At 41.7% G+C, this 461039-nt stretch overlaps 2 protein-coding genes and 1 long non-coding RNA gene across 5 annotated transcripts in view; 1 reads left to right on the top strand and 2 right to left on the bottom strand.

The window, feature by feature from the left end:
- Positions 1–27125: 27125 nt before the first annotated feature.
- On the bottom strand, positions 27126–97007 carry ORC5 (origin recognition complex subunit 5). 2 transcript variants are annotated; one of them, XM_082782744.1, is made up of 15 exons: positions 96787–97007; positions 94760–94942; positions 93297–93389; positions 88434–88631; positions 84569–84643; positions 83360–83471; positions 82867–82997; positions 78365–78413; positions 77950–78040; positions 75781–75833; positions 73516–73628; positions 70524–70571; positions 63471–63581; positions 32311–32423; positions 27126–28757 (listed from the first exon to the last, which is right to left on the bottom strand). In XM_082782744.1, exons 2-15 carry the CDS (start codon positions 94868–94870, stop codon positions 28712–28714), a joined length of 1344 nt encoding a protein of 447 aa, XP_082638870.1. In that variant the 5' UTR covers positions 94871–94942; positions 96787–97007; the 3' UTR covers positions 27126–28711. The 2 variants fall into 2 exon arrangements, with proteins under 2 accessions (XP_082638870.1, XP_082638869.1); XM_082782743.1 differs by having other exon boundaries at positions 96803–97007.
- A 64842-nt stretch (positions 97008–161849) lies between these two features.
- On the top strand, positions 161850–409237 carry LHFPL3 (LHFPL tetraspan subfamily member 3; the record flags this gene model as incomplete). Its single annotated transcript, XM_082781761.1, has 3 exons — positions 161850–162318; positions 329755–329991; positions 406771–409237. The coding sequence occupies 3 exons, from the start codon at positions 161850–161852 to the stop codon at positions 406797–406799; spliced, it is 735 nt and encodes a 244-aa protein (XP_082637887.1). The 3' UTR covers positions 406800–409237.
- A 26527-nt stretch (positions 409238–435764) lies between these two features.
- LOC309881273 overlaps positions 435765–461039 on the bottom strand; it is a 26459-nt gene continuing 1184 nt past the window's right edge. The window contains exons 2-3 of one of the 2 annotated variants that reach the window (XR_014318107.1): positions 438586–438726; positions 435765–437718 (exon numbers count right to left, since the gene is read on the bottom strand). This is a non-coding gene — a long non-coding RNA (uncharacterized lncRNA). The remainder of the gene's footprint in view (positions 437719–438585; positions 438727–461039) is intronic. The other variant, XR_014318108.1, reaches the window with a different exon arrangement.

Below are 461039 nucleotides of genomic sequence, written 5' to 3'. Positions count from 1 at the left end.
AGTCCCTGTGTGCTCACCCCAGCTCTTCTTCTCCTACACCTCCTTCCCAGCCCCTGCCCTTCTGCCACAACCCTTCCCACTGCTGCACCCACTGCTGAGGAAAATAATTAAACCTTAAACCTTCTCCCCATCTCCAAAATTACACACACACTGGGGGATGTCATCCTCCCAGGAGTGTGTGCCCAGGAAGAGGAGCAAACCCAGCAGGGGCCACACAGGGAAAGAGCAGCTGAACATGAAACACTGGCGAGAATAATTCATAGAAACATACATTTTTAACAGAGCAGGGCTGGCAGAGGGATCACAGCATCAGGAGATGGGAGCAAACCTCCCAGTGTATAAAGCATCCACCACACTGCTGCTGGATCCCCACCGGTGCCCAGAGACAGTGCGGGTGAGCGGTAGTGACAGGATATAACCAGAAAGGAGAGCCTACCTGCCAGCATTTTTTGAAGTGCAAAACTGGCACGGGCTAGGGGCTCCCTCCTGGATTTGTTTCGGTGCCAGAGGGAAAGGCTCCCTCCACGGAGGCGCGAGCCACATGGCAGCTGCCCCACGCCCGTGCAGGCTGCTGGGCTGGCCCACCTCCCATGCAGCTGATGGAGAGCCCGCGCAGTGGCCCAGGGGACATCCTCGCCATCTGCCGGACCTGCCTGTACCGCTGGCTCCTCACCGAGCCCGAGTTCACCACCACCAGCAAAAACTTTGCTGTGGTTTTCCTGTCTCATATCACTTCGTGGAGGGAGCCAGGCCGTGTCCCTTGTTGGCATGGATGGGGAGAGGCACGGTGACACGCTCTGACACGCTCCTCCATGAAGGCACCAGAAGAGGCTCCAGGGGTGTGCAGTGCAGGGGACATCCAGCTCTCCCCGCCGCTCCAGCTGGCGGCCGTCCCGGGCCACTGCCTTGGAAACTGAGCTCCTCGTCACTCTGGCTCCCAGTCTTCCTTTTTTGCTGGCTTATTTATTTTTCAGCTATGGGTATTTGTTTGTTTTGGATTTTTTTTTTTAACATCTGTGCCTCCTCCATAAATTTCACTGCTTGTAAAAGTGATGGGCTCGCATCATTTCCTCGTGCCAAAGTCTCATGCAGGCATAGCCTGTGCAGGCTCACTCCAAAACTGCTGCCCCTGGGATGCGTTGGCCCCGGCGTGCTCCCGCTTCCTTCTGCCTGGCGCTCACCATCGCCTCGGGCTGTGCCAGAGTTCACGAGGGGCTTGCAGTGCCCAAAAACATGTGGACTCACATCTTCCTTGGTCAGCATCCATGGGAGCTTGGGGGCTGCCTGGAGCAGCCAGCAATTATTCCCTAAAGAAGAAAGTGGCAGGGGAAGGGGGCAATTTGTGCCCACCGCTGCAGGAGTGGTCCCCAGCTCCACATGAGCTGCCAGCAATGCCTTTATTTATTTTTCTACCAAGAGATAATTCTCTAAATAAGCTTGGGAGCATGGGAGTATCTAATCTGCCAGGGGATTCTGGGGCTCAGTCTCATTCTCACTGAAGTCATTGGGATTTGGATAGGCCCTGTGCTGATGAATTTTAGGCAATTTTCTTTGTTTCCAGTTGTTTAGCACGCAGAGTAGCCTGGACTGTCAATGTGGCTGGTACATCCCTCTCCTCTAAGAGCCACCTGTGTTACTTAGCAGCAAGGGAAAATCCAGCAAAGGAGCATAAAAAGGGCAACATCTCCACTTGGAAGTACCATGCCTAGCCTTAGCCATCTCCTTCCTCCATTTCTGTATTTTTTGCCTCTCTCTCTCCTTTCTCCTTTGATTTTACTGTTTCACAGCATCTCTCACCTCTTCCTTGAAGGGAAGGGAAGCCCCGGATCACAGCCTGCATCTTGACTGTACCTGGGGCTGAAATCTGCAGAAGCCCTGGGCCACTAATCTAGAGGGACACAAGGGGACTGTTTGTGTCCTTCCACCACCAGCAGCAGTGTAACAGACCTTTACACCAGAGAAGATACCTGCCTTCCTGGCCCCTCATCACCCAGGTCAAAAAGTGCTTCCCAAAACTATCCTGCAGATTTCAGGCTCATCTTTGCATGGAAGAGCAATGCCAATGGTGCCCACCAACAAAACAGGGGGACATGGGGTATTGCAAAAACCACTAAGCCATGGTTATGTGAGTTCCTATAATAGTAGGAACTGTCTGATGAAGATGAGATGTTGATGCAATGTCATAGACCATAATTTACCATTCATCCTTCTCCTATTGACAGCAAGATTAAGATATTATTATTAATAATAACAATAGCATAGTTTATTTAAGAAAAACAACCAGGACCAACCTGCCTGTAACAAAACAAAAGCTTGTAAAACCATAATAATCTATTTTCACACGTCTCTGATCCAAGATTCTTGTGTGAGTTATGACTATTCACTGTTAAAAGCAGAAAGTACCTACTGCTGCAAGACAGGGGTTGCCATGGGCTTTCACCCATCATGTAGTATTTTTTTAGCACAGAAAACAATGGGGAGTAAATCGAGTTGAGAAATGAGTAAAGACGGTTGTCTGCAATGGAGAATGCAATAGGTGGAATGTAAATAATTACTCGGGAGGTACAGGGCCCTTCCAGGCATGTGCGGCAGGGGGAAATCACAGCACAGATGGACGTGGCTGTGGTCCATATTAATTTATGAAAGTGATTATTCAGGCAGTGGAGCTGCTCACTTCATTCAGGGAGAGAGCTCGCACCCCAAAAGCAGAACAGCAAAGCATGTTGATGAGAGAGGAGCTGCTTTTTTAACATGGCCACGGCACATCATTCTGCAAGGGCCAGGGGAGGCTGAGGAACAATTAAGCAACACTGAGCAATGAAGACCTTTGCCAGAGCTCTCTGGTTCTGGATAAAGGCTTTCATGGGAGAATATAGAAAAACACTTTTGTCACTGCTACCACATGGAGAATCCTGAAGCACACTTTGTAAGCAACTTTCTAAAAAATAAGGAAACTGCCAAAGCTTTTTCCATAATCAGCCACAAACAACAGAAATACAGACCACCTGGTTCCGAGTACCACTTGTTCTCTGCACTACAGCATGTAACTTCTAAAAACAGGACAGCAAGTTGAGACACTTTTGACTTTCTTATGCTAACAAAGACTTTAAGGTGTAATTTTCAAAGCAAGATGTCTCCACCAAACATTTCTATTTTCCACTCATCCATGCGAGCAGGTGGTGTTTTCTCTATGCCTTTCCTCTGGGCCATCAGACAGACACAGAGAGTTGACCTGCTCTTTTTGCTGCTTGGGAGGTTTCGCTAAAGAAAGCTGAAGGAGAGTGATGTGATGGATGTGCAGAAGAAACAACCTTGCAGCCGATACCATCAGTGAATTGCTCGTGAGCACTTCACCCTTACAGAAGTACTGCCACCTTACCGAAGGCAGTGGTACCCCTGGGCCTGCAGGCACTGCATCCTGGGCATGTTCTTGTCCTCCAGAGACACAAGGGATGAGCTTTGATGCGCAGCAGATAGTCCTCTGGAGATGGGGAATATAACATGTTCAACAAATGCTTGCACCAGAGCTGCTGCATGCAGCCAGGCCGAGCCAGTCTCTGACATGGGCTGGTAAAACAGTAATCATTAAGGTAGGCCTCTTGCAAACACAAAATAGAGATCTTCAACACACTTCAGCTCCAGGCTGGGAAGTTCTTCTCCAGCCATCCCATGCTCTGGTTGAGGGAAATGAGCGGGGCGGGTGGGCCTGCCCTTGCCACAGGAAGACAAAGACCTCATCTCTTCTGGCTGCCAGGAGAGCTGAAGCCTCTCAGAAGTTTGGCTTCAGCAGCACTGAGGCATCTGCCTCGTGAATGCCGGGCAGGAAAGTTAGAAGTAATTAGTAGCTAATCAATCTCGCCTCTACTTTCAAAACAAAGTCTTCTGTTCATGAAGTCTTCTCATTTTCTGCTCTTATTTATGCAGGCGCTGCCGCAGCGACTTACCAGAGGGGTCTGGAGCTCTGGAGCGGCCTTGGCCATGCCAAGCAACCCGTTGGGATGAATCCCTTTTTTGTGCACACAGCTTGTCATAGTCATGTAATAATGCAGCCTTGCCTTGCCAGTTGCATGAACTTTGCTCTTACGTAGAGCCCAAGTCATTTCGAAACAAAGGCCTAAATGTGAAATTACAGGCAACTTCCATGCCTATGTTATTACGAGATTTTAATTTTTCTAGGGTAGGAACAATAGCAACTGTTTGGCTGCTTTATTTTCCAGGGCATGGGTACAATATGCAGCTTCTGTAAACTGACATCTCATGATTTCATCTGAAAATAGAATATTTAACTGTATACACTTTAATCTCTGTTTTATTGCATTTCATTCAAATGTTTTTAAACTTGTATTTCTTTACTGCTTATTAACTTTAATGAGGTATGAATATAAAAGAGAATATTTAAAGGGTTTTCTTTTTCAAAAAGGCATTTCTTTACAAATGGTGTTGATGTTATCAAATAGGTGAGTCTAAAACCTTAAATTTATTTTTGATCCTCTAGCCATTAAGAAAGAATATAAGATTAAAAAAGAACTCAACAACAAAACAAAACAAAACAAAACAAAAACTTAAAATCAGGCAACTAGTATCAACGACTTTCTGTTGTCTGGCTTAATAACAGAATTTAAACAAGAGTATATTTAAAGTGTAGGAAGTGTTTATGAACCAATACCTTATGTATTTTGGTTATTTCTGCAAAATTGCTTTAAAGATTTAAATCTCTTATAACAAATAAACAATGTTCAAGCTTAGATAACAAGGTACTGTGACAGATTTTGAGCTTAGAATTATTCTGAGTATGTAATGCATAAAAATAAAAACTGCTTAAGATAAAAACTCAACAGTCATTACAGGTCTTCATTATTATATACTCCTAATTTGGATGTAATTTCCCTTAATGAATGATTTGGGGTGCAACAAAAGCATAAAAATATACCTTTTTTTGTTTGTTTCTGTTTCTGATTCACTGTGCCAATGTGCCTTAATAACAATGTATGAGGAGTGTATAAATATATTTAAGGAAACTTGATTTGACTCCAGTTATTTACAATTCTAATGTTCAATCTTGCTTTGGAAATCTGATTTTTAATGTATTTTAAATAAACATGTTCTATATAAAGAGGCATCTCCCTCAACAAACATTCATGTCCATGGTTATTGTTTCCTGCTATACATTCACTGCTCTGCATTTCTGTGAAGAAATGCTGGGTATTTACACGTTACATGTGCATACTGAAGTTTCCAAGGCTTTCATTAACTTGCAAATATTTATCGTGGGTAGCCTTTATCTGAAGAATTTTTTAAATGTCAGTGGCCACAAAAGAAACCCTTAGTCCATTTTACAGCCTGATTTATCTCTCCACTTCACTATTCTAACCTGAATAACCCTAAGGACCCAAGGTACACAAGGCTAACGTGCTAGGACAAATTTAACTGTTTACTTTGCAAAGGAAAGCAGAATGTAAATCCTGAGGAAGTCTATGAAGATATTCCTTCTGTTTTATCTAATGATTGCCAAACTTGCAGAGACCTGGAAACAGCCAATACATTTAACTGTGGGTTTTGAGGATTTTCTCTTATCATTTAAGACATATCTAAAATACACAATGAACAAGATTAAATGTCAGTGAACCTGTGCATGGTGATCCAACATCCAACATGTTTATCTATGGCACACAACTGCAGCTTGCGAGGCCAGAGGCACATTGAGAAGATGCTTTTTGTTTGTCAAGTGTCTACCACAAAAACTTTCTAGGCTGCAGATGCAAATACAATCTGAGTAAAATCTGAACTGTGTTTACATCGAAGCCATTTAAAATGCCCACATACTTAGAGAAAACCTGAGAATAATCAAGGACCCCCTTTTGATGGGGATGTTCAGGAGAAAGGTGCTCCCAGGTAGCAGTCTGGGCTGCCAGGATGCCTTCTACTGCCTCCACACTCCCTTGCCCCCAGGCCCAACATGGGACATGCATCAGCGTGTCATAACCTAGTTACCAGGGCCACTAAGTGCTCACATTTATTTTTATTTTTTTTTCAGCTCATCAACACAGAGGCAGTGTGTGCAAGAAAGCTTCCGAGGGTTTAGTATGCTGGTCATCCTTGGTGAATGAGCCACTGAATTATGCACTGAACACAATCCTTGGTTTTGGTTAAAGTGCATGTTTTGGTGATGAGATGGGATAAAGGCAGGGGAGCTACAAACTGCCATCTGGGCTGGGGGACATGCCTGCTGAATGGCTGAGGACCTCAGGGCATCTGAGCGTCACCAGCAACAAGCCTGACCCATGAATGGGCACACTGGGTGAAAGGCAGCCACTGCCACAGCTTCAGGGACCCTGAAGACCAGGCACACATGGGCCCATGCCCAAAGATCACAATACATGGGTGTGGCAACACATGGAAAGTGAAAAGACTGAACTGGTGATGAAATGGGAATAGAAAATAACCTAGCACTAACTTCCTTCATTTTCCCAGCACTCTCCACTTACTGAAAAAAAATCTTGCAAGAGCTGCACAGTAACATTGCTTTCATTTAATTTCACCTGCTTGTAAATTGTAACCTTTCTTGTTTTTCAGAGCAAACTGTATCCAAGAAACATGGCCAGACCATAAAATATGGAGCCAGCACATAGTGACCACACAAATGCAGTAAAGATATTGGGAATGGTATCTCCACTTCAATTTTGACCCACAGAATGACTTTTTTTTTTTTTTTTGACCACTTGGAAAATCAGACTTAGACGTTATTTAAAAAAATAAAAAATAAATTAAATCTTAGTTTTTATTAGCAGTAAAGCAAAGCATTAGGATAAGTTAGAATATTATAGAGTAAGCAGATATTTTTTCATTATTCCAAATCTTTCACTAGAAGTCTAAAATTCATCACTTATGACTCAAATATTCCTCCCAGATCCCTTTAAGAAGGTCACTGAGAAGTTGCTCAGAGTGGTGGTCAGTGAGAATCCCCTGTATAACATGAAGTAGAAATGAGACAACATGATTTTCTTCCTTGAGAGGAATCATGGTTATTCAGCTGAGGAGCAAATGGAGAAAAGTGTTGGGTTCCCATCTCTGCCCCTTGTTTCTCTTAAGGAAATCGGTCCTTCCACATCCCAGTGTCATCAGTTTTAACATGAGACTGTAACAACTGGCCCATGATGGGCAGCAGGTTCAGGGTACAATTCTGTTAGGTTAGATATTGATTGCAGTGCTTCTAAACTCCCTTTACAGTGACTCTCTTAAGAGCTCTTAGTAAAGCATTGAGTCTATATCAGCTTTTAAGCCAAAAGGTGATTTTGGCATCCCAGTATCTGTTACCATGGATTGTAGGGCTCTACCAGGGAAGTTTTGCTGCAGCTCAAATCTTTCAGCCAAACTACAACCTCATCTTACAAGGTCTTAAAGATTTCAAAAAGCCATTGCTCTTTCTTCGGCATGATGCAAACTGGATTTTTTTTTTTAATTATTTAACCCATCTAAAATATTTTAATTTTTCATACAATTGTGCTTCCATTCACTGTATTGGATTTTGCTCCATCACTGCTAGATATCAGAACACAGTGATAGCAGAGGAAGACTCCCTCTGAAGGAACATCAGCTATCAAGTTTCCTCTCACCCATCTCTTCGATGAGCTGAGTAGATCAACTTCTGTAAGCTCCCCATGTGGTGATGGCTCCCGCTTGAGAAGCACTCCCCAGAGTCTTGCTGGTTCTTGCATGGCATTATGCACAATGGTGCAAAAAGATGTCACACTTGTATAACTGAACAGGCTCTTGGAGAGCTGCCATGGAGAGAAAGGGATGAACCTGAGACACTGGCACCTCAAAATATCTTGCTGGGTCATCATGTATTGACCCATAACAGGTTTGAAGATTTCTGATGGGTGTTTGTAGAGTATGAACAAATACCAGGGTATACCTGCAAATCCCTGCTCATGTCTGCTGGTCAGGGTATTTCTTCCATTTTGTCGGAGTTCATCTAAAGCCCCCACAGGATGTCCCAGGGGACCTCAGTAGCTTCAGTTCAGCCCCATTGCTCATGTGCCCACTTGGGACCTTCTGCAAGTCAATGTGCCAGTCCCACATTGATTTTTCCATGGTAGTTCCCTCTGCAATAAAAATACATGGCCATCAGCTCCTGTCCCTAAGTGGGATGTGGTGATGCCTCCAAAGTGACCTGGGCCTTTATCAGCTGATGCAGGGGGCTCAGGGCACCACGCCTGGCAACGCTATCATCTGGCTGATTTCTTGGCCTTCCCCTCACTCGTCCTTCTGATGAGATAGCAGGACGGGTGTTATCTCCATTAGCTGTGCACACAGATTCGATTGCTTGCTGTGGATCTGGAAATCCCGGGTCTCCAGGCAGGCCACAGGCCCTGCCTGTCCTCCTCGCCTTCCTCCTTGCTTCAGGCTTTGTGTTTTGCAGGGGAACAGCCCAGACACCACCTGCAAGCCTGTGCTACCTCTACCTCCCGGTGATCCCGGGAGAAGGCACAGGAGCATTTGATCCACAGGGCCCAAAAGGCCATGTCAGCCTGTCAGCAGCCTGGCCTGCAATCAAAGGATGTTTGTCCAGCGTTCTGGGAGCCCCGAGTGGAAGAAGATATAGAAATGCAAAGCACTGTATTCTTCTTTTTTTTTTTTTTCCTTGGCAAATGGCCTAGAAAAGTAACAAAAAGAGACATAAATGCCAAAAAGTAAACCACCTACTGTTGTCTCCTGGAGATAAAGCCGAACATTGTTCCAAGAAGCAGAATGCTGCTGTCATTTCTTGTGGAAGTGAAGATGGCGTCACTGAGTCCTGGGGAGGGGGCAGGAGGCGAGGGGGGAGAAAAATGAACGGTTCGAACGAACCTCGTACAGGGGAGTCAAGGTGGTGCATTTAAATGTACTTGGCACAGAGCAAAATAACATGTGATATCACATATTTAGAGAAGTCACTGCTGCGGGAAGTTAGCGCAGACTCAGAGACACTTGCAACATTCATCGGGTTACAATAGTTTGTTGTAGATTATTACTCCCACTCCTGAGGAAAGATCTTCTTGACATGAGTCATAAGGACCCTGCCTGTCTGTGTTATTATGTCCCATGGCACCCTATTGTCTATTATGTTTTCTTCCCCCACATAGAAAGTTGACTTTCAAGTATATGATTTCTGACATTCAGCCCATGCAACAAGGACAGAACCGCAGGGACAATGGCTTGGTCATTGTGCTGTTTTCACTTAGCCAGCTTTGATATTTAGATTCTTTGGAATACAGTAAGAGCTTTTAAGCAAGAAGCCTCTGTTTGATTTAGTATCAGCTTGTGTTTACTAAAGCCAAGCCCCATCACTAATGGAATTAGCACCAGGCTCAGAAAGATTTGACCTTTTGCGTGGGTAAGTGGAAAGATACAATGTTCATTTTCTCCCTGTTTTGAAGATTATTGAGCAACAAAATATAATCTTGGGGCAAGAAGTGTAAAAATTGTCTCTGGCCTCTTCCAGAGCAGTTTACACAAACCCAGCAGAAGCCTCTCAACTGGCTCCTGCCCTGCCCCATCCATGCGTCGCTGCTCCGACATCCACCCAAGGTCTGAAGCAGAAATAATTCAGTGCCTTTGTCTTCCCTGCTCCACCCTGTGCCTCAGCTCGAGCTGACTTTCTTTTGCTGACTCCATTAGGGCAGCAGTAACCTCTGGCAGGCAGGTGGGAGACAGCTCCATCTGAAACCGCCGCTGCTCTTCGCTTCACGAGCCGAAGCCCTGAGGAGCTGCAGCTCCATTTGCAACCATAGCAAGCTCAGGAAAGTCAGTAATTCACCTTTCCCTTATTCTTTGGGGACAAAGCGAAGAAAGCAACAACAGATTTAATACAGCAATGTGCTAAGGGAACTGGATTTTGGCGATCACATATGCAATAATTCACCAGTCAGTAACAGGAACTATCGAGGGTATCTTTACTCACCAGTCAGCAGAGTCAAAGCCCCTTAATGGCTACTTTCCAGCCACAACCGTGACTTTATTTCATTATGTTTTCATGCATTTCACCCACTCTGAGGATGTTACCTAGCTGCCTTCATGCTGCTGGGTAAAGGATGCTCCCAGGTGGCAGAGGAGCACTCTATTTCATTTCTGCCCTCTGTTACAGTGACACATAAAGAAACCATTGATAAATTGTATTTTTCCTGCAGGCTACTAGGTGTGTGAAGGATCAAAGTAAAAGTGCATTTTCATAACTCCAGGTGCTTAAGAAAAGTAATAAATAATAGAAATGTTGTGGCTGTGTACAGACTCTGTATCCAGGGACAAAACATTTTGCAAACGTGGGTAAGAAATGCCAGTCATATTTTATACAAAGGGGAACATAGAATCCAACTAATAGATAATATTTTTCCTTCTATGTGCACAATGTATTGGAACAAAACCTATTTTAATAATATTGCACTTGGCACAGTTCTGTACCATGCACTCAGATATGTGGCTCCAAAGCTCTTTGTTGCTGCGGGCAGGAAGGGTGCATGGGTGACACCTGCTGTGAGCAGAATTTCTGGGTTCAGAAGCATGACTGCAGACACATCATCACTCGTGTACAATGTATGGTCATGTCTGAGAAAAATTATTCACTGTGTAAGGTATCCAGCCCTTGTAAACCCCAGCCTAGGCTGAAATGCTGGGACTGCACACTTGGAGCAGGACTGCACATGTCGGGCATGGCTTGCAGCAGCATGGTGGCTTTTCCTTCTCACTTTGCATTGGCCTAAATACATGGGTGTGTGGAAAGGGGATGGGGAGCATCAGCCCCCATAAAGTTGTGTACAGCCTCTGGGGTTCACAGGTGCTCTCAACAGGTGCCACATGCAGGGTGAGCCAGCGGCACAGGGACTGGCACAGGGGACTAGGGGCTGTGGGAGAAACTGGAGCTGCCGACTTTGTTCTTTGTTTGAAATCCTATTTTTTCCCACTCTGATTAAACTGCACTGCAGCTCATTAACAATTCAGGTGTTGTCTGTGTCTTTAGAGAAGGAAACGCGAGATGACAGACTATTTAACAAGTTCATTTTGAGCACAAAATGTGTTTAAGGCAGGAAAAAAATATTACTTCATGCAAAACTTGGGTTTGTGTAATTGCAGGTCTGACTGCTTCTGAGATGAAAAGCCTCTTTCTTAATTCAAGGCAAATGTAGCAGAAATAATGTTTAGAAAAGAGGTGCAGGTAGGTACACACCAGGGAGTGCAATTTTAATATCCTGAGTACAAGATTTCTTAAATCTGTGCCTGACCCTGCGTTAACACACTTGGTTACATTTCATCTGGCACATTTATCTTTGTCGGTTTCTTTCCCCCCCTGCAAGCCGCTTGCCCACACTCACGTTAACCTTTACGGCTGATGCTCTCGGCCCATTTCATGCCTCCTCAGAGGTCCAGCACCGGCCCTGAGGACACCACGGGACAAGGTCTGGCTGCAGTCTCCCTGGGCAGAACTGTGCCTGGTTCCTCCAGAGCAGGCCAGCACCTTGTGGCACAGACTCCAGATATCTGCCCTAAAAATGAACAATCAGATCAGGAGTTCATTAGTCAAGAAGACAGCAGGTAATTGCCAGAAGCTCTGAAGACATGCTTAGTGCATCCACACCCCATGCTACAGCTGTGCCTCACTGCAGGGTCTGGAATATCCCTGGCCCAGGGTCCATCCCAGCTGCAACCCCAAGCTTTACTAGGACAAAACATTATTGCAGACCACCACCATGCTGGGTTGTGTTTCCACGGGAGCCAGAAGCCCCCATTAAGTGCTCTCACAAAGTCTGGCTGCTATGGATGACCTGAAGGTTGAGCATGGACACACTCAACCACAAGCACTTTCCTTCTTGACCTGCAGGCTGGGTGGCAGGGATGTTCATCAACCTTTCCAACACACCCTGAAACCTTTGCCTAAATGTGTCTGGATGGTCATATTAAGGGGTATAACCAAAAGGAAGATGGGATAAGGCTCTTAGATATCCTGTGCTGAAATACATGAGTTCCCATCAAGGCTTTCACCCTGTAGCTCCATGGGCACCGGGCACCCACCATACCACTGAAACATGGAGTGGGAGGGAGAGCTCCAGCTTCTCTGGCCTTTCCTGAATATTGATCTAAACCCCCTTAGAGGGAGCTGTCAGGGTGGATAGACATCAGGAGGGGAATTAGAGGTAACTTGGTCCTGGAGCCCTCATACAGAGGCCCCCAAAACACCAAGTGCTGCACCTCCACACAGTGTGGCCATGCCAAGAGCTCATTGCCCAGGCCAGGTCTCAGTGGTCTGCTGGGCTCCTCTGCTGTGGTTGGCACCCTTGTACCAACCTCCTAGGGGTGCATCTACTCATGATCATGGAGGTCTCTGGCAGAAACTTCTTGAAAAGTTGAATAACAGCTGATTAGCCATAATGTTCCTCGTTGGGAGCCCTGGATTTTGTGCTGTTTACTAAGTCTTACGTACCTCCCGATTCAATGTTTTGTAAATTTAGCTCTCTCCAGCTTCAGCTGATGTGCGGATGCAGACGCTTATGGATGCTATTTATTCCACAAGTGCGAAATGACTTGATAATTTATGGGTTGTAAACCCAAAGTTGTACAGGTTTTTACCTCAGGGAGAGAATAAATACATGTCTCATTTCAACACATTTTAGACAACGTGCTCCTTTTTAATGGCTTCCTTTGATTTTACTCTGAGATATGTAGACACTTCCTCCTAGGATTTTCATACGGGAGCTTCATGCTGTTCTGTCAGGTTGCATATTTTCCCCCTGAATTTCTTATAGAAGATCACGCTTATTTGAATTACAAAGATGTTAATGTTGTGTTGTCACTGTGAATAAGGAGTTTAGGGAAAGATTTTATTTTGATTAAGAAACGAAAGATTTGGAGAATAATTATTGCAACAGCAATAAGAAACTTGTGGATGTTTAAAATGAAGCAGAACATATTTATTTATATGCACTGTTATCAGAATATGTTGTTACCTGCCAGTAAAAGAATTTGGACACACAGCTGCTAAGTCTAGTTGAGGTTACGTGCATGCAATTTGCACCCTGAGAGGAGAATACAACCATAATGGATATATATTGGTGCATTGTGTGACAAATTTTTAGGCAATCACATTTGACATTACAGTTCAAGGATGGAAAAGATTTATTGATCTGTGAGTTAAATAGTGACCCTGGTTTCACCTCTTGTTAGTGCTTTGTAGGTTGCATTCAAGAATTGTACAGTAGTGAAACTGCAGGCTCAGATAAATGTAAATCCTTCCCTTGATAGACCACAAAGGAGCAAAAGACTGCAGGAGATGCTTAATTCCTCCACCTGTTTAACTTAATGGGCATTTTCATGTCTGCTGCACAGATTAGGGTCAGTTTTGTAGGATTCCTCCATCTTCCCTTTTGTGATAACATCATATATTTTGATCTATAACGACCTCTGGGGCCAATATTTGTAAACAGTGACTGAAGCCGTGAGTCAATGTCATCTAAACACACACTGTGGCAAATGGGACAGGAAAGTCTTTTGTGTCACTAGGCTCAGCTTCACATCACTGAAATAATTATTAAACCTGTGGCAAACAGAACTTTGATCCCATCTGTATTTTTAAACGATTGGCAGCTAGAGATTTTACAAAAATGTCACTTAAAAAGCCATTCTCGATAGGAATTCATTGTGTCAACATAGAAGGTGTCCAGTGCAAGGTTTAGAAAAGTAAACTAGTCCACAGGAAGTGTGCTGGTGTAGGGCACTGTAGCAGGGGCTGTGGGGTCTTCTTTGATGCCCAGCCAGGAGGAACGTGAAACATTCATTTCCCAAAAGAAATCCACTCAACATCAGTGCTACTGCCTAGTGAGAAAAGGCAGACGTGGTCAAGGGAAAAAGTCAATGTGTAAAAAGAAAAACAGGCATTGCTAATAGTGCAGCAAGACCTGTCTTTCTCTTTTAAAAAATATTCTTTACATCTCCCCTTTGGTCATGTGAAGGCCGCCTTGGGTATCTCTCCGTGGTCTTCTACAAATTCAGCTTCATATTGGCCAACACGATCCATCCTCCTCTGCTGCATCCCTTCCTACCTGGTAAAGGCACTGCAGTGCCCAGTGAAAGAGGTGGGCACCTACTGGATGGGTGCTAATATTTCTCCCACGTGTTGAACCCCAAAACAAAGCTCATGAAGGGGGTCAGATGCTGGATGCTAATGGAGAGCCTGGGAACACCAGCTGCTGCTGGAGGGCAGCACAGAACACATGCATTGAGCAGGCAGTGCTCTCAAACCATCCTATAAGTACCCAAAACAAATTCCCCATGGAGTTTATCTTCTGAAGGTGAGCAGTTATTGCTGATATCTTGCAGACCTCAGCAGGACAATTCTTTATGGGACATAAGGAAGGAAGTGCTGAAGGAAGTGCAGCCATTCGGGTGTCTGTGAGACACGTAGGAGAGGCACCCAACCCCAAAGGTCCACCTCAGTGGGTGGAGTTTAGGTGGACACCAGTATGGGGTCAGGACACCCCAGTTTCTCCTTGGCAGTGGGTCACTGTGAAGGAAATAAGGGGAGATGGAAAGTTCCAGAGAGGACACCTAAGTCTAAGAGCAATGTAGACTGAGCAGTCACCCAGGACAGGGTGACTCCCTGTGACCTTCAGACCTCCAGACCATCTTGACTTCAGTGGCTTTATTTAAAGTGACATTAGAAAAACAAAAAACAAAACAAAACAAAACAAAAACACAGCCAAAAAGAGCCTTTGTAGCACAGAAATGTAACCCATTTCTGTTTCCATTTGCAAAAGACTTCTCCTTGCCTTATTTCCTTCTCTTGGTCCACTGAGGTGTGTTGCTGGAGCCAGAAGACTGGGAAACTGTTTCCTCATTGAACTGCTGCAAAGAACTACATCCGGAGCTCCCTGTGCAAAATATTGCAAAACTATTAACAATAAGCTCACCAATTCTTCAAGTCACTCCTCAGGACCTGGAGCATGTGTGTAGATATTTGTGCTCATACGCATGTGAACAGGGGGAAATCTGGGGAAAAAGAGCAAAGTTCAAGAGCCCTCCTGCCATGGGGAAAGCTCACATTCACAGCACAGTAACTTCTCACTGAGACAAAAATCAGCTGTGGCTGTTCCTTTAGGTTGCTGTTGAGGACTGAAGTGAGCAGGTATGGATAAACGTAATGCATGTATGGGCAGAAGAATGAGCAGCAGAATCAATGGTTTCCCTCACAGTCTGTTTTGCTGTGCTGGGTTAACCCATGCTCAGAGCCCAGGGAGGCAAATGTCCTGGCTCAGCACAGCTGCAGACCCAGCACATGTGGTCTGAGTGGTTCATTCCTTTACAATTGTACCTACTAGAGAAATTATTTCTATATTTTCATTATAGGAATAATTTCCAACAATGTGTAGGAATAAAATTACATTACCCCCAGTGATAAAATTTTGTGCAAGTATGTAATTACATGGCTCCTGTATTTGCATTGTAAGAGGCACTGCACAGGGACATGTCTTATGACTGTGTAAATTTAAAGCCCTAAATATTTCCTACTATTTGTACAATAACATAGTGTAATGAAAAAGTATTCCATAAGTAGAAAGGGTGGGTTAGGTGTGTAGATGATGAAAACTCATCTGTTTGCTTGCCATTTTCAGTCAGGCATCACACATCTACCTTTCTAGAGATGTCTGGTAATTTACGACAGCTTTTGCTGCTCTTCTTTGCCACCCCTCCCCATAGGTGCAGGCATTAATGTTTCTACAACACTGGGCTGCTCTTCTGAGTCTGAAGGGTCCTGGAGCTGGGCCCAGCACCCTGGGAGAGATGGCCCCAAGACCTGGCAGGGGACACCCCAAATCAGTACTGACGTACAACCCATGGCTCAAGATAACCACAAAGCCACTGTGAAGCAAGGGTCCCTCTTATTTGCAGTGATAAAAAATATCTGCAGATGGGCAGGTATCTGCAGAGAAAATCTGCAAGGAAATAGCGGGTGAAAGCTCAGCATGCCGGCTAGGCAGCTTCCTAATAGCTTCTGTGCATCACCTCCAGCAAGCGGGTATCTACAGCGGTGTCGTTTATTGTTGATGACTGATAATAGGATTACTGCTCCCACATCCGAGAAGCATGGCATCCCAAATAGCATCGTTTCATGCTGAAGGAAAGACATTATTATCGCATCCTGACTTCGTGTACTGCTCAACCTGTTATCTATGCAGGACTCGGTGTAGAGCTCTGAGACTTTATAGGATATTATCATGTTATATGAAATTCATGCTGCTGCTGCTATAAATCAAGAGGATGCCTCGGATGGTGGCTGGTTCTCCTTGGAACAGTATCTCTGAGGAGAGGCTCTGTTCTCCAAAAGATTAGAGTGTGATTTAAAAAAATAAAATAAAAAATGTTGTCAATTAATTTAACGCTCACAAAAAGGACAGGTTTAATAACATTGGCATTCACTGTTCAGCAATGTCACATGTATAGCACTGTTTGTTACAGCATAAGCTTCTCCACAGCTCTTTAAAAAAGGAACCCCCAGCCTTTAAAAATAGCATTTCCATCTACTGACACCGTCTAGAAGCCGTGGCACTGGCCAAATGCAAGGAATGTTGGTCTACAAGGGGCTGCATGTATTTAGGATGTGGTTTTGGGATCTAATGGCTTGTGGGTAACAAAGCACACCCTTCCATTCCTACTCACCTCACTCTCCTGCCCACACTTGGAGGCAGACCTGGGCATACCTCCTCTCCTCCTTTTGTCAGCTATGGTGCTCACCAGCCCTTCTTGCTTTCAGGAAGGCAAAAAACTCTCCAGATCTTTGGCTGAGCTAGCTTTTGGTTCCCAGATGCCAGCTCCAAAAGTGATGGGAAGAAAAGGGTGGAAGCACACAGCACAGGGTGAGGGGGCAAGACCCATTGGCAAGAGGAGATAACTCACCAAACCTCATGGGGCTGAGCTCTTTCTTGGTGGAGGAAAGGTGGAGGCTTGGAAATACTCAGCTGGAGCCTCACTCTCCAGCCTTGCATAGCCCATGTGGACCAGGAGTGCTGAGTCTGTGGGTGCCCAAAAGATCTGGTCCTCCCCAGGCACTGCATATTTATCAGGGTGGCTCTTGTCTGAGCTCTTTTCTTGTCTTCCTTCACCAGCAAGAGTGACTACTGCATTCACGGGGCACAAGACGGCTGGCTTACCTTGGTGGAGCAATAGTAGCAGGAAGAGAAGTGCCGCCTTGAGCTGTTAAACTACATTTAAAAGTAGGAGTAATGACAACTGAATACTAAAGTTGTAAAACAGAAAGCTTTGCACAGCTAATCAGAGCTTTCCACTCTGCCCCAGTTAGAGTTTTAGCTGGAGCCATCTCTGCTGGGCTGCTGACGATGAGCATTTGAACAAATATCTTGTCTGCTTTTGCTGACAGGAGGCCGTATTACTCACAGGCCAACCGAACCAGGGCATGCAAAGGAGATTGGGGTCAAACATGAAGATATATTTTTATAAACTTATCCCTAATTAAGCTGTGAAAAGGTCAATTCCATTCCTGAGGATCAAGATGCAGAGGCGGGGCCCTCAGATCATTAACCTTCGGTGCATCTATGGCCCCTCCAGCACCACTGGAGTCAGACAAAGTCTTTGGAGCTGCCCCTCAAGTGCTGTTAATCCTCACCGTTTTAAAAACTTATAATGAGGAATCAAAGCTAAAATCCCAGTGACAACGAACCAATTTGTACGATGGCCAGACAGGCTTAGTAGCTGCCCCCAGGAAGTCAGGCTGAAGCAGCAAGGTTTTCTGCACATTTTTAACCTGTGCTGCTGCTTCATTTCTTCACCAAGAAATGGTGTTAAATTAATGGAAGAGGCCAACTTCTGCACCCCCTTGAGGCTTTCTTTTCCACCTGTTTTCCAAAATGGGCTTGAGAGGGGAAATAGCAGGTTATAACCTTGCAGCCAACTTGAAAGCTTAGCATCCCTGCCTATGCTTCTCTTTGGGACTCCCAGCAAACAAAGGGAGAGGGAGCACTGGGGAAAATAACATTAAGGGCACTGAAAGTTAAAAAACATGCAGTTTGTAAGAAAAAGCAACCATAAATTGGCAGAGTTTATCATTTAGGATTCACCCTATACACAAAGGGAGAAGGAAGAAAGATCTCCAGTACCTAAACTAGAAGGAAGGCACTTTATCATCCTTAGGAAAATCACAGAGAGCTCTGAAGGTGTACAAAAAAATAATTATAATAATCATTTAATAACAAAGTTATGTTGGTTGCAAGTTAAGGCTTTAAAATGCCTCCTGACTATAAAGGCTTATAATATTTCAGTAGATTATTGCCTCAGAGAGGTGTTGCTGCTTCATTATACATTTTTTGATTGTTCAAAAGCCTACAATGCTAAAGATGTGCTTTCTTCTTCCTGAAATAATGCCTGAGCCTTGAGTGAGGGAATGAATGTATGGCGCATGCTGCTCATGAATAAAAGATGTTTGCAGCTAAGCAATCTAGAGTGTTCCTCTCGTAGGGGATTAATGCTATTCATCAGATTTTTTTTAAGACTAATTTTTTAGAGTCCTTTACGAAAAAAATAAGAAAAAAAAATAGGAGAAGGAATCCTATAGCTTGACTGATGGTGAGGATGCTGCAAGGGGTGGTGATGGGGAAGGCATTAAGTCTCACCACGGTCACGGGAGATGGCCCTGGGCAGGAACATGGCAAGGTCCCCTTGTAGTCCTCTGCACGAAGACACTGGCCCCTGGGTAGGAGCTTTGCTGGAATATGGTCTCTTCAGCCCACAGCATCATTCTGAAACCCTGGGGTACGTCTCATCACTGCTCAGCTCCCAGGTACGGTCTCATACATTGTCTCAGATGTCTTAACACGGGCTGCACGGCAAGCAGCGAGCCAGACATCACGAGAGCTGTTGGTGAAGGGTTCGTACGGGATCGGCAGCAAGGGAGGTGTGAAGATGCTCTACTGAAGTGTAACTCTGCGACTGGCACCCGCACGGTGTTTCTGCACACGCAGCTGAAATAGCGGCAACAGGCGGGCAAGGCTGCGAGAAAAGGGGAGCGCGGTGCATATGCTGCCACAGGCAGCTCCTGGCAGCCCAGCCCTGGCACCTGACCACCTGCAGCAATGCTGGCACGCTGCAGGGGCCCAAATCTCCTCTTAGCAGTGCCTGGCCATGTCGAACAGCACCCAAAGGAGGGTGGGAGGCTGAGATCCTGCTCAGGGAGAGCCACCATGCAGCTCCAGATGCTCAAGGGCTCTGCCCATGGTGGGACAAAATCTGCAATTGATGGATGCTGCCTCTGTCCCTCTTCTTGTCCCAAGCCTCGGTGGCACAGCTGGGTACAACCAGTTTAAAAGTTCCTCGTTTGTGGGGTCTTTGCAAGGTAGCTTCCAGGAGCTGTGCAGGGCAAGAACATGGGGAAAAGCCCTGTGTGCACATGAGAATTTTGAGGGTGTACCCTCAAAATACCTCTTCATCCTACAGCCCTCATAACACATTTTCCTCTTAATCTCTTAAATATACACTTACATTAACTTGGCTGTGAATGTTCAAGTTTAGTTTTTGAAGAGTCACCAAGTCCACTACTGTAAGAACCTATCCCCAAAAAAGTGACAAAAAATGAAAAATGCTCTCGTTTCCCTAATGCCGTGGCTCTGCCGGCGGTGTTAGCAAGCAGTAGATTGCAATTACAGCTTAAGCATCTATTCATTTTATTGCAGGGAAAGCATCAACATGTGTGCTGTATTTTTTGGCTTCTAAACAGCAGAGTAAATGTACATAAAATTGAGAGGTGATGTATAATACATGAAATGAAGGCATTTTGATTCATGCAGCAAAATGAAGCATATGCAAATTATTGGTAGTTTATTTGGAATAAAGTTTTGTTCCACGTGACTTTATGGGCTCACACGGAGAATCTGTAATCCCACTAAGGAACAGTCAGTCTACCTGTAATGAATGAGGCGGTTTAAAATGAGAAACCTTTTAAGGTTTGAGCCAATAAATATCGAAAACATCTAAAATATGGAGATTAAAAATAACACTGGAATGCACATAGCATCCAAATGGAATCATCATATTTGTGCCTGAGAAAATAAGTATTCGGCAAACTCTTCATTTTCCTTGGAAATACTATGCTTTAAATTCCATATTTTCCTTTGCCACATATTTCACTTAAAAGCCTGCATGAGCTTTTGTATTGTTGCCAGGCTTATTTTTTGTTTATATACAGGTTCTTGCCATGGAGATATGTCCCTGACATGCAGGCATCCAGTATAGGAAATGACATGCAATGCCTTATTCTTCTAGTTTAATTAATGCTCTGACAACTTGGCAATAAGGCTGCAGTGAAGAAAAGGTCTCTGCAGGGAACCACAGGTTTTGAGCAGCAAGAAAACTGTCAGAATTTTACTATATATCTATAGTAACATATCGAACATCCAAAGATTTCTGGAAGGCATCTGTAGAAAAGAACTCAAAAGAGAAAAGGTTAGCATAGAAACGATGTTCCTTAACCTACTAAAAATAAAATAAAAGAATTACTTTCTCAGCAGCCGAAGTTGGAGCCCAAAGCAGCCTACACTGACTTCCTCATTTCATGCAAAAAGAAATTCCCATTTTTAATGAGCAAGGGCTGTTAGACACAAACAGTAAAAAGGATTATCCAAGTCCCCGTTAAGGCAGATTTTCTCCTGTGATTTGAACAAGTTGAATGAAGAGCTCGGCTGTTGTGTACAGAGGTAGATCCGTGTAGCCATTCCGGATCCCCGTGAACCCATACAGCCAGGTCTTCTGCTGCACACACTTCTCATCCTTCTCAGCTAAAGCACAGCAGCACTATGATGGGGAAGGAAGAGGTGTCCTCTCCCTCTCCTCCGACTGATACAGTATTTCGGAGAGCATCAGAGGCGATATCCTGAAGGAGACTGCAATGGCTCTGAGAGCAGCCTGTGGTCACAACCTCGGATAAGAAAGCCAAGCAGCCTTACCAAGGGTATCATTTGATATTCATGATCTTGCTGTGCTCTATCAGCATCCCCTTTCCCAGAAAAGGATATTGCAAAGGAAATAGCACACTGAACTCAGCCTCACCCGACTTCCTCCAGTATCTCACCATCTTTTTGGCTGTGAATGTGCAGCGATAGTGCTCTTTGCTGATGGATGAGCTACTCTACAGCTACTGATGGAAAACAGCTGTCCGTACTCAGACACTTCATTGCCTTCAGCACCAAAGATTCATGAAGTTGTGCCGCACGAGGAAAATACAAGCCAGCCACATACTTCTGGAGCTTTCTGAAATCGGGACTTTGAGCTCTTCCACCGCAAAGGCTCCCAAGTCAGTGGAGGGAAGGTGGTTGTCACAGACCTCAATGCAGAGGAGTTTCAAATCCCAGACCAATCTCCACTTTCTCACTTTTTATTTTAGTGAAGAGAGTACTTGATTTCCGCAAATACTTCCCAGCTGAACCAGAAGAATTGGCTTCAGTCTCTTCAGGGGTCTGATTTATCAAAGAAGGCGCAGAGGAGAAAGTAAAAGGCTGCCACCAGAAGTATTTATTATGCACAAAAAACTGTATACAAGAGTACTTAGATACAAGCTAACAGCCGGTTTAAAACACTTGCTGTCCACTGTTTTAGCTGGCATGAGCATCAGTAACTACAATAAAGATGATTTGACTTTTTCCATGATAAAAACTCCAGTTAGCTACTCACAATTTTGCCAAAGGTTAACAATTTCAGCACAGTTTTTCCTCTAAAGGGTGTGTTAGCCTTAGCACACTTCCCATTTTGAGGGCAAAGCAATTTTAGCAACATTTGGTTAATTGTATGGCCGAAAACTAAAGCTAGTGTTTTATCTTTTGATGTCAGTGCAAAAAATGTGATGAATGAAAAGTTCTGTCACTTCTATGCTTTGGGGAGGGATTGAGATTAGATGGGGAGGAGGAGAGAGGAAAAGTAGAGTTGAGTCTGGAGCCAGGTTATGCATGCAGACAATTTAATCAAAGACACAAAACTGGCCTTTAATTTTAAATGTGGATGGTGAGCAATGGAGGTACTGCTGTGGGTGAAACCTTGCAGAAAGTAACTGTCTGTTTGCAAAATCATTATATTTATTGCTCATATACTCAGCCCAAAACCCCACTCTTGAAATTGGGTGAGCCTTTGCATAAAGGCATCTAAGACATGAGAAAACAACATGCTCAGGACACATCAACATGCCTTTAATGATAGCTCCAAATAAACCTGGCTTGCCTGAAGCAACGAGTGATACTGAAGTAGTTTCAGGTGAGCACGCTTGCCTGCAGCCCGGGCTAAGTCCAGTGACGTGGGCTCTTCTGCTTTAAGGGGCAGCTCCCTTCCGCTCCGGGAGCCACAGGTTTGTTTTGGCAGACAAACCATGTGCTTGGCTTCGGCTCTTTTTCTCTGAAATTCCCCAACCCTAACATCACGCTGCTCTCACAAGTCCCAGCAGGGTCGCCAGCTATTTGTTGTTTCTAATGCTTTGCACCCTTCGGGAATAAGAAAACATTGCACAGGAAATCTTGCTGCGAGGACAGGACGGGGATTCTTCCAGGCACCTGCACTTCGGGAACTGCCTAACTGCATGGCAGGAACCTCATTTGCCCCTCCTGTAGATGTTGTTTGTGTTCACATCTTTCAGATCCTGCAGCCCACACGGGGGGATGAGCTGCTTGCTGCAAGAAGTTGGCAAGCAACTTCTCTCTCCATCACTCTCTCTTGGGTACTTCCATCTTCTGCTGAATTTTGTAGAAATATGCTCTGTCTTCTGCCAAGGATGCCTTAATGAGAGGGGTTACGTACCTCATTCTTTGCTAAGCTCTCTTTCAACTGTTCTCTGGCTGCCAGGATGTAGGGGGGATCTGTGTGAAAGTCTTCATTGTCTACTTGAAGACAGAAGTGCTCAGCTATTGAACTCCCAATGCATGAACATCAAAAAAGCCACCTATGGTCCTATCTTATTCCCAATACCTTCATCTGAATTCAAGTATCTGGACGTATATGGAATACCAAGCAGTACATATCAAGAATCAAATGCTGAAAGGAAAATATTTGTTAATTAAAAATCCTGCTCTGCTGAAAATCTGCATGTGCCAGGAAAACAGAGCGCATGTACTGAATGAATTTAGGCAAAGTGCACCTTTGCTGTGTGGCTTGTGAAAAATCACCTCCTGCTACATTGGCTCTGTCATTGCCATTCACTTTTCATCAGCATTTCATCATAATCAAACAAACCAGAAAACCAAACACCCCAAACAAGAGAACTGGCTATACAGCCTCCGTGGTCCAATGTATTTAACCAGGATTTGGAAAAAAACCTTGCTGTAGCTGAACACCTGCACGATGATGTCCCACGAGCGCCCAAAGCAGCGCTGGCAGGACAGGGACATTACGGGGTGATAGGATGCTCCAACAATTTGCTAGTTCACTGAAGGCTTTAAGCCAAACGGAAGAAGAGGTAGGGATGCTTTCTGCTGCTTTGGATTGCCCGTTTCTTTGTTCTACTCTTCCCTGGGTCCCTCTGTTCAGGTCGAAGAAAGCTCCTCCTTGCTCAGTTTGATGGAGAAGACGGGTTATTAGCCGTTTATAGAGGGGTCATTAGCTGTTTATAGAGGAGGTAGCACTGGAAGTACAATCCACTACAGCACTCCAAACATTAAACCCACCCATGATACTTTGTACATCACATTCTTACTCCAGGATCACCATGCTCACAGACTCAAAAAGCATGGAAACACCAAAGGGCACAGGGTGATCAACAAACCATCTTCATCTTACTTCTAAGCTTCTTAGTACATGAAACCGAGGTATTTACAAATACATAGTCAAATATAAGGCTCATATATTGCCAGCATCAAATAGCAAGCAGAATGATGATGTTCAACTTCTTGTTCCAGCAGAAACTGTCACCGGGTCGTTGCTTTTTAAAGACATCCCTACCTATAATTTTTAGGTTGTCTTCATAAAGGTTGTACTTGCACTTTCAACTGTGCTGGCAGGCACTATTTCTCTAGTTTTCAGCCTTCATTTTTTAATGGTTTTAACAAACACAGTAGTAAATAATCAAAAAGTAAAACAACTTAATCCATATATACCTCTAACAGAGTGTTGTACACAGTTTATATGAATCTGCTTGTTCAAAAAAAAAAAAAAAAAGAAAAGAAAAGAGTTCTTACTCAATCTTCCAATAAATATTGCAGTGGAGCCATTCCAACATCTACAAATACATAGACATTTGGTATCCTGTATGATTAGGCTTGCTAATCAAGATATATCTTTACCCCAACACATATTTACTAGCAATGACCCAGAGCGTTTGTAAGCAGTGCTGTTCTGATGTTGAGAAAACGAGGAGTTACTGTCACTTCAGGTAACATTTCCTCCTGGATAGAGTAAATCTTCTCTTTCCCAATTGCCAAGCAAGCTGCAGCACGCAGTACGTGCAGTACGCCTACCTCCAGGCAGCCCCTAAGAACCTGCTGGTCCTCGCTCGTCCCGCTCCCTGTGCCAGCAGAGGTGCAGAAGGAATATCTAATCCTGGGATACTCCACTGTCTGCATTTTGCTTACAGGTCACAGACGTGTAATATCCCCTGTGTCCCTGCTGGGATCCCTGTCCCTCACACTATTTTCCTGGCAGAGCTGTCTGTTCCAGTTAAGAGGGAAGCAGGGAGTGCCTGAATGGCCTTGGCAAAGCTGCTTGGATGCCGGAAAAATTGAACCCATGGTAAAAATGGATGTATTTTCATGTAGGTAAATCCAGGTGTAGAGCAGCATCAGAACTTAGAAAATGCTCAAATAACTGCTGTACTTCTTTCAACTCCCCCAAAATTACAGATAATAGCTACAGGGATTATTATGGTAGAAACAGCAGGCTCTGGGAAAAGCAGAGTCAGGTAAATCACTGTCAAAAAAAAAAAAAAATCCTCTTGTGCTACATGTGGATGTACTCTTACAAGCCTCTTTTAAAAAGAAAATCTCTAGGCTCTAGGTATGAAAATGCAGCTGTTGATGAAATCAGAGCTATTCAAGGGCACTCATTTCTCTGCAACTTTATGATAGCTGAATTTTTCCCCATTACTTTCTCCATATATGAACAAGCCCCAGCTCCTGAGGATGTTCAGATCAGCCACTGAAGGCAAGTACAATATATTTATAAATTTTAAAGCATTATAATGTACATATACCATGCAGAATCTATGAAAAAAATATCTGATGTTTTTTTAAAATACTCCCTCCTGCACTGAAGTATTAAAGAGTTCTTCTCTTGCTCTGCATCTTTTGCACAATTCTCAACACCACCCGTACGATGCGTGAAATTCCGGCCCCAAGGAGCCCAAAGCCCAAAACTTCATCCACAAAAACGGGGTCTCAAAATGGAATATTGCTATGGTACGTAATAGGACACTCAGCGGTAGTTTATAAACTCATTGATAGGGATATATAGAAGTATTTTGAGTTTGTCAGAATAAATCCCACTATCCATCATCAGCATAGTTATAGCTTACATCCATCATATACACCTCAGTCACCTTGCTCATTCCCACTCTGCTGATTCAGCTTTAATTTTATATCACGGATAGGAGTCTTTCAGAAAGGTCACTGAAGTGCATTCAGTGTAAGGACAGCAGTTCTGTGCAATGGATCCTCAGTAACTTCTCCAGGTAACCTGATTTTGGTCAAATGAATAATATTCCACAGCGACCTGTAGCCTCATCCTTTGGATTTATAGTGGAAACGATCAGCAGGGCAGTGGAGAAGGAATTACATGGAGGGAAAAAAAAATCTGCAGCAATAGGTTTTCCTCAATGCTTATTTTCTTAGACCCTTATTTCATGTCTTCTCTGTGCCCCAAAACTGGGGCTTGCTAGTTTTGAGAGTCTGGTGTGCTGTGTGGGATTAATGGGGTTTGGAAAAGGTTGGACCAGCCAAATGAACACAGTTGCTGCAATGCAAGAGGTACGTCTTTCCAACCGCAACCCAAACCAGAATGTATCATGGCTGGTTTTGTTCTACACTCGAACATCTGCAAATGTTCGGCATATACGAAACATCAGTTCTGAAGGACAGCATACTCAGTCTTTTTCATGTATATTGCCTAGCAGCTGTAAGAAATTAAGTCTTGAACTGGTTCTGTTCTTGATCTCTTTTTAGAAAAGCTATGATAAACTATGACAACAGTGAAGAGAAACATCACTTATCTGTACCTCTATGGGCTTATTTCTAATAACCAGTTGAATTTTAACATTAAAACAAGTAATAAAGTGCATTTCATCAAGTACTGTTACCAGTGACTAGGTATGCTCACGGATCCATACTGTTGGAAAAACAAAGATTGTGGAATTAATTTAATCATATAACACAGAGTGGGTCATTTTGCTATTGTCCTAGAGTGAAAGACCCTAGGTTCTTTTTTTTTTTTTTTAAAAAAAAAAAAATCTTTGACCTTGCATCTCATCTATACACATCATAAACAGAATTAAAAACATTCCTGAAATATGTCAGTTTCTAATCCACCTGGTAAAATTCCTATTCATTTCCTTCCTCATAAAATGTTAGATATAAGCGTTGCCTATCTCTGTGATGATCAAATTTTTTTGTACATCCTTACACTCACGTAAGACATTTTCTGTGCTCTCCATGTACTCCGTTTATGTGCATATCTGGAATTATGGGTGTATTTCTGATATTTTAATGTAGACATTAATGCTGACGGTTACTGAGCAGGAGCTTCACAAGCTGGCATTCTCCCTCCTCAGCGGTACAGCCCTGGCCCAGCTCTGTTGAAAGTTTCAAACAAGCTAAGCTGCAGAATTTTAATGTTTTTTTGATTGAGAAGTTGTAGGACTTCATAAGTTAGTGCAAATCCCATTGTGTTTCATATATCAGATTCTAATCTAGACCAGGTATCTGAAAAAGCTATGATGTATTGCTGTTGCTTAGCACAGAGTAATTTAACATATAACAGCTCAAACCTCCTTTCTTCTCCCATTTTCAGCCCTGGGTAGTCATACAGGAGATGCACAAGTGCTGACCTCACCTCATGATGAGCTCCAAAAGGGAAAGAAACTGTAAAGTTTAGTCCAAAGCACACCTTCTGTACGTTTTTATTAGTAAAAAACAAAAGTAAGCAATAAACATTTTGAAACAGGTTACATATTTGCATCCAAGTATTTCAGCAAGCGTGACAAATGTTGCCACCTCATGGACAGGTGCGTGGTTTGCTGTAGCACAGCGGTCGGAAGGAAAAGGGATCTCGGAGATGACTCATTTCTGCCCTTTCACAGTCTACTGAAAAGGGAAACGACAGCTTGGCCAGAAAGATGCTTTTGTCACTTAGACTCACCTGGAACTCATTCATTTGGGTCTGAATCCAGAAGCAGAAGCCTGGCTACACAAACGCAATTGGGAGAAAATAAAGGAGCTACACATATTTAGAGTATCTGACCACCTCCAGCATCTGAAGTGCATTTTTCATTTTAAAAATCCGTAACAGTCAACATATGATATAGCACTTTTTTGTATTGTCAAACAAAGGGCAGCATTTGGGAATAAGTTATCTGAGGAACAGGCTGTGGGACCCTGAGTTTTCACGAGTGACAAAACTTCTGCTTTGTGAAGACAACAAGCCTTTAGTGCACACGGTGATTTCAATACCCTGTAAAGGTAGCAGCAGTTGGGACTCCTCTGCTTGTAAACTGGAGACAAATACAGTTGCAGTGCATTCCAATATACATATCCAAAGTCAAAGTTTTATGCTACAACAACTGCTCATTTGGGCAACTGCTGCAGGAATATTCTGTCACCTGTTGAATCTACCCTTTTCTGATGGAAAGGCAGCTGTGCCGTACTTCTCTACAGGACAGATACTATAACAAAAAAATATCACACAGTGCATATCTTAAATCACATTCATTCAAAACAGCATTATAATTAGCACTCAACAGAAATGGATGAGCTTGAAAGGAATAAAAAAATGCTGAAGTAAAAAGCTTTTCAAGTTCAACATCAGGTTAGAATTTCAGGAACCAAGTTTTTTTTAAAAGGAAGCATCATAAAAATATTCAGTTAACAGTTATGAATGAACTGCAGAAAAGAACAGTATGATGATTAATTGGGAGTTTACCATCATGATCTCCATATAACAGTGTAACAGTCTGCATACATATGACCGAACAGAAAGAAGGATTTATACCAGCTTGATTTTAAAGATGTTCTTATACTTATTATATTTTGCTACTCCACTCTCCTAAAATGGTGGCCTCAGGAAAAGCTGCTTTGGCAGGCAATTGCAAAGATTCCTGTGGAGAGGAAGTGAAAAGACTGGGCATACAAACAAGGGCTGCTGCCATGTTCAAAGCACTGGGGAGAGTTCATAGAGCAAAATGCAGTCCTAAGTAAATGGGTTTCAGGCAATTTCAGTGTTAAGATAACATCATTAAGAGTAGAACAGATTGTGCTCAAACCCTGCTGTTTATAATTAACACATTGCTTCCAAATACTCCAGGGTCCCTGGTAAATAGTCCTCTGCTCAGATCTACCCAGACCAATCAGAGTATTTTCATCAGATTCCATGCTGGGCCAGCACCTGTTTGGACAAATCCAAAAGAGCCAAAATACTCTTCTTTCTGGCCAGCTAAGTAGAGAGATGAACACAGCTTGCCTTAGTCATTGTCACAGTGTCCATATGGCTGTGAAGCTTGTTTTCACAAGAAATCGTACAAGTACTTTATTATGTCGAAGTTCACGGTCCTATAAACAAAAACACAGCATATTAGAGCAATCATCCTAACAGTGCTAAGACTTTAACCTGTTTGGAGACAACACGTGGGACATTCTGCACAACCGAAATCAAGAAATATCCCCGAAAGGAAGTTTTTTAAAACTCATTCTTGATTGTATTTAACATATAGTTCTTATCTTCTGATTCAACTTTGTAAGATTTAAAAAAAAAAAAAAAAAAAAAAAAAAAAAAAAAAAAGGAGATTTCTAGCAACAATCAAAAGTTTCTTATTCCAAACATTAAGCAGTAAAAAAAACAAAAGCCAATATATTTTTCATATGGTAAATACAATATTCCAGTTGGTGATACAAAACTGCAATCTTTTATGTTATTAAATGTTTTGTTCATCTTGCAAACCACCTGTTTTAGCATGTACTACGTAACTCCTTCATCTGTACTCATTTGTAGTCTGCGTTCCTTCAGTTTTGACACTAGTTGACCCATGTTCATAGCTAAATTTGAAGAATCCAAGAATGCCACTCAATAAGATAGAAGATTTTAATGTATACTTTTGTACTTCAATGGCAGGCAGAACGAACAGCAGTAAAATAAAACATATAATTATTTTTTTTTTTTGTCTCCAAACTCATTCTGCTATGCAATCTAACACTCAGACTTCGGGATTTACTGTTTGAATAAATAGCACAAATTACTGCATATAATGACAAGTATAAAATTAAATGTTTTTTGGTTTTAAAAAGCATTTAATGATGCAAAAATAACCGCTCACAATGCTAAGTGAGATTAACTGGCTGAATGTCTTATTTGTTAGGCTGCAATCATTTAATATTCTCTGTTCATGCCTCCTTCTGTAACCCACTTTCCAAAAAGTTTCTATAAAACATCGCGTTGAATTGAGAAAAAGTTCAGAAATCCCCATGATGCATAACAAGAGATACTGTGTTGGAGCCTACCTAATAATCCAATGACAAAATTAGAGGAAATTAAATGCCACTGTTAGTTTCATATTACATTGTGTCACTTAAGAAAGTGCTTTAGTTATAAGGCTTTCTGCAGAAACAAAAACACACTAACAAAAACTGACCTTATCAACTGAATGAAACACAATCACTCTGCCATAACAACTGGCATTACTTGACTCTAGATGAAAAGATCCATTACATTCCACAAACATTAAGAGATCCCTACTTCAACTATAAAAAATTTATGAACTTCAGTCTGAAATCCTTTCAACAGAAATTAAAAGTTACTAAAAAAGAAACACCTAAACCAACTAAAACCAAACCACTTAAAAAACTACATAGTAAAAGGCATGAAAAATATCTCTGCAAAGGCTGAGCAGAGATAAATATGAAGTTCTGTGGTAATAAAGACTGGGCATGGGCAGAGGTTGCCACACTAAAAGTCACCATAAATACTTCACTTTTCTACCCTTTTACCAAAAAACAGGTGTTTTTTGCTTAAAAAAATAAAAATGCAGATTTAATTCTTTATTTTAAAATGAAGGAAAACAAAATAGCAAGCTGAACAGCTTGAAGGGGGTAGGAGGGGAGAGAGAGAGCAGAGTTTTCTTGTCCTACTCCTGCACTCTCCAGCCCTGCATTAGTAAGTTCACCTGTCAGCGAGGCTGAGATGGTAACAAGGCTCAGGCACCTGAGGATTTTGGTGCCTAGCCTTATTTTAGCACTAGTGCAAGAACAGAGGCTAAAGAATCAGGAGATGGTCTGCTTACTTGAAGCGTATCGTGGTGAAATGCCAAAGTAGTTCCTTCTCTGCAATACGTATAATCCCTCTCATTTGTGGTTAAAAACTACAGGCTGCTGCAATGTTGTAGCACAAGTAGCCTGCGATCATACATTCACCCTTTAGCCAGCCTCATTAAGACAAGGGGAAACTCATTTATCATGGGTTCATGAAACTTTGCATCTTATCTATGTCCTTAAGGATTTGACAAACAGTGGGTTGGAAAAAATTTGTAACAAACAAGAAGAAAAAAAAGAAGAACAGGAGAAAAAAAATAGGCCAACTTTAAGATATCAGATAAAATGGCCCAATCTGTGCAGCCAATAAACACTTTCGAACTACGTGGGGAGAAAAAGTTACCTTTTTCATACTGCATAGGAAAAGTCAGACAGGATATATGTACGCACATCTGACCTAAAGGCAGGCAAGCCAAAGCACTACACTGTGCACTGAGGTTTGAAGGGACAGCTCTAAAAACTACTTTCTCTGCTAAGCATGAGCTGTATAGCACAAGATTTGGTCCCGTTTTCTGTCCACCTCTACCTTCTGGCAATTTTAACAGAGTCCACAAACTTCAAAGGATGTTAAAATTGTAGGTGAAGGGCCATTATTTCAGGTGTCTTAATTCAAGGAACCTCATAGGCAGATTGGAGTTTGTCAACTGGTCTCTGTACTCACGGTAAGAGTTAGAGCAGAGGCAAGAGCATGGGGATATCCGTACACAGTGATCCACGTCGCTAAACAGATGGTCTGATGTACTTGGTACCAGTGGGAGACTTTACAAGGCATCATTCACATGTGACTTTATTGCTGAGAATAGCAAGCTGACACAGCAAAGCCCTGGAGATGCTGGTGGTACTGTCCAGCCAGGCCTAAGCCCGATGAAGTTTCACTCTGTGGCCTGTCCAAATTGAAATTTGTGTGTCTGTGCAGCTTACTGACTGGGCGAGGGGACATTTAACAGCTCAGGAGAGCAACTTGTGCAGCGAGGATATTGGAAAAGAGTTTGAAACTCAAATTCCTCTGAAGCTCCACAGTACAGAGGAGAGCTGGCCTGTACAATGTTTCTCTTTTTAGCCACATGTCATTTCTGGGCTCTGCTCTAGCCACATGCTCTTTATCCAAGATCTGCTAATAAGCTGGCTGCAGCAGCATGCGTGAAGTAATGCTGTTCAGATTTGGCATAAATGAGACAGTTCTGTTTGTTGCCTATGTACTGCATGCGTTTCTGTCATTTATCACCATCTCTCCTGATGCATCTGGAACTGCTCTTGGACTCCCAGACTGAAGGCTTGGGATGAACAGGTACTTGATACTTTTGAGGTACCTACATTGTTTTTTTGAATTAGTTTTTATCAACTACAGATCACAGAAGACAAACTATGTGAAAAAATTCTCATAACCTATGCAGTTTTTACATCACCTGTACCACAAACACTACCAAGAACTAAATATCAGTTTGGATTCCAATATCATAACATGCCTTTCAGTACTGAAATGGACTGCCATTTTAGAGCAGTATTTTCACATGAAATTCCTGACTTCTATTAAGTACACAGACAGTATTTTACTGTAACATACTAAAGCAGCTCCTTGGCCTACCTCTGCCACTTTTAAGATTTTTTTTTTTCAAAACACTATTGCACTAAACTTAAGTTCAACATTTCTTATAGCAAAGACTCATTTAGTCATTCTTAGAAAACATCTACGGATTTCCATTCTGGTCTGCAGAGAGCCAATATAAAGATGGAAAATACAGGTTTTGAAGCCTCATTTAAATCAGCACATATAACACCAAATGTTTTTCAGTAGACTCACCGGGCAATTGCTCTGATGAAGTCCAGTGATACAGTGCATTTGTACCGGGGTCCATCAAGCTGGTCATTATTGCCAACCATGGACAGCAGCTGGAGAGTCACAAGGGAGGTGATCTATGGACAAGAAACATTAGCAATATCAGTCATTTTTGTTAACAAGAATAGCAGTGAGCATTTTTTTTTCCTATTCATCATCAACACATCGTCCCAAATTATAATACTCCCATATTTCTTTGGAAAATCACCACTAGTTTCTCACTGATTTTCACATAGCCCTGCAGCTAGCAAACCCAGGAATGCGTGTACATTTTTGCTGTTACATTTCCAGCAGAGTCAGTGAGGCACACAGGCCTTTATCCCTTCATATCAAGAGTTATCCTGGAGTTGTGATCAGAGCGAGAAAAGTGCTGGGGGGGATAGATAACAGGCATGAGCTGAACGTCTTCCGAATCTCCTCCTGACAGCCAGGACACACTTTGTTTCTCTTTCATCTCAGGACCTCCTCTTGAATTTTCACACTCAAAGTTGGATTTTCTTGTGTCAGTTCATACTACATTTTGAAAAGATGCAGAGTAACACCCTACTCCAGCTAAAAGAAAGGAATTTGAAGGTTGGAAAGGAATGGCCTGAAGACGGTGTCCTTAAAACATGCCTGAAAAAACAGAAATTTGCCTACAAAACAGTGTCATGACAGAGCTGCTGATTATTCTACCAGTATAGCAATGCACCAGCATATTTCTCAGTCTTCCTTCTTCCCAGTGATGGCTGTGTGTGGTGCCACTGAAGTGCAGTCATGGGATGTCAGCACCGAGTGCCACCAGGCTGTCCTGTCTCAGCTAGGAGCAATTAACATCGTGATTCTACTGCTGCCCTATCTCCACCCATGAGAAGGAAATAGGTAAAAGCAGAAAACATGACTTTTTTTTCCCCCGGCCTTTGTTATAAGCACTATTGATAATTTAGTGCAACAAGGTTATATTCTATGAAGAACCAGTACCTGACCACAGCCCCTACTTTAAAAAAAAAAAAAACAAAAAAAAAAAAAACAAAAAACATCCAGCCATGACCTACATCTGTGCAAAGATAATAATACAGTAAGGAATATCTGAAGAATAAACATAAAGAGAGTGTCAATTCAAACCTTCAAGGAAGCTTGCTGCTATAAAAAGCAGCAAGTTCTTTTCAGTTAAAAAAAAAAAAACCTCAGTAATAACTCTTCTTTTGCTGATAGTGAACTTTGCCTTCAAGTTTGTGACAGTGCTTGCGGGAGGTAGGAATACTTCTTCCTCAAGCGGACAAGATATATGAAAAAAAGACATCTCCTTGAGCAGAACTGAAAAAAGATGATCACCACGAATGAGGTAATTTTTATAACAGCCTGTGCTTAACTTCCTTTTACATGGCATTAAGCAACAACCCTTTGGATGTCAGCATTCTGCAAAGCATTTGAAACTCGGTTAAGGAATACTGGCCTCCCTCTGCTCACAAGAACAAATACTGTTCACTTAAGTCAGCTCTATACAAATGATTTACCGATTGTTAGTGTTGACAGCATTTAAGCAAACTCAACTTAGTACAGGTAAATGACTCAAAATCCAGTTCATTAAATCACTTTGTACTTGTCACTGGATTGTAATCAACCTCAAATTTGTAAGGTGTTTATTTTCCTAAAACAGACATGAATTTGAGAGCGTTTTTCTACGTTCTTCATCCAACATCATCTTTATTCAGCTTGTAAGGAAGCATTACGGAGTAATTTGCTATTGCAGTTGCTATTTTACACCCCAGTGCACCATTACTGCCTAATCACTTCTGCAATATACACTTGCAGCTGGCTCCATGTTCAGAAATTACCAGTGAAGGAAGGAATTGCACGAAGCTCCTAAAAGCTTCCGATGAGTACAGCAAAACCCAGCTAGTTTGGAGCTGGACCCATCTCAATTTTGAGGGATACAAAACTAAACTTGCTGCTGCTGCACATATATGCTGCAACTTTAACAATGAATCATAACTGATATTTTTCCAATATCACCAAATGCCATGTATACAACATGAGGTCAGCAGTGTAAAATTCCTCACTAAAGGCTGACACTATACATAGGAAATGGCATCAGACTAGAGATGAAGTTTCATTAATGTTTAAGACTCAATATTACGTATGAAGTCTTTGATCACGATAGAGTTACTCAGCAAACAACATTTTCCTCATTTCCTTCAGAAATCCTCCATGTCTATCCTATACCTGCAGACAGGCAGGATCTTGGGATGACAAATCCTAGAACCTGCATGCTGAGCAGGCAGCAGCCTGGAGCTCTGTTGGCATAGCTTCTTCAACAGGTTCAAGCAAAACCCAAACCAGCAAGAGTTCTGTCACCCCACAGCAATGACTGGTAATTTTTCCTGCTTTACATGAATACAGCGGGACACTTCCACTGACAGGTCAGCCAGGGAACTGGGTGACACCTACCTTTTGCAATAAGTTGTTTCATCAAAAAGGTTCCGTTTTGCTAGATGTGGAATTAAGCTCCTTGAACATTTTGTGCTGAAGCTACTTTTCTAGACCTGACCATAATAAAACATGATTTTCTTCACCACATAATTTGGACATTATCTAGGTTCAATTCCCTTCTAACACGAGGAATTTGAGCACCTCTTATCCAAACATCTGGCAACTGGCAGGGGCAGTGGAGGGAAGAAGGAAAAAGTTATGGGGAACCTGCTTCTGGAGCTGAGCTGTTTTGCACAAAACTGCCTTTATATGAACTACCTCTCTGCCTAGTTAGGGCACTCACCTGGTAAAGTGGAATGAACTGGGTTTAACACAGCATATTTGTAGCTAAATAAAAAAGCCCCCCCAGTATAAAATGTCATGCTCTGTTAACTTTTAAGGTCCAACATCACTTTTAACGAAATGTCACCACTTCAGAAGCTCAGGTGTTGTATAACTTTGGAGGTAATCTATTCTTAAATGAAAGTATGTCAGCACAGTTGGAAAAAAAAAAAAAAACATGAATGCAGTATCACTTAGCAAAAATAAGTTTTCAAAATGTTTTTTTTTTTTTTTTTTTTTTTAAATACCATGGGTACAGTGGCTGCATTTCATTGTCACAAAAGCTGGCAGAAAACATCTGGCATGAACCAACGAGCAACTAGCCAGAACTGTGTGGGTGACAAAAAGAGAGAATACTTATTGAGAATCTTCTGCACAAAAGAAATTACAGTTGGAAGAAATATGCTGAAGCTATTCATAAAATTCAAGTTAGATGTGGTAATGGTTTAACACCAGCAGAAGCTAATGAGTAAATGGAATTTTTTACAAGAATAACAAGAAAATCTAAAGAAAAATTACTGAAAGACATGAAGGAAGAGGTGTCATTGATATATTTTAAAATAAGCCAGGACTGAGATTTCTTTGAAATGTATTTATGTGAGAAATCTGCTGCTGGAAGCTTGGATGCAAGGTGAGAATAATCATAAAAGCACGGCTGAGAGTTGCTGCGAGTTAATGACCTCTCCAAATGCTTCTGAAGATTCCCTGTCAAATACGGGCATTTAAACCTCTGGAAAAAAAAAATAATAAAATAACCCACAAGCCATCCTTAAAGGCTGTTTTTTTCCTATCAGCCTGCACTAACAGACAGGCCTTGCATCATTCCCGTGGCAGAGACAAAGGCGAGCTTTGTCAGCACGCTGCTGTGAGGGGGCAAGGAGAAGCCCAGAAGTGAGGGCTGCCCTCGGAGGAAGGCTGGGCTCTTCTCACCTGTGCCAAAACCATTCATAGAGGTGCAGATCACAAGTTAGTTCATGCCAGAGACACGGGCACACACGTTTGGTGTTTGGTTTGGTTAAGTAACAACAGAGTACCACAGGAAAAAGTTTGGACTAATCATGTGGGACATCTGGAAAAAAAAGCCAGGCAGAGCAAGCGATGCTGACTGTCAGCAAGAAGCTGTTTTCTCAGGGATGTGACTGAAACATCACCAAGTGGTGTACTTTACACCACAAAATCCTAATGAAAGATACTAGCAGGAACAATCTCAAACCAGCAGACATACACTAGATGATCTGTGAGGTATTTTTCATCTCCACAGTCCACAATTTCCATTTCCCTTGACGTAACGCTAACTGCAACTCTCAAGCCTGGCCCACCTGCAGAAAACCACAGCTTTAACCTGTGTTATGATTCTGAACTTCAAACCTACCAAGATATGAAGAGCTTCCATTATTTAAGTTATAACATACTCAGACAATTGTACTATATTCTTTCACAGTTATTAACATTTATTCATCACGTAGTTCTCAGAGCACAAAGGCAACTTGCTTTGAGGCCTACTGCTGCCCACGGTCAAATCTGGGCATGTGAAAAAGCGGCTCAAAATAATTTCAATCAAAATTACATCCAGGGTCTGCTCAGTATGCCAGCCCTCTTAGAGAAGCTCACAAAGTGGAAGTTAACAACAGAAATCACAGTTATACATATTTAAGCCAGCAATTGATCAAAATTGATTTTTTATAGAAATTATATCAATTTTTTTCTGAATACTTAGATTTTAAGAACTTGTTTTTGATCCTGAATTATGGTCTGTACGAGGTTTTTAATGCATGCAAAAATCACAACAGATGAGACTGTAGAAGGTAATATGACCCAACATTTTATCAGGTCTTAAATGCTAAATCCCTTTCTGAAACATTTTTTTTTTTGGTCAACTTTTCCATCTGCCAGTAGCACTCCAAGATTTCTAACTATATCGTATCATTCTTGCCTTATCCTACACCCTGCCAAACTGCTGATGGCCTCTAAGTGTGCAGTTAAAGTGCTCGTTACTCTATGCTTCAGCTGTTTATTTTATCTTTCTCTCAGCTTAAATTATTCCTACTCTTTTTAAACCATCTTCTGAATGCAGTCCAAATGTTGTTGCCATTCAGAGAGCCCAAGCAGAAAGAGGTATTCCAGCCACAGGCTTGGTGCTGCTCCACAGACAGAACTCTTCCTCACTTAGCTGGGTGGCTCTGTAAGATGTGACAGTGCAGGGCAAATGCAGTAAGAGACCCAGTCCAATTTGCAAGCCCTTTTTTTCTATGAGTATCTGTTTGATGATTTTTTTTCCCTGTGCTAGCTATTTTTTTGCACTTCTCTTCATTATTTTGTATTAAATCTCTAGGACCTTGCACCCTGTATTTCTTCATCCATAGTTGTATACAGCACACCTCACAAATTGTAAGTCATTTCTGCACATTTCATCAGTGATAACACTTTACCTAGGGACTTCCTCAGCTGGAGTCAAGCAGAATTTAGCACTGATCACTAACCTGAACAAACTTTCAGGACACAAATGTGTTGTCAAGTTCCCGACATGACAGCACCATAGTACCTAGATGTGAAATTACAGCAGCGACAGGAAGAAAACAACTGACTACTTCCGTATAATTTGTCCTTTAAGAACTGATATTGCTTAGGCTTACTGTTTATTATTACCACTATTTTATTTTAATACCCACTTAAGAATTTTAGGATGTTTATCACAATGTCTCTACAATTCTACTTTCAGCCTGAAGTAAAGAATTTCCTGGATCAAGATCACTCCTTGATACCGAAACCATTATGCCATAGCACAAAAACTTGCTCCTCCTTCCTTGAATTTCTACGAGATGATCCTTCTGCTTCAGAAGAAACATTTACTTACCCTTAGTATATGACCTTGAGTTTCATGCTGTTAAGGCCTCTCAGTTTATATCATACTCACCACCTTCAATGTATTTCATGCACGTTTTCATAGCAGAAAATTTAGTAAGCTCACGGCATGCAACCTTGAATTTTACATTACAAAATTCCTTCGGCTTCTACTATATAGGTCATAACCGTCATTCTCACATGGCATTTTTCCCACTGTATAAACAATGTTTATCACTTCTTATTCTATTCAGTCTTTGTGTCCCATTTACACTAAATAATTGACAAAATGCGTTGCCAATTTCATAGACTCGTTCAAGGCGTAAGTGTGAATTTTCTGCTTTTTTCTTTTCCCTTCCTCCCTTCCTGCAGATCTTTCAGACCCCACAACACCTTGCAGCATACCAGAAGCTGCCTATTTCTAGCACATTTTCCTGTAATCAGCTTCCTTGATGGCTTTTCTCTTCAATCTCAAGTGAAGCAAAGGTATTTATTTCCTTCAAGACGACATGTCCTCACTTTGCCCCAGAATTCATATTTTTTTTAGAATCAGCTCTCTTCAATTAGCACTCTGTATAACGTATATCAGACTAAATTCATCCTGTGTTTGCCATTCTTATACATATATATATATATATATGTATTTTTGTCTGTATGTCTGTTATTCATCACTAGTAGTCAGACAGTTTTACTGTCTTATAAAAAATAAAAACAACGGGTAAAACCTCTTGTCGTCTGGCAATGTGGCTGTTACAATGCATTTACCAAAGGCTAAACAAACAAACAAAAAAGAGATATCATCTGTATCTTCTACATCCTATCACTTCATATTTCCCTGTCAGCCTTCTCTGGAAAACTTCTAAGTATCTCGAAAGCATTTGTACAGTGCACACATTAGCCCTGCCCTCTCTAATTGTCACAATAACATAACTTTTAAGAAGTAGTTCAATAATTTATTAATTTTGGAAGTTTAATTTCATGGATGTTTCAAATAACAAATGAATTTACTCTCTCCATTATTTTTATTTAACCTACAAACTGAAAGACCCTTTCTTCTCTCAGCTCATTTGCTTTAGCATTAATTCAATGTGAGAAAAAGAACCATAAAAGGCAATTCACATCAACCTTTGCTGCACTCTGCTTGTCATTTTAAAAAAGTTAAAAAAAATCTACAGTGATACATGGATAAATCTGCATTTCTAATTCAGTTCCCTCACTTAAAGTACACCCTGAAACTTGCTTAACATACCTTGAGATCAAATTAGCTTCTGTACCTGAATATATATTTAGAATTATTTTTTTCCCAGAAATTTGTTAGACCTGAAACTGATCATGGGTTAGTTTATTTTGATCCTTCAAAACATTGAAAAAGAAAAGTTGAACATACTTGAAATCTGCTGGGAAATGCACTCATCTAAATTACTCCATAATGGCCTGGAAAAAGCACTCCTAAGCACATGGACTTCAGATGCAAATTGTAGATGGAGTATTCTAAAGTACTTCAATAGGGAAGTATCCTTCCCCCCTCCACCCCTCACCGTCACAGATCCACTTCTGCAGAGGTGCCATGTGCCAAGTGCATTTTAGGAGTATTTAGAAAGTGGAATGAAGATTGCTTCCCTGAAGTAAACCTCTAAATGAAAAAGGCAGATATGCAATGGACCAAGCATATGAACTTAAATACAAAAATCTAGAAATTTTCCACCTGGTAGTTTATGTCTTTCATTTATAATGCTTCTGTCACACAACGGCAGCATTTCTAGATCCTGCAAGAAGTTGCATCCAGAACAGAAAAGAGTAACCTTAAAATACACTGCATGATAGTGACAGAACTAGATACATTTGTAGAAAGCCCCTAAATTTTTAATGCTATCTCAGTAAAATATAGAACTGTATAAAGAACTAGCCATCTCCTGCTACAAAAAGGAGTTTTTTGTCATCGTTTGCAAATACAATCTTGTATTCAAAAATAACTAAAGCAATTACGATTTCTAACTTGTCCTGAAGACAAAAATCAGTACTCTGCATAAGCTGTGAAAAAAAATGTGAAATTAAAGGATATTTTCTACAATGAGGTGTTTGGGAGTATTTTCTGAAGCAAAATTACCTTGCTTTCTCAAGAAATAAAAAGATTTTCAAAGCGTGTTAACTGCAGTCTATTTTTAGATGATTATGATAATTAAGTGTTGAAAGAATATTGATCCAAAGCTTATGTAAGGAAACAAGATATTAAGAATTTTTAATTAAAACAACCACTCCAGGAAGATTTGACCCAAATACTTCTGAAGTACAGAAGTTAGACATTTTCTCCAGAAGGTTAGACAAATGGTGAAATATACCAGTAGAGGTAGGAATTTGCTCTGAAGAATAACAATTTAAAGATACATTTATTCTGTATCTTCAGCTTACTAAATCAAACCTAATATCCTGTTTTCTGGCAAAAACATTTCTCCCTGGGTATCCTTCATTTTAAAAAGTTTCTGCAGTGTATGGTGTTCTTTCTCATATATGGTTTGTCACTAATAAATGTCCATGGTTTGCAACCTGCCCTCAAGTACCTACCATGTGCTAGAGCTCAGTGTCTTTAAAGACTGTCCACGGTAACATACAGCATCCCAGCTACTCAAGAGAAGCACTGCAGAAGACTCAAATCAGTACATTCATTGTCTGTCATTCATTGACTACATAAAACTATATGCATTTTACTGGTCCCGTAATAGAAATAGATAGTAAGAGAAACAAAAATAGAAACAGCTATTACCACTAAAGTACATAAGCACATCATCCTGGTAAAAACTAAAGATGCCTCCTGTCTCTTGAAAGGAGCAGCCAGCAATGGATGCTTAGGAAATACTACAATAAAATTTTAAGCAAGAGAAATTCCCCAGCATACACTCTTGGCTCCTAGTAACCTGCATTTCAGTGACTTAAGCAATTAGGTATTAAAATGTTCACACATACAGATCTGACCTGCTGAAATACAACCTTTCATTTTGTTCTTGTATTGTAAAACTGGCGCTAAAAAGCTTATTAAACTGGGAAGTTAATTCAACTAATCAACACACAGCAGACGGAATTTATTATGAGGTTGCATATACTATGACGAAGGCCATTTCTCAATCCACGAGAAGTTAATCCACACCTCTAGGTGCTTGAAAAACAATGAAACCTTACTGTAACAGCACAGAAACTGATGGTTGTAGCCAACAATAAGACACCTTTTTTAAAAAAGAAAAACAAAATATCTATAACTACACTTCAAGTTTAGGTACACTTCAATAGAGACTATAAATTTGTAATATCCATCCATATTAGTCATTCTACAGAAAGTAAAGCTTTCAGCCATCCATGAATTGATAAGTCATGAAATATTAAAAATTTAACTTCATTGACCCATTAAATACATTAGATACAATTACAAAATACAGCTATATCTTTAAATCTCTGGCATAGATGATCCTGAGAAAATCATAACTACCAGCTTTCCATCTTTTATTCAGTTATACTTTGTTTTATCTGATAAAGAGCACGAATCATCATCTGTCAGCAATTAATTTGAATGAAAAAAGCCCCGTTCTTCAAACACAACACTGCTTTCGTATGCAATTGCTGTCACCATTTACCACAACTGTTAAATTCTGTTAGCTATACTGTGTATCACTTAGGTTTTCTAATGTGGGGAAAAAAAGGATTTTCTAATGCATTTGGCAAGTGCACGTGTTGGGTAGAGAAGTTCACAGTCATCTAAGACAACCAATGAACTCATGAACCAGTGTGCTATCATACCTGTCAACTCCATAGGGCAATGAATTTCACTCTGTTTTATTTGTAGACAAGTAATGCACAGGAAGGGAATGTCCAGGTTGGAGTAGGGGAAGAAAAATTTTGTATTAAGTGCTATTACACATCAAGCATTCTATTGGGACTATGGTACTCTTTGGAGCAGTGACTATGCATGTGTTCCGTTTAAAATCCTGGAAGAGGAAAGTATTGTGGATGAACAGTATGCAGCTCGTCAGCCCTTGTCCTGGCCCTACGGCACGAAAGGATAATACTATTTAGACTGATAGAAACACTCAAAGACACAACCCCCATAGACTGTTAAAAACATCCTTCTATATAGATTGAATTAAAATTTGTGTGGTTAGTAAACATTGATTATATGGCTCCTACATCACCACAAATCATTTATGGAGCAATAGGCTCCAAAATAGTGATGTGCTGCACAATGCAATTTCTATAGGTAGGCCAGGAATGGATTAAAAGCGTAAAACAACCAACAGCAGATGTCCTATTTTAGTTTCGGAGGAATACAATATAATCAAGAAACAAATCTCAGGTTTCCATAAATAACTAACGTACATCATTTTGCACTTGATGGCTGTGCTACCTGCTGTATTTTTAATAATCACTGTGTTGAGACTTTTCTGTAATATTCAGTGGTGATTTTAACATTCAGAAAAATCAAATTTATTAAATCACCATAAAAAGGCTTAATCCCCCCAGGAAGTACTATGTAGATCACCAAACTGTAAAAATCCATTCAAGAGATCAATGAAAAGATGCAAAAAAAAAAAAAAAAAAAAAAAAAGCAGAAAAGAATCAAATTTTTTCCAATCTTATGGATGAAAGATAGTCACCCTCCCTCCATCATGACTGCTGTAAAATCTGGAAAAAAATGAAACTGGAGAAGCAGAAGGGAAGCAGTTATGATACGGAAAAGACACTATTAGGGCCTGATGAAATAATACTTGTCATTCCAATTGACTGTGCTACATCCTCTACACTTTTCCATCTCCTGGGAGGCCTTTTACATAAGCTTTACATAATGGATAAACAGGTCCCAAGACTATCTTCTGGAATCTCTCTAGTAAGCAGAATCAGAACTATTCTTCAAGCATATTTTAACCTATCCATACCAGAACTTGTATTGCATTCAATAAATGCAATAATTAAATAAATAACAAAAATGTTATCAAAGAATCCACGGATGAGGAAGTATTGGTATCAGTCTGCTGCTCCATAGTAAGAGAAACTCAAGCAGCAGAGACAAAAATGTTGTCTAGGATTGAAAACACCTATCCAAGAGACCTTTCCTTCTCTGCCACTGAAAACCCAGATGAGCTTTGCAAGAAGCTCTTGACACATCTTGTCCAAGAAGACACACTAAAACCAAACTGTAGGCAAGGTGATTGCTGCCAGGAGTTAGCTACTGTAGCAGGATGCCCAGACCATTCCTGCTAGGTCTGGCAGCCTGCACCCTCCCTCTTAATGGCTGTATTTAATTTTACTACCAGAAGAAAAAAGCCTGAAAAGTGAGGATCTCCAGGTTAACAAATGATCAAAATGACACCCCCCAAAATATCTGTCCTTGCATATCTGGTCCTGCAGAAGCACCACACATCGTTGTGACTTGACTGATTTTATATGGGAAGTGTACTCAGACTTCCTCGTCTCAAGAATAATGTTAAGATATCAACCTCGGGAACTGCATTTCTAAGACAGTTTTGCACTAAAAAATAAAAAGAACAGAATGAATGTTCATACAAAGATGACTTTTCTGTCTCTGAAACTGTTCTCAATTTATTTTATAACAGAGAAATTGTGCAATATGAATGCTGCCATGGTAACAACTCACTTTATTGAACAAGAGAGAAAATAATTATCCCAAACCTGCACGTCATGCAAGCACACGCAGTAAATTTAGTGCTGCCCTTTTCCCCCTTGCTCTTTTTCCTCTTGCGGAGATAGATTTTGAATTTGTACATTATAGTAAGCCACACACCATTTTGCTTGTCCCTCCCACTTCTTTGTATATTTTACACCTCTTGAGTGCATAATGTGAAGGACCCAGTTACTTACAAAAAGAAAAAGGGATTAATGAATCAGAAATGCTCTTCCCCCTCCTGAGTTAAGTACAGAAGACTCCTATGTAAATGCTTCACGCATTTAAGAAAAAATGAAGCCCTAAGGCAAGCACAGCACATGCTTAGTATTCACTCAGTATACTGAAACGAGAACCCTTACATTTATAGTAAACCAAAAGTTATTCATCTCTAAACATAAATTAAACCTGATTTTGCTGTTCCATCCAAATATTCTTTGTGACAGTATGTTTGTGAACATGTTGTTCTATTTTATATATAAGGGACCTTAATATTTTCAGAAGAACTGCATGGATTTAGCCATACAAATCCAATTAATCTCAATAGAAGTTGTATGGCTAAATCCCTGGGCTTGGCTTTGACATTTTGGAAACAGTGGGGGAGGTTTTACAAGGAGTGAATGTATTATACAAAACTCACTTTTCCTCAAAAGAGAAATAAAATAGCATGCAGATACATACAGACATCAACAAATATTTTATGTGATTGTCAAGAAAACCACAGTCCTAGCAAAGCAAGCAATGATTCCCACCAAAGTCGACTTCACCAAAAATAACAGTATTATCCTGCAGTCTGTGAGATAAAATTAATCACACGTATGCATGAGTTGGATAAATTATTCTTACTTTACCTCCAGTTTTGATCTTTTGATTTCATTTGCAGCGGATCTGCCTGTCTGATACGAAATGTTCAGTTATTAATTTAATCTTGTGCTCACAGTTAGAGGGTAGCCAAATCAAAGTGTTTTGGGTATATAAAACTTAGGTTTTTAAACGTCGCCATAAAGAAGACTTGAAAGTGCCGTTTAAAAAGATGATCTTGTTTGCCACGTACCTTCCTCACTTTTTTTTTTTTTGGTTTATTTACCTTCCCAAACAACTTAGCAGAGTAGAATCAAAAACTACTCTCATCCAACTTCAGCAACAAAAAACACAACAATTTTGTCTCTTCTGTGGTAGATTTCTTTAGTTGCTAAGAACAATTTAAGTCTATGCACACTCATGTATGCATACAATAACAGGCTGCTTAAAATCTTAATTCAGTATATTGTCTTTGTGGGGCTAGAACTCTCCAAACCATCCAAATACAATTTACTTTGATACAATGAAAAGTATATCATAAGGGTACAACATAACCTTTGTAAATACACACACATACCTAAATATGCTCAACACTCCCTAAGAAGTTGTCACAGAAAATGAAAAATGCAATTTCAGTAGTTCAAGCAGTAGAACTTACAATTCTCTATTAAAAAAGGCTACTCTCAGCTGCAGATGAATGCCTCCTCTCTTCCCCCAAAGCCTCCAAGAATTCACCTGGTATTCACCTGCCTGAATAAGGCAAGTAGGTGTTTTCCATCTTAAGTCATTAAAACAAGAACACCAGATATGCATGTTCTGCACATAAACTGATACTGTTAACAGTTAAATCCCACGAATGTTATAACTTGAGAAGAGGTACAAATGTCACATTTTACAATAACGTAGTTTTTGCCTTTAATGGTACTTCTTGTGTGGGCACATTTTCCAGCTCAAGAATAATTCACACAGATGCTGTAGTGACTGCATCCTCAAAGAAAGGAATAACATCCACACTTCTTGCTTGCAGCTGGTGATGAAGCCGTTACTTCCTAATAAACTACTGCCATTAGAAGTTAAAACATTGCTACCTAACTGTACAGAAACACTGCAGCAGCATGAATTAAATAAACTTTTGTGAAGAAAAAACTTACATCCATAAATCTTCACCAATGCAAAATATTCACACACCCACTTCTGCCCATGTCTCTTACAACTTCAGCTACTTTGATCCCCCCACAACACCTTCCAGTTTCTCGTTACACCCCTGGACACACCACACACCTTCTGCTCCTCCTGCTCCCCCACCTGCACACAAGCAAGGGTGCTCCACACCCTGTGGCTGGGTCTTGGTTAGGCCAAACACTGGTTAGGAAAAACACTGAACAGAGGGGATGAAAGTTGATATCAACCCTCATTAAATCCTTAAGATTTTAAAACTCTGGAACTTTTGCCTTTCCAGAAATTTCAGCAAGAACTGGATAAACTAAAAAACACATTGAGGATGTACATAAGGTGAAAGACCTGACAGACATGTGATGGACTCTCTCTCTTCAGGAAACCAGGCTGGAAGGTGGTCAGGAAATGAAGCAGCCCTCTGAAAAGCAGATACAGTGAATATACATGTATGCCACATGCTAGTGATAGTCATGTTCAAACATACCGAGGACTTGGGGTGAGGGTGGAAAGGGAAGCCTGGTCAGAGATTATCTAACACCTTGGGAAGTACTTCAATGCTCCAGATTAAACAAAAACTGTTGGAAATGAAAGTATAGCAACTCACTAGCTAAATACGTGTACCTTTTATTTAACAGATAAATTCAGTTATAAACCAAATCCTTCTTTAAAAGAAAAAAACAATAGAAAACAGAAACAAATATGAGATTTTCAAGCAGCCTCCTCCAACCCACCTTCCCGGTGGTCTTTACAAGAGTGGCATGTTGAAGGAATCACTGATGACACACAGGCAAGAGCTGTTAATGGATGCAGCATCGTCTGCTCCACAAATTAACTGTTAGTTACTCATTCAGAAGTGTAACTTCCATTCAGTTGGCTAATGAAATAATACCCGACTGTAAGATTTTTTCAGAGGCTAGGTTATAATCATTATCCAGTTTCGGGGCTTGGATTCAGTCTCTAATGGCTCTAAGTGGCAAGCCAAGGGAGCGTGGCACTGCCCGAGGGGAATCCCCTGCTCGGAGGCTGGCCCATCCCCAAGCACAGCCTGAGCAGGCTCCCAGCGGCAGAATGCAGCCTATTCAAAGCAGCACGATTAACTTAACCAGAAAGAAAGCCACAAGCAGAGAGAACTGGATTAAAGAACAACAAAACCCTACATACATATGGTCTTATCTCAGACTTGCCTTGTTAACATTCCACTTGTTTCAGACACGGGGCGAGCGAAGCACTCCCTGGGCACTGCCCACCTCGCTGCTGCCGCTGACACCATAACCTGGTGCCTTCCCCCTCTCCACCGCAACCCAAGGCTGAATTCAGGTATTGTTCCTCCCATCAGAAAGCAACTGAAAGAAAGCCACTGCCAGGTTCCCAGAAAGCTGGGGAAAGGCTTAGCTGAATTTAACCCTTAGGGCTCCCAGGAACCAGCCACGAGCTAGAGCTGCATACAGCACCCGTAATTCCCCCGTTGGTCCTAACTGCTCCATGTGCCCTTGGAAATACCACAAAAGAGAGAGGCACCCTGCATGAAAGTGGTGCTGTGAAACAGTTTCTTTTCTTTCAGTGAGACCAGGTGTTACCATTTTCCTGTAAAGATCTAGTGGCAGGACTAGAGCTGTAATACGTTGTTATTAACTATTCACGTTCTGGTTTTTCCTCCAACAAACAGATGTACTCAGCTCCCAAAACTCACTCCCTAGGTTCTCTGTAACAGGAAAATCCAATAATGTAATAGACTGACATGTAAATAGGTATGACTCAAAATATATATTTTTACTGTTGCAATTATATCACCGTTATTCTCAGTAAATACACACTGCTACATTTCTCGTGCTCAGAATGGGAAGCAAGTAATAGGATATGTTTAAGGATGTCTAGATTACCGCAACTGCAACTGAGTATTTAGATCTGACAAAGAAAAAACTGAAACAAAGAAACAAAGGAGAAAATCTCAAGTACTGATGAGAATGACAGGCAAATCTTACACTTAATCAAAAGGTTAGATTTATGCTTACATTGACAACACGACCAATATTGGGTCACTCAAATCCTTGACATATCCAAAGATTCGAGCAGCACCAATGTAAACTATCGCTAATCTAAAGTCAGCTACTCATAAAGATGTAGTCCAGATGTTAGGATTTATCACTGCTGTAGTTTCATGTGAAACATTCAGTCTGTCACCTTAACGTCAACATGGAATTAAGTAACTTCAGAAAATGATGGCATATTCAGAACAAACTAAATGATTTTCCAGATGGATACTCATTTGCCTTCCACAGTTTAATACTAAGTTGTATATTTTTTTCTAAGTATTGTCACTTTAATATCACACGCTTTTTCCTTGCGCCCTTACTATACGTTCCTACAGGGATCGAAGTTTCCTGGCACATCAGGCGTTTATGAAGTTGATCAGGTTGATAACTGTATAATTTTATAAAAACACACTCAACTATGATTATTCAGTAACCAACCTGAAGATAAAAATCTTTTCTGTTGTAAAGCACCACAAAATTAAGACAAATCATTGTACATTTGCACTCTGCACATCCCCAAAATAGGAAAATGTTATTTTTCAAAGGTCTCCGCTTAAGAGCTGTGGACAAATGCCCAAACATTTATCAGTGACTTCAGGTACAGAGTGCCTCTGTACTAAGAATACATCTTGGATGTACGTGTTTGTGCACGTGTTTGGAGTCTGGGGCTACTACCAATATTTCTCTAGAACAGTGCTCACTACAAAAGAAATGATAAAAACCACAACAACAAAAACAACAAAAAGAAATAGATGGAAGAGCACATGAGCACAATTTTATTATGCGCATTGTTTCTGATTCCTAGTCCCTTCTATTTAAAACGTATTAGGATTTATCAGCAAGATGAGCAGCTTTTCTCTTACTACCTAAGCAAATCCAGTTAAAAGTACTGTGGAGATGACTGACAGTTGCATTGGACTGACAGTTGCATGATGACACACTTGACACATATCACATCTCCAACTACCTTATTTTTTTCATTTATGCAATGGTGTGGGCTTTTCTTTTGGTGTTGCTTCCTCCTCCCCCCCTCCCCCCCCCAATACTTACTGGTATGACATTTCCTAATACAACTTGAAGAAAAGTTGTAGAACTAGCTTTTTAATATGTGGCTGTAAAATAAAGAGTTGATTAATTTAAAACAAATTAAACCCCGGAGTTTCGGTATTTTTATTCATATGAATATGACCTTAAGCAAATCCACCAACGGATGCAATAGATCCTTTATACAGATAGCACTTTTACAGGTAATGCAGATAAGAGCATTGTTCCGCTTGTGATGCGGAGGGAGTTAAATCATGAAATATTCAGTTTTAATTAAGATTTCTGTATCAAAGGCAAGACTTAATGCAGAATTGAAGCAAGGATGAAGGTTAATGCCTATTCTAACGAGCATTTACATAAATTATGTTCCACCAGTATACTAGGAGGCTTATTTTGTCAATTTATAACATGTGAGATCATAGAAATTAGAGATGGAGAATATCTATTAAGCCATCTTCCTCTCTCCTCCCTCCAACACAGAATTCTTTCCTCAAGTTTATTTCCGAGTGCTTTGTTCACTGTCATTTCAAATAGCTGAAGCAGTGGGGCATTGCATTAAAACTTCAGGATAGACTATTACCCGCTTTAAAATCTCCAGTATATAGGGTGGCTTTTTATGGTACTCAGAGCTGAGATTTCCCTCATCTTATTTCATTACTCTTACTTAGACCTCCTTTGGACTCCGAAATGAATCCTTTCGTGGTACTTGAAAGCTATAAATACTTTTAGACATTTTCATCATCCCCCGGTAGCTATTTAGCCAAATTAGTATAGGGATCATCTCTCTTCATCTGAAAATCACCAAGCACACAGATAAGTATAAGTAATAATTACTCATGTTCACTTCCTTTAATCTTTCCTCACAAGTCATCCCCTTCTAGCCTTTAATTTTTACCACTCTTCATGCCTACATCTTCTTTTAAGTGTTACTACTTTCCAATTATTTACCTTTCTCTGAACAGCTTTATATCAGGTCATTTCCACTGATGTACACTTGCTTGAGTTTACCGGTTTATCCTGACTTTTTTTCACTGATGCATGTAGGTGTGTTGTGTTTTGTTTTAAATAAAACATCAGGCTCAAATTTCTCTGTTCTCAACAAGCAACCACGGGAAAAATAAAATAAAATTACTTTCACTAAAAGCTAGCATTTTAGCTTATAAAAATATTATAAGCATAAGTGCCTTATAAATTCAAATTGTTTACGTTACTCACATTTGTCTTTGCATCTTATTTTCCAGGCTTCACTTTCCTATGTTTTAGGCACCACCAGCTGTGGGTAATTGTTCTGAAACACCTTTGGGTTTTGCAATATAGATAATTAAAGTTTTTTCTTTGCATTTGCCTCTTAGTATCTGCATGACATTTTAGCTAAAAAGAAAACTAACTAAAGACTTCAAGGACTATTTCTTTCATCTCCTATGATATTTGTGATTCCTATCACGTTTGCTATCTTTCCTTACGACTACTCCAAATACTGAGTTATATCCCCAATGCCTGAGCACAACACAAAAGTTACAAAGGGTTCACCTGACTCAGAGAGACGCGCTCTCATCTGGCTGAAGTCTGCCCCGATGAAGTAAGTTCCAGCCACTGAGTAGAATTTAAAATTTAGGATATTTTTTTGTATCAGTGATGAGAATAAGATATTGGTTTGAATGTGTGTTGAGCTAATGATAGAAAAGATTTTTTTGCTCCTAAGGAGAAGCTGCCATGTAACTCTCCATGTGTATCTCTTTATTGTTCCCAGTCATGAAGATGTGTCCTGAGCCTGGTCATGGCCACACAGTGAATATGCTAAATTAATTGGTGAAATAGCAGTTCACAGGCTAGTCCCATGAAATGCCTATAGTAAGGCTAAAACCGCTGAGTTCTCAATGCTTTTTGCTTTGCCTAGGAAGAAAGGAAAAAATCAGGTCAAGGATGTGTTGACCAACAGAGCAGCCAACCATGCAACAGCCCCAGTCAGCCACGTTGTGCTTTCATCCTTCCCTCTTTACTACTCCTGTTGGTTGCCCAGTACATTTTATGATACAAACAAAAAGCTCAGCTATGTCAAAAGCTTGTAAGAGCTCAGAGCTTCATCCAGGATGAAGATGAACAGCAACCCTTCTGTCACTAAGAGTGAGTCAACAAAGAAAAAAAAAATTCAGGTTACAATTAAAAAGCAGTAGAGAGAGATTACAGTGCTGATGCCACAGCTATACCTGCTCAGTGAATCAGAACAGATTACTTCAGTCTCCCAGCCTTCTCGACTGTCAGTCTAGCATCTTTCACAAGCACTACAGTCACACAAATTATTAAAAAGCTTTTCTCTACACCATCAGTGTTATACATCCATTAGAGGCCACTCCAGGCTAGAAAATATCTGTTGCAAAAAGACTTCCTAGGCCATATGCTAGTAATAAATAAAAAAAGGCTGGAAAAGATCATTTTGTATCAACAATCTTCAGTTTTCTTCTCATGTCTCTGTGGTAATTCCTTAAGTCAATCTGTTTATCCTCTGTATCAAGTATTGCATTTTTTTTTTTTTATGTATATTATTAATCAGTTCATCTTTTGACTTTCTCTTTCATATTTCTTGCCTAGATATCTAGAATGCGGAGTGCCCTTTTGTCTATTTTATGTAGGTCACAGATGGTATACAACATACCCAGCCCTTCTCAATTATTAAAGTAGATCAATTTGGGTCTTCATCTTCTCTATGCCTTTTAATAAATACTCCAGCTACCACCCCTCCTATTCTTTAAATAAGAACAAAAAATCTCTGGTTAGCAGTAAGTTTTTGAATTCAGAACTTTTCAGAAAGCACAGATGTTCCATCTGTGTATTCTGCTCCTTGTAGCTTTAATACATTCACTAAGTATGATGAATTTCCCACACTTCATTTGTATTAAAATTCAAGAATCACATACAGAATGTGAACAGGTAGGAAAAAGATACATATGTACAGCACACTGAAAGATACCTGTCAATGTTCTGTGTGAATTGTTATGAAGAACTAGCCTCATGTCCTGTTAGAAATGGAAGCACAAGCTTATAATCATATTCAGAATTAAATATTAGTTATGAAATAAGATATAATAATTGGAAGATTAAAATGCAAAATTTTTGTACTGTGATTTTTTTTTTTCCTTTCTCTGCATGGCTAACAGCAGGGTACTACTGCAAGTTCATCTGACCAAAGTTACAGTTGCCCAGTCACATGCTAGTGACACACACTTGCTGATCAGCATCTACATTCTGATAATCCAAAATAGATGTCTTCAAATATTTCAATTTTAATTTCAGCTGTTGTGCTGTGCCCAAAAATCCACTCCGAATAAGGTAAGTCATGTTTTGAAATGTTACCTCTAAAACACCTTCTGAACCTCAAATAAGTGAGTGAGGTTTTTTGTTTGTTTCTTTTGTAATTTTTTTGAGCTCCACATGTAGAGGTTATAGCTACCCTCTTTATATTTCAGAATGAAAGCAGAAGATCTGACCTTTCTTGTTGTATTTTGCACTCTCACATAAAAAAAAAGATCTTCCTCAATGTTTTCCACAAAAGACACTAAGCTGTTCCATAGTTGCTGTTACTGAGATGTGGTTCAAAGATGTATGGTTTACACTACAATTTCAAGGATGTAAAATGCCAGATTACCATCACAAAATTCTGTAGAATAAATGTCTACCAGGAAACCCCTGTTATTGAAAAGACCGTTTCAGAACTGGTTCTCTGCAATAAACCAAAACCAATCCTGCACAGAGGGAAGGTTGACACTAGCTTGCCAGCCAAGTGTAGTATAACTGGTCAACTTAATCCACAGTGATGGAATGAGAGGTAGGCTGCATAAACCAACTGCTTGCCCTGCTCTGCGCAAGTTTTGACAGGGAACACAGCAACCAATTAGGTGCATTTGTTGGCAGGATTTGTCATTGTTTTACATGCAATTCAGGACAATTACAGAGAAAACATCTTTTAGTCAATAGGCAGAAGACTTCTTAGTCCTCAATAGTGGAATAGCTTTAAACAGCTACAATGTAAGTATTTGCATTCAAGGCTATGTCTTGAATCCATTTCTAGTTAAAGCAAAGAAAGCAATATAGGTACTTTCAGAACATGTGTCACTGCAACCTAATAGAGATGCAGAAACTTGTCAGAAACAATAGTTTCAGATGATCATATCTGCATCAGGGGGCATGGGATGATGTTCTCCATATGCTTCTCTCCATTAACTACAAAAACACACTACTGACTAGCTTAGATATGTGTGCACACAGTAAAAGCACAGCCAAGACCCATCCCACCGAAAAAAAGCTCATTTTTCCTTCTGCCTTTTGCCCTCCTTCAGCTCATGTGAGAAATGATATCATAAGGTAGCAAGGACAGAGACCTTGTGCAGTACCTAATGTACCTTTTGATACTCAGCACCATTATCAGCTTTTATAAGAATAATTTTCACAGCGGATTCACCTGTTCATTAGCCAAATCACAATGACTTTTTCTAAAAAAAAACAAGCTTTTATAAATCAAGCTTTTCCAACCCTGATCTATGATATGGTTTTCTTATTCTATCACTCTTCAATGATTTAAATAAGTAGTATTTATAATGTTTACTGGGAATATAAACTTTTTTTTTTTTATATTTACACATATCCTGCTGTCAGTCTTCCACATTACTCCCCCCCCGATATTTGCCAATTTTCATTTCCATAGATGGAGAAGAGAGATTATGTCAATTCTTAACTATTCCTCATCTATCAAGAGGCATTCTTTTGTCAACAAGCTTCATATTTTGAAATCCTGCCTTTCAAATTAACTGTAATGCAGCTGCTTCTTTTGTCCAAGATGCTGTGGCAAGCCCTGCTATTCCCTATCAGATGAATAGAAAGCAGCAGAGGGTCTTTGGGGGAGGAGGGATGTCAAGTAGAAAGTCAGTGGCTCGAAGTGACTGCAGTTGGCAGGGCAGAAACAGTACAAGTATTCACTGAAGTGATCCAACATATTCTTTAATGCACCATTTTGCTAACCCGTACTCTTAACATGTACAATGGTACACGGCCACAGCCTTGGTGCTTTCCCAGCCCTTCAAAAACTGTAAGGGGTCTTCTGGTACAGTCACAATGCTACAGACTGACTTCACATGTGATACAACAAAATCTGTATTGAAATTACAGATAGGGGTTAGGCACCTAAAAAGCACATAGCCGAGACAGGGAGATGTAATAGCATGTTAGGAAGGGAGAGGAGGACAGAGACTTCATCCTATTCTAAGGAGTGTCAGCAAAATGATTATAGCCAACTCTTCCACTAGTGGCTGTGAATCATTTTTCATGCCATTATTGCAGTGGCAATTATATTCATTACTGTATGTGCAGGGAAGTACAAACCCCATTTGTAAGTGAAGGCCTGAAAAATGAAGACATTGTCAGGGTCTCACAACTCTGCTGAGCTAATGCCAAGGGGGAAATGAGGCTATTTAGGCTAAAAGACAATGGCAACACAAGGTAAAAGAGGTAAAATTGGCCTCAAGTAATCTTAAAGCTGGAATTCAAAATTAATGCTAGTCACTGAGGCAGGGGAGAAACTGGGACATTCAGTATGACCATCCGACCAGAGCCCATTTCCAGGCTTGAAACTGTATTTCACTGAACCAGGTCCTACACTGAGTCTCAGTAAAGAGATGGTTTCTTTCCCTAAGCAGTTTGTGATCCAAGTTGTCAGGAAAGCTAAGTTGTTTTTAAGGGAATGGTAAAATTTGTGAACTGTGTTAATGATGTCACCTGGGTGCTCAACAGGTTCCTTCTAGTCTTGTATCATAAAAGGGACTTGCAAAAGTAGTAAAAAACCTCTACCCTAACTCTCCAATTTAGTTCATCTTAATATTGTATCCTAACTCATCTTGATGAAGAGCTGGCAATGCTGGAAGGGATTATGTGCACACACTAAACAGTTAAAGGAAAGTGATTAAAAAACTTATCATATACAGGCTGGTTTTAGATATATACGTTATCAAGAGAGGTTGTGCAGTACTTGCTTAATTAATCTTTGCTGTCTTAACAGATGAACCAGATGTACTATTATGTTCTTTGTTCTTCCCTAAAGAGGGGATGAGCCGATTATTTATCTCCAAACAATAGGAGTTCATGTACCACAGTGAAGATTTTTTTTTTTAATCTGGGAGGCAATCACTAACAAGCTTCAGCTGCAACTGCTTGATGTAAACACAGTGTGAATTTGTTCCTGGAGTATTAAATGATGTTCCTTCCATTAAGTACATGAAACCAATTTCTAAATAAGCATGCAAAGAAAGAGATGGAAAGGACAGAGCTTGGGAGGAGCAGAACTGTTTTATCTTACATGCAGTCGTATTTCCTTCTCTTATACACTAACACATTTTCAGAGACAAGTTAAAATTTGAAGCTCCAAATACCATTTACAAATAACATAGAGAGCAGAAGATAAAGAAACCATTGGTAGGTGTAACAAACCCCTATGGGATTCACCATACAATATAAGATGTCGGAGCATACAGGAGTATATAAAGATCACAAGGCCACAAGAACTGTTTGTGAACATTGTTAACAGAATCACAGAGAATATTTCAGATTATGAAGAATTCTTCATCACTGTTCTAGCAACTTTATACATCTACTTCAAAAATCACATTTTATTTGATTATATTTGAAAAGCACAAATTGATTGCAAACCATTTTTAAAAAGCATTAGCATATAGCTATTTACTGGCTTATGAGAGTAGGTAATGTCTAAGAATTTGCTAAAATAATAAAAGAAGGGAGATAGCAAGAAGGATTTTGAAATTAGCCTTTTTTTTTTTTTTCCCTAGCTGAAAGCCTTGGTGAACAAATTTATAAATTCCCTCCATCTTTCTCAAACTTAACCATATCTGAAGTCCTCTCCCCTCCTCAAAAGCAAAGTTTCTTCCATAAAACTCTTCAATGATTCACAAAAATTTGTCTTTCTAAATACATTAATCCGTGCCTCAAAAATAACCTAAGTGCCAAGATGAGCACTGTTACCTGAAGCTCCTTGGAGAAAAAAATTAGAATGAAGAAAAGGAAAGAATACCTGAATTAGGGAAGAGAGAATTCAAATAGAGCAGAATTTGGTTAAGAAAACATTCTTACGTTAAGAAAGCTTCCAACGAGATTGTAAAGCTGCATTAACAATGTATTACCCCAAAGTCAAACATGATCTAAGTACCTCAAACAATATAGAATAGCTCAAATATAAGTCTTTCTAGATCTTTTCTGCATCAACGAAAACTAGAAGGAATTGTGTATATTCTTCTGCCTCTCTCTCTCCCTCTACAATTATATTACCAAATCCTACCTAAACTGAGAACTAGGAATACTTTTATTCAAATCCATGCTGAGACTTAAAAAATAGTCAGCTCTTTGGTAAGAAATAAGTAATGTTTTCTCCTTTTCTTCCGCATAAAGGCAGGCTCTCTCGAGCTGCCACAGTCAGTGCTAAAGTGCTAACCTATATTCCCATGCTGTGCATCGCATTAAGTTCCCATCACAGCTCATAAATTTGTCAGATTACTTCAGTGACCACTAACAGAAAATGAAAAAAGAAAACTGAGTTATTTACCTCTTGTCACCTTCTTCCCAAACCTACTGAAAATTAACAGCGCCGATCAATACATTACTACTTTCTAACCAACAGGCAGATCTAGCAAAATACAGCATCTGATGCATAATGCACCTGTAGAAGAATATATGTGATAGGACCGAGTGCAACCATAATATTATAGAGTTAGAGAAAATAGCTGCAAATTTGCCAACAGCCAAGCAAGCTGTTCTAACAGTCTAAAAGGCCTATTAGATATGGGCAACCATCAAGTCACTGGATCAAAAGGCTAATACAGCCCCATTGGGCAGGAGAACTGAAGGATGTACAAACCACATGAGACTTATTGTACATGAATGCTGTACATGACATTACGTAGGACCAATATTTTGAGCTGTAAAAATGGTTGTGGACCTTCACTAGCACTGAAAGAGAAAGGGGAGTTTATTTGCACCAGTAATGAGAATTACTCAAAAGTCTGCGGTTTATGTTTGACCACCCTTTCTTTGGGAGGTTGGAAGCAAAGGTCTTCTGACTGATTAGACAAAGAGGTGTACCATAAATCTTGGTAATTCTCAAGAGAACAACAACAACAACAAAACTAAATAAACAAAAACCTTAACACCTTTTCCACCTGTTTTTTGTTTTGTAAACATAAATATTCTCCCTGCACCCTGCATGAAATCCTAGCAGGACCATCCTGGGCAAACCAATGCCTGTGGCCAGATTGGATTAAGCTGTGTATTTCTATCTACTTTCCTCTGAAACAAGAGGACAACAGTGAAATTTGTAGATTAAATCAATATGGCACAAACAGGCTGATTGTATCTTCTCTTGTAATTTAAGAGGTGATAAAAAGAGGGAAATACACGACAGTATGCTTGTTTACATCCCAGAAACAAAATTAAAAAAAGCCAACCTACACACACAATGAATCAACTCCAAGAGCCACTTTAACTTCCACAATCTTCTTACTTCTGAATGCTCACTACTTAATTTTCAATGGGGGTTAACCTTTTCAACAACATTTAAATTTATTCCTCAAATATTTCCACATTATATAGACAACTATTACTATTACTACCTAATTTTGAGGTACTACGATCTAGCATTGCCTAACAGGTATAGAAAGCACAATAAGGCACTCTCCAAATTCAGATGCACGATACACTGTAATTAAGTCTTCAGTCAGCTTGCAATATCATGAGATTAAAAACTTTTTAAATTATTCAACAAGAAAACAAATCTCTCCACAACAGAAACATCAATCACGAAGTTTTGGATGCTCAGCTCATCTGAGAAGATGACAAATATATTCCACCAAGAATGAAGTACCACGCCTTTACTTAGCTAACCTTTCCTACAAAATTTTCAATTATCTCAGGTAAAATTTTAGCACCAACTCCACCTGGTTATCCAGAAAAAAAAGGCAAATACAGTGTTTTGACCTTCAAAGTAAAGGGCCAGTGAAAGTAAGTAGTTTTGGAGAAAAAAAACAGAATCAGCAGGAACCTTATTTTTTTCAGTATTTTGCTTGTTTTCAGAGAGACAATTGACAAAAAATTATATACTTCTGGTCATATAACTAGTGCAAGAGCACGTTCTGTATTTTTCACACCCTCTAAAATACAAACAGCTCCTCTTACCTCCTCATTCTCCTTCATAGTAAGGCCTCCTTAGGCACATCTTCGCACAACATGCATTTTTAGCCAGACCTTTTAGTCTGGAAACCCACCTACTTGCTCCCTTTTCAACACAATTTTTCTATTGGTGGTAAACATTTTAGTCACTCACATTAGTTTCGTAGGAACAGTCCCCACAAGAGCAAGGAAAGCTGGAACACAACACAGGAACAGCTGATTGAGCAGAAAAGAGTAATTCTCCTTCTGCCAAGAGTTGTCAAGAGCAGAATGGGAAAGAGTATTTTCAAACATTAACACAATCTGAGCTCATAGAAACAATTACTTTTTTTTTTTTTCAAGTGGAAAACACTAAGTTGACAGTACTCTTTATCAAAGCTGCTTCATCAAGAGAATCCAACATAGTACATTAACACAGGTAGCACTACGGTCAGGATAGGGGTACCTGGTGTCTCAGACAGGCTATGCCAAAATAAAAGCAAATTCCCCATCAAAAAAGTAGGTAACAAAAGCAGACTTCTTTCCAATATTGAAATCTGAATTTTATCATAATAGGAAATTTGCAAAAAAAACAACAGAAAAGGTAGTTTAAATATCAAATTTTCATCTGAAAAAGAAAAAATATGCTTCTAACAAAAGATGGACAAAAATCTTGCATGTGAATTGCCACACACTGTTCCAGTTTACCTATATAATATTAGATATTCATTAACCTAGTCCATGTGAAGCAAACAAGAAAATGACAAACCTGTCAGCTTTTTATGTTCCAGGAAAGGGTTGGTTTTTTGTTTTTTTTAATCAAAGGAAATTACATTCCTCTGGCTCCCTCCAGCTGGAAGCCTGCTACATACATCAGGGGTTTCATGTATTTCTAATAGCCCTATATCATACTGGAGCTTAACACACTGCTCAAAATCTTATAGCTGTAGACTTATTCCATCTTCAGATGAAAAGCTCTTGCTTTGTAGCCAACATCAATTGGAATGGAGTTTTATCAGTTTGCTAGATTAGAAAGTTTTAAATTTTAATCTTTTTTCCAAATTTTCACATTTATAACTACATTAGTTTCAGGAATGACTAGGTTTTCCTTTGGAAATTCAGATATTTTCTTTGATCCCATATTAAAAGGAACAGAAACGCCTACTCAATGAGATGCGGTCTATGATGTACAAGATAACTGATATTGCACTGTGTACCTACAGATATAAATAGCCTTTATGGAAATTTTATTTTCCAAGTGCACTATAATCAGAAATTAATCTTTACATATATATAAGGAAATTATATAATATATATTCCTCTATTTTTTTATATATAGTTTTTATTTATATATAAACACAACCTATTTTGAAATAAGCTAACAGTCTAACTTCAATGCATTGTAATAAAAATACAGACAGAAGTGGTGTTACCTATTAGTTACCTATTCAGCAAGTTCCAGCTATCAGTATATTCTGAAATGAATTATCACGCCTCCCTGCATAAGTCACTCTTGAAACATTCTGGGATGTATTAACAGGTATGAAGTACGCAAAAGAATGCAAAACAAAGGAGATAATTCCATTTTACCTAATAAAAGGTAAAGGTGGCTCAAAGATAACTAGTTCTAGGCAATCCACTTTATGAGAGGCACACTTCACAAGAGAGCAGAAGCAAAATAAAAGGTCCAGAAAACAGGACACATGAAAAACATTTAGGAGAATTTAGATATGAGGAAGCAGTTGAAAAATCATTTTGGTAGAGGAAAAAGTATCGGTGGATTTGGGCTTGCAAACCACAATGTAAGCCATCAGAACAAAAATGTCTGCTCGCCTACCGGTTGTGATAATAAATGAACAGCACTTGTCTACTTTGGAGTAAAACAAGCTCATTTAACGTAAATCAATGCTGATAAATTCCCACATGTTCTGTGCATATATTTGCTTCTGTCCTATATACTAAGGTCCATTTCTATAAAGACAGTAATATTGTATTTCTGTCTCAATGGAAGACACCTAACATGAAACACTACCCTTCTACAGACCAGAACAGACTCTCAGAACCTTTGCAATATGCACTTGCATTAGCTATTGTAAAGTTTCCCTGTATCCATTCATTCTGTAGCAATTGCACTTGGACACAGCACACAATAATCTGCACAGTGGGTACGTGTGGAGACACAAATCATACTCCTGGTTGCTCCCTGGGGTTGAAAAGGCAAGCTGCTAGGAAATGTCAGCTGCTGTACCTTGGTAAGAAAGCCCTGACTTTGCTGCTGCTGTTGTAGGATGCAGACTGCATACCATGTAGTTGCACTGTTTTTAGCATTGTGTGAAAGTACATTTCGTGTTTTTTAATATTTAATCTTTTAAAATATTTTAACTACATCCTTGACCTACCCATACATCCAACAAGAGCATCACCTGTGCAAGTTCTGTCCCATGCACACATGATGTGGGTAATATCATCTTCAACCTATTAAATTGTCACACAAAAGCGTATCTGAAGAAAAACATTTGAAAGATATTCTCTGAAATTACTACAGAAATCAATAGCGATTTAACTTCCCTTATTTTTTGGTTAGAAAACAAGCAAATTCAAATAAAGTTGGTGACATCTAACAGTAACACACAATGTGTTAAAAACAGAATCGCGACAAATTCATGAATGAAAACACGAATGAAACAATGAATAATCTGGAGGAGAAGGAACACTGAAAATTTCAAGTGAATATAGAGACCTATATTCACATATGTACTGACATCAATAGTCTAAAAATCTCACCTTAGCAATTCCTCACTAAATGTGTGAAAATGTTATCTTAAAAAAAAAAAAAAAGGCACAAAAATTGAAAAATTTTCCATTTTTAAAGTGGTAACAAATAATTTTTACGTGCAGAAGTGGAAATTTGCATTTTTTATCCTGGTGCTGCTTCTCCTGTACTAATTAGTGAGGGAAAAAATGAGCAAGTCAATTTTTTTCTTATTTAACCCAATTACAGCAGGAAATATTTATATCAACTGCAAAGATCACAATTCTAAGCCACACATTAACTTTTCATTTGAAAAAAGCATGAGGCCATTTTAACTACTAATTAATGTTAAAAGGCAGAAGTTGGATTAAGATTCAAATATTCTGTTGAAATTTTTTAGTAAAAATGAAGCATTTTTAATAAAATGTGGCATTATTATTTATATTTTTTTTTTTACTGCTTATTAGCAGGAAAGCTTCATTTTGAAAAGCTAATAACCAGAATTTTTGTATGAATAGAAATTATGTAAAAACAAGAAGGATTAAGAAACATCAAGAAATCAGGAGCATGGCAAATCTTAAAGCAGCTGCCAGTCCTTCTTGAATCTTGACTGAGATGGCAAATCAACTTTAAAGCTGAGACATGCTATTTTCCAACAGTACATGAGGAGAATTAGTAAGTATTTAGTTTATGCACGGCCTTTTAGTCTCAAAAAAAAAAAAAAAAAAAAAAGGCACAAAATTTAAAAAGAGCACAAAAAAGAGCTGAATCAGTTAAAAAGCCTAATAGTGGATTTACATTTTAAACTTCTGGAGAATTTCAAGAATGATTTCTGTATTTGATACAGAAACAAGAAAATAAAATCTTGTATATAACAGCAAAATATATTGATACTGGAAGGATAGTACAACTCAAATATTTAAATTATTTGGAAATTATTTACAGAACAGCAGCAAAAATCAGTGGAATATATATTGTTTTCAAATATTCAAGAAAAAGTGCTGTTAAATATTATGCCTACATTAAGCTACTTCTGAAATCTATTTTAAATTCTACTCTATGTTATTTGACATTAGACATTATGAATTTTTAATTGATTTAGCACAAACAATGGTTTTAGAACAGAAAAAAAAAAACAAGTAATCTACAATATTTTATTATGATAGAAATAAATTTAATTTCAACTTGTTTGCCCTAACCTGGCTACAGTTTAATACAACCTTCCTATTACATCTTCACAGTTTAATCTGCATATACCCAGAAGAATAAAGACGTATAATTATTCTTTGATAACGCTGCCATCTAGCGTACACTCTAAGTCAGCATGAAGCATTTGTTTTAAATTTTCATTCTGCAATTATGTGTACAGGGACAGGAGAGGGAATTACATGCCAAGCACAAACTGCACATCCCCTAGCATTTAACTGTGAGTTAGAATAATGACATTTCTTTTCTCATTCGGATTGCATGTTAAATATACAGACGTATTAATTTTTGACAATATACCATAAAATAACACTAACACATTCAGATGATTTTGATAACCAAAGATAAGGTAACTTACACGCAATATCCTGCATGTAAATTTTACTATTTTTTGTTCCCAGTCGATATCGTTTCCTTTCATATTCCCTGCATAAACCACACACCCAAACTGAAATTCTCTCCTTGAAACTTAAATGTTTTTATTAACAGATTTTGAGGCTGATGTCTAATAATTTTGCAGGCCTTATATCATTAATAACCTTTAAATAAAGAAGTGAGAAAAAACATTACATGAAAAAGGTAGCTGCCTACTGCATTACCTAGAGTCCTATTTACAACAGATACTCACATACTACTGATTATTTAAACACAGTACTATACTTTACTAGGTCCTGTATTTCTTGATTCTACAAATATGGGAGATGAATTTTGCCAACTTAAATGTGTGTGAACACTGATGATTAAAATAGTAGCAAACTTATTTAGATATCTTGAACATATTTCCCAGAATTTTACATGAAAACAGACATCAGATTTAAGTAATCCTTAATTAAATTTGAGCCTTAACAAGCAGAGGTAGAAAATATTTTTATAAATAAAAGTTAACCACAAATGGAAAGCAAGAAAGCAATAGAAAGGAAGATCTAAAGCAGACAAAAGATCTAAGAACCAAGTTGACAGTAGGAAACTATTTATGCTGAACTGGTACTTGCACTTGATAAACCCAGAGCTTTGAGAACCCTAGGTTTACCTCATTTCACTCAACACTACAGTTACACTGCCATCTAGTGAAATGTGATACCGACTCTCCTCTGCAAGACAGTTAAATTTGGTCCAAATAAAAAAATATCATCCTGAAGATACATATATCACAGCAAACACCTTTCACCTTCAAATACCTTATTCATCCCTCTGCTTTCTCTTGAGTACTACACTTCTATAAGATGCATTAGGTGACCAATTTTGTACACAGGGTAATGAACATTTGTATACTTAAATTGAAATGTAATGTAAGTAAGCTAACAGACTTCAATGAGAAGCCAAACTAATCAACACAGATCATATTCCACGATCAAGAAAAATGTTAGCTATTTGAAGGTTTCAGACCATTACACAGATAAAACCACAAATTCATAGCTACTAATACAGATAAATATTACCCCCAGCCTTTGACAACATAATGATGTGTTTTTTCATTATATTTCATTAGAACGGTGACTTAAAAAAAAAAAAACACAAAAAAAAAACACAAAAAAAACTCCACACACCAATGAAAAACCTCTTCCAAAATTCAACACCATATAAAGGAAATAAAAGCAAGTATGTACATACTCACCTGGGAAAATATATTTGCGGTTGGAGCAACTCTGTTGTCCACAATACTATACAATATTGCCAACAATCTGTCCAGGGGAAATGGCTTTGGTCCAAGGAGGTGATTGCTGGTCTGCAAAATAAACAAGCATTTTTAATCCAATAGATCCTTCCTGGAGTACCACAAGATGCTATTCCTATATCATTTCATTCTCTGAGGAGGCACTATAATTCACAGGAGCCTTTGCATGTATTATGGAAAATGCTGAATACATGTTTATCAATCAATACAAATATACAGACATGGGGCTCTATTTAACATGGTAAGAGTTCAAACTGCACAATAAATGGGAACATTCTTGAGCTTTACCAGAGGATCTAATGCCAAATTTCTTGTCATTGGATTTATAGATTTACTCATCCTATTAAATTACTGTGTCCAATCTAAGGATTAAAGAGGAAAGACTAGATTTTATGACACTCTCAAGGTGCAAATTTTCTTCAGTTTATCAACAGGAATATGTGTTAAGACTTCTTAAAAGCTCACAATTTCTAGCTAGTGAAAAAATGTAAAGGTTTAGGTTTATTCTATTGTCTAGTGTCTCTAATCCATAATCACCTACAAAGAATCACACCTAACAGCAGATTCTAAAAATAAAACCAAGCATCTTTTAAGTATATTCTTGTGTGATTTCTCTACAGAAGACAAATGTTTTACTAGCATTTGCATTTTGAAAAAGTATATAATGAAAATAGTTTGCTTAAGAATCACCTTATCTGCTTTGACTCATTTTAGCTGAAGAGACAGGAAGAGAAGACTAGTTTCTATGTGTTCTGATGGTAGTTATATAAGGTTCTTATAAACTCTAGCTGGAAATCAGAAATCCTCATACTGTAAAACAAAATAGGCTACATTACATTAATTTCACATCAGACATAATAGTACGTGAGGTGCTTTACTACTAATTCTAATCGTATTTTTGTCAAAAACAAAAAATATTGGTTAAATGACTTTATAGAAAAAGCAGCAGGTTCAGAACAAGAGTTCCTTGTCTTGAATGCCTTATTATACTTCTTTGATAGACAGACTTGTCATCGAGAACATAACGGTACATACAGTACTTGACAGATTAGGTCTCTTCCAGTTTAACTGAGCTCACCTGATTTCCCACTATCAAGTCTGATCTCGTTTTCATGGGTTTGAATCATAGCTTCTACTTTAGTTCCTTTCAGTAAAGGAAAGTAATGGGTAGTCACAAGGGCATTACAATTGCTTGCCCTATGTTCCACCTAAAGCTTGCTCCTTCTAAAGGAAGTGAGATTAGCTGCAGGATCAGGAAATGCACTTGTTCCTCTGAATACTATGCTGAAATCACTGGTACAATTTTGCTATAAACAAGTGTCAGAAGACTGAAGTTATTTAAGATTTCCTAAAAGTAAGAACCTATCTAAAAATCAATAATAGTCACAGATTTTTAACCTAATAGATTCAGAATCACCATCAGTACAGTAACAGTGGCGATAGCAAGTATGTGCAGGGATGTAAGGAAAAGAAACCTCATTGCTATTAACATAAAAGAGTTAAGGCTAACAACATAATAAGTTCACATATGAAAAATACAGCTAGAGCAAGAGATTCTGTAATGCTTACTGATAATTAAAGGAACAGAGGAGGGCATTCTGCTGCCAGAAGGTAGAGTTTAGGATGAATATTTACTCATTTTAAAATCTTCTTTGAAAGAGTCAGTGACCAAGTAAACCCTATGGAAACAACCACAAATTCTTATAGAAACCGTAGTAGACCATAATTAAGTTATTCAGGATCTATCGGAAAGAAAAAATAGCAAAGTTTTAAAACTTGGTTTTCCCTTTTCTCTGCTCCACATGGAGTACTTCTTTTAATCTATACCAACAGACCATGCAGCAGTGCTATGAAAATACAGAATAAATAATTTCTTCTTGAGTTCCACCCCATTCATACTAACCTACAGAATCACAGAATGGCTGAGGATGCAAGGCACCTGTGGTACATTAACTATTCTTTTTTTCTTTTTTTTTAAATGCTACTTTTAAAATATATATGTTTGTCTAATTTCAACATTTTAGTATTTATTTTTCTTTATACCACAATGAAACTATTACCATTTTGTTACCAAAACCAAAGAAAACATTTTTTGTTCAGGAAATTAGAAACAGTAAGTTGAACTGTTTTACCTAGGAAATGCCTTTACTACTCTAATTTCTTAGTGTACACTATGTCCTCAAGACACTTATCCATAAGATAATTCCAGTTGGATGGGGCCTTGGGAGGCCTTGATTCAAACCCCTCCTGCTCAGAGCAGGGGCAGCTTTGGGGTATGGCCAGGTTAATCAGGACTTCACTAGTCCCATTTTGAAAGCCTTAAAGGACACAGACTGCACAACCTCTCCAGAAAACCAGTCTCACTTCACTGTCCTCATAGGGAAAAATGTTTTCCTTATACCTAGTACAAATATCTTGTTTCAGGTTATGCCAAATGTTTCTTGTTTCCCTTGCCATTCACTGCTGTGTTGTATTTTCTGGATGTTCTCCTTGCAGCCTGCTTTCAAGTCCCCTTCTCCAACTTGAAGGACCATACTTTCCTCAGCCTCTCCTCACAGAGCAAGTGCTCCAGCCCCTGAACTTGCTCCAGTTTGTCTTGTACTGGAGTGGGCAAAACCAGACAAAGGATTTTAGATACGGCCCACAGAGTGCTGAGTGTCCAGAGTATATCCACCATTCTCCACTCTGCTATTTTCACTCTCTCCACTTTGCCATTCAGCTTCCATTCTTGTTGTGTGCGGTGATTTATTCTTACTGGCAAAGCAGCCAGGATTAAAGAGGAATTTCAAGCGATAGCTTGCTTAAAAATGCTTCTAGAAAAGGACACCTCAAATATACCACCAGCACTTCCAGGGCATTAGCTATCAGGAAAACACAGCCACTCAAAAAGAAAACAAAAAAGCATTTCCAATGCATGTTTTAGCTTTTGAAATCCAGGAGGTGTCCCCAAAGCTATCTCTGGGCTAACAAAGAAAGCAGTAAGACAGAAAGCACCAAAACTTTACTTGAAACCATATAGACAGATAAGACTAATTCACTTGAACAAAGCACCCTGAGTCAGGATGCAGGCATGGTTGAAGTTACAAACCGCACAATCCCCTCCCCCTTATGCTCCTAAACATGGCAGTTCTGCGAAGCACATTCTGCAGTATCAACAAGAAATGTCATACAAGAATTAAAATGCGTACACTTCTCCAACTATCTAGCAGGCACAACCAGCATGTAGTAATTCCTGAAGCTGTATTTAGTATACAGTTGCTTCACCAGATTTTTTGCTCTTAGTATTATCAGCTCTCTGCTTTGACACAATTACCTTTTGTATTTTCAGATTTAAAAAACCTCAGAGTTAGATAAAAATTAAATGTTTCTTCTAGAAGCTACACTTTATTAGAATTCTTTGGCAGCAATAAATTCCTGTAGGAGTAGGAATGGTTCAGAAATTCCTCCAAACAGAACACAGTGAAGAATTAGATTTGTAAAAATCTTCTGCAAGATGCTAAGGTAAATTACTGCATAAAATAGTACTTACAAAAATCCCAGGGAACCCTTGTATCACTTCACAACAAAGATACTTTCCACATTCAGAAAAGCTCTTCAAGAAGTATTACAGCAATGAAATCTAATCAGTTCTGTCTGCCCTCTCTTCTTTTCATCTTTGGCAATACAGTTGCCTAATTTTTAAAAAGGCTTTCCTATAGATTCCACCATGTGTTACTTGTGCAGTTTCACGCTCCCACTGTTTAACTGAACTAAGCCTTTCACAGATCTATAACTCCAAGCCACATATTCATACTCCAAAATACCACGAACAAAAATGAATCAAAAGTATTCCCTAAAAAGTAGAAGCTTAACCCAAACTAAATTACCTGCACAGAAAGGTGAAAGTCCTTAACCTCAGTTGGCTGAATTGTCAACCTTTTTATCATATACTTAAAAATGGAACTACACTTCTCACTTTTCTGAGCAGGAAGTATTTCTGAATTATATATGATTTTATATATTATATAAGTACTATACAAGTGTTACACAAGTATCTTGGGCTGTAAGATAGGAATTCTGATTAAAAAAAAAAAAAATCCTAGTTTAAAGTTAAGGTAGAAAAACAATAGACAAATTCTTCACCAAAAAAACACCAATACACCTGATCTTCTGCCAGACTGACACCTGTAAAAGCACAGTCCTGTGAAAGTAGCTTCAACAGGAAGATCTCTCACCTGTCACTGAACTGGAAAAACATTGTTACATACCAGCCATCAAAAAAAATAAAATAAAAATCTGCTGTTACCTGCAACAAGGGAAAGGTATTTTTTCCCCTCATGGGGAATTCACAAGATTTACTTTTTCTAATCAGAAAGTACAGCCTCTAGACTGAACAAAGAGTTAAAAATCAAGAAAGATTTCCAGCCTGGCTGTACCTAAACTTTTAATGAAGGATTTATCTCATCTATTAGCTTCCTGCCAAGTATGTATGTACAGCCAAACTGGTTTCCTAAGCTCCTACTATAACCAGTAGAAATCTAATCAATTTAGTTTATGGTGCCATTCATCTGACTGAACATAGAACCTACTTTAGCATGAGATGAATCACACTTCCACCACTGCCCACATCGACTAGCTCTGCACTGTCTATGGAGGGATAGTTTAGGTGCAGCACCCACTTAGGGTTTGGTGAATTTGAACTGTAAATCTGCCTTTAGACAAGTTTCTCTGTGCAAAAGTTTGTTAGCACCCGCACAGTTAGTATGACAGATACAAGCAAATGAGCATTTACTTGTAGCACTGCATATGTAGTTCTTTATTCATGTATTTCAATTCTCTTCACTGTGAAGTCATAGTACCAAAATATACAAGATTATACGTCTGTGTGAATGTGTCTCTGTGCAACATTTATAAAAGTTTGAGGACAGTAAAAGGAACATAGGTCTAGAAGATCCCTGTGGGACCTGCAATCCTGTTCTCCATTATCACAGGTATGATGTCTCAACATTTTTCAAAAACAGACTGTCCTCTGACCTAATCACATTTTCTGCCATCATCTGTTATGGTGAAAGGGTCCTTACCTGTCAACTACAAAGAGACACAAACAGAACCAGTGCTCTTCCAAGTCCTCCTGAAATGCTACCAAGTTCTGTCCTGTTGGTTAATCCCTATGATGCATTCCTGTTTCTTGCACATTAATGCAGTTTAATTAAGTTTAAAATAACAGAGTCAACTCAACAGCTACTTTCTGTTAAGTACATTTGATTTACTGGGATTACAAAGTAATAATTCTCTTCAAAGTAATAATAATTTTTAATACAAGGGGTGCAAGAATTAGATCATCTGTCATCTTTGAAGTCTGATCTTTTTGACTTAATCTTGTTTATACCCTCATTTACCTTTCTTTCCTCAGGTTTACATGAGAATGTAAATAGACTACAGGGCACAGACTGTGTATGCGTATTCTGATGCCAAAGGAACATTAATAAAATGAAAATTAATTCATCATTAATGCAAGCGCTTCTGAGCTCTAAGAAGTAAATTCAGATACAAGTGCATTTAAACAATTATACAAGAGAACAAGCTCTACAGTATAGTTCAGGTGTATTTAATGTACAACTACACAAGAGAACAAGCTCTATGGTACAGTTAAGGTGATCATGACCTCAGTATTCCTTCAGTAAAACTCTATTTTCCCCTTTCTTTTAAATTCCTAGCTGTCCCCATCTCCTTAGTTGTTACCATCTCAGCATCCAAGTTGGAAATCCTGTTGCTGAGACAGAATAAAACAAAACACTTTCCCTGCAGAGGCTGCAGGAAGAACATCTTGGTCTAAGATACAGTAATTATTCCTCCTACCCCTCTCCTGAAAGTGATTTATCAACTAATTAAGATGTGGTTGTATTTCAAGAAGATAATAATCCTTAAATTAATTAAATGCTCTAAAAGTCCTCTGAAGTCAACGTGCCAGAGAAAAGACACACAAGGTGTACACGTGCAAGATGGGTATTCAAAGACTTAAGAATTCTTAAATATACATAAATATCTACGACACATGATTTAACTTTACTTCAACACATGCTTTCACATGTATAAATTGCACCCCTACAGAAACAGGAAAACTTAAAAATTAAAAAAAAAGTCTTTGGATAGCCAAGGACTCTGGTCTCCCACAGGGGCAGAAAGAGGCTACAGGCAGCTTCAGAAACGTGATTATTAAGCTAAGAAAGTTCCAAATTTTTCACCCAAACTCCACATAGCATAGAGAAGAAAAGGATGTAACAATAGCTTCTGCACAGATTTAGTGCTGTCTGCACTGCTCTTGATTTGGGGATTTGTCTAAAAAGAACACTTTACAAGTGCTCAAGTTTGACTTTTCGTTTTTATATTACATTTATAAAAACGCATACAGGTACTTGCTTTCTTAGTACATCATGGCTCTCTCAGTAAAGACTAGTTATTTAACTAAACTAAATAAGCTTAACTAAATAACTAAACATCATCGATTTAAGTACAGTAATTACCTACAAGAAAAGTTTAGTTAATAGTCTGAAGGAATAATGACTTTTTTTATTCTTTCTACCTAAACAACAGAGAGGAGTGCAAAGTCCCCAAGCCTCAACACATAGATTTAAGCCCTTCTATCTTACTGCATCACTAGGAATTAAAGTGACTTGATTTTCAAAACCCCTAATCATCAATTACTCTAATATCCTTTAGAACAATTCTGCTACTTGGCTCCTCCACGTATAATGCCCTTTAAATACCTTTATTGAGTACATTTAGTTATACATAAAACTATGGAGGACAAATTTTTGCTCCAGTGGATTCCAATGAAATAAAAACTTGTGCATCGTAATTTATATCATATAAAACAAATACACCTCTAAGTTATGTTAGGCAACACTTGTTCCTACAGCAAAGGATATGAGGTAAAACAAAATATAAAAGCAGCAGTACAGCAGAAAGAAAATCTTTGTTCCCAAACTCAGCATGGAAAGATAACATACATACCTTTTCATGTTTCTTCATAAAGTTGGTCTTCTTGATTTTCCCATGATGCTGTAAAAAAAAAAAAAAGAGAGAAAATATGATATGCAGATTTTCTATTTCTTCTACAGCAATGACAGAATCAAAAGAGTAAACAAAAAGTTGTGCACTACGTATGGTAGCATGCTAGTCTGGTTCAGCTTCTGTATTACACCTCTCCTGTGTTACTCAGTAACCCTTACCAGAAGCCCTAAAAAAATCACACTTGCCTTACCATTTGCTTCATCATGTCCCCAGGTGGTACAAAAACAATACACTAATATTTGTGGGTGAAATGCATTTTTTTTTTCCTGATCTAACCTAGGACTGGTGAGAAGGGTAAATGAAAATTTATTTTTAATGTTACTTTATATGCTACCTCCCCCCTCCAGCCCTCAATCATCTCATGAAAAGGCAGATTTAAACTTTCCTAGAAAGAGAAAAATGAAAAATGATGGCCTTTTCATTGCCTACTTCATTTTTAAAATACATTCATTTTAATTTCCATCTTTTATTTCCTCCATTTTAGAATTCCGTTGGCATGCAAGCTAGCAGAATGAAAACCAGGAAGTAAATTGATACAATACAAGAGAGTTCAAGGCAGAGAAGCAAAAGGACAAACAGAAAATATAACAGAGGGGAAAAAAAGAATCAGAAAACAATTTAAAAGGAGCACCCTTAAATGAAAGACTGCCCAAAGATAATACAAAGTGTTCTTGGATGAAATGTGAGAGCAAAACAAAGACAAATATAGTAAACAAGATGTTATAAAATGGATGGGTAAAAAAAAAAAAAAAAAAGAGAGAGAAACAGGGCAATAAAAGATGACATGGATAAATGTTGTAAAGTTAGTGGAGACTTTCAGTTACAGTTCTTTAACATATTTAAGCACTACTTCCCAAATATCACCTGAGAAGTTTATCTACTAGTCTTACCTATTACCTTGATAAGTATGAGTAAGTATACCATACTAGAATACCCAATCAATCAGGAAAAAGATGTCTCCATTTTTTTTTTCCATTTTAGTGTTTAAAATCTCGTACTTCCTATTTATAGACCTCAGCACTTGTTCATGTCAAGAGAAAAATACTGGCTCATCCAAATAATACATATCACATTTTGCTTATAAAAAAAGAAATTACCACGCCTTTGAAAAGGGCTGCTGTGATAACAGAGAGATGTCAGAGAAAAGTGATCAAGCCTGAGGTTACATAGCATGCCAGTGAAGGATCACATCATACAATTCATTCATTTTAAAAGTTATGCTGGGATCTCCATATGGTACACCTAAGTTATACCACAGGTGTTTCAAACCAACTGAGCAGGTACCCTGTGCAAGGACAACAAAACATGAAACTCAAAGCTGATTTTCAGTTAATTTTTAGTCCTGTTTTCTATTAAATCGATAAAATAATCTGTTTAGATTGCTTTTTTTTTTTTTTACAGGATATTTTAAAAAACAACTTACTTTTCATTTAATCTGCACACAGCTTTTGAATCTTCACAATACTAATGCCATCCTTGCCAATTACTACTTCACTGCTTTATCATGCTGTTATTATTCCAGACTGCAATAAATCATAACTCTGTCTTTAGCTGCCATATATCCTAGCACCTATACAAGCAGAGCAGGTTAGCAGCTCAATGACCATCCTTTTGTTTGCATCCCTTTTGCTTTCTGGCAGTCCTTAATTAACTACTCCAGAAGATATGTTTCTGTAATCTACTTGCAATCTCATTACAACCCTGACACAAAACCCTATTCTATTTTCACAGCCTGCATGACTCAAGAACACTCAACTTGAAGACTTCCCCTGAAGTGTTATTTGTTGCACTTTGAGATGCAGCTATTTCTGAACTTTGCCTCAGCACCTGATGAAGTGCTAATTGCTATCAGATGATACATGTGGCAGGAACAGTCGCTTCTCCTGTTTTACCAATTCTTGGGAAAAATACTTAATATCAGTGCTTGAAATGCCTACACAGTCCCCACTTCAAAAACTTTAGAAGTTCACGTTGCATTTGCTGTACACAAATGTACATAAGTTCAGGAGAGTTCATTTGCAAGAGTGGAAACCAACTTCAGAGATGCTAAAAAAGGAGATGGGAAAAATTAAATTGAGAATGTTTTTCAGTGAACACAAGCAAGCAAGATGCAGCACTTTTGATAACACGCTTCACTTAACTTGTAGGCTTTCCTGTCTGAGTTCCAAGGCTGATGTGAAAAAATCTGGCCAAAAACATTTGTTTAGCAAACACATCTCTTACCAAGAAATTGCTTGGAAAGAACAAAAGTTGCCCATAAGGAAAATTTGTCAATCAGCACTTATTACAAGTAATCCTCCACCCTTCTAAAGAAAGGACCAGACAGAAAGGTGAAACATCTACAGCTTTCACTGTAGGATCAGACCAGAAGCATTAAATTTATTTATACTAATAAGCAAAACATGCATTTACAAGTTTTCTCCGAGGAAAAAAAAAAAAAAAAAGCATATCCTTAAAGAAAAATCTCTCTTTTTATTTTATTCACTCACCCCATCTGCCATGAATACCATATATTTATATATAGACACATATTGATATGTACTGTATTAATGCCTAAAACCCTGCAGTTGGTAAAAATGCTTAAAAAAACAACTGCTCACCTTTCTGAGATAAATCTTCAAGCCTGTATTTTGTCAAAAGACAATTTTTTAATTTACTTATTAACAGAAAATGAAGTTTGGCCCATGAGCTGTATCAACTTACAAATAGAAAGCACAACACTTGTACTATATCGGTGTTACACGTTTTGAGATAAAAGGACACTTGTCCTTTAAGCATTAAGTGATTGTTATCAACGATGATGTGATCCACCAAAAAACTTTGGATGAACTACACACAGAAAGATAGCTGAAAAGGAACAGTTAAAGAATTTTAAACCAGGAGAACCACTACAAAGGAACACAACATACAGCACAGAAAAAAAATCCATTACCTTAAGAAAGAACCTCTTATCTGTCCTAACAGGATTGTAGGAGGCAAGGTATGCAGCAATTAGAAGAAATTTGGAGTAATAAGGAAGTTCCACATGGGCATGTGCAGAAAGTCCTACAAAATAAACAATCGAGAGCAAGTTTTAGCCATGCATACACCTCTATAGACATGTTTCAATAATGTAGACTCTACATTCTCTTCCTTCTCTCCAGCTCTACTCCTGTATGAGTACTCATACTCATGAGTACGGCTTCTTCTTCGGACAAACTTGTTATCAGAGATAAAAATCAGTGGAGGGCAAGGAGTGGTGGCATGAAGCTAAACACCATGCACACTCTTAACTCTTCATGGACTTTTGCCTGAAGCTATATCAAAGCCATCAGCAATTCAAAAACCACTGAAGTGCCATCTCCCTAAAAAAAAAAAAAAAAAAAAAAAAAAGGATACTTTCATTTAAAGTAACTTTAACTGTAAACAGGGCAGATGAATAGACATTTAAATACAATTGCAAAGCCTTTCTCCAAGACTGTTCCAGACTCAGCCAGACACAGCTCAGCAAGGACCTCAGCTTTCATGATGGAGAACAAACCAGTGCTGCATTTCTAAGCAACAGTTCAACATCCTACAGTTTCTAGCCGCTGTTTCATTTCCTTCAAAAAGTAAAATGTTCTTACAATTTCAAACTTGATCCAGCTGAACTTGTGTGCTACATCAATATTTCACTAATATAAAAATCTCATGTATTACAAGCACAGTACTATACAGTCTACTGAGTATTTCCCCTTCCCTTGTTTTATTTACTTCGTAATTTTTTCCTTTACAAACCCTCACCCTTATCACTGTAGTTGCTTCTTTCACCTAGCTCATGCAGGATGATCAAACCACCTTACTTCATGAGTTGTCTAACTATGGAAACAACTAAAGGATCTCTCTCATGCCCTCTTCTCTTACAAGTTTTCACTTCAATTGTTTCTTGTTCTGTAAAGTGCTAGTACCTGTAGGTTTTAATCCACAAACATCAGCACATAAAGATCAAGGAACTAAAGATGTTTAAAAGTTAAGATTCAGAGCCCTCAGTGTGATGAGAAGCACCCTAGGTAATAGCTAGTAATAATTTCCTTTCAGGTAGTCACAAAAGGAAAGCAGTTTTAGCTTGAATTCACACTCGTGAGATTGTTTTGTATTGCATGTTAATTATATAATGGAACACCAAATAAAAAAGAAGTACTTCAGACAATTCAGCTTAATACAGAAGGATGTTTCTACTTCTGATCTGCCAACCCTGCAACATGCACTGATCTATTTGCTTAATTACATCCACAGTAAAACTCATTTTATTTATTTTTTAAGCATGTTATTCTCAAATGCTATTTACCAACAAAATATTTTTCTACTACCTATGCCTAAAGTTCACCAAAAATGCATTTTGAATGAAGTCCCCTTTTCGGGGTTTGTCAAGTGCAAAAGTATTTCATGGCCATCTGGGCATGGAAAGAGAAATTTAATAAGAACACTCTGAATCAAACTCCTTTGGTCAACAATGTAGAAAAAATACCGATTATAAAGCAAATATAGGAAACAGTCTGATGATTGCAATTACATTACAGCTAACTTTTAAAAAGTGGCTATTTTATCTCTACCTAAAGAAGAAATTTGTCATGATGGGTAATATGGAAAAGCGTCCCCAAACTAAGAACTGATCAGAAGACCATGACCAACTGATATCATCAGGAAAATGCTTTAGTAATTCTTCTCAAACTGTAAATGAACACTAACAAAAATATTAAGATTAGACTAAAATTGTAATCCTGATATTTCTGTTTATTCAAGAAATAAGGGCATAGACACCTGTTTTGTTTAGGAATGGGATAAACCACTTCAATAATAAAACAAAACAAAACACCACAGGTATAATGTTGACTTGCTCCCACAGACAATTCTGCCAGTTGGAACTCTGAGGTTTGAGTCGGGTCAGCCCTTTCCTCATCCATTGTTACATGGAGAAATGAAACTTGATTTTACCCCCAAAGGACCTTAGGAAATATTACTCCTAGGATATTTGCCACAGGAGAAAAATAGTAACAGTCTTTTCTAGAAGGCCTTCTCAAAAAAAAATATAATATCCCTGAACTGTAACTGAACACTAGGTATCCTTGTCCATATTAATTCCTTTCTCATATTATCAGGTAACAGTTACCAAATCAGTGGTAGCAGTATACATTTTACCTTACAAGCCTCTGAGCACATGTGGTGAGTTGTAAGTTACCTTTCAACTGCCCGGCTTCTCCTTCATCATGCTGTAAGCGCTCCCACTGTGAGCTAAAAGGCAGATATTAGAAGTACATAAAGAAGTATTTGTTACTCCCATATAAAACCTTCTTTTGGTGAAAAATAAACATATACCAAACAGGTATTTTCACTTCATGACTCTAACTAGGATATAGTAAGAGAATAATTAAAAATATCAAATCTCACCATATTGCATATATTTCAGTAATTAAAAATACATACAATAATGTTATATTAAAATTAAAACTGAGTTCAAGCTGATTATCAATTCATTCCTATCTAACTACTACCGGTACGCAACTACCAATAACATTTTAAGTTTCAAAACAAAGCAAAATAGAATAAAAGTAAAAATGTTGATAGTTTTTTAGTTGTTTTTTTTTTTAATTTATTTCTTAGCTTTGTTTATGCTAATGAGAACAATACTGTTATTACTTCATAATACAATTCTGAAATCTACTTTAAAAATAAAGCAATATTTATTCTTCACTGAATAGCTTTGGTGAAATCAAAATGAACATTTTGTCAGAGAAAAGGAACTATGGGTAGTTTGGTATTTTGCTAAATAGCAAAAATTTTCACTTTAATACTTCCCTTAGAGAACAACATCATTAGAAATGTCATGATTTTAGATTACCGCTTAGTTTACTGCAAACAAACAATTATTTTTTTTAAAGCACCACTGATTTTTAAAGATCTTCACAGACAGTCCCTCAGCTGAAATCCTGTCTCTGATTTACCTATCACATATTCAGGTTTATCATCCATAAACCATAAAACAGTTTATTGAGAGCTGATGTAATACCCAAATTATAATGAATGTTCAATCAAATTATCAACCCAGTATTTCATCCACTGTCTACTTCATAGGCAGAAAAAAAGTTTCATTTTCATCTTGATTCAGGTAGAGAAGAAGCTTTTAACAGTTATACTTCCATAACTTAAAACTAAAAGAAACCCCCAGAGTAATTACAGTTCTGTGGCCAGACAAACTAATATGGTTATTTTAATTCCTCAAGCATTTATAGACACACAGAAGTAAATCCTAGAACTATTGTGCAAAAAAGATGAAAGTTATAATAAAAAAACAGTAAAGCTCAAAAATAATCAAAGAACATGGTAAAGAGGGAAAACTAGTTATTTGGAAGCAATTCATAAGCTATATCATAGTGTTATATTACATTATCGTTAGAATAGACAATCACAGAATATAAAAAGTTGGGAAGATCCTGAGCTGACTGTGTAACAAACACCAATATTGAGTACAAATACACATTTGAAGCAAACAGAATAATGCCTCATTGTGCAGCTAAGTCTAGCTCATATAGAGGAAAATCAATTTTCTTTTTGAAGGAATGATCACTTTTCCAAGACGTTTAGCAAAGCCTTCTACTACTCACCCAGGTTCAGTTACAAGAATACTCCATTGCCTCAGTGACACAAAGAAATTGTGTTTGAATCAGTATAAAGAAGTCAAGCACTACTGAATCTCTCTACTTCCATGGTATAACATTAGAATCACAAGCCTGAAGCACAGAGAAGATGTTAAGTCTGAGCTAAGAGCTGCCATTTAAAAATGAACAGCACCATCCTTTTCCTAGCACTTTGGCAAATTAAAAAGTAAACAAAGGAATCCAGAGCCAACAGAAGTTCAGCCCATTAGCAGTACTCTGACTTTTAATGCTGTCAAAAGTGATAATTCTTCTAAGAAGTAGAATTTTGCCCTCGGACAAGAAAACAAGGGTCAAAAAGTACAGCAATCATACAAACCTGTTTAATACACAAAGTTCTTACCAGTGTTCAAAATACATACCAGTAATTGTGACCGTACATTCTGGTGGTGGATTCCCATGCTTGACAGTTCTCCATCCACGACAAAACTGATCTGTTTCCATTACCATCAGTGAAAATAAAACCCACAACCCCTTTTCTACTTGTTTATTTACTATGTATTTTATCTGCTACAAATACTGTTTTACTTAAAAGCTTCCTCCTGAGAGATCTTATTTGTAACATCATGTGCCAAAAAAGAAATGAACGTTAAAGAGCAGAAGAAACACTACCCATGAAACATAATTGAGACAAAGTAAATATTTAGGGATGTATCTTGCTAAAATCAAAAACAAGAGAAACCACAGAAAGTTACCTGGATATTTCCCGGAGGTAAACTGTTTGCATTGCCTTCTTCAAATGAGGTTCAATATTTTTCCAGAGTTTGCGGGTGTCACGTTCATTTGCTGCACCAAGCAAAAATCAGCTCTGTTAAACGTCTAACACCCCTACTCTAAAATGCTGTGTTACAATTATGCACCAGCATCATGCATTTGCGTGCACCAACTGCTGGTCCTCTGTGGTTATTCTGAGATACCCTGGGACTGTTTGACAGGACTTCTGCCCTCATTTTCTCCTCTTAGCCTTGACAGAGAAATGTGTTAACTCACTGGTGCATGAGTGAGGATAAATTTTACAGAGAGAAGGAAGTTTTTACAGTACTTCCTTCTCATTTCCTTAAAACGCCACCACCAAAAACACAATTGCTCAAATTAAGGACAGAAGCTTACCTTCTCCTCTGACCACTGGTTCACAGTATTTTGAAAAATTGAGTGCTGCCTACAGAAAATAAGAAGTACAACCTATTAAGAAGGTACTATACATTTGATCTAGCTACAAGAATAAATACTGGTTTACAAAACTGATGAATTATTTTTCAGTCAATAATTACACTGTTTTAATTCCAAACATTCTACTCTAAAATGTCACAACATTCCTGTAGGTTAAATATACACAGAAGTAATCTGTCCTAGTTTACTCAGCTTGGATGACAGCAAAATCTGTTTACTGTACTCAAGGGCTATAATTTTTTTTTTTTTAAACTACTAAACATAAATGGAATAAAAAAGGTTGTGTTTTGTTTTGTTTTTTTAAACTACCTTCAACCACCCATTTTCAGATTACAGTAGTTCAGATGCAGTTCAGCATGTTCAGAAGTAAGCAATATGTACTTAAAAGAAACAAGAAGGAACGATAGATAAAATCCCTAACACATTCCATATTCAAACCAACTCTTTTTGACTAAAAAAAGATTGTGGGATCTTTGACAATGATTTAATCTAGATCTTTTTTTTAACAGTTAAGTAAATAACACACAGAATGCTGTACAATAACAATCCTCATGATTCATTCCCCTTTTGTCCTACCACATCTTATTAAATCTCTGCGGTATCATAGAGAAAACTCAAGGCATATAAATTTAACCTAATTTCTTAATGTATTATTAATCACACATAACAACATACACACTTAGGGTTTATATTAGGCACTACGGAGTCATTCCTAAGATACTTGCATTTGCCTGCCATTGTGCTCTGCAGAAAACACTTGTCATGCACAAAAAGAATTTAGGGTCCAATTACACAAATCTTTTCATAACTTTAGTATTACACACAGTGCACCTGAAGCAAAGAAATTATTCTGATAAGCAGGGCTACTCAAGTGTATGTCTACAGAATACCAGAGCAGCTGAGGCTGGCAGAGCCCTCCGGAGGCCAGCTGCTCCAACGCCTGCCCAAGCAGGGCCACCCAGAGCAGGCTGCCCAGGATCACGTCCAAGCAATTTCTGAAGGGCTCCAAGGAGGAGACCCCACAGCCTCTGTGGGCAGCCTGTGCCAGTGCTCAGTCACCCACACAGCACAGAAGTGCTCTGGTGTTCAGGCAGCACCTCCTGTGTTCCCGTTTGTGCCAACTGCCTCTTGTCCTGGCACTGAAAATAATCATCACCCACTAACCTATGTCCTCAAGCACCACGTCCAACCGCTCCTTGAACACCCCCAGGGACGGTGACTCCACCACCTCCCTGGGCAACCCGTCCCAGTGCCTGACTGCTCTTTCTGAGCAGAAATGGCTCCTCATTGCCAGCCTGAACCTCCCCTGGCACAACTCGAAGCCATTCCCTCTGGTCCTGGCACCAGTTCCCTGTGAGAAGAGGCCGACCCCCAGCTCCCCACACCTTCATTTCAGGTAGCTGCAGAGAGCAATACGGTCTGCCCTGAGTCTCCAGACACAACAACCCCAGTTCCCCTCAGCTGCTCCTCACAGGACTTGTGCTCCAGGCCCTTCACCGGCTTTATAGCCCTTCTCTGGATGTGTTCCAGGGCCTCGATGCCCTTCTTGTAGTGAGGGGCCCAAAACTGAACACAGTACTTGAGGTGTGGCCTCACCAGAGCACAGTACAAGGGAACAATCATTTCCCTGGTCCTGCTGGCTACACTACTACACTACTCCTGACACAAGCCAGGATGCCATCTGGGCTTCTTGGCCACCTGGGCACACTGCAAGCTCATATTCAGGCAAGCATCAATCAGCACCCCCAAAGCCTTTTCCTCTGCACAGCTTTGAGCCCATGCAGACTTGACGGAGCCTGATTCCCCCTGTTGGTTCCATAGATGCTGTGGGATTGCATTCAAGATGAATGCTCCCTAAAATGTCTGCTGGCAGCGGTGGGATTCGAACCCACGCCCCCGAAGAGACTGGAGCCTTAATCCAGCGCCTTAGACCGCTCGGCCACGCTACCGCCCTGAGCCTGGCTCCCTCTGCTCCACACCTTCCCTGCAGGTGTTTATAGACACTGATGAGACCCCGCAGCCTCCTCTGCTGCAGGCTGAGCAGCCCCAGCCCCCTCAGCCTCCCTCACAGGAAAAGGAGCTCCAGTCCCTTCATTTTCATGGCCCTTGGTTAGACTTCTCTCCAGCAGTTTCATGTCTCTCTAGTACTGGGGAGCCCAGAACTGGATGCAGCATTCTGGATGAGACCTCACCAACACTGACTAGAGGGAAATGATCACGCTTCTCAATCCACTGCCAATACTGAGCGGGAACATGGGGTTGTTCCTTCTCAGGTGCAAGACTCTGCACTTCTCCTTGCTGAATTTTGTGAAGTTCCTGCCAGTCCATTTCTCCAGCCTACCCAGGTCCCTCTGCAGCACAACCCTCTGGTGAAATCAGCCAGTCCTCCCAATTCTGTGTCATCTGCAAACTTGCTGATGGTAACCTCTGCCCCATCATCTTGACCATTAATGAAGATGTAAGACAGGGCTGGACCCTATACTGACTCCTGGGTGCCTCTAGATTTTGCACCACCTATTCCCACTCTTTAAGCCCAAGTCACTCTGCCGGTTTTTGATCCACCTCGCTGTCTGCTCATCCAGGTAATACATCCCACAGCTTGTCAATGAGGGTCTCATGGGGGACAGTACGAAAGGCCTTACTGTAGCCTGGGAAAACAGTATGACAATTGGACTTCCCCTTGGTGAATCCATGCTGCTACTCCTGAGGAGAAAAAAGCTTCCTGCGCCGCCCGGGAATTGAACCCGGGTCGCAAGAATGGGAGTCTTGCATGATACCACTACACCAGCGGCGCTGTTGCTGGCCCTGACAGAGCCATGTCTGTACTCAAAGAGACACAAACTGAAGCTAATCTCACCTAATTATAAAGCCTGTGTACTTAATACATAAGTTCAGCTGAAGTTTAGACATGTTTCCTGTTGGAAATGCAGGCAGAACCTTCAGATCATCTCATTGGCACAACTCATTCATTGGTCATAAAACCGTACAGTTGGCAGTGGTTAAAAATTTCATCACATTCTCCCCACAAGAAAAATTTCATTGGACTTATATAATTACATTATAAGTGCATAATTACATAAGTACTTTGTTTTATATAATTATATAAGTATGTTGTATTTATATTTATTTAAACAATCACCTGAGCTAATACCTGGCATTGCTATTCAACTTTTCCTATGCAAAGGTCACCAAAGTGTGCGTTTAATTTTTTTTTTTTTTAACTGTTTGCTATCACTTTCTTCAATTGATATCTGCCTAAAACTCCTTTCACCAAGTATCTTCAACGCAATTTTGTTCCCTCAGACATTGTTTTGCAAAAACATTTGACTTATCTATTTTTAATTCCAACAGAACAATGATGAAAATATTCCTGCTAGTCCTAACTTCTCTAGACCTTTATCCAAATTAATATGCTAAGTTTCTCTAAAATCGTGTAACAGCTCTGGCTTGTTGCTGCTCTGACTCAGCAGCTTGGGTACCTTGAAATCCTCTGTAGGAAGCAAATCAAGGGGAAATTTTATGCTACTAAATAATAAAGTAAATTGTTTCAAATTTCAAGTTAAATTTCCCATAATGTTGAAGTATAAAGAATGTTGGGTGATATGTTATGTTTAATAAACATAAGAAACCATAAAGCTTGTGGTTGGACATGTAATGGTTATCTAAAACCATTTACTTGAAGTTATTCCTTCACGTATTGAAAGCAGCTGTCTGCTGTTCTACTGAATACACTGAATAGTCCAGGAAACAAATGCAGGAGTCTGTTAGGTGTTACAGAAGTCCATAAAAGCAAGCAGACGGCAGTGTGCAAAGTACAAATCCACATAACGATGTATAAAAAGAATCTGAAGAGTAAAAAAAAAAAAAAAAAAAGTACAGTGAGGGCTACTGTTGCTTGAAAGAGTAAAATCGTAACTATTACTAAACAGCACCCTACTAACCGAGTCTGTAATGGAGCTGCTCTTCAAAAACTGCTGCAGTGGCAACAATTGCTTCTGCTACACTTACAGGAGCCATAAAGAGTTTTATCAGATTTATCCTCTTATCCCAATAGGTGAAAATATTTATTCTAGTCCTCTCAGTCTCTGATATTGTGGAATGGCTTGAGTAAAAGAAGGAAAAAAAGGAAAAAAAAAAAAAAAAAAACAACAACAACAAAAAACCCACACACACCAAGAGAATTTCCAAGCTGAGTGAATCATATACAGACTGATCTCCCCTTAGTGCAGCTTTTGTTGCCTCCCTGACTGGAACACTATGTAGCTCAGGAAACCCTTTACAGCCACCAGAACAATTGCAACCTTTGTCATGGATCTTCAGAAAAACTGAATTTTGAGCTAACACATTTTCTCTTTGTCCATATTCAATAATAAATCTAGACTTTTCATAGCTTATGTGGAAAACCAACAAAAAAAAAAAAACTTAAAAGGATCTCATCTCACCAGATGCTGAAGTTCTTTCAGGTCCCTACAGACCATGTAGAAGACACCAAGCAGAATATTGATATATGCAGCATAGAAATCCGCAGAATATTCAGGGGGATGATTCTGACACAAGATCTTCTGCAGGTGTCCTGTTTAAACATAAGTAAGTTTTGCTTATCTAAAACTAACTTAATAAACTGAACACATTTGACAAGCGGAAAAATAATTTAAGAAAATAAATTACAAAAAAAAAAAAAAATCACACTGATGCAAAGAACTAGAAAGTATAAATGGAACCAAAATGTTATTTTTAGATGTTTTGGCAAGAGAAGAAAGATGAGTGTTTTAGACTTTGTGTGAATACAGATTTCTACATCCCAGCAGCTATTACTTATTTCAGATTCTGTAAAAGGCATAACGGTAAACATGGCAGAACACACATTTGCATGTTTTCTTTTTTTAAATAACGTATTATTCAATCTCCAGAAAGCAAATTAAAGAATTAGATTACCTATGCTGTAATCAGGAAAATACAAGGTGAATGGCTCGAAGCATCCAGTATTGGGACGGAACAGTTCCCATACTATTTCACTGAGCAAGACAACTGTCACATTTCTGGCAGTCTACAAGAAGGAAAATAAAAAGTATAACAGATGAGCAGAAGGAAACATAGATGTTATAACACCAATGAGAAAAATGACTACTGGGCTCCTCCTCAAAAAAATCACCAGTGAAATTTCTCGTCTCCCAAGCATGAAACTAAGCAATGCAGTAGATTTCCCCCTATGACGTTCATTCCTCTGCAACATCAGCTGCACAACAGTGTTACAGCACCTCAGAATCCAGAATTTAAACCACTGGAACCTCAGCATAGAGGAAAGCTGACAAACTTATTTGTATACTACTTCTGAACTTGAGGGGGCTGCTTTAGCATATTTAAGTCTCAGACAGACGTTACTGCTTCAAGGGCAGCAAACTCCACAACATGGACACAACAGACAAAAAGAGACAGGAAAATGCATCTGCTGCCAGGATTAAGAGCACAGCTGTGAATCAGTCTTCATTCACTAAATAGTGATATCAGTGTCACCATGAAATTACTGACTACCACACACAAGTCCTGAAGTACAAAAAGTAATTTCCTCTATTTAGTTGTTCAGACATTTCAAAGTGCCACCATCTTCTGGTTTTGTTTTCCATGTATTTTCAGAGAACAAACCATTTTTACTTCTTCCAAGGCATAAGCCTACACACTTCAGAAGTGAGAGTGGACAAGACAGTGTTTAACTCCAAAGCAGGAACATACTGTGGTGGAACTACAGCAGAAGTGTAGAAAAATTTCACATTCTTCTTGAAAATATTCTAGAAAAGACAGATGCATATCTGACCATCAGCCTCAAAAAAAAAATTAAAAAATCTATAAACGATCAGATGTGCTAAAAGAAGATATTATTAAACAGAACTAAAAAAGTATTTTAAAGAAAAGGAGGAACGTAAGAAAAACACATCAACATTTAATTTCTGTGTTTGTTTGTTTTTGTTTTTTTTCTGGTTTTGACCGCTGCCAGTTGCTTACTTTCCAGAAAAATAATAATTAAAAAAAGCAACTTCTCATCTGAAGAATTACCTTTCATGGTAAGTGAGCCTGGACAGATATCTCATATTCAGTTACTTTCAGTGTGCAGGAAACACACGCTATTTTTTTTCCTCAGATACTTACCAATTCTTGAAGCCTAAGAAATGCTGGCAAGACATTTGCTTCCATTTCCCTCAGCTGCTCTGCTCGATCCAGTACCTTTTAACAAAATAATGATATAGATAATGTTAACTAGCATTCTTATGTGGACCTGAAACAAATTCGTAGCTGCTGTAGACACATCTCACAGATAGCTCTCAGAATAGGAAACTATCTTTGCAGCAAGATACCTTAAATAAGCAACATCAGAGAGATTATTGCTTCTGAGGTACTTCCTAGAAGTCGGAGCAGCTCTGATATCCAAAACCAAAAGAATACAATCCTCAGAAAAGCTAAATTCTTACTGCCCTATTGCAGTAAGGATTAAAAGAAAATACATCAGTCAAGAATCTTAATGAGAAAACTGTAATATCATTTACAACCACTGAAATAATATCATTTACAACCACTGAAAGCTAAATTTGGTCCAAAATTATTATTCTATTAAAAGTTATTACTGTAACACTAAATCAACTTGCCTACAGTAGGAAAGCTGTCTTTTCCCCTCTATGAAATTATGTCTCAGAAATACAAGGCACAACTTAATATCTTCAATTAGCTGCCACCTGTAATTCACACAACTGAATTTTGAGAGAAATTTCTTGCCATAGTTTGCAGCCCTGAAGTTTACAGACTTTATTGTATTTTATGCAAGCTTTGTGTAGTATTAACGGATCTATTGCATACATCTAGCTTACACAAGGAACACCAAACTGAACATTCAAGCCTACAGGAAAAAATCTGGAGCACAGAAACATTAATGTCAAACCTTTGACCAAACAAAAATAAGCAAGCAAACCAAAAAAAAAAAAAAAATCATTATTCCCAGTACACTTAGAATCTTGACAGGAATGAAAAAAGTAAGAGAAACATTTCTTTGTATTTCATTGTATTTTATTTACTGCATACAATATAAATCTAAGTTTTGAACTTCATTACTTTTTTTGACTTACTGCTGTTGAAAGACAAAGTATAGGTCCCTAGAAAATTATATGCCTATCCTCTTACCACACCAAAATATTAAGACATCTATCATTTCTGTTCTTCACAGTAAGAAAAATAACTTGGTGGACAACCAAGGAAAATATTATGAAAAGGATATTTCAAAAGCATACTAAACAGAAAAAAAGAAAGTATTATCTCTGAGATAACAGTTCAAGTGTCTTGGTATTTACTTAAAACTGCATAAAATATGTAGTTTAATATTGACATTTGTGTTTGGTTCATGTAACAGTCACCTTCAGATAGAATCACAGAATTATTCAGGTTTGGAAAGCCCTCCCAGATCACCTGGGACAACCACCCCCTGCCACCAATGCCACCACTAACCCATGTCCCCAAGCACCACGTCCAACCTCTCCTTGAACACCCCCAGAGACGGTGACTCCACCACCTCCCTGGGCAACCCGTCCCAGTGCCTGACTGCTCTTTTTGAGCAGAAATGGCTCCTCATTGCCAGCCTGAACCTCCCCTGGCACAACTCGAAGCCATTCCCTCTGGTCCTGTCACCAGTTCCCTGTGAGAAGAGGCCGACCCCCAGCTCCCCACACCTTCCTTTCAGGTAGTTGTAGAGAGCAGTGAGGTCTGCCCTGAGCCTCCAGTTCTCCAGACACAGTTCTCCAGACCCAGTGCCCTCAGCTGCTCCTCACAGGACTTGTGCTTCAGGCCCTTTATCAGCTTTGCAGCCCTTCTCTGGGGACACGTTCCAGGGCCTCCATGTTCTTCTTGTAGCGAGGGGCCGGAAGCTGAACACAGCACTCCAGGTGTGGCCTCACCAGAGCAGTCACCTCCTTGTTCATGCCAACCACACTATTCCTGATCTTGCCCACGCTGCCGGCTCATAATCAGGCAAGCATCAATCAGCACCCCCAAAGCTGAATTTTCCTCTGCACAGCTTTGAGCCCATGCAGACTTGACGGAGCCTAGTTTCGCCGGTTGGTTCCATAGATGCTGTGGGATTGCATTCAAGATGCCTACTCCCTAAAATATCTGCTGGCAGCGGTGGGATTCGAACCCACGCCCCCGAAGAGACTGGAGCCTTAATCCAGCGCCTTAGACCGCTCGGCCACGCTACCGCCCTGAGCCTGGCTCCCTCCGCTCCGCACCTTCCCTGCAGGTGTTTGTGGACACTGAGGAGACCCCGCAGTCTCCTCTGCTGCAGGCTGAGCAGCCCCAGATCCCTCAGCTTCCCTCACAGGAGAGGTGCTCCAGTCCCTTTATCATCTTCTGTTTTATGCTACTGACCAGGTTTACCCTGAATCATTTGAAAATTGTGTCTACATATTTTTATTAAGAAAATACTGATTATAAAGATCTGGTAACATGCACTTACTGTACACCAGGCTTTAGGGTCTTAACTTAAGTAGATCTTACTTTTAAATGGGAAAGAAGGTTGAGTTTGTATTTACAGCATATAAAATATACATGACACTGGATTGTGCAATGTGTCAAGTGGTTCAAAGGAACAGTCTACACACAGACGTATAAATCTGCACCCACCTTATTATTTCGTTTTACCTTAATGTGATGCTTAACCTATTTTTTTTTAAAAGTACAACCAACTGCTAAGTAACGTTAAAAATAGCAGCTTCTTACTTCTGTAAAGTGCTAAATATTGTAGATGTACAAATGAATAAAAGTTTTATCTGCTCCAATTTTTCAGGTAGGTAGAATGAATAAATTCATTTTTCCAACTAATCACAAGCATTCAGCACCCATGCTCGGGTTAGGAGAAACATTTAGAATCCTTCGCTTGAGAGTAAACATTTATCTTCATTTACTCTGAATTAATTTGGCCGAGATATTACATTATTTAGTACCAAAATGAAACAGAATAAATTAGTTTTGCCAGTTTATGTTACCAGCATGCTGGTCTTCCATCAGTCTCAATTTAAAGCACTTTAACATAAATCCAGGTGACACAGGTTAATATATATGAATCAATTTCTTCCATTCCTGTCTGTTCCCATGCAGAACAGAACTGAAATACTAATTTAATACTTAATTATTCTGATTCAGCAACTATCTACCTGATACAATTGAACCTTTCAAGATATTGAATGCTTTGCTTTCTACAACCATCTTTCAAGAACTTTCTAAGTGACGCTCATTTTAATACAACACTTGAAGCATTCTTTACTGATGGAGAACAGTTTTCTTAATTCATATATTCACTTAAAAAGTTTAAAAAATAAATGTTATTATATAACGTATTTTGTGAAATTTCCTTCTACTCAAATTTCCTTCTACTCATTTTAGTGCTAAATTTTGTTCTCATAGAATTGTTGAAGGATGCTAATACCACATTTGTGGCTGTACATTAAATTGAATTATCTGTGAATAGCTTATTATATTTTGAAAGTATCGGTTCATTTTTTTTTTTCCACTTGTCAAAGAGTAAATTTTACTAACTTCACGAGCTGTAGGCAACAATGAGATAGTAGCTATATTTAGGGAAAACAGTACTAAGTTAAAGAACATCATACTAGGTATTTTAAATGGAAATATAAACATATTTAGACAGGCCTTATCAAATATGTTTATTTAAATATAAGGTCTGTTTAAATATGCTTATTACAAACTGAAATTAACTATATAGTATAATTTATGGTCATTACTAGTTATACACAGTTTGCGTATAAAAAAACTAAATCCAGGAAGAATACAGACCCTCATCTGGCTCATCTAGAGCCAGCAAACCAACTGAAAAAAAATCTACAGTATCAACAGATTCTCAGCAAAATCCATGAAGGAATTCTGTGCAAACGGATCTAATACATATAAATGATTGACAGTTAGTCACACCCTCACAGCTGAAATGAAAACTGCACACTAAAATTAAATTACTTACAATATAGAACGTTTCATCTTGAAGATCTTGACTGACGATGGCTTGCTTAAACAGACGCACGAAGTCATTGAAAGTATCACAAGGCACATGAGCAGCTTCTTTTGTTTCAGAAGAACGGTTTTGCAACTGGATAAGAATTTCTTCTAAGAGAAGCCGTGAAGTAAAGTGTTCCACACAGTTCACAAACACATGAGGAAGCTGAAGAGAACAGAAAATACACAATTTTACTGCTATACCGTATTTATACTGAAAAAGCACTATAAATACTAGAAAATCAACTTTTCCTTCCAGATGAGACACTGAAAGGAACCAGACCCTGCCAACAGAATAGAGAGCATAAAACAAAACCCTGCCAAACAAGAATGATTACTTATATATCTAGTCAAAATGTTACATACCACAAAGTGAAGAGAACTGACAAGTCCTCTTATGAAACATGTAGTTTATCTTCTAATTGTGTTTAAAAAATTCGCTTTTGAGAGCAATACACGGAAAGAAAGCCAAATAGCGTTTTGATCAAAGAAAAGCTGAACTACCATAACACATTACAATCTCATAAAATAATCAATTACAAATTACAGTGTCTGGATAACATGAATTTCTCAAACATATTACAAAGAAAACGATCCAGGAGCATGCAGTTCAAAATCGCTCTGAAAGTTTTTGGCATTCATTCCATATAAATGACCCCAAGATGAAGTGTAAGCTTCTATATCAGGCACGTGATCAGCCTGCTAGTGCAGAACATTTTCAGAAAACTGCATCTTTTCAGAGCAAAGAGCATGTGAAAATATAGAGTATGACATACATTTCAAAAAACGTACTTGTAAGCACCAATTCAGTAATATTGAAAACTTACAGTCATTCGTCTAGAAACAGAAGATGCTAAGGACTGCAAAATAGCACAGCCCTACAGAAAAGGATTTGGGGGTTTTGGTCAATGGCAAGCTGAATATAAGCCAGCAGTGTCCCCTGGGAGCCAGGAGGGCTGACTGTACCCTGGAGTGAATCAGGCACAGTACTGCTAGCTGGTCAAGAGAAGGGATTGTCCCACTCTGTGCCACACTGGTACAGCCTCACCTTAAGTACTATGTGCAGGTTTGAGTGCCAGAGTATAAGACATAAAACTATTAGAGAGTGTCCAAAGGAGGGCTACAAAGATGATGGAGGGTCTAGAGAGGAAGATATAAGAGGAGTGGCTGAGGTCCCTTGGTTTGCTCAGCCCTGAGCAGAGCAGGCTGAGGGGAGGCCTCATGGCGGCCTGCAGCTCCCTCACGAGGGGAGCGGAGGGGCAGGCGCTGAGCTCTGCTCTCTGGGGACAGCGACAGGACCCGAGGGAACGGCATGGAGCTGGGACAGGGGAGGGTCAGGCTGGGGGTTAGGGAAAGGGTCTGCACCCAGAGGGTGGTCGGGCACTGGGACAGGCTGCCCAGGGCTGCGGGCACAGCACCGAGCTGCTGGAGTTCAAGCAGTGTTTGGACAGCGCTCTCAGACACAGGGTCTGATTTTGGGGTGGTTCTGAGTGGAGCCAGGGGTCGGACTCCATGATCCTTGCGGGCCCCTTCCAAGTCCAATATTCTATGATTCTAACAGTAGCAGCATTCAAGCCTATATAAGGAAAACTGGCAATGTTCTAGCAACAAATGTTTAGAAAATAGATAATTTTACAGTTTCATACTCTTCAGTAAAGCATATGCTGTTTTTACACTGAACATTAAAACCTCTGGGAAGCATTAGTCACTGATATATATACGCATTATTTGCAAAATTAAACTCCTAGCACTGGTGTGTGTGTATGAAGACTATTTTTATATTATATATATATATAAGTTCTTTGTTCCAGACTTTCTGCTTAAAGTACAATATATGGTATATGATTCAACTGATGTGGGAAAGTAAGAGTATGTGCTGGCAAGCCACTCAAACAACATATAAATAGCATTCTTACAATTTCTATCGCTATTAAAAGAAAGGGGCTATGTCACTACAATCACTTACTCAAAATGCTGCACCTCCATAGCAGAAGGAAAGCCTTCAGCACCAGAAAAGCCTTCACCAGATACTTATACTTGGCAACAAGTTCTGTAGAATGAGTTGCTGCTTAAATCCTACTCCTTCCAGTACCTGGCTGTCTCTGCTTACGTTGCAACTGGCTGACACAGCATTAGAAACTACACAAAAGAAGATCATGGCCATTGTCTCCCACTTTTCTGTGTAGAAAAATTCTCTACAGAGTTTTTGATGACAGAGACAAGATCACTGTGTTTTGCAGACAAAAAAAAACAAAACAGCCCTGCAGGTCTGTGATGTGTATACACTCCAAACAAGCCTATCTGTTCTCATGACTATGAGAACAGATAAGAAATTTATGAACTCAGATATAGTTTGGACATGAGGTCACTGGATTTAAATCCCTGAAGAACTTGACTGATAAAAAGCATAGGTGCTAATAGGATTAGGAAATTTCTGTGATAACACCCTTCAACATGGGAGGACTTTGAAACTTGTTTTAGGAAAGATTAGAAGAACAAGTAAAGCTACATATATACACATGCTAAAAGAAAAAGAAAGGTCACAGAAGTGGCAAGGACCAAGTACTTCAAATACTGACAGCACTGACCAGATAGGGACTGAAGTGGACTTAAGGCCATACCTCTCTACATGATTCAAGACAAGTATTTTTGTGAGAAGCACACATTCAGCCACAATGATCCACTGCTACGTAGTTCAGATCCTCAGTGATAACAGTGCATACAATGCTTAAAGAACAGGTTTCCCTGCCTACGGACCTTGCAACTGAAATAAGTCCATTCCTGACAAAGTTATTCTGGTTAGTAACACACAGGAACTGTATGAGAAAGTTATGTTTTTGCAATAGAAGGTGTTTTTGCAGTGTAAAATTCCACTAACCTTGTATATTCAAAACTGATTGTGCAGGCATGACAGTGGCCTAGCAGTGGGGAGTACATTAAGAAGATAAGGGGAAGGTCCCACTGTCCCAAAATAAGGAGGAGAGCTAAGAAAAACAGGATGTGCAGTACAAAATCAGTAAAAACAGAAGTCACGGGCCCTCTAGTCACAAGAGAAGGAGGGAAAATGTATTTTATACATCATAACAAATATACTGTTTGGATTTTGGACACACTTAAGCCAAAGGTCTTAAGTCCCAGACCATTTAAGCACATTACTAATACAATAAAAAACATAACTATGAAATGGGTACATCTACACAAAAAAGGAGAAAAATAAGTCTACAGGATAGACAAAAAAATAATGTTAAAAAGTTAAATTCAAAGTTCATAGATTTAATACAAAAAATTATTTAGATGTTCTTTTTAAATCAGTTTGAAAAATGTGCATATATTTATTTTCTGTGATCATCTGTATGGCATGAACTGACTTAAAATCAAGATGATTTTACTTTTACTGAAAGCAGGAATCTTTGATGTTTATTTTGTTTCACATTTATATTCTTCTTATCCCAAAAAATCCTTGATTCCAATTAGTTGATACAATTCACTTGTTGCTAACCATCTAGCTACAACACTATCTACAAATATTTGTTCAAGGCATTCAATAGCTCAAAAATTTTGAAAAAAAATCTAAACTGATTTTATTACATTACCAACAGCAAGTGGCATACTGTTTAAATGGGATTTTTAACATATGATGCACATCAAGCTGTGTTTGGATGATCTAGAAAAAAATGAAAATTTCATGTTTTCAAGAAGGCTCTGAAAATATAATAAAAATGGTTTTCAGTACATTTTTTCCATTTAGAACCGATTCATTATGCAAAAGAATAACCAATTATTGTTTGAACTAAAACAACTCAACCCATGCAACACTGCTTCAAGATCTTAGATCTTGAGTGTTAAACTTTCAAAATAAAAAAAGATTTTCCTGTGTCTACAAGTGCACTGACTGGAACCAACTGAACACGTTACAATAAATACAATGTTCTCCTTGAATCTGCAGAAGTATCAAAACAAGTGGCAGTAGCCTTGTATCCAGACAGTGATTTTCATCATTTCACTGACTCACTTTTTTGTGGGCAGTTTTGTTTGTTTTTAATTTTTCAGCAAACACATTGCCTGCATGTTTGCTTAGAATGCTTTCAATGACTTCCCTAAATTCAAGCTTTTAGGATTATATTTAAGGAGATTATATACACCCAACTGAATATAATTGAAATTAGTTTGTTAATAAAATAAATACATAAATAAAATTCCACTTTGGTAAACTCTCCTCACTGTCACTCATCTTCTCTCACAACAGCTCCTGCATTTGGCCCCTATAATTTTAAGCTAGTAACAAGCTAAGCGTGTTAAGATTTCCTTTACTCTGTATAGATCTTTGCAATACATGTTAAACATCACTGGGACATTTGTATCACCAAAATTCCATTTGTGAAACTTTCATAGTTGTTTTTCCCCCCCCCCCCCACATCCAAATAAAATTATTTTAAAGGAGAATTACAGGAGAAAAAGGTACGCTACGGGTGACTTTCAGATTGAACTGAAACAATCGTAAAAGTACTCGCTTATCATTGGAGGCTAAGTCCCTTTCAGTGAGCTGAACAAAGTTGGGCTGCTTTTTTCTTTTTATTTTTTTTCCTGAGAAAAGTTACGATGGTATATATTATATCTTATCACGTACTATTTCATATTATCCTAAGCGTACTAGTGAGCAAAAAGTATGATGTGTTCACTACACATTAATTAGAGGAAAAGGATCAAAAAGGCAGAAATGGCTGAGGAAACAAACTATTCTGGCAAAGCAGAAACTAGCCTGAGGGAATATATTTTTATCACCCCTCCATTACACAGTTCTAAATTCAGTATTGATTGCAAACAAACTTACTTGTAATGTGTTTAGAAGAGTTCGCATTACGTAGGTCTTTCCACTGGATGTATGTCCGTAGATAAAGATGGATGGAAAACTCAACTGCTGACGCTAGGTGGGAGAAAGGAGGAAGGGAACAACAACAAAAATAATCAGTAAAGTTATTGCTGTTTCAATACTTCTTCTATTTTATTCAACAGATAGAGGATTTATCAATGAAGTTTTCCTCCAAAAGAAAAGTTACCTTTAAAGTTGAGACATTAAATATAAAACATGCCAAATAAGATGAAACACAAAATTTGATCACATTGATACTGTGACCATTGAAATGTTGGGAAAATAAGACCCAAGAATCAAGTGAAGCTCAATGAAGTTTCAATGAAACACATGAAGCTACCAGTGAAACTGCTATAACGTGAGGAGCGTTTTTCATTAAAAAAAAAATAAATTAAAGTCTCAATAAATAACAAAAACAGTTGGCTCTTAATTCAAATCAGTTATCTAACAATCCAAATCCTGGCAAGGGCAAATTGGTAAATTTTTCAATGTTCTAACTTCTACAAATGCTACAAAGATGCTTTTCTTTTCATCAGTACTACATAGAAAAGAATTAAATGGGCTGAGGAGATGGTAAAGAAGTTTGCTTTTCCGTCGTGAAGAAATATTTGATATAATATCACTATTTAATTAATGATACTGATGCAGTGCATTCCATATTTTTTTTCTACAATACAAGGACATTAACCTATTATTTTTTTATTTCGTTCCGAACAAGCATTTATTCTTGTGCTGTCATTTTTAAGAATCTTGTACACCAACTTAAAAACTGAAAACAAAAATAAATTTGACAAACATTATTTATGAGTAACAATGATAATCAATTATCCCAAGATGAATGCATTCTTGTGCAAGATATGAGGATAACCTGACCTGCATATTTAAGAAGAATTTAATAATTTTTTTAGGCTTGTTGCAACTACATTTGTAATAAATACAGCATTTAAGTTTTACATACTTATTATCTATAATTAAAGGTAGAAGCAGATATTAATTTCCATTTTGTTAAAGGAATGTAAATTAAATCAACTGCTTTTAAGTTTGCAGATAAAAACCTCCATTACTTTCTTACCACAGCTTTGCCAACCAGCAGCAGAACCAGTGAACAACCCAGTGATTTCAAAACCTTACAGCCTGCAACAGAACTACCAACTACATCAATTTCAGGTACCTAGAGCTCATACACACAATAGACTTACAGGTAAAAAACAAACGGAATTTCTACAGTGCAACTGAAAAAAAAAAAAAAAAAAAAAAAGAACCCAGAACTTATTAGAATCTATCTTCCAAACACTGATGCTAAAGATGGGTAACAAAAATAAATAAATAAGTGACATCACAAAAGCTTCCACAACTTCTACTGCTCCCTCTGAGATAATAAAACATCTTTGTTCTACTCAAACATACAGTATAGAAAGCACTACCTCTCCAAATATGGACAGCAACATGGACACTTGGGATTCTCGACAAGGCACCAAACTTTCCAAGTGAAGCAGTGTAGCTGCTGGATACGCCGAATGTTCGAGATTAGGCATTTTGATGTTCCTGCAGTTAGCCACCTAAACATTCACGTCCCTCTCGAGGTGTGGAGACCAGAAGCAAGCAATCTGGAAAACAAAGATTTTAATTATCATCTCTTGTCGTATACATAAAGAAGCGGCAGCAAGAATTGGTGTAAAATCTAAAGAGACTTTCTAGCTTGGGATAATGGTACAATTAAGCTAGAGTTAAAAACCACAGCAAAATAGGCCTTTACTACATAAGGCATTACACAGATGTTTTCACACCAGGCAGAATTCAAAAACCAAAATAAACAGAGAAAGGTATATAGTGTATCTGCAAATGAATATGCCAAAGAATAGTCACAGTTCAGTCGACTGGAGAAACATGTATTTTGGTCTACTTTCATATACATTTAGAAGTAGCAAGGGAATAACATGGGGAAAGCAGATTAGTCACAGATCATCACCTCCCTGGACAACCAATAAATTAGGATTTACACGTAGCAGCAAACAGGTGGGGCATAAGGAAAGATGAGGAAGACAAAATAATAGTTCTTTGGATGTTAATACAACGGCATAAAAAAACAAGCTTGAAGCACCAGAGTCATACAAAGAAAATGAAGTCCACAAATACAGCTGAAAAAAAATAGTAGGAGCCCAATTACCAGACCAGTTAGGTAAAGCTGCAACATTAAATTACAGTAAAATTTTAGACTAGGACTATTCACGAAAGACTAAAGGTTCATCATAGACTGGTTTGGGTTGGAAAGGACATTAAGGATCATCTAGTTCCACCCCCCTGCCATGGGCAGGGACACCTCCCACCACACCAGGTTGCCCAAAGCCCCATCCAGCCTGGCCTTGAACACTTCCAGGGATGGGGCAGCCACAGCTTCTCTGGGCAGCCTGTGCCAGGGCCTGACCATGGTTTGATTGTCCACTCACTGGAAAGGCTGGATTTTAGTTACAAAACACAGAGAAACACCTCAGTTAAAGATAAAACTTTGCGTCAACTTTCTAAAATTGAGATAAAGATGGTACATATTTATTAGAGAGAGAACTGAAATAACCTCAAGAGCTGGAATCTGACTTGTCAAACCTAACACAGCCAAAAAGTAAATTTGGAAGTTTTGGTAGTGCAATAGATACCTCATCAGCAGACAAGTGTATCTGTAAGTTATCAAGACAGTAAATAAAGCACTCCACAGTATTTACAAATATGCTTTGCTGGGCATAAATATAATGCCACATAAGAAATCATTAGGTTAGCAGAAGGAGATTAGAAATATTATGGGAAACAGTACCTATTCAAGTATCTTCAAAAACATAATGATTTTTTTCTTAAACTGGATACCTTACAGTTTCTCTCTGTAAATTAACTACAAATAATTATCAAGGAAGGAAGAAAAATATCCAGACAGCCTCCGAAACAGGGGACAAGCAAAGTCAGAAAGTTTCAGAAACTGTTGAAAGTCTCACATGGATTTCAGGACAGCTCTCTTCTCCCCTGGCTGCGCTCTCTAGGGCTTGAAACAGCACCCTGAGCACATGTAAATGCACGTTAGGTGTCTCAGCCCCTCTGTCCTGCTGCATAACTGTAGTCCAGAGGAGCAGGGATCTCCTGCTAACCTGCCAGCCCCGTGAAGATGTTTTGCAGCCAGGCTAACCTCCACCAAACACATTTAAGCTGCTGAATGACAAACTTAGATCACCACTGACTGCATGCGGGTGCCTTGTTCTCCAGCAGGATACCGTCCTAGAAAAAGGGTGCTTAGGGCGATATTTTCGAGAAACAATTACTTTTGATTAAGCAGCAACCTTGGCACAAGGATAAACGGCCTAGCAGCAGCCCAGGGTGGAATCAGGGTGCTCCTGAGCAGGGCTGGGAGGCAGTTAGGAGGTAATTACGGGGCTGTGTGGAGGCCAGACTCGGAGCAGCCCCTACTTACTCCCCCGGCAGCGCACCTCGGGCACAAGCCAGGCGCCGCGGCTGGATCCGACGCCTCAGGAGGACGCCCCTCAGCTCCCCGCCGCTGGACCACCGACACCCAGCACGGCTCCCGGCACTTTATCGTGGAACAAAGGAGAAAGCCGTGAGGAGACTCGCAGCGCCCGACTTCCTCTCAGGCTCCGCGCTCCCCCTAAGGGGACACCGCCTGGGCTCAGGGGGGCTCAGGAGCCCCTCACCTCACGCCGCCTCCTCACAGCCCGGCCGCAGCCCCCTCTCCTCAGCCCGCCCCGCCGCCCGCCAGCTCCCGCCGTCACCTGCCGCCCATGCGCGCCGCGCCGCCGGCGCATGCGCAGTAGCGGAGTGAGGCTGGCCGCCCTCAGCGCGGGACTGGCAGAAGGGGGAAAGGGCGGGAAGGAGGAGGGATGGGGCTGGGGAATGAAGGGTGAGGGAAGGCAGGGCTGTGTCTGTGTGGGGTGTGAGGGGCTGCTTCCTGAGTTGTATCCGCCTCTTTCTGACAAACAAATCGCTGTAAGCACAGAATCACGGAATTGTCTAGGTTGGAAGAGACCTCAAGATCATTGAGTCCAACCTCTGACCTAACACTAACAGCCCTCCACTAAACCATATCCCTAAGCTCTACATCTAAACATCTTTTGAAGACCTCCAGGGATTGTGACTCCACCACTTCCCTGGGCAGCCCATTCCAATGCCTAACAACCCTCTCAGTAAAGAAGTTCTTCCTAATATCCAACCTAAAACTCCCCTGGCGCAACTTAAGCCCATTCCCCCTCATCCTGTCACCAGGCACATGGGAGAATAGACCAACCCCCGCCTCTCCACAGCCTCCTTTAAGGTATTTATAGAGAGGGATAAGGTCGCCCCTGAGCCTCCTTTTCTCCAGGCTGAACAAACCCATTCCCAACTTTGGGCTCTGTTGTGTGATGGGACTGTGGCTGTCACAGCTGGGCTTTTTGTGGCAGCCTTTCCCTCACAGGTGGGCAATAACTGTTGCCAACAAAGAGCCTAAAAGCCAGCATGAGGTTGAGTGTAACTCATGAATGTTTAAGCACAGCTTAAAGGAGGGGTTGGCTAGAAAGCTGCCAGTTGAAAAGGGAACTGGGGGTGTTGGTGGACTTTTGGCTGAATATGAGCCAGCAGTGTGTGCTCAGGTGGCCAAGAAGAGCAATGGTATCCTGGCTTGTATCAAGAATAGTGTGGGTAGCAGGAGTGGAGAGGTGATCGTCCCCCTGTACTCAGCTCTGGTGAGGCCACACCTGCAGTACTGCTGGAGTTCAGCTCTGGGGATCCCAGCACAAGAAGGATGTGGACATATTAGAGTGAGCCCAGATGAGGGTCATGAGGATGCTCAGAGGGCTGGAGCACCTCCCCTACAAAGACAGGCTGACGGAGTTGGGATTGTTCAGCTTGGAGAAGAGAAGGCTCCAGGGAGACCTTAGAGTGGCCTTCCAGTGCCTAAAGGGGGCCTACAGGAAAGCTGGAGAGGGACTCCTTGTCAGGGGGTTTAGGGATAGGACAAGGAGTGAGTAAGGGCTTAAAACTAAAAGAGGATACATTTGGATTAGATATTAGGAAGAAATTCTTTACTCTGAGGGTGGTGAGGCTCTGGCACAGGCTGCCCAGAGAAGCTGTGGATGCCCCATCCCTGGAGGTGTCCAAGGCCAGGCTGGATGGGGCTTTGGGCAAGGTGATGTGGTGGGAGGTGTCCCTGCGCATGGCAGGGGTTTGGAATTAAATGATCTTTAAGGGTCCCTTCCAACCCAAACTGTTATGTGATTCTGAGCTTTGAGGTCAGTTCCAATGTCACTTTGCAAGCAGAGTTCACTAAATAAATTAATAAATAAATAAATAATAAAAAAGGTCAAGAACTCATAACATAGTCAAAACTAGAAGGTCAAAACTCATAAGCAGCTGTTGCTAGAGATAGGATTCATGTCTAAGTACCTAGCTGGTTGTGTGTTGCATAATAATTTGGTTTCAGTTTGCAGCAGAAGAGAATCTTTTCTCACTGTGTTCATGGTCAGATATTTTACATTCTGTTTTGTCTGTCAAACTGATATACAGTACAAGTAGTAGTAGTTTTTATTTTATTTTATTTTATCTATCTAGTTCAGGGGAAAAAAAAAGTTGAAGTGCTTAAGTGTATTATAGAATTAGGTTCTTTAAATTATATATACACAGAATCATACACATTTTATGTAGGCTCAATATCTATGTAGAACAATACAGAGAGAGTATTATGCATACAGAATATGTGTAGAATTTCATTCTTTATTTCTCGCAGTCTTTCCAGGATATATTTGACCAAAGATGCCTTTGAGCCTTATGCTATTGACATTATATCTAGATTATTACTTGGCAGTCTCTTTCTATCCAGAAAAATCAATTCAAGCTGGTAGAGGTGCAAAAAGGGTCTCCAATGAAGAGTGGGGAGATAAGAAATTATTGCCCTGGAAGATGTTCTCTTGGAAGTTAAGGTGGTATAAGGAATTATTGCAACCACACGTTCCCTGCTTTGCTAGATGTTACAGCTCCCTCAGCCAAGCCAGTGGAAAGGACAGTGTCATCAACCACCTCTACATAAGTCATCCATTTGACTTAAATTCCCAGACAGACGGTATTTGAAATATAAATTCGGTGATGAAGGGTTCTCAGGTGGTTCATTGTGCACACTGTGGTAGAGGAACTAGCCTTAAATAATGAAAGAGAAAAGGTCTCTTCAATAGCTTCTGAAATGATTTCAGCTTAATCTGCTAAAGGATGTCTGACACATCCTAAAGAAGGATAGGATTTGAGCTTTGATGAAGAATAGACACCAAAGAGGACAGTAGAGCTGCTTCAGTTATAGGACAATGTTGTAACAGAATAAATATATTTAAGGGGTCTGTATGGAAATTATCAGATAGTTTCTAACCATTACAGCTAGGAAATTCTCAAACAACTTTCCCAATATCAGGACCAATAAAACTAATGCTGACTTGCAGTCAGTTATATAAGAAAGAGGTTATGAACCTTGTTTGCGGAGCAGAAAGAAGGGTTCAGTGACTGAAATTTCCTTCATTCATAGGAACAAGCTGCCACAAAATGAGAGAGATGTTGGGTGGCTGCCATCAGAATTTGTAGAAGTTTTGCCAAATATAGAATATTCTGCCCCTAAACTGATACTCTTCACTGTTTTAAACAACATCAGAGCAATCTTGGAAGTACAGTGCTGCAATAAGAAGGATCACAGTAAAATACAGTAGTAAAAGCAAACTCCCTAATTTTTAGCTGGATGGAAACCTACTGTTCCACTTAGTATATTTTTACACACATGTTATTTAAAAAAAAAAATGCATTACTAAATGTATCTTTAAAGAATGTATGAAGGGCAGAAGTATGTCAGACCAGACAACTTTGAAAGCACACACTCTGCTGTAGGCCATTCTAGGGAAAGTGGGGCTGTATGCCCCAGCTGTACAAAAGGTGCTCATGTACATTTTAAATGCCCACCAGAAGCCAAACAATTACTATTTATTGTCAAATGAAATTAGAAATCTGTGCACAAGCCCACATCTCACTTGTAACCGCAAGAAGCTATTAGGTCCCTTCAGGGTATCAGCTCACCTCCTCATTCTGCTGATACCAAAACTAGGAAGGTAAGGCATCATTAGGCTTCTCGGCCTGTCTGAAATAGAAAATTTGGAGCAAAGGGCTTTGAGTTACACCAGGAGAAGTAGTCCCTGGAGACAGTTCTGTGGATTAGAAGAATGCAGTATGTCTCCTTCACATCTTTTCCTGCCTTGCTCTTAGCCCCTGTGGCTGTGCCGGGGGGAATGCTAATGGTGACACAGCAGTGCTCAGAGCCAGCAGAGGTTCTCTTGCACTGGTACTTAGCAGCTGAGGATCTGATCCATAATTTCTCATTAAGTTTGCTAAAGATAGACAAAGATGAATGTTTAACAATCTAATCGTTAGTGATTATAATCACCGACAGTGGATTTTCAAGCAATTAGTAGTAATTAAGCTCTCATTTATAACTCATTAATATGAAAAACAGTAATTCTATGGATGAAATACTCCCACAGTATCTAAGGGAAAGTATTTTGCAGGCAGAAATATATGATGAACCATCTAGAGTTTCAGTTCTCCAAAAGAGATTTGATAAATACATCATCATAGCCAAATACTGCTAAAATTTCAGCTGGTTGCTGAGACAGAAATCAGCTGCACAGTATCATAACAATTTACTTAGACTTTAGGCCCCAAGGGAAATGGTCTGTTAAAGGTGAATGAGAGAAAATGGATATTTTCTTCAAACTGCCAATAAACAAAGTCAATTCACTAGTTTTATTTTTAATTATGCTTTCATTAATTCTAGGCACTGTTCAAAAACAGTGCCTAGACTGTCAAAAACAGTTTGTTTTCCAATTTCTTTTTCTGGAAAAATGATGACTTAGCACCAACCTTCCCAAATAAATTAGTGTATAAATTAATGTGTGTATTTCTATAAGGATATATGTAGCAGCTTGCAGTAACATACATACTCACAGAGAATACTTTACCAAGAACATACCTTTTTTGCTATGAAATTACTGTGTTTTTGTATGTTTACTCTTCATAAAGCAAGAGGACCAAAAGAGATGTGTGTCTTTATGCATACTTATCCAAAACCTTTTATTTATCATTAGATACTCAGGTTCTGAAAGTTATACCAAAGTGATACCACTTCTAGCTGGACTTAGTTCTACCTGGAAATTCTTCTTTTACTTGTCTGGATGCCTGGACACAGGCTAAATGAATTGGGCAGCTGAGTTTAAACTTACTGGCTTTCCAGAACTGGCCTTTATCTTTGCACTGCAGAAAAATGATGTTTTGTTTGTGGTGCTATACCAGACATGTCAGTGACTTAGCAACCCTCTTTCAGAATTCAATGAAAAGCATAGGTTTTAGGGTATGCAAAACTTCAGCAAATCATCAAAGCACCTAGATATTTCTCTGTGTATTCTAGATATTTCTCAAGTTGTGCTAGAAAAATCTTATATTTATTCTTAGGTGATCCAACCTTTTATTTACACATTTCAACACATCAAATTATTTTATGCTGGAGTCAAACTGAAAAAGAAATTGCTTATGTAACTTTGTTTCTTGTCCCTACAGAAGCCTGCAAAAGGCCAGAGCTGGGTGGAATTTCCAAATAATGCTATTTGCTTTTTTCACAGGATAGTGACACACTCAGAGGGAAAGCGTTGAAAAAAATCTAGTCACCGTTAGATGAAAGGACCTTTGTTCTTCTGAGTCCATAACTAAGCAGTGATTTGGCTTCCTACATATAGTATCTGTAACTCAAAAATGGAAATGTGTTTGTCTCATGTAACCTGTGATGCTGGAAATGAATCTTCTTGCTTTCCTATTCCCATTGTGTTAAAAGGATACTCCATTCCATGACATCATTTGTAATGTCTTTTTTTTTTTCTTTCTTTTTTTAATTCCCAAATACCAGAACATCCGACTACCCAGGGAAAAATCAGTGCTTCAAAATCTGTATTACTGCACTCAGCCATGTGCCCATCAGTCCATCAGTGAAATGAGAGGTGAAGACATCACTCAGCAGTTTGGTGTCACAAATAAGCAATACAGTTTTCTAAAGCAGCGAGGCTTACGATCCTGTTTTGTGTTGCATACATGCATGAGTGTCTCCATCAGTCCAGACATTCCTGCCAACTTCATTTTTGTATCTGCTTCCCAATTTCAAATCTATCTGTAGGAGAATTTCTGTAACAGTGGTACTAGCTATGTAGAAGATTATGGAAAATAAGCAGCCTTTAGGAAAGCAATCTTCCTACTAACTATTGAGCCCACAGCAAGACGTTACTACTAGGAATGAGAGAGTCCTCACAGGAGGGAAATTTTAGGAATGCCCTAGGTAAAGGAAATGCTCCACTGAGTTTGAACCTCCTCATTCACCAGAGAAGCCACAAAGCAAAACTGTCCCTGAGCAGATTTCCATGTTTGGAGAGAGTTTCCCTCTCACAATTCTGCAATAGTTTTTCTTCTGTGACAACTTCTGTGAGTAATCTGAGTTTTCAGGCCTGCTTGGTCTATGTATCACACTGATAGGCTGTCACATGCAGCAGTTTTTGCCAGGTTTCTCTAGAAATTATTATTATTATTATCATTATTATTATTTCCCCTTCCTTTTTTTTTTTTTTTTTTTTCCCTATTAAACTGTATTTATCTCAATCCATGAATTTTACCTTTTTTTTTTTTTTTTTTTTTTTTTTTTCAATTCTTTTTCCCATCTCATTGGAGGAGAGTGAGCAAATAGCTGTGGTGCTGAGCTGCCTGCTGGGTGAGACCACAACCTTTGCCCTCTTTTGGACACTCACTGATATTTTTATGTCTTTCTTATATTGTGGCACCCAAACCTGCCATGGTGCAGAACATGGCTCAGTGCATGTTCTCTTCCTATTAATCTGGCAGTGGAAAAATTAACAAGGTGCCACATCACAGTAAAGGAAAATCATCCATTCACAATTGATAAGGATGGTTTCTCACACTGTTTTAATGTCTAGAGCCGCCAGAAATGTGATGGGTGAAAGCCAAACTACATGGCAGAGATGGAATCGGAGTATTGTGTAAGGTTATTTTTGATATATCCATGTCTATAGGATGATGCAGCCAGCCAATGTGATGCATTGCAGCCCAGCTCACACCACTTTGGAGGGTCTGTGGTATCAGTCTGCTGCTGGAAAATGCACCTTTGTGGAGTCAGAGCAGCACCCTGGCTTCTTCCCTTCCCTTGGTCTCTACATGAGAGAAGCAGCCGGTCGCTGTGCGCTGAGGGTGACGGATTTGTGCCTGGTCTGTGAGGGTCCTGGAGCAGGAGAAACCCCAGTGTTGAGCTACACACTAAGACCTGAGCTGTAAACTGTTTGATGGGGCCCTGTGTAAAGCCAAACAGTGTGCTCTTTTACAGGGAAAAACTATTTTTAATCTGTAGTCCAGTGTTTTGATTCTCCCTGCAGTTCAACCCAGCATAGCGCTGTTTCATATGTAAAACAAAGGCATTTATGGTGTTGCTCACAGCTATACCATGAGCATATAAATATACACATACGTGTGTGTATGTATATGTGTGTGTCTCTGTGTTATGAGTGTGTTAGGAAAGGACATTTCTGCCAGCTACTGCTTGTGACAGTGCAGGGTATTAAAATGCAGCACTGACACTTCTAAAAAACATGCTTGCTCAAAATGTTTTACTTCAAAAAGGAATTACCCTTCTTTCACTTCTGAGATATGACACAGAATAATATGTGGCTATTACATGCATTGACAGCAGGGTAAGGCACCTGGATTAACGAGAAATTAACCAAAACTAAACATGTAGATCCTGGCTGGGAGAGTAGCTAATGGCTAGTATCACTCACTATGCTTTTCTGATATGCAAAATCCATAATCCGGATTTCTCATGGGTCTTCTGAACCAAATCTCTGGCATCAGGTTCTTAGTGCTCAAATCCGCAGTCCCCTTTAGCTGTGCTGGGGCTAGGTAAGGGCTGCACAGCTGCATGGACTGAATCGTGGGTTTAACCCTTGTACCACCATGGGCAACTTGCACAGGTGGTTTGGTAGAGACCCCTTAATTCTTTGATTAATTCCATAATTGATCCCACTTTAAACACACTCCTTCAACTTTAGGGTTACACAGGAGCTTTATGAATCCCAGTGTAAATTAAAGTAAACTTGAACTTGTTTTCATTTATAGTAAACTTCCCCTAGCTATCACCAAGAAATACTCACACTGCGCTTATCTCTGCGTTCCCTGAGGGACCCTTGAGCAGGGACGGGTGACAGCAGGGGCTGGCAGCAGTCGTGGAGCATTCTGCACCACGACACGATGTCAAAAGGCCATTTCTGCAGACTTGTGAGGCCCCGAGAAATTGTAAAGTGTATTTTTGGGTTTTGGTGTTGTTCTACTGTGACATAGTCTATGATACAGGCTTAACATTCCCAAGGAGCATAATCTGTTGGGAGAGATTTTGGTTCCTTAAACAGGTCATGTAACTGCTGAACCATTCATTGCGAGCCCGTGTTCTTTCACCTGGACCTGGTATTTCTTTAAAAAGCAGTTGCATCAGTTGCTGTTTCATAGTCACTGTTATATCATGCTCGACTTCATTCCTGTTTTTTTTTTTTTGCTAGTTTGAAGTAAATTATGAGGCAGATCCCAACACATTTTTGTCAATGTAAAACTGAAAATGATTTTAATCTTTAAATAGAAAATCAACTAAGCATATACACTGCAGGAGGAAGTAGCAACTGAGTCATCACATTGTGGACTAAACCTTAATATCACCATTTTAATCTATAAAAGTAAAAAAAAGCAGCTAAATTTTACCCTGACAGATAGACTGCTTACTGAGACTAATAAAAAATCCTATCTACTTCTCAGCTTGAACTTTTTCTTCAGCTTGTTTTCCATGGGCATACAGCCATCTCAGTCTTATGCCAGCCTCTTAGCAAAGTAAATTTGGTATTTAACTAAACACGGAGGAGAAAAAGTCTGCGATAACAATTTTTAATAATCCTAGTTAATTATTGATTAGTGCTAATGACAGTAAGCAAAAAAAAAATTGATTTGGTGTTTGTACTGAGCTGAAATAATTTACTTGTAAAATGAAAGTGATTAGCTGGTAAGACTAACAGCAATAATGTAATAATCTCTCATTTCTAATTTACCACATTAATAAAAAGCTCTCTGTTTGGTTAAGTAGCACATCAAAGAAAGGAATGCAAGATGGTTTCAGGTAGTAGACCTTTCATCGCATTTATCGCTACTATGTTGTGGTTTCTTTCGACTAGAATACATAATACATGATATGGGGATAAAAGCCATAGAAACCTTGGTAGATGAGGATTTTTTTTTTCCTTGCAGTACCCTTTGGGTAGCTGTAAATGACCATTTAGAATTGACCTCTTTCTTGTTCGTGCCTTTCAGCTGCTTTGTCAATATTTATAACAATTGTCGTTTTTCGCAAAGCATTCTAGCACTTAACCTACACAACCTATACTCCTCCTCCATCTGAAGAAAAATCTGTGCTGCCTTTGAGAATTTCTGCACTTAGCAATGTTTTTTCTTCTCTTTACTCACCAGTACGCTCCCACAGTCAGGTATCCTGAGTATTTCAAAAGCAGCTCTGAAACCACATGCAGTATTTGACTGCATTTTAGAACAAGCTGTAATCATAGCATAGCAGAAGCCTAATTATCGCCATTTTTCCTGTTCTTTGATATATAGCATAGCAAAAGGCAGTGTTAAGGAGGGATTGGGAAGAGATATCTCTGCCAGTATTTATGAAGATATGTTCCCAAATATAAATCCCTGTTGAAGGGTGGAGGGTGTTGACTGGAAGGGCAATGTTGGGTGACACCACAAGCTGATCAGAAGATCACAGAATCACAGAAACATCTAGGTTGGAAGAGAAGATGCAGCAACAATTCCTATTAAAGAGTGAGGAGATGTGTGGATGTGTGTGGTGATGGGCTGTGTGTGAAAAAAAAATAAAATAAAATAAAATAATAATTTGCTGAAAATAGACATAATTCAGAGTAAAGGGATCCAAGATGGTGCTTGGGTTACAAGTGACCAGCAGGATGGAGATGTTGCCCACAGAAAGTCAAGAAAGAGAGAGAGTTCATGAAGGTTAAGAACTCTGGTTTAGACCCTTTTAGGTCGACGTGACATTTAGTGTCTGAGGACTGATCTCAGAGAGAGCCTGTGAATTTCAATTCATACAAAACAGCCTAACTGGAAGAGCGAGGGTTATTATTACTGAGCTAGGACAGAGATAGGAGCTGTATTTGTATTCACTAGAGAAGATGAGAAGATTTAAAAGAAAAGATGTCTGTTGATACTTTACCAAGAAGAATTTCCTCAACTATGAGTAAAAACAGTTTTCATTTGAAGGCATTTCAAGTGGTGATTTCGAACGTTAAGAGTACAGTCATTGTTTTCTCTATGAAATTAGTGAAGCTGCCAAAGCCTGCCTTTGTGTCAATATGTAACCTGCTGATATCTCAGTTGTGCTTGTTTACACGTATCAAGACACTGCATGCTCTGAATTCTGTTCCGTTCTAGCAAGATCAAAGTCAAAATGGTGTAACACCCTCATCAATTATTTATGAGTCCAATCACGATACTGAACGTGTCTTGATCAAAATACTACTTTAATTCCAAAGGAAATGCTGGCCTCTACTCTAGCCCAACTTAATTCACAAACCAATATGTCAGAGTTGTTCATTTTTTGGTTCTCATGGTTACTGAGGCTGCTATGGCAAATAAAACCCAGCCACATCAGTGATTCATGGATCTAGACATGAAAGAAACGCAGACCTCATGTATGTCATATAACCGACCTCATGGTGTCATATGTTCAAGAATACTCCAGAAGCCTCATATATTTCACACACTTGCTTGGTATGGTTTTACTACTTCCAGTGGAAGTTAGCAATTAGAGATATCCTTGCTGCTTTACCCTTCCCCATCTGCCTGCAAAAGATGTATAGCAGGGGCAGACACTCTACGCTCTGCTGAGCCTGCTACATATATTCTAATGTGCAAGTTACTGGCTGAATTAGGAATAGCACAACCCCAGGGGGGAATTGCATGCATGACAGCAATGGGCCATGAAAGAGGAGACCCGAGGGAGTCTGGGGAGTAGCAGATAAAAATATTCTGAGGCAGAAAGTGGTAGCTCGCTGAGTGTGAATGCTGGGCAGAGGGCAGCAAAACAGGGCTGTGATGGAGAGTCTGGAGGTGTAAGCATCAAATGAGGAATAAGAGCGTGCAGTAGCTGCTGGGAGAGGTATGGGTGCGTACCCTCTGGCACTGGGATTTGCTTGGGGCTGAACAGCATTGGTGGCATTGTGGTCCTTGTGTCAATCAAGAAAAACATAACCCACCCCTGAAATAAACAGGTGGGCTTTATTACAGAAATATATGTTATGCTTAATGTACATGGTCTAGAAAATACAGTTTATATAGCTGTCCAGACGGATGTCACAGCACTAAAAATAGAAAGGACAAAAGATATAGGGTTACATACAAGATACAAGGAATAGACTTTTAGGGAGAAGGGATTGAAACAGAGAATATAGATTCATTTCTCCTGTGCTGACAGCCGTACCTTAAATTGAGCCCAGCACTCACAGCAATTATTCCTTTTGAGGGTCATGGTAGTCGGTGCCAAAAAAAAAAAAAAAAAGAATTAAAAAAAAAATAAAAAAGCTGCATAAATCAACTTACTAAGATACTTGGTAGGGTCTTTGAGCTGCTGGAAGGCATTATTTTTTAGCAAAATCACCCACAAATAAAATCTTCTAACCTGCCAAAAACTAATTTGTTCCTAATTTGGTCCAAATTTGCATGTGCTGAAAATTTTATCACATTTTACTTGTGTTTTATTTTTTATGATAGAAAAAAAAGTCAATTTCACACAAGACAGCCTTTCTAGGAGCTGTTTTGAAGAACAAATCTCAAATCCTTCATCTTACAGATCGGGAGTTTCAGTGGTCGGGGTGAAATAACTCGCAGAGGGTATGGGCACGCTGAAGGGCATGGTGAGACACAACTCCTTGCCAAGTGATGCTTCGTGTGCCATTTGGGCCATAGATGACAGCTATACCTAAGAGTTTTTCTTTGGCATTGAGACTCTTAGGTGGCATAAAATATAGTTAGCCTTTTGCTCCAGGAGGTACATAGCTTGACATCTAGTGTAACATCTTGTAACACTCCTTAACAAAAATATCTCCCAAAAAGAGGAGTGCCTGCTCTAGAGCAAAGGAGTGGCAAAGCACCCGACAAAATGCTGTTACTATATTACAAAGTATCTTGTTTTTCTGCTGGAATTCAGGGTGAAATAATGACATGTGAGAACAGACTAAATCTTGACAACGTTTCCATGACTTCAGAGACAAGTATGAACAAAAGGTGCGATATCCCATGTGTTTCTATAATTGCAGATATAACTCATTTTGGTGACAGCTCAGATAGTGGCAGTGAAAAAGCCTTGACCTAAAAAAATATTAATTCTGCAATAGTCAAACAAGAGGTGCAAGTGGGATTCAGACGGATTCAATAAGAGACATCTCAGTCATTTTCACAGCAGAAAGCTGTAATATATCATCTTTCTGAAAGGGGTAACAGTGGGGCAAGGGCTGCCCATCTTGCCTGTACGTGGTGGCCAGCAATTTGTGTTCCCCAGCTCAAGGGCAGCAAGAAGATTTGGCCCCAGGTCATTTTTGTGCCAAGCGCTGGGCATTTCTGAACACGGTGAGCAGTGCTGCCTCTGAGGAGTGGCAAGAGTTAAACCCTCACTGCAGCACTTACCAAAGCATTTATACATCATCTAATGCCAGAAAGCTCACTTTCTGGTTTCCCTAAAACAGATTTCCGTGGTATTGCACCTTCAGGCCACCAGGCCATGAAATACGCTGAAGCTATTTTGAAAAAGCTTTGTGTTTTTCGCATTTACATCACAATAAGTATCTGTTCAGCTTATGAATAAGTCCAGCTCACCCATCTAAGAAGTAACCTAAAAAGCTGTGGCTTAATGAATTGTTACCTTATACTTTTGATGAATTCTTTTAGAGTTTGAGAGCTGTCTTCAAACATTTCGTTAATTGTGTTGACAGTTTGATGTGACTAATGCATACCAGCACATTGCAGAATTTCTAAGAATAGATTTACAAGTTTAATGATAACCAAATCATATTCAATTGCTTTTTCTAGCCTCCAGTGAGTGAGACTTGATCACATGGTCAATTATGTGATTTTGGTTGTATTAGAATTTACAAGATCCCATTTTCTGCATCTCATTACATTTATTTATACAGCACCTTTGATTTCAAGCACTGGGTTCTCACTACAGCAACAAAAGCAAAATATGGAAGAAACCTTGGATTTTCTTATCCACTTCTTTTAGGTGTTCTGAGAATCAGCCATAAATAGCTTCCAATAAGTATGTGCTTACCATAGGTATGTGATCTTGAGTAACAGAGTTTTAGTGGTGTTTGCCATACAATTTGTTTTCAGTTTTGTTCATCCCTCTCTGCTTATGGTCCTTCAAATTTTTTAGTCCTTCATGGTTATTGCTGTGGCATTACACATGCTGATAATCCTATAAGAGAACATGGTCTAACCACACAGGCATGAGCTTAAATTTTTCTATACAAGTTTTATATTTTCTCTATGAAAATGCAATTCAGAAGAATGCTGTGGCAATTTGCTAATCTTGTATGTCAGTACTGTTGCTGTATTGCTTTGATTGAGGGGAGAAACAAACTCGATTGTGCTAAATTACTGTGTGCTTTGTTACCACCATATAATCAGCACTGAGGTGTAGATTAAAAAAGAAAAAAAAGAAAAAAAAAAGAGGGAGAGATTTAAATCTACTTGTGGCACCTCTCTGTGACATCCTGGAAGAACTGAATTCTCAGAAATGTCTTAACACTCACCAGGTGCCTTAAATGTTTTGTGTTGAGCACCCTAGGAGGTAAGCACGCCAAATCATCTCATACCACTAGACCATTTATGTAAATAGTGAATTATCACTTGATTTTTTGCAGACTTTCTGACTTCAACCCAACATTTAAAATACTTGAAGGGCATGTCTGACACACTTTACCTATCAGGAGAGCTGCTACTCTGCTGCTTATGTTTTAAGGAGCTGCCTTATGTATTACTTACATGATAAAACTGCATGCTGAGGCATTCCCTCAAGCAATGGGCAACTGAAGAGACAGCTGGGAAGCAATGAGATGCAGATGCCTCTCTTAATATACCAATCAGTCAATTTCCTACTAGCTTCTTTATTCAAAAGCTGATTTAAAAACAAAGATTTATCTCACAGCACTGAGAAATCCATGTTAAATGTGAAGAGCATGCAGACAGTTAGCTGTAAATAAACAGGTTTCATAACCCTGCATGAATTAGATGCTCACAGCCACATAATGCTACCTGGTTTCATCATCTGTAATGCAACTAATGTAGAAAAAGTAGTTTGTGAGTCCAGGAACTGCTTCTTTTTGGCCTTCCTACGTGGGTACATGATGAAAGGGAGTGCCCTGCTTGTGTTGCAGCCCTGTCTGGAACTGGAAAATGAAGCTGCTTGGACTCTGGCTCCATGGGCAACTGTGCCGGGAAGTCAGAATTGCTACCATCCTTCACAGAGATAGACCAAGAAATAAGAAAAAAGGGGCTTTACACTTAGTACAGATTGTGGGGATGATCCTACACACTCTGTATACAAAGTTACTGATGGAGGATGAACACTTGCTGCAAGAAAACCTCCTCAGAACATCTGCAGAGCTATAAATGATGGCATATTCCCAGAAGCTAGAAGAGGGTTGGAAAGAAGAAGCCAGGTTTGTGCCCTCAAGCCCCAGTATATGTTAGTGTAGATCAGGAGGTAGGACTGAAGCTGTTAGCCACAGGCTGGTGCAGGTGGAATCTATTCCTTAGTCACAGAGCAGACAAATTCTGAATCTTCCTAATGCGAGGAATCCGTATCTACAGCTCCAGCTCAGAAAAATGGAGGGAACTTTGCTCAGCCTTTATCAGTGTTGTCCTAAATAAAGATGAATTTTATCACATAACTAGGCTTTCATTCAAGAAAGCACTTTGCTTTCTACTTCATCTTTAAAACAAAACTCAGATATATTGCTTTGGTATTAAATTAGTTTGGGAGCTCTCATTGTTACCCCAAAGCCATGTTTCACCTTGAGAGCATTATATTGAAGCAGAAAGATATTTGCAAGTCGGTATTGAAAACTAATATTTCTCCCAAGTAGCATTTATGCAGGGAAAGGAAAGAACCTTTCCAACGCTTTGTGGTTTTGTTGTTTTGTTTTGTTTTGTTTTTGGTGTGGATTTTTTTTTTCTGTTTGCTTGGTTTATCTATTTGTTTATTTATTGGCTTTTATATCACTTACATTGCAATCAGGCTCTCGATAGCCCACTTAGCAGCTGTTTGGTATTTCCAGGCTTGCACTAAGTCACCGCTAACAAACCCAGGCAGGACAGGAGGAGATGTGCCACATTTAGTGATGCCCAGAGCCCTGCTCACACCCAGCTCTGCAGCACTTAGCTCAGCTCACATTAGCTGGAATGGAAGAAAACTGACTCAGCCCAGAGTGCTCCAGGGTCTCGGCTGTTGCTTATCCTCTTCCTACGAAATTCAGCACCCATCGCCCTCCAGTGGCACTGCTCTGCTGGCAGGGGCTCCAGCTGAGCACAGGGGGTAGCAGCCTGCCGCAGGTCTGGGTTCTGCTCAGCCTTTTCAAGGGGAGTAAACACTCCTTCTCCTTCCTTCTCCTTGTCCTAGGGCTTCGTCCAGGAAAGCTGGCTACAGACAAGCAACTGAGCAAGCATGTGCTTCATTTTCAGTGAATGGGCATCACGCTGAAACGAACGAGATCTATTCACGTAGTTAGTGTAAAGCATATGCTTAAATGCCACCGGGGTGCCTAAATCTTTGCAGAATTGAGCAAAGTGCAGTGAAACAAGCCTCTGCTGGGAAAATAAAATAAAAAATCAGCCTATACTGTTGTGCATCACCCGTTTGACCACAGTAGTTTCAAATGCATTAACAAACCTGCTGTGTAACATTTAAGCATGTTTAATTACTGCATGTGATAGCCTTAGGAAAAAACACCTGATTTTGTAATGTACTGTATCAGTCGCTAAACCCTGTGTGAAGGAAGCCAGCAAGAAGCACGTCCAGTGTAAGAAAGACTAATGTTTGTGCTCCCACTGCATCACTTAGGCTGTAACTAACACCAGACATTCCTGCAAAGGTAAGGGCTCCGATAAAAGCTCATAAAGCTCCTTCCTGATGGCAAAAATAGGAGCCCTAAATTTGTGTTCCAGCCTGTCTTCCTTACAAATGCAGGTCTTTATTAGAATTGAAATCAACACGGAGGGGGGGCAGTGGGTCCTGGGGCAGACAGATAACTGTGGGCTGCTTCTCACTGTCTTTCTGAATTCACCAGAGCTTGTGGTGCTGTTTCCATTAAGTGTTGAAACTGTCCTTAAAATGAATTAACTATTTTTTATTCTTATTTTTTTTTTCCTTTTTGTAGTATGTGCTCTGCAAGAGGCTAAAAACACCACCTCCAATGGAAGGAGTGCCACCCCCTCTCCTTCCATTCAGATGGGATTCCCCATCTCTGGGTGAGCTTAGGCTGGAGGCCACTCAGGGCTCCTGCCCACCTTTGTTTAGCATTTGTTTTACAGTGGCTTAGAAGGAGAGGAAACTATATTCATAAGATGTTGGTTTAGCATTAATATAAGAAGGATCTTTGAAAATGATGCCTTTTATGTTGTCAAGAACAATGTACTGTGTGCCAAAATCCCACACTGTTGTCTGGGTTTACTCATCCATCCCCACAGACTTGGACTGGGTGCACCAGAGAACGCAGTGTAATTAACAGTGCTAAGTACTCATTTTATGACAAAATACTTCCATTTTTCTCCATCTTCTTAGGGATTTCCCAGCCACGCTCCTTTAGCTCCGGGTTTTGTTGTCCATTGTATGTCAGCACATCCACTTCTCCAGCCTCTGGAGAAACATCCAGAGCTCTGAGCATCAAATACAATTAAAATGAACTGAAGTGCAAAAGGCAAGAGGCAAGACTGACAGTCCTGATTTAATGACATGCCCTGCTTCTTTCAGCACCTCCTGTGCCCCTTTCCTCCATTACATGAGCACACCTCTCACCAGGTATAGCAAAGGGAAAGCTGTATGCACGGCTTAGGTCACACCTGGCAGCAAAATTTTGGGGGTCTGCCTTAAGAATGCACAGTAATTAAAATAAAAAGGCACCAGTGCCCCCAACACCCACTGGCACCAAGTACAGCACTTTAATGTCCCCCTTCTCACTCTGCTGGGATCTGGCTCTTCCGATGCACTACATGGCCCTGAAGGGGCAGGGGTCCTGGCCCTGGGACCCCATAGCCTGCCTGCCGCAGGTTCCTCTTTCCTGCAGTTTCCTACAGCTCAGGAGCAAGCTGGGCTCAAATCCCAGTATGCAGCAACTCCGCTGGGCTTCTGCGTATGACAGCAGGATTTATCTGCTAAATAATATTTCCCAGATCTGGTTCCATACTCTCAAATGCAGGAAGTTCTCTTGAAGGGTGCTCATTCTGAAACACTTGAAGGAGGGAGGACCGGCACCTCCCTCTGCACGTCCCCTCCTCAGGAGGCTGCGGAGAGCAATGATGCTGCCCCTCAGCCTCCTGTTCTGAGTGCCCTCAGCCCCTCCTCACAGGACGTGCCTTTCTGCCCTTGTAGAAGTTTTGCTGTCCTCATCTTGAGGGCAGGCATTCCAGCTCATGTGCTGGCTTGCTCAGAGGTTGTCCTTCCCCTGCTGCAGCCTCTGAAGAGGATCCTGGCCTCCCAGTCCCAGCTGAGAAGCTCTCTGTGAGCCCCCAGAGAAGCCTGAGAGCAGACATGCTTGCTTGTCACCACAAGAATAAGGTGTACTTCTTCAGCATTTTTTTTTTTACAAAGACCATGTTATCAAGAACATCTCTGTAACAGAAACTGTGATCATTTTCCACTCTACTCCCAGAAAAAAAGAAAAAAAAAACCCTCACACACACACACTCAAATGCAACACTCAGCAGCATATCATTCACTGATCTCTACAACAGTCGCAAAGCAGCAGTAGCCTGTTCTTTCAACCTACTGCGAGCATCACAGAGCAAAAAGCGCAGAGAACATGAGCAGAGACCAAAACACCTGAGTATAACAAGGACGTTAAATGCTCATTTAAAGTCCTCTTTAATCCAATCTCTATACATGGATTTACAAAGTCTATGGTACAAATTCTTGTTTCTCTCAACATCCGTAAGTTATTGAACACTGCTGGAGAGGCCCCTTAGATTTTTAAAAAGTCTCAAAAATCTGAAGAAATCTTCAGAAAATTTCACCCAGCCCTCAAGCAAGTCAAGTTCCCAATGAGTAGCAGGGATGCTTCCAGAATGCTTACATGCTGTAAGCTTTTTTATGTCTCTTTTTATGTCCATACCACCTGTGAGTAAAGTTTCCCTGAGCACAAGGAATTAATATTTACTCGAGGCTGCCTTCCCTTTTGTCTTAACTTCTGGCCTTTTGGCTCCTGTACCAATAAATAGCACCTCTCTCTTTCTTCAGTCTCTTTTAAGCTAAACATAAAAACCCTAACAAAGCTTCTGCAGGTTTAAGTTTGGAAATCAAAGGGATTTCCAGATTTCCCTGTCTCAGTGCAAAATCCAGTCAAATACTGTTGTCGACGGAAGGAAGACACAGACGCTCAATATGAGTGAACAATGAACTTCAACTTCAATGGATAGCTCAGTCGCCTTTTATCTAGTTCAAACATAATCAACTCATACATATTGCAAAAACTAAGCTCAGGATTGGCTAACATTTCCCCCTCTTTTCGGGTAGTTCCTCCTTCTTTTAGCCACCTTCCCGCCTTAGGGACTTTCCCCATCGCTCAAGGGCATCGTGTCCTTGAGCCTGATTGGCTCTCAGCCAGCTGCGTACGTGCCCAGACTCATGTGAGTTGAGTACGGTACTTCACTAGCCCATTGCCTCCTAACTGCCCAACATCCACGTGTCCTATTTCACTTAACCATTCCTCCACAAAATACACCTTAGTTCAGGAGCTCCAGCTGGAAGCACTCGCAGATCAGGGGAGTCAAACCCACTTTTCTACGTGCTTGCAGTGAGTGTTGGCAGTCTCCATTCTTTATCAGGTTTTTGGCACATCTGATCATTCAGGACCTACATAAGTGCAGCATTTCTCGTTGTGTTGCTGCACAACGATATCAGGAAGGCAGTATTTTCAGGTGGACTGGTCACTGATAGAGCACTGTATCAGCTTGAAGGCTGGTGGTCCCTAATCTCCAAAAAGGCAGCAGTGTCCTAAACTTAAAGGGCTTCACTGAAGCTTTATATTAAGACTTTTGAGGAGAAGATGTGGTGGGAAGCCTGATGAATTTCAGGGCAGTTTGCACATGCTGCAGACATTTTGTTCCCTGTGTTATCCATCTCCTGTAGGCTCGGTTCCTAGTCAAGCACAGATAGCACTGCTCACGAGCAACAGAGACGTTGTTCAGACAAAGTGTGGGTGGCACAGCTGCATGCCATGAGACAGCAGTGTGCAGTTACGTCTTCCACATCTCCGTGCACTGAATTTTTGGCACATCATGGATGTGCCAGACCCACTGAGTGCACACTGCCTACGTGGCCAGATGCACAGCAGCCACTTGTTCCTAAAACTCTCTGAGAGTAGTGCATTAAAATGGTATTATGGAGGAAGCTGTTGATCATTGCTGCTTCAGATCTGATAATTTAAAGCTGTAGCACGTACAAGGAGCAACTATAAGGGAATGTTCATTATTTACTATTTAACTGTGAAGAAATGTGAATGTTTCTAAAGTACTTGGCTACTGTCTTACACTTATTTCTTATATTAGGTGTTTTGGAAACTTCTTTGCTAAGGCAGTAACTGCAGTCCTACCTGCAGGCGTATTTTGTATATGTGCATCAGAAGATGTATTTTTGCATGCACATTTATGCAAATCACCCAAATATTGTTTTACCTTCATCTCCAGAGGATTACAGAAACAAAATAACACTTAGATCATCACTATTCTCATGTTTTCGATGTAAGTCCCAGCTATGCTTCAGTTACGCAAACCTTCAGTGTTTGCATCTTGGGTCAGGACAAAAGAAGGTCAAAATGCCTCTGAACAAAGATATGAGCTGACTTTGTTTCATTGTAATCCGAAGAGAGCAGTAATAGCAATGTGAAATGCCCAATATGATTCACCAGCTGCAAGTGTATGGAAGGGCTTGTTGACTGGCAAAAATGTTCAAGAGATACTTGAACAAAGTCAATCCTAATACAGCCTTACAGCTGTACAGCCAGCTGGCTGAGGTTTCTGCACCCTTGATCCTTTGTGCACCTGAAGCAATTGCATTTAAACCTACTGCTGTTTGTCCAGAAACTGCAAGTGGATGTTTTGAGCCTCACCTTAGTTTCCCACTGAAGGATATGGGAGAAAATCAGCACTTCCTCTGTTGGGTTTCACTCTATTGAACTTTCTCTCTAGTGAAAGCCATCACATCCGTGTCTGCATGGCTTTTTTTGGCTCTGATTCATATACATGTAGAGCTCTTGTTCACACTCATATGGCTTGCTTGTCAAGCAGGAAGGGAGAATCACCCTTAAAAAAGACCTTCTGGAGCCTTTTGCCCTCACTTCCCATCTTTGATAGTAGGCCAGAATATGAGACGTAGAAGCTGTAACCAGCCTGGGATATTCAGAACTAACAGTTGCTGTTTTCTCTGTCTGGAAAGGAAAAAAAAAATGCTGTTCAGTCTTTCTTCAATGCTAAGACCTTCTACTGAGTGAATCTACTTATTTTTGAGAAGTCCATTGTTCAAGACTTAAGAAAGCCTCGCATGGGTTCAATAGACTTTGATGTAAAATGTTCAAAAAAAAAAGGATTTCTTAAATAGAAGTGGTACCTGCGACGATTTGAGAATATAAGCAAGGTGGGGCTTTGAGGGGAAGGCAACATCTTATTACACCCATAGAAAGTTGGGTAAAAAGGATGTGCTTTTTAGTTTACCTGAAGAGCTTTCATGCCTGAAAGCTCTTCTGTTTCCAGCTGCATCAGGTAATCAAAAGGAGAGGTAACCTCTCCATACAAGCCTTGTCTCTATAGGTAACAAACATCATCTCTCCCTGCCAGCTCTGATGTTGAATTGCTGGCATCTCTAAGTTGATTTTCTTCTGTAAACTCTTCTCGCTGTCTGAGTCTGATTGTTGTGGAAAGCTCTAAATAATGATATGTTTCTCCATACTCAGGTTTCCTCCCTGTAGATAATTTCCACTTGAAGGATAATGCACCTCAGTATCAAAGCAAACTGTCCTTCCTCTACAGCCAATACAATCAAACCCAGATATTTTTTATTATTTTTCTCAGCGTGACAAAGGCCGTGTTGAAGAAGTGGCAGGGTTATCTGCTAGAGCACAAACCCAGGGAGGAGCAATCGGGTTCTGTTCCTCATCTGTCACTCAGTGGTTTTGTTGCCTGAATAAGTGTGAATTTTGCTGGCCACGTTGTTCTGTGCCCAAGCAGGATCCGCAGTGCTGCAGTTAATGTGGGGTACATTCTGCCCAAGAGCCAGAGACACCTGCTGAGGCTCAGCACCAGCTCCAGGCACCCATCAGTGTGTGTCTGCCTGCATGGAGCTTGTGGAGAGGAGATGCTTCATGGGGAGCCTCCACGCCTCTTCCCGTGTGGTCACTTCAGGTTTTAAACAGATTGGAATGGGGAATTTTTGCTTCTAGCATCTCATTATAACATCTCTTGCAGTCAGACTATGATCCCTTTAGAGGTGTTCCTGCTAAAATTATGAATTAATATGCCACATCATCACTTAATATTAAAAAAAAAAAAAAAAAAAAAAGCCACGGCTGTCAGAGCCATAGGTACAAGTATTCCAGGAAGTGCATCAGTATTCTTCACCAGATAAATTTGGAAATGTAGCGATACGTGCTAAATGATGAAAAGATGCTCAGGTGTCTTTCTGAGGGAAATGACTTCTCTTCCCTGGTGGGTTGTTGTGATTACTCGGAAACTGCATAATCTGAGACGGTGATGCCTGTCGCTTCTCCTGAATGATTAGAAACCTCTGCTGTCAGAAAATATTTAGAGCATAGTTTGTCTTTCATTGCCTTCAGTTCCCAAAGCAATTACATCAGAAAGACTTAGAACTGGACCAGCAGGATTTTCTTTTGAACTGATGTAGTTTTATCACTAGAAACTCACTGTAGCTGCATATCCTGAAGGTGTGGGTGTCTGTTCTGCAGAACCTTAATTCCCCCGTTGATGCTGAAAATGGTCTCCCCATGAAGAGGATGGTATTTCTGTACCTAAATCAATACAGATAACAGCTTGTGAATCTCTAGTTTGGCAAGGCCTGAGAAATAGATACATTTTTTTAGAGGGCATTTCCACGTCCCATTGCTGCCCTGCTCTTTGTTCTGATTTCTTTACCTGGCCAAGGGATGATGCTGCTCTGAGGATAACAGCTCTGGATTGTTTCCAGCCCTGAGGCTATAGGATACACATCCATACAGTGAGAAATACTTTCTCCTCTTGTTATAGGGCTTGCTGGACTGGGTAACAGTGCAGGTTTGAAGTATGTCATCTGTGTTTATTTAGCAAATGACTTCTAACATGTCCATGATTACAGAATGCAGTGCAATTCCACTAATTATAAAGAAGAATGCTAATTTAGGAGCTAAATCTTTGTATCTAGCAAAAGCATAAATATGCAACTAAAAGTTGAATGAAAACATTTCAAAGCCTTTCTTTTCAATTCCTCCTTGCATCCTCAGGGAAGAAAGCAAGAGACGGTAAAGCAACAGCAGAAAACAGAGAGAGGAAGTCTGCAAGCAGGCCAAGCTACACGGAAAAAGTTACGTTTTGAAAAATAACCTACAGGAATATATATATATTAAAAAAAAAAAAAATAGATGTGAGGAGAAAAAGAGAAAAGGGAGAGTATCAAGAGGAGACTGCTGAGTGGTCTGGTCTGGGCTCCTTTATTAGTGACCCATACAAGTTCTCTGGCATGGGATTGTCTGTGTTTCACAAAACGCTGTCTCCTGGCAAGGCGTCTAGCCCTGCTCCCTCCTCTGGATCTCACAGGAGGTAATTCCACCTCTCTTGTAACATAAATTAGGGCAGAGGTTCTGCAAGAAAGCAGACTGAGAGAGATAGCTGGGGTGGAGAGGCTGGGGGATTAGTGGAGAGGGGCACAAGGTTGGGGCAAGGAGTCCCTGCCCCACACAACCCCACCTTGTACAACATGGGGCAGGACTTCGTGTTTCCATAAGGTTTAGGAATCCAAAGCCAAATTTCTAGTTTTTAGCAGGGCGTTCAGAAAAGCGGTGCCGCCACTGGTTCATTAAGGTTTTAGTGTATAAGCTGTATTGTGTGTAACTCAGTATAAGCTATTCTTCTTATCTTAGGCAATTTACATAATTTTGCACCTTTTTGCTTGTAACATTATTACCTCTTGTACAAGCAATACACATTCAAATTCAGAATATGGGTTTCTGTTCTGGCTAGGACATGGAGCCAAACAGCTTTTAAATACAATAAATAATCATCCATGAGCAATTCCAGATGACTGCAGCAAAGATGTCGGTGACTACGTCCCTAGGAGTGGGAGATGAGGCATTTCCTGGGCATTAAGAATCATCGGAAGATAACTTTGACACATAAAAATATAGAGCAGTTTTGAGCAAATATATGGCATTCAGCTCTTTCTGTACTCCCACACATCAGTGTCCTTCACCCTTCTCTTTCCTCCTTCTGACCAAGCCTCTGAAAAGAGAAGGGAAAGGGTGGAGAGAGATGTAATTTAGAGAGAAAAGACCCAGTTTCCATTTCATCAGCTCTGCATGCTGAAGGAGAGGGAGGACAGTTTCCCCAGAGCGCATTGGTCAGCTTCCATTTGCTTTGATATTTGCAGCTATTTTGATAGGGTCTGGGGAGAGGGGGATATGGTGGTCTGTTCAATAAAAAGGTATTTCATGCATGGAAAGTCTCAAAAACTGCTCTGAGCAAGTCCTTCCCAGCTTTCCATGGGGTCTCAGCCTCCACTGTACGTGGTTGAATGCATTCAATTTGGGCTTAAGTCAGCAGCTAAATGTCACGGGCCTGTGTCATTTCTAGCAAATGTTAGGTACCAAGGGCACAAATGCAAGATCCATGGCAAAAGCAGGCAGCACACTACAGAGGCAGAGTTAACTCCTGATAGAGGTGGGGAAGAGAAGGCAGTCATTTTGACCCTTCCCTTCTAAATGTGTCTTTCAGTGCTATCTTTTGGTAGCTCTTGATTTTGGACATAAGATCTGAGAGAAGCTATTCTCGATATGTTGCAGTGGCAAAACAGTGCCAACAAGGAACCAAAAATAAAGCAGAGTAAAGACGGAGAGAGCAAGCTGAGACATCCTGAGGTATGTGGGGACAGAAGAGGATGAGTGCCCCCAAGATACTCCATCCAGATGGTGCAGTTTTAGCAGCATAGCTGGCACCAAACACTAGGAATGGAGGGCACAGGCCGGGGACACTAACACAGTGCCCAAGCAGGAGGGACAAGCATTTCGTCTGCCTATTCCCTGGGCAGTGCCTGGTAGCCCTGCCTGGTCCTTGCTGTCACAGGGCTCTGGGGACCTGTGGAGAGGAGCCCACGGGAGTGCCCAGAAGAGGCTGGAGGGTCTGCTCCTGGCTGTCCCCTCCTTGCTCCACATCAAGCTGGTAGCTCCTTGCTCAGCTCTTAGCTACAGCTGAAGGGGACAGGATCAGATCCAGGAGGCCTCCACTTCTCCCTCAGGATGTTTTCACCCTGGTGTCACCAGCTTACCCACTAGTTCCATGGGCAACTCCTTCATCTCTTCTGTTTCATAAAGAGGTCGGTTCCATCCAGATCCTTCCTTCACGAACTGCTGCCACATCCCCATGAGTTCCCAGCATACTGAGCCCACCAGGCTTCCTCCCAGGTCCCCAAATAACCAATTATTTCCCATACCAATGAGAGCTCTGTTAGTATTTACTCTTCTTTGGGTCTTCAGTTCCCTGTCCCAAGAGGCTTTTGCTCCCTTTTTGTCTCTCCGTTGAGTTCCTTCCCAATTCCTACCTAACCACCACCCTTGACATCCTTGACATGCTTGACCCAGGGGGCTGCTAGATCCCCTTGCATCCCCACGGCACCCTCCCCACTACACAGCTCACTGCTGTGCCTGCTTTTCTGCACATCTGAAGCCCTCTGCTCTGGGACTTGAACACCTCGACAGCTCAGCCTGCCATCCTTTGACACTCTGCAGCTGGCAGAGAGTTGAGCAGCCAAGATGCGAGGGAGTATTTTTGCTCGAGTTGGAGCATGCAGTGTATGAAGGTATATCATCAAGCAGTGCCTCCGTAAGGGAGCTGCTCCAGCTCTTACAGACATAACCCCAATTTGCAGCGTGCCCAGCAGAAGAGGGATGCAGCTGTTGCTTTTCTGTTTGCAGGCTGAGCCAGGAGCAAAGCTGAGCACGTACCCCAGAGACACACTGTCACGCAGACTCAGCCAGCTACACAGACTGCCAGACGTGGTGCTGCCTTTAGCAGTGCCTACGTATAGAGCTCACACTGCCATAAGCACAGACAGCCCAGTCCCCTCCTCCCCTTGGGCTGACAGAGATGGAAGATCACACACACATCTCCAGGCTCACCAGGACATGCCCCAAGGGTATTAGGGGATGGCCCAAAAACACAGCCTCCCTCTCCACCCAGCACCCCTGTCCTCTTACCCATCCTACAATCCCCAGCTCTCCATCTGGTCCTGCTTGAGGTTTGCTAGGGGACACACACGCCTGGTTTGGGGAAGATCCAGCTGCTTGCATGCCAGCTGCTGGCACACACGCTGTGTTCACAGCCCTGCTCCTGATGGTTCCCATCACTGCCTCCCCATCAGGTTTGTGCCTCTGTATGTTCTGGCTTCCTTCTCGTTATCCCCATTTGCACTGGAAAGGTTCTTGACCAGGTGCCTTTCAGGGAGCAGGTGCTCTCTCCTTCCACTCACCCTTGCAATAGTAATTAGGAATGTGGCACCAGACAGCAAAGGGAAGCAAAGGGAATCTGACATATTCTATAATAGTAGCAGGACTTTGAACTTGACACAAAATCTCACCAGAAGAAGCACAGAGACTTTAAAATGTGAATATTGTATTGAAACCACTGAGAATGAAAAGATCGCGAGCTGCTGCATCCCAGATCAGCTGCGCTCAGGAGATAACGCAGTTGGTACCTCCTGCAAACAAAGAATTGCAATAATCCAGCCCTGAAAAGTCAAACCAATTCAAAATCCTCCTCTCCTAGGAAGGGACTAGGCCTGGTGGTGTTTCGTAGGCGGTGCAGGGACGGCCTGGCAGTACAATGCACACATATCTGTTGATCAGACTTACAACAATACGAAAGCTTACCTCCTGGAGATGGATTTAAAAGTGCAAGCCAAGGTGAATAGCAGGGTGGCGGTCACATTCAGCAAATGTCTCCTGACATGAGCCTTGCTCAGCTCTTTGTGATTGCTGTATCCAGGGACCCGCTTTCTTCTCTTATGGCTCCTTAGAGTTTGGCCTCAAACAATTACAGGCATCTCTGCCCCATCACGGGCTCCTTACTGCTAGTTTCTCTTCTCTTTGTTCTTCTTTAACACAGAAAGCCCAAGCATGCCATGCACAGCCCCTGGGCCCCTGCCAGACAAGATATCTCTTATGATTAAAAGCAAATCTAAACAAAAGCTGATAAAAAAAAAAAAAAAAAGCTGATAAAAAAGCATCCACGGCTCTGATCATTAAACAAAACAGGTTAATCTATAATAACCAACAGTACTCAAGTAATCCACAGTGCTGTGTGATGCTGACATAGCTGAAGAAGTGAAGATTTGAATGGCTTTGTGTCATTTACCTGCCAGCAGAAATACGATAGTGAGCATGGAGTGAGACGGGGTGCAGCTCAGCGGTTAAAACACCCTCCTCTATTCTAATGAGAAATATTGTATTTCGATAAGAAACCCCAAGACAGTGTCTTCTCTCCACACTCCCTTCCCCAAAAAGTCCTGCCTCTGTGGGGTGAGAGAGCATTAATTCTGTCTGTGGAAACAGCAGAAAACCTGAATCATTGGGGTTAACAGAGCAGTGTACAGCCAGGGTGAAGGGGCACCTGCCACCTTTGCACTAATCACCATTTCAAATACATCGCATGCCTCAAATTAACTTACAGCCCAAAAGCAATCCTTTTTCAAGCACTTGATAAAAACTGCATAAAGAAATTAGGCATGGCTTTGATTGATGATAATTTTTCTGATCAAAATAATTATTTACGATATTTCCAAATTTGATGAAATACATACACATTCAAGTAAACTCCATTTTTTTTGTTGTTGTAGTTGACAAAACTGCAGAGCATTCCCCTGGCAATTCCCGTGCCAAGAGCTGCAGAGATCCAACTTAACCGTGTGCTTGAGTGCTGCTGCATCAGCACAGCCAGACCCAGCACTGCCCCTGCTGCTGTCGCCGAAGCGACAATTGGCACTGAAATGTTCATGTTAATGCTGGACCAGAAGGACTAGAGGGAACTGTGCCTTTGATGGGACACCCATAAATGCAGCACATTAGTAAGTTACTGTGCAATGCAGTGTTGCTGTGCAGTTCATCTCTCCCCTCCCTCTCCCTGTAATTTAATGAAATCAAGCTTGATCCAGGCTTGGAGCTAGCTCTGTCACTCCTGTGATAGCAGCAGAGAGCTCAGAGAGGACTAATTTAGGCTTATCAGAAGAAAATACTTGAGAAGAAGTGCTCTTCATTTCTAAATCATCACCAGGAGAGAGCGGGCACTAAGCTATTCCTTTGGAATTGCCCTAAAAATGCGTGTTCTTTCCCTGACCACAGGAAATGGCTAGGAGGCAGCAGGAGAACATGCTGCTCCATGCAGAGCCCTTGCAGGAGGCTCTGTCAAGGAACCAGCCCAGGACCCCAAGTCAGCATCTGAGATGTCCCAAGCACAGCCTCTGGATGCTTATGTGTGCTCTCCCAGAGCTCTGGCTCAATCTCGGCTCTCCTACCTTACCTTAGTCACTGGCAAGGCAGGAAGGCAAGCTTGGGACTGGGATATTTCCACTTCTGCCAAAGACATTTGGGAAAGAGAAGAACCCTGCAAAAGCCCTGAGATGCACTCCTGACACCTTCTGCAAGGCTAGGGGAAAGACTGGTGTGTCCCATAGGCACAGACCAAGAGAGGAGAGAGCATGGTCCTACCTGACCTTCAGAAGGACACCTAAATGGGAGTCATCAGCCATGTTCCCTGGCTGAGGAGCTGTCTGCAAGGCCACGCAGCAGCCTGCTGGGGACAGCTTCAGGTGTGAGTTCAGCACACGAAATTACCGGAGCTCACAGTTTGATAAGGACACACACACTCCCATCACACGCTTTGGAGGCAACTCAAAGCAATTGCAAAGCTGTCCACCTGTACCCGGAGACCAGGTAGTAAGTAGTGAAAGGCCTTGATGGGTTTAGGAGGTTGTCTGTGGTGGTACAGGGGAAATTCACACAGTTCCTCCAAGAGGAATAATCTCAAAATAAATTTGCTCATCAGTAATGAGAATATGCTGGTATTAAATTGAGTGTTGCATGCTAAGGACACGCAGTCTCATTAATTCTCTTTAACCGTTCACCATTTCCCTTTCAGTTTTAGTATTCTCAATCCCAAGGAGTGCCGAAGGGAATACAGGAAAGGCTGACTATAGAGGAATTATTTCCTCTGAAATAATGTTCACCTGTCTGTCAGGAATTCTCGAAACAACTGCAATAAATCCCGAATTTTTAATACAGTTCACAAGTTCAGAGGCAGAAAAAATCTGTACGTATACAGTTGGGATCATAGTGGTTATCTATGATGTCAGGTTACACCTGTTTCTGTAAAATAAAATCAAATGGGAAACTTCATTTAAAGAAACTTCATTGATCAAATATGGTCAAAAGAAAAAGCATGACTGTTGGGAAGTAGAGGAATGGGTATGAAATGGCTGGAAGAGAAAAATGAGCTCTCGCCTGATTCCTTGTTGCTCTTCATTATGGTTGAATGTATGGGTCCGTAATTACCAGCACAGCATGCACAAAGTAGTAGTGCCCAAGCAGTGTAACACAGACTGCCACGTTAATTCTCAAAAATCCAGAGACTGGAGTCAGGCTGAAGGAAGAAGCATGAAGAGGAAGCATGAAGCTCAGACAGAGCTGAAGAAAACAGCAGAAAGAGGTTATGATTCAGAAACTACAGCAGTCCTTGACTTGTCCTACCGCAATGGACAAGACAATGAGGTCTGCCTTTGCCAAGCCCAAGACAGCCCAGTCCTGTGGGTAGCAGGCTAAACTGCTGTGAAGGGAAGATGCTCTCAAGTCAGGGAAAGACAAGAGATGGTGTGCACTGCAAGCAGATACTCTGCTGTGAAATTCGGTGGTGCAGCCAATAAAAGTTTACAATGAAAATGGGGAAATCTCCAGAGGGCTTCTCTGTGTCCATGTATAGCTAATTGGCTATTGACCCACTAAAGCCGATGGTGGTCTAGTCATTGTAGACAGTAGCAATTAATGTAGGTGGGCAATTAATCTGTAAGCTTCTACTTTAGGATGGGATCAATCATAGAATTGTAGAATTATAGAACTATAGAATGGTTTGGGTTGGAAGGGATCTTAAAGCCCACCCAGTTCCAACCCCCTGCCATGGGCAGGGACACCTCCCACCACACCACGTTGCCCAAAGCCCCATCCAGCCTGGCTTTGAACACCTCCAGGGAAGGGGCAGCCACAGCTTCTCTGGGCAGCCTGTGCCAGAGCCTCACCACCCTCTGAGTGAAGAATGTCCTCCTAACATCTCATCTAAATCTACCCTCTTTTAGTTTAAAGCCATTCACCCATGTCCTATCCCTACACCCCTGACAAGGAGTCCCTCCCCAGCTTTCCTGTAGCCACTTTAGGCACTGGAAGGCCACTCTAAGGTCTCCCTGGAGCCTTCTCTTCTCTAGGGTGAATAACCCCAACTCCCTCAGCCTGTCTTTGTAGGAGAGGTGCTCCAGCTCTCTGGTCATCCTCATGGCCCTCCTCTGGACTTGTTCCAATCCATCCATGTCCTTCTTGTGCTGGGAGCTCCAGAGATGAACGCAGGGCTCCAGGTGGGGTCTCATGAGGGCAGAGCAGAGGGGCACAATCACCTCCCTCGCCCTGCTGCCCATGCTTTTGTTGATGCAGCCCAGGACATGGTTGGCTTTCTGGGCTGCAAGCACACATTGCTGGCTCATATTGAGCCTCTCATCCACCAACACCCCCAGGGATTTCTCCTCAGGGATGCTCTCAATGTATTCTCTACCCAGCCTGGATTTGTGCTTGGGATTACCCCGGTCCAGCTGCAGGACCTTGGCCTTGGCCTTGTTGAACCTCATGAGGTAGCACAGGCCCACCTCTCAGGCCTGTCCAGGTCCCTCTGGATGGCATCCCTTCCCTCCTGCGTGTCAGCCACACCACACAGCTTGGTGTCATGGGCAGACCTAGTGAGGGAGCACTCGATCCCACTGCCCATGTCTCTAACAAAGATGTTAAACAGCACTGGTCCCAGTATTGACTCCTGAGGAACACCACCTGTTACTGATTGCCACTTGGACATTGAACTGTTGACTCCAGCTCTTTAAGTGTGACCATCCAGCCGAATCCTTACCCACCAACTGGTCCATCCATCAAATCCATGTCTCTCCAGTTTAGAGACAAGGATATCATGGGGGGCAGTGTCAAATGCTTTACATAATCATGACTTTATTGACTAAGTTTCTATCAATTATAAAAGGACATCAGAGCCATTTGCTTAGATGTAAATGTCTACAGTCTGGACACTGACATTCATTCAGCTGACTATTCCTAAAGCAAAGAAAAACAAGGAAAAATTGGTGACAACAGTAAATTCTGGCCATTACATATGACACCATTCTATGAAATAAACATGCTTCCCTGGATCAGTAAAATGCATACATATACCCCCAGGTTTCCTGGAAATAAATGTTTTATGGGTTCTTTTTGAAAGCAAATGCACCTGTCAGAGTCAGTGGTGAAAAGATCCTTTGAGAGAGTCCCTCCATGAGCAGCTGACAGCTTCAATTTCCAACTCCCTGTGCTTGCTTGTATATCCAGCCTGTATGGGTAAGCAAGGATTTGTGATGTTCCTGGGGGTCTCTGATGAGGTTAAGCATGAGGAGTTAGTCTTGAGATGTTCTGCCAGCAGGAACTCAATGCTAACCGGTGCTGTGTGCTGGCCAGCACAGGCATTTCTCGCTGTGTGGCTGCATTGATTGGCTGTTCTGCCTGGGTACAGCGACACCCCTTAGCAAAATCTGTAATTATGTGATTTTGCAAACTTTTTGATATTGACCAAAATTTCAGTGTTACAGCTTCAGGGATCTCTTTAGCATGCAACATTGATTACTGCAAAGCACTTCTCAGAAAGGAGAGGCTGTCTTACAGTGGAGCAGCTTGGCACCAGGAAATAGAGGGATAGGGAAGACCTTCAACGAGATCTTCAAAGCACAGAGGAGAAAACATCTTCAGGCATCCAAATGTTGGTAAGATACATGCTAACTGAAGGCTCAATGTCTGAACTTAGGCCACTTTCTTGTTCACATCAGAATATTTCTGCCGGTGAAGCTAGTTGGCTTTCTTCAGCACTGTGCTAGGATGGGAGGTAACATTCTGGTGTTTTAAGCACAGTCAGGAAGCCTGAACTTGTGTGTGGTGATGAGCCACAGCTAACGCTGTAGGGACGTCTGGCTAACCACTATCCAAAATGCACACACACAAAGGCCAGTTGGTGGTGAGACAGTGATGGCAGGGACGGGTGAATCCAGACAGCCCAGCCCACAGGAATCAGCCCCTTCTAAGCCCTTCACAGGTGAATGATGGAGCAATTGCCCCTGCTGCAGAACACACTAAGGCTTTCAACAGAAGAACATCTCTCCACAGTGCTATGAAAACCAAAGGGGATACTTGCTAAAAGGACTTATTATGGGATGTCAGTGTGCATGAGATCTGGTGGTCCTTAACAAACACAGCAGTGTGAAGGCATCTCCACGAGAGCCTTGCTGTGGGGAAGCTGTCCTCACAGGGCACAGCTGCAGCTTTGGCTGCTAAAGTCAGCTTGAAGCTGATGTGGAAGAGCTTGGCAAACAAAAAATATATAGAACATATAGAGATGGAAGTCTGATTAAGAGGGTGTCCAGAAAGGGTAGGCGAGCTTGTTTGTGTGTGCACATATAGACCAGACCCTGTATTTAGACTTTTGTATGCTGGAGATGTGGCACCTTGCCATAACACAGAATGTTTGGCTGGTTTCACCCCAAATTTGGCCATTCGAAGAGGCAAAGATGGAAAAAGAGGAGGAGGTGGTGCCCTGCTGACCACAAGGGGGAATGCTGCAGCCAGGTAAGTCTCACAGTTTTCTCTGGATGGGATCTGCATTACTGCACACACCAAGGACCCAGAAACCTGTCGGAGGAAGGAGTCTGCACTGCCTACAGATGCACTGCCTGCCCTGCCCTCCCTGCACAGCTCATTCATCTGCACGCAAATCAATGCTTGCACTTTGCTTACCGATAGCTCCCATCCATCACAGTGTCACTCCATGGCATTGATAGCCCACAGAAAACAGAGACAACTAGATGGCACAGCCTGCTGCACAAAATTAAACATAAATGGTGAGAAGTACGGAACTGGTTAGTAGGGGCCAATATAGAGAGGGCTCAAGTGCTGCCTTATGTTTTGATTCATTATGTACACAGAAAGAAATAAAAATATATGATTCACATATAGAAATATATTATACACTTATAGAATTGTTATACAAAACCTGTTGAATGATGCAGGTAGTGCACGAACTCCAGAAGAAATGATGCAGACCTTCAGAAGAAGAGCAGCCAGAGGCTTATTTCATCTAACAACAAAACAGCTCTCGTGTTTTCCTTTGCACACAGTGGATTTGGGTGGGAGCTGGAGCCAGTTCAGCTGTAAAATAAGAATTACTAACCCTCTCACAAACATTGACTGTGGGTCTGGGGAGAAGCCCCCTTTGTGCCTCGGATGCTTCTTTTCTGTGAGCAGTGTTGATTCACCCAGGATTTTGAGGTGGCTGGTTGGTACCTGAGAATGGGCAGGCCACTGATAAAATGGCAGGTTTCTGCTAAAAAACAGAGCTTGACACCAAAGTGGATGATGTGGCAAGTGTGTGCAATGACAGGAATTCCTGAAGCAGCAAAAGGTCAATTTACCTGAGGGATTTCAGGAAAAGCTGCTTGCTATGGGATCTGGAGCCCCAGAGGGCCAGAAGACACTGCTGTCACCAGCAGAGGGTAGGGAAGACGTGTCCTTGAGCTGCATGAGGGGACACTCAGGGGGACAGAAGGAGGATGTTCACAGCTGGCATCAGGGGATTCAGGGCTGTCTTGAAGTACTATACACAGAGATGGAGGCTTGATTAAGTATTATTATTTTGTTAGTTGGCTTTGTAAAACTGCTGTTGTGCTCCTCCTTTTTTGAAGTCCTGCTTGTATAAAATCAGTTTTAAATCAGTTCTCAGATAGGAAAATCCAACTCTTCAGTTTTCCAGATGGAATTTTGAGTTGGAATTATTTCTGTTCTTTTGAGAAAGAACCATGAAATGATGAAGCCCAGGTAACGTGGCCCTTTCTAATGTCAAGTGCAGCTGGCAAAATGATTTTGTCTCTAAAAATACCTAGTGTTATTTTTCCTTTGCCAAACATTTGCAGTATTTTCCTGACATTTACATGATACATTTCTTTTTCTAACATAGCCCCCTAAAAATGCAAACCAAACAAATAATAACAACAAAAAACAACAACAGAACCTCAAGAGCGAACTGCAGAATGGTGGAGTCACAGAATCACCAAAGAGCTGAGGTGGGCAACGACCTCTGCAGACCATCCACTCCAGTGCTCAGAGCAGGGACACCTAAAGCAGCTGTGTAGGGCTGTGTCCAGTTGGGTTTTGAAGCTCTTCAGGGAGGAAGACTCCACAACCTCTCTGGGCAACTTGTGGCAGTGCTCAGTCGCACTCATATTAAAAAAAAAATAAAAAAAAATGATAATAATAATGTGTTTTTTAATGTTCAAATGTAGTTTCCCATGTTTCTGTTTGTGCCCATTGTGTCACTGGGCATCACCAAAAAGGGCCTGGCTCCATCCTCATTGCACCCTCCCTTCAGGTATTTATTGCCATTGATGAGATCCACCTGAGCCTCTTCTTCTGAGGCTGAGCAGTCCCAGCTCTCTCAGCCTCTCCTCACAGGAGAGGGGCCCCAGTCCTTTCATCACCTTCGAGGTCCCTCACTGGTCTCTCTCCAGTACAACCATGTCTCTCTTGTGCTGTGGAGCCCAGAGGTGGACCCAGCACTCCCAGTGTATCTCACCAGCGCTGAGCAGAGGGGAAGGATCACATTGACCTGCTGGCAACACTCTTCTGAACACAGCCCATGAGTCTGCTGGGAATCTGAGAGTTGTGAGAGTCTGAATCAGAAGATGAATATGCTTTGGGGCACTGCGGCCCTGGATGCACTATTCAAGTCTGATTTATAAACCATTTTTGACATCCACTATGGGGCATATTCACATAAACCTCGGAGTGCTCTTTCATCACAACCTGATGTCTGATCTTGCATTTGGATATTTGATCAGTTTTTCTTACGCTGAAGTAATTTTTCACACAATTAGATGTAGTGAGGCAGTGAAAGAGCCAGCCCTAATCATGTTGCTTCCCACGGGTAAGATCAAAAGTCAGACATTTTTAGATGGTTCTTGACAGGGACATAGTGAAAGTTGAAGAAAAGACAGACTACAATTGACGTCAGTGATACAGTACTTCTTGGTAACAGTGGGAAACATTCAAATTGGTAAAAATAACACTTTTTTTTTTTTTCTTCCCTTTTAAGACCACTGTTATCAGGTATTTAGTGTGCTTTGGCTTTCCCTCAAAGCCTTCAAAAATGTGTCAAGCTGTTTCACCTACAGACCCGAAAGCAGAAAACAGAAGGCCTGTTATTATCTTTTTGTGGTTTGGAAATTGTAGGCACTCAAACGCCACAGTGCTGGGGGCCTGGGTTGCTTTGCTGAGAATTGGCTGCAGGCAGCTGCTGCCAGCAGAGCCTTGGTTGAGTAAGGTGAGGGAGTTTTCCATGTTCCCCCAGTGGGACAGGAGCCTTCAGGTCTGACAGAGCAGCATCACATCAAGTCTAGGCTCTGCAACACTTCCCTGGCTACAGAGGGCTGCCCTGGCAGAAGATTCAGCCACACTGGTTTGGGCCCAGCTTATGAACACTGGAAGAGAAGAGATTCCTCTTCTGACACCTTTTATATTTCCAGTACAGCATCACACATGGTGCCTTCTGCCTTCTGAACTTGCGGTGTGACAACGTCTTGTAGGGAAGCTGTACCAGGCACTTAGTTTCTGAACATCTGAATTTGCTTCCAAGTTGGCTGGGTTCAGACAGCAGGTGCCTGATGCTGGAAGACTCTTGGTCTCACCCAGAATATCAGCTGTTTTACCTGGGCTGTTACATTAAGTCACAGGCATGAAACAGAATCACAGCAACAGAGAATCACAGCATGGCTGAGGTGTGAAGGCACCTCTGGAGCCAGCTGCTCCAACCCCTGCTCAAGCAGGGACACCAGGGCAGGCTGCCCAGGACCATGTCCAGGCAGTTTTGGAGAACCTGACATTTTGAAGCCATCAGGTTAACCCTGTTGCAGCCGTGACCTGCTGTCTTAGCATCACTTACATTATTTTTTTTTTCTAATTTCACATTAGATTTGAAAACAGTATGTATTTACCACAGTGGCAGTGGCAGCGCACTCTGGTTGGTTTTATACTTACGATCCAGAACAAATGCCATAAACATGTGTGACAATTTCAGTAGGGTCTGTGACAAGCTGCAGACTCATCTTCTACCTCCACCCCACCATTCCCCAAAATTCACCCCAGCTTAAGAATCACTTGACCTTCCATGCAGCTTCTGCCTTTGCCCTTTTCTACCAACTTTCTGTCTACCTTTTGCCCATTTCTTTTTCTTTTTTTTTTTTTCTTTTTTCTTTTTTTGTGGACTCCCACCATTCTGGCTTGACCACTCTGCTTAATATCGCTTTGGAGAAAGTCCTTCCCAAATCTGTATGGGCTTCTTACCAGTTGGTGTGGTAGTTCTGAAAAGATGCCAACACCTCTGTTGTCTGAATATTTGATCTAAAATTTCCAGCTGAACACAGTTAGCATTCATGGCTTCTTACAATTGTCAGGTACACTCTAGCTGGATGTAAATGGCTTATTCAGTATATAATCCGTGTAAATTTTCACATTGTCTTCCAGCTTTTAACATCTAATTTTATTACTAATATTATAGATTTATCAGTGTAGTTAATGACATGTTTAATACTTCTTCGCTTCCAGCACTATGATTCTCTCATGCACTGCAATGTCTCTATTCAATATGAATATATGGGCACTATTTTCACACCGAATCACACACACACAGAATTTCTAGGTTGGAAGAGACCTCAAGATCATCGAGTCCAACCTCTGACCTAACGCTAACAGTCCCCACTAAACCATATCCCTAAGCTCTACATCTAAACGTCTTTTAAAGACTTCCAGGGATGGTGACTCCACCACTTCCCTGGGCAGCCTGTTCCAATTCCTAACAACCGTTTCAGTAAAGAGGTTCTTCCTAACATCTAACCTGGCTCAACTTAAGCCCATTCCCCCTCATCCTGTCACCAGGCATGTGGGAGAACAGGCCAACCCCCACCTCACTACAGCCTCCTTTAAGGTATCTGTAAAGAGCAATAAGGTCACCCCTGAGCCTCCTCTTCTCCAGGCTGAACAAGCTCAGCTCCCTCAGCCGCTCCTCGTAGGACTTGTTCTCCAGGCCCCTCACCAGCTTCGTCGCCCTTCTCTGGACCCGCTCAAGCACCTCAATGTCCTTCTTGTAGCAAGGGGCCCAAAACTGAACACAGTACTCGAGGTGCGGCCTCACCAGAGCCGAGTACAGGGGGACAATCACCTCCCTAGCCCTGCTGGTCACGCTGTTCCTGATACAAGCCAGGATGCCATTGGCCTTCTTGGCCACCTGAGCACACTGCTGGCTCATATTCAGCCGACTATCCACCATCACTCCCAGGTCCTTCTCTGCCTGGCAGCTCTCCAACCACTTTTTTTTGGCTGCAAAAAAAAGACATAATGGTTTTCCCTGTGTTTCCAGAAATCTTATTAATAGATAGTGAAGGAATGGAAGAAACAGAATGAAGATGAGGAAATAAAATAAAAAGGAAGACAGAACAGATAGCCAGTCTGCTAGGTTCAAAGTGCATCGAGGTCAGGTGTTGGAGGAAGAATTAACAGAGATGTAGAGGTCAGGAAGAGAAAAAGATAAGAGTACAAGTGGGATGAGAATAGATAATGTTTTGTGGAGCAAAAGATAAATTAGCGACCCTGATACATCTTCCTTCTGGAGGAAGAAACATATGCCCCAAGACAGAGATAACAATAAAGCTTGCAAATAGCCTGACAGAATAGGGAAGCAGTGGGACAGAAGTATTTGTGGGGGAAAAAAAGCTATCCAGAAAAAAAAAAAAAAAAAAAAAAAAAAAAAAAAAAAAAAAGTGGCACCATCTCTATTAGAGGTGGAGTTCCTATTAAAGGAGAGCTTTAGATTTTCTGTAATCTGAACATTTTGGGAAATAGTATGGAAGAAAGGGGAAAATCTACAGAAGAAAAGGAAAAGAAGTATTGGCCTGTTTGCCTCCAGTAACACACCCTTCAGTTAATTTTTTACAGACAGATTGTTCATCCTCCTTGAGAAAAGGGTGTGTATATTTTGGGTGCCATTCTCGACCTAGAGCTTCTGCATTTTGTTTCTGAATGCCGGGATTTGTGTCCCAGCTGCCTGTCCCCATGTCCCCCCTGCTGACTGCTGCCTGGCGGGCTGCATGTCCTTCTGCCCTCTCCGCCTGAGAACACAAGTTGGCACCTGGGCCTGACAGTGAGGAAAAACATCTTGGGACACGTCTGGGTCATTTAATGCCAGGAGCTGGTTACTGAAATGAGCAGGTGTGCAGACAGCTCACCTAATCCAATCGCGCTGCTGACGTCCACAGGGGTAATCCGCCCGCAGAGCCGCCTCCCCGGATAGCGGCCGTGGCAGCCTGGCTGGCTCAGACAAACACATGCAGGGAATCCCCAGGGATGAACGCCATGTCTCTGAGTTCCCTCCAGCTTTCACTCGCAGAAGTGAGAGCCCATATGTCTCCTTAATTCAGGAGAAAATCGGATTTTGAAAAGACAGTGGCACCTGGCTCTCTAGCAAATGTGCATGCTGGGTATGAAAGGACACGTGTATGCAGAATGAAAATTGGAGTCTGCAGAAGAGGGATGCAAAACCAGATCTCCCCATTTTGCAGTGGGTACTGATGTTGTTATGTTGTTTATGGCAGCTCTGAGGGAGCTCCTTGCTGCAGTTGTAGCTGCAGTGTGTGATACATAAACCTGCCACCCACAGCTCAGACACAGTGTGTTTCAGTGCTGGAACCAGCTTTTGGCTTGGAGCTTGCAGTCTTCTCCAAGTCAAAGGAAGGAGTGGAACTGCCAAAGCTGACCACAGCACTTCAGCTAAAGGAGGATGGAAATGTTTCACGGGGCAGTTAGGCTCAGTGAATGCTACCAGAGGGAGGTCTGCTGTTATCAGCTGATAGAGAGACTTCAGCAGGAACACGAGTGCTGTCTGTAAAAGTACGTTGACACTGCCTCGGTGCTCTGCCTCCACTGTTTCAAGGGGTGAGGGACCAGATCACCTCTATTTGAATACTGTCACCTGCTGGCAAACACAGAAGAAAAGATCAGAGAGGTACTAATCCATCCTCTTCTGGGTACAAGAACTTCACTATGAGGCTGGTCAAAGAACTTGCATGTGCTAACAGACCTTCCTGGCACTATGCAATGCTCCAGACAGAGGCACATCATTTTTCATCATTTCTACAGTAATAGGATTTTGCTCTCATTACTCTGACATCCATACTGGTGATTCTAGCGTCATGCTTTTTTCTCTCAGGTAATTTTGGCTTACCTCTGAAAGTGACTGCTTCATGCAGTGGAAGTTTAGTTCTCTATTTCATTTGCATTAGCGTGGTATGGAATAGCTGTGGTAGGCCAGAAAATTTAGTCTGTGTCCTAATGTCTTTTTCTCATCTCCCCCCACCTGGACAGATTACTTATTATTTTATCTATTATCACCTCCATTTCTCATTACCACTTGCTGACACTAGCCAATTTGAAAACTTCTTCAGATAAGCCTGTTCCCTCTCCCACACTAACCTTTCTGTGAGCTGGACGAGGTTCATTTCCTGGAGCTGAGCATCCAAAAAGGAACATTGCATTGGCAAAGGAAATGCCCCTTGTCCCATCCATCACCTTTAGAGATCATGTCTTCACAATTCGTAAGAAAAGCCTACAATTTTGGAGTCACCCACACCTGGAAAATGACCTTTACCCTGCTGGTTGCTGCATTTTGCACAATTTACTATGGATCTGCCACAGAATAAACCACATCTGCAAATTTCCTGCTGCTTATTTGTACATGTCTGTACGTGCTGCCCAGACTATTGGAATATTCTCCAGTCTATACTCCCCTGTTGGAAGACCTCTCTTGGCTTCCTATCAGCTACAAAAACACTCTAATGATCCCAGTGTCCCTTAATGGGCCTAATGGATGGTATCTGTGCACACTGCTATGCTTGCTCCCTCTGACCCCAATGTCGTGCCTCACCTTAGACCAAAGACCAGATAGAGCTGTAACCTTGGACCTTCTTTCCCATTAGAGGGTTCAGTGCTGCTCTCACACTAGCTACAAACATGATTATTATGTATAATCTATTACACAACTCCTTTATTAACACATCATCTCTTTCAAAATTACAGCTCAGAACTGCTGAAGTCATTTTGTTTATAGCCTTGCGGGCTGTGCCCCACACTCTGCCTTGCTCTTACCAAAGTTTCCCTCACTTATGGCCCCATATCTCCTCTGATTTTATACTGCTACATTTTACAATGGTTTTTCTTGCAGCAATTATTGAGCATCCCTAGCTTTGGTATGCAGGATGCCTTATGAAAATAAATTGAACTTCTTTTTTTTTTGTGTGTGTGTGATTTTATTTTTTATTTTTTACCATTTCTAGCCACAGGGGAAATAATTCATTTGTTTGAGGAAAGGGGAGTGGTGAAGGCACCAGCACTAGGTCAAAACTCCTCGAGCCTAAAAGAGATGACACTTTGCTCAAAGGCAGAAAGATCAAAATATTTCTTCAAGCACTTTCCCTGACATATGGAGATTAAAGTTAGGAATAAAATTGTTTTGTATATATTTCCCTTCAGCTTGTGTCTCTTTATCAAAGCTAGTCGTTTTAAAATATGTCCCAGTAATAAAGCAGGGATAAAACTTTGGGGAAGCCAGTGAATCTTCAGCTGTTTTTCAAAGGCATTTTTACCTGGCTAACATCCCACAGATATGCGTGACCTTTCTCTGCATGGGTATTCATTAAATGCTTCACCTGCCTCACGTGCCTTTTAGGAAACGTAGCAGAACGTCAGCTAGATTCATGGCATCTCCATTAAAGAGTAAATTTGTATCCCTCTATTTAAAACTGTTTTTGAAACATCCCAGAGCAATTACTCCTCAGTGATTCACGGAAGACGATCTCAAAACACGTAAAAATAGATTTTATAGGACAGTTACAAAAAAGTTCAGGACAGTATGAAGATAGCTACTAAGAAAAGCAGCACACAATCTTACTATAAATCTTACAGCATTTTGTTTCTTGAAAAACTAATTACTTACAATATTTTTCCCCATCAGATCCTCATAATGCAATCCTTCCAGGAAGCATTATTTTGGTGTTGCTTCCTCCCTCACAGCAGGAATTGTGCACGACGTCATTTGCGTTTTGTGTTAATTACAGAAGATGGCAGTACTAAAAGTAATTATGATGCATGGCTGATTGGAAAATCACTTCATCTTTTATTCCCTCCATTGTCTGCCTTCAGAGAGGCTGTAGCACACCAAAGCCAAACTGGGCAGAAAGGCAGAAAAAAAAAAAAGAAAAAAAAAGAAAGATGAATTCGATTAAAAAGATAATTTCAACAGCTTCAGGTGAATTAAAAGGAGGTTTGGATTGTATTCAGGATGACGAGGGGTGATTCCTTGTATTCTTTAATTATTCTATTTAATTCAGTAAAATGTAGCTGTTACTTTAATTTAAGAGTATGAATTTAGTAAAATTTACTGTTTCCTATGTAAGAAATATTATTAGAAATACTATTCTTGTAAGTTTTATATTGCCTTCTACTTCCTCCAAATCATTTTGGGAGCAGTGTAGAGTTTTGGAAATTAAGTAGGGAAGATTGATCCACAGGCACAGGGGACTTTGTTCAGCGTGAAGAAGGTATGGTGCTCTCAGAGATTTGGACCATCCATGTTCAGCTGGGGATCTGGAAAGCTGGGAGGTGAAATCCTCTCTTCCTCCTGCACCCCATCCTCTTTCCTTTGTGGGGCACTGAGCACTTCAGATGGCATTCAGCAGAAAAGAGGACACGTAAATAGTTTTCTCTGGGCTTTGGGAAAATGACAGGTAAGGACCCATGGGCTGTTCCTCAGCTGGAGAATGACTGCAGCTGTGATGGGAAGAAGGTTATGGTCAGTAACATTATAAAATACATTTTACTTCTCATTATCAGCTCTCCTAAATCCATATGAAATACAAGAGATTGTTTATTACTAGAGGATATTTTTACTATTAAATCTTCTGTATAAAGGTAAACAAACAATTTGCTTCTGGGGATCACAAGACGATTCTCCAAGTAGCTGGAAAAAATTGCTATCTGCATTTTTATTACGAACCTTTAAGATGCAAATGCCACTGGAAGTGCACAAAGCTTCATTAATGAGACTGTGAAAACCTGAGCCACCAGAATCAGAGTTTAGACTCTTTTAATGTCCAAGGAAAAAAAATCAAAGAATGTGAATTGCTTACATGATTTCATTATTTATTTTGTGGGCTTTATTACTTATATTCTTCAATGCAGAGAGCCCATTCTGAGAGATAAAGACAAAAATCAGTTTTACAGCTCCCTTTCTGGAAGCTAATAGCCCAATGACTTCAAAAGGAACTGTACGTAGCACACCATGGCTGAATTTGGTCCATATAATATAAAATGAAATACGCTTATGCAAAGCAAAATCGTATAAAAGTCTTAGTGGATTAAATCTCACAGCCATGGAGCCCACAACAGAAGCAAAAACTGAACAAGAGAAATTCAAATTCTGCTACCCAAAGATTTCACTGATTTTCTCAGAAGTGTGTGTAAAGTGATTTATTTCTCTGTGCAGGTCATTTCTTTACCTAAACCTCTGCAGTCTTCAGTGATAAGCCTGCTGCAAATAACACAAGCGAGGGCATACAGATAGTATTAGAAATGCCACAGAAATGGAAAGGACTTCCCTCTGAACAGACCTCAAGTTTTCCATTTAATTTTGGTAATACTGCTTTTATTAAATTGATTTCCATAACTTCAAGACTTCAAAGCTAATACCAAGGAGAACTGAGGATGGCAAAAACTACTAAAGAGCAAAGTGGTAAAACCTACTTTACATTGACCTGCGAATTGAAGCAGACAAGAGGAGGAACAACCTTGGCGACCCACTTACACACATGCATTGTGTGCACACGAAGCCACCTCTTGGCTCTAGGCTCCCTATTAAATAATTGGGCTTCCAGGAATTAATATTGTGAGAAGTAAGTACAAGGAAGAGGGGAAGGAAGGGAACTCCATTGAAATATTTCCAGGGTGAGTGTTTACACCATCAGTGCTGCAGATTCTCCCCATTCCTGAATCAGTGCCTCTGTGCCATGCAGGTGTTAACAGGGAATTCAGAACCAGCTTAAAGTTACTTTAATTAATTCCTGTGCCTATCAATATCTTGAATAAATTACATCATGATATTTTTAATCAAGTTAAAGCTAGAGCAGATCAGCCCACAGGATCAGAAACCCAGCTGTGCCTGGCTTGTGTCTCATCTGAGAGTACTTTGAGAAATATCTTGTCTGAGTGGCATCGCAAAGCATCCAAAAACCTCAGCAGGATTGCAGATTTGTAAAATGAGGACAAGAGCATGATCAGCTGCTCCAAGGGAGGAGAATGTGCAAGACACTTCCCCTTTTCATCACCCCTTGATCCCAGCTGCCTTCAGCTGAACTGCTCTTGCCTGCCTTTGCCAGGCATGAATTCATGCTCCAGAATGCTTCATGTCACTGCAGTGAAGCTACAAAGGGCTGACTTTATTAAGCACATCCTCCTGCTAGATTTCCACCTATGCAGCATTATTCTATCCTTCCAGCATAAGAGACACTTTCTTTTATACACCTACTGAGCACCAGATGAGTGCAAGTACACCCCATGTATTTCTGGCCATCTCTTACTGATAGTGTTCAAACCAGGACCAGCTGTAGACTAGATCCTACCAAGCACTGCCTCTAGTTCTGTTAATTTCTGTCCTAAAGCTTCACTGGCTGTTGGTCTTGTGCAGTCCTTGTACTCCTTCCTACACTTGCACATGCCGTATTTGGCCCTAGTTAAGATTTGGACTGGGTACTTGACAGTGAGATGATCTAATGTAGTTGCTCATTATTGTAGTCAATCTCCAGCAATTCAGAGCAGGCAGAAAACCTGAAGCTCCAGAACACAAATGTGAAGAGCTTAATATGAAAGATACTTGTCCTGGGGCAGCACCTGGGGAGGTTCTGGTATGCATACTTTCTGCACATCATGCATTAATGACAGTCCTATTTCAACCAGTAGTAAATTAAGAAAAAGCTTTAAAAGAGAAATTAGTAGTTCTCTATTTCACTAACAAGAGACACAGCAAGAAAAACAATTAACAATTACATTCTTTTGGTGCCTTTTATTTAGTTATCTCAAAGCACTTTGCAAAGCTGATTTAAGAGCCAAAGAAGTTGAGGTGCTTCATATCCAGTTTTACAAACTCAGCCAGTTTGTGCAAATCAGGAACAGGCTACCAGTAATTGTGATCCCAGGGGTCTGTTTGAAACCTATGGATTTTGGATTCTTCGGGATAAGTAGTGCAATAGCAGTTAATAATATCATTAACTACTGGATGGATTTTTGCATATTCTGAGAAGCAAAAAGGCCTCTCCTGGTTGTTTTTTCATAAACTATTATTCAGAAGACCAGATAACTGATTCTCCCTTGTTTGGGTATGGTGATGTTACAGTTCAGATGCCAACAAGCTTATCCTATAACTCATTTGGCACATTACCGTTTTTAATGGCATGTTCCCTGTTTCATTCCTCCCTGTACTGGTTTAGGAACATCATCTACGTTGGCTGTATTGATCTAGTTCATAACCTGAAAGAAGTTCCACTATGTTCCCTTGAGGACTCTTTAATAAAAAGACTGCTCCTTTAACTTTTCTTTACAGCCCCTTTTGAAGAGCTAGAGCAATCTCTGTTGACCTAGTCTGTACCTGCTCCAATGTAATAATAACCTATCGATGTGTGCAGTGACTGATGTAGTGCTCGGTGTTTGAAATAGTGCTTGATAAGTGTCTTATACAGAAAAAGCATCACCTTTTTGTAGTTTATCTTTTACTGATACAACATTAGGTGTATTTTGTTTTCTGAGGTATTTGTGGAAATGAAAATCCCAATTACTGCCTCCATACATGCTCCCAGTCTCATTTGATTGTTCCACTCAGCACCTATTTCTTGGGTTGTTTCCTCGATCTTGGACTAATTATTTTACAGAATTCTACAATGAATTTCCTTTACCATCTGCTGGTCTAATCAACCTAATGATCCATGTCCTCTGGAAGCAGATTGCATTATTCCTCATTATTTGCACTGCTTCTGATTTTACCATCATTTACTCTGTAGATTGAGAACTTGGCTCCAGTTCTTGGCTGCTGCTGAGGGCAGCGACAGCACAACTTTAAGCAGATGTTAGATAAGGTTATCTCTAGAGGTATTAATATCATCTGCTAGCACAAGTCAGAGCAGCCTGAAAGTCCCCTGAAATGAGAGTAGGCACCATTGATCCCCGTTGCTACAATTACCTGAGTCAATGGATTCAACAAAATCACGAGGATCAACATTTCTTAGCCAAGCTTTGAATGGTGCCAGAACAGAGGGGATAACACAAAAGCCCACTTGGTGCCTACATGTTACCAAAGATTTCTCCTACCAAGAATGACTTAAGGGAAAATTTATGCTATCTTCAAATTGTAAAGAATCTTGTAAAATCAAGCCCTTGTTTTTAAATATATATATATATATATATATATTATTTTGTCAGGAAATTGTCAAGTATATAAATCAGGGCCCTTAAAACTGAAAACTGACTCAGAGCTGCTGAACAGTAATGTCTGTGAAGCAGTAAATAACTGCTAAGGATCAGAATATATATATATATATTAATGTACAGCTCTACATTAAACAGAAATAAAAAACAACTGATGTTGAAGATTAGTTTCTAGGAGCTAACACAGCTTCTCATCATGGCTATTGCTTCCGCAGAGGCAGTTCCAGTGAACACATCAACCCTTAGAGTCCTGAATGAATTTGCAAATCTGTTGAATAGGAAAAACACTTTTTCTTGCAACACAAATACTTATCTGCTCAGATATAGGAGCCACTGGAAGTACTCTTGTCTTCAGAATAAAGGCCTAGAGTAACATGGTTTTTGGGGGGTGGGTATGAAATGTACGTGGATTTCCATGTATCTTTGAAAACAGGTACCTGCTTTGGTTTCTTCTGCAGTAATGGAAATTAAGGGGTCTCTACTTGGTTTCCAGAAAATATGTTATGAAATACCCTAGGGCAACTGAAAGATGGGGACAAGCACTAGTAGAGACCTATGAAGGGAGAACTTTATGAGATGGCAGCTGGAACTGAAACAATGTTCTCTAGGCTGCCAGTTAGGGCTTGGAAACCCAAGAGAGCCCCTGCATATAGCTTCCATGTATTTACTAAAGCCTTCCCTAATATTATGTGGAGATGTGAATGACAAAGCAGTGTGGAGAAGGCATTCTGAATAGCAAATTGTTTCTTTCTGCAATGAACATGTCGGGTGTTATTTTTGCAAAAAGCTAGTGAAGTTTCACATACTGTCAGGCTATCCAGGGCACTGCACAATTAATACTTATTTATCAGCTATGATTTATAAGATATTTTTAAATGAACAAAAAGATTTCCATGGCACATCCGACTGTCTGGGAGGGCAAAGCACAGATAAGAAATCGATGTTGCGTAGAGGTTCTGCAGAAAGAACACATCTTGGTCCCAGACGAGCCTGGCAATGTTTGCATTCTCACAGAGAAGAAGAGCTAATCAAAGCTGTGACACGGTTAAGTTCCCCTAAATTAGAAGATAAGGAGGAAGGGGAAGTGAAGTCCCCAGGAAATCATTTGATACTTCATTTGCACTCAAGAGGCAACCCTACAACTGTCACTGTCACAGGGGGGACTGAAGCGCAAGAGAGATCCTGAATCCTTAAGATACCACCGAAGGAGCAGAGTACTGCTAATTTGTCACATTGGCTTGTGTGTCCCAGAGATAGCTTACAATGACAAGTACACTGAGAGTTGGTTTTGTTGTTTGTTGCTTCCCTTCCAAAACTTGGTTTGTGATCAGGACTTTAACCTTTGCTTTTCCATTTATCTTGTTTCATAGCTAAACTTGCTGAGCTGCTGAAGCTGAGGTGAATCTCTGAGGCCATGAATTCAAAGAGATCAGGGCTTGCAGGCACCTGCTGGATGGGTTTTCAGCAAATGGGGTGTTTTGCTCACTATCTGGAAAGTTTGGGCCTGGGGGTTGCAGCATTTTGTGCCACAACAAGGACAGAATGGGCCCTGGCCAGGAGCTAGTGGGGAGGAAGAGGAGTTAGAAGCAGGGCACGGTGTCACTCCACATCCCTCAGCATCATCCAGGCAGCACAGGGTCTGGATGTGTAGAATAAGAATTTTTGTTGTGCAATTATGTTTTGAGAATCAAAAAAGAAGCCATAAAGAGAGACAATGAAGCTGGGAGTAATTTTCCTTTCTTTATTTGAACCATCTATTTTCCTTTTGGTTTTCTCTTTCCTTTCTGTGCCTGAGTTCAGTTTATCTTATTGAACAGGACTGGGCTTCAATAATCCCTCCAAACTGATTCTTTAATTGTTTGAAATATTTTTTTCACCCTTTTCTTTTTTTTTTTTTTTCTTCATTTTTTAAATATTTTATGAAGATATTTATAAAACAGGGTGGAAGTAGCCTGATCTGCATAGTTCAGGTCAGAATGAATGAATTAATTGCATTGGAGAGAATATTTGCCTAAAAAGACCTCTATTCATTACTTACAGGGTTCCTGGGACATGGGAATCAACAATTTTCAGATTCTGACACGGCTTTTAAGAGTCTATATCTAGATGGAATTTATCTGCCTTCAATTTCTAGCCAGTTGAATCATCATCTGCTTTTGTCTTATGGTAAGAAGACATCTATTACCAAGTTTCTCTTCTGAATACATGCATGGATCAATCAAGTCCTCTTGCATCCTTACCTTTGCTAATCAGACAGATTTGGGATGTGGGTCTTTCAGGTTAAAGCATGTCTTCTCCTTTCACTGCTATAATGACCTTTCTCTGAACAATTTGTAATTAATCAATACCTTCATTAGCTGGGGTACCAGCATTAGACATACTAGTTGTACCACTGCCAGATACTTCAGCTTGATTTTCTTCTGAATGTGCATCACAAAATCACATCTATTAGAAATGCTCTCCATCATTCATATGTAATGTAGATTATTTGTAAATTCAATTTGCAAAATGAAATGCTATGCAGTACTAAATTAAATAACACATGGAAATCCAAGGGGTATTGTGTAAGTACGTAGTATTTCCTTTAAAAGCAAAGATGCCTCTGTAAATTCCTTTTTTTTTTTTTTTTTTTTTTTTCTGGATGCGTAATAAAGGTTGATTCAGATCCCACAAGAAATTGTTATCTGGACTTAAAGCTTTGTCTGTCTCACTATCTAACCACTATATTATTACATGTATAATGTATAATTCTTTGAGAGGGACTTTCAGAGACTATAGGCTCTGTAAAATTGATCTCTGGAAGTGATCCTAGGAAAATGATTTTATGGAGAATTACTGTTACTTTTGCTGGCATAATGCAGTTAATGATGCTAGCCCTACAAATCCAATGTAGTGATGTTGCTCTTCATCATTCATATTTTAGTGCCCTTAAGGTTTTTATTCAGTTTTCCTAAGGATGGTATTTTGTATATCTAAAAATAGAGCATCTTCTATTTTTTATTTGTCAGGACAGATGAAAAATTTTATGGCATCTGTGGGAGTGAGATTCCTCTCGTTTAATTGTTGTCTTCAGTGTTGAGGCATATGACAAGAACAGTAAGGAGTCAAATGCTCATCATTTAAAGCTATTAGAACAACTCAAAACATCGATCCCATTCAAAATGCAAAATTAAAATAGTAACACTACTTTGTAGATTTCCTGTGCAGGAAGATGAAATGTCTGGAGATGGATTCAGCCTGTAAAAATGCATTGGTTGGACACTTTCGGTAGTATTTAAGGGATGTGTAATTATTATACAGAACAGCTATTAGCCTGCTTAGTGATACAGCATGGCATTGAAATTGTGAAAAGCAGGTGGAAGGACTGAGTGTCCTTAAGGAGATGTAGCTCTGTTGGTGGTAGTGATGGCAGTAATGCAGGTCCTCTCCCCGCTGTCCTTGAGGAATAACTACCCTGGTGAGGTGTTCACAACCCCACACTCATCTCCTGCTTATCTGCACCCTCACAGACAAATAGTGCCTGCAGACATTCAAGTGAGGCATCTAGACAGCCACTCACTGAGAAGCAGAATTACACCAGCTTCCCATGCATGGTGCACTGGAAAAGCAGATGAAATTGAGCTGGTCATGCACAACTGAGAAGGCTGCAGAGAGTGAAATGTTCCTCTGCCTGGGAGCTGCTAACCCTTTTTGTACTGATCAGTCTTTTAAAACTTCTAGACGAGTCCAATCAAACTTTTCAAAGTTCAGGGAAGTCACTGGGAATGTATATAATAATAATATAAAATAATATATGTATATATGTTCTTTCAGTCTATATTTGCTATACACTAGAATTTACCTCTGATGAGCAAATATTAGCATGTTTTGCTTTTGTATGATATGCAGAAACTAACAGCAGTATCTTTTTTTTGGTCACTTGTCTAAATATGTTTGAACAGTCACAACTAGTATTTTCTCTTTTGGGGAAAGTAACAAAGAAGGTTTTTTTTAGCATTCTACCTTGTTTTGGTATAGGGATATGTTTATTTAAAAACAAAATTTTAAAATGTGCCAACAGTTTTGCTTTATTGGGGATTTCACAAAAAGCCAAGTGACAAGAGGAGGTTCAGTGACCTTCTCTTGTAAGAGGAAGTATTTAAACATCACAGCATTCTGAGAACAAGGGCATACACGATGAGAAAAGTGTATCTATTCACTGCATTCATGCAGGAAGCATTTAAACCTCTGCTTGAGGACCAAGTAATATGCACCATCCATGCAAAAGAGTTTACAAAAAGACTTTAAGAAAATTTCTCTGCAGGAAGATTTCTTCATGAACTTCCCTGCTCTGTTCCTCTGTACAACAACAAACAAGTTGGAGGGGAGAAAACTTTTTGATCAGCTAAATTTTTCCTGGATTCAGTGATTCATCTGTTAGAAAGCCAGCTCAGCAGATCTGTGTGCTGCCAAACACAACTTCTGTGGGCAGTATTAAACCTGGTAAACAACTTCCTTTTCCAGTCTTTTTGCAGATGACACTAAATTAGGAAGAACTGCTGACTCCCTCAGAGGTAGAGAGGCCTTGCAGAAAGATTTTGACAAATTAGAGGGATGGGTACTCACCAACACTATGAAGTTTAACAAGAGCAAGTGCTGGACTGTGCACCTGGGACAGGGCAGCCCTGGCTGTACGTACAGACTGGAGGACAAGAGGCTGGAGAGCAGCCCCATGGAAAGGAATTTGGGGTTTTGGTTAATGGAGAGTTGAACATGAACCAGCAGTGCACCCTGGCAGCCAGGAGGGCCAACCATACTCTAGGGAGCATCAAGCATGGCATTGCTAGTCGGTCAAGGGAAAGAATTGTCCCACTCGTGTGCAGGTTTGGGTGCCACAGTATAAGGATGTAAAACTACTAGAGTGTATCCAAAGGAGAGCTACAAATATGGTGTAGGGCCTCAAGGGGAAGATGTCTGAGGAGCAGCTGAGGTCCCTGGGTTTGCTCAGCCCAGAGCAGAGCAGGCTGAGGGGAGGCCTCATGGCGGCCTGCAGCTCCCTCACGAGGGGAGCGGAGGGGCAGGCGCTGAGCTCTGCTCTCTGGGGACAGCGACAGGACCCGAGGGAACGGCATGGAGCTGGGACAGGGGAGGGTCAGGCTGGGGGTTAGGGAACGGTTCTGCACCCAGAGGGTGGTCGGGCACTGGGACAGGCTCCCCAGGGCAGTGGGCACAGCACCAAGCCTGACAGAGTTCAAGGAACATTTGGTCCAACAGTGCCATCTGTTTTACGGCCATGGATGGGTCCCTCACTGTGTTCCAGACTATGGGCACATCTCTGCTCCCCACAGCTGTCTGTCTGATGCTCCCACCTTCACCCCACACCACCACTGCTCCTGTGGTAAGGCCCAGGCTCCCTGTCGCTGGGTGTTTGAGGAGCCAGCCTGTTCCCCGCACCGTTGCGGTGCCAATGGTGCTGCCTGTATCATTCTGTGGGCTGGGTGCTGGAGGTCCCTTGGGCGTTGGGGTCTCTTGTGCCACTGGTGCTATCCCTCTGCCCACGACACCTCTCCTTCTGGTGTAGTGCATTCCTTCCATTCTTTTAGGTAATTTCATTCTATTCTTTACAGAACAGGACAGAAGCAAGGTGCATCTTCAGCCCTAATTTCCATGTGCGCTTTGTGCTCCTTTACTTCCCTCTCCTAGCACTAAGAGGGATCAGGAGACAAGTGGCCACATCTCTGCATGTGAAGACATCTAACAGTCTGTCTGTAGCCAATGGACATCTCTGGTAGCCAGCTCTGGAGGGCAAACTGCTGCTGCCAATGCTACCCACCAACCTCCCAGGTAGGGACAGGGCGGTGAGCACTGCAGCACTCAGCATCTCTGCCTTTTGAGCCAGCTCAGAGGTATCTGTATGTGTTAGATAAACATCTTCAGCCAATTTAAGAAGCATAATTTATTCATAAATGTTTTGTGAGAAAGCCAGGCACACCTTATTCAATCTTTTATGCAGCTGACATGATTTGCTAAGGATTTGTAACTCGCAGGTTAAAAAACAACAATTTTTAAACTTCAAGAGAAGTGGACAAATGGTTATATTTAACCTCCTGCAGAGAAGATGGGGATCCCAGACACTGTAATATTTCTTCAGTTACTTTTAAAAACAACAGCATAAGATTATAATTTTCATAAAGTACAACAAAAGATTTAAAAATTTAGAAGCAGTTTTCTGTTAGAAATGCAATTGTGCTGTTTTAAAAGATTACATCAACTTAATTTATATTGAAAGGAAAATTCCTATAAATTCAAGGCTGAGATGGAATCTTGCATTTAATTCTTTGTAATTACCTTTGCTATTGTTATATTTAGAAGTTTGTTTACTAGTTTTCTTACTTCATTTAGTGAAAATAAGGTGGATTAACAATGCCATATTAGCACTCATGAACTGAATTCTTCTGTGATTCCAGAATTTTCATTTTTGTTACCACTGGGCACAAAAATCCATTGTCAATATTGACCTTTGCAGTGGAGGACACCATGCATGCACAGTGTGACCCAGGGAGTAGAGAACACGGTAAGGTCAGGAGAAGATGTTATGGTGGGATTTCACAGCTTCTGATTCCTTTCATGCATCCAACATCCTCAGGAGAAGGCTGAAGCAGATGAAAATCCAAGTGAGCTCTGTGCAAAAGAAACTGTCTACAAATAATTGAAAGTGGATTGTAACACAGTCTTTAATTCCAAGTCTGTATCCTTTTTAGGAGAGTCAGGATTTAATTATACTTGTGGCAAAACTTTCCCACCATTCTTGAGGTTACTGAGCACGTGTTTAAAGCAGAAATTCTGTAAACCATTAATGTTAATATTTCTTTATACATCTTGGAAAAATTGAACTTCTGTTTGAAACTCGTGGCATTTTTAATCACGCTAAATGGATGGCCAGTAAATTGTAGGTCAGTCAATGATACGGTGATTCCCAGTAAAATAACGGGAGATGTTTGTTTTTTTTTGTCAGATTAGTGTGTCATAGGGAGATTTCCATACAGCATTTAACCTCCTATTGTGTGACATTTTGATTTAACAGGTAATGCTATCCAATCTCAATACTGCAGGTACTAAGTGGATTAAAAAGTAACTGATATGTTTTATGGGTTATTTCTGAAAGAGAATGCTTAATGGAAGAAGGTGTTTCTGAAATGTTCTGCAGTGATGAGTTCCTGGCCCAGTGCTTTATTTTATTATTTTTTTTTTCTTTTTAATAAAATAGGAACTGGCTAATAAAGCTTGCCAAAATTCACACACTAGCAGAATGGCAAATCAAGATGAGAACTTATGCAAAGTGATTCTGAACTGCTTTATAAACCAAACACATTGAAGGAAAAACAAAACAAAACAAAACAACAACAACAAAAAAAAAACAGCAACAATGACAAGCATAGAAAATGTCCTACTGCAGCCAATGAGCCAATGACAAGATTCTCACTGACTTTGACAGAGATGGGGATGGGGCTTCATATGGCTTGTTTAACAGCGCCTGACAAAGGTTAACATATCCATGAACACAGATTGCAGTTCTGCCTGTGAAGACTGGACCATTACATTAGGATAAACAGGACTGAAAATATTTATTGGTCATGACAGATGAATCAGCTGACCATAAGCACTTGTGATAGTGCTGTCACTGTAAGGCTGTACTGGGAAGCAAGAAAATTTTAGCCTCACTAAAGCTGGAGTCCTTGACCTGAGCAGGTCAGGTTACATGCACCGTGTTAGCAAATAGCTGAGTAGACCTGGGCCAGGTGCTGATATTTGTCATTTATTCTGTACTTCCTAGTTAATAATGCTGTGGGCACTGCCTAAACATTTCTTCCATATCAGAAGTCAAAAGATTGTTGACAAATTGGCAAAGGTTCAGAAACAAGACAGGAGAGTAATCCACAATCTGGGAAGTGCATATTATGGTGATTAGGGATCTCTGGCAGCTTGGCTTTTTGAAAGAGTAAGAAATAACTCAATCAAGGTCTTTAGGTACGTACGTGGGAAGCAGAAAGCATCTGCTACATTACAGCTCTGTTATCTGTAAGGCAAAGGTATAACAAAATGTAATACCTGGAAGCTGAATCTAGACAAACAATTATAATTTTTTAGTATCGTAAATCTGGTCACAGACCGTCCCTAGACACTTTTTTAGACAAGTAAATCTGCAAAACAAATCTAATATTCCAGTCTAGCATGTAGATTTCGTAGCCCACATTTAGCTTCTGATGACTTACTGTCCTCAGCTCTAGGGTCCCCAGGCAAGGCACAGCAAGGAACACTACAAAGGAAATAACCACAGTATTTTTTACTCAGAATAGTTTTCATAAAGAGCTGCAGCATATGAAACTTGCAAAGCCTGAAGGCAGCTTCCCTCTGCCAGGTCACCCTGAGCCCAGGCATGTCAACTGTAGGATTTGTGCCTAAGACCAGTAAGGGACTACACAACTGTTTGGGACATATGACTTGAAGGGACCATTTTGAGTCACTGAAATATTTGTAGAACTGCTACTCTACCTACCACCAGAGAGCATGTCCCACTGCCCTCCATCCCAAATCAGTTGATCTGGAGAAAAGATCAAAAACTACGCCTGATCTTCCCAAAAGAAGACATCAGGACAGACTGAGGATGTCTCCCATGTCCTAATTTTCCAGCAGTACCAATGTTTGGGTATGTTATTCAATTCAGCAGTGGATGGAGAAGCTGCACAGAGAGATCTGAGTGTCACCGCTTGATTTCCAGAGGGAAAACCCTAATTTGGCTTAATTAAGGTTGGACTAGATGATCTTAGAGGTCTTTTCCAACCTGAATGATTCTATGAACCCTTCACCATTCCTTGGCCAGGGCATTTCCCATGGTGGTAGCAAGGAGAGAGGTTCTTGGGTGCCTCTGCCCTCTGCCCATCGTGGGCTTCTGCAGATAGACAGCCTGCAGGGCCCTGCACTAATAACCTCACTGGTACATCAGGAAAACCCTGGGTGCTGCTGGTGGACCTCAACAGCTTTGTCCCAGGTGTTCGGCTCCTGGTGGCTGGAGAGGAGCAAGCCAGTGCTGTCAAATGGGTGCTCTGACCCACAGCAACTTCTACAGGACTTCGGTGAGACAAAAAGGGATTTGTTGCTTGACAGAAAAAGCCTCAAAACTGTCAGATGTTTTCCTAAATACACGTCCTGGAGACCAAACACATTTTTGGTGTGGAGGCAAGAAGTTCTGGGTGACTTGATATGACCTGTGTTTTGCCGAAGAGTCTATTACATTGAGTTCTCTAAAAAGTTACATTATGAATCAAAAATCAATTCACATGCTGAGAAATTCATTTTGAGAAATAGTACAAGGGGAATAAAAAACAAACCAGAATTGCTCTGTTCCAATATTTTCAAAATGGAATGGTCTTGGTTTTGTTATCAAATACTGTTTCATTCTAAAACTGATCTAAGTTTCATTTTAATAAATGGCAGAAATATGTGAAAATGGAATAATATATCTGATTGGATATTAGTTTTCCCTAATTTATTTTCAGTTTGGCCACCAAGCAGAAAAATCAATTATTCTCACAACTCTGTTCACTATAAATAAGTGCCTCTCTTCCAAGACACTGCTCTCCACAGCCTTCTGCTCTTGTATGGAAACTTGCTTTTGCCAGATATAGTAATTTGTGGTTCTCCCCAGATGATACCTTCTTATATTTTCATTCACATTAAGCTCCCCTTCGTTTTTTCTACTGTTAGTTGTGATTACAACTAGTTAGCCTCTACTGCAAGTTTCATTAACATGATGTTTATTGCCTCCTTCAGATAATGAAGCTATTAATTAAAATTGTATCTAACAAGGACCCAGTGGGTATGTGACTAAATATTTCTTCAACATGGTTAAATATTGTTTTTTATTATATTTGCTGTCTTTCCAAAGGTTTTTATAATACATGGTACTAAGACCAGCCAAGCCACTTGGAATATTTTGAGCAAGTCCTTCAATGAAATCAGAAGGCAGCCTCCCTTCCCTCATACTGCCCCTTCACTGGAAAAACTGTATGTTGGGTAAAACTTGCACTCTGTTAACTCCTATTGTTTATCGATCATCAGTTTCATTAGCCTCTTCCTTTTAGTGGTTATCTCCATCATTTTTCCCCGTTACTGTATGCACACTTAGTTTATGCAAAGTGTGTAGTATTGCCAATGTCCCACTGTGAAAGTCCTGATAATTTTTTCAGAGCTATTGAAGTGTTGACTCTACTCAATACCTCTTTTCCTCAGTGCCACCATTAAAATGAAGAACAGGTTTAGAGATGTATTTGAGCGAAAGATTATTTCAGCAGTACACATGAAGTAAACATTTATTCAAATGACATCCTGGAGCTAAAAACGAGTTAGAATTCCAGAAGCCTGTTAGCAGCAGGAGAAAGACCATGGGACTACAGGAAGTGGTGTTTCCTTTCTCAGAGGAAAGGGAAAATTATAACTGTTGACATCAGGACTGAAAATCATAATTTTTGTTTTTCTTCACCAGTAATGTCAAATTTGGTTATACTATTAACATCATAAGCATTATCGTAATGAGATATGAATCCAGATGCAGAATAGGAATAGGTTGGATACCCCTTAGATGTGTCTGCTGATCAGGGGACTCCATGGAAATTACTGAGGGAATTTAAAATCTTTCAGGCAAAAAACTAGGACAACATCATGGCGTCCATGGGGAACAAGAAGTTTTAGAAGATTAGAAAAAGACAAATACAGTGTCTGTGTTTAGAAAAGGATGAGGGAAGAATATGAACATGGAGAATAGAACTAAAAGAGTTACAGATCAGTCTGCCAAGCTTTAATTCCGAGGAAAATATGGATTTTATTTTTTTTTTTAATGAATATATGGAAGATAAAACAGGATAAGTAATACATAACATGGATTTATTGAGGAACAATCTTGTTAGATTTAATTTTTTCTGGATAAATACAAAGATAAAGGTGTCCTATAACTTGGCTCTTCTAAGGCTTTTAATACCTTGTTATGTAATGTTTTCACAACCAAATGAGGTAAGGTGGTTTACGTAAAGCTGCTGGAAGGTGAACGCATAGGTAGGTGACAAGGAGCACTTAAACCAGTGGCTACTCTTAGCTCACTGATATGCTGAAAGGGTCTTCAGCAGTTCCACAAGAGTCTGCCTTGGGTTTGGTATTAGTCAATATTGTTATAAATGGCTTGAACAACGAAACAGGTTATATGCTTATTAATTCGTTAGATTATATTAACCTAAGTGAGCTGCAAGCACTCTGGAGACTTTAGCAGCTAAGTACATAAGCATGATGCCGTGCCCAGGTTTGTACAACCTGCTTGTCATCAGGGCTAATTAAGCACATTAACATCTTGCTAATGTGGCTACATTGCTCACAGTAGCTGCGATATCCCTGAATGGCACTGCACTTTGCCATAGAGATACCCTGTAAAAGAGAAATTCCACTCTTTGTCCATTTAATCTCCTTCCCCAGTCTGGTCCAGGTCACAGTGCTGACTTACTGGCAGGTCACTTAGGTCCGTTTAACTGTTTTACCATAAATCCATCTGGAAACACAGTGGACTTAGTTGTAGCATGTTGTGTAATGACAGGGTGAATGCTCACTCTAGGCTAGAATATCATCTCGCACAGCATGAAAAGCTCTCAGAGGCTCCCGAGCTTCCCTTGCAGATTCTACTATCCAAGTATTGATCATGACCTGTGCATCAGAAAGGTCTGCACCGTCCCTGATACCTGTACTAGGAGACTGGTAATTTTCTTGTTTTTCCTGAAAATATATTAGATTGCAGGCATACCGTGATTCTAGCAGATCAATAATATCTTCATAATAATATCTTCATAATAATATCTTCATTAATATCTTCATCGATGATCTGGACGAGGGCATCGAGTGCACCCTCAGTAAGTTCGCAGATGACACCAAGTTAGGTGCGTGTGTCGATCTGCTTGAGGGTAGGAAAGCTCTGCAGGAGGATCTGGATAGGCTGGACCGATGGGCTGAGGTCAACTGCATGAAGTTTAACAAGGCCAAGTGCCGGGTCCTGCACCTGGGGCGCAATAACCCCAAGCAGAGCTACAGGCTGGGAGAGGAATGGTTGGAAAGCTGCCAGGCAGAGAAGGACCTGGGAGTGATGGTGGACAGTCGGCTGAATATGAGCCAGCAGTGTGCTCAGGTGGCCAAGAAGGCCAACAGCATCCTGGCTTGTATTAGGAACAGCGTGACCAGCAGGGCTAGGGAGGTGATCGTCCCCCTGTACTCAGCTCTGGTGAGGCCGCACCTCGAGTACTGTGTTCAGTTTTGGGCCCCTCGCTACAAGAAGGACATCGAGGTGCTTGAGCGGGTGCAGAGAAGGGCGACGAAGCTGGTGAGGGGCCTGGAGAACAAGTCCTACGAGGAGCGGCTGAGGGAGCTGGGCTTGTTCAGCCTGGAGAAGAGGAGGCTCAGGGGCGACCTTATCGCTCTTTTTAGGTACCTCAAGGGAGGCTGTAGCGAGGTGGGGGTTGGCCTGTTCTCCCACGTGCCTGGTGACAGGACGAGGGGGAATGGGTTTAAGTTGAGCCAGGGGAGTTTTAGGCTAGATGTTAGGAAGAACTTCTTCACTGAAAGGGTTGTGAGGCATTGGAACAGGCTGCCCAGGGAAGTGGTGGAGTCACCATCCTTGGAAGTCTTCAAAAGACGTTTAGATGTAGAGCTTAGGGATATGGTTTAGTGGAGGGCTGTTAGCGTTAGGTTGGAGGTTGGACTCGATGACCTTGAGGTCTCTTCCAACCTAGAAATTCTGTGATTCTGTGATTCTGTGATTCTGTGATTCAATGCCAGAGAAGTTAATATCACCTACTCTTGCCTCACTGCTGTATAAATTAGGAACAAGCAGAAATGCTATGCAGAATCCTAACTGGCTTGTCAGTCAGGTGAAGTAATTGGCCAGCTTCTGACTTACTGGAGTTTAAAATCTGGAGATCAGACAGTCCTTTGCTACATCCTGACTGATCTGGTGTTTAACATCCCAAGAAGAAATATTTGGAAATATATGTAATATATATTTGAATGGATTAGAATGTTAACCTAATTAAAGCATGGTTTTTAACTGGTGTGAATTAGAATATGTTTAGTCATTCTTCTCTGCCTTGCAGAAAATTAGCTGAGAACATCATAAGTCACATCCTGATTGCACTAATATTGTCTTGGTAAGGGCTGAGAGGGTACTTCAGCACTACCAGGTGTAATCCTTGAAAGCTTCCTGAATGCTGAGCATTGTGTAGTCTTCAGCTACTTGGCTCCTGGTAGTATCATTGCAGCCACCTCCATGTTGCTTGGGGGTCTGGAAAGGAAACCTAAAATGTATCCTGTTGGCAGAAAAGTTTATGTGCTTATCTTAAACTAGGCTGGTCCAGAGAAATGTAAGGCTTTCTCCATGTAAATTCCAGCCTAGGAGACATATCTCAACTCAACTTTTATTGTAGGAAAAACATGTCTAGACACCAGCCTTCACTGCACAGCTATCTTTGAAGATGTACAGGATATAGCCTGCAGCATGGCATTTCACAGCGCCTTTAGTGTTGGATCTACTGACCCTCTGGCAAACAGCTGCCACGGCGAGGGAGGCAAAATTTTCAGCATTGCAGAAGGAGTCTCTGAAGATGTCAGTGAGCGGCACAACACAGCAAGCCACCTGAAAGCTCTGTCTGAGTTAATTAGTGGCACTGACGAGCAGGATGTGCTAGCAAGGCTGAGAAATGCATGGTGTGGTTGCTGTTGGGACTGACCTGACCTGCTCAGAGAAGCCCTGGGTAGTGAGACACTGCATTGGGCGGTGCAGAACGTCCTTGGCGTTGTCAGATAGCTTAGTAGGACTAGACAAGAAGCATTTATTGGTGGGCAGGGACTGGAAAGTTTAGATCCCAATAGTTTTTGGGGGGATACAGTGTTTTATTTTAGCCAGTTTTGCAACTTCTCCAAGTTACATGGGCTGAGAGAAGGAAGCTGAGCTGTGCCAAACAGTGCTGCTTTTCTTCTTCCCTCTGGATCTCAATTATTTATGGTCCCACTTTCACTGTACTTACTTCATCACATTCATCTGTACTCCCCATCTGCCTTCCCCTTCAACAGCCATTGTTCATCTTGCTTCTTCACAGGAACCTTGAACTGAACCTCTCCTGGGTTATGGAAAGCTATTGTCTGCTGCCACTGGGAGCCATTTTTGTCTTTCTTTTGAAAGCTGCTGGGATGTTTCCTTCTTTTCAATCCTTGCTTCCAAATGCAACCTAGGTACTTCTCACCTTCCTCACATCCTTTCGCATCACTGCAGCCATTGCTCCCTGCCTGACCACCACCCTCCTGCCAGCCCCTCTCTGCCCACCAAAGGGGATTTCTTTCATTTGCATCCAATTATCTTGCTATAGGGCAGACTTTGGGATATGTGACTTTTTTCTGACAATTGCACTCCATACCCAGTTTGGGGGAAATCTGGTCCTGCAGCCTGAAGGGATGCAGCTCTGGCATGGCCACGCTGTGCTTCCTGGCTCTGCCCTGTTTTATGGGTGCCCTGCAGGATCCCCCTCTGTTATCACTAACATGAGATGAGCAGGATTAGATTCAAGAAAAGTGAGGTAAATCTTCTAAATTAAGTGCTCTCAAATTTTTGGAGTAGACCTATATTGGACCATTTCTGACTGAAACTGTGATGGCAATGGCAGTTTCACTGACACCGATAACAGCAATTCCAGCCAGCCCTTTGCTGTGTCTCTCCCACAGCCGTAAACACTACAGAAATAGAAGACATGTTGATCCCCACGCCCCGAGAAGGAACATTTCGCCAGCACAGCCGGGCCCCCGGGGGGGATGGAAGCCAAAATGTGCAGAAACTGTAATAAAAAAGACATAATGTAAAAGTTAATGCTTCTTGATCGACAGCAAAGGCTCATCAGTGGCGAGGCTGCGGGTTGCCACGGCGACGGGGCCGCACGCTGGGGCTGCCGCTGCTCTCGGCGCTCCCCTCAGCAGCATCGCCGCTGCCAGGCTTAACGGGAAGCCTTGCCCGCTGCTCTGGGTGGTCGCCAGCCACCAGCTGCAGCCCGCTCTGCTCCTCAGACAGCGTGGGATGTGTGTTTTGAGATGCTACCAGCGCTGGCACCCACTCAGGGGTAATCGAGCCCCAAGCATGCTGAGGTTATCTCGGTCGGTAACGATGTGGTGCAGAAATTCCTGCTTGGGCTCGAGGGTTGTCCCACCTTCAGCTCACGGTGAGCAGAGGAAAGGAGGGAGCAGAGCAGAGGCTTTTCCAGCTTCTGCTTTGGGTGCCCCACGTATCCTTGCACAGGGCTGGAGGCAAGCTGTCACAGCCTCAAGACTTCCATGGCTTGCATTTCTCCTCTTCCCACCTCAATATTTAGGCCAGTCCAAATTAGATGAGCATTTTCTTTGGAAATGTCTACATCAGTTGTGTTAATAGGTTACAGTAGTTTTAAGTAGCTATTTAAGTGGGCTCAGAGTGAAATTACCAATTGTTGATAGGCATTGGATAAGCCAGTGATGTCGCAGAAACCCAAGAGGGAAGTCCCAAAGAAGTGGAGCAGTTGATGTACTCTTACGTGCAGCTACAGATATTAAAAGCTACCAAGCAGCTTGACTCAGCCATGAAACAAAAACAAACCTCTAAGGCAGAGCTGCTTTTCAAGAGGGTCAGGTGGGGGATGCTGTTTGCAGGGTGTCCAGGGACATCTCCCTCCCATGGGAGCCTGCATGTGTCCATGTGGGCACCTTCTCACATGCTCAGCAGTTTTTTTCCAGTTCCCTTAACTGCTCTGCTAACAGTGTCCAGCCCCACCAAAACAGATTTTTTTTCATTTACTGTCAGGAACCTTTATTGCTATTTATTCATTAACATATAATAGCCTACTACCACACACCTTCCTCATAAGCTTCTTTCTTTTCTGTGCTAAGTTCTCTTTCTTGCTAATGCTTCTCCAGCTACGCTTTCACTCCTCCTCCCCATTATCTGTCTCTTAATTTCAAATACAGTGAAACTAATCACACCAAGATGTGCATCTCTTCCCAGGCATGGCCCCTGGCCCAGAGACTGCATCCATCTGTAGTTCTCACCCACAGCATCCAAAGGTTTGCCTGCCGCAGCGCACAGCCCTTCCCCTAAGCACTCCAGACAAACTGCTTAAGCTGCTCCACCACAGCAAAAGCTTGATTAGTTCCAAAGAGAGTAGTTTATTGGAGACATAAACCAAGCAACATCCTTTATTTTATGCTTTGTGTAATGATCTACACACATAAAAAATGAGGACATTGTGATCTGATAAACTGATCAATAAGGAAGGATTATATCCTTTCTTGAATATCCTTATATATCCTTAGTTAATCCTTTTAAGGATTATATAAATTCACTTTAAACTTGCCCATTTTATAACCACACATGCACACAAAAATGTTTCTAAAAATAACGTTATTCCTGTAAAATCCAGTATTCAGTAGGATGTGCCAAAAAAAGGAGCTGTCCATAGCACATGACTTGCATCCCCTTTATTGTGTGTTGCATACTTACTCACTAATTTATAAACAGGATCCTGCCTTACCAGGTGTGTGAGACTGTCTGCTGTCAAGAAAGATCATGATGATGAGAATCCTGCCTCATCTTTTGAAGAAGCTTTTGGGGGAAAGCCTGGCGTAAGTAGTTTAAGATGTGTACTTTTTTAGATGAAACTAGATGGCAGCCACATAGCTGGGACTCAGTTAATTTCCAAGGAGAAAAAAAATAGTGAAGGTGTGAAGGGGGTTGTTGGAGAGAAAGGATAATCTCCTGAAGATTAAGATGATGAATGCTGACCTGAAGGGTTTGAGACTATCCCTGCTTCCACCACAGACTTTTTGTGTGATGGCAGGCAAGATGTTTAAAACCTTTACAGATGAACAGCAACTCAGTGTGGCTCCTACTAAAGCCTCATTTGGAGAAGTGCTGCAGACAAAATCCATGGGAGCTCTGCTTTGAGAAATGAAGTCCCAGCTGTCTTTTACCTTAACTGTTCTGTCCAGAATATACCAGCCTCCTATCTCATAGAGACATGATGTTTTCCAAGACTGTGAAGCACCCATATAGTTGTGATAAGAAGCATAAAAAAGCATCCTAAGCCTGTCTTCAGTGGCAAATACAAAGTGCAGTAAAGCAAATCTGGGCTGCACATTGAGCAGGGAGAGAAAAACAAACCCTGGAGAAGCTTCTCATCAAGTAGCAACTGCCAGTGCTGTAAATCAAATGAGCAAGGACGCCTGTAGAAAAGAAAAGTAAGTGATTATGTTATTAGAAAATATATCATAGTAAACAAATACAAAAGAACCAATTAAGGATTGCACAGATAATCTTTATCTTGTCTTTTTCTAACTTTTGATTTTGAATCTTAATCAAGCTCTTCTGCATTTTTGTTTATGTTTCCATTCATCATTTACAAAAACACCAGCGCTATTCCTTCGTGTGACAGAATATTGATACCACTGGGTTAATTATGTTGGAAGGAACTTTTGAGTCCAACATAGAGGGTTGTGCCATTCAAACTCCTGGAGTAATAGATCAAGGATTCACAATTTATTATTCTCTAGAGATTAACCCTAGAAGGAGATGGGACTAGAAGAAGATGGGATTGAATTTCACAGAAATTTCTGATTCTGAGGATTCAAAGGTCTATCAAGGAACACATTTGGAGTGACTCAGGTGCCCCAAAAAATAGATACCTGGTACCACTTTACCATTTCAGATGGTAAACTGAAGAACTATTGGGTATTGTTTAGGGTTGATGTGAAATCTCTGCCTTTTTGGTGCTGGAAGCCAGAGAGGGCATCCTAGGACAACCAGAGCAGCCACGGCCTGCACACAGGATTCTTATCTCCTTTCCCACACTCCTTCTCTCAGCTTGTGGACACAGTCCTAGTCCCTTCCCCTGTTTCTGTCCTCTCCCTTTCTTGTCCAGTCTGGCTCCCATGTTGCCCTCCTCACCCAAGTCTGAGACCTGAGTCTGACTCTTCTTCCCCAACTCCTCCTCCAGTCTCAGTATTTCCACCTCCCCAGTTCCCTTGGCCCACCTGTTTCACAGAGCACCTCTTTTCTGCTCTCCTGTCTCCTTCCCAGGTCCTGCCACCCTGGTTCCAGGTTTCACCTTCTTTGTGTGCACATGCTCAGGCCAACTATCCCTAACCCACTCAACCCACACCCCCACAACTCCTTTCTTTGTGAGCTCTCAGAACTCCTCGCCCAACCCTCACTCCAACATCCATCCCTAAGCTGTTTGTCCTGGATGCCTTCAGGCTTGGACTTAATCCTTTCTACCTCTGTGCCTGATGGCCCCTTAGAGCACCAGGATATCAGGCATCCCATGGGACCCGTCCAGCTAACCCCAGCCTGGAGACAAGAGGAACAAGCACTGAAGGGAAGGACCATCCTTCCTCCTGCAGCCAGAGGCTTGACGAGTTCAGCTACCCTCCGAAGTCAGCAGATGAGCAGTCTGGTCACACATCCTAGGAGCAAGATGAGGTGGAGTGAGGTGTAAAAAAATGCTGTGCGTTTTTTTTTTTCAAGCAGCCCATACTTTCTGCCAGTTGTCTGAGAAATCAAACTTTGTCTGAAGCGGCTGAAAAGCTGTAGCAGATGACAGGGAGGATTCCCACACGCGTCTCTCCTGCCGGGGGCTGCTCATCACTAATATTTCATCGCATGCAGCCCTCTGCCGGCTCCGGGCCCGCACAGCCGCTTCCCCACACATCCCCACCGCTCCGGCTGAGGCGCCTCTCGGGGGAGAACAATCTTCAAAGAGCTCTATATATGCGCCATCAATTATTATTATTAACTCGGGCTCAATGCACAGGTCGGGGACTGTGAATCCAAGTGTCACTGGCATATGAATGATTATTACCAGATGCTAATTGCTCATTAATATATGCTAATTACTGCTGCATGCCAAAACGTTCAAGGCGCAGCGTGCCAGGCCGATGTCGCTTGACTGGAGCTGAGCGGCTTTTCCACGCTGGTGTCACCTCACCGAGCCCCTCCAGGAGCAGCAGCCTCAGCACCGCTGCTGTTTTGGGGCGATTCCGGCCTGTTTGCACAGTGATGGTCTTCTCCAGAGCCCGCTGCTGCCTCCCCACCCCATGAGGAGGGAAGCAAGCCCAGCTGATTCCCTGCCTTTTGGCTGCTTTTACCTCAGCCTGGCAGGGGTTTGGTGTGGGGGAGAGGGGAGCACCTGCGCTGCGCAGGAGGGCACCGCTCGCCCCACCACAGCTAGAGGAGCACTTACAGCTCCACAGCTCACGCAGGAACAGCTAACAGAGGCTTAAAAGAAATAAACCAAAACCCAAAGCGGTGTGTGTGTGTGTGTGGAAGGGCGGATTAAACTTTAAATGTTGCCTGAACGCCTCCCCTGGGATACGCCACCCGGCCAGGCATCCCCAGCCGGGCGACGACCCCTGAGGGGCTGGCGGCTCCCCTCAGCTCCCCTCAGCCCTCCCGCGCCCCACGGCGGCCGCCACCTCAGCGCCTCCTCGGGGCTTTCCCACCCCGGGCGCCCCCTTCCCCGGGGCGGGAGGGCTCCGAGGGCCCCTCCGCCGCCTCAGGCGTGTCCCGCTCCGTCCCCCCCACACCCTCCCCTCCGCCGCGGGCCGCGGTTGCGCAGGGCGGCGGGGCGCCGGCGGCCCCGCGGCGGGCAGGGCGGCAGCGCGGAGCCCCGGCAGGCGGCGGCGGGCCATGTTGGCGCTGCTGCTGGCCTGAAGCCCGGCGGAGGGGCGCGACGCGTCGAGGGGAGTGAGCGGGGAGGAGGAGGAGGAGGAGAAAAGAGGAGGAGGAGGAGGAGGAGGAGGAGGAGGAGGAGGAGGAGGAGGAGGAGGAAGGGGAGGGGGGATCTTCTCGGCGAGGATGCCCGGAGCGGCTGCAGGGACGGCGGCGACGGGAGCGGGCTCGGCAGGAGCGGCAGCAGCGGGGATGCTCCCGGCTCAGGAGGCGGCCAAGATCTACCACACCAACTACGTGCGGAACTCGCGGGCCATCGGCGTGCTCTGGGCCATCTTCACCATCTGCTTTGCCATCGTCAACGTGGTGTGCTTCATCCAGCCCTACTGGATCGGGGACGGCGTGGACACCCCGCAGGCGGGCTACTTCGGGCTCTTCCACTACTGCATCGGCAACGGCTTCAGCCGGGAACTCACCTGCCGGGGCAGCTTCACGGACTTCTCCAGCCTGCCCTCGGGAGCCTTCAAAGCTGCCTCCTTCTTCATCGGGCTCTCGATGATGCTCATCATCGCCTGCATCGTCTGCTTCATCCTCTTCTTCTTCTGCAACACGGCCACCGTCTACAAGATCTGCGCCTGGATGCAGCTCACCTCGGGTGAGTGCGGGCAGCGGCGCCGGCCCGGGGGGGGGGCTCGGCGGGGGACAGCAGGAGACCCCCCCCGGCCCCTTCCTCCGTCCCTTGGGGCTTGTGGTTGGGAGGAGATGGAGGCGAGGGGCGCCTCGGGCAGCTGAGGGGCGAGGGAGGTGGGCGAGGGATGCTGCCGGCCGGCTGGAAGGGCAGCCGAGGTCATTGGGGTTCGAGAGCTGGGCTTGGGGTCTGGGTCTCCTCCTGCCGTGCTCAAGGCTCCTGTGCCTCCGTGTGTTAGGAGCACACACCAAAAAAAATGACATCTCAGGCGCTGGTTTGGGCTCAGGAGGGCTCCCGACTTCATTTGACTTTCCCCATCGCATCCCGAGTCTCCCCGAGGAGAGCGCATGAGGAGGAGGAGGGAGAGCACCAGGACACCCCTTGTGCATTTCCAGCACAGCGCTCCTGAGTTAGGGAGATCTGGCCAGCTGTGGGCAGTGGGCAGGCAGAGGAGGAGAAAAGAATGGGCTCTGGAGTTGAGATACTAATAAAACCAGCTTCAGCAAGGTAGAAAAGATCAAACCTCAAATAATTTTTTGGGAAAAAAAAGTCTGGAGTCAAAGCATACCTTCTGCTCATCTTCCCGATCGGACCCTGAAATTGAGAAGTTTGGGGTTTGCTGTTAGGGAAGCAGAGCCAGATGTCTCCAAAATGGGCTCACGGGCACTTTTTCAGTCCCCCAAATTGACCTACATTCGTTGCAGTTTGTGAGCAATAATTCTTCCGAGTTCTTTGCCGAGCAGCTTCAGCATTGTTCAGTTTGCCACCTTGTCCATGAGGCTTACTGGAAATTTCTGGTTTGCGTGAAACAGCTTTATCCGTTTCTCCGTGCGATGCCGTTTATATGCGTGTTCTGTGTATTTCATGCTGTTTCTGTTACTTATGTTTCTGTGCAGTTTCTTTCATTATCACTTGGGGATTGATCTGCAGTCACTTGAGATTGGTAGATTTCCCCTCAGTCCCAGCGGGACTCAGATAGGGTTCATTTTCTCTGCATTGGGATTCCTGTTTGATGTTGGTGGCTACTTCTTCTGTTCAATAACACGCATTCTGATACGGTGCTGTTAATTGTACATAGTCATGTCACTTGGCTCCAGGCAGAGCAAACTGTTTCATCTTTGCACCACTGACGTCTCCTCTGCTCCATTAAGGACTTTTGCTTTCAGCTGTCTCCTCTCCTTACTGCTCCGCTGCTGAAGGGTGGCATGAATATTTACCAGTTTGGTGCATCCTCAGCCTGTTTTGTTCGTGTCCCATATTCAGCAGGACAGTGCAATTTCCAAATCTCTTATACTTACTGATATCAGGGATAACAGTGTTTTTTATTCATATGGTTCAACTGCTTTATGCCACTAGAAGGTAGATAAAAATGAATCTGATACCTTTGCTGCATTTCTGCACAGGTGAATAATGTTTAGAAACCAGTGCATGCAGCTGACCCACGGGACTCCAACCAGCGTACACCATCCTGCACATGTGCAGGCGTGACACTGAAGATATATTTTCAGGCAAAATAACATGGAATTCTCATCATCTCTGAAGCTAGTCTATGTGTTGTTGGCATTAAAAGTTAACAAAATGAGTTTTACATCAGAGGCAGAACCAATTTTCAGCTGCTTAACTCCAAAATTAGAATAATAGGGGAATAATTCTATAGCAAGTGATTAGTGGCCATCATTCCCAGCTTGTATCTGAATGCCCCAAAAGAACTGTAACAGCATTGCCTATTGCAAGATGCTGATTTTGTTGTTTGCTGAATGTTGTAACATAATTCATCACTTACCTGACTGTACGTTTCTGTGTTACCTCAAAAAAGTTTCCTCAAAAGGAGGGAAAGCTGTCAGAAAATCTGGGTTGGTTTGGGTTGCATCCTTTGAAGAAGGAAGCTGTGGTGATGGGACAGAAGTGTAATGTAGAGCAAAACATACAGGACAAGAGAGTTTTAATGAGTTCTGGTAGTTTTCCTGTAGGCTATATGATCTGCTTCTGTTATTATTTTATTGTTTTGAGAGTATAAGCAATGAGCAAGTAATGAACAAGGTTAAGATGCGTATCTCCCAGGTAACAATATAGTAATGTCAACCACATATGCATATAATTCTGCATAGTACAGGAGCAAAATTGAACCTGAAGTAGTAAAATAAACAAATATGTGAGTGTAGCTTTGATTTTGCTTTTTATTACAGACCTTAGTAATGTGAGTATTGTTAGATCATACAATAATACTTTGTGTAATTTAAATCTCCTTGGAAGTTCTTTTTCAACATAGGGTCATACTTGATTTAGGATTGCAAATAATAGCTCAGGATCTCAGTTCTTTAAAAGAAACATTTTGATCCCATTCTCAGTAGCATGAGTCATTATAAATCATCAGCATGATATAGCTCTTGTTTTGAAGAGGTGCTTTTAAATAAGGAAAAGGTAAGCAATATCCTGGGCACATGTATTTTGAATCAATGTCTCTATCTAATCATGTCTATAAACACGACTAAGCAGAAAAATTGTAGAACAAAAGGTGTTTTCTGTGTATATGTGAGTATTTCATACGTTAGGCTCCCTTATGCTTTTGCCATTGCTTATATTGTTGTGTTTTGTTCCATGTACTTAACGCTGTCAGGGTGTGTTTCATATTTTGAGAGCCATCATTGAAAGCCTCATTCTCCAGCCTCTAGCCTCTGCTTCTGCAGTTTCAAAATTATACATATGAATACTTGCACGTACACTTAGCTGATTTGAGCAGCTGTACAAAGAAAACCACTTAGTGAAGGTGTTAGAGATGAGGTGTTATTGCTCTTTAATACACTGCATTTAAAGTTTGCAAGGAACCTCACAAATAAAGACATTTATTGTGACTTAGTGCTATAAAAGTTAAATAAAGTACACTTAGTTTTGTTGTGATTTTTTTTTTTTTTTGTAATTAGACATTTGTCGTTACTTTTTCCTTTACTGTGATGTTACAAGTTACAGAGAAGATAAAATCATGCAAAGCTAAAGAAAGGCATAGAAATGTCCTCCGGACAAGTAGGATAAAGCCAACACACGTGCTTTCCAGTAGACACCTGAGTCCATGTGCGTAGTAAGAGAAAATTGGACAAAACAACCCAAAACACCTGTCCTGTGCCAAACCTCAGGCCTGCCCAGTCCCGTGTCTTATCTTCACAGCTACCTGTAATGTGCCCACAAAAATGCCAGTGCAGGGGAAGCTCACTTTGGCCCATGGTACTCTCCTGGCCTCCAGCACATGGGTTCAGGGGTTTCCTGAGCCAAAGACTTGGCATTTGAAAGCTCTCGATGGAATTTCTTTATTATGACTTCATCTAGTCCCTTTCTGAATCTTGCAACCCCTGGGCTCATGTACTGGAAGAGGCTGCGAACAGTGGATCCCCAAACACCTTCCCAGTACTTCTCCTGATTAGACCTTTGTCGTCTCCCCTCCCTTACCTGTTTGTGAGACCTGACGAGTCTTTAGCTACTTTATCATTCCTTGGTCCTTAGGTTGTATCATACCTTTGATTGTCTTTGTTGCCCTTGCCTGGATCATTTCCAATCTACTATATCTTTTCAGAGGTGGTGGGACCAGAATACATGCAGCATTCAAGACAGACAAACCATCCATTTATACAATGCCATAATAATATTCTCTCTTTCGTTCTCTGTTCCTTTACCAGTAATTCCTAATTCTCACTTTTGCACTGCTAGCGAGCAGTGGGCTGATGTTTTCACAGAACTACCTATTATAACCCCAAGATCTCATTCCTGAAGTGGTAATAGTCACCTTGGAGCACATCATTTTGTGTGGTTAGGTATTTTCCCCTCAAAGAAATGACCTCATATTTATTTATCTACACGGAATTTAATTTGCCTTTTTCTTGCCTAGTCACTCAGTATTGGAAAGTCTTTCTTCAGAGTCAGCCCTTATCACAGCTACCCTGAATGAATATCAGCAGCAAACTTTGTCACCTTACTATTTACCCTGTTTTCCAGCTCATTTATAAATAAGTGAACAGCTCCCAAGTTCCAGCACAGATCCCTGCAGGACTCCACCATTGACCTCTCTCCACTCTGAAAATTGACAGTATTCTCCTACCATCTGTTTCTAATTATTTCTCCTTGCAAGGACATTTATTTTTATCCTCTGGGAGTTTCATTTTTTTAAGACCTGTGAATGACAGATTTATTGAAATCCAAGCGGACTTCGTTAACCACGTTCCCACGGTATGCGTATTTTTGACTTCTTCAGAGTGCTCCAGTAGTTTGGTGAAAAGTGACTTAAAGTAGCTGTGTTGGTTCTACCTTCCTTGCTTTCCACGCTTCCCCAGATTTTCCCTGGAACTCTCTCAGAAACTGTTTTTACATTACCCAATTTCCAGTTCTTGGAGCCAAAGCAGCCATAAGAGAGAGGTTACACGCCACAGTTCCTCTAAAACATGGCATTGTTTCGGATCGGAATGAAAAGGTGAAAGTCTTCTCTGCAGCTGTGTTGTTGTTTGCCTTTATACTTGAAAGAAGTCTGCAGGACCAGGTGACTTTTATATAAGAGTCTTAAAAGGCTTGACCTTGATGCTCCCTGAGCCTTTGTTACCACTCTTTGTTGGATCTTGGTACAGAGGTGAATTGTGGAAGCCTAGAAAAATCCAATCTCATGCCAGCACACGAGCAGGGTGTCTGGTGGAGTCAGACAAGGATCTTGTTTGCAGCCCAGTGTTCCTCGCTCTCCTTACCAATTAGTTACAACAGAAACACATATTAATTGCCACTGAAATTTGCAGGTAGCACAAGAATTAGTTGTTTACTAAATTGTAGGAAGGGCAGATAATTCTGTAGACTGATTTTGATGTCACAATAAACTGGGCTTGCTTGAACAACCAATTTTTTTGATATACCACATGTGGTGTAAGACTTCTTCAAAATGCGGGTGGCAGCCAATTGATAGGAGACCATATTATAGAAAACAGTTATCTGGAAGAGAAATTAGGGGCTGTGGTAGATGACTCTCTGAGTAGAGACTCTCACTGCAGTGCTGCACTTAAGAAATCCAATGTAGTTCCTAAATATGTATGCCAGAAAAAAGGGATTTCAGTTGCCCGCAGTGGTGCCATGCACACTCTGTCCAGTCTAACACCTGTCAAGATTCCCTTTCAAGTGTAAGGCTGAAAAGGTTTCAGGACTGATTTAAGTGAATGAAAGAAGAACAGCTAAAGGGATGAATTTTCTTGCTATTCAAAAGAAGATTAAAAATTGACAGATTACGGTGTATGGAGACCTACAGGGGGAGATTTCAAGCAGTGCAGTGTTCCTTAACTTCACAAATGCTTTATTTGGGAGCTGAAGTTACGCAAATTTGCATTATCCATGAGGTATATACCTTTGTAACTTAAAGTTTCATTTGTTAATTACCTTTACAGTGGTTTCTTTGCCACTTGAGTCATTAAATAAAACTGGATGCCTTTTTCTAAGAGATACAGCCTAACCTACCAGAAGCAGAGGACTTTGTAAGGCAGAGCAAGACTGAGGTCTTCTTAATGTTCATTTGGGCTTATTCTACACCCCAGGCCGATCAGTGGTCCTTAACCACTGTTCCTGCCCACTCTTCCCCCTGTGGTGCTCCCCTGCTGCAAAGGGAGAGGTGTGTAGAAAGCCTAAGGGTGAGGAAAGCAAGTCCAGGAGCACCCAGCAAGTTCTGAGCTGGGTTTTGGCACTGGTGTTGACCCACCAGGTGAGCTGAGGTTATTCAGTGGTGTGTGAGCAACAGTGGATGTCCGACCTTCGGCATAAAATTCTGGTAGAAGATACTGAAGGTTGAAGATGAAGAGTTGAAGGTTGGATTGGGAAATTGTGGGTGAGATGAGAGATGTGGCTGTGCAGCTGTCCCAGTTTCATTACATGGATGCATTTTCACGTATTCTATGCTTCAGCTATAAAAATAGAGGTAAAAGGTGTGTTCTGTGAACAGGAGAACTGAGGGAGAAGTGCTCTGCCTCAGTGTCCCCTCTGCATCCTGAACAGACCTTTCTTTCCCCAAATACCCTGTATCCACAGCATCACCTGTTTTCTCCTACATCCCTGCCTCCAAGAGCATCAGTTCCCTTTCGGAAGTTGAACCCACAGACGCCTCACAGGCTCTTCATCTCTGTTCTTTACAAGGACTCAGCAGTGTTACAGTTGGCTGAAAGCTGTTTGTGCGTTGCTTTCGTGCCCTCAAGTTGCTGCCTGGTTTTGTTAAACTCTCCCCATCTTTCTGCTGGTGGGAATTCGGGATCCTTTCTGCTCTGTCCTGGTACCAGCTTTGTCACAAAACTTGCAAAAGTTTAGCGTCTTGGAGATATCTGCCATCAGTCAGATGTGGTCATCAGGCTGAAAATCACACAGCTTTGATCCTGTAGGGAACCTGAGTAAAATGTATCATCTAAGAAGTGTATATCATTTATTTGTATGAGGGATTTGAGAATTTGATAGCAAAACTGGATTTCAAAGGATAAAGGTGTTTTGGGATTGGAGAAGAGATGTTTTTTGTTTTACAGGGTAATAAAAATTTCAGCATCTTATAACTCTCCCAATTGCCTTTTATGAATATCCTGGGGGTTGTGGTCCACTGTTTGAGAAACACTAAGATAACAGAATAGTAAGATATAAAAGGAAAAGCATGAAGTTAGCCAGGCAGTTTGAGGACAAATTCCATTTCATTGGGAAAAAAAAAAAATGTGTAGGAGGGGAGAAAGAAACTGGGGGAGAATTTAAAAGAGGAGAATCTGGTGAGCAGAGAACTTGAATACTGTTGAGAAACACAAATGGAAGTGGGGTTTTGGAAAGCAGCTGGCGCTGGCCCAGCTCTACTTCCTTGCAACCCAAGGGGCTTCACTGGCATGGGGCTGCTGCTGAGTTCTCTCCAAAATTCCTTCCAAAAGTTTAATGAAGAAAATTGCTATATAGAACAACGAAGCAAGGACAAGGAGAAACACACGGATATTATCAGTAGTAGAAGACATGGGATAAAAATAAGGCTAGATTTTCGAACACTGAGGTTATTTTACCTTTTGAGAATTGAACCTTTCTAGCGCTGTGGTATAAACAGCATTAGCTTTGATCTTGCAAACATAAAGACAGCAAACATATCAGGACAGAAAATCTGTGGCGTGATCAGGCAGTGTGGGCTCAATATTTGAAAACTAACAAGATCCAGCTGTGAGGAATGGCAGGGTCACAGCAGTGAGGCATCACAGAGGAAAAAATAAAAACATTTTTGCTCAGAAATGGTGAAATGAAAAAAAGACACGGACAAGCCTAGAGCCTGAAAAGTCTGCAGAATTCGATAATATCAGTTGCTATCAGCATTGTTAAAAACGCGGTGGCAGCATGACAGAGTGGATAGCTAGAATATGCATTACTGTGTGGAGCAGTGAGCAAATCCCAATTACTAAGAGAGAATTATGGCTGGAATCCTTAAGAAGGGGAATATAATAGACTTTAAGATCTATCTCCTCCAAGAATGATATTATCCATCTTCACGTCAGTGTTCAGAGATGCAGAAGACTCGAAACAAGCTGGCCTTAGAACGAGAAGGTCAGACATACCGGGGGAAGAGGTTCCTTTATTTTCTCCTTGAGAAGCCAGATGCAAATTCATGAATTTCATTGATTTTAAAAGGTAGCTGATGGCCTCTGTGGAGAGCCTCTTTGACACAAGCACATCATGTGCTATTTCAGAGAGTATTATTCAATCAAGTAATTGAAACTGCATCAGAAGGAGAGAGCTACAGAATAAACGGTTTTAAATAAATTATTACAAACTCTTGATGAGATGTCACACATCCATTCCCCTTTCCTTATTTTCATGGTTATCTTTCAGAAAGAAAAAGTTTATAGGGAAGAAAGATAGACATGCTGTACTTGCAAGGTCAAATATAAATATTCCGAGGTGAAACGTTGAGAAGATGCTGCTCGTGAAACCTTGGGAGATTTTTTGTTTCCCACTACAAGTCAAAAGCCACGTGCCTTACTTGCAGAAGTTCACTGAAAAAGGCCAGTAATCTCGGGGAGTAACATGGCCAGAGCGTGCCTTGTATTGCCAGGCTACACTGTTACTGCAGCCTTGGTCTTACAGTACTTTGTCACAAGCTTTGTGTGCAGAAGGGTGAAGAAAATCAAGCAAGGTCTCAAGATCAGGAAGATTTCTGCAGGAAGGGAGGGGGGCAGGCTGGCAGCAGCGTATTTTCCTCCTGTCTGACCTCCTGCCTCTTCCTCTGCAGTAAGAGGCACCTGGAGTGCCTGCAGCAAAGCGAGCGCGTCCTGAGCTCCTTTTGTAACACAGAGTCCCCTGATGTGGGCAAGAGGAAGCTTGGAGAGGGTTGTTTTGCAGCAGCCCGGATGACAGCTTGAGTGTGAAGCAGCTACACATGCTCTTGCTGGCCTCTTGGAGATTAATGTGTTTCAAAGCTAAGCTCAGGCTGTTCAGTATCAAGCCATCTCCTCACCTCGCTGGAGCCCAACAGAGGGATGCAGTGGCTGTGTCCGTACCCATGAGTGAAGCAAGTCCAGAACCAGCCCCTGCTGCAGCATCAGCTGGCGCAATGTCCATGTATTACCATTTTTTCCCTTCTAAAACTGGGTCACCCAACTGAAACTGCCTCTTGGGAACCGTTCTTGGCACATCCTACCTTGCAAACTGTGCCCTGGCAATTTTTTGGAAGAGTGGTAGTTGGAACAGACTAAAATTGTTCCTGTGGCACATGCTGTGGGACAATTCTAACAATTTAATACCATAGACAATTGAGTTTTGATGCCTGAGAATGTTCCCTGGCACCGCTTAATTTATCTGTATAAACATAACCAGTGTGCAGCAGAGCCTCAAAATGAGGATCTCAAGAATTATCTGTGCAGGAAACTTAAGGTGGCATGGGATTTATTCCTTCAATTTAAGTCAATTTGTACCTGCAGCTCGGTGCCGTAGTATTCATTTGTGATTTTTATTGTTTAAATTAATAATAAAAATCTGTGGATGAAAAATTTGCATGAAGTCTAGTTAGCTTTGAAACTAGACTTAATAACGTCCCTGAAAAAGAAAGATGCTTGTAAGCTTTGTAGGAGGAAAAAGCTATTAAAAATGCTGTAGAAAAAGCCACAAAAGTGTTTGACGTAGAGATAGTGGGAAAACGTGGCCCATGAGCATAAAACCCATCAATGGATCTTCTTTCTGATCTACATGTATATACCCTATGCTTCAAAATCAGATTTTCCCTAGGTACCTTCAGCTTGGTTAATACCTCTTTGAATGTCATATGGTAAAACTGTTACCCATTGAGTTTTTCCTTGAGAGACACTCAATGCAGCTTCCCAAACAGATAATTCAAAATTTTAAGATTAATTCCATGAGAGAAGTATTAGACTTTCCATGACAATAAAATTATTCATCCTTGTAGCTTTATGTTCCTCTACAGAAAGTTAATTACCACTTGGTTGCTGCGTCTTTGTATTTAGCCTTCCTAGTACCGGTGCAGTAATAGGAGAACGTTAGTAAAAAATAATCTTGAAATTGCAATTCATGGTCATTATACAAGAAAAATATAGTGGTGGAGTTTTGGGTTTTGTTTTTTGGTATTAGGCATCTAGAAGTTTTGCTCTAGATCTGCCTTCCTCTGTGTATGGATAGAGAATACAAAGATAAAAGTGGAGAAATCAAACCTAGACTTTTTACTTGGGTATAATGGTTGTTGGGCTTGTTATGCACATTTTGATAGTTAATAAAAATTGTATAACCTGGGCTGTTCAAAAATGCTGTATGCCCTGTTTCTAACTAAAGCCATCTTTTCTTTCTTTGCGTTTACCTAGGCAGTGGCATCGTGCAGCATAGCAGTGCTGCACCTTATTCAGTTGCCTAAATGGGAGCTGAACACTTTTAGAAACCTGGCTACTGATGACTATCTGGCTTCAAAATAACACATCAAATCCCCCTTTAAATATAAATCCAAATACATTGATGATTTACCAGCCACAATCACTTGCATTTAATGCATGTCAGGCATTTTGTGTGTGATCAGCTTCTTCAGTCAGTGTGGCACCATCAGCTGGCTTCATCAACAGAGGTTTCCAAGCTGATGCTTCTCCCCTTGTTCAGCACATGCCCGTGTGGTTCTGTGCAAGGGCAGGCTGGAATACCCCGCAGAAGGGATTTGCCAGCCTTGAGGAGTGAGGAGACAGTAGTGGCATGGGCACACAAATGCAGAGGACAGGCCGTGCAGCTGGGGATGAACAAAAATGAGTGAAGAGAGGACCTGAGTATATCGATACACCCAAAGGATAACAGTCAGATGCCAATGTAACACAGCTGTGAAGAGAGCATACGTTATCCTGAGATGGATCTCATCCCGTATTTCCAGCCGATTTAGGGCAATGTTAGCATAACTGTGTGAGGTACCGTGATAGCGCGTACGGGATTCCGGTCGCCCGTGTCCAATTCTGTTTGAAATGGCAAGAGCTGCTACAAGGAGAGCAGGGTGGTTAGGAGAACGGTGACATTTCTAGGAAGGAGAAAGCTAGGAAAACTTGCTGCATTTATTGTAGAAGGAGAAATGTTGAGAAGATGCCATGTCTCCTGTCTGAAAATATATCAGAGGGCTAATAAACAAGAGGAAGGGAAAAGGACAATTTAAGTCAGTGTTTTTCAGTTTGATTTGATTTGTGGATTCCTAAACTTTTTCCAAAGATAATACTGCATACCCTATAGCATTGTCAGAGCAAATTACATCCTGTTAGGTCTGCTTTGCTTCATTACCACTACATTTTAAAAATCTCTTAGAAGTAGTTTATGCACCCCTCCTGAGTCCATGGACCGTAGATTGAAAACTAATGATTTTAAACCTGTGGCTAACGGTGGGACAAGAACAAATGGATATAACTTGGTTATAAATCACTTCAGCCTGGAAATTAAAAGGAAGTCTCTAATTAGTAGAGCAGCAAGGTTCTGCAACAACTTTCTTAAGGGAGTAGATTTGGCAAAATACTGAGCTGTACCCTGGAAACAGATGAGTGTGTGGAAGAGATTACAGGATGAGATGTTTGTAGCAGTGTGCCTTCTTCCTCCGTTTCCCATTTCTCGGAACTAATTAATCTGGGTGAATGGTCTTTGCTATTCTAGTCTCATTTGTTCTGTTTTGTTTTTTCTTTTTCAAAAACAGAACCACTTCTATCTCAGTTTGTTCTAGAATTAAAAATAGATGTCTCGATTCCTGCCTGGCATTCTGACCAAAGAAGCCAGGATTTTCCTTAAATTCCCAGCAAAACAATCTCAACAGCTGTTGCAGTAATGTGCTTCATTTTCCCTTTGTATTCAACATTTTCATGTGACTTGGATATTTAATTTCCTTTAGGAAAATGTAATACTTTCAATGATGTTGTGAAAGCAGTTGAAAATCAATCTTTAAAATACTCTGCAATAGCAAGTTTTCAGGTAGAACAGTTTACAAATCATCAGGTCTATGGCTAACCCGAGATGCAGTTTAGCTAAAAAGGTTTCTTACAGAAGTTATCCCTTGTTATCACTCTGTTCATCATGTCATTATTTTCTGATATCGTGCTGCTACCTAAGCGATCTTCCTCAATAGCTGAGATAAGAGGTAAAATCTCTTCATATGGTTGATATTTTACTGGGAGCTTCATTTCTGGTGAGCATTCTGGTGTCAAATGCACTGTGTATTGCAGAAAGAATGAGCTCGTTGGGCAGTTTTCGTGGGTGCAGGATGGGAAGGGAAGCAATGCTGTTCCTTGTCCCCTCATTTCTGCCTTCTTTTCTGCCTCTTCTACCTGAGAGGGAGAGAGGGGAGGGAGCACTTCGTGATTGGGATAAACAAGTGTTCAGTGCATGAAACTGTGTATGAACTCTGTGGGAAGAGGGCACACCCTGAGCTTCAATGCAAACACTTTTAATCATGGTAATTTCTATGAAAGAAATGTCCCTGTGGGTGTTCACAGAAACGTTGGACCTGGCTCTTAGGCACATGGTTTAGTGGGTGACATTGGTGGTAGGGGGATGGCTGGACCAGATGATCTTGAAGGTCTCTTCCAACCTTAATGATTCTCTGATTCCGTGAAAGCTTTTGGATGCAGTATGCGTACATAAAAATGCCTGATCAGGGTTTTACACCCTCAGGGACAGATCTGCAGACACAAGTATCTGAGTTGAAATTTAGCCTCACTGAATTTGTCGAGTCTCTATATTAACCTAAGATGGTATGTTTAATCGCTGAGTGTTAAACACATAAGGCAACATTTCATTTAGTTTTAATTATGTGGTATGCTGTGGGAATTGTGCCAAGGCAAAAGTGAGATTGTCTGGGAAATTATAACTGCACTTTTGTCTCTTCCCAAGAGGTGTAATTTCTCTATTCCTTAGGACTGCCTTTTCCAAAGTCAAATCTGAACCAAACACAAAGCATATCTTTACGGACAGCTCCATTTTATGGGGGAACAGAGGAGTTGTGCTACATCAGATACTAGGTAAGCATAGGTACAATCCAGGGGATGTGCCAGAGGATGTGCACTGACTGCACAGCTCTGGCTTAGCTTGTCAGACTGCAGTAGCACGGTCTCACAGTCTTGGCAGACCTAAACTGGCTCTTGCAAGGCCACTCAAATGTTTCTGCAGCAAATTCAGTAGGGCTCAGGGTCTTAGTTAAGATACAATGTCAGAGCTAAGCTCTCTCAGTGTTTGCTTACTGCCATACTGTAATAAACTGGAAATAAATATTCTGTGAGACCAGAGCACTGACAACTGCAGTACAGAGGCTGCTGTGTGGGTAGAGGTCAATCTGAGATGAAGTGACTCAGTGCAGGCGTTTGAGCACAAGTCTCCTAAGTTCTCATTCTGGCCAGTGGAGATATACTCAGTTTGTGGAAGCCAAGACATCAAGCAGTTGCCTGTGTCCAAGTGTCTGTGCCTAAAATGCCTCAAGGATCCCGTCTGACCTCTGGCTACTTTTCCAGAGGGATGCAGGTCTTCCACAGGTTCTCTGCCATACCTCCCATCTGCACAGGGATGTCCCACAGACTGAAGAACAGGCCTGGTGGCATTAGGTACCAGCATGCTGGCAAGTGAATCAAGCCCTAGCTTACTTATACTCTTAGCTTCTCTGTAAGAGACTTCCTTGTAGGTTTCTCAAACAGGAGCCAAATCCCACCCTCTGTGACTGAAGCCAGCCTGGTCCCAGGCACCTAATAAGCCCTGGATGTGAGCTGCTCTGAGCAGAGCCACCAGGCGTTGGTGGCATGGCTGATCAGTGTTCTGGATAACCCTTCAGAAATCCTAGAGTTGTCTGAATGCCTGTGCAGCCAACTACAACTGCTTTGGCCCATGGTCTGCAAAAGGACCGTCCATGGGAGTGTCAAAAACTGTGTTTTGGTTTGGGTCAGGAGTGCATTTTTAAAGTGAATCTCCCAGCTGGCCATGCCTACTACACATTGTTTCACATTGCAGAGCAGCCTGGGGATATGCAAACAGGATTTCTTCCTAAGCAAACTAAACAAGCAGATGTCCTCTAGGAGTATACCTGATGGACTTACACCACTAATGTGTGCAGTCCATGGGACCAGACTAGAGCTGGTCCAAAGTGAAACCTCTGAAAGACGTCTTGTGGATATTAGGTCCTAAGTGCTATCTATTGTTTTTCAGATCCACTCTGTTGTGATAGACAACTTGGTAATGCAGACATAGGCTATGCTTTCACATATTGAATTTTATTAAATTAGGCTTGCCTGTGTCTTGGATTTGTAAGCTGAGTTCAGGGATAATTAAAAGTATTTTATTCTATATTAACAGTATACTATCAATCATAGTTCCTTCTTAATGTATTTTTACCTGGGATTAAAATAAAGCCAGTGTTATAAATGCCAGTATCAGAAATATGATAAAGGAATTTGAATTACCTGATGCTGAAGATTAGTGGACAGTGTATTAGGAGGTGAAAAATAGATATTGACTATTGCTAAATGAAATTGTTGTTATTTATTGCTTCCATTTATCATAGGACTAAAAGTCAGATCCTAATCATTTAAGTAAATATCTCAGTTCTGGTGAGCTTCAGTGATACCTGTCAGACAGGAATAAACGCAGGTAGCAATGCATACATAACATCATTTTCAGAAAAGTATTAATAGTCTGAAATGAAACTGTGCAAGTATTTTTATGTAAGTTCTGGAATGCCCTCATTTTCGATGCTGTATCTTTTACTGGCATTGTGATAGGTCATTAATTTGTATATGGATTTGGCCAGTAGAGAATAGGAATAGGGAAGTGCTTATTCTTTTGTTCTCTGAAGTAATGTATTTAAATTGTGATTTCTCAGGCTTTTCTAGAGTACATTATGGTGTTATTGTGCTGATCTAGAATTTGTTAAGAGTCAATGGAAGGATGCCCATTTATTGCAATGGACAACATCAGCAGAGCAAAGGATTTAAGCACATGCTTAACTCCTGGCTTTGATGAGTTGGAAGCATGCTTTAAATGCTTGGCTTAATTGAAATGCAGAAAAAATACCCACCCATCTGAGATTATGGATGTCAATCATCCCATATTTCCTCTATGTGCTTGGTACCATTTTTCACAATTTACACAAATGCATACATTATAATAAATAATGGAGTAGCAGATCCATGCCAGAAAGATAATGGGTTAACTTCTAAAGACCATTCAACAATCCTGACTCGGTACTGAGCAACCTTACTCTTGCAAATAATCCCATTGTGTCTGTGCCATTCAACATTAGAGGAACTATTAATTCTTATATTGTATGACATTATAGCGAGATCTTGCTGCACACTTGTAATGTTCAATATCCTGCTGTAAGATCAGATGAAACCCAGTGTGACTCCACAAGAAGAGAAAATTTGTCTTTATGATGTAAACATAACGGGATCCTTGTGCAACCAATTTTATACCCAGTTAAGTCTTCTAAAGAGGAATGGCTATATGGCCTTTTGGTACATAACATATTGCTAATGTATAGCCACATTAGGACAGACAGTAAGTTGGGACTTAATACATATTATGCTACTGCAGATTTTAATAAAAATTAGCATGAGTGGAATGATTTCATTAGCTTATAGCTAGTATACTGAATTGTCACGGCTAGAGTGCATAAGCAGATATCATATAAAGAAAGTCTTCAGCATGAATTGCCCTTGCAGCAGATCTGAGAAGAGTCGTAAAATTAAGCGTAATGTGCCCCATAGAAGGAAGGTACAGTGTAATGTAAGTCTGGGGTTAGTGTGGGGTGAGCCAGTCCCTCAAAGAATCAGTTGTAGGATCCGGTTTCTGTCAGTATAAGCAAAGAGACCCAAGGAGTGAAAGTGAAGTATCTGAGCAAATATGATTATGAAGATAAACTGCTAAGTAAATAACTAGACAGGTGGCTGTCAGGAGCATGCTTATATTTCTTACCCGCCTAAATTATTTAAATAATAATAAGCTTCCATACTTTGCAGTTACCATGAACAATGTGAAACCTTGCATTCGCATTCCCCTTCCTTGTCCCTCTCTCCCATCCTGCTGTGTTTGTGTTCCCACAGAATTGGGTCCCTATGAGACAACTGGAGCAGGGACTGTGTGCTTGATTGTATGTTTGAACAGAGCCCAACATAGCTGACTCTTGTTTGTGGCCTCCAGCCCTGGCTGCAGTGCAAATTGCAGTAAAAATAATAATTATTGTTTGAATTTTGTTTGACAGGTATGAGTAGCAGGAGTTTGATCAGTTAGCCAATATGCAACAATAGTAACTGTACTGAGCAGAGCCTGCTGGCTGACTTTGGGTAAGTCCTTTCCTGTTTCTGAGTCTTTCCATCTGTAAAATGAGAGTGAGGTAATTCCTTTAAAAATGCTCTGCAGGTGTTGGTTATTACTACTGCAAGGAACTGATGGCACACAGGTCATGGGTTTGCTTTGTGCAACATAACCCTTCACCCTTACAAAAGCTCAGGGATCTCTAGGCCCTCTTAGTAGTAGTCAGTGTAAACAAGGAGAAATGGTAACTGCCTAGAATAGGAGAAAGCAAAATTAAACACATTTGTGGATGTACCTCACTGTGAGCAGCCATCTGTAGGACGATAAATAGTAGCATACATATATAAACACACTGGGTCGTCATTCCAAACAACATATTCTGTGTGTTTATCTCTGCGTTAATGAGGTACTCCTCTCAGTTTTGACATCTGTCACTTTGCAATCATGGCAGTGCAGTGCTGAATCGGAGAACAAAATCCATGGGCAGTATTTCAGCCTTTCACTCTGTGCACTGGAAATACGGGTGATGTAGCACGTTGTGCCAAACTGGGCTTTTCCCTAGGATGGCAGGGCAAAAGTGACTTGGTAATGTAAGCAGATGACACGGGTTGAAATGCATCAACTCGGGAACCCAAGCACTGGGGCCATGGTCATCATGAGCAGACTTGAAAGGAATGCTGTCACACAGGGAAGAATGACTGACAGATAACCAAGGTTTAGTTGATTCTATTTATTTGGTCACTTCAGCATTCAGCAGAGTGCTACAGTTCCTTTTTGACTTGCTTTTTTCTTTCAGAGAAAGAACTGTATCAAATCCAGAAATATAGCTCATGGCTCATTTGCTCACAGTGCCAGTGAGTGCCACCGCAGTGATTCTCTTTTGAACTTACATGAGTGACAGATTGTTCAGACCACTGGTTTCAGCATTCCCAGCATACTGGCATGCTGTAGGGTTTTCTGTTGGCAAGGATTGCTGCAGGGAACAGAAGTACTGTTGATACCCAAGGAGTTACCAAAGATATTCAAGCCATATCTTGGGACCACTCAGCTGAATGCACTAGTTTTTTGTTCCCACAAAATTTAGCATTGCACTGTTTCCTTCTTCCTATACATGTTCTGCTTGTTCAACCATGACTGCTTTGAATGGTAGATGGTGGTATGCAAGAAAGGCAGCATACACAGGGAAGAGGATCTATTAACGGAGTGACTTAGAGGAACAGCAGCTAACGTTGATTTTTCTGCAAATAAATGGAGAGCAGCAATCTCACCTTTATCAAAAGGACCAAATCTGACAGACTTTCAATGCTCTCTAGTATAAATCAGAATTTGGTTTAAGTCTAAATAAAGAGGGAAGACTTTTTCCTTTTTCATTATGGGCTTTAAATACTGAAGTATTTTTCTTAGAAAAGTATTTGCCCTTTTTGAAAACAGCCCATGCAATTCTTGAGCCCATGCAGCTGAGCTAATTCTTGCATAAAGTACGACATAGATGTTCATGAGAAAATGCAGGTAGCTCAGAATCAGAGGAATGCATAATTAAGCACCCTTTGTGCGGTCATGGTTGGTGGCTGCCTAAGTGGGTTCCACTGTAATGTTTTAAAAGCAAACATAGAGTTATTTGTGGTGCATTGCTGCAGGGTAGATCCCTGGTGTCTGAGGAATAGAGAAAAACCTGCAAATTGTCTCTTAAAAATTCTGAAAAGCTGTTCATCCTATGTGTGCGCTAGTTGTCACTTGACTTGTGTTTCTGACAGAAAAACTGATGTGAGCTTGGGAGTAGAGGGATAATAGTGAAACTCCAGGTAAATAATCCTTGCAATTGTACTACAAGTATATCTGTTTCTTCTCTAATGCTAATACCCATCTGGGAAGAGTTTCCTTCCAAAAGGCATGAAAGTGATAAGAAGATAACAGTTTTCACCCAAGGGTAGTAATCTGGCAAAGATCTGGATACTATTCCTGAGCTGTGAGTTTTCGTGCTACCTGCAGAGATGGTGGATGGGTAATTTCAGTTACAGACAGAGAAATCTGACATGGGGCTCTGTTCCAGGAAAGCTGCGCCAAGAAGTATAATTTTACTCTTCAATGAGTTTTTGGGTGGTACTTGCCTTATGCGCTGAGAACCCTTTAAAGGTTATTTCTTGAGCCACATTTTGTCAATGAAACTTCTGTTCCACAGCCCAAGACTGCTTCTGGCTGGGTAAAAAAAAGAGTCCGTAGTGTTGGCAGCAATTTTATGACATATTGGGTGATGTCATTAAGGGAGCTGTTAGCAATCTGTCATTTAAGGAACAGCTTCTGCTAGTCCAACATGAGGGAAGTGATTTAATTCCATGTCTGCTTGGATTTCTCCTGTATAATCAGTGGAGGCCCAGGAGAATTAGGAGGCACAGTATGATACTCTCCTGATTACTTCGCTGTCATCTCCAATTGATGGCCTAAAATGTGTGTGAATAAAGTGTTCGTGTACAGGGGAACACGAGGGTTTGCTACAGAGTGCTCCCCTAATACACTGAGCTGTGGTGGCTGTACAGGGTAGGCACTCTTAAGCAAGGAGTAACAGGGATGACTGTAGCATCTAACTCAGGTTATGCAAACGTATTTGTTTGCTGACAAGTGACAGGAGGAAGAGAAGTCTGTAGGGGTATCCATGAAGAAGCACAGAGAGGAATGCTCTTCCTGGCCACAGGGTTGTACCAGTCCTCTGGAGATGCTTGGGACTGTTACAGCCCTCTCTCAGCCTTCATTTCACCTCCAGATGACTTGATCTTGGCTTCTCTGAGTTTTCCCTTGAGGCTGGGAAGTGAAGGTATGGGTGTCCAACAGGGAGGACAGCTCACTGGAAAAGGAAGGAAGACATCTTCTCATTTTGCCTCTTGGAAAGCTCCTCAGCTCTTCAGCGCAGCCTTGTTGCGTTGTTTGCTTGTGTTCTGGGTCAGAGAAATGAATGGCAGAAAATTCTCCCAGATTGTGGTTTGAACATGCTGCTTGTAGTGTAGGACATGAAGTCAGGAGCTGGCCTGGTCCCTTCTGCTCTCCCCACAGAGTTTGGAGCACAGTGCTGTGATCCCAGAGACAGGTACAGGGTGGTGGCTCCAGTTTGTTGCTGTAGGATGTGGAAAGCCAAAGCACAGGTTGCTTCAGAAGCCAACTAGATGAGTAAGAGAGCAGAGATCCAGCAATGGCTGTTGAACGTACTGATCAGCCTGTTGTCACCAACTCACCCACCGAGGAGCAGATGGTGGGAGTAAGGAGGCCATGGTGGGGCAAAAAACACTGAATATTTCTGAGTGTCTGATACTGCCTGCTGCTGGGAACATCACTGCAGGCTAGGTGAACCTTGAGTCTCACCACGTATAGCAGTGCTTGTGTATTAGTTGCTCCTTTGCAGGTAGGTTTAACAGATTATTTGTTCCTCCTGTGGGCCGCGGCCTATTCCAGCAGAAAGTGCCTGCCAGAGGATTGCCTGAACATCCGCATCTTGGTTTGAATCATCATGCTATACTGAAAGTGCTTAGGGAGACTTTTTCTCTTCATGAAATGAGTTCACAGATCTATAGACTGTAAGGCTGGACAGGTTCATTAGTCAGCTTTACCGGGTAGCACACGCCGTAGAGTTTTACCAAGCTATTGCTGTACAGAGCCCGGCTATGCTAATGTTTGTTCCTTTGCTCTGCTGTAATGAAGATGCAGTGAGTGTTTGCTGCCAGTCAGGATCGTTCTTTTCGCTTCCCAAGAGATGGCTACTGAGTTTACCTCCTCCAGGTATCTTATGATTTCAAAAATAAAGTTGTGGCTCATTTAGTAAATGGCTTGTGCGTAACATCTGTGAGTGGAAAAGTACCCTAAAATAGGAGCAGTGTCTAATAATACTTAGCATTTATATAGTGCCTCTCAACCAACTGTTTCAAAATGCTTTATACGTAAGGATAGGGTTGGTTATCACCATCCCAGTTTTTTCAGTCTCAGCAGCTGAGGACAAAAGGCTTTGCTGACTGCCCAGTCTTGTGTTGTACATGAGTAGCAGAGCCCAGAATAGAATCCATCCCCTTCCTTTACTCTTTTGTCCTCTGGGTCTGACCAAACTGATATGATTCAGGCACAGGCTTTTAAAGGGCCAGTGGTTCTGCAAGTGGAAGGGCCAGAAGGAGTGCAGGACCACAGCTTCAATGACTCCTACTGCCATAGCTGATAGGCACCTCTGAAATACAGCTGCTGTCCCTGCAGTCCCAAGGAGGTGATGGGATTGAAGTTGTGAGGATGAGAAGTCAAAGGTGGGAGTGGAACTCATGCCAGTCACGAGGGCTGAAGGTATGTTATATAGCTGGAAGCAGAACTGGCAGCAACATGAACTCAGATGCAGCTGTTGATGATAGGTGAATTCTGAAATCTGATTTTCACTAACCGTGAGTCAACTAGACATGAGCAGTCATGAGTCAAGACCCTTGAGAATCAAAAGTGTGCATAAAAATATAACATTATAAAAAATGAATACGTTTGGTAAGGAATAATTGCCATTTAGAGTCATATTAATTCTCATTTCCAGAGTTTGGTCTACTACTCTGAAGGTTAACCTGACATTCTTGCTTACACATAGGTCTCCAGAAGCTGTTTCTTTGATTAATTGCCAAATGTCTGAGACACTTGGTAAAATTCTCAGTGTGAGCAACACCAGGGACAAAATGACAATTAACAAGACATAGCCCCAGAAACTGCAACCTGAGCTTCAGTGGTGAACATTTCCAAATGTCCTTTAGGGTGAATAGGGGGGAGGACGAGGATAGTTTTTAACTTAAGTGGGAAAACCTGTTAATTGGAGAGTAATTTTGAAACCTAGGCAAAATGACAGGCTTGATAATCCTATCAAAAAAAAAAAAAAAAAAAAAAGATTTCGTATGGAGGACAGGAAAATGGCAGAAAGGGTAAATGTGTCTACAAGAAAATCCGTGACAGTTAAGTGCTAGTATGTAGGAAAGTGATACAAATTAGAAAAAAATACCCACCTAAAAGAGATAAATTCGTCCATCCAATGACTGCCTGTAAAAGTGAAGTTTAGTAGAAAAAAGTCAACTCTTGTAGGTTTTTAAAATAAATTGTAATTGTATAATTTCTAATAAGCAGCAAGGCTTACATCCTTATCATAAAAATCCTCTAAGCAGGAATTAAAAAAAAAAAAAAAGAAAAAAAAGAAAAGAATGAGATTTTCAGCTTCCAAAAATAGTTTGCCAAGAGCAGAGCTTTTTTCTCCTCCTGATTGCAAGAGAAATCACTTTGCAGTGTTTTATTGAAGAACAAGTGGTATTGAGTAAAAGAATAATTGATAAGTGATTTTTCTCCCTTTCTATTCTCTAAGCTGGATTTTGTTGTGCTGTCTAGATGAAATATTCACGATGGCACTGACCCCTTACTCGTGCAATTTGTCCAGTGTTTGCTTGGAGATGTTCAGAAGTAGCGGAGCAGAAAATCCCTCACTGCAACCAGCATTTGCTGGGGATTGCTCTTCACATTGGTCTATGTTGAAGGAGATTCACTGGACAAAGAGATGAAACGTCTATCTGGTTTCAAGACCAGAGACTTTTTGTGCGTGTGAACCAGCCAACCACCCTGCCAAAGCTGGAAAGATGCGCTCTATTTTTATAAAAGGGGTAAAAATACAGAAGATGTCAAATAGCTCTGTGAAGCATGTACATTTGAGCTTCAGGTTAGCTAGAGAGGTGAAGATAGAGTTGTCTCTTTGCTTCTTTTTGATTCCTAGGAAGAGTATTTTGGGGGTCAACTTGGTATCCACCTTCATTTCCTGAGGTGCTGTTGCACATTTGCTGATGCATTGTACTGCACGGTGCTGAATTCCAGTGCCCTGCCACTGTGAAGGGCATTCTTAAGCAGGAAGACGTTATGTCTCAGTTAATTGAACTATCAATATATATATATATATATATACGCCTTGCTGAGTGATTAAGGGATTTGCATTCTTTTTTTCTTATTGCCCAACCTTGCTTGCACTCAGGCTTGCAAGCTCCTCAGAGCAGTGACTCTTTCCTGGTGTCTGATGAGCACATCCTTCTCTTTGGGTACTAGGAGTAATACTGCAAGGGAAACTCTGATTGGAACATTTAATTACTCATTAACTTCTTCTGTCTCCGCAGCCTGTCTCTATTACCATATTGTAGCCTTGTGCTCGTTGCAGACAGCTAACAACAGCTGACAGCAGAGGAGGTGAAACCTGGAGCCTGGGAGAGCTCCTTGGCCACCCTGTGGTGTGTTTTAGATGCAGTGGCCATGAGGCTTTAGTGCTGGTGCTTGAGGAGCTGGAAGCAATGGCATTATCCATTCCAGTCTAAGCCTAGGTGTCAGAGATACAGAGAGGACAGTATCTCATATGCTGCTTCCTCCCTGAACTCTTCTTGTGTTCTCTAGATCTCTGCTGTCATTTTTATTTCTCTGTATAATCCTTTCCAAAAAGTCTTTTCTCTCTTTTGACACTGTTCTACCAATTGACCAAAAGGATTTGTGGCAAATGCCCAAGAGGGTAGGTCTTACTGAAGTCAGCAGTAGTTACAGGAACTTATTGCCTGTCAAGATAAAGAATGTTTCCTGAGGGGAAGGATATTCCTTTGGTGATGGCAAAGGTCAGGGAAGCTTTCAGTTGTAGGTCTGCATCTGCATGCATTTCTCCTGTGACTGTAGGCAAGTAACACTGAATTTTATTTCTTGCAGTCAGCCAAGCAGAAGAGGATGTTGTTCCAGTAAACTGGAAGTGGAGAGGGTGTTGGGATAACCTGGATAAAGCAAAAATATAGATCATACCAGACATGTAGGTAAGGCAGTAGGGCTGGAAAGGCAGTAGGGAGGAAAAAGAGGCCCACGATGTTGTTGGTTACATAGTGAGGCAGACCCAAGCAATCCAGGGGTAAGTACACAGCACATGGGTTTATGAGTGTGTTGTGGTTTAGCCAAAATGCAGTGGAAGGGGGGACTTCAGCGTGGAGCTCAAGCAGAGCCAGGAGTGCAGACTCCATCTCCAGACCCATACTCTAATCCCAACCACTGAGTTCTGCTGCCCAACAGTGATGCTGGGAGGGCTGTTTCTACAAATTTCTATGAACTGAAGTGAGACATTTATAGAGAATGTTCTACCAAGCTTCACTGAGAGATACTTGTGCTCATTACATACTCCACGGTTCTCACTTCTAATTGCTTGGTCTCTTTCTCTACTTCAGTGTGGCACAACATGGCTGTGGGTCCAGTCCATCTCTGGTATGCTGTGCTTGTGCCCACTAAAAGTTTATTATACTGAAATAGCTTCCATAAATATACAGCATCATCTTTCCTAATCTGGTTAACTCATATTTTTTCATTATTTGATTATAACAATATCAGAAGGTCTTAGTGCCTTTATGGATGAATGACTAGAGGATATACTTTTGTGAAAGGATCTCTTTTTTTTTTTTTAGTTAGAAAGCAATTCTAAAAATGCCTGAAAAATCCCTAATGATATTTATTCTACTCATCTGACCTAAAAATAGCTAAAGCAATTTGAGTAGGAATGGAAAATCGCTTGCATGTGGAGTTTGAGCTCTAAGTGGAAGGCCACCTACTCTCAGATCAAACAGTGGGTAAAAGTCAGGATTTCCCAGTTTAGAACCATAATTTTGATACTTTGGAAACTCACTGGGGCCTTGGGCGCATCACACAGTTTCTCCTTCCTTAAATTAAGTATGCAGATTACTTACTACCTAGGTCTGCTGTAGAAACACAGAATCATAGAATGGTTTAGGTTAGAAGGGCCCTTAAAGACCACCCAATTCCAGCCCCCTGCCATGGGCAGGGACGCCTCCCACCAGATCAGGTTGGCCAAGGCTCCGTCCAACCTGGCCTTGAACACCTCCAGGGATGGGGCATCCACAGCTTCTCTGGGCAACCTGTGCTGGGGTCTCACCACCCTTACAGTGAAGAATTTCTTCCAAATATCTAATGTAGATCTATCCTCTTTTAGTTTAAAACCATTCACCCATGTCCTATCATTATCTACCTGAGTAAAGAGTTGTTCTCCATCCTTTTTGTAAGAGCTCTTTAAGTATTGAAAGGCCACAATGAGGTCTCCCCAGAGCCTTCTCTTCTGCAGTCTGAACAGCCCCAGCTCTCTCAGCCTTTCTTCATAGGAGAGGTGCTCCAGTCCTCTGGTCATCTTTGTGGCCCTCCTCTGGACTCACAGGTCCACACCTTTCTTGTGCCATGGGCCCCAGACCTGGACACAAGGCTCCAGGTGGGACCTCACGAGAGCAGAGCAGAGGGGCACAATCAGAGGGACTTGTAGAACATCATGAGGTTCATGTGGGCCCACTTCTCCAGCCTGTCCAGGTCCCTCTGGATGACATCCTTTCCTTCTTTGGTATCAACTGCACTACTCAGCTTGGTGTCATCTGCAAGCCTAGGGGTACACTTAATCCCATCATCCATGTCATTGATGAAAGTATTGAAATGCACCGGTCCCAAGACAGACTCCTGAGGGACACTGCTCATCACCAGCCTCCACCCAGACATAAAATCATTGACCAACATTTCCTGGGTGCAGCCTTTAAGCCAATTCCTTATCCGTCAGATGTTCCACCCTTCAAATCCATATCTTTTCAATTTAGAGATTAGGATGTCATGTGGAACCACATCAAAGGCCTTACAGAAGTCCCAGTAAATGACGTTGGTTGGTCTTCCCTTGACAACTGATAAAGCCACTCCATTATAGAAGGCCACCAGATTGGTCAGGCAGGATTTGCCCTTGGTGAAGCCGTGCTGGCAGTCTCAGATCACCTCCTCATCTTGCATGTGCCTCACCTTGCCTCCAGGAGGATCCACTCCATGATGTTGCCAGTCACAGAGGGCAGGCTCAGTGGTCTGCAGTTCCCCAGGTCCTTCTTTCTACCCTTTTTAAAAATGGGAGTGATGTTTCCCTTTTGCCAGTCACCAGGGACTTTGCTTGAATACCATGAAACATGATAGTTAATGTTTCTACAAGTGCTTAGTAAATTGTGCTGTGATAAAGATACATTTGGATATAACCCATAGCTTCATTTCATGTAGATCACAGCTATATCAGTTGCATTTCCTTAGAAATTATTGTGAGAGAACAAGAGGTTAGCATGTAACCAAACAGCTAAAAATCTCTTCGGTCCTCAGGAAGGAAAAGGTTTCTCACTGCTGCTTTACTGTCTGATCTGAGAGCAGGGTAGCACTTTGTGAACATCCATGAGATGAGCTTCTTCACCCTAGGAGCAGTGCTGCTACTTAACGAGGGGAAAACTGAGGTTCAAAGAAACTTAACACCAACAGTTTTGACTCAAGAATACAAGTCTGAAGATACCGGTTTTCTGGAATTGGTCAGGGTTGCCTGGGAAAGGTGTGACATGTCCAGGTACATAGCCTACTGCTGAATAACCAGTTCACCCCTGCAATGACTGCCTAACACTCCTCTAAATGGAGCTGTGGTGCGGCATTATAAACTGCCTGCACCTGGACCTGGAGAGATCTATATCAACCAGAGCACAGCCAGTGACCCTAGGAGGAATATGCAGCCTAGATTAACAAAAAAATCAGTGCTGTATTTTTGAGGAGATATTATTTAGTACTGAATGACCTTTTCCATCACTTTCTTTCCATGACTTGTAAGTGGGAATGAATCCAGGTTTGTCTAAGGTCACAGTGCTGTGGTGCAGCTGATGATAACCTTGCAGTTAAGCCATATAATGGAGAGCCTATTACTGTGAAATCTCTCAAATGGCAGCCTTCTCTCTTGTACCTACAGGGACCCCTGTGTAGTCTGGTCTGTAAGAGGCTGATGCACAGTTGCTAAAAGAGGAGCAGGCTGTCTATGTATAAGGCCAGAAGGATGAGGTGCCTTGCCTTAGGAGTGCAGGAGCTTGGAGAATAGCGCAAAATTGCATTAAGTGAGAAGTCCTTTTGCTTTGGCAATGATGTTGGGCACTGATCTTCAAGCTGGTCTTTGCTAGAATCTGTTCTGGAGAGTGAAGTGCCTTTTCTTTCATCAAAAAAAATCATTTTCATTGATTTTCACCGATTATAAGGCCAAAGGGGAGTTTGAGTATCTAGTCTGACCTTCTGGTTAATGTGTCCTACAGGGCTTCCCTGAATTGTCTCTGCTGTGAATTAAAGCAACAAAAAAGAAACTGGATTCTCCTGCCAGCCCATCAGATTCCTAACCACCTTATATTTCAAAACTTTTTATCATACTACTTCTACTGCAGTTACTATTTCATTTCCAGTTTCTTTCTAGATCAGATCTGGGTTGGAGAACAGTGCAAAATGTGTGTTTTTTCCATTCCTGTCAAAGGCTTTGCATGGGACTGTATGGAAGGACTCATTGCAGAAACACTGGGGGATTGAGAAGGGATGGGAAGAATCTAGCTTGCATTATTGCTGTGTAACTGAGAGACTGTAAGGGAGCAAAAACACTGCACAACAGCCTGGGAGCTAAGGCCTGTGAGAAGAAAGAGAGCAGGTGTGCTCTGAGTGAGGTGAGCTGAATTTCCATCCCAAGACCTGAAGGTAATGAAGGAAGCAATTATGTAACTTGTCATCTTCAAAACTGATAATTTTTGAAACTTGTGAACAGATGAGAAGGGCCAGGAAAAAGATACTTTGTGGTGCAGTACCTGTTGGGCTTCAGATTAGGAAACCAAAAGCTCATTGACCTCAGAACCTCTCTGAGGCTTCTGCCATGTCACTGTATAGGATGAATGAGCCAGCAGCAGCTAGACTGTGCAGAGGTCTTCTTCCCATTTCTGCTGTTTTCCATCCCTTCTTCTCAGGGGAACATGACTCAGAAGCCCTTCAGGGGCAGAGCTGCACTCCAACCTGATGCATGAGGTCAAGATGTCTGGCTTGGCTTGGCTGGTGAGAGCAGATCTCTCTTAACAAGAAGCAGCAAGGATCAGGCTGTACAAAAGTCAGTGTAGTCCTGGTGCTGTGTGAGATAGCTGTCTATGGTAAGTATGTCAACATCTGAATGTTGTTTGTAACATGAACATACTTAGCTGCTATAGGTGGGATTGTCTTTTCCCACTAATATATGCTTTCATCAGGAAAGGGATGTGCAAACCAAAATGTTCACAAATTCGAGGAGGCTGGAGCTCCTGTTCTGTTGTATCAGTTGTAATGAACTTTGCTGCTCTTACACTTAAACATATTGTGAAGGTCAAACCTTTCTCTTTACCACATTCAGCTGCCAAAATTCTCCTCTTACCATTCTGGTGCCAAGCCTGCCCACGTATCTACCTGATTCAGCCCACTTTCAGTGATGATGATCCATGTCTTCATTTAGCAATCCACTGTGGTCAATGAGCTTACCTGGCTGTCAAGTCTATCCAGATGAAACACCAGGGAACGAGTCCAACATTAAATTCTGGTGTTCTGTTAAAAAATCTTACTGTTCAGGGACTAAGAGTTTTTCTGCAGTTAACAGCATGTAAAGCTGGTGCAGAAAATGCTGGCTTCGAAGGAAGACCTGATTTCTAAATCAAAAATTGGTTGTTTTTCCTGACTCCACTTCCAATGTATTTGTTTACTGCAAATCCCTGAAGTGATGGAAGGTCATGTTAGAAAGGCCACAGATTATTTATGTTAGGATATGCATTTTTTTTTCTTTCTGTTAAATTTTAGATGTCTTTTTAAAGAACAAGAATATTAAAAAACAACAAAATAAAACAAAACAAAAACAAAAACATACAGGCTCATGGCTACCCTGCTTTGCTGCAGCAGATAACAGAGCACTTGCAAATGGCACTGACACCTTGGGGTAGATGGCTGGGGGTTAGCAGTATTGTGACCGAGCACGTCTAACCTCTTAACTAACTGAGCTTTTCAGTCTCCACCACTGCTAATTCGCATGTAGCACAACTAAATAAATAATGCATGCTGCATTCATCTGAACTAACAAACAGGCAAGTGCTACCCAGTCATACAGACCTGCCCATTAATGGCGCTCATCAGTGTCCTCTCTGCCTGAGTAGACGAGATGTTAGGGCATCTGTCCTGCTATTTGATGGGGGACTCTGTAGGAGGTGAAGCTTTTCAGCTTTTCTGCATTTCCTAGATGCTTGCTGGTAATGCTGGGTCTCATGTCCCTAATCCATAATGATATGGCTGGGAGTTGTTGATTTACATGAATCATTTGCGCTCTGGCTTTGGCTACTACCAATTTATGTTGTAAAAGGTTTGCAATTGCTTTATCCAATGATAAACAGCAATAAAAAGACATTTCCAGTGTCTGCTTATAGGATTTAGTGACAACATTGGTTCAAAAGTAATGCATGCAAAGGCATTTCCAAATTCATCAGAGGAAACATCCTGGGAGAAATTGGATGTTTTGTGAGCTAACCTTGTGGAGTGATTCCAGGGTAATCCATATAGCAGGAAATTTTAACAAAGAGATTTCTCATTGGAAAATGCTGATTTGCAATAATCAAAAACCATGGGTAGCACTGTGCCAGTTTCATCAAAGCTGAAGGGTAATGGGAAAGGCATCTCCCATCCAGGGTAGGAGTTACCGAGGAGAATACTCCAGGGTAGCCTGCTGTCTGGAATGCCAAACACCTACTATCGAATCTTTCCCTTGAAGTGGAAAGCAAAGATCCTTGAAGCTTAGAAATTTCTTCTTACACAGGAGGATGCCCTGCCAGTGTATTGGCTGTTCCAGGATGCATCTCATGTGAAAAACTTCAGAAAGGTTTCAGTTGCATCATGATGAGGAGCCGGCAGCTTCCAAGTTGTGCAGAGAAGCCATTCCCACCCCTAACAGCACACATGCAAGACCATCCTCTAGTGTTAAACACCAGTGGAAAAAAAATGCTCACACCCTAGCCTGTGCAGTTTGAAGCAGGTAGCACGTCTGCAGAGACATTAGAGGCAGCCCATGAGTCCCTTAGATGTCCCTACATGAGCTGCAGCCCGTGCTGTGCCCATGTTCTGCCCTGTGCCACTGGCGGGGCTCCTGCAGCCAGCAGCGATCCTGCCCATCGCTCACGGCTAACTCGGGAAAGGAGGAGAAATTTCCTTGCATGCACTTCCCTGCTGTGCAGCTTGGCAGCATCAGGTCTTAAGGCTATTGTTGTGCTTGCCCCTTACAGAGGTAATAAATAGGCCAAATAAATAAATGAAAAAGGCCAAAGGCAGTGTATCAATGGCTGCTCTTTAATCGTATTTGGATCCTACTCCCTCCTGCCTTGTAAGGTACAGGAAGCCCTCTAGTACCGGTTCTCATTAATAAATGAATAAGTCCTTATTAAAGACCAAGCATTCCCATGCACTTCCCCAAATTTAATATCTGTCCTTCCTTGCCTCTATAAGAATTCAAAGTATTTCTAGAGGTATTATTGTGTTGTATTGCACTGCCTGTTTCTGTATGGGGATAATAATGAAAGCTTGCTATAAGCCATATTGTGTCTGTCTAAAATCTCATTACTGTCTCCTTCTGAAGGAAAAAAAAAAAAAAAGTAATGTGAGTACTTTCTTCACTGAAAATTAATTTCCTTGATCACTGAGAGAGAGTAACGTTACCTGTAATTATATGACTAAAAGCTACAGCCTTTAGCCATTTTGGGGAGCTTTTCTGTATCAAAACATAGACGGCAATGTAGACCGTGTTAGATTAACATTAAAGAGAAATGTACTTTATCCTTTCGTGGCTGATGAGTGTACTCACAAGGTCACATCCACATTATCAGCATGTTTTGCTGCATTTTTCAATAATTTATTCAATCACTACTACTCTAACTTGTTTAAGTAGCATTTTTGGTTTCAGTTAGTGCTTTTCCATTTACATTAATATCTGTTATATTCCAAATAAAAATAATATAACGTACTGGCTGACATAATAGATGCACGAAGGGAGGCTCTAGGGATCTCAGAAGTGACTGTTACCTATTGGTACATGAGATATGGATTATTTTTTTTTTAATTTTTCCATTTTGTTCTTTTGTTATTACTGCACTAGCTTGATAAATAGGGCAGATGAATGGCTGTAGAAGATGTACAGGAGCCTAACAATCCTTTGCATTTCAGATCATCCTGTTTGGCTGAATACAGATATTGGAAGTTTAATTGGAATACTCTCTCATCTCCCATGCCATTTGAAAATGTGATGGATTTGATGTTCCTGTAAATGCTGGCTTGATTATGTGGCCCACATATTAAGCTAACCTTGATGCCACTCGAGTAATAACTATAGCACATCACTGTCTGTCCTATGAATGGAGGTCCTGAAGTTCTTTCAATGCAGTTCCCAAATTTACCGGACTAGTGACCGACCTGTTAGATTGTTCCCTAGACCTGGCAAGGTTTGGCATGAGGCAGTGCTACAAAGCCCAGCCTGGGTGATTTATTTCTGTTGTTTCAGTAACATCAGCGGACTGCTAGGTACTGTACGAGCAGTACCTACCCCACATAGTTTACTTTCTTAAGTCATCAGGCAACGGATACAGTAGGAGGATAGAATATATTTTCAAAGGTGGCTCTTTTTAAAAAAATACTTCAATAGTTTCTTTATTTCAGCATCATTGCTTGACTACGTTTCTTGTATGTATCAGTGTAGAAATGAGTCTTAGGGTGTTATCAAAGAGGAAATCATCCCTTACAGAGCCTGCAGATAATCTGCTGGATAGCCAAAGGGTGGTGCCTCAATCACAAACACTGTATTTGGGATTATTTTTAACTTTCCTTGAAAACTTATTAGAGCAGACCTGTAAGCCATTTGTATTGACTTAGAAAGGGCTAGGCATGACAGCAACAACCATGTTGCAAAAACGAATCACAGAAGTTTACTTTTGCAAGTCACTTTGCTATGGCTGGTCCAGGCCCAACAATCTGTCTATGGGCCTCCATGTGCAGGATGCGACTCAAGCCTCAGGGCTGGCTTGGGAAATTTGTGATTTCCTCGTTGTCTTGATCTTAATCTACATTCATCAAAGGAAATAGTGACTGCAGTGAGAAGTGATGGGATCTGATTTCATATGGGTACAGGGAACCCTAAATCCAGCTCTTCTGGTGACTGTAAGCATTGTGAGCCTTTGCCTCTTGAGGGAACTGTCCCATTTAAGGGGAGACCTCACTGACTGCAAAACTGGTAATGCCAGACTGAGCTCAGCTTTCCAGTGTCCTGTCTTGACCGCAGTCTATTGCAAAACTTTTACAGCTTCTACAAACATTGAAATCTTTGACCAGTTTTGAATCTGGCTGTCTTAGAGGCCCTCTCTGCCACTTGCCTCTGTGGTATCTGCTACAATGGGCTGCTGAGAGCACACAGGTGCAGGATGCTTGTCCTGGCTTTGCTGATGAGCTGTTGCTGGCTGTTGATAAGGAACACTGCCTCCCCAACCATTCACTTCTCTCTTGCTCTTTTCTATCTTCCCCAGGCCTTGTGTCCATTTGCTTCTTTTTCTTTAAGCAACATCTCAGTTTATGAAACCGAAGTCCAAACAGTGACTTCTGAATGTCATGTATGTGACCATAAAAAGCCAAAATGCACCAATTTATTATTGTGTACATTTCTGTTGTAAATGCTGCAACTTTGCACTTCCCTGCTCATAACTGTTTTTTTCTCCTTTTAATTATTTGTATCTTTTTATATCAAAACAATTTGAATCTATTTCTGTTGCAAGATGTGTAGCGTAATGATAGGCATTTGTGGATGTCTTTGTTGAGCTGCAGAAAGTGTTTTAAAAGCCTTGTAGCTTTATTTTTCTCTTGGAATGTCATGCTACTTACAAACTAACATCTTCATCAAGGCTCACTTATGAAAGGACAAAGCAACTTCCTGTGCTCATTGACAGTCCTTGGAGCTTATTTCACTCCCTGTTTTTTTTGTGTGTGTTTTTTTTTTTTTTTTTGTAGACTATATTTGAAGTAGGTAAGATCACTGAAACCATGGTGAGATGTGAGAAGCTCCAGATAAATTAGATGGCTGAAATAACAGTGATTGCTTTTAGCTTGATTTCTCTTTTTCTCTGTTTGCAGGCAGATGGGAGAACAGGTCTGCACTGCAGTCATTTACATGATTGCCTGCTTTATCCCTTGACCTGAGAACCCGAGTAGTGGTAGGTAGCATGAGCTCGAGTCAGGAAATGAGAGGCCAAAGTGAACAAGGGGTGTCATTGTTTAACCCTTCCCTACTGCTTTTACTGAATACAGCTAATTTCTGTCACTTCCATACAGAGTCATTTTAAAATTGAATAGTGATTAAAGGGGACATTTTAATATATCCAGCTCTCTTTGTGTGAAAGATCTGCATTTAACATTTGATTTTATTACCAATTCAAATGTAACTGATGAGTTTTCTGTATATTGTGTTGGCTGATAGACTGTCAGTCTTTGTGGCAAATAAACATTTCTGCAAACAGTAAAGAGCTCAGAAGGTGCATGCAGTGTATGTTTATTACTCATCTGAATTCATCTTTTCTACCTGTAAGTGGTGGTGAGTGGGAGTCATTGAATTGAAAGCAAAAGTATTTAGCAAGATAAATTTGAGATGACAGCAAAATTCTGGATTAAATAAAAAAGGATTCAGAAGCAGAAAAATTCAGTGAAGAACACTGGGAACAGGCTCTTTGGAAACAAAGAGATTGGAAGTCAGTTGGAAAGGAAAATCTCTACTCCCTAGAAATGTAGGTGATGAGGTTGCCTGTGCAAACAGGTATCTTTGATTTTGTGCCTAACACATGTCCAGGGCAAGGAATCAGGAAGCAGACTCAGTGACATCAGCCATAGCATCACCAAACTGCTGTTCAAAGTGTCGGTGACTGCAGTGATCAAGTCAGTGAAGCAAGGAGCCCACTAGTCAGAAGGGAGTGCAGCAAGCCCACCTGAGGACAGCCACACAACCCTACGGACAATGGGGGAAGCGTGCTGAAAAACACACCTTGGGTGTGTCCCAGATTGACTCTAATGCATGCTAGATCTGAGCGTAGGAGGAAAGGAGATTAGCTCATCAACTACTGACAAGTAACACAGTGGTAGTTGTCTTTCTGTGATGGTTTTACCCTGCTGGGCAGCTGAACTTCACCACAACCACTCTCTCACTCTCCCTCCTCGAAGGGAAAGAGGGAGAAAATACGATGGAAAGGGCTCAGGAACTGAGATAAGGACAGGGAGATCACCCACCAATCATCACGGGCAAAACAGACTCACCATAGGCAGATCAATATAATTTATTGCCTATCACTAGCAGACTAGAGCAGTGAAAACCTAAAAGCAAACTAAAAGCATCTTCCCCCTGTTCACCCCTTTCTACCTCTTCCTCCTCCCGAGCAGTGCAGGGGAATGGGGGCTGCAGTCAGTCCCTAACACTTTGTCAAAAGGTTTTTTTGGCCACAGAGCTGATGGTAGTATGATTGGCTGACCACCTTAAAATAAGTTATCCAATAAAGGAAGCCACAGTTTACTTACTTGCTGCTTTAGAGGTACCTAGTTTCATTAAATGTTAGAAGAGAAAGGACCATTCCAATACTTTATTACAACCTTTAAAATAGCAACCATAATTTCTGCGGCTAGGGCCAAATAACTTTATGTTGCTGGGGCGAGAAAATTTAATTATGTACAATTCATGACATAGGTAGTTTTCTATAAAAAGTGTATACACAGACATGCATGAATATTTTAAGAATAGCTAGAATTATGTGGAAGACATTAAACATATCAATGAGTGTTTTAGATAATGAACTTCTGTTGTGTTAAATCTGAACATAATTCTAAAGGGCACAATTGATTGAGAATGCATATAATGCCTCCAGGATTTACCACCTCTGGATGCATTCGCAATCTGATGTTTGAGTAAAATGTTTGGATGCAGAAATTATTCCTCTCCTGTGTTCCTTTGCTCAGCAGAATGGTCCATGAAGACATCATGCAGTTTGCCACATTGCTAATTCCCCTTATACAGTTGTCAAATGCAATTTATTTCTAGAGATTTTGAAACAACTCGCAAACTGAATGTCAACAAGGATTGGTCTCCAATAAATTTATATTAATTACCCTGAAATTAAATATTTTATAGACAAAAGAGCAGGGTATTTAAAAAAAATGTTTAAAATAAAGCTAGCAGTTGTGCAGGTTGGGAGGACTGTTCAGCTTCTTGTGGTGATATAGCAGATATCAACCTGGACCAGCAGAACCCATGCAAAGAGTCAAGTAAAGGTGACCAGGCTTGGCCACCATGGTGAGGAGGCAGCTCCAAGGTCCATCATGGATGTCCATGAGCAAGGGTCAGCATGGCATGTGGCCAGGCTCTCCCCTCCCTACAGCATTGCCCTGGAAGGACCAAGAGGAGAGGCCTGGGATTTGGTCACCCTGCTTTCCTCCTCCAAACTCCCATCAGTCCCTCCATGTGCCCCCATTACAACAGGACAGCAGCTCTCCATGTGTCTTGTCCTGGAGGCTGCAGCTCAGGTGGTATTCACAGGTGTTCCCCATCCCTAGGGGTGGCTGTGGCCAGCTGCACCACCCAGATTGCTACAGGGCACAAAAGGAAAATTGGTTACTTGTGACTGCTGTTGCTTTTCATTGAAAAGACTTGTATAACCTTCAAACTCTTGCTGGTGGTTTGGGGAAAACATAATTGTTTCCCAAGTGCTCTGTGTACTGGCTGTTATTCACACCAAAAGAACTTTTAGTCGCTTTTTCTCTGGAGCACGTTTGCTGAAATTCATCAGAGCTGATGCCTATCTCAAGGTACATGCTGGTCAGGGAGATAAAACTGTTTAGTTTGTGGATACATATTTCACAGTGGATTTGATCATGATTGTGAATACAGTTTCTGTCCTTTTAGTGAAAGGACCTAGCTGTCTGAGTAGGCAGAAACTAGGAATGCTAACCCAGAAGCTGTACACTCAGAAAATAACCCTGACTGTTAAGGCTGAGAACTTACCTTTAGGGATGTGACAAATCCAATTGATTAGGACTACTATAAAGAGTGGCTATGCAGAACAGGAATTTTGTTCTTATTGTTCAAGAGAATTGCAGTGGTAAAAGGTGAGGTCTCAAAAAGAACAGGCCAACACAAGGATCAGTGAAGAGTCAATTGAATTACAAGGTGTAATTCCTTCCCACTGATTCTCTAAGATAGTGTTCTTCATTTGTTTGAAGTGAATCCAGGAACAAGGCCTATTGATGGGAACTGAACACAGGTACGGCAGAGGAGGACTGGATCCTTGCATTTTTGTGTAGTTAAACCTATTTTTATTTTATTTTTTTCCAAGACATAGACATAAGGTATTTTGTTTAGGAATTCAAATTTTAAGTATAAATAAAACTAAATTGCTTTTGAGTTCTAACAAATCTAAGGTTAACCTAACCCAGGTAATACCTTCACATAAGTGGTGGTATTTTTTTGTTCATAGCAGAAAACATTCATAGTGCTGTGAGAAGAGAGGAAGGGGTTGCACTTGCAATTTTTATTTCATATGCAGTTCTGAAAGTGGAGCCCCTGTGCGTAGGAAGCATCTAGCTGCTCTGGCATCCATTCCTCCAGTCCCACTTCATTGCCAAAAGATTTATTATTGCCAATAAATCAGCAACATTTCCCTTTCTGCAGTTTACGGGATGAGAGAAGAGAACCCTTTTTTTTTTTTTTTCTTTTCCTTTTTTTTTTTTTTTCCTCAATATGTTTGCTCCTTTGAGAAATCAGTTTTTGGTTTCCTACTTGGGGCAGTGTTTGCAATCTATCACTTCAACGAGGCGTTTGTGACAAGGCACTTTCTTGTGCCTGGGTGAATTTGCACAATCCTAGTGGCACAGTTTTTCCAGCTATGTAGCAAATTACTCCTCAGGCTTACAGAATCTATTAGGGGCATTGTTGGGGTGGATGCTTGGTCTTGATCAGAAACTCTCTCTATGGGTCTAGCTGTGGTCTGTGACTGTAACCAGTGTCAGGGTTCATTTCAGGTTGTACAGTGATTTTCCTTTAAAGAATTGCTCTCTTCTAATCAAGTACCATCAACTTCAATTCATCATATTCTTGCACCAGTACTTTTCCAAATTCTTGTTAATTCCCAAACTATGACTTATTTATTCTGTCCAGTATGAAGAGGAGTAGGAAATACATAAGCCATGACAGGGACAATCACAAGGGTCTTTGTCATTCTGGAAGTGGCAAATCCCAGTCTGCTGATGCAGAATCTTTCTCACCCAAACCACAGAGAATTTTGCAACAGTGGTAATTTATGCAAAAAGCTAAATTTCTGTAATAAAATCATAGAATGGCTTGGGTTGGAAGAAACCACAAAGACTACCCAGTTTCAACCCCTGCCATGGGTGGGGACACCTCCCACCAGACCAGGTTGCCCAAAGCCCCATCCAGCCTGGACTTGGACACCTCCAGGGATGGGGCATCCACAGCTTCTCTGGACAGCCTGTGCCAGGGCCTCACCACCCTCAGAGTAAAAAATTTCTTCCTGATTTCTATTCTGACATTACAATACATCCACGTCCTTCTTTTGGGACTCTCTGAAGGCCCCAGATCTGAATGCAAGTACTGCAGGTGTAGTCTCATGAAAGCAGAGCAGAAGGGGCAATCACCTCACTCGCCCCACTGGCCACGCTTCTGTTGATGCAGCCCAGGACACGGTTGGCTTTCTGGGCTGCAAGCACACATTGCTGGCTCACGTTGAGTTTCTCATCCACCACCGCCCCCAGGTCCTTCTCCCAAGGGCTACTCTCAATCCATTCTCCACTCAGGCTGGGTTTGTGCTTGGGATTGCCCCAGCCCAGCTGCAGGACCTTGCCCTTGGCCTTGTTGAACCTCATGAGGTAGCACAGGCCCACCTCTCAGGCCTGCCCAGGTCCCTCTGGGTGGCATCCCTTCCCTCCTGCATGTTGGATGCACCACACAGCTTGGTGTCATCGGCAGACTTGGTGAGGGTGCAGTCGATCCCAGTGGCAGTTCAGTGCTCAGCCTTCCTTGTTTAGGCTGATGGACATTTCTGTTTTGCTGATAACACACCTCCAATAAACTTCCTGGCTTTTGTAACAACCCTCGCTTCTTTGGCTCTAGGTTCAGATTAGCAGTTACCAGTTTATCTCAGGATCATTTTAAATATTTCAGTTTTTGAAGAGATTTTTTTTAGCTGGCCTTAGGTTATCATTCGCAGGTAGCATAGGAGCTGAGAAAGGCAGACTGTAAGGATAGATTTCTCTGTAAGGCTGTCAGATCTGGCAGGTACACTGCCAAAGCCAGGAATGTCACTATACACGGCCACAGTCTGTATCCAGCTGTGAAAACAGTTTCTTCCATCCTTTCTGTCTGCTTCAAATTGCCAGGACCCATTTTTACATCTCACTGGGATGGACATACTACAGGCTATATTCTATTATGTAATAATGCACATGATAATTTCAGAATCTTTTAATTTTCTCCACATCCGATCTGAGTTCTACCATATTTTTTCTTAGCCAAAGCTGTATGAGTGCAGAGACTGGCTGCTCAGCTATTGCTCTAGGGCAAGGTGAGGGTGGGGTGGCTTGCTTTCCTCCTGTGCCATTCTCATGCTGCCCTTCTGCAGGCAAACAGAATTAGTACTGGGAGAAGAATTCCTGGCTATTAACCAGAAACATCTTGGATCTCTGGGCTGGAACAAGTCCTCTGTGTCTTAAATGACACAGAGCAAGAGCTCTTAGCTATCTTTGCCCGACCACTTCTTGATCCCATACTAGGGTAGGACTTAAAGCTCTTCATTTTCCTAGGGAAAGAAACACTGTCATATAAGACAAACGCTCTAGTCAGGCCCCTTATCTTGAAAACCGGTGGGCAGGATCTTTGGGTATCATATGTACACAATGTGGTAAAAGTTCAGTCATAAACTCTCTTGAAGCTTAAGGTTCATCAGTTTATTTCCCATAGAATGAAAAGCAATGTTTGTTGCCCTCCAGATTTATATGATTTATCTCATCTGACCTACATCTCTCCTTTCATTTTTCTCTCATTTTGTAAAACAAAACTATCAAGCTTGTGCTCATGTATCTCAACTTTACTGCTCTATCTTCCTCCTCTTAACCATCTGCTTCCTGATCAGAATACAGACTTTCACGTAAGTCCGTAATTGCCTTGTCATAAACAAGGCTATTTTATAAGGCTATTTTCTAATGTTTAAGCTATTCTTTTTTCTTTCTTTCTTTTTTCTTTTCTTTTTTTTTTTTCCTGGATGTTTTTTCCTACCGTGCAGGCATGAGTTAAATGAGATCCCATAATTTTTCTACTAGATCCCCATTCCCATTGCTTTATAAACCACTTTTAGCTTCTTTTTTGTCTACTATATATCACAAATCTTTCTTTAACTTCATACATATTAAATACAGAGCTGTGCTTACAGAGCTGGTGGCAGTTTGTCTTTCTTAGTAGTGCCTGCTTCCTATTATGGAATGCTATTACAAGGAAAGATTGAAATTCATTGGCAAATCATAATTCCTCTCAGAGGCCTCCGTTTCCTGATACCAGTAAGTCCAAGCCCAGCTGAGAAAATCCACACCTCTTCACTGACACTTCATACAGTACTCAGTGGTACTGGGCAACTTCTCTTTGTTCTTAGTTGTTCTTAGTTTTCTCTAGCCAGTTCTGATGTAAAGTGTTTTTTTTTTGTTTTGTTTTGTTTTTTTCCCTGTACTTTGAGCTGTCTGGCTGGTCCCTCTTCCTTTCACATACGGGAATGAGGTAGGCCAGGTTAGATGGGGCTTTGATCAACCTATTCCAATGGAAAGCGTTCCTGCCCATGGCAAGGGGGTTGGAACTAGATGGTCTTCAAGGTCCCTTGCAACTCAAACCATTCATTGATTCTATGATAATGGATACAAAGAGCAGGATCCCAGTCCACATCACTCAGTCTCTTTGTAAAGCATAAATCCTTTGACTGGCCCAAGTAGGCATCCAGTGTCTCCTGTCCACTCCTCTCCCTTGCGTATCCTTTAATATCTTACCAGAACTGATGTTCATGATGTTTTCTGCTATCCTTGCTGTAGCTCATTTCTGTCAGCACAGAGTTACCAGAGCTCTGTTCTTACTCGTGTTATCCAATGCAGCCATGCCCTGAGGTAGTTCCTGTGGAATATATTCCTGTTTCTTCTTCTATATCGTTTCCCTGAAACGTGCGTGGCTATGCAGTCCCACATACATACAGCCAACCACATACCCATATATCCCTGCCCCCCGAAATACTCAGGATTGTTTTTTTCTTTTAGAATCTTTGAGTTCCTACTCTGCAACGTGCCTAGATTTTGACTGTAAACGTGTATCTCTCTGTCATCTTTAATAATGTGAATGGTGGTAGCTAACCCTACTAATTTCAATAAAGTTAATGCAGGTGTAAATACTCTCTTTAATTAACTTGAGAGTGTCAAACCACATTCTGAAAAGTGGCACAACCAGCTGCTCTGTTTGGACAGCCATGTTTAAAGCCCAAGCGTGGGTTGACAGGTGATCAAAACATGCCCTCCCCAAGTTAAAAAGAAGACATATTTTAAATAGAGAGTTGCAGTGGAAGTGGTAGAGTATGCCAGGAAGGTGGATGAAGGAGAGGTAAAAGTGTCTAGAGACAGTAAACTGAAGATATTTTTTCTGGAAGAAAAGCAAAGCAGTGGCTTGTCTACTGATTCAAAGATGATGAATATAAAAAGTGGGTAGATAGATTTGTTTTAAAATGCAGAGGAAAAGTCAGTTGTACATCAGGATATAAATGAGAAGGTTTGAATATAAATGAGAAGCACAGTAAATGACAAGATGTAAGAAGAGGAAACTTTTTGCCGATGAAGGTAATGTGTTTTGTTCCTTTAGTCTGGAGACTTGAGAGACGTAAAGAACAAAAATGTAAATGAGCCCTTGGGTTTACTGATGGGTACAAGCCACAGACTGGAGTCTTGCTCAGCCTGGTGTAAAAGTGGAGATACCAAGCTGAAATTAGAAAAGCTGCAGTAACACAAAGCTGAAAAAAATTATAATTAGACTCTATATGAACAATCTGTAGAGGCTTCATCATGGCAGCTGAAGGGTTCATACTAGACGGGGATATTTCAGGTGGCAATGGAAGCAATTCAGAAGAGGCTGTTTTAACTGAAGAGGAGATAATTTATCTAAACATCATCATACATTTTCTGGCTTACACTAATGGCTGTAAACATTCCAGCCGTGAGTCAGTAAGTTACTGTTTGCTATGTCCAAGTTCATTAACACAGAGATGTGCAGCATCTGTTTGCACAGGCAAATTAGCACCCCCCAGTTGGTCCCCCTGAGCTCCATAGAAGTGTTTGTCTAAATCAGAGGTTGGGAAAAGTGTTTGTTATTGTTGTTTGTTTTGTTGTGTTGTGTGCTTTTCTTTTTTTTTTTCCCTTAAGCGTGATTTACCCTGTAGGACGTGCTATTTAAAAATTACTGTTCTTCAGAATTCTTTGCCATCTTTTTTCTTCTGCAAAATTTTGTTACACAAAGAATCAATCATTGGGAATTCAGTTATTTCAAATATTGTGCTGAAAAATTTCAGCTTCCATGAGGGATGATATTTTAATTACCAGAGAAACTGGGAAGCAGCAAAAGACAGAGTAAATTATGTGAGCTCCTGATTTGTATGTTTAAGTTTGTGTTTGAAGTGTGGCTATGCACAGCATGAGTGGAAGTAAGAGTTATTTTCTGCAGTAACACAACATTCATTTTTCTGTGTTCACTGAAAAGATCCCATTGAAGAAATGGGAACAGAATGGCCCTTCATGAAGTCTTTTTAGTCCTTAGTCCTTTTTTGTTGATTAAGGCTCCTTTTCAGTTAAAGGAGAACTAAGTATTGTACTGTTGTGTACAGAACTTGTGATAGAGCAACCTGGAAATTTACTTTTGGGGTAGGTTTATAGTCTCTTACAATGTAGGTTAGAGAGATTTTAATGTACATACTCAGCATTGTCTCCATATTCCTGTGAATGTCAAGAGTTACTGTTCCACTTGGAAATTATTGACTGGAGGTTGCTGTGGTAAATATTTACCCTGAGGTCAATAAACCTTGATACTCATCTCAGCAAAAGTCAATATGTACTTATTAGTATTACTTTTTAAAAGATCATTGATAAGAGTACAAAATAGCCAGGTTCAGATGAGAGTCTGCTGATAAGCATCTTGAAGATGTTAAATCAAAACTGTCATGAAATAAAGAGAGGTAAACTACTCATATCTAGAAGATAAATTCTTGTTTGTAAAACACACCAACAACTTTATTCTAAGCGTAGAAAAACACAGAACCTAGTTCTTGCACCTCATGCATCCTTGAAGAGAGGGAATAACGTAGATACTGTATGTTTACCAAGGGGAAAATTTACATCGAATAGATTTTGAAACTCAGCAAAATAATAATCTGTTGTAGGATTCATACATTCAATAGTATTTATTATTGTACATACTTCTTATAAAGATAGAGTAGCAAAGAAACATAAGATCATTATGTATATTTGATAAATATGTGCTGTTTTCCCCCATAATGTGGCAAATACTGCATCCATAGATAGTCAAGAATACTGTGCTTGCAGCAAAGAGAAAAAAGCACAGACAACTAAAAAAGTCATTGAGCTTGTTGGCATTTCTAGTAGATCTTTTATTGCTTGAAGATTTCTCAGAAGCAAGATAGGATTTCTGGTCAAAGCAAGGAGAAATAAAAAGATGAGAAATGAAGAGAATAACCCTACATTTTGTTTTCTTTTCATCAATGGAGATTAGTAAAATGCTTGGTTGGATGAATATACAGTATCTTTGCCTCTCACTTTTCTTCAAAAAATTACAGAAAATAAAACAAATTTTATTCTGATGGTTCTTATTTCTCCTTAATTCTAGAGCACAACAGACACTAGAAATATTTACAAAGCATACAGATCCATCCTGAACAAAAGACTGCATGTTGTTTGAACCAGAAGTATTTGTTCCAGGGTGCCTTTTGTGTTTCTAGATTACAAATATCTAGAAGGGTAATAGTAATATTACTAGTAATAGTAATAGTAATATTACTATTATGTGGCTTTCTTGCAAGTCCAAAGAGAACAAAAATAAAGAAAATACTCATTTTTCAATGGTCCTTAGCTTCTGAAGATAGAAAGTATGCTCAAGAGAAGGCTCCAAATAGTGACTGAGGGAAAGTACCTCTTGATATATTTGGTAATGTAAGAAGGAGGAAAAATCAGAGGGAAATTATTATGTCTTTAGAAAGACAAAGATAGAAGATTCTTCACAAGAATACAGGAGTCAAAAGCAGTTAAAGTCACATAAATGTAAAGGAAAAACTTGATTTGTACTGAGAGAAAAGTATGGTAAATGAAATGGTTTGAGCCACATTTTGTGAAGAGAGTATCAGAGCTGATAAAATTCTAGCTTATCTACCTGGAAGGAGAAATCATGAGGAAGAAACTTTTTAAATAATAACTGAAGGGACTGTGATAAGACATTCTAGATTTATTTAAATCTGCTTTTCAGGGTGCCTCACAAATGTGTATGTATTATGAAATGGAAATTATATTGTGGAATTTAAAAAGTAAAGTTCTGAATTTTATCAAACTCCAGAAAGTTGCAATTACATTAGAGAAGTCAGTAGCCTTAAACAGAGACCAAAAGGGTTGTAAGCAATTCAAAATCTGGGAAAAGCCCAGGACACTATCTTTATACAGTAGAAAAGAATCTGTAAAATATTGAGAGACTATATTCCCTAGTTACACCAGGTTTTTGTTCAAGTTCTGACAAAGATACTTCTGTAGCAGCATGCACTAACTTAATGTTAGATAACTCACAGGAAAGTAATTCCATGTATATATATACATATATATATATATATTTAATTACCACTGTCTCAAATGTAAGAAGGAAAAACGATTACTGTATGCTGAATTAAGTGACTACCTGTCTTGTGACTAAAACCAGACAGCTGAAGTCTTAAGCTATCTCCATCTGAAGCTTCTTATATAGCTACGTAAGAGGCAACAGTCGCTTTGTACTATTTTTGGTGAGAGAAATTGCATCTCGGAAATGTCTGAGTTTTCAAATTGCCTCATTTTGTTATTGCTTTTATGCAAACTCTAGGCCACTAGCTCAGATGTACCTATTCACCATATTGAAACCTGCATTTGCTCAGGTGCATCCCCCTCCAAATACTTTAGACTGCAAATATACTTATTCCTTGGAGCCACTTTTCAGATGATATATAATACATATTGACCTGCAACCTTATAACCAGATCAGAACAAATAGATTACCTTTTGCGATGTTGTCTTGTTACAGAGAGGGCTTTTGTCTTAATTCCACGTCTGGTTTTTACCTTCCATTTTTTCTGTCTGTGGCCCCTGGTGTAACAATAACTAACTGTTTTATACATAGTCTGAAATCTAATTTTCAAACAAAGGTCTGCATTAAAGGGAACGGGAGTAAAGATGTACTTTAAAAAAAAGCTTTAGAAAGCTTTTATTTGCCTAGTTAATAGAGCAACTACCTGGAAAAAAAAAAGAGATCGGTGTCTGCTAAATGATCTGAAATTGAAGTGCAACACAAAATGACCTTATACTTAGTTGACATTTTACTTCATTTTACGTAAGTTGTGTCTCCTCTCTGGGACAATTTTAATTTTATCCAAGTATTGAGCAATAAAGTAGATATTTCTTAGAAATGTTATTGCTTATATTCATGAAGGCAGAAAGTCAAAGCTCAGAAGTTTCATCTCATTCCACATAAGCCACTACAAAAATGATTTTGTGAGTACATATGTACTTCATCTAACAGACTAATTACTAAGCATTTCTCCTTTTCTGAAGTGATAACAGAAGGGAAAGCCTACTATTAGAATAAAATATTCATTGGCTAGGCAAATAAAATACTCTATTTATGGATTGTCTGCCATGTGTCGTAAGGTTTTTCATGTGTTTTTTTTACACTTCCCAGACTTCTACCTGGAAAGTAGAAAAAGGTGGTTGTGAGAAGCATTGAGAGACTGCAAACTGAATTTAGGCTGAATAATAGCACTCATTTAAGGAGGATAATCATTGAAGGAAAAAAAAAATACAATGCCTGAGGAGGAGAGTAGGCAGCTGTTTGGATGGCGGTGGTAAAAGTTTTCCTATGCCTCCAATGTGGCACCTCAGTGTTTGTAAATCAAGTTTTTTACTCCATGTTTTACCCCCGTAATTGGCTTATACAGGTTGGGTTGCAAAATGACAGGCTAGATGGCAGTATGATAGGTGTGATTGATATGTCACAGCCTTCATTTGAAGTAAATGGTGATATAAATTATGGTATTCATATTCTTCTTTGGCTAAAGGAGATAATACTGTGACTTACCGAGCTCATATTTGTGTTTTGTAATACAGGCATATGCTGTAGCAATCTGCTTAGACATTGTGTTTGACTAGATGGGAAAAATTTTGCCTGGGCTCCTGTGTTAAGAAACAAAATGGATGTGCTTATGCTGAGGCCTAAGGCCCTCCCGTATGGTGGCTGCCGCAGAACATGAGGTGCCCTGAATTAAAAAGTACATGGAGATAAGTAGTGAGGTATGAGGTTTTCAGTTCTGCACTGCTCTTGTGGATTTCCTCTGGATGATTTGGTCAATGTCCAGAATAAGTAGGGTTTATTTCTAACTGGGCTTGAGATTTTATTCTGAAAAATCAAGAGGCTTAAGCTTGTAAAGCCTCTTAGTTGAATTTTCTTCAGGTGGAGGTTTCCTGGTTTGCTGTGGAGCCAAACCCTGGCTTTGCTGTGCAGTCTGTCTGCTTTGCAGCAGGGCTTCATGGGTTGCTCTGTTTTATTCCCAACTCACGCTTTCCAATTTTCTAAATGTGTTCCTCACAGCTAGTAAAGCACTCTGGGAAGAACATCAGTTTGGATCCTGGCGAAAAGTGTTCAGCCACAAAGCATGGTGTGACCACTCTATTTCAGTTGATTTTCTGGCACCCCAGATCAGTTGCAGCCAAAAAACAAAACAAAACAGATCTTAGACAAAATCTTTGTGCAGTTGTGCAACTTATTTTTCTATTCTGATTAACACCGTATAACATTCAGTTATGTACTTAGCTTAATAAAACTTGCTATATACGCCTGTTGGCATAGAGATACTACTTTCCTCATCTCTCTGAAGCCTCTGGAAGAGCATACAGGAATTCTTGCCTTTACACTTTAAAGACTGAAGTTTGTGATGAATTGAGTGATTTCAGCTCGTGCTGAGCTCTGAAGGAAGGGAGGGTGCTTGGCTTCTGCCCAGCCTGCCTTCTGTGGGTAGGACTCTGTCACCTGCCCCTACGCACCCACTGCCTCGACCTAGGGGAGCAAGTCCCCACTGGCCTCAGCAGGAGCCTGGCAGTACCCTGAGCTACAATTTCAGGTGAGATTAATTACCCTTTTTATAAGGAATACTTGATAATAATCCACAGTTAGATGCAGGACTGTTGCCGAATACATTAAGCTGTTGTTGGATGTTTAATACATCCTTATGTTTAATTACTGCCATTATTTGTATTAAATGATGCTGAGAAGCTCAAATTGGGCACGTATGCCTATGTTAGTTTTGCCATTTCCTATCTATTGGCTGCTTGACTTTGCAACCCTAGGCTTCTTTTAACGTAGCTTTTTACACATGTTATTTATACCTTGAAGTAATTAGCATTATAGTTCTTAAGGGAATACACAAGAATAAAGAATTCAACAAAAACTATTATCTTTAATTAAAATAACAATTCACCTAATCCAGACTTTTCCTGCAGCTGTATTAGCACTAATAATGCTGGTGGGAAAGGTTATGGAAGCATAAAAGCAATATATGCATTGAAACTGCTAAACAAAAATAGATGAGTCAGTTTCAGTTAACTCTAGTAAAATAATTAGCATTTGTTGAAGGAAAAAAGGACAAAAATCAATAGGGAAGAAAAATATTTACAACATCCAGAAAGGACTGAAAAAAAAAAAAAAAGAAAGAAAAGAAAAAAAAAACTTTAGAAAACTGCACTTTCAAGTGTCTTTGAGAAATGAATCAGAAAAAAGGAGACAGCCATTGAATGCTCAGAAATTCAATGTGGTGAAAAGGAAAATCTTTAGGAATAATTAAGGTGGATAAAATCTCCTTGCATTGTAAACAGCAGAAACAAAACTTTAATCACAGTAGGAGTCAAGCTTGATAAGACAAAGACACCAGTAACAGTGTCACAAATAAATCATTCCTATGCTCTGATTTCACTGTCACTCCATGGATAAAATTCATTTTTACTGAGAAATTTGTGTGCATGCGGACTGCACAATTCTGCTGGATGCTCTTGGAGTGTTTTTACTAATGCAGAGTAAGGAACATCTAGAAGCTTGGGTGTAAAATTCAACTCAGTGGCTTAAATGAAAATATACCAGAGATATCTTGCTAGGAATTTCCCTTCATCCCTGCAATGACCATTTTGATAAATTTTGGTATGAGGAAATCAGGGATGGTCTTGAAAAACTTTGCTGATTTTTTTTAATTTTTTTTAATTTTTTTTTTAAGGAGAATATATTGGGCAAAAAAATGTTTCCTAGCAAATGTAACACATACAGCTCAGGGAGTATGTTCCAAAGAAAATCTATTCAAGCAAGAAGCATCAAAGCGTTCAAGGAAGACCTTGAATGAGTTATTAAACAGTAAATAGTCTGGGAATGAAGGAAGAAAAATAGATATGAAAAGGAAGGCAGTGAATGTGATGAGTCTTCTGCAGAAGCTGTTTTTTCTCTTGGCCTGCAATTTAGATGTGAATTTATTCTGCACTGCACATATTATTTATATCTGTTCTCACCACCTTTTTATCTCATGATTTTGGGTTTGGAGTGACTTTAATGGGAGCAAGAAACAAGACTTAGCATAAAATAAAGATGTGATCCTGAGAGGCAGTCCAGGGCTATAGGGGTTTGGCCCTTGTAAGGATCAAGTCCTGAAATATGAAAGGTCATAACAGTTGCTGATTGCCTTCTGGATTTTTCCCTAAATTATTACCTTTAAATGCCTCAAATTTAAATTGAAAGTGTCATTTTCCCCCAAGTAAGCTATTTCTCTTTAGCCATTAATTGGAGGAAGAATACTGTGAGCCATCTGTTATTCTGCTCAATTTCTGCAGGTTATGTAGCAAAGTTTAGTGATTTTTTTGTGGTTCACTGATTTCTCTAGTAATACAATGTTTTGGGGTAATTATTTCAGCTGCTAAAGATCATTTAAAGTATGAGTTCACTATAGATACACACATGCAGAAAAAGCATAGTTTAGTTAGAGGGCAAGTAGAAAGGGTATTGATTACAAAGCATTTCATCTGTAGTTTATCAATATGAATCCAGCCGAGCACTGTAATAAAGCTTTAGGATGACCATTTGTCAGCCCATCCAGTGTTGTTTAGGAGAATAGTCTTTTTTTCAAACAGCTTGGGAGCAGGGGTCAGAACTGAGGTCTCTTGTCTACAGTTTCTATCTTAGCTTTCTTGCTGTGAAAAAGTCTCAATTTCTGTCAGGACTTTGCAGCCTTTTGGACATTACAATTCAGAATCATTGGTCTAGAACTGACCTCTTAAAACTCTGGGAGTGGGTGAAAAAGAAAGATGTTGGCTGAAAAGATTTGCAACTGGAAAAGGAAAGTTTTCCAGAAGAAAAACATGGTTCATGTTTTCAAATTCACGTGAACCATGAGTTTGAAATGTTTTCCAACTCCTTCATCATTCTTGTGGCTCTTTTCTAAACTCATTCTGTCTCTTCTACATCTGTCTTGAGCTGTGGGCATCAAAGCTGGACACAGCATTTCAAGACCAAACACTAAAGGTAAACACCTGTTAGCCCATTCAGTACTTCCACATATGCAGATCACGTTCATTCATTTAGCAGAGCATCTTACTCAAATGCAAGTTTAGCTGAAAACCCTGCGGGATCCCCAAGCTCTTTTTATATTTTCTCTTCCTGAGAAGCGAGCCCTTTTTCTTAACAGTATGGTTTCCATCTGTACTTGCCAGAGTTGATGTTTGTTCCCGAAGCAATCCAACCTACTGTATGCTGCTGACTCTGTGTCTCCATTATTCAGCCACTCCTCCAACCTCTGTCCCATCTGCTAACTTCAGTAGTAATGATTTTATGTTTTCTTGCAGATTGGAGATAAAATGTAAAGAAGAGCAGGGCTAAGAACTAATGGTTTTAGGTTCCCACTGGAAACACGTATTCAAGGACAATTCCCTAATGGTTGATCAATTACTCAGACTTTAATCCTTTTAATTTTATGTCATGTTGATTTTTATATCATTCAAGTTAATCAAAACATCATGTAGTAAGCATCATCTAAAGTAGCTTTTAGAAGTCTATTATACCATTGTTGTTACTTTTAGCAACTTGAAGCCCCATAAAAAATCAAATTAGTTTGACAAAATCTGCTTGCTGTAAGCCCATTTTGATTGGCGGTAATTATATTAGCCATCTTTATTTCCTTATTAATCAAGTCCCTCTCAGCCATTTCATTATTTTCTCTGGGATCACTGTCAGGCTGACAAGCCTTTAATTACCTGAGCTGTCTGAATACGACCTACTGAAAACGCTGGCACAACAGGAGTTTTGTTGTAGTTGTCTGCAAGCTCACATCCTCACATATGAAGAAGAGTATTAATGGCACAAGCATCTCTTGAAATTCTTGGTTGCATGTGGAACACATTATTGAAAATGATGAAAAAAATGAGAACATACAGCTTTGTTATTTATGGGATATCTTTAGAGGATAACCAAAATACATAGCAAACTTCACATTGGATGAGCAAGTAAAAATAATTAATAGATGTTAGCAGGCAGAAAGATAGCATGTGGCTTGTATGATAAACAATTTTCTGATTGCAAAGGATCTTAATATTACCTCTATCATCTGGAAATATGAGAGACTTGATAAGTGGGGACATAAAAGTCACATTTATAAATTGTTATTTTCTGAACATTTCTCTACTTATCTTTGGGCTTGTCAGACAATATTTTTTCTCAGTCAGTCATCAGAAGTATAAACAAATTGGAAAATCGCTGAAGTTCTGAGCCTGAGAAACTTTACTACAAGTCCTTGCTTACATATTCCACTTCATAAATATTAGGCTCTTGATCCAAATTAGAGCTCTTTTGCGGTCTCTGATAGAAATAAAAGTGCAGTTTTTATTACGTTCATTCCTAATTAATAGATAAACAGTTCCAAACCCAACATCCTTAAAGAGAGGTCCCACTTTCTTCCCTTCCCATTCTCCTGGCCACAGCATCCTCATTAGTGGCACGTTGTTAGCTCGGCTGCTTGACAAGGGCATCCAACAGCAGGCACCAGAGTTGTGAAGGGCTTCAAAGGTCAGCATCCCACAGTTTCGCCTATGCTTACATTGTTTTTCTCTGACAGTGACAGTGGATAGTAAGCAGGTCCAGACCAGCATGTTGTGGCAGTTGCTTCATCTGAATGGATGTCAGCTTAAAGCAAGGAGCTTTCCTGCTTTGCTGGAAACTCTGAAACTAGAAGAAAAATCGGAAGAACAAGAGCAGGACCTTGAGGGATGTGTGTTGCTCTTTTTTGCAGGCTTACAGAAATTAGGTTAAAAAGGTGAAAAAACTCTACAGTTCTCCCCCAGCTGTGTAGCCACTTTATTGGAGACCTCCATGGAAGTGTCTGGCATGGGGCAGGACTGCAGCAACCTTCAGTGCTCAGACAGCGTGGAGGTGAGGTTGGAACAGAGCCAAAATAGGAAATTGTGTTTTTGGTGAATTCTGTCCATCCGTGAGCATGGACCTGAAGCCATACAATGGGAAGCAAACTCTGCTTTACTGATGGAGAGGAAATGCAGAAGCAGAACTCTGTGAGGGCATCCTCTGTCCTTCTGATATCTCTGCACACTTTCTTTTGCAGATAGAGGAGTTTATCTTGGTCTTGATGCATTTCCAAAGGAATGTGAATGCTAATAAAATAATTACCAAGTTATGTTTTAAATTTCCCTGGGGACAATACTGTTGCTGTCATGTCCGGAAGCCCAACCTCTGTCAGAGGATGTCCATGCAGCAGCACCTCCTCACCTGTCCACTTCTCCGGAGATGCAGAGCAATCAGAAAACAGATGGTGGAAAGGAAATTGGTTTTCTGAGACTGCTCCGCATTCGACAGTACCAACCACTGCAATTAATGCAGTGCTTCCTTAATACTAATTGTCTGGGGATGGGAGGGTTTTAAACTCTCCAGATTGCTGCCAGTGGGATGATTCCTGGGCATGACAAATGGCCACAGAGCCATCGCAGAGGGATGGAGAGGGACCTGTGCCCCCACCCAAGAGTAGGCACCCCAAAATCCTTGGGGGAAATCTTGTTGCCCTTGCTCTGGGTGACAAGACTGCTTTTTGCCACTCCGCTGTGCAAGAGCCAAAGATTTGGGGGTAGCAGGAAAAAAAAAAAAAAAAGACTCAGACAAAGCATGGGAGCAGAATAGTGTTAATTAATGGATCCATTGTATGATGAAAGTACCTTGATGCTCTGGCACTTACAAACATGAAAATATTCATTATTTGATCCATACCAGCAATGAAGCACTGAGCTGTAACAAACAAGGAGTGGCATTTTTTACTTTCAGGTTACCAAAACCTGAATTTTATCACATACTTCCTAAAAAGCTGTAATTTTAGAACTTCAGTCCTTGGTGTTGACCTTACAGTTGATGTGAGCAGACTGCAATGTCACCCTGGCCTGTATTAGCTGCTGTGTGAAGGAACAGTTGGTCAAAGTCAGAGGGGGAAAAAAATTCTCAAAAATCATATATTAAAAGTCCTATCTTTGCTTTCCAACATGCTGTTATCTTTGAGGTAGAGGTTCTTGTTGCTGCTTCCTGGCCTGTATCACTGCTTCTCCCTTGCAGCCGCTATTACTTAACCATGACATTGAAGAATCCTTCTTGCTTAGGAAGAGGTTTTATCTTGGTGATGCTGATTTACAGTGCGAGATTGCTGTGCTTTTCCTTGTACTAAACATAGACAAATGTATATTTTTAGGCACCTTTATTTTAGAACGTTCATTCCTATATAGAACCAAGTTTTAATTCCTAATTAGTTCTGAGATTTTCTCACACCTTTTACATCCTGCCCATTATTTTTATTTCATAAATAAAATGTGCTCCTGGACAGACGTTTGCACAGATGGTATATCGTAATGGGCTTTGTACCAGCCTGGTATGCTATTGCCCATAATAGTTCACTTTCAATTTTGAAATTCAGAGGTAGCAACATTTTAGCATGGCTGGTCACATACAGTGACATTGGGATACTGTAAAGTTTATTATTATACTCAGCACTCTTTAAATTAGATTTATTGCTTAAGTCATTTGGGGATTTAGGTTACCCACTTAACATTTATTTGTATACACCACAAAATGTGCAAATTGCTGGTGTTTGTGAAGTAGAATATTCTCAGAATGGGACAGATTCTGTGTGGTTATATCCAAACATAGCATTTTTGCTTGTGCATTTCAAGTGAAGTTTGTGCTCATGCAAAATACTATATTAAGATACTATAAAATACTATATTCAAAAGCTTTGGAAATCCACTTTTGGTGTGGATTTCTAGTGCCACTCTTTGTATCCCGTGTTCTCCATTTGCTTATAGGCCAGTGTTGTTGAAGGAGCCAGTCCTGCACATCCAGAATTTACCAGGGATAAAAGAAGAAGGGAGTGATGCTGTTTTTCACACCCTGATTCCCTTCTAGGTTTTGAGCCATTTCTTTCTCTCCATAAATATTCAAAAGCAGAGGGAAACTCCTTATCTCTGAAATTGTATGTCAAGCCATCAAAATGTACAGGATGTACGAAGGAATCTTTTACAGAAGTTTTCTTCTGCATAATTTCCCTATCTAATTTCTGGTCTTATCAGATCTTTCTGCTGACTTATGCCGTGGTGATCATGTAATCCTATGAGATGCTTACAAAAACCACTGTTTCAGTTTGTTGCAGAGAAATGTTTAGAGTATATTACATTTGATACCGGGACTGATCACTGTTCTAATGAAAGGAAATCAAATGTCGAGTGATTTGTTTTAGTTGCCTGTGAAAATTGTTATCTGATTTAGAAACTGCTCTCTGGAACCAAATCCAGTCCATTTTACTGAGCACTTACTGCAACAACTCCGGTGAGGTTACCTGCCGAAACAGTAGGACACAAAGGGTAGGACCTAGCCCTAAATACCACGAAGAGACACCACAATTTGATAACCAAGGGTAATTTCCATCTGCCCCTTCCCTCTGACGTGTACTGCAGAGCAAACAACGTTCTGATCAGTGCCCGGGAACTGCCTCCTTGCCACGCACAGCAGCGGTGGCGGTACAGGGGCAGTTGGTGGCCCTGCACCGAGTGCTGCAGGGCTGTGTGGTCTGGCAGCAGATCTGCGGGGCCGGGTGGATGTGTCTTGCTTTCATGCGTGTAAGTGCCTCTTCACACAGATGAAATCAGAGCAGTGACTCCTCTGTCTTCATGCTCGCTGGTCTGGAAACTGGGCTCATAGCTTTCTCCAAGTAATTCTTCTTAGAAAGCCCGTAGTTTTTTATGAAGATATCCAATAAAGTTAATGCATTGTGAGGTCAAATGATCAATAAATTATTAATTTTCACTTTCTTATCACCTTCTGTTGGAAGCAAGGAAACACTTCCGTGCAGGCCAGACCTTGAAAAGCTGTTTTTGATTTTACTAGGAAAGGATGTGAAGTTCAGAGCTCCCAAATAGACATACTTCTGATGATAGTGCCTGGTTTTAGGGGCTAGGAGAAGGCTACAAAAGGAAGCAGGGTGGTGTTAGGTCTACCAGGACCATAATCCAATGCTCCTCAAATGAGAATGAATGTTACAGTGGGAAAAATATGTTTGATTTCAAAGTTTTCTTCATAAAATATCAAAAATAAAGTGAAAAAATGAACACCAGCCCATTATCATAATGCGAGGTAGCACCACACCAGGCTTTCATTCTTGCTTCTTAGTTACTGGGGGAAAACCAGCTTTTGCAGAGCAGGATGACTTCTCCCCAGCAGCCCTGCAGGGCAGGCAGTCTCCTGAAGCCCTGCTAGTACTAACCTGCTCAGGGCTGCAGCCCCAGCACCAGGAGGGATTAGATTTACCATTGGAGGCAAGTGTCAGGTGCTCTTCCCTGGTGTATTTGTCACTGCACAGGTGGGATATGAATAGCTGATGGAGCAAATAAAGTGATGTATGCTTCCAGTAGACTTCATAAATATGAGAAAGTGCAGTAAAATTCATCTCCTCCTACTGTTGCTACTATCCCTTCACCCACTGCAGGAAGACACAGACACTTTTTGGGTGCAGTCCAGACCATCACTGGAGTGCTGACCCCACCTGCTGTATGTAATGCATGTAAATGGGTGGCTCAAAGGGATCCCAGCTGGGGGGCTCTGTGCCACAACGCTGGGGATGTGATGCAGAGCTGCTCGGAGGTGCAGGGCTCTGCAGCAGAAGGGCACTCGTCTCTGCAGACATTCCTGTCTGGATGGCGAAGCAGGCTGTTCATTCTGACCTCCAAGTCCTGACAGCAAATAGCCCTGCATCCAGCTTGCTCTCACTTGTTAAGAAACTCTTAATTTCTGAGGTTGCCATCACAAGTATGAGGCTGCACACATTTTACACAGGCTACCCTGTGGGGGACTGGAAGAGAAAAGGATGGAGAGATATGGGTTTGTGACCAGACATATATGTTGCAGTTCTGAAAAACACTGCAGAAGCAATTAGTGTATTTTTCTAACCTCTGTTTCACCTTCCTCCTTAGTGTTTAAGTCTTGCTGCCAATAGATCTAATTGAATAGAAACCTGCGATGGACATTAAACATTCAAAACACATGCTGGTCACAGCAAAATCGCCACTACCTTTACTGGGAATTTTGTATGCCTATCAAGTGAGGGATTCACCTCTTTGCTTTCAATTCCACATCATTTACGGAATGAATAGGGGTGTAAGTATCTGTTCTTGTTTTCATCCCTCTAATGTACAAAAGATCAAATCGTAATTAAGGAGAAATAATTATCAGTCCGTCCTCTTGCGGTTTTCCTTTCTGTGTTCCACTGAAATGGTTCTGAATACACAGATGGAGATACCAGTATTTTATGAGCAAATTCTGGTTTTTAATCTTGCAGCAGGTCTGTCTTGTTCAGTGGCAGGCTCATAAAATAATAAATACGATGCTCCATAATTACCCTGTTTTGCAAACATGTAGTACTATTTAGCTGATAATGCAAAACGCTCTTCAAAAGCAATCATCAAATAAGCATTTATTTAGGTGCATCTTTTGAAAAATGTGGATTATTTATCTAATGGACTGACATTCTTTGTTGGACCACAGCAGGGAGCAAATTTGCTATCATCCAGCCAGCTCGTGACTTCAGACCCCTCCCTGCTTGTACTGATGGCAAAACGGGGTGCACGAGGGGCAGCAGGCCTTCAGGGGATGCACATGCGAAGACCACCCTTGTTGTTACTTCAGCAGTTTGCCATCACTCTTGATAGGACAACCCATTCACTCTCTGCAATGGTCCCGCCTATCCCTGAGCTTACAAGCATGCCTGGCTATATTACAGTCCTTCCTCCTGGCTATATTACAGTCCTCCTGCTTCTTGTCAGCATATGCCAATCCCAGCTTTGAAACAAAAAGCGTTTGTGCCTTTCCCTCCTCCAGGCACTTGTTTGCCAGTGACTGTGAAAACAATGCCTGCATCCGAATCTGCCCTCGTTCACATCAGTGCTGAGGCACTGGCATCCACAAGCAAACTGCGCCTCATCAAGTCCTACCTGCTGTCTGTCTGTGGCAAGTACTCGAAGTAATGATGATTTACAGCGAGGGCTCTTCCTCGCAGCTCCCAGATCATTCCGTAATAGGCGCTATAACACATTAGGCTTCTATTGTCTTGTAGTCGCTGTACTGAAAGAGTACAAATTATTCTGAAAAATAGTTTTAAAAAATTGGATTGTCACTGGCAATCATGTATGCCAGTTTTAAGCCTGCAACGAATGTTTGTGATTGAGCTGGAAAGGATTTGAAAGGCGATGTGTACAACACAGGCACTGAAAGGCCTCCAAAGCAGCAGCAGGGGTGCGGGTGCCCCCTGGTACTGCAAGGATTACCTAAATGGCCTTCTCCAGCCTGGAGTATGGCAGTGACATTTCCTTTACAAAATGCAAGTCATTTATTGTTTTAAAAGGAAGGATTGGGTCAGTTCTGTTTACCGAGAGGAAGAGAGATGTTGGACCCAGGGGGTGTTTGCAGAGGGTTTGACGTTGCAGACGTGTCTTCTTCAAGCTTACTTAGTGCTCTCAGGCCAGCTGGGGCTGCGATGGAGACACTGAGGGAGTACACAGTGACCTGGTACCAAGCTAACTGAAGAGAGGCAAAGGGGAAAAAAGCTCATCTTGTCCTTTAAAATGTTTTAGATGTTAGTTCATGAGAGAGGGTTCAGATCAATTCTCAGGCTGCAGTGTGGGTTTGCAAGGTACAGGATTATTAAAGGAGATTTGCTTTTGTACTTTGTGAAACCGCATATTTAATATGGGAAGAAAAACTTGAAATGCTCCGGACCATGAAATGAAAATTCCAAATGACATCTCAGGACAGAATTGTGCTTTGGATAGTGTGCAGCCTGGGGATCATGCTGCAGTCCTCCTAGGTCCTGCATCTGGACATCCTCTGCTCCTCCAGCTGGCAAAGGCATTGTTGCCTATGCCACTGAAAAAGAAACCTCAGAGTGTTTCATCATGCTAGAAGGAGAGCATTGCAATGCTTTCTTCTCTTGATTATTCAGGACACACTGTGAAAGCTGATGGAAAGGCAGCGATGGTGGGCACAGAAGCTGGGTCGGGAGTCAGCAGGTTAACAGGGAGCTGCCTGGTGCATTGGCTCACATGGAGAGGCGAGTGCTGGGGGGTTCAGCAGGATTTCAGTCTTCATACCTGCTTACTGTTGGCTCCAGCTGTGCATACGGCATGTTTTTTTGTTCAGTTAGCGAGCTAAGGTGAAGAGAGCATCTTACACCCCTGTGCTCCAGCTGCCTTTAGCACATCTGCTGTTGGAATGAAACTAGATAAGATCTTCATAAAAAAAGATTTCTGAAAGTTGTTCTCTTCTTGTGGGATCCCCACAGCCTCAGTTATCTTGTGCATCACAATAAAAAGAGCACTCTGGCAAAATTAGAAGGAGGTGGGAGCAAAATCTCTGCTGGAGCACATCTAAGGCAAGAGCATTTCCTTCTAGCGAGAGCCACGCAAAGGCCAACCTGTAATGTCAAGGAGCGGGATATGATTTTGCCACTCCATTAAAAATTATTGCTAAGTTTTTTATAGCCTCATTTCCATAATATCCATGTGCCTCACAGTCTCTATTCGTTATGAAAACAGCAGAACAGATTTGGTGTAGATGTAGTCAGTAAGTCTGCGAGGGACATTGCCGAAGGTATTTAGATGCATCATTTTCTGTCGCCTAAGAGACCTCTCTAAGGTCAGATGGGATTGAGCCACAGCAGGGAATTGAATCCAGGAACACTGAGTCCAGGATTAACCCCTGGGTTATCTTGCTGCCCAAGCAGGGCAGTTTAGAAATGCAAAGATAAATGGACTTCTTTTTGATCCTTATCTCAGTTTGATGCAGTGAACTTGGAAAAGATAGGGTTTGGGTACAACCTTTGATTTCATAATTCTGTGATCACCATATTAGTACTTCTGGTCCATGCTGCTAACACCAGAATTATATTTCAGAGATGCAGAATGGCAGGCAAAGTTTCTTATTTTCCAGGCATGTTTTATTCTTAATCAAAGCAAGGACAAATAGTCTATCAAAATTCCTGCCCTGCATCACCTGAGCAGAGAAATCAGAATGAATGATGTGCTGATGATGAATAGGCCTATTACCTTGTAAATTGTACTGTATAGTACCTCTCATAACAACACAAGATGCTGATGCATTTTTTTGATTTGATGATTTAATACCGATTATGTTATTTTAGTTCTCATTTTGAAGACAATATGGACAGGAAGACATGTACCTGATATATATATTGAAGTTAAGGTTGAAAAGCTTGTTTCATATGTGAAAATGAACCATGCTTTATTTTAGTAATAGCAATAATAATAACGGTCTATAAATTACACTTTTCTGGTATCAAGTTTGGAAAATTTCAAATAAAGCTACTTTTTTGTAACTGTGGAATAGTGCCTAGTTAATGGACAGTAGAGAATTTTCAGGGTTATGAAATCAAGATAAAAGTTGAAGATCTATACTGAAGTTTTGCCGTCTCCAGGATGTTTGAATACCCTCCATTTTGGGATTCCAATGTTGCAAATATTTATAGAATGAATGCTAATAATCCTTTCTATGGATTAATTAGAGACAATGTGTTCCACTTAGGTCACTCAGGTGTGAGGCAGAAACAGCTAGCTTGCTGCATTTGGCATAGGGAAGAAATGACAGAACTGACTGAGATGTTATTTGATGAAATTCTTTCACCAGAAAGCTAGTGATTTTGCTCCTTCAGAAAACAAAACAACAATAAAAAAACTTCTTTATATGGAATCATGGGATTTTTTTTAGCTGCAAGTTCAATCTGCAAGAAGGTCAGATGGAAAAGTCCCACCAGATATAAGGACTTTCTCCTCAAGTCCTCAGTGGAGCTCAGGCACCAAAGAGATGCTCTCAAGAGGCTTCAGCCCCCAGATTGCAGGCAGTTGTCACATGCAACTTATTCCATACCTGTATATCCTTCTGTCTTACAAGTATTTAGCTTAGTGGCCTCATTACTATGTTGGGTATAAATAAGTTAGCAATCCACCTATACCTGTTTGTTTTTGTAGTGTCCTCTAGCTTAACCTGTTTTTCCTTCCTGGTACTAAATAAGCCAATTCTTACTTCACTGGTGTATTTAAACTGAATTCACAGAATCACAGAATCATCTAGGTTGGAAGAAACCTCCAAGATCACCAAGTCCAACCTCTGACCTAACACTAACGAGTCCTCCACTAGACCATATCCCTAAGCTCTACATCTAAACGTCTTTTAAAGACTTCCAGGGATGGTGACTCCACCACTTCCCTGGGCAGCCCATTCCAATGCCTAAAAACCCTTTCGTTAAAGAAGCTTTTCCTAACATCCAACCTAAACCTCCCCTGGTGCAAATTTAGCCTGTTCCCCCTCGTCCTGTCACCAGGCACATGGGAGAATAGACCAGCCCCCACCTCGCTACAGGCTCCTTTAAGGTACCTGTAGAGTTATCATATCTGATCTCTGTTTTTAACCCAACAAACCATGTTTGTTTTTTTTGTCTCTTCATGTTGGTTTATCTTCCATGTAATAAAAAGTTGGACTTGGTGCTTAGGGACATGCTTTAGTGGGTGACGTTGGTAGTAGGGTGATGATTAGACCAGATGATCTTGGAGGTCTTTTCCAACCATAACGATTCTTTGTTTCTACTATTTCTGTTCCTGTTCTTCTTTGAAATCACCTTTCGTAAACATGTAAGTATGGCATATTTTCACACACAGTATTGTGGGGAGGTCTCACCTGTTTTTTGTGCAATGCTGTTAATGCTTCCCCTATGGAAATACTTCTGACACATTCTAGGATTGCATTTACCATTGCTACCTCACAATGTTGGTTTGCACTGACTCTGTGATCAGCCAGTGCTTCCGGATATCTAGAAGTGTCTGTCCAGATACCAAGCTGTCTGTCTTCTACGCGTTTCCAAATGATGAGCTCTCTGCTTATACTATAAATGCTCATTATGAGTCCCTAGATGTAGGCCCTTGCACTTTGCACAATTGATTTCCACCCGTTTCTATTAGTTCAGACCTCAAGGTCATCTAGTTATTGCTGTGTGTAATCCCAGTTCTCTTCTGATGAATTGACAGCTCCTCCTAACTAGGTATCATCAGCAAATTATTACCACAGTCCTTCTTTGGGTTACCGTCTTTAATGAGATTGATCCCAAAAATTAATCTTTGAGGAAATCCTCTGGTAACCCTTCTCCAGTGCAGTAACTGTCTTTTTAGCACCGTGCTCAAAATTTGTCTTACTTGTGGAATCTTAACTGAGAATGTGTTACAAAAGCTGTTTTTCCTTTTGTGTTAGGAGCATGCTACCACATAGGCCTCATGGTTGCTGAGGTATAGAAATGTCCTTCGAAGCGCTGCCCACCTCTGGTCTGTTTGGGCCTGGGTCCTCTGGGCCTGGCCTCCATGGTTGAAGAACGCCCTTCCATGCCACAGAGACCTCAGCTGCTGATAGTCCGAACTGCCTGCTCAGTGCCTACACACACTGCTGAACGTGCTGCTTGTCCACAAGTGTTCGCTATGACGGGACAAGCTGTGGAGCTTTCTAGCACAGAGACGCCCAAGAAGGAGCCTTTGTATATGGCCTTAGGGTTTTATTCATGCAGTTTCTGTATGTAGTACATCCCTGGCTGCTAGCAGGTCTTTTATCTGTTCCCAAACACGGCTTTGGGCTGTGTTTGGGCTGTGTTTGGAGCTGTGGTTGGTCTAAAAAGTCAGTGTAGAAAGCACAAGAGCTGAGCACCTCACATGGTGTGCTTAGGTTTGCTCTCCAGTCTCATTGCAAAGGCACAACTGGTGTCTGCCAGAACTTATCAGACTCTTTTCAGACATTGCCTGCCCGTTTGTGGCAGCGCCTGATGAAGACCAGCTGCCCCTCCTTGGCTCCTTCTCCACCGTGTTGGCAGTCTGCAAAGCAAGCCTGCATAGATGATTTTGAGGATTTGCAATAGGATTCTGCACCCCAGCCCATCCTTCCCCAGCCAGGCACTACTAGCACCTCCTTCCCGTTCCTGTTTGCTCCTCCAGACAATTCATCCTTAGTATAAACACTTACACTTTGTTGTAACTTTTAATGCACTGAAAATATCAAGACTGACTTAAAGTCAACACATTTTGCCACAAATAGAGTGCATTTCATGACAAGTACATAATTAACTTTTTTTCTAATTAATTATTGGCTGCTTGCCAAATTAATTCAGTCACAATATGTATTATTATTTAAGATGGTACCAAGCAAATTACTGGTGTGTCAACTAATTGAACATGTTCAAATGTCACAACTTTAGCAGTTTGCAGGTTCCATTCGGAGGCAGGCTAGAGTGCTTCTGCAGTAAATTAAAAAAAAAAAAAGTTTTTCCAGTACTTTTCATGTGAGCACACATGAGTTTTTATGTGAGTAGTTTTCATGTGAGCACCATTTATTACCTAAATAACGGTGCTCACACAAATTATAGGCACCATATCGGCACCATAGGATTGATTCCATCCTCAGAAAGTAGGACCTAAGTCTGTAGTTACTCCAATCCTGGAGTAACTGGTTGTGATGAAGTTAGCTTAAGGGTGGTTTTCAGCCTTCTCATTATATATATAGCGTACTTTCAGCAAGACACGACATGCCATGTGCTTTTGTGCAATAATGAATTCTATTACTGGGCAGCGAATAATTGACTTTTGGTTAATAAAAAATATGAATGAAATTGGTGCGTGTGAAACAATTTCATTATTTGGAAATAATAATTTGATTAGGCTTGGAACAAGCCCCATTAAGCGCTTTGCCAGGAAGTGCAGGGCTTTCCCGTTGCTGGTTTGCTGCCATGCTTGGAGCTCAGGACATCAGCTTCCCTGTCAGCCCCAGCTCGAGTGCCACCCATGTGCGGCGGCACCTCACCCGCTGGTGTGAGCGTACGAAGGAGACACCTGGGTGCATCGCCTTGTGTTTGGATCCTGGTGCCACACTTCTGCTGGGAGCACCAAGCCTGATGCTGTTCCTGCAGACGGGTTGCTAAAATTGTCATCTGGTTTTGGCAGGAGCCGAGCTGATGCCACCAGTTGACGTAAGGCTCTGGGCTGGTGGATGTGTGCGCATGGTGGAGGCACCAGGAGGTGCAGATGCAGCTGGTGGTGTTGGCAATGAGGAGCTGTTGGTACAGCTGGGAACATGGATGGAGAAGGGAGGAAGAGCATCAGTGCTGCTTGGTGGTGACAGGCACCCAGTGTTAAATAGAGCAGTGCTGAGCCCTGCCAGTGCCTGCAGCAGAGTGGTCTCAGCCAAGCTGGGTGCTTGCTGGTGACACACAGTGACACCCCCCATGTGTCACCCCCATTTTCCCTTCCCCATCTTGGGGATGTGCTCATCAGAAGGTCAGGAGCATTTTTGTCAGCTTCTTATCCCTTCCTGTCTCACCTGCTCAAGTTTCATAAAGCTCTTGAACATGGACACTAAATTGGCCACCATGGGTGAGCCTGAAGGGTCATCAGATGTTGAATTTGATGAACTCCCCAGCCAGTGGGAAATGAGGGGTTTTGCAGCTGTGGGAGGCATCTGCCCTGTAAATGGACAGGGTGATGTGCCCTTGGAGAAAGGGGTTGTTTCTCTCTAGCTGCACTGAATGCAACAGGCAGCCCCACCAGAACCTGTGCACCTATTGGTGTGGTGCAGGCAGAGGATTTCACCCACAAGGAAAAGCTTTTACTGCTTAGACCTCTCGGTGGGATTTGCAGCAACCCTTGCCCCTTAGTTTTCCCATCATCCTGGAACTTCAAAAAGGTGTTGTTGAAGGAGGGTACAAAGAGGTTGTTGGTTCTGATGGGGCAGTTATAGCGATCACTTTTTTGACTTCTGCACATGTTAAATTAGAGGGCAACAGAGAAAAAAGGTTACTCGCTGGTTGTGAAGCTGTATTTTCTTACATATCCTCCTTCCTACTTCATCAGCTGGGAAGTGTTGACGTGGCCACTTAAGCAGCCAGCACATGAGACACCCTTTCCTTCTCATTCTGCTTCCAAGTCATAGTTCCCCATGCCTGATCTGTCTTCATGTGGGCTCGGTCTGGGTCTATGGGTCAGAGTTCGGTCTATGGGTCACAAACCCCCATCTTTCATTGCCACTTACTGTAAAAAGACAGAAAAATCTGAGCAAAGGCTGGCACCATAAGGTATCCAGGTGAATCAAAAACAGTAGCCTGAGCCTCTTGCTGACTCAGGGGCTGCGTGCTGCCATGCAGGAGACGGTCCCATAGATATCAGCTGGCTTTGTAGGAGAGGATCTGGTGTGCACAGGGGCTGGAGTTCTTGCTTGACCAGGAGGTTAATTGCTAGTATTTTGAGGCAGTATGTTGTGCAAGTTCTGTCTAATTTTGTTTTAGCTGTAATAGAACATTGACTTTTTTTTTTTTTGGTTGAGTTAGTCTAAATCTGAATAAACAGACTAAACCACTGAGAGCATCATTTGGCTGCAGTAATCGCTGCGTGCCGTAGCCGCACGTCAGAGTTGCAGTGTTGAGCCTGGAGGCTTTGTGCTGTGCTGTTAAGCAGATCTATTGCAAAACCAAACTGTTTAAAATCACACTGGTTTAAATGCAGAGCATCCAAATGGGGTGGGTTCTGGTCTCTGCTGTCTCCATGCGGTTTCACGATAGCCCGCTGTTCAACAGCCCCACTCTCTGGGCTCTGGCTTCCAGCCCAGAGTAAGCCCCCTGATTTCCTCTAGCACAGAGGAGATGGATGACCATGTCTGAGGTGCTCGTGAGTGGAGCCTGTGTGGATGGATGATGGCGAGCCCCTCATCTCAGCTAGGAAGACAGGAGGTTGTGTTGGGGTTGGCAAAGGCAGCTGGCTCTGTGTTTTTTGGTAAAGAGGAGAGCTTTTTGCTAAAGCAGAGATCAGATAAACTGCATCCTCAAAATGTCTCTCTCAATTGACTGTTTTAGGCCTAGTATGATTTACTCAGGCATGGAGTATGTGCTAAGTGACCCTGCTTGGCAGGGGGTAGAACCAGATGACTTCCAGAGGTCCCTTCCAACGTCAGCCACTCTGTGATTCTGTGAGTTAGGTGAGATGAAAACATCCCTGTTTTGTAATGGCATTGTGGATATGATTGAAATACTGAATCTGCCTTACATCTCGCTTTTCAAGTATAAATTCAAGCCTTTCAGAACAGAATCCATCTCTTAGAGCCCCAGGTACAGCATCTTGCACACTCAGTTCCTGAGGTTTTTTTAGGTCTCAAAAGATGCCCCCTTCTCACTGTGTTACAGCTTCATCTATTTTGTCACTTATCTATGAAGGCTACTATTATCATAAAAGGATCAATACCACAAGTGATATATTGCACATTTGCATTCTGTTAATGAGCATGACAGTCTTTAGCCATAGAGAAGTTAGGTTTAAAATGTTTAGCAAATGTTTTTTTAAGCTAATGTACTGCAGTGCTCCCTTTGAAGTTAGCCAACACAGCATACATTAAGTATCGAAGTGCTCTGGACCGAACAAAACAATATGTCAACGTTATGCAGCCTCTGCATGCTAGATGCATATTAGATGCCCAGTGAAGGAAGAGAGATGCTACATCACTGGGAATTCTTCCTGATTTTCAATCAAATAGCTGATCTGAAATGCCAAACACAAACTGCATTTCATTTAAAAATGCTGCTAGGTAGTCCTTGATTGAACACTTTGAACCTGATCAGAATCTAATTTGTTTTTGCATTACAAGAGACACTTATATTAGCACCTCTAGGAGATCAATACCAGATTTTAATGCATACTAATAAAAAAGGTCCTAATTCCAAATACAGTTTTAAGTTTCACAAGAGCAACATAGTTCTCGCTAATCAAATATATTTGTTGAACAAGAAGCAGTGAAATGGAGTACTGTTTTCAGACAAATGGCTCCGAATTATACTAACAAATGCTGCAAAACGAAAGCACGCTAATCTGTTTTTCACAGTTGTGGGCACAATTAAATGGAGTGTTTTAGGGGAAAATACTTCCTCATGGGGGCATCCTGACTTCTTCCCAACTGTTAGTGCTGCTGTTTGGTGCGTGAAGTTTCCCTTTATGACAATAAAAACTGTCATCTCTGTCATTATCTTCAGAATTTAAAAAATATATAAGAAATCATGTTCATAAATGATTTCTAATACTTACTTAGCAAGTAGAGTCTTGACTGGCAGAATGGCTTTGCTCGAAGGATTTAGCATGGTTGTCTAAACTCCATATTCAGCTAATTGAGAAGGAAGACAATCTTTTGTCTCTTCTGTCACTCCCCATCCAGTGCTGCTGGCACAGTCCTCGTCAGGCTGGAGTCCTAGGAGTGCTGCTGCAAGAATAACTTAGCAATAACAAATGTCTATTTAAAATTCTATGTAGATAGTATACAATTTGATTTTTTCAGATTTTATTCTTACTCCTATTGCTCTATTAATTACATTACCTATTTTAATGAGCAGAAACTCAGCGTGTCTCCCAGTTTTCAGCAGCCAATACCAAACTTGAGAAATTGATCTTGGTGGTTTTGTGTAGCACCGCAGGTGATTCACTGTGTGGGAGGTGGAAGAAAATTTTATTGATCCTCTGATGTTGTTCCCCATACTTCTGTCCTTGCACTGATCTGACCATTTCTTCTCAGGAGCAATCACTCAGGTGCTGCAGAGCCAGTGCCTCAGCCTGCTCCTCTCTGATGTAGCACCAAACTCCCAGAGAAAGTCCCTCATGACCCTCTTTACTTTACTGCCCCACATCTATTCTGGGGGACTTTTATTCTGTCTCCATGACATTAAGGGGTTTGTGTTGGTTTTGTTTGTTTGTTTGTCTGCTTGCTTCTTTCTGTGGATATAGATTACTCACTGAAAGTATCTGAGAGGATTTTTGCTGGGCCTGCAGGAAGAATTACACCTGTTTGATTTATCATTAAAAATATCAGAAATATAAGTCTGTATCTGTTCACCAAAGCAAACAAAATATCCTGAACACTGGGATTAGGCTCATAATATGACAGGGAATAGGCGGACTGTGTGAATATAAATCAGTATTTATACATCAGGGCCACAGCTTCTATAGTTCATGTATTTTCACTTACAGAATGCATTAAAGGCAATAGTGATTTTCAATTAACAAGGCAAAAATATTTCTACAGTTATATAATTAAACCTTACAGCACAGACGTTTTTCTACAGACTGGAGCCACAGCGAGTGAAGCACTTGTGTCTGAGGTCTGTCAGGGAGCAGGTGAGGGCAGCCTGGAGAAATTCAGAGATGCCCTCCAGAGGCCCTCTCCCTCCACACGGAGACTGCTGCTGCCAGCGAGGAGATGCATAGTGGGCTGAGCTTCATGTGCTCTCCTGCTGTGTGACACTTTGGGATGCTTTTGGTTCAAAATGCCCGTTTTTTTTCCATTCAGAACCAACTAAAAGTGCTACATAATGTTGTACCTAGAAACCATGACCAGTGTTGGTATTGCCATAACTGACAGTGTCCAATATCACCATTGCCATAACTGGACCCATCTGTGAACTTCCAGAAGTGAACAACAGCCCTTCCCTCATCAGTTGGCAGTGGAGGAAGTGTTGCAGGTGAAATCTCACTGCTCAGATCTGGGTTGATTTGTGCATGGTGCCTCCATCAGCAGGCCTGAACTCCACTGGGAGGGATGGTCCCACTACTACCAGAAGATGTCTTTGCAGCTGATGACACCAAAGTGAGCACAAGGCCCTTCAGGAAGGGAAGGTGCTTCCTGTGGGGAAAAAAAAAATACACAACTTCCTGGAACATATCTTTCTTGGGCCTACGTTGGTCTCTCTGACCTCCCCCTCCCCATGCCCTATCTACCAGGCTAAAGTTGTAGTTCCTGAGGCTCTCACTCCTGGGCCAGTTTGGCAAGTGGATCTCCGGCCAACATCTCGCTGGCAGGTCCCACCAAACCCAGCCTTATTCCCGGGACAGCTGCCCCGTGGAGGAGGTGGGCAGTGGGCTGGGACTACAACAACACAGCATATCTGGCAGTAAAGCACTTCGGGAAGTGTTTATGGTTTGGCTGGCTTGTAGATTCATGAGCATTTTATGTCATAAAACATTGCACATTTCAGACTAACTGAAATGTGGCCTGCTTTTGCAATAATATGAGCAGACGTAGAACTAGATGGGTTTCCCTCACCTCAGGCTATTGGCAGTGCTCCACTGCAGCCTCTGGTAAAGCTGCAGAGAGTATTTCCACTCAGCTCAAAATACATTTGCTTGCCAAACTGTGTATTGTATTTGGTACTGTGGTTTTTGTTCTCCTTGCAAGTATTTTTTGCCACTCTACCTTGAAAAATAAAACAAAACAAGGACAATAAACATTAAACATGGAAGTTGCTTATGCAATGTAATGCTTTTGCTTGAGATTAGATTTGCTACGAATTGTTACAAGTAGTTATAAATCTGAAGAGAAGTTATAAATCTGATGAGAATATATCTCATTGACAGATATATTACTTACAGCCAAATTTGCTTTGATTTCATAATTGTGGATTTCTCGACATATATACAGCATTTAATATCATTTTTCTGCTGATATTTTTTTTTCTCAAAAATGCAGTCTTTTCCCTTCCCTTCCCTTCCCTTCCCTTCCCTTCCCTTCCCTTCCCTTCCCTTCCCTTCCCTTCCCTTCCCTTCCCTTCCCTTCCCTTCCCTTCCCTTCCCTTCCCTTCCCTTCCCTTTCCCTTTCCCTTTCCCTTTCCCTTTCCCTTTCCCTTTCCCTTTCCCTTTCCCTTTCCCTTTCCCTTTCCCTTTCCCTTTCCCTTTCCCTTTCCCTTTCCCTTTCCCTTTCCCTTTCTTTTATAAAAGAAAAACTAGGAAAATAGTGAACCCTCTCCAGAAGGACACGGGAGACCTGGTCACCCAGGATATGGAGAAGGCTGAGGTACTCAATGACTGTTTTGCCTTAGTCTTTGCACAAGGGCTCCAGCCACATAGCCCAGGCCCCAGAAGGCAAAGGCAGGGACTGGGAGAATGATGAACCACCCAGTTTAGGAGAAGATCATTTTCGAGACCACCTAAGGAACCTGAAGATCCACAAGTCCATGGGACCTGATGAGATACATCTGCAGATCCTAAAGGAACTAGCAGATGTAGTTGCTAAGCTACTGCCCATCATATTTGAGAAGCTGTGACACTCCAGTGAAGATCCTGCTGGCTGGAAGAGAGGAAATATAACCCCATTTTTAAAAAAGGGAAAAAAGGAAGACCCGGGGAACTAAAGCCCAGTCAGTCTCACCTCTGTGCCTGGCAAAATTATGGAGCAGATCCTCCTGAAACTATGATAAGGCGCACGGGAAATATGGAGGTGATTGGTGATAGCCAACATGGCTTCACTAAGGGCAGATCATGCCTGACAAATCTGGTGGCCTTTTATGACAGGGTTACAGCATTGGTGGATAGGGGAAGAGCAACCAATGTCATTTACCTGGACTTCTGCAAAGCATTTGGCACTGTTCCCCACGATATCCTTGTCTTTAAACCGGAGATACATGGATTTCACAGATGGACCACTTGGTGGGTAAGGAATTGGCTGGATGGTTGCATTCAAAGTGTTGTGGTCAATGGCTCAATGTCCAGGCGGTGATCAGTAATGAGTGGTGTTCCTCAGGGGTCAATACTGGGACCAGCACCATTTAACATCTTTGTCAGCAACACGCACAGTGGGATCGAGTGCTCCCTCACCAAGTCTGCCGATGGTACCAAGCTGTGTGGTGTGGCCAACACGCAGGAGGGAAGGGATGCCATCCAGAGGGACCTGGGCAGGCCTGAGAGGTGGGCCTGTGTGAACTTCATGAGGTTCAACAAGGCCAAGGGCAAGGTCCTGCAGCGGGGCCAGGGCAATCCCAAGCACAAATCCAGGCTGAGTGGAGAATGGATTGAGAGAAGCCCTGAGGAGAAGGACCTGCGGGTGCTGGTTGATGAGAAGCTCAACATGAGCCAGCAATGTGCACTTTGCAGCCTAGAAAGCCAACCATGTCCTGGGCTGCATCAACAGAAGCGTGGCCAGCAGGGTGACGGAGGTGATGGTGCCCCTCTGCTCTGCTCTCATGAGACACCACCTGGAGCTCTGCATTCAAATCTAGGGCCCCCAGCACAAGAAGGACTTGGGTGTATTAGAATGAGTCCAAAGGAGGGCCATGAGGATGATCAGAGAGACTGAAGGAGTGGGGGTGGTTCAACCTGAAGAAAAGAAGGTTCCAAGGAGGCCTTACAGCAGCCTTCCAGTGCCTAAAGGGGGCCTACAGAAAAGCTGGGGAGGAACTCTTTGTCAGGAGTGTAGTGATAGGACAAGGGGGAATGGCTTTAAATTAAAAACGGTAGGTTTAGACTAGATATAAGGAGGACATTCTTCACTCAGAGGGTGGTGAGGCCCTGGCACAGGCTGCCCAGAGAAGCTGTGGATGCCCCATCCCTGGAGGTGTTCAAGGCCAGGCTGGATGGGGCTTTGGGCAACCTGGTGTGGTGGGAGGTGTCCCTGCCCATGGCAGGGGGTTGGAACTGGGTGGTCTTTAAGGTCCTTTCCAACCCAAACCACTCTGTGATTCTGTGATCCATTATTCGTATGAATAATGATTTCTTGTCATGTTTCCCTTACTGGTACTTGCTATACTGGAAACAGTTCTTTGAGAAGATAGATTTTGGTTATTTTTTGTTCTGTAATAGCTAGCCTACTAATGCAAAAAAGTAATCTAGGCACAGTCCGGAAGTTGCTATTAACATTTTATTTGCTGATGACTTCAAGTCTAGGAAGGTTATATCAAGTTTAAACTGCATTAGCATTTGTATTGAGCACTAACTATTCCCTAATGACTTAAGAATTACAGTTTACTGCCCATGAATACTTTATCTTGCTTAATAGCTTTTAAATTAGTAGAATAAATGCTGCTAAAAAGGAAGAAAATCATTCAAGTTCCATACATGGTGGAGGTTTTACAAAGCTATACTTTATGATTAAGTCTGCCATAGTATTTGAAGTTGATTTAGTACTCAAAGGACATACTTATTTTTCATGAAGAAGTATATATGGAACATAAATAACTGTAAATACAATTCACCCAAATATAAATCAGCAAGAGGAGGAAGAGGGGGACCCTAAATTATATCTCATTGCTTTTCCCTGCTTCCTATATATAAAAAGAAGCCCCATATTCTTAGCTGTTTTTATTTCAGGTGTTTGTTTTCTTAGTACCCTGATTCTACATTTGTCCATGTCCATCTGCAGCTTTGGAGCCTGAATTCATGAAAAGTAATGCCTGCCTTTCCCCAGGAGACCATAGCTCTGGGGTTCAAGGTGCACGTTTCACTATGCCTCAGGATGACTGTTACCAGTTTGCTGCATGCTACAGAACACAGTGCCTGAAGTCCTGCGTGTTTGGTACACTAGAAATCTTGCTGGGTGCAAAAGGAAAGCACATTAGATGTAAAACAAAACATTTAGTCTACTGCAGGTCAGAAGGCCTGATGAAAAAATTATGACTCTAGTTACAATAACAGGTTCAAGCCATTAAAATTATATGAACAAAAAACTTTCCAACAGCCATCCATTTCTCTGTTGTTATGCCCATCTTTCCATTGTTCTGCTGGGTCCTGTGGTTGATGGCTTCAGTCTTGGGGTAAAGAGCATTATCGGCATCCTGAATCCCACAGTGTTGATGATTTCTTCTTCCTCCTCCCTCTGGGATGTGCTTTTTTGTTTGCTAATGTGTACTGCAACTTGGTTCTATACTGGCTTGCAAGTTCATGTTACACTCAACTTTACCCTGTCTCTTATATGTGTTGGGCACTTTGTGCTTCCTGTCCCTCCTAAAAGTGGTTTTACCTTCCTCCCAGGGCTGCAGTTCTTTGTTGACAAGCAATTGACCACTGGTGAGTTGTTTATAGCCCTGGGGCTGCTGGTATCATTACTGTTATGAACTTGTAAGTATCTGGAAGGAATTTAGAAGAATGTTCTTACTTTTAAGTGAGTTTTAGTGGGGGTCTGCTGAGAAAACTAATGGGGCTGCATTGTTAGCTGGGGGGGGAGAAGTCCTAGAATCTGAAGCATTTTGATACTTTAATTGCAAGTAATTCCTCTTGCAATGCTTATCAGGTGAATTGTACACATTATATAATGTGAAACACCTACCTAATCATAGCAGTGATTATTATGCAAAGTCCTTTTCCAAGGTAGGACTTGAAATGCCCTAAGGACACAGCAAAGGAAGCTCAGGGAAATACAGGATGCATTTCACACTTTTGTTCTATTTTATTCCCTCACATTTCACACCACCCTATGCCAATCATTTGTTAATGAAGAACAGGGACAATGAGTCTGACACATCCAGAACTTTTCTTGTTGTCGTTTGTTCTTGAAATTGTACCTGATTTCAAAGATACATACTGAAGGAAGAGCTTACCACTCGGATGTTGCTGTGCTTTCAATCAACCTTCATAGATCAGATACAAAAAGAAGGTGACCCTGAAATGCAGTAACCTTCTTGCCTTTGCAGTTGCAAATAAACAAACATAGAAGAAAATAATTAGGTATGTTTTTCGATATTGTAAGGTGGTAATATTCAGTTTGCATTGTTTTTCCAGAGATAACACTAAAAATTATGGCACAGTGATGCTGACATAGGAAAGGCAAGAGTAACCATTACCTCAAGATATTCCCTAGGATATATGGCTGGTCAGAGTTCAACATGGGTGACTTTTTAATACTAACAATTTTTTAAGCCTTAACTCTGCTTGTTTGTTTGTTTGTTTTCCTTTTTTTTTTTTTTTTAGTTGTTGAGTTTTTAAACAAAAATATTCAATTCTAGGTTCTTTCTTCAAATCCCAGCCACCAGAGCTTTCAGTTGGTGGTGTCCTTGCCTAGAAGTATTACATACACATTCGTCTAAGCATGGAAGGGTTTGTGGGTGTGAGTATTGTAGGTATCTAGTTTGCCTAGAGATCCAGCCGACCTGTGGGGCGATCGAACTCACATTTCTCACTTCCCAGGAAAGCTTCCCACCTCCTCCACTGTGATTACAGTCATATAGAGCCTTAGCCCCGGTGGAGAGGTGAGAATTCGGGTCTCCTTCTCCTAGCCAAGCATTTTAATCAGAGAGATGGGTTTCATTTTGCTCTCCCTCTCTGCTCCAACTGCTCTCCAGTTATGTTCTGCCAGCTATCAGTTTCCAACAAGGCAGAGCTGCCTCCTGCCTACTCTGGAGGGAAGAGCCAAGGATTTGATCACCATCACCCATGCAGGTGGATCTTCCAAACCCTCTGCAGCCAAGACTAGTGTTGTCATGTCATACCCGTGATGTTTCAGCATGCAGAATTGATCAGGGATGTCCCTGTCCCCACCAACTTCAGACATGTTTGTGGAGGAGGTGTCCAGAGACCTCTGTGCCGTACAAGTACTCCTGGCAGGATGCTCAGGTGCATCCCAAGAAGCTGCTTGAACCCATCCCCTCCCAGCACTGGTATGGGATCTTCTGGCTGATGGTCCTGGTCCAAAAGATGCACCAAGATGTGCAAATCTGCCTGAAGAGCGCTTACTATGAGGGACAACTCCAGATTCAGGTTCCTCACAGGGTTTAGCCTGATCTTGAGTATTGCATCCATGGGCTGAGGCACATAATTTCAACCAAAATTGATTGTAGCCACCCAGTCCTTTAGTTCAGTGTACCTGATCCTTCACAGGGCTAGAGCTTCCAGGTCTTACTGTAACCCCGACATCCTACCAGCCCTTGTGAGGAAGGCAGGCTGCCCAGCTCGGCATTAGAAGCCTCAATACTGTTGTGGTGAGTTACTTTCCTACTTGTGATGTGACAACAGCTGTCCTCCCATTCCCAGACCTCCTGTGATGGTAGGTAATTTCTGGAGCATGGGGATGGGCCATGTTTCATCCATCTTCCTCATTCAGATGGAGCAAGAACCCACTCCAGCAATTAAAGCCTAAGCAAGCGAATTTATAAACAAGACCACAGGTAAATTCCTCATCCTTTATCATTGTGGAAAATAAATCTCTGGTTATTTTTAGTAGGTCAGGATTCTTCTTTTGTTTTAACATGCACATTTATTTTTGCACTGTTTCTTTTAGTGGTGCATGCAGGGATGCTGTAGGATGGTAACCATAGTAACTGCAGAACATGGAAGATGTAATTTCACCCCCAAAATGCGTATTACTGGGCTTGTGTTTGCTGGAAGTGGAGCATCTGGTTCCCTAAACAATAAGAAAAGTTTTTTAAAAAAATTATTTCACAGTGATTAAAAGACAAAGTCACAGGCAGTTAGCATACAGTGGAAGAAATATCTGTTAGGTGCTGTTCTGGTATGTCTGTGAGAAGCCAGTGTAGAGAGAGATCAAAAAAATCTAAGCATGTTTTCCTTATGATATTTAATAGCTATGAAATAATCCAGCATGCATCTTTTTTTACCCAAACCAGGCATTTCATCATCTTTGTGGATGTTGTCAGGTTATCCCAGGGGCCTGCTATAGGGAAATTCGCTGATACGATGCCAACATGGTGGTTCTATATTACAATTAATGTGCAACTTGCACCAAATACAGCAGTAACACAGTGTGCAGCTCAGCTCCTCATCCTCAGTGGCCAGCTTTGACTGTTCACCTGCAGAATGAGAAGGGGGGCTTCCACCAGCTTTCCCAAGGTGATGGGAGCTCAGCACTTCAGGAAACCAGCCTGCACCATTGCTTCTCCCCTCACCCTCTTTCTCCTTATATACAATCCTATTTTCCCTGTGCCCTGATGTCCCAGAAGAAATAGCATGGGTACTACTGCAGGGGTTTCTATTTCCAGCTACACAACACACTTGGGTGAATTTTAGGGAAAAACCAAAGGTATGACAGTAGCATGAGCTATCATCCATCTTTCCCTTGATAGCACTTAGGTAGATAACTACATTTATTGTTGAGCAAAATCACTTACTATAAAAACACTCCAGTACTGAATGGTTCTAGGGATTTATTTTTATGAGCATTCAAAAAATTAATGCCTTGATGAATCATACACCGATAAATAATTTATTTTCCAATAAATTCCTTTATTCAGGGGACTGCTAAGCCCAACCCTGAGGAAGTATGGGTGAATTTAAGAATTATTATATTGTTTAGAGTAATGGGATTAGATTTATAATAGAAAACTTGTAAAAACTTTAAAAAGTAAATAGATTACTCCTCTTTCCTTTCGCAGTGTTATTTACTTTTCCTTCCTCTCAGAGGGAAATAAACTTTAAAATGGGAAAAGCTGAATTTTATGGAGTAATGAGACTCCGTGAGTCCAATATTAATGAAAAATAATAATGGTGAGAACTGATAAGAAGAAGAAAATGAGGCTGCTTAGTACTCTGTAGCTAGTCCACCAATGAAGTTTAATTTACTTATTTATCTGTTTACAAACTTCCTCCCAGGATGACATTCTGCAGACTTTTCTTTAGTGTTAGGTGGTGTGTTTGTTTGTTTGTTTTTTTAATCATGTGGAAAGACTCTTTCTCTCATTATTCCAAAAATGTTACTTAGGTACAGACAGAAACACTTTTACAACAAATGAAAACAAGCAAAGCACCAGGCATCTAGCAGCAGAGCAGAAACATGCATGGCCACACTCTGTAGCACTTTCACATGATTAAGCAAGAGCACTGACAATTCCCCAGTGAACCTTTCAGGGTTTTGCATGCTATGTTTCTTCCCTGCTTGGATCCCTGCTACAAGTTTCCTGTGAAAATGTTGGTATTTCCCCAGGTTTTGCTTATGGGCCTGAAAACAATGAAATAATTATCTGCTATCCAACAGAGAAGTGGGAGGATATTGCAACAGCTGCTGCAAATTCCATAATAGTAATAATCCTGATAACAACACCATGAATGTTGATTCACTGCATAAAACAATTAGCAAGAAAGTGCTAAAATGAACTTCTTTTTTTTTAAAGAGAAATAAAATAAACATCCTTTAGAGAATTTCTAATGTAAAGGGTGAACAATGAAACAAAATATTTAAGATAGTGATAGATGATGAATAAATCGATTACTATAAAAAAAAAAAAAAAAACTCTTTAAAGACTTATGAATAAACGCAGCTGAATCATTCACCATCACAATTAGCAAAACATGTCTGGGTGAAAAATGTATTGTCAATTTACTGATTTCGCTTACAAAACATTTAAAGAGGCTGGCTCTTGTACAAAAAAGGAAAGAGGATTAATTGGTATTTTTAACTGAATTGAAGAATGTACTTTGTTCTCTAGAAGAATTTGATTTCCCACCCCAAGCTTTACAGCTGTTCCCTTTCAAAATGTTGTGAAAATATTTTTCCAGCATTAAACGAATGTCTTTCCCCTTGTTCCTTTCTCCCAGCAAAAAAATAGCTAAAGCATCTAAAGTTCAGATGTTTAGGAAAAAAAAATACTGCCCTGAGGTCTGAAACCAAATACATGAAATTTCCTGCTGAAAACATTTTATTTATCTGCAAGATAGAGACAGTGACAGGTGTATTTGTTTTGAAGGGAAGGTAGCCTACACTGCAGCACAGCTCCAGTAGCTTTGGAGGGGGAGCTCCATCAGTTACAGCAGTTCTTGTGCAAGGAGTTGCACCATAGGCTCACCTGGCAAGAGGTTGAACAGAGCTCTAGTAGGTTTGGTATTAGGTCTACTACTGGGTTATTTGCTCCTCTTTCTCGGAGCCTAACAGGGAATGAGCAGGACCATCATTAGCTTTAAAATCTCTGAGGAAGCTACTCAATAATGTGCTAATCCAGCTGATGGAGGCATTAGTTTCAGTGGTGTTTGTGTCTTCCTAGATGGCATTGACCCAATGTGACCAATACAGGAGCTGGCAGTTGTTCTGCTTGCATTGATTACATTGATTGCCTGCCATGCACATCTGCTGAGAATGAGCTGAAGCATGGATGAACAAATGTGTTCTTAAAGTGTAATTTCTTATAATAATTAGAAATATCACAAAATCTCCTTGATTTTGTGTGTTCTCTAAGTTCACCCTCCCTGCTGCTTTAAGACCTCATGATCAATTTATTTTGGTTTGTAGTGTATCATTTATGCTGACATGGTTTGACTTGGTTTTGACATTGTATTATTGTCTTCTCAGCCTTGCACTGCTAGCTGTATAAGTGTCTGATGATACTCAGTGGCATACAAATAAATAGACAATTACAGTTGGTATGAACACCCATTGTATTTCACAATGTGCAGGCTCCGTAGTTGATTTCCAAACCTAAACATGTGTAAGTTGTTTCAATAAGCTGTTTTCTGAAAACACCCATTACTGTCAATCCAGCCTACCCCAGGGAAAATTTCCTTTTTTTCATGTCTTTATTCTCTAGATAGTGCTTGATAAGCCCAAAGATCTGAGAAGGGTTTTGCTGAGCTGGTGGGATGCTGTATCACTCCTTCAGCATCACGCGCTCATTTGGGTACTTGTCCACACCCCTCACTCCCATCACAGTGGATGGAAAGCTCAAACAACATTTCCAAGTCATGTTTCATTTATGTTTTAAAAGCTTCCTGTACTTTGTTATGCTTCAACCCATCTATACTGGGAGGGTGATCTCAGGTGTCCTTTTTTTGTTGTCACAAATGGAGGTTAGGTGTCAAAAGAAGGCGTGGAGTTCCTTCAGAATTTAAATATCCAACCCAACACCCCAACAGGCTCTTGTGTTTGATTACTGCTCTGAAGACGTGATTCATGACATTGTCATCTCCATGCTGAATGGCAGATGGCATGGATCACTTCTACAGGATCTATTTCTTTGGCTCTGTGCAAAGTGTTTCCTATTGAGCTAATGGAGGCTCTCCAAAAGAGCTAACCTAGTCCAAACCTTAGTCTTTCTCTGGATGAACTTTCTACATGTTAGCTTTAATTCTTTCAGGAATCTTTGGTTCATTTGGGAATTTCTTATACAATGTTAAAAAAATAAATAATAACCAGTGATGACAGAGCCAGCAGAACTGGGGAGTCAAGCCCAAGTGGCCACTGACACCAGCGGGCTTTCTCTACATACTGCAAATAGTTCTTACTCCTACAGCTACTCTTCATGCCAGCAGAACACCACATCTATTTGAACTGAGTCACTTTATTTTAGGGTTGGTTTGGGGTCCTTGTCAGATTGTCTCCCCTTTATAAAGTTCCAGGCATCTAGAAGTAGGAAGTTTCCGTCAGTGCTTTCCTGCCCATCTCAGCACGAGTAGGTGCTTGGTTACAGCTACAGCTGGGAAACTGCTCCCCAGCACCAGCAGCTAGATCAGTCTGAAGGGCACCTCCACCCAAAGCACCTTCACAGTCTCCCTACAAACTGGATTTAAGCAAAGGAACCGTGGAGCCCAAGAGACTTGAGCTTCTTTTCTGTTGACTTAAGTTGCAAACATAAGATGTAGCACTCAGCTCCACTAGCTGTTTGTGTGGTGTTCACAGCAGGTCACTGGAGGATCGTGTGTAGAGCAATCACCTTCTGGGATAAGAAACAGCATGGTATAGTGGTTTTGTTTTCCAGTAGGTCCCAGAACTTTTTACCTGACTGTGTAGAGGAAAATCTGACTCTTCTCTGGGGTGGGTCAAGTTGCTTTAGAAAGCACTACTGGAAAGTTGTAGTGTTTGAGTCATGATTTAGGAAGAAAACTTTATGAAATCTCTGTGCTATCTACCAGATCTACATGCCAATCTTTAAGCTAGGTTTATTCCTGAGCTTAGTGGCATTCAGCCAAATCTACTAATAAAACTTAATGGATCAAATTATCTATTCCACCGTAAAAAGTTGTACATGCTCAGAGAGCTAGAAATAGAGCAGTTTAAAAAGGCAGTTGACTGAATTGTGGAGTCAAGTAGTTTAAGAGCTTTACAGACTTAAATTTTAATTTTTCTAGAGCAAATTATGGGAAAGCTCATCATAGAGGTCCAGTGGCCTGCAAATCCTGCCACACACCATTCTGTCTTCTTCTGTATTACAAGTACCTTTTTCTTCTGCCACAAGTGGCATGAAGCTACTTGGCTGAGCTTGGCCCATGAAGCTCCACTTATTGACCATTTTCCTCCCTTCCTATCCATCTAGAGCTGTATGTCCGAGTGCAGGAGCAGATCTGCTGATCTGGAGGTCGATTGGAAGCAAATGAGACAGCCGAGATAAATGGCACTGATTAACTATCAATTGCCTATCACTCAGTAAGCTGAAGCAGAGAATGTATGGAGATGGGACAAAGAGATTTAACATGAAGGCAAAATTCACCTTCAGAAAGCAACGAAAGGAAACTCAACTGCAGAAGATTGACGTTGGCTGGTCAGAGAGAAAGTGCTTGGCTCAGAGAAAAGCACGGAGGAAAATAAAAACTGGCAAGGGCAAGAGAATGAATGATGAAAAATGGAATTGAAGTTTTTAATCCAGAAATGACAGTGGGAAGGGGAGGAAAAAAAAAAAAGAAAAGAAAAGAAAAGAAAAAAAAAAGATAGAATCACTGCAAGATAGACAAAATCACAAAGTAAAGATGGAGAAGAAAAACAGAAGAGCAATTCTAGTTGCACAGATGAAAACTGTACCCCGGTTGAAAGCCTAAGCTTCATCAAATTACTGTTCTAAATTGCTTCACATGTAACAAAGCAACTGATGCAAACCAGGGTAATATTCTTACATGAGGATTTGCATCAATTTTAGTAACCTGATTTAAACATGATTTAAATCCAGCAGCAAATGATCTTGTCCTTAAACCCTCCTTGTGGTTCTGGCTATGATACTGAATCTATTTGTGCCATGCAGAAGTGCAGTGGGACTGGCAGTTTGTAGTGTGAAAGCAATCTTTCAACAAACATGTTAATTTGAACATTTTCATTTTGAAGCAATATGTTAAAACCTCCACTGTGCTTCATCTTAAGTTCCTGTCTGTGTGTTAGAGTAACATAAAACTGGAAAATTTTCAGGGGAAGACTCCAAGAATTGAATTGAGACACAGTAAGTCCATGCTCCCACTCCCTATTCCTTTCCCTTCCAGGTTTTCCAGCCCCTAACAGAAATTTTTGAAAGTAATAACTTTCCCTTTGTCAGCCATTAAATACATCAGAGAAATACAGTTTAATACTAAATAGATGTTGGTTATAGAGAGGTTACCTTGAATAATAAAATCCCACGCACGGAGGCAGTAATGTTAATCTGTGTTTTGCAAATATTCCCCAAGGCCCTTTTCAGTGAAGAAGTTAAATGCTCTTCTGCAAACATCAGGTCTTCTTTAATTTCTTCCTTCATTTTCCCTACTATTCTTATAACTACCATCTATTTTTTCTCTCCTAAATATGTGCTTAACCTAGTGGTGTTGTTTTGAACTCTCTTTATCATGGGCTTTCAGGTTTAATTTTAACAATTACAGACCCTGCAGCCCCAGTAATGTCAGTTTGGCTATGTGAATATACATTTCTGTTTGTTTATGCGGAAAAGATTAGTTTTGAGGAAGGAAAATTACTGACTGCCCAGCAGTTCATCAATTCACTGAGAAAAAAAGAAAGGTTATTTGGTTTGGCCTTATGCGGTCGCACGTCTGCCTCTACTTCTTGGGGAAGTGTTCAGCAGAGATCTTGGAAGAGGGAGGATCATATCCCCACTACTTTCCCCAGCAATGTAAAGAGCAGTGCTGGCTTTATGGTGATGCATTTTTATGTATTTATGTAATTATTTATTTATTACAACAGAGTATGTCTGTGCAATATTGTTGTGTATACTAGAAAACCCATAAAAGCATCCAGGACTGAGCGGATCTGTAATGCCTAGAACTTGGGACACTATCCAAATTTTAAAATACTTTTGAACATATTCATAGTCAGAAGCAATATCAAAAGTGTAACATGAGTTTTCAGGCTCTGCTGGTAGCTCAGTTTTAAATATTTTAATCTAGAAAAGTAAGCATAATGGTTTGGGTATTGCAATTAGTATTCATACTGGATAGACTTCCTTACTTGATCATAAAGTCACAAATCAAAGCTTATGCATCGTTGCCTTTTGGGATATTGATCCGTGTCCATGCAGACAGCCTGGCAAAGCCTCTGTTAAATTAGTGCTGCTGTTGAGAGTGACTGAGCAAAGGATTAATGTAGAAAACTGTTAATCAAATTAAATGTTTCTTAAAATTCTGTAATACATTTTATGCACAAAGGAAACTTTGGTAAGAACTCATTATTACAACAGAAATTATTTGTTCTATTGTATTTCATAGTACCAAATGGAAATTTGTTCTCTTCTTCAATGAAATCTGGTATTCAAATATTATACCATGAAACCTGGAAAAAAAAAAAAAAAAGCCTGTATGCATAATGATATTGAGCATTCAAGAAAAAGGGGAAGTGCGATGTGGAGAAAAAAGTGAAACGGAGTTTCCGACTTGTTTATGGTAGTTCCTCATAAAATCCTGTGGGGGAAAAAAATGTATGGGCATCTGTCTTTTTAAGTCTTCTAAAGCCATTTTGACCCAGCAGTATGAACAAGTTCAGTGATTGTTTGCGCAAGGCAAGCAGGTTCTTGACCCAGTAGAGTGGATTCTGGCCCACATGAATAGGGACAGGAGAGGTGAGCCAGCAGCATTCTCCAGGGTTCGTTGCCCTTGCTACTGCTCCACCCTAACACCTTAGCTTGTTGAGATGAGTGGAGATAGTTGAAGCCAGGTCATGGCACAGCCATTGTGTATCACTGCTCTTCAAAGGCTTGAGATGGGTCCCTGTGGTAGCCTCCAGGTTCCCAATTTGTACAGGTCATATCAGGTGATGACAGCTAGTCTGGTGAACCATGTTAGTAACTTTTGGGACAGTCAGTTTCATGCTGCCTTGCTGGCAACAACTGATAGGGAGCCACTGATCAACACTAAAAATTGTTTTCATGTAGGTTGAACTTCAGTGTTACTTCCTATCGCCCACTTACAAAACCTCTTCTGTAATACAGGCAATGTACAGTGACACTGTCAGGCTGGCAAAGGAGTGATCCATGCAGAGATTATCACGTTTCATGCAGCAGAAACACACCTAGCTCCCATTTTCATGCCCACATCATGCCTAGACTGATGCTGGTGAAATGGGTAGTGTCAAGGGCTTTGGCACCACCAGCAGTACCTGTCATTGACAGCAGACAGCCACAGTCACCCCTGAGACATGAGTCTCCAGAGTTGCCCTGTGGCAGTCTGACACCCTCATATGTTTTTTTGAGCACTCTGGATCCCAATGAGATCTTCCAGTTCTGCCTCTTGCCTCTTCTGTAGTATCAATGGATTATCACTGATAACTACCTGTCAGATTAACAGAGTTTATAATACTCAGTTGATCTGGTGAGTGAGTTAATTAAGTAGGTTTACAGGTTAATTAGCTAATTAAGTTTTAAAGAAATGCAAACATGAAAATACTATTCAAGTTCTAAATAGTATTATTTATGTTACCAAATTCCTGGGAGGTGTATAATGTTGCAAGGTGCACTATGTGCACTGGCTAAAGTGGTGACTCAGATACACAACCACTTCTGACTTCATTGGAAGTTCTGGATGTTCGCCTCATACATGTGCAAGCTTTTAATGTATGATCTTACACAACATGACGGGTTCCTCCATTTTTTTTTACTCTCCCCCCAGTTTACCAGTTTACAAATTCACTTCAAACCCTGTTTTGGTCACTCACATTCCCAGATTGCAAAACTACATTGGACTACAATTAAAAAAAAAAAAAAAAAAAAAAGATGCATTACATAAATTCAGATACATTACACCCAAAACCACTTATAAATTTTAAAGCCAGCCATTTGATATATTAAGAGTTCATAACATACATGAAGTTTACATAATTTAACAATTACATATATCTGAGTCTGTGGTTGACAAGCCTAACTTATTTGGGCTGATGAATTACAGGCTGCATTAAGTAATTGGAGTGATTTAAGACTATTCTGCAGAAGTGCAGCTGAGAGACATTACACTGGGTCTTTTTATTTTTAAAGGGTATATTTTAAGAGCTTAAATTGCTACCATAAACACTGTTTTAAACTTCAGCTATACAAGTAGGTCCGTTTTCAAAGACAGTCGTTTATTTGTCTAGCAATAAACAATAATTTATGATACTCAGTACTGGTTTTCATTGACTGTCCAGCTCTTTGGCAGTGGCATAATGCTGTTCAGTTGCTTTTGCTAAAAAGACTACGTAATTATCATCTGTGTTATTATGTGAGACAAAAATACTTCCTGTGTTTAAGAAAATAAGGCTTTGAAAGTTGGAGGGAGGCCTGGAGTTTATTTTGGTTTGAAAGTCTGTGTCAGAAGCAGAACAAAAGTCTGCTCCTACGAAAACATTGCAGGATGGGGCGGTGGTAGCTTTCTAACCTGGCAGGCTGTGACAGATAAAATCTCCTGGAGGCTGGTGGTTATGTGGGGGCTGGAGAACAGATCCTCACCTTCAAGCAGCAGCTAAGGTCTTTGGGGAAATCTGGTTACATTTCCTCAGACCTTAGGGCAGGTCAATGGAAAACTCCCTTTTGCACATTGCTTCCTGCCCATGGGGTGGGAAGCATGGGCCCCTCAGCCTGACCCAATGTGTGTGCCTGCCTGAAGTCCTCTGCAGGTGATTGTCCCTGCAACAGTGCATTTTTAAGACCTGGAAAGAGGGCAAAGAACTGCTTTGCAATGGGCTCATTTCAGCAAAAAGAAGGGGTGCTTTTGGCCTTTCTACACAGTGTGTGCTCTTACATGTATGTGCTTCTCCAAGGCAGTATTTCCATGCCCTTCTTGGGTCTGGGCCTCCACTCTCTGCTCCCATTTCCCATACAAGCAACATCCGAGGGGGACAGTGCCTATCAGCTGTGGTTTGTGTGCTGTATTTTAATATCTAAATTTGGGCAAGAGATATTTTTTTTTCATTTGATACATAAACCACATAATACATTGCTTCTTGAATGTATGCAGTATTTCTTAAGGTCATGTTGCACCACTCCCTAATAAAATACAATCAATAACCATTGCGAGAAACCCATGGGGTAGTGTATCATTTGTCTTGAAACCTTCTGCTCTGAATGAGAATTCTGACTTCAGTTTTCAGAATGAATTGTAATCTCTCATAGGTTCTGCTAGAGATACCATAAAATATGTTGTTATATTAATCAAAGTCCCGGCACCCTGGCATCCAAACTATGAATTATTGCTGTATTATAAATGCTTAAGAAAGAATACCACAGCTTATCCCAGCCTTGCTGAAAACCATAACATTTACGATGTGATGGTAGAGAGGGCAGGAGATTTTTGTAGAAATGCTAATTAAACCTTCTCTTTTGAGATTAGGTTGATTTGATAAATCTACTTTAACACTTATTTATCTCTTTATTACATGCCCATAAACTATCTATGACCCTTTAAAATGCTTTATGAATAAATTAATGGTTTAAAATAATAACTAAATATTTCCTATGCACTTTTCAAATCAGCTCATGAAACTCCTGACATCCACCAAAAAGATTTGATGTGTAATATACTACTTGATGTTATTTAAAATGTTTTTCAACTCTTGAATAAATGTTCAAATGAGTTGTAGGGCAATACCAGAGTTGTAATTTTTGGAGCCAAAAACATTCTCAGCTACTGGAAAAGACTGTTCCAGGATTTTCTGTGAGTGACTGGCCTCACAAATTAAGGCTTAGCTTTTTACTTCATTTACAGGGAATTAACTTATTTGTGCAGGGAACAGCTACGTTAAGCAGTTACATGGAAAGGATTGGAAAAACACAAAGTTAATAATGTGTTTCTGTATAAATATTTTTATGGACTGAGTAGATTGCATTAAAGATTAGGTAGGAAATATTTAGTTAATTCGTTTATGTATTTATAAAGTGCTTTTGTGTATTTGGAATGGATTACAGAGGAATAGTACAATGACAAGAAAGAGACACCATCAGTTTGTCAAGAACAAATCATGTCAGAACAAAACAATTCCCTGCTAGAACTTAGGCAAGAGATGCTGTGGACGGAGGGAAAGCAAGAGGCATCATCATACACCTTTTGCAAGGCTTTCAGTGTTGTCTCACATGGCGTTTTCTGAAGCAAGCTGGGAAAGAAAGTGTCATCTAGGTGAAATTGTGCCAGCGTAGGTGGGCACTGGCTGCATAACCGTGCTCACAGAATTAAATCAAATGTTTAATTTCCAACAAGCAGCTCCACAAGGCTCTGTTCTGAACCTAAAACTGTTTAGTCTTTACAGCAGTGGTATGAGTTGGATACTAATTAAATTTACTCATGACAAAGACTAAAAGAAGTCAGAGGATGGATTTCAAACACAGACTGGGGAAAAAGGAGGTGCTCAGCCTCCAGGCACCGTTGTCTGCTCCAGATCCTGTTTGTAATTCCAGTTCTTACAGGTAGCAGACCTGTCTACTCACACTTTGCGACTTGACTGGACTCATCACTTAGCTTTCTTTATCCAGACGGTGTGGCAAGTGGTGAGTTTGACTCTCTACAGGAGTCTGAACAGAACATGCTGAGCCCAAATGTTCAGCAGTCTGAAGCAAAACCTGTCCAAGCCACAGCTTCCCTTCCTGCACATGGAATGAGTTCCACGGACAGCATCTCATGCATTCCTCCCATGCACATTCCAAGTGGGTAACTCAACTGCTTACACACTGTGCATACAGTCTTGTACCAGTATCCACACTGACTGTCGGTGTAAGCCCCTTTCTGTCTTTTTGCAAGCTACACATGTCTGTCTTGTCAGTACACCATCTAGCTGCTCATCAGCTGCACTTGCAAGTTCCTTTCTACTCCAGTGCATTACTACAGTAACTGGCCTGCATATTTTCCAAGCTCCATAGCATTGCTGTACACAGCAGCAGCAGCTCTTGCAAAGCACTGAGCATAGGTAGGATTCTGCCTTAACTGTGACTTCATTACACAAATAGTCCATAATGCGGCAGTAGAGTCCTCTGGGCAGCAGACCCAGAGAAAATGATGTAAGAGGCAGTGGATCTCAAGACAAACATGAATCAGCAGTATCATTGTTCTCAAAAATAAATAAATAAGTAAACCACGAAAACCTAACCACCACTGCGGGATGCAGAGCCATGATAAGCCATCAAATAAATAATGAACAAAATGTTTCACTGAGAACTAGTGAAACCTTCACTGGAGTAATCAGTGCAGAATTGGACAATGAATTGCCAGAAACAAGTGAACTTTATTGGAATATAAACAAATTCAAACAATAGGAGTAATCAGAGATTGAGCAAGAGTGGCCTAATAGGAAAGCTTGAGAGTAAACTGTTTAGTCCAGAGAAGAGAAGGCTGATGGACACCATGTGTCAACACCAAAATTCTCCTATCCCTTTTTCTGCTGCCTCTTCCAGGACTGAGATTGTCTGTATCCCCTTTAAGTTGGATAAGAAGCAGTGTGCTTAAGCGGAGAATTAGTGTTTTTATTTTAAAATACTGAAGCTCTGGAATATATTTCTGAGGAAGATTATAGTATATCCATCACTGAAAAATCCTAAAACCAAGTCAAAGATATCTGCCTGTTAGGAATATTCTTAAATATACCCGAGACTGATTATCAATGGAAAAATAGCATGTGAAAACAATCTTGCAAATCTTGTAATTTTCAAGTTGACATTATTTTTCATGGGACTTACTCATGTTTTGTAATTTTTTCAGTTGGCATGCTGTTAATCTGATACTTCATGTACACACACACACAAAAATCCTTGGTCCCATTGAAAATTAGAGAAGATATCACTGAGTAAGAACTGCTTGTATGACTTGGGTCTTTGCAGAGCTAAACCCTTCTTTGCAAATTCATAAGAACTGTCATCCATGGATCCCGAAGCAATTTAGAAACATTATTTAATGTTAAAAATCAACTTGGCTTAGGCTATAACTGAGTTCAGGCAGCTTTGTGGAGCTGGCTGCTTTTCAATGGAGAAAAATAATTCCCTTGGAAAGCAATTGGGCTGAGTGTTTGTAGTATTTGTACTGCTAAAAAAATTTAGGGCAGATATTCTTAGATCCACACTGGCAACCATCTAAGCCAATTCACTGATTCAGTGAACCCTGGGTAACCTTGTCAGAGCTTATTTCTACAATGCATATAGGAAAGGCTGGGGACAAACAAACTGCAGCTGGTGTAAACTTTTCACTCACTTTCCTGACTGTAGTTCAGGTGCAAAGTGTCCTGTGTTTCCCTGCCTAAGAATCACCCAGCAGTCCTGGCAAAGTTGGTCCAAACACACTTGTTCTTGTTGCCACATTCCTGCTCCATCCAAACCACACCTTTCAATCTTTCCAATCATGTATTAATGGTTCATGCAGAGATGCAGAGATACTATGTTCAGTAGCAGTTCATACCAGAGGATGAATCCTAGGTTCATTCAGGCTGAAAAGGATCTCAAGAAGTCTTGTCCAATCTCCTGCTCAAAGCAAGATCATGGGGCCAAACCAGGTTGCTCAGAGCTTTATCCAGTCAGGTCTTGAAAAAGTCTGAGGACACAGCCAGCATGATCTCCCTGAGCAGCCTGCTCCACTCTTGACATCCTCATGGGGAGATATTTCTCACCCAGCCTGAACTTCTAACACTTCAGCTTTTGCCCTTTATCTCTTGTCCATGCTCCACTGTGTGAAGTCTGACTCTGTCTTCATGATGACCTCCTCATAGATAGTGGGGTACAGTTGTCACGTCCCCTGGTGCTGTACAAGCCCCAGGTCCTTAGCCTCTCCTCACAGAGCCCATACTCCAGGCCCAACCATCTTGTTGTCCTGAATTCCAGTTTTTCTATGCCATTCTTGTTTTGGGGGCCCCCAAACTGGACATCATGTTGCAGATGTGGTCTGGTAAGTGCTGAGCAGAGGGGTGTAATCACTTCTTTTTCTAACTGTGCTCCTATTTATTCAGTCCAGGGTGCAGTTGGCCTTCTCTGTTGCCAGTGGCTTATATGCAGCTTGCTGTCTGCCTGGACCCCTGGGCCTTTCCCAGAGAGCTGCTCCCCAGCCAGTCAGTCCTCAACTTGTGTCATTGCAAGGTTTTCTTCCTTCCCAGGTTTTTTTTTATTTGTCATAGGATTTTTATTTGTCCATGCTGAATTTGATAAGATTCATCTTAGTACCTTCCTCCAGCCTGTCTGGGTCTCTCTGTATGGCAACATCTTCTGCAAACCTGACCGAAGGACACTGCTGCCTCCTTCAGATTGCTGGTAAAGATGTTAAATAGGTTCCCAGGACAGAACCCTGTGGTACCCCACTTGTCACAGGCATTCAGGTAGAGTGCAGCCCATTACCCTCTTAGTCCCACCACCTAACCAGTTATTTACCAATATAGTTGTCCATCCATCCAGATTGCGATGTCCTAGCTTGAATACAGGAGTAGTGTGGAAAATGCTATTGAAGACCTTTCTGAAGTCAAGGGAAATGGCATGCACTGCTCCCCCTTTCTCCACAAGCCCAGCTATTTTACCATAGAAGGTTGGTCAGGCATGATTTGCACTGGCTAATACGTTCTGGCTGTTCCCAGTCACCATCTTCTCCTTATATCCACAAAAATGTGTTCACAGAGTATTTGCTTCATGATTTTCTCATGAGACTGATTGGCCTACAGTTCCCCACTGTGGCCTTTTGTCTTTTTTGAAAACGTGCACAATTTGCTTTTCCCCTGTTGCTAGGAAGTGCTGCTGATCTCTACAGCATTTCAAGTATTACAAGTAGCAGCATTACAAGGGCATCAGCCAGCTTTGAGTATCCACAGGTGTAACCCATCAAGTCCGATGGAATTGTATGGATCAAGTTTTATGAAGCCATCTTGGTCTTGATCCTCACCCACTGCTGGTAGTACTCTCTTCCTTGAACACTTACACTACACCAAGACCTGGGAGATATTATTGGTAGAAACTGAGGCAAAAAAGGCACCTCAGCCTTACCTCTGTTCATTGTCAATATACCACCAGAATTTGTAGAAATACTTTTCCTCCATTGATTTTCTGGTTTAGGAACCAAGGACACTTCTGAGTATGGATAGGTTTCTGAAATGAATTTCCTCTATTGTGGCTATTAGAAGGGTTAGGAGAAAACCTGACCCAGGCAAGAAGTAAAGAAGTTCACAGACACTGCTGGCTGTTCTAAAGATACAAATACTTTGGATTCAAATTTAAGAGACCCAATGTGAATTATCTAGGTACAGAATGTCATCTTACTGTGTTCTTCAGATTAACCAGCAGTAAAATGATCCAGAAATCGTAAAAAGTCCCTAAATCAAAACAGATGAAAAATGCATTTGAAAATGCATCTATAACATTCTGGTAGATAAAAGTAGCTGAGAAGAAATTCTGAATGTGATTACATAAGAGAAGTATTTGGATTTCTCTATGTATCAGAGTTACAAGTTATCAGAAAAAAAGGGAAGTCAACAGGTCTTCCGGACAGCACTTGTTTGAAATTAAATTATAGTGGTGTTTTTATAGCTCTTCTGAATCTTGTGAAGTGTTTTCAGGCATAAATCTTGGTGTGCCCCTCCTCATCCAGACTTTGGTTGCTAGAAGGTCAGCATGTCTGGTCACAAGTGGTTATTCAGGTGTTTTTATGGGGGGAAAAATAACCCCATACTTCAATAAGGCATCATCATATTGGTACTGTCTGGACTTGCTTTTTAGTATAAAAACAAACAAACAAGCAAAAACACAGCTGTTTATTGAAACCCTGCTTCCACTGATGAATCCCTGATTTTACCCTCCAGCCTTCCCAAATGGAGTGATCGTCTGCTGCACTATGAAAATTTCACCCAAAACATCCATCCTGGGCTGCCTTTCTTAATATCTCTTTAGCTGTTTTGAGTGTTCTTTGCCTTTCCGGACATTTCTTCTGGCATTGAGCTTGTGGGGACTGTGATTCCCAGCATGCAGAAATTGGAGAGATTATTCTGACCACCTCAAAGACACAATCCTGCTTCAAGATCTGAAAAAAATCTCTGTGAAACAGATTTGACAGAGTTAAACCTGTTCTGGTACTCCTGCTAGTGACTCTTAGGGGTCCAGGATTAAGCTCACCATGAACCTGATTTACCTTTAGCCTTGTTCTTCAAAAATCTACTTCCTCACTGGGCTTAACCTTTTGGTATTTTTGTCAAACATTCCCTATTAAAGTAAGAGAACATTTGATGCCGTATGGAAATAGCAAATTTTATTTGTTTCTCATTTAGCAGCAAGGAAATGCTGCAGAAAGTAAGCCTCACAAGGATTACTGAGTGTTTTGATAAGCAGTCAGATTCAGCTAAAACCTTCTCCTTCCCAGGCTCCTCAGTAATCCTGGTTTAGACCAGAAGAGTAATTAAGATGTTGTAGGAAAGAGTACACTAAAGGAAAGACACAAAAAAAGTTGTTAAGGTCAAGAGCAACTGGACCTCAAGAGGTACCAGAAAATGTAGAGAACAGTGCAAGTCTTGAAGAAATACCATTTGAGGGAGAAAGTTCAAATGATTTGTTCTGAAAGAATTCAGAAATCCTTGGCTTTTTGTTAGAGCAACTAATTCACATTCATCCCAGCAGTGAAATTCCAGGTGTTACAAATGATAGCTGATATAGAAGAAACTGTAGTTTGTTCTGTGCAAATGCATATTAGATAAAGCTTAGCTGAAGAAACAGGTACCAGCAAAGTCATTCTGAGAAAGTTAGAGTTTATGTAGAAATGTGTCAGAGGAAAACATATATTTGAAGCTCTTTATCCCCAAGTTCTGGTTATGCTATTCAACCATTCTTGACACGTCTTGTAGCAGTTATTGCCAAGTAAAAAGATTTGGTGCTAGATTCAGCAGTAGATTGTTTAGAGTGTAATTACCAGTCTTACAAAAATTTAAACAGGGTTATTGCTTGTGAAGCTGAAATTATATCTGGCATCTGGATGCGTTGTCCTCATTCTTCTTTTCCCTACCCTTCTGTATTCTTCAAAGAATCAGTGTAGCGCGACATTAATGCTGTTGGGAATAAAAATGATGAAAATTGGTAAAAGTACTTCCAGAAATGTCTTTCTCTCATTTTAAATTAAAACAACAAAAAAGATCAACAAACAAACTGAAAACAACAGAACACTTAAGAGCTACCAATAGCTTCCACTGGCTTTTATATGAGGAAAGATCTTTTCATACTTTTTGCATTACTGACTAGGGACATCATTTGGTAACACATGACCAGTCATAGCTGATTGTATATAATATACAGAAATGGAGCTAGCTACCGTGTACTGGGGTTTGCTTTTCTACCAAGAATTACTCTGAAGTTACATTATTGCTCCAGGGAGCATCTGAAGTGGCAAGCTAGTGCTCTGATTATTTCAGCTCCAAACTGTGGATCTGCCTCCATTCCTTGTGAATACAAGCATGCTGCATGTTCAGCAAATTATCTGTGGGTCTGGGGAATAAACCATCTGAAAGAGGTGATGGTCCATCTTGCCAGACCTTTGGGTGTTCACTGCATGTCCCAGTGACTCCAGTAGTTGTCCTTAACAACCTTTCAGACTTCTGTTTGTCAAAATCAGTTGGAGGAAAAGCTCATATGAAGGCATTAAAATTATATGTGTTATTACTTTGAGAATGAGAGTCAAAATAAAAAGACATAAAATAGGAGTGATATCAAGGAATTTAAACAAGTAAGAGGGTCAATAAATCTGAAAGTAGGGGATACAAAAGCAAAACACTTAATTGCATTATAAGTAGTGAGAATTGACATTCTCATGCCCCTAAATATCACTGAAGCCAAGATGAGCCCTGGCAGCCAGGAAGGCCAATAATGCCCTGGGGTGCTTCAAGCACGGCGTTGCTAGCCGGTCAAGGGAAGGGGTTGACCTGTTCTGCTATGCCAGGGCAGCCTCACCTGCAGTACTGTGTGCAGGTTTGAGTGCCACAGTGTAAGAAAGACATAAAACCAAAGGACAGCTATGAAGATGGTGAAGGACCTAGAGAGGAGCCCTATGAGAAGCAGCTGAGGTCCCTGGGTTTGCTCAGCCCAGAGCAGAGCAGGCTGAGGGGAGGCCTCATGGCGGCCTGCAGCTCCCTCACGAGGGGAGCGGAGGGGCAGGCGCTGAGCTCTGCTCTCTGGGGACAGCGACAGGACCCGAGGGAACGGCATGGAGCTGGGACAGGGGAGGGTCAGGCTGGGGGTTAGGGAAAGGGTCTGCACCCAGAGGGTGGTCAGGCACTGGGACAGGCTCCCCAGGGCAGCGGGCACAGCACCGAGCTGCTGGAGTTCAAGAAGTCTTTAGACAACATTCTCAGACACAGGGTCTGATTTTGGGGTGGTCCTGTATGGAGCCAGGAGTTGGACTCCATGATCCTTGTGGGTCCCTTCCAACTCATGATATCCTATGATATTCTAAGATATTTTAGTAGGATCCAAAACTAGACTGTATATTTATAATGGTAAAAATTGAACTAGTAGGCCTTTACAAGTTAAGGCTAAACAACAAACTTCTTGGGAAACTGTAAAGCCTCATGTTTCAGCACTTGTTTTCAGTACAAGAAGAAAGGTTTCCCTGGAGAATGATCACCTCATAACTGTTTAACATCAGGCCTTCTTGTATATCATCCCTAAACATCTGGTATTTAGCATTATTGGCAACAAAATTAAGATGAAGTAGGCAATAGTGTGATGTGATATGGCAACTCATATGAGGAGAATGAGGTCCAATAAGTATTTGTTCTTATGCACACGATTTCATTTTCAGTTTCAAATTCCCCATGCAACTCAGTTTGGCTGGCCAAAGTTATAGGCAACAACAACAAAATAACAACCAACAAATCCTGAATAAAGATAAGCCAGGGACTTTAATCAATCTAGGTTTCTTCTAAAATGTTTTCTACCGGTATAGTCAAACCAACTTCACAAGCTGCACTGTGCTTAGAAGTAGCTGAAGGGAGCCATAACAGAAATGATGTTTGCAGACAACTTCAGAACCATGGCAGAGACAGAACAAGCATTTATTGGGAAAGGTATTCTGATCTTTGTATTATGTTTTGCATCTTTGGCAAATGTGGAAGAGGGGGATATTTCTGAGGATGAGCAAAACCAATTTTACCTGACCTACTCTCAAGGTTTTGGCTGGGATAGAGTTAATTTTCTTTGCGGAGGGTTGTATGATGCCGTGCTATGGATTTTTGATGAAAACAGTGGTGATAACACACTAATGTTTTTAGTTGTTGCAGAGCAGGGTTTACACAGAGCAGCTCTGCTGCTCATGCTGCCCTGGAGGTGCACAAGGAGCTGGGAGGGGACAGAACCAGGACAGGTGACCCAGGCTGGCCAAAGAGAGGTCCCATACCGTGTGGTGTCATGCTCAGCAATAAAAGCTGGGGTAAAGAAGGAGGAAGGGAGGGACACTGGGAGTGATGATATTTATCTTCCCAAGAAACCGTTACGTATGATGAGCCCTGCTTCCTTGGAAATGGCTGAACACCAGCCTGTCGATGGGAAATAGCAAATGAATTTCTTGTTTTGCTTTGCTTGTGCATGTGGCTTTTGCTTTACCTAGTGAACCGTCTTTATCTCAACCCATGAGTTCTCTCACTTTTACTTTTCTGATTCTCTCCCCCATCCCATCTGGGGAGAGTGAGTGAGCAGCTGTGTTGTGCCGAGCTGCCTGCTGGGGTTGAACAACAACATTGACCCTGTACCTTTGCCTTTACCTGAGCTAACATGAGAGATCTGGACATAATACAGTTTGTGAATATCTGCACCCACCATTTCCTAAATGCTTCCTTAGTGCTCATTTTGTATACAAAATGGGAGATACACAAAACCTGTGTGAAACCAGACCCTAAGATGACTGCAAGATTGTACAGCATCTTCATGTATATATTTGCTTCTTCAGTTTCCCACAGGTCACATTTGTCATGGACAGTTTTCATCTGCACAAAAACACTGCCATACTTCAATCCAAACACCAAAACACTCAAGAATTTGCCAGAATTTCCAGTGTAGTTGACCTAGTCTCAGATTTCTTGTCTTCAGAAGGGTGAGCCACCCACCGTGGTCACCATTGAACCATGTTGCTTTGCAGCAGAAAAATAAGAATTAATTTGACCAAAGAGTCCCACCACAGCCCCGAGGTATTCTTGAAGCAGGCACTGGATGCAAGTCAGATCTCTGCAGCCCTGATGCGTTTTATGAACCAGATCATAGACAGCTGAGAGCTGCTCATGGTTGTCACTTTCAAAGGGACTTTAAAGCCACATTTCCCTGCTCCTCAGCACAAGGAGCATGAAGATGCTCTGAGAAAACATCACAAACCATTCTTGTAACCAACCTTAACTCCTCAGGCTGTGCACACAGAAAGGCACCCTAATCTCCAGGGGGAGTTGAAGGCAAATCTACTCCTTTGAAATAGCATCAGCACTGACCCGTGGGCAGAGCAAACACCTATTTTAAAATCTATTTTTAAGTTTTTAATTGGGTATTTTTGGCACAGTGAAAGCATATTCTTTACAGGACTGATAACATAAAATTCTGTCTCTCACCTTTTGCACATGTGCATAATTCATCTTTGAAATTTTCTAGATTGTTTGCCAAAACTCTGAGGCCTGCCACTCATGAATTACTCTTGCAATGCAAAAAAAAAAGCATAGAGCTTTAGAGTAATACACATCATCAGTCTTTAAAGGCTGAAATTTTGCAAGTGATAAATTTTAATCTTAATAGAAACTTTTCCAATAAAGAAAGAAGCTAGTGTAATGAAGGATTTGGACCAGATCCAAAAAAAGAAGGAGACACCTACAAGTGCTACAGTACCTATCATTTAGGGTGCCTGATGCTGAGAACAGGGCCCAAAACCCTGAGTTATCTGCCTCCAGTTCCTCTGCAATGCCTTGCAAAGACAGGAGACACAAGGAGATACAGACGTGATCAACTCAGTACAGACTCTAAGCATACTTCAGCTGTCCCAAAGGGTCACTTCTCTCTGTGAAAATCATGGAAGATTTATTTGGGTTAAACTAGAACTGTCTTTGCTCTAAAGTGAAGAGGGTGAGAGGACATAGCATGCAATAGAGAACAATCTCTCTGTAACAGGTTGAAAGCAGGAAAGAGAACATTACTTTCCCTCAAGTTCAGCACCATATTTATGGAGAAACCAATTTTTCATCCATAGTATCGGGTACTGCCATCAAATTTCCATGTAATGTCCTTGTCCTTTGCCAACTTCTTTGCAGAGACTTTGCTCTATTAAGTCTCCACACAAAGAATTGCCCTACATTCAGATCCAATTTAACAAGTGAAGGCAAATTTGTGCAGAAGGATGAGGGAATTCTCCTGGCAGATATAATCAGTGCTCACAGGGCAGAGGATCATAATTGGTACCTACTCCCTCTATTTCTTAAGAAACATTTTTACTTTTATGCAGTTTACCAAGAGTCTCAATCAGTTCAGAATGTATCCCATCAAAATCAGTCTGAAATGTGTATTTCTTCAAAGTGAATAGAAACCTAAGTTCCTGTAGGACTGCAAGGAGAGGCACATAGAAGTCAGGAAGAAAATGAAAGGGTAAGAAAAGGACACAGCAACAAAGGAAAATGTTAAGAAAATAAGGGGAACTAGGTAAATTGAAGAACAACCTTGCAAAGGCAAAGCTACAAAGTCACTTTTGTTGGCACACTTAAGTTCCACATCACTGAATTATGATGAGACTTAGACGAAACTTTCCTCTGATTTCCATCTTGCTGAGTGCCCATAATGTAATGTTCTTCAGACTTCAGGGATCATTTGATCCTTGCAGAGAGTTTCTGGATGTTTCCTGTAGCCACTCCATCAGCCATAGTATTTCTGCCTGGAAGTGGCCTGGGCTGGCTTTTCCAGGAGGAGAAATATGAAAACCCTGGAATTTGGTGACTTTCTATGTGGGCAGAGTATCCCAACAACAGAAGTATGATTTCTGCAATACATTACAGAAACTTATCTTTTTATGCTTAACAATGACTATTGTACATTACTGCAGAAATATTTAACCCACCTGACTGGCTCACATCCCACTGCACAAACCTGACGGGCACTGGTTACCATGGGGAGGCAAAAAGTGAGGTCCAACAAAATAAGCAAGTTGATGCTCATAAAATAACGGTGAAATTTATGGTAGAGTATACAATTGATGCTAAGGTCCAGATGAGAGAGTCCATGGCTTACCAGTAGTCTCAAGTCTTGTTTTTTAAAGTTTGTCTTGTATTTCTGAAACATGAAGAATCTGTTTGAATCCATGTGTTTGTTCTCGCGGCAGGACTGGGACAAAAAGACAGTTTTAATGGCAGCCCAGCCAGGTCAGAAATGTTCCAGGCCAAATTTAACCCTGAACAAGTCTGCTGTATATAAATTGATTTGTGCAAGTTGGAAATGGAAAGAAAACATTGTCATTTTCAAGGCTTCTGGTAGCTTTTTTTTTTACATCTGTTCACTCATTCCTGGGACTTATAGTTTGATATTTTCCCTTCCCAGAAGCCTGGTTTTCACTTTTTCTTGGGTTTCATTTTACTCTAGCCTGTGACTATACCTCTGACCACAGACTTCAATACTGAAGGATTTTTCCAAGAAGAAAGCACTTTACAGGTCTATTCCAAGTCTTAAGTTATGTTCTGCTTTCTCATATGACCCACCTTGCTAACTGATGTTGCGTTAGTACAGAAAAAAAATAAAGGTATGTTCTTGAAGTAAAAAATGAGGCTTATCTCTCTAGAAAAATGAATAGTACAGATGTGGCCAACTGATAAATTCTGCTCTAACAAAAGGTGGGCTTGAAAGCATACATAATTTCTCTTTAATACAAATGAATGTTGCATACTTCCAAAGATTTTAGCTCCCGGTTGACTTCAGTAAAGTAAAGATCAGTTGCATAACTTCAGAAACGCATTTAAGCTAGCAGGATAACAAGTATATTGCAGCGTCTTAAATCACAAGAAAAGCTTTAGACTGGCCTGGGACTCCTCAGTGCTGATGGAAATTCAAGCTGTAAAGAGAAACATCAAGACCTTGCTGTGTTCTTCATCCCTGCAGAGATGCCAAGGGTGTCAGCGGGGTCATGACAGTGGGAGCAGATGAGCAGAGCCCCCATGGATGTGCTCTAACAGCGAAATCTGTCCCATTTGTATGTATTGCAGGAGCGAGTTGAAGACACAGGACTCAGGTGATATGCAGGCTGTGCATGCCAGCTACACAGCTTGCATGTTGCAGAGGACCATATTTCGGGTTATTTTAACAGTGCAAGGCTCTTGGCCCAGCACCATTAATCCATGCCTCCTGGGAGCCCATCAGAGAGCCCAGGGAAATGGGGCTGATAATGATTAAGCTGCTTTCATCTCCTTGGAAAACCCCTTAATTCTTTGGGTTGGCATTACTTCCTATGGAGATTTTCTAGCAAAGTAATAGCCCAGGTGAGCAAGGCTCATTCTGTCCTGCTTGAAATGTTTCCCTTGGAGCTTTTCAAAGGTGTTTTTAAGGTCTTTGAGCTGTCTGCAGAGAATAATCAGGCCATACTTCTTGGAAGGGCACAAGTCAGCTACAGGGATCTTGATACTTAATATAGGTTCACCCACAGCATGCAGGGAGCTCAGTTCTGTAACATACCTAAAGAAATGCTCCCAGCAACCAGTGATTTGTACCTCAGTAAAACACCATGTTTCTGCCACATCTTGTTATTATTTATGGGCTTTGTTCTTGTTCAAAGGAGCCCTGCACAGCAGGGCTGGGTGCTGCACAGACGCAGAGTGTGAAGGCTGTCAGGTGTAATGCAGGTGTAAGAGAACACAGGGGATGAATGTACCCAGAGGAGTACAAAAAGCAGGGGGATGATGGGATGATACAGTTCATCAAATGTCTTACTGCTGTTGAGTTGTTTTTTTTATAACATCCTGGTAAAGGGAAAAAATTGCCTTGCCTGGCTTGGGCTGAACTGGCTATAGCTGTGTAAGTCACACCAGTCACCAGCCTCCTGTAATCCATGGAGAGACATGAGCCAAAGGCTGATCACTCCCTTTCTCTGAGCTGCTCAGGATGGGTCATGCACTGGAGAGTCCTTTCTTCTTCCAAGAAGCTCTATCTTGGGACCTGAGACAAAGTTCACTAGGTTTAATTCTTGTCCAAAGTTAAAAGATGATGCCATGAAAGCTGGATAAAATGCAGAGCACCGGCGTAGCCCTGGGCCCTGGCTGGTATCAGCAACCCCAGCACGTGGTGGCTGTCATGCCAGGCAGTCCCACCGGTCTGTGATACCCTCCTGAAGCTGTCCAGAGAAGATTTTGCATCCATCCTGCGTTCTCTGTGAGCTCTGCTGTATGCTAACAGACACAGTATGAATATTTTTTCTCAGATGAGTAATGGTTTGTTTTCTAAGAAGCTGGAAGCCAACTGTGAAAGAGAGAGAGCAGGGAGGGGCTGCCTGCCATGCTGGTGGGTACAGGGCAGGACAGGTGGACAGGCTGGCTTCCCTGCTGCTCCCATTCCTGGATTTCTTGTAAGGGTCAGAGATAGCCATGCCAGCAGGAAATTGTGAGAAAGGATGTGCAAAGGAGGGGCTTCGTGCTTTCTGCCTGAAGCAAACCTCTCTGAAGAAGCTCGTGCTTCTGTGCTCTGGGTAACAGGTAGGAGCAACTCCCTGCCTGCGTTCACGGACTCACGATGCTCTGATCTGTCAAAGTCTGATGGGTAGGAGGGTCATTTTGGTGTTGGTCACAGTGCAGAAGTCACAGGACGATTTTGGTTTCCCTGAAGTTCTTTTTTCTGTGGAATTCCCAGAGATATGGCCATAAACTCCCCACCGACACTGCAGGAATGACTCTTGAGTGCACTCAGTGGATGGATGTCTTCATTTTAACAGGCTCCTAATGAAACACACAGCAAAAGAACCCTTGTAAAGAGGAGAAGAGGGGGGATAATTAGCTCAGAGCTGAAAGCAAAGAAAGATTGCCGCATTATTCTCCTGAACACAGGCATTGTATGCAGAAGAAAAAAAAAAAGATGGTTCTTGGCTTTTATTCCTCAAAGAGCACTGAAAAGCCACAAGCTTCTTACCTTACAAAATGTTTGCTCTCTGCAGCTGTCCAACCCCCAAAACACAGTGCTTGCCATAGGTATCCCGCCAGCTTTTTCTGTTCTCAGCTGAATGCAGACACCAATTCCATTTCCATCAGGAGGCAGCGTGTGGAACAATCCCCTGACCTCTCCTGGGGCTTTCCTCAGCTGAGCACCACTCCCCAGTGGTGCTTTCCCCTGGTATCAGGGCAAGCTGCTTTCAAAAGCCTTCAAAATGCTCAAGTCCCACCTGAGCTGCTTCAGCAGACTAGTGGAAGCTGTTTAGGAGGTCGGTCAGGGAGACAATTCAGATTATGGTCATTCCTTCTGAATAGGTAATATTGAGAGTATAAAGCATTATTTAAATCTCATCAAAATGCCATTCCCAGTCAAGGTCCCATGCATGATAAATGGTGTTGACAGCATACTCTCCTCAGTGGATATATGCTGCTAATATTAGCTTTACATTAAAAGCTAGAAGTCCACCCACCCTGCAGATAGAGCTGTTCTCCGTTGTGCTGAGGAGGCAGCCAAAGTTGTGGAGGCCAACAGGAGTAGGACAGGCATTGCTCTTCAAGGGTACTGTTGATTCCCTCTTCAAGGAGGTTTTCCACCATTTTCTAAGGACAGCTTGCACAAAGGAAGAGAAGATTCAATACGCAATGGGGAAACCCAATAGCAACCTAGCCAGGCACTGCCACCAGCCCATGCCTGCTGGAGTTGGGCTGGGGCACCCACCTGCAGCCAAGGGTTGAGGCAGAGCTGTCCTTTTTCCTGGAAGGAGACCAGCCTCATCAGCATGTGATTTTTTCTGCTCAGTGGCATTTTGCTTTGGCATCTCAGGTGTATAAATGCAAACATAAGAAACGCTGTGCTAGGACAGAAAGTGGTCCGTGTCATTCCATACTGCACTTTGTGCTGTGGCAAAAAGATCTGGGGAGAGCACATGAGTCTGGCCATCTTCTCCAGCCACTGCCTTGTATTCCTCCATCATCCCTGCCTACTCCCCTTCCCTATCCAACTCTTCAGGCTGGCGCCATTTCCAGAAGGTCTTGTGATAAATTCCTTTAGCTAACTTTTGTTTAAATATCCGAGATACCTGATTACATGATTTTTAACACAGGTGGCTCTATCTGATCCAAGGTATCCATTCAATCTTTAGCATTGCCAAACTTTGCCAACCAAGAAAGCATTTGTGAGCAGTCTGAAATAATCTACTGACTAGAGGAAAGAGCTGTTCTCTGTCTTGTTTCTTTCCTCATAACTGCATTCATGGAGCAGCCCACCTGTGCAAGAACGTTTAAAGAAAAAATGAAAGGAGATAAATCCTATAAATTAATCAGGGGCCTTTTTTAATTATTAAAATACTCTATATTTTCAATTAACTTTTTACAATTATTTGAGAAGGACAGAACATTGAAATTAGGACTGCATTTAAAATAAGACATAATTTTTTATTTATATATTAATTTACAAGCTCTGTGATATTGAAGCTTCAAATATTTTCTACATTTTTCAATGACTTTTCTGTGCTGGAAGTATTTTGTTGTGTTAGTAATAAGTTCTTATTTACATTGGGCTCTCACTTGTGTATTAAAATTTTGTAGGAAAGATACAAGAAATAAAAATATTTCTTCTATCAGGAGATTCAGCAAGCTGTTGTTGTTACGCTTTTCTTAGCACTGAATACTGATTTCCATCCTGGCAAAAACTTCACTAAAGAAAATAAGCTTAGTGAAAGAGCATTGAAAAAGCTGGCAAAATATTGACAAAGGTGATTTCATTTATCTTTGAAAAGTTACAGATTTTTCAGTGATGCCATCATCCTCTGAGATTGAAAAATCTGAAATCAGGGTTTTGCACCTTTGCTATCCTGCTTCTAATTAAGCACGAAGGGACAACAGTTGTTACATTTAGTTATTGGATTAAGAAATAACAATATCTTGTATACTTGTAACCACAAGACTAGCTGGCAAGATGCAGAACACAAATGGTATACCTTTTCTTAAGTTTCTGGGAAAAAAATCTTGGTCTTGAGATGAAGTGCCCTATTTGGTGAAGTACTGTGTCATTCAAAGCAATAAATAAATAAATAAATAAAATTAAAAAATTAATAGATAAATGTAACAGTGTGACACCCACATGTCTACCCATCTCACTCTATAGATCTTCTCCATCACCTTCAGGCCTTCATTTTCAACTAGCTGGGTTATGTTTGGAACAAGCTTTCCCAAGGTCATCCTCTTTTCGTCATTGCCTTTGTATTTATGCCAGTTTGTGTTTACATCATGCTCAGAAAAGACAGGCTAAGCTTAATAGTATTCTTTACTATGGTGTAGATTAAGAGCTTTTAGGGATTGTTTGAACAGTTTTGTCTCTCAAAATTTACCTCTAGTTAAAATGAAACAGCTTATGAGCGTTGGAGTGGAACTGAGAAAATCAGCCATCCAGGCACAGGTAAATGGGGCCAGTTATGTTTTACATACGATGATCTCTAAGTCCAGACATCCCTTAATGTGACCAAACTCTTACCCGAGGCAACATGCTGCATTTATTTCCAATGGGTTTTTGTATAAATTAAGTCAGTGAGGGAAATATCTGTGGGTACACTCAGGGCCAGTGACTCTCTGTCTCTCTGACAAAGATGACTTGAATCTCTTGTTTTCTGAATGTCTAAAACCCAACGTATTTTTATCCATAGCGCCTTACTTTCCTCTACTCTTGTAGTGAAGTACAACAAATATCTCCTTGCCTCTTAGAGTAGAAGAGCTTTCAAAACCAACAGTATGAAACACAGACTGAGATAACAGCATAGTCTGAATATTTCAGTTAGTTGTAAATAATCTTGCAGATTTCAAAGCGTTGGTCATGTATGAAGAATACTGCATTAATTAAGACCTGTGCTGGTTTCACAGTACGATGCAGTCGCTGCACAAACACATCATTACTAACATTTTGCCCTTTTCCCTGGTTCTGGCACTTCAGCAGTTACATGCATCTCCTTCATATTCAAAGCCACTGAAAAACACTCAGATACTTTAGATGAGATTGCTTCCACTCTGAGGCAGATCAGGGAGAGTATCGCATCTCAGGAACCCAGTTTATTTTCCTCTCCCATCTGGTCACAAATTTCTGAAAGGCTTTTTATTGTCTGTTTTGCATCCCCAAAGTATACATTAGCTTGGATTTTGTTGTTGTCTGCAAAGTAATCACAAAACACATTACAAAACATTATGGGTTGTGTGATATTACCAATGCCCGGTCCTTCCCCTATGTATATTTGACAAGTAATATTAAAATCAGGCCTTGTTCTTTTATTTTCCATTATAAAAAGCCATCTATTATGAATTTCATATTCAAACATTTTAAAATTGTATAAAAACAGTATTGCAATGCCAATAACTCACAATGCAATACTAATATATATAAAACATGTATAATATATATATACACATTAATATATGTATTATATATACTCTACATATACATGTATATTCAAAGAGAGTTTAAGGGAAGGATTCATTGCCAGTTGGTGATGCCAAGAGTGTGGAGAGAATTATAAAGTGCCTTTTCTAACCAGCGCCATATGGCAGCGGTAGGGAAGCTGATGTATGGTTAATTTATGTAATGTGCAGTGAGGTAACCCAGTGAGTAGTAAGGACTTCAGAAAATGCAGAAAGTAATAGTAGGTGAATTGAAACGTCCATCTTCTGATTTACTGTAAAGGAAATATAATGAAGGGGGTACATGAGAGAAGAGCTGCAGGGTGGGCTCTGCAGTCTTGCCATGGATCCCACCACCCCACAACAATGCATCTGCTGCACGTGGCTGCTGTGCTCTGTCCTCCAGCTGTCATGCTCCAGCCTAGTCATAATATCAACTGTTATGCAATGTATATTGGAACCAGCATTTTGCTGTTTAATTTTGAACTTCATACATTTTCTTTCACTCCAGGTTCAGGGGAAATCATCATTTTACTGTAATTGAGTGCCATTGCAGCTGAAGCTTACAAAGAAAAGGAAAGTATATATATATATAAAAATATATGCATATGCAGTTGAATTGGCAAAAAAGGAGATTGGGGCTGGAAATAAGAGCTTATTGTTTCCTCTCTTGAATACATTTATTGATAAATCAGATCTTATGAATATCATTCAGGGTGTTTTTTGAGGACAACTCAAGAGCATCACATCTCTGCATAATCAGGTAGGAATTTTGCAAAGCTCACAATGTGTACCTTTTTAAAAATTAGGAATTTCAAACAACATGGAAGTTTAATTAAAGGTAATGATGTCGTATTTGTGAAAATTTTGATGTCCTATTTGTGAAAAACAGGAATCTGTTACAGAATACTAGAAATGCAGGCCTAGAAAAGACTTAGGTCCATTTCACTGCACTGACACAGAAAATTAATGATCCAAAACATCTTAATTAAAAGTGTGTTTTTTCAAGCAAAACAGCATTATTTATCAAAATATTTGTCTCTGGAGCTTTTTGTCCATTATCTATGATTTCACTATTTTATCTGATCCACTCAGGAAGCAGACAGTGAGGTATACACAGTAAGAGAAGTATAATTATGTGTTTTAAATGGTTAAAACACTGTTAGTTACAACAGGTGAAATAACCCTGTGTACTCTCTGCACAGACAGTGTGTGTGTTTCAATCAAAGAAAAAAACACAGTTTAGTTTTGTGAGCATCAGTTTGATGAAAAGATTTTCATGCTCCTCATGGCCTCACCTGAGGATGCAATTCCAAAACAATGTCAAAAAATTAAGGATCATAAGCACTGCATGACTTTTCCCAACCCTACACCCAATCAATGGGTTAGATGTAGTATAGCTCTTCTACTGTAGGCATTGAGTTGCTGTACATAACATGCAGTAACATGATAACATATGATAGCATAAATATATAATTATAATGTAATATCCAGAGGAATGTTTATGTGAGCAAGAACACAAACCATGTATGCATCCTTGAGGACAGGATTACCATGTCCTGAGGAAGGCACTAGCTCTGAAAACACAAAGACTCTTCTCAGTGGTTTGATTACTCACTGGCATAGGAGAAATGAAAAAAGAGAATGTGCTGAGGGAATCCAGGAGCTATAAAAGCATGGATTTAATCTGTAAGTGCTCAAAAGTTCAGAGGAAATGGAGGCAGGGTTTGGTTCACCATTATTCTTCATTTTGACTCCTCGCTGTTTCTCTTATGAGCTACCTGAGAATGAGCAAAGTGTCTTGGGGGTAGAAATCTCTCAGAAAAATTTTTGTAGTATCCTTCGAGGGTCACATGAAGCAGTAGATCAGAGGATGGATACCTACCCTCTGGGAAGAGTGTTAATAAGTTGGGGAGAGTTGAAGGGTACACAGCTGAACCCAAGGGCACCATTCTGCAGAGGACAGTGCCAGAGTTCAGAGACCACATCCAAGGGTTGGAGACACTGTCTGGAGTCTGCCTGTGTTGAAGAAGGGCGGTCTGAAATGCCTGCAGGTCTTTCATGGCAGGAACATACCCCAGGCTGCAGTAACTGGCCTCTGGAAAAGAAACTTGCCTGGAAAAGAAACTTGCCCTGTTCAGAGCTCCATTCCCCTGTTCAGAGCATCACTTCTCCAGCCTGGGCAGCGGGGCACCATGCATCCATCCCTGGCCACCAGTTTGGTGACACTGGGTGAGAGGGTGCTCACAGCCAGCCCCAGACAAGGCAGAGGGAGGCAGGAGCTGCTGCTTTCTGCAGGATCAGGGCAAAAACATACAGGAGAGAAGTTGGCAGCTTAAACGGCAACATTTCTGCTCATGCTGTTAATGGTGAGGCACCTCCAGACAGGTTAATTATCTTTTAAAACCAAACAAAACTAAACGACAAGAAAACAAAAGCAACAACAAAAAGCCACCTATTTTATTGTCAGCTTTTATAGCAATAGAAAACAGCGTGAAAGAGACCCTGGGGTCATGAATGTGTGCTGAAAGTCACACTGCAAGGAACAGGAGGAAAACCACCAGTAATTGTATTGACCCTGAGAGCACGCGGCTGGTTCTGCACCGCGGTCCCAAGCTCCTGCCACTTTTCTGGTTCCTGTGTCTCCAGCAAGCTGATGCACACACAGAACATGAGCATGGTCTGCCCTGTGCTGGGTGAAGGGCAGATCCTCTCCCTGCTTTCTTCTTCTGACACAATTATTTCTGACTCAGTGGTTGCCAGCCTTCAACAAGAGGAGAGCCGGGTGCTGTCAGCAGGAGGGGAAGGCCTGGGGTCGGAGGAAAAGCCAGACCTGTGGAAAGCTGCTCAGTTACTGGGCTCAGATGGCACGGTGATGATATTGCCCTCTTGTTCAGCCTTGATCTTCAGAACACAATGATACCTGCATTTTCCATCAGTCCCCTGCACCCTCAGCAGAGACCTGCCTTTCATTTTGGGTCATTGCCACACACTGCCAGTGCTGCCTCGCTCCCCATAGTGATTTTAGAGAAAACCTGGGCATCTTCTTTAGGAGGAGCTCATTGCTTCCTCACTGCAAACAACTGGTGCAGCTATAGTTCCCGTCCACGTGCAATTTAGATATTTGCATTAGTTACACTGGACTTGGGCCTGTGTTTCTATTTCTATTTTTTGTTGTTGCATTTTGACTGTTCTGGGTGTTACTGCCTTGTCTTGCACTGGATTTCAAAACTTTGGGTTATTTGTCTTCAGGAAGATTTTATTTGTTCTTTGTATCTGACCACTGGACCTTTTTTACTCATTTTTAGTGTGGAAGTGGTGAAAATTCTGGGAATTGATTTGAGTTCATCTTACTCCTTTGTTACAATACAAAACAAAGAAACACAACTAACGCACCATGTTCTAAAGATGTCAAAGGTAGAAGATGGAGCTGTCATTTAGCCATGAGGTCTGAGGGATCTGGTATGAGATGGGCCTTAAAGCCAGGACATGATCTACCTGAACAGCACCTGATAAAACACTTCCTGTTTTTTCAGTAGTTATATTTTTAAATTTAAGATATTTCTTAGCTTTCTGAGTAGGATTAAATCAGTCCACATTTGTGAATTTCTCTGCATGTCTTGAGTAGGCTGTGCTCCAGAACACACAGTTATATTATGATTAACACATTTTGGATTGAAGTAAGTAGTGAGAACGGTTTGAAGAAGGTATTCCTTTTTGGAATATGGCAGAACAAATATACGCTGTCTGCTCCTGCACTGAGAACAAAGATGGGTTTTCTGCTTGGAAATCCTGACTTATTTCTGTAGATCAACTTCTCTGCATTGATATAACAATAGGGCTCATTAATAGACTTTTAATTGGCTCTATGACTTGCAGAGATAGCAACCATACAAGCAGTTTGAACATATGCAGATGATAACTAAGGATGGAGCTGTTTTTAGTGGCTGACCAGCAAGTGCACAGAGAGCTCTGAGCATTGTTGAACTTTCATCATCAAAGCTTTTAGTGTGAGTCCCATTTGCTGGTGCGGGACCCTCACACCATTATCAGCCCCATTACACTGTGCGCCTGCAGGTGATCAGCACTCATTCCTACAGTACATTTTCCTAGACAAACCACAGCAGCAGACAATGTCATATGCAAGAGTGCTAGTTTTGGAGGAACAAATTATACTCATTATCCCCAAAAGCCAAAGTGATAAATTCTTTCCATGGATCACTGTTATTACTGAATAATTGTTCAACACAAATATGACAACTAAATTTTTGCATGACATTGCCCCCGATTTTATAGTAGAAGAAAAATTGTAAGAATATCGGTTTGAATTTATCTCCTTAAATTGATTTGTCTAGCCTCTTTTCTAATTCATTTATTTATTTTTTACTCTATAGCATCCTGCAGTATGGTGCTCACAATTCAATTACTCATTCTGTGAGGAAAAAAAAATCATTCCTTTTATTTGTTATAAACCTTATGCCTAGTGATTTTACCGTACTCTTCATAGTTTTTGTGCTACTAAAAACAGCAAAAAATAATTCCCTATGCACCTTTTTCATGTCCTTCGGAGCTATATTGTCATCCATCTCAGCAGCACAGGAGCATTCCCATTGTTTTACCTAGCCTAGCAGAAGTCAGATCAGCAGGTTTTGTCTCCACACCCATCTCCCATGACCTAGAAGGTCCTGAGTGGGGTGAGAGGACCTCAAAGGTCCTCCGTGTGCTGAGTAGCCTCCAGCACATGAAGTTTCTGTACATGCATACCTGGATACAGTGTGAGCAGCTTCTCCAGAACAGCACTGGCCAAACTGGTATTGGATGAGCTCTCTCTGGTATTGGATGAGTTCTCAATGACCATGACCTTGCAGGGCAGGTGAGGTAGGAGCCACACATCACAGCACAGTGACCAGCATCCACCAAAGAGTCCAGATCACTGGAGAAGTCTGTAGCACTGAGATAGGTCTGAGATGAAGCCTAGGAGCCAAGCCAGCCACTCAGGGTCAGCATCAGGGAGCTGTGAGACTACTGCATAGCTCAGCCAAATAGCAAGGGTGGGAGACTCAGCTTAAATGCAGCTCCTGAGAAACCTGGACTAAGGCTTCCTGCAGCTCTCTCTGAGGCTGGACAACCTGCCTAAGCTGCTGCTGAGCCTCAAAAACAAAACTCCTCAGGACAATGGAATGCTCTCAGGGCCTTGACGATGGCAGAGAGGAAGGCCACCTCAGCTACAGCATTCTTCATCCTCAATGTTATGTATGTTTAATAGTATCACAGCACTAAGTAGTATTGTGATACTTTTCTGTTATCTGTTCCATGAAAGACGCAAATATATAGTTATTACTAGGCCTCGAGCAAACCATTTCGCTTTTCCAGGTCTTCTTTTACCTCATATTTTCCCTTCAGTCCTAGCTGAGGTCTTCAGTATGTGCTTGAAACACAACTACAAATGTGGTAGGTAGAGCTGCCCAAAATTCTCTCTTAGGACTTTAATTCTGCAAAGTATATTGCAGTTTACTTGCAAAATATAGACTATAAAAAATATAGTCTATACTGCAGTTTACTTGCAAAACCACAAATTCTGCTAGGCCAAAGGAGCATGTCTTGAGGAGAAGGAAAGCAGTGGTGTTCTTCCAGAGACAGACAAAAAGCTTTCATCCATTGGTACCAGACTACAGAATGATGAAGCAGAGAATGGGACAATCCTGAAGTCCCTGTCCATCCAAATGTTGTCCCTTTTCCTCTTTTTGCACCCTCCAATCGTTGTGTCTGTCTAAGTAACTAAAATGAGCCAAGGACCATTCTATGGCCCCGTGGCCAACGGGTTAGACATGACATATAAACAGAGCTAATTAATCCTATCAGCCAAAAAGAAGCAACATCCAACAACCTATTTGAACTGTCATTGGCATGCCAAGCCCTGAGCCATTTCCGAGCATTGTAAGGGAGAAAAATGGACGATCCTGCCAAAACCATGCCAGGAACTGAACAGTGAGCTTCAGATAGTAACAGACCAGTGCCCACATCCCAGCACTGTTGGTTCATGCACTGACACAGCTCAAAGTATTGTTTCCTTGACTCACATTAATTAGATGTTTCAGTTTAAAGGATTATTTGAGGTCATTGCAATTAGTAGCTAGAGACTTCACATGAAATAAACATGACAATAGCACTCTCCTCAGAGAATTGGGTTCCAGCCTGCTGCCATGTGCTTGTTACAGCCAGCTCACAGACTGCAGAGCGTATTTACACCTGTACAATCTACAACCTTAAAAAACAAACTTGATTTCTGAAAGACACTATAGAGCAAAACAACAACAACAAAATAACAATGACAACAACAAAAAAATGCCTTAATAACCAGCTAAATGCCAAGAAATACCTATAGCCTTTACCTATTCGGCAGTTTGCTCTGTGCCAACCTGCTGGAAGAAAGGGTGATGAGGGACCCCAGCAAGGCAGAACCAGCAAGGGAGAATGTTCCAGCTCTTGCAGAAATACTTCTACATATTTTCAGTTAGGAAGTCTTTTCTAGAGGTTGACCAGACACTTCTGCTCTTGTACTGGCAACTGCCACTGCCCAATACCATCTCACTCTCTTTGGCAGTGTCCTCATTAGCATGTGTCACAGCAGAGAATGTTTTTTTCTCGCCTATGCAATGGAAACTGTGATAAATTTGTACCTCCCAGTAGAGCAGCTGTCCCCTCACCTCACCTGATCTCCAGCAGCTCAGCCTCACTAGGTTAGCATTTGTCTTTGGGGTTGATGTGCTCTGGCGTGGGTCAGGACAGCTTCTACAGATGCTGCCTCTCCCTTTACCCCTGCTCCTTGCAGCATTCATATCTTCAGTGCCCTTCAATATATGTCACGCAAGAAAACAGGTAGCCCTCATTCCCTACCGTAATCTCTTTAATTTGTGCCTTTATTAACTTTTATGAAATTTTAATGGATGTTGCTTTCTACTACTGTTGAAGTAACACATGCATAAAAGCACTGTTTGCCAGTACAGCAGTCATGCCTATGGAGCAAAAGAAGTTGGGAATTTCTGCTAGGGAATTATTATCTGCAGTTCCTTACACTGGGTCATTAATGCAACACATTGCTGCTCAGTAACACTATGCACTGTCTTCTACACCATTACCATCCCCAAGCACTTTTATTTAAACATGATAGCATCAGATATAGGTGACACCAGTCACAGAAAACTGCATTAGCATGCTTCTTTGGTCTCCAAGAAGTTCTGAAGTTATGTGAAGTCTTTACATGTTGACTATTTTGGCAGGCTATATTGTTCTACAATTTATCAGTTGATAACTTTTGCTGCCTCACAGTCATTGTGTTTTCCCAAGTGAAGAACCTTTGGCTGAGCTCTGGAAATATATGCGTTTCACAGAAATGAAAAGTTATTAAATCAGTACTGCAGGGGAATGCAGAGGAATGATCTGTTTGTAATTCTGGGAAAAACAATTTAGAACACTGTTTTTAAAGCTTAACGAAATTACTTAAAATCTTTCACAAAAACAACCAACCTTTTTCATCTGGTCTCCAAGGATTTCGTTTATCTTTCAGATCTAGTTGCTGCAAAATACTGATAATGCAGAAATTCCATGAGGCGTTAAATCTCCATCTACCAGTGGCTTGCAGAATTAATCAAATTACCTTTTAAAGTTAATGCAGTCGGTGAGAAGAGCTTAATGATATTCAAAACCTTCATGGTAATAATTACAGATGAAGAGGGTCAGTCAGTTGAGAATTAATGCAAAAAGTGCACAGAATGATAATCTGAATTAATGTATCAGACCATGCAGAAGACATTGGGAGAGTGAGCCATGAAAATAAAATTCATTTGCTTCCATTCAGAAGAGTGAAATAAACTTGCATGTGTAAGAATTTGAAGCAAAGGATGATTTTGAGGCTTGAGATCTGCTAGAGAGCAGGCAGCAAGTTGAGAGAAGCGAAGGACATGAAGAAAACGAAGAGAGAAGATGAGCAGGGATTAACCTGGATTATCTCACAAAGATTTGAACTCTCAGTCTTTCTATCATGACTCAAGGACAGAAGCTTTTCCCCAATTTTCTCTCACCCTGAGGCTCTCTCACTTTTTTGATTTTCTCTATTCTGCATGCATATTTTTTCACAGTATTAGAAATGATCAATTATTTGGAGAGGGCAGTTTTAGCTGTCTTTTCCCATGCTGTTTGTAGTTCTTTCTCAAAATGGAACAATCCTGAAAGAACTTTCTTAAAAAATAATAAATCACACCCCAGTTCATAGAATCATCTAAGCTGGAAAAAAATTTCAAGATCACCAAGACCAACAATCAATCTAACATACAATGTCCCATCACTGAACCATGTCCCTTAGTCCCACAGCCACACAGCTCAAGGTGAGTAAGCTCAGGTCACACTCAGGTATCGCAGCAGTGGGACAAAGAGCAGTCTGTGTCCATCTCTCCTGAAGCTGAGAGGCAGTGTGAGCAGAGATCTTTGCCTCCTGAGAAGCTATTTCTCCTAGTGACTGGCATTAAAAATTGCTATCAGATGAGGATGCCACAATTCCTGGGTACCCTCTAGGAGAAACCACACAGATACTTTCAGAGGAAGGAATCAGTGTCAGAGTATTCTGAAAAACAGGTCTCGATTACCCCAAATACCTCCAAAATTATACTAAGCTTTTTAGAGTTTGTTTTTTGTTTGTTTTTGTTTGTTTGTTTGTTTGTTTGTTGTTGTGTGGGTTTTTTTAATCTTCATCTACAACAGCAGCTGTATAGCCAAATCATAACCAGCTGCCCACATTTATTTCCAGTTTGCCATTTTCGTCACACGTATGTGACTTAAATATTCCTGCGTTCATTCTGTTCCCCTGAGAGAAGTTGTCAGTTGCTGTCTTTTCTGTGCTATTAAATCAGTTCAGGCATCGTATTGTAAATGTTCCCAAAAAGTGAGGCAATGCTGCTTTTATGGTTAATTGCATATTGAACTTCCCATGTGCTGTTTTCACATTTCAAGCATCACTGCCCATCAGCATTTGAGACTCTTAGTTTGCATGTATGAAGGGATTATCGAATGTGCCAGCCGAGCCCCCCACAGAGAGCCTGTTTACACAGCAATGTGATTATGCAATTGGACTGTGAGGGCGTAAATTATGTTTCTGCATAACTATATATCGTGCTCTTTAGGTCAACGGTACTCAACTCACAGCAGGCAGGGAATTGCATTGACATTGGAGACTTCCAGAGACATCAGATAACCATGGATGGATCCTTCGCTGCAGTCATGAAGCCACATCAATTTGTGATGATGTGCCAGTGCAGCAACTCAAGCAACTTGAGGCTGCTTTAGTGTCCACCTGCCTCCCTAGTGGACCACTCTTCTGCTGCTGGCTTTGTCCAAACATATTCCCAAAATGAATCCCAGGAGCTTCACCCAACTCTTCCATAAATCTCATAGTTTCGATTAGCAAAGCAACCAAAGGTCAAATTGAGCACATCATACTCTGGCTTCATGCTGCATTAGCCTCAGGTAGTGACATAAGGACATATATTGCTGCAAAATCAGGGGCTGAGTGCAATTCAGCTTCATTCAGCTGAGCCGACCTTGCAATAACACCTGATGTATTGCCCCATTGAGAGTTAAAGTACTTAAAACTATTGCTACCCTTGTTTTTCTGTTGTGTTACAAAGGAATTTGGCACTTTTATTGCTTTGCTGCAAATATTTTTGTTCAAATCATTTGAGAATTGTAGATAATTGGTTTGGCTGTGTTTGATCTAGTAATCTTGGGGAAAAAAAAAAAAAAAGTAAAATTGTGGTGGTGTAATGATTTTTTCTGAACTACTGAGAAGCAAAAAATGATGTAATTATACAATGTTATAGTTAATCCCTTCATGATCTTGACATTTGCAAAAAGAAAAAGTGTGCAAGTACTCTTGGAAGTCCTCTGACTACACAGCATTTTCAGCCTGGGTAGGTAGTTGTTTTCAAAATATATTTCAGTGTTTTGTGTGAGATATAGGTTACATGAGTAGAGCTTAAATCCATCTTATGTAGTGATTTCATCTGGAAGATACAAGAAGATTTACCAAATAAGAATTCTGTTGTTGCAGCTATCAAATCTAAGGGTTTGCTCTGAAGGACTCTCAGTAATGCTGGTCAAGAGCTTTCTTCATGCCATTTCTCAGTAGCTTATTACCTAGACTTATACTCTGGAGAAAAGTGGCTGTTTTCTGCAGACAACATAAAGATTTCTTTTCAAAACTGAGTGTGGGAAAAGTTTTAGGTAAAAATGAAAATCAAATCCAGACTTGTGATATGCTTTTTCTCTTGAGGTACTTCACTCCAGGTGGAAGACACCCAGACAAGGCCTCCTATCACCTCCTCCCTGGCACTCTTTGCAGCAGTTTGGCACTGGAGGAGGTTGTGCTGTAGTGTAGGTGCCGACTGGTCTGGTGTTCTGGTCCAGACATTATCAAAGAGCACGAGATGTCAAAATACCAGTCATCTCATGTCATGTCAACAGTACCAACCATCAAGAAATGAGGTCTGGGCAGAAAGTGCCCGTTTTTATTTCCTGCTGCCCAGTCAGGGCTTTTCCTGGAGCAAGCCACCCTGAGAAGCTCTCTTCACATCTCTGGTGGCATTGGAGCAACACATCACCAATAGATTTCTCCCATTTCATTATCTGTGTCGTAGAATCAATTTACCAGCTTTAACGTAGGTTTGAGGTTTCAGTGTTCTTTCATAAATGCCTTCAACATAACGCCTTTCATTCCCCACCGTTTGTGATAGTAACACATTAAAGTCAGCCTTTTACTTTTGCTGAGGAATTTCACCAGCCCACACACAAATTCTGCTCAACAGCCCTTTGTTCTCACCACAGGAAAGAAGAAAACTAACATTAATTTACTTCCTCCTAGGAAAAAGATGTTACTGATGTGGGTAATAGATGAGCAAAGCTTTGTGAGATTGCTTTACAGCTTTAAGTCCTGACATTACATGATGGGTTTTTTTTAGAAAACACCAAAGTTAATGAGCAGCCAAGCAGGATTTAACTTAATCCTAAACGATGGTGGTGTTTATACATTTCCCGTTACTTTCCCCTTAGCTAATCCTAAACTATTATGTCCTGAAAGGCTTCAGTCTTGTGCAGGGCCCACTGTGATCAAGGAGAAGAGACGTCCTGGTTAGAGATGCCTCAGGCCACGTATTTCTTGCTGATACTCTCTCCATCTCTCAGGGGAGAATCAATTTGTAACCAGAGTGTGTTGAAGGTGTCAAAAGTCAGTCCTGGTAGTCAACACTGCTCCATGCAAGCAGCATGCCCCGGGGCTCAGAAGTCTCTGGGGAGGACTCGGCTAATTCCCTCCTTAACTTGGGACTGGAAAAGGACAGTTACAGCTGTCCAGAGGAAATTTGGCCAGCACCAACCTCAGTGGAGTTTAATGGCTATCTAGGAGATTTCTAGCACAGTAGAGAGTTGCAGCTGCAGCTGGTAAAGGGTGTGAAAGAGAATCACAAGGTTATTGAAGTCTGCTGTGCTGGTAGGACCCTGAAGGAGTTTCTCCAATACCTGCAGACACAGTGCAGCTACACTCAGATTTATTAGTTTCTCAGTTTCATTTCTGACTTGTGCATAGCCATAACAGCATGAGCACTTTGTATAACATGATGCAAGTTATTTTAACACTTACCAGTACACATCAGACTTGCTCAGGGCTGGGCCTGAAATGGAAGCAAACCCCACACACTTTGTACCTTGCCATTTCTCAGTTTCAGCAAGGGTTTGATTCCAGCCCTACACTGCTCCAGTGCCATCTGCAGCCCAGGAGCAGCTGATTCCCCTTCCTTTCTCTTCGCTGAATCCAGGAAGACATCTGGTAAATAAATGAGAAAGTTTTGTCACATACAACCCATCTACCCTCTGGCATCAGTCTTTCTTAAAAACATACTGCTAACAGAACACATCAGCTTCCCTGTGCCTGTGCTACATGAGGCTTAAATCCAAAACAAGCATCAAGTATTCATATCTAGTTTTGGTGTTTGAGAGTCAAGCTTCAAGGAATCTTAATGAATACTTGGTTTATTGAACAATAATAATAAAGAGCACTTGTTCATACCCAATATTAACTGGAAAAATAGTTTTGAAGTGAAAAATTAAGTCATTTTTAGCCACTACTTAGTGAACAAATTGTCCAAGTCTGCCAAAGAAATCATCTGTGGATGTAAGAGATAATTAATGTATACCAGTTCATAAAATTCCTCCTGAGATGTCAACTATTGTGCTGCACTACTGCATGGCCCAGACTGAAATATTTAAATTATATACATGTAGTTTCAGGTGCAATGCTTGAAAGTCTCAGAGCCCTCTAATAACAAGACAGCTGTTAACTGGGCTGTGCTATATTTCACTTTATGTCCCAGTTTCTGCAGCGTGAAGAAGATTGTATTTGTGTAGTGATGTTATGGCTGGACTCCACCAACCTTGGAGATCTGAGATACCAGGCCTGGGGACATAAGCATGAGGAAAGGCCAGTGCTGGCTGAGGACATGTGTGTTACTGCATCAGTCAAGGTTATGGTGAGGTGTTGGATCTTTCATTTCTGCCCTGATGCCACCAGGGACGTCTTCGAGGCAGTGTGTGGTGGTAGTGAGCTTTCATGTGTTACAGCACTTGCCCAACTATTGCTCTTGTGCATTTCCAAGGAGCACACAAGGAGCTGCAGGAAGTTCTCTGGGGAGACAGACTGGAGAGCCCCAAGTGAAACACAGTGCAGGGTTGAAAGTCTGCCTCAGGTTCTCAGGAGGAGATCATCTCCCTCACGTGGGCTGTCAGATGGCTAAAAAGAATGCTGCAGACTATTATAGAAAATCCTTGAATAGACAGTACCATGGAATTATGCAAAATACAGCTTTACATGTCTTGATGTCCTTGGGTTGTGCCTTTCTTACATCACTGCAGGGAGAATTTGTGGTGAGGAAGTCCTCTGTATTTATGGCTTTGCAGTGTCTGTCAGTACCCAGACCAGTGTCTGCTCCCAGCATCAGCAGCCAGCTCACAGTCATCAGGCCTTTGGAAATTTTCCAAACTTTTTTTTTTTTTTTTTTTAATTTTCATTGCTAGTCCAGTTAAGTGTAATGTTTTTCATCCTGGGCACAGACCCAGCACCACTCTTAGGGTAGGTCCCAGTATAGGACATCCCAGCTTCAGCTACACGTCAGCACTGATTTTCTTGAACTGTGCAGCTAAAACTCAAACTATCCTGTGCTTTATCTCTTAAAAGAGGTAACATCACCCCATTTATGAGCATGTGCATTCCCACCTCTCTATACCTCTATACAAAAATAGTACTTGTCATCTTTGGAAGCAGTAGTCTGCCTGTATTAGGCAAAAAAATAAATAAATAAAATTTTGTTCTTTGCAATGTTGTGCTACTGGAAGCACTTCTTTACTGTGTGGGTAACAGAGCACTGGCACAGGCTGCCCGGAAGTGGATAGTCTCTGCCTTGGAGACTTTCAGAAGCTGCCTGGACGTCGTCCTGGCCAGCCTGCTCTGGGTGTCCCTGCTTGGGCAGGGGTTGGACATGGTGAACTCCAGAGTGCCCTGCCAGCCTCACCTTTGTGTGATTCTGTGATTCTGTGATACTGGACTGTAAAATGCCAAGCAAAGCTGTGGTTTTACAAGCAATGTTGCTCCAAGGCTGCCTTCAGGCTTGAGCCTTTCTGACCCCCCGAGGCTGGCACTGCAGGAGGTTGTGGCACGCCACATTTGCTCTGGCAGATCATCCATGTGCATTTGGCTGGGCTGGGCATGCGGCTGCGATAAGTGGACTCCTCGAGACTACCATTTTTGCCAGCTAATTATTTGCTTACTAAGAAAAGGCCAGTGAGATGTTGGAGCCTTTTCCACGTCTCAGAAGAATTGCTGTTTTCCTTATAGCTAGTGAGCCTACTACCCGGTTGGGCTATTGCCTTTCCTAAGGATGTGTGATAGGGTTTAATTAGTTAGCTGCACCAAGTACTGAGACTGTATGATACTTTGAGTGTGAAGCTTGGTAGTGATAGTCGTAGAAAACAGTAATATTAGTAGGAAAACTTTAGGAATGTGAGCTCATATTTATATATATTATTGACTAAATCAGGAATAATTTAGCTCTTAGTTGGGTATGCCACAAAAATTAGCATAATAAAATTGTATGCTTGCATAGTACTATGCTTTTATCCTCATCTCTCCATACTGAAATTATGGATTAATTAATTCTCCATAGTCTGTTATTTTTTTAATTTATTTTTGTGAACAACTTTTTGCTTTGGAGACTGAACCATTTTTAAAGCAGAGAAGAGGCAGGGTTTAGCAATGACTGTGTGGATTTCCCCAAAATATATTGGCAATGAATTTTAGCTCCAGTATTTTTGATTAAAGAGTTATTTAGCATTCATGCTCTTTCGATCTTTGGCTCTTCGCTGAGATTGTCAACAGGGCTGCAGGAAAACATCAGTTATGTCCATGTGTTGTCAGAGAATCATTGTGTGGGTAGTAAATCATAATCTTAAATAAAATCCATCTGAATATAAATTCTCAAATACTCGGTATACTTGCTAAAACAAGCTATAGAATATATTTCAGAGTAAAGAGAAGAGAAACAAAACTTTAACTCCACTTCTTGAAAAGAAACAACTGGAAATTGGCTTTGTTCTGGGCCCCATCTGTCAGAGCAGAGATGTGCACTGACAAAGAGAAACTCCATGGCAATACTTCAGTCCCTCCCTGAGCCCCTCCTTTTTGATCGGCAGCCAGAGGGCCCCCAGCCTGACAACTCATATGAAGCACAGGCAACAGCTACGCTGTGGGGAGGTTTAGTGCTATTAGGGCAAAGATAGAATAATGAATTTAAGCACGGTAATCGCCATTCCCCTCCAGGGACGAATGCCCAGACATCAGTACTGCTGAGGTTCTCAGTTTTTATGTCTATCTGTGTTGTGTTTTCATATGGGCATCCTGCACACTGGGAGACCAGCGTGACCCTGAAGAGTCTCTGCCTTCAGGACTGACAAGGAGGGGCATACTGTGAGGGAGCAGGAAAAATGTGGTGGAAATACTGGGTGGAGAGAGTGTTGATGGTAAACCTTCCCTTGTGACACTGCAGGTCTAACCCCTGTCCTCTGTGAAACTGTGAAGAATCTGTTTTCTCTACAGATCATTTGCGGGTTGCATGCGTGAAAATGCAATATTTCTGCTGCAGTGAGGAGTTTTCCCACATAGTTTTACAAATTGCTTTGTTGTAGTTGATTTTTTTTTTTCTCTTCATTCTCTTCTTAGAAAGAGAACTAAGGCAAGTATGAGTCCTTATAAGCTGCCACAAATCACAGCCAATAAAGTAATTCAGAGAATTCTCTCCCTTTGGATTCTTCATGTATCCCAGTAAATTTGGACTCACAAAGCAGTATATTTTTTATATGCAGTCCTGTTATAAAAATGTCATACAGTAGTCTACCACATACATTGATCATGTGTTCCTGTGTTAAACATCTTTCTCCATTGCAAATGGAGATTATCACAAATGAATTGTTCCTAGTTCTGTTTTCACCAAAGACTGGTGTTCATGAGTGAAGACACCTTTTTTTTTTTTTTTTGTGGGGGGGGAAATAAAAGACCTAAAATACGTGCTATAAAAAAGTGGGATGTGGCCAACAACTCATCATTGTGTGCATATCTGCCTAGTTCCTGCCCTGAGTGCTCTCCTTTTCTCTCTGTTCCGTGCAGTACTTGTTAGCCTGGGTGGGTTCAGTAGCCTGGATCAGAAAGCTGTTGTGATAGAGGAGACCAGGAGGTACAACCAACATGCCCACCTGCTCCCCAGAGGGGTGCCTTTGCATATGGTTGGAAAAGCATCACTCTGCCAAGGCCTCACAGGCAAACATCCAACTTTCTTGGTAGAATCTGCATTTTGCAGCCAACTTATGAATAATATTCAAGCCCCCAAAACACCACCTTTCATGCCTTTGCCGTATGTATTAAATCCATGTTTGCTGGCATCTGCAGTTGTTGGAATGCATTGGTTTATCTGAAAATCCTGACGTCCCAGAAACATACATTGAAATGCACGAACACAGCTGTTACTTGGCTGGACTGACTAATTGCTCGTAAGCTACCTGACAAACCCACCTCCCTGCTGAATTCAGGGAAACACATTATTTAGTATAACTAATCCTTTCTCTTTCACAAAAATAGATCAAATAAATTCATATCATCTCTGTTCAAACATCCCAGCCTCTCTTTGGCCTGGAGAAGGCTGATATGTTCTTTGCTGTTAAATGAGGTATTGATTTCCTATTTCTGCTGGCTGACATCCTGTCATATGAAAGACTTTAATCAATAGATCATATGTCAGCTATAGTTATTTCACATACCATCTTATTATTAACATCATCATCGTTTTTATTACTTTGCATTTGTGTCTAGGCTGCTCCAGAGTATGAGCATGTCTTTCCTATTGCTCCTTCCTCCAGCTCCATTTCAATGTAGGGGATCTCACAACAAAAACTGTTGGGAAATAAACTTGTGTCTTTCTATGCCAATAACAGTAGAACAAGGGATTAAGGAGAAAGCTGCCCTTCCCCAACAACCTGCCATGCTATGTCCTGTTTCATCTTAAGTAAGCTGTTCTATCTTTCCTTGCCTTGTTTCTGCTATACCAGAGAAGAAACGAGCTTCTGCCCTTTACATTTGTGGTCTCAGAATTTCTGTCTCCCACTTCTGATCTCCTTTCCACTGTTTTTTACACAACTGTTGGCCTCAGTAGGATGCTCCTCCTTTACAGTAAAATGATTCAAAGTTGGATCGAATCTTCATTTCTGGAAAGACACATTCTGCTGCCCGTATTGCCAATTCACACGCCTCATTTTTCACAGGATCCATTGGGACTCCAGGCTATTTAGAATTAGCCCGTGTAATTTGTCATATCTCCCTTTCCCAGGTTTTTATATAAGGATGTGTTTCTGTTGTGTCTAATGTGTTTTTGTCAACTTTCGGGTCCATTACTGAAAAAAGGCACAGCTGGAATCTTTAACAGAGCACAACAAAAATTCATTTCTATAGTTAGATCTTTTTTTAGCTATGATGTCTCTTTTGCATGTCTAGAACATATTTAATGGCAAGTTATTATTTTAGAAAGAAGCTAATGACTGGTTTGAGCACTTTCAGAAGATATTCAGTGTTATTTATTCACCTCGTTTGTGATTATCTTACTTTTTCAAGCTCAGAAATGTAATCTTTGTTGAGAAAACAGGGAAGGTTTTTGGTAAAGATGTTACCTGTATAATGAATGCCTTTTAGGACATCTGATTATGAGATTTTTTTCCTTCACAGTTTTTGAAGTTTGGTTTTCCAATTGACAGTGATTCTAATCTTGCATTTCAAAATGGCAAAGCACACCTGCCTGAAAGACAGTGAAGCACTGCAGAGCATCTGACCTTCAGGTCTTGAGATACAGTTTCCAAAACATAAAGCTTTGCACTGGAATTCACAGTAAGTCTTGTGATGCAGAAGCAAATCCTTTCATTCCACTGTCTGCAACTGATACTCTAACGATGAAGTATTTTAGCTTCAGGCTGTTAAAAATGCCCATTTAAATGATAGAAAATGTAAGGAGTTTAAATTCTTTGACTTTTCAAGAACACGGGAACTAGCAAGATCCTAAACTGTATCCTAAGCAGCTTTAATAGTGCGTGTGCATAATCTGAAAATTTGCTTTTTATGTAAAACTGTACATTATGTATCATCCTACGTTTTCACAGTTTGTTGTCAAGTTATCACACTGGATTCTTATTTTAATGTAATCACACACACACACACAAAATAAATCTCTACCTGTAATTTGACTTAACTGGGTTGTGATGGGAGCTAATGGAAAGATGAAAATACCTTTCAACAGCTTTCTTTGTCTTTTTTTTTTTTTTTTTTTTCAAAATTAGTGGGAAGGGAAAATACCTGTTCTTCTTACATAACTTCATCTCTGACTAACAACTGTGATTATGATACTCTTAGTACTCTTAGCTGAGGGAAACACCACCTTGTGACAGGTTTACTCCTACTGAGCTGCATGAGACTACACAAGGAGCTGTTCTCCCCAGTCTAAAGAAGAGGCTGTCTGACATTTTAGTTTCCCCACTTTTGACCTTCAAAATGACCTTCAAAATTACACCCTTGTGATTTTTCCTTCTGATTTTGCAATAAACCTCTCCTAATTTACCTAAAAGTCTTCCTGTCTCTCCACAAACTCTTTGTGAACACGAAAGCTTTAATTTCTGACCTTTCTGGAAGCATCTGTAGTCAGCCAGCGATCAACAGCAAAATCATTGAGTATTGACATAAAACATTTAAAAATGTTGGCTTTTGGAAGTCAACAGGAGTTTTGTCTGCATTGGTATATTAGGACTTGTTCCCAAATGAGTTAAAAGAGCACGTTGCACAGGATCACTTATTTTACTATCAATTACAGTTAAATCTTGTGTAGATGAAACTCTCATCTGAGGCAGTACAGGAAGAAAAATCAGCATACCCTGAGTAGAGAATTCAGTCTTCAATACACTGTGAGGAGAAACTTGCAGTGCTGATATTATCACTTAATCCTAAGCATTTTGAGTTAGTGTTTTGGTCTGCAGACTTGGGCAGAAAATAAACGTTCACACAGAGACCATTAACAGCACGTAGAGAATGGCTAGAAAACTTAATTTGCTAACAAGCAGTTTTGCAAGCACCTATTCTTACAAAGCCTAGTTTCCTACAGATTTATGTTGCTTGCTTGATTGGCTTTATGACTGAGTTATAGTGAGATTTGCTGTTATCTCTGCATACATGTACAACCTTCTCCTGTGGAGTAATTTGATGGCCACATGCAGGCAGCCATCTGACTGCACATCTCAGCCAAGAGACTAAGAAGTGATTGGGGTAAGAGCGTGGGTATCCAAGCCTTAGTCTCTCCATTGTGTGGCCTGCAGCTTTCTATGGAGTCTGTAGGATTTTGTTTGTCTTTGAGACCTTCTCTGTTTTGTCCAGTGCAGTTGAAACTGGCCAATGAACTGGGAGGTTATTAGCAACAGACCAGGGAGGCATGACCTGGGGAAGATGAGGGACCATGTAAGTATGCTTCTCAATGAACTCCAGAATGATGTTAAAATAACCAGGAGCTGGTCTCCAGAAGGACTATTTCCCAGGTCTGCTGGAAAGTGGAACTATATAAATGAGATATTCAGCATCACTTAAGATGCAGAAAACCATGGAACATTTCACAGTCTCCCGGGGCAGAGCTACGTAGCTCCAGCTGAACCCAGCCCTCCTAATTCCAGTAGACCTCCAGAGGCTGCTGACCTGGGGGAGACTCATCTGAATTTTTAAGTGATTTGCAGCCAGACCCATTGGAAGCTGCTCCTCTAGATGTTTTCATAGCATATAGGAGATGAATGATAGGAAGCAGCTCTTTCCTCACCCTTCCTTCTTATCTCTAAATGTTTTCTATCCCTCATCACCATTTTCCAAGCTGAGGACTTTGAATGTGCCTCTCGATCTTATGAATCTGCTGATGTCTTGTACAATTAGTACCTCAGCTCACCTGCCAGATGTGTCTTTGCTCCTGCATCAATTCCTTAATGTCAGAGGAGATGATTCTGCAGATAAGCTCTACCTTGAGATTAATCTGTCTTGCTTCTTTTCTCACTCTGAGCCTGGCTGTCCCAGCACTCCCACAGCTCCTAACTGAGGACGTACAACTTTATTCATCTGAATGTTTCTTCCCCCTAATGTAGTCGAGGTCTTTCTCCTTCTGCATCACATAAGATGACCCATGTAATATTAAATGAAATTTTTAAAATTGAGACATTTTAAAACATTATTTAAGGGAACATTCAGTGTAAGCTTTGAATTTTCTTCAAGAGCCTGCTTGTAGTGAACTGAGAATTTTATTAGCAGTTTAGATTTTAATTTATTTTTCTCTGCTGGACATCCATCAGCTCTCAGGTTTCACAGTTAGGATGGGTTTCAGAATTATGTCTGCCATTACTTCAGTATTGTCTCTGACACTAAATCATATGGTGTATGCAGGATAATAACTGAACTGTGTGTTGCTTTTTAAGGTTCTCTTTACGGCTGTGTTTCAACAGCCTAGCTTCATAAAGACAAAAAAAAAAAAAAAATCCCAGTTAAAATTATAAGAAGTTTTTTTTTATTATTATTTTCATGCCATTTATGGCAAATCTACCTGAACATATATCAAAATTATATTCATGCATTGTAATCTTGTCTCCTAGTAGAGGAAGCTGGGGTGCAACATCAGGGCTACTCAATACTGATTTCCATCATACACAATCCCTAACATACCTGAGTTTTCCACCTTTGCAAAAAACATTATAAACCTTTCTCTTTCTACCTTGCTACTACTAGCTAGAGGAAAGGAGGCAGAAATCCTGTCTCACAGCTCACTGCACTTAACAGCTACAGTTTATTGCATTACCTCAGATTAGAGGATTAGAGCCTTTTACCATTTTAGAGTGAGATGGTTGGGCTAATTTCTCTTAGGTATTCCCACAGGAAGCACCCAATAAATCCTGATTGATGGAAATTTATTGCCTGTGCAAAGAAGGGTGTAAGAGTTGCAGATTTGTTGGTCTACATCTCTGGCATTTCGATCGTTTCTGGAAGATTTCAGGGGTCCTCACTCCCTGCCTGGCACTTCCGCAAAGCTTGTAAACACCGCAAGAGCAGAGACCTTCTGGTCCAGGTAGCATACACAGCTTATAAATTTTATAGCATCAGAGAGAAGTGCTGGAGGCAAAAGGCTCTCTAGTACTCCTGCTTCGTGAATGCCACAGGTGTCATTAAGCTGGTGGGTACCCTTGATCCTAGCCAAAATAAGATCAAACACACATACCTCCTGATACTTCAATCTGAATACATTTTAGTCTCTTCCTGGTTTCTTGACTCTGAACTGTAAAATAAGTGTCAGATACATTGGAAAAAGTTCTGTCTTTGTGATTCTCTAAACAAAGAGAAGAGATTTCAATTGAAATCAAAGTAACCCATGAGGAAACCGTTGACTTTTGTGGGAAAATGGTTGTGTACTATATGTGGATATGAGTGTATGTTTTCATAAAGCTGCTAAACAAAGCAGTACAGTTCTATTTTAAGAAGAAAAGAGACAAAAATAGATAAACAATAAAAGGCATTCCCCTAAGTTGCCAGGCTTGTGCAATGCATTTCTTTCCTAACAGCTCAGGAGTTTTTCTATGACATCCTTTTTATTCAGGTACATTTTTCCTATTGCCTCAGCTGCAGGTGGAGCCCATTCAGACACTCCTGAGCAAAATCTAATCCACCAGCTTGGGTATCTCTGCCAGGGTAGCTGTAGGAGCACAAAAGGTAGTGCAGGCTTGAGTATTTTGAGCAGGGTTTGCCCAGATATGAACCGAATATTCATGGTAGCCAGTTTAAGCTACCTGGATTTGCCTACAGTAGGGCAGATGCACGCCAGGAGTGAGGTTCAGTCTGATACAGGTAAATGTATGCACAGCAGGCACCTGTGGCATGAGCAAATCAAACCATCAGGAAGTGTGGCAGGGGTAGAAGCTGGCTTCTTAATTTTATAAACATAAATTTATTGAGCAATAATCAACCAAAAAAGATTCACATTTGATAGAATGAATTCAAATGGAAGTTACACATTTCACAGATTTGAAAGCATTTCATTAGTACTGTTTAGAAAGCAGGGTGCTGTGTAATGTAATTGATGAATTTAAAAGGAAGTCACGCTCTCTGCAGCAATCCAAGAAAACTCATTGTCTTCTATGAGACTGTTAAGGGGAGGGAGAAAACAGGATTTGGACAAACCAACTGTGACTATGATGATGATTTTTGGTGAGGTAGATCCCAAGAAATATTAAAAAACCTGCTTCTGGAGATTGAACTCAGTTACTACAGGGGATGTCACTACTGGGGAGTTACTACTACTACTCAGTTACTCTGGGGATGCATTGAGGAAAGCTGTGCTTTTTGTGCCTGGTAAATACACATAAAATGAGCGTACATGCACAATGACCCATCAGACAAGCAGGTTCTCACTGACTTCTGCATGACTGATATAAGCAAGTGAAAATACTAGTCTGTAACTGTACTGATGAAGGGAGAAGTAAGACTCTCAGAGATGTGGTATGACTTGCAACTCTGCCCTGGCAGGGCCACCTCTTTCTGCTTGGGATGGCTCCACGGAGAAAGAAATCTGTATCTGGTGTTGCTGAAAATATGCAGACAAGGTTTCGGGTCACGGGAAGATCAGGCAGTGTACGTATGTACTTCAGAGCGAAGTAAGATCACCTGTTCCTCACCCTGAGGAGTCAGGATCAAATGGATCAAGTCTTCACCTGAAATATCTAACAGGTGCCCTAATGGGCATCACAAACAGACAGAATTCAATACAGAAATAAATAAATAATATTCTTCATTTAACTGAAAAGCAGATGTGAACCCATCTAGGTGATACATGTTTTTCAAGCAAAGGGGGAGAAGGTCTGTATTTCTATGTTCTCAACAGGTCTAGAAAACAGGATGTTTTGAGCTTCAATATCTGACACTGCCTTGCACTCTGGCGAATATATCTAATTTCAGGAGGGGGAGGTTTGGGTGAGCTGTAGGCTGGTTTTGAAGCGTACTGCTGGGGCCAATGATGGCAGGAGCACCACGTCTGCTCTCCCCAAGCATGGTGCTGGTGGGAAGCTGTGGCACCAGAGCATCTCTGGTGCAAGGAGCCTCCAAGAAGAAAATCAGCCATGGGCACACAAGAACAAAACAAAGGAAAGGGCTAAAAGTACAGACCGAGCCCCTCACCACTGCTGCCCAGGAGGCTGGATGGGGCAGTGGAGCTGTTGCAGCACCAGGTTGCTGCTGTCCTCAGCCCAGCCCAGGTGGGCTCCAGACCCAGCCCTGACTTCTTTTCAGCAGCATGAGATCTGGCTCCTTCCACCACGGGTGGCTTCAGTCACTTTCCAGCCACGGTCAGATCTCTCTGGGGTTCTTGTTAGATTTATATACATAGGTTGTCAGCTTTTCTTGGTTTTCCTCCCTAGATTCCTTCAGTCTTTTTCGAGCTCCTTTGAACAAAGCTTCTTTGACTTTCCAGCACACAGAGAGGTTTCTGGGTCAGCTTTATCCCTGTAAGCAATAATTCTGGTACTGGAGATATATGTTGTACTAGTCAGATAACTTTTTATCAGTTTCCTGAGTGAAACAATTTTAGTGGCAAAGGCCTTCTTTTGGGATTCCCATTTCATGACATTATCTTATTAACTGAAGGAACACCTTTCTTACACACTGCCAGTTGGGTCATGCACAGCAACCACTCTTCGGCACACGTGTTTCCCAATATCAGGCCTCAGTTGTCACAGAGGAATCACACTGTTTGATCATCAGAATCTTTGCATATCCCACAGTCACAGTTTTTCAATCCACTTGCTTGTTCTGCTTGTTTTCTGAAAGTGGAAGATGTTTTCCTTCCTACAACCACTGCGCTGCCAGGCATGTTCCCCCTTTTCTGAGGACCAGGGATGCACGTGGCTTGGCACACAACAACTCAGAATCCTAAAACCTTTCAGACAGGTTGAAGGCCAGAAGGAACGAGGATGATGGCAAGACACCAAGGGGTTGTATTATCACTGCAGTGCTAAGGATAAAGCCTTCGAGGTACTCAGAAGACTGAATTCGTATCTCCAGACCCACACAGCATAGAAGTTCCACAACATCAGTGAACTAGCAACATTACTGGTGCACTTATAATGTGGAAAAAGAATTGGGAAACTTCTCCACTTCCAGTCAGCATTTCAGGCAGCTCCAATGATTGTGTAAAACTGTGAATTTACATAATTTCCTGTAGTGCCTGGAGAATCACTCTGGAGACATATTTTTTTAGACAGAAAAATCTAAAAAGATTTAATTTGAAAAGTAAGTGGTCAACATGCATCTGGATGTGGGTACCCTGAGAAATTTAGGCTAGTTTCTGAATCACAGATGTTCTTCAAAATTTATGTTCATTCTAAATGAAGCCATATCTCCATCTTAATACATTTTTCTGGTGAGCTCAACCATCCATCTAAAAAGTTGAATACTCTAATTCAGAGCATTCAAGATTTACTAATGTAGCTCTCAAATTGTAATGCAGATAACAGTGCCTCTCTGTGAAAGCATTCAATTTAGAGATAAAATAGAAAAGGACTCTATTCTGCATTTCAGCATTGATATAATTTAAATGACACAACAGTGCAATTCATTCTTGTGTGCCTTTGGCTAAATGCCAAGCCAAAAATAGTGTGTGGATACACAGAGAGCCAGAAAAGAAATTAAAGAAAAATAAAATATACTGGAAAAGGGCAGGAACTGTACCTATGCTATTATTTTTGTTGCACAGATCCAGTAAAGCTCTGCCCATAAGGTGTCAATAGGCGAGCTTCATCCACAAAATGTGTAATTTTTCAAGGTTTGCAGACTACTTTTCTATCATCAGTCTTAGTAATTATTGCATTTGCAAACAAAGAAACAGCAGAAGAAAGAATTAAAGAGTGAGACTGTGTCTGAGATTGCCTAGGTTCAAACAGAGCAACCTTCAATAGGCAGCTGAAATGTTCAGACTTGTAAGAGCACTGAGCAGGCTTTCACGTAGCTGTGCTGCAGGGCTGGGCAAGCTATTTCCATAGGAGAGGCTGAGATACTTTGCAGAGATTTGCCTGGCCGGGTTGTTTTAAAACAGTTTGTTCACATTAGAGTTAGTGCGAATAAACTATTTTTAACTAACTCTAAATATTGTGACTCATGAAACGAAAGGAGATGTGTACTTGCACTTCAGAAAACTTGAGAACAGTCTCATAAATATTAAAGAGTGGTAGATTTCATGGAAAGTATCTTCAAGTGAGCCTGGCCATTTCCACATAGGGCAACCGTGTCTCAAATCTATTTAAATGAAGAGTGGCAATCATGTTTCTTTTAAAAATTAAAGATGGACTAAAAGTTTCGGTAAGAGCTCTTTCCAAAATAATTCACTTATTCTCAAGCCAATACCATGGTCCAAAACAAATGTTCAGGTCATCCACAAGGTATTTCTGTCAAAATAATGAAACAGCTGTCAGTCTTCCCCATTTGTTTTCTTACAGTAATTCTTCCTTTTACTTGAATTCCCATCTTATGAGCATTTGAGGTTGCCCAGAGACGAGCTGGTTTCTGCAGTCTGTAAGTGCTCTGCGTGTTTCACTAGAGGAAGCCCCAAGTGTGATCATTTGAAGTGAGCACATTTTTAGAGCACAGAATTGAATTGCAAAGTATTTTGGCTGTATTACAATGAGGATTGCAGCAATGAGGAGTGCTGTTTAGTTTTGATTAGGAGAATAAACAGTAAAGTGATAGAATAGAAGAATGGAGCTGGGGAGTTGGACTTACTCTAATTGTTTCCTTAATACAGTCTCAGCCTGCTGCCTCTTTCTCCAGTGTTAGGGTTAGTGTAGACGTGGTGTTGATTTCCGTTTGGAAACACAGGAGGCAATATATAAAACAAGACTGGAAGTTCAGCTGGTCCATTAGGTATCCCTGAGTCCATGTGCCTAGAGTGCAGTGGAGCCCAGCAGGGTAGTTATGGAGAGGGTTGTAGAGCAGTGCTTGGGGAGCTTTGGTACCACATCCAGCGTGGCCACCTGATGTCAGCACTGGCACTCTTTCATCTAGAAAAAACACCGTGTGACTGGACTGCACCTACACCAGAGATGGTGAATTTAGTCCAGGGAGCACTGCGATGCGCTACATGAGCTAATTCAGGCACGTGGCCATCATCCACCAATTTGTGGCACATGTTCCTGGTGGTCCCTGAACCATGAAAATCTGATAGTGGTCAAGCTAATAGCTAACTTAGAAAGATAGAAGGTTTATATATCGACTTATTTTATTCTACCTAAATTCAGTGAGTATTATTAGTTCTATAAATGTTTTATTCTCATTATGTCTATTAGATTTTGGCTGCAATTATTCCTTGAACTGATGACATCCATGGCTTCTTTAACCATTTTGTTTTCAAATTAAGAAGAGAGCATTCCCCTGTCTCACAATCAGATAAATGTGGCTTCCAAATGTTTGAGATGGTACTTTGATTTTGACTTATGAAAGGGCAGAGAGCAGAAAGACCTTTATACAATTAATTCTTTAGTACCTTTGGTATGTCCTGTTTTGTTCACTTACTCTCTAAACAGTCCTAAGCTTTTCAGTTTCTCACTGATGCAGAAATTATTTTCTACCTTTATTACCCTATTTCCATTAGTATTCGTGCTATCCTTTTCTGATATCTTTCTATTTAAACTATATTCTTTTGAGATAGGAAGCTCAGAACAAATGCACAGTTAAAGGCAAGGGTGAGCATTTCATTTACCTTAGAATATTATCAATAAAAAAATGTTTGGTTCACTCTATGCATCCCAATATTTTGACCGTTTCTGTAAGCAGGAGTTCATGCTGAGTACACACAGGGGTCTTTTTCCTTTGTGGCAGTGTTAAATTTCCAAGCGAGTACTATGGAGGAGTAGTTCAAACCATTTTCTTCAGATTTTCTGTGTCATAGTCTTCAGGCAGCCCTGTCACATAGCTTCATCAGGACTCACTTGAAGAGTTCCCTGCGGTTCTTTTTAGTTTTGATTAAATTAATCTAAAGATTTTTTTTTTTTTTAATCTCTCATATCTACGTATAATTAGTACCACTAGTTTCAGTCTGGGACTTCAGCACACTGGAGTACAACCCTCAATTATACTGAAAAGCAACCCTTTATTGATGCATCTGATCCTACAGTGTTTGCAGGTCGCATCACTGCTTATCTTTCTTATGATGATTTACTTATCGTCTTGTACAGAACTTTGCCAGTAGCTTTTTGAAAGCACTGCTGAATTATATCAGCTGGTTCTGTTTTCATCCACTGCCTTCTAGGCTGCTGAAAAATGAAACAATCCCTCTGAATCCTTCTGTCACAGCAACAGTTTAAGAGAGAGTACGAGAATCTCTGTTGTGACCAATCCATTTGCCTTTTGTTCCTCCTACTCAATAAAAGGACAGTTGAAAAAAAATCCTTCCTGCTGCAGCAGTTGACTTATGCCTTTCTTGTTGGCTGATTCTCACTTTTACAGCCTTGTCATTCTTTATCTTAAATTAAATCAGCATTAGACATTATTGAAGCCAGACATCCTTTGAAACTTCATGCTGATAGACAGAGGCAGATAGCAACTAATCAGCAGGTATTAAAATACCAGGATCAATTTTAGGAGGAACCTTTTAGAAAGGTGGATATAGCTACTTTATAAATGCATTTTCCATTATTTTATTCTCCCCTGTGTTCCTAAAAGAAAAGTTGCAGCACTCTTTGATCTTAGAAGACTGCAACACATTGATGAGTACAGCAAAGCTGTTTCCTTACTTACAAGAGCAAAAGTGTTTTATTCTTTCCCATCATTTTAGTATTAGATGGCCTTGTAAATTACAGAACAAAGCAGCTTATATTCCAAAGAAAGAATATGTCTCTTCTCATTAAATGATTCAAAAAAAAAGGACTGAATAAATGCCTGGCATGAAAAAAATCCATTGAAGCCATTAAACCCTGCCTCTGGCTTAAGAAGCTCCTGACCTGCAACATACTGGCAATATTCCTATATATTTTCTCTGTTTATCTAGTCTTTCCTTCTTTTCCTTGGTATCTGCTATTGGCAACTGTTGAAGAAAAGACTGGACAGAAGGAATCTTTCATTGGAGGCCCCAGAAAGGAAGTGCCTTGGGTTTTGTTTCTCCTTTTCTTCTTTTTTAGGTAGTTGTTAATAGTCCTCAGAAATATGGGAGGGCATTAGAGTTGTTTGTTCAAAAACATCTCTAGCCCGTAATTTCCATCCTGCTGGAACAAGTGAGCTGGGCACGAGGACTCCCCACAGAGGACATGGTGGCTTCCCACAGATCTCAGCCTTCTGGAGGGGTGGAGGGAGGACAATTAATCAGTGGCAGCATGTTTCTGTGTGTTCACAATAAGCCAGGTTTGTCCAGAAGAGAAGAGGGTGGGTCAGTTTGCCTCTTCTCATTATAAGGTGATCAGATCTTCTCTCCTCCCTTACACATAACACACAGCACAGGCACTGGAGCTGGTGAACATTTCCTCCTGAGCAAGCTTCCCTGCACAGGCAGGCATCTGAATACAAACGGAGGCTGCTGCTGCTTTGTGAAATCCTCTAACAAAGATTATCAAAACTGCATTCAGCATCTTTGAAATATGATGTCTTTAATCATCTGTTTGGGGAAAGATGGGTTGAGGTAAAAGACAGTGAGAGAATGCACGGTTCCTTTTAATTAGAATGATTGATTACTACAGTGTGTGATAGTCCGAAACTGATTAATGTTCTTAATTAATTACTTTAATCTATTTGTGGGTTTCTTGTTAAGTCTCCTGTGGGTATACAATACCTTCATTTGCTAAAGCAAATTATTTTTCCTCTCTTTTTTAGGACTGTTTATCCAGATAGCCTCATTCAGAATTACAGATGTTAGGAATATGAGGTTGCTTATTCATAGGCATGAGATTCAACTAATTATTATCCAAAACATATGACCTTCTAATAACTTTCACCAGGAAGGAACGATGCAGAATGAGGCAGTAGCAATTAAAGAAGTCACGAATGTCAAATTATGGCTTCTGAGTAGCAGTTTAATCACTGATTAGTTAATGCTGGTCAGTGTCTTGCCCTTTAGGAGGACAAGGTGTAAATCTCAGCTGATGACTGACCTTACCACCCTGATGCGTGATGGGACAGGGCTCCTCGCCACAGCCTGGTGCTGCCCGGTGGTGACACCCCTGTGTCCCCCCAGCACTCAAAAATCTTACCCAGTGAGATGGTGAAGAGGAACTGGGAGCTTCTGGGGACTTGTGTAAAGGAGCAAGAGCTTTGAATCTCCCAGCTGCTCAAACGATTAAACACCACTCAACTATTTGGCATTAGTTAAATTTATCTTTATTAGGTAGACTACCTCTGTCAGTACCTCTCTCACTAAGCTGCAGTAGTCATCATTCATTATTAAATGTGTGGGAAATGTGTTGCTGAAAGGGCTACCTTGGGTCCATTATTTCCAGCAAGGCATCTCCTCCTGCAGATCTCCCGTTTCTTTTTAAGCTTGCCTCCATCAATGTGTCTCTGTGCTTCCTAGAGCCTTTCACAATATAGACGTGTGATGTCTGTGTATCCAATGCAGTTCTAGGACATTGTGGAGACTTAGATATGGAAAAACCACTATTACTTCACAATACAGGGTGGTCTGCTGCTACCCCCAGCCAAATGCTCGATCACCAGCAGTTGTAGATACAGCCACCGCTGTCAGAGCTGCCCATGATGTTGGGCATCTCGTTGCCTCCTACCTTTGTGACAGAGCTTGCAGACAGGTACTTGGCATTTTGTTGGCTGCAGGAAAAACTGGATCTGATCTGTACGTAGGGATGCCTTCGGTGTTAGATACTTGTCTTCTGCTTTAAATTCAGCAGATGAATTTAGCACCCCACATAAACACCTGCCAGGGAAGCAGCTCCCTACAGACTCTTCTGTGGGGCTTTCCCCTGGCATGGTGGGTGCTGGTGTCTGGGGCTGGCACATCCCCACTGTGCCTGCTGGTGCTGCAAGGAGGTAAAAACATGTCACAAGGTGAAGAAAAAGGCTTTTTTCCTTTTTTTTTTTTTACCCCTAAGTTCTCCATGTTCATCAAGTTTGAAAGCCTAGGGCAAGATTAATTAAAATCAATGGAGCAAAGCAAATTAAGCACTTAAAAGTGCTCTTTGGGGCTATCACAACCTGAATAAATCAAAATAAATATTCAAATGTCTGTGGCTTGTTATGAGACTATTTTATCATTCAGTCCATTCATCCTCCCTCTCGCTCACTTACTTCTTTATCTGCTTTTCACAGAGCTCCTTGGATGCTCTTTCCTCAGCATTTCACACCAGCATCGCTCTGTGCAAACTCAGGGCTCTGCTCCCACACACCTAAAATAAAAATCACACTCCAAACACACAGCCCAATCCAGCAACTCTTACTCATACTAGTAATCCTAACCGAGACAGAAATAGTACTGTTCAAGTTAATGGGATGGCGCGTGAGAAAAAAGAGTAGGCTCACAATTCTAAGTAGTGATCACGGAATGAAAAGCTGTGCTTTGTTTTGACTAGAAGAAGCACAATTTCCTGTTTTGTGTATATGATTATCAGGAAAACTCCTATCACGGATGTCTCTGAATACCTTAAGCTCTCTCCCTAGTTTTCTGCTGGGGAGTGAAACCCAGAGCACACTCAGCATCTGCCATGCAGGAGGAGCTGGAAGGGTAGATTTTCACTATGAAGTATCAACTCTTGTTGATTTTGGTTTTTATGCTTTTGTGCCACCTGGGTGGTCCTCTGTGACCCTGCTTAGTAGGGAAATCTTTTCACTGATGTATGCCATCTTCTGATTGGCATTCCAGCTGTGGAGTCCAGCTGTGGAGTCCAGCACCCATAGATAGACTTGTTCAGTACTTCCTATGGTAATTCCAGGTGTTATGGAAGGGCTAGTAAGGTGGTGATTTAAATCTCTGACTTTCTGTCTAGTTAGATTGCATTCAATCTGATTACACAAAGTGAACAGTTTGCATTTTGCATATTTAGCAACTCTAAATTGAATTTTTTACTTAAACAAATAGGAATCTGGACATAAATCCTCCAGATTACACTATGTCCTTGACTAAAGGTGCGAGGAAGAAGACTTTCAGTGCCCAGGATCCTGCTTGTCTTTAAACCACGTGTTGTACTGTATATACTGCATGTTCTGTACATTCTGAGTCACCAGGCTTCTCCTGATGCTAGAGCAGTGATAGTGCATGATGACTAGGAAACACAGTTACCTGCAACCCAAACTATATTCTTGTTATTCCTGTGGTATCAGAAAACAGATCAACACACGTCAAGCTCCCCCATAGAGCTGTTACTTCAGATCTTTTTTTTTCCCCCTCTTAAATCATCTTCTGAGTTCTCTCCATTTAGCTGTGTGATTGGAGTGACACTGAAGTGTGATATGCTTCTACCAGCAAGAATAAGAATTTGCTTTTAGAAGGCTCCTTTACTTTACTTCCTGAGTATGAGAGATATTTCTACCCACAGCAGATCTACTGGTGCTCTGGCTCCTGTAAAAATCTTGTTGCCCCTGAATGTTGTGGAGTTTTTTTGTGTTTTTTTTTTTTTTTCTTTTCAGTTGGTTGTTTTTTCTCTGCTGAAGTTAAATGTGTGACAATTTGTTGAAGAAAATGTGGAGACATCGTAAAAGCTGTGTGATATGAGCAACAGCACAGAGATAATTAAGTGTGGGGATACTGCAGCTCTGATCCAATATTTCATTAGGAGAATACTACAGTCTTGGTCCATACAAACATTGTCTGAATTTCTCTTTTCAAATGCAGACATCTAAAAGTGTGAGGTGCAATTTTGTACATGAACTGTGAATAGAAAATAACCACAGATTGATTGGTGGCCTGGGTGGATGAATACATACATTAAATTTTCCTAGAGACACATTAGTCTAAAAGGTTCAACTCAATAGTCAACAGTTAACAGATACTGAATCAGCAAACTTCATCATGAGGTTTGATGGAAGGTCTACAAATGTCACGCAACTACCTCCAAGGACTTAGTAGATCTTATCAGTTGCCGGATTTTGTAGGCATAGTTGGCAGACTCAAGGACAATGAAGCAATGAAGGAAAAATAACTAATTTAGAAGGAAACCTTTTCGGTGGCAAATTGCACAGCTGTTATTTTGCTTTCAGGACATTTTGATAGAAAAAGATGAACAACTTGGTAATAAAGGTGGATGCTTTCAAATTTTTAGTTGTTGAAAATCTGAAGAACATTGAATCTAAGTCTTCAGAGACCTTTTTCTCTAATTACCTCTACAAATTATTTCAAGGGGAATTGCTAGCAAAGAATATCCCTGCTAGCAGTTCACAAGGGAAAGAAAAAAGATGTTATTTTATTGCTTGTGGAACACAGGAAGCTAAAAATAAGTAATTTACCTAAATGTATGAAGGACTAAAAAAAAAAAAAAAAAAAAAACTTTTCTTATTTCTAAGAGATATTTCCAGATTTTGGTAATGTTACCCTTACAGAAATTGGATAGGGAAAGACGTACTGGGAATTTTCCTTTCCTGAGGGAGGTTTAGGCTTTCTCTAGTTAATAGGAAATAATCAAACATTACAGAAAAAATCTTTTTGGCCAATGTGTACTTTCAAATAACTCATTTAGTTTAGGCTTACTTGTACCCATTGTTTGCTTTTCATAAACGTTGAGTGGTGAAGTTTTACATACATGGATGTTCACAGCAAGTGAATTTAGTAACGTTGCTTGCTTTCAAACAGCAGTTAAAGGCCCCTGCTGGGACTGGAACCCCATGGAGCCAGTTTACATGAGTAGAAATTTCCAGTGTCCAAGAGTTAGGTCTCAAAACAAGACCTGCAGTAACTGGGCATAAGGAAGCTGTAGCTGCTATGGACTGAAGCAGAGCTTGGAGGGCATTACATTAGTGCCTGGTTTACATTCAGGAGAGGACAGAAACCCTGTACAAACACCCTGTAAATGATAACTGTGAGTTGAGTACAAAAAACACCTGCCATCTTCATTTTTTTGCAGTGATGTGGGTAAACGTGCAGAAAATCATTTTTTAACCACACCTGTCTGAAGCAGAAGCAGCTTTGCACCTCGCAGAGCCGTCATCCTAGGTGATTTCTCTGACTTTCCTTCCCCTGGTTGGGAGCTCCCTCACCTTCCTGCTCCCCAGTCCCCAGCCATGCTGTATTCAGTCTCAGCTCCCATCTGTGTAATGCTCCACAAGCCTGAGCAGGTTGGAGGGATGGCATCTGGGTTCTGGGCCCTCCTGAGGGACCAGAAACTCCTCTGGCATCTATCTGGGAGGGCTGAGACTTTGTAGCTCAAACTCCTGAGTCCTGGTGCTAGAGATGGCTTCCAGACCCTCCTCAAGGCTCCCCTGACATAGCTTGCTCCACTGTGGCCCCATCAGTGCCGGGACAGAAAACAGGGAAAGCTCCTTTGTAGGCCTGTTGCACTGGTTTCCATCTCAACTGCTTTTCAGACAGAATAAAATAAACTTAATCTAAGCAAATACAATGAGCAACCAGTTCGCATAGCGCCTCCCTTCAGCTTTCTATCAAACATCAACATTTCTTGAGATGTCAATGGTGTCCAGATGTCCAAGACCCTATCCTGTAATTCATGGCTTCCTTTACAAGGCCAGGGGCTTTGCCCTTCCTATGTAATTTTTACTCCCCTCTCTGGCCTCACATTTGAAAAAGGTCACAGATGGTTTTAAAAAAAAAAAAAAAAAATCCAAGCATCTTTCTTCCTATGCCCTGTCCAGAACTTCCTCTATCCATGTACCTCTTTCTGCATTTTTTGTGTTGATGCAAATATTTGATTTCTTTGGAAAATTCTTGCCCTGCAAATTTCAGTGCTCAGGTGCCTTCAGAGAAAATGAGGAATGCCTGTTTTGTCTAGGAAGCATTTGCTTTTCTGCTGTGTACAGGCAAGGTCCTCAGAGGTGATATAAATATTATGATCATGTACTGACAGATAGACATACAGCTACCGTTCTCCCATCTAATAAAGAGTAATATGAAGTTGAAAGGCTTCAGAATAAATATTTTAATCTTAAAAAGGGTTACTAAATTATAGACTGTCAGCTTCCTCAGACCTCCAAGCTGACCAGCCTTGCTCAAAGAGCAGCTTTCAGGAATAAAGTGTACCAAAAGCGCAAGTGTAATGAGAAGGCTGTGAGAGCCCTCTGTACAGTATTATAAATACTGGGTATTTCAGTATGGATTGAGCGGTTAATATTTTGATCTGTGGAAAGTGAAGTCTTACAGCTATCTCCCTGGACTTGTTTTCACAAAGCTAACCTAGAATAAATTGGTTTTCCAGGCTACTTCAGCAGTTAATGGGGAGAGTGGAGGTCTGTACCTCTAAGGAACTAGGCTTGCCATGCTGAGGTTAGTGTCTGAGCTATGTGGGATGAGTTGCTAGTCAGATTTGCTTCTTTGTTTTCATCAAGTCTCAGACAATGGGCTTAGGTGAGAAGCTGTGTTCCTGGAAGCTCTATGTGAAGCAGGACAGATGCCAATGAGCAGGTGACTTCTTTCTGGAGTTCTCTGTTGTACCAAGGACCACACAACAACTCCGTTTCCTGCTGAGCAGCATCAGTTAGTGGCAAAAAGCTCCTGCTGAGCCCCAGAAACACTCAGGGTCATCATGTTCAGACTCAAGTGCCTTCCACAAGCCCTCAGAAAGCTAACAGCTGGAAAGTGTGAAATCAGTATCAGGCAGCTTGTGCTGCGAGGAAAGCAGACCTGGATACACTGGTAAGCTCTCAGAGAGGCAAGAACTGCTGGGATGGGTCTGTCTTCTCATCCTGTGCGGTGGGCTTACATGGCAGGGTTTTGGTAGTGGAGGGCTGCAGGGGTGGCTTCTGTGAGAAAAACCCAGAAGCTGCCCCATATTAGATAAGGGCCAGTTTCATCTGGCTCCAAAGGGACCCACTGCTGACCAGAGCCGAGCCAACAAGCAATGTTGTTTGTGCCTCTGTGAGAGCAGGTTTAAGAAAGGTGGGGAAAAAAAAAAAAAAAAAAAAAAAAAAAACATGCTCTGCAACAGCAGCTGGGAGAGAGGGCTGAGAGCCAGCCCTGCAGCCCCCAAGGTGAGTGCAGCAGGAGGGCAGGAGGTGCTCCAGGCAGGCAGCAGCAGCTCCCCTGTGGCCTGTGGAGAGGCCCCTGGTGGAGCAGGCTGTCCCCCTGCAGCCCATGGGTCCCACATGGAGCAGATCTCCACGCTGCAGCCCGTGGAGGAGCCCCCGGTGGAGCAGGTGGATGTGGCCTGGAGGAGGCTGCGGCCCATGGAGAGCCCCCGCAGGAGCAGGCCCCTGGCCGGAGCTGCAGCCCGTGGAGAGGAGCCCACGCAGGAGCAGGGGTCTGGGGGGAGCTGCCACTCATGGGGGACCCGTGCTGGAGCAGTTTGCTCCTGGGGGATGGACCCCACGGTATGGACCCAACTGGAGCAGTTCTTGAAGAGCTGCTGCCTTGGGAAGGCCAGGATCAGTTCAGGAAAGACGGCATCCTGTGGGAGGGACCCCATGTTGGAGCAGGGTCAGAGAACGATCAAGAAGGAGCGGCGGAGGAAAAGCTGACCACAGCCCCCATTCCCTGTTACCCTGTGCTGCTCAGGGAGAGGAAATGGAAGAGGGTGAATGGGGAGAAGGTGTTTTTAGTTTGTTTTCTTTGTTTCACACTTCTCTAGCTTGTTAGTAATAGACAATAAATTTTACCATCTCCCTACTTTGAGTCTGCTTTGCCAGTTACGATAATTGTTGAGTGACCTCCCTGTCCTAATCTCAACTCTTTGGTCCTTTGCATTGTATTTTCTCCCTCTTTCCCTTTGAGGAGGGGGAGTGAGAGAGCAACTGTGGTGGAACTCAGCTGCCCACCTGAGTAAAACCACCACATCCTGGCAGATCACTCAGGGAGAACCTGCTTTGCTTGGCAAGAAAAGACTGAAATAATATCCAAACAGTATTTGTTATTTTTTTTTTCTAATCCTGCTTTTCTTCTTGTAATGTTGCTGCCAGGGTTGTTGTCATTGTGAATAACTTGAAAATACTGCTAGTAATGGACAGTGTTCTCAAAACCATCACCAGAGCATGGCACCAGTCCTTCCCTTCATTACTGGTGCGTAAAAATTGCAGATTTATATATTCACCCAATTCATTCACTGCTGAGGATTACAGAAAGGAGGAAGATGGCTCATGGTGGTAATCATACCCATAGCCCAGCTCCTGTTTCTGTTAACAGGAGACACCGCTGTAAGCACCATCTCCAAACACTTGCCAGACAAGAACACATTATCTATCATAATCTGTGACAAAGAGCAAATCTGATCAGTTTAGAAACTCCGTACTGTTTTTGTCTTTAAAGATTTCTCCCTACACACAGCATTCTTTCTCACCACAAAAATAATGTTGAAGTTGCAATGCACAGATATTGTTCAAAAGCCAGTATCCTGCAATAATCATATTAATTCTCCCCCATCTAAGCTTAAATGAAAAACCTGTCCATGCCACTGCTCAGTTTCCCTGGTTACAGTGACTTTCTGTTATTCAGGTGTGGATTTCTGATGTTAAACACAGTATCCTATTGCTTTTGTTCTCTGATAAAGGTTAGAGGGGATGTCTTTTGTCTGAGTAAAAATAAATTCATATTAACTTATCTAAAACTAGCAACACTTGCACTATGTACATGTTTGTATTTTTTAAACAATTAGAGGAGTACTTAAACAGAGGAGTGAAGGTAGGAAAGCATTATTGTGTTTGGTTACCAATGGTACAGGTTTTTTTGTATAAAATTTGTTGAATATGTGATTTGATTTACATCTTTATAATCGTAGTCAAGGGCAATTGGATGTTTTGGATAAGTAGGAAAATTTTACTTTTGGTGGTCATAAGGTACATTTTGTATTGGTTCTTCAGCTTCAGCAATGGATGAATGGTGGCAGCTTTCTTACCTGTAATGCTGTAGGTTGGGATGGCTAGGTAACAGATTCAGACTGTTCTTTGCCTACCATGAGAAAGCAACTTGTAGGTCCAAGCACTTTCTTGTATTTATACTTCGACCCCACTGTCTCTTCCAGTGCTGGTGTGGATGCAATGATTTATCTTGCCCACTGGCTGCCATTTGGACAATCCTGTGTCAGGAACCATCCTGTTTTACAGCTGAAAATTTTGCAAATCTCATTACTTTTTCCCACTCATATTGGTTTAGCTATGTCCACTTGGACAATTAAAATTAATTATGCAGTGAGTTTTGACAGCAGTTGGAAATAAACATCCTTAAAAGTTTGCACTGTGTGGTTCTTTCTATTATCCTTACATAATATTGTTGGTTTGGCTAGCAACTTTTTTGTATGTAAACACTGCAAACTTGCTTATTCTATAAATATTCCTGCTGTGTAAAAGGGAAAAGGTAGTTGGTAATGAGCTTTACCCAACTAAATTATTTTTTTCCATGAAAGACAGAAATTAATCTCTTCAATTTTGTCAACTAATCTATGCTGTTTTTACACCAACATTACCTAACATGTTCTATCTTTCTATTATATGGCTATTATAGAAGCACAGCAACTGCCTTTTACATCAGATCATGATTTTCTTTTGTCTCATATCCTGTCTTTGAGAGTTGTGTGTAGAAAAATATATATTAAGATGAATAGGTCTTGAAATGATAAATATTTTTGTTTTGTTTTGTTTTGTTTTGTTTTGTTTTGTTTTGTTGAGCTTTCTGGAATAGGCAACATTTCTGGTTTTCCAGGATCCATGCATGGCATGGGGTTGTTGACTAATGGTTGATTATTTCTAGGCTTAAATAAATATCTTCCATCCAGTAATAGGAAAAATTTCTACATGATTGGTTCAGGAGTTGAAAATTTTTCAACAGCAGATAGCTCCTCTCTCCTAAGTAAAGGGAAATTTTCCCAGAAGATATCACAGTGATATGTCAGCTGCCCGTGTTAGCTCTTAGAGCGAATCCCCAGGCAGTCACAGCATATTGTCCTTGTCAAAGGGTATGTATGTGTTGTACAAAGCAGTCGCAACTCACAGACACTGAAGGTAATTCCAAGCAGGCTCACCTGTACAGCAGAGCACAGTGCTGCACAAAGGTGGCAGCTGGTTCCTGAAGTTCTAGCCACGTTGGTACCATAGCTATGCCCAGGCTCATCATCTCTGTTCCTCCGCACTGCAAATTACCCTGGGCATGGATCCACACTGACAAGCTGAGTTGCTCCTACTCTCAGAGCTTGCTATGTCAGCATTATTTTGGGAAACTGCACTTTCCTGAAGTGCACATTATAGACGTACCTGCCTGGGAGATGTACCTACCTTGGGAGAACTGCAGAGGGGCTTCCTGACAAGTAAGCAGGAACATAGATGCACAACATTTCTGACCAGCCCATTATAAGAAGTATGCTACCAATTAAGACTGTTTCCCTCCCCAGTGCAGTTTGCACAGTGGAATTTGTTAAATTGCATATGCCCAGCCATCCTGGGTTGAATTTGCCTTCAGATGTTGCCCTGTTTTATGTGGAGGCTTTCTGGCTGAATGCACTTGCTGAGGTTACCTCTCACTGTACACAAGGTTCTTAGGAATATTTCATCTGTGATTGCAGAATCTTTCTAGAAATGTCACAAAGAGGTGGGGACAGTTCAAATCATGAACTTCCTGTTTGATTAGTAGTCATTTTGACTCAATGGAGATTAATTTACTTATTATAAGTACACCTTTTTGCTTCGATATAGGTAGTTCTGTTTTCTTTATAAAGAAAAAAAAAACGTTTGGAGAGAAAGAGCACACTGAGAAATATTAAATGTTGAAAACTTCTTTCCATTTTCTAGCTCTCATGTTAAGGGGAAGCTGCAGCTGGAGAGCTGGATGGAATGGGAGGAAGGAAGAGGCAATGGCAGAAACAAATGCAACCTCTCCTGTCAGTAACCTGTAGTCTTCAAGAGGCATCCATTGAGTTGTACACACCTAGCTTGCAGGATCAGAGCCTTAATGGTAAAAATAGCCTTAGAAAAAATACAACCAAAGGTTGCACCAAAAAATAGTGGGTAATGTAGTTTCATTCTTAACACTTACACAGCCTTCTTTACATTAAAGGACACTTTCAATTTATTTAAAATTCTGTCACATGAGACAGTTTCTATAAGATTCCTTTTACCTATCTGTAGCTGTCTAGAAGTTATTTCTCCTCCAGTAATTACCAGAGAGAGACAACATCTGCAGGGTGATTCATTTGGCCTGTCATAGACACCTATCTGCAGATGGATGGCTTGTCCTCTGGATGTCTTATGCTTTCTAAGCAGAAAACCCTGATCTCTAGGGCTCGCCAATAGATATTCCTGAACACTGAAACTATAACATACTCCCTTACTGGTTTATATGCTCTTATCCTCCTCATGTTGAAATTTCAACACAATTTCAGCAGCAGCTGGGGCTCTGACAGCTGCCCAGCTAGGCGGTTGCATTCTGCTTGTCAACATGATCTGACCCTGTGAGAAACACATGAAAATCAGTTAGACATGCTACATAAAGCAAGAGATACACGGAGCTTTCAGTTCAGCTTTGTGTGATACTTAACAAAAATACCCTATAGACTCTTCTGTGTAACAAGATTTTTAGCCTGGCTTCCTCTGGAAATGAGGCGTACGCAGCCATGCAGTCTTCCTGTCTGTCAGGTCCTTCTCAGAATTTTTTTTTATCCTTGGGTGTACTTCTGTCAGATTTAATACAAGAGAAGGAACCCAAAGGCAGTAATGTCCTGAGATATTAAAGAAAATCACCAACTAGATTAACAAATTAATGAAATTAATATATTCATTGGATGAAAAATGACGATGAGCTCAGTTGTTATCTATCTTCTCCCTTTGCCCTAGCGGTAGGTTGGTGAGTACCAGTTAACATGCATGAAGCTGAGAGCCAGTTACGGAATATGTTGGTTTTTTTCTGGTCAACAGTTAGGTGGTAAGGGATTAAGAAGATATCTTTATGCTTGGAGAATATGAAGGGAAGATGTAAGAGTCTTGGAGATACTAAGATCTTACATCTGAGACCTAGTGATGTTGGACACCAAACCATAAAAAGACTTCTTAGTTTTACTGTTCCCAGAAAAACTTTCTAGCCTGTATTTTTAATGCCACTGAATTAAGAACTGGCCAGCATTTTCACTTCGAAACACTTACAACTGATACAAAATAATTATGAATCTTCACAGCTGCTCTTAAAGAATTCTTAAATTATTCTCTTACATATCTTTATGCACATCATTTGTGTTGAGTTCTCCGAATTCAAAATCCTTCCAGGACATTATTGCATGAAGTACTTCCCTTATACCAATTTGTCAGTAAAACTTGAATGTTAATAATATCTTGAAAGTTTGAAATGGTTGAACGTCTACATGATTTACAGAGTGTATTTTAATTATCTTAAACAAACAGTTATCATTTTAATTTTGTAACTGTGAAAATGAAAAGAATGAGGCAGCATGGAAAAATAAATGATGGAACTGCCTGGACAGAAATGATAATACATGGGTTAAATACAGGCTAATAGAGCAGAACTATGGAAAATGCCAAACAGTGAGCTGGCTTCCAGAAAACACCATTATTTTGCTGTTCAGACTGAAGTGGGATTTCTCACTGACTTAAAAAATGAGCCATTGTATTGTCAGGATACTCCCATTACTGTTTTACTTATCTATTGCTGTTCTTAAGGAGTAACCTCCCATTGGCATAGTACTCAGTTTTGGTTTTCTTTTCTTTCTTCCCAAATGCCTCCTCCTGTTTCTCTGGCTATACTTTACATTTCTTTTACCAGTCCTCTCTCCAACAGAGCCTCCTCCATTAAGAGAGCCACATGTTCTTCCTCCTTCCCATTCTACCAAGTTTAGTCTTTTTTCAGCAATCCACTCAGAACCCATCTGAGCATTCACCTTGCCTTCCTAAAGAAAAAGAGAGAAATTTAAGCAAACAGATATGAAACTATCTTCATGCCCCACGAACTATCCCTTCATCTTCTTCTTGCTACCCTTGAGGCTTTCCCTTTTACCATCTAACTGTCTCGCCTTGTGTAGTAAGCTACATGCAACCCTTGGCAGCAAGGTCTTTGGATCAGCAAAAATATCTTTCAATTTCAATGTTCAATGACAAGTAAAGTAAGTGAGAATATATTCCATACTGCTAACTACCACATATTTCACAAGTGCTGAATTTGATGAATCAACACCAGGGAAAACCACTATTTTTCTATTCCCCACACAGTGTGTTTAGATTTTGCTGTTTAATCAAGTGATGCTTAGCTCATTTGGACTGACTTATGTACAATTTTCAGTTGTCAATTCCTGCATTCTAATCAACAGCTTAATAACAAGCAGCAAACAGCCATCACGTTTCATCTTAGCAGCACGCTGCACACAGAGGCAGCTATCTGGAACTCAAGGACAAAGCTCATTCTGTATCTACCCTTGTTGGGCCGGAGACTGATTTTCATTTTCTTTGTCAGCTGGGAGGAAAGCTAGCCATGCAGCACAGTAGACATGGGAATTTGCTTTCATCTTTTAGTCAAAGAGCAGATTTGGCAGGTTTTCTGTATTTAAAAAAAAAAAAAAAAAAAAAGTACCTGAAGGTAGTTAAATGAATGCTTGAGAAAGTGTCTGTAACTCCGTAAACTTTATGAGTTGTAGAAGACTGGCAAATGTCTATCTGAAAAGAACTAATGTGAGCAGCTGAGAGTGACTTCTGAAGCTGAGTCCATCTGTTATTCCCACTACATGCCACAAACTGGAAACATATACTATCCCCCGAAAACTCACCATATAACAGTTTATTTCAATTACAATTACAACATTAACCAAAACATCTATATGAAAATATTTCAAGTCATTTGTAAAGAATACACAGCTTTTCCATTTGTGCAGACTTCTCATAATCTCATGTAATCAGACTAGGGTGTCTTGAAGAGCAATTCCCCAGAGTGATATATCGATTACACTAGGATGTACTTCTATGTGTTAAGCTGTAACAACAGGACTGTGCCAGTAATATCCCACTAAACAACATTTTTATTTAAAGTACACTAAATCCTTAAATCTTCAGGTTAACATTGCCATTTCAGTAAACATACATAACACATATATCACAGCCAGAGGTATGAGTGTGCATGTATGCATGTGCTATGGGAAAACACTGCCTTTAGTATCCTGCCTTTGGTAGTTTAAAATATCAGCATGTTATGGTTGTTTCTGGAATCCCATCTTCAGTTTTCTAGTTCTGAATTTAGAGTCAAAATTGTAGTGTTGCGGTTAATAACTAACAACAGTTTGACATACTGAATGAAATAAATTGTTGCTTTGTTGCTGAGATAAATAATTTCTTCCAACTGGAAACAGAAATTCACTCATAATCTAAAAGGATTGTGTATGGAAAATGTTTCTTTCAGCGGGAAAGTGGCTCTGATGTAAGGAGCATACAATTAGATTTTAAAAAATGATTTCCCAGACTACTCTCAGCGGGAGGAACATCTGTTCAGATAAGCATTTCTATGCTTCTTATTGTTTAGGTCCTGCTCTTGGGGTTACCCGGGCATTGCTCACAGATAAAAATCATTTTCTATTTATAATTTTCCATTCAAAGAAAGCAAAATGCTTATCAGGGGGAAGTTACACTTTCTGAGAATTTAAACTTCAAAAGTGTAAGGAAATTTGTTATGGTCTCCACAACTGATGTGACTTATCTCCCTTGCACTTTTGGTGTATTGTGCTTTATTGTTAAAATTTGCTTCAGCATTTGCATGTCATGTGTGTGAAATGCCATGACGTTTTGGTACTAATTAAAGAGAAAACACATATAAATGACATAGGGTGGCAGGATGGGGGGATATGGAAGGGTGTGTTGGCTTAACCAAATCAAATATTAAAATCTGGTTAAATTTATATTGCTTTCCTTGAGCACAACACGTAAACCGGTCTAACTTGTGAGTTGAAGCATGCAGATTATTATACAGCAGATGATCATGCACTTTGTGATGGAAAGCTGGATATGGCCTAAATCCCTTTGAGGCATCTACCTGTAGCAGAAGAACACCCTGACCAGAAAAAGAAAAACAATTTTTTGAGTAAAAGTATCTGGAATATCCTTTGGCTGAATAAGATGAAGTGCCATCTTCTGTCTCTAAAGCTATCTGTCTTGTAATTCCTTTCAGCCAGATCATTTTTCTCTGGCCTGGACTCCGTTAATATTACAGTACATTTATTGCACATTCATTATTCTATTTAAAAAATCAGACCAAATGCATTTTAACTACCCTGTTAGAGATCAGAATTTGTCTGTGCTTGGTGTATAGATGGAAATACTTAGGAAATAGCTGAGGGAACTGAGAACTCTAAAGATACAATGAGAGTTGTGTTTAAGAAGGCTGAAGTAGGCTTTATTTTTAATCCTTAAAAAAAAAAAAAAATAGACATGCTGAACAATTATTCATTCAGAAATGGTAAACCGTCAAAAAAGACAACACTCTAAGGTAAGAACTACAAGTGAAATATGGCCAGAATCACTTCTAATATGATTGTAGTTACAAAGTAGAATATTCATGATCTATCAATAGCATATCAATAACATAACAGCATCCAACCCCTTCTCTTCTATACACAGTTTACCAGAATAGTGTTAACATACATAATACAGCTGGACTAAAGTATGTATTTTCTTTTACAGTAGTAAATGTCTACCTTGGTTCCTGGTTTATTATTTATACAGCAAAAGGAAAATAAATCCCTAGATGTGGAGCGGGAGACAGAAAGGAGGCATGGAAAAATCTCATAGAGTGATGAATAAATGTCTAATTAAAGTCAGAGCTGTTGGTAGTGCGTGGTTACTCTGGCCTTCCTCGCCTACAGACAGCATTTTATGTCTTTTTTCATGGCACTTCATGCAGTTTGGATTTACACTACAGAGACATTTTGTTTGATGGGCCAGAAGAAAGACTTCAGAAACACTGGTTCAGAAGTAAAGTAGAAATACACCCTAGAAGAATCTAGAAGTTTTCTCCAAAGCACTGTCGTGTGTATAGTATTTTAAAAAGTGTCTCCAATCAAAAATCACTTGTGACATGTTTCAGATAATACACAGAAATACGTTCCAGTTTATCATCCTTTTCTTGACTAAAATTTAATTCTGTCCCAGACACAATCAGAGCTGCATTATTCCTTCAGTTGCTCAAATATCAATGTTACTAAAACCAGTGCATAGGGTGGAAATACAAAGGGTGGGATTCAGCTTGCAAATTAATACTTTGATTTCCATAGCCATATATGCAGGGCTATGTGTGCACTGAGTGCCCGATAACATTGGTGTCCAGTACACTGGTGTCCAATATATTGGTGTCCAGTATTGGTGTCCAGCCACTGGAGATGTACAGCCAGTGGAACCCAGTGAGCTATTCGTCTCACCTGGAAGCAAACACTTTAAAATGATGAGTGAATTGCCACCTAGACTCCACTGGCTGTATTGACTACATCTCTATTGACTACAGTTTGATTGTAAACAGTTCAGTTTAGCTGTCTTAATCTCTGTGTACATTGCCAACTTAAGTGCTGGTTGTTCTTACTCATGTCAGAGTAATAATATATAAACAATAATATTAATGAAGTATGTTAATGCTATTTGGTGACATTATGAGCAAGAACCTCTTATGTAGCTATGGAGTTTGGCTGCTTAACCAGATCTGCCTGTGTGTTTGGAATAACCAAAGACTAAGGTGCTTAAAAGCAAGATTTTTCATCTTTCCATAGCTATTTTCCTATGACTGCTACATTTTTGAGGAGTTAAAGGACTATAGTGATCATCTGCATTCGGTCTCTGCTGATTATTAGTAGATAAAGAGAAGAATTACCAGAGAAGCTAAAGGCATTGTTCCCTCTAGTCGCACCCCTAAATGCTGCTGAATGCAGGATCCACTCTAGGTCACGGCTATAGCCAACCTTGCCCTTAGAAAACAAATCCATCTCAGAAGTTTTTAATCTCCCTGCACGGTTTTGGGAAAGTCATGAGGATGGCTACACTTGCATTAGAGCCTTTGAAGCTTCAGTGTTTGGGATAAGAATTGCATTTCTGGAGCTTGAATCTGGATGTTGAAATACCAAAAGACGTCCTACATGTCCCTGTGAATAACTGTTCACTTTGAATATTTTTGAGTCAAAGGATCTATAAAATATTATATCTTGTAACAATATCTATACTAAGTTCATGAAATAAACTCCCTATTTCTTCATAATGTGTGCAGAGGGACTGACCCTGGTGCCATTTAATCAAAGGGGATCTTGCACTTGACTTCAGTAGAAGCAAAAATGAACCATCAGTGCATGCACATCAAGGGGAAATTACACCTTTTCAGTGTAATTTCAGGTGCTTTTCAGTGCAGTGAACATCCTATTTAAAAGGAATTCCTTATTTTGATAGACAGTATTCTCAGTACTTTAGGCTGGCTTATGCATGTTGCCTTTTTCTACTATGCATTTACTTGGAAAAATCTCAGCTGCAGTCTTTGATGCTGAGGAAAATGTTTGTAGGTGCCTTTACTTAGTAAACTGCCTTCCCGGCCAAATGTACTGAAGCACTGGGTGGCACACTGTGAAGCATAGTCTCAATAGTTAACATTATGTGGAGTGCATAGGGGGAAAATGTTATGATGATGTTTGTGCTTGCAGCTTTCCAGCTCCTGTGCATATGTTTTTATAAATATTAGATATCTCATGTGTATTTCTTCAGTTGCCCATAATATAAATCTTTTATGAACAAATTATGCAATATTAGCTACATAGTCTGTAAAATGTACTGATACATCTAAAAGTGTTGCCTGGAGTTTGAAGCCGTTACAAGCACTGAGATCTTAGACGCTATTATTAACCTATCAGGGTGTTTAAACGTGTCAAATAAGAAGTTTGACAGCAGAAGACTGGTTAACATTACAGTAAGGAAAAAGGCATGTGTTCAAACATTTTCTAGTTACATAAAAGCTTTAGAAACATTGTTATATGCGGGGCCTGAAATTAGTCTGGGGGCTTGAAATTAGTCTGCTTGGGTCTGGTGTGTTTTAAAAGAACAGAGAGTGAATGTCATGCTTTTGAAAGTGAGTCTTTGATAGTGCTGTACTTAATTCCTCTCCCATTCTACATCCAGAAGCCAGCCCTACCTGTCCTGGCACCAGCACTCTTGCACCAACAGGTCACTGTGTTGCTGGAAGGAGGCTCTGCCCACCCCAAGAAGAGGTTGCCCCCCTCCCAGGCTCTCTTTCCCAGAAGAGCAGTCTTCAGATGATGCATCTGTGCTGAATCCAGAAAGTTTTGTACCATAAATATCAGGATTTGAGGAGCAAAAACAGAGTATCTTGAAGGTTTCAATTTCTAAACAACAGCAAGATTTAGGAAGGAGATGTGGTACATATGGCAGATCCTACAGTGTGAGTGCCAGGTCCTACTGTCTTTAAGAAAGAGTGAAGCTCAGAGTGTCAGAAGTGCTCTCCAGGTTGCAGTGAGCATCTAGGTTGAACTTCCAGTTCTCTGTGGCTGCTGGAGACCAGGCAGGGTGCAGATACCTGTGTGCATTGCCCCCAGTGCAGGCCCCAGTGGAAGACCGAAGTGGTGGTGCTCCCTTCTGCAGAACAGGATAAAGAAGAATCACTTCTCATGTGATAAGAGAGCTAAGTGGCTTTCTTTCTCTTTTTCATTAGCCTTCATGAAAGGTTTATGATATGAGGAAGCCTCTCATAAGCTTCATGATACTTCTCAGCCCTCAATCTACTGGTTAATCTTACAAAAATAAATTATTTTGACAAGCAACACCACACCACACTCAACCTCTGAATGTCCTGTAAAGCATCCTGTGGACAGTAGCGTGTGCAGATGAAGCCCAGGAGTGCATAAACCTTTTTCTTCAGTGGAACAAAGTTCCTGCTAATGAAAACGTCAGTGTGCTTATCCCACTACATGTGGGTAGGTTTGTCCACATAGGCTGACTTGCCTGCAGACCAAGCTGCATGTGGCAATAGGTGGTTTACCTAGTGCCATAACAGAGGGACAAGCGTGTAAGAGCTGCCTTGGTGGGCTGCAGTGACCAATATTTTTGAGAATATCCAGTTTCTCACTTGTTTAAGGTTTTCATGATACATCTCAAAGGAATGACTGTGAGTTTGCACACTGGAAAGGGCTGGTTACAAGTCCAGGAATACAAAAGGATCCTTTTAGTTTTGTGTCTGGTGGGGGAAAGGCTGCGGCATCACTAGATGTTCTTACAGCGGTTGGTGAGATTAAGTGTCATAGAAACTAAACACCTTGCTATCATTTCAGCTTAAATTCAAGAAAACTTTAATTTTAAGGTAGTATCCTTGGATTTTTTTTATCTGTTTACTTTCAATTACTCTATCTGCATACCACCTTTCAGGTGCACTTTCAATGACTTCTTGTTAGGAAAAGGTAAAAATCTTCACAGTGAGGTAACCATTTAAAAACACTGTGAGAATCACAATCAAATCATGACATCTGACAACACCGATATGTTGCATGCTTGAAATGAAGATCATTAGCAGACCCTGAAATGTTCTTGTACAACATTCCCAAACATTCAGGGTGGTCAGCCAGAAGTGACATTTGAAGGTACTGTGATTTTCTCCAAGAGGAACAAATATATAGCTTCTCTCATGTTCTGAGATAAGCATTTCACTTCTTAATGTGACTCACTGAATGTACAACTACTGAGTCAGCAGAGATAAAAAGCAGCAATAATGAACGAAAATACTGCATTTCCTGTAACAGGATAGAAAATCTACTAATTTTTCTTTTCCATATACCTTGGGAAATGCAAATGCTCAACAACATCTGAGTTTGAAACCTTTACTATGACTTTTCTCAAGAGCAAATGGAGTATTGAGTCCCTACCAAATTCAAATATTTCTTTCAGAATGCAGCCTACAACTGTAATCTGTGAACAGTAGAGCTAGGAAGAAAAAGAAGACTTTAAACCCTGGCAATTTGACTTTGAATTAAAGCATAATGAGGGAGGAAAAAAAAAAAAAAAAAAAAGAGAGAGAGAGAGAGAAAGGAAAGAAAAAAAAAGATTTGAGAAGCAGCTAGTAAAAGGCATAAAAAACCTGCTAATCCTTCTGGAAAAAAAAAAAAAAAATCTGAAGGAGGAAATCTGCCAGAAGTCCAGAAAGATGATCAAAGTATACAGTCTCTGAGCATCTCTGATAAAAGTCTCAGAAAAGACAGGGATATTCGGGGGGGGGGGGAGGGGGGAGAGGGGGGAATATATATATATATATATATTCTGTACACAAAGTTACTTTGGAGGAGTTTGGGGAGATTCTCACACCGGAAATCAACCTTTTGGGAGACTGTCGAATGTTCTTTTTTCAAATTTAAATGGAGATAGAAAAGTTCATGGAATAAATAGAGAAAATGAATGATAACATATCAGAAAGATCAACAGGAATAGATATGCCAAAGAGCACTAAAGGAAATCAAGGATGAAGTATTTGACATTTCAACAGTAGAGTCTAACTTTGTGCTGAAAATTGCCTTGACACCAGAGAACTGGCAGAGAGTTAATTTGATATCGGTTTTCAAAGGAGAGTGGAGGAACTGCAGAACAATAAGGTTGATATCTATACTGGGCAAGTTGGTAGAAATTTTGAATTAGCAGCTATATCAGAAAATATGACATAAATATTCAGAGTAGTCAACATGGATTTCAGAAACAGAAAGGGCTCAGACAGGAGCAACAGAGATGAGCAGAGACAGAGAACCTCTCCTGTACAAGGACAGACTGAAGAGACCAGGATTTCCCATTCTTACAGAGGGCATAATTCAGCTGAGATAGGACAATGGTCCATAAAAGTAAGAGGTACATGACTAAATCTGGTGTAACAATACTGTCCAATGTATTTTCCAGTACAGGACTGAAGAACTGTTAAATGAAGCTAGCAAACGAAAAATTTGAAACATTTTATTTTTTTAATCTAATGGATAACTGAGCTGTAAAATTCTTTGGATGTTGTGGACACTGACAGTTTGCAAGGATAAAAAACTTAGCTGAACACATTAAATGAGGAAGGAAAAAATCGTGAAATCCCACTAAGTATAAAGATATCTCCACTACTCTGTGAGCTGCAAATTGTTAGAGACTGGCAGAACAACCTGGGGAAATGCTGTTGCATGTTTGCCTTATGCTTACTCTCTTCTACTGCCAGCTGCTGGATACAGGGCATGGGGAAATGGGAATGAGGATATTTATACAAGGAAAAGGAGCTGACCTGCCTGGTACACATTCTTGTATTTTTATGTTCTTCTGAACTTTGTGATTGCACTATCTGCCCCTGTTATCCACACAAAGATGGGTGGAGGAATAGGTTAGTAAAGGTATTTGGGTTACCCATTCCAGCTGGTTTTCAAAGGAGCTAAAATAGTCATATAGTGCTAGGCACCTAAATAATATATACTCATTTACTGTCAAAAGAAGTTCTTTTACTTTAGAAAAATAGCATCAGCAGTGGCATTTTTTCAAATTGAAGCTTACAGACCGTATCTCCAAATGATACAGAGTCTACTACTACAAAGATACATATGAGTAAAGGGCAGTTGCTTTGCAGATGCTGGACACTTTATTGGAAGTGACAGGGCAGTGACAAAACAGCACTTCTGAGCTGGTGCAGGAGGAGAGCCGTCCCCACCGACACGCCACCTGGGCAAGCCAGACAGCGAGGTGCCTGCTTGCTGGTGCACTATGGCCTTGAAATAAAAAGAACAGAAATGCAGTGCTAACAGAAACCTTCAGAAAAGTCTTCAGCACTTATATTTGCTACTGGTCTGTGGGGATTTGGATGCATTAATAATAGGAATAAAGAATAGTTAGGGGTTCTGGGCTCCAAATGTACAGGCATGGTAAGCATTCAGATAAGGGTAAAACCCTGCATAAGTGTCCTAAATAAAGTGCCCTAAATAGTGCCCTAAATGAAGACAACTAATCCCTGGTCCCTATAGGAAAATCTGAGTTTTTCAAAACCATATACAGCTGCAGCTCTCTAGAAGAAGAAAGCAGGAATCCGAGTGACTGATGGAGCCAAGGGAGCAATCAGTCTGGAAACATTGCTGAAGAGTTCGGGGAGGAAGACAGCAGAGAAACACTTGCAGGAAGCATGTGGAAACTGAGACTAAGAAGTGGGGCAATTCTTAGCAGAGAGATTAGACAGGTAACATTTAAAGAGAAAAACTTTAAAAAAAATAGAGTTAAACACAGAGAAGAGAGCTCAGAAGTACATCCCGAAGCACTGACATGTAGTAAGGTGGGGAAAACAATCAGATGTCACCTATGGTGGTTTTTTTTACACAAGAATCTATCCCAGCAAAACTTCTACTGCTCCATCAGCACCCTGTGAAACCTTTTAAGCTACTGATTAGCTTAAATCTCTGCAATTTCATCAGCTGGACAGTCCTCTTTCTTATATATGTGGGTCAGATGATCTGTTTTATGTAGTCTTTACAGCTGGTACAGCATCTGCTTATACGGCAGAGAGAACAGGTAGATGTAGAAGATGGAGAGCATGGATATTGCCAGCTTGCTAGGGGCATATTTGCTTCTCAGCTGCAGCTCCTGGAATGAGCATGTGTTTAGGAACCAAACCTCAGCAGGTGGGAGCAGGCCAGGAGACACAGCTGGAAGACTCAGGAGGGGCTACAGCGCATTTGTGGGTGAAAAAATATATTTTCTAGAGCCGTGCGCTGTGCCTGTCTCTTGTTCCAGCACCCACACTGGCACTGTGCAGACAAGTTCCCTGTCAGTTTACTGTCAGCTCTGGAAATCTTGGCAAGAAAAATCAATTGTGGATAAACCTCAAATTATATCTTTTCTACCTCTGATGAAAGTTAATGCTAATTTTGAGGGATTCTCAATAAAAATGGAGAGCTTCCAATTTCTCTCAGAAATGTTTTTGGTTTGTCTTCAGTTGGTAGAGTTCACAGTGATTAACCTGCATATCTGAAATGTTCCCATTAACCTGCTGCTGTCTTTACTGGAAAAAGTATTTCAGATGAAATATTTCACTCAGGACTGGCAAAATGAGAGGGACTTTGACACTGGTAAGAGGGGAGGCAGTCCTGGCTGGCAAAGGATGTAGGGGCAGAAATCTATAGTGAGAGAGACTGAAATCCAATTAAGGGAGGCCATTAGTGGGTTTTTCTGCACAAGACTGTGCTTTGTGGAGGATCTACTGGAATGACTTGTTTACTGTCAGATCATGTAGATTAAATTGAATGGGGTCTAATTTAAAAGATTACATTTTGTAGGTTTGTTTCTGCTTAGACACAAGGAAATTATTACCAAAACCAACCAAACAAACATAAACAAACAAAAACAAAGACAAAAAAAAAATGATTTGCTTAAGCAGAAAGAAAATAGTACATTTTTTGGTTGGCAAAATAAAAACAATTACTTGGCCTGCTTATCTTAGCCCTTCAAGGCAGAAGCAAGGTGCTGTGCTGGTACAGGGACATCATGGGAGTCCCAGCATTACCCAAGGGAAAAATCCGACAAACCAGTTTTAATCTTGCCATTTAACCTAAACATTCATTTTCAGAAGTAGATAAGTAACACATGACAGCATAATTCTTGAATACACAAATGACTTCCACCAATCTTATATCAGGACTTTATTATCTTGTTCCCACAGTTACACCATCAGTACAATTTAACATGGCACCTTCTGGCTATGCAAAAATAATTCTAGCAATGAGCCCAAACAAAAATACTTTGTTGTTATTGCTCAGTTTAAACACTGGGCAAGGTCAGTGTAATTTATCCCCATAGCTGAGTGCCTTTTCATCTAGGTGTTACTAGATGTACATTTCTCTGGTCTTGGGTTTCTGTAAAGCTGGAAGGAGTCCCATCTGAGCAGAGCTGAGTCTTGCTGCAGTGGATTTCTTGATTTGTAGCATGTCATCAGGTGTGATCCAAACTGGGATTACACTCCTCATGCACAGATGTGTTAGAAGTAGATTTAGATGTTAACAGATTAATTTGTGAACCAGCAAGGATGTTACATAGGCACGAATACAGAGAGTTTAGGAGAAATTAATTTTTAAAAATGCAGCATTGCAAGTGAGATGCTCCTTGAGAGCAGCGTGGTCAGGGGTGGCTTAGCAGCACCAGCTGTGCTTCAAGGAGCCCGAGATGCTCTTTGCTCTAAGACTTCACCAAGAATAAGGTTCACTGTTGTCTGAGCAGTTGCATGGATGAATCTTAAGTGTGGTTCTCAGTAGGCTGAAAACACGTTGAGCTGGTCATGGTTGGATGGACGTGAGTCAGATACTTATGTTATTCAGGCTCTATGGTATATCTTTGTGCTGTAGGAGTGAACCAAGTTGGGAAATGTTATTCTCATAGCAGAAAATCTACAAGGGCTGATTCTGGGTGGCTCAGCACCAAGACAGCTCAAGTGTGTAGGATGTGTGCCTCCAGGTCTACCAAACACCTGTGTTATTTATACACAGATACATTTCTTGCCAGACACACAGAGGATAAACAGCAGTAGGTACGATTTATGTGTTTCCCTACGTTACTACTCTCCAGACTTTATTCATTCCCAGCTGCAAGGTCACTTGAGCATATTTACAATCCTCCTCACCATTCTCACCCCATCCTCCTCATCAATCTTCTGCTTTTAACCCGTTCCTCTTGACACTTGGGTGTTGTAAGCAAACTGCTAGCACATTTTTATGAATGTGATGGAGTTATTTAGGGGCCTTGAGATGTCAAATGCCAATTTTCAAAGACAAACTTTATACAACATCTTTAGCCATGCAAAATTAAAGTGCAGTGTTAGCTGATGTTCCTATGTGAATTACAGGTCGCCTCTGCAATCTTTATTTTTCCCTTGGGCTTAATGAGAAGCAGTTGTGACATGGTATTGTCTCGAATGCCAAAAATACAGAGTCCATGCAGAAGGACTGCTGCTATACAGGTTTTAAGGGAGTTTGATGCACAGATTTTACAGTCTCTGGTTTCCAGGACTTGTACAGTATCTTGGAGCACCTTCCTGTGCATTTCTGGAGCCCCTCTGTTTCCCCTGAGCCAAGCACTGCTGCTTCTCCTTTCCTTCATGGAGTCGGAACCTGGACCTTTGGAAAAATAATAGGACCCATTTTGCATGCGTCCATATCTTCATCATCATGGTCAGGGTGTTTGTCAGCAGATTGAAGAAGATGCCTCCCCAAACCAACATTTTCCAAAGAAACTGTCATGAAATCTGAATTAAATTGGATTTACTTCCAAAACACTTGTTCAGAATAGGTCAGATGCTCTCACCTCTGTCACTTTGTAGTAACATTTTCCAAAGCAAATAGTCCCTGTGGGACAGGTGTCACCAGCAATAGGTGTAGGAATACTGCATTACAGATCGCTGACTTACTACAGCTGGTTCTGATGGTCTGAGATCCTGAAGTTTATGTTTCCTTTGAACTTTTCATTTAAAAGAATCATGTGTTTTGAATGACAAGACACTAGATTGCTTGTAAGGGCAACATTATATTTTCTAAGCATTTATTGGAATGCTCAACTATCTCTTTACACCGTTATTTCAACTGCTTGCAATATATTGATAGAAATGCTTGCTGCCTGATGCATTCAGGAGTATTTTAATTTACTTACGGCATTCCATCTCTTTTTTGCTGGTATCAATCTGTTAGTTAAACTAAACCAACTACTTCCCAAAACAAATGTATTGTACGTGTTTTCAGATACTATTCTGAGAAGAAAAAGAGGACTGGGTAAAGGACGTGGGGCTTCAGTCTTTTCAAAAATTTTTAAAGATGACAACATAACTACAATCCCAGTAATGTTCTCCTTTCCTCTGGCTCCATCTCTGGATTCAGCTGGGCCAGAGCCAGTTTACTCCCTTTGGAAACACTGCACCTCCTGGTTCATCCTTTTAATGAGCTGGTGAGGAGCACACACTTTGGGGCTTTCTCATTTCACCTAGCAAGCCCTTGAGCTTTGTACCCAGCCTTGCAGGTACGCAGCTTTTCAGGCAGCCTGTGTCAATCTCTTTGGCCTTTGGTAGGACCGTCAGATATGCCTTGCATTGCCACCTTGCCTCACATCATCCCAGTCCTTGCAACGTCTGAACAGACATCTTGATTTCTAAGACAGAAATCACCAGCAGTGATGTATTAATAGGCATACACCGGAAATTTTAAATGGAGGCAGACCTAGTTTCTGTGACTTCTGGGCATCAGTGCTGCAAATCAGCACCAGCATGGTTGTTTGCTGTGTTGGAAGTATTGAGGATTGCTTTAGCTCAAGGCACTGCAGCACTGGAACAGTACACGTGCTGGACTTACAGAACTGTTCAAAAAGGTATTAGAGCATGATATCATAAACCTAGACAGGACTTGAAACTGCATGTGCATGCACACCAGGATTTGCTGACAACTAAACTGATATACTTTGCTGCATAGTGCAAATCTTGGGGCTAACTGGCAAGACTGAAAAAAAAATAAAGGGATAGAAATGTACCTCTGTAGAAGTGAAAAGAAGTTCCAGAATTAACCCTCCCACTCAGGAGCTGATAGGGGAGTCAGGATTACCAGAGCACCACGCAAGGAAGGTTGCAGTCATACAGATCAAAACAGGACACGTTACTTGATTAGACAGACTTGGTAGCAACTGGAAAATTAGATATGCTTGCCAATATAGATACACAGTAATAAAATATTCACAAAATTAATTTAGATTTCTTCCAAGTTTTTTTTTTTTTTTTCAAAGATGTTAAACTTTCTCAGCTCTAGCTTGTCAAAAACAATGAGTTGAGGAGGTTCAGCAACCTCACAGGCTCATCCCTAGGTAAAAGGATATCTGTGCCTCACCAGGAAAAAGGCAAGAGAGAAAAACATCACCAGTCTTACTGGTCTCCTCCAGGGCTCTCTGCCACCATCTAAAGCTCATGTGCTCCATGGAACAGACATTGTCACCCCGATGCTTCTGCTGCTGCTGCCTTCAATGAAATATCAGCTCTTGAGAGGCAGGAAGGTGCCATTGCCAAATGTCAGCTTTAATGAAGAAGCAATGCAGCCGAGCGGTCTCAGGGCCTATTGTCCATTTCTCTTTTCTCCCGAGCAACGCTGGTAGGAGATCAGGAAGAGCTGTAGCAGAGATAAGTGAAGAACAGCACATGACAAACCATGCACACAAAGACGTGTACGTGTGCCTCGGGGACATTGGAAGGAGCTATACAAAAGTCAATGCCTTTATCATCCGTTAGAGCTTGTCTTGCACCTGTGCCAGACCATTTGTGATATCAGCTAGTCCTGCTTTGGAAATCAGATTTAAATGATTGCAATGTCTTTAGTCAAACCTGAACGCTCGCATCTCAAGAGCGAGGCTGCCTTCTGCTGCTTCCCCTTCTTTCTTTGCCAATGGGACTGCCCCTCCTTGCTGCCTTCCAGCTGCCTCCTCCTCCACACACCGAGTTCCTCCCCTCTGCAGGCTTAAGCTTTGCATCGCCTGCAGCATGAAGGTGCCTCAAAACCTGTGTTCCTTTTTTTTCCTGCACCACAAACCGCTCTGAGGTATGGGTGTGGGTCCCCTCTCTCACAGGAGATAGGGAGTGGGGTGCAGGCTGTCTTTGGGAAGGCCGCTGATTTTAAAGAGAGGGAGTGGAAACAGTTTGGAGCTGGTTCTTTCAGAAGGAGCTAGCTGGAGTCCTCCTGCCAGATCTCCACTCTGACAGAGCACACTGCAGAGGCCCCCCAGCCCCAAGGAAATGGGTGAATCCAGAACAGATTTGAGCACTTGGAGGAAGAACCAGTATATCAGAAAGGGTGAGCACAGTTCCTGCTTGTCAATAAAACACGGCCTATAGTCAACAGCAGGTAACTTCTAGCAAAACATTAATGCTATAGATAAAAAGAAAAAAAAAAAAAAAAAAAAAAAGGACAAGAGCCTTCACCTTTCTCCCTCATTGCACTCATTTATGTCTTTTTTTCCTTATTCCTGATCAAATATTTCCTTGTGCATCACATCATCTTTTTATTTGCCTTCAGTTGCTTCCTCAGAAATTTAATTTTACCTACAAAAATACACAGAAAATGAACATATCAAAACAAGGGCAAAGAGAATGTAACCATCATGCCCACAAACACAGGGATGGATGCTTGTAAACTGCAGCTCTCAAAACCCACCTTTCATTTCAGAATGAGATCACATTTCCTTATCATGATGCATTATATTCTGGGAATCATAGCCCTGCTTTTGGCTGAGAACATAGCAGCGACCATGAACTCCTACCTTGGCTTACTGCAGAAAGAAAACCTTGCCAGTGACTATTCATCTTGCCCACCACCACACAACTTCTTGAATCTCCCGACCAGCTTCCATTAGAGAGGTTTCTCTGTCTGGCCATTGACCAAAAGCAGGCACACGCATCTGTCTGGCAGCTGCCTGTACTGCTCACGTTTCTTCATCTGGCTCACAGAATTCTGCCAGCACCATCGGGGAGCCCAGCAAAGAGGGAGGAGAGGCTCAGCACATTTAGGAATACTTTTTTCCCCTCTCTCATTTTATTTCATCTCCTCTTGCATGTGTTTTCATCGTTTGTGTTTCTTTCCTGGCATGAGAGCTAGCAAAGCAGAGGTTGGATAACAATTGGTTGGGTTCTCAGCAGCTATTTTGAAATCACTCGGTCAGCTGTTGACTGCTGACCCATGCTATTTCATGTACTGGATGGGTGAGTTACCCTGTTTCCCAATCATTTCTAATCATGACTGTCAAATACCCTTAAGTGGTCATAGAAATGAAACTGTGAACATGAGCAGGATGTCATACCAGATGTTTCTCTCAAGCAGCAGTCTGTGTGGGCTGATTCTTTAATGCATTACTAATACGCCACTACTGTTAGTGTGCTCCGTGGCGTGTACCAGGTGGGATGCAAGCAATCCCCTGCAGTCGAGGGCTGCAGCAGTAACAGCATAGGGAAGCCTGGCTGGTTGTGAACTCAGTGGTTATACAACACAAGCTGAGCTGGATTCATGTAGGCAGTAAAAAGAAAAAAAAAAAAAAAAAAAAGCCAGCAAGAGGCTTTGTTCGCTGCAATACAGTGCAGGATTTACCCAGGTAGAGAGTTTTGCTAAACTTATGGTCAAAGGAAAATAAATCTGAAGCTTTGCAGCAAAATACCCATAGTGCTCAAACTTGGAGTTTGCCTTCAACACTGTGCCTGCCCTAAGGCTCAAGCAGGTGCTGTCTGCATTGCTGGGCACATCCCTGCATCCAGCTCTGCAGTACTGCAATCGCCATATGCTGAGATAAGTGATGATCCCAGGCTTCTGACATCTGAAGATACCTGGTGTAAGACTGCAGAATGTAGTCCTTAAAGTTCTTACTTTATATATCTTAAAGGTCCAAGGTAGCTGAGTTTAGCCTCACAGAGAAATTTATCCTAATAATTTGTTAGTATACTGATCAAACTCCATCTTTAATAACTGTTTAACTGCGTCAGCTTGGACACCTTAAACTTTTTGGTCTGACTGCAGCTACAGAGAGCATGTGCCAAAACCTCTCCCCTGACTATTCAAAATCGCCTTCTACTTTACAGCCTAAATGTATTCCTGGACAGTTTACATCCATTTGTTCAGGCGCCAAAATTCCCTTCCAGTTAAATAGCTCTTCCCCCTCTCTGGGATCCATTCTCTTGTGTTTATGCAGAGTAATCATAATATTCTTCAGTGCACCAGCACCGTAAGGCATGCAGATCTGTTCTCTAGGCAATAATGCATAGTTTGTTTTTTTAAGGTTTTCACTCTTTTTGTTTGTTTGTTTGTACATTGTAATTGTTGTAATTAAGTACTTACTGGTTGCAAAGTTCTTAGTCTTCAGAGGGAGCAAAAGACTGAAACAGTGGACATTTATTATGACATTTATTATTAATAGACTTTATTGTATAATTTTTTTTTTTTTGTATAAATTTATCTTGCTTCTGAATCTTGCTTGCACATCAGAACTGTGGTGTTTATCCTGAAAACATTGGCTGGTACACTCCCTGACTTGCCATTCACCAGCATATTGAGATTTGTTTCCTATTGCAGTAGCTCCAAAAACAAGCCAGGTGCATGCACTGCCCAAGCACAAAACCAGGCTGCTGTAGTCACTTGATGTTTGGCAGGGATGACAGGACAGCTTGATGAGGACTGGGACAAAAAGGAAAATCACTCTATGCCACTCTTCTTTCTTTGCCATCACTTCTGCAAACCTTTAATAATTAAGGAGGAAGGAAAATTATTCTATAAAGACTACAGGGAGAGCCCAATGATGACCTCCTTCTTTGCCTCTTACCCTCATTTATCCTACTAGATTTTCTACTCAGTTTGATATAGACATCATTATTTTTGATCTTAGCTTTATGCAGTTCTATCTAGCAACTCATTCTCTGGGTGCTATTTGTTTTAGACGTCCTTCTTCTGTATTAATTTTAAAGGTGTTTATCCCCAGCCTCATAAAAACAGAGGCCTGGAGGAAAACTACTAAATCATCAAACCTGGTTCCTTTATCATAGGCAATTACAGAATCATGCAATACCCTTCCTGAAATGCCATGTTGCATCTTAAAACAATCTTGCTCTAATGAAATGGCTGTTCCAAACATCAATCTTCTAACAATTAGAAATTCTCTAATTTGCAGTCTACATTCACTTGTGGGCAGTTTATACGTACTGTTTTAGTGTCAGCTTTTCTCTTTAATTTACATAGCTTTGGCTGCCCCTGAAGTTTACTACCCTGAAGTTTACTTTCCTCATACATGTGTAGGGAACAATCTTATTTCACCACCAACACAAGCCATTGTCTTATAGGGCTAAATATAGCAAATTCCCTTAATCCCTTTCTGAATGCTAAACCCCTCCTATGCCCAGAAATCCTGCTAGCCCTGTCTGGCATCTTTTCCAGCTGAATTCATCTTTCTTGAACATTTGTGACCAACAGTCCAGGCCCCACCAGTGCAGTGCCAGATGGTTCCAGTGCTTCCTTTCTGCTGAAAAAAGACTTTTCCCTGGTACTACTGACACTTGTGTTTACCTTTGTATGGAAAGGTAAAAGAATGGGTGCATTTGACTGGTAGCTCATAGTCCTCCAATGACTGATCAACATACTCACATGTTTTTTCTTCTTCACCGCTTATTCCAATAGTCTCCTGCATTCATAGTACCTTCCATCAATGGGGTTTAATGCCAAAGCCCTACTCTTGCCAAAGCTCCTAATGAAAATATTATTGATTGATTCCCAGACTCATCCTTGAGATGCCGTACATACACAAATCCATGTATCCTCACAAAAGCTCAAGACTTTCCCTTGAAGCACAAAACATCAGCTCTCCAAAAATGAGTCAGATAACCACATTCAATTCTCATGCTAATCTCTGCTTTCTCCAGGTTAATAAATGTTTCTCTATGACACAGTGTTTTGTGAAGATCATGTTACTTACCTTTCTTTTATAACATCACAGCACCAAGTCTGGTGGAATTCAAGAAGTGTTTGGACACTCTTAGACACATGGTCTGGTTTTCGGCTGGTCCTGTGTTCAGCCAGGAGTCGGACTTGATGATCCTTGTGGCTCCCTTCCAACTTGGGATAGTCTATGATTCTGTGATTCTTTCTAGTTATTAGATAAACCCATCCTGATGTCACCCCACATTGTTTTTATCTCCATTGCTCAAAGATCTGAGATCAGACAAATGGATGAGTGTTTGCTCCAGTTATTTTTCAATTCTCAATTTTATTTTGTTTTTCTAAAAATAAGGTAGCACATATGCTGTTCCCAATTATCTCAACAATAAATTTGTTTTAAAAACTTGCTAGCAGCTTTGCAGTTCAATGTGTTGCCTATTTCACTATTTGGGATTGGATGGTCTATTCCTCTAGCTTGAGCATTTTGTAATCATCTTAGTTTTGCTATGGGCTTGGAGGCAGGAGTTTCCATTTCCGAATGCTTATGCCCATCAGCTGTAAGGGGATTGCCCTCCTGTTATCTTCCTGTTTACTCAAAAATGAGGAAAAGATTTAGTTCCTGGTTCCAACCTTAGTCCATTTCTGCTTTTCTTTTTATGTCTGTGTTAATATAATTTAAGACTTTTATTTTTTGTTTCAATTTCTCTTGAAAGATTTAGCATAGATTATTTTTGGCAAACTATCTTTTAGGCTTTCATTATCTAACCTCCAAAAATGCTAACTGGTCCCTTTTCCATGTGTAGTGAGCACAGAAGGAAATAGAGTATTCTAATAATTTGGGTAGAGATAAAAAGTACTCCTGAAATTTTGTTCATCTTCTCAAGATACTTCAGAAATTCTTAGCTGAATGAAATTCAAGGCATTTCCCACAATTAAGTATGAACATCTTCAGTCTGGTTAACTTTTTATCTAGTTCCTTTAGCTTATCAAAGTTTGTCCCTCTGAAATATGCATTTTTTAAAACATAGTTTCAGAAATATTTTTATTCATGTTATCATTTTATTTAAATTGAGCTGACTCCTGATCACTGAGAGCCAGATTACTTTCAGTTTTTCCTCCTCTTTACCAAAACCAAGTTTAAAATAACTTCACTACTTGGATCAGTAACTTGTGAAGAAGCATCGGTTGTATAAATATCAAGGGATGTCTAGCCTATGCCATTCATAATAGCACCTATTCTCCAGTCTGTCTGCCGTAGCCCACACTGTATTTATATTAAGTTGATTCATTTATTAAATCTAGCACAAGTCAGTATGCTTTGGTTTGACATGATTTGGCTAAAGACCAGGTTCTACGAAGAGAAGTTAATGTTAACTTCAGAGAACATAACATTAACAGAAAGCTGTAACACTCCACTATTACAGTGTTCAAAATAAACACTTTTAATAGTAAATTTTCTTACCAAGTAAAGCCAAACCAAAAGTGTATGACATCTGAGATCTAACAAAAAAAATAATAATAATAATAAATCAAAAAAGTAGGGAAAAAGAAAGAATCAATGCAAACAACTGGTTCCTCTATTAGATACACTTTTATTTTTTAGGAGACTAGCATGCAAGAAATGGGGCTTTTGGATGTCCCCACATCATCAGCAAACCTGGCTTAATGATAGCTGACTGCCAGGCTATGACCGCCTCTGATCACACAGATTCGCAAAGAACCTTTTTCATTCCCATGATATCTCTAGGTGTGAACCTTCAGTGGACAACCTGAGCTCATAATACATACCTCCTGTGTCATAAAGACATGTTAGAAAAACTCTGGCAGGCTATGACACAGTCTTCGTGTTATTTTAGACACTTTAAATGGAAAAAATCAGAAAAAAAATCTAGATCTCAGGGCCAGTGCACACCACAGAGGGTGACACAGCATAAATGTAACTTTTGACGTGTTCCTTCCTATGGGCTTCTAACCTTCTAGGTATACCACCAGATATGGTGGTACCTGTATTATATACCTGGTGGTATCTGTATCCCATAACCACTTCACAGTAAAGAAATATTTTTATAATTTCTCTTATATAACTTCAGTTTAACCATTCTTCATCAGTTAGTCATCTACCTCTGCTATAGCTGTTAGCAATCCGTTGTCATGACATTTCTGGGGAATTTTTGCCTACATGGTGACTAGGCCCTTATCCGTTAATAGTCTCCAGTTTCCATTTATTTTCTGGACAAGTTATTATAAATTTGAATTATATGTGTCTGTGGTTGGAACACCAGAATCGTGGTCTTTCACGTGGAGTCATTGGGATACTCCTTGTGAGTCACCTGCCATACACTCATAAAAACCTGAGATATTCTTATATTATCTTTATGCTTAAGCTAAGATAGCTGTTGTACTAACTAAATTATTCATAGATCTGCATTAATCTCAAAGCTTAATTATCATGGCTAATGATCAGAACTTGGAAGTTAAATGCTCCCATGATGATACCACCCCTCACAGAATTTCTGTCTCTCTAATACCAAAGAAATCTCTATCCATACATGAATCCAATACTTAAGGTCTGAAACAGCCCCCCTTAGTACAGTAAAATTTCTCTTACAGTTCATCCTCTATGTGATCGTAACTGAAGTAGATCACACTGTTTCTTTGCCATTCCTTTTTACATATTCACAGTTTAACACATTCTCCACATATAACATTACTCCATTTTTTCCACCTTTCTGAACAACTCATTCTCTTAGTGCCTGTCTTTGGGAATGGCTGTTGGTCAACCATATTTCAGTTATCCAGTGTCACATCTTGCAACCGCTGATCAAATTCTTCCATTTTGTTGTATAAGTGCATTCAGTGGGCATCAAAAAAGCCAGTGATCTCTTTGTCAACCCAGCTAGGTTATGGTGAGTCTTCTCGCCTTGACTGTAGCGTCTACTTCACTACTGCTTTCCACAGCATCATTTTCTTTCTCTTTGCTGTCCAGTCACTTAATATTTGGTGTTCTTTTTTCCTTCTTCTATATATTCAAATTCGTGTGGATAATATACATATTGCTTGATCTTCCTATCAGATTTGTCATCAAAAAGTCAGTGTCTTAATAAGTTAGGTGGCCATAATTTGTGTTGTCTTATATATTATCACAGGGATTTAAATCTTTTTTTTTACCTTTAACATTGTCTGCAAACGATCTTAATCCTGTGAGACATTCAGGCTTATCTACATTAGCAAGTAAGATGATGCAAAATGAAGGAATCAATGGATTAAAACAATTAATGCTGAAGCTTTGTTTTATGTGGTTCTAAGGTTTTACTTCAGATTAGAATTAGTTTGGTCTCCTGGACCAAAAGTCCACATTATACATGTTCAATTTATTGAAGTTTAATGAGCAATTGTTTTTGTAAATACCATTTATAATAAACCTGAAAAGGAAGATTCTCTGTGTTTTTGGAACCATGGAGGCTATTGCATAGGTGGGTATGGAAAGAAGATAGTCGGTCAATGTAATTCCTGTTCCATTTTTTTTTATTCTTTTATCAGGAAATCTACCATCATCATACTCTACATACAAGCAAATCAGGTATGTTATCAGGAAAAGAATGAAGATGAGAGAGGAGTCTGCCAGCAGGAATCTCTTAGCACTGGTTTCCTGTATAACAGTCAGCCTTTTTATAAACATAACCTCATTCCATGCAATAATGTAATATTAATGTCACCATCTTTGGCACAAACATAGGATCGTGAACCACTTGCTTGCTAATTACCATTTGAGATAATCCACAGAGCACAGGCTGTGATAATATTAGCTTGGTCAGAGTCACAAGCATGTCAGTGCCAGCTGACATGTACCATGTCAGTGTCAGACCCATTTTAGGGTCTGTTTCCAATCTCTGAAAGTGTCATATCTGCATCTTTACATCCCAGGAGGCAAAATCTTGGATTCACCCTCTTAAAATGAATGATTTCTCTCGTCACTCAGAGCCCTAAAGGAAAACCATGTTGCAACTCCTGTTCATATGGGAAAAAAGGTTTTACAGAGAGAAGTAAATGGATATCAGACAGGTTTAAGTAGAATATAGGAAATATTTTTTAAAAACTTGAAAAGTTTCACCCACCTCCAATATGTAGGTGAAAAAAATTGTTAGCCCACATCTTGTAAGAAAATTAGAGAAGGGACTGGACGAAGTCCAGGGTCATCACTACAAAGGCACTATTCCTGCAAATAGCTTTCTTGGGCAAACAACAGGAAAACAATGTTGATATCATTCTCGTAAGTCTTACAATTGCCCAAATAGCTCTGAACAGTGTCAGTGACACTAATCAGTCTCTGTTATCAATTTTCCCTGGCTGCTTCTTATACAAGCTCTGATTAGCTACAGAGCTATTGGAGCAGTCTGTCGGCAGGTTCAGGAAGTTGATGCCAATTCAGTGCATTCAGCTCGCACACAGAAGGCTGTCTTCAACAAACATAAATTTAACTGTTTAACTTTTTCCTTACTTGAATCAAATTGTCTGTAAGAACCAATGATTTAAGTCTTTTCATTCAATAGGTGAGCTTTCCAAATCTGAAAGTTTCTGAATTTATTAGAAGTGGATGAAGTGTAAGTGTAGCAGTGTATCCTCTCATATTTTTCATGTTTCTATTTCAGTCACATGGCCATTAGAGACAGTGGAAGTTTAGACAAAGATACGGGACCCATGTCTGTGTTATAAAATCATCTGTTAGCTGTTTCACTGCAATTGTAACTTAAAGTGGTTTCCATTTTTCAAATTTTTAGAAAACTAAAAGTAATTTCCTTCTAGAGAAAATCTTCTAATCCTCTTTAGAAGGATTAAAATGTAAAAAATTTCTTGCAATACAAAGTAGATCTGTAGGTGGATTTTATACCTGTCTTTTCAGCCTTGTAGCTGATAAATGAATCATTACCTGTTTCATACTATTGAGCAAGTATGTATTCTTACAGGCATTCAGAGCAAAATGTTCCCTCAGCAACTGAAGACTTGAGGTTGACTAATCCTACTTTGTTAACCTTTCCAGGTGAGGTATGATTCCTGTGTCTGAAGTTTTGACCAAGCAGCTATCTAGCAGAAAGCATCTGTATAGGCAGAGGAGATAATAATATCCTCTCTTTGATGTCTGCCTTCATGCAAAGGGAACCAGTCTAACCACCATAATGGTTGGACTTTGTACCCTATTACCAAGAGAAGTCCAGCTGTAGCCAACTGAATAACTCCAGGAAGTTCAGGGAGTACATCTACAAGTCCAGGTACCAAATTCAGGAAAGACGAGTTAATCGGAAATCTGAAGAACTCAGATGGAAAGCTGTGTACTGAATTCCTGACATTGGGGCCTATATTCTTGATTGCCTGGATGGAAAAGAACAAAGTTTAATTATTTTTAAGAGGTATTGGGAACATATGTCTAACGGGGTATGTAATAAAAGAAAAACACAGAGATGACAGTAATTCTTAATTATTCTTATGCAATTAACAGAAAAAAGTCCCTCGTCTATTGATCATTAACTGAGCACTAAGCTTCATCACATTTTGAGGATGATTAATAAAATAAACTAGTTTGGGTAGTTGCTACTTTATAGCAAACATTTGTCACAGTCACCTGGGTAAATGTGGACATTTTTAAGAACACCAGAAGTATGAACGTTTTATCACAATCATCATAGAATGGCTTGGGTGTTAAAGGGACCTTAAAGCCCACACATTTCCACCCCCCTGCCATGGGCAGGGACACCTCCCACCAGCCCAGGTTGCCCAAAGCCCCATCCAGCCTGGCCTTGGACACCTCCAGGGATGGGGCATCCACAGCTTCTCTGGGCAACCTGTGCCAGGGCCTCACTACTCACCTAACAGTGAAGAATTTCCTCCTAACATCTAATCTAAATTTCCCCTTTTAGTTTAAAACCATTCCCTCTTGTTCTATCATTATCTGCCTGAGCAAAAAGTTGCTCTCCATCTAATTTATAAGCCCCTTTTAAGTACTGAAAAGCTGCAATGAGGTCTCAAGGATGCCTTCTCCAGGCTGAACATCCCCAGCTCTCTTGGCCTTTCTTATGCATCATTTCAAAGAAGTACCTCACAACTCAGGGCAATGCTTATGTGTTGACTGCAAGAAATCATCCTTTTGGAAGTTTGTTAGACCAGTTCAAGAAAGAAAATTAAACAGTTTGTCTCAAAAAGCTTTGGAAGGTCTTTTGAAATTGCATTAATGAATGAGTTCAGGCAAGGCAGAAGCCAACTTACAGTTTGTCTAACCTGCATATGCTGAGTAAATCAGTCCTTATCTAATTGTCCTTGTTTCTATGCTTAATTGTCCTTGAAAGTATTATAAGGTGTTACATTTTCACACAAATGAACTGCTCAGGAGGAATTTATCAAGTATACTAGGTGCAGGTCTACATCAGATGCTTTGCACAGACATGTTTTTGAGGCTTTTTCTGCAGCAATGGGGTAGCTATATAAAGGAAAATATCATTCTTGAGTCCTGTTTTCACATCTGTGCAGGTGACTGAGCACAGGCTGCCCAGAGAGGCTGTGGGGTCTCCTCCTTGGAGACCTTGAGAAGCCACCTGGACATGGTCCCGGGCAGCCTGCTCTGGGTGTCCCTGCTTGGGCAGGAGCAGCTGGCCTCCAGAGCGCCCTGCCAGCCTCAGCCATGCTGTGATTCTATGTTACATTATTTCATCAGATTGATTCAGCGCAGGTGTATTTTTCTTTGTGGGCATTAAAGGGTGGGTGTAAAATGCCAGTGGTTATGCTCGTCCAGAAAAGACAAGAACTTGTTGCAGTTCCCAAACATACAGCAGCCATTGGTTCCACAAGCTACTCATGTGTAATCTATGGTTTTCAGACTGAGGGACAGTTCAGCAAATATTTAAAAGGCTGAAAGCTGCACAATGTGTTCTTTTCAATTAGCAAGTATGTTCTGTGTGCACAAATGTGTGTGTGTGTGCATGCGCGATATATGTACCAGTATAATGTTAAGAGTTATAAATGGTTTAGTAGGTGACATCGGTAGATTGGTAGTAGGGTGATGGTTGGACCAGATTATCTTGAAGGTCTTTTCCAACCTTAATGATTCTATGATTGTTTAGGATCCACTGAATCTCATCAACCATGCTAAGGGAGTTGGGCTCTATGATCCTTTTGGGTCCCTTCCAACTCTGGATATTCCAAGGAAGGGGGGCATATCAGAGCATTATTCAAAACACATTGCTCTGTTAGGGAATTTGCTGCAAGTACCCATCTGCTCTGCCCTGTGTTAAGGTCAATGTGTTATGGACCTCTTTTAGTGGTCACCGAGGCTGATGAATGAGCACCCGAACACCCATCCTTTGCCTCTTTTCCTACCACAGCACAGCTGACCCCACCAGGAGTGGCTGGCAGTCCATGTCAGCTAGCTTTCCATGAGGGTAGAGGCTTTCCATATTTTTTATTGGTGTTAAAAGGATCAGGACTTTTTCGTGTTCAAGATGTCATGCATTGATTCCTCAGGTAAACCAGATCAGAAGTTCGCAGCAATGTTGACAGCTTATTTTTCCTTGCAGACCAATGTCATAACTTGTGTTTTTGAGGAGTACAAACCTTATGCATAAAACATATTTCAGTTAAAGTGGTACTGCCAACTTACATAGAAAGAAAAAAACAAAACAAAACAAAACAAAAAAAAACTTACTATTACCTATGTGTGTTGCAAGCAATTAGATGATCAGAAACAAGAGATAGGCTTTTTTTTTTTTTTTTTTTTTTTCTGGTTTGTTTGCCCAACCATTTGATGGTAGTCCAATGTTTCCTTTGAATATCCACCTTAATAATAATTTTTCCCTTTTATTTTGGAGGATCCCTTCATATTACAATAAAGAAATCAGTCTCACTGTGAAAATGTGATTGTACTGGTACAAAACTGTCTAGGGATTAATGATGTAACATTTAAAAAATAAATAAACAAGGTCCCAAGTTGATGTTGTGTCTTAGGTTTTTATGTTTAATAGTTAATCACAGCACATTACTGTGTGATTTGTTTTTAAGTAAACTAGCTTTGAAGCTCAGGATGAAAAGGCGTGTTGCTTTAATGATAACTGTGTAGGTTCTCGTCAAAATGAAAGTTTGGTCTCATTATCCCATTGTTCTCCTTTTCTTTTTTCTCCAAGCTGCCTGTCTCGTCCTGGGTTGTATGATTTTTCCTGATGGCTGGGATTCAGATGAGGTAAAACGGATGTGTGGTGAAAAGACAGACAAGTACACGCTGGGGGCTTGTTCAGTCCGCTGGGCTTATATCCTGGCTATTATTGGAATCTTGGATGCCCTGATCCTCTCATTTCTGGCATTTGTGCTTGGCAACAGACAAGACAGCTTGCTAGCAGAGGAGCTCAAGTTGGAAAACAAAGGTATGACTGCTTTAGAAACACTATTGTTGGGTGGCCTTGAGGCTATTGCTTAAAAACAATTATCTGTTTCATTTTGTTCTATATGTAAAAGTTAACATACTGGCTTACTTCCTAAGTTGCTGGAGAAGAGAAAATGCAAAGAGCAGTGGAAGTTTTACTTTTCAGCCTCCAAAACATAAGAAAGCTTGAAATTGCCATAACTGCTGTACTATGCATGACTTATCCTTACTTTTCTCTAGAACTGCAGATGGGATGTGTTTGTGTTCCCAATTTGTACAGTGTTTTTCATTAGCATTTAGGTTTCGCTACCTCCATCTTTTTCTATACCTATCTATTTTTCTATCTATATCTGTTTCTATACCTATAAGATTTGTTCATTTGGTTCCTTTAGAATTTTGCATTGTAATTTGGATGTCTGTAATATAAGGTTGCACTTTATGTGTTAGCAGAGCAGGCAGTGAGGAGGGAGTTCTTGGCTTGGGAGATTTGTACCCAGCTATGTAATGGGACCGCCTATGCCAGGGGGCACCAGTAGACTTAGAGCAAGGATAAGAGCCAGGAATGAAAAATAATGCATCTCATGTCCCAGCCTACTCCTTTTAACTGACCTGTTTTCCCTGGATCTGCCTAAGTGCTTCTGAACCTTCTAATACTGTCAGCTGCTTCAACACCACATGGCCACAAGTTCCCAAAGCTCACTACTGAATGCTAAAGAAGTACTTTCTTTATCTGTTTCAAATTGATCCCCTACTAATTTCACTGAGTGCCCCCTAGATCTACCAGTGCAGGATTCTGCATTCAGCTCATCTACTACCTTTGCAATTTTGTGGGTTGCTTCTAATAATAGCAGAGATATTGGGAGACCTTCCATGCAGGATTGGAAATCAAGAGCTGTTTGGCAGCCTGTGTTGTACAAAAATAGCTGGTCTCAGCCCTGCTCTGGAAGGACCATTATCCATATATCTGAAAGCACTGGGCCCCAGCTTGCTGACTTGCAGACAGTCAGTACACTCAGCCCTAAGATTAATGGACTTGAAGATTGAATTTCACATACAATTCCAGACCTAGTTATAGGCTACTGATTTGGGGGTTAAGGAAAGTGTGTGTTGCTTGCAATTGTCCGTGTACATCTATTCTGTGGGTAAACTGAGGGCACTTGTTTCAAGGACTGTCCCTGTGGCCCTTTTCTGTAAGGATAACATTCATCCATATTTGAAAATTAAAAGGTTTATAAGAAGGGTATTCACAGCTATACCACAAGCGCTTTTGCCACCAGCTTTGTGTTTAATTTGTCTATGCTGTACAAAGCTCATGAACCCAACAACAGCTTGTATCAAAGGGCCTCATTTGTTTTGGCACCTTGTGAGCAGAAAACAGCTTCTGGAGACTCATCACCTCTCACATCGCTGGCACAAGCTCGTGCCAGAACATTTGATCCTCAGCATGTCGGACAAAATCATTCAGCAGCTCATTTTCCTTGGAATAAGTACAGAAACGTAACAAAGCATCAGACTCTACACAAACCAGAACTCAAAATGGGACCTGCCCCACTTTGTCATTCACAGTCAAGCCTAATATCCACCACATTTTAAACTGTCCCTCAGATGAAAAGAAAAAGAGGCAACCTGCCTTCTAAAAAGGACATCATCTCCTCCCTCTTCACAAAAAGCTTCTGCCAAACAACATCTCCCACAGGGGGACAAGGCAGGCACTAGTCTGGCATGAGCTCTTTGCTTTGCTGCTGCCAATGTCCCTGCAGGTGCCAGCTCCTGGCAGGGCTGGTGGGGCTGCAGGGCTGGCACCTTCACCTGGGGACAGGGCCAACACAGCCCTTGGTGTCTGTGGCTTCCTGGTATTCCTGGCCAGAGATCCATCCTTCTTCTGGCCTTCTGGATTCCAGGAAAGCCTGAGCTAGTATCCCACTGATACAAGAAGACAAGAGCACTTAATTCCCTCTTGTGATCTTCTCTTCCCCACACTGTGCTGATGGAGCTTTGGGGCCCAGAAACCACCAGGGAGCAATTTCTTCCCAAAAGGCATACTCCAAAGCAGGCACTGGGATGTACAGGTAGCACTGATGCATTTTTGCTGCTAGTAGTCATTTAGCTATGGATGCCACGGTGTTTAGGAGGAAGATTCTGGGTCCGTATAGCCAGGGTTGTGAGACAGATTTTGTTGTCCTGGAAGTCACTGAATGCTGGCTTAGGTGGTCTGTTTGGGGCAGTGGTCTGTGGTCACAGGGGGTATTAACTACTTACACCATAATGAAGATGCTATTAGAAGATTAGGGCCAAAGCTTGTTCTTGATTTAGCACCAAACAACCTCCAGTCTGTACCCCTGGCATGCAGTGCACATGCCTGAGGACTTTGACACTTACCCCATAAACTATGTCCCGTTGGCCCCTTTTGGGTTTAGATGCTGGGGAAATACTTAACAGCATTAGTCCATATACAAAGTATGCATGCATCTCTTGGAAATGGTCAGGGAAAATACTGAAATATGCAAATGACACTAAAGTACTTCCCATATAGACAAGAAAATAAAACTATGGATATAAGCAATCCCACCTGCAGTCTCCTCAGCTACTCTTACAATGTGAAGTCCTCACAACAAGCAGCTCTGAACACTAAACACTGTCACCCATCTCTTCTTCCCCTCTTCACCCAAATGGTGCCAGTCTCCAGGCTTGTACTGGCTTCTGTTTCTGATTAGCACCCCTGGATCAGGAGCATCCCTTTCTCAAGGAGGAATCCCTAGGCTGCTGCTGGCCTCCAAGAGGAAAAGATGTGGCCAGACTGTCAAGGAGTGCTGGTGAGGGGCTGTCTAGGTGTCCCAGAACTCCTTCCCCTTGGTGGTGGTGATGTCCTCTGTCACAGGGCTGAATGTCCTGTAGCCCATGATAAGCAAGGCTTCCCTTGAAGGGAAACCTTGTGACTTCACAGTGGTTTTTTTTTTGGAAGAATGGACCTAGAGAGAAACCAACATTGACTGCATCAAAGAGGAACCTCCACTTACCTTCTCAATTCTTCCTCTGCTGCTAGGGCTTTGCCCCATGCATGTCAGCACTATACAGTAGCTTAACAGAGGAGAACTATAAATTAAGTGTGAGAGTCACAACAGTTTTCATTTGTGGAAAAATCCTCAAGAACAATGAATTATGAAGCAATGATCAGACAGCTGGGCAGTTGTTTCCTTAATCAGGTCTGGAGGACTTGCTGCAGATCAACTCCCACCGAGTCATCAATAAGAGCTTGCTGTGGCTGTTAAAGCTTGTGTGAGTACCCAGGACCACAGCTGTTTCTGAGTATTGGCAGTGAGTAAACATTTAGAAGTATACAGTATGTAAAAGGATGGTGAAAAGGTGAGAAAAAGAAAGAAAAAGAGCAAGCTGTACTTGTCTGTAGATTTATCATGCTGAATTACCACCTGCTGTATGCTTTTGATTACTACAGTGCTGTGTATTTACATAGGTTAATGAATGCTCATATGTAAGGAATTTGGCTGCTAAAATTACTCGCAGAGAAGACAGCTGTTTTGTTTTTCAGTTGGTTGGTTGCTTCTTTTTCTTTTTCTTTTTGTCATCCAAGAAAGTATCCTTTGTCACTACATGATAAAAATAGTGCGTGCTTATTTCCTCTTTGCTTAGGTTTGAGAGTAAACTACCATGTGAGCTTCACCTCTGGAACTGAAGCTTAGCAGATTTTTATCAGGGTACAATGTACTTAATGCATTTTCCTAATCATGCAAATTTTACACAACAATCTGTACCTTTCTCATTTTAAAAACTGCCTTTTGAAGAAAAAAAAATATTTCTAAAAAGACTTTTACATTATGTTTATGCCATTAGCAAAAAGAGAGGAGAGCAGTGTTACATGGTTTGTTTTAATTTATAGGAAAAAATGGTAATGACTTAAAGGCCTGCATGTTATTAAGCTAATGACATTCTGGGTGATAACAAAAATAGCCAGAATTCGTCTTAGCTTTAAGCTTCATCACCATCAACATCAGGAAAAAAAACAAAACAAAACAAAACAAAAAACTCAATGTGTTGTATAATGGCAGAATTTAACATCTTCAACTGTAATGTTTTAATGACATAAAATTAAAGTTCTGCCCAAAGGGTGCAGAGACAAAATAAGATGTTTCCAAAATAAATTGAGGGTGCAAAGCAATTACTTTTATGGTAGAAAGTGGTAATTTGGTCTGTACTATGGGTGATAAATACATGAGCATTCAGAAGAAACTATCCTGTTAAGTAATATCAGTCAGGCCAAGTGGGTAATGCACTTTGTGGACAGCTGTGCCTTTTCTGATGGATGGAGCAGCTTCACAAAGTGTTTACGTTTAACATTTGACTTACCTTTGGGGCCCATCTGGTCATAGACAGGCAATTTGCACTAGAGATTTCCCAGAGCTGTAAGCCCATGGCTGAAATAGATAAAAGAACCAGGCAGCTAGATGGGAGATCTGAAGGATTCATCTACCTTGCAGTGATTGCAACTCATGCAGACAGATTCAAGCTACACCAAGCAGCTCCCAGCAGCCACGCTGGGGAGAGCTGGGCATGGAGCTCTGTGCAGGATGCCCAAGTGGGTATTTAACAGTTTGTTGGCATTTGCACCCTCATTATTCTCCATACTGGTGCTGTCAGTGCCTGATGGAGGTTGTTGAAGGCTGGCTCTGTACATCTGCATGAGCTTCAGAAACTGCAGACTATACACACTTGAAGAAAGAAACTCAGGGGAAGTAGCTTCTTGGTGACAAAGCAGTTTTCTGGGAAAAAAAAAAAAAAAAAAAAAAGCTTGCACGGAGATTGGTGCACCTCTGGCAAGAGTTATCTTTGTAAACAAGAATAGTCTGTCCACATGATTTCAGCTGCAACAGAAAACTGTCTGCAGAAGTCCTGCTACCTGAAGCTGAGCGACAAGAGGCCAGCAGTGTGCTTGTCCCATTGAGGTACTATATGACAGAGTGCACAGCAGCTGTCATTCCTTGAAAGGAAAATAGCTCAGGTCACAGCACTTTCTGCAAACTGCTGCAAAATGGCAAAGCCCTGCTTATCGGCATGTAGTCCTCATGGTGTACATTTGCAAACATTCAAGGTAACTTGTTCAAAATTGGGTGAATAAACATATGAATTTTGATATCCGATATAGTTGCAATACATAAAAGAGTTGCCAGTAGCTCTTGTTGGTAATAAAGACTACAAATCCAGCCAGAACAACATGTACAGCCCTGTATATCCATGTTTTCCACTTGATAAAATCATATAGTTCCTTTTTGTAAAATTCTGCACCCCTGACTTCTCCAGCTATATGCACATTTTCATTTTAGTTAACATACACTCTTCTTTCAAAAACAAGATGCAGCACATCTGTTACTCTGTTCCCTATTTCTCTTCATGTCTGCTTGTCTCCTCCCATCATTTCTTTCTGAAGTTCAAGAGTGATCCACGGGACTTCACTTCAGCCTCTTCCTGCTTTGGTGTGGCTCAGCGTTCAAAGCACTTAAGGTGCCTTTGAACTCGGAACCAGCTTGGCCACTTGAATTTCCATTTGAGAAGGGAAATGTGGAAGAAAGTCACTGCAGAGTGATCTGTGATGGATTACTGTAGACAGCCCACCACATGTGCTCGCTAGACTGCAGCTGGCCAGAGGAAGCTGGAACTACGTCAAAAAGTTTGTAATCTTGCCTCAAAGGAGAAGTATTTAGGTAATTCAAAGGCAGAATCAAGGTATTATTTGAAGTCCACAGACATAGGTTCCAGGCTGGGAATTACTGGCCCTCAGTTCTCATTTCAAAACATGATTCTCTGCCATGTCAGCCAAGAACAAAGCTTTGTCACAGCTGTGACGATCTCTCATGTTCTCTTTCAGCTTCAACCAACAAGTGGCTTATCTACCACTGCAATTACCTCCACTTGTCTATTTCTTTGTCCAATGGCAACCTATTTTCCTTTGGATATCACCTCCGTGAGTTGGAAGGAACTCTGAGTACAGAGCAGTAGGAAAATAGTACCAGCATTTCACCTAGAAGGCTGTAACTAGAAGCCAAACACTATTTTATAAAGATTTTTTTCCACAAAATTTCCACCTTTAGAGAATGGCAACCCTTTGCCTGTGATTTCAACTATGTAAATAATACAAAATAGAGAAAATATAAAGGTAAACATGGATATTTCGTTGTGATCAATGTCAGAAGGAACTTCATCTCTCCTGGCATAAGATTCTCATACCACTGCTGTGGGGTCTATGCCCAAGATATAAACTTTCATCCAAGGACTGTATGAACAGTTATTGGGTTCAAATCCTGGACTTTCCCTTCCACTGTTCTAATGTCCTGTTCTCTCTTCCCAGTGTATACTGAATTCTATCACACAGAGTAGAATAACTCCAGCCAGAGGATTTCTGACTTCACAGCAGTCTACAATTTATTGTGTGGGACGCTATTGCTGGAAATCAGAACTGGAGGACTGAGAAACTCCAACATGAGGAAAGAACATCCTCAAACCAAGACAGGCATAAAATCAAAGTATTTTGGAGGTTTCAGTAGAAACCGAGGGGAGGAAGACAGGGAGCAAGATCAGAAGTCAAGGTGCTTCACTGTGGACTTAGAAAACACTCCTACTCCCAGAAAAAAAACTCTTCCACTTCAAAATGTCTACTTTTGTGTTTATGAGCGTGTGAGATGCATGTGTGAGAAACTACTTAGACTTTTCTATTTGCACTGCATGGCAGTAAGAGAAAAACCCTGAAGCGGTATTCAGAATAGATGATTTTGATTCCTGGTTTTCTTACCAAGCCTGGATCTATCATTTGATTTCTCCATTTCTCCATCTTTTAAATAGAGCAAATTAGACTGACTTTGATTGGGTATGTTGTGTTTCAGCAATAGAAGGTGAATTAGGAAAGCTGAATAGTGGTATTATTACTAAAAGTATGTATACGGAGACTAAGCTTCAAATAAAGTGTTTCATCAGGGATGTACTTTACCACTGCATTAAATGGTGATACTCTTAAGGGGAAGCAAATGAGGCATCAAAACTAAAAGTCGAAAGTTGATTAAAATACCTTATTAAATAAAGGTCAATCTTGCAGTGGTGCTGATTGATATATCAGCTGATCCAACAGTTCCTTTCCAACTCTACTTTCTATAATGAGAAAGTAAAATTAGTCCTAAGTATACGCATTAATTACTTAACTGAAGAAGCTGGAGACCATGAATAAAGAGTTGTAGTTCCCCACTGATTAATGAAGGAAGAACATGGTGAACTGCTTTCTGTCTCTTAGAAAGATGGGTTCCACTTGCTGTTACACTCTGAAAAGAATCTCATACAACAGCTCAGTTAAAGAAATTATCTTTCCATTTAATGAGCTCATGATACAAGGGACCAAGTAGCAGGACTTCAAGGTATGCTGGTCACAAAGAGATAGCCAGCCTTAAAAAAACACTTCTTAAACGGTATGGGGAAGTTGATGCGTTGTATGGGCTCTGTGCTCTGCTTAAAAATTTGCAGGGCAGTGAGCCACAGAGGAGTTGAACATTAAAAAACATAGTGACTTGATGTATAGCAGTGGGTGATTAGGTCATTACGAAGTGCTGTTACAAGCTAAAACAAAACTCTGGCCTAGACATGTTCAGACAAAGCCTGACAGATCTGGAGGCCTGTATTTTTAACTTAACATAAAGCCTGTTGTGTATGGCCTGTTCCAAGCAGGACAGTATTTACTGAGTTAGAAGGCAACATGTCTGACTGCGCCATCGCTGGTAGTTGCATTAGAAATGTTTTGAAGTCTGGACAAAAATCAGAGATATTTTATAATAAATAGATGTACAAAAGGGAAGTAGCCAGCACATGCTTCATTCCAGGCAGAGCTAGTCACTCACAAAGATTATCATACACTACACCATCCATGCTCTCATCCCCATTGGCAGGAGACACATTTTTAGAAGAAACAGCAGAGAACAGGAAAGCTCATGACTCAGCCGTTCTTGCATAAGTGTTTTTGAAGAACATGTTAACACAGACTAAATAATGAAGACAGGTTTGTGCCAATAATCTAGACTTAGGAGGAACAGCTGATCTATAAGGACATTTTGCTGTCCAGTCCAACTTGCGAATTCAGCGAACTGCCTGGGCTGTCCATATGTTCACACCAGTCCTAATGGCTTGTTCTTGCATACAGATGAAACCTGTAGAACTGAGCTGTGATTGTTCCCTGTTAAAGCAAGTTCCAGTAATTTTCATGGAAATCTTTCTCATTATTTAAAAAGTCATTAGTTGCATTATCACATTTTGCTGTGAATTTGTTTTGACTCTTCTTCAGTAGTTGCATAAAGCAAACATCATTTTCTATCTGCAAACAAGGCATCTGAAAAAAAAAAAAAAAATCAGGTAATGTCCCTATCTGAGCATAATGTCAATAGAAACAAAGGATGTAGTCAGTAGCTTTAGAATGAAAGATCTATCCAAAATTCCAAATGAAAGCAAGGCAAATAGCCTTGTTTTCCAAAGTTACACTCAATGAGACATGTAAGTCATACCTAATGAAATATTTGAGATATCTGTCTCTTTCTGGTTTCTGTCACAGGTAATGTCCAAGACAGCTTATTACAAACAAAAAATGATCAGCTTGGTGCTGGCAGTGGAATTTTTTCTCTATTAAGCCAGTTATTTTTATATTGCTTTATTCTAGAACCTTGAAACTCTTTGTATTATTTCTGGACTACTTCCAGAGTTGGTCTGCACTTCCTGTTGAATCCCTCATCTTCTTTTGAATGACAAGCTTGGTAGACTCTCATTCCCATTGACCTCTTCTGGATGCCTGGGAAGCCAAACCCAAGATGCCTGGGAAGACAAGCCCAGACTAGGGCATACATGTATTGTAGTTCCTTGGCTCTGGAGTGACCCTACCAGGCACAAGATTGCTGGGGCTGAAAGTTAATGTTCTGCTCATGGCGGCCAAGATCCTTCTCTGTTGACTTTGCCATGTCTGTACAGATTTACTTGATACAACACCAGACAATACCAATGGAAGTGGAAACAGAAACATGATATTCATGAGTGACATTGCACTCAAGATTTCAGTAGGTGTATGCTAACTTCATTTGCTAGAAAGGAACAAAATGGGTAAAAAGTGAAATTGCAATCCAGAGAGTCAATCAAGGTTTTGCATACCTTTTCTGTCTGTTTTTTCTTAATTCGTATTTTTAAATTATATCAATGACTTTGTTCACAGCACTTGGACCATGTTATTAAGTTTAGTCTTTCAGGCATTTGGCATGGAAGCACTCCAGCTGTCAGAAATATTTTTATGCACTTACTTCAAGAGCATTTAGTATAAAATGTGTTCTACAGACATGGTAAAACTGAAAATAGACATTTTCTTGCAATCTCATTTGACTAAATGTATTTACAACACCCCTACACATTTGATTTTACAAACCACCTTCACCTTAGTTTAGTAAATCTAAAAATTTTCAGGTTCATAATGAGCTGGCATGAAGATGTCCTTGCATAGTCATTCATCTCAAAGCAGTCTTTAATCTCAAAGTACTTACACCCTTCTAGGTGGCAGCGTTTGACACCAGACAGACCATTGCTCTGGTTCCTGTAGGCCATTTCCCTCAGTCCCTGCCCTCTGATGTTCCCAACCAATTCTCTCCTAATCACTGAGTGAATTGTTCATGTCTAGTCCATGCACACTAAAACCAAAGCTCTCTGCTCTTTGTATAACTCCGTGTCTGATAGAGGCTGAAAAGATCAGCATGGTCTTAAGCTACTCTCCAATATTACACAAGCTGTAGGATGGTCTGAATTCCCTCCGGCTTGTCAGCATTGCTTAAATTGTGGAATCAGAGTCGGACACTCTTCCAGGAGTGTTTCTAACTCTGCCATCCCCTGAGGAGTTATAACCCCTCTACTTTTGCTCAGGGTTTCTTTTCTGCAGCCAGGATGCTCGGTAGCCCTTCTGTTTGCCAGAACCACTCCAGCTTGTGTTCAGCTGACTTTCCACATGTTCTCTGTCAATGTGTGGCTGTATCTTGCATCATGATGTATCACTCTGCATCAGGCCATGCTTATAAAGTGAGCAATTTGCTAACACAAATGAAGACTTCTTTGGTCTTCTTCACCACAGCAGCTGAGAGAGAGCCGATGGGCATTGCCACTGGCTCCTGGCAGACTGGAGAAATTGTGGATGTTGTAGGTCTCTCTCCTTTCTTTCTCACTAGAAGGGGTAAAGATCTGAAGAAGAGGAGACTAGGAGCAGACATCTTTCTTTTCTACATGTGCACTAAATTGAGATACAAATGCACTGTTGTCTGAACTAATAGTGTAGGGGCACTTTGTGCATCCCTATGTCTTTCTTTGTTTTCCTTCCCCACTCTCCCAAGGGTTTTATAAGCTCTCAATCCACATGGACAGTTCAGTCTATAAAAGTGGATCTTTATAGGATGAGTAGGTACTACTGTTTGGCATAGCTGAAGACCCTGAATTCCCACTGTAGGGTCTAATAAGTGGACAACCATCTGAAATACTGGGTAAATCCACTAGCATTGCTACCAGTAACAAAGTGTAAAGGGAGATTATTTCTTGCTTCCTGAACACTGAAGCAATAGTTTAGCTGTATTTTTTCCATTTCTACTATAATAATACATATGAAAGATAAGTGCACATTGGATAAGTATTGAGAAAAATAGCAGTGTTATGTAAATGCCTGCTAAAATGGGTGCATCTGAAATCTGTGCAGAATGCAATAGTTCAGTTATTTAATGGTTACTTCAAAGAAAGTAAATTCAGAAACCAAATTAGATTGGCGTAGCTAAAATGGACTCATTTTAAACAAAATGTTTACTACAATTCTTTTTATTTTTAAGTAGATTATTGAAGCAAAATCCTCAAAGCTTTTCCACTAGGCATGTTGGACATGATTATGCAGTGGTTTCCCTCATTCTGGAAAATCAATAAGAATTTTAGAAGGTGGGAGCAAATTGAATCCATTAGAGCAATTCATGCACATTTTAAATAGTCATGAATCTTACTTACATTAATCCTTGGGCACAGAGTTTCAAACAACATATTTCAGATGTTTTAATGGTTGGTGTGTATCAAACAGCACCACGTTTCCTTTCAAGAATTATCGTAACACTCTGTCAATAACAATTGGCTGATCCCTTACAAATAAAACTGATAAAGCAATGAAGTTCAGACATCATATATCCTACAGAGACAAATACTGTTCTACTAGGGAAAATGTCAGTGCATTAGAAATCATTCAGTGTGTTTCAAATGTGAAGAAGAAAAAAACATTGTTAAAGTGTTAATGGGAAATTGGGTACAGAAGCCATGTGGGCAAAGTACGAAGGTGTTGTACATAGAGGAACACTGGACTTGCATCCTTAGTAGAAACACTGGATTTGGTAACACGGAACAAAATAGTGACAAATGGTTAAGGAGAAGCTTTCCTTAGGAAAATAAAAAATTGTAACAGCTTTAAAGGCTGCATTTCTATGCCCTTTCAGAACAAGTCTGCAGCATCTAATTGTAGAATTTAAAATGATAGCTGAAAACCTCTGAGAATTCATTGGCATGTGGCCTCAGCACTTCCAAGCAGAGGCGGTAGCTATCTAAAGAGCAAAACTAACCTCTAATGTTCTGCCTAAATTTTATAAGTATTCTCCCTGCTGCTCTGTAGATGCTAATTCCTATCCAATATGGCCAAAGATGACATATTATTAAGTACAATAAATCTTCCCATATAACTACCAGACCAGCTATTTTCCTGAAGAAGACTGACAAGCTTATCTTAAATAAATCCCTAAAAGAGCTCTTTGAAATTATTAGAAGTTGTACGTTTGCAATGATGCCAGAAGATCATCAGGTTTATATACTGATCAATCATTTATACACTAGTGAGCAGCTGGCATTTGAGGCTGTCTGCTCATCTATCAACCAGTTCTCAAAAAGGTTAGAGACAATAAAATTGTACTCAGGCACTAATATAGGTACAAAAATGTTGTAAAACTGCTAAGTACTGTAGATTACAGCATGAACTGGTTGGATTTCATATTTCAAAATAATTTGTATATCAGATCCTGTTCCTATGATCACAAAAAATTTACGAAGACGTCACCTTCTTCATGTTGACAAGGAAAGAGGATCTGGAGGCTGGTGACATCAATCCCCATTATGGCACACTATATTATACTTAGATTATTTTTTAATATTTTTATGTTCCACCTGAAACCAGTCATATTAGTCTAGCACTGTACAGCACCTACTAAACCTGCATTACATTTTCTCCAATAATTCTTCAGAATATCCTCTTAAGCTCTGCATAGCATTGAGGTCAGCTTGTGTTTGTCTAGACCTATATTTAGTTTCAGCCATTAATTGAGGTCCTCCTCAAAAAAACTTGCTGAGAGATAAAGCACTAATCTCTTCCAAACTAGGCAATTATAATAAATAATGTCTATTGTTCAATTTTCTCTTCCCCGCAGATATCCTGGACTGTGCCTCAGTTCCACCTTGCTTCTCCTTTATTTCTTTTCTTTCTTCCCTATGCTTTCATACAGTATGCATTTGTATCCCAGTTTCTTAGCAAATCTCTTTATTTCATTTTTATTTCTAGTCTTCAACTTTCATAATCCCACAGCTATGTGTTTTCTCAATTTATATGTGCCTAATAATAGAAGAAATGATTATATCATCAGTTAAGCAGACAAAAAAATAGAAGCAAATGGGAAATTTTCTGTTTGGTGGTGGTGGTGTGTTGTGTTTTTTGTTGTTGTTGTTGTTGTTTGTTTCTTTGTTTAGTGTATATCTTGTATGACTTTATAAACTCTAACAGTAGAAACATTATAAATGGTATTGTAATTCTTAGCCTGCTTGGGAAGAGGTGAATGTTATCATGTAATAAGTATACATTGGTTTTTATGGCTATCACTCAGATCAAAACCCTCTGCATTGACCAATTATTATTACTTTTTTCAACAGGAAAAGAATGCAGCAATTCAACACTTGTCCAGTCTAGTTAATGCATTGTGATGTTTTTCTAAGAGTTGAATTTGTGAACAGGCTAGTTTTGACAGTTTGAGACACTTGGTACTTTTCATTTCTAAATCATAAATTATTGTATAGCACATATTTGATGAAAATTGCCAAAAATTGAATCTAGAGGATGATTGATAGCTGAAAAATGTAGAACAAACAAATAACAACAACTACAAAAAGTTGGGTTCTGCTCAGCTGCTAGCAGATGCCAATAACAGAAAAATCCATATATCTTAAACCTTTACTAACAATCGGTCTAAACAATCTCACTAGGAAGACTCAGAAATGAATGGGGAACATATCCATCTTTGAATGCCTTCATCTTTAGCCTCCTAACTTTAGATATCTAATACCTATTTCCAGAATACACCTAGACATGTCACTCAAATCCTTGAAAATCTGGTTGTCAATTTGGAATATCATACACCCAAAAAGTGAATCATCTCGAGGTCTCTTCTGAAGGACAGTAACTGCTTGTTCTCAACAAGACTGACTTTGTAGATCAGGCATGTGATGGAGATGGATGCGGTGTGAATATATTATGAGACAGCTGATACATTTCCGGAGAGCTATGCAGTAGAGCCAGAGATTAACTTTCAATGGCTTGTACCAATGCCTTGGACAGTACAGCAGTCTCTGCACTCCCACTTCATCTCAGCATTTAAAACCTGTCGAATTAGTAAAGTGAATTAATCTAGTATGTGACACTTCTTTCTCTAAAATTTCCAAGAAATTTAGTCTACAGTGATTATGATTTAGGCACTGGAAGGCCACTGGAAGGTCTTCCCAGAGACTTCTCTAGACTGAGCAACCCCAACTTCCTCAGCTTGTCTTCATAGGAGAGGAGTTCCAGCCTTTGGATCACCCTTGTGGCCCTCCTCTGGACTCATTCTAATACCTCCATGTCCTTCTTGTGCTGGGACCCTGGAGCTGAACCTAGGCACTAGGTGGGGTCTCATGAGGGCAGAGCAGAGGGGCACAATCCCCTCCCTCACCCTGCTGCCCATACTTCTGTTGATGCAGCCCAGGACACGGTTGGCTTTCTGGGCTGCAAGCACACATTGCCAGCTCACGTTGAGCTTCTCATCCACCAACATCCCCAGGGCCTTCTCCTCAGGGCTGCTCTCAATCCATTCTCCACCCAGCCTGGGTTTGTGCTTGGGATTGCCCTGGCCCCTCTGCAGGACCTTGCCCTTGGCCTTGTTGAACCTCATGAGGTAGCACAGGCCCACCTCTCAGGCCTGTCCAGGTCCCTCTGGGTGGCATCCCTTCCCTCCTGCGTGTCAGCCACACCACACAGCTTGGTGTCATTGGCAGACTTGGTGAGGGAGCACTCAATCCCACTGCCCATGTCTCTGACAAAGATGTTAAACAGCACTGGTCCCAGTACTGGCCCCTGAGGAACACCACTCATTACTGATTGCCACCTGGACATTGAGCCGTTGACTGCAACACTTTGAATGCAACCATCCAGCCAATTCCTTACCCACCGAGTGGTCCATCCGTCAAATCCATGTCTCTCCAGTTTAGAGACAAGGATATCATGTGGGACAGTGCCAAAAGCTTTGCACAAGTCTAGGTAGATGACTTAAGTTGCTCTTTCCCTATCCACCAATGCTGTAACCCTGTCATAGAAGGCCACCAGATTGGTCAGGCATGATCTGCCCTTAGTGAAGCCTTGTTGGCTGCCACCAATTACCTCCATATTTCCTGTGTACTTATCATAGTTTCCAGGAGGATCTTCTCCATGATCTTGCCAGGCACAGAGGTGAGATTGACTGGACTGTAGTTCCCTGGTTCTTCTTTTTTTTTTCCTTTTTAAAAATGGGGGTTATGTTTCCTCTCTTCCAGTCAGTGGGAACTTCACCAGACTGGCACAACTTCTCATGGATAGTGGCTTAGCAACTACATTTGCTACTTCCCTCAGGACCTACAGATTCATCTCATCAGCTCCTATGGACTTGTGCAGCTTTATACATGTATTCCTTAGAGTGTCTCCTACCTGACTTTCTCATACTGTGAGTGGTTCATCATTCTCCCAGTCTCTGCCTTTGCCTCTGGGTCTTGGGCTATGTGGCTAGAGCTCTTGCCAGTGAAGACTGAGGCAAAAAAAAGTAATTGAAATAGGAGTTTTCAAAGACTGGTTCTTAAAATAATCAACAAAGTCAGAATTCTGACTTTAATTCAATAATGTCTTCTTGGTTCCTTGTAGTGCAACGGATACCATCTGGATCTCAAAACAAGAAAAACCCTATTATAGAACCTTTTCTGACAAACTGCACATTAAATGAGCAATAGTATTTCAAGATACAAAGCCTTTTAATGGATGGATGTTGAATTTAAAATTTTGCTTTATTCCAGTTATTTTTTTATGCTAGCTCATTTCATTTTGATATCTTAAAGCAAAAATATCTGATTTTTCCCTCAAAACAATTTCCTTATGGAATGACGCTGCTTATCTGCCCACCTGTTTAGTAATCCTTTTCCTTGATAACTTTTAAACTCATCATGGAATTTCAACTAAATTTGTCAAAAGTTTAACATCTTAAAATACCTTACTCCCAGAAGTGCTCTAAAGATCAATGGTTGGATAAAAGAGAGAGCATTAATTAGCAATCACACTAAGGGAAAGCCAGGAGATTCAGCGCTTAACAGCACTTGGCTGGCCAAGTCAGCACAAATCTCATTTCTAATATGCTGCACTGCCTGCTGTGTCACTATCGTCTGTCAAAATCAAGTTAGGTTGAGTATATGAAAACATTGCAAGTATTTCTGTGTGGGTGTATAAAAACGTAGGGAAAGTGGAATAAAACCAAGGGTCCTGTGGGAGAGAGTCTGTAAGGGACATTTGGGGCATGGGAGCATGGAAAGTTGTGGGGACGCAAGGGGAGCTGGAAGTACTCATGAGGGAGACAAGTATCTTAGGTAGAAAGTACCTGGGTGTAAGAGGAAACAAGGTATTGACATGGGGGGGTCATTGGGCTGTGGTAAAGGAATTGGGTCATTCTCAGGACACGTAGAAGAAGGAGGACATGCTGTTCACTGAAAGCCAGGCTTCATTAGTTTAGTGTAACTGCTTTTGCAGCATTGGGCTCATTTAAAGCTGACCAATAAAAAGACTATTCAAGCATCTAAACAATTGAAAATGTATCTCATTAAATATTTTGGTTTAACTGTAAAGAAAACAATACAATAGGAAGTGATGAGGCCACTGTTTTTCACAAAAAAAAAAAAAAGTAAAATTGTGGTTTGGTTCAGACCCAAACTATTTTTTCCACAGCTTGCTTCAGCCAATGAAGTGAAAAAATGGTTATATACCTAAAAGTTATATCTAAAAATATCTGTAACACAGGCATGGCCTGTACCTTCCGCTACAAGCTTAGCTGTGGGGACAGCTCCCAAAACATGCCAAGGGACCAGAACTTCCTATTAAGTTCTGGCCGATAGGATCTCAGGCTGCTCTTCAGAGAATTTGTTTCCTTGTTTGGCTGAAGATAAACAAGTTAGAACCAAGCTACTTGCCTCCGCAGATTGCAATCTTCCTAGGAGATGCTATCTTTTCAGCAACCACTGTACGAAACTTTCCTGAAGGTCAGTGCATACAAAATAATCAATTCTCATCTCCAGATTACATTTTGCATTGCCAAACACTGCTAGGGTTTATGAACTGGCTTCATGAGAAGAAGTCCACAATACTGATTGAAGATGTGATGCTTACTGCTGGTGACAAACTCAGTGGGGTATGGGCCATGCCTGGGGAACTTCAATCTTCCAGAAAATTGATATTAACTCTTCCTAATGAGCAGTAGGCACGTAGCACCCACAGTATAAATGGTTTGTGGATAAGCAAAAAGCTGTATTCACAAATCCTGTCAATCAACACTTTGCAGCAATTTTCTTTCAAAAACACAAAGATAGAGAGAGCTGGTCCAGGAAATTCAGCATTTTGAGGATGCAGCATTTCTTTTGTCACAACTAAGGAAAAGGTGGGATGAAGGCAAGTGCCATTAGCATTCGGCCAAGCAGCTCTGCACCAGCGTGGTAGGGCTGTGCTGTGCTCAGCTGCTCTGCTCAGGATTTGGCCACCTTTGAGACTGAGCCTGTGCCCAGCACCTCCCACAGACAGCATGAGGCAGGAGTGTCCAGGAGAAACCCCCATCATCTGATCTTTGCTGACTGCAGCAAAGTACTGTAGCCTCTTCAGCAGTGTGAGCAAGACCAGCATCAAGTCCTGTCATCTTGTGCCCGCTGACAACGTGGAGACAGTTTTGTCCTCCTGAAATAAAAATCTCGTTATTGTCTCTTCAGCTGATGAACCCTAGAGACTGATCTCCAGCCTGATGGTAATTCCCAGTTCAAAGCATATAGAAAAAGTTGGGCAGGATGCAAATTTGCACTGAGAAAAACAGAAAACAAAACAAAAAAAAATTGATTCCATTACTTTATATGCTGAGGCAGTTTAGGAGTATGTTAGATATGTCAGACCTTAGCCTGTGGCATTGTATTTCCCTCAAGCTTTGGAGGGAAGGACATGATGACAGCATGGGGAGGGTTGGAAGTGCTGGCCCATGAAGGGCCATGAGTGGTTCAGGTGTGAAGGCAGCTGGGCCAGCATGATTGCATCCCAGCAGCAAGCCTGGAGACAAGGAGCTTCAGCACAGAGTCAAGCTGACAAGGCCATGTTGGTTTTAATCCTCATCTAATGTCTGCACAGCACCTTGTGCCAAATGAATGAGCTCTGCTCTCTGCCTTTCAGTTTCTGGGTGTTGTTTCCCTCCTCCAGATATTACTGAGATGCTGTTTCCACCTGGCAAGTATTTTATGTGTGTGTATCACGTAACAGAGCGTGATGCATAAGTCTCCTAAATCAAAACAGGACACAGACATGGGAAACAGGTGTTTGCAGCTACACAGGTGCATTATTGCAGTGCAGTCAGATCTAATAAACCCTGCTGATGTGCAAGATTTGCAGGCTTACCTGTCTTTTCAGATGCAGGCATCTCCGCAGTGCCCTCTAGGCTGTGTCACCTTGTGTGATGCAGAAAACCCTATGCCTTCTGGCTGCCACTCTGCCCATCCCTCTGCAACTGAAAGACATGCTGTTGGGTACAGGAAAGGGAGAAGCAACTCACTGCCAGCATAACTACCATTACCTGCATTAAAAACAAATGCAGCTTAGCACTGATTTTGCTTAAGCCACCACAGAAGCAAAGAGGGGAAACTGGAAGCAGTCCCCACCTAGAGGCTAGAACAGAGAACTAGGGAGTGGAGAGACTGTTCCCAATTCTATGTTATTTTGTCAAAGCACATAGCTGTGCCTCAGTTTCCCTGTCCTGCAGAGGCTCCAGCACTCTTTACTTGCCTCCAGCATCTTCTGCAAGGGTTTTTCAATCAGCGCTACTGAAACAGTCGGTGCTCCTCATGAAGAAGACATGATAAAATTGCATATTACCATGAAAAACAATTTGCTAAAAATAACTCTCATGAAACATCTGTCAAATTGAGAAAGTTGAAAGGCAGTGCTGTTTTAGTCAAGGCGCCAGACTCTGTGCTCCAGCCTGCTCTGCACTTTTGCTTTTTCACTTATGCAAGCAGCAGCCCCAGAATCTGTGCCATACTGGGGGAAAATAAATAAATAAATAAATAAACTCCACACATTACTGATCAGCAGCTTCAGCAGGACCTGTGCATGTTGAGGAACTCATGTTGCAACAGTTTTGGCTGAGTTACTTGAGAAATGCGGCAAGAAGGGCTCACCAAGATGCGTACTAATAGAAGCTGTGCAGTTGTTCTGATAGCTCGGTCTTTGTTTGCTGCAAACATTCATGTCAGCAATCAGCTTGCTCACAATAGACTTCAAGAAAGTCCAGCAAAAAAATGTTGCAAAGATCAGTCTGTGTAAAGGTTTTCTCTGTGGCTTCACCTTGTTAGATGGCAATTTTTTACTTTTCTCTGAAAGTTTCCGGTATTTGATCAGGAAGAAGAAAAATGCCACATGAAGTTAGGGGCCACCCTCCCCAAACAAATGGGAACAGCAGAAAATTGAGCAGATCAGAACAGCGGTAGAAGCAGGTTAGACGGTAACCAGTAAATGTGCAGAAATCAAACCCTGTCACCACCAAAATCACCAAGAGAAAACAGGGAGCTAAATTCACTGAGTAACACATTCATTCAGAGGGTTCCTCACTCTCTCAGCTCTGCCTCAGGGTATAGGTCGTGCCATGATTATTGGAATGTCACAGTAAAGGGGGTGAATGGGCAATGTGAAGGCATGTTCCGAACAAGGCACTGCCCTGTCCATCAGGAGGTGTTTCCAGCCCCTGGTCATTATCATTCTCCATTGGCAGGTGGATGGATGTCTCTCACTAATAGAGTTCTCTCCTGATGTATTCATCTGGATTTTACTGCAGGCTGTATGCATGGCTAATGTTTTAGTAGCACTTGAAACCTCAAGCTTGAACAGCCTGAGTATTATAATACATATCATTCCATCCATATTTTTTTTTAAGTAACAAGAAAGTATGAATTGGTTTGAAACCAATCATTTTCAATGCAAGGAAATATAGCTTTTCATCTGAACCACTATTATTTTCACTTTGTGGAGAGGAGAAGCAGCTTTTTCCTAAGACAGCAGCAATACAAAAGTAAGATTTTGGTTCTGGTGAAGGAACATAAAATCAAGATATTAGATTGCAAGTCCATTTATCTTTTGTATACATGCTTTTAGTCTCTTAGAATATATATCCTCCATTAGCAAATTTTCTGTTGTGGCACAGTAGGGTGCTTTGGATGCTGTTCCGGATAGTCCTACTAATCATGTCCATTGTACGGGAGCTGGTCTAACAGCTCATTACCAGCAAATGAAGGCAGTCCCATTTCCTGCCCAGCCTTACTGCTCTGCCCCAAAGTACAAGCTCCATCCCCCTGCCTTGGTGGCTGCTGTGCTGCATGTTGGAACTTACAGACCAGGAAAAGTGAATACATTCCAGTTGTGTTAGCAATCATTTCAGCTCACAGAAAGGTCACACCATCTCCAGCAGCACCCAACTGTAGTTGCACAGCACATGGTCTGCAGGCTCTGAAGGGACAGGAGGAAATGATAGTCAAATGTCCTCTTGGTGACAAGCTGTTAGATTGCCAAGGCTGCTTGCAGGCCAATGACATAAGATACCTTAAAAGTGTATCAGACCTTTTGGATAGACTGGCACATCCTTAAATAGTCATTGCCTGTTCAACAACTAGTTGAACATGAGCCAGCAGTGTACCCTGGCAGCCAAAAGGGCCAGCCATACCCTGGGGTGCATCAGGCACAGCACTGCCAGCCGGGTTAGGGAAGGGATTGTCCTGCTCTGTTCTGTGCTGGTGCAGCCTCACCTTGAGTTCTCTGTGCAGGTTTGGGTGCCACAGTGTAAGGACATAAAACTATTAGAGAGTGTCCAAAGGAGGGCTACAAAGATGGTGAAGGGTCTAGAGGACAAGATATATGAGGAGCAGCTGAGGTCCCTTGGTTTGTTCAGCCCCGAGCAGAGCAGGCTGAGGGGAGCCCTCATGGTGGCCTGCAGCTCCCTCACGAGGGGAGAAGAGGGGCAGGCGCTGAGCTCTGCTCTCTGGGGACAGCGACAGGACCCGAGGGAACGGCATGGAGCTGGGACAGGGGAGGGTCAGGCTGGGGGTTAGGGAAAGGGTCTGCACCCAGGGGGTGGTTGGGCACTGGGACAGGCTCCCCAGGGCAGTGGGCACAGCACCGAGCCTGATGGAGTTCAAGGAGCATTTGGACAACCCTCAGATACACGGTCTGATTTTTGTGTGTTCCTTTGTGGACCTAGGAGTTGGACTCGATGATCCTTGTGGGTCCCTTCGAACTCAGGATATTCTATGACTGTGTGATTACATATTGCATTGAAGGTATTACCCAGCTGTGCCATCTCGTTTGAGGCACTGTTAGGAGGAGCATTAGACTTTCACCCAGGTAGCTGCACAGACTGCTTCCAGCATTTGCACCTGCTTGCTTGAAAACTCCTTTCACTGTAGTTAACTGCAATGCCAATGTGTGAATGAAACTAGGTCATGTTTCTGCAAAATCTAAATAAGGCATTATTAACACATCCATCAACTAGCAAGGTCGTGATACATTTTGCAAACTGTTCATTAATTCTGTACAAAAACAGTGACAGTTACAATGCCGTTTCCACAGCTGGGGGTGAAGGATGTCTCATATGCAAACCTACAACATATGTCTGGTTTGGGGATTTACCACCCTTTCCTTAAAATAAGTGAAGTGTAGATGAATGTTGGAGACATTCACCTGAACTCTTCAAAACAAGTCAGTAATTATAGCTATTAATCCCATTTTAGAAGAATTTTGTGAGTTGTGAAACACTTTTCAGTGTTATGAAATAGATTGTCTGATCCACTTGGGAGCTGATAAAACTCATCAGCAATAACACTTTCTTTCTGAGACACATCATCCTGTCTCAGAAAGGTACATGAATCCAAGAACATTGCACCTGAAACCTCAGTGACTTTACCACAGCAGGGGCAGAAGGGATGCAGAATAAGGCATCAACTTTCTGAGGGTAGAAGGAAACTCAAAGTCCTTCATGGAGGGGGATCAGCCTGGTGGGGAGTGTGATCCTACCCTGCTGAAGCCACCAAGAGCTTCTTCAAGGAAACCTCAAGGAGACCCCAAGGAGAGCTGGGTCTGGTCGGCATCAAATCCCACTGTATGAAATAGAGAGTTCAGCCACATTATAAAGACACCATTACCTTTTCAGTGCAGGAAGGAGTTAATGTGCTTTATAATCACATCTTAACTTAATTTCCCTCAACTTTCCTCAGCATCTGCTTTTAAGCATGCCCCACCTGAACGCAATCATTCCATATTGGTACCACACAATTTAGTGCAGCTGATTCCTAAAAATACTTGGTGTCACCCCAACAATTTTAACCCTATATTCAAACTTCCATGATCACACAAGGAAAGCTGTGACATACAGGAGGAAATATTTACAGGCACTCTGGTGCTCACAAGTTATGGTTTCAGAGTTATACACGTGCCTTCTTTCAGTTTAAAAAGGATGCATATAACAGCACTACAATATTATTACACATTGTAATTACACAGCCTAATTACATGATTATATGTCTTTACACTAATTGCACAATTAAAAACCATTACAGAAATTATGTGAATGTTTTTGAATCAATTAAAATATGTTTAAACCCATCGAGCCACTTAAAAATATATATCAAGGGGGAGCAGGCAAATCTGCAAAATTCTTAGTATGGTACCCCATTGTACCCTATGAGAGAAATGCTGCTCCATATTTCTTGGTGCTGTTTTACTGTCAAATGAATGGGAATGTGGAAAGTCAAAGGTAAATGTTGAAAAGAACCATTCTGGGCTCCATATACTCAAGCACAGTTTTGTAACACTTTCTAGCATGGTTGCTCCATAGCAAAAGATTCAAAGGCAAGAGTTAGTGCCTGTGGCTTGAGAACCTGGAGAAGTTGTGTCACCTGAATGGTGGTTGACTGGATTGAATCCACCCTTATCTTTTTGGGCTTTGATCCAAATAGGAGAGTTGTGAACACATGCAAAGGGCAGGAAATTTTCAGAACAGGACTATGTCAAGAGATCTGGATAGAAAATAAAAAACATGTAGGGCCTAGTGCCACCAGGGAAGATGAGGAAGATGGAGAGGAGGCCGGGTTGGGTGCTGGCAGCAGCTGTGGTGCAATCACATTTTCCAAGGGAAGATGCTGGAGGCCATCACCCAGCTTGCAGAGTACAAGCACAGACATGTACATAGCTTTTTTTGGATTCACAACATCTGGGTGCCCTGCAGCAAGGAGTACAGCTGCCACCTCACACCACCGAGGAGGGTCTGCAGAAGACAGGAGGATGGCCATTCTGCTGTTAGCAAGAGGCACAGGAGCTGTGTTTCTCACACAGAAAATCCCATTTTCCAGAGAACATCTGGCAGCCTATTGATGGGAAATTGCGGAGAAATCATCTTTCTACTGGGCATGCTTTTGCTGTCTGGAAACAAAGGCTTAATTTTTCAGGGCTGTCAATGTAATATTTTTCTGTAAGCATTAAACTCAGCTGAGAAAATTCTAAGCCCTAAGACATTTCCAGAGTGAGAGGGAACATGACTGGCTCATTTATTCCACACCTTGCCAAACTGCAGTCTCATTATGATCACAAGCATAGACAATGCATAGGAAACAATAATTTATTGTTTTGGTCTTTATCTTGCTTTATTTCTGTTTAAGCACTGAGGGATATTAATGTACCCACAGGACTTGTGCATGGATTAACAGCAGATCAGTAGCCTAATTGATGCAGAGTTAGTTGTAGGCTCCCAGCCCGGCCAGCAGTCAATGAATAGGTATTTTTCTAGTGTGAGCCTGCTTTGGGGAATCCCACTCACAGACTTTACAGTTTGTCTTTACATGTGAAAGTGAGAACATTATTTAGGCTTTGATAAGCAATGCCTTCTACCTGCAGCATAACCATTAGAAGCTCAGCAGATGTGTTTCATGAGATGTATAACCCTTTCAAGCTCCTTTTTATCCTGAAGGCACAATAAAACCTTCACACAAGATAAAGATAGTGAGTATAACTTCCCTCGTTTTGTTCAGTCTCATGTAAATTTGTTCTGTTTACAGTTCATTTTGCAGTTTCATTCTCCATTCAGTCCATATGGTTATTTTGAAATATCTATATCAGTGTCTCCCCGTATATATCTCCCACTCCATTCTTTACTTTTACTTTCCTGAACAGCAGGGCTTCTCTGTTCAAGAAGCTGTTTCTTTTTCCTCTTCATTTCTCACAGTTCAATCATGTTCTCGTAAACTTTGGAAGATATCCCTGCACTTTGCTGGCACGGACTAAGGTGCATCCCTTGTAAGTTCAGACAAGGCTCAACCTCCACTACCTGGCATGATATAAGTTGTTCTCCCTATCTTTGGTATTTCCTAATGCAGCAAGCAGATGATGGAGTTTATATGCTGGTTTCAAGCACATTGTACCAGGGAGCTTATGACATCTGTATCCTTCCTGACCTTCACAGGGCCAGCAGAACCAGCTCTGCTTCTTCTCCTGTCTGACCTGAACAGAAATATTGAATTACCAAGATCTGAATTAGGGCTGCTGTCCAGTTCTTTGGCCCATCTGGGGGCTTCAAACCTCCATTTCTACCACAGTTTAGGGATGTAAGCATGTTCCACACAGAAGGGTCAGAGTAGCTAGCAACAGAGAATCAGCAGCACAGGCTAAACAAAAGGGTACATAAATCCATCCTGGTTAATATTTGTGAATGATGCTTACACTGTTACACCTACACTGCTGTAAATTTTACTAAATAGAGGATGGGCCACAGGCTACCCTCATTTTTCCATGATTACAAGCTGTGATCCCATTACCAGGTAGCTGCAATGTAGAAATACTTTCATTTGGTTCTGTCTTGCATTTCTGGTATGTCTGTACTGCAATAGCATGGCCAATAGCAACACACCCTCTAACACAGTTCACATGGGATTCAGCTCCAAAGCCACCGGTATGTAGATGTGTACACACATGAGGTACCTCACATCATCAAGGGAGAACTAGTCAGCACTTGGCAATGGAGAAGTCCACATTGAAGTGTCCAGTGCCATTTGAGATTCCCAAATGGATGTGAAATATCCACACAGTGTTTTGGGAATGAACTACCATCTGGTTATACCTATTTTCATCCACTGGCTTTTAAAGGACCCTGGAGGGTTAGCTTTGATCAGATTTCTGGTCTTTAAGCAATTAATGAACACTGCAGCCTTCCTACCAGTGTAAATAAAACTGAAGTACAAAAGCAAAGCCAGCTCTTCCATCAGAGAAGGACCACCTGAAATCTGCTGGAGTGCACTTCTTCCACATCTAGTTTAGACTGTCTGGCTACATTAGTAGCAACTATATTAATAATAAACATGGGCATGGAAGGGGCTGAAGCACTGTCCTGGGCCATCCAGGTGGTTAGTGAGCTGTTGGCACATTCTCTGGCCCTGTTTTGACCCATTCTGGTTATCAGTTTCTAGGAGATGGTTTCGGAGATGACAACGGCCAGAGCCATTAGGTGTTAGCAAGATCATTTTGGATGGAGAGGATCTTGAGGGAGGCAGGGCTCAGGGAGTAGAGAACAGATGCGTGTTGTGCTGTGCTGCTCGCCCTCAGGACTAAAAAGCAGGACTTGTCTGGTTTTCATTCACTGGTACAGACATAACCCCATGTCCTAGCTTGCAAATCTGCTCTGGCAGGCTGTGTAAATCCTTCCTACATCGCAGCACTCTGTGCTGCTGGGCTTTTCCTGTTGTTTCTGCTGTTTCATTCCCCACTCCAGCATGCTCTGGTAAATCACCCTCCATATCCTCTCATGTAGCTCCTGCACAGTCCCCCCCAGCAATGTGAACAGAAGATTCCCAGCCTGGCCCTACATCACCACAGTAAATACACACTGCCAATGGCCTAAAACCATCCCTCTTACTGGAACTTACCTTTCTTTACTTAAGTAACAAAACAACATAAACCTTAACCTGATCTTTCTCTTGACCTTGGCAGTTTTCAGAGTTTTTTCCTTCTGCAGGGCGCCCAGGTTAGCCTTTTGGACAAGGGCAATGGGCATAGAAAACTGTAAATTAAGTATGTCTAGCAGGCTGGCCCAGATTTAGGAAAAAAAAAAAAAAAAGAAAAAAAAAGTGAAAAGTAGTTGGAGATTAAGCCAAAAAGAAAGAATTTGTGGTTACATCTGCCTCACTGAAAGATAAAAATGTTTCATAAACATAATGACATGTGGAAACCAAGTTAAATTAGGCATCAAATAAATCTGATAACATACGGTTACAAAGAAAATTGAAAAATGAAATATTTCAAGTGGCAGTTTTTTCAAATGAGAGATGTACCAATTAGTTTGGGGATTGCAGTTTACTGTGTGGCTTCTGTAGGGGACAGGAACAGGAGCAGGGGAGCTCACAGCACCTTGCAGGCATACACTCATGCAAAAAGAATTTCCAGAGCCAATTTTTGAAGTACACAGAGCAGGACCCATCCTTAAATATCTGCCCCTGTCGAGTCATCAGTGCTGGACCAGGAGGTCCTTTCTCAGTTCAGATGCAGCACTAGCATTAACATCTGCCCTGTGGTACTCTCAGATCCTCCTCCAGCCTGGTCATCCATCAGTGTCAGTTCTGCTTTTCCCCCCAAATTAGATTAATCTGTCATTCTGGAAGTGATAACTCAAACTATTTTCATACAGTTACGCTGCAGAGAAAACGTCTGAATAAATTCTTTCTCCACTGTCTTATTTTACACCTCTGTTCCATATGGATGTCAGTGACTACAACAGGCTAAGGCTGGACCAGGTCTGTCCAGGCCTTTGTTGTCTGCACAAATTTCATTAAAACCAGGCTTTCATCCATTTTAGTTCCTGAGTGTCACAATACAATTTCTTCAAGGGTTAGATTGTGCCAATTGCTAAATATTCCACCCTATTTAGCATCTAGACCAGAGAGCAAGCTGAACAGTTGAAACTTTATGAGACAAAGTGTCTCCCTGGCATCATGTCCATCAAATCCTGGAAAAATTGCCCCAGTGATACATTTGACCTATTAACTAAGGACATTCAATACAAGCCTAATTGATTTAACATGTGTGAGTAGGCAAATAATTTGAAAGGTTCTGCTACCAGAGTAATTTGTGGATAAATTCTGTACAATTCTACTATGTAACTAAATTTGGAAAATAAGTTCCTCAAACTACATTTCTGGCGCTTGGTTTCCTGTCATTGGTTTTGACAGGTTACCTCCAGCAAGGTTTTCAGCCGCTCCACTGCATGTGATGTGATTTCTTAGTATTTTTGTAGAAACCTCCAAATGGTTGAATGCTCCTAAGGAAATTTGGTACTTGAGCAAGCAGATCATTAAATCGCAAAGCACACATCAGCCAGGCTGGCTGACACAGAAGACAGACCACGGCTGACCTTTATGTTTTTTGCTGCTTTTCATGGTTCAACAAGTGTGTCATATGCACAGACCATAGATAGTATTGCTTCTAAACACAACTGAAAATGCAGGGGGAAAGAAAATAATAATAATAACAAGTGGAGACATTTTTTCCCTGTTGGGACTCCTGCCAACCTTAATATGAGCAAATATATTTTTCCAGAAGAAACAAAAGAAAAAGTTTTTCTCTTTCTAAATAAGCATAATATCAAGGGGACGATGCAGTGTGAGCACAGCAAAATACAGTCAAGCTTTACTTTCTATTAGAAAAACAAATAATTTATGACTTGAGGAAGAAAGTGAGTTTTGCTAAGTTATAGCTATTTTGAATACTATCAACTATTTAAGGTTAGAAATGCATTCTTTGCAGATAGAAAGGCTATTTTTGATAGTGGAACGCAAGGAGTGATTACAAATCAACTTATTTTTTGGACATTTTTTTAATTTAGATTTCAATATTTTTCTTCTTTTTAATCCATCTGCATTCAAAAGGTAACAGCAATCTAGAGAAATTGGGATCAAATTTAGAAACCTCAAGGTTATCTTAATGCCTATATTCTATTATTAATGTACATAACCATTTTGTTGTGTGTTGGTTTTTTTTTCTAATCTGCTAGCATTCAGGAGAAATGCACTGAAATGTAAAAATTCTCCTCAACAACAAGCAACAAGATTTTCTTGACATTAATTTGTGAAGGAGAAACCATCTCTAAATAAATTTTTTATAACCAAAGAGCCAATGCTCAGTTTGATCCCCTGTCATTCCTCAGACAGGAGTGAGGCAAAAGTAGCCCCAAGTGTTCACAAGCCTGATACAGCACTTTGTATTCCAGGAAAAAAAGAAAACCACTATGGGCTTTCTCCAACTTAAAACTCTGAAAAAGCAGAAAATCATCTTTCTCGTTGAGGTCAAATTGGGTAGATCCCAATCCACAGTAAGTAAACTTAAGGCATTTAGGAGTTGGGGGTTTACAGGTAGCCTTGAAGCCTGGTTCCCCATCAGTCTAAAATGAGCATCCTGGGTTCCAGCCTCGCCTAGAGGCAGAGCACACCCAAGGGTGAGGTGCCGACAGTGCTATGAGGAGCAGTGCTTTGAAACTTGTCTGAGGGACCATGGATCTGCCAGTATCAGTCAACAGGGAGGACAGGCTGAGGACCAGGCAGCACCTGGTGAGGACCAAATCATGTCTACTCCCCTCTTACAAGTGGGAGACGTGTCGGGGCTGGAGGTGTATGGAGATGGGGAGGGGATGTATCAAGACTCTTGCCCTGCCAGGGGCCTTGGTGGGGAGCGAGCCCCTCAGGCTGGAGAACCAAGCAGGTGGTGGTGGTGGCCACCCAGGCAGGTAAGCCTGCTGTGCCCCACGCCGGAGCTACGAGCAGGCTCTCACTGATCGAAACCCTTCCACTGTGCAGTAAATGAGCTCGCCGTGCTGCAGCTGGTGTCCGCTCAAAGAAATAAACTGAAAGCGGTAACTTTGCCGGGTCCCTGCTGCCTCTGCTGCTTGCAAATCTACGTTTTATGAAGCCTGATCACTTCAGTGGATGGCCTCTTGACCCCGGTGTCCATCTATCACACCAAGCAATGTATTTGCCAACAGGAGTATCCAGTTGGACAGTCAATCATTTAATAAGCTTTTCTTCTTACACAGAGTTTATTGATTTTCTCTTTTAGCAATAGCAAGAGACTATATTGTCAGAGTAGGTGTTCTGCAGCTCTTGCATCCTTTTCCACACGTAGCCTTTGTTTTATTCCCCTCTGTACGATTTCCATCATCCTTTATTGCCACAGATACACTTTCTGTCATCTCTATGCCCCAAAGCATCTCATTTTCTTTTCACTTGTACCTTGATTAATGTCTTCATAAGTTTTGCTTTCCTCTTCCTCACTGTGGAGTAGTTGCCCTAGAAGGCTCTTTGCTATGAAAACTTTTTTTTTTTAATTGTCATTAATTTCCACTTCTCTGTTTCTCTTTGGCAGTTCCAGGTATTTTATCTTGATCTTTCTATTGATTTCTTTATTTTACAGGTTAGCAAGGCTTTGTTTAATTGTTGTTAAATCAGCTGATTAAATGTTCCTCTCTACCAGCTAAAATGCAATGGTTTTAATTGCCCAGAAATGTACAGTTAATTTGCCCTTCATTTCTGATTGTTTAATTAGGACTGTTATAGGAAAGTCAATGGATTATACCATGGCCAAACTGATATAGGCTCACTAGAGACTGCAATCAAGCCGTTCAATTTTCAGTCAAATAACTCATTCTCCATCCTTTTGAAAATGCCTCACAGAGCCATTAGTCTTATTGTCTGTTAGCCTTCTCTATTTCCTTAAAAAAATAAATCAGGGAATATTTCTGAGCTTAACCACCAGTGAGTGGCATTGCTCAAGGAACAGCTTTCTCCTTTGTAACTCAGCTACCTGTGCCCTTGCATCCCAGGAGCAACTACTTTCTCTGAAAAGTAAGAGAAAGAAAATACATGAGGGGTCCTAGGGGAAGGAATGTGATCTGCGGAGGAGAGGGGAATTTTGGATTTCTGTCAATATCATTATGAGAGCAGACAATTACCTGCTGAGCATCTATGGGTGATCAGCAGATTACCAGCAGAGATTGCTGGGAACCACTTATGACCTGGAGGAAAATTTATTTCCCTGAGGGCTGAGGTCCTGAAGGGTCTCAGAAATTAATTTTGGGATAATACAAGGCACTGCAATTTGAACTACAGGCCACATCCCTGTCTTCTCCAAGGGTTATTTCAGCCACATACCATTGCACTGTTCAAATTTTCACTCTTCCTTCTATAGCAAGCATATGGAGATTTTGACCATTTTTTTGAACTTTGAGTAAGGGAGTCACCATCATGAAAAAGTCTAGAGGCATCACGCTAGGATATTAGAATTCTCTTGTTTATTCCCAGCTGGGCTCAGCTCTCACTAAAGAGATGCCTTTTTTCAAATAAAATTATTAAAGCTTGAAACATCGTTCCATGATGCAGTCAACTTCCTTTTGCAGAGCCAAGTGTGGGAGTTAATTTTTGCCAGCTTTTTGCCATACAACTGACAACTTTAAAAAATAAAATAAAACAATAAAAAAATAACTACACCCAATTTCAAAGAAGGTGGGGATTCTTGTTTTGCTGCAGGCGATGTCACACCCATCTTATTTTGAGCTTTTTAGCCCCATTGAGTTCAATCCTGTTGCAGATTGAAAACAGTGTGGTTGTATTAGAAACCATTTGCCAGATGCAAGGGCTCGGCCGCAGCACAGCACGGCTGGTCTGGCTGCAAGCACTGGCTCATGGGAAGAGCAAGCACAGCTGAGCTCACCACCTAAGTGAGGGTGAAGCTCTCTAATAGGCATGTGAAGGATGTTGTTGTTCCACTGGGGAAAGAAATAATTGTTTATGTCTGTGGAACATGGTGAGATGGAGAGAGAGACGTGGAGGGAGGAAATGTATTTTGATTCAGAAAAAGTATTGAGTTTCAGATAGAAAAATGAACAAAGGATTTTCCGTGCTGCTGTGCATTTTGGAAATGGGCCCAAGGCACAGCCAGACAGGCTTTTCCTGGGAAATCCTGGTGTGACCATCCTGATGGAGAAGGAGGAGGAGGAAAGCAGGGGCCCCTTCTCCCCACACAGCCCCAGTTGGTGCACCAGCCCCTGCACATGTCCGGATGGCTCCAACAGGACTGCAGGGCTTGGAGGTGGATTTTATCACCACTCTTTAAATCTGACCCGCCTGTGCCCATCTCGGGGTGGGCTGAGACTTAACACATGTATATGAAAATTATCGCACTTTAAAAAGTATCATGCCATCTTCCTCAAGCACTGCAGACGCCTTCCCTTCCCTGAGCAGCTTGTTTCCAGCCCTCAGTATTAATGTGTTTTGCCTAATTTCCTCTTCAGATATATCTGGTTTCAGCTTTCAACCATTCATCCTTCCCCACTAGATTAAAGGGCTCTTTTCTCCCTGTGAAGATAGTTATTCACTGTAATCAAGACCTTTCAATCTTCTTTTTGATAAGCTAGACAAATTGTACTTTCTAAATCTCTCTTGCCGTTACGTGCCTTCTCCAGTCCTTGCCCCACTTTTGCAGTTCTGTGTGCCTTTCCCAGTCTTTCAGCATCCTTGGTGAAACATGGATACGACTGCACACAGCACGTGCACGTCAGCCTCAGCACTGCCAGAGAGGAAAGCCAGCTCCTGCCTCTGGCCAGCATCCCGTGTTTATCCCCCCAAGGTCTCATTAGCCTTCTCAGATATAACATGGCTTGAGGTTTCATCTTCTTATTATTTGGCCTCTAAATCCTTCCAGGAAAAATAGCACCTAACAGGAGTGGCCATTATTTCTTCTTTCTTGGAGCTTAACTCTGTGTTTGACCGTTTTTAGGAACAGCAGACCCAGCTGGCCAAGCAACAGGGTCCTTCCCTTCACCATTTTACATGGCATCAATTCTTGTGTAAGCTCCAGATTTTATCAGCCATCATCTAATGTGGCATCTGATGATGAATAGTTTTAGGTCTAGGAACAACCTCTGCACCCCCCTGCTAGTCACACCCTTATCTAATGATGGTGGCTTGTTGGCAAATTGTGCTCAGAGAACACGGTTTTAAACAGTTCATAACCTTTGTTTTATATGTGCTTTATTAAACCTACTTAGTGGTAACGTTATACCCTGCAATATCAAGTCAAACACCTTTTAAAGTCTTTTTTAATTGTATAAATCAAAAAGTTTTGTATGTAAACTTGAAAGCTGGGGCAGTAGGAAAATGTTTGTCTACACTGGAGGCTTCAATATTGTTCTGGTAGTTCAGCAGCTGGAGGCAATCTCCAGCCATAATAGTAGCAAGCACTGCATGTGCTTATTTACCCTGGTATCCTACCTACCTCATTAGCAGTGCAATTAAAGAGCCATTTCAACAGAGAAACTCCTCCACATCAATTCACCAAGAAAGTTATGACAGTGCTAACACTGAGAAACAAATTTATTTTGTTAATAAGTATATTTCTGTGCAAGCATAGGCATTTGCTTGGTGATGATTCCCTTATCCACATGCAGGGATAATCTACCTATAGGAGATTTTCTTTTGACATGGAAGGGATACTTGGCAATATCTAAGGAGCATTCATTCCCATCTGAGATTACAGACAGCACACTAAAAACCTGAAGTTCCTCATGGCCAAAGGAGACAGCTTTGACTAGGAACAAGAGCAGCAGCCAGGGAGGTCATCACAGAATCACAGGACAGCCCAGGTTGGTCACAATTTCAGAAGATCATCAGGTCCAACCTTTCATGGGAAAAGGGATGTTAGGTGAGATTATCTTGCACCCTGTCCAATCACGTCTTGAAAACTGCCCGTGATGGGAACTCTACCACATCCCTGGGGAGGTTGTTCCAGTCACTAATTGTTCTCACTGTAAAAAAAATAAAAATAAATAAATCTTATTAATATAAATCAAGACAAAACTTCTCCCAGTGCAGCTTGTACCCTTGTCTTCTCCATATGATCATACATAGAATCATAGACTGGTTTGGGTTGGAAAGGACGTTAAGGATCACCCAATTCCAAACCCCTGCCATGGGCAGGGACACCTCCCACCAGCCCAGGTTGCCCAAAGCTCCATCCAGCCTGGCCTTGAACACCTCCAGGGATGGGGCATCCACAGCTTCTCTGGGCAGCCTGTGCCAGGGCCTCACCACCCAGGAACCATTTCCCCTCACACTGCAAGCTGCCTATGAATACTTGGTGGGGCAGTGTAGATCCCTGAAAAGTGGGTGCTACAAAATCATGGCATGACACTAGGACCACCTTGTGAATCTAACCCCAAGAGTGCTCTAAGGTGTGAATAGCCTTAGAGCACTCTAGACCACTACAGTAGTGCAATGGCATGCTATGTCTACATTGACATTTAGTTATTAAGATCTTTACAACTGTTTTTCACAATCACAAATCAGAAAAGCTCCATCTAAATATCCTATATTGAATATTTGAGTGCTACTATGACAGTTTCAGGAAAACTGATGAATTTTGTCTTCTCAGAGTCAGAAACTCCTTAGGCTATCATACAGATTCTCAAAAACTGCTGAACTGTTATGCTGAAACTTTAAAGAAAAAAAAAATGCAACCACAGGCAGGAAGAAGACACAGAAAACTCCAGCCTAGATGATTAACGTTGTGAGTCTGTATAAGCAACTGCAAAGAGGAGCATGCAAAATGCTCAGCTAGGTGCAAGGTGCACAGCACAGCACCTTATAGAGCTGCCATGGGGCAGAGGCTGGGAGAAGTGAGGGGCTCCTCCTATGCCCCACTTCTTCCTGCTTCCCAGCTGCAGGCCAACACCTCTGGATGATAACACACCTTTTAGGAGTCCCTCTGTTGAAAGCAGTGGTGCAGGCTGCAGCGCTAGCTGGCTTTCTGCACAGAAATAGGTGAAGTGTGTACCTAAGGCATTCCCGCTGGGCTGGATGCCAGTTTTCTCTGGGTTCCTTTGAAATCTGTCTCCTGTTTCATTGCAGTGCTTCAGACTAGCAACTCTTTCTTCTTCATCCTTTCCAGCTGGAGCAAGGGCTTTTTCCCTTCACACCTACCGCTAGCATGGCTGCTGTGGGCTGCAAGAAGGCTTGCGGTGGTCAACCTTTTCCTAAGGACTTCTGTCTTTTGGGGGACCTAGTGGCTTTCAGAAAGGGAACATCCAACAGAACCAATTCCAATCTGAAAGCACCCAATATCTATAGTTACATTTCAGAAGCCTGGCCCCAGTGTTCAGTGGTGGAGAGGGGCAAGGAGCAGCTCTTCCATCCTTCATGAGCATCCACAAAGAGCCGAGGCAGCGCCCAGGGCCAGTGTGTCTGTCTTTTTGCCTGCCCAGCTGGGCTGAGATGACCTTTATTGCACTCCACTGTTCCACGTTTTATAAATAACTCAAAATTCACTGCATAGGGTGAACTTAAACTAGGCCTTTCTTCCTCTGATGTAAGGAGCAGGAATGGCTGCTTTGAATTAGACCCCTTGGTGTGCAGCCATTGGCTGTATGAAGAATGACATTTTCCTTCCATCTTACATACACAGATGATACTTTGGTTATGTTTTCTCTGAATGTTTTATATTACAATTTTGCCTTTGAAACGTGCACCTTTTGGAGTTCACCTCAATCTAATTAGGTCTCTTTTTCTCCTGGGGAGATGAGGGACTGCACTAACTGTGTCTGAACTGCAGGGTTGGCCACCCTGGTGCCCCATACAATCCAAGCTGGATGAGTGGTGGGGAAGAGGAGCACGGAGGCAGTTCTCAGCCATTGCTGTATATTTTACTCCTTGTAGTGGCAGTACACCAAATTGCTGCTTGCAGAGAGTGCCCCTGAAAAATGCAGGTGCAAGGGTGCCAGGCGGGAGCAGGGGAGCCATGACACCAGCTGGCTGCCAGCTCGTCAGGCTCAGCACTCATTCCAGCCTGCAATTTCAGGCAAGTGTAGCTGCTCATCCCAGGGTTGAATTTAGGTCGCCACTTATCTTTGAACATTTTTAATGATTGCCTACCACATTTGCTAATGATAAATGCTAAACATAGGGGAAATTTTCAGGCATGATATTGCTAAGAGTGGTGGGTGCTGAGCAGTGCTGGCAGTTTCCAGCACCTGCTGAAGAAAGCAGGAGGGAGATGGTGGTCCCCAAAAACACAAGGCTTTGGATGGGACACCAGGAGACCCATGCTCAGGTGGTGCAAAGGAAGTGCTCATCCTCTGCAGCAGTGCCGTCCGTTGGCCATGCAGGTCAGAAGAGAAGGACTATGGCAGTAGCATCAGCTGGAAGACATCTTTTCTTAAGGACAGGGTGGAAACTCTCTTGAACTTAATTACAATGGCTCTACTATTAAACTTACGCATGGCATTTATCTAATACTTACATAAATGATTTTATTCTAGTCCTGCATAACAGTTATTCCTGATTTATACTGGTCTGAGACCTGAATCTCAACCCTTATCTAGTGTGCTGCACAGTAATTTGTCCTAGAATAGCCTGGTTTTGCAAGTGGACATTGTAATGAGAGCTGTTCCCTGTATAATAATTTTGCTTCAGAAACTGATTACTCATGATTCCTATCAGATCTGAATTGCAGATATCTGGGGGAATATAGCACCAGGATGTTTTAGATCTAAATTGCCCTACTATCTGTTCTACTGCATCTCTCTTCTAAAACAGACTTTATGTTATAAATTACTTTATAGATTTGTAAGGCATGGCATAGAATCATTATATACCCTGTAAGTGCTTTAAAATTAATTTGTTCTTGAATGTGTCCATGTATGAATGAATTTGACATAAGCCTTTCAATTTTATGCTCTGCTACAGAAAGTGTACAAAGTAAAAACTGTAAATCAACCTCCACACTTGCTGAAATGACTGCTCAGCTACAAAAAGAGTCTGCCTGATATTTAAAGAAGATTTAGATACAAAAATAATAATGTGTGCAAGAGAGCTGCCATACAGCTTTGGAACTTTCCAACCTAAAAATGGTGAGATTTGTGACACAGCATCCATGTGCAGATCCTTCAGGTTTGGGCTGGCTCACGGAGTGGCAAAGATCATGGAAATGAAGTTGTGACCACAATGTCTTGACCACTGTGTTGGTGAAGCTGAAATATTCCCCAGCAGCCCTCCTATGTGTGCAGGTATAACTGATGGGCATGGGATGTCACAAAGTGGTGGTTTAGATGCACGTGGTGTTTAGAAGCATTGAACAACATTTAGTAGCATCAGCAGTTTTAGTACTTACTTTTATTAATTAAAAGTGCCACTGGGGGTCATAACACAAATATTTATGGATTTGGGTAAATTTCAGTGATAGTTGTATCTGAGAAATAGTTTCAACCTAGGTGGTTGCTTCCCTCTTCCCTGCCAGGTGTACTGGTGATGGTGCAGGACGTGTGGCTCCAGCCCACCCCAGGAGAGAGGAGCCACCACTGCCCACCCTATAGGACAGCCACAACACATTCATCATGCTGCCAGGAAATACGGGGGAAAGTGCCTGAAATTTCTTCTTTCAATATGGTTTAATACGGTGTAAGGGGCCTCAGTGGTCATTACCACCAGGAACAATACCAGCAGTGCTGTACCCAACCGGAGGCTGCAGCAGGAGGTAGAGTCACTCTAGCATGTGCCTTTTCCCTTGTGACTGCTGTATATTTGCACAGTTGCACTGAAAAGTAAAACAGCCACCGCAGGAGAGCTGGAGAACATCTTATTCCAGGTGACCTCTGTCTGGAGTTGGAGAACATCTCTGGTAAAAGAAAGCTTTGCCTCAAATCCATGCACTCAGCAGAGTGTGGTCTTGACCTCACTGAATGCCCTTTCCTTTGAGGACCAGGTCAGGGAAGAAAGGCTGCCATTTGACTCTTCTTCTTCGTGGTGCCAAGTTTTTTTCCTCTACTTTTATAACTCGTCCCTCAAATCTTGTATTTAGCTGATCTGAAATTTTTAGGTTTTCATTTCAGAAGGTTGATAGAAAGCTTCCTTTTTTCCTGGTTCTGCTGCTGAACCAAAAATAAAATCAATAGCTGCTACAGTTCCAGCAGAGAGATCCCACACTCATGCTGCAGTGAGTGATACGGGGAGTCTGGGGAGACCTGAGACAAAAGCAACAACTTAAAAGGGAAAGAAACTAAAAGGGACCTGGCCCAACTGCCATGGAGATAAATATTGAAATTCCTGTTGACAGTAGTGATTCAGCAAAGAGATCTTTGTCCGTAATATCACAGGTGAGTTTACTACATAAGGATAAAACATGTGCCTCAGAAGCAAAACCAAAACATTTGATAGGGGAAAGGACTTCAAGAACTGATTTTTAAAAAATCATACCATGACGATAGCAACACAAAGGGATGAAAAGTGAAGTTGTGTTTAAACACAATTATTAAAGAGCTGCTTAAACAGAAGTATTACTTATACCCAACTATACCCAACTCTTTTTCTTTTTTTTTTTTTTTTTTTTAAAGCAGCTTTTTAGGCAGGCAATTATCCTTATTCCTAATTATCCTAGTATACAAGTTATATTAATAATGCTATTAATGAATGCCTGCATGAAAAATGCTTGGTTCTTTTTTCAGGTGTGGTTTGTTGTTTTTTTCCAAAGTCAATAGAGAAACCTTTTCTTCAAATGTTTATGTTAAAAACGTGGCAGAACTACTGCTACCCTTGCCACTCAGCCTTGCTAGAAGCCTCCCTGGGGTAGCTCCAGGATGCGAGCAGGCACTCAGAGCCTCACGCTCCAGTTCCTGCTTTGCTGACAGCTATGTGCTGCCTGCTCTGATGCAGAAACCAAGTCAGGGCTCTTTCTGTTCATCCCTCTGCCAAGCAGTGTGTGAGAAGGAGAAAAGTGCTTTCTCCTCCGCTCTCCAGGCTCCAGCAATGAAGGTTGGCCTGGCTTTACAGTCTCCATCCAGCAAAGCTTTTAAATGTGTGATTAATCCATCCCCATTAACTTTTAGTAAAGTGCAGACACAGCTAAATTTTGTCAAGTGTGACCTGGAAGCGTATTCCAATTAAGGCATTTTGGTAAGTGCTTTGGTGAGCAAGGATGGGCAGCTGATATGGGACCACAGAAGGGCAGCAGGGAAGGGGAGACAAGCATCTAGTGGCATTGAGGCAGAGGGGACTGAGAGGGCTGAGAGTCAGCCTGTGACTCCAAAAAAACCACTTCTATTTCAGTACTTTTGATGGCTCCAGTGGCACCTTCTCCAAATCACTTCACTGTGCCATTAGAACAGAGTTAATAACAGCGACCTCCTTAGCAATGCCTCTCTGAGATTTACCCAAAGAGTACATTGTGAAAGCCAAGTATTAATTAACTTTAGTGAGATTACCTGACTTTGGTAGTAATTTCCATTATCTCTCTCAAAGTTGTTTGAAGTCCTCGTTTCTGACCTTGGAAACACAACTAGGAACTCCCTGGTGTCTTCCAATGCTTCACATGTTCATGGTCGGTATCTTCCCCACCAGGGAAAGGATGTAAAAGATGTGAGTGAGGGTGAAATGTTCAGCACACGGGCTTAGATTAACCCTCCAAACATCACAAGAAGATTTATGGGCAGCCAAGACAAAGCACAGCTCTTCAACTAGCAGCAAGTTGCATGTCACATTCATGTGACCCAGCATCAACAACGCCAACAGCAAAAATGCCAGCTTTGGGGCAAGTTGTTTTCAAGAATACAGACAACAGCATAGATGGAAAGGAAGATGAGAAAAAAAATGAACAGGATAAATAACAACCAGTTTCCAACTGTAGAAAGATCATGGTGGAGGAGGTGCAGGAGGAAGAAATGAGAGGACAATGCCCCTGTTGGAATGGGGAAATGGAGAGGGAGGAGAGCTGGGCTTGGTTAGAGAGGTGCCAGGGAGAGGGGGGTGTGTGGGAAAGGAAATGTTTCACTGGAGACAGAGGGAGGTAATGAAGGAAAAAGGGGCAAGATTTCATTTTTCTGAAATTACAGAATATATAATGGCTGCGACAGTTCTTACAGCTGAATTTAAAGGGAAGATGTTTATGGAGATTAAAAGAATTGACAATAATTATCAAGAAAAGAAATGATAGAGAATAAAAATAAGGCTGTTGATCAGATCTGAACCTACAAACAAGTTGTATTATTCTCTTAGGACCTAAGGGCCTCATCCCACTGCCAGATGATGTGAGTTTCTTTTGAGATCAGCTGAAAAGCCTGACACTCAGCACCACGCAGGGCTGAGCCAAATGGAGCAGGGCGCTAATTCCCAAATTATGTGCCCAGAGTACTCCCTGATACCCAGGCAGCCTGACACCACGACTGCTACCTGCCTTTGGTACGTGGGCTGGTAATTCACTGGTAGGTTGGTAAAAATGACTCTGATGATCCCCATTCGGAAACCTGTCCTCTGCAAAATGCTTCAAAGGAAAGATTCGTCGTAGGAGATGTGCATAACCAAAAAGCGCTAAAGACTTTATTGTTCAAGAAAAATGTATGAATCGCTGTCATCTAAAATAAGCAGCTAGTGCGGTTTGATGTACGGCAGAAACTTGCTGGATGTTACAAAAATAGCCCCTTGTATTAATCTGACAGGTCTGGCCCCCATGGAGGTGCACAAAGCCTTAGCACTAGCTAATGCCTTCTGATGATGCCTTGCTGAGTCACTACATCACCAGCTCCTGACATAAAGTCTTTGTCTAAATATACACTATGTGCTTCTCTAATTGCAGTTATGTGTAAAATAGGGCATGCGAGGATGGTACAGGTTTCAGTGGCTGAACTGTGATATTTAATTATAAGAAATGAAATCTCAGCATCATAAAGATTGCTTCCATTAGGGATCCAACAAGGCTTCTAATGTCTTACTGCAAGATGTCTGTGGCTTTAACTCACTCAAATCTTTCTTTTTCCATCAACAATAGAATTTCATCTTAAGAAACAAATTAAACAAATACTTTTTATACCAAATATGCTTAACCTAAAGCTTTCTCCCTATTATTTCATAAATGCTTTGAGATTATAGAGGCTCAGCCAGCTTAGTAAAGATGAATTGCATGTGATCCTGAGAACACAACCACTGCATTAGTTATTCTTCCTTTCAGTTGTGTTAGGCTTTTTGTAAATAATCAGCATGTTTAATCAATGGAGACTAATTAAGAAGACACATCAGGGCAAGTTTTACTGTTGTATTAAAACCTGTTCATTGCCGTAGGCAAGACATCATCAGTATTTCTAGATGCAAATTACTACCTGTGATGCACATCATGGAGAATTTTACTGTAACCATTAACAAAGTAAAAAGAATGTTTTCACTGGATACAAACAGCAATACCCAGGTTTACAAATGCATAACCAAATGCAAAATTTACCCATGTATATGATATTTGAGAAGAAGGGGATTATAACAAAATTGATTATTTCTTCCACCAGCTCTAAATTCAAGGATCCCAAAAGACAAACGATTCTCTTTAGGTTTGCTCTAGAGCAAGACTGCTTTACACACATTCAAATAAAAAGTCAAGTGCTAACATCAGTTATGCCACTGTAAATATGGACTTTCTTTGGTGACTTTAATAGATTTTTCCTAAATTCACAATAGTAAAAAAAACATTTGCCACTGTCCCAAACTGCTGATTTATATGCCAAATAATAGGGTAGAATAAATGCCACTTAGGGCCAGATCTTTATTCGCACAAACAACTGCATTGATTTAAATAGAATCAATCAAGCCAGCAGGATTCTCCCAGGCGATGTCTGTGTTAGTAGGAGGAGCGGCGCTGCAGGGTGAAGCAGCCGGTGCTCGGGGCCCAGAGCCCGCACCAGCGGCGTGGTACAGAGAGGTCGTTATTTCAGCTGAGCTCCTGCTTGGCCCCATGGCTGCCAATTATCGGCTGGAACAAGCACAGTGAGTGGGAAATTCACCTCAGAAATGTTCTCCCGATCCCAGACAAAACATGAGTGTGGGCACATCCCTGGGTGGCCCTGAGCCCGGCAGTATTGTGTGAGCGTTGCAATGGTTTACCTAGGAAAAGCAGTTGGGGACCAGTATTCCCAGTTCATCACCAACTTGCAGGTTGTTCCCATGACTGGACTTGCTCAGAAGAGACCCAGCCACTATATACACTTAACCTGCTTAAAAGCCTGTACTGTATGTGTATTTTGGGGTACAGACTGATGCAGAAAGTAAGGCCCAGTGAGAGGTACATCCCTTGCTGAATGATGCCAAGAAGGCACCAAAGGGAGGACAAGAGTTTTATGTCTGAGCATAGTAAAACATAATTAAACAATTAAGGACCAGAAATGATTCTTCCTATGGCTAGGTGATGTTTATGCACACATGGAGAGGAAACAGTCTTTAACGTAATTAAAGGGTTGTCAGGAGCATCTCCTGCTGAGAGAAGTTGTCTGGGGCCTGAAGTGCCCCAGGAGACTTGAATAGGGAAACTGACTTCACTTGCATACGTTTTGTGCTAACCGGGTGATAACTAAGCCTTCATCTCCACGGGGATGGCAAGCCTCAACCAAGGCCCACAGGACAGGCGATAAGTGCCTGAGCTCCCCTGGGCCTTCTTCACAGCATCTTGGGGGTGAGATTGCACGTCCCTTGGTGGCTGCACAGCCAGCGTGTCCCGGGGGCAGGAACAGGAGCAGAAATGTCCCCGGGTACCCTGGGGAAAGCTCGCGTGTCTGAGGAAAGGCAGAGTACAGGGAGGAAGGGAGTTTCCATCGGTGCATGCTTGAACAGGGTTTTTGGCTTTCCTAGGACTTCTCCCAGGTGTGCCAAATTGTTGTAATGCTGCTGACTTGTAATGACTGCCCCCCAGTCTGCACCAAACAGCCCCGGCTCCACCTGACTGGGATGTGCCGGCAGGCAGCCAAGTGCAATTACATCCCTACAAATGCCTAATTGTTGCTCTTGCAACACAGGAGGTGAAAACTAAAATAGGGGAAAAAGTAAATTGCTGTCAATATCACTTATTGGCCAAGGTATTTTACCTCACTTTTGTTTTCCCAGCATTATAGAGAAGAGAGCTGTTCTGCTTTATACATCAGTACTCAGCCAATGTACATGCCCTTCAACATCCCTGTTCCATCTTTCATTGCCTAAATAAAGGTAGGAGGCAAGCCAGCTCCTTCTTTCAGGAGGCTGTCCAGTGCCAGTACACACATAGTCACAGCTTCCAAGAAAGATAGAAATCCAGCAAAATATTTTTTTTGATTTGTTTGTTGTTGTTGTTGTTTTTTAAATCTTACTGCTTACTGTGAAGCTTTAGAAAAGTTAATATTTTGATTGGTTTCACCAGGAACATGTCAGTAGTTTAATCAATCCATTTAGATACTTCCAGCTCCTGTGTCTAATTTTACTGGTGCATCTTACATTTCTTCTATATTAGTTTCAGCGAGAAAATATGTCTGATGTTTTTTGGCTACTTGTGGTTTATACGTCAGCTTCACTTCTGAATTCTTAAATTATTTTCCAAACAGTTTTTAGATGATAGTGGAATCATTGATCTGTGTTCTTGGTTAAGAAATGATTGCTTTAAGATTCAAATTCTGTTTTAGCATCTCCTTAGGGGTTCCTCTTGAGCAGCAGAAATTTAGCCCAATTGATCGCTCTGCCACTCCTGCAAGAGGGACTCTTCCTTCTTCCATGCTTGTCACAGATTTTTAGCTGTTCAACAGTGTCATATTTAGATGTGCAAGCACACATTTTTCTCTTGATATAAATCCTTCAGCTTCTGGGTGACCTTTTGTACCTTTCCTGATCAGACACAAGAGGTTTATGCACTTACGTAAAGTACCATAAACTGACAATAAACTATCTGAGTAGGTGATAGAAGATACTGTCCTCTGAGGTCTGAAGTATCTTCAGGTTCCCCTGGGCTTCCTTGGGGCACCAAAGGTGTAGGATCTCACCGGAGCAGACTTCCATGGGTGCATAATTAAAAACACAAACCGCAGCCGCCCTTCAGATCTAAGCAATTAAGATGTCTTGTGCATATATGGCTTTGGTAGCCTGGATTCTTTCAGATGGTACCAATGTTTTTGGAAGTATGATCAAAAATCATGAGCAATGTATCATCAAGGTTCAGAGATAGTACGTTATTACTCTTGTATCTCATCTAGAAGAAATACTTCTGTAGATCTTTATTTACTGACATGGTTTTATCTTTAATCTAAATCATTGTTTTGATTTGTGCATTTTTATTATTATTTTACACCCTTATTCAAATATTTATGAGGAAGCAGGGTTAACGTAGTGCTTACATTGTCCACTGATCAAAAGATGTTACCAAGATTTTTTTTCTATAATGACAGATTAAAAAAAAAATGGCAAGACAATAATTTTAGATTACTTTGCTTTTTTATGTATTTATTTATATTCTGTCACTATTTGTTCTCTGTTAATCTAAGTTTTTTCATCCACCTCCTTAGTAACCCACTGAATCACTCCTGGCTTTCAGAAAGTTCCCTGTCTGAATAAACTGAGACAGAAATCCAAACAATTCACACTCTCCACACTATAGCAAATAATGAGATTGATTATAAATTATACTACAATGTGTGAAATCTCATTTGATTATACCTTAACTATTCTGTTTTTCCCTCCCTACCTCACAGATGATGGAAATGCTTAAAACAAGTTAAGGTAGTGTGACACAGACTAATGTAAGTGTGAGCATGTCATCCAGGGGACAAGCTGTGAAATGTTTGCGCGCTTCTGCCAAATTACATTGCATGGCTTTCTGCTGTTGTCTTGTGTTTCTGATGTTAGGCAGCATGTTCAGCAACATGTAAGTGTTCCATTTGATTTTTATATTCCTGGCTTTGGTTTTGTACAGTCTTAATAATTTGCCTTTTTCAGTAGCTTGTGGCAACTGCTTAGTGGCAAATCTGCAAGCTATGTATGTTATTTTGAGTAGCGTTAAGAAGCCCCTACAAGGATCAGGGCTGTGTTGGATATGGCTCCTCAGAAACCTGCTGTAGAATTATTTAAGTCTGAAATTCAAATGGATCAGAAACGGTATCTACACTTCTCCTGTGCTTGTTGCTGAAAAGCAGCAGCTCCCCGTTTGCCTTTTCCAAAATTTAAGCCTGATACTTGTGCATCTGGCTGCTGCGTACAGCTCTGCTATGCACATCTGGGCCTTCGCCATGTGAATGCTTTGTCACCACTCTTCTGTTGTACAACATCTTACTTCATGTGACAGATGCCACGCTGGAATTAAAAATGCTATGTTTTCACAGTACTCTGTTTAAAAAAAAAAAAAAAAAAAAAGACTACTATGAACAAAGAGAAATTGTGGATGCCCCATCCCTGGAGGTGTTCAAGGCCAGGCTGGATGGGGCTTTGGGCAACATGGTGTGGTGGAAGGTGTCCCTGCCCGTGGCAGGGGGTTGGAACTGGGTGGTATTTTAGGTCCCTTCCAACCCAAATTATTCTATGATTCTAAAGATGATATGATCCTGTGTTTACATATTTATTTAATCTTACTGTTTATAACACTTATGAAGGTGACACAAACCACAGTATCTTTGAAACATATTTATCCAGATGGGAGTCCTGGTGCTGTCTAGTATTGAGAAGAAGAGCTCAGTTATTCCCTGCCTGGGTTTCTGTTTGCCTGGGATTGCCACTGTTGTTTTAAGTGCACCGTATTTTTTTATCATGAGGATGATCAAGCATTGACCAGGTTGCCCAGTCAAGGTAGTGTCATCTCACCCCTGGAGATTCTCAGAACTTGACTGGACGTGGCCCTGAGCAACCTGCTCTAGTTGGAACTTCTTTGAACAGGAGATTGGACTGGATTGTCCTCCAGAAGTCCTTTTCTACTTAAATTTTTCAATGATTCTACAATTGCCTGACTGTGTTGGTGGAGAGTAGAGTAAAGCTACCAAAATAATTTTCACTGTGCTTTAAGTTACCATTTGAAGCTAGATCACCAGAGGTCAATGCACCAGTCACTGTTCCACTTTTCTGAATAATAAAATGCTAGTTTTTACTCTCAGTATAACCACTTCAGATACTTGCAACCAAGCTACACATAAAGATATTTGTTGTGTTTTCTTATCATGCCACGAAAACATCACTCTGTTGTACGCTATACATGTAATATGTATGGAGACACAGCAGCTGTTGTGTGGGAGCAGAATGACTTATGAGAAGCATATCTACTTACAAGTTATTGGACCTATGCCAACTGACACTGACTGCTGTCTACATGATGTTTTTTACAGTTTTTCTCAATTTTGCCATGTAAGATCCTTACCTCTGTTCTTTAAGACACTAATGATTAATGCCAGAGCTGAGAAAATCCACCTGGTGAGCAAGGTCACCTTCTCTATCGTCAGTAACAAAGGAAAACACCAGGCTAACAAGGCTAAGGAAGTCCTAATTAACATCAATGGTGAACTAAAAGCTAGGGGAAAATAGAGCAGGCAAATTAAGACTCTACAGAGGTAAGATTATTTTTTGAAACCATTGCAAAAGCAGCCTGGAAGCTCTATTTTCAAATACGGTTAATGCTGGGGATGGGTTGCAGAAAAGCAAGGAGTCAATAACAGTTTTGTGAGTTCAGTGCCTCCCTCTCCCGGGTGAGCTCCTGCAAGCAGTCAGAGTCTCTGAGACTCAGCCGAGGCCCCGAGGCAGGAGCGCTGTAGACCCTTGTTACTACCTGCTAAAAAGTCATCATGCTCCTTCTTCAGCTCTTCAAGTCTCGCTGCACCGTGCCACAATAACAAGAAATAGTCCATCCTCCTAAAGCACCTAGTTAAGCATTTTTGCTCCCATTTTCTTCTCTAATCTATTCTTGGTCCAAAACTCAGATTACCCAAACTGGGCTAATTCCCCTCAGATGCCACCTCCCTCTTCTCAGCTCTGAGAGCGAAGCAGGGAAACAATTCCCTAAAGGTACTGCGAGCTACCACTGTTGGGGAGGCTTTAGGACAAATCAGTCAAACTTGGCAGAAGTGACATTAGTGCAATTAGGCTGCCTTGGGACAAGGAGCAGTCTGCATGACCTCCTTAAGTCCTCTCCTGCTGCGTTTTTGCATGATCCTGTTATTTTAAATGATGTTAACAACTGCAGCCACAAAATTTAATCACCATTTTAAATGGTGTGCACATTAAGTGCCTGACACCAGGACACAAATTCATCAGTAGGAGAGGGCAGACCTGCAGAACCGCCGCAGGCTGTTGGATGTCACCGTCTCACCTGTGTGCAGACACACATGGGTGCAGGTCCACCACACACTGCTTCTGCCTCTCAGCATGGAAAAAGGATGATATCACGTAGTCAGCCAGCTTCAGCAGTTTCCACAGAGCCAGCCATCATGTCCAAAGGCCATCTGCTGAGCCTTTCTGCAAAGCCATTAATTTGTTAATTACTGTTCTTGAGAACAAGGAGTATAAGCTATCTGCACATAGTGCTGAAAACCTTGTGGTAAACAAGCATATAGTGACCAGAGTATCTCCCTTTTTTGGTGTTTTCAGCTTAGAATCCCAAGCCTGTTATCCCCAAGTCCCACTGGGTTGTGCTCTCTGCAAACCTGGTTGTCTTGGCTGGTTTTCTCTTCAAGCATCAGAGCATCCATCCTTCACCAAGTGCTCAACACAGCCACTTTCTGCAGTTACATCATTCTGAGCAAATTATAGGAATAGATTTTCGTTATTGCCTACAGCAGTTTTTTCCCTCATGTGAAGGCTAGCTCCTCAAAAAGTCATTCCCAGACTGCCATCGTTAATCAGAATGGCCCCACACAATTTCTTTCAACCTTTGGCCATAGGCAGCTCTGACCACGTCAGGTTAGGAGTCTGGTTTTCAGCATCCCCCCCATGTGGCTTCTCTCCACAGCCTTTCAGTAACACCAACACATGCCTTGGGATTTCCCACATTTTCCAGGCTTCCCAGGCAGGGCCACAGCTCCTTGCAGTGAATCTGTTGACACCACTGCTGCCTTCCCCGACAGCAACACTGAACAACATCCAGTGCTCTCCAATACGATCAGGCTGCCCTGCTCTCTTCCTACTGCTTGTTTTCCTCTATTCTATGTGGTTAGATATTCTCTGCACCATGGAGCAAGGCTTGCCCTGAGCAGGGCATTTCTTGTGTCATGCCCTAACGCTGGCAGTCCTTTCCTAGTTGATATTTCTGCTGGTCACTGCCAGCAAGGTCTGCTGTCCCCACAAGGTCTTCTGTCCCAGCATTTCCACTTGACCCATCCTGTCATGTTCACTCAAGCTGCTGCTGCCATGCCACCTTTGGAGCTCTGGGATCCATCCATAAAAACAAAACCAGAACAAAACACAACAGAAAGTAACACAGCATACCCTGAACTGTCCTTTTCAGCTATGTGCTGCACCCTCCAGCATTGCCAGTTTTGTATGAGCTCAAAGTCTTATTACTCAGGGAGTAAACAAGAGTACATGAGTACTGCTGGAACAGTACACAGGCACAGCTCCCCTCTTCCTTATGTCCATATTCCTCACAATTTAAAAGAATGCTGCTTTTTAACTGGAAGCAAAACTAGGCTCTATGCGTTCATTTTTGAAAGTGGTTGTGCCTAAAGCAAGCAGTGCAGTCCTGGGCAGTGCCTGCAGCCTATCCAGCATATTAATATGGCTTCAAGGGACCTGAAAGAGCTTTACACAAATGGGGATGAGAGAAAGGCTGGACGCAGCCCAGCAAAGCACATTCTTTCCTGGAAGGGCGTAAGGAGCCCTAGCGAATTCAGCAGGATGATCCATAGGCTGAGAGTTGTGATCCCATCTAAGTGGTTTTCTGGCTAAGCGCCAGAGACTGACTTGCTCCCAAAAGCCCGTGGGACAGCTGGGAAAGCAAAATCTGCCCAGTGGAATATCAGCACCTCCCTTAGCCAAAGGCTTGTCCTTCTTCCTGATGTGTGTATATTGCAGGGTCTTTATCAATGATGGTGTAAAGCTCAGCTGACCTCAAACCTTCCTTCCCACAGCAGAGCAAATTTATAATTAGGGCTGCCCAGCCCTTCTGCATCATGAATCCCCAAAATGCCAACCTTTTCCTATGGCCAATGGCCACAAGACAGATCATTATGATCTGAAGTGGGGCAAAGATCTTGGTGTAGTTCATAGACAAGGGCAGGGCCCTGTCCCACACTCAGCATGGAAGAAGCTTGGCTGGTCAACCCAACGTGGTCTGGCTGTGCTAGTGTCTGCAGCCCCAAAGCCCGCACTGCCACAGGGTCTCCTGTGTCAGTTGGACACTGCCAACTCTGCTGGAACCACAGTTCATGGGAGCCAGGGCTGAAACACTCACCACATGTGGCCAAATGATCAGAAGTTATCTGCTGTCACAGGGGTTGCATTCGCTGTGCATTGTTGGCTTGAAAACCCTTCCTTCCTAATAGCAAAGTGAAATTCCCTCTCTGCACTGAGACTGCCCAAAGAATTTGACAGGCAAGAGGCAAAGAAACCTTGACAGAGCATTAGCGTCTTATCAAGCTGGCGTTATATTAACCTGGCAAGTTATTATACATGAGGTGAGCTAGAAGTGGATAATACTGTTGTACACGCTGCTTTACCTGTCTTCCCGACAAATGGCTATTTTGGATTTCCTAGCTGTCCAGTGGGCTCATCTTTAAGAGCATTTTTTTTTAATCTTAAAATATATATTTCCTTTTGTAGCCTTAATGACAATCATGCTAGTACCATGAGACCTAAAGTGCTCATCTTCATAATCACAGCACTTTTAGAAGAAAATGATCCTCTGAAAGACTAGAAACAGAAACTCTCTGCTGCTGCCCATGGAACAGGGTGTTCTTTTCCCTTTCCAGACTTCTGTTTCATATCAAAATGTTCACTGGAAACCATACTTCCTGCTGTCAAGAACCATCTTCAGCATACATGGAGTGGTGTAAATTGTAATTAAAAGGTTATTCCCACCTCTAACCTCTGTGCTGCATCTCCAAAATCACAGAATGCAAGAATATTCCCTGCTCGATGACATCTGTTGGTGAATTTGGTCCTCACTAGATGGAAACATGGATGAAGGCAAGAAGAAGGTATACCTCTGTAGCTCTTTACTTCATCAACCAGTGAGAAAAGGCAGCAATTTTATTTTTTTTTTCATTTTGATATTGGCACCGGACACACAGAGCACCACCATCTGGATGCCAAAGAAATGCAGAAAAAAGTAATATCACTGAAATGAAGACATACAACTATCTTCAGCCTGTTATATATTAAGGGGAGTGCAGTCATTCTCCAGAATGCCTGAAGCCAGGTCTGAAAGCAGAGCTCATATATTCTCAGAGGTGCTTGAGCTCAGATCAGCTTTGAGGGGGAGAAAATATTGCTTCCATCCAGTTTGTGCCAGAGGAGATCTCAAGAAGTAAATCAAAGGACACTAGAGACAAATCTTTGATAAAAGCATATCAAAACTTTGCTTAATTTGTTTGCACTGCTGTTGTAAAGCAGACTCACTGGAGACAATATGATCTACAAATGGAATTTGTTACTAAATCAGGACATGACTTACAGGAAGAATAAGTAATGATTTCATCTAAGTCATTACATCTCCCTATCAATAGCGCATCTCTGTAGGGAGTGCACTCACCCCTGGATGAATATTTTATACGATGTAGGGCAAACCTGAGATGCCTGACTCAAGGCCATGATAAACCTAACCATCCAAAAATCAGTGGGTCAGATGGTCCCTGGTAGAGAGCAGATGTGCACAATGTGTACAATCGATTGTAGGTGCAAAATCCAGCACATAATCCCTTCAGTCTGTACAAATTGTTTCTGCCCAGACACATGGGAAAGTAGCACTTGTTAAGAGAGCAGAGAAAGGATGTGGGTCCCTGTTTATGTGCATGCTCATGGGCACTGCAACATCCAACTCTGAATTGTCCCAGGCACATGCCCATGGGATTGGTGAGCCATGCAGCATGGACCAAGTGAGCACACTTCACATGGTGCATGGATCTGCACAGGTGCACCTCTGACCTGATAAACCTTTGGGGCAAACATCCAAAATCCTCAAATGCTTCTGAGACAACATTTATGAACAGAGAAAGAGTACATGTATGTGGTGGGGCTACAGTGGGTTAAAAATGTGGATGTTAGATAGCTTTTCAGAGATACCACTAAAAATTCTTCTAGCCTGACTTCTCCCTGTACACCCCATTTCTGTCCTTCATACTGTCAAAGTCTATTTTGTGCTCTTCTTCCTTCACCTGTTTTGATGCAGCGGTTTTCCACCATCTTCCTAAATCCTCCTTCCTTAGCAATGTCAACTTCTGGACAACTCCTTGAGTCCCCTAGAGTCTTCTGTGTTTATTTTTAAAAATACCTCCCTCCCTCCTCTGTAGGGAGATCTCTGCCCTCCAGGACTGTAAAGTCATGTTTTTATTTCATTATGCAGCTGTAACTAAAACTGACCCCCTTATCTTACCTCGCATGCCTATCCTGTTTGATTGTAGTTGGGAAAAATATTATCTTCTGCATCCAGGCAGCACAGGACCGCAGCACAATTTCCAGCATTATCACCATCTCTCCTCTCCTCTTGAGACCGATGCTGTCATTTAATCCTGCTGAAATTCCCTCTGCAGTGTCACACAAAAATATCCATTATTATTTGTTCCCTCTCTAAGGCCCTGGTAGCTTCATTCTCAGTCTCTGTGACCTTCTCTGTTCTGGCCCTCTTGGTGTTCACCTTGTCTTCCCTCAAAATGTCACAGCTAAAATTGATCCTTTGCTTCAGTTCCCCAACAAACCATGCTAAATCCTTCCATTTCTTCACCTTCATCCTCTTTGTCAAGTTCATAGTCCAATCTGTCAAAAGTTTCCATAAAACCACTCTTATGGGTTTTCTGGGTGATTCCTCATTTACTCCAGGCCACCTATTTCTGAGACCTACTGCAACACAGAACATCCTCCCCCGGTGCCACCTTCGGTGACCTTCAAACCATACCAATCTTCAAGTTTTCGACAGGTTTGAGCCATGTTCAGGAAATCACACTTATCTATGCCATTTTTGAGTCTATCTTTTGTCTTCCACTTTCTCCTGCCTCTTGCATTGAGGTGTTGCCTTCTGATGAGACACATGCAATAGCTCTCTTGCTCTGTCATCCTCCATGGAGGCAACATATGTCTGGGGTGGCAGGAGGAGAAATCACTGCCTTGTTCCTGCACAAGTTAGCATCAAGTTTTCTTCAGAGTAAGCCAGAGTCAGTCTTCATCTGCCACTAGTTTCTGTAGCAGGGGACCTAAGTTCATCCTGAGTTGAAAACCTCCGTCTTTTTAGGAGACACACAGCTGCTGCATGGTTCCTTCCTCCATTATAAAATTATTAGGAATGGAGGGTATTTTACATGCCTATAAAAGACCTGGCATTATATTTAAATTATATTATATTGTATTATATTATATTTATTGTATTACATTACATTACATTATAAGGGGAAAAATCCCTCTGGAAAATGAATTTATGAATGACTTTTGAAACAGAAAAATGTGTCAGAATGTCTATGTCCAGAAGCTTTTTTTTTCCTGGGGAAAGAAAAAAGGAAAGTGACAGTGTAACCACACAATACTATCTGAGTAGACTCTGTCAAAGAGAGCTCCACATACTACCCACCATCCAGAGGACATTCATTCTGTAAGTATCTCTACCTTGTATATGGTGCTTGAGCTGGAATATGAAGCTTAAAAATATTTTCTGTAAGCTATACCATTTTACCTGAGCATCTTGTTTCAGCTCTGTGATTTACAAAATAAAGAAAAAAAATATTTGCCTGATGGCAGCTGCCTCTGACGTACTTTGTAATTAAGAAGTGAATTTTCAGACTCCTTAAAGACAGTGTTCATGACAGATTAGGAAGATCAGAGACGCCACAAAGATTTCTAAGTAACAAGAATTAATTGTGATTAAATGGATCACTGTAGAGTAGAGATTAGATTTCACAATTACATATCAAAATTAATAAACAAAAAAGAGTACACCTATTTTATACTAATGACTCAAGGAAGCATGAACAAGAGAAATTTATTCAAGTCTGTGGCCCACAATGATTATTGCAGGTGGCTGGCAATTTTGTGCACCTTGCACAAGACTGCAAGACTTGAAGGGTTAAGTTTTTAGAGCTGGGATATGTAGACTTCATTTATTTATTTATATTTCCTCAATAATGAAGATATTGCAGAAGCTACATCCAAAATTGGAGTGTTTGAACAGGCTAATCCCATTTGGCCAGTATCAGCCATGATGGACATCATGTCCTGCAGCAAAAATTGTCAAATCATTTGTAATAGGTTTTCAGTGTTGCCAAATATGTGCAAGTCATAACTTAACTGCAATGCTCGTACATTTTAAGTCTAATTAACTGTAGCTTGTATAAAATATTATGATTCTCCATTCACATGCTTGGAATTCAATTAATTTGTAGTTTACATGGTGCTAATAATAAATCTCTCTCCATAATCTTGGTCCAGAGACTTATAAAAGTGCATAGCTTCCCATCAGCTTTAAAGACAACTCTATCACTGACAGTGGTAAAGTTTATTGAGTCCCACAAAGACTGCCCCCTTCCCATAACCTTTGAAAAGCACATTGTATGAAAGGCAACAGGCAGTATTTATAGACTACCCACAAGAGCAAAAGCACAGGCCACTCAGACTTCCTTGAAAAAAATAAGAACCGGGCAGTAATTCTTGCCAGTGCTGGCCTGGGGATTTATGTTAACACAGTAAGTAGGCAATGTCACTTCTCTAGTGGAAAATCATCCAGTTTGGCTAAACACACTTCACCCTAGTAATGCTCAGAGCGTGACAGTCTCTTCTTACTACCTGTTGGGATAGGAGCTCCATTTGAGCATCCTGAAGACTTATTCCAGCTTCTTTTTAGAAACAGGAAGCTCAGTCAGTCAGCCAAATATGTGTTTAAACATTGTCTGATAGACACATCCTGGAAAAAAAAAGAAAAAAAGAAAAAAACATCAATATTTTGCTCAGAGGAACAAAAAACATGGATCATATATTATTTTGGCAGGATTTGCTAAACACTGTACAATTATAGAATAGTATAGTCATGTTTCTTACTAAGGATAGCAGCTGTCTGGAGGAATCCAATTAGTTATCATAGCCATTTAACTAGCTAATCAAAAATCCTCATGCTCTTATTTTTCCTCATCACCAGTGATATTAACAGAAGGTGCAGAAAATGTTCTTGACACAACTGTTTCCATGACCTGCAGAAACATCTCCCTTTCTGCTTTAGCTTGGGGCTCACACAAAAACTCTGTAAATCATGCTGTTGGGATTGAGGAACCAGCCTTTTTTTTTTTTTTTTATAATCTGAAACCACATGCAGCCCTTGAAAAATTAATGACTGACTGGGTGAATAGTTCCTGCTGAGGAGTAAGAAGTTCGGTCAATGCTAATCCGCCCTCAGGAGAGGAAAGTGGTTTGGTGGTTGACATCAGGCCTTGGGCTGTGGGTTGAGGTCAGGCAGGCAGCAACGCCCTCTTCAACCTGGACTTCACCATCCCATATTTCCTTCTCTGAGACCATACATACAAAAAGGGTTAACAAAACAACTGAATATATTCATGGAAAAAAAGAAAGCCAAGCAGATTTTTTCCATTCAACAATTTCTAGGAGTCTCCACAAGTCCAAGGGGCAAGCAGTTATATGGCACAATATTCTGGGGAACCGTCCCCAGAGATATCCCTGTTCTTCTGCTCTGTCTTAGGCATCCGCTGCTGGCCACTGCCAGAAAAATAAGGTATGGATAGGGCCTCTGACCTGACCTCAAATGTAAAGTCAGCCGCCCAGAGAATGCCCACTCCCCAAGGAGCATTGCTGGCTGTGGCTGCTTTCCTTCTGCCTTGGCCCTTCACGTACCCACATACTCCCACCGACCCACTGCTCGTACCATTGCAGTAAGACCCATCACAGACATCCCAGCAGGGACCTGGGGCCCACAGGAGCACTGGTTCATCAGAACAACCTTAGTTCAAATGCTCAGCTCAGGCCACTCCAGCACTGTGTCAGGTCTGGCCTGTGTCAGGTCTGGCCTGTGCAGCAGAGATCTGTTTTACGGATGTACACAACAGCCAGATTTATTTCCGTCTTTTGCCAGAGTGAGGAAATATATGAGGCGATACAACAAACAGTTTCCGTCAAGGCTACGGGAGGAAAGGCTGTAAGTCTCCGTCCCAGCCACAGCTCCGTCGGAAAGCAGGGCGTTTCGAAGCACGACACGTAACCACTTAATAAAACCAACCTGAGCCCATGGAGAACAGGCAGGATTTACAGGCGTTATGCTGGGAAAGACAATCCAGCCCTCACAGTCAGCACAGCACAGTTAGCAAACACACACAATAGTTAATATTTTGAGGCTGTTTTAGATTCGTTTGTGTATCTCGATAGATGACATTTCCAAGACATTACAGGTCTCTGCTGAGTTGGACCTATTATTAATTGTGAACAAGCAGCTGAACTTTGAAAAATCTTTGCGTGATGGAGAAATAAAGAAGCGAGGTTCCCAGAGTCATTTATGCAGGAGATGGTTATTCCCTGAGGTTTTTTATCAGCCTTCCAGTCCATCCAGCCAGAGGCCAACACCTTGTGCTGCTACTGCACAAAATGGATCTGGAGACCTATCTCTGCCTAAACATGGGATCGGCTCCCTGCCCTTTGCCCAAGTCCATTTTCTCACCCATTTTAATTACTGCAGCTAAGTGTGGCTGGGATTTTTTCATCCTGGGTGATGTTCCCTGCAAGCTCCTCTGGGTCTGCTGTTCCTCACTGGCCCCCAGGTTGCCTGGCTCACTGCTGTGGGGACACCATCCACTCTATTCCCTGAAGGTGTTCCAGCAAGCACAGCCCAAATCCTGCAGGGTGGTGGGCACTCTCCCTGCTCCCAGGCACCCTGCGGATGGGGCAGATATCAGGCAGTGGGATAAATGGAGGTCTGTTATTTGAACCACTGCTGTATGGTAGGAGTTGGACAGAGGAGTTCACCAGGCTCATATCTGGAGCAACAGCTCCAGGAATTCAGGTGGAGGCTGTTAGGGGCTGCTGAAAGGGATCCTGAGGAACACCAGTGAATAAGCAGTACCTCTGAGAGCCATGCAGACAGTACGGTGCAGGGCATGTCCTGCTGGCCACACACAGAAACAACCTTTGCCATTAGATCCCTCCTGAAAAGCTGCTGAGGACAAACTCTCCTCCCCAACATCCTGCTTGCCCAGCTCTTCACCACAAGGAGCACAGGGAAAGTCCCAAGGGGCTTAAAGCTGCCACTACCCAGAATTAAAAGGCAGGGAGGAATCGCTAAGCAGTTGTTTCAGCCTCTGAGACATCTGCTTGGGTTTCTTAGCAACCCTGGGAAAAGAAGCCACCTGAGATGCAAGCTGTCTGGTCAAACCCCGCAGGCCAGGCTGAGGCTGCTCCTGTACCTCGGTGGCACGGCATGGCACGACCATGAGCCCCTCCAGCCTGCGAGCCAGAAGCGAGCCCAGTGGCTAGGAGTGGGCACAGCTGGGTTCCTCCCTCAGATGGCACAGGGGGCTTGGCTGCAGCCTCCTTAGAAGGCTTGCTGCTTAGCAATCAGTGCTCCTGAGTGCATGGAAAGCTGCTTACGGCTGTTTTCTCAGTGATCGGCAGTGTTGGTCCCGTTCCCCTGAGTGCATCCACAGAAAGAAAGGGCTGTTTTTGCCAAGTGGTTTAAGATCTCGTGTGCTCTGGAGCAGGTTTAGGCACTGGTGCAGGGTTTGTGTGAGCCTGTGTCCTGGAGCGGCCATTTCATTGTTTCCCTTGTCTCAGGGACAGTGCTTAAATCATTTAAATTTATGCCTGGTACTGACATCCTGGCCGTGCTCATTGCTAATAGCTTATTTCCATCCATACGAACACTATCTCACTCATTCAGATATAAGTATGAGGATGCTGACCTGCAGTTAATCCTACACATCCCTGACTTTTAATTTAATGACTATTAAATATTAATGGGAGCAGAGAGTGGAAGTCAGATCACCTTTTCAACAGCTTAGTGCCCCTGTCACCAGGCTACAATGTCATCCTTGATCTTGCTTTTTTATTCCCTTTCTCCAAGTTTCACTTACAGGACAGGGAAAGCTGCATTTTACAGAACTTTATGGGCTATGCAGTCAAAGAGCTAGGGCGAGGATTAGAGCAGAACCAGGATCTCCCAGCTCCTGGTGGATGTTAAAACCACCACGATGCTGGATAAAAGGAGGGTTGTTTTGTCCAAATCCCCAAAAATATATGGGAGCCATATACCCCAGCTGTGCTAGAGGGGAGGAGAGCACACACAAACACAGGCACCCATGACTTAGATCCCACCACTGATGCTGTGCAGAAAATAATTCTGTATTCATGGAGAGATGTGGAGGGTGCCTACAGGTTACAGCCCCAACGCAAGAGCATGGGGATGCTGCTCACAGATCTCCCTGTGCTCAGCTCATTGAAGAAACCACAAACCAGTGCTCAGGGTGGACCAAGAGGCTCCAGTGCAAACCAAGGCACAGTGCCTCATTGTGTTCCCATCTTGCTGGTGGGAAAACAGATTTGAATGCTCCCTTCTGGGGAGAGGACAGGACTTCCTCATCTCAGCTACCTGGATGAGCATTGTAATGTCTTGATTCTCACAGGAAGCACCCTCATTTCTTCTGGTCACGCTTCAAAAACAGAAAGTCTTGTCCCACATGTGCCTATCCAGAGAAAAATTGCATTTTCAAACCTCCAAGCCTTGGAGTGCCTTGGAATCTGTTCCTCTGCCTCTTTCCACCCCTTTTTCTCATGGTCTTTTCTTTCGCATTAGCCAGTTGTGGCTGCCTCCTCACAACAGCCATAGATGGCTGCTGTAGGTATTTGTCTGTGCTTAAATCTATGGATCTTCAAATGATGATATTTTTCTGATTATAAAGCTAATGAGATAAAGCAGATCTCAATCAAAGCAGCTGGGCTTGAAGTGCATTAATACTTAATACTACCTTTTACAATTGTAATTATGACTTATTTACTTTTTTAATTGCTATCTGGTTTACTTATCTCTATGAGACTCATTTCTCAAGAGTATCTTCCTGACTATACTGTTTTATTTTTGCAGAAGAAATGCAGGCATTTAGTGAGATGGAAATTACTTCCTTATTATTTAAAATTAATTCAGCCCATCAAAATGAGCTCATTGCCATGCACAGTGCTTCCTTTTTAATTCAGTCTCAGCCTTTCTAGCAATTGAAATTCTGTGCTGAGAAGATGTACATAGCAGGCTTTTTATACATATTAAACCCTACATATTAGGGGGATTAAGACTGCATATACATTTTAAAATAGGAATTACGAAACAAGTTTTTCAGCAGGGATAAAAGAATGTCAGTTCTCCATCTCTCTTGTAAACTGCTTTGCTAGCCAGGAATGAAGCTGCGGGGATGTCTGATGGGAATACAAGAGGCTCTGTTCTCGACTCCTGCAGGACTCCAAATTTTGCTAAATCAGGGCAAACGTAGAGAAAATATTTACATATAAATAATTGGGATGCCAGTGCTCCCTGCTTTTTTCAACTTGGAATAAAAAAAGAAAATGAAGAACAGGAGAGGAGAGAGGAGCTTGAAGCTGTGATTGGCATAGGAAGGGAAAAAAGCTTAATAGTGAGAGAAAAGTGTCTGTCACCTGTGGAAGGAGCACAGCAGGCAAGGGAGGAACTGGAGGAAGGAGAGACACCCAAACAGCTTCTGACAGCTGGGGTGGCTGAGCTGAAGTGTGGGAAGGAGAAGGAAGAAAATGACCTTTGTTCCTCCCCTGTCCCAGCAGGGATATCCTCCAGATGATCATCCTTGAGACATCAAAACTTGCCTCTGTCAAACAGGGTCCTGCCTGAGCGAGAACATCGTTGCCAGGAGGGAAAGCAAAGAAAAGAAGAAAGAGGGTTTTTTAAGAAAAAAAGAAAAAGAAAAAAAGAAAAAAAAAAAAAGAAAAAAAAAAACTTGCTTTTGAGGGCACTTGAAAAGATTGCCATTCCAATACTAAGAAGATGAGCAGGGAAATTATTTTTCATTAAAATAATAATTTAAAAAAATAGTCATTTTAGGCATACCAGGAACAAAACACTTAGTGTGACTCCTGTCTTCAGGAAGGGCAAAGAGGAGGGCGTGGGGGGCTATAGGCGTAGCAGGGCTATCTCAGTCGCTGGGAGGTGATGCTAATAATCCTGGACTTGTTTCCAAACACAAAGGGCAGGAAGGTGATCAGGAGGAGTCAGCGTGGACTTACAAAGGGTAAGTCATGCCTGACAAACCTGAAAACCTCGTACAATGACATGACTGGCTCAGTGCACACGGGGAAAGCAGTAGATGTTGTTTATCTTGACTTCAGCAGGGATTTGGACATGGTTTGCCTTTACATCCTGATGGACAAACTGATGAAGTCCAGCCTAGGTAAGGGGACAGTGAGGTGGATTGAAATCTGGTTGTTGGGCTTAAAGGGATGTGATCAGTGACATGGTGTCCAGCTGGAGGCCAGTCACCACTGGAGCACCCAAGGGGTTAATAACAGGGCTGATAAATACTGTTTAACATCTGCATTAGTGACCTGGATGATGGGGCAGGTATAAAACTGAGAGGAGTGGTTGGTGCACTAGTGGCTTGTCCTGCTATTTAGGGAGACCTTGACAGCCTGGAGGAATGAGTGGACAGGAGCCTCATGATGTTCTCCAAGGGGAAATGCCAAGTCCTGCACCTGGGAAGGAGTAACCCTGGGCACCAGGACAGGCTGGGGGCTGCCCAGCTGGAAACAGCTTGTCAGGAAAGGAGTCTCTGTCCCTGGAGATGCTGAAAAAGCTGATGGGACACCAGCCTGAGCAGCCTGCAGTAGCTGACCCTGCTCTGAGCAAGAGGGTTGGAGCAGATACACCCAGGGACTGATCTCAGGTGTTTTGAGAGACAAGAGAACAGCAGGAACCTGGTAGATGCAAAATATGCATCTTTATTTAAGGATTTGTGACACAAAACCAGTAAGGAAGAGTGGGCTGAAGTAGCCACAGAGATGTAGTGGTGAGAGGTTTCTCTGCCCCCACCTTCAGGGCCTTCTTTGTCCCACCAGCTGTGGCCTTTCCCCAGCAGCACATCTAAGGTGGTGGGAAGCACACCTGGGCTCTTGCCTCCCTCTTTGCACTTTGTTTCAGGTGTCAGTGATTAGCTGAGGATCCTGGCACCATGCTATTCTGGGGCATTGGGTTTTGCACATTTAACACTAATGACTGTGAATCATCAGGAGCATTTTACATATACAATATCTGAGGTTAAACAAACTGTGTTTTAATTAAAAGTATTTCATCCGTGCATTGTGAAACGGTATAGGAAAAAAAAATCAGATAAAATTGTAGGCTTTTTTTTTTCTAAAAGAATAGAAGTCTGGTAACTCCAAAATATCATTTAATGAAGGATCTTAAATCTGCAAAGTTTTTATATTTGGATTTTGAACACTTAATAACGTTTTCTTGCACATTCCAATTTTATATCGTTTTGAATTAAATTTCAAGTAACATTAATTAATTTTCTTAATAATGCCACTTGCTTTGAAATTACAAGTATTTCCCTCAGTAGCTGTGAGGGAGCTGGTAACTTTAGGTACAGCACTCCCCTCTAGTGGGTAAAATCAGACCAGCCCAATTTTTCAGGACCCATTCACCGTGCTCATTAACACCAGCTGTAAATGAAAGCTTTGCTTTTATCCCCAAATATCCTGGAGACTCAGAGTCGTTGTTATGTTTTGACAGTTTGCGAGTTATTTATGGTATGTTATTTTAGTAGTGAATTACAACAGGGAGGAGAGAGGGGCACTTATAAGGGGTGTGTGAGGCTCAGGTTCTGTTCCTACTCATGAATCTCAGTTCAGAGCAGTGATTCTCTGCATGCCCTAGAAATCCTCCTGCTAAAAATGCCATCAGGGATATAAAGTTTTGCTTAAAATACTTTATTTCCACTAGAGACTTTGGAAGACTTTGGAAGACTGGATTTTTATTTATTTATTTTATTTTATTTTATTTTATTTTATTTTTGATCAAAGGGAGGCTAGGCAATTCATGAAGGTGAGATCCACCAGAGGTTACCTTCCAGCTGCAACTCCTGGCTCAGCAGGTCATCTAAACCCACTTCAAAATCTTTATGCATTGGCAATTTTTCTGATTCAAAATTGTACCCTTGTAATATCCCCCTGTACTGCAAGCGAGAAGCAGCAATGTGGAGACTAGAGGTTGTAGGAAGCCATTATGTTCAATATAATAAAGACATCCTCTCCTTCCAACCCCCTCCCCCCAAAATAAAATAAAATAAAATAAAATAAAATAATAAACACTTTGTTCACCCATTTGTTACAACTGTGCTGTGATGCAGCTATAAGGAAGGAATGTTTCTACGCATTCACCTGTCTCATCCCTTTTTTGTTTTTCTCTTACATAATTATGGTCATGGTTTTAATTGAGTTAGAAGAGGATGTTGCACTGAGCTCTTCAACAGCTTCCTGAATTTTGTGACCCATCCCATCAATCTGCTGAAGTCAGAGCATCATCTCAGCTGGCACCACATGCACCGAGAACAAGCCACGCATATATGCACGAGCCAATTTGTCTCTTAAAAATATTTCTTCCTGGCTGAAGCATAAATTGCCTTTACCCTAATGTGCTTTATAATGGATTGTATTTGAAATATGTTTATTTTTAGCAAACAAATGCTAATGGGAGCCTGCTGTTAAAAATAGACAGTACAGTTGGCACAGAAATGAAGGCTGGGGAGTCTTTCTTTCCCTGTGTGGTGGAAATGCCCTCGCTGTAAGCTATCTGGGGAGAAAGCATGATGCCCCAATGAAAGTTAATTCCTCCAGTTAATTCCAGGGGAAACTGCAAACAGCATCTCCTCGAGTCCTCACTTGTCACCTGGCTTACAAACAGCCTCAGTGATCCAGAGTCCACAAAGGGCTGTCACACCTGCCACGAGGGGCAGCAGGTGTAAGACAGGGACAGTGCCCAAAAGGCAATCACAACAGAAAGGCGCCATGGACTCATGCAGTCAGTTGATCCCTAGCTTATATTTTCTACAGCTGTTTCTTCTGCCCATGCATATATCATTATTGATCTGTGTCCTATTTTTCAGGACATTTCTCTAATTCATTCTGAATATTGGATACTAATTCTGTACTACAACACACTGTCAGCCCTTCCTGGATAACCACGGTCTGCAAATGGAAGAGATCCACTATTCCATTATGCAAGTGGTTAATTAAAATATTTTAACAGTATCAGACCTAAGATGGGTTTGCATGAAATGAACAAATGCAGTCTTTCAGCTGGACAGTGAACCACTGATAAATACATTAAGAATATGCTTTACCAACAAGTGCTGCAGTTATTTTCACAGCAGTTTATCTGAGCTGTGTTTCCTAAATGCTGTGCAAACACTTCTCAGATTGTATCTCTTGTGGTGAACACCAGAGACAAGACTTGCAGAGATGGTTCAAGTCACTTAGTAGACTGGCTTATGTAAATGGAAAGTAGGCAACCTTCCAAGCACACACATGCATCATCAGAAAGCTTATCTAACATTTCTTTTACACTTTCCTTAGTCTCTTTTCTTTCCACTTGTCATTGGTGAGGCTGGTGTGATACAAGGACTGGTCTTCTGTCCCTGTTTTAATTCCTGTGTGAAGTACTGTGAAAGTGCCAGTTCTCATTGTGATTTGGCTACAGGATGCCATAAAACCACAGATACATACACACAATATCTAGTTGCACCATCAAAATCACCCAGATGTGGCAAATGATGTCCAGGAGCAGCCCAGCTGCAAAGCTGTGTGTGAGTCCTGCTGCCAACCCTGGCCAGGTCAGCACTGCCTTGCACATGTTATCCCACAATTCCAGCACTCCTAGGGTTGGATCTGCCCTGGAAACAGTTTCATGGTGCATCATGAATGTCCCTCCCAGGTCACACAGGGCATATGTCCTTCAGTAAAGCAGCCTAAAGTGCATTTCCTTGTCGCTCCATGCTTTTCTGCACCATCCATCCTGCCTGGAGCAGGGCTTCAGTTCAGCCCCCATGGTCTGGTGGGTTTCCCAGGTGTGGGAGTGTGGAGAGCAGGAATCGCCTCCTCAACAGCAGCAAAGACCATGGCAGACTCCAAAACTTCTCAGAGCTGAATGTCAGCCAGTCCCCAGCAGGTCCTTGTATTTGGGACCTTATGACCCTGGATAATTTTGCATTACAAGCACGTGGTTATGCTGTTAGGAAGGGTGCTCACCGTGCTGTAAAGGTTTCCTTTTAGGATGGAAGATGTTAACTTTCCTGTCAGAAGTTCTCAATTATGGGCTGAGAAGAGCTTAGAAGTGCAGATGTGACACAGCTCTGCTTGTGCAGGCTCAGGTCAGGAGACAAGCAGCTACTGCCACTTCACTGCGCAAGCACTGAATTTTTTTCTGGCCCCCAGACTTGCACAAAACCTGATCAAAAAGAGATTAGGAATTTTATTTTGAACATCACTTTCCAGAATTTTGCTTAAAGGCAGGTTCGAGTAGGGCAGCATCTCTTTCTTGCTGCCCCAACATTTAACATACTGATGTCTAGCCAACAAGCATAGCCTTCATTTGGCCAAAAAAGACCTTCTTTTCATGTAGGAACACATAAGAAAGACCACTCTGAATCTTAGCTGAAAGAAAATAACCTAAAAAGCCTGAAAATCATAAAGTTGATCAGGGAAATCCCAAAGCCCTGAAAAATAATCTATCAACTATGATTTATATATTTCCTACATAATCAAGAGAAGGTTCTTATCTTGGGGGAAAAGTCCCGGAGGGGATTCCTAGATAGAGCCACAGTGTTTCTCATTATCAGATGATTGTAAAAGTTGGGTTGGCTCTACTGATTCCAAAAGGACCAAAAAGGTCCAAAAGAGTTTACAGGAGACAGACTGTAACAGAAAATATGGCTGGGAGTCTAGATTTGAAGTACTGGTTTAAGAGAAGTAAAACTGAGTCCTTATTTACAGCTTTCCAATTCCCTGGAATCAAACCCAACACTTGGTAATTCTAGACTGCTGCCTACAGTGGGTTCGTAATAATCAGAAGTCAGGAATCCCAATTAAAGAAGATGTACCCACAGTGAGATGTGTTTCATTAGGAGATAACATTAAGAATCAATATTTTATGACCTGCCACATATTTGAGTCATCCGTCATGTTTTATCCTTACATGTTGAAGTTATTTGACAGTTCAAAAGCAGAAGGAAGCAAAACAGAAAAGAAGTTTTCTTGCTGGTGTCACATTTTCAGCTAAATTTAATGGGTAATAGTCTACAGTAAGCAATTAAAACACATTGGTCTGTTATTAAGGAACAAATTCTATTCCATGGGGCCTGAGGGAAAAGCTTCTCATAAGATTTGCTATTTTTATATAAGACAGCACAAACTATGCTTTCCCTGCTTGGGAAAAAAAAAATGCTGCTACTTTGAAATGCACAGATGAATACTGATTTTGGTGTTTTACATAATGGAGAAGCAGCAAGATCCACCTGCAAGTCCATAGTACCCCTCCTCTGCTGGGGTCCAGCTGAGTCCTCAAATACTGGAGTCAGTGGCACCACAGACCTATAGGAATGTACCCATACAGAAAATACTGCTTGTTTGTTGTCCAGATAAAAAGCACAACAAAGGAAGGAGATGAGCTTATATAAAGAGGAGGAAAGGTTGAAGAGGAAATGACTGTGCAGTTACCTACAAGTTTAGAAATGTCGTGACTGCTCAAGCTATTTTTTTCATGTTCCACCTCTGGATCTCATCTTACACTTGAATGTCAGCTTTCAAAAAAAACCCACCCTTCAATTCCTTGTAATTGCAAAGAAAACCCTTTGCCCTCAAGAAACATGAGGTAAATAAGAAATAAATCAGAGTTTTCAGCTCGCGTTTGTACGTCTCCCTGGTTTGTGGAGGTTTGTGGCTCATTAAGGCTTTCTGGAAAACAAGGACTTCATCTCATGAGCAATGACAGGAGGGCTCTCCTCTCTCATCTGGCATGGAACAAAAAAGATGTTTTCATTTTTATTTTGTTCTATAGATAGGGGAAAAGAGCCAGTTCCCAAAGTAGCCAAGACCTTGTTTATCAGAGCGTTTCCTTTCATTTTTCATATTCCCCCAGAATAACGTTTTTGATGTGATTAAAGAGAAGCACCCGAGAAAGCTTCAGTCTCAACAAATTGGTATTTTGCACTGAAAATCCCTTTAATATAATGTTCCTGTGGGTAACACCAGGAAAGCCTGGGAGACTAAAAATCTGAATAATTGCATTTTTTTCTGTCTCCCAAGCAATCAATAATGTGACACTTTGCTAGTGGTGGGTTTTGAGAGACACCTCAGAGAAGGAGAAAGGACGCAGGGTGCTGCAGGGGCCATAGGGCTGAACACCAAGCTCATCTCCAGGGTTTGGTGACCCTGGGAAAACTTTGGGAAACACCATGAGATAGCCACACTCATCTGACTGCAACCATGGCTGAAGCTCAGGAGACCCACACAGCCTTTGCTCTTCTCTGGGGCCAGGGTGATCTTAGAGGACGTAAAAAAAATAATTCCAAATGAGGAGAAGTTTCAGTGTCTGAAGCGATGAAATATTTAATCCCTGCCCTCTCTGGGATATTCATCATCACAGATTTACTCACCCGCTGCTCGCTGACAGCAGCGGCTGACAAGGACGATGACAGCTGACATGCATTAACCCAGCCGCACTACACCAGCCGTCACTCCAGAGCAGAAATCCATCATTAGGATTTGAACACCAGTGAGGCGTCCTGGTGGGGACCAGATTCTCAATGCTGGAGGCACCTGTACAGGGAAGTTGGCACAAAATAGCCTCAACAGTGCCAAAGGACAGGTCCCTGAGCTGCAGAGGTCCCTGGTACCACCACCAGGTCATGGCTCTCGCCACAGAGACATACCCTTATGAAGGAAAACGAGAGGGAATGATGGACAAAAAACATTTACTCAGGGCAGAAAGCCTTTGTGAATTCTTTACGAGAGCTACAGAGCAAGGTAATACAGTAGCACCTGTACTTAGGGCTCAAGGTGCAGCAAAAGGCACCATTTCACTGCTCCTCACGGCCTGCAGCTTCACAGGGCAGACTCATCTTCTCTTTGCCCTAAATCCCCCCTCTTTTACTGATAACTTTCATTTCTGAGCAAATCCATCATTTTTGAGCATCATCTTTAATGGGTTGTGTTGAACTATTATTATCTTTGAGGAGGGGTGACTGATCAATGAGCTTTGAGGAATCCAAACTAGGTGTTGGGTTGAGGTTGTGGGTTGTGTTATTTTCCACTCTCCATTACTCTTTCCAGCCAGGCTGGTGGCTTTTTGAGACCTCCCCATTGTTTCTTGCCATTACAGTGGCAACCACATCTTTATTTAGAAAGGTTAAGTGACATCATAGAATCATAGAATCATAGAATATCCTGAGTTGGAAGGGACCCTTAAGGATCATCAAGTCCAACTCTCGACACCGCACAGGTCTACCCAAAAGTTCAGACCATGTGCCTAAGTGCACAGTCCAATCTCTTCTTAAATTCAGACAGGCTCGGTGCAGTGACCACTTCCCTGGGGAGCCTGTTCCAGTGTGCAACCACCCTCTCTGTGAAGAACCCCCTCCTGACGTCCAGCCTAAATTTCCCCTGCCTCAGCTTAACCCCGTTCCCGCGGGTCCTGTCACTAGTGTTAATGGAGAAAAGGTCTCCTGCCTCTTGACAACCCCTTACGAGGAAGTTGTAGACTGCAATGAGGTCTCCCCTCAGCCTCCTCTTCTCCAGGCTGAACAGGCCCAGTGACCTCAGCCGTTCCTCGTACGTCTTCCCCTCAAGGCCTTTCACCATCTTCGTAGCCCTCCTCTGGACACTTTCCAACAGTTTCATGTCCTTTTTATACTGTGGTGCCCAGAACTGCACACAGTACTCGAGGTGAGGCCGCACCAGCGCAGAGTAGAGCGGGACAATCACCTCCCTTGACCTACTAGCGATGCCGTTCTTGATGCACCCCAGGATACGATTGGCCCTCCTGGATGCCAGGGCACACTGCTGGCTCATATTCAACTTGCTGTCTATCACGACCCCCAGATCCCTCTCTTCTAGGCTGCTCTCCAGCGTCTCATCGCCCAGTCTGTACATGCAGCCAGGGTTTCCCCGTCCCAGGTGCAGGACCCGGCACTTGCTCTTATTGAACTTCATGCGGTTGGTGATCGCCCAGCTCTCCAACCTGTCCAGATCCCTCTGCAAGGCCTTTACGCCCTCATTTGAGTCCACAACTCCTCCAAGTTTGGTGTCATCAGCAAACTTGCTCAAAATACCCTCTATTCCTACATCCAGATCATTTATAAAAATATTGAAAAGTACCGGCCCTAAAATGGAGCCTTGAGGGACCCCACTGGTGACCGCCCGCCAGCCTGACGCAGCTCCATTTACCATAACCCTTTGGGCCCTGCCCGTTAGCCAATTGCTCACCCATCGTATGATGTTTTTATTTAGCTGTATGGTGGACATTTTGTCCAGTAGGATCCTATGGGAAACCGTGTCAAAAGCCTTGCTGAAGTCCAAAAAAATCACATCAGCTGGTTTCCCTTGGTCCACCATACGGGTGATCTTATCATAAAAGGAAATCAGGTTAGTTAGGCAGGACCTACCCTTCACAAACCCATGCTGGCTGGGACCAATGACTGCTTTGTCCCCCAGGTGCGCCTCAATAAGTCCGAGAACCAACTTCTCCATGATTTTACCAGGCACTGACGTGAGACTGACAGGCCTGTAATTGCTAGGGTCTTCTTTCTGACCCTTCTTGAAAATTGGCACAACATTTGCCAGCTTCCAGACATGTATATGAACATTATCTTACAGTCCTTGGTGGGAATGACCAAAATCATGAAAAACTGTCCAGGCACATGTGGGAATCAGGCATAGGGAGGAAGGGGGAAAGAAGCCACCAAGGTTTCCCTAGAGCCAAGCCTATGCTGTATGAGGTGTAACTTCAGAGTAGGGAACAAGGTGAGTTATTTACACCACCACATGTGTGTGGGATGCCCCATCTGAGGGTTAGAGAAGCCTCCATGGGAGAGCAGGAGCTTGTAGGAAAAACCACCCTTTACCTGCTGATGGTCTCATCCCTGCAAGGTGCACCACAGTTCACTCCAACAACCAGCTCCCATGGGAAGGAGAAAGGCAGCTCTAGGAACAATGCTCTTTCCATCGCCACCTCCACTCCACGTCTCACTAAGCCTCACATGCCCAAAACTACAGAGCTTGTTGGATGTGCTGAGTTGTCACCTCCCTGCTTCTGAGCCAAAGGAGAAGGAGCATGGCCTAGGCGCTGCCACGGCTGTGATTCAGGGCCACTGCAAAGCAGGCTGCCCTCCTGCATGCTCTTCAGCTGTGAGTCCTCCCCTTTTTTCTCCGTGAAGGATTTCTGGCTCTGCACTGCTGCACACTGCCCTCTCTCTGTGCTGAAAGCTCTTTGGGGAGGGAATCTCCTCTTTTTCTTTTGCAAGAATACACTTAACACTCCTAAAGCAACTCAGAAAAAAATGTTTAAGGGAGTAATATAAAATAATAGCAGTCATAAATCCTGATATATTGTCCAAAGCCTGTGTACATCAGTTCTGCAGCAATCCTGCAGGGCAGTGTGAAAGGGAAGATGACTGAAGGGATGCTGTCATGAGCTCCGTCAGGACCATGAGAGGTCCACATGCTCCTTGCTGCCTGCCAGACAGCTCTCCATGACTGATTGTGGTCACTGAAAGCCTCTCCCTCTCTTTAGACTCTGGTGTTGCCATCTCCTAAACCAAGCTAAATTTCACTGAACCCCATGGGGAGTCCTTTAGGGTATTTTCTAGTAAGGAGGAGTTTTGCTTGTAATTTCATAGCTTTGGAAATTATGATTGGTTTTATGCGTGGCACCAGTTATTTCCTATTTGCCCAGAGAGTATATAGACAGCTAATTAACATCTCCATGCTCAGGTAGGCCATTAGCTAATCATTAAGCTGCAGTTTTGAAGCCTCAGACTAAAGCTTCCCCAGATCGTTATCTTTCTGTTCCCACAAGCACGTAACTTGGCAACTGCGTCTCACAGAGGCCAGAAGGGGATCGATGCTGGCAGCTCATTAACGGGTTTGGATGGAGAGCCCGGGTTTCTGCAGCCTTGGGTCAGTGAGCCCCAGCCCTGAGGTGCTCAGGAGGAAGCCCTGGGGCTGTGGGACCCTTCTCCTTCACCTCCAGCCCCAGCAGCCACCCAGGGTCATCTGTGCTTTTCCCCCCACATTGCGACAGTTCAGTGTTTATTTTCTCCACTGCAATCAGCAGGAGTTTTCTTGGGCAAGCTTTGGAGAAGGCTGTGAGTAGTGATGACTCCTCATGGGAATGCAGTCCCTTGATGGTCAGGCCTTGCTTATTCGTTTCATGTAAATCTGGACTGCAATCAGAGACTCTCCCAGCACCAGGCAGAAGCTGATGCACTTGTAATGCTTCAAAATGAATAAGCATTCACCAAAACATTCATCCTCACTGAAACATTCATCCCAGCAGAGGATAAGCATCAGGAGATGAAATAAAGAGAGCTGGTGTTAGGGCAGGGATGGCCCCCAAAAACACAGCCACCACATTCCCTTTTTGCCCGCACTGTCCAGGGCAAGGGTTGTAGCACAAATCCTGCCCAGATTGGGTCGGGTTTGCATGGTCCTCCCAAGCCATGCAGTTTTGACACTAGCCAGAGAAGAGGGAGATGAATTTGACACAAAGAAAAGAGAGTTTAAAAGCTTTTATTATTCTGCAGCATTTACGAATTGCTAGCATTGATATTTTTATTGTTTTCTGAGATACTGAAACCGAATTTCTTGGAGTTATTTTAATGAAGTACAGCATTTGAAAATCAATGAATCATTTCACGAAATTTGATGCATGGAAAACTTCCTTTTAGCATGGCAAAATGGCCAGCAAATTGTCATGGCCCTGCTTCTTTCTGCTGGGAGGAAAAACTTATTACATGGATTGGGAAATTATCTGGAGAAATCCAATCTCTTGAAAAAGAGCCAGGCTCTGTTTCTTTCACCACAGCAAAATGAGCCACATCGTAGTGGTTTCCTTATCCAGAGATCCTGACTGGCACCTTCGTGGCTCTGCTCCAGCATCCCAGCTCTCTCCCCGGGCCAAACTCCTCTCCCCTGCTGCACACACGGGCAGGCTCAAACCAACACTGCGTGGGAGCTGGTGACCGGTTCTCCCTGAGCTCAGCCTTGCTCACAGCCCCTGGCACCCTAGGATGGTTTTTGGCTTCTTTCTGATTACTTAGCCAAAAAAGTAGAAAAGTAGAGTTTTGCATCAATGTCAGCAAGATTTGTTTTCCCAGACCAAAGGTATGCTGATGGCAGCTTCTAACATCATGCAGCACAGTACAGGAAGCTCCTGGAGGATACAAAGCTAGTTACAGTGGATATAAAGCTGTTGTTATTAACAAAATGAAGAAATATATAAATATATATTTTATTTTAATATTTTTTAATATAAAAATATAAGCTGACAATCCAAACATTTTCTGGCCTTTCTGCTCAGGACTCTATCTGGGTGCCTAGACTGACACAGCCTTGTCCTCAGCAGGGCTCTCAGGAAACAAGTAGAGATCAAAGTTCCTAACAGTTTTTAAATAAAGATGATGCAGAGCTTTCTGGGCAGTCTGATCAGTCTGATCACGCAGCCTGAAGGCTCATGAAACAAACAAAAATACCTACAGATCCTCTGGGTTCCAAGAAAGAAATTAAAAAGCAATGCCAGTAAATGTGTGGAATATGAAAGAAGTAAAACATTTCCTCATTCAACAGCTAAGGAACAGAAAGGGCTTGGGAATCACAGTTCAGGGACTACTGTTCAGTGACAGCAATTTATTTGACCATCTGGGTAAAGAAAGACTGCAGCAAACCACACAGAGGAAATAAAAACAGATGAGAAACAAGGAACTGATTCTGCTTGACTTGAGCCTACAACTCCGCGGAGCAGGAAGCTACTTCACGTAAAAGACGTTATTGATGAAGGCATTTCAGCCTCTCTCCAGTCCTTCTAACAACATACTAGATCCCCCATGCCAGCAAACCTGTCCTGAGACGTGACTGCCATCCCAAACGCCCCAGAAACATCAGCAAGTACAAAAGACAAATTGATGAGCCTTCTGGAAGGGAACCACCGGAGGAAGGAGCAGCTCTCTGATGCCTCCTGAATTCCTGTTCCACAGTAAAAGAAAGTTCTTTTGGAGAAAGAATGGGAGGCTTTTTGCTCCGTTTGTTCATTGTGATAAAAAAATCTTCGTTTTCTCGATAGGCACAGAGTAAATATTGAAGTGGAAGAAAATGCTCCCCACTGATCCACTGGATCTGGTCACTACATGCCAGTGTCTCGGTGCCCACCTCGAGCAGAGGCACAGCCTCCTCCCTTGTTCAGTGCTCACTGTGTGGCACAGGAGCAGTCGTGCTGGCTCAGAAGATCCTGTGGTGCTGGCACCAAGCCATCCAGCTGAGGAACCCAAGAGCTGCTGGTAGCAAAGCAGTGGAGCTGTCGCCCAAGGCAGCCCCATTCCAATCAGCACAGGCTGTTGCTGACAGATGACAGGGATGACAGCTATGACTTTACCCTACCCGTGGATAGGTCTCTCTTCCCTCTACTTGTCACTCTCCTCCTGCCTTTCTCACCAATGCACACGCATATGCTGTATTCCTGGAGCCACATTCAAACCAGAAGGCCACCCAAGCCAGGCACTAGGCAGGGTAGCAGGGGGAGCTTGAAGCCAGCCAAAATTTGGGGTTTCAGAGCCTGTCACCACCATCTGGTTATATTTAGGTGCATTTGAAGGAGGATCTTGTTGAAATAAAATTGTCAGGCTGTGATGAGGTGCTTCTTGAAGCAGCTCTAGCCCCAGTTCTCAACATTTGCAGTCACAGTGCACCTGCCCCTGGTGTAAGATCTTGCTGACGAGAGCAGCTGAGCTGGCTGTGATACGCAGCTTGGCTCACGCTTCCCACCAGGCTGGCCAGCTCCTTACAGCCCTGTACCAGGCTCATCAGCATCTCATCATCCTGGGTGCTCAGCCCTCCTAGGATAGAGCTGAAGCTTCAAACTCACCTCCTGTAAAACCATTCACCCCTCCATAAAGGCAGTGGGGGCATGCAGTTGCTTGATAAGTAACAGGACTAAAAATACCAGCCCTCAAGCTGTGCTCAAAAAGCTCTCTGGCAACTTGTTACAAGAAACTAATCCACAACAGCCTAATAGTTTGATATTTCAGGCTGAAGATCATCTCTGTGTGGGCAGGAGCTTCTCTCTTTATGTTCCCATTCATGCTGTTAATCGCTGTGTGCAGGACAATTATAAATCCCATTGTTCAGGATTCACACATCTCACTCTGTCCATCTCAGACTCAGGTCTCCAGTCTTCTCCAATGTCTACAGTCCTGCAGGAGCCAACAGGTGCTCACTTGTGCTAGGAATCATCCCCAGATGAAATGAATCTCCTGTCCCTGCCCTGGGCCTCACACTCAATGCCTGACTCCTGGAGAGCTGCTGCTATGTGTGATGCATCTCCCAGCCCATCTTCTATATTCTTTCTCCTCCCAAAAAAGCTCCCCACCTTCCTCAAAAATTTCATCTGGAGAAGAAAATGGACTTGAAGAAACCAAGAAAACAAAGAGGGAAACTGTCACGTTGCACCCTGGCTCCAGACCTAATTTCCCAATATATTTCTCCTTTCATACATTGGCACAAGGTCATCAGACTTAATTGCTTGATCCTTTTATTTTTTTAATTAATTTGTCTTAATAACTACAATTTTCTCTGGAGACCTTTTCTTATTGTCATAACATCTTCAAAACATGTTCTGCCTGGAGAAATAAAAGAAAGCAACCCAGAAAATAGCGTAGCAATGTTGTGCCATTCTTCTCCCCTCCATAGCACACTGGCTACAACCAACCTCTCTGAACTGACAGCCTTTTCCTCCTGCCCTGTGTCAGCCTGTACATACAGCAACAGGAAAAGAAAAAGGAAAAAAAATGTACAAATAAATTGGATTTTAAAACTACAAGACGCAGCTAGGGTCTGGCGGGGAAGGGCAGGATGTGACCAGCAGGGCAGTCAGTGGGAGCACCGAGTGCGCAAGGAGGGCGGCTTGGGGTCTGCAGTGTGCCTGCAATGCTCTGGGCTTATTCTTGTGACTGACAGTGCATGAGTTGTTTATGCCTGTACACAGATACCAGTAAGTTGGCAAAATTGTTCTGGTGGGATCCTTCAGGCATTTTTCTGATTCTTATTGGAAAAGGGTGTTTACTAAAATGGCATTCATGTGTTCAGTGCTTAATTCCAACCATTAGCTTCCTTGTGGCCCTGAATTAGTCCTCTCAGATACTAGAGATGCCCTTGTGCAGCCGTGAACTGAGCCTTCTGTGTGCAAAACAGCTTGGGCATCCTTTCCCTGGATGTTTAGAAATTTTTTGAGTGCTTCCACCATTTCGCACAGTCCTGGGAACAAACATTTCCTACAGCCATGCCCCTGGAGTTCAGCTGCTGCCACTAGCAAGATGCACAAGATACCACCCAGCAGGTCAAATAGGCCTTATCATCCCTCTCAGATCTAGTTTCATGGGGTTTGCATACTGAATTAATTAAAACCTTGTTATTATTTATGTGATTTGATTCTGTTTTATTGCCAGGAAGCACTTCAGCAGAAGAGCTAGTTCATGTGCCCTTCTGTTGAGATGAGCTTCTCCTCTTAAACTGTATGGACAAAAACATCCCACTTCCAATCCCAAAGTTTTATAAAACTTTTAGCAACTCCTTGAGGTTTGCTGTGTGCTCTCACAGTCTCATTATCCCTGCGCTCCCAGACACTGTGAGGGGCTGCAGAGCCGCAGCTGCCAGCTTCTGCCTGCTGGCTTGCTAGGGGGAGGAGGAAACAGGCTCAGGTAGCTCTGGTGTGGACAGCTCATTTATCACATTTTGTTGGAAGATGCCAAATGGTAAAACACCAGGAAGGGAGCTGCTAGCAAAATAGATCAGGAATTTCTGTCTGTTCTTCCTTCCATTTCAACAGGGGAAACTCGATCCTTCCTTTCTGTGTCTACATTGCAGTGCAGCAGTAGGCATGGCTCACTCATCTCTTGACCACACATCTTCTTCCAGGACTGTCTGTGGGAAGCATCTCCAAAAACACATGCTAGGGTTTCAGCTTTAATCACCAGGACTCTTACGTGTTAAGAGAGGACCTGATCTGCTGCCTGCCTGTTTACTGAGAGCATGATATTTGGGTGGTTCTCAGGGTGTTGTGCCAGGGGAGGTTCAGGCTGGCAATGAGGAGCCATTTCTGCTCAGAAAGAGCAGTCAGGCACTGGGACGGGTTGCCCAGGGAGGTGGTGGAGTCACCGTCCCTGGGGGTGTTCAAGGAGAGGTTGGACGTGGTGCTTGGGGACATGGGTTAGTGGTGGCATTGGTGGTAGGGGGTGGTTGATCTTGGAGGGCTTTCCCAACTTTAAGGATTCTCTGAATGCATATTAACACCCAAAAAGACCTGGGCAAAGGATGCATCAGGCAGGAAAAAGCACCCATGGCAGGTAAGCAAAGGAGAACACGTACTTAAAGAACCCCCTATTCCTCTCTCATCACAAGGAAAATAAAATATTGCTCTCAGGCAGCCCAAATAATTTTTGTTACGTGCTTTAAAGGAAGTATCTTCAAAGAAAGGAGAGGAGACAGGACACCATCTGCCCACTGCTGCTGGGCATTTTCCTGCATTTCATGCCTTTTAATTATACGCATCTGGCTGTTGCCCAGGACCTGACTGCACATTGCTGTTTGAGTTTTGGAGTGTAGTAGCTACAAGTGGAGTTTTAACATGCTTAGCATTGCACCAACCATGATGTGAACAACAAAACCACCTACCTGTGGTTATGAGGAGCTGACCCAGATCACAAGCAGAAAGGCAAGAACTCGAAGCACCTCATTAAAACCCCTTTTTGTTGGCCTACTGCCTGGGCAGCTGTTTTATCCAAGGTGCCTCAGCATTTTTATTTCCAGCTGCAGACCTTCAACAGCAATGTTCCTCTCCTCCTTCATCTCCTGCCACACACCAAACACGGTGCCAGTCTTCCAGAGCTATAATGCTGCTCCCTAGGTTAGAGAAATACAGGGGAGATGCTGGGAGCAAATCTCTGGTGCTTCATCACCCATGGGCTTCTGATAGCTGGTGTGATTTTGGAACAGCACTGATTTGGGTGTGACCATGAATGCCAGTTGCTCTTTAGTTCAGGCAACCACAGTAATTGTGTGTGTTTGGAGCCAGCGATATAAGATCAGCTCTTGGAAAGGTGTTACTTTCTAGGCTACCAGTCAAACAATCAGCAAAGATTGCATAAATATGTCTGGTGACAATTAGTGGGGTAAAGTGTTAAGTCTGATGGAGAGAAAATACATTCAGACCTGGAAGGTGTGCCTTTCTCTGTGTATTTGCTATCCATCTGACTGCCTTTACAGTAACAGCATGTAGGGGACTACCTGAAACTCAGTAGGTGTTTTATACCTTGGCAGGGAACAACTTCGAAATCTTATTATGTGTTTTCATCTTCAAAACAAAGACATATTGGTGGCCCCTCTGAAAATGTACATAAACATTAAAATGCTGTAAATCTTTCACAGGGTGACTGCACCCCAGCCATCAACAGAAGTGACTTCCCTAATTGAATGGCTCAAACACGAGTAAAAAATGCATTGTCAGGATGTCAGCCTCACAGGCAGCCTTCCAAGACTTTAAATAGAGAATTTAACAGCATAGTACCTAGGTGGTTTGGGCAATACAGCTTTCACAAAGACTGCTTCCATTAACTGATTTCTAGGCAACAGCGCTAGAAAAGGCCTGTGAGTAGCTCTAAAAAAAAGAAACTTCAAGAAGTTGAGAGCCTATGATGTGATACACACCAGGCTAAGGGATGCTGGATGTGAATGACTTATTTCTGCCTTATCAGCAAGCCACCTCTGGTATTTATTAACCTTCATTTCCATGTCTATATCACCTGTGTGCAAAATTTGTCAAAAGAGCTAATAAAGGTTTGAGCAACCCCAGTACTGTTACAACTCAAAGACTGCTGGAAATCCAATGAGCACTCTTAAGGATCTGAATAACACAGGCGCACTGTTCCAAAGTCTCAAAAACGATCCCTCACTCAGCAAATAAATAGGTTGGAGATTCAGATACTTTCTCTTTCTTGTATTTAGCAGTGCTACTTGACTATATTAATAATTACCCTACTAATTACGTTAATAACCATATTAGTAAAAGACACTGAAATTCCCAACTTAGGCTATTTTAATAAATTTTGTTTATCACAAATACATGCATTTCTCATTCATTCTTTATCCTTCCTTTTTGCCACGTTTTAAAGGGAAAAAAGAAACTCCTGGAGCTATCAATGGCATTTTTTTCTTTCAAAACTGGAAATTGTCGGTCCCATTATATATTCACATCCTAAGAATGTTTTTACCACAGCGAACACTATATTGCATATTCATTTTCTGACAAAAGGAAAACAGATCCATTCATCTTCAGCAAGGCCCTCCTTAAGCTCAGCTTATGCTTCTTGGATAATTTATTTCCTAGTTTCTAGTGTCAGCAGTATCAATTAAAAATGTCTTCTTTTTGAAATACATCTGGACTACAGATGATTGCTGAACACGTGTGGGCTATAACGAGTCAGAATTTTCCTGCCAAAACCAACTTTGCTTGAAAAACATCAATTTGTTGGAAGTTGATGGGGGAAGCAGGTGCCCAGGGCCCACATTTGGTGGTTAGACACCACTGGGCTCCCAGATTCATGGCACCACCAGCCCCTGCTTCAGGGGAATCACTGGGGATAGGAGAAGATGGCTGGTCCATGTAACTTCAGGGGGAATAAAACATTTGTCTCTAACATGTTTAAGAGCTTCTAGTTCTGAAACTCTTAGTTCATTGCCATTTCAGAGTTAAATCCATTCTTATTCTTCTATTTTTACAAACATGGTTTCCCCAAGTCCTGAGTCCCAGCAGTGGCCCACAGTGGCCCCTGTGTTACGATGAAGGTTGTGATGAAGGTGGTCATCCTCTCCCACAGGCTGTGGGCTTGCAGGAGCTCTGACCACAGGAGACAACGAGGAGGCTGCCTGTAGAAGGACTACATAGCTTGGCACAAGCCATCGGGAGAATTTAGCTAACGGTGTATTTGCAGAGCTCATTTTGATCTGAAGAGCTCATTTTGGTGAAAGCCAAGCCCCGGAGTAGTCACATTTTTGCATTTGCTGGCACACATACATGCACCTGCAAAGCAGCACAGCTCCCGTGTGCTTGGCAGAGGTTGTTAGAGCACAGCCATCCCACGCTGAATGCCCGGAGAGCAAACAATGGTGAGAGCATGCACTTGTACATGTGTGTCTGCACACAGACCTTCTCATTACACTGCTGTTCCCATGAGCTGTCCCCTCCAGGGCTGATTTATGGGCAGTCACCTCCAGCAAGGCTGGGGGAGCCTTCCTCACCCTGCTCGCAGTGTAGCTACAGCCAGCACTGGCTGTCCTGCACACACTGCTCTGCGTATGGTGCAGCGAAACTGGATGGGGGAGCTTCAGATTTTATGGTAGGCATTGGGTTGAAAACACCTCAGTCCTCAGTGGGGTCTGTTCCTTTGAAATTTATCACCATACGCTGTTTTATCTTGTTTACAAGTGTGGATTGTGTGCTCAGGGGAGTGAAAAATTATCGATGTGGAACAGGAACATCAGGATTTTATCTTGATTCATGATACTCCTCCAGCGAATGTGATTCCTGCCCTGTATGCACTGTATCTTTATTTTCATATTGTTCAAACTTTAAATGAAGCAATCTGATTATTTTGACTTCACATGTTGATTCACTGATGAAAGATGATTTTTAAGAATTCCAGATTACAAATCATTGTCATAGCTGAAGATTAAACTTGCCATTTTCCCTGATAAATGGAAATACAAATAGCGAAGTGTATTTGAATATTGATCAGATGCTCAGCCTGAGCCAAGTACAGTATGAACATCTTTATGTTTGCTGGCAGTAAACCAGCTTCTCTCTTCTCTCTGTTTTGCACAGTCCTTCTAAGCCAATCCTCACTAGAATGAGCACAAAACAAACCGAATAACAGCTTTTGTACATCAACATTAAAATGGGAAGAAGCTTGGGAAAGGGCCTCCAAGAGAGAAGAACGCTGAAGAGAGCAAAATGCCTGATTGGTAAGCGCCACCTTCTAAACATAGATCAGCCAGACGTGGAAGTGATTTTTGGAAGAGAAATGCAATCATGGATTACACACCAGCTCATTAGAAACTGTTGCTGAATACAGCATCCAGAAGACATGCATGAAAAGTCACATTTGGGGAATAAATTAAAAGGGGTGTAGTTGTTGCTAGATAAACATATGTAATATATATGCATTGAAGAGGTTTGTAAATGTCATTTTTTTTATTCAGACGGAAAGCAAAAAGCTTTAAAACCTTTCACAGTAGAGAGGCAGTTAACTCCAGACTATTCCTATCCCAGTAGCCAAGAAGTTGATAGGACATCTCTCTTAAATTAGCATTTATAAATAGACTCTCTGAATGTTTCCATCTCCTAGTGGAAAAAGCATAACTTTTAATGCTATATTTCTGCACCTCATTTACTTCAGTGTATAATACGTTGACTAAAACTGTAAAGCTTCTCAATTTTTACCGCGTATGTGTTCCAATTAATCTATGTCTGTAACAAACTTAAGACTGGAAAATTATTTCTGACCTATATTCTAGTTCTATGAAGCATATATACTATAAGATATGTCTGACTGAATATCATGATACTATAATTTCCCAGGCAACATAGAATTGTTTGCATTTAAAGCAACAAAACAAAACCACTTGATTTCTTTTTCATAGGAAAAAAAGTAATTTACCCCTTAAATGTATTAAAGCAGCTGCTGGCTGTGAGGGCATTTCTGTTCTTTTCCTTGGTCTGCTACATAACCACTAAGAGACACCTCTGGCCTCTGTTATGCCGTCGGGCTAGGTGATCAAGTGATCCCTTCTGGCCTTCAGCTCCACAGGTAACTGAAGAGAGCAGGAGCTCATGCACACTGCCAGCAGCTCACACAGGGGCTAAGTGAGGGGCTCAGCCAACTCCCCACCAAATCCCCTCCTTTCCAAAGCCGGTGAGACACAGGGTATGGAGGCAGACCTGGATGCAACAGGGAGAAGGAGGGAGGCAGCAGCTCCCTCTCTGCTCCTCTCCGCTGAGCCCAGCACGGCACACATCTCCTCCTGGCACAGGACCGGGCAGCTCCCAGCACTTCTCCTGCCCCCTTCTGTGCATCACAGCCGAGTCCAGCCCCAAACAAGCACTGCAGTGCTAGTTTCTGACGATTTTTTAAGCCTGTTGCATCATTTTCTGGCTTTCAGGGGAAACAGCTAAAATAATCATTTGTTGTTATTGCTGATCCTAAATACCATGATACACTGAGGACATGAGTAAAGCATGGGTTAAAGCTGGTTTTAACTATTCGCTGCACAACACAAAGTATTCAAGGATTTAGGCGTGAATCTCAGAAAACAAATTTCATCTTTGGTTGAAAAATTATCTTCAAGAAAACTGTCAATAAATAAATTCAAGGAAATAGGTAACTCTTTTATCTAATTACCAAGGTACCACTGTGGCTCTGCTTATTTTAGAAACTGAGCATTGATGTGGATGTCTGCCAAGTAAACTTATATGTGAAGCTGGGTAGCATTTAAAATAAAAGTAGTTTAATCTAAATCTGTTCTTGTAACTGTGTGTAGGAGACTCCCTTGAATTCTACAGGACCAGCATTAGAGCTGGTAAAAAAATCCCACCCAAATCAATCAGCCACCATAAGCATGATCCCAGCACCTGCTACTGAACTGAAGTGGGCCGAAAACCAGGTAATTTACACATGGGGATGCACGAAGTCATTAAGGTCCCACTTCAAACAGGTTTTTAAGTCTGTGATTAGCCCAACCAGTGTCATCTAGAAAATGCACATCCTAAAAAGCTGGGCACCCAGGAGTTCCTGTGAATGGTGTCTCAGCAAACCTGTCTTCATTCACAGCTCCTGTTGGTTCACACACACGTTGTCATCTCAAAAGCCTGTGAAAAGCTTTGCTATCTGGATGTGCCATTGTATCATCAACTTCTTTTGGTCTTTTGGTTTATGTCTATCCCAAATTATTGCAGTCATGGCACTTCTGCTGCAGCAGAAATCACCAAAACAGGGTTTCTCTGTAGTATATTATTTTGTTATGGACTACTATGTTTTGCACCATGGTGACTGTGTAACACAAAAGTCCTTTCTAAACACACAAATGTTGCAAAAAAAAAGTGTCATCACAAGACCTTGCAACCCTGCCAGGGCAGGTCAGTGAAAATGTACCATTTGTACCTAAACAGAAGGAAAGACTTACAAGGACATACATCACTAAATGTTGATTTAGTATGAATAGTATGTTTTACCTTTTAAAATGTTACTACTTTCCCATTCCACTCCATTGTAACTTGTCAACTGTATTTTTTTTTTTTAAGTCAACAAAGACTGTAAAGAAAACTGTTGAAATACCTGATTTTCTGTAAAAAGTAATAACAATAATTTTTGTTACTTCAAAGTATGCTTGGTATTAAAGTACCTAATAAAGTTCAACAATGAATTTTGTAGCATACTAAAATAAAGCGTGATAGTGCTTTTCTCCAGCTAATCTCTGGTAACAGCTACTCTTGCTGGAAACACTGTCCACCTCATAAAGACAATCCTGGCCACCTCCTACATGCCTGTGCCTACACAGATTCCTGAGGTATGCAAAGTCTGAGCAAAATCCAGTCCCTTCGTGAGGGCAGGGATTTGCGTGCATGCATCAAATTTACAGGCTAAGAAGGCTAAGAATTACCTTGGTGGTAAGTCGTCTGCATCCTTTGGTACCTGACTGTACACATCTGGGCAATATAAAGCTCCTGGTTACTTTGGCATAAAGCTTTACAATGAGAGGAAGAAGATTGTAAGTTAGAACTTAGTTATAGTTAAACAGAGACCTGCCAGGTGTGTAGGTTGTTGCAGTCTTGTTCATTCTAACAGGCAATGCATTTCAGATATTCCAAAATAGCCTGGAAACCTCCAGAAAGTAATTTGGAGCACACAGTACAGCTCAGAAGCTGATTTCCACTAATTTCACTCCACGAAATTCCACTGAAGGCAAAATTCCTGGAGCCATCAAGAGCTGTCACAGATGTGCCTCATCCCAAAACCTGCACCAGCAAGAGGTACTTTGGTGTCAAGTGGATGCTGGATCTGTCTCCATGATGCTGATGCAGTGCTATCTGTGTTTGGGGTTGATCTAGAAATGATTGTGAGTGGGGCTGAATTATTCCCAGTCTCTGAGGATTTGAAAAGAAATAAGAAGTAGACAGGAAATAAATAAATAAATAAATAAATAAATAAATAAAGCTAGTTTATACATTGAAAACCAGCCATACACTGAGTCTCAGAAAGGAACATAGCTTTTTTTTCATGCACTGAAGTTTTACCTATTTCTCCTTCCCAGGGAGCTCTGCACAGCAGGGACAAGCTTGGCCTGTTGCTGCAGTAGCTGGCAATACCTGCATGCAGTAGCCATCGAGCCATACTTGCAGCCATTCCACACTGACCCACCATCCTCATTGGACTCTGTTAGAATTTTAATATGAGACTTTCAAAGAAGAAACAAAATTTTTCAAAGTAGAATTTTTAGTCTAAAAAATCGTGCTCTCCCTTTACATTGAGTAATGAGACACCACAAAGCTTCTTTGCTTTTGGAGTGGTTCCTACAGTGGCCACAAACCACTTACTGAAAACAGGGGTGCAGGACCTGCCTCCAAGTCTGAACATCAGCTTGGTCACCTGGGAAGGCAGTCTGGAAGAAAAGAGACTAAAAATCTGGGAGTGAGGCCTGACATTGCCTCTACAAACTGGTTTTAAATTAGCATAACAGTATGGGATACTACTCCTCATTCTGTCACGTGCAAGTTAGTTGTACATTAGCCTAATATAGCTGTAAGAATGATTAATAATGAATATGATTGAAGTATTAATAGTTAATAAATATGTATTATAATTATATTAATAATTATAGTCTATTTAATTACTATTATTAGGACAAATAGAAAATCAAGATTGTCAAAATCCTATATACTAGACTGAAGTCTCTTCAATATGATTACCGATTTAAATATATATATATATATATTTCCCCGTTTTTACAGCAGAAAATGATCTAGAATATCAGTTACATTTTTAGTTTTACAGAATCAGGATTTTCCCATAGGGTGTTGGCAGAGAAAAGCAGGAGCTTTGCTCTGGCTTCAATGTGTGCAGAAAGAAAGGCTGCCCCAGAGAGGGCCAGGCACCTCCTTACATCGACACCTCTCAAACACAGCCTTCTCACAAGACACAAGGCAAAGCATCAGGATGTCAGCACAAATGTCGGGCTTCAGGGAATGTAATCAGCACCCTGATTCTCTTTTATCTGACATTATGCCAACACAACGCAAAATTAGCACTGAGCTAGGTGGACGACATTTAGGTGTGAAAGGAAAGCTAGCTCTCCTCTCCATTTGCCTCATTTTTTCCACTAATAAAATGAACTTAGTTGGAATGTCACTGGAGTATTCCAAGGCTCAATTAAGTGTCTCACTGTATTTATTGTGTCTCTCAAATGGCAGTAGAAAAGATTGCAAAACAGTAAGATTCTCAGGCAATGAGCTGAGGTGGCTGGGGGCATCAAATTGATGGGAGTTTTCTGGAAGAGCTTTTAGGCTATCAGCTGCTGTACACATCATCAAGAAAGGAGCTGGTTTATTCTGTAGAGGTGAACTCCCTGGATACTTCAGAAGGATACAGGATAAAATCACTCAGCAATTCTGAAAGAGGTTCCTGGTTAATATGTGCTACCACTTTATTATTTTGTCCGTTGTAATATAATACAAAATTCCTCATTTACATTCCTTAATTAATTTTGCATTCAGTAATCTAAAAATTCTTCAGCCACGAGGTACCTTGGGGGTGCTGAAAGCAATGGAGAGGCTTTCCTGGAGCAGCACCTGGGAGCAGGGGATATTGAGCATATCTGTGCTGCCATCTAACGGCCAGCATCTTCGGGGGGACTGCCCGGCGGTTGCTGGCAAGTGCAGCTTTGCATTTGCATTTATGGAGATGAAGGGAGGAAAAACAGTGCATAGGTAACCTCCTGCGCCTCTCAGAATCAGGAAAAAATCAAGAGGCTGAACCGCTGGTGCGTTAGCTTACACTGGAGAGCTATCGAGTTTGACAACTTTTCATTTGAATTTCTAAAGACTAAAGAGAAGCCACATCTGGGTAAATGTGGATGAGAAGTTTGCCTAGCATCTGAAAAGCATTTTCCAATGCAGTGCTTCCCAGGGACAGGCTGCTGCATTTCCCAGCTGGGACAGACACTAATTCCCTTCTTACCTTCTCAGGGACCAAGTGGGTGATGGTGACATTGTCTTCTCTCTTGGCATATGACTTCAGCTCGGGCTTTGAGGTGCACTCAGTGATGGTATATACAGCCTCTCCCTATGTTCACTCCAATCTCTTTATTAGAACATTTTTAGTGGATTTCTATTCTTTCTAGTCTGCAGATCTGTAAAAATTTTCCAGATCTTTCTAAATTTCATAAACACGTGACCTTGTAGGATACAAGGACTTGAATTCAACAAGTGATCTCTTGAAGATCCCCTGGAAGTCTTCCAGGCATCTCAGGCTGAAAATCTCTGTTCCAGAAATACTCCTTTGGGGATTCAGTTCACTCCTAAACCCCCTTTCCCAAGAGTTGTTAATTGTCACTGTTTTCTTCTGTATCCCTCCCTCTCTATCATTATTTCCCTTGTAGTGTTTTGTTCAACCCATTGAATACCATGCCCAGAAAATACAATACTTTAAGCTTGGTCAGAGGAAAAAGATAATCTACTGGATCACACAGCTTAACATGAAGTAACCAGTCGTGCAATAGGAGACTCATGAGCATCTTCAGAGGTGACAGAACATGAAAGTGATCAACCCTAAAGGGACAGGACATTAGATTTAGGCCATCTTGGATGGCCTTTTCACCAAACACATTAAAATCTGATGAGACTATGGATTGCCAGGCTGGAGAATAAAGTCCCTGCTCCAAGAGGAACAAAGCAGGAACTCAGGAGGCCATTTGTACATTAACCATGAGCAAAAGTGTGCTGTGTGGGATGCAGGGAATGCAGGTAAAAATCTCAGATACTTAGATCCATGTCTAAGAGGGTGAGAGTTACAGCATCACAGAACATTCATGCATCTTGTCTGATCCTCTGCTCCAAGCAGAGTCACCTCCGGGGGCAGGCCTCTGTCCAGTCTGGTCTAGTAAATGCCAGTGGTGAAGAGTACACAGTGCTTCTGAGCTCCAATGCTTAATTAGATCCATAAATGAGTCAATAATGAAGTAAATATTGACCAGGACAAGCTGATATTTGCGTGGCTCTACTCTCAAGGGAAACCATTCCCATGTCCTTACCGTACACTTTTAACTTGTAGATGTGTGCATAGAGGTCAAAATTTAATGTATTCATAGTGCTAACTTGTCACTGACATTGAGTTATATTTTTGCTGTACTTGGAGGGGATGTATTTCATTTAAGCTCACCCAACCTACCAAAGGGTCTTGTTTTGTTGCTTTTGTTGGTTTTGTGTGGGTTGGTGAGAGGGGTTGCTTTTTGTTTATTTTATTTTTAAAGTGACTTCCAAGCACTGCCAATCATGGTGGAAAGCAGGAAAATACTTAATATGTCTACTAAAAGTTTCTAAGCCATAAGACAAATGATCTCAAAGCCCAACTGTACTTAAATCTCATTATTTTTGAACCAGCCTCGTGTTATTTTACACCTTGATTCACTAGATTTTAAAACCAAGGACTGCAGTAACAAGCTAAAAAGAGCGCTCTTCCTGGGGTGTGGGAAAGAACACGCCAGCCAGATGTCGTCCCAGGCCAGAAAATGAAGTAGCGTGCAGAAGCGAAAACAAGCTGTCGGGCTGAGCTGCCTGATGCAGTGCCTGCTGGGCACCGAGCCAGGAAACAAACGCCTGAAGCAGAGAAGTTTCCCCAGTCCTTACTCCTGTTCTTTCCCTTTTCAGCATGCTTCTGCGAGGATTTTACAGAGGAGACTTCTGACCCGCAACCCGGCACTTAACTTGTCTTTCCCGTGTCTTCTCCTCTCCCCCAGATGACAGATGGCTGGTGTAAGCAAGAGGCTTTTAAGCAAAGGAATTTATAGAATACAACAGGAAGCAGAGGGAAACTTTAGCAACTGAATGATCATTACAAAAGGTTAAAGGAAGAGAAGCATTTCTATTGTGAAGACACAGTAGACCAGAAATGGTTTGTGTGCCCCTGTAGAGAAAGCCCCAGACCAACACTAATTGTTTGCAGGTTGTGGCAGCTAGATGAGAAGCCCAGGGATACCACCAAACTCCCCAGGGGAGCCAATGTTAAGTGAAGGCTCAAAATCACTGATCTGCTATAGTTTGTCAAGATCTGGGGGTCATCACAGAATGAATCGACAGAGAATCAAAAGGGGTTAAGCACCAAGACCCAGGACTTCACTGCCTGAGGTAAGGAGAGCTGTGGCAGATGTGTTACTAGAAAAATGTGTTTACTTGGTATGCTACAGCTATTAGAAATCAATATAATCATTTTCTTGGGACTGGCCAGTACTTTCACCTAGAAGATAAGCAGCAGTTACTCAAACCAGGTGTAACTTCTCTCTCCGTGGATCCCCACCCATGTGGTCTCACTGATCCTGGCTCTTGTGGTATGCAGGGATTAGTCCACCCCAGGGGCAGGCCAGCTCCATCCAGAACTACCAGTTGTCCCAGGATCCCAGTTATGTCCCCTTTACCAGACAGAAGCAGAGGAGTTTGTCCACTGTGCTGTCAGATCTCCAGCAGCTTCATCAAGCACTAAGCCCGTCATAATTTTGCCTGGGCTGTCTGACATGCTAAAATCCCAGACAAATCACCGAGGACACAGTGTCACAGTTGGCTTTTGTTGATCTAGGCATGTGCTACTGCTACTGCCCTGCTCCCATCAGCTCCCCTATGTCAGCACTAGCGCTTATGTATCTGCACAGTCAGCTGCACCAGCCAGCTGATTCAACCCTCTCTAAGGCCACACAGTTACCAGTACCAAAAAGTGCTCGGGGGTGCCACTATGGGGCCCGAAAGGGCAGCCCGCAGTAGCTTGGCATATTTAGTTCAGGAAACCCACACCACAACTGTGTGTGCAAAGTAAATCTGGTGCATCTCAGCCCCACGATGACACTTTGTGTGCACAGTCCGAAGAACCCACCCAGTGCTTGCACAGTAGATCCAAAGCACCCCAGGTGTATCAGATGTGAAGGGCACGTGCTCTGAAGTCCACCTCTGTGTGACCACTAATTCTACCTCATATGCACAGGATGCAATGGACAACTCTGGCCACCTGGACAGCACACACCAAATGTGCCCAATGCTCCCTACATAGAAGAATTATCTCAGGGAAGGTCAGATCTATCTAGGGCAACAACAACTGCACCCATCCTTTTGTCTGCAACATCCCAAATTTCCTACCTTTACCTCCCTGTATACTCAGGATGGTCCTGACAGCAGAGGGGCTATTGCATCAGGTGAGTCTCATGCAGGTGAGTCAGCTGCAAATGCTATCCATGGAAGGGAAGAGAGATAACTTTAACTATGAAGCTTCTTAATCTGACAACAAAGCCTTCCATACATTTGGAAGTTGAAGCAATTCAGATAGACATATGCCAAAAATGTTTAAGTAGGAGGGTCATCCATTGTTTTTACTTGGGGGGCTGCCTCCATTTCAGAATTCAAATGAAGATCTGAGTATCTTCTTCAGTGAAGCAATGTTTGGCCTTGATCAAGGCATTTCTGTGTAAAATGGTTTGTGTGCAGAGACTGTGTATCACCACATGTAAAATCTAGGCAGCCCAGACAGACAGGCTTCAGCAAACCTTCCTGCTGTGTTTAAGGAGCGCTTGCCCCTAGCTGTTCTCTCCACCTCACTGCCAGGGGTTCCCAAGCCTGTCACGGGGCTTGCAGAAAGGAGTTTGCCACTAGCATATAAAATGTCTTGAATTGTCATAAACTGTCAATTAAAACAAGTATACCCAGGACCTGGCACAGAGGATTCAGCCTAATGATTCCTGTGAGCATGTAAGCTTCAGCAGAGGAGCTGGGATGGAAGAGAGGAGCCACAGCTGGAGAGAAGTAACTTAAACCAAAGGCAGGGGACTAATCAGAGTGCATTTGTGAGTGTCCTCAGATGGTTCACAAAGTGGTCTGGCTTTTAGCTGTCATAAAATGTGTTGTGTGAGTGTAGGATAATTACCATTAAATGGCTGAAAAAAAAAAAAAGAAAAAAAAAAAAAAAAGTATTCCAAAGTTTAATTAGTTTTGTATGAAACTAGACACAGTTTTAGCTGAATCTTCCTGAGTGCGAATGAGTTTCAGATTCAAGGTTGGTATTGTTCATCATGGAAAGTTATGTATAGATATTAGCAACATTACTTAAATGCTACGGAATGAAGAGAAATAAACTTCAGCTCACTGTGAAATACATGTATGTGCACTGCACTGAACGTGGTCTTACCCCAATGTATTTTTTATTCCCTCGGTTTTCATTTTATAGACGTTTTATTTCAGGAACAGGAACATTCATGAGAAACATGGGAATGGGTCCCAGAGAGAGGATATTCTCCCTTGTTTTCCTGTGTAATATAAGAGGAGGAGAAATGAAAACAATGAGCAGCCAAGCTGCACCCTTTTGCTCTGCACAACTTCCTGAAATTTCTCCTGAGCAAGATAAACTGTGCTACAGCAAAAAAAACAGCTCACGGTTAAAATGGCATCTGTTAGTTGTGCTGCAGAACTCCAAAACAGTCGCATTTTCACCCCCATCTGCTTCTTTAGGATAAATTGCTTTGTTACCCAGGTGTATAATTAGATATAAAGGGGCAATTTAAGACAAACGTCCTCCTAGCTTTTACTAGCCTCACCAGAGAAACAATAGAAGTCCTGTTTTAACCTAAGGAAGGACAAAAAGCACTAAAAGCTGCACAGGAAACAACCCAGGATTGCACAGGCTTGGGGCTGAATGTTTTGAAGGCTGCAAGCAGATGTCTCCCCGGGAAGCAGCAGAACCAGCTGCTCTTCGTTGCCGCCCTTGAGCAGAAGCCGACCTTCACCCGTGGCAGCGCGTGTGTGTCAGGGCCCTGCCGGCCCCGCCAGCCAGACCGACCAGGTCAGATTAACCAGTTTGAACCGCGCGTTTGCAATAAGCCACGGGAACTTTCCTGAAGGGGATTAGCGAGTTCCCGCAGAGCCTGCCCTGATCTGACAGCGGCTCTGAGGGCAGCCCTGGCATTGGAGCAGCGACGAGCAGCTGAGAAGGGGGAACGTCTTCATCGGGCTCCGACTGAGAATGCCGCAGACAGAGCGGCACTCAGCATGGGGCATTGCCAGCAGCAGGTTTCCATTCCCAGCCCAGCTGCAGCTGCCCATCACTGCCTCCGGCCAGTGCCCAGAGGAATAAAATCGGGGCGCTGCGTCACCGGGTCGGAGCACGCAGAAGGCTCTGGCAAGGCAGCGAGGACGACCCGCTGACAGGGGCCCCGAGGGAGTTGCTAAACCCCAAAGACGATGACTGTCTGCAGTCTAAGAAGCTCTTCCCTTCCCCGAGTCTGGATCTGTTTTCACTTTAAGCCAGTTTTACATTCTGGACTGAACTGGGGTTTAGATGTATTTTATGTGGCCTACGCCACCCACTGTGTCTCATCAGGGATGACAGTTCCTGCCACAAGTAGTTTACAGCTCAAGAGTGACTGCAGATTCCCAGAGACCAGAGCAAAGCCTGCTCACTTCTTTCTTTCCACGATTTTTCCCATGACTGGCCAGATCACTCGGCAGCTCTTAGGCCCCTTCCCTGCCTCGTGGCAACATCGGCTCCTCCATACAGGCTGAACAGGCTTTCTGCACTTTCTTTGGAGTCTGGAACGTCTTTATGAATCTCAGAGCTATGCAAAAGGTACAGGGAGCTTGTGCAACCCTGCTGGCTGCTGCCACCACCCAGGACAAGGGGCGATGGTCTGTGAAAATGACAAAGCGGGAGATGGTGGTGGCAGTGTCCAGAAGGAACCTCAGCAGAGGGTTGAGTTGTAGCAGCCACCACGTCTTGCCACATCTCTGCTCAGGGCACCTCGTTTTCTCAGACTTGCCGCTTGCATCCTGCTGCCACCGGTCTGTACAATTCCACAAATTAAAGGGATTTTGCTTGTTTGTTTGTTTTTCCTAGGTGAATCTAAGGGAGTTAGGAACACAATTCCCAAGACCTTCGCTTCCCCAGTCTGTCATCTACATGCAGATTACTGCTCTGTGTGCATACAGAGCATGCAGAGCTAGTACAGCACACGCCTTATTACCTTCTTGTGAAGTTCAGCAGTTTGCAAAGGCATCAAACAAAAGCCGGATGCAGCCTACGTCTCACCAGGAACTGACGTGCTACAAACCACGAGGTAGAAATCAAACATGACAGCTTCACCTCCTTGATAAAAACTGAGTGGTCTCTTTATATCTCATCCACTGATTAGAGATACGTGGCTTGGGACAGCAGAGCTGTAGAGGGACTAGTGTAATCTGAAATCCTATACATTTTTAACCTGCTCAGCCCTGCCCCCTTATAAAACAGGCATTTCAGCTGCTGTTTCTGTTAATTGGATGTGCTCTTAAATGTAAATGAGAAAAACCACATTAAAGCCTCTCGAGATTCCAGATAAGATTTACAGCTGGTATATATAAGTGAAATGTCACTGCGGCCAAAGGAATTGCTCTGTTCCTCCTTCTTCTGCCACTGCAATCTCTGAACTTGACCCTACATTTCCATACTCCCACAGCGAGTTTAGCGTGGAGTATAACACATTGCTGCAATCCCACCTCAGCAGCGGGGTGCTCACCTCCCTGGAGACTGGCACAGGGGTAGGCTCCCATCTCAGCCTGCCCTTGTGCTGGCTCTGGCTCAGATTTCCTGCTGCTAAAACCCTTGCCCTTTCCTTGGGATACTTGCATGTTTAGTGGGCTGGAGGGAAAAAGAGACAGGGAGTGTCTCGCCTGGGTGGGAAGGGAGGCCTGAGTTCCTGTCATTTCCCCTGTGAATATTTCAAGATTTTTTTTTAGTAGAAATCTTTACAGGATGGGTTGGGCCATTTTATCGGAATTGCACCAGATTTCGGCAGGACGGTTTTCAGTGAGGTCCTTTCCCAACTGGGGCCCTGGGCCACAGCCTGAAGACATTGCTTCCCTGGAGCCGAGCACAGAAGATTCAGGCATATTGCTGGGAGGAGGAGGGACTGTTCGCTCTTCCTGGAGAAGAAGGAGAGGGTTTTGCTTTCATTTAAGAAATAAAACACAGACCTTGACTGGTGACAGGCCATATTGATGGTGCAAATCTCCAGGTCACCTGCATGACAAGGGCAAACTAGGAAAGGCTACAAGCTTGAGAGGGGATATAATTTGCTTCTGTCTCAGCTGTCCCTCAAAAAAAAAAGGAGTGACTCTGCTCACAGTAACAAATGACAATCTCTTCCCACAGCCACCAGCAGGCACATTTGACTTGATGTCCTTTTCCTAACTAGATGATGCCTTTTTCCCAACTAAATATTTCTTCTGCCAGGGTTTTTTTTGTTCCCCCAGCAGATCCCTGAGGGCTCACTGACCTTTTCCCCACACCTCCCATGTCACACACTTCATCACGGCACGGGCAAGCCTGGATTGCTCACGCTGGTACTCACCAGTATCCAGCTCATTCCTTTATAAGCACTGAGAGCATGAAGGCACTTGAAATTTCTAAACAGCCTTTGCTTTCTCAATCTCTCCCTTTTCAGCCTCACACTCCAAACCGAACAACAACCAGCTAAGCAAAGAGGAAATAACAGCTCCTTCCTACAACCCCACCCTCCCGCACAGGGAACTTGCCTTCTCCAGGGCTGGCTTTGGGCATGGGCCAGCGCTAGGGCTGCCGGGCATTCCCCGTCTGAGCTAGTGTTACTCACCTGTTGCCGTCAAAGTGAAGGAAAAGATTGGGAGGCAGATTATCTCAGCAGAATCCCAGGAAACTGCAGCAGGAGAGCAGCTCTGTGGCAGCTGAGATGGCTTATGCTTTTCTCTTCAAGCTGATTTATATAAATCCTCTGCATTTCACATACCTGTTCAGATTTCCTGGAGATTTTATGTGACTCATGACAGCACAGAGTAGACATAATGTCTCAATTTGGGATATTTTTAGATACAGCCTCTTGGGGAAGAGCATTTAAGGATGACATTATTGTTTGCTTGTTTTTTTCACTTGAGTGCCCCAAATATCCTCTAATAATCTGAATTCATTCCATCTGATTGATTGCACCATCTACAGTTTTGGGAAACAAAACTAAAGATGGCATTCAGAAAAGTTAGTTCACTTAGATATATATATTGTATTTGTTAAAAAAAAAAAAAAAAAAAAAAAAAAAAGATTTCTTAATATGCAAGCATGAATGGCATGGACAAGAAGTGTTCAACTGTTTCAGGTTTCATGTGAGCTCAGGCACCCAGGCAGATGTGCAAAAGTAGAGGGTCTATGCCCTCGGAGACAGAACATGTTAGGGGAAGGGAAGGTGCTGTGTCAAAGACAGACTCTATCAGAGAGCACTTGTTTGAAGGGAAATACAATAAAGCAAAGAAATCAGAAGGGCTCCAAGTATTTTCAAACAGAAAAAAATAAAATAAAATTACCAAGAGGAGAGCTCAAATGGCAAAGGATTAGAGGATTAGTCAGCATGAGGGAGGGAGGGCAGAGGGAGGAATGACATACATTGGCAGGACTATGGAGCAGAAGAGGTTTTTAACCTCTACACTAATTTTACTGTGCATCAAGGCCCCTACTTTCTGTTCCTATCTAAAATAGCTAAAACTGAATCCTGGGTGAGCTGAGTGAAGTAAGGCCACATCTTTTGCCAGGTCTTCCCATGGCCTGGTTGTTGGAATCCCATCGCTGCAGCCTACCTTCCTGCTGGGTGCATCTTATCTTGGTGCTTACAAAGCCCACGTGGGAGAGCAATACTGATCACTTCGACATTTTCTGGGCTCTCCCTTGCCCAGAAGTTTCCTGTCTGTGAGGATGCCAGAACTCCTTCTCCTGTTCTGCCCATAACTTGACACCTGAAAGGTCTGCCTTCCTGCTTGGGCAGCTGCAAAGAATTAGCCCAACTGAGGTTCAGTCACATTGTGAAACAGTGCAGAGACAATTTTTTTTTCCCTTTTTTATTATTCAGTCCACTCGAGCTTCAGAAAACTCTTGAATTAAAGCCCTAAGAATAAGTGTTGAAATTGACTTTAGGGTCAGTGCTGCCTGTGGCAATCTTGTTTTTATTGGTGTAGATTTTTCCTGGTTAATAGTGTCCTGAGAGGTCATAATTTTATTTTTTCCTGCCATCTAGAGGTCCTTGGAATATCTTTGGTTTTTCACGTTAAGTTAAATAATTTCCCAAGACTTAAAAGTGTCTTTTATTTCCCTTACAGAAGACTATAGGTATTCTTTCAGAGGAATCACCTGTTTATTTCAGATGGTTTTGCTCCTTCGCAAATACACCAGTTGTCCCAATATCAATCTAAACAGCATTTTATGTGTAAAATTTTCCTTTCCACTACATTTTCTGGCTGTAATGGTACTCACAGATTTTAAGTATTTGCTTAGACTAAAACATTTTAGAAAATAAGCTTTCTCTTCTGCTCTTTGGTCTTTTTTCTTTCACATTACTTCCAAGAGTTGTAACAATTCAACACTGGCCTTGAAAACTTCTGAAGTGTTCATAAGTTCCAGAAAAAAAGGCAAAATTATCAAACATTCCCCATACAATTGAGAGGTTTCTCAAGTAATTTCTATAGCATTATCCTTACAATCATATCTGGAAAGGACCTCAAAAAGTATCCAGCCCAATATTTTCCAAAGAAAGGATCAGCTATGCGCTGTAGATATGATAACCTCTTAGCCAGTTTCAGCAAGGACAATTACTTTTGGATGACCAAGTCAGAAAGTATTTCTCGCTGGACAAAGTGGCAGATTATTTATTTATTGCCCTGTCGCTGATTATTTTTAGTAGTTCTCATGTTTCATTTGCAGAGTGGGCTGGAATTGGTCTGAGGTGGACTGAATTATTCCTGCATACAAAGGGGTTTGGTTTCATGCCTGGCAGGAAGCAATATAAGCTGCAAAGAAAACCTCCCAGTGGAGGCAAAGGCAACCTTGCTACTTCTTCCACTGTCTTCTTCAATAGTGAACAGTGTGCACACCTCCACCTGCCTGTCAGCCTGCCAGGGCTGGTGTACAAGTCCACCCCATGGTCTGTTCCCTTCCCTATCCAGTCTGCCATGCTTTCAACCCAGGGCATGCTTGCCCTTCTCTGGGGACAAGGGCTAGCACCAATACAAACCTGGCTCCAAGGATCATTACCATTATTAATAACCACAAAATAAAAGCAAGAGACAATGTACTGGACAGAGAACAAGATGGAGAGAAGTGCAAGTCATCCTAATGTCATAGGGAAAGGCTTTGTAGTGATCCCAGACCTGCTTGCCATCCTTCTCCTGACTGTATCCACCCTGATACAGATCACCTACAAACAGAAAACACAAAGCCCTTTTTAGTCGTCCATCGCTTTACAGGAAATAAATAATGGCAGAGTCACTCAGTAACACATCACAGAAGTTGTGCTAATTGCTTTCACTGAACCTCCAGGTTTCCTTATCAAACCTGCCAGGCTGAAACACCCGCAAGTCTATAAACCAGTAAATAATTAGCTTCAAAATCCTCCCTCTTGCATCCCCTAATGCCCCTTTTGCCCACAACGGGGAACAGCCAGAAACACGCAGCTGAGCAGCAACTCTCAGGCTTTCTGCCGAGAACCCTTTCTCTCTCTGTGCCTCCTTGAAGTTCGCTTTAAATCAATTTAACACTTAAAAGAACAAAAATGAAGATATATAAAACCGGCTCGACAGAGTCGGCTGGGACATCCAAGCCAGGCGGGCTGTGCTCCCCGCCCCGGCAGGAGCGGGGCCCGCTGAGGCGGGCCATGGCAGGCCGCCAGGGCGGGAGGCCCACATCGCGCTCCCTCCTGACCTTCAAAGCGTCCCCGGGAGCCTCAGCTGCTCACTGGGGCTTTCCGCCTGAGGGCCCCACGTTTTAAATACAGTGTTTTTTTGTTGGTTTATTCATTTATTTATTTATTTGGTAACGCTTTTGCATTTTTATTTCTCCTTTGAAGGAAGGCGCTGAGGGCTGGCACTTGGTGAGAGCTCCCGGCTGGAGGAACCGGCGCCCTCTGAAATGCCTCAGACAGGTCCTGCGAGAAACCACGGCGAGATGCTCTCCTTCCCGAGAAACATCTGCCTTCACTCGCTCCCCTCTGTGGTTTAATTAAAGCATTTTGCACACAGCTTGCAGTTCTGCCGCTTTCTGCAGCAGAAACTCTGTCAGCTCCAAGATCTTGCCTTAGGAGTGCGATGAGTTCAGGTGTTTGCCTGGGCATCAGGGCTCACCCCTCTTTTTAATTTTACCAGGTTAAACATGCTTTAACGCGCAAAATCTCCTTAATGAAGCTGTGCATTCTTTGCAAACCCAGCTCTTTCAAGACCACGCGAGCACCTTATCTTTTCAATTATCTTGTTTTTTGACAGAGCCCCAATACCTGTCTGTGAGAGGGTGTTTACACAAGAAACACCAGTCCTCAACAGGCTTCTCAGTCCTGCCTCAGAACAGTCACTGCAAGCCTGCAGTTAAGGGTGGTGAGTGGGGTTTTGCCCTTGGCAAATAGTTTGTGTGCTTACCTAGGCCTTGCCACCATCTTTTCCATCGTGTCGGTGTGTGCAAGTCAGAGCTGACTGGTTTATCAACACAGAGAAAAAGCTGAAACACAACCCACACAGCTGCCTGCTCGTAACACAGAAACACGCTTAATAAGCAGCTTTCATCAATCATTGTTGCCTGGCTTCCAGCTTGTCCCCACCAGCAGATGGAAACAGAACAGCAGGTCTCTCCATGAGTCCTTGCTCCTTTCTGAAAGGTTTCCCTTCCCTCCAAGAGCTGTTTGGTAGCAGGGACTTCCTCGGGAAACCCAGCAGTGCAGGGCAATAATGATAGTCTTCGCATATTGCTATTGATATGACTCCTGCAGTGGTCATCCTCCTTCACACCTTCTCTGTTGCTGCCTTGCTATGCCTACGTGACTAGGATGCAGAGGGGTATTTGGGTGCTTGAGACACTCCTGTGCAGCAGCAGAGAGTTAAAGAACTAAGGCCAGAAGAACTGCATCCCTCTGAGGCAGGCGGAGCGCTGAGCCAGCTGCATGCCCTGCCCCTCAGAGGTTTTACCCACACTCCATAGCTCTGTGTATACAAATTAAAATTAACTTATTAAAGTAAATTAAACCTGTCTGAGACCATTCTCTGGCACAGAATGCCCCACACCCTTACTATTGAAGTCTCAGCCTCCAAAGCACTGTGGCTTCACCAGGCTGCCCACTGGGAATGGGGCCTGGCACGTTTTAATTCCCAAATCATACTTGAGCATCGTTTGGGAGATCATGTTTGCCTCAGGCCAAAACCAGGCCAGAAGCTACTGTGCTGGTAAAGATGATTTATCTCCACTACCCAAGAAACCTCCCTGATGCTGTTTAGTTTAGTGGTGTTGACAAAGGACATTTGTCCACTCAGATTTACTTCCCTACTGGACTGTGAAGCCAACAGAGGTGAGATTTCACCCTAAATTGCAGGGGGAAAGGGGGGGGGGGGGGTTAACCTGTTAATTCATCGTCCCTAACACAGAGAAAAGATTCCCATGGAGATAAATTATTTGTGGAATTCTCAGATGAATTTGAGTTTAAAAAATCCCATTTAATCTATCAGTGTGAGCAAATTTACCATGCCACAAGACACAGTTCTATACATAAAATATCCCATCTGGCTTTCTCCATGTTTGGGACAAACAGCTGGCACAGAAAGTATGTTACTGACATACACTTTGTTTTATTTTTTCCAGAAACAAGTGCCTGAGAATGCAGACCTGCCACAGCAGATCAGAAAGTGGTCCATCTTGCTGCGTGTTCTTTCTGGGCACTGCTCAGTCCCTTTAGCAGTTCTCTGTGCATGTGACTCTGCTTTCAGAAGAGGGAGCATCAGCCCTGCAGAAAGCAGTCAGCCATTAGGAAAGTCTGTTTCCAGCTGAGGCACAATTTGTCCTTTGAAATAAGGCACAATGTTGGTAAATAGGTCTTCTAGCAAAATCCTCTAAACAAGCTATTTCTACTTTACTTCTAACAGAAGTACATATGCTCAAAGCACTGAATGTTGAGAAAATGAAATGCTTAAGCTTCTTTTAATAATTATGGGTTAAATTTTTAATTATTTTGATAGCTATTTAATCAGTTAGTATGAGTTTTCAAAGAAGTGCTTTAAAAACCTGAAATTAAAAAATAGTCACGGAACGTAAGAAGGACTGAGTCTTCACTGCCTTGTATACGGCATACCTTTGATTCTAAAATATGCTGCCATATCACTATTAAATATCCTTCTGTATACTAGTGATTACACAGGTATAAAGACAAAGAGAGTTAAGGCCATTGGAACATCACAAGTCCTCCCTTGTCCCCATGCAGCCTTCCATCCTGTACACTAATTGCATTTTGCATAGGGCTGAGACATTTTGCTGAAAAACTTCTGAGGGAAGTTGTTTTAATAAACAGATTTAATTTTTAATAAGGATGCTAAGAAGGTTGTTAAATGCTATGGGCAGGCAAACTGATGGCATGAAAACTAAGAAAATACACATAAACCAAATACCCCCTGGTATTACAGAGGGGGAGAGGAGTGATTTTCAGAGGGATTTGGGCAAAACCCCCAATTATTAAGAAAAGCACCAAATGACTAACACTGACTCACTGTCTTGGCATGATGTACCTAGGTTTCCTACTGTTATTTATAGTTTTGTTCTTGTCTGGTTATGACATGCTGTCAGTAGATGAGTAGTTTGAAATGTGTTAGCCTGGGGTCCAATAGTTCTCTTGTGCCATTCAATGTCCTATAAATCTTCACTAATTCTATTTCCTTACATAACCCAAAATTCAGTTACTCATTTTTCTCCTGCACCCCACATAATCCCCATAGTCCCTAAAATTTGACTTGCTAACACAAGTGGAGTTCAATTTATATGTTTCTTTCTGCATTAGCTGTTCTGTCCTGTCTCTTTCTGACTGCTTGCTCCAGGGAGTGCTTCTCCTTCTTATCCTTGAGCAGGGTGGTAGGAACTGGAATCTCATGTTTTGTCTTGCAAATCCACAACTGAAGAACCAAGTTTCAAGACACTTCCTTTGACAAGGAGACATTTGGGCCTGTGTTTATAAAAGTGGTCAAGAACTTCAGGAGCTATTTTTATGCCTAAATCCCACAGATTTTTTAAAGGAATTGAGTGCTTACACAACTTTTTCAATCTATGCCCCTCTTTCAACATAAAATATAAGCAGCTCTTTTGCCACTCTAAGATATCCAGTATACACAAGACTTAATAAAGAGCATTGGTATGTTTTACTTCATCTTAAAGAGAATAGAAAGGTATTTATATGAGAATGAATGAGTTAAAATGGAGATAAATGCAGGAAAATAAAGTTACATGTTAAAATATATAGTTATACAGAGCATTATGTCTACACAGAAAGGATAGCTGTGCCTAGACTTAGGGAAAATGGAAGAAAATTACCCACCTGCACAGTACCTGGCAAAAAATGGTGAAAATTGATCAGCACAGTACCTGGCCAAAGCATCTCCCTTTTGGCCAATGTGCCTGCATTTCTCTTCCTGGGAAGTTAAGGAGAGAGGAATGGGGGACATTTAGCACACAGGCATCTCATTCATGGCTGAGGTAAGAAGCTAGGACTGGAAGATGGAAGGTGCTTAGGGTAGATATCTGTGAAAAAATGTGAAATTGAAAGCAAGCCAATTGCAAGTGGCAGGTGTGGAAGAGCAGAGGAGGGTGACACCTTCAGCTAACCTACAACTCCTTGTCAATTGTTATTGTGGAGTTTAGGATCCAGGTCATGAGGATGTTTGACATATTTTAGGCAAGAATTAAAAAGTACTGGAGGTATAAACCACTATGCTTTAGAGCCCAGTCCCTCACTAAATGGCATGGAGGCAGAATTCAAGATTATATTATATTTCATATTTGTCCTCTAAGGATCTTCAGCCTTCTTCCAAAATAGCCAGTGCTGGCTGCTCTAAAGCAAGGTATTGCGATTCCATATGTTGGGTTGGACTTCAATCTTCATCAAGATTACAGGAACTCCAGTGGATATGTTGAATAAAACCTGATCCAATATCTAAGGCAAGCAATATTCTAGATAAAAAGGCAGAAAACATAGACTGCTTTTTGTCAAAAAGAGTGGTGGACTACAGCATCAGGGAACATCATCGTAACAGATAAAGATTCCAGATACATGCGTGGAAACCTTGCATTTTTATCTGCGCAAAACCCATTTAACCCTAATCCATATTAGCATGAGAAAGGTCCATTTGCTCTACCACACAGGGGCAAACAGGATTCATTGACTGATTGATTTAATTAAGTATGGTGGCTCCCAATAGTTGCTTTCCTGTGCTTCAAGGTCATTTAACAACTGTCAGTGTTACACACAGAAGAAGATAAAGAACTCACTGCAATAGCAGGGAGGGCAGTATATTTCTCTTGGCAGCAGGTTAACCAAGAAAACATTGATACAAGCCGATGGCACACTGCCCTCCTGAATATACAGATGAGTTTATATCATATTTAGATAGGGACAGTGTGTTATCAGAACCACTTGACCTAACTGGTTTAGAAACATAGGGGAATTAAGGTCATGTAGCCATGGAAAGGAAAGGGTCAGCAAAAAATATATTGACAATAAAATATGTCTAGTATATTGTGGACAATTTCAGCTGAGTCACTCTGACAATAATGGAGTAAATCCCAGCATTGTGAAAAGCAATCCCACCTACATATTTTGGAACTATTCCAGTTTGCTTAGCACTTTCCATGAGGCATTTAGCAGGGATGCCCTTTCACCATTTTGCTACATGAATGTTCTGCTTGTGCAGTTTCGGTCAGTCTTTTTTAAGTCTCAAATGTTAGTTGATGCTATAGTACTTTGTGTTTTTCATGAAAGATTTTATAATTACAGCAGTATTCTAAAACTGCAGGGACATGATGTGTAAGTCTTGGGAGACTTTAAAGTTTTTCTAAGTCACTGCACAAGTTGTATTATTGTTATCGTTTATAAACTTTCTCCGACTCCTATTTCCACCGCCCAGAGAGGCTGGGATATTAAGATAGACTTAAGCCTTTAGCTTTACCAGAGAAGGTCTAGCTGTATGTGTTGCTGACTGATGAGTCCTGCCATAATTTAGCCCCTTATTATCCGTCTGATCTTATTAAACGATGTGTCTTGTTTACATTCTGTTGGAGAAGAGTTTGAATGTGAGGCCTTTGTAACTCAATTGTCTGTCAGATGAGATTCATTCGCTCCTCATCTTGGAAACAGACTCCCCATATAAATTAGATCTACCTGGATCCTAATGAAATTATAACAAATGTTGGCATGCAGTTTCTCTCATTTTCTTTTTAATGATAAATGTCATAGAAAAATAAGCATTTAGGTAATTGCTTTTCCTCACAGTTGACTTGTTAGAGAAAAAATAGCCTAACTTCTTTTTTTTTAGCAAATCATTTAAAATCCAGACTTGAGTTACAAAACCTGAAATAGTTTTATCTTAACGAGTCTTGTGTAACTGAAATGCATCGTGTCCTCCCTTTTCAAGTACAAGAGAAAGGTAGGGCTGTCGATATATATAGTAGGATATATTTATGTTGTTGAATTTAAACTTTCCTCAAAGTCCCATTACTACACACAGTGTTGAGACAGCGTTATCCCAAGATAAGTGGTGACACAGTACATCCACTGAGCAGCTTTGCTGGAGCTCGGACAATTTACCATCTAAAACATCCCTACGTTCCCTCAGTTGCTCTGGAGCACAGAGACACTACATTTGCTGATATTAAATTTTCCAGGAATCCTAATACATCCCCTCAGTCTTGAGAGCACTGAACTGCAGTTAAGGCCCGACACACTTCAAAGCTGGATGTTGCTCTCTCTCTTGATCTTGCCTCCAAGCCCTGCAGTGTGCAGCAATGACTCAGAGCAAACAATGTGCCCCAGGTCATCTCCATTCAATCTCAGGTTGTGATTTGATAATACAGGGCTTAAGCAGCAATACTGGCTGAAGGGATCACAGCCCCCTTGCTTTGCCCCACAGTGCACCAGTTATTTAGGAACTGCAGCCAGAGCAGAGTCTTTCATGGCATGCCTGGAGTCTCAGCTCCAGGAACTTCTTCAGCACACCAGGCAAGCTCACTATTGATGGGTGAAGTCAGTCACCTGCATGCAACAACTTGTGGGGTTGTGCTGTAAATAAGATCAGCGTTGAGCTTCTCTGGCTTTGAAGGACAACCCCACCCTGCCCCAAAAATGTTCTAGGCTTCAGTGCAGCCTGTAGAGAATTGAATTTGCCCAGCCACAAGTATGGTGCCCCATGGAATGGAAATGGGTAAGCAGGGACAGAGAATAAGAAAGAAGCCTGTGAGCTGGTATTGGCACACGAGTCCCCACGTCATCACATCGCAGGATGGGTTCTGCTCTGCTAGATAGTTCCCTGCAGTGCCCGAGGCATGGGATGCTCTCTGATCCACCCCTCCACAGACGGCATGGACATCTTGCTGCTCAGACTTCCTCTGTAGCCAAAGCTCTGGGGCTGGAGCATCTAAAACATTCCAGGGTGGGAACGCTTCTGGGGCAAGTTCTGTTTCCTTTTGCTCCATTTGATGATATTTTAGACTGGAAGGGTTTGGAAAAGATTTTCCTTTTAAGCACATGGAATAGTCCGGCATGAGGGAAGGGTGGAGAAAATGTAAGAAACAAACAGAAATTTTTCTCATAGGATTTCTTATTTTATTCTACTTTAAAGTCTCCCTAATAAATAATTCTTGCATCCAAGCAGTGCCAAGAAATTTCAAAAGGACAGGCTGAAATTTCTCTTAGGCAATAGGAATCAAAAACCTAAATATACTTAATCAATGCATGCTGATATCCTACCATGTGCATAAATCCGATACTCCCCAAGGTATGTGTGTCACAGCCAGGAAGTGAGAACGGGCCTTCGCAGTCACACAACTAGCAAATCAGCCTGGTTTGTGCCTCACTCTGGAACTGTTGACATGTTCATAGTTTTAATGTAAGAGTCCTGGGAAGTTAGGCAACATCCTAATGATACGTGGGGTCAGATCTATTTTTCTGTACCAACACAGACGTTTGAGTGAATCCAGGCAGAACAGTTCAGAGGTTTGCTAGTTCGCTGTAGTCACCAGGTGAACGTGGCTAAGACACTTCCACTTCTGCAGTTAACCACATCCTAGCAGGAAGAGGTTAATACACCATCTGGCGTCCCTGGATTTAACTGGAGACTTCACTAGTCCCAAAAGACGTCTTTCACCTGGGTTGGTCGGGGGCTAATAACAAATTAAGACATAAACTTGCACATCTGGCAGCACAGTGGGACACTTTAATCACGCTGCTACTCCACCCTCCCACACGCAGAACAGTGCTCAAACTGCCAGCGGAGGGACCCACGAACCCGTTGTGTCACTGCCTTTGTTTTATCTTCTTCAGGAGATTGAAAAGCTGACAACGAACACAGCAGATACTCCAGATGCTCTACAATTTCCTGTTCCACGTGGGAGGGCAGCATTCAGGTGCTGACTCCAGACAGCCTCTCCTACACCGTGGTTGCCAGCTGGGTCTATTCTAGCAGGTACCTGGTAGGATGTGCCTTCTTTCAGCTCCCTGCCACATGCTATCAGATGACTTCTAGGAACGCTAAGCATTTCAAACCAGGCTTCACACTGGTTTGTGCTGCTAGAATTGGGCAAAATTTCCTTACAGGTGTTAAGCATGTGGCCCTAGTATCTCAATAACCGAGCCACTCCCTGCAACAATTGATTTTTCTAGCTAGAGTGCCCTTAATAAAATGATAATAGAAAACCTGAAAGAAAGTCTATAGATAAGAAGGAGACCTTGGGCTATTGACAAGGTTGGTATCTTTCAAAGGAAGAAAAAATGCTGCTTGTAAAACTGCTCTATTGGAAATATACATCTCTTCTTTTCCCAGAACGATGAAATTCAGTACAAACCTGCACTGTTTGCAGGAGATTCTCGGGGTCTCAGCTGCACATGTGATAGTAGGCTCGAGTTCCAGTTAAGCTCAAGGGAATTACCAGGCTCTGTTCTGCTATGCTCTGCTTCCTTTCTCTAAATATTGCCTCAATCTTTGAATTACAGGTCAGTTGACTGCTGCCAGACCTCTCTTGTGCTATTTCTGAAAGCTTTTATTTGTAACAAATCACCAGTGAATAGCAAACACTGCCTCCTTTAATATGCCTCATGCATTTCATTCCCGATAAGATAGGATGATTACAACCTTGTGCAACAGTACTTCAGGACTGAGAACAACCAACCTTTATTTACTTAATAGATCTTGACAATTACTGGTGTAGTTACACTGGAAAACTCATCAGAGGCCTTATTAAGCTTGCTCGCAGCTTTGCATCCTCATCAGTGAGAGTGAAATCTGCCTGCAGCTTTGCCACCCTAGGATCTGTGAACTGGTCAGTTTTCATAAGCAAATGGTCTTGAATGAGAAACCTGCAGGTGAGGGTGCTTCCAGGAAAGCAGCACTGGGGACATTTTTCTCCACTGCTGAGCTGAGTCACCTGTCCCAACATGTCAGTGGAGGAGCTGCCTGATGGGAGACTCCCTTTCATCAATGAGATGTACTGATAATTCTTCATCTTCTCAGGGTGTTACACTTCTTTTTAGCTCTGCACGCTTCTCTGGATTTCTCAGCCCTCTCAACTGTAGCCCGTAACTTTCCAAAAGTTTCTAGATGTCTCACAAGGAGGTACAGGGAGAAGTGTGCTGTGTTAACCTCATTTTCTCAGCAATTCCAGCTAACTGCGGTGTTTTCATATCCTGTCCTAGGATAAGTTCCTGCTGCTCTTGCCCAGGACGATGATCTGCAGCCATTTCACTGGTGGAAAAATCTCCTTCTGTGCTGTATGCTGTGCTGGAAACTGCTATGAAAACTGACCTAACTCTGCTGTGAGCAATTACAAAAAACACAAGCCAAAACCACAAGTAAAGAAGGCTAGTAATAGAAGAGGGGAGACTGACACAATGAAAGGCAAACTTGAGCAGTTTTCAGGAGAGGTAAAAAGAGGGCAAAATATAAGATTGATAACAGAGACAAAAACCTCCCTTCAGCAGCCTCTGTTGAGGAGCTATCTGCATAGCAGAAGGTCCTACATTAGTTTTCCCAAAGGCCTAATCCTGAAAATGCTGTGTTTTAGTTCTCTTTGCACAGGATAAGTAAAGAAGTATGCAGGAAGCATGCTTATATCCAAATGCTTAAGAGCTTCCGAGCTACCCCGAGTCTCTGTAGAATATATGCTTCTTTCCTAGGTGTTACCTCAGGTACTAAGCAAGAATAACTTGCCAGCTGTGCAGTAACTTACAGGTACAGGGTATGCTTCTCTTCATTTTCTTGCTTGATCATTATTTTTTAGAGCCTGTTCTGCACCCCATTGTGCAGCAGCAAACCATTAAGAGATTGGAGCTATCACAGAGAAAGGTGGAGAATGAAAGCAAGGGCCAGTTAATGGGTGCGATAATCATACCAGTTCTGTTTTACACATTCTTTGTGTGGTGATTGTAGACGACGTGCAGATCTCTTGTGAAGCTTAGAAGACGCGTATGAATGGACAGTATTCCACAACCAGTCATGCAACCATATGAAAAATCGTGTCTCCTTCCACTGCTGTTTTTATAAATCCCAGAGGCTGTCAGACCGTGGGAAGTACAAGACATTAAACATGTCTTTGATCAGTCACAGGCTGATGAAGCACAGGGCAGCAAGCCTGACAGCCACCCGTCATTCAGGCTAAATGGAAGAGCAATTAAGTTCCTGTATGCAGGAAGATGGCAGGACACATCACAAGTGGACTCACTGCCCAGGTACACCAGGTGGGATAAAGATGTGCAGGGGTAGAAGGAGCCAGTATGCAACTGGCTGAGCTGTACATAGCTTTGTGAAAAAAAAATAATAATAATAATAATAATAATCAGCAGACAGAAAGCGAGCAGCTCTAACTGCAGCCAGGAGAGGAGGCAGAACTCAAACATCAGCCCAGCCAGAAATGCAAGGTCAGGCACGGTCACTGAGAAAAGTTCTCATTCTGTGTGTTCCTACAATGTTCAGAGACACAGAGCTGCTCTAAAGATGTATGAATTTATCTGTGGGTTTGTGCTCCTCCCAGGAGAAACCACCCAAGTGTTCAGGCCAGGAGGAAGCGCTGTGAGCACAAGATACATACACTGAAATGTTGCAAATGCTCGTACAGAAAAGCCATCCTTCCCTTATGTATAATAATACCTCAACATGATAGCACAAACTCTTCTGTGGATAAAAATGGCCCTGTAAAATCAAGACAAGGGATCTTCCTAAAATACAGACTTCAGTTCAAACGGAAATTGCTGACTTAATGAAGAAATTACGGGAGGAGATTCTGCAGATTGTATTATTCAGGAAGTGAGAATAAAATCATACTAGCATCTCCTGACCTTAACATTTATGATCAAAGTAGGCATCTTGTCAAAACAGATATTTTGTTTACTCCTTTAGTTTTCCTTAGAGAATGTATGCATAAAAGCTAGTTGATCTACACTGTGCCTACAGGGCTGTTTTGCAAAAGACTTGAATGGGAGGAGATGCATCCTCTATTAAACATGGCAAGGCAGAATAATGCTAATAAACAGAGGAGTTATTTAGCCTGATAGTTATTCGGAGTATGTATCTAATCTGGAATTTCAGTAAATAATGATTAAATTATTAGATAATTATTCATACTTAACACAAATTCATTAACAAAGGTTTTATTCTTTTTTCTTTTACCTCCTATCTTGCTTGTATCTGCTCATGGGCAATTTTCTGTTGGGCTAATTGCCACAGAGTATGATAGTCTCATTACATCACCTATGTTGCATGTCATCATTGATTAGGACGTGTCCTCACAGTTCAGATTTAAAACAGAAATGATGCTGAAAGGGGTGCCCACGCCTATTCCATCCATCCCCAGCCAAACATACTTGCTTCCTCCTGCCTGCACTAGTATTTATATGACCACAGATCTGGCTGAAAAATAATACAACACTGCAAAGAAAAGGTTCATTTTCAACCAGAACAGAGTGACATCCATCTGAACACTAGTCAGGGCAATGAAGATCATGCATGCCAGTGTGGTGGGGAATGATGGGCAGTAAAGACAATAGATGCTGCACAGATTGTACATATAAAAAGCAATATCCAGGAGAGAAAACAGAGCACTGAAGAAAGCAGCTTTCCACAGACTGTGTGGAAGCCACACTAACTACAGAGTATACAAAAGACATTCCTTTTCACAGATGGTTTATTTCTGAGACTTCAAATAATCAATCAACATCTTCCGCATGCCCTGCATCAGCCAGCCAAACTCAGTCAGAGATTTTGTTGTTTCATCTTCTGATTTTCCCTTGGCTAGGCACAAGATAATAAATGACCAGTTTGCAGTGTCAAAAGTCAGGTTTCTTTTCACCATTAATGTATGAGAGATTATTTGTACAGCAAGGTGTGAGATTGCCTTACCCATTAGACCTTTATTCCTAGTTAGTCCAGGACTACTGTATGTCTGTCCCTTGCATATATTGCCTGGTTGAACTCAGGTAGCTTTAATTTATTCATGAATCTTCAGTGAATACAACTGCCTAGGATGCTTTCAGATTTCTGCCTTGTTTTTGATTTCACTCAAGTGTAAAAAATTCCGGAGTCACCAGAGGGCACCATTATAGATAGTTTTACAAGCAGCATTTAAGTGATGCTCTAATAAAGTAGAATTTGGGAAAAATTATTCTGTGGCAAAGTGATTATGTTGGCCACACTATTTGTTTTCATGCATCGTTTCCTCACACTGTATTGTAATTTTTCATTATCCAAAACATTTTAAAAAGTGCAAAATGAGACATTTGAGCCCAACTTTATTTTTTGTACATAATTTCTCCTTAGCTACAAGATATTTGATAACATCAACTAACATACATGTGTGCATGTGTACATGAAAGGAGGCGAGCTCATTCCTAGACCAGCTATTTGCCAAAAGGAGAGCTGCAAGGATGCATGAAGCTCCTAAGTATGTTAGCAATGGGCAGAATTTTCTTTCTGTATCAAGGTATTTCTGTTGTGATTATACTAAACTTCAAAATAGAATCAAGATGAAAACTCAACACAATCACTGCAACTGGACAGGATGTCTGGAGAGCATCTAGTCCAACCTCCCTGCTCAGAGCTGGCTGCTCACAGCTCGGTGCTGGCTTTTAGTACCTCCAAGGACAGAGACCCCACAGCCTCTCTAGGAAATCTGCTCCAATGGCCTCTCTCAGAGGAAAAAGGTTTTCTTAGTTCTGAGCAGACCTTCCCGCATTTCAGCTTGTGCCCACTACCCCGTTAACAATCACAGGGACTGTGGCATTCATGGAAAATGAGGTGAGCAGTTCCAACTGCCTCTTGCTTAGGCTCAGCACTGTACCACACACACTGCATTGCAGCAAATGCTACAAATTCCACTGAAAACAGTTTAATTATAAACAGATCCAAATCAGAGAAGTGAGTAATTAAAAATGTGCGTTTTATCTTCAGCATCTCTTCCTTCCTCAATCTCCCAGTTCATGTGGCTTTCACTCTCAGTTGTATTTATTGTGATGAACCTAGGAGATTAAGATAAACTACAAGAAATCACAAATGACACCAAAATCCATTCGATTTTAAAGAAATTTTATTTCCAGCAAGTGGTTATCTTTTTCTTCTCAAAGGCAGCATTGCCTCACAATGTTTCACTAGCAAAGAAAAACAATTTACCTTCCTTTATGCAAAGGGATTTAAAAAGGAGAAGTCAGGCTCATGTTGGTAGCAGGCAGCCTCCTAGCGCTCCTTGCCAGCGGGGAGTCGACTCAGCTAATTCCCACACCTCTTCACAAGCTGTTGCTGCCAGACCTGCAGCTATGTTAAGAATAAAGCGGTTCCTTTCCAAACACATGTTTTCAAGGACTTGTGTATTTTTTACAGTATCAGACTTGGCGTTATGACATCCTTTCCACTGATTATTGATAGATTCATTTGAACTTTATTCATGCTTATCTGGAGAGATAATCTTGCACGCAACAGCACAATGTGGCAATAGGCAGAGCTTGGAGTCGGCCCCTAGACGCGTCTAGGGAAGTATTTTACATGGATTTAAACAATACATTTTTTAAAAAGGCAACAGTTAACCACTGCAATGCGGAGTAAGGACTGATACACCAGCTAGTTAGCACAAACCAGCAGCTCTGCGGGGAGTATCTATGCACACAATCTTAACTGCCCCCTTCCTCCTTTCTATAAATGCAAGATATGTTTATTTTTATTATGTCATGCTTACTATTGGGTACCACAGGGAAGAGCCTACACACACACAGGCACAGTAAAACCACTGATGAATGAAATGCAATGCATCCCATATGAATTTGGCCTTTTACAAACTATGTGTTGCCCTTATACCTCAACGGTGTGAGCTCTTACACAAGCTCAGTGCATCAACAGAGCTAACAGGCCTATGTTAATATGTGCATTTCTGTGTTTTATCAGAGTATCCACCAGTCTTCTGCAACTGTCACTGCATTATTCACCGAGCGGTGGTTCAGATGCTTGGTAACTGGAAGCGCTATCACATTTCCAACGTGCTGGATTTGTTTGAGATTTTTTTTTTCCTCTCCTCTGATTTTGTTTTCTTTCACCGGACAATTTAGGAATAAATCTGCAAATGATCTTTATCCAGCAGCTGCATCAGACCTGGCACTGTCAGGTTTGCAAACACTGAAGTTAAGCTGTGCAGCCACAAGGAGCCTTTTGTTGATATTTTCAAGTAGGTATGTTTAATGGGAGAACAACAACGACCACACATTTTGCTTAAATGATTAACGACAACATCCTGTGTTTGGGAAGAGCTGATTTTGCCAAGGAGATTTCTCTCCAAATTCATCTACATTAGCTACTTCAGCTATGCAAACCATACGAGGGAAGTTGTGCTGCCTTTTGAAGAGCTTCACTCAGTACTTTGCAAGAGGTCTAATTATTCAAAAATGCCATTTCTTCATCTCTGAGGATTTCACCTGGAAGCAAGCAGTATGCACGATAACAAGGAATAGAACTGTTAAGCAGAAACCCAGGGACACTTTGGAAGCACTTTTCAGTCTTCTTTTAAGGGCTCAGCAATGCCATGGATGAGGATGGTTGGGTTGGTAAATGTATTTGAGGTTCTAGAAAGCTTTCAACCATGTTCCTCAACAAGGCTTTTAAAGAAACCAAGCTTCTATGGCTTCAGAGCGAAAGTCCTTGCAGGGGTAAGAGATCAGAAACAGAACAAGGCGGTCAGTGCTCAGAGTAGACAAAGTTTATCAGTGCAGAACCTCAGAGATTAGTGATGGAGCTCAGTGTTCCTGGAAAAGGGGCTGACAAGAACACGGCAGTTCACTGATGATACAAGTTATTCAGGGCGGTGAGAATGACAGGTGACAGACTGAACAAGTGTTAGTTGACAAGAAAATAGCAAATAGGTACAATACAGGTAAGTGTAAAATCATGTACAGGCAGAAAAACAACTCTAACTTCACATGTTCATCAAATAAGACAGGACTCTTCAGGCTGAAAAAGAGAAAATTGAAAGGATGTTATAGAGGCCTGTAAAATCCAGAGCATCTTGGATGGCAACTGTTCACTTTCCTTCCAAAATAAGAATGAACTAATGCCCAATAAGGTAGTATGAAGTTCAACACAAAGGAAAAAAGGTGGCTTTTCACCTTGGAACAGGTGATTTCCTGAACTCTTAATTAAAGGATGTTGTGAACACTGAAGTGGAATATTAGTTCAGTGGAAGACCCAACAATTTGTAAATTAAATCTATTCAAGATTTGCTAAACACACAAAACCTTGAATCAGCATGGGATGTGAAAACAGTTGGAGGCTAAGAGTAAAGAAGGAAGCTTTTATATTTGACTTGTTCTTAGGCTTTTATCAAGGCACTTACAGTGTCTGCTGGAGACACTGAGGTAGATGGAGCCTGGCCAAGCCTGGCATAGCCACTCTTGCTTTATATTCCTGTTACTGCTGTACGAAACAATTGTAATCCTCAGGAGGAGTACACTGATAGACACTGCTATTTAGCTGGAAATGTCACCACCGAACAGCAGCCAGCCCAGACGAAAACCATGGTGGGTCAATAAACCTGAAATAAGCAACATCTTTAATCCCTGAGGAGCCAGCAATGGGAAGAGCTCACTGCACACGCTGCAGTCAATTGCTTTGGCATCAAAGGTGTCACTAAGTTTGTGACTTTGCATCAGGCCAGGAAAATAATGTATTTGTGTCCTCAGAACAACTTCAAGCTTCCACTGCTAGCAGTGGATACACAGAAAAGACAGTACATGTATTTTTTTTTAAGAGAGCAAACCACTAAAAGGCCATGTTTTCAGAAGAGTGGTAGCTATTTAGTCAGCTCTGTAAGATAATTACCTCTTTTACTCTGGAATTTGCACCTCACTTGCAGAAATGAAGTCCTTTCAGGCATTTGCAGTGGGCAACTTGAAAAATTATTTTTAAGGGACTAAATCAATCTAATCCTCAAGCGTGACTTCTGGGGAGCAGCAGCACATTCTGCACAGAGCAAAAAGTGAATAATTAAAAACAAGTAATCACATAGTATGGAGTAGGATGGAAAAAAATCTAAACTTGCATTATATTCTTAAGAGCCACGGAAGTTTGAAACCCCACTTAAAATTACAACCAGCAGAGGAACTTTATACCTAGCAAATGCTGCTACCTTTAAATGAATGTAGAGTTATTTCTGTCTTTGGGAATATATAAAGCAGTTTTGTGGCTGTATTTTGAACACACACACTGCATGGCTGGGGTTAACTCTGCAGACTTGTGCCGGGGGGCAGCCCAATCTCCAAGCAAGCTGAAGATGAGGCTGAAGTTCCCTCGTCCCTACGTGTGCCTGGGGCCCTCGGCAGCTCCTGGCATCGCAACACACAAAAAGAAAGAGCACAAGGGGGCGCCGGATACCTCAAATAGACCAAGTCTTTCCCACACCGTCTCTAGGATGTCGTATTGCAGGGATGGGAGAGCACAAAAAGGCCCCAAGCAACACCTTGGGCTGCAGACGGTCTAGCCTGAGTTTTGCTACAGTATCGAGGGCATTTGAGAATATTTTTATGATCTACAGGCTTTAAGTTTTATTATTTTTTTTCGAAAAAAAAAAAAATAATAAAGCCATGTATTTGTTTGTTAAAAAAACACTGGCATAGGTGATATTTTAACGGTAGGAAAGCAGAGAAATCTTTAGAAAAAGAGTAAGACAAAAGCTAAAGACTTCAAACATTTGTGTCAACTTGAATCTGGCAGGCACCCAGCCAGACTTTCGCAGCTTGTACCAGAAGCCACTTCCTCTGCAGCACCAGGCGTATCAGCACCCTTGGGTGCTGGCTGGGGGACAGCCCAGGCCTCTGGGTGGGAGTTCGAAGCTGCCCAGCGCTGCTGCTGTGGAGCTGAGCCGCTGGAAAAACAAAGCCACAACCCCCCCGGCAGCGGCCCTGCGGGGAGCCCTCCCATGCGTATCTGGTTAGGAAATGAATCAGGGCATTTTTCTCCCTCCCCTGGCCCTGGGCACGGTGACAGCCCCATTCAGCAGAGGGGAGGAAGGCTCTGCCCAGGGTCCTCTCCAGCTGCAGATGACTCACGCCGGAGGAGCCCCTTCCAGCCAGCTTCAACAGGATGAAGTCTTCCCGAAGTTTTTTTCCGAGCTCGTTTTAATACAGATTTCTATCACTCGGAGCTCTCTAATTGCTGCTTCCACAGCACAGCCCAGGCTGGGTGGTGTCCTTCGGAGGCAGAAGAGCTGTAGACCCAAGCGGACCCTCCCCAGATGTGCCAGGGCCTGCCCGCTGCCTCCCGGCAGCACGCTCCTCCCTCTCCCACAGCCATCTCCCCACGGAGAAGCCAAACCACTCCTGCGTGTCCCGAGGAGGCAGCGAGGCTGGGAGAAGCTCCCGGAGGAACAAGCCCTGCACACCCGTTTGGGGCCTGGAGCTCTCCCGGTGCTCGGGGGAGAGCGACCTCCGCGGTGCTTCCCTCCTGGGATCGGCGGTGCCCAGCCCGAGGAGCAGGGGCACAGCTCAGGCTCTGCTCCCACTTTGCTTCAGGGGTAAGTGCCCTCCCTGTCTATTCCTGCCTCTCCCACAGCGCCACAGGCTCCAGGTGCTCACCGACACGAGGTGAAGACGCCCTGAGATCCTCCTGCTGCTGCCTGTTCTGCTCCACGCTCCCACACGGCCGCTCACAAGGAGGGGTCCCTCCCTTTGGATTTCCAACAGGGCAGAACTGAAGCCTTCCCGGAGAGCTGTGAAGCCTTCCCAGCGGGTTCAGGAGGAGCACAGAGCCATGCTCCCCACCGGTGCCATCATTATGCTAATGCATAGGGCAGGAAGCGCACCCAAGCGTAAAACCCACTAAAACTGCACTCAGCAGAAACACCACCAAGGGCGCTAATGACCGTGCTACACAGAAAATGAAAAGGGTTTGGTTTGTCTCACTTCTTCCAGGTTTAGTAATCTCTGGTGTCACCCCTAACAGTCCTCAGATAGGCGGTGTTCAGGGCCTTTCGACTTCACAAGGAAAATTATTTTTTTTCCCCCCAAGACAATGTCTTACCTGCTACAAACTGAGCTCACTGCTTTAACGCCAGTCTGATGATCTTCATCAGCTGACTGGGATTTGCACACCGAGTTAATCTACTAGTCCACTGCCAATGATCTATTTTACCTAGCCATGCTTGTATCTGGCTTTTTACTATGCAATTCCCTTCCCTGTTCTCCAGAAACACACAGTGAGATGTTCAGTCTCTGTCAGGATGGCTTGTTTGCCTAAATGCAGCTGCCCAAACCAAATCTGGACTTCTTCACAGTCACACAAAAGCCACCTGTGCCACCTCTTATCAGTGTAAACATACAAACGGGGTCATCTGAACCACACTTTATTGGTAGGACTTCTCTTTGTCCTAGAAATTTCTATACAAATCTTTCTATACAGAGCTGAGAGCACAAAGTCACGTCTGTGTCCCCTACCTGCCTTTGGTTCAGGCAGCATCCCCACCGTACAGCACAATATCAAACATTTCAGCCTTACCAGCACCTCATTCCTCTCCAAAGTATGTTCAGAAGATGCCATTTTCTGCAACATAAGTGACCCCACACAGAAATTGCAAAATGAAATACAAGCAGGTGCTGCTGTTGTTATTCACAAGACATTTTTGGTTCCCTGCTGCTGTATCTATATATTCTACCTAATGTTTGGAAAATACAGTAATCATGTCATTACTTCCCCTCATAATTCAGCAGATCCTATAAACCTGGAGATATTGAACATAATTAATCTCCTTAAACTTCGGAAAATCTGATCTAACGATCCTATTTTTAACCCTCATATTTGAAATATGATGAATATATGGCTGTTTGATACAGAAAATACAGGCAGAGAGTAATTCTGCTCTCAGCCTCTAAGCAGAGTTCTGTACAAAACACACTCACAAGCCTCAGGCCTTCCAAAAAACTTCCAACCATAAACAGAATTAAAGTCTTAGAATAGCCAGTGGTTATCTGGGACTGTTGAACTAAGGCAGCCTCTCTCGTTTATGCCTCCCTTTATGCCAGGGCTGATAATGGGACCCTCCAGACACGAAAGCTGTGTCCATCTGTGACAGTGACATTACACCTGAGTGCAGTCACTCCTGTCAGCTCTGCAGTCAGCTGGGGAATGAGCTACAGGCCCTGAATTCACCCACCTTGGTTTTGTAAATGTTATTTCCCATTGTGTTTTGAAAATAAATTACATTTCTCTTGCTGGAAGAATGGGGTAGGTACCATTGACTTACAACCCACAGCAAGTAATTCTTCACGTTGATTACTACAGGGTGTAGGCAAGTGAACAACTTCACTGCTGCTGAGTGCTGCAGAAACTGGGTTGGGTTCTCTGCTCCCAGGGCTGTTCTCTCCATTTCTTTCTAACAGGTGCAGAAACAAGAAAGGAGAGTTTCTGGCCTAGGTTTGTGAAGAAAACGGAAAATCCTCACTGCCGAATTTGTTCAAAGCTTCACGCTAAGCCCAACAGCAAGAAGTTAACAGTTTCTCTTTAGAAACAGTTTCTCTTTAGAGAAACTGTTAAACTCTAAAGAAAGAATGGAAAAAATGTGTAACGATGCTCAGAGGCACGGGTCTGTGTTGTGCCTGGTGCAGACCCCGCTGTCACACTCCTCCCTCCACTACCAGCAGCAGCACATCAGCAACAGGATGTCAGCCAGTCTGGAACACATACTCATGAACCTATGAACTCCTATTGTTTTAAGGAAAGCATTTAAGATTGTAGCTTCCCCTGGAAAGCCTCCGTGATGGGGTACAAAGTACCTCTAGAAGCTGAGGCAAAGCTTCTAGAAGTCTTACAACCACTGTAAGGGGATGGCTACAATCAGAGCCGTTACTGTAGTGACCAACATCCGCTGGACATGAAGGGTGAAATGCACCTGAGATTAGTGCTTAAAAAATATGAAGAGATACTGTGCAAGGAGCTGAGCCCGAAGGTTTTGTGCCCTAAGACACCATACTGTGTAATCCCGCTGAGCAGCAACCGCAGGCTGAATTACCAAGGCCAGGACCGGATGCAGACCACGAGGGAGCAGGACAGGAAACTTGTTGCTGAGGCTGATGTAATATTTTGACTCAATGAAGAACCCCAAAGCATTCAAACTACAGGCTGAACTCATCCAAAGTCGTGTAGTTTCAACAGAACAGGCTGCCCAGGACTGCACAGCCATAGAAACACGTTATTACCAGCCCATATAACGGTGATCTTTGTAGAAGCACGAAGGTAAGGAGACAGCCAAGGTAAAAAGACAGCCACTTCTCCTTGAATTCCCTTCAGGAACACACCGGGCCGCAGAAGCAACGCTGTGCAGTTACTGATGGATGGGGCTCGCTGCGGATTCTTGGCAGCTACACCCACATCACGGGACCAGTCGTTTATTACCACGTGCAAGCACTGAAGAGATGCAGAAAGGGTGAGCTCCCCTCTCTTGTAATGGGTGTGCCCTCCCAAAAAAGGGGGCTCCAGTGGGCCAGCCGTCCCAGGAGGAGCCCGTTCCCCAAAACGCAGGGATGGGGACATGCTCTGTGCCCTCAGCAAGCACAGCCCACCCCCCGCTGCCCCCAGCTGCGTGGGGTCTCAGAGCTGGGGTCACCCAGAGAAGCTGTCTGTCTGTCTGTCCGTCCCTCCATCCCCAGCTGGAACACGCAGCAGCTCCACACGAAAAAAGCAAATCTCATCCTGAGGGAACTTGTGTTTACTTGAATGCCTTCCCTATAATCCCATTTTATGGGCCACATGTTTTGGGAACGCTGAGCAGTCAGGAGACTGGCAGCAACTGAAGCGAGGCAGCTCCTTTCAGAGGGCTGCTGAAAAGCTCAGCCCAGCCTTGAACACTCTCATGGCAGCCCTGTAGCTCGACTCCACAGCATTATCTTAGCTAATATTTTGGTCTTAAACGAGTATTGAATTCTACCAAGCTATATAAGAGCTTGTTTGGTTTTTACAAAAGAGAGAACTACAATATTTTTAGAGTTCACTTTAAAACATTCTCCTGTTTGAAAATTTAACATCACAAATAGCACCTCATCTTAAAAAAAAATATTGTCCAAGATAACGTAGGTGAAGGAGGAAAACAAAAAGGTAGAGTGAGAAAACTCTGCTATTTTTGACTTGATAGGTCCCTTCTTTGGGGACAGGTCGAGTTAACTTGTAGGCAGGATGGCACAAATCTCAGCAGTGAGAGCAGAGATCCAGAAGATGAAGTACCCGCTCTCTGGTTGGGTATGAAATCCGGATGCCCCCATTCTCTTTTTACATGAACGACCAGGCAAGGATGAAGCAACACCGAGGACAATTCACCAAGCTGGCAGCAAACCACATTCCTTTCGACCTCCCCCTCCCCGAAGACAGCAAATACCCAGGGAGCTACAACTTTCAGGCTCCAAGTCTGTCAATTATCAATTAAATCACACAACTAATTCCGACATTCCCAGCTGCTTTCACCAACACACCACCTTTGTTCTCTCAGCGGGGAGCCCAGCGTGGCAGCTCGCCCTCCCACTTGAGCAGGAGCAGAGTGCTCAGTACCTGGCAGGGCCAAGCACTCGTTAAGCTGCTGGGGCTCCTTCGCACTGCTATTTTCCATACAGTGCTTTGAAGAAGAGGGCAGGCAGAAAACACAGGCACTTACAATCCCGAAGAACAATGGGCATTTCTGTGAGCTGGTTTTCTACACAGGATGTAGGGTGGGCCTTCAAGCTTGTGTAATCAGTCTGGAAGTCCAAAAACCACACTGAGAACATGCTTTTCCTTTAACAAACAGTCACCCAGTCTAACGTTAGTTTACATGGCTGTTTTTCACCATTAAGACAAGTTTTCAGTTGAAAAATACTTGGAAAAGAATCTGAATTTCTCCAATGAGGTTTATGGATCTTGCTTGGATCTAATTAAAATATATATATATAGCCCTTTTATCCCAGCAAGAGCTTTATTTAGGGGTGGAAGCATCACTTCCACTTATTGAAACTGGAGAGAGGAGTTGCATCACTGGGACAGCTTTACATGCTAGCTCGTGTCCTAGGATCACCTAGGACAGAAATGAAAACTCAAGGGACTAGCAGCATTTTCATCCAACGCCCTGGGAAAGATTTAGGATAACCTGAGTGGGTTTCACTCTATGAAGTAGGCTCTTCTGGAGGCTGACTGTAAGAAACTGGGGTAAGAAGAGACAGCAGATTAGAAGGAACAAAAAAGGCATACAGGAGCAAATGCATTGTTTCACATTATTCCACTCTCAGAAAGCTGGAGAAGTATTCCCATTTAGGTAATACGCTGCTTGAAAAAAAAAAAAAAAAAGAAAGAAAAAAAAAAGGAAGAACTTGCACTTGACCACATAAATACTTCCATCACAAATGCCTGTGTTGTATGGCAGAGGCAGCACAATAAAGGCATTAAGAGTCTTTAGACTGGGCCTTGAACTAAGCCTCAGAGGAATATGCTTCCCAGAAAGCAGCGGGCTGGTATTTCCTAAGCACTAGCAAGCAAGCCATGGCATCAGAGAAGCCCGAGATTTAATTGGAGTGATCACCATGAAAAAAGAACAAGCATCAGATACGTTTTTTTCATTTCAAATGTCTATTCTAAATGTCTAAGTGTCACTTGTCTGAAAACATGACCACCCCCTTTCCTGTCTGTCCACCTCTTGAAGTTGTAAAACCTGGTTTATTAAGAACAACTACTTCAGAAGACGGGTTTTATATAAATTCCTCTTAACGTTCACATTCATGGTGAAAGCACAGACCTTATATTTGACGCTAAAAGACTGCTATACTAAACTGTTAGGAATGCTTCTATTATAAGACTAAAACAAGTGTAAAAACAACTACGTATTCCATAATAGTAAATACATACAGACTATTTTAACATACTCCTATATATTGTCAACTCCAAGCAAAACAAGCTAGTAATGTGAGTCTTTGTCATTGTTTCCTGCTCACTGTTTTCAGAGTAATCTTTACAAAGTTATAACTTTTTCTTCTGCAAGCAGGTTCTCTTTCTGTAGGAAATCAGGAGTAATGTGACTTAAAATTGAGTAACTGGAAGAAAACCAACAGATCTCCAGTATATAGAAACTTGCTCTTGCATGCTAGCAGGTTCCAAATGGGCAGAAGACAGCAAGACATCTTCTCCCAAGCTTCATGTTAACTAGGATTAGCATGTTGTATTCTTTTAGGCAAATTATGAAGGGACAGAGATTCAGCAGGATTAGATGCAGCAGTTCCTGCCACACCCCACCATATTTTGGCAGTTATCACACAATTTGAGTCAGAAACCATTGCAGTCTATGCAGAACCGTTTGGCTTCTGTCTTCATCTCCAGCAAGTTCTTGCCTGGGCACACGTACTACACAAAACCAGCTCCTGTAGCGGCAGAGGGGAAAGCTGCAAGGAAATTCCAAGCCCTAACAGGAAACCCCATTTCTGTGATTCAACAGGTTGCTTCTTTTCCTCCAAGAGCACACCAACCAGTGCAAGCAGCACGGCATTAACTACATGAGAGTGTTTTTCCTGTCTGCATTAAAGAACTTGAGCTCAGCCACCCAAAACTGAAGCGGTCCCATCTCCCCTCATCTAACTCCACTGTATGTCCCCTTACTACTTTATGTACTTTTGGGTAGGGTAGTGGAAGAGAGAGGGAAAGAGAAAGACATGCTGCAAAACAACTGTATTTCACCTCAGAATCAGCACTGCCAGATGAGAAGAGAACTTTTCTGGCTTGTTTAGTTAGTTTTTGATTATTTTCTTTTTTTTTTTAAATAAAAAAAAAAACTAACCAGCATAATACGCTCACGCTGTAGTCTATCACTCTGGTAGAAGTAAAGCAAAACATCTCAGTGAAGGCTTACAGTAGTTACCCTGACACGCTGGAAGAAGACTGCATACTACAGTGATCAGACCAGAGGAATTACAAGCCATTTTCTTGCCAAATAACAATGAAAATACCCGAAGAGTTTTGTTAACATCACAAGCCACAGAACAATTAGATTCCATTCTGCTCCCTGCAGCTCCCATCTGGTTTCAATTTGCGAGAGAAGACTGAAGAATGTATTCAGAAAACGTCAGACAGTTGTAAACATCAGTCTCCCTGCCAGCACTACTAGTAACTCATGAGGTACTGGAGTTACCATGGAAAGGAGTGGGGGATGAAGGCTTGCTCTGTCATTAAGCTCATTGTTTTAATTGCATTGTTTTAAGCCGTGAAATGAAAGTGAGAAAAATGTTTGGTGCGAAGAAGAAACACTTGCAGAAAATCAACTTGTCTGTTGTGTTTTGTGACACCATGGTATCAAACCAGAGGAAGACGAAAAGCGTCAGAACAGGCTGCTGGGGCAACTGGACCCCTCGTTTCCATAAGGCTGGTAATTACAGGCCACGCTGTTGCCTCATTTATTCCTTGTCATGTTATAACCAAAACCCAAACGCTGCTTCGTTCGCTGCAGAAACAGCTTTGTTAAATTGTGACAAGCTAATGAAACTACAGCTAAGAGCATCTCCTAGTTAAACATTGACCAATATGCCTTTGAGGGTATTTTGTCCCCTCTTTGTGCTATGGTTTTCCTACATTACAAAATTCCTAAAGCCACATTTTTCATTAATAATTAGTGATTAGTTTCTAGTTACCTTAAGTCTTGACATGAGGCACCGATAAATTTTGTTGGAATAGATGCAAAAAGAGGAAGAAGTGTTTCTGCAGCAACAGGAGCTTGGAAGGGTGGATTGTGTCCCTCATCACCCAGCAGCTCCCTTCCGTTTTGAAGGGAGGCAGCAGATCTGCACTGCCTCTCCTCCTCCCAACCCCCCAAGGGAAAAAAAAAAAAAAAGAAAAGAAAAGAAAACCTAGGGGGTGGGAGACTGATCTACTTACTGAAGAAATCAGTCCCTAGTTCTCAGCCTATTCTCACAACCCATCAGTGAGGTGATGGAGCGCCCTGCTTTGATGTCAGAACAATAACCCCAGCAGTGGGGAAGAGCAGCCAGAGGTAACACCTTGAGCCAGTTTTGCCTCCCACATCCACAGCAGGCCGTGACACCCCATTTCCTCAGGAGGGCTCATTAAAAGAGCTGGCAACGTCCCAGCACTGAGACAAACCTCAGTTACCATCAGCCTGGTCCTGCCATCACTCTTTATTTTGTTGTCCTGCTAAGTAGTCCTTTCCTCCAAGCAGCAAACTCATCTCAGCAACATCTCCAGCCCCAAGGCCAGGCCAACAACCCCATCAACCATCCTCGGGCTGGTATTGTCCACCCCACACTTCCAGGCCCAGCAAAGCTCCGCATGGACTTGCTGATGACAGCTGCCATTAAGTGAAAACCATTAATTTTGAGCAGGTGCCCGCATAAGACCCCCTTTTTGTTCACTGCTGCTGAAGGAAGCTTTCTGCCATCAGAGCTTCTCCTGCTTCTGGTTTGGCTCAAGATACTGCTCTGTTCAGAACCTTCATCACGCCAACTCCTCCCCTAAATGAAGTCCTTCACCCGTATTTGTTATGGCTATGCCAACCTACCAATTAGCTTCCTGTTTATCATCAATCTTTCATCAAAATACGCTTTGAATCAAGTGGCTTGTTTTCTGCCATGTATTAGCGTAATTAGAAGTGATCAACAGCAGCATGTATTCATCTGCTCTGCTTACAGCAGACCTGAGTGACCATTATATGAAGAATTCACCTAAGCCTCTGGTAGACCCAGCTAATGCTGCTCTCAGCCTGCAAGAGATGTGTGAAGAGGTTCATTACACACAGCCAAATCACAGATGTGACTGAGGTATGCATAATCTGACCAGCATCAGGAGTTGTGAAAGGCTCATTTTGAAACAAAAGCTTCTTAAACCCCACCCACTACTTAGATACACTTTTCCCACGAAGGATCACAGCTTGGACAAGATGTTGTTTAGTTCTCATGAGCAAGAAGAGTCGTTTATTCTAAAGCACAACAAGAATAGGAGCACAGTTCCCCCACTCCTGATTTTATGGCCTTCACAAACAAACCAGGGCCTAGAACTTTATCATTTGGATTTAGGGAAGCTAAGAAAACAGACCGAGAACAATAGGTGGTGCTACCAGCCCTGCGGACATTCAGACCTTTCAATACCCACAGTGGACTCGGGTAGGGTAGCAGACCCTACAGCTTAAAAGGAACATATGTTGACTTAAGCCCCTGCCTTTTATGTGGTTTATTGCCTTAGCTTGTGCACTGCTTAACGTTTCCTTTTCATCTTTTGATAGGGGTAGTTACCACCAGTGTCACACTTGCTAAGTGTTCCCACAGTTGTTAGGTTATTACTCCATTCATACCAAATTATCCTAGAGAAACGAAAGCGACATCCTGGCAGGAGCTGCAAAGCAGACTAAATGCACAAGCAGCCTGTACAAATACTGGGTAACCAGCAGCAAAATCATCCATACTCATCTGCAATTTAAAAATGTATCCGAGGACAAGTGGAACTGCTCAGCTCTCTCCCCAGTCAAGCCACCACGGTGCCGTGTCTCTTTAACGTGGCATTAGCGTGATTCAGACGGAGGATTAAGGTTTTACTGTCTGCGCCTAAGTCATGATGCAAGAGGCTGTAAGTCTTTCTGTAACCAGGCACTTTTTCTGGAGTCCCTTAGATTTTCTTAAACTGGATCCTTTTGTACACAGCTAGTTTGCTAAAGCAGCTAATACCAGCATTCATTTACTTCAGCAGGAAGAATCACAGTCAGCAGCTGCGATCCGGTCAGTTTTTAAAAACCCTAAAATTTAAATGAAACAAAAACTCAGACCAACCTGAAAATCGACACCCCCAAACAGAGCATGACCAGCACTGCGACGTAAGTGGAAAATACACATACCACCAGAATCAAAGAGCGTTTATACACACCAGGGACTTTCTGCGTAGCTGCTGGAGGAACATGCTGGGACAAGCCTGGTGCTTCTATCTTTGCTCCACACGAGGACACTTCTGCATGCCAAAGCTTGTATTTATCTGCTCCTTGCCCAAGTGATTGCAGGCCTGTTCTGCACATGCTCTGCAGTGCCAAGAAGCTTCATACCTTAAGTGGATTGCTGCAGACTGACTTGACAGGAAAAAGATTTATATGAAAGGTACAGGCACACTTCCTGCTAATGATACCCACACAACACCCCAACCGCTTCATCCAAATTTTGACACCCGTGTGCCACTGCCACAAACAAGAAAATTATTATTATTTATCTACAACAAGGGCCATATGCATTTTTTTATCCCCCTCTTGAAGAAAACCCAAGAGACTACTATGGATCTCCTTATCCTTCTATGGCTCAAGTTGGCAATTCAGCTTTTTTTCTTTTAAATGGAAGCAGTTGGACGTAATTTGGCAGCAGGGCCTGCCTAGTTTGAGCCATCTATGCTGTAAAGCACAGGAATAGGATATATACCTAAACTTCCAAGCAGGAGTAATTTGTAGCTGTGGATAAGTAGCAGCAGCTGATGTGCAGACAGTGGCAATTACCTAAGCGTTATACTAAGTGGTGCTGCAGCATCCAGTTTCATTGATTTCTCATGTTGGCCATGCCTGGGCAATCACATCACAGTTCCAGTGACAGCAGCCAGAGGAGCAGATCTAGCTGGGAGCTGCAACAGCCATGTTTGGGGACTACCCATGTACAACTAACAAATAAGCTGCACTCTCATTTTGAGAGGCTCAATGCCTTTGTTTCAGAAGGAAGACCGCTGAGAAAGGGCTGCAATGTAACTCAGTGCTGCCCTACCCCTGGCACAACAAAGGTCAGGGCTCGCACTGCCAGCCTTCAGTTGGAACTGATAAACCAGCTCCGGGTTGCTCCACCTCTCCCCCTTCATGTAGCCAAGGTTTTGGGGAAGAGGAATGCAGGAAACTAGCACTCCTCCTGCTCCCCAAAGCTAAACAGAAGTGAGCCGCTATTGCTGCAATATTTAAGCCACACAAGCATTCAAAGCAGCATGAAATATTTATATTCTGGGCAAACAGTCACAGAACTCTTGCTTTTTGCCAAGTATCTTTTTATCATTACCCAAACAGATCAGGAGGTTGTCACAGGAGCATTTACTTTAAGAGGGCAGAGATGAGCCTCTTGCTAGTTGTGTTTTTCTGTCCGTATCTCAGAAGTCAGTTCAGACACAAACGACAAGCTACAGGACTCTGGCTTCAGAGCTTAAGAACCAGCTTCCCCCCTTCAAGCACCTCTGGCACTAAAGTGAAAAAATGAGGAGGTCTAGTAGAGTCTTTCACATTAAGAGAGAAAGAAAATGAGCACCTTTATATTTAAGCCGGGTAGCGTGTTCTGGAGAAAACACTAATACAAACCGTGAGAGTAGAAAGACAAAAATAGCACACGCAGCCAGCTGCCACCGAGCAGATTTTCCATGACAACATGAAATGAGAAGTGCGCGAAGTCGTGTTCTTTCTGCTTCTATCCATAAACATAAGCTCAATCCCTACAAACAGGGACTAGTAAAGAACGAGTGACTGATACAGAGCACGTGCAGTATTTTGGAGGCACACTTGTAGGTTTCATGGTTTCATCCCACCTGCGTTTAACAAGGCCACTGACCTGGTGGTTAGAACAGCTGACACTTCAGAAAGCAGAGCTGGGCACAAACGTCTAGTTTCAAAACATGACTAAAAGTAAAAGCCACATCTAATTAAAAATAAGCACCTCCCTCTTCTGCATTCACTCTTGGCCAATCTTCCTCTCTCTGCTCAGCTAGTTTCTATGGCTTATGTGCTTCACAATCTTCATTTGTAGCACGGAAAACCTGCAAGCTGATTTTGGAGAAGTCTGGCAGGCAGGTTGAGTATTCAGGCATAGAACTGCAATTCTTTGATGAACTTAGCCTCCAGCCCAATCGCTTTCCTTTGATGTTTAGAAACAGCTTAGGTTGTCATTCAGGTCACAGCAAAATTATCTGAAGTTTTGAAATTAATAGCCCTTAAATTTGAGAATAAAAAAAATCTTGAATAGGTATTTTGTGCTATAGACTAGCCAACCCTGGTATACCAAAGCACACCTCACTGTACCCACCCAGGAAACTGTGCAAGGAGACAATCGAGGAGTGATCTTCTCAAATCATGGGAAGATGGTTCCCAGTTACCCTCTACCGCCTGGAGGCTCCAAAACTCACTCCGACTTCACATGTGGGCAGGAAACCAAAGCATTCCACGTGGCAGATTAAGTGCCTGAAATCCCTAAGTTCAGATGGGTTCCCAAAAGGAAGGAAGTTATAGCTAAATACAAGTCCAATCTGTGCTTCCCTCCACAAGCTCCCCAAGATGAACGGAAAAAAAAATAAAGGCTTTCCTGTTACACAACAGCCAGCAGTCATGTGATGTACGATGCAGCACAAGTGTTTGAAATAGGAATGTTTTTCATATGCAGATCCCACTCTAAACTGGTCTTTCAGAATTCTGCACTTGCATACAGTGCCTGTTTTGATCAATTCGACAACCTACTCTAGACATAGCCTGGAGCTACTTAAAAGCTGTGTGCTGCTCAAGAACTACAGGTTTGGCCTGCTCTTTCTGTAGCCAAGACAGACGGATTTTACTCAGTTTTCGTTCTTAACAACTCACCTTTTGCTGCAGGACCCCTAATAACGAGGGACTCAGTGTTTTGTCCCATCCTTTTTTTTAGGTGAACATCTTAAACCCATAAATGTTGACAAGAATACTCTTCCAGTAACTTCTCCACAGCTACCAGGAGGAATATGCTGTTTCAGCCCCTCAACTCTTTTATCCCTTCCACTATAGAGCTGCATTTACCTCTAGAGGCCTTCATCATCCTCCCTTTGGTAGTCTGAAATGATTTGTAAGCACAGGTATTCACAGGTATCAACATGTAGGAGGCTGTGACTGTTTCACCTGTCATGTACCACAGAACAGTTATTTTACCCAGACTAAATGGATCTCCAGCATTTGCAGAGCTTGCTTACAAGAACATGTATTTCATCCTTTTCTCCTGCAGCAGTCAAGAGGGTCGGGAGTCCCCTTTGAGCGGGGAACACTTCCTACACCAAGGCACTTCAGAAGGGTATCTGTCACAAGACCAACACGCTCTTGCTTAATGGAAGTGTCAGAAAAAATTAAAAAACCCAACGCTCACGTGTTAGACTGATGTAAGGGAAGAACAACTGAGAGTTCAATGAGGCATCTCTTTATTTATCATATGACAAGCAGAACAAGATTGCAGCCTAAGAGCTACAGTAGAAGTGTTTCTGAGCAGTAACAAAGCCTCCTTCACTCCCAGACCAACTGGGCACACCCAAAATTCAGATTCAACTAGGAATCTTAGTGCAAGAAGATCTACTAGACCTACATTTTGAACCTCTGGTTCTTTTTTTTTTTTTTTCTCTTTGATAGTCATTAATAAGGTGAGGAATACCACTGGGAGGACTGACAATCCAGAAGGGTGAAGACTAACAATTCCAAAACAAAATTCAATTTTGCATCATGCTTTAGCTACCTATTTTAAACCGTTACTTCAAACACCCCTTAAAAGCCTTGCATTTTAAATATGGAATGGCTTCTGAACAGCTGTGAAGCTGAAATATCTAAGTCTGCAAGATGCTATTTCTAGGAAGATGCAACAGATGTTTTACACTTGTTAATATGTACATCCTATTCTAAACAGGATGTAGAGTTTACTTGTAATGAGAGCAATCAGTATATAATTGTTGCTCAATGCTATTCAAGCAAAAAGGAGAGACACCCGGAGCAAGAAACTTCCTGACAAATACCCAGGCTATTGGAAAAATCCACGCTCCATGCAACATCTACAGACAGGCATAAGCACCTTCCAACAAGTCACTTCCAGACAGAAGGAGCATTTGTAGACAGCCCAATCTCTGCTTACTGGCGCTCTGCTATTTGCAAGATGCATTAAAAGGAGGTGAGGATGAGTCACATGAGACTTTTGAGACACAGGCCCTAGGTCTAACCAGACTAGGTAAGGCAGAGCCACTAAAGCGAACAGAACCAGACCTGAGTGGGGCATGGATATTCTCAGCAGGTTACCAAACTGAGTTTAGTTCTTTTTTTTTTTTTTTTTTTTTTTTAAGGGAACCGTTCTAGAACAGCGCTGCAGTATCATTACATTATTGAAACTGAAAAACATCCTTAGGTAAGCTGACTTAAGCAGGAGATAAAGCACAGAAGTGCCCTCAAACAGACTACCTTGCTCTGCTAGCTGTAGATGATGTTACAACAGGTCCAGTAAGTTTTCTTCCAGATGAGCACAGATGGCCTACAAGGCAAATTTTGGATACCCAATACCAAGAACAGCTAGATCCTCCAATTTACTCTAATGGGAACAGTATTCAGGAGTTATACCACTGAAACAGACAACAAACCAAACCAATTTAGCTAACAGCTGCACTTCCAAGACCAGTAATATTTGTATCACACAATCTGGGGGAAAACTGAAGGAACAGCTTGGCTGTTTCAGAAAGAAAAAAAAAAAAAAGAACTAAATAGTAAGACCCTGTACTGCGAATTCTCAGAAACAGCGCAGGCTTAACTTCAGCTTTCAGGATACAGTCCTAATAATTTCATTTTGTGACAACCACTCCCTCTCAGCAATTAGATCTACACTAGTAACCATAGTCACTTGATGAAAGAGCTCTAAGATGTGTAGAATTTGGTACACTGAATTTGCTCCGTATAATCCATCTTCCAGCAGCACAATTTTTCTTTCTGTTCACAGTAGTTAGCCTCATTTGAAATACTCCTGCCTGCCAATTTTAAAAGACAAAGAAAACCAAGTCTAAATGGTGCCTTAATAGTCTATTTTTGCCCCAAACTAGATACTATACTTTCCCTGAAAAGGTCCTTCAATTTTAGGATTCCCTCATTCCTATAGCAATAATACTAACTCCCACATTCAGTGCTTATATTTCATGCTTAGTCTCAATTAGATGATCAGGGACATACAGAAGAAAAACCCTAAGATGCTAGCCTACTCGCATACAAAACATAGTTGCATTTTTAGGCAATTTCCTTAAGTCAATGGAAATGTTAGAGGTGTTACATGGTGGTAATTGCACAATTAGAGTAAATTGAGTTGCTTCAAATCAGTAGTAGGTTAAGTACACCTGCCATATTTAAGATTCATCACAAGATGTACCATTAAAAACATTCCTGCCATTAACTCTTCTTGCACTCTTTACGTAGAGCAAAGACAGTTTTGACAAGCAGATTTCTTCCTCTTAATGTTCGGCTAGCCTGCAAGGTCCCATAGATCCGTCTCTTACTACAAGCAGTTATCAGCCCACTGCCACGATTTCCTGCTTATGGGCATTTCTCCTCCCCAGCAGAAGTCAGCGCAGTTTCAAATCTATTATCTCTAAGGAGACAACACTCCAAGTTCAGAACTCGCTGTTAGCTGAGCCCAGACACCGTGGCTCCTACATGAAGTATATCCTCTCCTATGCTTGCACAGAGATAGGAGACAAGTGTTTCTCAGAAGCAGTTTAAAAATAGGATCTCACAACCGCCCAGCATACCTTTATAAGCTTACAAGCTTGCTCCAGCATACGAATAATGGGATGATAGAGCAAAGCGCTGGAGGTGAAATCCAAGTGTAGCACTACCCTGATAAAAGCAATAGTTTCATTTTATGAAAAGTGCAGTCTCCTAAATCAGGGCAGCTGTGAGAATGCTATTTTAAGTAACACGCTCTCGTAAAGCCTAATTAGAACGCCCGTGGTTTTTCTGGATGGACGACTCATCCCATCTCGAGTAAGACTACATCAAGCAACAGCAGTGCCAGCGCTGCTGCCCAAAATGAAGCTGCAGCTCAGTTTAGCAAAGGAGAATGATGGTGGTAAGAGACGAGACAGGCTGTAGCCCATCTCAACCTCAGAGACCAGCCAGTTTCACTCTCAGCCTCTTCAAGGGGTTGCTTAGGCTACCCTAAAAGCAGCACGGCTCTGCACCTCCATTTCTCACTTCACTTCAATTTGGGGAACCACATAGCAGTGACCTAAATGGCAAGGGCGGGCAGAAACATGGGAGGCAAGGAAGAGGTGCTTGCATCTAGCTCCTCTGCTAACCTACCCTTGCTCTCCAGACAGTGCTTCAGCTCAAGTGCCCCCCAGTTTTGATGTACCCGAGAGCTGCCACACAAGCTAGCTTTGCTCTTGTATTTGGTTGGCCTACAGCAACTGCACTACCACCACATCAAGCAGCTCTCAGACCCGTTTACGTGACACCCAGCCAGGGGGAAGCATACCTACTAGTTCCCTTACATCAGCTGTGACGCACTGGGAACCCCACTAACACAAAGCTTCGTGAGTTGCCAACCTACAGAAATTTGTAAGCCCACGGTTACAGCCAGTCAGCCAGCCACCCATCCTCAATACACCATCCCATCAGATTTCTGCTCCTCTGAACAGTTCAAGTCTCGGTAGGCCACACCTACCAGGACTAGTAGCCTTCTGAAGCTAGTCCTTTGAAGAGATGTGAAGCGCTGCTGCACTCAAGCTGCATTTCCCTTTTGAAAAAAGAAATGCTGCGTGTCTGTGTATCATTAACGAGCTGCCAAACAGCGCTCTCGTGCTTGACCATAAGAGTGCAGGAGATTGATTTTCTATGGTTTTGGTTTTTCTCTACCGTTTTTAAGAATGCTCCCTTCATACAAGTCACACTAACAAGTTTCAGCAGAGATAAGGAACCCCTTTTGTCCAACGCTTAATAGCCACAGAAACACAGAAGCCAAGACTTGTTTGGCTTCTAAGCTTACAAGACAAACACTTGCTCTCCCTGTGAGAGGACCACCCTGAGTTGCAGTTCTGGAACACCAGAACCCACAGCTCAGTAACCGCCTCGCTCTAGCACAGCCCAACTGTCAGCAAGCAGCAGCCTTTACCTCATTTTCTTCCCAGAGACCTTGAAGAACTACTGGTTTGCTTACACTGCTTGCACCGTAACACTGAGGAACCATCTGTTTGTTAATTATCTCCAACATCTTCAAAGAACCATTACTGACAGGGCTCCAAGGCTAGAGGTATGTTACAATCAAGTGACAATACAGCTCCACTTCTTAGGAAGGTCCCAACAGTGCAGTGGACTTGGTGCAAGCTCCTACTAAACCTGAGATCAGCTGGGCACATAACACCTGTCAGCCTGCTCCTCTCAGTGAGAGGCTATTTTTTATTTTTAAAGACACAAAGAGCCAATAACTGGTCTTCCTTCCCTAGGAAAATCTTCACTCATCTTTCTGAAAGGGTCTCAACTTATAATATCATAATAACAACCCTTCGGTGGTGTGCAAAGGATGTACCCGCCCTGCTGCTGTTCAAGCTTTGAGCACTCCTTCCACATCCAGATGGAAAGATCTGTTGAAAATAATTCTTTCTGATCAGCTGAAGGTCACTGGACATGCCCTACTCCGTGCAAGTAATACATATTAATTTGCCTAGTGACCGTGGTGACCCACAGAGATCACAAGCTTTTTAAAGATTAGTTCACAACTCTTCCAGTAAGAGGAACTCTTCAAACAGCCCAGCTATTGGATTATCAGTCACTTCTGGAACACATAAAGCCTATTCCAAGTTTTACCCTGCTCCAACAAGATAAGCTCATTAAGTCCAAAATCTGTGAGCACTTAACCAGAATCCTGCTCCTTCCCAACTCCGGCCTAGTTATTTTTATAGTCCACCATTTCAGTGAATCTGAAATGACCCTGCCACCGCCCGACTCCTTAAGCAAGGGTTACAGCAATTCTGGCTTCACTGACCAAGTGCCTATAGGAGCTGCCCCTCAAATTCCTTAAAAACTGCATTTTTAGTAAAAACACACCTAATTTCATTAGCAGTTTAAACATGCACACGTCTGTTTTTTCTCCTTGCAGCTGCTTCTTCCTACTCCCGTCCAAGCAGGAGCATTATGAAGCCGTGCAGTGCACACTCACATCAGAAAGCCATCCGTTACAATTAGGCTTGTGCCAAATCTGCTCTCCTGTTCCACTTCTCACACAGACACCCATGCCTTCAAAAAAGGGCTGGTGCAGAAGCAAGAATGAACAGCTGGGAAAAGGTACAGGATCATCTTTCAGCATGAGCACCACTTCAACTGTTTCAGCTATGGCATTAATGCACGCTCAGATCTATTACACCTCGTATTCCCTTCTCCCCTACATACCCTTGAACTCTTGTCAGTCTCTTTGTAAGACAAAGGTAAACAGTGCTGTTTAAATAACAGGTCCTAGCAAAGGCACAGACCACATACATGCACAGACAGGATACCACAGCAAGTCAGAACCGCAAGCCTAACTGCTGGAGAACACCCAGCCAACTGAAATATCCTTCTTAAAAGGACAGAATTGTAGTTCAGGAGAAACTGTTTCTCTCTGGTAGGCTACCATAAATACAAACTATTTAAAAAATATCTCCCTCTCTTCCAGCTCCCTTCCTTCCCCTCATCTTCCCAGTTAAAGGCATTACAGACTGGCCTTGGGGCAGATCCCCTTCCCTACGGTTTCTGTCTAGAAGTAGTACAAACAGTTGGTGCTTATTCACCTCCTGCAGCAGAAGAAACAACTCAGAACGCATCACGGACGTTATTTTGAAGCTTCACTGCATCACCACTGGAGTTACCGCTTCCCAAAATGATAGTGCTTCCCTGAGGACAGCTAGTAAGACAGCCTTGAAACAAACCCAAATACTATCTTATTTGCCTTCATTTCTGTAGTTTCATAAGAACGTAAAGACTCCTTGGTTCAAATGCTGCTACAACAAGCTTTCAGCTGCACAAAACTTTAAAAATAGTTCATTTCTCTGCTGCCAAAGCAAAACCTGGTTATTAATGTGAGCTACCTAAAAGGTTGCTTTACAGATTAAAGCTTTCTACCCCAGAGAAGCTTTTGATTTGATATTCTAAAGTAGCTTATAAAATACTAAGTATTCAGATTGCTCCCTTACAGCAAGGTAGGGAATTGCTCCCTGTTCCATAATCATGGAATACATGCCTAAACACAAGGACTAATAACACAGAAGTGTTTTTTTTCCACATCTTCAGTGTACATGAATGTTTCTCACTTAATATATATGCAAGAAAATATTCATTTCAGCTCCCAAATAAATCTGCTCTACATCAGAAGGCTCACTGCACACTGAAAGCTTCTCTGGAAGCTTCCATTACAAAGGGAGTATTTACCTTGTGCTACACTATGCCTATACAGAAAGGATCAATAATCCAGTCACTTAGATGTTTGGTTAACAAACCAGCTGTCTGCTCTTAACACCATTTCCAGTAAGGCTTTTTTTTTTTTTTTTTTTTAAATAGCCTCACAACCTCTAGGACTCGAGAATCCTGCTCTTTGTAGTAGCCTACACAAAACCAGCTGCTTCAAGGCTCAGCTGACAGCCACCCATCTGACACTTGAAACAGTTTATTTCAGAAAACAGAGCATACATCATAGAAGTTAAGCTCCGATGAGGCTCCAAACTTGAAAAAGCTTCACACTGTCATCCTTAATTACTGTCTCCATTTCTTTCCTGGTATCCTTTATATAACCTCCAAAGGAAAAAATGTAGCACTATTAGATGCTTCCAGCCTGGGCCTCCTGCCCCTCCCTCAGCACACACATGCCCTGCAGGCTCTATCTGCAACTAATACCGACTACTTACAGTAGCTCCCAGTCCCCAGTCGCTTCTTATGCAACTAGGCTCCACCTCACCACGTTGCTTATGTAACACATTAAGCAGCGTCTATTATACAGGATTCTTCTACATTAGTCATATACCCAACAACTTTCATTCCAGCAGTTCTCACACAACACATTCACCAAGAATTCAAGCTTCATTCCCCACCAGGTCGCTGCTGCAGAGAAGAGAGAAATCGCACCTATCTGCAAACATACTGAGAACAGGAAAAGCGCTATAAAGCATTTCTAAGTGGAACAAACGACCACATTTGAAGCATCAGCAATTTTAGCTGTTAATTCGTTCGCTGGGTTAGCTGCAGAGGCTAAGTTTACATTGTACTATACAAGAACAAGACGTGGGAACTGGCAGTGAAATTCTCTGAAAGCACAAAAACCCCACCCAAACAGTAAAATGAGTTGCACTCTTTAAAAAAAGAGAAGAGGAAAAGTGTTATGATTGGAAAACGTACATTTTTCACCCCCACCCCAAATCCTGAAATAAAACACAGATCCAGAATATATTTGCCAAGCTCCTAATCCCATCCAGACTGGTGTGCCAAGTTCATTTTCCTACGAACCTCAGGAGGCAGGAGGAGGGCCACCCTCCCCGTATTTGCACCCCGTGGCTTTCCATTTCCACTCAGCGCCCGCTTCAATCCCCGTTACAGACACAGGCCACCCGCGGCCTAGCTCCCAAACAGACGTCATGCCGCCCTAGGAAAACACTGCTCAAAGAGGAGCCACCAAGACACGAATTCAGACATTTTAACACACCCAAGCGCTGTTCAGACAGAACCAGAGGCAAAACAGCTTTCTCCTCAGCCTCCCCGTGCACCTAGCAGAGCCACACCGAGCTCCCAGCAGCACAACTCCACACAGCTTGTACATTGGCTCTAGAGAGGCGGCCAGACAGCACTGAGGCAGCTCCCAGGGACACCAACTGACCCCGGGGGAGGCCGGGGCAGCCGAGAGGGGATCCACGCAGCGCCTGAGGGGGCCCCGCGGGGAACTTCCCCTTGAGGGCAGCGCGGAGGGGCCTCCCCCCGCGGCGGGCAGGGAGGGAAGCCAGAAGCTTCCTCGGCTACACCCCGGCTCACGAGGGCGGCGGGGGAAGGGAAAGGGAGGGGAAGGGAGGGGAGGCGGGGAAGGGGCCGTGAGGGGAGGCGCGGGCTCCCCGGGCAGCCGCCGCCGCCTGAGGCGGGCTGGGCCGCGGCCAAGCCCCACAGGAATGCGGCGCGGTCACGTGACCTCCGGCGGACGTGCGCCGCCCTGCCCTCGCCAGGGAGGCCCGGCGCCATCTTGGGCTGACGCAGTTAGAAAAGCCCCGCCGAGCCCCCTCTGCCTCGCTCCCCGCCCCGCCGCTCCTCTCCTCGCGGCCCCGGATGGAGACACCGAGCCCGTTTTTTCCCCGTTTTCCCCTCTTTTCACCCCATTTTTTCTCGAGGCTCCCCGCCCGCCGGGATCATGGCGCCCGTTTTCTTCCCCCCTCGCCCCAGCCTCCCCCGGCGGCTCCCGACCCTGCCCAGCTGCGGCTGCCCCCTTACTGCAGGATGATGTCAGCGCCAGCCAATCAGCGCGCGCCGGGGCAGCCCGGGCGGGCCGCCCATTGGATGCCGCGCAGGCCCCGCCCCCCCC

Source organism: Aythya marila (assembly GCF_965140915.1).
Source record: "Aythya marila genome assembly, chromosome: 1".
In the NCBI taxonomy this organism is placed as follows: domain Eukaryota; kingdom Metazoa; phylum Chordata; class Aves; order Anseriformes; family Anatidae; genus Aythya; species Aythya marila.
The sequence above is the reverse complement of the archived record's forward strand: the minus strand, read 5'-3'. Positions and strand labels throughout refer to the sequence as shown.

Excerpts from the sequence above, each read along its gene's own strand:
- ORC5 (XM_082782744.1), bottom strand. The coding sequence starts at position 94,870 with ATGCCTAATCTCGAACATTCGGCGTATCCAGCAGCTACACTGCTTCAC. Across the intron at positions 78,041-78,364 it reads ACCAGTGGTCAGAGGAGAAG|CAAATGAACGTGACACCCGC; the intron begins GTAAGCTTCTGT and ends TGCTTGGTGCAG. Across the intron at positions 32,424-63,470 it reads CCGCAAATATATTTTCCCAG|ATCACCTCCCTTGTGACTCT; the intron begins GTGAGTATGTAC and ends TCTTGTCCATAG.